The sequence below is a fragment of the Eptesicus fuscus genome, chromosome 6, assembly GCF_027574615.1.
Source record: "Eptesicus fuscus isolate TK198812 chromosome 6, DD_ASM_mEF_20220401, whole genome shotgun sequence".
In the NCBI taxonomy this organism is placed as follows: domain Eukaryota; kingdom Metazoa; phylum Chordata; class Mammalia; order Chiroptera; family Vespertilionidae; genus Eptesicus; species Eptesicus fuscus.
The window spans coordinates 75,614,540-76,152,039 of NC_072478.1; the positions used below are offsets into that span (position 1 = coordinate 75,614,540).

The 537,500-nt window shown below is 46.8% G+C and overlaps 11 protein-coding genes, 1 long non-coding RNA gene and 4 pseudogenes across 29 annotated transcripts in view; 7 read left to right on the forward strand and 9 right to left on the reverse strand.

Annotated features, from left to right (window-relative positions):
* LOC103286545 (core histone macro-H2A.1) overlaps positions 1 to 27,023 on the reverse strand; it is a 109,594-nt gene extending 82,571 nt beyond the window's left edge. Inside the window, exon 1 of the mRNA XM_054717867.1 lies at positions 27,005 to 27,023. The gene's annotated coding sequence lies outside the window, so the exon portion shown is untranslated. The remainder of the gene's footprint in view (positions 1 to 27,004) is intronic.
* Positions 23,883 to 27,139, reverse strand: TIFAB (TIFA inhibitor). Of its 6 annotated transcripts, none has more exons than XM_054717869.1 (3): positions 27,010 to 27,139; positions 26,748 to 26,917; positions 23,883 to 24,965 (listed from the first exon to the last, which is right to left on the reverse strand). In XM_054717869.1, exons 1-3 carry the CDS (start codon positions 27,094 to 27,096, stop codon positions 24,341 to 24,343), a joined length of 882 nt encoding a protein of 293 aa, XP_054573844.1. In that variant the 5' UTR covers positions 27,097 to 27,139; the 3' UTR covers positions 23,883 to 24,340. The 6 variants fall into 6 exon arrangements, with proteins under 6 accessions (XP_054573844.1, XP_054573847.1, XP_054573846.1 ...); XM_054717872.1 differs by lacking the exon at positions 26,748 to 26,917 and adding an exon at positions 25,638 to 25,839 and having other exon boundaries at positions 27,010 to 27,069; XM_054717871.1 differs by lacking the exon at positions 26,748 to 26,917 and adding an exon at positions 25,638 to 25,839 and having other exon boundaries at positions 27,005 to 27,066.
* A 37,661-nt stretch (positions 27,140 to 64,800) lies between these two features.
* On the forward strand, positions 64,801 to 300,476 carry LOC114232163 (uncharacterized). Of its 5 annotated transcripts, none has more exons than XR_008556382.1 (6): positions 64,801 to 64,857; positions 139,386 to 139,497; positions 245,178 to 245,232; positions 245,475 to 245,564; positions 298,284 to 298,425; positions 300,308 to 300,476. It is a non-coding gene; the product is annotated as an uncharacterized LOC114232163 (long non-coding RNA). The 5 variants fall into 5 exon arrangements; XR_008556383.1 differs by having other exon boundaries at positions 64,801 to 64,850; XR_008556381.1 differs by lacking the exon at positions 64,801 to 64,857 and adding an exon at positions 126,866 to 126,914.
* LOC114233455 (small nucleolar RNA SNORA26) lies at positions 101,122 to 101,224 on the reverse strand (annotated as a pseudogene).
* On the reverse strand, positions 106,742 to 107,482 carry NEUROG1 (neurogenin 1). Its single transcript, XM_008142106.3, has one exon. The coding sequence runs from the start codon at positions 107,480 to 107,482 to the stop codon at positions 106,742 to 106,744; it is 741 nt and encodes a 246-aa protein (XP_008140328.2).
* CXCL14 (C-X-C motif chemokine ligand 14) lies at positions 143,864 to 151,858 on the reverse strand. Its single transcript, XM_008142093.3, has 4 exons — positions 151,616 to 151,858; positions 151,347 to 151,452; positions 147,494 to 147,607; positions 143,864 to 144,789 (listed from the first exon to the last, which is right to left on the reverse strand). Exons 1-4 carry the CDS (start codon positions 151,677 to 151,679, stop codon positions 144,774 to 144,776), a joined length of 300 nt encoding a protein of 99 aa, XP_008140315.1. The 5' UTR covers positions 151,680 to 151,858; the 3' UTR covers positions 143,864 to 144,773.
* A 2,418-nt stretch (positions 300,477 to 302,894) lies between the features above and the next one.
* Positions 302,895 to 307,966, forward strand: LOC114232160 (uncharacterized). The gene is made up of 3 exons (XM_028148138.2): positions 302,895 to 303,161; positions 305,365 to 305,799; positions 307,147 to 307,966. Exons 1-3 carry the CDS (start codon positions 303,150 to 303,152, stop codon positions 307,459 to 307,461), a joined length of 762 nt encoding a protein of 253 aa, XP_028003939.2. The 5' UTR covers positions 302,895 to 303,149; the 3' UTR covers positions 307,462 to 307,966.
* An 8,977-nt stretch (positions 307,967 to 316,943) lies between these two features.
* SLC25A48 (solute carrier family 25 member 48) lies at positions 316,944 to 358,428 on the forward strand. Of its 8 annotated transcripts, XM_008142080.3 has the most exons (8): positions 316,946 to 317,069; positions 321,867 to 321,910; positions 325,852 to 325,923; positions 327,906 to 328,164; positions 344,380 to 344,637; positions 347,124 to 347,257; positions 354,221 to 354,350; positions 358,148 to 358,221. In XM_008142080.3, the coding sequence occupies exons 1-7, from the start codon at positions 317,024 to 317,026 to the stop codon at positions 354,341 to 354,343; spliced, it is 936 nt and encodes a 311-aa protein (XP_008140302.1). In that variant the 5' UTR covers positions 316,946 to 317,023; the 3' UTR covers positions 354,344 to 354,350; positions 358,148 to 358,221. The 8 variants fall into 8 exon arrangements, with proteins under 8 accessions (XP_054573849.1, XP_054573853.1, XP_054573851.1 ...); XM_028148102.2 differs by lacking the exon at positions 354,221 to 354,350 and having other exon boundaries at positions 316,945 to 317,069; positions 358,148 to 358,428; XM_054717875.1 differs by lacking the exon at positions 321,867 to 321,910 and having other exon boundaries at positions 316,945 to 317,069.
* Positions 322,824 to 323,248, reverse strand: LOC103286518 (40S ribosomal protein S12-like; annotated as a pseudogene).
* A 9,548-nt stretch (positions 358,429 to 367,976) lies between the features above and the next one.
* On the reverse strand, positions 367,977 to 371,183 carry IL9 (interleukin 9). Its single transcript, XM_008145893.3, has 5 exons — positions 371,070 to 371,183; positions 370,916 to 370,951; positions 370,798 to 370,830; positions 369,568 to 369,699; positions 367,977 to 368,087 (listed from the first exon to the last, which is right to left on the reverse strand). Exons 1-5 carry the CDS (start codon positions 371,181 to 371,183, stop codon positions 367,977 to 367,979), a joined length of 426 nt encoding a protein of 141 aa, XP_008144115.1.
* Positions 371,184 to 375,591: 4,408 nt separating this feature from the next.
* Positions 375,592 to 376,270, forward strand: LOC129149249 (40S ribosomal protein SA-like; annotated as a pseudogene).
* Positions 376,271 to 384,057: 7,787 nt separating this feature from the next.
* On the forward strand, positions 384,058 to 385,769 carry LOC129149338 (aladin-like). The gene has a single exon (XM_054716998.1). The coding sequence runs from the start codon at positions 384,090 to 384,092 to the stop codon at positions 385,728 to 385,730; it is 1,641 nt and encodes a 546-aa protein (XP_054572973.1). The 5' UTR covers positions 384,058 to 384,089; the 3' UTR covers positions 385,731 to 385,769.
* Positions 385,770 to 394,011: 8,242 nt separating this feature from the next.
* Positions 394,012 to 394,963, reverse strand: LOC103286512 (glyceraldehyde-3-phosphate dehydrogenase-like; annotated as a pseudogene).
* Positions 394,964 to 397,885: 2,922 nt separating this feature from the next.
* FBXL21P (F-box and leucine rich repeat protein 21) lies at positions 397,886 to 425,120 on the forward strand. Of its 2 annotated transcripts, XM_054717000.1 has the most exons (9): positions 397,886 to 397,964; positions 398,331 to 398,386; positions 400,300 to 400,501; positions 401,800 to 401,895; positions 406,463 to 406,829; positions 407,282 to 407,404; positions 411,982 to 412,153; positions 413,376 to 413,509; positions 425,075 to 425,120. In XM_054717000.1, the coding sequence occupies exons 4-9, from the start codon at positions 401,813 to 401,815 to the stop codon at positions 425,099 to 425,101; spliced, it is 906 nt and encodes a 301-aa protein (XP_054572975.1). In that variant the 5' UTR covers positions 397,886 to 397,964; positions 398,331 to 398,386; positions 400,300 to 400,501; positions 401,800 to 401,812; the 3' UTR covers positions 425,102 to 425,120. The 2 variants fall into 2 exon arrangements, with proteins under 2 accessions (XP_054572975.1, XP_054572974.1); XM_054716999.1 differs by lacking the exons at positions 397,886 to 397,964; positions 398,331 to 398,386; positions 400,300 to 400,501; positions 425,075 to 425,120 and adding an exon at positions 405,905 to 405,955 and having other exon boundaries at positions 401,830 to 401,895; positions 413,376 to 414,368.
* Positions 422,209 to 431,809, reverse strand: LECT2 (leukocyte cell derived chemotaxin 2). The gene is made up of 4 exons (XM_008142041.3): positions 431,764 to 431,809; positions 430,129 to 430,225; positions 428,152 to 428,297; positions 422,209 to 422,375 (listed from the first exon to the last, which is right to left on the reverse strand). Exons 1-4 carry the CDS (start codon positions 431,807 to 431,809, stop codon positions 422,209 to 422,211), a joined length of 456 nt encoding a protein of 151 aa, XP_008140263.1.
* A 58,832-nt stretch (positions 431,810 to 490,641) lies between these two features.
* Positions 490,642 to 523,950, forward strand: TGFBI (transforming growth factor beta induced). The gene is made up of 17 exons (XM_008142028.3): positions 490,642 to 490,833; positions 496,076 to 496,174; positions 505,504 to 505,568; positions 506,855 to 507,015; positions 507,347 to 507,511; positions 507,770 to 507,916; positions 510,103 to 510,244; positions 512,719 to 512,931; positions 513,728 to 513,865; positions 514,448 to 514,593; positions 516,338 to 516,474; positions 517,245 to 517,375; positions 519,679 to 519,803; positions 520,996 to 521,098; positions 521,696 to 521,775; positions 522,840 to 522,864; positions 523,313 to 523,950. Exons 1-17 carry the CDS (start codon positions 490,700 to 490,702, stop codon positions 523,351 to 523,353), a joined length of 2,052 nt encoding a protein of 683 aa, XP_008140250.1. The 5' UTR covers positions 490,642 to 490,699; the 3' UTR covers positions 523,354 to 523,950.
* The last annotated feature ends 13,550 nt before the right edge of the window (positions 523,951 to 537,500 follow it).

The window sequence follows — 537,500 nt, forward strand, 5'->3', positions numbered from 1 at the left end:
TTTAAGCAAAGGAGATTGGTTGAATAAACTATGATACATATGCACAATAAGTACTATATGCTGTAAAAATGAATGATGATCTCTATGAATTGATTAAGGAGTGATTTCCAGGAGCTATTGTTAAGTGAAAAAAGCAAAGTGAAAATGAGCATAGTTTGCTACATTTTGTGTAAGAAAGAAGGAAAAATAACATAGCATACACATATCTCTACAAATAGAAAATAATGAAGATAGTTACCTATAAGGAGTGAGGGAAAGAAAGAAAGGGAGACAGTGACATTTCTTTGAGTATATATATTTTGCATACTTTTGGCTATTGAAAGCATGTTAATGTTCTACATATTCAAAAATTGAAATTGCATCTATAAGAATGGGCAAGAAGAAAATTCCTAAAACTGAACTCAAACTGAAACCAATGATCCCTACTGTATTTCAAATGAATACAATAATCTTAATAAAGGCAACAAAGAGGTAATCCACTTTATTTATAAGCACAGTGTTTCATACTTTCAGTCTATGCTGAGAAAGGAAATTAGGGAAGAATTACAAACAAATCCTGAGCCATTTTTATAGAATTTGTTTTTTGTAGTGGTACAGGAAAATCTATTCTAAAACAATTTTGGATTTATTATAGGTATTATCCCACGTTCTGGCTGTGGGAACAAGGGATATATAATATGGAATGGAGGAAGGCAAGAAAGAATCCTATGAGCATGAACTGGGATTGGAGGTATTGGTGTGAACTCATTTCTAATATATATATATATATTTGCACACTTACATATATATGTGTACATATACATTTTCTAGCTCTGTCTGAAAGATGCCAAGAAGAAAAAGCACTCCTGTAGCAATAAGCACATCTAGCACCCAGATGTTGGTTTCTAATACCATTTCCTACTCAAAGGAGCCAGGACTTCTTTGGTCTGGGGCAGGAAGTATACAAGATGAACCCGAGTATCTTGTTATGGAGAAAGTAGGGGAACACACACACACACACACACACACACACACACACACACACACACACAGATATACACACACCCTTCTGCTCTAACTCACTCCCCTTTCTTCCTTACTCCAATTTACCTGCCATTGTGTTTCCTAGGAAAGTGTCAGCATGCAAGCTTTTGCCTCTGGACCTGTCTTCTAGGAAGTTTGGGTAAAGGCTCTCTTATTCTAGGTTATAGATCTTTGAGATCCAACTGGAAATCTGAGCTGCTCATCATAACCTTTCCTGACTGGCAGGCCTCAAACTCCAATTTTTATTTCTGCAACCTGGTGAGAAGTTGTCACAAGCTCTGCTCAGCTTCTCAGTTGCCACTTTCTGATGAGCTATTCCGCTAAAAAGTCTCAATTGGCAAATATCTCAAGGAGAAAAGGGATGCCAAAGATTGGGCTCAGATTACTGGGTTCTCCTTCTCTCTGAGATCTTGCATCTAGAAATCCTTGGTTGCTCTTTAACGGCAACTGAAAGATATACAGTTGTCTTCTTTTTTGGTTATTTTCATCTACAAGCTGGGCCTGGAAAAAAGCTAGCTCCCCATTCGAGGAAACAGAACTTACCACCCTGGGTTTTAATAGGAAACCACAGGGTATTGCTAGAGAAACTGCTGTTTTCCTATAGATTCTTGCAGGCCCCCAGCTCTACAGAGAACAAAATGGGCTCTGTCCTCTCACCACTTCTCCTTTATTTCTGTGTTTTTCATTGTCTTCCTTTTGTAACAGCTCTACACATTTTGAATGTTTTTGTGAATGTAAATTTCAGCTCAATTTTTCCTTACCTCCTGCAGCTGGATCTTACAGCTGGAGACTTTTTTAAAATCCTCACTCGAGGATATGTTTTTATTGATGAGAGAGAGAGTCATTAATGTGAGAAACATCAATCGGTTGCTTCCCATACCCACCCTGACCCTGACCTGGGATCAAACCTGCACCCTTTCGATGCACGAACAACACTCCAACCAACTGAACCACTCAGCCTGGGCTCAGCTGAAGACTTTGTATACAGGTAGGAAAAATACAAAATACAGGCCGACTTAGCATTGGAACAATTATAAGGGAGATGGAGGTGGGGCATGCATCTCATAGATGTCTTCCTCCCTGTCCTCCATCCCATTACCCAGAGACCTTTCTGTAGTCCTGGTGTCTGCCTTCTACCCCTTTCCACAAATGCTGACTCCATTTCTCCCTTTCATGAGGATTCAAAATTATGTGCATCAGCTATTATATAGTATTGCCCTCTGGTGGTACAGAACTGTTAGCCCCTGTACTAAATGAGCCCAGAATGCTGCTGTTTTGAGCTCTTTGTCAACAAAGGAGGAGACAGAACAATTTTTTTAAAAAGGCCTGTCAACTCACACATCTTATAACAATGAGTCTGTCTTTCTGATCTTTTGCCCTCTCTCACCTGGGAAACTTGTGAATCATACCTGTTACAACTTAATTAAGAGTTAATAGGTAACAGGCAAGAGATTACTTTGGCTTCTTGGATTTTTGTTGTTGTTAATCCTCACTTGAGAATATTTTTTTCCATTGATTTTTAGAGAGAGTGGAAGGAAGATGGGGAAAGATAGAAAGAGAGAAACATCAATGTGAGAGAGACACATCAATTGGTTACCTCCTACATGAGCCCCCTCCAGGACCTGGGATCAAGCCTGCAACCAAGGTACATGCCCTTGACTGGAATCAAACCTGTGACCCTTCAGTCTGCACATTGACACTCCAACCAATGAGCCCAACTGGCTAGGGCGGCTTCTTATATTTTTTTTAAATGCTAACTAAGGGGGCTGGCTCTAGGTTGAGAAGGTAGAGTTGATTTAGAGACCGGGATTTGCCTAATTTCAAAATGCAGTAAACCCTCAATTTTGTGGACCTCAATTTAACAGACTTCAGATTTAATGGACAAAATTTCTGGTCCATATGTCATATGTGAAAATTAACACCCTGTTAATTTTAAAATGCTTTTAACCAAGATTTGCTTATAATTAAATTAACAGGTTATTTTTTTGTTGTCATTAATTCACTGTTGTCTTTAGGAAATTTTAGCGAATAGGCCATATGTTGGAAAAAACTGTAGTAATTTTGCTGACATAAATAAATATTACATAGCTACAACTATAGTCTACATATTTAAATCCAAGAGTCAATGCTCATAAACAATGTTTGGCAAAAGATTAGCATGTGATCACACCGCATTGTGTGCAGTAATTGGTTCTGTTGTCATGTGGCTTTACTTTCTGCAGCAGTTTTAGTCCGTGGGGGCCTATGTTCCGAGCACTAAGCCACGCCCCACCCGTGTGCATTTAACTCATGGTGACTGGTGAATGCACGCATTTACTAGACCTATTCAGCATAAATTTAAAATGAATAAATTTAATGAATTTTCACAGGGTCAATATAGGTATGTGACTACTACACAATTCAAGAGATAAAACATGACCACTATCTCAGAAGTCAACAAGAAAGGGTATGTGGGGAGTACTTGGTGATTAGGAAGAGTATTCTCAGGACACTGAGTTGCTGGCACATCCTTTGGGCTATGGTGCCTTCTCCTTTAAACGTTAAAGATCTAATAATAACCATCAATGTAATTGTAACTAATAAGAGAGCTTAGAATATGTGGAGTGATTTTTCTCCTTTGGTCCCTTGAAAGCAGTGGGTTAAGAATAGGCTTCAGGGTCCTGCATACTTGGGCTCAAGTAATGACTCCAATGCACTAGCTGTGTGACCTTGTGTAAGTGACTCAACCTCTCTGGACCCAAATAAAAAATAGGGATGTGAGGGCACTCTTATTCTCAATTTTACCCTCTTTCCTTGGAGAGCCTGGAAAGCTCTGCGGACACTTTTGCAGCTAAATTCTGGATGGGGGAAAACTCCCACTAGTTGGTGGTTTTCATGGGAGGTTTGGCAGGTGGAGCTGTTCCTACTGAGGCAAGCTTTGTTGTAGTGAGTTAATAAGCAGCCAAGAAAGATGGTCATCAGCTTCAGAGTGGGAGAGGTGGTTGTGACAGTAGCTATAGCGGCAGCGATAGCAGTTTCCTGATGGATCAGCTATGTAATGGGCCCTCATATTTAACTAGAGCCCCAATGCACAAAATTCGTGCAAGGGGCTTGGCCCACGCAGCTGTGGCGGCTGCCTCGGCCCTCACAGCCCTGGCTTCGTCCAGAAGGTCATCCGGAAGGATGTCCAGAAGGTCGTTCGGCTGTCCGGTCTAATTAGCATTATTATGCTTTTATTATTATAGATAGCTCATTGTCACCCCTTGTTTGTGCTCCTCCAGCCCTTACCGTAACCTTGTAAGCATTTTATTCCCTATACAACAATCCCCTTTGCTCAAAATACCTAGAATAACTTCTGTTTCTTGCACCAAAACTGGCACAGGATGATGATACTGCTAATTTCGGGGGATCATGGTATTAGGCAAGTTATGATTCCTGTTGCAGAAGAAGCGCTCAGTCCATGGTAGTCACTAATGATCACCAAAAGACTAACTGCTGGCTGTTAAAATTTGGGGAAACCAGTTCTGTTAAACTACATCTTGCTGCCCACCGGTGTTAGCAGGATTTTTTTTCCCCCCACTTTGCTTTTTTTTCAAGGAGTCAGCAGGCATCTATAACAAGAGGAAAAAATGATCCTTGCCTAATGTTGCTTTCCCCTTATGTTCTCGCCAACAATTCATGTTGCCTTAAGAGATTAGGCCTTTTTATTGCTCGCCTCATTGCCCTGCTGTCTGCACCGAAGTTACGTCGTGGCTGGCTGCGCATGTCCTTCTGATGGAGTCCAGGCCTGTTGCACAGAGAGCAAGGGGGTTATTTGATCTCTTGACTATGGTTCCTACAAGTCCCACTGAGAGTGTGCTTACCCACAGAGCTCTGCTAGGCTAATTGGCTCGGTGTAGCCAGAGAAGCAAAATTCCACCTAAAGCAATGAGTGTTACTTCTGGCAGGATTTGGCATTGGGGAGAGGGCAGCCTCTCTGGGGGCTCAGGGGTCAGCTCTGGGTCCCACCCAACCCTTTCAGAACCCCCACAGCTAGTGAGCAGCAGTTTCTTGATCTGGGTGATGGAAGGTCACTAAGGGCATCCCCTGCCTGTAGAGAGATTTTCACTCAGCCTGGACTGAAATCCTGGAACACAAGAAACCCCTCTGATTGAATGTCTGTCAAGATAGATGCAAAGCCAGATACCTTGCCCACTGAGTGCTGTTCCACAGACACTACTGGTGGGAAGGCAGAGAAGTTACTCTCTCCACCCCTGACTCACATGCTTTTGTGTGTGTGTGTGGGGGGGGGTTATTAAAAAGCTGGATGGAACTTTTCCCACTGTGCATTCTCATTAGAGCTCTTCCTGAAAGGCAAAGTTATCCTACGAAGCCAGCTCGTTAAAATCATTAGACCCTGGAGAGAGGTTTGGACTTAATCCTTCCATTGGCAAAAGCTTCATGAGAGTGGAGCCCCAGACTGTAGGCTTCCACAGCATCATTATCACCAACCCTGGGCCTCTGCCCCCACCTCAGTCACACTCATCTGCCCAGTCTTCTCAGATCTCAACCCAGCCCTGCAACTCCCAAACTCTTCAAATTCACTCCAGAACTATAAGGTCCTCATGATGGACTACTGAACTCAGGGCTAAGAACCAGTGTTTGAGAGGAGGAGGAGGAGGAGGAGGAGGAGGAGGAGGAGATTTACTTTTTGAAAAATAACTAAAAAAACAAACAAAAAAACTTTCCCTTTACTCTGAGTCCCTGTCTCTCTCTGTTGAATGTTCTTTCTCCTTACACACAGCAGAGTTCTCCAGCGTTAATGTGCATGAGAATTAGCTGAAGAAACCACAATGAGACACCACTTCACACCTACCAGGATGATTATAATAAAAAACATGAAAAAAAATAAGTGTTGGCAAGATGGGGATGGAACCCTCGTATGTAGAAACATAAAACGGTGTAGCTGTTGGAAAACACTTCGGCTTTTCTCAATAGTTAAAACATAGACTTATCACATGACTCAGCAATTCCACTCGCAGATATAAACAGCAAAAATCTGAACACAGGGACTTGAGCAGATACTCACACTTCCATGTTCATAGCAGTGTATTCAATAGCCAAAGCCAGAAGCAACCCCGTGTCCACTGACAGAAGAACGGGTGAGCAAAATGTGGTCGCTTCATGCAATGGAACAACATCAACCTTGAAAAGGAATGAAGTTCTAATACATACTACAACATGGATAAGCCCTGAAAACATTTATGTTAAGTGAAATAAGCCAGACATAAAATGACACATATTATAAGATTCCACTTACATGAACTATCTAAAATAGGCAAATTCGTGAGACAGAAAGTGGGTTACAGGTTACCAGAGGCTAGGAAAAACAGAGGGTTAACTGTTTGAGATGATGGAAAAGTTTTGGAAATAGATAGTGGTAAGGCTTGCACAATAGTGCTGATGTGCTGAATTGTATGTTTAAAATGGTTTAAATGTCATACTTTATGTTATATATATTTTATCACAATTTTAAAAAATGCAGAAATGCAGGTTCCTGGGATCTGCTCCTAGACTGGAGTCAGTAAGTCCAGGGTGGGCCCCAAGAAGTGCCTTTTGATCGGCTTTCCAAGTGTCTCTTATGTGGGTAATCCAGGGACCTGGTTTAGAATTGCAGATATGCATAAGCTATGCTAACTGCCTTTCTTATGAAAAACAAACAAACAAACAAACAAAAAGCAGTGCTTGCTGCTTTTCAGAGCTTGTCCTAAACAGAAGACATTCACACGGTACAGGTTGGGACAAGGTAAGGTAGACCAGGGCGCACTGGTCTACCCAGGCTGCATCTGCAAGTGGCCGTTTTGGCATCAGAGTACTAGCAGGGGCATCCCGTGGCCCTGGGATTCAGGGCTTTGGCCCACCTCTACGTCAGCACAGCCCTGCATTCTTCTCTGCCTGCATTCCCCCAGACAGGCTCTTCTGCTGGGTCCAGCAAAGGCCAAAGGCAAGAGGTGACTTTGGGTCCTGACCACTTTTTTTTTTTCCTTTTTTAAATATATTTTTTATTGATCTTTTACAGAGAGAAAAGGAGAGGGATATAGAGTTAGAAACACCGATGAGAGGGAAATATCGATCAGCCGCCTCCTGCACACCTCCCACTGGGGATGTGCCTGCAACCAAGGTACATGCCCTTGACCGGAATCGAACCTGGGACCCTTCAGGGGTCCTGACCACTTTTTGGAGTTGGTCATGCTGACTTCTTTCTCCCTAATATCCCCAGTGCCAGGGTCAGGTTTGTGCTTCTACCATCAGTAGTACCTGATCTCGCTTCTGGTATCCTTCCAATGATTGATACAATTTACTGTGTGTTTTGAATACATCTTTCCTTGCAGGTAAGTAAGCAAATTACTAGTAAGGAGAATGACCCTGGACAATTACAAAACATCTCTGGGCTGATATTTGAGAATTTGCACTTGCCTAGAAACTCCGATGTTCTTTGACCTTGGTTTACTCCTCCGTCCTGATGCCCTAAGACTGACTTTCAGAAACTGTTCCAATAGGTCCCATCCAAAGTAAAGCACAGGAAAGCCCAGCTTGGGAACTCAGATATAAGGACTGCCCATCTCCAGAAGGGGAAGAGGAGGAATGAAGAAGGCTCACTCTTTCATCCACTGATTTTTATTGAAGCTCAACTAGGTGCTACATCTGCACCAGTCCCTTGGGAAGTGGGAGTGAACAAGACACTGCTTGTGCCCACAGGAAGCCAGTCCAGGGTGTGTGTGAGGGGGGTGGGGGTGGAGGATGGGGGGAGGTGGGAAGAGTGGAGAAGAAATGAAAACTGACAACTATAAAATAGTTGTGGCTATTTTGGGGGCAGGACAGGTGTGTAGAGGAAAGGCCAGTGGCTTGATCTGAGGGGTCAGAAATGAGAGGACTCAGGGAAGAGTTCAGAAATGAGGGGACACTTTGAAGAGAATCTTGAAAGATGAATAAGTTTTTGGAGGCAGAGAGGACAGGGTTAGGCTCCCTTGCTTTGCAAGCAGAGTGAAGATGATGGTCCATTTGTATGAATCAGTGAAGATGATGGAGGGAGGGCAGTGGAGGAGGTGAGGGGGAGACGAGGCTGGAGAGTGCTGGGTGACGGTGACCGGGCCCGGGAGTGGGGCAGCCCTTGGGTGGTATGACACATTTACAAGTCTGGACTGGATCCTCGGGGCAGTAGGGAATACCATAGAATTCCCAGCAGAGGAGCAGTGTAGTCAGATTTGTGGAAGTTTTGAATGCCTGAAAAAATTTTTAAAAAGTGAACCTCCGCACTGGCCGGTTTCTCAGTGGTTAGAGCATCAGCCTATGGACCAAAGGGTCAGGAGTTTGATTCCTGGTCAAGGGCACATACCTTGGTTGCAGGTTTAATCCCCAACCCCTATCAGGGCAAGTTTAGGAGACAACCAACCAATGTGTCTCTCTTTCTCTCTCTCTCCCCCTCTCCTCCCTCCCTCCCACTCTCTCTAAAAATCCATGGGGAAAAATATCCCCAGGTGAGGGTTAAAAAAAAAAAAAAGAGTGAACATCTATGAACCCAAGATTAAATTAAATAATTACTAATGTTTTTTCAAGTTTGCTTAATGTATTTCTTTCTATCTAAAATATTTTAAGACAAATCTAGATATCCTAACCATTCCCCTCTAGAAACTTCAGGCTACATGCTTTACAAACAAGGATTCTTTTTTTTTTTTTTTTTTACACAACTATACTACCATTAATTATCACACCTCACATAATTAACAGTAATTTCTTAGCCTCTACCACCAAGTTCATATTCAAATTTCCCTGGTCACCCCCCAAATGCATTTGTCTCAAGATTGATTTGTATGAATCAGGATTCAAATCAAGTCTACGTACTGCATTTGTGATTTTTGTTTTAGGAAGAGCACCCGGAGAAGGTGAAGTTAGGAAGGCTCATCTCCTGGCTTCGGAGACTGGCCAAGTTACATTGTTTTAGTTGGAAACTCAGGTCTGGAGTTCAGGAAAGCATGCTGGGCTCAAATCATATCTGCCTTCCTGGGTGAGAAAAGGAAAGGGTGGGGTCTGACCCTGAGGTGGCAATCCCTGAGGGGGTGGGGACACAGGTCCTTGGCAGCCTTCTGAGAGATGGGAGCTTGCCTGTGGCAGATGTGGTTGAGGGCAGGTCAAGCAGTGACAAACAACCTTGACGTTTTGTTCAGGGCGCCCTGTAGCAGCTCTGAGGCTGGGTCAGTGGAGTGGTGGGAGTCCTGCGGTGCCCAAGGCGATGGCGGGGTGGGTGCGGGGGATGCACAGCTTTTCAGGAAGCTCCACGGAGAAAGCATGAGACAGAGAGGGTCCAGGTAAAGAAGAGTGTCTTCAGGGATGGGAGGTCCTTGAGCCTCTAAAAGGCTGAGGGGCCAGAGCCCATCACTGGAGAAGGGGGGGTGGGCAGGCCTGGGGGTGGAGGGTAAACGGAGACCACTTTCTGGAAGATAGTCTAGCTGTATGTAAAAAGCTTTAAAGTGGCCTTAACATTGAGCTTGCCTGCAGAAACCAATGCTAAGGAGAGAATTGAAGATTCACAGAATGCTTTATCTAGGAGGTTTGTTGTTGCCTTATTAATAATAGGAAAAGCTGAGAGTAGCTTGCATGTATAACAATAAGGATATAATTATATGTGGACTAGGGGCCCAGTGCATGAATTCGTGCGCCTTGAAATGAACTGTGGGCCGCAAGGCTGTGGTGGGCACAGGGGCCGGTCTCGGCCCATCCTCCGTGCCCTCACCAGGCCCCTCCTGCTGAGGCCCCTGGTCCTTTGTCTGCCAGCAGCCCCGTTCCCATGGCCACCGCTCCCACACGCTGATGGCACTGGCCCCGCTTGCACCCAATGACAGAGCGGAGCCATTGGGACCAGCACCAGCAGCAGGTGCAAGTGCCACACGCTGATGGCACTGGCCCCTATCGCCCCTCAGAAGCATGGGGAGGTGGAGAAGCCCTCAGGCGATCGGGGCTGGCAGCTGCCGCTCGCACCCACTGACAGGGCCGAGCGATCGGGACCAGAGCCGGGAGCTGGCAGCGCGGGCGAGCGGCGGCAACGGCTGCAAGTGCAAGCGGGGCAGCGCCAACAGTGGGTGCGAGTGACAGCTCCAGCGCTGGCAGCGGGTGCAAGAGGTGGCTGCAAGCCCTGATCACCCCTCAGGAGCAGGGGGAGGTGGAGAAGCCTTGAGGAGCGATTGGGGTCAGCAGCCACTGATGATACCCGCTGATGGCACCAAGTGATCAGGGTCGGCACCGGGCACCGGCAGCAGGTGCGAGCACCAGGCAGGACTGTGGAGTGTGGGAGCAAAGAATTTTCAGTAACCACCAGAGGTTTGCCCCATGACAGCGATCAGCGCCCCACTTGGTCTGGCGCCCCCACTCACCTGATCCACCATCCCGCTGTGGCCGACACCGCCATGTTCTGCGCTCTGCCACCTGCTGCTGATGCCCGCCATGTTTCACACGCGCCCCCTGGTGGTCAGCGCATGTCATAGCAACCGGTTGTTCGGTTGTTCCACTGTTCGGTCTATTTGTATATTAGGGTTTTATATATATAGATTCTCAGCCTCAACACCTTTGACATTGGGGTAGGATAATTCTTTGTTGTAGAGTCTGTCCAGGGCATTGTGGGATGTTTAGCACCCTGGCCTCTCTCCACTAGATGCCAGTAGTCACCACTCCCCACAAACTATGATGACCAAAAATGTCTCCAGACATTGAAAAATGCCCTGAGGGAGGAGCAAAACCTAGTGGTTGTGAAGCACTAGGTTAAAGCATTATATCCATATGGGGGCAGACAGTTTTCTAGAATTATTAAGGATGTGTGCACAGTTTTATTTGTTTTTACATACAGTGTTGCTGTGGATCCAAAAATTTACTTTAAGATTTATTTTTTAATATAATATACATGCAGCAAAGTACACATGTTTTAAGTGTACAGCTCAGTGGATTTTCACTAAGTGGGCATACCTGTGTAACCATACGCAGATCAAGAAACAGGACATCAGCCCTAACTGGTTTGGTTCAGTGGATAGAGCGTTGGCCTGTGGACTGAAGGGTCCCGGGTTTGATTCCGGTCAAGGGCATGTGCCTGGGTTGCAGGCTCTATCCCCAGTAGGGAGCATGCGGGAGGCAGCCGATCAATGATCCTCTCTCACCATCGATGTTTCTATCTCTCTCTCCCTCTCCCTTCCTCCCTGAAATCATTAAAAATTTATATATTTTTAAAAAGAAACAGGACATTACCAGCCCTCCTAGAAGTTCCCCTTGTGTCCCTTACAGTCACCCACTCCCTCCAAGGATGATCCATTTCCAGAGATTCCATTTGCCCATTTAAAAACTTTATATATAAATGGAATCATGTCATGTGAACTCTTTTGTGTCTGGCTTCTTTTGCTCAGCGTTGTCGGTGAGATTCATCTATGTTATGGTGTGGAGTTGTAGTATATCATAATGAGCATATATTACTTTTAAAATCATAAAGCTATTTTTAAAAGATGGCAGATGGCAGCTATTAAAAACCGGGATGCTTTCCATTTCCCGATGAGTGCGCTCCAGTCCTGCTGGGGAGCTGGTCCTGGCCTCCAGCCAGGTTGCCTGGCCTCTCCCAGTTGCCTCTCCAGGATGAGGAAGGATCTGTACTGATTCCACCAACCCCTGGCTCACCCATGATGGGTATTTGTGGTTGAGCCCCTTGATGAGGAGACCAATAGACAGGCAGAGGAGGGCATGTGTGCATCTTGCACACAGCTGACCAGGAAGTGGGGCTGTGTCCAGGGTGGGGTCAGGTCCTCCTGAAGCCAGGATCTTCACCTCTTGATCCTCCGGAAGGGAGGATGTTCCCATGGTGATGGTTGCTGACATGTCCCTGGCAGAGAAACAGAAGTTTCCCCGCAAAAGTTGCCTCATCTAGTCCCCTGGGTGTCACGTTCCTTAATATAATGTCCTTGTTTATTCTTCATAACAGCCTTATAAAGGAGGGGCTTCCATGGGCTCCCATTTAGGCCCTATGAGACTGAGACTGAGACTGAGAGAAGTTAATTTGCAAAAGGGCACAAGCTGGGCTTTAAGCCCTGATCTCTGTGACCCCAGTTTCGCCTCTCAAGTCCACCTCCCTGCCCCTCCCATCGCCGGCTGAGATGGGGAGATGGGGGTCATGACTGAGTTTCCAGTGGTGGACTTAGCCAGCTGTGTGGTCAAGCAAGTCATTATCTCAGACTATGCCTTAGTTGGTTTGACCAGAAAATGGACAATTCAGTATTTTTCTTCTTTTTGCTCTAGACCCCTCCTCCTCTAACCAGCAGGAATCTCTGGGAAATTTTTGTTCTGGAAAAAACGGAGGCACTTTTACGACTCTCTCCTCACCTAAACGTGCTGGGCCTGGACAGAGCGCAGACCCTGGGGCTCTGACCATTTTCCTACGCTTTGGACCCCGGGTGCCCCCCGGCTTTGATGTTGTCTTGGTAAATGTCCCCGAGTCACCGGTGGGCTCTGATCTCTCCAGCACCTAATAATTCAAATAGCCTGGGGTAGTGAGCAGCTAATCAGCTGGGCAGCCCTTGCAGCTGCACAATGAGGTTGAGGGGTAAGGGGTCCCTTTTATTCTTAGGTCTCATTCCACAATCTGATGGCCAAGGCAGGCACCACCGTCCACTGGCCCAGTGGGGAGGTTAATTCCTGCAAGAACCGGGGCGGGATCTGCCTGGCCAAGGCGGCCGGTTGCACATTTTGAATCATGGCTGTCCAGGCGAGGCCATCGGGTGGGAATTAAAATTTAATTTAGAAAGTCCTGTCTCTGCGGCCCTGGTGGCCGTCGTCTGGGTGATTGACTGGCTGGTTTCTTTCACCTTCACACGCCTTGGGTTTTTACTGGCGGAGGAAATGAAGGCTGAACTGGGGCAGGAAATTCCATGTACACAGGTGTTTCTGGTTAGCCCCATCCACCTCGCCCAGGGGCACAACTGGGGGCCAGGGATGCCTGTGTGAGCTCGGGGGCCTCTCTGGCCCCACAGCTGCCACAGCTTTGCATCTAGAGAATGCTGGGCAGGGCACTCAGGCTATGGCAGGACAGACAGAGGTACCAACAAATGGCCCCCTGCCTATCCCCGGGAACCCAGTGAGCATCTGCCACTGACACAAGATTATAGAGGCCACTGGGTGAGGCCACTCCAGCCTCCGTGCCTGCAGTGGGTAGCTGGTGGCGCCAGGGCCTGACCTGGGAGATTAGCAGCGCCCTGAGGTAGTGTTTACACGTTGTAGCTGGCACTTCATGTGGCTGACCTGCCCCCATTTTCACATCTTCTGAAGGGCTTAGGGATCCAAAAAGCATGCCCTTCCTGCTTACAGGGTCTCTAGAGAGGTTATGGAGGGCAGCCTTAGGCTTGGTCTGAGATGGTCATCTGCAGGGTTTGTTTCAGAGGCTAAAGAAGCAGCTTCCCTCATCCCATAATATCCCGGTACTGCCATCAGGGCATTTCTACCATTTGTTACTCACTGCCCTGGGCTCCTGTTAAACCCATAGTGTACCTGGAGGGAGGGGGCATGCTGAGAAATGGCACAGAGAGCCACATAGGGGGACTCTGGGCAAATGTCCACCCCCAACCCCACCCACCTCAGTTTTCTCATCTGTAAAATGGGAATCATAGGAATGAACACTACTGGCTTGGCACAAGAAAATGGGATACCATCTCTAAAACACTGGGCCCACACAGAGAATCTCCACATAGCTCTCAACTGGGCATCCAGCTCCTGGGAACATCCCCAAGGGAATTGCTCAAAAGAAAAATTATTTTAGAAATAGTTTAGGGTATAAATTTAACAGCAAAAAAAAGTGTAACCAAATGTAAATGCCCACCAATTAGTTATAGACTGAGGTGTGTCCTTGATGTCACAGTGAATAACTAATAAAATCAATATGACAAGTTTAAAGTCATGTAAAATGCCCAGGAAATAACTGAAAAATCTACGCACCCTGATCACAACTGCGGGAAAATGTATATCCTGATGAAGGGAGATGTAAGTAATTATTTCTTTAAATCATTTGACATTTAAATGCATAATTAAAAATGAAAATTCAATAATAGAGATAGATATGAATATGTCTAAGTTATGAAATTCCTACTAAGATGAGAGGGAATCTGTGTCATTGATCTAAGACAGGGTTTATGTGATCCCAGAGGCTGGAGAAAAACCTGTGACTGGGACCCTGCCCCTGGGGGGACATAGAAGCAGGGTCATCAGAGTGAGAGTGCCAACCCAGTGAGGTTCTAGGGTATTGTAGGATATCCTGGGTATACTGGGGGGAAATGGGGCTGAACCCTGGTCATAGCCCATGACCCTACATCCTCCCTCTGTCCAGCATACTCCCTCTGAACTGAGCCCCTGAGGAGGGGTGTCTAGCCGTAGAGTGAGAGAAAAGTGTTTTCATTGCTGTGAGGAGTTCCAAGGCTGAGCACCTGAACAGCACTATAAGAAGGACCTCTTGCTCTTCTCAAAGCATGATTGAATGGCGGCTGCGTGTGGCTGTGTAGGTTGGGAGATCGAGGGGGTCTAAATTGAGCCTCCTGAGAGCAGGCTGATTTGTCCTCAGACCCCTGCCTTGGGCAACAAGGCATATAGGGTGGGCGCCTCTCCCTCAACAGAATTCCCATCATTCAAGGCACAGCTTCGTCCTCCTCCTGCCAGAAACCTGTTCTGACCAGCCCAGCCCTTGCTGCTCTGAGCTCAGAGCCCCTCTAGAATTTAGATGTAGTCCTAAGTCCCTGGGGAATAGGGACAGGGCCTCACCCTTTCTCTGCTGCACCCCCCTCCCTCCACCAGGCTTTCATTTCCTCTTCTAAAACCGCTTGCAGATATTTCTGTTGCATTCCTCCCCACTCCCCCCTGACAAGGGTTGTGAGACAGTAACTCACATCCCTCCTGCTGCATCTCCCGTTCCTCATGCGGGTATCAGTGTGGTTACTTCCAAGGGTAAGCCTGGCTCTTACCCAACTCCTAGCTCCCCAGGCCCCACAGCACATCAGATCGGGGGCTTGTCATCCTGGAGGGAAGGGCCAAGGAAGGGAACTTCCAAACATTGAGCCCTTGCTGTAGGTCATCTGTGCTAAGTACTGCACATGCATCATCACATTTCATCCTCCCAAGCACCCTAGAGACAGGCAATATCCCTGCTTTACAGATAGGAGAAACCAAGGCTGGGAGAGGTTGGTCTCTCCCCCAAGGTCACTGAGCTAGTAAGTGGTAGAGCTGGGATCCAAACTTCAACTGTCTGACTCCGAAGTCTAGGCTTTTCTTCGCTCTAAATCCCTCCACTCAGCCTTCTCTTTTGTCTGCGGAATTCTAGGAAGTGTTAGTTCTGTTTCTCATCAGCTGGGCCTTGTGCTCCCCATGGAGCAGGGTCTCTGGGCATTTGCACATCATCTCTAGAGGCAAAGCTTGAGTGTACAGAGCCTCCTCTCAGGGTCCAGAGTGTCCAGAACCAGCTGGCATCAGAGGCATTCTGGCCTCTTTCCCTGTCACATGGAAATGTCATTTATAGTCAGTCGGCTGTAGTTGGAGGGCTGCCTTTTAGGTTCAGTGAGTCAAAGGACCACATGGAAACACTTTAGCCTGAGCCAGCGCTGGAGGAGCCCTGGCTCATAGCCATGAATGGCGGCGGGTCCAATAACGCTGAGCTCCAGGCATGCGTATTGCCAAGAAGCCAGAGGGGTATGGAGGCTGACCGGCTCCCCCAGCCCCGCAAAGGCCCCGCACGGTGCTGGGCATGTGAGAGAAGGGCCTCCATTGTTGGGGCTGTCTGGGTGATGAAATGCTCTATGCTATGGCTATCTTGGGGGGCGGGGAGGGGAAACATGTGCCTCAGAGGTTGTATGCAAGTGTATGCATGTTTCTGTGTCCAAAAAGGAACCATCGCTCTCTCTGCATGTTTAGGTGTCCAAGGCTCACAAAAGGCGAAAGACCCCACTACCCACGAGCCTGCAGCAGGAACCAGGGGGTTCAGCCATTCAGCATGTCCAAACATCCGAGATCACCCCGAGGACTGCTGGTTGGGGGAGATGTGCCAGGCCATGCCAGTATGTGAGGGTGAGGAATGGGGATGCTGGTCAGGTTGGCTCTTGAGACAGAATGGAGCTCCTCTTGATCCTCCTCCCACCCTGACCACACAGGCTGCAGAGAGCGGTCCCCCCCGGCCTTCGGGGAAGATGGCTCCCCCAACCATCATCTGTGAACCTCATCTCCAAGTTTAGAGCTTCCTCCCCAGGTGGGGGTGCCCCTCTCTGAGCTGCAATTTCCCCATCAGCCTAGGGCCGTATATCTTTTCCTCTTTTCTCCTGGCTGCTTTATGGCTTGCTGGAAACACCTTCCCTTAGCACTTCGAAATGTATCACTTGAAAGCATCTTAAAGTTAACCAATGTGATTCTTTTTTAATTTGAAAGGGCTTATTTCTCAGAATGGCTTTCCTGATCATATAGGAGGGCATGCTCCCTAATATTAAACCTTTTCTTTAAAAAGAGGGGAAAAAAATGACTCACATCTGTTTGATATTTAATTCAAATTGAATGGCAGGACAGGAACAAAATTACACTGCAAAAGACCATAAAGTGTGATGTATAAAAGAGCCAAGCATACCAAACCTATATGCCAGAAAATTTGAAATGCCACAGGATTGAGGGGACGTGACCTGGGCATGCGGGTGTCTCTGACCCATAAGCCAGAAGGGTAGTCACCAAGCTGAGAGACACTGGGAGGGGGAAGAGGGGCTCACTTTGCACTGGAGAATTTTCTAGGGACTGGTTTCTAGCCACATGTGAGTCTGGGGTATGGGATCCAAGCCTCAGGCAGGGGTTCTGTTCTTGTCTGGAATCCAATGCCAGTTGCTCCAGGCTGTGGGGAGGGGGGCCTATTTGGGGCTCCCCGAGGGGCTTCTGGGTAATGTTCACACAAAGCCTGGGTGGTCAAGCAGGGACTGCTCTGTTCTCAGTGTCCAGGAGGCCCTGGGGTTTGGCCATGGCTCAGAGATTGAGTTGAAAGCCTGTCTGCTCCCAGTTTATCAGAGATTCCAGCATCCCATGTGCAAGCGGGCAGAGAGATGGGGTGGGCCCGGAGAGCTGTGCTTTCCTTCCTTATGAGAAGGAAGGTGGCCTCGAAATGCCAGGTGACCTGTCACTGCCCCGAGCTCTGAGAGAGAGGTCCCAGGAAAAGGGTGCGTGTGGTCTCTTACTTATTTCCCCTGTTGCATGTTTTAAGTCAGAGGACTGATTCCAGGGACCAAGCACAAGCACTCCAATTGTGAACCGTTACCGGGTAACATCTCTAGGTGGGCATTGACAGTGGGGCTCTGCAACCCAAGTTTAGCCAGAGCCAGTAGGCTGCTCCTCGCCAGGCGTGCACGGAGAGAAGGGGTGCGGAAAAGAGCAAGGATCTGGCATAAGTCAAATGCCGGGTCCCCCACTTACAGGCTGAGTGAATCTGGGCATGCTTTCCCTCTCTGGGCCTTGGTTCCCTTACCTGTAGTATGGGATGGTTTAACATCGTCATAAGATTATTTTGAATCTCTAATGTCATAAATATAAACACATTCACTTCTAAATAGCAAAATGTTATACAAATTTGTGTGTGTTTCTTAGAATGGTTACTCTGACCTCTCCAGGGCTTCTGTGCAGGCACCGCCTTCATGTCCACGTTGGTTATTTTGCACAAGGGGCTGCGACTTTTTCAATATCGAGGTGTGCTGGAGCTATCACACACTGTCTTGTAAGAACTGATTGTTAGACAATCCATTATTAAAGACTAAATTGTGTAAACTTACAGTTAAATTATATAAAGTACAAAGTTAATAATCAAAACTCACAGCTTCCTAGTTATTTTCCTATATTTTATCATATCTGTGCTCTTGAGGTCATTCCCATGTTTACATGCATATCTGTATGGTGGAAATGCTCTGTAATGGTGTGATCACTATGCATCTCTTTCCAACTCCAAGTTCAGTGATGTCATCTTGGTGCCTTGAAATTGACCATGGTGGGGGAATTTACACCACCGAAATTGGAAATCAGTAGACACTATAGCCAGAGCTGTCCCAGCATTCCCAGGATCTTGTTTCCAGGGTGTATGGTGTTTCTTTATTCAGAACACTCTGGCCTCCTCCAAATGCCCCCCACCATTCCTCTAATGAGATCTCTCCCAGGCTTCTATTTTTCCCCTGAGCTGAGCCAAAACATTCCCTCTGGTTTGTAAAGCGTGCTGAGAATCTCAAGTGGAGCTATTTTCTTTCTGTAACTGAGGAGCAAATCTCACAGCTCATAATTACCCTGTGGTTTTCTAGCCGGCACTTTACCTGGGGTGCTTGACAGAGCCTAGAGGCCGGCGTGTGTGTGTGTGTGTGTGTGTGTGTGTGTGTGTGTGTGTGTGTGTATATGCGCGCGCGCCTCGCGCATGTTGGTGTGCTGGGGGTGAGGGAGTAGGGAAGGAGAAGTCAGACCACATGAGGCTTTCCTGAGGTTTCAACTTGTTTTTGCATAGCAACCACAGGCCTGGGGGAAGAGGAGAGTAAAACTGAAAGATGGAACCTCCTGATTATTAGCTTCTCTGCTTGGCTTCCAATGAGTGTCCCCAGGGGACCATGTGTTCCTTAGTAATGAGGCCCCGCGCTGGTTGTGGAAGCCTCCGATCTCAAGCATCCAGCCTCCCAGGGCAGAGCTCCAAGTCGGGGAGCTCGGCACCTCGTGCATGGGTTTCTGAGTGGTGAAAGAATGGGTGGTCATGCTGCATCATGGAGGCAGGACGCATCTGGAAACAGGAAAACCTGTTGGTGGATGGTGAATCGGGAGTGTGGGCCTTGCATGGTTCTCCTGGGATTTGTCCTTGGCTTCTGGGCTCGGGTCCTGGGCATATAGTGAGTTCATTCACTGAGCAACTCACTCACTCTGGCCTCTTCTCACCCTGAGCAATTAGTTGTTTAAAGTGCATTTTAACTTTTTAACCAGGAGCTTGGTTGTGGTTTGAGCTTCTTCCCAAAGCCTCCCTCCTAAAGGTCTGCTACCACACCACTCAAATTCTTTCTCTTAACTCAGTGTCTTGTGATTCAGTCAACAGACCCTTACTGAGGACCTACTGGGTGCCAGGTGGCTGCTCCATCCAAGTCCATGACAGTTTCTTCCATGTGTAGGGGCGCTGCTCGTGGGAGGTTCCAGCATGGCGCAGAGCACACAGTAAGAACACAAATTCCCAGCCGAGGGAAACTTTTGTCCCATGGATCACTGGCTGGAAATCCCTGAGTATCCCAACACTGGCTTGGAGCTAAGAGGGAGCGGCTCCTTCGTGGAAAAAGTCAGGGACGCGTCCTGGAGGGAGGAACGTTTCGGGATGGGTGGTGGTTAAGGTGAACGGCTGGCGTTTATTGAGCGTTTCCAAGGTGCACGCACAGAGTTCCTTCTTGCAAGGTGTGTTTCGGTCTTCGAGAGGCGAGGTGGAAACTAGTAGTGTCCCCATTTAATACACAAGGAGCAGGGGCTCGGGAGATGAAGGCCGTTCCTGAGTCAGTAAGTTGAGAGCAGAGGAGATATAGGTCCTGCTCCGCTGCTCCATCTCTGAAGCGAGGGGAGGGGCTTTCAAAGCAGGTGTCCCAGTGGGAGGGGTTGTGTGGGCTAGGCCAGCGCGCACCCAGCTCTCTTCTGTACCTCACTGCATGGCACTTGTCCTTTTAGGGGGCACCGAAGGTCACATGGGTTGGGATGTCCTTGGTGGAGGGAAAATCTGTGTTGGCCAATTCCTTCGGGAGGCCTCGGGGCTGTGGAGTCCTCTACGCTGTGCCCCCCTCTCCATGTTGGGTGGCCACCCCAGGGCCCCAGGTGGGGGCTGAGGGTTACTGAAATGAGATTACTCCCTACGCTGGCTTTGACTGTGCACCCTCAGATCCATCACTCTCCCTTCCCTCCTCTGCTCTGGACTGCAGGGGAGCCCACCTCCAGGCTGCATTGCCTAGGCCAGTGATAGGCAACCTTTTGAGCTTGGTGTGTCAAACTTCGCCAAAAAACTGAGCATAACTCGGGTAGTGTGTCACTTTGAGGGAAAAACATTATTTCGCAAATGTTTCATCCTCAGGAGCAGCAAATGTTTCATCCTCGGCATGTGGCCGCCTCAGTGGCCGCGTGTCATCAGAAATGGCTACGCGTGTCAGTGCTGACACGCGTGTCATAGGTTCGCCATCACTGGCCTAGGCTGTTTGTTAGCTGCCTTCTGGCTGGCTCAGCCAATAGGAGCCCACTGGGGTGTGGGGCAAGGGAGAGACCAGGGTCTCTCTCTCTCTCTCTCTCTCTCTCTCTCTCTCTCTCTCTGCCTCGGAAAGCCTCTGGCAGCAGCTGCACCAGCTCCCCCTGGACAGCCTCTGCCTCAGAGGGCCACCACCTCTCTCAATTGCCCTGCAGCCCCAGGGGTGGGAATGGGCAAGAGTAACAACTTCCTGTTCTGGCTGATCTCTGAACTGCATTGTCTGTGTGGCTTCTGAGTGACACCATCACCTGTGTACCCAATGCCCTGAATTAAACTTTTGAAATACTTAGAGTGATTTTTGTTTTCCTGACTGATACACTCCCAGCCCTACACTACCCCCACCCCCAAGCAAGATGACGAAATAGGGTCCATTTTCTTAGCCCAGCAAACTGCAGGTGACTGGAAGAATGTTATCGGAGATGCAATTATGAAAACCCCAGGGCTGGCTGCCTGACTGAGCTCTCCCTCCAAAGGCCCCAGTCTCTGCTTTCTTCTGAAGATTCCCCACCCCGACCCCTGCCTCTGCACCTTTAAAGGAAAGCAGGCAGACGTCTCAGCTGGGCTCTTTCCAGCAGTTCGAATGGTGGCTTTGCTTGGGATCTGCTCTATGTAAGCTCTGGGTTGGGGAACAGAAATAACAAAGGAGGAAAGAAAACCCCTCCAGAAACACAAACCCCAAGGTCTCTTCTTCCTTCCAGGGCTGTGATTTCATTTTTATTCACATCTGTCCTTTCTCAGACTCCTTCCTGGCCGTTCCTAACGCCTGGAGCTGGGCATCGTAGCTGTAATTCCCCTCCAGCCCCGAAGAAGTGTGTGCTGTGGGGAAAAGAGGCAGAGAAGACTAAGAGCTGAGGAGGACTGGCATCGCGCAGGAGTGCACATTTTTGTAGAGCGAGCCCCATGCCAAACGGCACTGGAAAGCACTTTCAACTCATGTTCCTGAAGAAAAAAATAATTAAACTCTTCTGTCTGGGATCACCTTGCTTCCCACATCCCCTCACTTAGGATGTTTTGTTCCCACTGGAGCATGTGATTGGAAAACAAAGGTAAATGAGAGCAATTTATTCCCGGATCATTTTTTTTTCTCCAACAGGATTAAAGCTGCCTCAGCCATAAAGAGTTTACAAACTCTGAAGAAAGATAATAACTTCCCTTCTCACAGCCCGGTCATGGGGAGGTAATGCATGTTTCCAATCATCTGAGAATGTGACTCAAATGGTAAGTTTTATTTCACTTTAATCCGCCTGTGAGTTCACGTTCAAGGTAAGAGGGATCACAGCCCTGCAATGCGAACAGAGTTTATTAACTGCAGCATCACGCAGGTGGAGGAGCTGGGTTGGTTTACTCTCGCCCCAAAGCCTGGCACCGGCTATGGGGGCCTGGCGTGGTGGTGAGTGTCCGGAGCACGGGAATGCAGGCAGAGCTGCCACAGAGAAGAGAAGCTCGAGGGTCCTAATGGTCCTGTGTGGCTCTTTGGGAACCAGCTAACCTGATGGCAACATCAGCACCACCAGATGCCATGGACTGGGAGCCGAGGAGGAAGAGGGCACAGAGCGGAGCTGGAGAATGGAGCGCACACAGTAGATACAGTGGCAGGCAGGTCTCCCAACCTGCAGCGCTATGCCTGTCTATCTGTCTATCCTCTGCCCAGCTCCAAGGTGGCCACCGGGGGAGGTGGTGCAGGAGGTGAGAACCTTCCACAGTGACTGGGGTTTACTTGCTTCTGCACATCTCTTTGCTGCCTGCAGCCTGGCTGCTGTAGAAAAACTTAGTTCGTAGTTCCGCCTTGCTCTATGACTTAGTCACAAGGAGACCTTGAGCCAGCCCCTGGATTACATCTTGCTTTATACATGTATGAAGGGACCATCCATTTGAGGGGAAGGGGAAATGTTTGCCTACTGTGGGACTTTAAGGGCCCCTCTTTCTACAGGGAAGCTCACTCCTCCCGGCCAGCATTACCCTCTCCAGTCCTGTCTTTAAAAATGCAGATGCCTCCAGCAAGGCAACATCTTAGCTTCGTACGCCACATGGAATCTCTCAAAGAGACAGCTCTGGTCTGTGTGGGTGGAGTGTTGGTACAGGGAGGATGTTCCTGGTGTGTGTTTGGGGGGGGGGGGGGTGGTTGGCCTCCATTGCACTGGGTAGAGGTGAGGGCTGGGGGAGACTTGGTGAGCCACAGGCCAAGGCCCGGTCCAGCCATCCTGACTGCGTCTGCTCACAGCCCTCCCAGGTCTCCCGGAGGTGCCTGTCTCCTCTGTGCCTCTGTTTGGGGCAGGAAGTGCTGGCTGACAGCTCTCTTGGTGACATGGGGCACTGTCAGATCCGTCAACCTTCCTCAGTAGTCACCACACAGAAGATCAAACACGCAGACTTCTGGTTGGGTTTGGGCTGCAGAGACTCAAGAATGAGGCAGAAGCACCAGCCTCGTTCAGACCCAGCCCGAGAGTCTGGGCTGCTGCAAGTGGGCCTCTACTGTCTGCCGGCGGCTTCTCGCCCTTTTTGCCCCAGCTGTCCAACCTGCTTCTAGTCCTACCCTACCCTCACCTGCCCTGGGGAACCTGGCAGTTGCCTTAGCACAGCCAAGGTGACTGCTTCCCTGGCCACTATGCCTGTCTATCTGTCTATCCTCTGCCCAGCTCCAAGGTGGCCACCGGGAACATAAGAGTGAGCAATCCGTGGTCCTATCTGCGTGGAGCGTGAGGTCTCACGAGAAACAGACACGGAAACTGTGGTCGCAGTGTGCCAATGTCCCACGTAGGACTGCCCATGCTCAGCCGTGGCCTTTGCAGTAGGCCTGTGGTCGGCAAACTGCGGCTCGCGAGCCACATGCGGCTCTTTGGCCCCTTGAGTGTGGCTCTTCCACAAAATACCACGGCCTGGGTGAGTCTATTTTGAAGAAGTGGCGTTAGAAGAAGTTTCAGTTTAAAAAATTTGGCTCTCAGAAGAAATTTCAGTCGTTGTCCTGTTGATATTTGGCTCTGTTGACTAATGAGTTTGCCGACCACTGCTCTAGGCCATGGCCAACACTCTGGTGCATCTGCCATCACGTTCTCACGGTGCTTCTTGCCTTTCGTGTCCCCCTTGACATGGGGCTCGAGGGGATGCAGGGCCTCACTTACAGACACTGCCGCTCTGCTCATCTGTCCACTGAGAAAACTATTCCTCCCGTGGCCTACCTGGCCCCTCACTGGTCCCTTATTTGAAAAGACCTCCCCTGAGTGAAATAACTGCTGGGTTGAATTCTAACACAACCCCCACCACACCTCTCACGAGCCCACCTCTCTGGGAAGCCACCTTTTCCTGAAGACCTGTGCCCTCTGGTCAGCCAAGGCTTTGATCCAGAAATAACTGAGAGCCGGGGGGCGTGAGGATGAGGAGGAAGCCGGTGACAAGGAAGTTCAGGCGGGCCCAGGCCCCGCTCCCCACGCCCAGGAAGCCCTGAGCTCTGCTTGCATTCTTTTCAGAAATGTGAGCCCCCACCTTTCCAATTTCCTCTTACACCTCTTCTTCAGTTCCCGCCCCTGCCTCTGCGTGACAGCGTGGCATGCGTGCAGCCCATCTGGGGATCAGGGAATCCTATTGGGTATGCCAGTTTAATGAAATACTTGCAGTTTATTAAACACAGGCTTCCCTAAGCCCCCAGTGCCTGTGGGTATTTGAAAGCCGAAGCTAACCCCCAGCTACCACAAACGTAATTGTTACATGTGTCCACGCATTCCTGCCGCAACCTCAAACTCCCGCTCTTAAGCGGCACACCAAATTAGCAACATAAAGTAACTCCTAGTCAGACGAGACCGTGAAATGTGGGGAAACGCTGCGAGGGGCTCCCAGGGCCCCTCAGGGCCTCTAAAAGTATATGAAGTTCCCATTGCTTTGCAGAGTTGGAAACGGGGAGGGCGCGCCCCCCTCCCCGCCCCAGGCTGTCCATGTTTGCAGAATTGGTTCATTATTAGCCAGGCAGGCCTCGCCTGTCAACGTCGCATGATGTAGTTAGAATATTTCAAGTCCTGTTTCAGCCATGGCGTGCTCCGCGTGGCAGTGGGGCTAGCAGAGCGCGCCGTCTGCGGGCTCCCTCTGGAGCTGTATTTCTGTTCCTCCTCCAGTGCCTGGCTGGGGGGAGCTGCCCGCAGTCTGGGAAGGGCCATGGAGAAAGCCAAGGTGACCTGGAACCGGTTGCTCTGAACCCGGGGCAGGTGGCTCCTTGGGGATGTCCTCCCATTCATCAGTCTCCTCAGCCTGGGGGCTGTAAATCAGGGGTGACGGGCTGACGAGGAAGCAGCAGACAAAGGCCTCCAGGGAGGTGCCCCCCTCTACATGGACCACCATCTGGATGCCCGCGAAGACGACTCTGTTGATGGTGCTCAGGGGGACCTGTTCCAGGAACCTCAGCGCCAGCCCGTTGACCCACACGCAGCCCCTGCGACTCAGGGCCTTGAGGCTGAAGGCCAGCAGAGCACTGCCCTTCTCCCGGTAGGGCTCCAGGGACAGGTGTCGGCGGGACAGGCGGGGGAGGTGCAGCTGGAGGTGGGAGTCCAGGCCCCGCCCCACCAGAAGCGGGCTGGTGTCATGCTGCAGCCTCTGTGGGACAGTGGCGAAGACAGCAGAGCCCTGGGTGGGGTGGTACAGGCTCACCCGCAGGACTGTGAGGGGTCTTTCCATGGGCGGGAGCCTGGGAAGATGGAACACAGACACTCTTATGGCTCCCTGAGCCCGGACACGCTTGCCCACCTCAGGGACCCCCGGACCACCTGCAGCCAAACAGAGCCAAGCACTGGCCGTGGATGCTGTTATTCTGGTCAAGCCAGGAGGGAGCCAAGGCCCGTGGGTTCTAGCTCCAGCTTCATTTCTCCAGCCCCTGTGAGGGGGGCGTGCCACCTGCACTCTGAATTTCCACTTTCTTTTCTGTAATATGGGTATGCCTGACCTTGCCTATGCCAAGTATAAGGCGTTCCAGGATGCTGGGTAGGGTTCTGGTGACCTGTTGTATTTGAGGACAGTTTGGCCCTGCTACATGGAAAGGGAAGGACAGACAGATAGGATACACCTTTCTCATTTCTGACAGTCACAGGACAAACGCTTGCCCAGCCCTCCTCTCACCAGCTGTTGGGGTTAAGCAGATGTCAGAGAACAAGCCCTTGCTTTCCCGAGCACCCAGCTGTTGGGAGAGATAGGAGCTTCTAGAATTAGGCAGATGGAGAGGCACAGAAGAGGGGAACCCTGCCTGCTCTGGGGAGATCAGAAAGGCTGCCTGGGGACCCGAAGGAGGAATAAAAACAGCTAGCACATTCCCACGGGAAGCCATGTGCTATGGGCCTGAACACCGTGAATATCCCATCCTCACTGTCTGGGGCAGAAGGCAGATCCTGATGAGGAAGGTCTCTTGCTCACGAACTGATGGGGGCTCCGTGGAGTGCCACCGGCAATATCTGCCACAGTGCGGAATGCTCACACGGTCGGTCCCAGCAACTCCATCTCCAGTAATGTGTCCTTTAGAATCTCATTAGCATATGTGGGGAGACTGCTTACAGCGGTCAGCCTTGCTCCTGCATGGATTTGAGGAATACAAATTCTACCACAGCCACCAACCCCATGTGGCCTGGGACCTGCCCCACCTTCAACAGAAACCAACCTTCGACAGGGCTGAGTGGATCTGAACAAAGGATTGTACACTTTCCTGGCACCAGGCTTTTGCTTACACAGTTTGTATCCAGATACTGCTCTTTACGGGCCTGGTTCAAATGTGACCTCTTCTAGGACACTCTTTTCCTCTTTCTGCCCTCTGACCCCCATACAGGAAGATTCCCCGCACCAGGTGCATCTGGCCGACCCCCACTTTGTCCATCTTTGCATGACATGTCAGAGTTCTGTGGACCCTAGTCTGTCTTGCCGGAGCTCCTCTCCTCCAGAGGGCAGGGTGTGGTCTGAGCTGCCACACTGCCTTGTGTCCCACTGCCCAGGGCAGACAGGGCCTGGCCACAGCAAGTATCTGGAGGCACATTTGCCAAATGTCTGAATGAGGAGAAGTCCACACACATGAAAAGCACATGAGATCAAGTTTAGATAAACCCCAATTGGACTCTGGTCGTTAAAGGCTGTGAGACAGGGAGCCTGTCACGTGTGGTGCAGGCTCAGTGTCCCTCCTGCCTATTGGATGAACCTGACTAATGGTGAGGATCTTCCAGTCTCTTGAGGGGCCCACCTGGCTAGGCACCTCAAGACTTTCTCTTTTTTCTAACACACATGTTTACACAAATACATGCCTCCACCCACATCCCCCTCTTGCCCCAACCTCCTGAAAGCTTCCTCCTGAGGGGTGTGATGTAAGCCGGGTCCAGGACTGCCAGGTTTGGCAGCCAAGTCATCAGGCCTAGCCAGAACTCAGAGTTCACTCGTAGGAACCAATCCCATGGCTCAGGGACCCTAAGAGAATCCCTCAGAAAGAAGACTTCACCACTGCTCCTGTGACTTATTCTCTGAGCAGTCCAGCGCTGACAGAAACCCTGGCCGGAACAGCCGAGACTCATTTCTCCAGGACCTTAGATGATCTGGGGAAGCAGAAGCCCAGCCCTGCCAATGCCGCCTCTGGAACTCGACGGGAGGAAGATATTCTGGGGTGTGTGCCTGACAAGAAACCAACAGGGCCCTGCTTCAGCCCCACCAGACCTCCTCCCCTCACTGCGGGTTCAAATCCCTCTACCTTCCACCTACCTTACCTCCAAGGGCACATCTGGCTCTGGCACTTTTGCTGTGAGCTCTCGGGAGGAAGTGAGTCCTGGCCTGGACACTTCTAAGGATGACATTTATGGCTGCAGTTCAGGGTTGTGATGTGTCAGAATGCTCATCAGTTTTTTTTGTTTTCTTTCTTTTTCATTTTAGGACAGAAAACGGAAGTGTGACTTCCTATTGCAGAAGTGCAATCCATGGCCGAGAAGTTGAGAAACCCCAGCGTGGGCCCTCGGCTAGATGCCTCTAGTAGATGGACTCCCTCCTGGGTTTCAGCTTGGCCAGTTTCTATGGCCCCGTCCCCAGGGACCCTGGGAGCTGTGTCCAGGGTATTAGCCATGTCCTTCTTCTCCCCTGCCGGTCAGCCAGGTGGGGGAAAGCACTCCAGGCTTGTTAGAAAGGGGAGCCTCTTTGGACAGAGGGTCAGAGGAGGGGGCCCCACTGCATGTGGGAGACTGTGAAGAGAGAACTACGACTGGGCTGGGGTGGCTTGAGGGGCCTGTGGGCAATGTGGCAACCCCCTGAGATCTCCAGAAATGGCCGGGCCTTGGGAAGGGACAAAACAGCCATTCACACAGGGTGGCCTCTCTTACAGGAGGACAGCAAGAAAGCCACCTTCCCTATTCACTCCTCCTGGGCTCTGCTGGGCTTCGAGGGCCATCTGAAGATGGTGCTTGCTCAGCACTATGGACTCTGCCTGTTCTGGAAGTGACCCAGTGTCACAATGGTGCTAATTCTTCACCTGACACAGCTATTCATAATTCGCTGGTGTATTCACATTGCCTCCATGGTACCCACCAACATGCCAAGCCGGCAATGGATATGTGCTCATCTTACACAGGAAGCAACTAAGGCCCTAAGAGGAACAGTGTCTGGCCCAAGGTCCCAGAATGAGCTAGCAGCATAATCCTTTCTCTTTCTCCCATCAAACCCTATCCTGGGGACTCTAGGAGGGTATACAGGGGAGTGGTGCAGGCCAGGCCACCCCCATCAACCAGCAGGTGCTTCCCTGCTCTGTCTCACTGTCCCCAGGCCCACTGCTTACTCACTGCTCATGGGTGACCCTTGAGGTCCCAGAGGTCTCAGCAGGCCACACCCTAGGGGACAATTGAATTTAGGGCCCTCTGGGAGCTATTCAGGGAACCTAGCCTGCTTCCTCTATTCTGGTTGCTTAGTCACTAAGAAGGAAAAACAGAGACCTCTGAAAACAGTTACCTGGCCCTGCCTGCCCCAGCCAGTGCGACGCTACCACCAAGGGTCTCCCAGGGAACCAGCTCCCCAGAGATGGGAACTGTATCTGCCCTTGGAGCAAACCAAGCATTAACCAAAAACTGGAAACAACACAAATGCCCATTAACAGGGAAATGAATAAACAAATTGTATAATGTGTACATTGAAATGCTACACAGCAATAAAAAGATAATGAACTAATGATGCATGAACAATGTAGATGAAGCTCAAAACCACATGCAGAGCAAAAGAAGCCAGGCACAAATGACACAGATGGATGATTCCATTTTTATGAGGCACAAGAACAGGCAAAACTAGCCCATGGTAACAGAGGTCAGAATATTGAATTGTGTCTGTAGAGATGTACCCACTGGTGTGTTGGCTTCTTGGGGCTGTCATAACAACGTACCACAAATTGGGTGGCTTAAACAACAGAAATGTATTGTCTGGCAGTCCTGGAGGCTGGAAGTCCAAGCTTGTTTGGACTTGTTGGAGGTGTTTCCTCCAGAGGGCTGTGTGAGAATCTGCTCCAGGCCTCCCACAGCTTCTGGTGGTCTGCTGGCAATCTTTGGCTTCCTTGGCTTATGGAAGCATGACCCTGAGCTCTGCCTTCATCCATGGCATTCTCCCTCCAGGCAGTGGCTCTAATCACAGCATTTCAGGCATGCTGCTTGACTTGTGAGAGAGCCATGTGCAGTCTGGGCAGTGAAGCTAGAGCCCAGGCTCTTGCCAGGACCACCCCCCTCTCAGTAGAGACAGCTGTACCTCCCGGATGGATGGATGGATGGATAAACAGAAGCTCTATGGCCACTTTGAAGAGCTTCAAGGGCTGTAAATGCACAGGGGGCTGAGCCTACAGAGTGGAAGGTGGTGGGCCATGTTCCACAGCCTTTCCTCTTTGCCCATCCGTCTCCCTGGCCCAGACTGCCTGGCCATGGTCTCTGGACCATGAGAAAGGGCCTCCTTCTCATTACCTTCCAGACTCGGTAATACTTAGGTACTCCTGCCCACCAGGACTGTAGGGCAATGGGCCGTAGGCAGAAGCCTGGCAAGGAGCTTTGCTCCCGCCATGTGTGTGACCTCAGGTTAGTCCTGTCCCTCTCTGGGCCTTACTTGTCCACCTTTGGGGATGGGACACATCCTCCCCACTATTTCCTGCAATGGTAAGAGGAGTGCTATGTCCATACTCCCTAGCATGAGAGAGTGGGCGGGCAGAAGGAATGTGTTCATGGCTCCTGTGTAACTTGGTTCAGAGCAGTTCCCAGCAAGAGAGAGAGAACTGAAACTGCCAGGGGAATGCATCTGGCAAGAGGAAGTCCTGCTCAGGCTGCATCTTCCAAAGGCCAGCAGGAAGTAGAACGAAAGCAGGGGAAGTGGAGGTGCTAGTTTCGCTCTGCTTGTCCTCCTTGGCTAGGATGACCTCCTCCAGTTGGTGTTGGGACCCTGGGGCGCGTACATCAGCAAGCAGATGTGCCCTGTCATGTGCTCCTTGGAGAACTCAGGGACAGAACAATAGCTTCCGGGGCTTTCTACAGGCGTGGGCAGAAAAGGACTCTGGTGTCAGAGAGACTTGGGTTGGAGGCTATGTGACCTCAATAAGTTACTCAGCTTCTCTGAACCTGATTTCTGCTCTGGAAAATGAGGGTAATTTATTTTTTTATGAGGGCTAAATAAGATAAATGCCAAGTGCCAAGATAAATGAGACCTATTTGGCTGAACCCTTACCAGCAGAATAGAGTGAAGAGGCATCCTGGGAAGAGGAGCTGGCAGAGCAAACTAGCAGCCTGCACAAACCCCAGGTTCTCAGAAGGCTCCAGGTTTTGCTTAAAACAAACATAATTTTGGAGTTGAATACATAATTTGCATGAGTCTAACATAAATTCCCTTGTTAACAATAATGAGATCAGAAGGATTCTCGAGGAAGAATCTTCAGTTTATTGTTTGGGAATGTGGTCCTAACACAGGAGGGGAAGGCTACCCACTATACAGATGAGGAAGCTGAGACTCATAGTAATTAGTTGACTAGACCTAGGTCACATGTTTGGAAGGTGTCAAAATCAGCACTTGGGTCCGGTCTGTGGGATTCTTGTACTTACCCATGAAGCTATCATGAGTGATGGATGGTGCTCTCGTGAGTCCAGCTGCTCCACCTTCTCCAAACATCTGTTACAGCTGGCTGCTGGCAGTACACTAGGCAGAGAGAGGGACCCTGCTTCCAATCCACCCAGCCAGTAAACTACCTCTCCCCTATGTTCTTATGGCCCTCAGCCACCAGGTGGCAGCATCCCTAAACCCAGTGGTCTGCTTTTCAAGGTGCTAGGTGAGGACAGTGAAAATCATGGGACTGCTGGGGAGGAGAGCATGAGGAAGGCCAAGTGATCAGAGTGGGATGAGGACAGGGTCCTTGCTTCTTCAACTCAAATGCCCATAGCTGGCCCAATGTGAATCTACAGCAAAACTCACCAGAGGATGCCAATTCATTGAGCATGGAGATAAAGCAGGAAGTCAGAGCCTGAGGCCATGGGGGCAGCAGTTCCAAGCACAGGTGAGCTCAGAAAGGTTAAGTAACCCACCCAGGACATAGACTTAGTGCCAGGTTTGCTCCATTATCTATAAAATGGAGTGACGATGATCCACTTTAAGGAGGGGCCGTCAAGCAAGGACATACATGCAAAGCACTTAGCCTAGGCTAGGGCCTCATGTGTAGTTAGTGCTCAGAATATGAATAAAGTGTTTGTTACTACGATCACCAGGACTGAAGTCTCCCTGTTCCCACTGAGCTCTCAGGTAAGAAAAAGAGCACCTGTAACTTGTGGAGATGGGTGCTGTGAGGGAGGATTCACAGGACCTTGACCTCCAGGAAGGGAACCTAACACCCCAGGGATGGAGAGGACTCCAGGGCAGGCCTCCTGGAGGAGGGGACCACTTGTGCTGACTGCTGCAAGATGGTTAGGAGTTGGCCAGGTGGAAACGGATGGTATGTGAGAAGGTACCTGGTGGAGGAATGTGGGAGTCAGGTTCCCATATTCGGGAAATGGCTCTGCCTTACCTGCTCTATAAGCTAATAAAAATGATAACAGGAGTGGTGCTTGAATTTCAAAACAATAACATTACCATTTATTGAGTCCTTATGTGAATTGTCTTATTTAATCCTCTCTGCAACTCCGAGATAAGTCCCAGTACTAATCGTATTTCACAAATGAGAAAACTGAAGCACGATTAAGTAACTACTCAAGACCACCCACATAATATGTACAGGGTTATATCTCAAACCCAGCTCTGATCTTGAAATCCTTACCCTCACCTTCTGTGCCCTCCAAGGGCTGGGCTGGGTGATCTCTCAGGATTTGACCTCTACTAGTCTCCTGACCCAAACCCTGGTGGGAAGCAAGTGGCTATGGGGGTGGGGGGGTGGTTCGGATTGCTGACTCCTGTGGCATTCCTCCCAGAGTGCTGGCCTGCTGGAGGCTAATTCCAGCATGTCATACTAAATGCAAGAAGTCCTCAAAAGGTTGATGGGCTTCTATATTCAGCAGGGCTGAATACATATTATTGCCTACTGGAATGGCCAAAGGCATTTCCCCAAACCTGAAGATCTGCATATATTATTGCCTGTTACCAGACAGCTGAAGGCATTTTAATCTACATGTTATTGCCTCCTGCTGGCCAAACACCTGAACAGCCATAGGCAGTTCCCTCCAAACTGACAATGCCTACTGTATACTAACCCTTAGCCTTTGATATGTATATCTGCTTTGCTTTAGGGCAATTTGTGTTAATAAAGAGCTAGGGATCCAGAACTTGATTACTGAAGCTAAGCCCTCCTCTGGCTCCCCCATGTATTAGAAATTTGCATTATATTTCTAGTCTCTTTATTAATTTACACTGCAGCGCCTTCTCCAGATTCCTGAACCCTTCTAGATGCTGGGAAAGACCCCCAGCATTACTGGCCAGCCTTCTTGCAGAGGTGAGACTGGCCGTTATGGCCTGGGTGGCCTCCATCTGCTGAGCCGCAAGAAATACTGAGAGGAGGTAACATCAACTTTGCTGCCATTCTGGCCATGCTCCCTCTCCTATTCTAGGGGTCCTTGCAAAGCCCAATTTCATTATTGTTCTAAATTCTTAATCTAATAATGCCTGGATCCCTGACTAATTAATGCCTGGGATGCCTGGAAATTCTGGGGGCCTCCCTGGCTCTTACCTTGGGGTGGGGTCATCAGGCCACAGGGAGCCAGTGCCGATAAGCCCAGCAATCAGCTCAAGCTTTCGACCTCTTTTTATCTACTGAACTAAAGGGCTGTCCTTTAGGCTGCTCCCCTGGCCTGCGTGCTGTCCCCTCTATCTTCACTGACTGCATCCAGAGCTGCAGAGGTCCAGAGGGCAGGAAGGGATCCTTCATGGGGAGTCCAGCCTTAGCTCCACCATGGACATACTTCACAGTGAGCTGCTTCGCCTCTCTGGGCCTCAGTGTCCTCATCTGTAGGATGGATAATCACGCCTGCCAACCCTCAACCCCATACCCACCCCACCCTTGCCCTATAGTCAGTGTCTTCATTTAGTACTTTGACAGGAGTCAGCTTTTACTTGGTCAATCAAAGTTGCCAAGGAGTTCTTTCTTTTTTAGTCTAGAACTGATATAGAAGAAACACAGCTTGGTCTTATTTAAAGAATACAGCTGGCCAGGAAAGATGTCCTCAAATACAGCACAACACACATCAAACATGGACTTTTTGTTTTTAATTAAGTGAGGTAAAAGCTTAGCATAAATACTTTTAACTATAATTTAGGAATAAAGCGTATTCTGAAATTAGCGTGTCTTCAAGGCAGATTTTTAACATACCATGAAAAACCCTCTGTGGGACTGTAGGTGGTTCCCGGTGCTTCCCAGTCCTCCATTCAGACCTGACAGCAGCAGGAGGGAAAGCAGCTGTTCCTCTGCAAATAATGCACAGAACATGTTATAAAATTAATTTATTTTATGTTACTTAAAGTGGCCATTTTAGCCATTTTAAGTGCACAGGTCAGCAGTGTTAAGCATATTCACAATGTTGTGCAACCAATCTCAAGGACCTTTATTCATCTTGCAAAACCAACTCTATACCCACTAAACAACAACTGTTCTTTCCCCCTCCCTCAGCACCTGGCAACCACCATTCTACTTTTTGTTTCTATGGGTTTGACTACTCTAGATATCTCGTGTAAGTGCAATCATATGGTATTGTCTTTTTGTGACTGGCTTATTTCACTTAGCATAATGTCTTTAAGGTTGATTATGCTACAACATTCATGTTGTAGATGTGTCCAAATTTTCTTCCCCTTTATGGCTGGATAATATTCCATGTATGGATATGCCACTTTTGTTCATTCATTCATCTGTCAATGGACACTGGGATTCTTCCACCTTTGGGCTATTGTGAATGATGCTACTATGAATATGGTGTACAAATATCTGTTAGATTTCTTGCTTTTGATTCATTTGGATATATGCCCAGAAGTGAGATTGCTGGACCACCTGGTAATTGTTTCATTTTTTGAGGAACAGCCATACTGTTTCCATAGTGGCTGCCAATTTTATATTCCTACCAGCAATGCACAGGGGTTCCAGTTTCTTCACATCCACATCAACACTTGTTATTTTCTGTTGGTTTATTTTCATAGTAGCCATCCTAATGGATATAAGGTGATATCTCACTATAGTTTTGACTTGCATTTCCCTAAGGATCACTAATGTTGAATATTTTTTCATATGCTTGTTAGCCATTTGTCTACCTTCATTGGCAAAATATCTACTTACATCCTATGCCCTTGTTTTAATTGTTAGTTATTTTTCTGCTGTTAGGTTGTAGGGGTTCTTTATATATTCTGAATATTAACCCATTATCATATGTAGGATTTACAAATACTTTTCCCATTCTATATCTTGCCTTTTCTTACATTGATTGTATCCTTTGATGCGCAGAAGTCTTAAATTTTGATGTAGTCCATTGTGCCTATTTTTACTTCTGTTGTCTGTGCTTTTGGTGAAAAGCGCCAGGTATCCAAGATAGCCAATGATATCCAAGAAATCATTGCCAAATCCAATGTCATAAAGCTTTTCTTCTAAGAGTCTTATAATGTTTGGTTATATTTAGATCTTTAATCCATTTTGAGTTGATTTTTATATATGGTTTAAAGGTCAACTTCATGTGCATATCCAGTTTTTCTACAAAAATTATGATAAGATAAAATTTATAAAATATGTATTACCTAATCCTTTTCAGGAAAAGCTTGTCAACTTTCCTTTATGTCAGTAAAAGTTATTTTTTAAAAAGGTAAAATTTATGGCTGATAAATTTGGTTGAATAGGAATTTTGCATGTCTTGATAACAATAAAAAACACTCAAATTCAACTTTTAGGTTTTATTAATTAATTAATTAATTTATTTATTTATTAAGCCTTACCTGAGGATATTTTTCCATTGAGTTTTAGGGAGAGTAGAAGAGAGAGGGAAAGACAGAGAGAAACATCCTATCTAATAAAACAGTAATATGCAAATTGACCGTACCTTCGCTATGCCCACAGCCAATCAGAGCGAACAAGATGGCGGTTAATTTGCATATGCTGAGGGAGGGAGGAGTGAAGAAAGCAGAAAGCATGGCGGCTGCGTGGGTGGGCAGTGGCGCATCTGTGGAGCACGTGGCCATGGTGGCCTCTGAGGTGGTGGCGGGCAGTGTGAGCAGCGGCGATGCGGCCACAGTGGTGGCGGAGGTGGGCAGGGCGCACAGTGGAGGCGGCAGGCAGGGCATGGCGGGTGGTGTGCGAGGCCGCGGTGGCCTTGGAGGCGGTGGTGGCTTCGGGCGGGCCGTGGCGAGGCGGGTGGCGCATGGTGAGGCGGGTGGAGCATGCAGCAGCAGCGTGCGGGGCTGAGGAGGCGGCGGCAGCATGTGCGGCGGGTCGGGGTGATCAGAGGCGGCAGCAGTGCAAGGCCACAGAGGCAGCTGAGTCAGCGGGCACAGAGGGTCGGGAGTGCGGGGCGAGGCGGGCTGGGTTGGGTGGGCGGGACGGAAGGGAGGTGCCCCGCCCGTTCGGCCTGCCCCGCCCTGCCCGCCCCAGCGGGAGAGGTGGGGGGGTGGGAGGGAAGCCCGCTGCCAGAAGTCTTGCAGGAAATATTCCTGCAACGGGTCCCTAGTAGATATGATAAAAACACATCGATTGGTTGCCTCCTGCACAAGTGTGGAGTGTGTGTAACAACATCAATCTCAGGCAGGTGTGGAGTGAGAGTCAGTGAACAGCCCATGCCCTGGGATACTTGCCAGGCACCAAGTCTGCCATTTCCTCTGTAAGCTGGATCCTGTGCCACTCGCTCGCTGCACTTTCTGGATGTCCCTGATGTCAGAGATTTTTAGGGAAAAGGTTAATGTTATCACTATGTTTTCCTACCATGGGCTCCTAAATAAAGCTAAGGCCAAATGATCTCCATCAAGCACTGTTTTTTGTGGGTTTAGGCCCTGGACTCAGAGCCCATAAACAGATTTCTGACTCCTCCCTCCCCCCAAAAAGGATAGACCCACAAAACCCAGAAGTTCAAGGCATTTCCAAACTTTTGAATTTGTTCATAATTTAAAATTCATCCTAGAAGCTTGATTCTTTTAACTGCTGGGGAATACCCGCAAGGAAAACTGGTCACTGTGCAGAGCACCGCCACAAGTGGGGTTTTGAGAGGCCTGGGCTGCCCACACTGGTTGTCCACTCACTCCTGCCGCCTCGAACAGTTCAAACCACCTCCTGCATCTGGGATAGTCATCGGGAACTGGAAGAGGACCCATGTTTCCTGGAAAGAAGGCTAAATCACAGAGGCTCTGGTGCCAAGGAAAATAGCCTGGCCCAGTCTGAGGCCGTGAGCCTCGAAGGCCACCTCAGGAAGCCGCTGTCACCGTGGGGAGTGCCATCTGGCTTGATTTTGCCAAAACAAAGGAAAAGCCCTCCAGCAATTTCTGTGAATTTATTTTACAAAATCAAATCGTCTGCTTTTAATTCTCCTTTACTAATTTAATACAAATTGGAATTTCAAAAACCTGCAAAAGGCAAAAACCTCACTTTGGAATGGATGACAGATCCCACATGGCCTGCCTTTCAATCTGGGACCAAGAGATGGACTTTGGAGAGTTCTGGGGAGCAGAGGCTCTGGTGGTAGGATCACCCCTGTGTACATGTGCTCTGAGCTCTTGGGGACTAATAACCACCTCCACTCACAGGACAGAACAGAGGTATTCCAGACTCCCCTGCTTCAGGAACTTAGCCTGCAGGTCTCCAGAGCCATGTTCGAGTGGACTTGTGCTTTTGGACCTCTTCCCAAGGAGCGAGTTGCACCCAGAGTGAACTGGCCTCTTCTGTACCCAGCCCCAGATGGGCTCTGCAGTGGCCAACCCCCATGTTCAAGGAGGTTCAGGCCTATGCAGCAGACAGGCTCGCAGACAAGTACCAGCCAGTAGGACGCATGAGGGTGTCCTGACAAAGGGCCAAGACCAGCCTCGTGGGATAAGGTGGGCTTCCTCAGAGATGATGCCAAGGCCAGGCCTTGAAGAACCAGCAGGAGTTGGCTAAATTAACAAGGGGAAGCAAGCACCCCCAAGAGGAGCTATGCATGAGCAAAGGCTCACCCAGAAGTGTGAGGGAATCAGACGATGGGACAGCTGTGGGAGAAAGAGCAGGCTGCTATTTGCTCAGCCTTGCACAGGCACCTGGGGTTCCATTGTCATCATTGCCCCCAGGTCCTCCAACTCTTCCCCTCCAGGCTCTCCCTGGAAGCAGTCCAGGGCTCATAATGGTGGCTCCACAGTGTCAGCAACCTAAACTCCTTCCAACTCGTCACTCTGCTAACCCCAGAGTATTGCCTTCATCCACGTGGTTCCAAACAGCTCACCCCCACCATATCTGCACCACAACCAATGGGAGGGAGCAGAGGGAAGCGTGAGGAACACAGCCTCTCCCTTTAAATTGCCTGCATCACTTCCATTCACATCCTATTGGCCTGGTCTTAGCCAGTGGCTAGATCTAAGATCTAGCTGCAAGGGAGGCTGGGTGGCTATGTGCTCAGTGACAAAAGAAGAGTTCTATTATTATAGAAAAAAGGGAGACCTAATATTGAAACACAATTGAGTCTTCTTTCCCAGCTTGCTAGCATACTTGTCAAGGCTGTAAAAGACTTCAGGAGCTTGCACCTCACCCAAGCTCATAGCTGGGCTCGCCAGCCATAGAGTAATTCACACAGAGAGAGGTTGACTGCTAACTCGGCACCTCAACACCTGCTATGTTGGAAAATATCACAATTAGCCTTCCACCTTCTTAGAGTGCTAAGCAAGGGGACAGCCTAAAACAGCAGCATGATGGCTGTGGTTTGGCTGCAGGGAAGACTTCCCTGAGAGAGGATTGTTCACTTTAGAAGCAGGGCGTGTGACTTGGAGGGTGGCTGATGGCCAATCCTTGGATGCAGAGAAGGGGATGGGTGAAGGGAGAAAGTTTAGTGTTTTTGTTGTTGTTTTTTGTCAAAATAGACAACATTTCCCTGAATGTTCTAGTTCTGTTCTGAGATGCAGACTCACAAAAGGCTATTTGTTTGTTTTATTTTTATGTAATGTTTTGAAAATGTAATATAGTCACATAGTTCACAATTTTTGTAAAGATAGAAGTAGCGTGAAAAGTCTCTCTCACCCCTCCCAGCAGGTAACCGCTTTAGTAAGTGTCCGTGTATCCTTCCTGCTATTCTTTGAGCAGGCACAAGCAAGCTTGAGTATGTAGTCTAACCACCCTCCTCTTTTCTAAACACTGCTGCTGTGCTTTGTGAAGGTGCCTTAAGACCAGCAGCTCACGTCCTCCCCAATGGTTTCTCACTCTTAAATTTTCTCCCTGTCCTATGATATTTCACAAAACTAGCTGGAGCCATGACAACAAATATTTCATAACCTTCCTGTGTGACATTTTTCACATGTGCTTTACAAATGTGCGTCTTCATTCCTAATCAAATGGCATGGGCAATATGTCTTTTCCACATGGCCACTAATATAATATCAAGAACGTTTTCCCCTTCCCTCGGCCCCAGGGGGGAGCTAGATCATGAAAATGGAAAAGTGATGAGAAGATGAAAAATCCTGCCTACAGAGCGCTCTCTCCAAGTGGTTTTCCAGAGGCTCCCTGGGACTGCGTCACCTCACGAAGCGTAAATCACCACCTGGGCCTAGCCCAGTGGCCCAATGCGTGGCTGTTTCGGTTTGGTAGCCATTTGGCTGTTTGACCCAAAGTGCCCCTGCTGTATAAGTGTTGGCCTCTGTCTGCTCTTGGCTGACCAGGCTCTGGGATGGGCACACACTCCCTGTGGGCCCAGGTCCCGCAGAGACATGGTTTGTAGAGTGGAGGTGTTTCTAGTTGAGGCCCCGGGCCACCGTGGCTCAATCATCTGCAGGCATGCCTTACTACTGCAGGGTTTGCCAGACGGTGGAATGCCTCCAACACCGTTAAATAAAGCCCAGGGCTCTCAGGCCTTTGCGAGCATTTAGTACAAGCCAGGATCTGGCTGCCTGGACACCTGGGAGCCAGGCGTAAACACCAGGGCCAGGGCTTGTTGAATGCCAGCCTTGCCTGCCTTTCCTTACTTCCTTCTCTCCTACCCTCTGACCCCCAGCACACACAAGTTATTGATCAGTGTGGCTCAGAGAAACAAAATTCCCCCAGACTCTTGCTCTCAGATATTTAAAAACACACACCACACAAGCCCTACTCTCCATGAGGAAGTTTATAGTTTGTGGGTGCTAGAGGGCACTGTTGGACAACTTTTGTGTGCTCAAAACCTATCGCCTGTATTTTTTTTTTTTAATGGACTATTGTTTTTAGAGAAGTTTTAGGTTCACAGCAAAATTAAGCAGAAAGTACAGAGATTGCCCAGATACTTCCTGTCCCTACACACACAGCCTCCCCCACTATCAACATCCTGCACCAGAGTGGGACATGTGTTATAATCCATGGACCTACACTGACACGTCATTATCGCCAAGGTCCACAGTTCACGTTAGGGTTCTCTCTTGATACATTCTATGGGTTTTGACAAATGTATAATGGCATATGTCCACCATTACAGTATCATACAAAATAGTTTCACTGCCCTAAAAATTCCCTGTGGTCAACCTATTCATCCCCCATCCTGGCAACCACCAATCTTTTTACTGTCCCAAAGTTTTGCCTTCTCCAATATGCCATATAGTTGGAATCATAAAGTATGTCGTCTTTTCATATTGGCTTCTTTTGCTTCATAATATGCATTTAAGGTTCCTCCATATCTTTTCATGTGCTGGTAGCCCATTTCTTTTTAGTACTGAACAATATTCCATGGTCTGGTAGTACAGTTTACTTATCCATTCGCCCACTTGAAGGACATCTTGGTTGCATCCGAGTTTTGGCAATTATGAATAAAAGTTGTTATACACATCTGTGTGCAGGTTTTTATTTTATTTTATTTTTTATTTATTTTTTTAAAATATATTTTATTGATTTTTTTTACAGAGAGGAAGAGAGAGGGATAGAGAGTTAGAAACATCGATGAGAGAGAAACATCGATCAGCTGCCTCTTGCACACCCCCCACCGGGGATGTGCCCGCAACCAAGGTATATGCCCTCGACCGGAATCGAACCAGGGACCCTTGAGTCCGCAGGCCGACGCTCTATCCACTGAGCCAAACCGGTTTCGGCCTGTGTGCAGGTTTTTAGATGGACATAAATTTTCAACCTACTTGAGTAAGTACCCAGGAGCATGATTGCTGGATTCCTGCCTATGTATTTAGAGGGTAGGATGCTCAGTGGGGTCGACTGTCCCATACTCAAACAGCTTGCTGGGACCCCAGCAAAGCCTCTCCTCCTTCAGGGCCAGAACTCCCTCCTCACTCCTTCAGACTCACCACTCCCTCTTGGTGGCATTGACTCAGTCCACCTCAGCCTCCAGTGAAGAGAAACATCTGTGAGGGAATAGGACTGCGCCTTCCCTCCTCTCTCTCTCTCATCTTTTACTCCACAAGTGTGAGGGCTTGGAGGATATTTTGGTATGAACAGAATTGTTTTGACAACACTAGCATTCAAGAAAAACCAAGAACACAATTTTGCATCAAGTTGTCATTCTTTTTAATGATTAACATCACAACTCCTATTATTTGGTCTAAGTGTTTGTGGCAAACATAGCCGCATTGCCATTCAAATTGGTTCAGACACTTTACTAACTGTGGGACCCTGCGGGAGTCCATAGCCTCCTTATCCCTCTTTTCTTCCTCCTCCATCAAATGGAGGAAGATGGTGACTGCCACCCAGTGTTGTTGTGACGATTCAAAAGGATCTTAAAACAGGCAAAGGGCTGACAGCAGGCTCTTAGACTAGGATCGTGGTCAGCAAACTGCGGCTCGTGAGCCACATGTGGCTCTTTGGTCCCTTGAGTGTGGCTCTTCCACAAAATACCACGGCCTGGGCGAGTCTATTTTGAAGAAGTGGCGTTAGAAGAAGTTTAAGTTTAAAAAATTTGGCTCTTAAAAGAAATTTCAATCATTGTACTATTGATATTTGGCTCTGTTGACTAATGAGTTTGCCGACCTCTGGACTAGGATATACCAAAAAAAGGTTAACTGTTGTTATTGATTTTTAGTTTCTGTAGGAGACAACCTTGAGAGCAATCTATTCCTTTGTTTTCTGAAAATGGCAAAAATAACTAACAGGGTATTTGATTTTACACAGAAAAAGGCAAGATGCTGTTTGGGATGGAGGGGTTTCAGGAACCAAACTAAAAACATTTGAGAATTTTGTTTTGTATAAACACGTGAAAAGCTGTCTTCCTTCAGGACGGAGCTGTGTCTCTGGCCAGTTTGCTTGCAGAAATTAAAAAAAAAAATCTGGGTATTGAAGGGAGGAACCAAGATGGTGGCATAGTTAAACAACTAATCTGCTGCCTCACACAACAATTTCAAAAACACAACTAAAAGACAAAAACGTCTACCACCCAGAACCACAGGAAAGCTGACTGAGTGGAAGACTGACAACTAAGAACAGAAAGGAGCACAATCGCTGAAAAGCTGAGGTACGGAGGCACGCGAATCGGGCCGGCGGTGGGCGGCTGGGTGCGCGGCTTTTCTTCAACCCGCAGGGAGACAAGCTCCCGATCACTCTGAAATCCAGTTTCTGGGGACACTTGGGGGACCCAGACACCTACGGGGAGAAGCTGGACTCTCGGCCATCGGGTCGGAAAGTGAGAGTGACTTTTTTGCGGTGGTGCGCCCACAATCATTGTTTACTGTGCTGGAGCGCGGGGCGCAGGGACTTGGAAACGGGAAAGGCAGAGACGGCTAACGGCTAACGGCAGCCATCGCTGTTGGCCACGCCCCAGCCTAGTGACGCCCTGAGACCCCGCCCCGCCCTGAGGCCCCGCCCCGCACATTCTACAAACCCGCCCAGGCTCCACACAGCGGCTTTTACATATAAATGGCCTGTTCTGTGGCAGCTTAACCAACTGCAGCTCCAGTCAGACTGCTCCAAAACCGCCCAAGCAAAGGAGGAGAAAACTAGCCCTTGCTGTAGCTCCTGCTGGGGAACACACAGTACACAAGGGTACACCAAGAGTGTCCACCTCAAGTAACTGGGAGGCTGACCCGTTGAACCAATAGGACACCTAGTACACAAAACTACCCTACCAACTCAGGGAAGCAGAGAATATGAGAAGGCAAGGAAACAGATCACAAACCAAAGAAATGGAGGAAAACAAGCGATTGGACATAGAGTTCAAAACCATGGTTATAAGGTTTTTCAAGAATTTCATGGAAAAGGCCGATAAATTCCATGAGGTCCAACTAGAAATTAAACATACACTGACTGAGATAAAAAATATTATACAGAGACCCAAAAGCAGACTAGAGGATTGCAAGAATCAACTCAAAGATTTGGAATACAAAGAGGCCAAGGACACTCCTCCAGAGAAGCATGAAGAGAAGAGAATTCAGAAAGTTGAAGATAGTGTAAGAAGCCTCTGGGACAACTTCAAGCGAACCAACATCAGAATTATGGGGGTACCAGAAGAAGAGAGAGAGCAAGATGCTGAAAACCTATTTGAAGAAATAATGAACGAAAACTTCCCCCACCTGATGAAAGAAATAGACTTACAAGTCCAGGAAGCACACAGAACCCCAAACAAAAGGAATCCAAAGAGGACTACACCAAGACACATCATAATTAAAATGCCAAGAGCAAAAGACAAAGAATCTTACAAGCAGCAAGAGAAAAACAGTTAGTTACCTACAAGGGAGCTCCCATACGATTATCAGCTAATTTCTCAACAGAAACCATGCAGGCCAGACGGGAGTGGCAAGAAATATTCAAAGTGATGAATAGCAGGAACCTACAACCAAGACTACTCTACCCAGCAAAGTTATCATTCAGAATTGAAGGGCAGATAAAGACCTTCACAGATAAGAAAAAGCTAAAGGAGTTCATCACCACCAAACCAGCATTATATGAAATGCTGAAAAGTATTCCTTAAAAAGAGGAAAAAGAAGAAGAAAGATAAAAATTATGAACAACAAATACATATCTATCAACAAGTGAATCTAAAAGTCAAGTGAATTAAAAATCTGAGGAACAGAATAAACTAATAAACTTATTAGAATCAGAGGCATAGAATGGGAGTGGACTGATAATTCTCAGGGGGAAAGGGGTGTCTGTGTGGGGAGTATGGGAAGAGACTGGACAAAAATCATACACCTATGGATAAGGACAGCGGGGGGGGGAGGTAAGGGCAGAGGGGGGGTGGGAACTGGGTGGTGGGGAGATATGTGGGGAAAAAGGAGAAACAATTGTAATCTGAACAATAAAGATTCATTTAAAAAAAATAAAAAATCTGGGGGTTCCTGGAATTGGGGAGGGGCAACATGGCTGGGACTCTTGTTTATCCCAGAGCGGGTAGCCAGGGACCCCAGAGAGAGAGAAAGACAAGAGGACCCTGGGGCCTGGGAACTCTGAGCTTGTTCACACCCAGGAGCTGGTTTGGGCTTTTCTATCATGCTCGGTAGTTCCCTTTTGTCATTCTTTCAGACAAGTCTGGTCCTAGTTGGGTTTGGGGAGAGGACGTCGGGGGACAAACAGGGCCTGGGAAAGCTTGTTAAGGGGGTGGCAGGAGGTCACCAGAGAAAAAGAAAGTGAGTGGGGAGCTTGAGTCAGGAAGTGGACTGAGAGAAGAACATCAACCAGGACTTGAGGGAAGGGTATACCTACCTGCAGGCTCCCAGAAACACTCGGGAGGGGAGCCTGATAGAAGCTAGTCACAGCTTTTCCAAGGAGGGTGCAAGCTGGGTGGGTCTTATGCCATTTGGGCGCCAAAGAGAAGACCCTTGGGAGCATGGGTGTCTGGGCATCTGGGTTATAGATATGATTTTTCACCTTCATAGTAACCCGATAGGGGAGGTATTATCATGGAGCTTGTTTTACAGGTGAAGAAACTGAGGCACAGAGAGGGTAAGCAACTTGCCCTCAGTCACACAGCTAGGAAAGCCTGCTGGTCCCCCAGGGAGCAGACCCTTGCCTCAGCTCTGCAGTAACTGCTGTCATTGACTCCTGCCCAAGGCCTCCTGGTGAGGAGAGTGTCTGGGAAACCCCTGCCCTGGAGAAGCTGGTGGAAGAGTAGCTGGTGGAAGAGAGCCCATTCCTGGATATTCTCACTGCAATTCAGGACTTGTTATCACTCTGGGGCCCCAGCCTTCTTTATTCAATGAGGCGGCCAAGTCTGCTGGTGATTTCCAGGCAGTGTGCAGAGTGTTTGCAGCACGGGCTCCGGAGCAGCTTCACAAATAGGTTGACATCACACGTAGGAGGGGCCATCCCAGCTAGAGGTGCCCAGTTTCCATCGCTGGGTGGGCCCTTTTCTGGCAGTCTGTGAAAATGCCAGTAGATGGCGCACCGATCCCGCTCCTGTTCTGTTCCAGCTGGAAGCTACAGAGGTTCAGACAGACCATCCCAGACCCGCTGGGAGGCGCCCACACTTTCAGAGGAAGAGCTGCTTCTTCACTTTCCTTTTAACAGACACTTACGTAGCACTTACTGAGTACCCGGACCCATCTGTGTGCTGGGTGTTCAGTGTTCATGGTCCAATGGGGAGGACAGAAAAGGCCATTCATTGCCATTCAGTGTGACCATAGCTAGGACAGAAGGGTCCCGGGCAGCTTGGGGGCTGCGGCAGCAGTTAACTCTGGGACTGGGTAGCCTTGCACGTCTGGGGAAAAGGCTGGAGTTAGTGTTCTCATAGGACTGTGCCTGTTTGGGGGCGGGGGGGGGGTGTTTGAGACCAGGCACCTCGGGCACACAAGTGATGTTCCAAAAATGAAGGAGAGTAGATGAGGGCATTCTGGAGGCTGCTTGGAGGGCAGACATCAGTGGCCCTGGCCCCGCGGTGGCAGTAACAACAGCAGTGGCGATAGCAGCAGTGTGGTTGTTTCCTGGGGACTTCTTGGCTCCTTAGAGTTTCATGATGGTGTTCTAGGCACCCTCTCTGGAGCTGCTGTCTCCCTAGGTTACAGGGTGTCCACTATATCCAGACCTAGGGGCGCTCCTGCCTCAAAGAGAGATCCAGGGGGCGTGGGGGATGGGGACAGCAGCAGCCTGTAAGGGAAGGGAGAAGGGAAGGGATCAGTGGCAGACACTGTACTCAGCCTCACAGCAATCCATTCAGGTGACATTATGTTCCCTGTTAGGCAGGTCGTGGAGGTTCGGAGATGAAAGTCTCAGGTGCAGGTATACACATGGTGAGTGGCAAATGGGGAGGAGCTGTGCTGCCGGCACAGAGAGGGATGCTTGGAGAGTCTAGGATCATCCTTGCTCTTTGCTGGTGTCGGAGAAGAGACCATATGAGTGCAGAGGCAGCGATCGCCTCTTCCCGAGTCAGACCAGCTCCTGACCACACGCCCCATCAGGCCGCCCCTGACTCAGGCACCAGACCAGCTCTGGTTTATCACCTGGCACCTGGCTGCCCAAGTGCATTGCCTCTGCTGACCACAGGGTACAGAGGTGGGGGGAGGAGAGCCCTGGGCAGGTGTACTCTCAGGATCTACAGCCCTTCCTGTCCTTCTGCAGGACCTGGGTCACTTGGCCCACCTTGGGGGCTCTCATCTTTTTACTTGTCTGGCCCTGGTTCCTCGTATACAGCCTGATTCTGATTGCAAGTCAACCGATAATGACCAGAGCCCACCCCACCTCTAAACCCGTCCCAAGCGACTTCTCAAAACCAGCCTCTTGAATACTCTCCCAGCTGTGCTTGATCCCCAGTCTCTCTCTTTTTTCTCCCTTCAAATAGTTCATTATTTTGCATGGAGATTTTGCTTTTCTTTGACTTTCTTTTCTTCATATATATCCTGATAAAAGGGCTCCCGTTATTTCAGAATATATTCTGGGCCCTATTCTGTGCTCAATTACACACCATCTATGGTTGATTTTCATGAAATTTAAATAACAAAGACGGGCGCTTATGTCATTTCTTCCTTATAAAAATACACCCTTGAAATCCTCTCTTACTGGAAAGCTGCAGCGTGTCCGCAGTTGAACAGCTTGTGTGTGTGCGTGTATGTGCTGCCTCATTATCAGTGCCTCGGAGTGAGGTGTGTCCTGGTAACAAGAGCTAAATTTGCTCTCACTGTCCCCAAGTGGAAACAGACTGCCCCGACCCCCAGGATGCGGCAGCATCTGCCAGTCTCTGCAGCAGTCAGGCCGGGGCCACCTGGCTCAGGGAGCTTCATCATGTAGGCTGTGATCCTGTGGGCGTGTGTCAGCAGGGACCAGATGTCTGCAGGTGGACCAGGTGGGATCTCTCAGTGGCAAGATATTAAACACCCAAACTGGGTTTAACCCTCATGAGCCCCAGATGGCAACTTGATGGTCTGCATGCCAAACAGCCCAGGTAAAAGAAGGGTCTAAGTCCTGGAACTGAAGGTGTTGGCTAAGAAACAAGAGGGCCTGTCCTAGCTGGCTTGGCTCAGTGGATAGTGTCAGCCCACAGATTGAAGGGTCCTGGGTTTGATTCTGGTCAAAGGCAACCTCTGTTTCAGGTTCGATCCCTGGCCCTAGTCAGGGTGTGTGCGGGAGGCAACCAATCAATGTGTCTCTCTCACATCGATGTTTCTGTCTCTCCCCCTCCCTTCCACTCTCTCTAAAAATCAGTGGGAAAATATCCTCAGGTGAGGATTAACAACAACAACAAAAAGACACAAGAGGGCTTGATGGGACCCTGTAATGGGACTACTCTCTTTAACTATGGGGGTGATGATATTTGGCATGCAATTTTAAATTCCCCTCTCCTGGAGTGAATTCCTCACCTGGGGTCTGGCAGAGAGGCATGAAGGGAATGCATCCTTGGATGGTTGTTTGCCAAGTGCTGATGGAAGAGAAGGTTCCGCTCCAGACCTCAGCCTTCATTCCTTGCATCCCCAAGCTCACTGGCTCGGCTCCTGCAGGAGGGACTCTTCACAGAGAAACCACGGTGGTTTGCTCCAGACCATGATCTCAGGCCTTTGCTAGCGACCTGCTCCCCTCAGGCTCCCTTCCCATTGTAGGAAGACTTGCTTCATCCAGTGTGCAAATTTCACACAAACTTTCTTCCTCTACGTCTCCACTTGAAGGGCAGAAGGGTACCCGCGAAGACAGGAGCCATTTAGGATGACACTTAATAGTCTACAGGAGACCTCCTTGGGCCCAGCCTGCACCCTCACTAGCTCAGAGGAATGGGACTTGGGATGGGCCCTGAATGGTTTGATGCCTGAAGAACAGACAGTGAGGTCTGAGAGGAGAAATGGCATATACGGAGGACTGCTGTGAGGGAAGTACAACTCAAGTTTGGAAGGAGAGAAGAGAGTTTGCAGCTGCTAAGTTTGGAAAAGATGGTGGGAAGTCTCCCAGAAATGTAAATCAGGATGAAAATATGGGTTGTTGAGCGACTAGATAAAAACCATAGAACTATGTCCAAAAGCCCATGCTACCTGGACAGGAATTGAGGGTCCAGGCTCCATTAAATCAACAGTGATGTAGGAAACCCTGAAATTGAATGAAAATAGAAACTAATAAACCTAATCTCAACAACATAAACAACATAATCATACTGAAGGAAGAAAAAGAAAAATAACTCAAGAAACTTTTGAACATAGTACTTTGACTATATATCCTTAGTCTAAGGCAAAAAGAACTGCAAATATTAAACTCTACTGAAGAGGTGTGTTTGTCACAATGGAATGGATATACCAAATTTCTGGTATTGTAGAATTAAGCAAATGAGTGAATATGTGGGTAATGTTGAGAGCCAGATTCTCACTATTGGAGAAGGAAATAAAAAATATGGAATAGAGGAAGGCTAGGAAGAATTCTGTGAGTTGGATTTGAGTTGCAGGATTGGGAGGTATCAGCACATAAGTATATAATACATACTTATGTAAACAAATGTACATACAGTATAAGTATATCTACATACATTTCCTAGCTCTGTACAATGAAAGGGTCTAGAAGCAAAAACACCCCAGTTGCACTAATTACATGTTACTAATTAGATCTTGGTTTCTAAATACCATTTTTTTACTAAAAAGAACCAGGGCTCCTTGGAGGAGAGCTGGGGCAGGAAAGTGCAAGATTAGCGTGGAGCCTCTGTTTATGCCAAAAAGAATGATGGGGACATATCAAAGTGACTTAGAAGCCAGAATCAAGAGGCTCCCAGCAGTCATATCTAGAACAATTTGAACATCAAAAGAAATTGTTGTAAAAGACTATCTCCATTGAATAAAATAAGAATTTGTGTATCCAAGCTAATATGACATGAATGAATGAATGATAAATGAGGTAGAAGGGAAAACTTTTCCTTATGTATTATGCCAACTAATGAAGGTAGAAAGAATTATGGAGTTAGAAAATTGTCATTTTGAGAACATGAAGTAGTAATTGATTGAGGCAAAAATCATCAATGGATGCTAAAACTAGTGGGTGAAAGTTTGGTGAGGATCAGAATATTTAGTCTTACTGACTCTCCTCGCAAATTATTTATTAATTACGTAGGAACAATAGGAACTCCACAGTGGAGAGTTCAGGCAAACATCACTTAACCAAGTGATTAAAGTTAACATCACCAATATTGGCACAATTTCACACCAAGTGCCTCCTCTGTGGGATGCACTGAAGAGAACATGTCACATCTGTGGTGCTCCCACCAAGTGATAGACCCTGATATGAGGAAACATCAGAAAAGTCTATGCTGAGAAACATGATGCAAGATGATGTTAAGGTTAAGGTTACGAAAAATAAAAGAAGGCTAAAGGACATTCCAGATTGAAGGAGATTAAAGAGATTTGATAACCAAAGCAATGTGTGATTCTAGATTGAATACTGACCTGGGGGAAAATAGGTAAAGAGGACATTATTGGAACAATTGGAGAAATTTTAATATAGACTGTGCATTAGATATTAGCATATGTCAATATCAAATTTCCATTTTAATCATTGTACTGAGATTATTTTTAAAAATTTGTTCCTAACTTTTTATTTTAGTATAATTTCAAACACAAAACAGTTGCAAAACTCCTGAATACCCAGCTTCATCAATTGTTAACATTTTCCCACATTTACTTTATAATTTTATCAGATAGGTAGGTAGGTAGGTAGGTAGGTAGATAGATAGATAGATAGATAGATAGATGATAGATAGAAACTTACAAGGAGGCCTCATCCCTTTGCTCCTTCAGAGCATCAGATTTGTTCGATATCCTATTTGATATCTGCTCCTCATGTAAATGTCCCAATTCCTTACCACCACCAGTCCTGAAGTCACCTTTGATGTCCTGCAACCTCCAGGCCATGCAAGGAATCTGGATTAAGGCTGAAGTTCTCCCTTGATCCATCCTTCCCAGATGCCTTCAGATGAGTCCAAGGGCATTTGTCTTTGACTAAGACCTCAGCATCTGATAAATAGCTTTACAAATAAATGGTTTGAAGGTGGGTAAAGGTGAAGATTGGCTTAAATGCCAGTTCCTAGCATTTTACATGAGGGACAAGTAGACAGAGAAGGCTGATGTCAGAATCCTAGATGGCCCTGAGTTCTGCTCCACCTGTTCCTAGCTGTAGAAACTGAGGCCCACCATTGTTTACTTTACCTTCTTGTTTGGCAGACCCTCCAAAGAGCCAGACCACAACTCACCCTCCAAAGAACCAGGCCAATGGCTTCAACCTGCCAGCTTATTCTCTCTTGCCCACTCATTTTCAGCCCACCCTTGCCTCTAGGCTGGGCAACCCCACTCCACCTGCCAGTTCTCTCAGCATAGCCCAGTGTTTCTCAACTTGAGTTCCAAGGACCCCTGAGGATCCCTAAGACCTTCCTGTGGGATCTGCAGGGGCTTTGCTTTTCCAGTTATATGTTTGTTGAGACTGCATTTTCATAGGAACATGAAATATCCAACATGAAATATCCAACAACATATCAGGCCAGCTTGAATGCAGAAGCAGGTATGTGAATCTAGTTATCTTCTATTAAGCCAGACATTTAAAAAGATGTAAAGCAATGTCACCCTTCTCACCAATTTTTCATTTTGAAAAGTATAGTTATTTGTCATTAAAAATGCTATGTTAACATGAAATGGGTTATTTATTCATTTCAGCTTTATTGAGGTATAACTGACAAATTTTTAATATATTTTAAGTGTACAGTGTGATTTTATATACATATACATTCTGAAAGAATTCTCATTATCACATTAACACATTCATCACCTCACATATTTATTTTTTAGTTTTTTGTAAGAACACTTAAGTTCTACTTTCACTTATACAAGGCAGTATTATCAACTATAGTCACATGTTATACATTAGATCCTCAGACTTTATCTTATAGCTGAAAGTTTGTGCTTTTTACCAGACTCCCCTATTTTTCTCACTCCCAAGCTCCTAGCAGTCAACATTCTACTATTCTTCTCTCTGCTTCTATGAGTTTGACATTATTTTTTTTTTAAAGACATTTAAGTGATACCATGTAGTATTTGTCTCTCTGTCCGGATTGTTTCACTTAGCATGAGGCCCTCCAAGTTCATCTATGTTATCACAAATGGCAGGATTCCCTTCTTTTTAAAGACTGTGATATAATTATATAATACTTTTTTTTTAATCCATTCATCTGTTGATGGATACTTAGGTTGTTTCTGTACTTTGGCTATTGCAAATAATGCTGCTATGAACATGGGAGTACAGCTATATCTTCAAGATAGTGTCTTCAGTTGTAGCCGGTGTGGCTCAGTTAATTGAGCATCATGCCATGCACCAGGAGGTCGCCAGTTTGATTCTCAGTCAGGGCACATGCCCAGGTTGTCAGCTCAATTCCCAGTAAGGGGTGTGCAGAAGGTAACCGATCAATGTTTCTCTCTCTCTCCCTCTCCCTTCCTTTCTCTCTAAACAAATCAATATAAACATATTTTTTTAAAAAGATAGTGTCTTCATTTCCTTTAAGTATATAGCCAGAAGTGGGGTTGTTGGATCTTATAGTTCTATTTTTAATTTCTTTAGGAGCCTTCATAATGTTTTTCATAGTGGCTGTACATTCCTACCAACAGTGAACAAGAGTTCCCTTGTCTCCACATCCCTGCCAGCATTTGTTATCTCGTGTGTTTTTGATAATAGACATCTGAATGGGTGTGAAGTGATATCTCATGAGGGTTTTGATTTGCGTTTCCCTCATGATTATTGGTGCTGAGCACCTTTTCGTGTACCTGTTGTCCATTTGTTTGTCTTCTTCGGGAAAATGTCTATTCAGTTTTTTTCCTATTTTTAAATTGGATTTTTTGCTATTTTGCTATTGAGTTGTATGAATTCCTTATATTAACCCTTTATTAGATATATGGTTTACAAATATTTTCTCCCATTCCATAATTGACTTTTCATTTTACTGATGATTTCTTAGTATTTTATTTTAATGTAGTCCAACTTGTTAATTTTTAGTTTCTTTTACTTTTGGTGTCAAATCCAAAAAAATCATTGCCAAGACCAATGTCAAAGAGCTCAACCTTTATATTTTCTTCTAGGATTTTCATGGCTTCAGGTCTTATGTTCAAGACCATTTGTTTAAGACCAAGATGTTGAATACATTTTGAGTTGATTTGTGTATATGGTCCAGTTTCATTCTTTTGCATGTGGATAGCCTGTTTTCTTAACCCCACTTATTAAATGACTATCCTTTCCCCATTCTATATTCTTGGCTCTTTTGTTGAAAATTAATTTCCCATATATGCATGGGTGTGTTTTTTCCCCCCCTGGGCTCTCTATTCTGTTTGGTTGTTCTGTGTGTCTGTTTTTGTGCCAATTCTATACTCTTTTGATTACTATAGCTTTGTAATATAGTTTGAAATCAGAACATTGATGCCTCCAGCATTGTTCTTCTTTCTCAAGTTTGCTTTGGCTATTTAGGGTCTTTGTGACTGTCTAAGCAGCATATTTTGTTCTTAGTGGCTCCCAGTAGTAGAGGGTGTGCCAAGACCAATCAGTGTCCCCAGGGGAAGATCCCAGTCAGCCCCTAGATGCAGACTGATTCTGGACCCTCCGGCAGCAGCTTGTAAAGTATGTAGTCAAACCATACTAGTAAATGGGTGATTTCACCTGTCCTCTCTGTGCTAAGCCTCTGAGCCCGGAGAGGGGTTTGAAGGATAGATAGCATTGCAAGTGCTAACCACCCGTTAAGTATAGCGTCTGTGTTTGCTATAGCCCTGTGAGACCCCTGGATGCATGCCCCATTGACTTTCAGAGCTCTTTGTTTTGGGGGCCTGTCCACCAGGTGAGTGCTTAAAGTTGAAATGCTAGATGTAGGGTCCAAACCGTTTGCCCCTGAGGCAGAAGCTGGGAGATGAGAGTTTCCTCCGGATTGTATGGCATTGGGCTGGTGGTGAGGTTTATGATGAGAGTGTGTCTCAGCCTTTCCTACCCTACCTGTAGGAATGTGGGTATTTTTCTCATTTTCTCCATGTGTAGGAGTCATTCAGCTAGTTTCTGGGTTTCTCTCAGAGGAAATTGCTTCACATTTTGGTGTCCATAGAAGGAGGAAAGTTCAGGAATCTCCTGTGTCAACCTCTTAGTCTCTCCTTATGATTATTATTTTAGGATGAATTAAATAAATACTTCTATTGGTTTCTAAAATGGTAAACATCTACAGAGGTAATTTACATAAACAAAAGCTCTCTGTAATTCTCGATAATTTTTAAGAGACCTAAACTTTTGAGAAACCCTATTCTAGCTCCTGACTGTGTTTTCATAGAAATGGGCTAAGCTGTATGGAGATAATAACCCATTATCCCTCAGGGAATAGGCTGAATGAAGATCCACTCTCTGCAACATTGTGGGTCACTATGACAGAGGAAAAAGAAGGCTAGAGAATCTTGTACTAGCAATGACATGCCACCGCCTGGAACTGACATGTGTTGCTTCTACTTGTAGTCCATTGGCCATTCCTAGTTTCATGCCTCTGCCTAACTACAGGGGGCAGGTCATATGAACCTCTCATGTGTCAAGTGCCCTGAAAGAGGGAAACTGCTTTATTTTTCTTCATAGCATGGCAGTCGTATTAGATATTTGTTTGCTTATTGACGCTGCCCCCCTAGCAGGTAAGCACTTTGAGAGAAGGTCCTTTGTCTTGTTTTGCTCACTGCAGTATCCTGGGTGCATAGAGCTGAGCCTGGAGCATTGTATGGCTTCAATAAATGGAAATAATGGATGAATGGGGTAAGGGTGCTTATGGTCTTCTCAGCCTCTTTGGGTGGTTGGCGTTTCCAATGGAGGCTGTATCTGAAAATGCTTCCTGACCCCTAAAGTGCTGGATATGTATTAGCTGAGCCTGCACATAGGGTTCCTTTTTTCTAAAAACTAGAGGCCCGGTGCACAAGACTCATGCACTGGGGGAGGGGGTGTTCCTCAGCCCAGCCTGTGCCCTCTCATAGTCCAGGAGCCATCACTCCTTACTGCCTGCCTGGAGCGGAGGCAGGAGAGGCTCCTGCCACCGCTGCTGTGCTATCCAGCCAGCCAGCCATAAGCCCAGCTTCTGGCTGAGCGGTGCTCCCCCTGTGGGAGCACACTGACCATCAGGGGGAAGCTCCTGCATTGGGCGTCTGCCCCCTGGTGGTCAGTGCACATCATAGCCACCAGTTGTTCTGTCATTCAGTAGATTTGCATATTATGCTTTTAATATATAGGATAATGTGCACAATTCTAGATGCTGGGGCTGTGCAAAGTCAGGTGCACCTGTGCTGTCTGCCTGGATAGAGGTGGGACCTTGATTCCATGTAAGCGTGTGAAAGATTTCCATGATGAGGACCTGAGGCGCAACCCACTCATGAAGAAAGCATGGCTGCATTGGCAGGTCAGGGCCCTCTTTTCTCCTGGCCAATCCTAGCTGTGAGCAAGGTCTGGGCTGCAATTTCTGTGAGGGATATTTGAGAGCCAGCCCTGGGAGTTCCTGCAGAAATGGCCTCACATGCATGACTTCAGGTGATGTCTGTTATGTATGCAGTTCTGCCTTTTCACTCCAGAATGCTCGTCTCATCAGCCAGTCCCACTGGATTCTTATATCTGGCATGGATTGGGTAAGAGTGTCATGTATAATAGAGAAGTTAGCCTTGTTGGGGAGTGGGGTGAAAGTCTAGGCAGTTTAATAGGAACTGTTGGTACTTGGAATTGAGCTCAGCGCAAGACCCTGAGCATAAGCCATTGTGTTGCTTGGTTGACATATTCCAAGAAGCCCAGAGGCAGAACTCATTTGGGGATTTTCTTGGTCTTGTTGAAGGAACTAGAACAGACTTAGGAGAAGATTCCTGAGAGGGGACCATTCATTCACATCGCTCTGGCTCTGGTGATCCCCACATTCTTAGGGGACATGTAACTTCTTTTGCCAAACCCTGGGACCTATGGTCTGACACCGACTTTTGTCGTATTACCAAGATGGAGAGAGAGTTTGGATGATGAAACACTGGGATTTCTGGACTGTGCAGTAGGTTCATGACATATGAAATATAGTACTACTTGAAATCCTAGGAAATAGGGAATGGGTGGTTGCCAACTTTTTCAAACTGATTCTATGCCCACTACTGGGATTTGAGAAACAGGAAGACATATATGTGTATGGGAAACCCAGGAAACAAGAGGTTACCGGTTCCATTCCTGGTCAGGGCACATGCCTGGGTTGTGGACTTAATTCCCAGCAAGGGGACATGCAGGAAGCAGCTCATCTATGATGTTCCTCTCTCATTGATTTTTTTTTCTCTCTCTCTCTTTCTCTCTTCCTTCCTTTCTCTCTAAAACTCAATACAAACATTTTTAAAAAATGCATCTTCCTGGGACTGAAATGATATTTCCTTCATCTGAAGCATCTAGACTTGGAGTAAAAAGGAAAAACAAACCAAATAAAAACAAAACAAAATTAAACATAGAATTACCATATGATCTAGCATTTCCACTTCTGGGTATATAGCCAAAAGAATTGAAAGCAGGAATTTGACAGATATTTTTATACCCATTCTCAAAGAACCACTATACGTAATAGCCAAAAGGTAGAAAACAAAACAAAACCCAAAGTTGATGGGTGAATGGATAAACAAAATGTGGTTTATATATACAATGGAATATTATTCAGTCTTTAAAAGGAATGAAATCCTGACATGCTACAACACAGATAATGTCCCTGAAGACATTATGTTAAATGAGATAAGGCAGTCAAAAAGGACAAATACTATATGATCCATTTATATGAGGTACATAGGGTAGTGAAATTTGTAGAGACAGAAAGTAGGATGGTGTTTGCCCAGGACCTGAGGACAGAGGGGATGGGAAGTTATTATAAATGGGCACCAAGTTTCAACTGGGATGATGAAAAAGTTTGGGAGATGGATGGTGGTGATGGTTGCACAACAGTGTGAATGTGCTTAATAACCCTAACCCTTAAAAGTGAAGTTTATGTTATGTATATTTTGCCAAAATAAAACAAAACAAATGGAGCATGCCACTTCGGCTCTTAACAGAGGTTCTTACTGGTAAAGGCAGGACTGAACCGCTGAGTACATGCCCTATAGGGGATCCTAAGACTAGGGCTTGGAACCTTGTGGGCTGCCCACTGTCTCTCACTAGGCACGGGCAACAGAAACTCAAGGGGGGTGTTTCCAAATGGGGGTTTTCTTTCACCTCCTTGGGCAGAGCTGCCAGCTCCTGGATCAGGCACAGGAGAGCTTAGAGGGAAACAAAGCCAGGAGGGTAATTTAAAGGTGCCCTGACCCCCCCAGGGGCAGAGCGTACCATTGTACTGGGCTTCCCCCCTTTTCTTCCACCAATCATAAATATGCATGAATAAAGGAGGCCCCAATCCTTTCCCACTTCTCCAGTTGGGCTCCCTGATAGTGGGGGAGAGGCAGGTCCTCAGAGGAGTCAGGCAGAATTCGAGTTTCCAGCTGCGCCAGACAACTCCCTGCAACTCGAAGCAACCATTATAATTATCACATGCAGGAGGGGTCTTATCACATAACTTTCTCACCCCTCAGGGGGCAACCACAGGGACTTGCTGCTTCTTCATTCATTATTTTCTGAACGTCAATAGAAAATTGAGGTTTCTGAGCAACTTGTAGATTAATAACCACTCAAGATGTGGGCCGACATAGCCTCACTGTGCAAAAAAATAAGACCCTCCCTCCTCTCCTTCTCTTTAATAAGAACTACAGCAGATATGTTGAGAAGGAAAAAAAGAAAAGCAGAAATGTAGGTAACCTTTCCTTTCCTGCAGAGCAACTCTTGCAGCCCCACCACCCAGCGACTCCTGGATTAATCTTTTCTTTTCTTTTCTTTTCTTTTCTTTTCTTTTCTTTTCTTTTCTTTTCTTTTCTTTTTTTTTTTTCCTTTTTCTGCTCAATGGATTGTGGTCAAGGCCATTGTAACGTGAGCAGTGCCTCGGAGGGGATTGGCCAAGGGGGCTGCGAGGGGCCCCTTTCACAGAGGGCTAATTGCGTTTCAGACCACCAGTATTCGGGAGCTACAGATGTCTTCCTTCATTTGCCTAGGCAGCACAATTGGACCCATCTGTTGCATTTATTCTGCCGGCTCCCCTGCCCGCCCCTGCCCCCTCCCCCTTCCCCTCCTTCCCCTTGTCTGCTGGGTCTAAATTGAAAACTCATCAAAATGTAATCCAAGAGCAGTTTGGCTGCGAGCTGCTGAGAAGGGGCTCAGTGGGAATAAAGGCCCCCTGCCACTTTACACACGGGCCAGAGCCTGGGGAGCTGGGTCACAGGCAGCCTTAGGGGGGAAAGTGAGAAGTTAGCCGGCAGATGGGCTGCTCCACGCGGCCCTATAACCTGATGCCTCCGAAGAGGGGCCCTAGCAACGGGCTGGCGCAGGCCGGAGGATGCCGCTGCCCTGGAGGTGGCGACCCCACCTCGAAGACCTCGCCCCTGGCCCAGGATGCTTCTATTTCAAACAGGGCTGGGGCCAGGGCTCATCGCTCTCTGACCCCCATCTGCCCTTTGGAGCTCAAAGGGATTTCCAAGGCAGAGAGGGCAGGGACACTGTGGCCTCACAAGGCCTGGGGAATGTGTCACTGGGAAGGCAGCCTGCCTGCCCACCCCACCTCCTGCACACCCAGGCCTTCCCTCCATCGTTCCTCCCTCTGCTCCTGTGAGGTCCTTCCTTGCACCTACTTCTCTGATCTCCCAAGCAGGCAGTGAGCTCTGGAAGGTATGGAGGTGTCTGTTGATACCTTGGTGCTGCCCCAGGCTCAGAGGCTGGGTGGGAGGCTGGCCTGGGGGCTCTGCGCTTGCCATTGGTACAAGATCCCGCTTCAATCTCTTTGGGGGAAGGGGATCTTCTTTCTAATATCTGTCCCAGCCCAGGTCAAGAACGGGGCTGTTACCCCCAGGAGCAGCTGGTGGGTGGCTGCACCCTCCCACCAGTCTGCAGGTGACTTCTGGGGAGGCCAGGGGCTTGGTGTGTCAGATCAGCAGGCTTGGAGGAACAGCTATAGTGAGGTTTCGATGTTGGCACATCTATGAACTGGGTGCCTAGAGCTTTGTGGAGGACGTTGGCACCTCTTCGTTGCTAAAGAGTTACGGATGTGGGGCTTTCAAACTTTTTTTTTTTTGACTGACACAGTAAAACACACACATACTTTGTATATATTTATTTCACATATACGTTTTTTCATAACAATCCAATAGGTAAGCAGCACACATAAATAACTAAAGCCAAAGTTTCACAAAATAATACTTCCCCCGCTCTAGACAATGCCCTCTGATATTTCCTATTCTGATATTCCATTCCACTTCATCCCAGTGTTTCAAGTGCTGATAATGTTGACCCACTACATTGCTTTCACAACCTACCAAAGTGTTCCCAAAGTGAGTGTTCTCGAATGCCCCCTAGGAATTTGTGAAAATGCACACGCCTGGGCCCATCTCTGAGTTGGCTTCAGTGGCACTGAAGTGGGGCCTAGAAATGGGTATTTTGAATAGAAATCCTTTGAGAAACTGCTGCTTCCAGTGTGCTCAGTGGTCTCAAGCCCGTAGTCTGAGCTAGAAATAAAAGGTTGACTAAGATGGTCAGCTCAAGGTGGGGCCTTCCAAGGTTGCCTCCTCTCCTGCCACTTCCCCACCAAGTCTTAATTAAATTCTCACCCAGTGAGAGTGTGGATGTCAGGTCTGGCTTGGCTGGCTTTTAATTGAAGTGTTAATTTGTAGCTGCAGAAAGTAAGGGCCCTTCAGTTCTGGAGCCTTCAGTTTGCAGCCATCCTAAGCTGATTAGCTTTGTGGGGGGAGGAGAAGGGGACACAAGCCATCAGCAGGGGAGCTAGCTGAGCCAGAATCTGGCTTGGAGCTGCCTTTTCGGAGAGGGGGGGCGAGCCAGGGCCAAAGCCTTCTGCACCTGCCTCATCCTGCCCATCAGCCGCCAGGCAAACACCTGCCCCAATGGGCCTCCAAGGCATTGACCTGATTTCTGCTCTACCCCCTCCCCCACCAAGTCCATCTTGATGATAAAGAGGCACCTTTATCCTGTGAGTCATCTGCTCACACTCTATTGTCTACAGGATGAACAATCATCTCCTAAGCTTGATGCTCAAGGCCCCCCAGGAGCTGGCCCCAAGAGCATCTTCCAGTGCCTCCTCTCCTGCCCTCCCTTCATCCTAGCTGGGCCAGGCTGCTCCCTATCCCGTCAGGCTGTGCAGTTCCCATTCCAGTCAGGCCTTTGATCTGATGTGCCTCCGCATGGAATGTCCTCTCGCTAACTCTTGCCCATTCCTCAATGCTGGAAGTCATTGGCACCTCCTCCAGGAACCCTTCTGTTCCGCCAGGCTATCAGGAGCAGGACTTACTGCAAAATGAGATGGGATGGGGAGAGAAGGAATTTAAAGGATATGCTTGCCTGAGCACCTAAGGAAGCTGGTTAATCAAGCCTTGGGAAGGACAGGACGGCAGTTCTTGGGTGGGCCCGGTCCTTCCACTCCCCACCCCTTTCCCTCTTGGATTCTCTGCCCCTTCTTGGACCTCTGCCCCTGGTTGGTGTGAATCTGGCTCAGCAGTTGTGGCTGTGAGCCCAGAAGTAAACATTCTGGGCTCACAGCCTGCCTTGTTCACTCACCAGCTAGGCGGTTCTGACTTCACCTTCCTGGCCTCAGTTTCCTTATTTGCAAAATGGAGACAATCCTGCCCTACCTGCCCCTGAACTGAGGCCTGTGTGAGCTGCATCCTACACAGAAGGCCATCCCTCTTCAGACTTTTCCCCCTGCCCCTCCTCCCTGCCCTTCCCACAGGCTGTGGGCTCTGGCCTTGGTCCTCATCTCTTGAACTCGCTTTTTGGTGAATGCCTCTAGTTCCTTCCCCGAAGAATCCACTGCAGCAGCATCTGTGTTCGGGGGAGCCTTTTGGCCCACTCAACAAAATGAGGACTCAGAGACCCTTTGAACAGGACCCACTTCTCAACCTCACCATCGTCCTCACCCCAAGGTCCCAGGACAGCCTCAGTCCCCAGTAACAGCAGCTGTTATCATGGGCCCTGTACTGTGCTAAATGCTTCACAGAGGAGCTCATGTAATCCTCTCGATGACCTCAAAGGCAGGAATGGTGCCATCACATTCTAACAGCGCAGAAAAATGAGGTTCAGAGGTGTGTGCCTTGTTCAGACTGCACTCCTACATTGTCTGCAGCCAGAATGGTCTTTTAAAAACACAAACTGATCTTGGGAGCCCCTGCATTACCTCCCTCTGTCCCCAGTGGCTCTCCATGGCTCTGGTCCCTGCTGAACTTTCCACTCTCATCTCTCATCACTCTCCCTCATATTTTCTGCACTACACATTGGCCTTCTTGTCAGTCCCTAGTATGTAGCACTTCCCCCAAATCACGGGGCTTTTGCACATGCTGCTTCTACTGAACTGAGCTCTTTTGCCCCTCTCTTCCAAACTGAGCTCCTATACATCTTTCTTCCAAGTAGCCTATCTCCTAGATTAGGTCAGAATCCCCCAACCACTCCCACCCTCAGCAGTCCCCTCACTTATACCTCTTCTTTGTGGTCTTTGTACTAGTAAGACATTCATCAAAAGATCCACACAAACAGTGTTAAACGTCTCTCTCCCCACCAGACTCTATGAAGGTAGGACCTGTGTTTTTTCTCATCGCTCTATCACTCCTTTATCTCCAGGGCTTAGCACAATGCCTCAATTAATGTTTGTTGAATGAATGCATATAGAAAGTGTTGGACCTAGGATTTGAACCCTCAGGTCTCAGATGACAAACTTGGGCTCTCAACCTGGCCACCCCGGGCTTCGTAAGAAGGCATGTCATGGGAGCAGAGGATTGGGGCTTCCAAGCTCCAGGGCTCATTATCAAGTTGGGGCTGCAGGTGGATTGGGATGGGGTCAGCAGACATTGTCACTGAAGAAGTGGGATGAAAGCATGGGGGAAGAGAAGGCTAATCCTGCACTGAATGAGTTAGTAGAGATCTGCTGGGCCCTTCCCATCATCCCTAACACCACCCCCATGCCCTCACAGGGCTGACTACCTACCTGGCACACAGGAGGGCTCTGAGCTCAGAGATAATCCCAAGGCCAGGCCCATTCACAATGCCCAGAGGCAGCCTATGGCCAGATGCAGCATGAAGAGAGCAGCTCTTCATGCTGCTCCCTGATGGCCAGGTCTTCTTCGAGTGGTGAGGTCACTGCAGCAATGTGGGAGCCTCCAGGGAGGTTGTGCCTCTATTGGGGAGGCCCAATGTAACAGACACCCACTGGATATCTGAGGCAATGTCACTCATAGCAAGGGCGGTGCTACTACACTCCCACCCCTGGCTGACCTTGCTCTGAGGGTTCAGATGCCCTCTGACTCCTTAGAGCTGGGGAGTGGAGGCTGACCTCCTTGAGGCTGGGTGACAGCAGGCTCTGCCTGCTTAGGCAAGGGGACAGTGGGCAGCCTGTTAGCTCAGGCTCAGCACAGAGAGACCCAAGGTCCAAAGAGACTCGGGGCTCCTACTGCTACTCCAGGTTCCTGTCTGAGCTACAGAACTGTTTCCTTGGCCAAACCAGCTTGTTTTGGTTGTTTTGGCTGCCACCCACATAGAGAACTGCCGGAAGTCCTCTCTAAGCTCTTCCTTAGTTCACATTTTGCACGGCACATGTGTGACTTTTATGATTAAACAAGCAGTGTGGAAGGGAACAGTGTAAAAAGGTGAGTCACCCTTCCTGACCTGTATGCCCATTGCCTAGAGGAGACCAACACCCTGAGCCAGTTAAGGGCTACTGACTGTGTAACTTAAGTCTATGCTCAAGCCCTCAGTGCCTTAGTTTCTTAGCTGTAATATGGACTAATAATTCTATCAATCTCATCGGAATCTTGTAGAATAAAAGGAGATAATATGTGTGGGGAGCTCAGAATGATGCCTTTATTGAGCACACTCCAATGTACACACATAAAAACTATGTGTAGCAACAAACTCTTGTGTTGTGATTTCCATAAAAGTTCATGTAAATCCAAGGAAATGTGTTGTGTAAGCATGGATGCTTATCCATCCTTTAAATAACACACACTTATTGAAGAATGTCATATACACTATTATACTCCTTGACTTTTTCACTAATACACCACGAGTGCCTTTCTGTGTGGGCAAATGGAGCTCTACTGCTACTTGGTGATGGCTGCATAGCTCCATTATGTGCATATACCTCAATTTTTTTAAACAAGGCACTGTGATGGGCATTTATCTCATTTTTGCTATTAAAACAACACTGCTGTAAACACTCTTGTACATTGTAATGAGTACATCTTCACTTACAAATGATGGAAACCTAAGGCCAAGTGGAATCATTGAAAGAGGAATGTATTGGTTTGTGTGGTTGAAAAGCCATGAGTCTGGCTTCAACTTCTGGATCCTGCTGCTCTTACAGTGGCTTACCCCCCCCCCCCCACCCCCCGCCGCTGTCTCTCCCTCCCCGCCCCCACCCCCTCCATTTCTTGGCTTTGCTCCTCTCTGGCTTTGTTCTCAGAGAGGCTCTCCCCATGTGAAGGCAAGAAAGCCACCATCCTATTCCAAGTTTATGTCCTTTGAGCTTAACAACCCAGCAAAAAGAGGGTGCTGATCTCTCATTAATTCCAGCAAAGGTCCTGGAATGGAGTCTAATTGGCCTGGCTTGAATCACTTACATATTCAGCTCTGCACACAAGTGTGGGTGGACCTATAGGATCTTTTCTTAGAAGTGAAATGATGGGCCAAAGGGAATGCTTGTTTGTAGCATAGCCAACCTTCTCTGCCACTGTGCATTATGGAAGTCCTTGGCTTTGTGGCAGGGTAGGAGCTAAGGGGAGTTTCTGGCAAGCTTGTGGCTTGGACAATGCAGGCATCTCATGGTCCTCATGATGCCCAAGTAGCTTCAAGAAGAAACACAGATTGCTCAGCTGGCGTGGCTCAGTGGTTGAGCATCAACTTATGAACCAGGAGGTCACGGTTCAATTCCCAGTCAGGGCACATGCCTGGCTTGTTGCGGGCTTGATCCCCAGTGTGTGTGTGTGTGTGTGTGGGGGCATGTAGGAGGCAACTGATCAATGATTCTCTCTCATCATTGATGTTTCTATCTTTCTCTCCCTCTCCCTTCCTCTCACAGAAATTTACATATATATATATATATATATATATATATATATATATATATATATATATATATATTAGAGGCCTGGAGCATGAAATTCATGCACTGGGGGGAGGGGGAGGGGGAGGGGTTCCTCAGCCCAACCTGCACCCTCTCGCAGTCCGGGATCCCTCGGGGGATGTCCACTGATGGCTTAGGCCCGCTCCCTGTGGGGAGTTGGACATCCTTAGCACTGCCACAGAGGCGGGAGATGCTCCCACCACAGCTGTTGCGCTTGCCAGCTGTGAGCCCGCCTTCTGGCTGAGCCACGCACCCTCTGTGGAAGCACACTGACCACCAGGGGGCAGCTCCTGCATTGAGCATCTGCCCCCTGGTGGTCAGTGCACATCATAGTGACTGGTCGTTCCGCCATTTAGTCTATTTGCATATTAACCTTTTATTATATAGGATAAACATGGACGATCTTTAAAAAAGGAGGAGGATGAGAAACAGACTCCTGACCTGGCAATCAAACACTCCTGGGTGCCTCACCCAGCACCAGCTAATTTTACCAGCCATGTATCCTATCACTTTCCTGCTTCCTGACCACAGCAGACAGCTCACTATCTCCTCAACATGGTAACCATTAGTGTCCTTAGAAAATAGAGCACAAAACTCAAGTGCTAACATTTTATTGGGAATTCAATTTCAGGAAAGCAGGGGTAAGGGGAAAGGGGAGTAAGAGAGGAAAGAAGGGAGAGGGTTATGAGCTAATCACTGTTGTTACTAGCACAACCTGACTGCTCTATCTTTCAAGACATCTTCAGAGAGGCGGTATGAGACTACTTTGTCTCCTAACAGTCCAGAGGAGGAAGGGAGAATTACTCTGCTAGCTTCTGTCTCTCATTGGTCAAAGTTCACTCCCTTAGAGCATCAATTCTCTGTCCTGTGCTGTGCCACCTGGCCCTCCAGTAGTCACCAGGGAAGCCAGGTCCCAAGGCAGCAGTGGTGGCATCTGCAGTGCCCTGTAGCAGCAGTGCCCCCTGCTTGCAGCCTCACAGGCCTGGTTGAATGTACTGGTTGTGGGAAGTAAGGGGTAAGGTCTGGTCATGCTGTAGGGTCCCAAAACAGCCACTGGAACCGTGAAAGCTGGAAAGCAAGGCCAGATCAGAGTCTAGGAACAGTTTCTCTGTGCTTTGCACCTAACAGGTACCTTCCCCAGATAAGTCTTTCATCCCAAATCTGTCTGGTCTAATCAGCAAGTGTCCATTTATTTATCCACTCATTATTGAGTGCCTACCATGCTCCAGGTTGTAGGTATACAGTGTAGATTTAGACATAACCCCTAACCTCAGGCAGCTCCATGTTCAGTTAGGGGTGGTGTGGAGGGGGGGGTAGAGGGAGGCTAAACCCATTAAAAGTGACTGTATTGCCCTAGCCAGTTTGGCTCAGTGGATAGAGGGTGGGCCTGGGTTGATTCCAGTCAAGAGCATGTACCTAGGTTCCAGGCTCCTCCCCCGCCTGAGCACTGGTGGGGGCACGTGCAGGAGGCAACCAATCCATGTGTTTCTCTGTCTCTCCCCCTCCCTTCCTCTCTCTAAAATCCAATGGAAAGATATCCTCAGGTGAGGATTAAAAAAAAGAAAAGTGGTTGTATCACAATGTGATAGGCACAGTGATAGAAATGTCTGCGGTAAAAGAGGGCAGAGACACTATCTGGAGTGACACAAAATCCAAAACAAGAATTGCTAACAAGGCAAAAATTTCCCTTTTCTCTTCAGATTTTCTGTCCTTGGCTAACAGGACAGCTCTGCTCCATGAAACCCTCAGGAACCTTCCATTCCTAGTCTATGGCTTTCGTCTCATTCTCCAAGATGGTAGCACTGTTCCAGGTGGCAGGGTAGAAGAATATGAAGAAGAGGCACAGGGCACACTCCAGCTCTCTCTTAAGAAAGGTTCCTGGCTTCCTCAACGCCCTGAAGAGTGCTGGGGGTGCTGGGCACCTCTGCACCGACAGCATCACTGAGTACCAGGAGCAAGAAGGCAGCCACGCACCCAACTTCTCCAGCCACAGCTCATGCCAGCGGCGCGAGGCCTAGGTGCTGCATTCTCGCTAGGCTGGGTTCCCCTCCCCCCAACCCCGGGTCGTCGCCGCCCCCCTCCCCCGCCTCCTACCACCCAAGACCCAGAAGTGCCAGCCCTGCTGCAGTGGGAAAGGGAACACGGGGCCCTGGGGACCAGTGCCAGGCAGAGGGCTTGAGAGGGGCGGGGAGGCCGAGGGAAGGGTAGGAGGGAGGAGTGCCAACTGCGCTCTTCCAGTTCCCGCCATCCTCCGCGAGCCCAGGACTCAGCATCCGGGTCTGGAGGCCTCGGCCCCGCCTCCGCGCGGGGGCTTCTGGGAGTTCAAGTTTCCGTTTTTTAGCCGTTTGGACGCTCCTCTCCGTCGAGTGACATCCTGGGTGGCTCCGGGGATCCCGCCTGAGGTAGAAGGTGACTTTTGTCTGTTATGCTCTCTGGACCCGGGGCCCAACTGCTTAATGCGTCTTTAGAGGGTTCCCTGTACCATGTCGTTCTCATCGCAGTGGTTTAACAGTATAAACTTTCCCAGTGTGGTGGCCGAAATTATGTGACATGCCATGAGGTAAAGCCTTCCACGAGTTACTTTGTAGTCCGCTGTACACGATAATTCATACGTAAAAGGACATGCGTATTTGAAATACATTCTTTTTACTTAAGTAACTTTACAATTCTTCAAGAAGCCAGTTTGTTGGTAAAGATTTTGGGGGAGCTGTGTAAGGAGGTGAGACGTTTCCAGTGACACCCCTGACAATAAGACATGTTTAAATGCTCTAAAAAAAAAAAAAAAAGAAGAGGTTCCTGAAGGCGGACACATGCCACTTTTTTACTTATATTCCATTGGCCAGAATTTAGACACATGACCACGTATAGCTGCAATGGAGGCTGGGAAATCTCTTGGCCATTTATGGAGCTGAAAAAATCCCACTTATTCCGGTGGGAGGAGAGGGACCACCAACTGTCTCTGCCACAGACGCTCCACACAAGGAGGTGATCAGGGGAACGGGAACAAGGGGGGGGGGGGGCAGTCCCCTGGGTGTGTTAAAAGATGAGTCGCAGCTGGCCATCACAGAGGAGGGCCGTGGGCCGGAGGGGCCTGTGTGAGCAGGGCACAGGAGCCAAGCACAGCAGCATGGCTGTGTGTGTGCGTAGAGTAAGGTGACCAGACGTCCCGCTTTTGGTGGGACAGTCCCGATTTTTAACAATTTGTCCCGCGTCCCGCGGCATTTTAAAGAAGTCCCGATTTTTGGAAAGAATGCACGACAAGCTAGGGAACGGCAGGAGAACAGGAAGGGAATATACGGTTTTCAGCGGCCATGTGGCTATTTAGCCAGGATATGAGTTTTATATTATTTTTGTTAATTTTATAATGTTAAACTTTAATAATAACAAATAATTGTTGAGAACTGATTATCGAGAACTGCTTATCAAAGTTCGCATTGTTGATCAGTTGTTAGAATTCGACCATTGTTTGGACTTAATGAACAATGGCATTTTTTGGGATTGGCAACGACGAAAACATTTTGTAACTGTCTCTCAGAACGATACACGTCGTACTGCGTGCTAGTAAGCTAGTTAAACAAGTGATGTCATTACAAATCAGCTATTCAGATAATTTAGATAAGTAATTTATTTATTTATTTCATAAATACATAAATTTTCTTAAATTTAGCAGACAGTACTTGTATTATTTATATTTTATAGTGGCGGTAAAAAGTCTAGTGCCAGCTTTGAAAGTGACACGACTTACGTTACGGCAAATTCAGAGAAAAAATAATACAAGTTAGTATTGTTATTATTTAGAAAGAAATATAGGATTAAAACAAGTTTTAAAATATAGTTACTTTATAACAATCAAATTAATTTAATTTATAAACTAACAATAAAATATGTTCATGTAATTATGTACCTACTTATTGTGTTTTTAAGCAATATGTATATAATAATTTATAATATAATTTTAAATTATTTTTTTTAGATTTTTAACATAATGAGTAAGAAAAGAGGATGCAAATTCAACGATGATCTAAGAAGTGAATTTCCTTTTATTAAAAAACCAAAAGCGATTACAATATAGACCAAATTTTTATCAAGAATCCGCCCCCCCCCCCCCCCCCGGGCCGAAACCGGTTTGGCTCAGTGGATAGAGCGTCGGCCTGCGGACTCAAGGGTCCCAGGTTCGATTCCAGTCAAGGGCATGGGACATGTACCTTGGTTGCAGGCACATCCCCAGTAGGGGGTGTGCAAGAGGCAGCTGATCGATGTTTCTCTCTCATCGTTGTTTCTAACTCTCTATCCCTCTCTCTTCCCCTCTGTAAAAAATCAATAAAATATATTTTTAAATAAAAAGAAAAAAAAAAGAAAAGACACCCCCCCCCCCCCCCCCCCCCGTCATTGGTGTCCCGCTTTACCAATGTTAAAATCTGGTCACCTTAGCGTAGAGGTGTGTGCAGGTGTATATGCACCCGTGTGTGTGTGTGTGTGTGTGTGTGTGTGTGTCGGGGGGGGGGCGCGGAACTATCAAGAGCTGATGCTGGAAGGATGGGCAAGTCTTAAGTCATGTGCCTTATGTACCTCAGAAAGAAATTTTGGCTTTATCTCTAAGTGCCGTGTGGAGTCTGAACTGCACCAAAGTGTAGTTTAGTTCCTAAACTGAAACATTCAGGAAGTCACATCTGCATGAGAAGATGAGGGGGGAGAAGGAGGCAGAGGAGAGGAAGGTAGCAACCAGATTCCTGGTCTGAATGACTGGTGGGTGGAGGAGGACCAGGCCTGAGTGAGAGGCAGAGAATGGGTTCCTTTTATTGAGTTTGAGGAAGTTGGCCAGGGGTGGGGAGAGCATTTGGAGTGGAGGAGTCTCTGAGGGAGTGAGAGTATAAGAGCCGGACAGAGAAAAGGTTAGAGACTGAGTTTGGGGTATTTGTGTATTTGTAGGGGTGTGAGACCGTGAGTATGTGGGCATGAGTGTGTGTGTGTGGTTTCAGAGGGGGAGCAGTGGTGGATGATGACCACATCTAGAGTGTGGCCATGAGAGGGAGAGCTCAAATGGCAAGAGGTGATGGTCACCGGATCACTTAGGCAGACCTAGAGCTGTGAGCAACAATTTGGGGGTGAAGGCTGGTTGTCCCACCAGATATTGAGATTTTCAGAGGTAAGGCCATGTGGAGAGGAAGACAGTCCCTGGAGCATCATACTGCTCAAGAACAGCTGATCTGCTATCATTGTGACTGCTGTTATCATTGTCATCATTGGTGGTCAGCTGGTGGCTTGGAGAGCTATTGCTTCCTGTGTTTGCTCCTGGAGTGGAAATATGTCACTGGGTAGATCAAGGATAGGAGCCAGGCCCGTGCCAGGGCACAGTCAAGAACTGTGGGTCAAGGTGCCAGTGCTTGCAGTCCAGGGGGGTGCAGGTCGCTAGGAAACCAGGCAGGCTTCTGACCAGCGGAAAGCTCCCTGTGTGGAGGGCCAGGCGCTGGGGCCTGTTCTCCCAGTGCCCCAGGGATAATAAGGACTTCAGAAAGGACAGCCCTGACTCAGGGCTGAAAGAGGCTTTAGTTCCTTGTTTGGCGGCTTAAAAAAGGCAAACAGAAGCTTTTCTCCTTTGGGGATCAATGTGAATCCCAGAAAATCCCATTATTTCCCTTTGAGATCAGTGGCCTGCTCTTGAGGGCTTTCTCTTCCCCAAGGCAACAGCCCTCTTCTTGCTCTGTGTGAGCATCCTGCCCCTGCATGGCCCCAGAATGAACAGAGGTAAGGGGGGAGGAGGGGAAGGGGGCACAGGTGAGCCCCATATTACAGCTGTTTCCTCCTGCTGGCTACTTATCCCTTATGAAAATCTTATCCTTCCCTACCCCTGAGGGGGAGGGCAACAAAGCCACTAGAAAAATGTTTAATGTTCTTCTCTTCCAGAAAGTCAGTTTTGACCCTAGAAGATGCCTGAGAGATTTTGCTTCTCTAGACCCCTGCATCATTTGGGGTCTGCATATCATTTCCCACCAGGATTATAGTGGGTAGGATGTATAGCATCATGAAAGGACAATCATAATAATGATGACATTTATTGACCTTTACAATGGTGCCTGGCACTGAGCTAAGCTCCCTTAATGTGTCTAATAACTCTGCAAGGAAGGTACTATTAATATTATCCCCACTTTACAGATGAAGAGACTGAAGCATGGAGAGGCAAGTGTATTAGTCAACTCAAGCTGCCATGATAAAATACCATAGGCTGTGGGACTTAAACAACAACAAATTTTTTTTTTTTCCTCAGGGTACTGGCATGGCTGGGTTTTGGTAAGGTTCTCTTCTTGGCTTAATGGCTGCCTTCTCACTGAGTCATCACATGGCAGAGAGAGGAGTGGAGAGAGAGAGGGGGGGGGGAGAGGGAGAGAGGAAGAGAGAAAGAGAGGAGAGGTAGAGGGAGGGAGGGAGGGAGAGAGGGAGAGAGAGAGAAAGAGAGAGAGAGAGAGAGAGAGAGAGAGAGAGCTTCTTTCTCTTTTTATAAGGCCACAATCCTGTTGGATTCAGACTCCACCTTTATGACTTCATTTAATCTTAATTACCTCCTAAATGCCCTATCTCTCATTTCAATCACATTGGGGCTTAGTGCTTTAACATATGAACTTGGGGGCAGGGGACACAATTCAGTTCATATGACCAAGTCACTGACCATGGGCATGTGGTAACTGGTAGAGCCCTGCCTGGTTCAGAGAGAAGTGAAGAATCTACTCTGCACTCAAGCTTTCTGGGAAGTTGGCTCTTCTGTTCAGATGAAAAACCTGTTTTAACTTTTCCAAAAAGGAAATTTGTGGAGCATGCCTGAGTACTTAACCAAATTGGTCACCAAGAGGCAGTCACACGTCCAGTAAATACTAGGGACTTTCCTTCCAAAGTCTTATTTCAAATCTGCCCATCTTGGGTTGGTCCATCTGTGTGCTGAGTGCTGAGACTGGGACCAGGGCAAGGCCCACCACAGTGGAGACTACTTGAGAGATTACTTGCTGTGTGCAGGCCCTATACCAAATGCTTTCAAAAGCACCTGGCCTTGACATACAGGTAATACCCTGTTCTTTCTGGGCTTGTTCTCTCTGACTAGCTGCCTGTATCTTAGTGATGCTCCCAGAAGGGGCAGGTTTCCTTGAAATGACTTCTAAATATGTACTATGTTGGTGACATGTCCTTTCCTGTGACTTCTAATTTAGAGGAATGTCAGTGGGGTGTATTATGAAGCCTAAACCCCGTTTTCTGGAGCTCCCATTTGGCGCTTAGATACTCACACACAAAGGCATGCAGATACACAGTAGCTAAGAGGAGGTCTTTGGAGATGTGCTCCAATGAATAAAGAAGGACCTCTCATTAGCATAACAAGAGTTTGCCATGAAATAGGTGCTCCAGAGAGTACTTGAAAACTGTTTGTTCTTTCAAGTAGGCTAAAAGTCTCTGTGGAGACCTTTCCAGGCATCACGCTCTCCCTCTAGACAGGGCCAAGGGATTTTCTAACCTACCTGCTTTCCCCTAAGTCCTGGGAGCATTTTGCACATCCCAGCTATGGGCTGTGGTCTATGGCATGAGGGGCCTTTGTGGGAGCCTGGGCCTGGCCCAGCTTTTCCCTCCTGCAGCAATTATCCTATGGAGCAGCCACCTTGCTCCCTCTGGGGCTCACTGGGGCAAGGCTGATTGGCTTAAAGGGGCTGTATGCCTGCTGGGCCTCTTGGCCTCTCTGTCCCCCCAGGTGGCCTCTATGTAGACTGACTCCAGATTTGTATTCACTTAGCCTGGGAGAAGGAGTTGGGGCCAAGAGGGTTCTGATGGCCAGAGATCAAAGGTTAAGAGGGGTTAAGCCTCCATCCCAGAAGGTCACACCCATCAGTCCTGAGACAAGTCCCTCACAGGTATTTTCCTGAAACCTAGAGCTCAGTTAGGCCTGCAGGGAATGTCCATTCATTTGCTAAGGAAACACCATCTTCCTGATGTGGATGGTACATACTCCGGTTTCTTGTTATTAATTATCTGGCTCTGTTTAGGGCAAGTCACTGCCTCTCGGGGCCTCCGTTTCTCCATCTTTCCAAAAGGAACTTGGACGTGATTAATTAACAATCAGTGGCAGATAGTTCATTGTCTTGGTCTAGTCAAGTCCTAAATATATTTCTGCTCTTGGGCAGTAAGAGGAAGTGAGGCTAGGCCCTGGCCAGTGTGGCTCAGTTGGTTGGGCATCGACCCAGTTGCTGGTTCTACTCCTGGTCAGGGCACATGGCTGGTTTGCTTAGTGATTAGAGCATCCACCCGAGGATCAAAGGGTCGTGGGTTTAATTCCTAGTCAAGGGCACGTACCTGGATTGCAGGTTTGCTCCCAGCCTCCAGTAGGGGTGCAACCAGTATGGGAGGCAACCAGTGGATGTGTTCCTTAGATTGATGTTTCTATCTCTCTCTACCCCTTCCTCCGTCCTTCCCTTCCACTCTCTGAAAAAGCAATGGAAAAAATATCCTCTGGTGAAGATTAAACAAACAAACAAGAATTTTGGCTAGACAAGGTGGATAGCAGGGAAGATGATTGGCCCTGACCAGCATTCCTGTGGGGGCTGAAACCAGTTTTCCCCAGGGATCTTGGCGATCAGAGCACAACCCTGCTGGTCTGTGTTGAAGCATTGAGGGGATGAGCCCAAGCTAAGCCTCAGCTCCCTTCCATCTGCTTATCTGGATGGCTCTGATTTAGAGGGGCCAGAGTCCATCCCTCAGGCCCCACCTGTGGGGCAAGATCAAAGCTTGGGGGTTCATCCTAAGAGCACAGTGGAGTCCCTCCAGTGGGTGGAATATTCTTCCACCTGCTTACCTCTGACCAGTTGGGTGAAGTGCCAAGGCATACCTGTCAGGATGGTGGCATCCCTGCCAGCTGTGCAGCCCAGAGGCATCGGCCTCAGGTCAAAGGGGTACATAAAGCACTGTGAGTGGCTGTAGGAAGCACCATAGAGGCTGCACCTTTGATGAGCACCATGAGAGCAAAATGTATGTAGTTGAGAAGGAAATGGAGGGGAGACAAATTACTCAGGTTGTCCTTTCCCCTCTGGGGCTTTCTGTTCCCATTCAGAGGTGTGCTAAACCTCTTCTCCAGGGTCTTGGGTCAAGGCCACAGGTTCCACCCTTTCCCATCTTGTGGGACACCAGATGTGGACACAGGAACGACCTGGGGCCTTTTGAGGTTTCACAGCATGGCTCTGGAGTCAGGAGGAATCTCCAGCTCCCTTACTGGCTTTGAAACTTGGGCAGGTGACTCAACATTTCTCTGCTTCTTTGTGGGCTCTCCATCAATAACCTGGGGCAATAATGAAGTGTCAATGATGTAAGCATGTGACAGCACTTGGATAAGTGCTCAATAAATGACAAGTGCTGTAAAAATGACAAGGAGAAGAGAGGATAGGTTATTGACTGGATGTTCAAAGTTAGAGGAAAGTCCCCTTCTAGCCCAGAGTGGGGGCAGGAGATGAGAGTACTGATGGAGAACACTAATAATTGCTGATATTAGTGGAGTGGTTCCTCCAGCACAGGTGCCAACTGTTTCTACATTTTATGGCATTTACTTCTATCAACAACCCCATGGGAGGGGCTGCTACATGGGAGGGGCTGTTACAAATGAACCCACTGAGTCTTGGAGGTATATCTGGGTTTGAGCCAATCTTAGACTCAGAGCTTGAACTTTTAAACAAAAATTTCCATGACTGTAAGATGAACCTACCCTGCAGCCTCAAGCCAATTCGTAAAGTGATTTGGGGTCAGGTAGAGAAGAGGGAAACTGGAATCCCAGCATCCCCCTGGTCTTGTGGGGAGGCATATAGAAAGGGAAGCCCACTCTACCTTCTGTGGCAGGAATCTGGGAAAGGCGAGGCTCCCCAGCCTTGGCCCCTGAGCTTGATGCTCCACTAGAGTCAGAAGACTGTACCCCCACCCTCTTATTATATTCTTCTATGAAGAAAGGTGGAAGTGAGGATAGCCTGTGTCCCCAAAAAGATGAAATAGCAGATGTGAAAATAGATTTTAAAGGCAGGAGATGTTGCTCTGATGGCCTGTTCTGGCATGACACAGAGAGGGTCCTAGGACTCTGCAAGGTCTAGCACATAAAACAAAGAAAGTGGATCCAATGGCTGGATTGAGCAGCCTCCTTGACAGGCTTTTGGGACAGAGTGGATGGGGTTGGGGGCCATGCTGTTCCCTCTCCCAATGGGGTTCATCACCCCCCTCCCCCAGCAGTGATGGATGTGGCAATCAGGGACAGATGGCAGTCCCCAAGGAGGCAAATGGGAAGAGAGGAGAAACCTTTGCCTCACTGAAGGGAGGGCGTCAGGCTAGACACAAAGCTCACCAAGAGAGATACTTCTCTCCCTGGCATTTGTATCACTGAGGGCCTTGCCCCAGTGATCCCCTAGATCCGTGGTCGGCAAACTGTGGCTCGTGAGCCACATGCGGCTCTTTGGCCCCTTGAGTGTGGCTCTTCCACAAAATACCACGGCCTGGGCGAGTCTATTTTGAAGAAGTGGCGTTAGAAGAAGTTTAAGTTTAAAAAATTTGGCTCTCAAAAGAAATTTTAATTGTTGTACTGTTGATATTTGTCTCTGTTGACTAATGAGTTTGCTGACCACTACCCTAGAACAATCTGGGGCTCTGCTAGGACAGATAGGACAAATGGTTGTGTGCATGGGCTGGAGGTGGCAGAACCATATCACTCTGGAAGACTTCACACAATGATCCAGCTGTGAAGTGAAGCTAATGCCACTCTCCACCCCCAGGCATCCTCAGGTCTACTTCCAGGGACATCTGACAGGCCTCTTTCCCCTTCATTCACTGCCCACAAAGCTTTTCAGGAATCCATTACTATTACTATGGGGATAATGAGGCCCAGAAAGGAAGAGATTTTCTTACTCCTATTCTTGACCATGGAAATAGCTGAGGGTTCTAGACCCTCAGTCTGGAGCTTTAAGGAAGTAAATCAGGTTGGGTGATGTGGGAGGTAGATAGGGTGCTTTTTTGTTTTGTTTTGTTTTGTTTTGTTTACCTTGGGGGAATTGATAACATAGAAAGGGGGTTAGATGACACTTGGTTTAGATGATGCTGGGGTGGTCCAGGCTAAAGAAAAAGATCTTCAATTAGCTCTAATGAGTTACTGAAAGCTGTCCCTGGAGCCATGGACCCTGAGGCCACTGCAGACTACTCTCTCTATGCCCCACCTCCCCAAATGCCTCATTCTCTCCAAGTGGGGAAACTCAGAAATGGATGGAAAGAAGGAAAGACCACCAGCCAGAGACCACAGACCCATTCCTGCCTGTTCTTTGATAGGCCGAGTGACTAGACAAGCCCTTTCCCTGCTTCCTATCGGGGGTCTCCAACTACACTAAAGGATGCCCTGTTAGTCAGCCTGGGAGGTTTGGTGGGGATGAGGTGAGGTGAGGTATAATGGGCCAGTCACAGAATAAACAAGGACCTATCTGCCTTGGACTCCATGCCCCTGGCTGGGAAAGGGGATGGGGGAGGGGGCAAGGAGTTTACAATGAAACCTTTAAGCCTTTAAAAACTTCTTAGTGGCACTCTGCAACATATCAAAGATATAAAAATGACTCCAGGTGCTATATTAACTTTAATTTTTATAGGGCTACATGTGTTGCTTTACACTTGGCTAATTACAATGTTATATTACAGACATTTAATTAAATGTTTGTTAATATCAATTTGGTTTTTTTGTTGTTTTTTTAGAACTAGTAATTTTTTTCAAGTCTCCAATCTTTCCCTAGGGGTCTTAAAAAAGCTTGGGGCTTTGTGCTGTTTTGCGGGGTTGTGGCTGCTGGTCAGGGGGACGGAGGAGGGAGAGAGTTTGGCGGGGGTTTGTGGGGAGACAGCCTGTCCCCGCTTCGCTAGCCTCTGCCTGTCCTTCGGGAGGCGCCAGATTGTGTGGGCGGCGTCGCCTGGGGATGGTGGGATGTGGCTCCCACCCAGTTGAGGGCAAGAGCTCCCTCCCAGCTCGCCAGGGAAGTTCGGTCCTAGTGGTCTCCTCCCCTTCCCCAGGCGGCTGAGAGCTCTCCAATTGGAGAGCCTTTCATCTCTTTGTTTTTACAGTGATTAACCCGTCCCGGCGGCGCGGGGAAAGGGGAGCGGAGGGCTAGTCTGGGAAGGGAGGGAGGGGCTCCGGGCTTTGTCGCTTTCAGGGAACTCTGCTGCCATAGCAATAGGGCTTTCTAAGGCCTGACTTTGATTCGATTCCATTAAAGAAACTGCCGGCTCAGTCTCCCGAGTGGAGAGGGCGTTCCGGCTTCCCAGCCTTGCCCTGCGCCCCTGGCCCTTGTAAAGGGAAGGGTGCAGCCGGGGTTGGATCGTAGCGGGGATGTTGGGGAACCAAGGAGGTGATTTCGGGTACACACCACTCCTCCCTGGGTCGCCTAACCTTGTGGTAGACTAACCTTGTGCGGCTGCGCCCCGGGACCCCTTACTCTCCAGGGGCGTCGGGTCTGGAGGGAGGCGAGCGATGGTTCAGCCCTCATCTGACCAGAGGGAGGCCGGGGCACCTGCCGACCGCTCCACCTTTGCATGCATTTCACACTCTTCTATCCTGTTATGAGTCCGCACCCCTGTGCCCATGCGGACCTTTTCCCTCTAGTTTTTATGTCCTGTGGATTTAATCTAGTTAGACGATTTTCTGCTTAAAATTGCATTGTTAACAGCAATTGTTTAAAAGTGAGCCGAGAGCGAGAGCGCCCAATCTTTAAACCGGGCGGGTTTTGCATGCCTGTGCTCAGCGCACGTAAAGGGCCAGCTCGGAGTGGAGCCGGGAGGGAGAGGGGGAGGGCGACACAAAACAATCCTCAGGCTTTCTGGCTACCGAGCCTTCGGGGCCGTTTCCCCAGGCGCAAACAGATGCAAATGTCTCTACAAACATTGTACAAAGCTATTCAGAGAGGCGGCCTCTCCAGGCCTCAATAGCCCTTTAAACCCAGTCCAATTGCCTCCAAGTAGAGGTAAAAAGGGTCCCCATGCATTTTTTCACTTTGACTGGAAGCGGGGGTGGGGGTGGGGGGGTGGGGGCGGGGGTGGTGGTGGCTAAAGGATTCTGTGGTTTTGCGGTTTGCGCCATCGACCCCAGCTGTCGTGCACGAAAGACAGGCTGGAGGGTGCAGTGGCGCTGGGGCCTGGTGGGGATGGCGGTGCCGCCGAAGCTGGTGTCGCGGGAACGCGCGCCCCGAGAAGCCGGGGATCCTTTCAGGCCCACAAAGGCCGCGCTAAATCGCGGCGCACACAATAGCATGAAAAGGCGCGCTCGGGCTGTTCGGGAACAAAGTGGGATCACACTGCTCGAGGGGACTAATAAGCTCTTAACTAGTACGCACGATGGCGTCCCAGCGCCCTTTGTGCGCTCGGCACCTCGACGAGAGCAGGCGTGTACCCTACTGGCCCCTGGGGGCATGGAGACTCTGTCCTGCAGCGTCCCTCTGAGATCCAGAGGCAGCCGCTGTGCACAGGACCAAACATTTCCTTCTAACTTCACCAGCAGAGGCGCCTTGGGGCCTGTGGTGCAGTCCTTAGCTTGCCTGGAACCCCTGCGTCTTGGGCGCCTCTGCGACCCTAGAGGCTTGGGCACTTTCTGAACTCCAGACTTAAGGTGGGCAGAGGAAGAAATAAAAGAAGGCAGCCTTGGTACCAACACAGCTGCTAGTCTCCAACTTGTCTGTCTGAGGCTGGCTCTTCCCTCCTATCCACCACACTTGAAATGTGCTTGGGGCCAGCTGGGCAGCTAAGCAGGAGCAGGCACACCTGTGAGCCAGGAGTGCCCCCCCCCCCCCCGCCCCCCTTTCCTCCCTAACACTCTTTCTTTGGCTGTGGCTGTGTGAACTATTTCCTTACTACCCACATTTGCTGAGGCCAGTGAGAGGTGGAGGGTGGGTGTCCTTCCCTCATCTAACTTCCAGCATGGTAGTCTCAGGGGCAGAAATCAAACTATACATTAGATATAGTTCCAGAGATCCATTAACCCTTTATACATCGGCGAGTCAGTTAATTCTAGTTGCTGAGGGTAGAGAAAAAATGGTTGCCTCACTGAAGGATAGGGAACAACAGGGCCAGCTGGAGGTGTATAGTATACCATTGTCCCTGATACTGCTGAGTTCCTGAACTTTACCATGAGGATGGGGCCATATTTCGCTCCTCACAGGATGTGGCCCTTAAGAGATGTTCCTGGGGTGTTTGTGGAATAAATTAATGAGTTGTGTGCAGCCTCTGAGCAGGAAGTCTCCCAAGTATCCAGGGATAAAGGGCATTGGAGCCTTGGGTACCAGGGAAAGAGAAGCCTTCCCTTGATGTCCCCCCACCCCAACCCTCCCTGCTCCCAGCCCCTTTCCTCCCATTGTGGTGTCACTTTCACTAATCATTTGCCCACTCCAGATGTGATCCAGTCTCTTCTCTCTTAGAGCTGGGGTTTTGTGTCTGGCCACAGCGCTTTCACCCACCTCAAACACCTTGGGCCACCTTTAACCCTTTGCACTCGCTTGCTTTTTTCTCGATTCCTTTATTCTTAATGCTAACCGTGTCGAGTCACACTCGACATCCGAGTGCAAAAGGTTAATGCCCAAAAAGAGTGGCTGCAGTGGCTGCTTATTCAGATTATAGGTCGGCTAATGTTGGCCACCACTATTAGGCTTATTTTGTGTGACCTCCTTTAATGTCAGTGGTACCAACTCAATGAGGTGGTTATTACCCCCCTCTTACAAATGATAACACCCAGGCTCAGAGTTGCTGTCCCTTGTCAGTGGCAGAGCCAGGATTCTAACCTTGGCACTTGGCTCCAAAGCCCAGGCTCTATTATGAGTTTGTTACTAATGGAGCTTCTTTCTTCTCTAACTCCACCCCCATTCGAGGTGCTGGAGACCCATTTCTCCAGGCTGGGGGAGGGGGGAGGCGCAGAGGCGGGAGGACACGCAGCCTGCCTCCCAAAAGGCATGTTCTGGTAGCCTCTGGCAGGTGCAGGGCCTGGTGGGTGAGTGGGGCAGGGCGGGGGGAGTTATCTCCTGACCGATGGCTGCCCACACATCTGTTTATCTCTGAAGCAGGGCTGGATTGGATTTCTCGATGTTTATCTCCATTGGAGGAGCAGTGAGCTGGGCTTCGGAGAGAGCGCAGCTGCGGGCAGCTGTGATTGACAGGTCAGTAGCTGAGCCTCCAGCTCCTGCTCTATCTGGGTGGGGCCGCTCTGCTGCCCACTGCCCACCCTGGTCTCTGGAGAGCACTGAAGATGAGCTAGCTTGTGGCAAGGTACTTCTGGGTTCCTTGGTCCACCAGTGGGTACAGGCCAGGCCTCCCCCTCACTAGGGACCACTTAGTTGGGCCAGAGAGGTGTCATTGTTGGTTTAGTGAGGCAGACAAGAACCGGGCTGGGGAGAGAGACTAGGTGGGCAGTAAAAAGATGGGCGAACGCCTAATGAGTCCATTTCCTAACCTGTCATGGAAGCAGCCTTGGGGAATCAAGGGAAGACCCTGGGAATGCCCTTTGCTGCTAAGAATACCTGGGGCCAGGAGAGGGCCCCTTTGGAAAGAGGGTATTGTGAGACCATAAGTACTTACTTACAAGTGGGGCCACTTCAGGAGGGTGTAAAGGTCAGGTGAAACTGAGATTTGAGTGTTTAACTACCTTCCCTGGCCATACCCCCTACTCAAATGAGGTCACCTCCCATGTTCTTTTCTGTCATTGCAGTTTGTACTTCTATACACACCCCAGGTGTGGTTGATGGATGAGCTTCGTTCCTGAGGGTAGGGGCAGGGGCAGGGCAGAGGCACCTAAACTGTGAGCAATGTGAAGTGGTGATCAGGAAACTCTTTTTGATAGGCAGGACTATTTGCCTTTGAGGAGGCTGTCTGAACTTGGCTCTGTGACTTGCTTAAAAGGCACGTAGGACCATGAGAGAAGACATCTGGATTTTTACCTTTTTCATGTCAGGCCCCACTGGGTGCTTATGTAGCCTGGCTTATTACATGAGTATCAGCATATGTTGGTGACTTCAATTTCCCCTGTCCAGTGAAATTGGATGTGCTTTGTGTCTCTAACACTTTTCTCCCAATTCCCTCACTTCGTTCATCACTGAGCTCCCCATTTTGTCCTCCTGATGTTGGGGACAGATTATCACATCTGTCACAACCAATACCCATCCCTTGCAGTGGTGGTCTGGGGTCTTGAGTGACAGGAGATAGGACACTCAAGAATAGTCTGGGCAGTATACCCTCTACCCTATGCCTTGCTAAGGATTCAAAATCTACAGAGAGAACCTTGCATAAACTTGCCTGGCTGTGTAGATGGACCTGTATCTTCAATGATGAGCAATAGGCCACCTGGATTTATTCACTCAGACTATATCAAGCTGGCTAGTGGATATAAGCCCAAAATAAATTGAAGTGTTGTTTAGATGGGCAAATGGGATACTTGGGTGACCCCACATAGGACAAATGTCCATCTTCCCTGGCAGAATAGGCACTGTGGGCCAATGGGTTGTTCCAGATTGCCAAAAAGTAGAGCTAGGACCTTTGTGAGCAGCCTCTAGTGTCCTCCTAGTCCCAAACTGGAATGACTATCTAATGGCAGATGGGGTCAGAGTGGTCCACAGATGCTATCATTGGTTTCCTCACGTTTTAGCCTGCCCTACAGAAGCAGAGTGTGGCTCTTTTGGACCTTTATCTAATCAGACACCACAGCTTCCATGGAGGGCTACCAGAAACAGAAAACCAGTTCATACCATGAGGGACAAGACATCCCAAGATGCAGAGTGTGCTTCTACTGAATGTTTACCTCTCTTCGCTATAAGCCACCTGAGATTTAGACCTAGTTCTCTGTAGCTAGCAGCTCTGCTGGGAGATCGGAGGGTGAGGAAAGGCTTCACCCATACCCGATTTCTTGCCATTGAGTCAGGTTTAGGCTATAAAAAATGAAGCCTGTTTTGAGACATGACAAGTTTTGACTGATTCAGGCAGGCTTCAAGATATGAATTCTGTTTCCCCTTTGTGGGTTAGAATGGCTCCTGCTAACAGTTGCCATTAAAGTTGGCATTCACCAAGACAGGGAGGAACTCGTCTTCCTAATTACCTTGGACAGGTTGAACTTAATCCATTATTTCTCCTCCCAATTATATCTGGGAAAAAAAATCTTTACATCCCCGAGGAAACACTAATGGCCTCTTATCATGAGGAGTTTAAAAGGTATTCCCTCTAAGAATCAGGTCGTGAACATCCTGAGGTGAAAAGTCAGGAATGGGAAGAATTTAACCACCCAGAGTTACTGGCCAGCTGTCAGGGGAGGGCCCTGGAGCCTTGTTTGGGAAACAGACTCAAGAGGTGGCTTAACTGAATAGAGGACAGCAGCTGTGTAGTTGGAAAGAGGGAATTGGAAAGTACTGAGGAGAGGGCGCAGAGCCTCTCGGTCCTCTGGAGCCTTGTGAACATTTACTTTTAGAGAAAGATGCATGAAAATTGTCCTGGGCAGCCCAAGTGTGGCTCAGTGGTTGAGCATCGACCCATGAACCAGGAGGTCACAGTTCAATTTCTGGTCAGGGCAATTGCCAGGGTTGCGGGATCGATCCCCAGTAGGGGGTGTGCAGGAGGCAGCTGATTGATGATTCTCATCATTGATGTTTCTATCTCTCTCTCACCCTCTCCTTCCTCTCTCTGAAATCAATAAAACTGTATTTTTAAAAAACCTAGTCATTTAAAAATTAGATTGTCCTGGGTACAACTATGGGAGAGCTAAAGGCAGGGCTTATGGTGCAATGTGCAAAGCTCCACTAGGGGTGTCCTGGAGAATCATGGGGGAGGGTCTCTCACTCTAGTTGTTGATTCAGCTCTCCCCACACCACTGGGTCACCTCCATCATTTAGGCCACAGTGTTGGTCTGGTTGCTCTGCCCCCATCAGACCAAGTCCTTTCAATTTGAGCAAGAAGACAAAGGCTGGTACTCTAAGAAAAGGGCTTTTCTTTCTAAATATTTACCCTGCTGCCCTGATGAATCATTAAGACTCCCTTTGTGTGTGACTACACAGGCACAAGTCATTCACCCCAGCCTGCTGTATTTGACATGGCCAGTGGCTCAAGCCTCCACATCTCTCAAGGAGGCAGGGCTGGAACAGCCCCTCTGTCCTGCACAGAGATGCAGGAGGCTTGCTTCAGAGCTGGGGATGGATGCCTGGGGAAGCAGCAGGCCATTTTCCTTGGCTGTCCTGAGATGCCAGGGAGTTCTCCCTCTAGAGGGCCTGGGCAAGGCACTGGCTGGGAGAGCTCCAGAGGTATCACCAACAGTGGAGTTTTATTTTCTTTCTTTTTTTATATGGTCAAGGGTTAGTTGAATATTGAGGTGAAAGTTCTGTAAGCATCTTAGGAACCCATTCCAGGGCAGCTCATATTCCTTTAACAAATATTTATTGAGTGCATGGTATGTGCTAGGCCTGGTCTTTCTTTCGGTGTCCTTAGAGCTCAGCCTAAGCCTGACAAACAGTGCTGAAAAACAGGAAGAATCACAGAGCAGCTACAGGAGTGAATACTCTGATGGAAAAGAGCCCCCTTTTCCATCTTTTATTGCCTGGGGCTCTGACATCATGTCCTAGGCAGGTTGTAGCTTTTTGTATCTGTAGAATACATTTTGGGGAAACTGTGTGCAAATCAGATCATTATAAATTGGAACCTTGGAATTGCCCTAATTTTCTAGAAACTGGTAAGGAGTGTGAGTCCGTATAAAAGGTTTTTGGAATGTGATTAGGTCATGAGGGTGGAGCCCTCATGAATAGGATTAGTGCTCTTATAAAAGAGACTCCAGAGAGCTTCCTCCACTCTTCCACCAGGTGAGGACACAGTCAGAAATCTGCAGCCCTGGTGGGTGTGGCTCAGTTGGTTGAGCACGGTCCCATGCACCAAAAGGTTGCACAGGTTAGATTCCAGGTCAGGGCACATGCCTGGGTTGCGGGCTCCATACCCAGTAGGGTGTGTACAGCAGGCAGCCAATCTATGATTCTGTCTCACATCGATGTTTCTCTCTCTCTCTCTCTCAAATCAATAAAAACATTAAAAAAAATTAAAGTTAAAAAAAAAAAACACCCAGAAGTCTGTAACCCAGAAGAGGTTCCTCATCAGAACCTGCCCATGCTGGCACCCTGATCTTGGCCAGTCTCCAGAGCTATGAGAAATAAATGTCTCCTGTTTATAAGCTACCCCATCTGTGGTTGTTGGAGGAGGTCATCAAGAGGAAGTGACTGCCAGTTGATCTTGAGCTGGATCCAGGCAATCAGAGGCTTTTACCCTTCTCTCTGTCCTTGGAATGTACATTCTACCCACTATTCCTGTACCAGGAGCCATTTCTTTCTTTCTTTTTTAATTATATATTTATTGATTCCAGAGAGGAAGGGAGAGGGAGAGAGTGATAGAAACATCGGTGATGAGAGAGAATCATTGATTAGCTGCCTCCTGTATGTCCCCTACTGGGGATTGAGCCCGCAACCCAGGCATGTACCCTCGACTGGAATTGAACCCGAGACCCTTCAGTCCACAGGCCGACACTCTATCCACTGAGCCAAACCGGCTAGGGCTAAGAGCCATTTCAAGGATGGCCTTGAGAGAGTAATATATTATTGAGACCATCTAAATACGTGAATGAACCCTATATAAGGCATCAGTATAAACCTAGACCCTCCCAGTCTGATCTGGAAGGAGCCTGTGGTCCCTTCTCTGTGATCTGCCCCAGTTACTGCCAATGGAGGAGGCTTTGGGTGACCACATGGCTATATGATAGTAGAAAACAAGGGGCAGGGGGACTTGATCCACTTCGCTCTTTACTTTATACCTGATTTCTTTTACTGGAACGGAGGCAACTCATTTTAAAAGAGCATCACCACTTCTTCTTCCCCTTTTCTTTCATTGGAAATGCAATGAAAGCCTTTACAATAACCTTCCATGTGCTCCCAGCACTTTCTCTATGCCTGGCTCAGTGTACCCTTGGGATAAAGACAGTGGTTGCATGATTCATTTCCCCTGGAGACTAGAGCCTGTCCACCTGTCTTTGCTTCCTTAACAACCTAGAGTACACGGTCTAGCCTTTTTAGCAGGGGCCCAGTAAGTAGATGATCCCTGCAAATGGGTTCAAACACTGTTTTAAAACCCCATCTTTAGAGAATACTTATTTGTACACACACACACACACACACACACACACACACACACACACACACACACACGCATGCCCCTCCCCCCCCTCCACAAAGATTGGGATATACCAGATCAGTCTCCACCCCATTCCTCTCCACCCTGGGTTCATAGCCAGGGAAGCGAAAGATGAGATGTGTGCTTTTTCTTTTGAGTCAAATGACTTGTGTCTCAGAAGGAGGCACATCTGTCATGCCCTGCCTGGGGACTGTGGGGCAGGCCTTGGGGGACAGCCTGCAAGTATCTTGAACCAACCTTCTCTCTTTGAGGATGGTAGGGAACCCTCCAACTGACCATGCAGGGCAGGGGTCCTATGGTCTTCTTGCACCTCCCTACCCCCTCTCCTGTAAGGTGCTGGTGCTGGCTCTTATCCCAGGGACCTTCATCTCCCACCCTGTATGTGAGATGGTGGGGGAGGAGAAGTGTCAGGTTTTTGTGGTAAAAATCTGGCAGCCCTGAATTTATTCCTGAATCAACCATCTGCTGAGTGTGTGTTTCAGGATTATGATACATTTTTGGAGGGGGCAAGGGATGTGGGAGGTGTAAAAATGGTGATTTCTTCTAGACTTCTTCCCTGCTGTTCTTAGAGCCCTTCAGAGAGGAAATTGGCATAACGAAGCAGTGGGAAGCTTGGCATCAGACCTAGTGTCAGGTCCGACTCTGCCAATTTCTTGACTCATGCCTTTAGTCTGTTTTCATCTGTATAGTGCATGCTGTTCACCTTAGGACCCACCGAGCCACTGTATGCAAGAAGTTTTATAAACTACAGGGGGATGTGAACCTGCCATTTTTGTCCATAATGTTGAAGTCAGGACCTAAAGAGCCAGTGTTAGCCAAGGGCCAGGCACCCTGCTGCTTTGGGACTTTGGTCCAAGGTGTCACCACAGCTTGTCCTCCGGAGCATTGATGACCACTGGGAGTTGGGATGCCCTTTTGGAAGCTGATCTTTGGTTATCAATTCATCAAAACCCACTGATTGCTGAGGGCAAGGAATGAGGCCAACACCTGCTTCAGTGGAGGAGCATGTCCCCCCGCATCCTGGCTTGGACTCAGGGTCTGACAAATGTCTTTTCTCATAGGGGAAAGTGGGGAGCGGGTATGGCTTCAAGCTGGGCCCTAGAAGGATGTAGATGGTTGAATCAGATGATTCAGGCTTCCCTTTCCCACCCTTTGTAAATACTTCAGGTCCTGGAAGAAAAGGAGATTTACCCCCCAGGCAGGGTGAACAACTGTCCTGGCTTGCCCAGGACTGAGGGGTTCCTGGGATATGGGATTTGCATAGCTAAGATAGGTGCATTCCTCGGCAAACTAGGAAGAATGTCTTCTTAGAGTTTATCCCTCTTGAATTGGTTGCTCTACTGGTCCCTTCATTGCTACAGAAGAAGCAATGTTACCCCCTTCCCCACCCCGAGAAAGAGGAGGAAACTTGATTTCATCTTTGTTCTCTGTATTTTCAGCACTGTGGTTGGTGTAGAGAAGGAATGGGTGATGGATGAATTATACTCTTCAATTAATTTAAGGTGATCTACATAGGTTGTGGTGAGATGTACGGGAAGTTAAAAGGCTCGTAAATACATAATTTATGTGAAAATGCTGAGATCAAATGATGTTGTCCAGCTCTGTCTGAAGAGAAATCTAGAATAGGAGATAAAGCAGGTAAATGTTTTTGCCTGGAGTTATACCTAGTCATATCTGGCATTTGAAGGTTAACAAAGTTGAGGTAAGGAGAGGAGACCCTGGGGTGTTATGGTAGAAAAGGCACTCATTTGAATTCTGACTCTGCCACTTATTAGCTGTGTTACATCAGGCAAGCGTTTCACTGCTCCCAGCCTCTGTTTCTTTCTTTCTTTCTTTCTTTTTTTTTTTTTAAATATATTTTATTGATTTTTTACAGAGAGGAAGGGAGAGGGATAGAGAGTTAGAAACATCGATGAGAGAGAAACATTGATCAGCTGCCTCCTGCACACCCCCCACTGGGGATGTGCCCGCAACCAAGGTACATGCCCCTGACCGGAATCGAACCCTGGACCCTTCAGTCCGCAGGCTGACGCTCTATCCACTGAGCCAAACCGGCTTCGGCTGTTTCTTTCTTCCTTCCTTCCTTCCTTCCTTCCTTCCTTCCTTCCTTCCTTCCTTCCTTCCTTCCTTCCTTTCTTTTTTTTTATCGGCAAAATGGATAACTTATTTACCACAAGATTGCTTTGAGGATCAAATGTTATATCATCTGTCAAGTACTTAGCATGATCCCTGGCACATAGTAGGGACTTGATACCCATGAAATTCCTCATATCTCTCAGGAACCTTAAATAGGCTTAGGAACTCTTGTTTTGCTTATGCAGGGTGGGCAAAAGTAGGCTTACAGTTGTGAGTATGAGAAACACAGTGTTTATTCTTGTATTATTATTTACTAGAGGCCCAATACATGAAATTCGTGCAAGGGGCTCAGCCCTGCAGCCCCGGCTTGCTTGGCCCTTGCAGCCCCAGCTTCGTCCAGAATGTCATCCAGAAAGTTGTTTGGCTATCCAGTCTAATTAGCATATTATGCTTTTATTACTGTAGACTAGAGGCCCGGTGCATGAAATTTGTGCATGGGAGGGGGGGGGGGTCCCCTCAGCCCAATGTGCACCCTCTCCAATCAGGAGCCCTCAGGAGATGTCCTACTGATGGTTTAGGCTCGAGTGGGCCTAAGCCGCAGTCTGGCTTCCCTCTGTAGGAGGTGACAGGGCTGATCAGGGGAAGGCACCGTCCCCATCACCCTGCTGCTGCTGCCACTGCCGACCGCCACAGCCACCAAGGTGTTTTCATCAACATGGTCTCCATTCCCTTCACACACAAAAATGACAACTTTCTTTATGCATTTTCAAGATGTCTCTTTCCATAAGATATGACCTTTCTCTTTTCTTTTCTTTTCTTTTCTTTTCTTTTCTTTTCTTTTCTTTTCTTTTCTTTTCTTTTCTTTTCTTTTCTTTTCTCTTCTCCTCTCTTCTCCTCTCTTCTTCTCCTCTCTTCTCCTCTCCTCTCCTCTCCTCTCCCCTCCCCTCCCCTCCCCTCCCCTCCCCTCCCCTCCCCTCCCCTCCCCTCTCCTCCCTTCCCTTCCCTTCCCTTCCCTTCCCTTCCCTTCCCTTCCCTTTCCCCTCCCTCCCTCCCTTCCTCCCTTCCTTTCTTCCTTCCTTCCTTCCTTCCTTCCTTCCTTCCTTCCTTCCTTCCTCCCTCCCTCCCTCCCTCCCTCCCTCCCTCCCTTCCTTCCTTCCTTTCTTCCTTCCTTTCTCCTCACCTGATGATATTTTTCCATTGATTTTTAGAGAGCATGGAAGAGAGAGGGAAAGACAGAGAGAAACATCAATGTGAGAAGGACACTTTGATTGGTTGCCTCCTGCATGAGCCCGGACCTGGGCCCCGGCCAGGGAGGAGCCTGCAACCTAGGTACATGCCCTTGACCAGAATCGAACCCGGACCCTGCGGTCGGCAGGCTGAGGCTCTTATCCACTGAGCCAAACTGGCTAGGGCAGGATATGACATTTCTTAGCTCCTCCAGCAGCAAACCTTCGTTTTTTCCTCCAGGAGTAAGGTGGAAAAACCCTACATCACCTTCTTGGATTCTTATTACCCATGTTACCAAGAACACTGTGAGTGGTGTACAGGGAGCTTAGCCAATGAGCTGTAAGAACAAGTGTAAGAGGCAGGATTGTCAGCACGCTGCGGCTGGCAGGTCCTGCTGTCTGCGGGCCTGCTCGCTCACTCGCCACAGTGCCTGGCAGCCAGGCCCTGCTGTCTGTCTGCGGGCGAGGCACCTGGCAGCCAGGCCCTGTTGTCTGTCTGCGGGCCTGCACACTCGCCCTGGTGCCTGGCAGCCAGGCCCTGCTCTCTGCGCCTGCCTCTCCCCGCCCACTGGGCTGCCAGCCTTGCTGGGATAGGAGCCTGTGGGCCGCAGGGGCGGGACCCAGAGATGCTCCATGCACTTCCTAGTGACTGGTTGTCCATCTGGTCGTGACGGCGCTAGGCTATTATTAGTATAGATTATTATTTATTTTCCATACTTACAACTGTAAACCTATTTTTGCCCCACCCTGTACATGCTTTCCTAACCCTTTTTTTCTGAAAATCTTTTGTAGTATTTGCTTCAAACACTAGAACACATGTATAGTTATGTAGGTTATGGCACAAAATTAAAAAGTGAGCAATCAGAAACATTCCAGTTTAAGATCTAGAGTATTGCTTTGTGAGGTTTCCTTAGGCTGTCATAACAAATTACCACAAACTGGGTAGATTAAAACAATAAAAAATTTGTTCTCTCACAGTTATGGAGGCTAGAAGTCCAAAATCAAGGTGTCAGTAGGGCTGTACTCCCTCCAAAGGCTCTAGGGGAGAATTTTTCCTTGTCTCTTTCAGCTTCTGGTGGTTCCTAGTGTTCTTTAACTTAGGGTAGCATAACTCTAATCTCTGCCTTCATCTTCACATGGCCTTATTCTCTGTGTCTGTGATATTCTCAAATATCTCGATTTTTTCTCTTATAAGGACACCAGTCAGTGGGTTCAGGGCCCACCCTAAATCCAGGATGATCTCAGCCCAAGAGTCTTCACTTAATTATGTCTGCAAAGACCCTATTTCCAAATAAGGTCATATTCACAGGCCATAGGGGTTAGAACTTGGTGGAGGGGAGAGGAAACACCGTTCAACCCACTATAATCACCATTACCAGGATGTCTATCTATGTCTCCTTTTTATATCTTATACCTATATCTTATACTCTCTGCCCTGCCCCTGACCACCATCCTGAAGTTCGTGGTTATCGTTCTCTTATCTTTGGCTTTATAAAAAGGGTATTACGCAGATTATAAAGTCTTTGTGACCTGCTTTTTTCATTCATTATTTAAAATCTACTCATGTTGATATTCACTTGTGCTTAATACTGCATTGTGTGCTGACATCCTAGTGTATTTCTCCATTCTCCTGAAAGTGAATACTTGAGTTGGTTCTACTTGGAGGCTATTATAAACAGTGCTGCTTTTACCTGTATCCTGATATTCAGATTCAAAAGTTTCTCTAGAACATATAACCAGGAATTGAATTGCTGGGCCCAAGGTAATGGGTGAATAGCATTTTATAAGATAATGTCAAATTGTTTTCCAAAGTGATGTACCAATTTGCATTCCCAAAAGCTGAGCACAAGATGGTCTTCATTCTCAAAGTAATTTTTTAGTTCAGGAAATGTAAAACTCTCAGGATTTGCCTTCTCTATGGTGGTGAGTATTACATAATAAAATCTCATCTTCCCCCATGATTTTCCTCTATAGTAGATTATTTCTGATGGGTCTCTGCCCTCAGAGAGAGAAAGCACTAGATTCTAAAGTCTCACCTGCTGCTGGCTGCATAGTCTCTAACAAATCCATCTTAATGGGTTATTAGAGGTGCCTAGAAACTGTAATTATGGTATAGCATTTCATGGGCTTACAATTGAAGGCTGTGTTTTCTAGACACCCAAATCAAGTCTATTGTGGAATGATGCATCTCAAAGTTTGCATATGATACTCTGGATAGTGAACAAAAACAGATGCTTACCTTTAGCTTAGGGAACCACTTATTCTAAGGTGAGTGATGTAAGGCATCCCCAATAATTGGTTGAAATAATTTATATTAAAACTGGCAGAGTAGAAGGCATACTGATGATTCATAAGAACTAATGTAATGGTGTATTCTGGGGACCTTTTTCTGCAAAGGAAGGGGGACAGGGCATCATTTGTCCTAGTTAGAGCACAGAGTCCGCACTAGAGGTGACAGAATATGAGCACAGAAAAGGATCTTAATAAATCCCCTGACTGATGGGGAGACTAAGCCCCAAGAAGGAAATATATTGAGCTCCTGCTTTCAGTGTAGACCGAACAGGTAGATGCACATTTTTCTGAAAGCCTGGCAAATTGCCTTAGGTTGCCTTCCCTGGGAAAAAAAAAAAGAGTCTGAATCAGATTCTTGAAGAAGTGATTAATTGAATCAATCAGTGTTCTCAGGTAAAAACTGTACAGGGGTGAGGGAAACAAGACAAGTCAGGCTGAAGTCCAGCCTCAGCCTGATCCCACATGAAGCTCTGCAGTGTGAATAGTACATAAAGATTGTCCCATCTTGTACCTTCATTGGTTGGCTATTAGATGCAGGCTGCCTGAGGGGACAGGGTAGCCACCTAACCTGTTCCTTTCTCCCACCAGCTGAGGGAAATTCTCTGAAGGAAGTAGCTGTGGACTGTTGACAGCCAACACTCAGCAGTCAATGAGATAATTATTTGGGTTAGTGAATGGTGTGTGGTCAAAGGATGGGGATTTAATTTGTGCAAATTGTACTAGTCTCCATCTAACTCCAATTCATGCCCTTGACACCAGCTCCATTAGGGTAAGGATCTCAGGTCCCTAGTCTTCTCCATTGAGAAGCATGATATCTTTTTAAAAGAAGAATATGTTATGTCAAAATATATCAGAGACTTACATGTGAAAGCTAAATATATAATATTTTTGTAGGAAACCTGGGAGAAAATTTTTGCAACCTTGGGTAGGAAAATATATATTAGATAGGAAACAAAAAGCATGAATGATAAAACAACAATAGAAAAAGATAAATGGGACTTCATAAAAATTAAAACCTTCTGCTTGTCATAGAGCTGTTATAAATGGAAAGGCAAAACCACAGAATGGGAAAAAAATAGATGGAATGCATATGTCTGACAAAGAAGCTGATGGCACTGGCCTCGCTCACACCCGCTGACAGCATGGAGCGATTGGGGCCGGCGCCAGCAGTGGGTGCAAGTGGCGGCTGCTGCCTCGATTGCCCTTCAGGAGCAAGGGTAGATGGAGAAGCCATCAGGGGTGATCGGGGCCAGCAGCCGCCGCTCACACCCGCAATTGGGACTGGTGCTGGGTGTGGGTGCGAGCAGGGCTAGTGCCGGCAGTGGGTGCGAGTGGCGGCTGCTGGCCCTGATCACCCCTCAGGAGCAGGGAGAAGTGGAGAAACCATGAGGGGTGATCAGGGCTGGCAGTTGCCACTCGCATCCACTGACGGTGCCAAGCAATTGGGGCTGGGGCTGGCGCCAGGCGCCGGCAGCGGGTGTGAGGGGCGCTGGTGCTAGAAGCAGATGCAAGTGCCCGGCGGGACCGTGGTGCGTGGGAGCAAAGAATTTTCAGTAACCACCAGAGGCTTGCCTAATGCCCCTGCTCACCTGCTCCACCATCCTGCCGCCACCAATGCCCACCATGTTTCATACTCTGCAGCCTGCTGCCGATGCCCACCATGTTCCACATGTGCCCCCTGGTGGTCAGCGTACATCATAGCAACTGGTTATTTGGTTGTTCTGCCGTTCAGTCTATTTGCATATTAGGGTTTTATATATAGACTAGAGGCCCATTGCATGAAGAGATTTGTGCAATAGGCCTTCCTTCCCTTGGTTTCCAGCACCGGTTTTCCTCCGGCACCTGGGACCCAGGCCTTCACTCAGGCCAGAGTCTGCCTTCTTTGTCTTTGCTGCAGACTCCGGCCAGAGTCTGCCGTCTTCGCTGCAGACTCTGGCTGGAGTCTGCCATCTTCGTCTTCACTGCAGTCTTGTCTTCACTACGGCACTCTGCTCCTGTAGATCCCTTCACCCCCTGCCCTCCCTCTCATAGCAGGCATCCTGCCCCGCCTGGCCACTCTGCGCCTGGAGCAGCTGGGAGGCAGCATCTTTGGCCTTCTAATTTGCATACTCACTCTGATTGGCTGTGGGCATAGTGGAGGTACGGTCAATTTTACGTTTGTCTATTATTAGGTAAGATTGTTATAATTGCTGTTTTATTTTATTAGCTATTGTGGTTAATCTCTTATTGTGCCTAATTTATAAATTAAATTTTATCATGGGTATGTATGTATATGAAAAAATCATAGTATGTGTAGGGTTTGGTACTATTTGTGGTTTCAGGCATCCACTGGGGGTCTTGGAATGTATTCCCCTCAGGAAAGGGGAGACTACTATATGTTGAAACTTTCTCACTAAAACCATGTTTCACAACCTACCAAAGTTTTAAGTCCAATATGGTCTGTTAGGTTACAACTAATGTTTCTGTGACATCAATGAGTTCATCTGTGATCAGTTCATAGGAAACGAACTCAGTATAACATGGAGTTGTTTTGGTTTCTTGGCATGGGGCTCTGGAATAGCAGAAGTAAAATTTAACCTTATAGCATGGTGATGGTTAAAGTGTGTTCATTTGCCAATAAAATGTACATTTTATTGCCTGTAAATATATCTCGGAGTTATTTTGATGGAAAAAGAAATGTGGTTACTTTTGGGTGATGAAATTAAAGATAATTTTTATTTTCTTCTTTATCCGTCTCTGTATTTCTAAATTCTCTACAGTAACCTCATCACTTTACTTTTCAAAAGTACATTGTCACAGCAAAATTGTTCTATCTTTGCTGTCTCAATCCAGATGCTTTCTCCTTTGGAAGCCTTACCCATTGCCTCAGTTGGAATTAATTGTCCCCTTTTCTAGATCCCCATTACCTTGTTGGTGCCACTGCTAACCATTTGCATTCTGTCTTGGACTAGTGTTACTACTTGTGTAGTTGATTCTTTGCCCTTTTGATGCCCAATGGTAGGAGGGTTGTGCAATTGTTCACTGTTTGCCAAATTAAATTGGGATTCGTCAGACTGAGGGGTTGGGGAGTGGGGGTTGGAGTTTGTGTTCTTATATAGTTCAAGAGCTGCCATCTATACAGCACCCACAGTGAAGTGGGGGAAACTAAAACAGAACCCAGAGCAATTGCCAGCTTGGCTTCAAGTCCAGCCTCTGCCAATTACTAGCCAGTTAATTTCCTTGGGTAAACTCTTTGTACTCTCTGAGCCTTTTTGTCCTTTCTGCAAAGTTGGAGTAATGATATCTACATGTTTGTTGTGCGGCCTAAGTAGCACAGTGCTTGGTAGTCAATAAATGCTTACTTAGTGATGGCTGCTATTATAATAATTATTATTATAAGAAATAATAATAATATAAAATAAGGGGACTGCCCAGATGGGAAAGTACTAAGAAATACACAGGTAAATGGAGCAAAGGTGTTCTTCCTAGTAAAAGACTGTCATTTTGATTAGTGAGTATGTAACATCAGCCTTTTTTAAAGGCCAATTGAAAATGAATTTTCTTCCACATTAATAGTTTTTGAGAAAATCAAAACCATTTCCCACAGAAGCAGACGCCTCAAAAGGAGTTTGGATTTTGCTGGCTCTGCTCTTCATTCAGGTATCAGGTGGCAGCCTGGAGGAGGCTGCCTTTCTCTGGAGTGTTTGCTGGAGCCGGGCTGACACAGATCTGATAGAGGTTGTCAGATCTCTGAAGAACAATCGACTTTCTAAGCAGAGCCCCCTCTCTGAGCTGCGCGGTGCTGCCTTACATTTGTAAATGGCAGCGCACTGCTAAGCACGTCCTGGTGAATAGAAGTGTTTTGATGTTTTGTTTTTGGTCGGAGATTGAAGTCCAGTGTCTTGGGACCCAGTGACTTCAGCTGACCTTCCTGCTACATGGACAGGGCTAAATTTCAACCCCTGGAGGCTTCTGCACACAAAACCTCATGCCTCACAAGGGCAGGTGCAAGGAAACCCGGCGGAAATCTGAAGTCTTCGCTGCTTTAGAGACCCGAGCTCGCTTCTGTCAGAGGAATTAGGTTTCACAAGGCCTTTTTTTTTTTTTTTTAATGTAGAAAGCGTATCATTAGGAATCTGGACAGGGTGACTTATTAAAACTGCTGCCTGTAGCAGAGAGAAAGCAGTAAATGCCTAAGGACATTCAAGGGCTAATGGTGTGCACTTTTATTTCCAATAACCCTTGCAGTAGCTTGGCCAGAGTAATGGGCTTCTAGATGGAGATGTCTCTGTTATTTTAGGTCTTCCTGGTTCTGGAAAACATGTTTTTGTCAAAACTTATATTCCAGTTTTGAAATCAGGAAAGACCTTTCATTTATAATTTTTAATTGAATAAGCAACTTTATAAAATCTGTAACTTCACCCTCTTACCACTTCTGAACTATTGTTGACATCTCTCTAACTCCTCCAGTCTAGCTAGTTTTTACATCATTTTGATCATTGTATATTTAAAGTTTGCAATCTATTTCAGCCTAACATTTAATTCAAGCTTTATGTGCTTACATAGTTCTTATAACCATTCTTAGAAGGTAATACTTTTTCATGATGCTATTCTGCTCTACTTTACTGAGTTGTTCCCCTTGGTTTGAATATTTGTTGTGGTTGTTATAAATGGATTATTTGCATCTTTGTCCATTGAGTTTTTATTTTCTTTAAAAAATACTTTCTTTAGCTACGTTAGTAAAAGTGGTTCTGGGAGGTGCTCTGATATTTGCAAGGGTCCCCGTCTTCCATTCTTGCCCCTTACCCTGCTTTTAAAGATGCCAGGCTCCACATGCACCTGTAAGGTCTTCCTCGGCTTCCTCTGATGTCTGGCAGTGCCCCTCACATGTCACGGCCTTGTGTAGCCCATAATCGGGGAGACTCCTACTTTTTCCTGCAGCCTCTGGGAAGGGGTTTTTCTGCATGAGCCCATATGGACTGACCTTAGCTGGTGTCACAGAAGCTTTACTCTTAAATAAATCCCATGATATGGTTAATTGATTCAATATTCATTTTTCTGAAGATTTGTTAAATAAGTTTTGTTTTCTTTTGTTGTGAAGGTGATCGCCTTACAGATGACAGAGTTGCTGAGGTAAAAGTACTCCATGGTGCAGGATTGAGCACCTTCTACAGTGTGGCAGGCAGTCCTTGTGGTGGTGGCTGATTGGTTCTGATTGAAAGCGCTCAATTGTGCCCACTGTCATTTTGACAGGAAACATCCTTGGAGCTTTGTGAAGCCCTAATCTGGCTCTTTCTTTCTGTCCTCACCTCTATCACCTCCTTGCTTTGCTGAACAGTGTGTTAGGACAGTGAGGAGGCCACCTCCATCCATACTGGCCTCCTCACTATCCTAACACACCCATCATTTCCTCTGCTTGTAATGCTCATTGTCCTGATCTGAGCAAGGCTGATTCTTATCACTCAGCCTCTCTTCCAAGAGGCCTCCTCTGACAACCACTTCTAAAGTAGTGCATTTTCCTTTTTAAATATTTGTGGAGCTTTTTATCACTATCTGATATTTTGTGTGTTGACTGTCCACCAGTTGATAAATCCGTGAGGGCAGGGATCCCATCTGTCCTTCCAAATCTGAGAATAGAGACAGGCACATTGTAGGTATTCATAAATATTTGTTAAATATTTGCTCAATAAGGACTTACACAGTGCTCCTAGGTAGACACTGTGAATTCAACTTGCATAGTACGATCAAGAATGCTGAGTCTGCCAAAGCCGGTTTGGCTCGGTGGATAGAGCGTCGGTCTGCGGACTGAAAGGTCCCAGGTTCAATTCTGGTCAAGGGCATGTACCTTGGTTGCGGGCACATCCCCAGTGGGGGTTGTGCAGGAGGCAGCTGGTCGATGTTTCTCTCTCATCGATGTTTCTAGCTCTCTATCCCTCTCCCTTCCTCTCTGTAAAAAAATCAATAAAATATATTAAAAAAAAAAAAAAGAATGCTGAGTCTGAGATTGTATCCTACTTTCAAGTTAACAAGTTACCCTGCTAGTTTTTGGGGATAAAAGATATAAACTCTTAAGTCAGAGGTAAAGGATAGTTTATTACTCATAGCAATAGCAGTAACCAGAGTATTGGCCTCATTGTGATGGTTCCCCAAGCTTTGATTTCTCTAGGGTGACATGAAGAGGGCCAGATACGTGTACACAATGAGTTACAGGAGAGGAACTCTGAGCTTAGGGAACCTGGTTCTTTTATACTGAACAGTGTGCCTGCCCTTTTCTCTGGATGGAGACACTATCTCTATTTTCCCAGGCTGTTCAATATATAAATATCTTTGAAAGGGTACTCTGTGCGTTGGCCCTTTAAGATGCTACCTGAATATTCAGCCGTCACTCCCTGGCAGACAGCAACCCCATTGTTTTTCACAGCCAGATGTTATGTGGTGCTTCTCAGTTGTGGTGCTCTCTTCTGGGGGGCCCAACTTGGGGATTAGATCCCATACTTCTCAGTGGCACCCCCCGACAACTGAGATGTCTCTTTGGAACTTTGATTGCTGTCTATGGGCGCCTGGCCAGCCCTTTTGCACCTCCACCCCTCCTACCAGTCTCTATGTGGTCTCCACTTTCGATCCTCGGGTATCAGGGTTCTCTGCTGCGAAACTTCCGTTGATTATTCAGGAAGTTTTTCTGTATTTTAGTTGTAATTCCAGTTTGTTCCTGGGAGCATGTCCATGTAGCATTCCTGTAAAGGTACTCTGGAACAAAGAGCAGTCAGTGCCTCTGTTCACAAGACGTGTAGTAATGCTTGAGACTCATGGAGAATTGTTTCATAACAAGAAGCCTAGTAAGCCCTTAAATTTGTTGAACGAATGAATACCACATATAGCAGGCAGCACTATACTGTTAAATCAGACATGGTTTCTGTCATTAGGAGCTTGTGTCTTTCTGCTAGGGAAATAAATGATAGGGCACTATACTGCTTATGTACTTGTGCCCTGGGCTCAAATGCCTGGATATTTATTTATTTATTTGTTAATCCTCACCCGAGGATATTTTTTCCATTGATTTTTAGAGCATGGAATGGAGGGAAGAAGAGGGGGAGGGGGAAGGAGGAGAGAAAGAGAGTAAGAGAGAAGAGAGAGAGAGAGAGAGAGAGAGAGAGAGAGAGAGAGAAATGAGAGAGAGAGAGAGAGAGAGGTAGAGAGGTAGATATGACTGGGGCTGCAACCCAGGTATGTGCCCTTGACTGGGAATTGAATCCCAGACCTTTCGGGCTGACGCTCTAACCACTGAGAAAAACCAGCCAGGGCAAATGCCTGGATTTAAATTCTGCTCCCATCACTTACTAACTTTGCAGTTCTGGCCTCAGATTCTTCCTCTCTAAAATGGAGATAATATGATTATTATGATTAGATAAGCCAATGCAATTGTATAGTGCTTGGCTTAGTGCCTAACCCCTGGTAAATATCCAAACAAATATTAGATTGGATTGTATGAAATCACCATTTCTGTAATTCAAATATCAGCAATTTTGTATGGTTTAACCTAATTGTATATTTATTATTATTAATTTTTTGCTCGGTTACAAATCATAGTGTATAAATGACTATGTAGTGGAGGTGTGCTCTGAGTCAGGTGAGGCAAGCCTGTAGAGTCAGAAAAGTATCTGGGAAAAAGGAACAAGCTTGAACCTTTCAAGTTGAACCAGATGGGGCCCCATCTTCTCCTCTCATTAACCCCATGACCTTGGGTGAGCCACTTAACCTCTAAGCCCCTTGCCTCATCTGTGCTATAGATACAATAATCCCTTCTACTTCACTGGACATTGTGAGGCTAATATCAGGTGATGGATGTAATTGCTTTATAAACTGGAAAGCACTGTACTCATGTACTTGTGTTTGATATGAAGAGTTTTTAAAGGCAGTGAGATTTGAGTATGGGCTTCAACCAGACCATAACTAGGTATAATTTAATATCTCTCCTAAGTCCTCTCATCACAGTTTTACATTTAAAGTATAGCATTGGCTCCTAAACTCAAATTGCTGCTTTAGAATCAAGTTACACTAGTCAGGTTTGTATCTAAGGCCTACAACCTTCAAGAACTATAGGGACCATCTGGTAACTAAAGAAAAATCATCTCATTACAAAGGTAATTGGCTTGCAGCTAAACCAGTGTCAATAGTTAAAATTTATCAGGCTCTTTTAATGAGTGATGCAGTTTTAGCTTTTTACATGAATTCTCATTGAAACCTTGAAAAATCCTGATATAGATAGGTATCATCATTATATCCCCCATTTCACAGATGAGGAGACTGAAGCAAAAAGAAGTTAATAATTAAGAATTGGCAGAACTGTACTGGTGAGTTACATTGCCTGAGCACCCTCAATAATAGAATCATCCATTCCCAGATGGCCCAATAAAAGGAGGCTCAAGAGCCATCTTTCTGGGGCAGCTATGGTTGTTCAAACTACTACTACTATACTTGTGGATGCAAGCCCTGCTCCTCCCACAATCGGCCAGGGAAAGCCAAGTTCTGCTGGTGACTTGCAGGCTGTTGGAATGGCTCCCCACTCCATCTTTGCTGTCAGCCTTCCAGAACCCTACTGAAGTGAGAGCCTTCGCTCTTACCTCCTCTCTTTTGTGGGGCCTCTCTAATGGTCATCTTGATTGCTTTCCCATATACTGTATTTTGAGCCTGTGCTCTCTAGAAAGATCTTACTTCTAGCTCTTTGCGCGTCTAAAGGTTTGGCTCAGAGTCAGCAGATAGCATGTCTTTGTGGCAATCCCAGACAGGATAAGGTTCGGCTCCTATACCAGAGACACATAATAATGCCAAGACTCAAAGAGCAAAATGTTACTCATTCACATAACCGTCCAAGTGGAGTATTCCAGGTGGTTGGTGGTTCTGCTTCCTGCAGTCATCCAGGGATGCAGGGTCCTCTTAGTTGCTCTGCCATTCCCTAGGTAGTGCTTTTCAAATCATATGTGGTGGAGGACCCCTTTTTAACATTTTCAATCCATTCCAGACCAAACATTTTTAAAAATAAAAATGAAGGGGACAAACCCCTAAAGATATACAAAATATAAGTCTAAAGCATTTTATTATTAGACACTACAGATGTAATACTACTTAAATTGTTATAAAAGTTACTAAATATGCCCTTTAATTTCTCTACTTCTCTCATGAGGGAACTGGTGCTTAAAAACCCTTTCTGTGGCACTAGCTTGAGTATCATCATCCACTTCCTGACTGAAGTTAGGTTGCATTATGTTTAGGTGACAGTCATAGGAAGGGAGAACGGGATGTGGAGGAGGACCCGCCCCTCTCTATGATCATTTATATGAAGTTAGGCTTATTGAAATGTAATTTGAATAAAATAAAATTTACCCTTTGTCCCTGTTATTTTGCTTTTTTCCAAATGCCATATAGGTAAATAGAATCATACAATATTTATTTAACCTTTTGAGTCTGGCTTTGTTTTTTCACCTAGCATTATGCCTTAGAAATTCTTTTATATCCTTGCATATATCAATTAATTGCTTTTATCTGGATATACAATCATTTCTTTATTCATTTTCCTATTCATTGGTGCCTGGACTCTAGTTTTTGGAGTTAACACAAGCATTTGTATAGAAGTCTTTGTGTGAATATATGGTTTCATTTCTCTTAGGTCAATACCTAGGAGTTTGCTGAGTCATATAGTAAATGTATATTTAGCTCTATAAGAAACTGCTATACTGTTCCAAAGTGGTTGTACTGTATTGCACTACCACCAGGAAAGTGTGAAAGTCTGAATTGCTCTGCATTCTAGGCAGCACTTGGTATTGTCAGCTTTTTTATTTTAGCCATTCTAACTAAGAATTGTGGAGTCATGGTATCTCGTTGTGGCTTTAACTTGCATTTTCGTGATGACTAATTGTATTGAACATCTTTTCATGTTCTCGCCAAACTTATCTCTTCTTTGGTGGAGTGTCCAACTTTTTATTTTTTTGCCAGTTTTTAAATTGGGTTGTTTGTTTTCTTATTATTGAGTTGTGAGAGTTATTTATGTATCCTGGGTACCAGTCCTTTATCAGAATGTCTTGAAAATATTTTCTGCCAGTTTATAGTTTATTTTTCATTTCTTTATAGTGTCTTTTGAAGAGCAGAAGTTTTTAATTTATGAAAAATCTAATTTATCATTTTTTTCTTTTATGGTTCGTGCTTTTTTGAGTTTTATTTAAGAAATTTCTGACTAATCCAAGGTCACAATGAATTTTTCCTTATGTTTCCTTCTACAAGTTTTATAATTTTAAGTATTACATCTTGAGGTAATTTTTGTATATTGTGTGAGGTTTGGGTAAAGGTTAATTTTTATTGCATAAGGATATCTAATTGTCCCATAAGTATTTGTTGAATTAGCATTGAATTAGCTTGGCACCTTTGTCTGAATTCAATTGACCATATATGTGTGGGTTTATTTTAGGATTACTTATTTTGTTTCATTAATTTCTTAGTCCATCTTTTCACAAATACCCTATTGTCTTGCATAGAGAGACCTGGAGAGTATTATGCTAAGTGAAATAAGTCAGTCAGAGAAAGACAAGTATCACATAATCACACTCATATGCGAAATCTAAGTAACAAAATAAACTGATGAATGGAGTGGGTCCAGAGGGAAGGCGGGGTCGGAGGGGTCGGAGGGAGGTAATAACCAAAGACCTTGTATGCATATATGCATAAACCATGGACACAGACTATAGGGTGCTGAAGGCCTGGGACAGGGGCAAGGGTGGACTGGAGGGGGTCAATGGGGGACATATATAATACTTTCAACAATAAAAATTATTAAAAAAAAAAAATGAAAAACCCCCCAAATACCCTATTTTCTTGAAATCAGGTGATATGCAAGCTCCAACTTTGTTTTTCAAAATTGTAGATGTAGATTATTTTGTTGTCTACGAATAAACACAGATTTACTTTTCAAATCTGTATGTCTTTTATTTTTTTCCCTTGATTTATTCCACTGGCTAGACCTTTAGCATAATGTTTAATAGGAGTGTTGAAAGCTGACTTCACTGTCTTGTTCTTTTTTGTTGTTGTTGTTCACTGTCTTGTTCTTGATTGTAGGGGGGAAACATTGTCTTTTTACTTTAAGTATAATATGAGCATAAGTTTTTCACAAATGTCCTTTATCAGGTTTGTAACTATTCCTAGTTTGCTAAGAGATCTTATCAGGAAATGGCTATCAAAATTGTCAAATGATTTTTCTGTTTCTATGTTAATGATTACCTGGGTTTTCTCTTTTAGTTTGTTGATATATGAATTACATTGATTAACAGCTTTAGTGAAGCTATCTAGGCCTGCAGATTTCTTTGCAGGAAGGCTTTAACCAAAATTTCAACTTTTAAAATAAATATAAGATTATTTAGGTTACCTAGTTCTCTTTGAATAAGCTTTTGTAGTTTGTGTCTTTTATGGAACTTATCTAATTAATCAAATGTATTGGCACAAAGTTTATAATATTCCTTTATCCTTATAAGGTCTGTGATCTGTCATGTTCCCTTTTTTATCTTGATTAGTAATTTATGTCTTGTACTTTATTGGTCAATTTAGTTAGAAGTTTATCAACTTTATAGGGTTTTTTTTTCTCACAAAAATTTAATGTTTGAGGATTTTCATCAAAGAGCAATTTATATATAAGACAAAAATTAGGAAGGCAAACAAATAGAAAATTTGTAGCTGAGGAAAGAAAACTAGTACACATGGCAAAATATTCTCCCCCACAGGTTAGTTACAATGCTAGTTAAAACAGCAGTGGAGTCCCATTTTATAACTAGTAAATCTCAAATTTTAAAATTAACATTTGTGCTGACTAGGTTGTGGTCAATAAGTATACTTTATTGGTGACAGTGTAAACTGTTTTGGCAAACAATTTGCAATACAAGTGACCGAAAATAAAAAACTTCATATGTCTGTTCTATGTGATATTGGACTTCCTGTAACTCAGCATTTACAGCATTGTCTCCCTAGTCTCCCATAGTAGTCAGAACTAATTCCAGGTTCAATCCTTTCCAATGTGTCTCATAATATCAGTTACCTGGGTGTTATCTGACATCCTCATGTATGTATGAAAATGTTAAACCCTGGTCCAAGAAGTATGAGCATAGGAAAAGGATAACACAAAGGAACTAGAACTGAAATATGAAGAAGGGATGTGGGATCAAAATAACATACTCAAAATCAGATTAGATCTTGTCAGAGCTTTCAAGATTCAGAGTTTGGAGACACTGGTGATATACCTATAGACACTAACAGCTATTTTTAGAGTGTTTATTAGCACAATCTTTTGAGTTCTTAAAGAAATGCTATTCTTTTGAACTGGAAAGCAGAAGATGCTGTAAAACACAATAATCATAAAATTTTGAGTCCTTTTGGTAGAACAGATGAGTCTAATTTACTTTTTTATATCAGTATAAAAAAGTATGCTGATTTACAGTATATATTTATATCAGACTGAAGGAAAATATAAATTTGGTTTGGTCTGTTGGTTCCTACATTCTCATTCACCAATAGATTGTTATTGATTAGATTATGAAAAGGCTGACAAAAATCTCTGAAAATATTGGGAGACTTCAGATAAACTTTCACCAGAGAGCAGCATGCAATACACCTTTCTTCTAAGCTTCTACTGAAATATTTATAAAGATTTAAAAAAAAACCCCTTACAAATGGACAGATCAATTAATAAGCATATAGAAACATGATACTCAAACATCATAAAATGGGAAATAGATCTTTAAACATTTCTGTTATTTTAAAAAGTTTTTGACTGTAAATTTTCTCTATTGCTTTCCGTTTCCAACTTCACTGAAGTTTGCTCTTTTCCTTAGTATGTCCTTTTATTTCTTTTTTCAGCTGTGACTCCAGTTTTACCATCTCTTCTCTGGGTTTTATGGAGATTTACTTTACCCTTCTGTGTTAGCCTCCTAGGCACTGTGTCAACCTTAAAAGGGCACAGAAAAGAGAGACTTGGGAAATTTTACAGGGTTCTCTACAGTTTCCTGCACTCCTCTTTCAGAACTATCTCGTGAATCTCAGTGGTTTTTTTTAAGTCCGAAAACCCATAAGGTGCAGTTATTCTGCCCAGCAGAGCCTGCGAATGTAAACTGCCTTTACCTTAGGCAGATTCTGGCCTTTGCACCAAACTGGTGCCCAGGAACCCTCTGGTTGCCATTTGCCACGTGCTCTGGGCCTGGGTCATTTCATTTCAACAACAGAGACATACCTGTGCTTAGAACTCAGGCCACTGCATCCCCACAGACTTTGGGGACAAACTCCCCAGGCCCAAGGCCGGTCTGGGACCAGTTCTTATCCATGATTTCCACTGGATTCTTTAACATATTAATCAGAGTTATTTTAAATTTCCTATATGAAAATGTCAATATCTGGATTATATTTGAATCTGGATTTATTGATTACTAGAGGCCCGATGCACAAAATTCGTGCAAGAGTAGGCCTTCCTTTCCCAAGCTACTGGCACCGGTTTCCCTCTTGTACCCGGGACCTGGGTTTCCCTCGCAGCCCGGGCTTCGTCCGGAATGTTGTCCGGAAGGACGTCCAGAAGGACATTCGGTCTAATTAACATATTATGCTTTTATTATTATAGATTATATCTCTTGGGAGTAAGTTTTTCTTTGTGTACTTTGTAATTTTTTATTAATGCTGGGCAGCATTAATAATAGGAATAGTAGGCACTAAGAAATAATTTTATGTCTAGATATTCCTCTTGGTTGTCATGCAATTAATATGGAGAGACAGTGGTCAGTCAATCTAGTCAGAAGCTGAGCTTGGTTTGTGTTTTCTTTTTATTACCTACAGTGCACCACAAACTTCCAAAATCTTCAGAAGTGAGCTTTTGTTACCATGTACTTTTATTGAGGGTATTACCAGAGGATTTTTTTCAGTGCTCCTGTTCACCCTCTCAGCTTTCAGCCATTCTTGTCTGCCTGTGCCTCAGATTGGCATCTCTCTCCGTGCTCTTGTCTCTCACTAGTACTAGACTAATGTTCCTTGTTCTCAATGTTCATAAGTCTTTGGCAAGCTCTGTGCATCTTTACTTCCTGGGTGGGGATTTCCAGCTCTTCATCTCCCAAACTCTGTCTTATCTCTGTGATTGTTCTTGGGGAGGAGTTTTCTATTTTTCCCTTTGGAGTAGCAGACCCTTGCTTACTCTTGGTGTAGAATCCTGACCATTTCCCCAGAAGAGAGGGTGTTTGTTCTATTATCTTCTCTAAAAGCAATTGATCTTTGCCTTTGTCCTGAGGTTGAGGCAGTTTCCTATCCCTCTACCAGAAATAGGTGGCTCTGGCTTCTATTTCTCCCTAAAGCAGTAGATAATGCCCCTTCTTTGGTGGCTTACTGCTTTAGCTTTGATGATAGTGTATCTGGGAAAGTGAGTGGGGCTTGTGCCTATTCCCAAGCTGCAGTCACCTCCAGGACACCTTTACCACTGAGGAGATGGCCTCTGGTCTTTTTCTCTGGCTTAATCTTTCTTGTGAAAGCCCATGGATAAGAGCTTGTGAGTGGGTGTGAAATCTTCTGTTCCAAACTGATGTTCTAGTTCACATATTTGGCTTCTAAGATTTTATAAAGATTTTAGCCAATTTCTTCTTATTTGCTTGTATGGCAGCCACCTCTCCCCCCATGCTTTGCCCAAGGTTAAACAGTTCACATGCTCTCTCTCTTCTTGGAGGGGTTCTCCTCTCTTGTACTTCACTTTAATTGCCTTATGACCTCACATCTCTGATTACCAGAAGAAAAGTTATGATTTTGTTGAGGTATAGTGATTAAGAAATACAAATCGGCTGTTACAGAATAGTCATGGGGATGTGAAGTACAGCATAGGGAATAGAGTCAATAATCCTATATAATAAAGAGGTAATATGCAAATTGACCCTCATGCCCTCACACAAAATGGCCACCCCCATGTGGTCAAAGATGGCCACCACAAGATGGTCGGCACAGGAGGGTAGTTGTGGGCAATCAGGCCAGAAGGGGAGGGCAGTTGGGGGCAACCAGGCTGGTAGGGGAGGACAGTTGGGGGCGACTGGGCCAGCAGGGGAGTGCTTAGGGGGTGATCAGGCTGACAGGTAGGCGAGCAGTTGGGAGCCAGCAGTCCCGGATTGTGAGAGGGATGTCTGACTGCTGGTTAATTGGAGAGGGTGCAGGCTGGGCTGAGAGACACCACCCCCGCCCCCTTGCCCCAGTGCACGAATTTTGTACACCAGGCCTCTAGCATTCTAATAACTAGACATGGTGCTGGATAGTGCTGGTAGGATTTATCGGGGTGATCACTTAGTAAGTTATGTAATGTCTGGTCACTGGTATGTATACCTGAAAGTAATATAATGATGTGTGTCAACTGTAATTGAAAATGAAAAATGATAAAAAAGATAAACAAGTAAACGGGGAAAAAGATCATTAAAGAAATGAGAGACCGAGTAAATGTTTCATTTTGCTATGCTGACCCAATCTTCCCTGTCCTGGTATCCAAAGGCTTGGAAGCAGTGTGTAAAATAAGACATGTTACACCAGGACAGAAGCAAATAGAGAGATCAGGCTAAATAAACCTTCCCGAGTGCCTGATAATTCCTCAGTGAAGATTCTGTTGAGGAAGTGAAACATGGCTGTCAGCAGGAAGTTCTATGCTCTGTAATTGATTATTCCAGTAATCCCCAGCCTGCCTTCACAGATGCTAGTGGATGAACAAGTTTGCTGCAGGAAGAAAGAGGCCCCTGTGCTGAGAATAAGCATCGTTAATTACCTTTCTTCTATTTGGGAGCTCCAAGGGCTGCACATACATACTTGCTTCCTTGGAAGAACAGTATTAACTGGCAAGGGTAGAATGTCCCCAGCAACCCGTGTTGTAAAGATGTTTCCTTAAATAGAAGGTGCTCTCTGTACCTTGAGTTGTTAGCCTCTTTTGGCACAAAATTTGGAATATGTTTTCCTCTTCTTTAGTCCCAGGGTTGGTAATGTTTTTGGTTCAGGACTGGCTGTGTGTGCAGTTGTGAGACAAAGCTCCTACTGCAGCCATGAGCTCCAGGGATGTTTGCAGTGTTTGTTTGCTGCTGCTTTCCCCAAGGATTTTGGATAATGATAAACATAGTGGGATGTTCTCTTTCTCTGGCCCAAACATGTGTACCTACACCATGGTTGAATAGTCTCCATAGGGAATCTGCCCTTGTCACAGACTGGGCCTTAGCCCTTAGCAAGTTGGGAGATAGTTACTTCCAAGCATCGTATGCATTGGAGAGCAGAAAATCTGATGCAGACCATTTGTGTCTTTTGCTATAGGAAAATGCAAAGCTAGTAGAGTGAATTAATTCTGAGACAGACAATAGAGTGGGGCCCCAGGCAGGGTCATTCAAGAGACACACTTTTTCTTTGGAGTTTTTAGCAGAAGCAACTATGTTCTGAATCCTCATAACTTCTGAAGCTTTTCTTGGCAGGCTCTTTGTCTCTGTACTGAGGGCAGTTAGAGAAGTACCCAACTATCCAGAACCTTCCAAAAAGGAGCATTTTTATCTGAAAGAGGACTCCTTCCCCGTGGCTGGACTTAGTGATGCCTGTTGGGGGCCCAGTATATGAATCTGGATCCAACTCATCAGGACATGTGTGTGAGGAGAAAAAACACTTTCACAAGGGAAAATGCTATTCGTGGCCTTACTTCTGGCACTCTGCTTCTATTCACTTCCTAAATGTATATGATTTCTCTAACACTGTAGAATACTATTTTCATAAACTCATTTCTAGTCACTGTAAATAACTATATTCATGAAAAGGGGCAACCCAGGGTGGGGGAGTTTTGGTCTTAATGTGGGATAACTTGTGAGCTGGGGGAACAGGCAGCAACAGCATTTTCAGAACTATCTTTTGCATGTGTCCACATTCTGAAATTTAAAACAAAAGCCAATACTGGCCAGTGCTGTTTGCTAATTGTCGAACAACAGAAAAACACACTGCAGCCAGAAAAATCCCTACTGAGTTTGGGCAACTGATCTCTCTGGCAGCAAATGAAAGCTTTGGTTGTTGCTCCCCCCTCCCACTACCCCAGGACTGGCTGAGCAAGCCAGGACTGAACCCACTGCATGACCCCCCACCATCTCTCCATTGTGGGCACAGCATGTGTGTGGGGGGAGGGGAGGTGCAGGCACCCTAACTCACAATTTTAGGCAGCTGCACACCTCACCCAGGGACACCACACCAGCGTAATTCATCCCACACCTCACAGCCAGGGTGATCCCAGCCTCAATGGATAATAATTTGGAGGCATTGTTTACAAGTCAATTTCCCCCTCAAAATAGGCTATTATAAAACTGGGCCCTTCTGCTTGCCCAAGCTAGGCCCACCTGTCACTGGGACTTCCTAGCCAGTGGTCACACTGTATTGATCTTTTTAATCCCCTCTCTTTGAAACACAGAGCCAGCTGATGTGGAGTTCCTCAAAAGAAAGGCTCTCCCACCGCCCCTACCTCTACAGGTAGCTGAGTATCCGGACTAATTCCCCACTAAAAAGTCTTAATTGGTTTATGGGGAGCCTGAAAGATCTTCCTTGTGTTTATAAGGTGAAAGGAAATGATGGATCATAAACTCCCTAGTCTGTCTTTATCTGATTTTTGGTGGAAATCAGGTATATTTTATTTTTTAATTGTTTTTGACTGGAGGATTTGAAAGTGTGTGGGGATAGTGTTTCACTTTAGTGGTTGAACGGCTAGGGGAAGGAAAGAAAGGCCCCAGAGAGACACTGACATTAGGCAAGAAAATTGGTGACTTAGTTTTTATTTACACAAACATCTGCAGTACAAAAATGTAAACTTTGATAACTCATTATAATAGAATAAACTCTTTATGTACAAAAATACATTTTCATATGAATGAAGCATCTTGAATAAATTAAAGTACTCTCCAGCCCAGTGCCTGAATAGCTACCGAGGCAAGAGTCTTGGGTTCTTCCTAAACCAAGCCTGCAGTGGTGGGGGTCGGGATCCATAATGCATGAAGCCCACTCCTTGTCTCTCCTTTTTAAGCCTTTTCATTGTATTGTCAGCCGGCTCAAACCGAATTTTCATGCTCGTTTTTCTTCATTAGAGTTCTACAAATTGTAAAATTGACTTTTCACCTCGTCTTCAGGGGCTGATCTGTCCCTTTTCTAAATCACACTGAAGTGGTGGCTGGGGTCAGCTCTGAGCCTGCCACAAAGGAGGTTTTGTGGAGTTCAGAAAGTGCAAAAGGGAAGGCTGTCTAGGGGCGGGCAGGAGGGGCCCGGGGCTGAGGGCTGGAGAAAACAGACCAAGGGGAAGCCGTGGCGAGGGTGCAGCGACCTAACAAGCGGCTCAGGTATCCCCCATCCCTTTAAAGCTCCCGCTTCCTCCCTCCGCCTAGACTGGGGGTCCCGAGGCCGCAGCTGGGGCCCCATCTACTACTACTGCCTGTTGCCTGGGGGAAGGGAGAGGTAAAGGTGTCCAAAAGGGCCTAGTGGTAAGGGATGAAACAGGGCGTTGTACGGAGCAAGTCTTTGGGCAGGCTGGGGAAGGAGAAAAGGGGGTCGCCAAGACTGTAGGAGAAGTCTTCGGAGGTGGCAGGGCTACTGGGGTCAGAGAGTGGTGAGGAGGCGGCAGCGCATGGGGAGGCGGCAGCACCGGAGCCCCAGGACTCGGCGTCGCTGGCGGGGCTCGGGGGCCCTGGCAGGCAGGGGTTGCACTGTGGCGGCAGGAGGCGCTCTCGGGCACCGCCTCCGGGCAGCCCCTGGTCTGCCAGGCGCAGAGTCTCGGCCAGAGCCCAGATGTAGTTGTAGGCGAAGCGCAGCGTCTCGATCTTGGTGAGCTTGGTGTCGTCAGGGAAGGAGGGCAGCACGCTGCGCAGCGCGTCAAGGGCTGCGTTCAAGTTGTGCATGCGGTTGCGCTCACGGTCGTTGGCCTTGACGCGCCGGCTCCTACGAAGCGAGTGCAGCAGTGCCTCGGAGCGCACCCGTGCGCGGCCCCGGCGCCGCCGCCGCTCCTGCTCGTCGTCGTGCGCCCGGGGAGTATCTGACACCCCGGGAATCCCGGGTGCGCCCCTGTGGGCCGGCACGGGCGGCACTGAGGCGGAAGCTGACTGTTGGAGCCTGGTACAGTCCTCTTCATCCGTGAGGAATCCGGACAGGTCACTGCTGCTGCTGCTGCTGCTGCTGGCGCAGTCGAGGTCAGAGAGGCAGGTCTCCAGGGGGGCTGGCATCTCTGCGTCGGGCAGGACCGACGGACAGATAAGGGAGCGCTTAGAGGGCAGGAACTCGGGCTGAGGGCAGGACCGTTGGGGCACACTTACTTTCCGAACGGCCCGGGCTTACTCTGTGCCCGCTGCGGGCACGAAGGCCTGGAAGGGCGCACTGGAAACTTGGCCTTTTCTCCTCGCCTCGCCTGCAGGGGCCACGCTCCAGCCGGTCTCCCGAGTGATCTCGCCGGCAATCAGATCAGCTCGTGTGAGTACCGAGTGTGGCACACGACTGGCCTCAGGACCCCTTAAGTATCCGGCACAACAATAGGGGCCCCCCTCCCTGGCCACCTTCGTCCCCGAGGCAGCCCCCGTGAATGGAGCGAGGCGGCAGGTCAGCCCCGTGCGGCGCCCGGGTATTTGCATAATTTATGCTTGCGGGGGGCCGCCCCTGCCCCTCCCCCCGCCCGGAGCGTGCCCGTAATTACCTCGGGCCAATCGGCGGCGGCGCGGCCCTGGAGCTGTCTCGGGGCTTAGCCCGCCAGGGCGTTTCCAGTCAGTGAAAAATGGAGGCGGGGGCGGCGGGCGATTAGCCGCCAAGGCACGCTCCTCCGGGGGCGGGCGGGGCGCCCCTCGCTGGGGTGGGATGGCCAGGCGGGGCGCTGGAAAGTGTGAGCAGCGCAGCGAGTAGCGGAAACCTGGAGCCAGCTGGGATCCTGGGTTTGCTTCCTCTTTCAGGCCGTTTGATTTTGGGAAAGTGATTTGACTTCACTTTCCCCATATGTAAAATGGTCCACAAAGTCTACTCTGAAGAGGTTGATGTGAGATTTCGTGGGATATTTGGCAAGATACTTTTGCTAGATGAATGGTTGCGAGATAGAGAGCCTCGGAACTCGGGAAAACCCTATCCAAATAGACAGGGGAATGGCTCTGCCACCTTCACCAGGGGGCGGGGGTGGAGGACCTGTTCGGAAAGTAAAGGAACGGATGATTTCCCAAGTTGGTGGAACCTAGGCAATCTCCCCCCAACACCTCCCCCAATAGCCCTAGCACAGTCGGAATCCCTTCCCCTCGGGGAGCTCTTGCAGCCTCCTCCCCACGTCCCACCTCCCATTTGCCCTTCAGTCTCTTTGCTTACATCCTCTGAGGCCCCCTTCAGTGGAACCCATTTAGGGGACAGGAGAGAGGGTAGCAAGCACCCCTCACACTCCACCCCCTTCTCCCCTTAGTGAGTGAGGGAAAGGCTCCTATTCTAGCAGGTTTATATTCTGCATGTCAGGAGTTGCTTTTCTTTGGTCACCAGTGCTTACTCTGGAGCAGTGGAGGTCCAGACACCCCCAACTCTGTACTTAGGGGAAAACAGTCACTAAGGAACAGTACCAGATTATGGGGGTGGGGTTGAAAACAAAATGAATAACTTTTAGCAAAGTTTTACCCCTCTCCTCCTGATATCTGGGTGGTGGCCTCAGTCCTTTAGCCATTGTCCTCAGAGCAGACTCTGCCTTGGGCACTGTCCTCTTTCTAGAGGGGTGCTCTCTGGAGGCCGAGCCCACCTTGGCTGGCTGACCAGTGCTTGTCTTCTGGCTCAGTGGATTTTACCAGTCCTCCCTTCCCCTGCTGCACTCCATATGTACTCCCACCTAGTGGGGAGAGGGGAGGCTGGACACAGTCATATATGAGGGCTTTAGGTGTTTTAGAAGTCATAAAAAGTGGCTTTAGTCAGTTTAAGCAAGAAAGGGAAATTATTGAGTGCGACTGGGCATCTTAAGGATCCCAAGGGCTGCTGGCATTTGTGTGAGCCTGCAGTAGCCAGGTATCCTAGGTCTGCTTCTTGCCTCTGTTTCTCTCCCTGCTTCAGCTTCCCATGGCTCCAATGCACTCCCACCAGCTTTGACTTGATGACATCTCTGTACCTCTGTATTATTTTCCCGAGACTGCCGTAATAAATTGTTGCCAACTAGGGGCCTTAAAACAACAGATTTATTCTCTTACAGTTCAGGAGGCCAGAATTTTGAAATCAAAGTGTCAGCAGGGTTGACTCTTTTTGGAAGTTCCGAGGGAAAATGTATTTTGTGCCTCTCCTAGCTTCCGGTGGCTTCTGTCAGTGCTTAGCATTCCTTGGCTTGTAACAGCACCACTTCAATTTCTGCCTCTTTCTCTTCTGTGCTTCTGTGTCTTCTTTTCTGTCTAAGGACAATTGTGAATGGATTTAGGACTATCCCAATCCAGAATGATTTCATCTTGAAATCCTTACTTTAATTCCAGCTGCAAAGACCCTTATTCCAAATAAGTTCACATTCTGAAGTTCTAAGTGGATATATCTTTTGGGGAGCCAGTATTAACATACTACAGGTCCTTTTTCCAAATTGCTGGAGGGAAGAACCTGTTTGGTCAGGGGAACAGGGTCATCAAAGTGGCCATTTGTCATTTCTTGGCTGCCTTGCACCTGAAGAGCCTTCCTATTGAGGAATTTGAATGCATGAGCCCTTCCTTCCTCATTTATGGCAATTAGGAACTACCACTTGGAACTTAGGCTCTGGGCTAGTGGCAGTTCAGAGTACATTTGTGTTGTGACAGCAACTGGTTAGGGTTAGGGAGTGACCAGTGGTAAAAGAGGTGGCTAGGAGCCACTGGGCATCCTGACCTAGTTCTTCCCTGTGCATGCCTTCAGCTGTGGTTTTGCGTGCGCGCGTGCGCGCGCACACACACACACACACACACACCTATTTTCCAAACCTGGTTCTCTAGTCTTCCCATGAGTGCACAAGAAACTTCATAGTAGATATTTTCCTAGTAGGGTTTTGTTTTTTTTTGCTTGAGTTGGCCATGTTTAATATCTATGGTTTGCTAAATAAAACACTGAGTTAAATGCTTAGATTGCCAAAGCATAGTGAGTGACTGAACAACCCATATACCATATTATTGTCTGTTTTGTTTTGTTTGTTTTGTTTTGGTTTGTGTTGTTGTTAATTCTCACCCAAGGATATTTTTCCCATTGGTTTTTAGAGAGAGTGGAAGGGAGGGAGGGAAAGAAAGAGAGGGAGAGAGAGAGAGAGAGAGAGAGAGAGAGAGAGAGAGAGAGAGAGAGAACATTGATGTGAGATGTTTGCCACCCACATGTGTCCCAACTGGGGCTGGGGATGGAACCTACATCCTAGGTATGTGCCCTTGACCGGAAATCGAACTTGCAAACCTTCAGTGCACGGGCTGATGCTCCAACCACTGAGCACCACTGGCCCAATCTTGTTGCCTATTCTGGACCAAGTACAGTGCTAGACACTGAAATAACAGAGGTGAAAAACTGGCTGATGGGGGCCAGGAGCTCTGAGTCTTGTAAGATGAGGCTTTAATGCCAGCGGAACCCTTAGAGAGTATCCATCCATCCACTGCACCTTATACATGGGAAACAGATGGAAGATGGGGAGGTCTTTTCTCCAGGTTACCCCAGGGATCTCTAGTAGTCAAACCTGGGCCAGACTCAGGAGTCCTTTCAAGCCCTCATTCCATGTTTTTCCATCACAATTAATCAATACATATATAGTGAGTGCCTACTGTATGCTGCCCTGTGCCAGGTGTCTGTGGAGAATCAGGCATACTATATAGTCTTGGGGCAGGAGAGACATGGTCACAGAAAAGTGACCTGCTACTGGCTGAGAGAAGTGCTGAGGACCCACTAAGAGAACAAATCTAAGGATCATTGTGTACCCCCCAAAGTGAAGGGGGTGTTCAGAAAAGGCTTCCTGTCAGAGAGGGGTTTGAGAAGGCCTTGAAGGATAGAAGGGATGTGAATAGACAATCTAGGTAAAAGGGAGCAGTGGGGATGACTGTGGCAACAATTTGTTGGGCAGTCTTGTGGGCCTTCTGTGGGGATCCAGTGAGAGAAGAGCAGGGGGCAGTTGGATGGGCCTTGAATGGCTCTGGTGGCCTTTCTTCTTTCTGTCTCCTGTACTTCCTGCTCTCTCTGAGTAAGGCTGTCCGAGTTGTTCTAGTGGCTTACTGCACAAGGGCAGCCAGGGCAAGTGGTGACTAAAGTCTAGCCTCTCCACCACCCACCAAGCTATGCATCCTGATGTGGGACTGCTCTGCCCAGAGAATTGTGCTTTTCACATGTGCACAAAGACACCTTAGGAGCTAGCAGTGACTCCGTGTTCTCACCTGCTTTTGTCTCCTCCTCTGCCTATACCTAGTGACCTGTCTCCTCTTAGCCTTGCTCTGCCTGCTCCTGGCTCTTGGGCATTGCTTGTGGCAGCTCCCCTCTGAACATTAGTGCCTGCCCTGGTGCTTTTCATAAGTGCATCTGAGGCTTGGGGCCCTCCTACAAGGGACCCAATGAGAATGGAACTGAATGCTGAGAGGATGAGAATGAGATGATAGCTTAGGCTCAGGCCTGTTCTTTATGAGGCTCAGAGTTTTCTCCTCAAGAGAAAAAACTCAAGGAGTTTTCCCCTCCTTCTAGGAGCATATGTATCCCTGCTAGAGAGGATGAAAGTTTCTCCCACTTTCCCGGATCTCTTGGTGCCTAATCAGAGCACATTTGTGGAAGCTCTTATTCCCAGAGCACAATAGGATGCAATGTGGACATGTAATAAATCCAACCACAGCAGGCACGCCGAGATGGTGAGGGCTGCACCAGGTGTTCTGGCTGCCTGATGTGTGAACCATCCAGCTGCCAATCTGCTGGGGGGTGGGGTGAGGTGGGGTGGAGATGGGTGGGTGGGACAGATGTTTCAAGAGACTGGATTAAACCAGAGTTTCTCACATTGTGGTCACCTGAGGTGTAGTGAGATGGGGGCTCCATCTCAGATGCTGAGAATTAGAATCTCTGGAAATCTGGACCACATGCTGTGGTCACTATTTGCTGACACCTAGAATCTCAAGCTTTACCATCCACCCTCTTATCCTATGCTTGCCTAAGCCCTTGAGGCAGATCGGGCAGGTATCTGTGGCAGGTCAGAGGTACTACATGTGATATCAAGGCTGGGGCTCCTCCTGTGGCTTTGCCTGCCTGTCTGACAGCTGGGGGAGTGAGGTGAAGGGAGGATCTTTGAAAGACGTGCAGGGGCCAGAAGGTGCAGAACTGTTCTGGGCAACTCCAAGACCACCGTGAAATTAAGCAGGGTAGTGTTTTCAGCTCATTACTGAGATGATCTTTCTGAATTAACACACTGATGAAGGAAACAACTTTCTGGAGAGATGCTAGGGAGAAGCTCTCAGGGTTGAGCAAAGCTTTCAGGGTTTTGGGGGATTTTTGGTGTGTGTTTTTTTTTTTTAATGAAGAGACGCTAAAAGAGGAGAAAATAGTGGCAAATTATAAATGTTTACATGTAATAAATTAATGTGATCAACACATGAAAATACAAAGCAGACTTTGCTATTTACAAAACAATTTCAGGATTTTAAAATGAACATTAAATTACAGTGCCTGGATGGATCCAGATTTAAATGTGTGCTTGTACATTTCCTTCCTCCAGCCCTGTCAATGTCTCAGTGCCCAAGTGTGTGACTGCATTTGGAGTTAGCACCCATAGGCTTTGAGCTCTTTTACAGGCATAAGGCTGAGCCAAATGGCCTCCTTGCCATCCTCCCCTTTATTTATTAGAAACACTGTAAGCCTGAGGTAGAGCAAACTTCCTTTTAGAGATACTATAATGGGAATGAGGCTGAGAGGTTAGTGCCCTATAATTACGAGTGCTGGGATGATAATCTGAATGTATTGGGCGGGGGGGGGGGGGGGGGGGGGAGGCACACGCATCAGCACATATTACACTTCCTCCCCAAATTGTTTTAGTTGAGATTTATCATTCCCCATCCATTTCAGTTGGTTAGATAGGATATTAATTTCAAGAGTGCTGTGGCACCTATATATTTGAATTTCATGGAGTTGCAGGCAAAGTTATTTTTTTACGATACACACAAGCTTTCAGATGCAAGCTTATGATTGGAGAGGTAAGTGGTGCAGGCACCTTAGCCTCTCATCCAGCCAGGAGTTGGGCACAGGGAAGTGCAACGCACTTAGCTTATGAGACTGTTGGGCAATGCCGATGTCTACAGGGGCAGCCTTGATTGAAATTTTTGCACAAAGTAAAGCTGTGAGGAGGGCCATCCTTTCTAAACAAGACTGCTCACCTTCCTTCATTGTTTTCTTTCTGGAGCTACCTGGAGCGGGAGGGGAGGCATTGGCTTCATGGGTAGAATTTTGGAAAGAAAATGTTGTAATCTTTTCAGAAAAAAAGGAAGAAAAAGGTGCAGTTCCTCAAGAGGAAGGGATGAAAGATGATGTGGGACCCAGAGGCACACAGTTCCATTTAGTTCTTTAAGTACACCCGAAGATATGCGTTTCCATCTAAGAGAAGCAGGGTGGGGTTGGGGGAATCGAAAGGAGAAACAATTCCCTATTTTCTTTACTGATGACCCATGACAGTTGTGTAAGGGGGGTAAAAGGGATGGGGGTCTGAGGCAGGAGGGGGGAAACAGAGGGGTCTTTCAGTGACAGAGCAAGGAAAATGGCAAATTATCCATGGTTTCCAGAAATCCATGGAGGCACCCTCGGCCCCTGCCCTGCTAAATACAGTGCTGGCTCTATGCATTCCCACCTCAGAGATGTCTGCTTGAATATTTGGCGGCACTGTGTACTGATGTGTTTGGTTTTCTGTAGTCTGCCTACGTGTGGGATGAATCTTGGCCTCCAGGGGGAAGTCCTGGTGCAAATCTACTTTATTCTAGTGCTGCATAGAAATACCTTCTAAAAACATACTGGGAAATTCTGTAGCCAAATCAATTCTTTCTATAAGAATTTTTCAAATTTGATTGGCGTTCCCAAGCTTGGTAGGGGACAGTATGTGCTTGGGTTGGCCTAAGGTTTGCAGTACATTTGCAGTTTGGGCCAGTCTTGGGTGAAACAATGTCCTTTTTGTGCCCAAAGTAGAGTGGCGGAGGCGAAGGGGGTGTGCACACTTGTGCAGAGAGGGCCCATGAGGGTGCAGGCCCTGAAATGAAGAGGGAGCAGGCAGAGGTGCTCACCCTTACCCCACCCCCTCACAGCAGTGAGGCCTAGAATCATTTTCACATCAGTTGCATGAGGCTAAAATCTATCCAGAATCTTTTTCAGAGACTCCAAGTTTAGCTTTTGTAGATTTCTTAAAGTTAAAACTTCTGGGCTCAGATGAAAACAAAACATAGCTCCTGCTGTTGCTGTTACTAGAGTTATCTCCCCAAATCCAGGCTGCACCTGCTGCAGTATATTGCCAAAGCCAGAGTTAATTTTGCTGAGCCGTTTCACTTTTGTCAGCTTTCATGTTTCTGAAGTCTTAAGAACGTCTTCAGTTGAGATTAAAAACATCCCCTCCACCCCAGATGCTTGTGGGTCAAGTGTGGGAAAACTGTGTGCGGGTGTTTTCTTCTGTGTGTAAAACAGAAGTGGCAGTGAAATTTATCCTAATGGAATTTAACTACTGCTTTATGGAGAGAATTCAGAAATAAACCACAGAGAAAGGAGAAATAGCTGAAATGTTTTCCTCTTGCTTTTCTCTATCTTAATGCTCAACTACATAAATTCATGTTGGGTTTGAACACAAATGCATTTTGTTTGTAGTAATTAAAATGTTTTAATGAGACAACCATAAAATCCACCATTAATTATTTTATTTCAAACACTTCTGCCTTCTTTTGAACCAGGTCTATTTAGAAATAGTTTAGAGAGTAGCCTGCAGTTTTATTCTTTCCTCTGCATTATACACAGGAGTGGAGAAGTCATTTATAAATAATTACACAATGTTTTGGGTCTTTGGGCTTGTATAATATATCAAAGCGATTAGTACACTTATTGTTCCATTGTAAGTGCTTTTTTCTCCTCCTTTCAGTTTCACTTGCCTTGTCTTCTAGCTAAACCTTTTTCTGGAAATCTTTTGTCTTCTTCATTCTTTTTGCTTGTTACAGTCCAGGAGCATTCTTCTTATTCAAACACTCACAGCAGGGGCAAAGAAAGCGACTTTGCTGCATCTTAAGTTTTACCATAACTTTCTGGCATTTTCTTTTCTTCCACTTTTCCCAGACTACCTAGGGGCAATGAAGAATTATAACATACATGAGTTATTGGTACTCCCCTCGAGTTAAAGGGGGAAGAAAGTGCCTCATTTTCTATGCTCCCAAGGGCCCGAGGAGCGGGCGGCTGCAAACAATGTATTTATCACTTTGCATCTCTTTGGGCCGACGGCCGCGCCCGCGCCCGCGCGCCCCCACCCTCGCCGCCGCTGCAGGTCGGCTATGGCCCCAGAGCCTGCATTTCTCGGCTTCTTTTATGGAACCGCAAATAAAGACTCCTTGGCTGGAAAAAGGGGGTCTTCCTGAGCCCTGCGCAGACGACCCTCGCGCTGAGCTCTTCCCACGGCGCAGGCCTTGGAGAGCTCATGGGGGCGGCGGGCGGGCTGGGGCTGGGTCACCGCCGAGGCCGCTCACCGTGGGGCCGCGTGACGGGATTAGGGCCGCACGAGACACGATTGCGCAGCGGCCTCCAGCCACGTGAGGAGAGAAATGGCTTCAAAGGTCCCCAGCAAACTAATCCTTGTTATCCGGCAGGAACCCCGCGCCAAGCCGCAAGCCGGGCCTGCCTCCTGGGGCTGGCTCCCTGGGGCCAAGAGAGGACACCTGTCCCAGCCAGCCCCATTCCGGAGACCCGGGCCAGGTGGGGCCATCCCGGGGGACCACCGCGCCTGCTTAAAAGCGGGGAGACGTTGTCACACTTTGGAAATGGCAGGCGCTCTCCTGGAGAATAGGATGAAATCTCGGCGGGGTGCGGGTGCGCGAATTAGAATCTAGGTGTTGGCAGGAAAATAAGGCATTTCATTAAGAAAAACAATCAAAGATGGGTTGAAGAAAAATACGGTGAAGAAAACCCACGAGAGAGCTCCAGATATCCCCTGTAGGGCGTATTGCAGGCTGGAGGGAGTTCTGTCACCAGGTCCCCTCCCCGCCCGCCCCCGCCCCTGTTAGGAGGAGCACGTCGCAATCTGTCAGGACCTGGCTCGGTTTCCATATGAAGGGCCAAGGGCGCCTTAGGAGCGCTGAATGGCCGCTGGCTGTCGGGCGGGCGGCACGCACGCCCCTGGCCCGGGCTGGATTTGCCCACATTTGCATAGCAGGTGCTGATGCTTGTCCATTCTTACTTAAAGAAGTTTTAATATGGGATAAATTACCAGGAATTAGGAGCAGGCGTGGGCGGGAATAAAGGAACCGTGTCGCCCGTCTTCTTACCACCGCCTGGCTCAGGGGAGAGAAATAATAAGTGAGATTCGACTTTAAAAGTAGTCTTCTTAACAAGCTACAATCGATCAAAAAGGAGCCATGAGGAAACAGGAGGGAACTTTAAGCAATTTGATTTTAGAATGTGTTCTGCAGCAAGTAAAGCAATAATCCCAGGGATAGTAATACAATTAGCGAGAGAAGATCTCTCAGTCAGAAAGTCTGGTCGAGTTTAAAATGTTAATCCTGATTCTAATCCTCCCTTTGGCCTTGGCGGAGTGGAAATGTTGCACCAGAGAGTTGGTTTTCTTCTCCTACTCTTAAAGGAACAGTAGGCTGGGCCCACATTGGCCCATTTCTTGTTGAGAGGAAGGCACACTGGATCCAGGCCACCAAAAGCCAGCCAGGGCCTCCTCTGTGCAGGAGTTTTTGGCTCCCCCAGGTCCTCAGCTAGGCCTTTGTGACTGCTGATTTTTTGGTTTAATTCCATCTGTTTGGAATCTTGCAAAGGCTTGGAGCAAAGTGGGATTTCAAAGACATGATTTTGGAGAGATAGGGATTGGGGCGCCAAATGCAGCCTTGTCCCCTAGCTTCTTTTAAGCATGCCCCAAGAGTATCCTTTTCAAGGGGTAACCTTGTTTTCAGGGTGTTGGGATTTGGGACCTGGTCCTGGGGATTGGATTGGAGAAGGGGAATGGCTACCTGAGACTTCAGCCTGCTAGATTGTAGATCTGCTTATCAGTGTCGTGGGAGAAATGCCTGGAGTCTGGGGCCCTTGTGGAGTCTCCAGGTACGTGGGGGACAAGGGAAGTACAGGTAAAGAAAGGGTTGTCCTAGCACGAGCACTGCTATGCAGGTGCTCTCCGTACCAAGATGCTGTCAGACATACTCTCAGATGGTATGGAGACAATAGGCTGCCTGCTCTCTAGGGAAAAAATGCCAGGGCTCTATCTCCTTTGCTCTCTGGCTAAGGAGCCTTTCTTCTTCCCTCTTGGGACCACGCACTGCTTTTTAGAGCTCAGTTCCCTCTGAGCTCTGGCAGTTTCTCTCTCCTGGCCCAGTTTGACCCCACATTGGGGCAGGATGGCACCTGGGATCCTGTGGGTAGGCCTCTGGCTTGCCCCAAGCACTTCCCAACATGCCTGCCTTTCCTGGAAGGCAGTGTGAGATGCCCAAACGGACCATATGGTTTCGAGTGAGAGCCTTGGAGCCCAGAGACAATGGGGGAAGTGAGAGGCTCAGGTCAGTGGCGGAGCTTGCACGGCTGCAAACCTCTCTTTCAGCCTAATGAAGCTGTTGTCTGGGGGTAATGATGCAAATGCTCTGGCCCTTTCTCACAGCGATAGTCTAGAACGTGATTTGTCATATAATCTGAATCTTTGGGAGGACTTTAGACAGAACCTCCCCCAAAGATGGAGATGAGCCATATGTGCACTTTGCATCTGAAATGGGGGCTGGGGGTGGAGGGAGGGGGGACCCCGCCCACACCAACTTTTCAGAAGGACAGTGTTCTGACAGCCAGAGGACAAGGTCCTGATGAGCCCAGCACCACCTGATCCCAGAGGACTAATGAGTGGGTACAACGCCGTAGTATCTAATGACAAATCAGCAGTGTGTGTTGGAAGAAAATGTGGAAGATTTGTATATTCTGAGTGAGGTGGTCATTGTTTCCCTCATTCCTTTTTTCCTTCCTGCATAATGAGTTCAGAGAAGGGGCCATTCTGGATGGAATGCTCATTTAATAACAATGCTTACATTTCACTGTGCTGAATGCCCCAGCTGATGCTAATTGGGGCTGGGATGGACACTTCAGTGAGTATTTCTGAAGCAGAAATAATAAAAGAGAAACAAGGACCAGGTGACAGGCATCCTGAGCCTAGGGCAGTTGGGGAAGACACAAACCAGAGTGGGAAAGACAAGCAGGAAAAGTGTAAAAACCAGCTCCCATGCTCATGCAATGAAGGAGAAGGTAATAGAAGGCAGCTAGCTCCTTACTGCACCTCCATCTTGGGCACTGTGGATCCCCCATAAAGTCTGGGCACAGAAATACCAGGTATATTGGTCATTATCAATCTAAGTAAAGCAGACTGCTGTGAAATGCATTGATCTAACAACCTTTTTTGCTGGATGTAATAGAGAAGCTCCAGTGGCCCACCATGACCCTAATAATAGTAATGACAATGGAGTGGGTGAAGGGTTGGTGGGATGGAGTCTGCCCTAGAAAGAGAACGGGAAGCAAAGATGACACACTCACAACTGCCCACAATCAGGGCCTTTTCTGCCCCAGTTTCTTCTGTATCCTCAATGGCTGGCACAGTGCCTGGCTTAATTGATGTTCAAAGGATTTTTAAGGAGAGAATGGATTTGTGCATGGATGCTGGAGTGCATGCCTGTGTGTGTCTGCCTGTGTATGGCTCACATGCATGTACACATGCCTGCACATACACAGCCCTTCCTCACCTTAGTGGAGAAGGGAGCAGGGAGTTGGGTTGCACCACTTCTTCGGGATGACTCCACTTCTTGTAACTGGAGAGTGGGCCCACTAGCTGGCACTGCAACCCAGGCTCTGTCCAGTGCACAGCCCCTGGCTGGCAGAGGGCTTGCTGGGTGAGTATCTGTTCATTTATCCTGTGGTGGTATAACTTTAGGAGACAAAATGGGAAATGGAAGCACTATAATCAAAGGAAGAGAGGTCCCTAATAACCCTTGCTAGCTGGGGGTCAGGCAGGGGCAGATTGAAACACTTGTCACACCTTCACTCCAGTCACTCCAATTAATGGCCACAGGTAAGCTGTCACCAAGCTCTTCCAAGCCTGACCACATGATGCTTTTTCTGCTCCATCAGAGGCCCCAGCCTCCAATCTAGGCACTGAAGAAGAGGGGTGGTGGTGGTTACCACAGTGAAAATGCCAGTTCTCAAAGCCCAAGCCACAAGCTGCTCACTGCAACACCTGTTACCACCGGGAGGTGTGTCTTGGAGTGGGAGCTGGAAGGTGGCTCTCCTGGAGTCTGGGTGTGATGCTGGGAACCCAGTGGGACTGGATTTTCTCCTAATTTGAGGGCTATATAGAAAACTTTCTTTAGAAAAATGGGAATCTTTCTAAAACATCTCAACCTTCTTTCTAGCTTTAACAAATATATACCACATGCTTGTTTGCATTACGCACTGGGAGTGCCCAGAGGCAAGGTGTTCAGTACAGCGCCTCTTTACTTTTTTACTTCATCATCATCATCATCATCATCATCATCATCATCATCAATGTTGATATAAATACTATTTCTGAACAAATTTGTGAGAGGGACACTGAGCTACATCCTCAATATTCATGATTTAAACTCAAAAGCCTGTGAGTTGTATATTTTTATATGCCTTTTAAATATGGGGCTCACGGAGGTTAAGACACATGTCCAAGGTCAGGGAGCCATTAGGCAATAGAGCCAGGATTGGAACCCAGGGCTATCTGGTTTCAATGGCCATGATGTTGACCGCTCGTTATCCTCCTGCTATCACCTTCTCCCTTTAAGCGAAAACCCACACTGTGCCCAGCTCCAATGAGGTGCTGGGGACATGGGATGGAAACCAGAGCTCTACTCTGTGGGGGAGGGCAGCTGTTACAGGTGTGAAGCTGGGAGAATGTCTGTGCTTACATGGGCTGGTTGATGCTCTTGTGGGGAAGGGCTGTGACCATGGCACACAGGGGACATTGTTGGTTTTGAACCTGGTTTCTGTTCTTGTTGTCTTGCCAAGAATTGAGAGATCTGGGTTCCCTTTGCTACCTTGAGAAAGTCCTTCTCCTCTCAGGCCTCATCCTCTGCATCTTAAAAAGGGATGACAGAGGTGGGAGGTTGAGTTGTATAAGGTATTCCTAGGGGCTTGCAGACTAGTGGGAGATCTCCAGGCTCACTGGTGAGTGTTGCCCTTATCTGAGGTCTTGAGGAGTCACCTGGCTTTGTGACATCAACTGATGTCCTCTCCTCTCTGTTTTCCTATTTGCATGGTGAGCTGAGTTTATGAGGGCCCAGAGAGCTGAGCTGTGCTACAGAGTTGAAGCCAGCAGCCTCTCTGAGTGGTGAAGGGGATGTTCTCTGTGTCCTGCTTGGTGTGAAGTTTATGGTCGTAGAGTTCTGGGGCTGTCCTGGGCTTCTTGTCTGTGTCCCGGAAGAACTCAGCATGACCTCAGTACCGAATGACTAGGTTATTTATGTTCATTTCTTCAGTAGTTGTTCATTCATTCATTCATTTCCATCATGTTAAGTCTACTTTTTCCTGAGTAAAATAACACTTAACTTCCCTGCCTAAAATCCTTCAAGGGTTTTCCATTGCACGTAGAATTAAATACCCCCATATTTTTATTTTAACCATGGTTAACAGGGCTCTATGTCATCTATCTTCTGCCTATCTGGGGGGTATCTCAGCCTTATCACCAGTTCTTCTCTCCTCTGCCCTCTGTGTTCCAAGAACACCGGTGTCTCTTTAGCGCCTTATGCTCTTCAGGGCTTTGCACTTGCTGTGCCTTCTGCCTGGAGCACTCTCCCTGTGCTGGCTCCTTCTCATCCCTCTAGGTCTCATTTCCAAGGACGTACTGATGATCCTGGCCAAAGACACCTTCCCCGGCCTTGCAGTCACTTTTCATCACATCACTCTATTTCCACCAGCACAGAAATCTATGGGAGGTTGACATATTTCTTTGCCTCTTTCTTGTCCATCTCCAGCTGACAGTTCCATGTGATGTCAGTGCCCTGCCTCATAAAACCTCAATCTTCCCAATGTGTAACCACATAGCAAGTGCTCAGTATGTTCTGTGGTTGAATGTAGACATTGATTTGAATGTACTTAAGTGGTGAAGTGTGTGTGCCTTGCTATTACATATGTCTCCAACTTCCAGCTCCAGGAAAATCTGGGCTGAGGACAGAATGAATCATGTGTGAGTGATTTAGTTCTACGTAGTGTGAAGCTGTGTGCTTCTGAGTAGAGTATGTCCCAGATGAGTCTCTCTCTAGGCCTAGGGACATTTTCTAACTTGGCTGGACAGCACATTTCTGACTTGCGCTAGACTTCATAGTGCGATTTTGTGTCACGCTCAAACCCATGGGTCCCTCTGAGTTACCACGTTTGTGGCCAGAGGAGACATCTGTCTCTTCGGTTTATGAGAGTTGTGCAGACATGCTCCCTAAACACTGTAGGAATGGACATGGGCAGGCTTTCCAGTCCAAAATGGAGAACAGATATCCCTGGGATGCTCCTGCAGGGCAGGCAGGGAAGAGGAGGGACTCCTCAGAGCACAGTGGGAGCTGAGCAGTTGCTAAGGGCAAGGCACACTGGGTAGGTGATCCTCAGCAGGGAGAGAACTGACTCTAAGGAAAGCCACTTAGAGTAGCAGGGGCCAGAAGCTCTTCCCCATCTTTCCCAGGAATTGTCCTTGAATAGTGTGTTTAGGGTGGAAATTTGTGTGCTCCACCCTCCTAGCAAGCCCTCAACAGCCCTCTCAGGTGCTCCCCACCCTCCCCTAAGTCCTGGCTCTGCCCACTGAAGTTCCCCATTCCTGCCCTCAAAGAGTTGGTAGTCTGTCTGAAAGTCAGGACATGAGCGTGGAAAGCAGCCAGTGGACGGAATTCAAACGCAGTTCTGCCTACATGTTCTCATTCATGCAGCCTGTCATGCCCGAGCCAGACATTTATGTATTGCCTTCCAGGTGCGGGGTCAATGTGTGCAGTGCTGGGAAACCTGAGGAAACCCGAATGGAGCTGCTCTCCTGGCGTTTACATTCCACTTGAAAACAGACCACAAAAATGAATGAACACCTAAGATAACAGCAGGTGATAACGAGTGCTTAATAAACAAGACACAATTGCGGGGGTGGGGTGGGGTGGGGAAAAAGGAGAAACCTACTCTAGTTATGTACCAGATGAAATAGAAGCTGAAACTTGAGGGATGGGAAGGAGCCAGCCATGGAGAGAGCTAGAGGGAGAGCATTCCAGGCAGAGGCCCTAGCAAATGAAAACTCTGGGACTGAAGCAAGCTTGTAGTGTGTGATGAACTGATGGAAGACCAGTGTATATTAAGAAAGCCTTCAGGAGCAAGGTATAGACAACTTTGGACAATGTATATCAGCATAACACGAATAAGAACAAATACTGAGTACTTACCATGTACCTAGCACTGTGCTCATATTAAATCAGATGATTTAATCCTCATGCCACTTGATGAGGTGTGCACTCTTATAGTCCTATCATGCAGAGGAGGCATTGGAAGCTCAGATAGGTAAATCAGTTGCCAAAGGTCATGCAGCAAGTCAGTGGTAGAACTGGGTTTTGAACAGAAGGCTGATTCAAGAGCCCAAGTTCATAGCCACTTGGTGATTCTGTCTCCCAAAATACAGGTGTACCGTGGAGACAGTGCAGGTTCAGTTCCAGACCACTGCAATAAAGCACATCATAGTCTTTTGCTGGTAGAGGTTCTTGCCTTCATTCAATATGTAGAAAATGCAGCATTTGTGAAGCTCAATAAAATGAAATAATAAAAAGAGGAATACCTGTGTAGGTAAATAATATAAACCTCACACACCTGGTATGTGGAAACAGAGAAGGGATAAACAGAGAAAATTTGTATGGCCTTAAGCTGTTCAGAGGATAATGTGGAGAGACTGAAAAGTCATCAGGAAAACTACACTCCATCCTCAGGAGTTTTTCACTGTTTGGTGAGCAGGGCTTCCTGCAGAACAGAAATTTTCAACCCTTTTCATCTCACGGCACACATAAACTAATTACTAAAATACTGTGAAACACCAAAATATATATATATATTTGCCAATCTGACAAAAATAGGTATAATTTTGATTGATTTACAAAAAAAATAATAGCAATTACCTATGCTTTTTGTTCCAAAGCAACTTAAAAAAAAAATCAGGTGCCTCTATACTTGTATGTAAGGATTTGTGGTACCAAGAATTAACCAATCAGACACAACTTTATTATGCGATATGACCAATAAGATGCAACTCTATTAGATAACATATATTTATGGTTCAAGACAGGGCATTCACACCAGACGGCTATTGTTGTGTTGGCTGTTGTCATTTTTTTAATTTGATAGTCTAAGGGAAAAGAGGTCAGTGCTCCTGAAAATAGTCAGGTACTGCATGTTTTAAAAATTCTTTTTTTTTTAATTAAAAAAAAATTTTTTTTTGCTACACATCAGTATGCACACCAGTTGAAAACTGCTGCCTTAGAGGAACTGTGTCTAAAGGTGGAAAGCAATGCCACCTGTTGGTGAAAAAGGGTGATGGTTGTACAACAGCTCAAGTGAGGACTTGGATCCCTCATCCATGTTGTTTTAATCACCCACTGGGTGTGCAGGCCTGTGCTGGGTGGGGTAAGTAAGGGTGTGAGTAGCGGAGTGGGCTGAGGCTGGGGGAATGCAGGAGAACTTAGCGGCACAGCTCTGCCTCTAGAATGAAAAGAGCTGAGTTAGGAAGTTGGGCTGCCTGCTTTTGTCCTGCTTCTTGGCTCCAGAGGATCTCAGAAAATAATCCAAGGAGGTGTGTGGAAGAAGTGGGCGGTCTAAGTTGTCCTGAGAAGCTCTAAGAGGCTTCATAAAAGAGGCAAAACCTGAGTGAACAAGCAAGTGGAAAGTGACATGGTATTTTTGTATAACTATTCATTGCACAACTGTTTGAAATATAACAGGTAGAAACAACCCATATGTCCACAGATAGAGGAGTGATAAATAAAGTACATTGCATATATATGAAGGAATGCTAAGAAAATAGTGAGCTCTATATGTACTGATATGGAATACTCTCCAAGGTATATTAAGAAAGCAGGATCAACACAACAGCACAGAACAAGTTGTAGAACAGTGTGTATAGAATGCCATAGTATATGGAAAGAGAAGAGGGGATATCAAATACACATTCCTCTTGCTTTTCTAAGCATGAGGAAACTCTGCAACCTGCACAAGAAATTGTTAATACAGTGGTTTGCCTGAGTGAGTGGGTGGGGGACAGGAATGGGAGGGAGACCATTTATCGTACAATATATCTTTAATTTTTGCTAAATATTTAAATTAAGTGTATATACTTCAAATTAGTGGTTATAAAAAAGGAAAATTATAAGCAAACAAAAATTAAAATGGAATTCTGATCTCATTGCAGCTCAGCACTGCTCTCCCCTGGGCCTTTGCTTCCTTGTGTCTAGAGCTAATAAACTTTTTGAGTCAGGTAAACTTTGTGTGTCAGATAATTTGTTTTTCAAAGGATTGTTGCTAGACTTTGTTCATATTTGTTTTTTTCATTACTTTATATCAAAATTCATAATAAAGTCCCATTCATAAACATATTAATGATCAGTCAGGTAGCTATTAATTTAGCAGGTCTCAGATATTTGGTGAGTACTTACTAGGGCATGGGTGCTGGGCAGAGCCCTGGGAGTATCCCAGAGAAGCCTTGGTCCCAGGTTCTGCCCTTGTGGGACTCACAATCTAGTGAAGAGATGGGAAATGACCAGTGCCATGATGGAGAGCAGGAAGGAATCACTCAAGTCTGCCTGCAGAACCAGGAAGGCTTTAGGTAGGAGGGAGTAGTTAAGGGGAATCTCAAAGTATGAGTGGTAAGCAAAGAGGGTTAATGGCTGAGTTTGTTTTAGGTTGTTCATTTTAAGTGTGGTTTATTTGTTGTTTTTTTTGTTAATCCTCACCCGAGGATATTTTTCCCATTGATTTTTGTGGAAGGGAGAGAGTGGTAAGGGGAAGGAGGAAAGGAGGGAGGGAGGGAGGGAGGGAGGGAGGGAAGGAGGGAGGGAGGGAAAGAGACATTGATGTAGAGCAGTGATGGTGAACCTATGACACGCGTGTCAGCACTGACACGCATAGCCATTTCTGATGACACACGGCCGCTGAGGCGGCCACATGCCGAGGATGAAACATTTGCTGCTCCTGAGGATGAAACATTTGCGAAATAATGTTTTTTCCTTAAAGTGACACACTACCTGAGTTATGCTCAGTTTTTTGGTGAAGTTTGACACACCAAGCTCAAAAGGTTGCCCATCACTGATGTAGAGAGACACATCCACTGGTTGCCTCCCATACTCGCTGCCTGACTGGGTCTGGGGATAAAACCTGCAACCCAGCTCTAGCTGTTTTGGCTCAGTGGATAGAGCTTCATCCCACACACTGAAGGGTCCTGGGTTTGATTCTGGCCAAGGGCACATAACTTAGTTGTAGGCTAGATCCCTGGCCCTGGTTGGGGCACGTGTAGGAGGCAACCAATCGATGTGTCTCTCTCACATCAATGTTTCTCTCTCTCTCTGTCTCTCCCCCTCCCTTCCACTTTCTCTAAAAATCAATGGGAAAATATCCTTGGGTGAGGATGAACAAAAACAACAATAACAACAAAAACCCTGCAATCTAGGTACTACGTGCCCTTGACCAGGATTCGAACCCATAGCCCTTTGGTGCATGGGCTGATGCTCCAACAACTGAGCAACACCAACCAGGGCAAGTGTGCTTTATATATTTATTTATTGTTTAAATATATTTTTATTGATTTCAGAGAGGAAGGGAGAGGAAGAGAGAGAGAGAAACATCAATGATGAGAGAGAATCATTGATTGGCTGCCTCCTGCTTCAAGCCTGTATCCTGGGCATGTGCCCTGATTGGGAGTCGAGCTGTGACCTCGTGGTTCATAGGTTGACTCTCAACCACTGAGCAACACCGACTGGGCAAATGTGCTTTATTTTTACAGTGTTTTATGTTCATTTGAAAAAGAAAGATATGCTTTCTGTTTGTTTCCATTAAAATTATTATAAGAAACCATTTTCTCTACACCCTGGTCACAGAGAGGCAGTTTTTGCTAACAGTTTTACAGGGGAAGAAGTCACAATGCAACTGGGATCTTCCTGCCTGCCCCCTGCCCGCTAGAGTAGCTATGACACACTGCACTGCAGTGCTGAGGGGTTGGGCCAGGGCCTTGGTCCCTGGGGACTCAGTGTCTGTCACTACATAAGGTTATAGTGGGGGCGCCTCATAGGCTGTTGTTTCCCTGCCAAGTCCCATAACTAGGTGTGTGTTCCCTTTGTGACCTCAGTTTATCCATTTGTGAAATCAGAGGTTTGGGAAGGTGACCTGCTGGAGGCCTTGCAGAACTCAGAGCTTGTGACCAGGATGCTGAGCACATTGGGAAGCTCATGATGTTTTTCAGGGAACCGGGTTTAATATATTCAGGTGGGCATGGCCTCCCTTCAACTTCCAGTAACAGCAAATATGGTCTTTCTCTGAGCTACAACCAGAGGCAGTGTGGCTCCATGAAAGAACTTCCAAGAGTTGGGAACAGAGTTAGGTCTAGGCTAAGACCTTTCCCCTATCTGGGCCTCATTTCGTTAATCCAGGTCACCAAGAGATTGATAGATGAGACTCTTTCCAGCTTGACTTTATAAGAAGCATCCCTGGTGTTTTTGGGTGGACCAGTGTCCTCTAGGCCAGCCTTCCCCTAAGCCTCCCTCCCTAATGGGCTTTTGAAAACATCTCATGGGAATGGACTGGAGCTGTATATGTGTAAGTGCTTCATGCATGCCTCTTACTTAGTAAGTGCTTCATGAAGGGGATGTTGGAGGCCAGCTGCAGGGTCAGGTGGGCAGGAGACCATTTGGCTCCACCTTTTATGGAGGGGCTGCCATTTAAATGTAAACATTATCATCAATGTTTATAATTAAAATCAATGTTTATAATTAATGTTTGAAATTAAAAGTGACAAGCTGGTCACTCTGGCCAGTATGCTTAGTGGTTAGAGCGTTGGCCCATGCGTTGAAAGGTTGCAGGTTCGATTCCTGGTTAAGGGCACTTACCTGGGTTGCAGGTTCAATCTCTGGCCCTGATCAGGGAGGCAATCAATTGATGTGTCACATTGATGTTTCTCTCTCTCCCTCCCTCCCACCCCTGGGACCCTCTTCCTCCTTTCCATTCTCTCTAAAAAGTGAATGGAAAAAATATCTTTGGGTGAGGATTAACAACAACAAAATGACAGGCTGGAAAGAAGACAGGTGTCATACAACTTTGAATTTGCCTCTGTTTCTAGATCACACCATATTACATTACAAATTAACATTTTTTTAAAGTCTGCCAAAATCTTATGGGTCCTGTGACAAAATTTCATTAAGTATTTTGGCATGGGTTCAAAGCATTCATTTATTAAAGGTAGACAAGAGATGCTATAGCATTCTGTTTGGCATTTTGTCCTGTTCAGGGCTTCCAGGGATGGATGTGGCTATTGTCTCGAGGGCCTTGGAGGGGCTCCAACCAGCAAAGGCACCCAGCATCAGGGGACTTTTGGGAGCTGACATGCAGCCAAGGCCCTGGGTGGAACCTGGGCCAGTCTTCATAGGGACGATTTCTACCTGAGGCGCAGTGTTGAAAGGGAGTGAGGGAGCAGGAGGTGAAGGTGTCAGGTGAACTTGTAGGTATAGTCTTTATCTGGAGCTTTTCCAAGCCTTGCATTCACTTCTGGGAATCTTTGGCCACCTCCAGGGAGATAGATGTGTGAGGCCTCCAGGAGGGGGAGCTCTGTACCACCTCCCAAAGGTATCTGTTCACTCTGGGAAGACTTTTCCAGATGGGGAGGCTGGTAGGTGGGTGGGTGCAAAGGAATTGGAAAGAAAAAGGCTCAGAGGGCAGTCCCACCCCTTCAGTTCCCTCATGGAGATGCAGATTCTTTGCATTGAAAGAAATTCCCTCTCCTGAACATCCAAACCAGCCCCCTCCTGCTCCACTAAGTTAACCGTGGTTCCCTTCTTCCACAGGTTGAAGCTGAGGGGTTGCCCAGTTTTCAGAGCCAATCTGGGGCAGAGTCCATAATTTCCCCTTGGCAGGGAGCCTACCTTGTATCATGGGGACTTCGGTGTTTTCCCAGTGGATTGCTTCCCAGCATCATTATAGAAGGCAGCTTCAGTTGCAAATGTTTCTCCCTGAAATTATGGCAGCTCATCACTCCCCACCGAATAGAGAGCTCTGTACTTAGTAGGCACTTGCTTCTTTTAAAAAAGTTAATATGTATGTGGGAATAAAAGTCAAACAATATGAAAGGGAGTCTAATGAAAAGGAAGTTTCCCTCTGTTGATCTCATTTGCCCCGCTACCTTCCCTGGTAACATATTACCAGTTACTTGGGGGCTCTTCCAGAAATATATATGCTTGAATATACATAGGATGTGTAGTTTAAAAAACAATGAGCAATTTAAAACAATTTTAAAGCAATATCTGAGCATATTGTTTTAGATACAGTGTGCCTCCAGAGGGTACCACTCTCTCCCTTTCACTCTTGTGTGCAATGCCCCCGGGGATGATCTATATGGACTTCACAGGGGGACTCCCTCACCCTCTGCTTGCTGGTGGGCTTTGTCAATGGCAGGCATAGCCAGAGATGGAGCACCTGCACACACACACACAACTCCAGTTAATTCCCAAGAGATGTTTTCACAAGCCCATTAGGGAGGGAGGCTTGGGGGAGGGCTGACCTAGAGGGCCCTGGTCCACCCAAAGACACCAGGGATGCTTCTTATAAAGTCAGATTTGGGCATTTCTTTTCCTGTCTCCAGCCCTGGATCACCTCTCAAAGACCCTGATGGGTAGACCTCCTCTCCTGCTACATTGTCTGGGTTTGGAAATCATTTCTTGCTCTTGCTCATTCAGGGCTCAGTTCTCTACTGTTGCTAATCTCAGGAGAATGCATAGTCCCCTTTGATTTCCTTAACTTTGTCCACATTTTGATAAATTCTCCCAGGGATGTGTTGTTAAATGTTTAATAATTTGTTCTCTGGAAAAAAACAAACCAAACCAAAACTTGATTTGTAGCATATCCTGATATCTGTGGTGTAAGTTTTCCCACCATGGCGAATTTCAACTTACCAACAATTTAATAACTGGCTTGCAAAAATTCTGAAAATGTAGCAGTAAGCTCTTCTGGGCTGGTAGAAGTGCCCCCAGCACACCAATGCCTTTCCTTTATTACACTACCTTTAATTGCCCCATTTAAGAGTGTCGTCAATTTAAGGAGTACTAGTCAAATATTTTGTAGGATACCAGAAATGGGAATTTTAAAATAACTCTCTAAAATGGCTGAACTATTGCCATCTTTGGATCCCAGACCCCTTGAGCAGGGTTTTTGTGTGCAATTGGTTGGCTGGCTGGAGAAATAAAGAAGAGGAGTCTGAAGTACCGCTTTGCCCTGGGAGAGTGGTCAGAGGATATTTGTTTGGGAATAGCCTGTTTGGGTGGCTCAATGGAGAGAAGTAGGGAAATTTTCCACCTCAGCATCACAATGTAGTCTAAAGGTTTGTAGATATTCTCAGCTGAATGGAGGGTTTGGAGACGGGCAGGAGTGCAGGAGGTTGGGGCAGAATTCAGACTCGAGTCTGACAGCTTTGGCTTGACTTTGGCTTTGCCACTTGCTAACTGTGGTTCTTAACGTCTTGGAGCTTCAGGTTCCATATCTGCCCAATGGGATAAGCATTCCTCTTTTCTGAAAGTCTGAGGATTTGATGGAATAAAGTATGTCACATGCATCAGGCAGGCCCTCACATATTTTAGCTGCTCTGGAAGGAATGATGATGATGATGATGATGATGATGATGATGATTGGCCCAGAGAAGAGTTTGGGGCCCAGAGAAGGCAAGATGGTCTTTGCTTTTAGAAACTGTTTATTTGTCATGGAGCTGGAAACAGCCCTATTTCCTACCTGGGACAGGATATTTGTAGAACCTAAATTTTCCTTTGGCTTCTATTTCAGGATGAATATGCTTTTTTAAAAGGAAAAGCATATTAAGCCAAAGTTTCCATTGAGTGGTTTCTTCAGAAACCTGCCTGGCACCTTATTTTGGAGGAATGCAGTTGAGGCTTGTTTGTAAATAACAATGAATAGAGGAGTTTAAAATTATATATATTTTATATTTAATTATATATATATTAGAGGCTCAGTGCATGACATTCATGCACTGTGGGGTCCCTCAGCCTGGCCTGCATCCTCTTGCAGTCCAGGAGCCCTGTGGGGATTGGGCCTAAGCTGGCAGTCAGACATCCTTCTCCCAGTCTGGGGCTCTCGCAGTCCAGGACCCCTCGCTCCTTACCACCCGCCTGCAGTGGAGGTGGGAGAGGCTCCTGCTACCGCTGCTGAGCTCACCAGCCATGAGCCCAGCTTCTGCCTGAGCAGCACTTCCCCTGTGGGAGTGCATGGACCACCAGGGGGCAGCTCCTGCATTGAGCATCTGCTCCCTGGTGGTCAGTTTGCATCATAGCCACCTGTCATTCTGCCTTCGGTCGATTTTTATATTAGGGTTTTATTGTATAGGATTTCTGAGTATATTGAGCTTTTAAAAAATACATATTTTTATTTATTTCAGAGAGGAAGAGAGAGAAACATCAATGATAAGAGAGAATCATTGATTGTCTGCCTCCTGCACACCCCCTACTGGGGATGGAGCCTGCAACCTGAGCATGTGCCCTTGACCAGAATCGAACCCGAGACCCTTCAGTTTGCAGGATGACACTCTATTCACTGAGCCAAAACAGCTAGGGCTGTATTGACTTTCTTTTCTTATTTTTTTTTAAATGAAGATTTCAAGGTTCTGAAAACCAAGTGGATTCTACCAGAATAGGGTAGAAAATAGGACCGTACAACCTCTTATGAAAGTCTTCTCCTGATCGTTTCTGAACTCACAGGAACAACGTTGAGATGTGGAGGGAAAAGGGATCCAACATTTCTTCCGGGGATTAAAAGTGAGTCCAAAATTTCAAGGACTTGGGAGAAAAAGGCTCTTGTTGAGTTCCCCTTTGAATAACGGAGCTCCTTTCTCTCTGAGCTCTAAGTGTTAAGATGCAATGTCCTTACTGCCTAGAAACCCAACAAAGACTGGCTTGGTGGCTGCTTTGAGCTTTCCCTTCCATGTAGAATTTTAACCATGAAAAGACACAAAGATTGGTTTCTTCTGGGTCCTTAACTGAGCATGACAAAGGGGGAAATTAGTGAGGTGGCGGTTGTCTCCTACCAGCTGTGCTGTTGCTGCTCGGAACTTCGCCCTGACCCCAGAGCAAGGGGACTATCCTACCCTCGCCCCTCTCTGTCTACAGTGTTTGGAAATGTGCCACAGACTCAATGGTCCAGGTGTGGAGAGTGCTGGACTCCAGAAAGGCCATGGGTTGTGGTGCAGAGAGAATGGATCTTTATTTAGTTTTGTAGCCTGGTGCCATGCTGCTTACTTTCTGAGTGTTGTAATCTGTAAAATGGGATAATAATGCCTGGATTTAAGGCACACTATTAGGATCAGGTGAGATAATCATGGATAGTGTTGGCATGGAGGAAGAGCGCAATAATGGCAGCCATGCACATAATATTGTTGTTTTCCTCATTCCAGGTTTTGTGACACAGATATTCCACCCCCAATTTTTAGCACAGATATCCTTCCATTTGACTCTCTAAGCCCCCCAAACCATTCCCAGCTCCATCTTCTGCTCTGGCTGAGCAGGCCTCCATGATTTCTCCCATTTATATTCTTACTAGAGGCCCAGTGCATGATTGAATCATGCACGTGTAGGGTCCCTACACGCTTTTGCTTTCGATCGCGGGGGAGCTGGGTGCCTGTCCGCTGGTGCCGGAGCAGATAGGCACCCAGCTCCCCCGCTTTTGATGGTCTGCGGGGGGACGTGAGCTCGCTGCCCCAGAGGCCCCTTCTGTTCCGCAGCACAGCCATGGCGCAGATGCCGAGCTCGCGCTGTCACTGGCAACGCGAGGTCAGCGTCCCGCTGGCCCAATTGGCTACCCCGGCCACCCTGAGTCCCGCCCCCTGTGCCTCCCGCTGGCCCAATCGTGGGTGTAGCGGAGTGATGGTAATTTACATATTACCATTTTATTAGGTATGATTACATACATGGATAAAGAGCTATGCCCCTGACTGGGAGCAAACCTCTCCATCTCTCTGAACTCGCCTCCCAATAGGGAGCATTGCAAGGATCAATGTAGACAGTGGAAACAAAGTACCTAGTACAGTGCCTAACTGCTGGTAGATGTTGAATAAGGGCTTTCCTTCATCTCCACCTGGAATATGGGCTGAAAAGGATAGCCTTTACAAAGCTGCTTCCACAAAGGCCATGTGCTGCCTATACACGTAACTTAGGTGACCTGTTCAGCACCTCACCTCATTCATGGGGTGAAGCATAGTGGGCATGTGTGTGGATTTTGGTCGGAAACTACAGGGTTCAAACCCTTTCTCTGTCACTTGCACTAAAAAGTTATAAATTCCTCCAATCCTTACATTACTCACCTAAAAAGGGTTTGTAAAAAAGTACCTAACATTTAAATTGTTCCAGGATTAAATGAAATGAAGCATGTAAAATACTTAGTCCACAATAAGAACTCAGTAAATTATTGTTGGTGTTCAACAAATGTTTAAATTATTTCTATAGTTAGCATAGGAGTAGTTTGCCTAGCTATGTGTTTAATGAAATCGATGTACCATAACATACTCAGTTGTATCCTAACCTTTTGCATTGGCTTTCATTTTTATTTATATTTATCTATGGTAAATCATGCTGTAGTGGACATCATCATGCAAGTATTTGTTCCTTTGATTGGGATTCTTAGGACAGACTCCTGGAAATGAGGTTATTGCTTTATAAAGGGTTTATTCAGAAGTTCCTGAAGATATTCCCACATTGCTTTATAGGCTGCAAAGAGATATTTGACAATACAAAATATTCAGAAAGGGTTCTGTTATACTCAGAAATCACTTTTAGACATTTTGATGGAAATCTTCCATACTAGCTTTTTATTTTAGTTTATTAGGTTGAAATTCATGGCTTTAAATTTTATTGTATTATGTAATTATTTCAGTTTTTAATTCAATAGCTATATGTTTACTTATAGTTATTTTTTATTAAAAGCCTTATTAATTGTAAAGTTAATGTAAGCATTATTTTCTGCAACTGGATCTCTATTTAAAAATATTTTATTAATGTGTTATGTCTCTGATTAAAAGTGACAGAGACTTGACTCGAAGTAGCTTAAGCAAAACCAGAATGAGCTGTCTCCTGTAACTGGGAAGAAAGAGCTGGTACAACTTCAGGCTAAGCTAGATCCAGGGGAACACCCATATCGTGATAGTCCCCTCACTCCATTTATCTGCTCTGATTCTTTTTTGGTGTTGGCTTTGTTCTTAGTCAGGTTTTCTTCACTGTATCCCAAAAAATGACCTGTGGTGTCCTGAGTCCACATCCTTATGGCTTGTGACTAACTAGAAGCCTCTTTGTCCCGTTTCCACCTAGTAAATCTTGTGAAGTCCTTGATTGGCTTACTTGGTCATGTGTCTATGTCTCAGCCGTCGTAGGTCATATATGCCCATCCCTACTGCTGGGGTCACATAGGGTGGGCATTGTGACTTACAGCCCTTCTCAGGCTTTGCTGGCTTGCAAAGGATAGAGTGGGATACTTAGGATGCTGTTATAGAAGCAGGGGTGTTAAACAGCATGCAAGTTGTGAAATAACCACAAGATGGCGCATTTGATCTTTCTCCTTCATGCAAACGCTGAGCCCAGACTACTTTTCCCTGGGTCTTTCTTTCTGTCTATTGTCTATTAGCCCACAGAGATATATTTAGTGGAACCCTGCTTGATGGTTTTCAGAAGAATTAAAGGCCTTGCAGTCTGTAGGAAAAGGAACAGGCCTTTGTGGGGGTTGGATGCCATGAGGAGGGTGTGCATACAAAAGTGATATTGTGTGGCCCTAGGTGGTTTGGCTCAGTGAACAGACAGCAGGGCTGCAGACTGAAGGGTCTCTGCAGGCTCGATCCCGGCCCTGGTTGGGATGCGTGCAAGAGGCAACCAGTCCATGTGTCTTTCTCACATCAATGTTTCTGTCTCTCTGTCTCTCCCTCTACCTTCCACTCTAAATAAATAAATAAATAAATAAATGGAAAAATATCGTTGGGTGAGGATTAACAACAACAAAAAAGTGATACTGTGTGGAGAGAACTGGTTCAACATCCAGATGGTGTTTGGTTATTTAATAATAAGCCTCTTTTCCTTAACTTGATTCCTAAGTATAAAAGTTCTGTCAGTTTGCTCAAGAATCTGTTTTATGAAAAGCGTGTTTAGTTAGTCAGGAATTTAGGTATCTTCTCAAGACCATTTGAGAAATCTCAAGCCAGGGGCTTCCTGAATCTTCTCCTTCTCAACATGCAGCCCACTGCGTTGAAGAGGCTAGTTGTGGGGGTGTGGAGAGCAGGGTGGGGGCACACTGGGTGTGGGAGTGATGCCTGACCATTCTTCTGGGTCAGTTTTCTAATGACTTCTTAGGTAAATGAATGTCACAATCTTAGGGCCAGCAGCATAGGCCTGGGGACTTAGAACATAGCACCTTCTGGTTATAGTGGACGACAATATGTCCTAATATTCCACAGGGTAGAATAAATGCTCTAAAAGAAGAACCTGAACTCCAAGTCTAGCTCCAAAAAGCATTATTTTGTACACTAGTCCCTTTTCTTTCTTTTTCTTCTCCACTAGTAGTAAAACACCTACTCTGTGCTAGGCATTTGCAAAGGACTAAGAATTTAGAGTCAAAACCTATTCACTATTGTTAGAGATCACACAGCCTAGTTGGAGAGTGAGACATATCTAGAAAAATGCCATTCAATGTGGAAATGCTGAGGGTATGGTGAAATAGTGTGGCTCAGACAGGCCTGGATTGAAGTCTTCGCTTGGCCACTTGATGTCTATGTAAGTGAATGAATCTCAGACTGTCTTACTGTTTATAAAATAGGGATAAGAGTATATATGCCAATGCCTATTGCATAGAGTTGGTGTGAAGATTGAATGAGCACGGTGTAAGGCATTTTACCACCAACTCAACACAAGGACATCACAAGCATCATTGAGTTCCCTGTCTTGTATGGGATTTGCAAATGTCTCAAAGCTGAGAGGCAGAATTAATACACTGGGTGAGAGAAAAGTTTGGAGTGTTAGGGAAGAAATCGGTGAGCTAAATTTAATTGGGACAGTTGTAAAGTGTTGGGTTTGGTTCAAAATCAGTCATCTAAACACGAGGTTGGAGTGGGGATGTATGTGGCATGAAACTGCTATTGTACAGTGAAGCCTGGACTATCAGTTAAATGCCTACTTAATAGATGTAGGTGGCTAAGAACTGTAGCACAGACTTAAGTGAGTTAAGATACAATGTCCTGGGCAAAGGAAATGAGCCACAGCCATGCTGGAGGTTTGGGATGGGTGACCTGGAGAAATTTAGCTATTGGATACGGTGGGACTAGATTTTAAGGTGTTCCCCCTTCCCCCAGAGTTAAGAGTCTTTGGGTTGATAAATATGTTCTTGTGGGTAACATGAATTATTGTTATTATTAGCTATTTACTGTGTGCTTATTATGTGTCACACAAAGTTTTACATATTCTATTTGTCTCATTTAGTGTGTTTTTAAAAAATCATCACTCGAGGTGATCTTTATTGATTTTAGAGAGAGAGGAAAGGAGAGAAACATTGACTGAGGATTGAACTCGAAACCTAGGTATGTGCCCTGACTGAGGTTTGAACCCGCAACCTTTTTGTGTATGGGGCAATGCTCCAACCAACTGAGCCACCCCACCAAGGCTCTCATTTGTTGTTTTAATAAAAATTGTCTGAGATTAAGCACTATTATCATCCCTATTTTACAAATGAAACCGAGGCATGGAAGTTTGTCCAAGTTCACAGAAGGTTCCAACTTCACTTGATAGTTTGCTCTTTTTATGCCTAATAAATATGATATCAACATAGGGAAAAATATAGTTTTTCCTTGTTAATTTTAAAGGCATGGCGGTGATAATAATAATAATAATAATAATAATAATAATAATAAGCAGCTTCCATGTGTTGGCTGCTTACTTTATGTGTTGACATACTTATTTAATACTCACAATAAAGTTAGGATTGGGAGAATTAAGTAACTTGCCCATGGTCACTGAGCTTTTAAGGAGAGGAGCTAGGATTTGAATGAGCTTACATTCTCAGCTCTGCAGACACTTGGGGATGGGACATTGAGCTGAGGGCCCAGGCCCCTGCTGTGTGTCTCTCCCATGAGGGCCTGTTTGAATAGACTTGGAGGGAAGTACAGAAAACCCCTTAAAATTTGGGGCATGTCAGGTCAGGCAGAGCAACAGCTGGACATATCCTGAAGCCTCAGCGCAGGATACCAGCCTAAGGGCTAAACATGGAGAGGACAGCTGAGTCAGTGAACTTGAACTAAACATGGAGAGGACAACTGAGTCAGTGCCCCTAGAGCTGCCCCTGTTCCAGGTGTCTCAGTGAGGCTGAGGCCTCAACAAGACCCGTGTCTTGAGGCTCTGCCCCTCTTTCCCACCCCAGCTCCTCCCAGGCTCAGGGAAGGGAACAAGTCATCAGCCTTATTGTAGAAAAACACTCTGACTTGACCAGAGCCATCAGTCCTAAGGGGTGACATGCTCAGGACTGAGATGGGGAGAGGGAGTTGCACCTCTGTGTTTCCATGGATTTCCCCAAGCTTCATGGTATGCTGCAGCCCTCCCCAGCCTCCTTGGATCCAAATAGGATGTCAAAGGTCCATATCTCATTACCACTCCTCTGAAGTAGCTAATCGCCCGCTTATAGCACATGCCCACCAAATTGTCAAGGAAAGGTTTTCTTCAGTCCTCTGACTTTTGTTCTCCTGAAACCAGAACCTGTTACTTTAATTGTCTAGAGAATCTTATATAGACAGACACACAGAGGAGGTCAGGGATTTGCATTTGGGTCTTCATCCAATAGATGGGTCTCCAAAGTGCAATGTGAACAATCCATGGGCGTCAGCTCCAGTCTTTGTCTAGCAGGGGAGACAGGCCAGAGTGGAATGGGGAAACCAGAGGACGGCTCACGGAGATTCTATAGGGTTCCCCGTGGGGTTAAAGTGTCACTATTATTTTTAAAGAGCCCACACTCACTTAGGAGTAGGTTGTCCAAGGGGAGTTAACCATTTCTTTTTCTTTTTTAAAAATATATTTTATTGATTCTTCACAGAGAGGAAGGGAGAGGGATAGAGAGTTGTAAACATCGATGAGAGAGAAACATCGACCAGCTGCCTCCTGCACACCCCCTACCGGGGATGTGCCCGCAACTAATATACATGCCCTTAACCGGAATCGAATCTGGGACCCTTCAGTCTGCAGACCGACGCTCTATCCACTGAGCCAAACCGGTTTCGGCACTAATCATTTCTTAGACACTGAGCAATCCCACCAATATATTCTCCTGGTAGGCCCTATAAGTAGGGTGATCATATAATTTATCAACCACACCAGAACTCTTTGGAGAGAGTAAAAGAATATTCTTCATAATTATACTGGGACAACTGTCATAGGCCAGGACTGTCCCAGGCAACCAGGACATATGTCATTCTACCAAGGCATGTCCAAATAAAGATTTAACAATGCCCAAGACCTCTTGGCCCCTGTGTGACCTTGGACAAGTTACTGAGCTTCTTTAAGCCTTAAGTTCTTCATTTGTAAAATGGGACTAATATAGAGTTTGTTGAGAAACACTCAATAAATGTTGGTTATGGTTGTTGCTGTTGTTTGTATTAAACTTTGCTGCCTCTCAAAATATGTGGAATCATCAGGGTCAGTATCATAGCAGCTATAAAAGAATTGAAATATGTTCTTTCTCACAGTTTTTTGGTTTATTTTTTGGCTGTACCAATGCAAATACTTAACTTCAGTTTGTCTTTGCAGGCTATTTCAGGGGGACAAAAGCCTTTGTCGTTTAGAAATGATTTTTGTGTGACGGCTGCCTTTAAGGAAACAATGGGTTACACTGAAAGAAAGTGCCTGTTGCTTCACCTAATCAATTTGCCTTCAGGAATAACTTTGAATTTTAGCTGAGAGTATCATCTGTATCTAATTAGACATCCTGCTACTCATCCCGGAAAATCAATTCTCCTCACAATTCTCCTCATTGTGAAATGGACTGATTACTTTAAGTCCAGCTTTGAATTAATTTTTTTAAACCAACATCTTGATGGTTTCAAGTTGTTTCTAATTAAAACATTGAATTAAATTTGAAGATATCGTTGTCATTTTGCTTATTCAACTTACTTGATGTAAAGGAGTGGGGGGGTGGGGAATCTCTTGCTGCTTCTACTCGAGCAGAGTGTATCTACCAAGTGTGGGCGGAGCAGCCGCCTCCTCGTTGTAGGGCTCACTTCCAGGCAGTGGGAGAAGCCCCAGAGGAGCTCCTGCCTCTAAAAGACAAACCCAGCCACACACAGCAAATCTGGCAAAGGCTGTTGTCCCAGCGGCCCAAATTAACTGGGTGATTCATCTCTATTAAATAGACAGGAGGTAGGTGCGGTGGCGGCACAGCAGTGTCTCCCGCTGGCCAGGGTGGATAGGAACTGTAAGACAATGTGTACTTCAGGGAGTAAAAGCCCTGCTCTGGAGTCAGACACATGTGGGTTTGAATCCTGTCTACCACCTCGGGATTCATGAATATGGGCAATGTTTCACTGACGGTGGGTTTCCTTATCTGTAAGTGGAGCTAACAATAGAACCCCCTGTTGTAGTTACAGTATTCAATGGGATAAGGCCTGAGAGCCCTAGCCACAGGTCTGGCCACAGTAAGCAATAATTATATCAGTTACTATTGTTATTTCTCCCACAGTCTCCAGAACTGGAACCCTTGGCTGAGGTGCATCGACTTTTTGCTTCCCTCTGGTGGCGCAGATCAGTGTTCTGATATGGAGGAAGCTGGGAGATGTTACCTTAAAAGTAAGGTAATTGGGAGCGCCCCTGGGAAGGAAGCCCGTGATGTGTGAGGCTGTGCCTCTGCGATGCTTTTACTATTAGTGCTCCTCCGATGTTGCTCGGGTGTCCCATTTTGGGGCTTCCCCGGCCCTCCCCCACGTCCCCCACCCCTCAACTCCGTGCTGCCAGAACCTCCTTGGGGCAGGGTATTGCTGCCTGCGGGTGGGGGGCGGGGGGCGGGGGAGAGACACTGGTTGTTGTGAGGCGACTATGCTACTGCCTGAGGGGGTCAGATTTTTTGCGGCTCTGAATTAATACCCTCCTCCTCCTCCTTTCCCTCCCGTCCACACTCCTAAGGGATCTCCCTCTCCCCTTTTCCCCTCCCCTCTTCTACCCTGCTTGGCCAACAGAGAAAGGGCCTGAGGGAGGGGGTCAAGAAAATTGCTTAGGGTTTGATTGCTTTCTTGATTACTTACAAGAATACCTATTAAACTTTTCAAAAAGAGGACAGGAAAACACCCTGAGGGCTCTACAGTCAGTATGTTTCTTCCTTGTGCAGGTGAGATAAAAGCTGTGGTGGGCTACTTCCTTGCGCAGAGGTTGAAGAGTTCCCAGCCACGGTTCTCTGGCAGACCAGATGGAAAGTGATGAGGGAGAGGAGGAGATATGGATGAAGTGGGAGTGGAGGTTGGAACTGTGGCTGGTTTCCCTGGACGTTCAACTGGGGCATGGGTGATGTTCTCGAGTCCCCTCTGAATTCCCTCAGCATGCTCCTTTGCTGCCCTCCGAGCTCTCTATTTTTGTGGGCTGCCTCTCTTCACATGCACACATCGGGCCACAGGACACTTCAGAGCCAGGGAGGAATCAGCACTTCCTATTGCTGCCTGAAAACAACTTGCAGTTTGCTATGAGCCCTCCCAGAACTGATAGAGGTCTTGGGGCAGGGGTCACCTTCTTTCAAGACTGGGTAAGTACCCCTTTGGGTGCCCTAAAGCCTGCTGTGTGATCCTCTAGCATAGGGCTTAGACAGTTGTAGGGAGCATCTTCATTTCCTGTGTAGACTGGGGCTTTCTGGAGGGGCTGATGGCAAAATTCAGCAGAGTGTGCGACACATAGCAAATGCTGCATAATGAACTAGCAGCTGAGAGTGTGAATGAACTAACTCTACTCTTGAGATTAAGGGATGGCACCCCACCAAGGCCTACCCACTCCACCCCTGTGCTCAGCATGGAGCTTTGCATGTAGTAGTAGTTCAATGAAGGAGTACAGAAAGCATGTTCTCAGGGAGCTCCTTAAGACTGAGATTATTTTGCTCAGCATAATCTCTCCAGGTCCATCCATGCTGTTGCAAATGGTAAGAGTTCCCTCTTTTTTATAGCAGTGTAGTATTCCATTGTGAAGATGTACCACAGAGAGTAGGGGGATGAGGGCATGTGCTGGGGGGTGGGAATGGCCAGGAAGAGGTCAATGGGGCAAAAAAGAGACACATGTAATACTTTAAACATTAAAGAATTTAAATTAAAAAAAGACTCAGATTTAGTCGTAGTGTTTGAATACATCATGACTGCTATTATAGATTTTGGGAGATTTTTACAAAAAAGAATGACACAGTTTTTGGATTCTAAGAGCACAACTTGTTAGACGTTCAGGTTAAACTGTTAAATTGCAATACAAGTCATGTAATGACTCAGGGCCAAATGAGTCATCCAGATGGGTGTTAGAGTTGATATCGGAGGTATCTATTGTGCTGCTCGCTGGGCTTGTGACACCTGGGCTTGTGACATGTGAGGTGCACAGAGCCCTGTGCCACATTTACTGTTCTGCTGTTACCATCTTGAAATTCTTAGTAATTTTTGAATGGGAGGGCCTGCATTTTTGTTTTATACCAGGCCATGTGATTACATGGCTGGTCCTGACTCCAGGGGGATCTGAGGAGGGTTGGCTGGGTGGAGATGAGTGGCAGAGCCAGGCTGGAGTTCTTCAGGATGTGGCTGTCCTGATGTTAAGGCTGGTGCACCTGCTCTGAACATGCTTGTGAAGAGTGGGGGCCCAGGGTGTGGCATTTGGATCTCTAGCAAGCCTGTCGGTGAGACTCCAGAGGTGGGCCTGCATGTGGGCCTGGTCTGCCCCATGTTTGGAAGATCAAGCTTGCCCTCCCCAGGGGGCTACGATCACAGGGGCCACTTGGGAGGGTGGCCTGGTCTTGCTTTGCTGCACTGGAGTTACTCTCCTTTCTGGAATGTGGTGGGTAGAAACCTCATAGAGCTGCTGGGAAGTTTAGAGAAAAACGATGGGAAACAGCAAGAAAAAGGGCATTCTTCCCTGGAATCAGGCACAGTTCCTGGTGCTGGAGGGTCATCATGTGGCATTTGTGAAGTGTTGGGCTCAGAGTCCATTCTTAGTGGTCAGGCTAATACCTACCCACTGGAGGACAGGGTCCAAGTCATCCACAGAAGCGTAAGCAGACTTTGTTCCCCAGGGACACAGAGTCTCTGTGGAGGATGAGACAGTCACACACATCTCCTTCCTGCTTTCTCACAGACTGGGGCTTGAAGTCCAGCTTTCCTCTACTGACCACAGTGCCTTCTAAACAAATCGCCTGACTGGTCTGGGTACAGCAGTATTGGGGAGGGTGGAGATAGAGCATCAGGGCAAGTGCTCAGGCCGGTGCCTGGCACACTGTAAGGGGGCATTGTTATTGTCATTAAGAATCCAGTCTGTGGTTGGAATGTCAGATTATGGAGGGGGACACATGGGCCAGCCGGGCTGGAAGATGAACTGTTGGTACTAGAACTACAGATGATACAGAGGAGATCTGCGCAAGGGTGGGGAGGTGTGCATGTGGCTTGTTTAGAGTGAGTAGAAGTGGGTAAGGTGAAACCTGAAACACGGGGAGCAGCTCAGAGAATGCTGCTCCACCCCATGATAGATGGAGAGGTCTTTGTATTGGTGGGGCAGGGGGTGGACTTGGGGGCTGGTGCTGGTGGCTCTCTGTCAGCTGACTTCTTTACATTGGCACCTCCCTCAAAGCCCAAGCAAGGGCTCCTGGGGAGAAGGACTGGCCTCTTCTCTACAGACCTGTTATGCATCCTCCTACTGGGGATGTCTCTGTTGGTATCTGGGCTTCCCTGTCCAGTCTCCCTTCTTTCTCCATAATGAGGGGAAAGGTGGGACCAACACCAGGCCTTCACAGTCACCCAGGCCCACTTAGCAGGAAAGCAGTTAGGCTCAGCCATTAGAGCAGTGTGAGGAGTGACCTTAGGCAATGTTGTTAACCTCTCTGGTCCGTAGTTTCTTCAGAAATGCATTTGGTGTAACAGGATTGCCAGGAGGTGAGGCTGTGATGGAGAGGGCCTGCAGTGGCACCATGCTAAGGACATGCTAGGGCAGGATAATGCTGTGTTCCCGTAAGTGTTGGCAGAGTCAGCTGTGCATGTCACCGGCTCCTGGTTCCTAGTGAAGCAGACAAGAAGTGCAGACGGAGGAGGCATGTCCTTGTGGGCAGTCCTACAGAGTGGGGGGGACCCAAGCAGCATAGAGGGGCCTGTCTCAGGGCCTGCTTGACATGGATACAGTGAAACATGGGGCTGTGGGCAGTTTTTGCAAAGTGCAAGTAGCCTCGTCTTGTGAATAGTAAAGGAGCTCACATTTGCCAAGTGCTCACCGTGCCCTCTTACCCTTTCTGCATTCTTTACGCGGCGTGCCGCCTTTAGCTTCAGGAGCCCCACGAGGTGTGCACTCGTCACCTTTACCTTGCAGAAGCAGAAGCGCAGCCTCAATATCTTCCCAGCTGTGGCTCCCAGACAGCCCACAGTCTTCTGGGGAGCACTGCCTGCCCCTTCCTGGGCACCACTGGATCCTGGGGCCCTGTATCACAGGGATCTTGACTAGTCCCTAATCTAGTCTCTTCTCTAAATGGGGACCATAGTGGGACCCTCCAGTCCCATACGCACTGACCTGGCTGCACTGATGAACCTGCCCAGGTGTGGGATTCAGGCAGGGAGGAAGCCTTAGCCTGGTGACCTGGCTTTCTGTCTCAGAACTGTGCTGACATTCCACAGCGGTGACAGTGTTGACAGGTATTTGGGGAATACCAGTTTTCCTTCCAATATATTTGTCCCTGCTTATTCAAAAAGTGGTAAATATTTGATTGTCATCCTGGCTTATTTAAACAGAAAAAATGTCAGTAGTCTAGAATTTTGGTACATTTCAAATATATTTTATTCAGTTTCTTTTTGTCTTAGAAAGAATATGAACCCTACATGCAATGCTAATGGTTTCTGACATTTACATAGCATACAACAGCAGTACAATGTGGCATACACTGAAGGGGCAGTGTGTGCAGGGGCATTCTTAAGAGATATTTACAAGGAAAGGGCCCATGGTTATCTTAGCTTTCAAAAAAAAAAACTGTTGAACACTGAAGAATTACGCAGGAATTGCTTTAGTACTGCATGTTCCATTGTGGTGAGGGAAAGAAAGATGCTTTGAAAGTTCTCCCTCATCAATAGAATGTATCCGTAACTCTATACTCTGTGTGTATTTGTATATTTTTTAAGTTTGCTCCTAAGGGTTTTGCTAACAATGTTAGGAACTTCATGTGCTTCTGAAGCATTAACTATTGAAGCAGTGAACTTTCACTGCTCCACCTTGGGGTGAAGAGAAGATCCAAACCATCCCTTAAGTACTGTTTGCTTTGCCATCCCAGGATCTTGGAAATGTTTCCTAGAGTGTGTAAAAATTAGCCAGGGGGAGGAAGCAGTCAAACTCGAGTTCATAAAATAACAGATGCAAAGAGATCTGTTCTTATTTGCCCAGTGACTGAGGCCACTGTGGAGGCCCCCCGAGGCTGTGACTGACCCAGAAGAGCCCGTGGCAGCTGTGCCGAGGTGTCAGGACCTCTGAGCGGAAGCCTTCTGCTCTAGGAATGGATCAACGCTACTATGAAATGTCTCAACCAAGCTCCCTGTTCCTCCTAGGTGCTTATAAAGCTCAGATGTATAGTAATGTCTGGACAAATACAAAAAAGCATTTTTTACAAAGGAAAGGCATGCGTTTCCAGCTTTTCAGTAAAAAGCAGCCTTTGATGAAATCTGGAGCGCAAAAAAGATGGGTCTCACATCTGGAAGCCTTTTGCACACAACTATAAAATGTAAAAAGTGACCCTTGGTAAAAAGTGCTTTATAACAATATATAATTTGTGTATTATGCCTGTGAGAAAGAAAGGTTTTTTGTGTGTTTAATCTGCAAAGTCCTTTGCTGTCTCCCAACGGGTATGATGCTTTCCCATCTGGGGTTTTTCACCCTATTCTTCGTAGACCCTGGGAAAAAAACACACCCATGTAAGTAGCTCAGGACATGATTCGGGCAGTGCACAGACTGATGGTTTCTCTCCTTCATTCTTGTCTTCGGCAGTGCCCCTCCCAGGACTGCAGGAGCCTGGGAGAAGTGGGGAACATCTCAAAGCATCACAAGGACCACAAAAGCTCACCTGAATCTAGCTTTGACTTTCTAAACAGCCTCCACCTCTGTAGTCATTATATCCTCAAAACTCTATGAAGCAAACCCCCCTGTATATGAGGAACCTGAGGCACAAGAGTCTCATTGATATTGAATGTCAATGGTGGGAAGGAGTTCTGTCTCCAGCATGGGCAGAAGTAGGGAGGTGGTGGTGGCGGGGAGAGGCATCTCCTCCCTCAATTTAGGCTTGTGATTTTCTTTGTATTTTGACCAAAGAATGTCTATCCTCTGGAAAAACACCAGTTGTAGAGACAGCTGCCTTAAGACTGAAGAGGGTATAGTGGGGCTGGGGCTGTCATGCAGGCCTGTGGCTCAAGGTCACAATTTCTGGTAGTTAACAGGCCTATGTGCATTCACAAGCTGACTTTTCCCCTCACCTCCCAAGCCATCTCTAAGTATTTTAATCCCTTCTCTTCTGCTCCTTGGCTGCTGTGGAGTTGCACTTCACACTCAGACAACCCATTGCTCCTTCTGCCTATTTCCTGATTTCTGATTAGACCACCTAATTGTGCATGAAATCAAATGCCTGCTGTTGCTGTTGCTGCCAGTGGCAGCTGGAAGAGCTCTGGGCCCTGAGGTGCTTGGCACTCTCTAGTCTGGACCCCAGGTGCTGGGCTGGCCCACTGTCCTCTCCTCCTTCTATCCTAGGTTTTGCATATTCTCTCTCTCTCCCGCTCTCCCCCTCCCCCTTCTCTTGCCCCTCCCCTCTCCCTCTCCCTCTCCCTCTCCCTCTCCCTCTCCCTCTCCCTCTCCCTCTCCTTCTCCCTCTCCCTCTCCCTCTCCCTCTCCCTCTCCCTCTCCCTCTTTCTCTCTCTCTCTCAAAAGAGGGCTTCAAGATAGTTCCCTTACCTCCATTCTACATTTATGGAGACATTTTCAACCTTTTACAGGGGGAGGGGAGGTGGGGAGGACAAGGTAATGCCCCCTTCCTCTTCCAAGATACTTCAGTATTCCAAGAAAGAGATGAACTTATTTTGTAATGAAGTGACGGAGTTCTGGGAATAGAAGTGCCCTCACTGCTCTCATCATTGGTATTTGCAGAAATAAGAAGGTCAGGGCTGCATGGATCCATGCCTGCCTCCTCTTCATCAAAGCTGTGGCCTAGGTGGAGGGGTGAGGGGTAAGTACTCCTATAAAAAGGCCTGAGTATCTATCTCCCAGCAGTCCAGCGAAGATGTTCGCAACCCTTCCATGAACTGGCCCTGAGGTTAGCCTCTTTACACTTTTGATGACACAGGGCCTGGAGCATTACAGTGGATGAGACGATGCTGCTTTTGCCACGTGAGTTGCCCTGATCAGAAAGAGGGCTTCATTCCCATCAGACTTGTAGAAAATTTTATCTCACTCTCATCATTTTCTATTTCAAGCAACTGCAGATGAGGCAGTTTTGGAGACAGCTCAAAAGATTCAGGTACTGGGATTATACCCAAGTGTTAACTATAGGGGAGCTGTTCGTAGGCTGAGCTTATTGTAGAAGGGGCAGCACAGGGACCAGAGGTAGGGAGGGAGAAGGTGACACTGGGAAGCCTGGCTTTCTTCCTTGTGCTCCTGAGAATTCACTCCCCATCCACACTTAGCCTTGGTTTCCTCCTCTGCTGAATGAGGTGCTGGCACCAGCTCCTGGGAAACTCAGCTGTGCACGTGATCATGCACACGCGCGCGCGTGCGTGCGTGTGTGTGTGTGTGTGTGTGTGTATATGTGTGTGTGTGTGTGGCCATGGCTGCGCAGATACAGGTGTAAACAGTCTCTGAGTGTGCAAGGACAGGTGTGCTCCAGGACAGGTTCACCTTTATATCGTATAGTAGAAACCAGGAACTTGCCTCCCCTCTGAGGCCAGACGTAGGACCCCAGGAGATCAGAACTGTGAAACCCTATCTTCTATTTATAGGGAAACAGAACCCAGAGGGGTAGGGGTCTGGTTCAGGGCTTAGGTGGTCTGGCCACTGCTGCCCCTGAGGTTAAGAATAGATCTGATTTTAAAGGGTCAAACCCAGGGTCTCCCTGCACCTGCATGGGAAGGAGTTTATCAGTTTTCTGGGCATCATGGGAGAATCTATTGTTGGCAGAGAGTCATTCTTATCATCTTGTGGTTGTACCTACAGTTTTACAATGAATAAACCCAATCACTTAAGTGGTCATGTTTCACCCCATAAGAATCACAGAGAGAACTGTGCCAGGTGCTCACTCAGCCTTGGACAGAGGGAAACCCAGTGTCATATAACTTATTTAAATAAGGAGAGGAATTAAGACTGTAACATAAAATTTATAATGAAACAAATGTTAGTTCATAAAAGGATACATTTTTGATGCTTATAACTGTCTAAGACAGCAATAGCCTGCTTTAAGTGGTAAGTTCCTCATTCTTGGGGGGTATGTAAGCAGTGTCTAGGTATCTGCATGCTGTGGTTATTGTGATGGATGTTCACCCATTAAACATGGCTAAAGGACCTACAAGGTGTCCAGGATCTGGGTCTGGGGATGAGGGGGAGGAAGGTGAGGCATACCTGCGCTTCTCATTCCAGGCATTGTACCACTTGATGAATCTCTTGGTGCTCTGCAGCTTGGGGTGCAGGCAGTGCTCCTGACCCCGGTATCTGGACACGCTTTTGGTGGTGATGCTGAAATGGAGTAGGATAGGGTAGAGGATTGAGGAACCTGAATGATAGCCCCTTAGTGTGGCCTGTGGGTTGTCTTGGCCTGTCCCAATCAGGGCACTGAGAGACTGTGGCCTCCTCCCTCATTTCAAGGGAACCTACCTATATGTTCACTCCTTGGCTGGCTCTCTGGAAGATTCGGGTTGTCCCCGTAATCTCTGACTCCACATCTACTGAGTGATTGGCTTTCACTTTTCCCCCTGGAGCTCTCAGAGTCTGGGATAGTGTCTCCCCACTCTCCAACTCCATCCACCCCCACCTGCATGCAGGGTGTTGTCTACAGGGCTCAAACCTTCCTTGGAGACTAGCTCCTAAGAACCCGAGGTTTAGAGGTGAAGAGTGCTAATGCCAGTAAAGTATGCATAACAAGGCCTCTTTCCTTGTGTTTGAGTTACTCCACAGCAGGGCTTGGACATGCTCTGCACACACTGTGGTCTCCGTCTGATCCTTCAAACCCCAGTTCTCCCCAACCCTCTGAAGATTGTCTCAGGACTGTTGATCCTGAAGCTAAGTCTTGTTGGCCTTAAAACCCATTGTTGTTCCTGAGCTTGAAGTCCCACCTACCTCACCCTTGGGCAGAAAAATAAGACCTCTCTTCAGACCTCTATTAGCCAGTAGAGAAGCAGGTGGTATTGACTGTAGGGCTTGGGTCTGAATCCCAGGTCTGTCTGTGGGATCTTGGGTAACGTTTCTGATTCCAGTTTGCTCATCTGTAAAATGGGTGTAATAGTAGGACCTACCTCTTAGGATTATTGGGATGACTAAAGGACATAATCTATGCAAAGTGTCTAGCACCTGGTAGATGCACAATGAATAGTTATTGTTATTAGTAATTGTCATGCAAGATGAGGTAGCCACAGAAAGAAGCCTTAGTACAGGAGCTCCAGCCTGGAGAGGGAGGCAAGACTGCCGCCCAGAACTGCTATGCTCCTCTCAGCCAGGGCTGGGCCATGGTGGCAGGAGTTTGGAGGAAGCTCTGGGTGAGGGAGGAAGAATGCTGTTCAAGAATTAGGGACCACCTATGGGATATGGAAAAGTGGAAGGTGAGAAGTGAGGATGTCACTCCCTGAGAGATCACAGCAAGAACAAGGTATGGGGAGGACTCAGGTGCTGGGGAATGGGGGGTGGTGAGGGAAGGAGAGGTGGTTGGGGGTCCAAGTGGGAAGAGCAGGAAGGGAGGGAGAGAGGTCAGCTAATTCCTGCAGATCCCCAAAGATAAAGGGTTAGGGCTTATATGCTAAGTTCTAGAAGGGATCAGAGTCTCTATGAACTGAGTCTCTAATTGATGGGAGAGGAAGTTGAATGAGGGCAGAGTATTTGTGGGCCAGCTGTTCTCTCCCAGCTCCTGTGCTCTGAGTTTCCATACCATCCCCCCTCCCCCGCCCCACTGCCTAAGAATCCTGGGGACAGAGATGCATCATGCACTGATGCTGGATGACTGGGCCCTGACTTCGCTGGCCCTCTTTATGAGGGGCCTGTCGCTCCCCAGGTCTTGTGCCTCCTTTAATGTCTGGAGCATGGGACCAGGCTTCAGAGTGGAGTCTGGTCATTCTCCTCCCCTGTGGTACTCTATCACTCTGCAGGAATTTAGCCCATTGCATTGCCTGAAATGTTGCTCTTTCACTTGCAATAAAAGGACATGGCAAAGCCTGAGAAAAATCCCCTTTCAGGTCAGTGTGCAGGCTCAGAATTCCAAGTCTGGAGACCTGAAGGTTGGGGAGCAGGAGAGTATGCTCAGCCCTCAACCACAGGTTCAAATGCTCTGTCACAATACTGGGACTGTGAAAACTGGTTGTGGGGTGAAGACGAGGATTTCTGCCCCCAGCAATGACTCAGAAATTCTGGGTCCTGCATCCCTCTCCTCAGTGGTTCTAGGGTGCCGAAGGTTTTGGCAAGAGGTCAATGGACATATGACATAGATTGGTCTTTCTAGAATCTGGACTTTCCTGGACCCTTCTCAGTGCAAGGACTCCCACTTATAAAGCAGGCAGCATCCCGCCGCTGCCATCAGAGATTTCTGGGTGACTCAGGGTGAGCTGGAAAACTCGCTTTTGTTCAGCCTGTGTGGCTGAAAATCTGGTTTGGCAAAAAGTACTGGCCCTTCGTCTGATCTAGAGAATCTTAGAAGCTTGAGGGAAGTGGACCTCCAGCCCTTCAGGGATAGGGGTTGTTCTGGGTGTAGAACAGAGGCTTAGGAGAGGGCGACTGCATGTGGATCTCATGAGGCTCCTACAAGTTTTCACAAGGCTGCATACAGCCATCGCATGCACTTGCCTGTCAGTTTCCTCTCTATTCTCAAAAGTTTAGCCAGGAAAAAGAATAGGCCTAATGACTAGTGTTCTGTCCTTTCACGATGTCATTGTTCCTCACACCCTGCTTCTCCTCCCCTTAACCTTTTGCACTCGGATGTCGAGTGTGACTCGACACACTTAGCATCAGTAGCAAAGGGTTAGCGAGTGCAAAGGGTTAAAGGTCTCAGCAACTGGACTTGGAGCATTTTCAGCACTTTGAGGACTGCAAACTTAATTTGCAATGTCCCTATCATTTTCCAGTCCTCAGGCTGTGAGCTGAATGGCTTCAGCTCCTGTGATCTCTGGCCCCCACAAAAAGAATTTTCTGGCTGTTTTTCTGTACCTGGCTCCAAAGAGGAAGGGGCAAGGCAAAGGGGCAGGGGCAAGAGGTTAATTTAAATGTCCAGGAAGAAGGCAATGGGGTTCAGCCCAGGCCATTGGTTCTCAGAATTCCCCTACCTTCAGCCCCACTCTGCAGCCTCCAGGTAGCAGTGGGGATTGGGGACTGCCTTTGCAGACTGTGGCCTTTGGGCCAGTGGGGCCAGTGGTGGAAGGTACTTGCCCAGACTGAGAATAGTGTGTGTCCTGTTTCTGGGGCGGGGAAGAGGGGCCAGTGGTCCGTGGCAGATATTTGGTAGCTGCTTTGCCAAGGGCTCCCTTCCTGGCCAAAAGCATATTGATGGGGAAACAGTGGTGCTGGTCTCAAGTGGTTAACTGAAGGCAGAGGAGCAAGGAGACTCAGTGTTCTCTCTGCCCCAGTTTCAAAGATATTTCCCACATCCCCACCAAGCAGAGCTCTAACCACGTGGCACATTAACCCCAGCAGAGCCCTCCGCACAGGCTCAGGGACCTACAGGAGTCCAGCTGGAGAAGGAAGAGTGAGGGATCATTCTCAAAATGAAATTGCTAGAAGCTGAAAACTGGCCATGGATGGTCCCCTGATTGGAAAAAGGCTCTGAAAGGAGGTTCTGAGGTCTTAGGACAATGTTTACTTTAATCCTCTCCAGTGATAGGAAGGCAGCACACCTCATAGTCTGGGTGCAAATTCAATAGTTCTGGGTGTACTTTGAGTGCTTTCAAGCTGGGTGTTGTTCTGAGTTGGCACGCGGGAGCCATTTAACCCTTCATCACCCTAGAAAGTTGGGCAGTGCAAACACAGGGCTACCCATTTGAATCCTAGCAAGGGTGAACTGGGAGAGGCTGTTCCCGGAGTACAGGACAGTGACCCTCTTTGGAAACTCTCTTCCAGACTGTGGAACCAGCGCCCTAAGGACTGACTCACTGGGCAATTACAAAGGCTCTGCCAGGGCCCTGCCAAAGGTGGAGAGATGTTTGTTAGCCTGACCCAGCCCCACGCTATGCCCCTGCACCAGGTTAAGAGCAGCACACACAAGCTTGGAGCGGGAACTCACATAACCATCTTCTCCTCGCAGTGCGGGTACTTTGGCTTCATCTCCAGCTTCTTCACGTCGCTGTAGCGGATTTTGGGCCCCTTCCGGGAGCACTTGCATTTGGACCCTGCGAAAGAGTGCCCAGAGGCCGCTCAGTTGAGGGCAGGGTCTTACCCTTCCACGCACTCGGTGCCCAACTCAGAACCCTGGATCTCACCAAACCTAGCATTTGGCGCTTGGGTTCCCCAGAATGGGACAGAAGGGCGACGAAGGACCTTCTGGGCACTCACCGTCCACTCCCGCGGCGCACAGAGCTAGAAGCAGCAGGAGCAGAGCGGCGGTCAGGAGCCTCATGCTGGCGAGAGGGGCACGGCGCTCGCGGTGCGGGAGCAGGGACAAGGGGAGGGCGCCCGCCCTTCCGTGCAGTGGCCCGGAGACACTGCCGGCTGCGCTCTTCTCTGTGCCCGGAGAGCGACTCCGGCTCCTCTCTGCTCCTCTAGCTCCGCTGCGGCCCCGCTGCGCCCGCCCGTCCGTCGGTGGGTGCCTCCTTCACTGAGCTCCGCTCTGGGTTCAGCGTTCCTTCCACAGCCTCCCTCCTCCCGCCCAGGCCTCTTTTAAATCCGCTCTTGCCCTTGCGGAGAGTGAGCTCATTAATATGCAGAACCATTCGGTGACTCACTGAGATTTCTTAACACGGTGGGGGGAGGAGACCATCTTAGCCCGCCCACCCCAAACCTCATCCAGCGGCACATACACCCAGCCATGAACGAACACACGCGCATTCGCACAGTTAATCCGCTACCAGCGCTCCCACAACATTCCTGCACACACTTGCACACCCAAACTCCAGCACGTGCACACACAGCCAGTGCCCTGGCTCCACTGGACAGTTGAGAGGCTGCTTAAGGGCACTGCTTTTCTGGTTTGCTTAGTTCCCTCTGGACAGACTGACCTGCTCTTTTGAGCAAATGGGAGACCCAGGCCTGTGGCCCAGATCTTAGGAGAAGAATTCACAGGGTTTGGGGGCAGGTGCCGGGTGTGAGTACCAGTGGGCCTGACTCCTAGGGTGTGAGCATTCCCTGTTGGGCCAGCAGCCCTGGTGGCCCGAGCACAAGGCGGGGTTGGAGGGAGGTTGCCATAGGTTGTACAGCAGCAAAACCATCACCTGTGGTCACTGGAGCTGGCTCAGAGAGTATGTGTGTGGGAGGTATGTGGCCCCTGGCTGTGCCAGCTGTCCGGGGGTGGGGAGAATCAGGCAGAGGTTCGTCGCTGTTATACCATTCTTACAAAGCCATGCAGAGGCCAAGTAGGGAGATATGACAGTGATAATCATCTGGATGGAGTCCATGTTCCAGATATTGTGCCAGGCATTGTGGTGCATTGGTAGGGGACCAGGGATAGCGACAGAAGTTCCTGTTGCACTACTCACCAGTGTAAGTGAGTTCACCACTATTGGCCTTCCTTTCATTCTGGAAAGTACAAGTAGTCACAGTACTTATCATAGGGCAGCTGTGAGAGCTACTTAAGACCAGACATATAAAGTGTTTAACAGAATGCCCAGCCAGTAGTTGGTACTCAGGAAATTTTACTTATTGATATCATTATTATATAGATATATATTTTATTTTGCTTCTTACAAGTCCCCTTTCAAGTTGGTATTTTAATTACTTGACAGGCATGGAAACAGGCTCAGAGAGAAGAAATAACTTTTTAAGATCACATAGGAAGCAGGTGGCGAGGCCAGGAGGGATCCTAGTATACTAGTATGTGGCTGCAGAACTGGAGTTTTGTCCCTGGGCCACCCTACCTCCCTCAGGCATTTGGTGAAATACTTCTTTGATAGACCCAGCAACAGGATGGGGCTTCTTAGGCTTCGAGGGTCCTTGGGCTTGCATCTCAGGCAAAAGCTGGTGCCAGGGCAGGAGCTGCCAGACTCTTCCAGTTCACACAGCTCTGTGCTCTTAGCCCAGCAGCTTCCTGGGGGTAAAAGTGCCCAGAGGAGACCCTGGGGGGATGGAATGGAATAGACAGGCTGATGAGGGGCAGAGTGGGAAGAATCTGTGTTGTCTCTCAGTTGGGGAGCTTTGGCTTCCTTGTGGGGAAGCTGAGCCATAAAGAGCCAGCAGTGCCTGTGAGCTGGCTTCAGGCCATATCCTGAGTCCTATACAAGCAGTTGTGTACCTATACTTAAAGCAAGGCCAACAACTGGACACTTGGATTATGTAGAGGATAAGTGCAAGGGACTTATTTTTGGCATTTATATTAATTAAAAAATATATTTTTAGTGAATTTGAGAGAGAGAGAGAGAGAGAGAGAGAGAGAGAGAGAGAGAGAGAGAGAGAATGAGAATGCTCACACGAGAAAGAAACATTGGTGTGAGAGGGAAACATCAATTTCTACCTCCTGCACGCCCCCTACCAGGGATTGAGCCTGCAACCTGGTCATGTACCCTGACTGGGAATCAAACAACCAACCTTTCAGTGCATGGGGCAATGCCCAACCAACTGTGGCAGGGCCATTTATGTTAATTTCTGAAGTTTAAAATTATTTTTTCTTAACACAAAACCAGCACGTTTGTGATCAGAACACACACACACACACACACACACACACACACACACACACATCACTTACACCTACTCAGCAATCTACACCAAGATGCTACAGTGTTATCTTTTCAAACTCTTCTCTCTTTGCTTGCATGCTTGTACACAAATGAGATCAATGGATGTCCTGTTTAATATCTGCTTGTTTTACCTGTCACTGTATCATCAGCATTGTTCCACATGATTGGTTTCGCTTCTACAATCTCTCTCTTTTTTTAAAAAAAATATATTTTTTATTGATTTCAGAGAGAGAGAGAGAGATAGAAATATCAATGATGAGAGAGAATCATTGATCGGCTGCCTCCTACAGGCCCCCTACTTGGAATCAAGCCTGAAAACTGGGCTTGTGCCCTTGACTGGAATCGAACCTGGGACCCTTCAGTCTGCAGGCTGATGCTCTATCCACTGAGGGTTACAATATCTCTTTTAATGATAATCATTTGAGGTCATATAGTATAACTAGCGTTCCCGTTGCAGGAAAAATCCTGCAATAGAGTTTCCTGCTGCACTCTACCCCGCCCCGCCTGCTTTTCTCCCTTCTCCCCCACCCTGCCTTCTCTGCCAGCCTGCCTGCTCTCCTTCCTTCTCCCCCAGCCCCGCCTCCGCTCCTCCCTTCTCCTCCCCCTGGCTTGCTTGCTTCTCCGCAGCTTTGCTCCCTTCTGCAGCTCTTGGCTTCTTTCTACGCTGTCTTGATATGCAAATTAGCCACCATCTTGGTTGGGGTAACTTGCATACTCATCCTGATTGATTGGTGGGCGTGGCTTGGGCATAGCGAAGGTGCAGTCAATTTGCATATTTGTCTATTATTAGGTAGGATGGCTAAAAACTTTTTGTCTGGAGTCAGACTTCCTGAGTGTGAATCCTACCTACTATCTATGTGATCTTGGCTTATGACTTAACTCTTGGGTATTTATTTTCTCATCTGTGAGATGGGAATATAATAGTACCTACAGCATTGGGAGGATTAAATGAGATGGTGCATGTGAAGCATGTAACTTGGTCCCTAGCAGAGTAAATGTTCAATAAGTGCTGATTATTGTTATTACTGTTATTTTAGATACAGCATATTCCATTGTACAGATGTTCCATAATTACTTTAATTACTCTCTGCTGGACATTTGAATTGTTTTAAAGGATATTTTCTTGCAAGCAGTAACAAAAATTCTTGGAGCTCAATTTTAGGGTAGCCCTTTAAAATTGGATTATGTCTCAGAAATAGAATCATGCTTGTGTTAAGGCTTTTAATGCAAATTGCCCTTCCCCAAATTATTTTTATTCTAAAAAAATAATTTTTTAGCTACCAAGCTTTGGCAGAGCATGTGAAATATGATTTTTTTTTGTTTTCAAGAATATGCTTATTAATTAAGTGGGATCTAACAGCACCAGGGATCATGGGCATGGAGCTTTTATAGGGAAAAGTAGTTGGCCCTAAAAAGAAGGACCAATGTTTCCCAACTTCCCAGGCTAGACGAGGTCAGACATTTCAATATTTTGTTCCTACTGTATTCCTTAGTCTATGTATGCTCATCTTTGGTTTGCAAAATACAACCATCGTGTCTTTACAAACAGAGCTCACCCCTGTTTGTGTGAGCAGTTCTGGATCCATGGGTACAAAAGAGGATGGAGGGCCTTTGCTGCCAATGGGTCGTGAGTGATGCTGCTCAACCCCGGAGAGTGAGGGAGGCTTGACCCCTGACATGCCTTCAGGGTGCAGACTCTCCACTGAGCTTCATCGGGCCTTTGAGTAGATCGAGGAGGCAGGGTCTTTGGGTGAAGCAGTTCTTTGCACAGTGGCACTGCCCAATTCAGCGGGATCTCTGTGGTGTAGTGAAGGAGAACACACATGCTCTGCCCTCTGGAATATATATTTTGGTGTGTGTGTGTGTGTGCGCGCGCGCGCGCGCGCGTGCGCACGCAACTTTTTATAATCATGCTGGTTCTCTAGGGGAGGTGGGGGGAGAGGTGGGAGGAAGTAGACCACAGTGAGATCCTGTGCTCTAAAGACCTGTCTGGCCCTTTCACCTCTCATGTCATGTGTGGCACCCCAAATTACCTGCTTCCAATGGTAGTGCATCCACTAGCTGTGAGTCCAAGCCTGGTGGGCACTCCTCCCTCTCCAGCTCCTTCTTTTCTGGAGGGTTGTGTGCTTCTCTCCCAGTGTTGCCCCCAACCTATAGAACCGGGCAGCCAGCTGCCTTCTCTTTGCTGGTTCTCCTTTAGAACAGTCCTGTCTACTGACCCCTCTCAGGGCCTTGCTCTGAGGTGGAGGGAGAGGCAGGGCCAAGGTTTCCTGAGGACAACAACTGGTTTTGATCTTTACACTTGGAATGTTTAGAAAGCTTCAGCAATTAAGCGCAGAGGAAATGGCACAGGGGATAGTTGGGTGAAGTTGAATTAGGCTCCAGGTAGCCTTGTGGGAGCAGAGGGGCATCGTGAATTCCCCCCAACATGGAAAAAAATGACTGCAGCAAATATGACAGACCAATTAGCTTTTATTCTGCCACTTATTCATTCAGCACCACCTCATGGCAGACAAACATCTTTACTATGTTAAGAACTCAAGCAAAGATATTTTCAAAGAAGGCCCTAACATATACGAGGTGTACTGGTTAATAATGTGGATTTTTTTTTTAATAGATGGAGTTACACATATGTTGATATATATGTGATTTGATATGTATGCTATTTTGTTGTATTGGCAACAAGCTTCAAGACTTCATATGTCAAATATACTGAAGGTGTTAACATCATAGATATTTTTACACTTAAAAATGTCAAATTTCGTGCCAAAAAAAAAAAGAGCATTTGTGGGAAGTTTTAATTCATTACTTTATTTTGAAGAAAAGTGCTGCTGAATACTTCAGGAAGCTTATGGTGAACATGCTCCATCTCAAGATACTTGTGAACGCTGGTTTAAACGCTTTAAAAGTGATGATTTCGATGTGAAAAACAAAGAACATCCAGGTCAACCGAAAAAGTTTGAAGACTAACAATTACAAGCATTATTGGATGAAGATGCGTGTCAAACTCAAAAACAACTTGCAGAAAGATTAAACGTTGCTCAGCAAACAATTTTTGATCATTTAACAAGCAATGGGAAAGATTTTAAAGGAAGGAAATGGGCGCCACATAACTGAACGAAAGACAAATGGAAAACTGAAAAGTCATCAGTAAAATGTTGCTTCAACAGCACGAAAGGAAGTCTATTTTGCATTGAATTGCGACTGGCGATGAAAAGTGGATTTATTTTGAGAATCCCAAATGAACAAAATCATGGGTTGATCCAAGACAACCATCAACATCGATTGCAAAGACAAATCGCTTCGGAAAAAAAGACAATGCTCTGTGTTTGGTGAGATCAGGAAGGTGTGGGGTATTATGAGCTTCTAAAACCAGGTGAAACCGTTAATACTGACCATTACCGACAATAAATAATCAATTTGAACCTTGCTTTGATCGTGAAACAACCAGAATGTTCTAGAAGACATGGCAAAGTAATTTTGCTTCATGATGAGGCACCATCTCACGCTTCAATACCAGTTAAAGACACATTAAAAGATCTTGCCTGGGAAGTATTAACCCACCCGCTGTATTCACCAGACTTTGCTCCTTCAGATTACCACTTGTTCTGATCGATGGCACACTCACTTACTGAGCAGCACTTCAAAACGTATGAAGAAGTGGAAAATTGGGTCTCTGAATGGTTTGCCTCAAAACAAGAAAAGTTCTATTGGGATGGTATCCACAAATTACCTGAAAGATGGAGAAATGTGTAGCTAGCAATGAACATTACTTTGAATAAAGCACTTTTGATGTTTCTCTTGAAATTATTGTATTTTCTTTGCTTACAAAATCTGCTATTATTAACCAGTACACCTAGTAAGTGAGCAAAGGACAGCAAAGGACAATTCGGGGAAAAAAGAAAACCAGTCATTAACCAATTCATGAAAGAATGTGCATCCTCATTGACAATCAAGAAAAAAGCACATTAATGCTGCAGTATCTTGGCATTTTGGTTTGGGTCCTATTCAATGATGAAATATTTATTTTAAATATTAACATCCAAAGCTAACATTTATTTTAAATATTAATATCCAAAGTAAAAGGAGGAAGGGCCACTTAAGCAACACTGGTGGGACTATGAATTGATATAAGATTTTAGGAAATCATACTTATAGTATGTAACCAGAATGTTTGAAATAAATCATTTCACCCCATTTAATCTAGTTTAGAAAATCTATTAAAACAGTTGATAAGGAATATGCAAAGATACTCCTTATTAAAGTGTTAACCTAAGTGCCCAACAATGGGGGATTGGTTTAGTAAGCAATGAAAACTCTAGTGAAATATACTGGTATGAAGACTCATGATTACAAAGCCTGTAGAATTCCATGGAGTAAATGCTTATTCAGTAAGTAGACAACACAAAGCTGTGTAAACACTGTGATTGCAAGTATGTAAAGCAGCAACCGCTATATAAAGGATGACCAAGAAAGAGATATAAACATCATTCTCTTTGAGTGGTGGGGCTTAGGGCATCTTTTAAAAGCTTCTCTCCTTGCTTACCAATTTATCTGAATATCCTATATAATGAAACCCTAATATGCAAATCAACCAAACAGCAGAACCAAACAGCAGAACGACTGGTTGCTATGATGCACACTGCCCCCCCCCCCCACAACCCCTCTTCCCCAGAGGGAGGCGACCAGGTGGTGACTGGGGGGGGGAGGGGGGCTGGCGGCGGCGATGGGGGTGGGGTGGGGGAGGTGGGGCCGGCCAGCGGGTGGCACTAGCCTGCCAGCCAAGGTCACCCCATAGATCGGCCCTGATCTCCAGCCAGGCCTAGGGACCCTACTCTATATATTGGGAACAGTCTCTTAGATTTAAAAATTAAAACCTGGCAAGGCTACTCTAACGCTGAAAAAACAGGATGATGCAGCGATAACATGCATGGACTCTGGCTTGCACATTTTGTGGTCATCCCTGATTCTGACACTTATAACTGTCTGACAAAGCCAATTACTTCTCTCTGTTTCAGTTTTTCCTCCCATAAGATAGAGAAAATGGTACTACTGCCTCAGAAGGATCATGTTATGTACTACTTTTTATAATCAGGGCAAAAAAAATGTAGCTGCCCATACAACAGCAAGATGCCTTTCACCTGTATGAAAAATATGGTCACTGGTGTATGCAGCATACTGGATTGCGAGAGGGATGTCTGACTGCCAGTTTAGGCCTGACATCCCTTGAGGGGTCCTGGATTGCGAGAGGTTGCAGGCCGGGCTGAGGCCCCTGCCCCCTCCCCCCCCCCCCCCCCACCGATCCCCCGTGTATGAATTTTGTGCACCAGGCCTCTAGTTCTCATTATAAAAGGAACTCAGGAGCATTCAGTTTAAACAGTGAGGCCTGAGGCAGCCTTAACTCCTCCTGGCTGACCCCATGATGGGTGATAGACATGTCTGCCCTGTAGTTGGCACCACAGAAGAGGCACATAGAGTCCTCAGTGGTGCTGGTGAGCCAGGGTGAGGGCCCAGGCTCCATCTTCACAGCTGTCCCCACTTGCTTGGCACCACAGCTTACTGTCCTATCATGGCAGGCCTCACCTTGTCTCATCCTTCCTGGCCTCCTCCCTCCCACGGCCCCGCCAAGCCCTGTCTCCTGACATGGGCCCCGGGTGCTGCCCCTTTCCAGCCTGCACTGCTACTGACTCACACACCTCTCCAGCCACACCCTCTATTCTTCGGTTCCTTGAAAGCTCTGACTCAAGGGTTTCTGGCTGCCTATTCTGCCCTAATGATTTCCCCTTGCCCCTTGTTCAGGCTGTTGCTGCTTTACTTTCTGAATCTCTACAGGGAAGCCTTTCTTGACCTTGTACACCTGCTATCTCCCCTCCCCCATCCTTGTCCAGTTTGGGAGAGGCCCCTGCTCTTTGTTGTCTGTGATCCATAGCACTATTTTCTCTTTAGTACCATTCCTCACACCTGCAAAGGCTCGTTCAAGGTCTTCCCTTTCAGCCCAGGAGCTCCAAGGGGTTTTCTTGTTTACTCTAGTGCACCAACAGGAGTCCAGGGCCTGGCACACAGCAGGTGCTCAATAATGAATGAGTGAATTAATGTGGATCACAATTACTACAGTCTAGTGAGTTATGGAGTCAAACTTCCTGGCTTAGAATCCTAGTGTACTATTCTGTGCCTCTCTGTGACTTTGATTCCTCATCTGTCAAAAGGGAATAATAACAAGAGGATCATGTTGATGATTATGAACTAACACAGAACAAACAATGTAGCACAGTATCTTGGCACATAGCAAGAGCTCTATAAATGTCCATTTTACTACTAGAGGCCCGGTGCATGAGATTCGTGCATGGGCCGGGGGGCGGTGGTGGTCCCCTCAGCCCAGCCTGCACCCTCTCCAATCCGGGACCCCTCAGGGGATTGGGCCTAAACCAGCAGTCTGACATCCCTCTTACAACCCTGGACCGCTGGCTCCTGATCGCTCACCTGCCTGCCTGCCTGGTCACCCCTAACTGCCCCCGCTGCTGGCCAGGTCACCCTCACCTGCCCCCTCCCTTCTGGCCTGATCACTCTTAACTGCCCCCTCCCCCGCCAGCCTGGTTGCCCCCAACTGCCCCCCCCCCTTCTGGCCTTGTCACCCCCAATTGTTCCCCCTGCCGGCTTGGTCACCCTAGGCAGCCTGCTGTTCAGTCATTTGGTCGTCCCTCACGAACCCCCGCCTCCCCCCCCCCGCACTAGCCTGGTCACCCCACGCAGCCTGCTGTTCAGTTGTTTGGTCGTCCCTTACTAACCCCCCTGCCAGCCTGGTCATAGACAGCCATCTTGTGAGAATGTGAGGGTTAATTTGCATATTATATCTTTATTATATAGGATTACTATTATTAAATCTCCTAGACTTTCTCATCTGTGGATTTTCTTGGCTAATTCCTTTTTTTTTTCTGTTAATCCTCAACCAAGGATATTTTTCCATTGGTTTTTAGAGAGAGTGGAAGGGAGGGGGAAAGACACAGAGAGAGAAACATCTATGTGAGAGAAGACACATTGATTGGTTGCCTCCCACATGTGCCTGGACCAGGCCGAGGATCAAACCTTCAACCCAGGTACGTGTCCTTGACGGGGAATCGAACCCAGGATCCTTTAGTCCATGGGCTGACACTCTATCCACTGAGCCAAACTGGTGAAAGCTGGGCTAATTCCTTTTCTTTAATATCTATGAAATGCTCAAATAGCAGTTACTCTTTGTCAAGGACTGTTCTACATGCTATACAAATATTAACTTATTTAATCCTCATAATAGTCACATAAAACAGGTAATTTCTATTTTACAGACAAGGCACAGAGAGGGTAAATAACTTTTCAGACCACTGGCAGGTGTAGGCTGATATTGAACTCCAAGCAATCTGGCTCAGAACAGCCCGATGCTGCCTCCTAGGAGGAGGGAACGGGAACACTTCCCCATCTTTTGCCCAGACCTCAACACTGCTTTCCTCTCCCTTTGCTTGTTGGCATCTGGCCCTCAGTTCTCTTTGGAGGGCATCCCAGAGTTTTCATCCAGCTAGGGTTGCCAGACTTAGCAAATAAATATGGGCTGCCCTGGCATTGTGGGCTCGTGCCCATGCAATATTTGGGGGCACACTTATACTAAAAAAAACTACATATTCATTGTTTATCTGAAGTTCAAATTGAACTGAGGATCCCGTATTTTAACTGGCCACCCTACATCTAGCACCAGAGGGCAGCAATGTGGTTTTGGTCCACCTTCTTTCAAGTGGTGGTCTCAGACACAGACATACAGCCCCCTGGGATCTGTCAGGGGCAGGGTTGGTGCGGGAAGGACAGGCTCACTATGAACTCTCCTGTAGGGCAGAGTGGGCATTTAGCTATAGTGGAGGAGGAGGGAGACATTCCAGGTGGAGGCAACAGCTTAAGAAACTGCTCAGTGAAGGGGAAGAAAGCCAAGGGTATGCTAGTTAACAGAGCACTCTGAGTGTCTGGCAGGAAGGTTAAATATAAAGTAGGGCCACATTGTGCAGGGCTTTGGGCTTTGTCACCTGGATCCTAAGGAGGTTATGTGATTAGGTTTTGCCTCTTAGGAGGAGCTCCCTGGCTGTTGGGTGAAGAGGGATGACAGGGAATTGGGATGCAAGAGAAACCATCGTCAAGGAAGTTTTTGACCAAAGGTCAGGGAATAAACACCTTGTCTCCTTATTCTTGGAATTCTTTATCTTTTGAAAAATGCAAGGCAGAGGTGGAAAAATAAAAGGTAGTTCTCAGTTCCATTAGTTATCGAGAGGGAGGTGTGTGCAATGTTGGTGTTTTTGTTTTTACCAGCCCTTCTGTCAGTGGGTCTGTAGTACCCAGAGGAAGAAAGCATTGGGTTTGGGGAGGGATGTTCTCACTAATTTGCTTCAGTGTCTCAGGCAGACGTAAGAGGACAGGGTCAAAGGTGTTGCTGAGGGGATTTGCCTGCCAGTAAACATTAGCCTGAATTAAGCTTATATGAAGAAAACTATTCAAGCAGTCTGAGGTAAGTTGCAATTTTCTGTCTTAACAACGAGTCATTGCTTCTGAATAAGACCAGGTTCCTAACGGTGAGCAATTTAAGATAGTAAAAGAATTGTCATAAACAGCTCCCCAGAGTCAAGAGCACAGCTCAGATTTTAAGCACATAATGGAATCATATCAAAAGCAAGGAGGAGCGGCAGGAACCATAAATCCTCAGAGTGCAAAATCTGTCCATTGTGAAACTTGTGCTGAAGGGAAACCAGATGTGGATGCTGGAGGGAGGGGGGCAGGAGGGAGAGAGCTGAGGACAGAGGAGAGGGCCCTGTCAGAGGTAGATGCCTCCCCCTGCAGACTGGCAGAGACTCAGGCCTAGGAAGAGGGCAGGTATACCTGTTTGCTGTGGCCAGGAGTTCCAGCATCAGAAGAAAAAGGCCAAGTCTGAAGGTCACAGTACTCGCTGCTGCTCCACCACAAGTATTTACAAGCTTTTCTGGGCTTTGTGTCTTTGAAGACACAACATTTGGAGCAATGCTTTAACAATGTATTTGAAATATAACAAAAGGATTGTGTTTTTCCTATAGAGGAAAAGAGTAACACGTGTGGAAATCCCTTTGGATTGGAGTAAAAATCATGTTTGCCCAAATGACCTTTCTTTGGCCTGAGATAGAGGTTGTTTTTTTTTCTGATGTGCAAAGTCCTTTAAAAACATCAAGTGAACACTTGCTGAGCACCCCTTTTGTGCCAGGGCTGCAGGGGCTTCAAGGATGCCAGCAGCCCCCCAAGATGCCCACTGTGGAGGGGACCAAAGGCCAACAGGCTGGGAAGATTCTTTTAAATGGGTTTCTGGCACAAGTTCTGGGACTTTAGGGGGTGGCATGGGGCAGTCCCATTCATGTAGGAGCAGGAGAGCTTTCATGGAGTACATAGGCTTGAAATGGACCTCAATGGCTGAGAGAGATTTACACAGGTAGAGAGGAAAGGGGTGAAGGAAGGATGAGCCACAGGGAGAGAACAGCAGAGGTGAATGTCGAGCCAGAAAGTATGATGAGTCAGGGAGTAGCTGGTTCCATCAGATGAGAGACCATAAGGATGGGGGGTTGTGGACAACAGGGTGGGGGTGGGGGGAGGGAGGGGTATGTTAAGGAGAACCTTGAATGCTGATGTCAGGAACTTGTAATTAATTTTATTGGAAAATTGAATTTGGTGCCATTTCAACTCCCATTTCTAAAAAAGCCCCACAGAAAACACCGCCCTCCCCCAAAAAACCCCCACAGAAACCCTAAATGAAATAGCTACACTATTCTGAAAACAATACAGTAGCACTAAAGAAAGGTACCATGGAACTTCTTACTCTGTTATTAAACACAGAGACTTCCATGTAAGTACAATCATATTGTACATCTGTGTGTACTCATCTTTCTGTGGTACACATTATTTCATAACTACCTCCCACTCCTGCCCTATTTTATCCCCACCTTAAATGGCCTGGGGACACTTTAAAGGACCCTGGGGATAAAATATAGACTTTCTGAAATATGAACAATCCCCAGCTTAGTGTTTTTAGTTGAGGTTTTCAAAAATTTCATACCTGCAGTGATTTGGGGAGCCCTGGAGGCCTTTCTCCCCATTTCACTCAACCACATACCTCCATAGTGCCAGGAAAAGTGAGCTTTTGTCACTACCTGCCCAGGTCAAAGACAGGCTGCTGGGTTGACAAAGAATGAGCAGGACAGTGACTGACGTGGGGCTCTGAGACGACCCTTCCATTCTCCAGGCACCACGCCCAGTTCTGTAGGGGCTCCACATCAATTCTCCAAAAGCCAGTATGCTGAAGGAATGAGGCACTGAAGTATTGCTTTATTGAAAAACTTGGTTTCTGTTCACTGATAGTGATATTTATGGGCATTTGGGTCTTGCTGAGACTGCCTGTTGTCAGGGCATTTGGTGGTGACATGTTTTATGTATTTTGAGTATTCAATATCTTATGTGTTACAAAAAGGAAGATTATATAGATGAATTTTCAGTTCAGTTTGTTGGCTCTTTTGACTATAATTTCCAAGATTTGCTTTGTGGGAGTGCCTGGAGAGTAGGGATTTGGGTATTCTCACCCAGGGCTCACAATCCACCTCCATGGCAAAATAAACCCCGTTTAGGGGAAGGGCTGTTCTCAGGGTATAAGGCCTCTAACTCAGATGAGTTACATGAACCCGACTCTCATTGGGCTGGACCTGTCACCCTCCTTCCTCCTTCCTCCCTCTTCAATGGGCAGCCAGGGCCAGCTAAGGGTGTGCTTTTGGAGGCGGGTGAGGAGCAGCAGAGCGGACTTTCCCACCCCACTCTACCCCACCCCAGCCCATGGCCCTGGGCCCTGGCCAGCCTGCTGGGTCCTGGGAACTGCTCCATAGTCCCTGAATGCCTTTGCTCCATGGCCGGGCTTGTTAAACTGCTTGGAGACCCCAAGAATGCACCCCATTCCCCTCGCAAAGTTGCCCTTTATTTACAGAATTTTTAAAATGAAGGCACCTGGTTCTCTTAAGCCCAGAGCTTTCCAGAGGGCCGAGGGCCTGAGCTAGTGGAGGAGAACACAGAGCTTGCTGGGGAACTATAAAGCTTGAGCATTTCCAGGGCTGCTGTTGGCCACCTGGGCCGGGGCCTGTGCTGTTCCCTATCCTGTGAAGGAGGGTGGGAAGCTTTGTAGCAAAGACAATAGCCTGGCTTGTGAGACCTCAAATTTAGACATTCCCAGGTCCTCAGGTGGGGCAGCCCATAGAGGGCATTTGCTGCAGGCCTGCTATGTGCCAGGCCAGGCCTTGTGTCGTGGTGCTTCACAGACACTGTCTCTTTGAGTCCTCAACCCTACCCATTGGGAAGCACACTTCCCATTGGCAGAGAGAATAAATGACTTTTCTAAAGTCACCTATTTGGGCAGAGCTGAGTTGTGAGCTCTCATCTTCTTGACTCCAAGGCCCATGTGCTGCCACAAGCATTAGACGGCTCCCACCTACCACCACCTGACACTCCGGTGGGACTTCCAAGGTGTTTGGGCCACAAGAGCTGCCTGGTCTCCAAAGTTCTTCCCTACCTAGGATTCCACAATTAGACTGCACTTCTCTGGGCGAAGGCAGGCCTCACCAGACGATGATGCAAGTGCAAAGCAATGGAGAGGCATACAATGTCCCTGCTGCCATTTTTGCGACACCCCTGCAGGGCACGAATTTTGATCTGTCTTTGGGGGATGGAGAAACTGAGGCCCAGAGCAGAGAAGGGACTTGCTCAGGTCACAGGAGTGGGGGCAGCTTTTTCTTGTATGTTTGCCTGGTTCCTAGCATAGTTCCTGGCATATCACTTAGATGTCCATGGGATGGTCCTTCTGTAGGATGAAGGGTGACTAAGGCCCACACTTACCTGTCACACCTGCCTCCCTTGGCCCATCTTTTATTTCAGTGGCAGCTGTGTCAGGCATTTCTAAATCACCTCTTCCTTCCTTATCCCACCTCAAGTGTTCCATGCGTCCTTCAGCTTTCTCAGAGCCTTCTCCCAGCATATGGGAGCTCCATTACCCTTCTACCAGTACATCCTGGAAACATGGAAGTGTGGGTGGGTGTCCAGTTTATATCTCAGGGGGTGAAACCCAGCCATTGGGGAGTGGGAGCTGGTGGATAAATGCTCCGCTCTGCCTTTCAAGGGTATGGTCCTGGGGGGAACTATACTTTATAACTTCTCGTACCAGCCCCCTTCCTGGGTTTGGGCTGGGCCAGACTGAGCTTTGTGATTGCAGGAACAGCAACTGTCTTGTTTTCCTGGCACAATGTCTGATACACAGTAGAGGCGTAATAAATAATTATCGAATGAACACCTCCCTGGAGAGATGGCACCAGTGAGGAATATAAGGCTCAGACTAGAGCAGAAGAGAGTCTCTCAAACACTGTGACTTTTGTGATGAGGAATCAGAGGGGATGCCACAATGACTTCATATCTGGTTTCTGAGGACTTGCTTTAAAAAACCAGCTCTTTTTATATATTAGTGTTTGCTAGGATAGACATCTGCAACGAAACATCTGTTTAGTTGAAGAATTACTCTTTATTTAAATTTCCCTTAGGAAAAAGTGGCTTCAGCTGGGAGATGTGTATAGAAGTCTTGGTTTGGTGAAACCTGACACATCCATTTCCCCCAAAACCTGTTACAATTCAGAGTGCAGTAAGAGGTGGCATGATGCAGTGGAAAAATCTGGGATTTTGCAGCCAGACAGCACGGGGTTCAAATCCTGATCACTGTCTAGCTGTGTGACTTTAGGCAGGTCACTTCACCTCTTTGGTCTGTTTCCTAACCTGTAAAATGGGGACCTTTCAGAACCTTCTGTGAGGATTGTATGAGATAGTGTTGGTAGCACTTACCACAGTGTGTACATGGGGAGGTGGTGGTTGAACTAAACCTAATTGCTCTTCCCAGAGGCTGGCCCCAAGGGGAAGAGTGAAAGCAGAGCAAATTGGTAGTGAGGTTGGCACCATCAAAGGGAATGAGTGGATGCATAGCCTAACAGTGCGTTAGCTAATTTCTTGGTAGCACCACTGCTTGGAGGGTGCCCAAATCCCTTGTGTGGATGGCACTTTACTGTGTGAAGAGGACATTCACACATGGTCTTACATGAGCCAGTTTGCCCTCCTATTAGGCAAGAGGCACAATGATTATTATACCCACTTCATAGATAATGAAGCTGAGGTACAAAGAGGGAAAGGGCTTTGGGACCTCAGTCAAGAGGAGTTAGAATCTTGGTCTGTTGACTTCCACTAGGTCTTGGTTTTGAGGGTCTGCAGTGCCTTAGGCCCCACTTCCAACCAGTCCCTGGAGGAGGCAAGTGGAACCCTTCATCTTTAGGCAGTGTTATTCTGGTCAACCTTCTCATTCCTTCATCCAGATTCACCTTGTATAGCCTCTGTCACCTGCTTCATTTGTTTGTTTTAAAATATATATGTATATTTTTAGTGATTTCAGAGAGGAATGGAGAGGAAGAGAGAGATAGAAACATCGATGATGAGAGAGAATCATTGATTGGCTTGCTTCCGGCACCTCCTGCAGGCCCCCCACTGGGGATTGAGTCTGCAACCCAGGCATGTGGCCCAACCAGGAATCGAACTGTGACCTCTTGGTTCATAGGTGGATGCTCAACCACTGAGCCATGCCTGGCCTGGCACCTGCTCCATTTGGAGACAAGATTTTATGAGAAGAGGTGGGTATTACATAGGTAGTAGACCTATGTCTACTCCCATTGTATGCCTACTGGAGTTGTATGACCTGCTGACCCTACCAATCTTGTGGGCTCCTGCAGATCAGAGCTGTTGAGGGTCCCAAACTAGATGGGAATGCTCAGATACTGCTGACCAGGGACATAGAGTTACCAATGGATAGACATTGCTAACCAGGGATTTGAATAGTTGAATGCTTCTAATAGCCAGGAGCATCTTTCCATTAGGGTCACTATCCAGGGAGCTCCCTCCAGGCAAAATAGAAAAGCTGTCATGTCTCTCACCTTAAACAGTTCAGAGTTTTTCTGGGCAGTCATGTTTGTGGGCCTGTTAAGTGGTGGCAGCAGAGGAGGGGTTGGAGAGAACAGAGGCTTTGGATTGAGACAGGCTTGGTTATAAATGCTGGCTGTACCTCTTCTTTGCTGTATGAACTCTCTGAGCCTGTTTCTTCATCTGTAAAACTGGAATAATAATAATTATATCTATCTCATGTGATATTGTGAGGATTACATGAGGAAGTACTTGTAAAATGCATGACAATGACTGACACATAGTACACTCTCCCTGAATGTTAGCTTTCATCATTCATTCAGTCATTCATTCACTCATTCATTCATTCATTCATTGTGGTCCTCAGCATAAGACCCCTGGCATACACAATCAGTAAACACTAGGACTAAATAATCACTTAACTGAATGGTACCTTTGAGCATTAGTCTACTTCACTTTGGTGACCTCAGAGTGAACATTGTCAGGTGCTGAATACTGGTTTCTAGTATCCCCCTACCTGTCTCAGCCAAATCCTTACTCTTGCCAGACCTGTCTCATTTAGGAGAGCTGATACTAGAGCTGAAAAAGCAAGCTGCAACAATCCTTGAGTTATTTATAGCCAGATGGTTACCCAATTTTTGTGTGTAGAGACATTTTATATAAATAATTTAAAAAGATTCTGTGAGCATTCTGTATGTTTGATTTTCATTATTGGTGGGTATTTTTCAAGAATATTTTATATAAAAGAGACAAGTGATAACTGTTTATACTTGTGGATATGAAATTCCATCAGATCAAAGTATGAAGGCAATTCTCTGCAAATTTATGTTATTGAATTTATGCACAAAGACACATGACTTTATTCATGGGCTAAGCACCAAGGAAGCATCCCTTGGAGGGAGGAAAAGTATTAGTAAGGGCTCACAACAAAGCATATCCCCCTGTCTCCATTTAGAGGGAGGACCTTTGAGGAGCTTTAGAGTTGGCCCAGTGGGTTAGCCTCTATAACCCTCAAAGTCAAATATCTTGACTCTATTTCATGTCACCATCCATGTGGTCTGTTTTTTTTGGCCCATGAGGCAGAGCTCCCAGATATAGTGAATGAAATGACCCGACATGAGTGGTCTTTTGTCCATAATCTCCATGTACTACCCTTCCTGTTCTTTAAGGCTGGGGAAGGGGAGATTTCTTATATGTGCCAACTGCTGAGCAAGTAATTCACAAAATTTCCTCACTTTTATTTAGATTGAGCCACATGATTGTCCTCTTCATATCTATTGCACCATCATTTTGAAGGAGTGCCCATCCCAGCAGGCTCCCCTTCCCTTCCCTTCTGTCCTGCCCCTTCCCTGGCCTACAGGACAGACTCTGGGAGGCAGTGTGAAGATCTACTCCCCATCCAGTGCAGTACAATGTAGTTGGCATGTACTAGGCAGTGAGCTGAAATCCAGCTCTGCCACTTACTAGCTGTGTGACCTTCCATGAATTACTTAGCAATTCTATGACTCAGTCCTCTTTTGAAAGAAGAGCTAATAGTAGGTCTGTGGTAAGGGGATGATGCATGTAAAAGCCCCAAATACAGTGCCTAGCCCTGGTGCAGGGCAGCTTGCAGTTGGGGAAATTGGAGCCCATAGAGAGTAAATGACTTGCCCAAGGTCATACTTAACCTTATAAGGTTATTTTGAGGATTAAATGAGCTGATGTGTTTAAGCTCATGGAGTACTGCCAGTCTGGATTCTGTCCTGGAAACAGAAACCAAGTTAGTGACTTTGAGCAAGAGGAGATTTGATATGGTGAATGAGGCCCTATAACGTTGTTGGAAGGGCTGAAGGACTGCTAGACTTCTGGAAGGATTACCAGGACAAATCAGAACTGACCCTCCAGGATAGGGCTACCTGCTTCTGTCCTACCTCTGACACTAGAAGTATGAACTCAGAGTTCATTCTCATAGCTGGGATCCAGATACCAGGAAGCCGGTGAAATCAAGAGATCGCTGCTGCTGCTGCTACTGCTACTGCCGCCGCCGCCACAGTCACCTCTCAATAACCAGGAAGCTGTAGAATGAAGGCTGGAACCAGCTACAAAGAAAACCCACATTTCCAGGACCTTGCTTGCTGATAGAAATGGCCAAAAGGGATGGAAGGATGGCCTCTGCCTCACTTATGCTTTCCAAATCTGGTCTGAGTACATCCAACTGATGGAACTCAATTGGCATTCTATCCTACCTACAAGAGCCTGGAAAACGTGGTTAGCTTTCCAATTTCACCAACTAGAAGGAGAGTGGAATGGAGGTTGGGAGAACCAATCCACAGAATCCAATATAAAGTGCACGTAAGTATTATTGCAAGTGCTCAATATATTTGTTATTATTATTACTGATATTATCACTATTATTATTATCCTGGCCTTCTCAGGCAGTCTGGCTTCAGATATCACTAATTTTATTATCCCTTATGAAACAATGTTAAGGTTTGCCTTTCTCTTTGGGGACCTCTCTTGCCCAGTCGTTCTTCCTGGTGCACCATCTCCTTTAATGGTGTCATCATGTCTCCCTCCACTATGTTGCCTGTGGCAGGAACTTGGATCACTTTTCCCTCACTACCAATGTGTTCACCCCAACCAGTCACCAAGCCTTATTAGAATTGCTACAGTGTCATACCCATCCCTTCAGCCATTGCCACAGTCCTAGGTCAAGTCTTCATCCTAATCTCTGAGCTGGACAGTGTGACTGCCTTCTCCATGGCATCTCAGATTCCAACCTTGCTAGGGGGCCATTGTCTGTCTGACAGCCTGCACATCTCTCTCAAGCACAAATCTTGCTACTACCACCTCTGCTTTGTCCTCCAGGTGGTCCATGCTCAGGGCCTTGGCCCTGCGGCCCTTTTGCCCGATGTCTCTAGTTTCGTGGCCTCCTAACCTCACTTTCGGCTGCCTCACTGTTTAACCTTCTAGCCCCTGTGGTTCCCCAAATATGCCGTGCATTCTCACACACTCAAGCTCTGTATTCTGTGTTTCCAATGCCTTTAATGCCTTTCCTGCTTCTGCCTAGTCATCTCTGGGTCATTCCTTATACTCCCTTGAGGCTGCCTCCCTATAAAGTCCTCCCTGGCCGCCTGTGCATGTTCCCCACTCCTACCCCTTTGCAGAGCAATTCTGCCCCTTTAACATCAAACATGGTGGTTTTGCCACTATGAAAGAGGGTTCTTTGGGTATAAGATGAGAACTTTCTCATCCTCTGTCATCCTCATCTTCCTTAGTCTATTGCTGGCTCAGGTACTCTGCCCACTGAGAAACCTCTTCCCTGACCTTTGTTCCCTCTAGGTTTCTCCTCTAATTGTCCTTTGACCAGTTCAGCAATGGTCTTGGGCACATGCTTCCCTGAGTGGCAGACTCTGGTGGGGCTGCAGATGGTGTGCCTTTAGGTGAAGTCAAGGCCTATACCCTGGGGATGTACAGCCCAGGAGGGAGAGAAGACAAGTCCATGTGACAATAGGGGATGAGTTCAGTACTACAGTGAGGAGGACTGGAAAGTGCCACAGGGACCACCACAGGTGGGCAAACAGGGAAGGCATGTGGAGGAGGTGACTTTGAGGGGCCTCTGCAGCACTGGTCCATCTTGATGGGGGACACTCCCACTCTATTTTTTCCTGCAGGTCCCACCCCTTCACCCTCTCCCAAACAATTCTCCCTCCTGGTTTGGCATTTTCCCAATGACTCTCTTGTAAGCAATATTCCAGTTTTCCTGAGTTATTGAAGAAAGAGCTGCTCCTTTGACATGCAAACCTCACAGGCAGTCTTCCTTTCCATTTGTTTCTCAGTTTCCTCCTTGTGATGCTCAGAGTTTGGTGGTCTTATGATTACAGCAGTGGCCATAATCACTACATGCCAGGAAGCACTGACTAGCACTAATTTTGCAGTGGAGGACGTTAAAACAATAGGTAGTGAGTGACAGAGGCTGGACTACCAGCTCAGGACAGCCAGAATCAAGAGGATGAGCTCGTCATTATGATATATGCAGCTTTCTCATGATGGCACCTACAGTGGAGCTAGATGTTCCAGGGCAAATGTTGATGAAAGGGCAGAAGGATGAGGTCAGGCAAGATCACAAGGAGCTGTCAGTGACCTTGGCAAGAGCAGTTTCAGGGCAGTAGTGGCGACAGAACTGGACTGCAGCAGTTGAAGTGGAGGGGGCAGCAGGGATTGTTTTGTTCCCCCTCCCTCCCCCATGAAGTTTATTTATTTATTTATTTAAAAAAATAATTCTTTATTGTTGAAAGTATTACATATATCCCCCCCCCCCCATATTGACCCCCTCCAGCCTGCCCCCACCCTCCTCCACCCCAGGCCCTCATCAGACAGCAGGGATTGTAAGCAACTCTTTGGAGTAGCCTAGTTTTTATGGGAGGAGAGAGGACACCAGGTTGGGGAAGGTGGAGAATTGGGGTGGAAGGACAGTTATGTCTTCTTTCATTTCTTGACGAGTGAGCAGAACCTGAGCATGTTTAAGGGCAGGGGACAGAGGCAGGATGGAGAGTTGGAAAAGTTACAGGAGAGAGAGGCTGATGGAAGAGAGTGGGGAGAGAGAGGACCCAGAGCCCAGGAGTGGGAGTGACTTCAGGCTGGAGAAGGCCACAGTATCATTTTTATTGTTTGATTACCCCTACTTGACTATAAATTCCAACAAAATATGAATTTTAAAAAAATCTTTATTGTTGAAAGTATTACTTATGTTCCCTTTTTTCTCCCATTGACCCCAGGCCCTCACCACCCTACTGTCTGCGACCATGGGTTACGCATATATGCATGCAAGGTCTTTGGTTGATTACCTCCCACCCATCCTCCCCCGCCTTCCTTCCGAGATTCCGCACTCATTGAAAATAAGATTTTTTGTCTGTTGTGTTCATTGCTATTTCTCCAGGGCCTAGAATAGTGACCTGCACAAATTTTAAATATTGAATCCAAAATTGTTGAATGAAAAATCAGATACTTTCTCAATGAATTTGGGGTAAGTCTGTAGCTGGCAAGAGTGGGCAGTTATGGAGCATTGAGAACAGAAGGTTGAAAGAGCTGCTCTGGAGAGTGGGAGTGTTAACTTAGGTTACCACAGGAGGACTACAGGCATCTCACTGTGAGACCATGGGGTTCACTAGCAAGGCTCTGAGGTGGGCTCCACGCCAGGAGTGGCTTCAAAGTCAGGGCTGCTTAGGGAGGTGAAGGACACTGAGGACTGGAGGACTGGGAACATATGGTCAATAGTGGGGTCTCTGAGTTGGTGATCTGAGAGACAGAGCAAATCTGGGGGATGACAGGTTCCAGGGTATGGCTGTGGGTGGCCGGAGTGGGACTTAGTGGCCCCACACCCGAGTTTACAGTGATGAGCAGGTGTGAAGGAAGTGGGTAGATAACCTCTGCAAGGAGAGGAGAGCTAGACCACAGAAGCCTCAGATGGACAGGAGCTTTGGGTGCTGACAGAGGAGTCTGAGCTGGAAGTAGCTCTGGGGAGTGAAGACAGCTCAGAGCCACCTGCCAATGCAAAACAAAGGAATGATCTTTAGGCAGGAGGGCCAGGGGACAGTGATTCCCTCAAGGGAAAGCTGGCTTCAGGTGAGCCCTAGTGTTGAGAGATATGGTGAAGTTGCTATAATCATTATTATTCATTTAGCTCCTAGAACCATGGTTCCAGAGGGACCTTGAGCTTGCACAGGGATGGCCAAAGGATTTGTATCTATCTGGACCATTGTGCTTACTTCTCATTTGGGGGACCACTGTCTGATTATATGGATGTATACATCCCTTCAGGGCTGTCTGTCTGAGTTAGATTCCTAGACCTGATGACTCTGAGGGGTGACGCCTTCCAACCAGGTTCTGCTGGGGAACCTTTGAGGGTTTGCTGCCACCAGGGTACATACTGCTCCCCTTCTTCCTTACCATGCACAGGCAGAGTGCTATTGTGTTGTTCTGGGTTCTGCAGGTACCCTTGCCCTTTATCACTCATTGAGGTCTAGAACAACTGAAACCAAATTGGGCTGCTGGGGAAACTGAGGCTAGGGAAACATAGCCAGCACTGTGGTATTAATGGTGCCCTTGACACTGCAGCTGAGTGTTTTTCATGCCTCACCACACCCCATTACTGACCACAGCCCAGCCCAGTTAGTTGCTTGTCACTCCTTCCTTCCAGCATTCATTCCCTTGTTAATTTTATCCAGCAAATGTTCCTTGGCACCACCTTTGGACTGACTGTGCAAGGAGCTGGAAGTCAGAGGGTGCAGCCTCCTGGCCTCCAGCACTCACAGGCTTCCCAGAATGGCTGCCACTCAGGAAACCTGTGGAACTTCAGACATTTTGGGGAAGTCAGTACATGGCAGGAAGCCTTGGGAAGAGGAGTCTATTCCTGTCTGTCCCTGTTGTAACATATCTAAGAAAAAAATCCATTTGTATTTCTACATACTGCTTTCTCTCTTGGCCAACCCCCTCGGGGCTCAATATACCACTCAGCACTTGTGCTGTGTTAGAGTTGTCAAGGATACCTCTGCTGGCCTCATTACAGCTTCTCATGCTGGGAACTGTGTCTTTGGGTGCGGTTTTTGACTGATTAAAAGTAGGTTAAAGTAATAAGGTAGCTGAGGCATTTCCAGGGCCTTTCTGCTTTGGTGCTGAGTTGGTGATGGCTAGGACATTTCAAATGTTACAGCTTGGGGAATAGATGAGTAATGTGGCCCTCCCTGTGGGCAGGTTCCCTATCCTTGCCTTCTCTGCTGCCTATTTCCTAAGCCCTGAGATGTTAGTTTATTGATTTCAGAATTTTTAGCTCAGGGACGGTGGTGCTGTGGTCCACTGAGAAGGTGTATCCTGGGACCCAGCTGGACTCCCACAGCTGGAGTGGCAGGGTTGAGAGGGAATATCACTTCTTTTCTCCTTCACAGCCTGGGACCCACACTGAGTTGTATCCCTATGCTATCTCTCTGACTAGCCTTCCACTTGCTTCTACCCCCTTATAGTCTTCACTTTTGTACTCCTTGTTCCCTTACCTGTAATGCCTTCTCCTGCAGAGACTGTGTCTAATTTTTCATGTCATATCGCTAGCTCCAAAAGCAGTGCCTGGCACCTAGTAGGCACTCAGGTGTTTGTTGACTGACTGGATGGATGGATGGATGGATGGGTGAACAAATTACCCTTTCCCTGGCTTTCCAGAGTTGTTTACATAGGTAGGAAGTAAAAATAAACCCAACCACAAAAGTCACAGGAGAGCAAAGGGCTGACCACTAGGGGAGGGAGTGACCTGGGGAAGTTCTGACCCCTGGCTGGGGTCACATCCATGGGGTAAGTAAATCATTTAATAGATTTGAGCACCAAGTTCTTCATCTGTCATCATGGCCTCTGGCTGGCTACTTACTGTCCTTACAGGGCTCTGGTGGGGTCCACATAAAAACTCTGAATAGTATTTTATGCACATGCGAGATTGTTGCTGCTGAGGGCTGGTTCCTCCCACAGGCACCACCTACTGCCATATCTGAGAAAACTGGCTTTTCCTTAATTCTCCACCTTCTTGGATATGCCTAGGAACCTTCCAGGGAAACGTTCTTCTATTCTTCAGCTGGTCATGAGTGCTTTCCTTTCTCCCCTTTGATGTAACCTTAATTATAGTCTTTGGAGAAACTCCTCCTTCCCCAAGTTTCTGGTTTCCTTGAAGGGGTGGGGGATGGAGGGGCCCTGGTCATCTCTTGCTGGACCATAGGGACAACAGGCTGCTGAGCTGCACTTGCCTCAGCCTCTGCTGTCTCCATCTCTTCATCCCTGTGCAGCTGCCAGAGTGAAGGTTGCATCAAAAGTTTTATTATTGAATTCCTGGGAATGCCATGTGTGCAGGCTTTGACGTCAGTTTGAATTCAGCAGTGTGCTCACTTGCTCAGTGACCCCAGGTAGTTACATAATGTTTCTGGGCCTTGGTTTCTTCTTTTTTTGTAGGATTAACATCTACCCCACAGATTTACTATGAGAAGTGACATCAGTGTCAATCACCTTGCCCCATGCCTACCACTTAGTAGGAGAGCAAAGGATTAGCGCTCCTCTCCAGCACATGGCAGGCATCATCTATAAACTTCCTGTCTCTTACTTTTTGTAAAGAGTGTATATAAAACTGGGGCCCACGGCCTTTAAATAAAGCGAGCCTTAAGTGTCAAGAATCAGCTCTGATGGACAAAACAGGATTATTTAGCTCCTTCTATGCTACTATGTGCTAAGGGGATTGGGAAGATTCAGTGAAGCTAAATATTTGCTCCATATTGTGTTCATCAATATGCCTTCCCTAAAGCATCCAGGCATTCCATATCCAAAGTATTGTGAATTTTGGATAACTGGGTTTTGATTCAATGAGATCTTTCCATAGGTGGGTGGACTTCTATAGACCTTGAGGGTGGAATCAGCCTCTAGGTTCTTTCCCCACACCCTAGTCACAGGAACAGGTTTATGCACAATGGTTTGGTCTCTCATATCTCTGCTTCCTGGAACTTTTGACTTTTGGAGTATAGGATTCTACTTAGCTGCTAAGTAGATTACTTGTTTTTTTCTTTTTTTGCAAAGGATTGTTCATTCTCAGCTAGTCATTGTAGCCATCAAACTCTTACATGCAGTTTTCTGAGCAAAGATCCATTCCACCCAGATGGAAAGACTTTCTCTCTGTCGGTTGGTTACACAAAATCACTGCCTGTCCATTCAACCCTGGCAGACAGGAATAAACCTGTAGAAATGCATGTGGGCAAGTGGTTCCCTTGGTTAGCTGTCCATTGACCAAGTCTAATAGGCTCAGAGGGAAACCAAAAAAGACCTTGGACCTCCAGTCCAGGTCCAGATCCTGGCTTGGGACTAACAGCCCCCCTTCTGCCCGTTTTGGGCATAGATTTAGTTGGTTAGCTCTGTACCCCAAGACTCCCGAGACCTCTTAGGAAGTCTTATTAGGAATTCTAGACACCAGCTCCTAATCCTTCACCTGCACCCTCCCCACCCACATCTGCTCTGTTTTTTTTTTTTTTTTTTTTGTGTGTGTGTGTGTGTGTGTGTGTGTGTGTTTCCCTGCCGCCCACCCCCACCCCCCCTCCGAAGATGCTTTTTGGAGGTTGAAGGTGAATGATTTCAGGCAGATGATTAGCTTAATTGAGCTTAATGCCCCCTGCAATTACCATGCTGGCTTTGAGGAGTGTCCCATTCTTCCCTTTCAGCCTCAGGGCTGAGTGGAAATACTGGTGTGGCACCTGCCTTCTAGCAGATCCAACCCTGCCTCCTGGCACATCACTTCAGATTGCTCCACCTAGGGCTGGTGGTAATGGGTGTCTTGGGGTGCATGTCAGCTCAGAGCTCCTGAATCTGGAAGGCTTGGGTGGTGACAGCCAGCTTCTTGAAAACCTCACTTGTGATCCAAGGAAGGAGGCTTTAGGAACAGGTGTTCCTCAGGGGCAGAACAGAGATCCCAGAAGTTCTTGCTGAAGGGAGAAGGTGATTCCTTTAAAAAGAAGATACTAATGGTTCTCTGGAGTTGCTGAAAGAGGTCCTCACAGCCCCAATAGTTCTGTGACAGTGGCTAGCACTCCCAATCAGGTCACCTCAGTGGTGAGATGGGTGGGAAGTGGAGGGTGACCAGGTTTCTAACCTCTCCTAGGACTCTGGTTCCTTGAGGCTTCTTATGTTGTTACTAGAGGCCCAGTGCACAAAATTCGTGCACTGGGGGGGGGGGTATGTCCCTCAGCCCAGCCTGTACCCTCTCCAATCTGGGACCCGACAAGGGATGTCCGACTGCCCGTTTAGGCCTGATCCTACCGGGATTGGGCCTAAATGGGCAGTCGGACATCCCTCTCATAATCCAGGACTGCTTGCTCCCAACCGCTCGCCTGCCTGCCTGCCTGCCTGCCTGATTACCCCTAACCACTTCTGCCTGCCAGCCTGATCACCCCCTAACCACTCCCCTGCCAGCCTGATTGACGCCTAACTGCCCTCCCCTGCCAGCCTTGTCACCCCTAACTGCCCTCCCCTGCCAGCCTGATCGCCCACAACTGCCCTCCCCTGCTGGCCATCTTGTGTCCACATGTGGGCAGCCATCTTTGAGCACATGGGGGCAGCCATCTTGTGTGTTGGTGTGATGGTCAATTTGCATACTACCTCTTTATTATATAGGATAGACTCAGGCTTTTTTAACAGTTCACTTGCTCCCTTCCAGGGCTCCACCTCAAAGAGGCAAATGAAATGAGTACAGGGGAGAGCAGAGAATGTGGAAAATGACCAAAATAAATGGCATCAGTGTCCATGACTTATTGAGTCTTTGCTAGATGCTAAATTCTTTGACATGCATTATCTCATTTAATCCTCACAATAACCCTCTGTGATGGGTTCCATTGTTATATCTGTTACACAGATGAAGAAACAGAGGTTAAGAGACTGTAAGAAACTTGCCCATAGTCCCACAGCTAGGCAGTGGCAGGGCTGGGAGTCAGTCCAAACTTGTCTAACTCTAGAGTCTGTCCTTCCCAATACAGTGGATAAGGCCTGAGTAGATATTCACTTGAATCAACAGGCAAATTAAAAACAAAAACAAAAAACAGCTTGGGCCAGGTATTTCAGGTTCATCTATCTGTCTCCTTAAGCCTCACAGACATCTTGTCAGGCAGGTGTAAGTGGCCCTATGTTATTGATGAGAAATGAGGCATTGGTAAATTAAACGGTTGCCTTAGCGAGTAAATGGAGAAATAGCCATTCCCTGGGTCACCCAGTGGAGATGCCAGCCATCAAACAGCTAATGCTCTCACAATGGTGTTTCTTTAGCAGTTTTCCCCAATTTGCTATAAGTAGTCTGTCCCAATGGGTCCTACCACAACTGATATTCAGGATCCTTGCCTTTTCTTATAATCAATAGAAGGGTAACTCAGAAAGCTGAAGGGGCCTTGGCTGGAAGAGACTTTGAGGTCTTTAGTGTGATATCACCCCAATCCCAGGAGACTGAACTGGACTATTATGGAGTAATAAAAAATCAGGTTTGCAAAGATTACAGAAGCAGCCCAGCATGTGGTCAAGGGCATGGTCTTTGGAGACAGATGACCAGGTTTGAACTCTAGCTCTGCCACTTGCCTGCTCTGTGATCCCATAGTGTCCCAACTGCAAATGGGGATAATAATAATTGTCACTTCATAGGCCTGCTGTGGGAATTAATGCTGGTGAAGCACTGAGAATAGTTTCTGGTACAGAGTAAGTGCTGTGTGGGTGTTTATGAAATATAAACATTGAACATCATTAGAAAATGCTTTAAAGTAATTTTAGATGAGAGCTGTGGGATGCAAAATTATATACATTATACTTCTCATTTTATATATGTTCATTTATATAAATTTAATCATGACTATCTCTATATCATGGAAATTTGGATGATTTTTATTTTCTTCTTTATAACATTCTACATTTTCTCTATTTTGTGCAATAAGCATGCCCAGGGAGAAACACTACTCAGAGCCTATCTTTTCTAGGGTCTCATCCTCCTGGACAACCCTTATCCCCTACACAAATGATGCAGGTGTCTATGTACATGGTGGATACTCTTGAGTTTACATTGGGTACTTGCTTTTCAGAAACATGAGCATTTAACATCTTCTTCACTACTATTGCCTGACTTTCTTTTTTGGAATTTGACCATCCTAACACACACATCTTTGAAAGTGGTGGTGAACTTGAACTTGAAAATTGTCCTTAGTTTCGGGCCCATGGAAAGTGGGACTATTCTATATTGTTGTGATCACTCCTTGGGAAAATGCTCATTTTACCACAGCAACAGAAATGGGTAGAGAAATATATGTACTGATACAGGAAATGCAAGTTTGGGGAGATGATGTTAGCTGGGGAGGATGTTATCAAAAAGAAGTTTGCTGGTTGAAGCCAACATCTCACAAGTTACCATATTATTTTCAGATTTAAGATTCAGTTCAAGAAATGTGTATTGGACTAGGTTCTCTCCTAAGTAATGGCACTGAAGAGGGCTGTGAGAACAGTTTCAGCCCTAAGGGAAAGAAGAAAATCTGACCTTTTAGACTGGAAATGTATTAACATGCAATTAAGTTGGGCCTGGGCCTGTGTTGGACAGAGACCTGGTTGTTTGTACTGGCTCATACTTTACCAGCCTTATATTTTTCTTCCACATAAAATGTCCACGTTTTCAGGACTGAGGACAGTGATCTGAGTTGTAGGCCTGTCTTGACAAAGCAGAGAAATACATTAATTTGGGTTAATCTCAAAGTTAATGTGAGACCCCAGAAATGATAACAGTTTGTTAGGATCTGACTTTATTTTTCAACTTTTCATTTAAAATACTGGTATTTGAGAAGCATTTATCTGCAAACAAACCGTATCTAATTTTTAATCTGTTAAATAGACAAATGATATCACCATACTTCTGCAGAGCACTTCAAAGTCACCAAATGGCTGTTTGTGCTTTGTGGCAGGCTCTCTTCACCTTCACCACAGCCTGTGAGCCAGCAGCACTGTCAGCTTTGCTTAACAGGTAGGAAACCAAGGCATGGAGAAATTAAGTGCCTTGGCTGACGCTCCCTGTCTGATGAGTGGCAGACCCTGGACTAGAACCCAGCTCTTTTGATTCCAAAATATCTAGGATTTCACTGTCTTCCCGGTACACAGGTCATGCTTTCTTCCTCTGAAGACAAATGAGGTTTTCTGGTGTGTGTACTTGACCGAAGTTCGGCAAGGGAGTTCCTTGAAAATATACCAGGGGTGCCTTTGTTTTTGTGGCCTCTGAACAAAACTCTCCAACCATAAAGGAGAGGTTTTCCAGGCTTGCCTTTAATGGGTATTTGGTTTGCTTTTATAGTTCAGAGGAACAATAAAATGGATGAAATTACCACCGTGGCTCATGACAGAGTGAATTAGAATTATTTGCTGGTGAAGATTATAATTCTCTTCTGTTCCTCTGTGTTTCCCCCACCCCCTTATCTACTAGTATGTGCCCTATCTTGACCACTGCTGGACTTGGCCTAGACCCCAGGACCTCTAAGGGTCTGTCGAGTTGGCTTTCCTTCTCTTCCTCATGCCCTGTGGCTGCCGTAAAAGGTGCTACTTCTCCCACACCACATGGCCTGCCTCCCTCTTGCACTCTGGCTGGGTGAATTGTCATCCTCTCCTGAGCACTGGCCGAGTGAACTGTCCTCCTCTCTTGGGCTCTGCCATATGAACTCTTAGGCTCTGGCTAGGTGAACTGTTCTGTCACGCTCTGGCTGGATGAACTACCCTCCTCTTAGGCTCTGGCTGGGTGGACTGTCCTGCTCTCTTGGGCTCTGGCCGGATGAACTGTCCTCCTCATAAGAGTGCCCAACTTGAAGGGAGTTGTCCTTGGTTCTCCCCTTGGGGGCTCCACCACAGCATCTGGTACTGCTGCTGCTGTGGGTGGCTGGGGAGACCTTAGGGTCACACTGGAGTGCTGGTCTCAGAATGTCAGTCCTTAATTCTAGGCTCTTTCTGGGAGTTGTCCATGCTTCCCCGCTGCCTGGCTGGATGGTCCTCCCCTGGTGTGCTCTACTTGGTTGGATGGTTTTGCCATCGTGTGTGCTACCTATTTGGATGGCCCTCCCTTGGTGCGTGCTGCTTGGTTGGATGATCCTCCCCTGGTTTGTGCTGCCTGGTTGGATGGTCCTCTCCTGGTGCACGCTACCTGGTTGGATGGTTTTGCCATCGTGCGTGCTGCCTGGTTGGATGGTCCTCCTCTAGTGCTGCGCTGCCTGGTTGGATGGTGATCCTCCTCACCTGCATTCTGATTGGGGGAGTGGTGGTGCTCCCTTGCATGCTACCTGGGGGAGTGGTGGTGCTCTTTTCCAGGCTGCCTGGGGGAGTGGGCATATTTGATTCTAGGCTCGGTGGTGGAATCCCAGGGTCTCTACCCTTCTTCCTGATGCCCAAACCCCCTGGGTTGTGGAAAGACTGATGTTGGGGTCAGGGGAAGAGCAGGGCCTTACCCTGATCTTTCAGCCACAGATGTTCATTTTCATGTCTAAGATGTGGTAAGTCCCAATGATGTTATTGTATTTTTTATCTGTGAATGATTCTTGTATTTCATGCTGCTTACAGCCCAAGGTTTTCATAATCTGGCTGAATGAACTGTCCTTCTCTTGGGCTATGGCTGAACAAACTGTCATCCTCTTGGGCTCAGACTCGGGCTCAGTGAACTGTCCTCCTCTCAAGCTCTGACCAGGTGAACTGTCCTCCTCTCTTGCATTCTGCCTGGGTTTGGCCATCCACTCTTCACTCCTTTGAAAATTACATTGGTGTGACTTGTGTTCTTTTTATGCGCTGTTTGTCAGTGCATAATGTACAACAAAGGAATTTTTATGAAAAATCTAAAGACCCTTCTAGTTACCTCCTGCCGGGCCCTGGCTCTGGCCAGTTGCAGAGGCAGGGGCCCCCTCATTAAGAGTGCCCATCTTGAAGAGAGTTGTCATTGTTTCTCCGCTCAGGGGCTCTACCACAGCTTCTGGTGCTGCTGCTGCTGTGGGTGGCGGGGGGAGACCTTAGGGTCATGCTGGGGTGCTGGTCTCAGAATGTCAGTCCTTAATTCTAGTTTGTTTCTAGGAGTTGTTGTCCATGCTTCCCTGCTGCCTGGATGGCTGGTCCTCCCCTAGTGCAGGCTGCCTGATTGGATGGTCCTCCCTTGGTACAGGCTGCCTGATTGGATGGTCCTCCCCTGGTACAGGCTGCCTGATTGGATGGTCCTCCCCTGGTACAGGCTGCCTGGTTGGATGTTCCTCCCCTGGTGCACGCTGCCTGGTTGGATGTTCCTCCCCTGGTGCATGCTGCCTGGTTGGATGTTCCTCCCCTGGTGCACGCTGCCTGGTTGGATGTTCCTCCCCTGGTGCACTCTGCCTGGTTGAATGGTCCTCCCCTGGTGCCATGCTGCTTGGTTGAATGCTCTTCCCCTGATGCCATGCTGCCTGGCTGGATGGTGATCCTCCTTACCTGCACTTTGGGGGAATGGTGATGCTTCATTCCAGCCTATCGTGGGGAGTGGTGTTGTTCCCCTGCATGCTGCCTGAGGGAGTGGTGATGCTGCTTGAGGGAGTGGTGGTGTTCCCTTGCATGCAGCCTAGGGGAGTGGTGATGCTCCCTTGCATGCAACCTGGGGAAGTGGTGATGCTCCCTTGAATGTTGTCTGAGGGAGTGCTCCCTTGCATGCAGCCTGGGGGAGTGGTGATGCTCCCTTGCATGTTGTCTGGGGGAGTGGTGATTATACCTTGCATGCTGTCTGGGGAAGTGGTGATTCTCCCTTGCATGCTGCCTGGGGAAGTGGTGATGCTCCCTTGCATGTTGTCTGAGGGAGTGCTCCCTTGCATGCAGCCTGTGGGAGTGGTGATGCTCCCTTGCATGCAGCCTGGCAGAGTGGTGGTCTTTCCTTGCATGCAGCCTGGCAGAGTGGTGGTCTTCCCTTGCATGCAGCCTGGGGGAGTGGTTATGCTCCCTTGCATGCAGCCTGGGGAGTGGTGGTGCTCCCTTGCAGGCAGCCTGGGGTGGTGGTGGTGCTCCCTTGCATGCAGCCTGGGGGAGTGGTTATGCTCCCTTGCATGCAGCCTGGGGAGTGGTGGTGCTCCCTTGCAGGCAGCCTGGGGTGGTGGTGGTGCTCCCTTGCATGCAGCCTGTGGGAGTGGTGATGCTCCCTTGCATGCAGCCTGTGGGAGTGGTGGTGCTCCCTTGCATGCAGCCTGGGGAGTGGTGGTGCTCCCTTGCAGGCAGCCTGGGGGAGTGGTGGTCTTCCCTTGCATGCAGCCTGGGGAGTGGTGGTCTTCCCTTGCAGGCAGCCTGGGGGAGTGGTGGTCTTCCCTTGCAGGCAGCCTGGGGGAGTGGTGGTCTTCCCTTGCATGCAGCCTGGGGAGTGGTGGTCTTCCCTTGCAGGCAGCCTGGGGGAGTGGTGGTCTTCCCTTGCATGCAGCCTGGGGGAGTGGTGGTGCTCCCTTGCATGCTGCTTGGGGAAGTGGTGATGCTCCCTTGCATGGTGTCAGGGGGAGTGCCCCCTTGCATGGTGTCTGGGGTAGTGGTGGTGCTCCCTTGCATGCTGCCTGGGGGAATGGGCATATATGACTTTAGGCTCGGTGGTGGAGTCCCAGGGTCTCTACCCTTCTTCCTGATGCCCAAACCCCGTGGTTGTGGAAAGACTGATGTTGGGGTCAGGGGAGGAGCAGGGCCTTACCCTGATCTTTCGGCCACAAATGTTCATTTTCATGTCTAAGATGCGGTAAGTCCCAATGATGTTATTGTATTTTTTATCTGTGAGTGATTCTTGTGTTTCGTGCTTCTCATAGCCCAAGGTCTTCATAATTTGGGCTACCTATTGGTCTAAGTCACCCCAGGGTGGCTTGATGTATGGTCTCATTTCTGCTGACTGCCCAACATTTACCCAGCAATCTCTCATGATAACTTCCAGGGTGGATCTTTGGCTTGGATTGAGGTTTATCGTTTTTGTAACTGTTTGTGGCATTGTTCAGACAGGAACTATGGAATAAAGAAGCACCCACTCAAGATATATTCTGTAAGTTCTTCTAAAGTCTTGCCTACAAATGGAAATTCCCTGGTCAGCATCCTGTAGAGTACGACCCCCATGCTCCAGACGTCCACCTTCGGGCCCTCGTAGGGTTTAAACAGGAACAACTCTGGATCCATATAGTGAGTAGAGCCACAGAAGGTGGTCAGTTTTCCTTCCGTAAATACCCTACTCAGTCCAAAATCAGCTAATTTTACATTCAACTCAGTATCAAGAAGAATGTTCTCTGGCTTTATGTCCCGGTGTACTATATTTGATGACAGCAATGGATGGCTGAGAGTATTTGATGGAATGGGGCTCGAGCTTCCTTCTCTGACAGAGGGCCATGCTTTTCTATGTAATCATGTAATGTTCCTTCATAGGCATGCTCCATAAAGAGGTATACTTGGTAGTTGGTGGTAATGACTTCAAATAATTTTATTATGTTAGGATGGTTCAGTTATTTAAGAGAATGAATCTCTTGGAATACATCCAAGGAATCTTCACAGTTGACAATTTTCACGGCCACTTTGTGCTGGTAACAATATGCCAGTCTAACCTCACCAAAGGAGCCCTTCCTGATGCTCTTTAATATGACATAGTTGCCAATATGCCACTCCTCGTTGGCCGAGGTGTCTTCAAAGTAATTACACATGGTGATATAAAAAAAATAGTATCTGATATCTGTTCCCACTGATCAGTGAGAGGAGGGGCGGTGGACGAGAAAGAGGAGGAGGAGGAAAAAGAGGAGGGGGAGGAGGAAGAAGATGCAAAAACAATGACTAATCAGTCCACTGTCAACATCTAACCACTCACTACCAATCAGCTTCCTGAGCTCAGCCAGGACCTTATACAGGAGTGATTTGCAATTGGATAACAATGGCACCTTATGAGGTCAGAGCAAGAAATGGACTAATCCTGATTGGAGATGAACCACAGTGGTTTTCTCACTTTTTGGTTTCATGACCCTCGTACTCTCAGAAAAAAATAAAAGGACCATCAAAGAGCTTTCTTTAAAAATGTAGAATATTAAAGATTGATATTTACTTTATTAGAAATGAAAATCTGTAAGACGCAAAAATATAGGAAGGAAGGAAGGAAGGAAGGAAGGAAGGAAGGAAGGAAGGAAGGAAGGAAGGAAGGAAGGAAGGAAGGAAAAGAAGGGAGGAAGGGAGGAAGGAAGGGAAGGTCTGACTTATTCTCATGCTCCAGGTCTCAGTTCAAATATCACCTGCTTAGTGAGGGCTTCCCTGGTCCATCCATTCCTCCCTGCCTCACCCAGCCCATCATGTTTGTCATCTTCATAGCACTGACCACAGTGTGGCTGATTCTTGTTTACTGTCTGTCCTTCCCATGAAGGGAGGAGCATGGCTGTAGTGTTCTCTGTGTCTAACACAGTGAGTGGCAACACAGTAAGTGTTTAATCAATATTTGTTCACTGGATTAATAACCAATTTGGGGAACAAAAGAAAATATGCCCAACTATTTATTTAATCAAAATGATTCCTAAAACATCTTAAAAAACAGTCATGTTCTGTCCTCACTTAGGTTTGGGGGCAGATAAGATAGGAAAGAGGAGGGCTGAAGTCTGGGTTCCCAGGAATTTGGTCTCTTGGTGAGACTGAGGAAGGCCAAGTGGTAGGAGCCTTGTTGTAAAGATGAAGGAAGATGATTCATCTTTCCAGTGGTACTTGCTAAGGATGCAATAAGATTGGAACTATATTGAGGCTGCAAGGTATTTTTACACTTTGAATATCCAATACTAGATGACACAAAGGACTTGTCAGGTGACCCTGAGTAGGCCATTTAGGTGAATTTCTGTGTTACTTAAATGAACCATCTCTGTGGACAGAAGTGATGCTGAGGCTTGTTAATTTACATTTGTGAAAACACCAAAACCTCTGGATGGAAGACATTCTGCATGGGTACAAAGGGTGAGGTAATATGTTGGGGCAAATTCTACCCTTTATGGAGGCAGAGAGGGAGCAGGCAGGCTTGGGGACCCTTATGGGGAGCCTGGCAGATTATGTTTCAAACTAATCTTCGAAGAAAGCTCCCTACTTTCAGTACATTGAGCGTTTTAACCCCATGTGTACATTATTATTCTAGTAATTACTTTCCTTTAACATTTCCCTCCTAAAGTCTCAGCTCTGTGTAAAGGCAATCTTTAGAGGGATTAGCCTGTGAGCTTTTCCCTCGACTGCACTTTCGTTTGTTACTTTTACCTACATCAGTGACACTCAGCTCCTAAGCGTGACCGTCTCTCCTGCTGAGCTGATTGGGGCCCAAACGGGGTCATCTCATCAATTCTAGACAGCTGTTCACAAGTTCCAGTCAGAGATTAGAATAAGCTCAGAAAGGAGAAGGGAGAATTTCAGCAAAAGCTGCCAGTCTATGACTTAATTGTATCCATTTATAAAAAGTGGTATTAGTAGTTACTTAATAAATAATACCAATAGAATAGATCATTTTCTTAGCATAATGATCCCTTTCAGCAAGGTAAATGCATACGCATAGATAAGACATTGAATGTAAAACTGTCAAACCAAAAGCCAAGCTTAAAAAATAAACAGGCTATCATCTTTTTCAATATGCTACATCAGTTATATGCTTGTGATGTGCCCAAATGAGCGTATAGCTTTTTATTTTCTTTTTTGTTGAAAGTATTACACACGTCCCCTTTTTCCCTCATTGTCCTCTCCCAGCCTGCCCCCGCCTCTCATTGTCTGTCCATTAGTTATGCTTATATGCATACATGTTCTTTGGTTGATCTCTTACTCTCCCCACCCCCTCCCGCCTACCCTCCCTTGCCTTCCCTTTGAGGTTTGATGGTTTGCTCACTGATTCTGTGTCTCTGGATCTGTGTTCATCAGTTTGTTTTTCATATATTCCACAAATGGGTGAGATCATGTGATACTTATCTTTCTCTGACTGGCTTATTTTGCTTAGCATAATGCTCTCCAGGCCCATTCATGTTGTTGCCATATAGCTTTCTTATGTTTTTCTTCACCTTGTAATTTGCTTTGTTTGGGAGGGAGGTGGGCAATAAGTAATTTTACTACTTGTTCTCATGAGTAAGAAGGATTTTTTGCTTTACTGTGCCTAGCTCTTCCTGAAAGAGGAACTGAGCTCCTTGACCCTTTCAATGGATCCAGACAAGTCCTAGGAACTGCTCCTTCATTCTTTCTCTGTTCATTATATTTCCTGGAATTTCTTTTCCTGCTTTACCTTCAAAATCTCTTCTTCCTCAGGAGGTAGCAGGGCCCCTTCTTGCTACTCAGACGCCATGCAAGGTTGCGTTCTTCCCAGGTCCAGTCCTGCATGTGTCCATGAGCGCATACCAGCTCATTACTGGATGCTTTCTAGACCACAGCCAAGGTTCTGGTTAGATGAACACCACACATGGAGCCATAGGAGAAGTTGCCCACATCCAGCCCTAGGACTCAGGAATTCTTGGCTCCTCATACATGAACTATGTGAGTGCCGTTGGGCCATTCTACTCATTGGCTGCTGAGTGCCCTAGCTCATATTTCCTTTTTGTGCAAAAGTTTTCTCAGTATCTGAAAGCATATCTTGATTTGGAAATTAGAAGCTTCTAAGGAGAAGTATAAAAAAAAAAGAAATTACTAAGAAATTTTAGATGTTGTCTTGGAACTCTTCTGAAGCTAATAAACGCCTACACTCCATTTCCTCCTCTTCCTCTCTGAGTTTCCTTGTCCAGACTTGCCTTTTCCTCTCCCTTTTTCCTTCCCCTTCGGTCTCTTCTATTACCACTGACTAGAAGGAAAATGAGAATAGGAATTCTAACAGCTCCCTTTGGGAAAAAAAGTTGGTCTCAGTTAGAGAGGAACCAGCAATTGTTCCCGACTTTATCCAGGACCCTGATGACCCTGATGATTTCACAAATTTTAACTGTTAGAACATGTAACCGATTCCAATTAACACACCCACTGGTTTCTGAGAGCAAGGCAACAGAATTACTAAATAAGGTCTGCTGTGAAATTGTAGAGGAGTCTTTTACTGTAAAAAGCCAGGTCATCATAAGAAAGATTATTTAAAAAAACACACCCTGAATTGTGATTTACAAAGAGAAAACAGAAGCAAACATAGGGCTGCTCCAGGACTATGAGAGGGTATTTTCCCCTTCTCTTTTCTAATATTTTAGGAGAAATTGAAATTATCATAAAAGGGGATGACTGGGGCTACTTTATCTGTTATTAACCCTACCCATCTAAGTTTTTCTCTCAGAGTAAAGCTTCTGTACAAATGGTAGGGGTATCTAAGCAACCAATCGCTGTTTTAAAATCAGAACCTGTCCCCTTTCAACTAGGGCATGTTAAGGGGCAACATATATTTTACTGGTCAAATCGGCCCCAATTCACCTGATAGAGAGAGATTTTTAAAATCAGTGATGCCCACATTTTTTTTTCAGAAGGGTAATATGTATTTAGAACTAAATGAGCCAGATACTAAGCCAAAAAAGGAAAATGATTTTGAAGGAACCTCCCAAGAGGAAATTAATCTTGAGACTGACCAAATGTTTGCTAACCATTTTTTTCTTCATTATTAACTTCCATGAGAGCCTGAGAGAATGCTTAATATGGGACCTGCCCTACTCAGAATGGCCCAAACAGGCCATAGACTTGCAGAGATGCCTAACTCTCGGCTTGCTATACATGCCTCTGTAGAAGGGGAACCAGGCCACAAGGCCTTGAGAATCTCCTTTTCTTTTGGGGTACAAACTTTTCAACGGCAGGAAATTTGATTTCGGGTCCCTCAAGAAGAAAGGCTAATCTTCTTTTTCAACATAGCCTATAAAAGCGGACAATGGAGAGGTGTGGCCAGTTAATGGCACTGTGGACAAAAAGGGTCATATGCTAACCTGACTAGTTCAAGGAAGGCCTGCATGGCAGTTGTGTAAACTCAAAGACCTAAAATAATCACAAAAGATGGTCTGAAAATTAAGCACCATTAAGTGGGGTGCTACCCTGCAGCTAAACTTTTCTTCACATTCCCAGGAAATGAGGCCTTCTTAGATCAGTGTGTCTTTTCTATACATGCAAACCATTCTGAGTCAGAAATGGCACTCAGTTACATGCTACCTGTGAACTAGATTTCTCTGTGATTGCTATAGAGCCTCGGAGAAAAAGATAACTCAAATAGAAAGAAACATTTCAAAATGGCTGAATTTGTTAGTCATTTGCCAACATTTGCCAATCCTTGAGGAATTAAAAAGAGCTGTCCTTGTTTTGCTATGCAGTCTTTACAGGGTCAGAGGTAGGTGGCTCCAGAATATCAAAGCCCACTAAATCTTTTACATTCCCCCAAACCTCCCCTATTCAACTCAAAATGCTCATAGATAATTGGCTTTCCAAAACCAAAGTCCCAGGACCTTTGAATTGCAAATACCAGGAACTCTGGTCTGGGCCATTTTTTTTTTTTTTTTAATACAAATCTCTGGAAAATAGCCAACTAAACAAATCACTTTTAACTTATTTCAACTATTCTTTCTAAATTCGTGAATTTTAATTAAGGTTATTGAATTTCTAGATAATTTGAAATAACGTGAAATACTGAAACATTGATTGCTAGATAAGTCTGTAAATTTCCTTTTGTTTTTATTGCAGAAGTTCTGTAAAATGGATTTGAGCTATTGATAAAATGCCTTGTGCTTGAAGATGTGTTTCTTGAAAGTGAGAGTGTGTTTAAATTGTGTTCATAAATGTCAATCTAAGGAATGCTGGTCACTTATTTTATTTTATTTTGGCTATTATTGGAAATGGAGGCTTCTAAGAGTTAAAAGTTCAAATTAAGTTTGGAGAAATTATATGGTTGTGATAATAGAATGCATGAGGTATGGAAATTCATTTTTGAGGAAAAAATTCTTGCGTTTTCTCTGCAAAAATTACGAATTCGAATTATGTTATGGTCTTTATGTGTACGGTCTTTATGTAGTATGTGTTTGTCTGTGTATTATGTGTGGTAAATTTCAGCCTTTGAATGGCATTACTAGGATATAGTATTTTTTTGGCCTAATAAAAAAGATTAAATACTTATATATAGTAAGCAGACTTCTGTGGTTTGGACAAAATGTTAAATATATATTTTAAATTCTTTATTGTTGAAAGTATTACATATGTCTCCTTTTTCTCCCATTGACTTCTCCCTGCTCTCTCCCACCCCTCAGCACAAGCCCTCACCCCCCCATGTTTATGTCCATTGGTTATGCTTAGACGCGTACATACAAGTCCTTCAGTTGATTTTTTTATTCCTTCCTCACCCTCCCCTGCCTTTCCTCTGAGGTTTGTCCGTCTGTTCAATGCTTCTATGCCTCTGTATCTATTTTTGTTCATCAGTTTATGTTGTTCATTATATTCCACAAATGAGTGAGATCATGTGATAAAAATTTTAAATATTAAAACTGGTTTAAATTTGATTAATATATTTTAGAGTTATTACCATAAAAATATTTTAAATTAGATTTACAAAGAGTTTATGATATAACCTTTTGGTTAAGTATATTTCACAATCTTTTCAAAGTTTACATTTTAAGACTTTTTAACTGAGAGATGACTGAGTCATTCCAATAGGACCTGGAATAACTCAAGGATTTAGTCTATCTTCTTCAAAGAAATATGTTCAAATTAAATTGACATCTTTAGAGCATTTCACCCCAAAGCTACAGAATGTACATTCTTCTCAAGTGCATATGGGACATTTTAAAAGATAGACCACATATTGGGACACAGGCAAAGTTCCTTCGAATTCAAGAAGATAGAAATCATATCAAGCATCTTCTCAGATCACAGTGGCATAAAATTAGAAATCAACTACAATGAAAACAATGAAAAAAATCATTGGAGGGTAAATAGCATGCTATTAAACATTGATTGGGTTACCCAAGAGATCAAAGAAGAAATAAAAAGCATTCTGGGAACAAATGACAATGAAAACACAATAATCCAAAGTCTATGGGACACAGTGAAAGCAGTCCTGAGAGGGAAGTTCATAGCTCTACAGGCTTACCTCAAAAAACAAAAAAAACCAAAAAACAAAAAAACAAAAAGGAAAAAATGGTGATAATTTATCTAACCCTACAACTTAAAGAATTATAAAGAGAGCAACAAGAAAAGCCCAGTGTAAGCATAAGGAAGGAAATAATAAATATCAGAGTGGAAATAAATGACATAGAGACCAAAAAAACAATACAAAAGATCAATAAAACCAAGAGCTGGTTCTTTGAAAGGATAAACAAGATTGATGAACCTCTACCCAGGCTTACCAAGAAACAGAGAGAGGACCCAAATAAACAAAATCAGAAATGAAAGAGGCGAAGTAACAATCGACCCCACAGACATGCAAAGGATTGTAAAAAAAATACTATAAACAACTCTACTCCAACAAACTGGACAACCTAGATGAAATGGACATATTCTTAGAAAAACACAAGCTTCCAAAACTCAATCAGGAAGAATAAAAAAACCTGAATAGGCCAATAACTACTGATGAAATTGAAGCAATAATAATAATAATGAAGTGTAGCAAACAAAAGCCCTGGTCCGGACAGCTTCACGGGGGAGTTTTACCAAACATTCAAAGAAGAACTAAACACTATTCTCCTCAGACTATTCCAAAAAATTCAAGAGGAAAGAACATTTCTAAGCTCTTCATATGAAGCCAGCATTACCCCAATTCCAAAACCAGATAAAGATACTACAAAGAAAGAATTACAGGCCAATATCTCTGACGAACATAGATGCTAAAATCCTCAACAAAATTCTAGCAAATCAGATCCAGCATTACATTAGAAAGATCATATACCATGACCAAGTGGGATTTATTCCAGAGATGGAAGGCTGGTACAATATCAGCAAATCAATAAACGTGATACATCACATAAACAAATTGAGAGATAAAAATCACATAATCATGTCAGTTGATGCAGAAAAAGCATTTGACAAAAATCCAACATCCATTCCTGATAAAAACTCTCAGCAAAGTGGGAATAGAGGGTTCATACCTCAACATAATAAGAGTCTTATATGATAATCCTACATCATACTCAATGGGCAAAAACTACAACCATAAGAACAGGAACAAGATAGCGGTGCCCACTTTCACCACTCCTGTTTGACATAGTACTGGAAGTGCTATCCATAACGATCAGACAAGAAGAAGAAATAAAAGGCATCCAAATTGGAAAAGAAGAAGTAAAACTGTCACTATTTGCAGATGACATGACATTGTACATAGAAAACCCTAAAGACTCTATCAAAAAACTACTGGACTTAATGAATGAATTTGCAATGTAGCAGGATACAAAATTAATACCCAGAAATCTATGGCTCTTTTACACACCAATAATGAACTCACAGAAAGAGGAACTAAAAAAAAAATCCCATTTCCATTGTAACAAAAAAATTAAGATAACCTAGGAATAAACTTAAGGAGGTAAAAGACCTGTACTCGGAAAACTACAGGACATTGAAAAAGATAGAGGAAGACATAAACAAATGGAGGAATATACTGTGTCATGGATTGGTAAAATCAACATCATTAAAATGTCCATACTATCCAAATCAATCTATATATTCAATGCAATCCCCATTAAAATACCGACTGCATGTTTCACAGACCTAGAACAAACTCTCCAAAAATTCATATGGAATACAAAAAGACCCTGAATAGCCACAACAATCCTGAGAAAGAAGAACAAAGTTTGAGGGATCACAATACCAGATATTAAGCTGTATTACAAAGCCACTGTTCTCAAAACTGTCTGGTACTGGCACAAAAATAGACAAATAGACCAATGGAACAGAATAGAGAACCCAGACATTGACTGAAGCCATTATACTCAATATTTGACAAAGGAGGCAAGAGCATACAAAGGAGTCAAGACAGTCTCTTCAATAAATGATGTTGGGAAAATTGGACAGATACATGCAAAAAAAAAAAAAAAAGAAACTAGACCACTTACACTGTACACAAAAATAAACTCAAAATGGATAAAGGACTTAAATATAAGATGGGAAACCATAAAAATCTTAGAAGAATCCATAGGCAGCAAAATATCAGACAGATGTCGTAGCAATATCTTTACCGATATAGGTCCTAGGATAATGAAAACTAAAGAGAAAATAAACATCTGACTGCATCAAAATAAAAAGCTTCTGCACAGCAAAAGAAACCATCAACAAAACAACAACAAAGCCCACTGCATGGGAGAACATATTTGCCAATGCTATATCCAATAAGGGTTTAATCTCCAAAATTTATAGGGAACTCATACAACTTAACAAAAAGAAGATAAACAATCCAATCAAAAAATGGGCAAAGGACCTAAATAGACACTTTTCGAAAGAGGGTATACAGAAGGCCAAGAGACATATGAAAACATGTTCAAAGTCACTAATCATCCAAGAGATGCAAATCAAAACGAGGTACCATCTCACACCTGTCAGAATGGCTATCAGCAACAAATCAACAAAGGACAAGTGCTGGTGAGGATGTGGAGAAAAAGGAACCCTCGTGCACTGCTGGTGGGAATGCAGACTGGTGCAGCCACAGTGGAAAACAGTATGGAGTTTCCTCAAAAAATTAAAAATAGAATTCCCATTTGACCCAGTAATCCCACTTCTAAAAATATATCCCAAGAAATCAGAAACACCAATCAGAAAGGATATATGCACTCCTATGTTCATAGCAGCACAATTTACAATAGCTAATATTTGGAAACAGCCTAAGTGTCCATAAGTAGGTGAGTGGATTAAAAAACTGTTGAACATACTACGTTGCTGTAAAAAAAAAAGGAACCCTTACCATTTGCAACAGCATAGATGGACCTGGAGAGGATTATGCTAAGTGAAATAAGCCAGTTGGAGAAAGATAAATATCACATGATCTCACTCATTTGTGGAATATAATGAACAACATAAACTGATAAACAAAAATAGATACAGAGACATAGAAGCTTAGAATAGACCGTCCAACCTCAGAGGGAAGGCAGGAAAGGTGAGGGGGTAGGAGAGCAAGCAAAGGACTTATATGCATGCATATATGCATAACCCATGAACATAGACAGTAGGGGGGTGAGGGCATGTGCTGGGGGATGAGAATGGCCAGGCAGAGGTCAATGGGGGGAAAAGGAGACATATGTAATACTTTCAAAAATAAAGAATTTAAAATAAATAAGTAAATAAATAAAATAAATAAGGCCTATTTAATATACTTGAAATTACGTGGGGAACTTTTTTAAAAAATCAATAACTATGTTCTATTTATATACATATATTTTATTAAAATGAATGTTAAAGAAATTTCAGCCTGCTCTAGAAAGGAACTTGCAAAGATTCAGAGCAAAGTTCAAACAGGAAACTCAGGGGTAGCAGGTGTCTGGTCAGGGATACCATACAAGCCAAAAGTGATGGTTCTCAAAAGTGATGGTCTACCAGTGATACTCTGCATTTCACATATTTGGAGTTTATGAATTATTTTCAATTCTCAACACACCCCTTCCATTAAGCCATGTGCCACATTTTAAAATCTTACATACTATTTGTTCTTTATATGCTGAAATTATATATTGAATCTAAATATATACAGATTTTTATATTATTCTTAATGTCATTTTATAGTAATTATTATTTACCAAGAAATTGTTGTCTTGGAATGTTATATCTTATAGAAAAGCTTATAAAAAGTTTTTTTTAAAAATCAATTTCATTATAATCAAATTTATATCCATGCCACTTTTAAGATTTGTTATTCATGGACAGCCATTGCTTTACTCTGATGCATTTGCAGGTATATTATATCTTCAGAAAAATCCATTAAAAAGACTCTGACCTACTCTTAAATTGCAGGCTTCTAAGCAGGTCATATCTTTGAACTGGATGAAGATTTATAGAATTTCAAGGAATAATTTTGTTCAGAAATACTGGTAAATAATCAGGATAAACAAAAGTAGTTATGGGACTAACTGAATTGAGAATGATTATTCTTATGACTTTATTTAAAATATTGTTGATTTTTAAATCTTTTGTTTCCCAAATATAAGGAAAACTAAAAAGCAGACATGCATTATAGGAACTAATAAATTAGTAACATTCATTTCACAGTATTCCCAAGAGACAAAGATTCAAAGACCACAATAAACACGGAGATTTTTTTGTCCATTGAGAAAGACATTAATTAAAGACTATGTCCAACAGTGTTAAAGGGGCCTTATCAGGTGACTAAACACTAATAGACATCTGCCCTGTTTCTGACACTGGTTTTCATCTCAAGGATGAGAAGCCACAGACTATGGAGGAGTTAGACAGCTATCCCAAGACGTCAACAAGGAAGGCCTGTAGGCTCACAAATTGATGCTGCTCAAACCTTGTTCTTATATCACCTAATTGTTATTGATTGAATGTATATAAAATGATTTTTATGTTGTTATTATCCTCTTTCTGGTTTCCTAGTGGAAACAATATCTGTCTCCCCAGACTCCTCCCCTTATTAGACATGAAAAATTTAACTTGGGTACCTGCTAATCTTTCCCATCTACTAGACAATGATATTCTGATTATCAGCTATGATAATGAAGTTAATGTTTTGTTGGCCACACACTGATGGTCTTCTACTATCAATATAAGCTTTGGTACATTTTTTTCTCAGGCTATTTCTATTATAAAGGACCTATCTTGGACAAACCCCTCCAAGAAATCTCCCTAATAATTCCCCTGGTAGAATTATATATAGATCTAATCTAGATGAGTATTTTAGATAAATATAGGAATAGATTAAATTAACTGCCCAGAAGAAAAATTAGAACTTCTAGATAATAGTAGATACTTATTCTCCTCAGAAGAATAAGTATATGTTTAGTATTAGACATTTTCTGTTCCTAATCGGTGTTACTGGTTTAATATTGTTACTTTTGTTTCTGGTATGTAAATGTTAAATTAGATGCAGAAAAACAAAACAAGACAAACAGCAAAAGACTTGAATCATGGTGGCTCAAAAATTAGAAATGATCCAGAATACTTTTTAACAAGGACATATAGGATCTGACTGCCTCCCATTTACCTGCCTTTTATTTTGAATAATAATTCGACTTTGAATGCCATCTAAGGTTATGGTCTTGCCCATCCCCAGTGGTCCACCCTATTCAGCAAAACAAATGCTGACACTGAGACTTCCTAGGAATGAGCCTTCCTAGCACCGTGGGACTCCATTATCCAACCAAATGGTTGGTCATCAATGCATCCTTTGGATTGGTTTAGTACCAAAAGGGGTACGTGTGGATGGGAAAAAAAAGGCCACATGCTAACCTGTGGGGCTCAGGGAAGGCATGCATGGCAGTTTTGCAAACTCAAGAGACCTAAAGTAACCACAAAGGATGGTCTAAAATTAAAACTTGAATTAAAAGCAGTTTAAGTGGGTAGTCATGTCTTAGACCAGTATCTTCCCTGATAAAGGTCAATCTGTACCTTAACTGAACCTATTGTTTTTTTGCATCTAAGATAACATCCTTGTGAAATGTCAGGGTAACTTGTAACTTCCCTTTTTCTGGACCCTGGGGCACAACCAAATGAGTCTGGGTGCCTGGATAGAGACCATAAATTCCTTCATTTGTTATTGTTATCATGTTAATTGTTGACTGTTAACTATCCTGCACCCACCTAAGTAAAAGAAGTATGTGTCTATCATTTTAGTTTTGTTCTAATCCCAGAGGTTTCCCCACTTTGCTTTCTCCCGCCTCCCTAATCTATCACCAGTGGATTTCATGTAACCCACCTTTGATTGTAATGTATAAAGCAAGGTGAAGAACTGCCATTCTCCAGAGCATTATCCCAATCCTTTGAGATTCTGCTTCCTGGCAATTGTTGACAGTTTGGCTCAAATAAACTCACAAAAATTCTTTACAGGTTTGAGTTATTTTATGTTAGCAATGCCTATGATCAAACCATGACATCTATGTACTCTAATTTGCTAGTTTTTGGCTGAGGTCACAGTGTTTAGAATAATTAAAGAGTTTCTTTGCTTTTAGACTCCAAATAATCCTATATAGTAAAAGCCTAATATGCAAATCAACCAAATGGCAGAATGACTGGTTGCTATGATGTGCACTGACCCCCAGGGGACAGATGCTCAATGCAGAAGCTGCCCCCTGCCCACAGGCCCTGACTGGCAGTGGCAGGGGTCAGGGCCGGTGAGCAAGTGGCACCAGGCCAGCCAAGGCGGGTGCCAATGGGGCCCCCCCCCCCCAATCACCCTGCCAGTTGCCCCACAGATCAGCCCTGATTGCCAGCCAGGCCTAGGGACCCTACATGTTTGTGCACCGGGCCTCTAGTAGGAATATAATGCAGAATATGTGTTAGTATCTCTGCAATGAACCATTATTTCACTTTTTCCAAATGATGTTTTTTTTTTGTTTTTTTTTCCAAATGATGCTGGACCTATGTCCATGGGCAGTTCCTAAACAGTGAAGAACAGAGTGGAGTTTAAGAAAGGAGGCATCTAGATCTGAAATGCCTGGATTCAAACCTGGGTAATCCTATCTAATAAAAGGGTAACCATCACTCCATCACAAAGATGGCGGTGCCCATAGCCACAAGATGGCGGCACCCAGTTCCCTCAGCCCCGCTGGAGTAACCCAGTTCTGGGAGGGTGGCTGCTGAGAGCAGGCAGTGTGAGTGGCCTGGAAAAATGCTTTGTCGCTGCGGCAATGAGGCAAGTGTCCCGCCCCGTCCGCGAAGGGCCTCTGGGCCATGGAGAGACTCTGGGCAGCAGCCGTGGAGTGACTAGACCCCGCAGCTACTGGCGCACGGATTCGTGCGCAGGGCTACTAGTAGCAACAGAATGGCCATTTTATCTGATGAAGGCTTGAAAGCATCTCAGTACAATTTGTGGAGCAAAGAATAGATGCAGTATTTACCTGGCATTTAAGATATGACTATCTCCCTTGATGATTGTGTATGACCCAGGAAACTGCTTCTAAAGATCTGCTTCTGCCAATAAGTATCTGGATGACCTCAGCCACGTTATTTATTTTTCCAAGTCTTTTTCTCATCAGTAAAAGAATCCAACATTTTCTATGTGCTTAAAGGCCTATGTTGGATTAGAGTTTCTTCTTTGGTACATGTTGGTACATGCCCCTCAATTGTCTAAAACAAAATGAAGTGATTTTTAAAATTGAACTAGAAGCTGTAGATACATTTTTTTCCAAAGTTTAAGGTGATATCACTCAGTATTGGAAATTTGTTAAGAGTCAATACATTCAAAAAGAAGAAGAAGGTCTTTTGGTTGGGTTGCCAGTTTTTGCTCAGTCTCAAGGAAAGTGTTTTTCTCTGTCTCTCCCCCTCCCTTCCTCCCTGTCTAAAAAATCAATGGGAAAAATATCATTGGGTGAAGATTAACAAAACAAAATAAAAATTAATGAACAGTTTCAGAAGATGAGAAGGAGTAAGATGATAATAATAATGATTGCCAAAGAACTTTCTGAGGAGATAACATGAGGGGTTCAAGCTGACTGATCACACACAGTCTCTGGTACAGAAGAAAAACAGTGGGAAGAGTATTCCAGAAAGAGACAACAGTAGTAACAAGTCCCTAAGACCTAAATGGTCTTGGCATGTTCACAACACGGACATAAGGCCCCTATAGAAGTAGTATAATGTACGAGGAGGAGGTGTTACAAGGTAAGTTGGGCAGGTAGGACGTATAGGAAGGGCCTTGGAGATTGTGGTAAGGAATTATCAGATTTTATTCTAAATTCATTGGGAAGCCATTGAATAGTTTTAAGTAGGAGAGTGACTCCATCTGACTGCATGGTCAGAATCTTAGATAAGACCAAGTCAAGAGGCAGAGTCTTTGTTAACAACAACAAAAAACCTCAGTGTTAACATCTTTTTTACTTACCTCCCTTCCCACATTTCCTGCCAGTTTTTTGCTGTTACTCCTTGAACATTCATGCCTCCTCCCATCTCAGGCCTTAGTTCTTCCTGGCCCTATTTTTTTTAAAAAGATATTTTTACTGATTTCAGAGAGGAAGAGAGAGGGAGAAAGAGAAACATCAATGATGAGAGAGAATCCATAAGACCCTGAAATACAGGGCACTGAGTAGTGCTTATACATAGTTCCTATGTATTTCTGTTTTAGTCTTAAAACTAAAAGTGTACATAAGAAACATTGAGAGTCAGTGGGTAGTGGAGTGCTAAATTGCAATGATAATAGTATTCCGGGTCAAAGGACTACCATCTGAGGAAGTCATACGGCTAAAGGAAGAACTTAAAGAAGTCTAGAATGTCTGAAAGGCAGGGAGCAAAGAGGAAATGGGGCATCAGATAGGTTGAGAGACGTGCAGGGTCCAGACTATGAGGTCATGGTAAAGATTCTGCCCTTCATCCCAAGGACAATGGAGAAGTCATTGAAGGGGAATGATAAAATGGTGAGGATACTGTATCCTAGAGATCAGGTAATATTTGGGCAGGGTTGGGGATCAAGCCCGCAACCTGGACATATATACCCTTGACCGGAATCAAACCTGGGACCTTTCAGTCCACAGGTCGATGCTCTATCCACTGAGCCAAACCAGCTAGGGCCTGGCTGTTCTTTAGACATCCATAAGGCTTTCTCTTTTCCTTCTTTTCAGATTTTACTGAAATTCTTCTTCTTAATTGAGGTAGGAGTTTAATTGTTTGGACATACCAATATTTTATTTTTTAAGTGAATGTTTAGTGGATGTAACTCAAAGCCATATTTGGCCTATTTTTATCCTAATGACTTTTGTAAAATAGCCACCATTTATTCATTGAGTAAATGGCATAGTTTGGTCATTTTAAAATGCTATCTGGAATTATATTCAGTTCTTTATTGAAAATGCACTCTAGGCATAATATTACAAATCCCTCTTTTTATTGAAGAGTTTACATTAAATTACTCTTTTCTGTAAACTTAATGACAGAAAATGGAATATTCAACTAGCTGATACAAAGCCTGAAGAAGACCAACCTTGCCCAAATATACTGATCTTGGGGATACAGTATCTTCACCATTTTATCATCTCAACCCATCTGATGCCCCACTTCCTCTTTGCTCCCTGCCTTTCAGACATTCTAGACTTCTTAATAAATCTTTATTGTTCAGATTATTACAATTGTTTCTCTTTTTCCCCCCCATAGCTCCCCTTCACTCAGTTCCCACCCCACCCTCTACCCTTACCCGCCCCCCCCCACTGTCCTCATCCATAGGTGTACGAATTTTGTCCAGTCTCTTCCCACACCCCCCACATTCCTTTCCCCCCGAGAATTGTCAGTCCACTCCCATTCTATGCCCCTGAATCTATTATATTCACCAGTTTATTCTGTTCATCAGATTTTTTTATTCACTTGATTTTTAGATTCACTTGTTGATAGATATGTATTTGTTGTTCATAATTTTTATCTTTACCTTTTCCTTCTTTTCCCTCTTCTTAAAGAATACCTTTCAGCATTTTATATAATACTGGTTTGGCGGTGATGAACTCCTTTAGCTTTTTCTTATCTGTGAAGCTCTTTATCTGACCTTCAATTCTGAATGATAGTTTTGCTGGGTAGAGTAATCTTGGTTGTAGGTTCTTGCTATTCATCACTTTGAATATTTCTTGCCACTCCCGTCTGGCCTGCATAGTTTCTGTTGAGAAATCAGCTGACAATCGTATGGGTGCTCCCTTGGAGGTAACTAACTGTTTTTCTCTTGCTGCTTTTAATATTCTCTCTTTGTCTTCTGCTTGTGGAATTTTAATTATAATGTGTCTTGGTATGGTCCGCTTTGGATTCCGTTTGTTGGGGGTTCTGTGTGCTTCCTGGACTTGTAAGTCTATTTCTTTCACCAGGTGGGGGAAGTTTTCAGTCATTATTTCTTCAAATAGGTTTTCAGTATCTTGCTCTCTCTCTTCTTCTGGCACCCCCATAATTCAGATGTTGATATGCTTGAAGTTGTCCCAGTGGCTCCTTACACTATCTTCATATTTTTGGATTCTTTTTGCTTTTCCAGTTGGGATGCTTTTTGCTTCTTTGTATTTAAAATCTTTGACTTGATTCTTGTGATCCTCTCGTCTGCTGTTGGATCTCTGTATATTATTTTTTATTTCAGTCAGTGTATGCTTAATTTCTAGTTGGTCCTTTTTTATATCCTCAAGGGTCTTGCTAAATTTATTGGCCTTTTCTAGGAAATTCTTGAAAAACCTTATAACCGTGGTTTTGAACTCTATATCCAAAGTCATTTGCTTTCCTCCATTTCTTTCATTTGTGACCTGTTTCTTTGTCTCTGCATTTTGGCTGCTTCCCTGAGTTGATAGAGTGGCTTTGTGTGCTAGGTGTCCTATAGGGCCCAGTGGTTCAGCCTCCCCAATTACCTGAGGTGGGCACTCTTGGTTCATCCCTTTGTGGGCTGTGTGCACAGCCTTGTTGTAGTTAAGTCTTGATTGTTGTTGGTATCACTGGGAGGAATTGACCTCCAGGCCAATTGGCTGTGAGGATCAGCTGTGTCTATGCTGGGAGAACTTCTGTACTGGAGACACCCTTATGGGACAAGACTTGCAAAAGCCTCTGCGCTCAGCTTGGATGGGGCGGAATCTCAGGGCGGAGCAATCAGTAATGGCTTCATGGGGCGGGATCTCAGCGCAGAGCAAACAGCGATGGCTTCCAGTCAGCCCTGCCCTAAGAGGTCCCTGGTTCTCAGTGTCCCACGGTAATTGCTACAAGCACCTCTGAGAGAAAGCCGCCCTAGATTTTCGCCCACTGCCAGACAGTCCAGTTTCTTCCCAAGTAAGTCTGGGTCCCCAGAGTTTTACCTGGAACTGGTGTTCAGAGCAGTCGGGAGCTTTTGTCTCCCTCCCGATTGAGAAAGCCAGCCACGTACTCAGTTGCCAGCCCTCTCTGCACGCGCACGCCTCAGTACCTCTGCCTTCCGCAGCTCCTGTGAGTCTCAGTGTGCTTTTCTATTTACTTCTAGTTGTAGAACAGGGGGCCACATGTGGCCTGCCGAGGACATTTATCCAGCCCGCCAGGTGTTTTTGCCACTGCTGCCTGTCCTGCTTAGCAGCCGACTCGTCCTGGGCCCACAGTGTGCATGTGTGGAATGTGCGCCACACTCTCCGACTCCCCTCCAATGGTCTGAGGGACAGTGAACTGGCCCCATGTTTAAAAAGTTTGAGGACCCCTGTTGTAGAATTTCCACTCAGCCAGCCTTCCTGTGGTTCTGGATGATGTCCGTTTTGTCTTTTAGTTGTAGTTTTGAAATTGTTGTGCGAGGCAGCAGTTTAGGTGTTTACCTATGTCGCAATCTTGGTTTCTCTCCATTCTAGACTTCTTTAAGTTCTTCCTCTAGAATTATTACTTCCTCGTATGGTAGTCCTTTGGCCTGGAATACTATTACCAATGTAATTTAGCACTCTACTATCCACTGGTTCTCAATGTTTCTTACGTACACTTTTAGTCTTAAGACTAAAATAGAAATACATAGGAACTATGTATAAGCACAACTCAGTGCCCTGTATTCTAGGGTCTTATGGATCATTTGAGCTAACCACCTCTTTTTACAGAATTCATTGAGTACAAGTCACTTTCAAAATAAGGTGACTGAGAAGCTGAACAGAGACTTTAATAATATTGAATTAGAAAGACAAAAATCAGAGTCCTGAGTATACCAAGGAAGATGGGCCCTGGAAACTCCCCATGTTTTGGCTTGGGTAAACCCAAATGAGCTATATAGCATAAATAAATCTTCACAATAGCAGAAGTCCTGCTTCAAATAATCTCAATCTTTGAATTTAGATTAAGGTTATTTAGGATTTCTAACAGCACTAGCTTCCCACAAAATACATACTAGTATTCTCTGGAGGAGGACTACCTTAGGCATTACCTGAAATTTTTTCAAATACAATTTCTGAAATTCAATAAAAATTCAACCAAGCAGCCGAATAAATAAGACAAAGGGATCATGAACAAAGAGAAAAAAATACAATGTAATCAAACTCACATGGGATGCAAAAAGTAAGGTCATAGACAACAGAATATGTTTAATATGTTCGAAGAGGTAATAGGCATAACTGAAAGTTTTGGCAGGAAACTGGAAACTTAAAAAGAACCAAGTTGAAAAATACATACTGAGAAATACAATAATGAAAATGAAGAAACCAGTGATTTGTTGTTATAGTTGTACTTAAAACCAAAGTGCTATATATGCTTCAAATATTAAGTGAAAACAATACATTAACAAATAACAAAACTTAACAAAAACAGTACAAACTTCATGTTGTGGGCCATGGGGTCTCCCCACTGGGCCTGTAGTTCAGTGTGTGTGTTTTTTTTAAAAAAATATATTTTATTGATTTTTTACAGAGAGGAAGAGAGAGGGATAGAGAGTTAGAAACATCGATGATAGAGAGACATTGATCAGCTGCCTCCTGCACACCCCGCACTGGGGATGTGCCCGCAACCAAGGTACATGCCCCTGACCGGAATCGAACCTGGGACCCTTCAGTCCGCAGGCCAACACTCTATCCACTGAGCCAAACCGGTTTTGGCAGTTCAGTGGTTTTAATAGTACAGTAAACCCAGTTGAAGAGAGAGTTAATGAATTGGAACATAGGTCAGAAGAAAATATCTAGGATAAAACTTGACAAAAGGATTTTTTTTTAAAATAGAGAAGAACCAAAACAATTCAATCATGCAAATGTATGAACAAGTCTCACTGAAAGGGTGGAGGGAAAAGATGCTGACCCAAGTAACTCTGGAAATGAAAGAAGTCTGTAAGATTGAAAACAAAAGAAACTGTACATATGCTCTGTTATTTGGTTGGTAAAGTTGTGTCCTACAGGATACAGGTTAACAATTCTGAAATTGCTATACTGTACATGCACATGGGAATTGAACAATTACGTAACTGAACGGCAGATAGTTGGAACAGGTTTCTCACTGTTGAAGAAGGAGTTTACAGATAAGCAAGGGAGGAAATTAGAACAAGCTGTGTGTTAACAGATTAGAGACACTAGTATGGACTCATATTTAGCTTAGAAGAATGGTGTTATATCAAAGGAACACAAGGAGCCAACTGAAAGAGTTCCCAATGGCCAAAGCTGGGACAACTTGAGCAATAAAATAAGGTTATAAGGGAAAATTGCATTATAACTGAAAGTATAAAATAAATGTCCACAACATATATAAATGATCGAAGAACAACATAAATAGGAAAGAAGAGATAAAATCCCAATGCAGAAGAATTCCAAATAATGTATGTATACACTAGAGGCCCGGTGCACGAAATTCGTGCATGGGAGCAGGGGGAGCAGCGAGCCTCAGCCCAGCCTGCACCCTCTCCAATCCTGGACCCCTCAGGGAATGTGTAACTGCTGGTTTAGTCCCCAAGGATCGGGCCTAAACCGGCAGTCGGACATCCCTCTCACAATCCGTGACCACTGGCTCCTAACTGCTCACCTGCCTGCCTGCCTGATCACCCCCAACTGTCCCCTCACTGGCCTGGTCACCCCTCACTGCCTGCCCCCCCTCAGGCCTGGTCACCCCTCACTGCCCCCCTCTGCTGGCGTAGTCACCCCACATAGCCTGCTGTTCAGTCATTTGATTGACCCTCACTAACCCCCCTGCTGGGCTGGTTGCCCCACGCAGCCTGCTGTTCGGTGGTTACTGTGAGAGCATTCTGACCAATTTGCATATTATCCTTTTATTTGTATAGATTGTGTTCTTAAAGAGAAGTATAACTCCTACTCCTTAGTGTGGTCTGTGCATGGTGATTTCTTCCCAAAGAGTAAAGTGTGGAAAGGGGAAAAAAGTAACTTTATAGTAGAGGAGAAAACCTGGAAACAACTACCTCAGTCAAATGATCAAGGTTCAAAAGTGGTAAGTCATGCTGATAGTGTTATATGACATGATAAAAATGGCACCTTACCTCTGTGGTTTCCCTCTCAAATGTCTACAACCTTAGCCTAATCATGAAATAAACATCAGCTAAGAGGTGCCTACAAACATAAGACAACTAAATGTAACATAGAATCCTGGATAGGAGCATGGAATATAGGAGGGCACTAGGTAAAAACTAAGGGAATCTGAATAAATTATGGACTTTAGGTAATAATGCATTAATATTGGTTCATTAATAAATGTTGACTGAATAAAATTATGTCTGATGAGATTTAAAATACATGTAGAATTAAAATATGTGACAATAGCAGCATATTAATTGGGAAGTTGGCAAATGCAGTATTCAGGCAGGAAAGTATATAATTGCCTATGATTTGTATTCCACAAATAATAATAATAACAATAATAATAATAAGAAGAATATATTTTTATAGCTAAGACAGACTTCTGTAAACGGGAATGTCAGTTTAGTCCCCAGATAAATAAGGAGTTCCTGCTCTTGGAAGTCCAAGCAATGAATCTGGCTTTAGTATGTCTTAATACTTACCAATAACACGCTTATAAAACATAAACTTTGCAAAGACAACCTTCTCTTAAAAAAACACACCTCTTTAGGTTTCCAGCTCTGCTTCTGAATTTATAAATTTCAACTTACAACTATTAGAGAAACTAGGAAAAGTGGAGTGTACTTGTGTACTGTTCCTCCCAAGAACAGAATGGAAATATTAAATTCTCAACTGCAACGTTATTGCTATATTGTATCACAGACCTGGTACCAGTTAAATGAAACAAGATATTGAAATGAGATTTTTAAAAATACCTCATAGAACACAGGGATTTGTTTGTGTTTTCTCCTGGGGGTAAAGATTGAGTGTAATATTTCAATCATACCCAAAAGAGCATGAGTTAATATTTCAAAGCCACTTAAACCACCCATTCAGAAACAGTAATGCTAATGTTCAAATACTTATGCTTCATAGGCAAAACATGGTACCTTAAGTTAGTGTATTGTGCTCTCTTGTACCACTGACTTATGATTCTTCCAGCTCAGATAACCAGAAAATCAGGGGAGCACTAGCAATAAAGTCTTTATACTCATAAGCCTTTCATTTTTATTCACACACAAGCTTTATTTGCCCATGAATAAAATTAAAATATCCACCAACGTCAGTGATTAAGGGATTAGCAACAGGTCTTTAACTGATTGATTGGATTGCAATTTCTTGTCTACATTATGTGTAAAAGTCAGAAGCTTATCTTGTTATTTCTAGAAATGATGAGTGCCTTCAATATAAACTTTCCACCTCAACCATAATGAAACTTGTATACCCAGTTTTCAGTCTCATCTTTTAATGCTTCTTAAAAGTGTTTTGAGAGCATGAATAAGGTCAGAGAGGAATCACATTATTTGAAATGCAGTCTACTCATTTAGTGCCCTTCTTTCCACTATCACTATCTCCAGGCTATGGAAGCAGAAAATCAGGTTCAGACAAAAGCTTAGACCCTTCAGAGTGATTTCAGAGTTAGGAAGGGATGCTCAGGTACCATGGATGACTTGACAGAAGAGTATGTCCTGTTGACACTTGTAGTAGCTGGGGAGTGGCGAGGATGAGATACAGGGAGGAGAGCTCATCACCTACCACTTCTAACCCCTGTACCCCAACCCAACTCTTGTTCTCTCTATTTTAAAAAATATATATTTTTATTGGTTTCAGAGAGGAAGGGAGAGGGAGAGCGAGACATAAACATCAATGATGAGAGAGAGTCACCCACCAGCTGCCCACCCCATGCCCAACACTGGGGATCAAGCCTACAACTCGGGCATGTGGCTGAGAAATTCTGTTAAACACAAACAGGCGCCTGGCTGGCATGGCTCAGTGATTGAGCATTGACCTATGAACCAGGAGATCACGGTTATTCCCAGTCAGGGCATATGCCTGGATTTCGGGCTCAATACCAGTGTGGGATACTCAGGAGGCAGCCAATCAATGATTCTCTCTCATCACTGTTTCTGTCTCTCCCTCTCCCTTCCTCACTGAAACGAATAAAAATATATTTAAGAAAAACACCAACAATAAATCACAAATTCAACCAAGTAAATTTGAACACCTAACTGGCTTTATTAAGCAATTTATGAAACAGGCATAATTTCATCTAGCAATTAGAAGGGCACTCTGATGAGGTAGTTATACAAAATGGAAGATTTTTATAGGCAGAGGGTGGAGCTAAAAAGTTAAAGGAGTAGATTAATTCAGGCAGGGACACCTTCTTAGGAATAGGCATAATGTTAGTTGAAAGAAGAAAAAACAGATGAGACTGGTCAAGAGATTTTGAAAATAAGTTGTATTTTAAAATGATGGTAATAAAAAGACCATGGTCCAGTTTTAATGGAAAGATCAATGAAGCTGAATAGATACATCCGAATCTGATCGTAGAGGAGCAATGGAGTGTGAGGGTGGATAGGCAGATGTGGTGGGAGGCTGGATGTATGGGGCCTTGCAGGGTGCCAGGACTTCTCATAGAGGCTGAACCCCCTTCTTTGTAGTCACTACCCCCCCCCCACCCCCCTCTGGAGACTCCCCTTGCTAGGCATAAGTGAGGTCTGAGCCCTGAGGCACCTGCTGCAACGTATTACCTGCATGTAAATAAGCCACGCAGGCAAAGCCATGTAGTATGTGGTCAAGCCTCTTTGACCTGCTGCATAAAGAGTTTGCTCTTGGGAAGCCCTGAGGTTGCTGATACCATTCCCTGGCTGAGCTTTCTCTCCCCTACTCCCATCTCACCTAGCCTAACCCCAGGATCCTGGCTGCCTGTCCAGAACAGATGGTGGGAAATTCTGAAGACAGGTGCTTCTCCATCCACATGGTGCTCACGGCCTAGAAGAGTGTAGTCTCTACTGGCCACTTTAAAATGGATAGTGTCTGCTCAGACCTTAAAATGGATAGTGTCTGCTCAATGACACCTGCACAGCTAGGGGAGAAGGTCTCAGGGGCTTGGAGGATCAGCAGAAGGCTCATGTGAAGCCCTATAGACTGGATGCGGCCATCTCCTGCTGTTGGAACGCTAAGGAGCCATATGACTTTGGGCTTGTGCCTTCACTTCAGTAGTTAGCTTCAAGCCCCTATTCTGTAAACAAGTTCCCTTTAGTAATAAACAACCTGAGAGGCTATGTGAGGCTTAAATAAGCAAATGTATCCAAAGGGTTTATCCCAGCTTGACAGAGAGGAGGTGCTCTGTAAATCAAAGTTATAATTATTAAAGCCTTTCTATTCTCCCTCAGCCTTTTGGTGTGTGGAGTTTGGTGCCAGGTGCTGAGCAAATGTGCCTGGCACCTGTGCAGCAAGACTTCAGGGGCTACAGGTTGCCATTATTATTCCTGTTGTTGCCATGGCCTCTACCCTAGACACCCGGAATCTTTATGAGAAAAGGCTTCCTGCGCTGGTTCTCTTGTCTGCATGAGAAGATGGAAAGCAAGTGGGCGAGAACCTGGAGCGGGTGTGGTTATTCCCAGAAATGAACACAAAGCCTGGCTTTGCCCTTCTGCCTTCTGCCTTCCAGTGTTTGCAAACTCTACTTACAGGAACGTCTTTAGCCTGGCCCTCAAGAGCTGCTGGACAGGGTAGATGAGTCATCCCGAGAGCCCAGGAGCCAGGCGTGGTGACCACTGTGCCCAGTCCCTGACCACGTGAGCAGAAGTGTTGATGTTTCGCTGCATAGCAAGCAGAGCAATCCCGAGCCACCCCACACGGGCCGTGCGTGACCTGAGTGGAAGACAAAAAGATCTTAGGTTGTACACACTTTTAGAAATGCCAGACATTTTTTAAAAAGCTTAAGTGGATATTAAGAAAAATAAAATGCATTGAAAGGTAAAGCTATGTTTAAATAAGAGAGTCATTTTAATGTTAAATAAAAAAGTATAAAATTAATAATGGCACAAATGGTAAACATGATGGCAATAATTGTGACAATGGTATGGGGCTGGCTGTTGGGAAGTGCTATTCTGGGAACTGGAATTCTATGCCACCTTTTGTAAAGTGAGCCCTTTGACTTGTCTTTTTCTATGAGTTTTCTTAATGAGTAGGGACAAGGTGGGGAATCCTTTCAATATGTCAAAGCCAAAAGAGGCTTTATTAAAAGCTTCCAAAAATTGGTGTTTATTTGAAGCTTATTTGAGTCTTTAGGCAGAATGAATTTTTGGCTGGATGACTGACTTGGCATTTTCTTGGTTAGATCACATGAGGGAGGAGATGTCTGTGGCCAACAGGGTCAGATTATGTGGAAGAGAATTGAACACCCAAGTTTGGTGGTGAAGCACTGCTGATGTGATAAAGTGACTTGGCTTTTCTTCATGAGTTGTGGAAACTAAGTGTGCCTGGCTAGTGACACGTCCCTGGTCCGTCCTTGTGGGGCTCTCTGTCCATGTGCTCAAAGATTCTCACTGTCTTTTATACAAGACAAGGGCTGTAGTAGCCATTAGGCATCAGAGGAAGGAGGGGTTGCCTCACTTTGTGCAAGAGGAGGGAGGGTGAGACCAGAAGTGAGGATCGACTGGTCCTTAAAGGTAAGTGTTTTCCAGGTGGAGACGGGCCTTACAAAGGAGGGAAGGCATGGATGGGCAAAGGTACAAAGGCTGCCAGCACAAGAAAACCCAAGCTGTGTGTCATGAAGATTGAGGGGCTCTGAGAGCCAGATGGGAACAACCGGCAGTGAGGCTGGCAGGGCTGTTGGGACTGGACTGAAGAGGCCACAATTTCCCAGTGGGTGGTGAACATGTTTCTCGGGCTGTTATCCAGGCTCTGGCTCATCAGTGTCCTTCTCATCTTTAGATCGCTGCTCTCACGGAGTCCGTAGGATGCAATGAGACCCCTGCAATCTCAGCTGGGGAGTTCTGTTCTGGGGCTCAGGATTAGTTCCTGTCGATGTGCATCTGATCCAATTGGGTAGATTGAATGGCAGGTTTGATGGGATTTGATAGGTTAGGTCATTTTAAGTCCTTTTTAGGTGGAAGGGGGGAAAGGTCACACTAATGGGGGAGGCAGGAACAAACCAGACTCCTTGTCCAGCACATCATGGCTGTGACAACTGTCTGGCATAGGACCCTCACAGTCTCACTGGGTCAGCCTTTAGATCCTGGTGAGGAGCAAGGGCTGGCAAACTCTGGGTATGTGTCCAGTCCAGTAAGTCACTCCCCTGGTCACTAAGAGGGTGGATCTTCCCAAGTCTCAAGAACAATGCTCTTTGAATGAGCTGAGCTGCCACCACCACCCGAGAGTTTCTAACTGTGGGTTTGGGTACAGCCTCAGGCTCTCCAAACATCAATGGCAAATCTAAAACCAAGACAGAACCTTGATGTAGAAAACCTCAAAAAAGTTGGGGTGGAGTGGGAACAAGACTACCTGGGATGGTGAAGCTGATACTTTAAGAGCCAGGGTCTACCTGCCCTCATCAATCCTTTTCCATTTCCCTGATGAAAGTTTGGATAATCTGGGTAACTATGAGTTTATTTAACATGTCAAATTCCCAAGGCAGATGCTCGTGTAAGCAAAGCTTTTAAACACCCAGCTGTTGTTGGCAAAGTGAGATTTTTTCCATGTCTTCCTGTAAACATCCATGAGCATGTGAACTCTGCTTATAGCACATATCGGGGTTGGTTGTCTCAATATTACTGGTCATTTGTTTCCAGATTTTGATGTGTGTTTCTTGTGGAACACTGGATTTTTAATGTTAGAACATTGGGCCCTCATATCAAAGCCTTGGCTTATGAAGGGGGGGAAAGAATCAGTTTTAAGGGGAGCTTTGGAAAAATGTTTTACGGCAGGTGCTTGCTGTAAAAGAAACGAAAGCAGAGTGCTATTCCTTGGACTGCTGCTGTGAGACCCATTTCATCTCCTGCTCTGGTTGGCATCACAGGACAGGCTAACTGCTCAGGCCACCTTGCCTTCTGGCTATGTTTGGCCAATGGGAGGCACTAGTGGGAGCATGTGTGTATATGAGTGTAACCATGTGAACACAGGTGTGTGTGTGTGTGTGTGTGTGTGTGTGTGTGTGTGTGTGTGTTTCTACAGAGCAGGCTTCCTAATTTCTCCCTCTTGTGGACCAAATCACTCCAGTGGCTCTCATTAGAATGAATTAGAAGATGCATTAGAGGCATCCTAACAAGATCTGAGAGACTAGGTCAACCATATGACCCTGAGAGAGTTGATGATGTGAACCCATTGGAGTGTGTGGGTCGGGGTGGGGGTGAGGAAGCTGGGCAGTTCTGAGTTCTCCTGGGCATATCACCAAGCTTGGGTGATTCCCTTGGCCTGCATTGCCCTCATTCCCAGACTGGCCAGGCCAGACCTGCCTTTGACCAGGGACTGGTATTTAGAGTCCACCCAGCCACCCTCCCTGGCATGGTTGGTTGTCCTCTTATAGCAGACTCACAGAAGAAGTCCCCACTCATGGCCTGGCTTGGCATGGGTGGAGGGATGTGGTGTCACAAGGAGCACAGGGAGAAAGAAGAATCCAGAACTGTGTCAGAGTAGGGCAGGTGCTTGCTGTAAAAGAAACGAAAGCAGAGTGCTGTTCCTTGGACTGCTGCTGTGAGACCCATTTCATCTCCTGCTCTTGTTGGCATCACAGGACAGGCTAACTGCTCAGGCCACCTTGCCTTCTGGCTATGTTTGGCCAATGGGAGGCACTAGTGGGAGACTAGAGGGCAAGAAGTAGGAAGAAGCCACGGCATGTCTGCCCTTCTCTGTTTATGGCAGTACCCAAGGCAATGGCTACATCTCTCCCGTGGTTCCATTTTTTATAAATAGCCTTGCCCTTTGTGGTCTCAGTTCCTGTCTGATAGCCTTGGCTCAGGGCTCGGGTAATGCCTCCTCTTTCCTGTATCCTTCCAGCTTGGGGTGGTAGAAGATCCCTGCTATTGCTAATCTCTGGGTTGCCTCATTTTCCCTTATGTGGCCTTTCTGCTCTTTTAAAACTGCTGTACCTTGTTCTCTGTACCCAAACCCATCTATTACAGTACTCCAAGCTTTTGACTGGTTCTTGGCTGATGAAAGGCTCTCCCTCACTCCTCCTCATCACTCTTTCTTCCATCTCCATTTTGCTGAGGAGTCAACATCTGAAGAAGTGAGCTGGTTGTAGTATAGGCAGAGAGTACAGTAGCCTGCCCAGTTCTAGCATTACTCTATTGTGCATATATAGGATATTTTGGTGTTTGGTGTTTTGGGGTGGGGAGTTTCATGAAATGCCCGCCCATTGCCACTCCTATCATGGTGGGACCTGAAAAGTTATTCCTGTACCCATGTTCCTTCCTTTAATGTATACTGAGCACCTCTTGGCAGCAAGATGACTCTATATCGATGTTGAGAGTAGGGACTGGGGCCAGAGACAAAGAAGCAGGCCCTGCCTGCCCTAAGCCCACTGCACACTGAGAATGCTGGGGCATGCACACAAGTGAGGGTGTCATGAGGCGCCACCCAAGGAGCAGGCACAGAGAAGTGTGGAGGACGAGAGGCCTCCTTTGGCACAGGGAATCAGGGAGGGCTTCTTAGAGAAGGTGGCATTTGGTTGGGTTTAGAAGAATTGGTAGGGTGTGGAGAGACGATTGTAAAGATGTTATTCATGAAAGACATTCAGAGGTTAGAAGTGGAGTCTAAGGCTGCCAGTTCCTCTGAATAACTGCAAATACCCAATTGCTCATCTGTGTCTTAGTGAAGACTCCTAACCCCTTTCCACTGAGGAACTACAACTGCAGAAGGAGTCAGCCTTACCCCCTGAGGAACCTTGGATAATCCCTGAAAGGTTGTAATACGCAAGTGCAGAATTTCAGAAGGTCCCTGTTTAAGTCTGGATTACCCTCTGATGGAGAAGCCTACCTTGGATTGAATTTGCTTTCCATATGCCTGCTTGGGGAGAGTGACAAAGGTAAGTTTGTAGGGTAGGAGAGTGGAAGAAGAGTAAGATCAGGTTTGGGCCCCTGGGGTGGCCTGGGGAGAGCATCCCAGTGGGTCTGGACTGGCTTAAGGCAGCCTCAGGATATGAGCAGATTTACACCAGTTAACAGTTGAGAGTCCATTCTGTGGGCTGGGAGGGCTGCAGGTGGAGACCTGTCTTAGAGGATGGACACCCCTTCACAGTTCCCAGGATAAGGCAGATAAGAATATTGGTGGATCTGGACATACAAAAAGAAACTCTCTCTCCCTCTTTCCCTCCTATCCGCCCGCCCTCTCTCCTACTTTGGAGGGATGTCAGAGGTGTCATTACCAAGATAGAGGGTGGAATTTGAAATATATCATGGATTTAATAATGGAGATTTGTGGGATTTCATCTTGCATGCCTCAGGCCCCCGAGACCACCCTATGTCCAGATGAGCATATGTGTGAAGACAAGGATATATGTCCACAGCTCTGGGGCCAGGAAGCTGCAGCTGGTGCTAGGTTAATTTCCAAAATTAAGCTGTAGTCTATTTTCATAAAGTACCCAATAATTAGGACAACCATTAAGCTGTGGATTTTTAAAGAAGGAGATTTTCACTATATTTCCATTTCTACCTTGGTTGCTGCGGACCATTTCACAGAAATTCAGAGCAGGAATGAACTTGAAGGGGCACCCAGGGCCAGAATCCCTAGCACTATAGTCTCTTTTATGCAGTTCAGCATAAGGAAAAATAAACAGAAAAAAAGACTTCCTGGACTTTGGATATACAGCCAAACACCTGGAGTGCAGAACACAGGCCTGGAATGCCAAGAATGCAGCACCTGTTGGCAAGCTGTCAATTCAGAGGACACTATGGGCTCTGAAGACAGGACTCCATGCCTGGCTTTACTGTCTGCCTCAGAGGGGGCGATTGTCAGCTGGTGTTGTGGAAAGATACTGGACTTTGAAGTCATATAGATTTGGCTTCTAATCCCAAGAGACAATGGGCAGTTGGTTGGGAGTGAGAACTTAAGAGAGGGAAGGGAAAGAAGCCAGCAGAGGGTTTGCCATCCAGCAGGTTCACTCTGTGGGCAGCTAAGGGTACAGCAGAGTTGAGAGCTCTGGGAGACAGTGTATGATGTGCTTAGAGTAAACACAGCCAAGGGGTGAGGGACATGGGGTATTGATCCTCCAACTCCCATCCAAAGGTTGAGGGCTGGTGCTGGTGGTGGTGGGGTGTTAACTCCCCAGTATTCAGGCCTGCTCTCTTAATGGACTGAGCAGACTTCACCGGCCAAAGAAAGCCCTGGGACAAAGATTTTCAGGAGCTTGCATTTGGAAGTCATGGGATGGACCTGAAAATGGCAAAGTGTCAACAGTGACTGTCACAGGTACCAAACCCCAGAAATTCTTGATCTGATCAATTCATTGACATGAACCTGCTGGGAACTCCTCTCCACCAGGGGAGTTATTCTTACCTGGGACTTGGGAAAAGATCATGCTAATGTCAAGGAATGAATGATTCAGGTAGAATATGGCAGGTTGCTAAGAGCTTGGGGCAGGCAGGCCAGACACCTTTCTGCAGGTGTGATCTTCCAGCCAATATGAATCCTGTCTGGACTAACCATGCACTTGTGTTCAGCCAACTTACTCAACACAGGCTTGCCGGCTTCCTCCCATCTCTGTAGTCCCAGGAGAAAGGTTTCGTGTCTGGCTCTTTCTAATGAAAAACTCTTCCTTGACCTTGAGAACTGAGTACCAGCCCCCTGAGGGAAGCTTGGAAAACAGTGGGGGAGAATGGAGAGTGGAAAGTGAGGGAGGGTAGTAGTTTGAAAGTGGAGTCTCTTCATTTAAAACATTGTTGTCTCGTGCATTGTGAGTGTCAGCTCTCTCAAGGTACGGTTTCCATTAACGGACTGATGATTTTCCTGGGAAGTGGGCTTAGGTTTTGATGTGACTTTCATGTTTAAGATACAGAGATGGAGCCAAGGGTTGTGCTTTGGCTATGCTTGCAGCCTTTCATCTCTACATGGCTCCCATCTGTTTGCAGCTCAAGTATTATTCTGTGCAACTGGCACTTTAATGACTCTCAGTTTACAAAGATTTCAGGCCAACTTAATGCTTCCTGAGGCCAAATTCAAAGCTGAAAACTCAAGGATGACCCAGCAAAAGCCTAATTTTCCAGAAATAATCTGTATTGCTCAACTTGTCCCCTCACTTCTCTCTCCCAGATCAATAGCTGTCAAAGTCATTCTCATATTGTGCAAATGACAACTGTAATTGCAGATGAATGCAATGGGGCTACTCTGAGAGGAGAATCTGTTTGGAGAATATTCACTTAAAACATTATTCTATGAGGTTGCTTTGCATTTTATCCCTATATGAAGAACAATCACAAGACTTAAAGTCTCTTAATCCGATCATTAGTGTCAATTTTAAATGGATATAACTCTCTGCAGGGTATTTTTCTTCTTAAAATCTTTATTGTTGAGATTATTACAGATGTTCCTCTTTTTCCCCCCATAGCTCCCCTCCACCTGGTTCCCGCCCCACCCAAGGCCTTCCCCTATTGTTTGTATCCATAGGTAATGCATACATGCATATAAGATCTTTGTTTGGACAACTAAAAGACAAAAACGTCTACCACCCAGAACCACGGGAAAGCTGGCTGAGTGGAAGATTTACAACTAAGAAGAGAAAGAAGCACAATCGCTGAAAAGCTGAGGTACGGAGGCACGCGAATCGGGCCGGTGGTGGGCGGCTGGATGCGCGGCTTTTCTTCAACCCGCAGGGAGACAAGCTCCCGATCACTCTGAAATCCAGTTTCTGGGGACACTCGGGGGACCCAGGCACCTACGGGGAGAAGCTGGACTCTCGGCCATCGGGTCGGAAAGTGAGAGTGACTTTTTTGCAGTGGTGCGCCCAGCAATCATTGTTTATTGCGCTGGAGCTCGGGGCGCAGGGACTTGGAAATGTGGAAAGGCAGAGACGGCTGACGGCAGCCATCGCCGTTGGCCACGCCCCAGCCTAGTGACGCCCTGAGACCCCGCCCCGCCCTGAGGCCCCGCCCTGAGGCCCCGCCCCGCACATTCTACAAACCCGCCCCCGCTCCACACAGCGGCTTTTGCATATAAATGGCCTGTTCTGGAGCAGCTTAACCAACTGCAGCTCCAGTCAGACTGCTCCAAAACCGCCCAAGCAAAGGAGGAGAAAACTAGCCCTTGCTGTAGCTCCTGCTAGGGGACACACAGTACACAAGGGTCCACCTCAAGTAACTGGGAGGCTGACCCGTTGAACCAATAGGACACCTAGTACACAAAACTACCCTACCAACTTAGGGAAGCAGAGAATATGAGAAGGCAAGGAAACAGATCACAAACCAAAGAAATGGAGGAGAACAAGCGACTGGACATAGAGTTCAAAACCACGGTTATAAGGTTTTTCAAGAATTTCATGGAAAAGGCCGATAAATTCCATGAGAACCAACTAGAAATTAAACATACACTGACTGAGATAAAAAATATTATACAGAGACCCAAAAGCAGACTAGAGGATTGCAAGAATCAACTCAAAGATTTGGAATACAAAGAGGCCAAGGACACTCCTCCAGAGAAGCATGAAGAGAAGAGAATTCAGAAAGTTGAAGATAGTGTAAGAAGCCTCTGGGACAACTTCAAGCGTACCAACATCAGAATTATGGGGGTACCAGAAGAAGAGAGAGAGCAAGATGCTGAAAACCTATTTGAAGAAATAATGAACGAAAACTTCCCCCACCTGATGAAAGAAATAGACTTACAAGTCCAGGAAGCGCACAGAACCCCAAACAAAAGGAATCCAAAGAGGACCACACCAAGACACATCATAATTAAAATGCCAAGAGCAAAAGACAAAGAGAGAATCTTACAAGCAGCAAGAGAAAAACAGTTAGTTACCTACAAGGGAGCTCCCATACGATTATCAGCTAATTTCTCAACAGAAACCATGCAGGCCAGACGGGAGTGGCAAGAAATATTCAAAGTGATGAATAGCAGGAACCTACAACCAAGACTACTCTACCCAGCAAAGTTATCATTCAGAATTGAAGGGCAGATAAAGAGCTTCACAGATAAGAAAAAGCTAAAGGAGTTCATCACCACCAAACCAGCATTATATGAAATGCTGAAAGGTATTCTTTAAAAAGAGGAAAAAGAAGAAGAAAGATAAAAATTATGAACAACAAATACATATCTATCAACAAGTGAATCTAAAAGTCAAGTGAATTAAAAATCTGAGGAACAGAATAAACTGGTGAACTTAATAGAATCAGGCATAGAATGGGAGTGGATTGATAATTCTCAGGGGGAAAGGGGTGTCTATGTGGGGAGTATGGGAAGAGACTGGACAAAAATCATACACCTATAGATAAGGACAGCGGGGGGGGGGGGAGGTAAGGGAAGAGGGGGGATGGGAACCGGGTGGTGGGGAGATATGTGGGGAAAAAGGAGAAACAATTGTAATCTGAACAATAAAGATTCATTAAAAAAAATAAATAAATAAAAAATCAAAAAAAAAAAAATCTTTGTTTGATCTCTTCCTGCCCACCCCCCAATCTCCCCTTCCCTCTGAGAATCATCAGTTTGTTCCATTTCCATGCCTATGATTCTATTTTATTCACCAGTTTATTCTGTTCATTAGATTTCTTACTTGTTTGATTTTTAGATTCAATTGTTGATAGATATGTATTTGTTGCCATTTTGTTGTTCATATTTTTTATCTTTTTCTTTTTCTTCTTCTTCCTATTTTTAAAGAGTACCCTTCAGCATTTCATATAATACTGGTTTGGTGGTGATAAAATCCTTTAGCTTTTTCTTGTCTGTGAAACTCTTTATCTGACCTTCAGTTCTAAATAATAGCTTTGCTGGGTAGAGTAATCTTGGTTGTAGATCCTTGCTATTCATCACTTTGAATATTTATTGCCACTCCCTTCTGGCCTGATAGTTTCTGTTGAGAAATATAGGTACTCCCTTGTAAGTAACTGTTTTTCTCTTGTTGCTTTTAAGATTCTCTCTTTAGCTCTTGGCATTTTAATTATGATGTGTCATGGTATGGTCCTCTTTGGGTTCCTCTTGTTTGGGGTTCTCTATGCTTCCTGGACTTGTAAGTCTATTTCTTTCACCAGGTAGGAGAAGTTTTCTGTCATTATTTCTTCAAATAGGTTTTCAATATCTTGTTCTCTCTTCTTCTGGCACCCCCATAATTCAGATGTTGGTATACTTGAAGTTGTCCCAGAGGCTCTTTACACTATCTTCATATTTTTTTATTCTTTTCTCTTTTGGTTCTTCTGGTTGGGTGTTTTTTGCTTCCTCATATTTCAAATTGTTGATTTGATTCTCAGGATCCTCTACTGTTGAATCCCTGTATATTATTCTTTATTTCAGTCAGTATATGCTTAATTTCTGACAGATCGTTTTCCTTTTTTTTTTTTTTTGGCATTCTCACTAAGATCCTTGAAAGTCTCACTAAGTCCCTTGGAGGTTTCTAGAAGTTTCTTGAGTAACCTTATAACCATGGTTTTGAACTCTATATCCAGTAGTTTGCTTTCTTCCATTTCTTTCATTTGTGACATGTTTCTTTGTCTCTGCATTTTGGCTGCTTCCCTATGTTGGTTTCTATGTATTGGGTAGAGCTGCTAAGTTTCCTTGAGTTGATAGAGTGGCCTTGTGTAGTAGGTGTCCTCTAGGGCTCAGTGGATCAGCCTCCCCAATCAACTGAGGTGGACACTCTCGGTGCACCGCTTTGTGGGCTATGTGCACAGTCTTGTTGTAGTTGAGCCTTGATTGCTGTTGGTGTTACTGGGAGGAATTGACCTCCAGGTTACTTGACTATGGGGACCAGCTGCGACTACAGTGGGAGAGCTGCTGTGCAGGAGACACCCTTATGCAGCAGGACTTGCTTCAGTGGAGCTTTGGTTCTCACTAAGTCTGCCCCTTGAGTGTGTTGCTTATGGATGTGTAGAGTTGTAATCTGGTATGGTCTGACACTGACCATTGGGTACACTGGCTCTTGGGTCTCCAGGAGGTATAAAGTCAGCCACTGCCTGGGGCCACCCAGCAGGAGCTACAGAGAGCTCTGCAGATTCTTCCTCTTTGTATCTGGTTTGGAACTGCCCAGATGAGGCCCAACTGTGAAGCAAATCAGGCTGGTGCTGGTGCTGTGTCTGGGGCCTTTTATTGAAAGGTTTGGGGCTCTCAAAGCTGTAAGTTGTTTGACAGATTTTAGCCTGATCAAGGGCAGGCTATTCATATGCAAAAGCTGCTACACACAGCTTGGGTGGGGTTGTAAATTGGATGAGGCGGGGTCTCAGGGAATCACCAGAACAGAGTGAACCGAAATGGCTTCCAGTCAGCCCTAGGACCGGGAAGGTTCCAGCATAGGAATAATGATCCCTGCGAACACCTCTGTCTTGGAGAAAGCTGTCCCCGAGTTCCTGCCCCAATGCCAGACAATCCAGTTCCTCCTCGAATTGTGTCTGGGTCCCCCAGAGCCTCACCCAGCACTGAAGCTCAGAGGAAGCAGGAGGAAGCGGGACCTTGTAAGTTCAGTTCGTGGTGCCATCCTTTTAAGAGGAGCAGCTGGGTCTCCAGCAGCCTCTGTGTCACTGAGCCCAAGTCCTCACTGGTTTTAACAGCCCGTAGTTCTTACTGCCCATAGGGACTTCTTTTCCCAGCTCTGGGACCCTGGGCTGGGCGTCTGGTGTGGGGCTGGGACCCCTTGCTCCTCCAGACAGCCTCCGCAGAGATGATCTCCCAATTAAAACAGCGACACACATGGGTACCTGACCAGCCCATTCTGCGCCTCCACACCTCCTACCTCAGTATGCTTTTTTCTTTACTTCTCTAATTGTAAGGACTCCATTCAGCCAGCTTTCCAGCAGTTTTAGATGATGGTTGTTCTGTATTTTAGTTGTAATTTTGATGTGGTTGTGGGAGGCAGCGAAGAATATAGGCATTTGCCTATGTCGCCATCTTCAACATCTTTTTGGGGTATTTTTCTTCTTTATCTAAAACACTGTTTGGCAGAGGAACTCCTTTGAAGTCAGACTCAGTGAAGGGGAGGTCTTTGAGACAATGTCAGCCCTCTTCCTGCTGTCATTTAGATGTCTTCTGCCTGGACACAAGGGGCTACATGTTGTGTTTCTTAAGATCTCTTCTACCTGTGTGGTTCTTGACCTCCAGAGGGTTAGGAGTAAAGAGGTGTCTAAGACTAACCTGAAGATGACATTTCATGGGGTTTGATAATCTTTTCTGGTGTCTTCTGGAGAACTGATTCATGGGGACCTCAGTAGCTGGCAGGGAGCCCGGGTCACAGACGGCCTTGTATGCCAACTACACTGAGTAGGGTTTGTCCTGAGGGCAGTGGGGAGCCACTAAGAGAGTTCCTGCAGGGAAATGGCGAGGAAGCTTGGTGTCTCAGAAGGATGACTCAGGCTTCCATGTGGAGGAGGGATTACAGAAGAGAACCTGGGGGCACCAAGACCTATCTGGAGGCGGACTCATACCCATGTGAGAGGAGACATGGTGGTGTGAACTAGAGAAGGGGTGGGTGGAGTGTAGGAGAGAGGCACATTCAAGAAATATGATTTTGCAATATATGCATGTATTAAATTATTACTTTGTGCACCTTGAACTTTTACAATGTTATATGTCAATTATCTCAGTAAAGTTGGGGCGGGGGAGGAGGGGAGGAATCTAGGTCCTAAGAGGTAAACTTTAGAGAATTCAGATATTGATTATGAAGTACAGAAGAAGGAAAAGTCTAGTTTCTGGCCTGGAAATGGAGTGAGTGTATGAAGTCAAGATTCACTTGAGCTTCTTGTTCTTGGGAACAAGTTACTGAACACAATGGTCTACGAACCACCAGAAAGAAACATTGTGAAAAACAAAGAGAAGAGCCTGTGCAGAATAATAGGAAGAGAATTCAAACCAATATTTTGAACTATGTTTTATCATCATTTCCCAGACAATGCTATTATACTAATTTGAAAGAGAGCAATCCAATTCATTTTCTATTTGTGGTTGCCAGCCCCATGAATAGTTAGTGGTTTTGGATTACAGAGCTTCCAGAGGTGGCTCTCACGTTGTCAGTAGGATGGAAGGGGAAGTGAGGCCTGTGCTGAGGTAATGATAGCCTGTGTACCTCCTCCTGTGCCTCCTGCTTCAATGGCATCTGTTTTGAGGTGAGTTCTTTCTGGAGCTCTGGCAGGGTGAGGAAAATGAGCATTTTTCCTGCTTCCAGGGATGGCTGTCAGAATTCCAGAAATGATCTGTTGTGACAAATGGCAATGGCTTCAGGTTATGTGGGAGGATCACAGCCCTCAGATGGGTAATTATCTCTGCATTTTAATAGCAATTTTAAGGGGAGGGAGGAGCTGGTTGGAGCAATGGGAAGATGAAAGACTATGGATGAAGATTATTTTTTATAAGTTTCTTGTAAGAAAGTGGGCTGCATTAATCACAAACTTGCCTCCCGTGAGAAAGATACATAGTCTTGGAAGATAGTGAAACTCATCACAGACATTGCTAGGGACTGCATTGTGTGCCTCTCAGATTCACATGTTGAAGCCCTAACCCCCAATGAGACTGTATTTTGAGATAAGGCTTTTAGGAGATAATTAAGGTTAAATAAGGTAATATCTGATAAGAATGAAGGTCTTATAAGAAGAGGAAGAGATTCAGATAGCTCACTCTCTTCTTCTTCCTCTCTCTTCTCTCTCCCTCCCCCCACACCACTGAGGAAAGTCCATGTGAGTGCACACTAAAAAAGTGGCCATCAGCAAGTCAAGAAGAGACCTTTCCCCAGAAACTGAACATGGTGACACCCTATCTTGGACTTTCAGCCTCCAGAACTATGAGAAAAATAAATATCTGTTACTTAAGCCACCGAATCTATGGTATTTTGTTATGGCATTCTGAGCTAAGACAGACATGTAGGATGATCTAAGCCTAGTATTCATCTGAACAAAACAAATCACTCTCCTGGTACTAAATTTGGAATCAGCAACAAAAACTGATTCTCCTGGATTTAGATTTTTATACAATGAAGTAGCAAATATCTTGCTTGTTCAGTTTTAGAATCTGCATAAACATCATGAGCTCTAAACAGAATTTAAAACCTAATTTAAATCCAAAGTTGGCAAAAGGCTTACATATTCCTCATGTGACTTTCAAATTCTCTTAGTAACAGGGACAGCACACCCATTCCTCCCACAGTTTGAGCTGTTTTCTGAAACTAAGTTAGAATTGGGGAAGGCCAAGTACTTTATACTATTTCAATTGCTGTTCTGTGGGGGTATACTGCCCATGGCTCTGTTTTTCATACAGTCCAGTCTTCTCTCCAAGAACAAGGTGAGAAGACAGAGCCAATCCTATGTCACCTTGGTGACAAGGGGTTGCTGTGAGCACTTGGCTCTGCTGCTTTCTCATTAGGAATGTGGCTGCCATTTCTGTTACCTTCTGGGGAGGTGATGCTGGCATGGGGTTCATCCTGCAACTTAGTGCACCCTACTAAAGTCAAGGAACAGGTACTTCTTCCAAAATCCCATAGGAGAAGCAATTCAGAAGGAGGAGCAAAATATCTTCTAAAGCTGAGCTGTGATCCTGTTAATGGAGGACTTGGCCAATGAACAGTCATCATGGGACAGTGGGGCCCCTGGCCTTGAACTAGACACCATAGAAAGACACTAGAGAAAGAGGAAGCTTGGGTTCTTCCCTCAAGGAGCTCATGATCTCCCTGAAGAAACAAGACCCACGTGTAGGAAGTCGAGACAAGCCCAAGTGGAGGATTATCATGGGCTGACTTCTAATGGAGAAGTTTTTGAGGAGGGAAAGGGGTGATTTGGGGTTTGGTGATGTCCTGGGTTGGAAAGGCCTCCTAGAGGAGATGGGCTTGTTTGGGTCCTCAAAGGTGGGTAAACTCCGACAGGCCCAACGCAGAACTTCAGTGACCATCTAGTTAGTTTGCTCTCTCAGCAGACACTTTCTGAATAACTACATGCCAAGGCCTAGGCTGTGCACCACAGAAAGCAGAAAGCAAGTAACTGTGGCTGCTTGGGGGTATTCATCTCTCTAGGCCTATTGGGACTGAAGACCAAAGGAACTGGAGCAAGGGTCCTCCAAGCAGTGAATGCTGCTGCTGTTGCAACTTTGTTTTGTGACAACTGCTAATTGCCTCTCTGTCTCCTCTGACTCCAGTGCCCATCCTTCCCTGCCCCACGTGCTTCTGCTCCCTATGGGAATGGGATCCTGGGGGTGGACCTCAAAAGGCACCTGCCATCTGCAGGAAAACGCTAGTGGCTGTGACCCTGCCCTCCAGCTTCTGCTGGCACACAAGCATGAGGATCAAGGGCTGCTTCACATCTGCAGTGGAGCCTGGGGAAAGCTCTCCTGTCTCAGAGCAGGAAATAGGCCGGCGAAGTCTGCCCACTGGGGGCTCCGAGCAGGACTGCCTGCCAGGTGCTAAAGCTGCAGGTACTGAGCCAGGGTCCAGTGGTAATGGTGGGGCTGGTGCTGGGGAGCCAGATCTGTACGTGCATAAAAGAGTTTAACTGGGTAGGTAACCAGGCCTGGGAACCTGGTGGCAGAGCCAACAGCAACAACTACGGGTGTGGGCCCCTCTCTCCAGGTGGAACAAGAGAGGCTTCTAATATAACTTGGTGCTGGAATCCTGAAAGATGATCTTGCCAACCAATGTTTCGGTGTAGGATCTCACGTACAAGTTTCCTCAGTACTACTCGCCATTTAGCCTTTAATCAGTGATGTGGTGGTAAATGTTTAACAACTGGCTCTCTGAGGAAAATAGAAAAGTTTTGATTTATGGTTTGCCAGTTTCCATGGTGTAAATACTCCTGCCATGGCTGATTTCAAGCTATCAACATAGCATCTCTGAACACAGAGTTGAGAAGATGCTTACAGCCAGCTCTCACAAGAAGGTATGAGCCACATGGTGCATACCACGGCCTTTAATGGAATTCCTCTAGTGACAGGAAACTCACTACCTCTTGGGGTGGCCCATTTCATTCACCCCTTCTATTACTGATCCTTCTGGATCAGGGACCCAAACCAAAGTACTTCAGCCTAGCGCCGTTCATGCCAATAGAATGAGACTGAGTTTGATAAAGCAGAGCAGAACCTTTATTATCTGATGAAGGAATGGAGAAGGGTGAGATCATGCTGTAACGCTGCCTTCTCCCTGACGCGGAAGGAGCCTTCTGTATTTATAGGCTGAGATGTGAAGTGATTAAAGTCTTTCAGGCATGTGAAGTTATTCTTCTGTTGCACTCCACCCTTTTGCAGATAGTCCTTTTTGCACACAGTACTCCATCACCATCTTGGGTTTTGCACTCGGCACCTTGGTCTTTGCACTTGGCACTCTTTGTTTTGCTGTCCGGAATCCTTTTCTGTTCCTGAAAGCAGGCATACTAGTAGCTTGTAACCTAGCTTAGGTGTTGAGAAACATTAGGGTCTTTTCATTGACAGCCTGGTGATACTTCCTTCTGTCTTGGGCCTCTCAGATTTCATCCTCTTTTGAGGGCCAAAGCAAGTCTATCCCTAAGCAAATGTTAGAAAATTGTATCAAACTAGAACCTGTCATTCATTCATACTAACCAGTACCTTTATCCTAACTCATTTCTGGTTTTTATTTCTAGATCTTTAAGAAGCAAACAGGACATTAGGATAATGATTCCAGTAAAAAAAAATTATTACTGGTCTTGGATAATGACCTTATACCAACCTCCTGATTGTCCACTTGAAATTTTAAGGCTCAATGGCTGTCATCTGGAAATTGTGGCCGTTTTTTGTGGTTTGCTGTAAATGGTGTTCATGCTTGGAAAGGAATCAAGTAGCGTGGCTGACTTCTTAGAGCAGAGAACACTTTCCCCATGAAGCTCTGGACAGCTTCTGTCACACACATGTCCATAGGAGGCTGCCTGTGTTTCAGTGACAGATGGGAGATTTAGCAGCACCATTGTTAATCTGATCAATAGCTCAGCATGTGGAATGAAACAAACCCATAGTTCGTGTATTAAAAACATTCTCTGTATCAACTGCATGCACAGTAGCCAAAGTCTTTAGATGTTAGACTCCAGTGCCAATTTCCATTATCCCCAAAGTTGAGCAATACCATATTCACACACCAGGAAGCATGTGGGCTGCTGTTAACCAAGCCAGACCATGTTGTACATCTCTGGTGAAGTGTGGTCTGCTTCCCATGGGACTCAGGAAGAATTTTCCAAGTTCTACACCGCCCAAGTGCACAGGAAGAAAGAGGAAGTGTGAGCATCTATTAGGACTAGAGGGGAAATTATAAAAGATGACCTTTAAAATCCGGTTTCCATTAATCAACACAGGTACTCATGGCATCCAAGTCGACTGGCATCTATTTCATAGCTATTGGATTTGGTGTTGATGCAGGGTGAGTTAAACTGATCCCAGCTCTGTCCTTCAGAATCTATAGTTTATCATCAATGTGGTCAACACAGATAACTAACAAATAAACTTTCTATCACATAATGGTTTTGAAAATGGTGAAACAACCAATACAACATGCCTAGTATTTGTGTAATTCTGCCCATATAAAACTGCTGATGTCGAACCAGGGAAGGAAAGCTGTGGAAAAAGGTGGATTCCCAGGACTTATACATTCATTAATTCTCTCTTTCTCTTTCCCTCTCCTGTTACTTCTTGGAAAGGGATATTTTACTAACTCTTATCAAGCAAACAGGGACACAAAGATGTTACCAGTTTGAAGGAGTTCCAGTCTCTGAAACCAGGTAGGGAAAATTGGATGAAAAAATTATTGAGGGGCTTGTTTATTCATGGCCCTTAACTCATTGGTGTTTTCATGCTAAAGATCAGGGTGTGGAGTATAGCAATTTTATTTAATCCAGGAGAAGTCTATTTTGGCAAATGTGTTTTTCCATGATATTTTTCTCCTTACCATGCTTCTCCGTCAGGAGAGGGACGTGAGAGTGCTGAAAACTGGTGTGCGGCAGAGCAGGAGGATCCCTTTGGAGAGCAACAGAAACTTTGCCTGGCTACAAAGTGGTCAGTAGTCTCGACCCCTTGTTCTTAGTGAAGGTGGCACCCTCAGCCTCCTGTCAATGTTAGGAAACCCAGTTGGAGACTCTATTGAACAGGCAGGCCACAACGACAGGGACTGAGTGGGTGTTTGGATTGTGTTTATTGTTGTAATTCAGTACTTGATTCCTGGTGCCAGAAAAGCCCAAATCTAGATCAAAAATGAGTATATTTTTTTTATCACTTTATTTCATCAATTTTAGGATGCACATTTTTCCTATTTATAACATGTTTGAAATTAGTGACATTGTACAGTTTCCATTAGCCAAGAAGTAGTCATGACATGTCATCATCAATGTATGTGGACACTTGTTCTTAGCTATTTGTATTTTCACTTCAATGAGTTACAAACCTATATGTGTTTTGGTTTCACTGACATCCAGAATGTTTTTAAAAATATTACGCTACACTTTGGCATTGAAACAAAAAAGGAACAGAGGGATATAAAAACTGATATTAGTAAGCAAATATTTGTCATTAGAGAAATAGCCAAAATTCTATTATTTTTTCGTGCAAAACAACAAAGTATTTTATGGAAATGCTTCTCAAACTTGAATGAGCAAACAAACCGCCTGGAAATCTTGTTAAAATTATGTGGTAGATCTGGGGTGGGGCCCAAGATTCTTCCTTTACAACCAGAACGCAGGTGATGTCTTGCTGCAGGTTCAGACCACACTTTGAGTAACAGGGTTTACCAGACTTAATAAAGGAAGTTAGCTACAAGTAGGTGAGGTTGTGCTCATTTTTGATACTGAGTTGTGTGCAACAGATTGTGTATCACTTTGTAAGTCATGCTGCTAAAGGTAGGATAAATACCTAATGCTCAGGAATAGGATGAAATAAATTTTAAAGCCTTAATAAAGTGACTGATTCCATGTGTCTCATGAGGCTATTGATGAGGTATCATGTCATAGTTTAATTGAGGCACCAAAAATAGTGTCTTACAATCACCTGGTCTTAGATTTAATGAAATACAATAATGTGCACACATTACTATCTTTATATAAATCATGAAGTACCTGTTTCAACTCCAAGCATTATATGGACTTTTCCTCTGCATTATGCCAAGGGAGCCAATCACATGGTGTCATGTTCACAAAACACAATCTTAAACATAAGTAACTTCAGTTTCTTTCATATTTCTGTCCTTACTCTCAATCTGTCCTCTTCTAACAAAAAGTATAAGTTACTATGACTTTTAAACTGGGTAGGCAGAGAGTGAGGATATTAAGTAGTGCCCAGCTGGGTGGGGCTCAGTGGTTGACCTAGGAACCAGGAGGTCATGGTTTGATTCCTGATCAGGGCACGTGCCCAGGTTGTGGGCTCGATCCCCAGTGGAGGCCATGCATGAGGCAGCTGATCAATGATTTTCTCTAATCGATGTTTCTATCTCTCTTTACAAACAAATGCTATAATTAATACATAAATAAATCTAGCAACATCATAGAATACAAGGTCAATATACAAAATCAAGTGATCAGAAGCTTGGTTTACAACATGTTAAGTTTGAGGTGAATTTAAAATCTGGGGTTTGAGGAAGAGGCTTGGTGTGGAGATCTAAATATAGAAATAGATTTCACAAGATATTTAAAACATTCGGATGAATTTAATATCCTAAGGAATAAGGATAGAGAGGGAAGAAAAGAGGACCAAGGACTGAGGGTATCTTTCTAAATAAACTCTTCTAAGTTTCACATAGTTGCTCTTCCTGTGAGTCTTAATTGTGGTGAAAGGCTTATGGGGACTTCATCTGGGTGGAGATTCAATAAAAAGCAATATTTCCTCCAAAGAACTCTCATTTGAACAATGTTGTAGGCTCCACTGCTTGCACAATGTTTTCATTAATATTAAGTGACTCTCTAGTCGGTATTTTTGGTAACCTCATTGAGAAGCCGTAGGCCACTCAGTCTTGTGTCCAGAGAGCCTTGGTCCTTTCTGGCCCAGGAGAGGGGTCAGCTGAACCATTGAGAGTATGCATCGTCTTTGCATTGATTGCTCAAGAGGAGGCATTTCTGGGATAAACTGCAGGGCTGTTTCTTTCCTGGACTTTTTACACTTTGATGTTTTATCTAGTCTATGTGCAGTGTTTGGCTCTGGGGCTCTGCAAAGACAGGTATGCTCCAATACATCACCATCATCACTGTGCTGCCTGCCTCAGAGCTCTCGAGTTGATGTCTTGCTTCTGTTCCACCTTCGGATCTGGGAAGATAAAAACTTAGGGTATTTCACATGGCCTCAGGCTATTGATGACTATAAAATATGGAGCCAGATGGGTTTACATTTTTTTCTGAAGACAAAACATGGCCTGTCTTGCTAAGATCTTATCTGTCTAATGAGCACTGGCAGTATAATTAAAGCCTTTCTCCTGTGCTGTGGACGTGCCAAACCTACTGGAAAGTTTGCTTAGTTTTCATAAATCAAATTGGTTTGGACCTTCACACACTGTGGGCCAGTTCTGACATCCATTAATGGAGGTTGTCACTGTGGTATTTGTTTTTTTTATTCTCATGGGAAAGTTGCCTTTGTTTAGAGAGAAGCTTCTTGGATGGTGCTGCTGGCTGTGGCTAGATGGTCACTCAAGGCAAAGGCATGGAATGAAGGAGTGTTGCTCTCAAGTGGGAGGTGTAAGAGGTAGCTGGACTCTGGGAGTGAGCCCTTTGGCATGGAGCAAATTCTCCTGATTTGGGAGAGCACAGGAGTGTCTGTCCAGTGTTAGGTAGCCCCTGACCAGCGAGCTGGACCCAGACCACTTAGGGTGGTTTTCTTGGCCTTGCTCTCTGTAAGAGGTCTTCAGCATGGTTTCTTAAAGAGCCTGGTAGAATTAGATATATTTGCAACTTGCATTCTAAACAAGCTGTTTGCAATAAATACACTAGCTACATTGTTTTCTTGGCTCTTATTCATTGGTTTAATAATGTGTTATTTTTTTTGGAAATAGCTCTTTCTCTGTTGGCTTGGAGGAGGAACCCAAGAGAAATATTGTGTTGGATTCTGTGCTAATCTTTCAAAACAACACGTGTGCAAGAGTGGTTTGGCCAAACCTGGCTATAATTTCATAGAAACCCATAGTGAGGGGGACTGAGGATGGGATGATGGCAGCTCCTGATGATTCCAATGTGGCATCTGATAGGTTCTGCTCAAAAGGAGAGAGAAAAGAGCAGGGGGCCCATATGGCATCCACAGAGGTCATATCACTTACGACCTCTACAATGGTGTCAAGAGACTGTCTCACAAATGGGCTCCAAGGGAGGGGACCCAGGCCAGAGGAAGCCAGAGGGAACTGCACAGCTCATCCTGGATGCACACACACAGGCAGGGAAGCAGACAGAGAACAGTCTGGGGTGCACTGTCTGGACTCATTTCCCATCACATATATTAGCTGTCCCATCACCCAGCCTGCTGGACACGACATATTGTTCTGAAGCAGGTTCTTTTTACAGCCACAGCTGCTCATTATGTTTCTGCCTTGTTTCAGTGGGGGAAAGCTGACAACAGCTGCATGAGAATGAAGTCCAGTTCCTTGTACATTTGTGGCCCTGCCCAATGTGGGGCTAAATGCAGAGGCCCTTGAAGAGGTGACCAAGCTGAGTTTCTAGTCCCTTTTATGGTGATCATCTCAGAATATTACTCAGCTCCTCCTATATGAAGAACCTTCAAGCTGGGAGTGGGTGTGGGACAAGAATGGATTCTTCCTGGCTTGGAAGGCAGAGGGTAAGAATAGAGAGACCCTTCAGAGCTATGGTGAGCTGATGTGGCCCCATTACTGCAGCAAAGGGCACCTCCCATTGTAACCTGTCTCCCGTGGGCCTTGCTCTCCTGCAGTGCTGAAGGGCTGACTTGCCCTCTCTTCCCACTCAGCACTGTTCAGAGAAGTCAGGGCAGACATGGTCTGAGCCTACGAAGAGTTCACACTCCTCAGGGAAAAGTCCAGTCCTATGCAGCCAATATTTATGGACCATCTGCTCATGCTAGGAGCCCTGCTCTTTCTGTGGGGCAATACAGTTCTTGACCTTGGGGAGCTTCCAGGCTAGTAAACCAGCAACCCAATTTACTCACACAGGTTCTCAGAGCAGCAACCAACATTTACTGGACTAATATATGCCAGGCACCTTCTCCTTTATAATCGTATTCAATGTTTCTAGTGGCTCTATATATTTGACACTATGGTTATCATTCCGTTTTACACATGAGGAAACTGTGACATAGAGAGTTATATCACTTGACTAAGACCATCCACCAGTAAATGGAAGAGCCAGAGAACTGATCTTAGAGAAAAGAGATATTCTAATCTAGCTTTTCTGATAAGCAATTGATAGTACACATAAAACTGTGCTATAGGGGGGCCAAGGTGGTGGTTCTGGTAAAGAGATTAAGGAAGGCTCTTCAGAAACTACTCATGAGACAGACTTTGGAAGACCAATGGGATTTTAACAAGTGAAGATGGGGAGAAAATATCCCCAGCAGAGGACCAGCCTTAGCAAAAGTGTCACAGTGTCAGGGCAAAGCAGGGGCATGTTCAGGAGAAGTGTGGTGTGGTAGGAACCTGGCATTTTTGAGAGAAGGTGATGGAAGATGACTATGACAGCTGAGATTCTGGAGGTCTGACTTTGTGAAGCAGACAGACAGCGTTGTGAGGATTTGTGGTTGGTGGAGACATCTGATAAACTCCAGCTGCACAGGTGGTTAGCCTACGTGGGGCAGTGCCATCTGCCAATATTCATGGAAAAGCCAACATTTCTTCTGAGTGGCTGCATGGCTGCCACCGCGCTGGAGGCTTTATCTCTAGTCTTTACCATGGCCCTCCAAAGCAGATGAAGACACTAAATCTCAGAGAGGTGAGTTACCTCTTCAAGGCCACCCAGCTAACTGAATGACCAAACTACGAGTCAGACCCAGATCTATATGATTCCAAAGTCATGCTCTTTGTACAACACTTGGGGCATTTCCCAGGAGGTTAGAGGATGAAATGAAGATTGTTTTCCTACTCATCCTCACTCCGGGGAGGCCAGTTTGACAGTGAGGCTGTCACCCAGCGCTGATTTTACCTACAGGGAGGTATCTTTCCACAGGGCCTTCCCTTGCCATAACTGTTGACAGAAAGGGCTGGGAGTATACTCAGGGGAAGGCACTCGCTTGCCAGAGTGCAGTCTCTGAAAGGGAATAACTTGTATTTGAAGGCAGTTGGGATAGGCTTTCATGTCTCTTGCTCTGTCTGTCACCATTCTAAAATAGCCAAGGCCACCTCTGCCCTGCTCAGGAGCACACCAGTTTGGAGCGAATCCAACTTACGGCCAATTAAATGGCAACCTGGAACCTTGATGTAATTTCCATGGGTAAGAACTTGTAGACAGATTTTCCTTTGGTTGTTTGCTTTTTTTGTGTTGGATTTTGAGTTTACAGATGTTAAGCCACAGCTGGTTTCCTCCTTTCTATAAGGGTCCTTTGATAAGCAGTCAACTGAGTTTTCCACTGTTATTTTTCACAGGTCTAATAGCTGTTGGCAACCACGCTGTGTTATTTTGTTCACATAATTATTCACTGAGCCTGAAATACCCCCAAGCGACCATCAGCATCTCAGCTGTGGCCTTGCTCCATGGAGTCACCACTAGGAAGCGGTTAAAACCTTGAGGATGAAATGGGGAACCTTTCTTAATGAGGTTGATTCAGCCGCTAAGAGCGAAGCCTGCCACGTATGTTGAATTCTAATTCATCCTGAGTTACTATGACACACAGTTGCCCCAAGTCTCCTGAGTTCTGTCAGATCTGTCTGTGATCGTAACTCTCCTTAGAGAAGTGTTTTTAGGAAAGACAGGCCAGCCTGGTCTCCATTGCTGATTGAAATTGAGGGCAGGGCAAGGTCCATTGAGCCCCACGAAGAAATCCCCTTCTTCCCACCATGGGTTTGTCTGTTCTTCAGTAACTCCTATTTGACCAGCAGCTGCTAGGAATCCATATTTCCAGCACCTGGTAGAGCACAGATACAAGATGCCCATGTTAGCTAACAGAGTAGTTGGGGAGAGGGCTTGAACTTCTCCTTCCGCTTCATCTCATGACTTGGACAGCAATTCTTCACAGTGAAGCTCAGGGTTAAGGGAGGGACAAGAAGGGCAAGGGCTATTGAGCACAGTCAGGCAGTGAGATGAATGGAGGCCTCATGTTTAACCAGACACTGTGGAATAGCTGCAACTTTTCTGTTTGTGTGAAAGAGTGTTTTGAGTCTTGAAAAAAAAAATCTTGTATAAAAAAGGAAGAAAGAATTTTCCCTTGGTAAGCTTCTGAGGACTGCGTTCCAAGGCCCTTGAGGGGAGAGTAGGAAGGAATTTAATTTCCCCATGGAAGAATCTGCATGCTGCAGGGAGGGGTGGCGACACTCACTGCTGACATTGCACAGGGAGGAAAAGCCCTCTCTAACGGGCTCTGGACGGAGTTCAGAAGACTTGGAAAGGGTTTCAGGGGGCTTATGGCAAATCACTCATATTTACTTGGATTCAGATTTCTATTTAGTGAGTTAATCCAACTATCCTTCTATATGCTGGGTTGTACAGGTGGCTGCCTGGTCTCTGCTCCTCTAAGTGCTAGTGACCTCTGAGCTGCCACCTGCTGCCTGCCTAGACAGGATGTTTGCAGATCTGGCCTCAGTTTCCTTGACTGTAAAATGGAGATTTTAATTGCAGCCTCCATAAAGTTTTGGGGAGGATTAAAATGAGATAATCCTGGCTGGTGTGGCTCAGTTGGTTGAGTATTTTCCCATGCACAAAGAGGTCGCTGGTTTGATTCCCGGTCAGGGCACATGCCTGGGTTGCAGGCTTGATCCCCAGTAGGGGGTGTGCAGGAGGCAGTCGATTGATGTTTCTCTCTAATCGATGTTTCTATCTCTCCCTCTCTCTCTAAAATCAATAAAAACATATTTTAAAAAATGAAATAATGCATGGAAAGTACTCAGTCCCATAACTGACACATAGCAATTGCACAATCAGTGTCTACATTTTTTATATAAATGTTTTATTTTGGAATGGTTTTAGATTTATAGAGGAGCTGTAGAGATAGTGCAGAGATTTCCCATATAACCCTCACCAACTCTCTCCTCATGTTAACATCTTAGATAATCATGATATAGTTATCAAGATTTAAGAAACCAACTTTGACACATTATTTATTAACTCAAGATTTTATTTGGATTTTAGTAGTTTTTATACCACTGTCATTTCTTTCTTCAGTCAATGTATATACATTTATTAGTATTTGATAGTTAAGGAGTTATCTAAAGTATTTATATTTAACATTATTTTGTATTAGTTTCAGGTGTACAGTATAGTGGTTAGACAACCAAATACTTTACAAAGTGCCCCGCCAACATGGAAAAGCCAACATTTTCATGCACCCCTCCCGCTACCCCCCCGATATTTTTTGTACTCACCTGTCCCTACCAGTGTCCTTTCTGTTTCGTGATCTGATCCAGGGCACTACATTACACTTATAGTAGACTTATTTTTATTAGACTTCTCTTGTTGGTCTGTTGATTCCCCGAGATTAATAGCAGATCTGCTCTTACCTCAAACACAGTATAGTCAGCGATGGAGCCAGGAACAACCAGAGTTTGGGAATGCAATCAATGATTTTGCTCTAAAAACATCTAAAATCTCTTTGTTTTGGGGAGACCATCCGGGCCCAGGTTGTCAGTTCTCAGAGTTCCACCAACCCTCAGCCTCCCAGCTTATGGAGGACAGATCCTAGGGCAAGTGCAGAGGAGATCTTCTGGGCTTTGGGGCACAGGGGCAGGGAGTGGGGACCGAGAGTCTTTGCATTTAGCCCATGCTGTCAAAGGATCACTTTCTGGCTTCCAGAGGCTCCTGAGCCAGCCTTGGCCCTCCATCCTATCCCAAGTCAGCACGGGGTCCAATGTATTCTGCAGAACAGGCACTGTGGCAAGCCAACTCTCCCTTCCTCCCCACCCTGCCCACAGCTTTTGTTGAAACCTGACTCCTTGGAGCATAAGCCTTGGCCCTGTGAGCCCTGCTAGGAAGTCCCAATGTAGAGGTTTAGAAAGAGCTTTGCTCAATTTCCCGTTAGGGCCTGTGGTGGTGAAGAGGGCGGGTGGTGGCCCAGAGGGCTTAGGGCCTGCATGGCATCTTATGGCCTCATGCTAGACCCTTCCTCTCTGGCTTCAGGTCTAGTGGAGCATTCTGAGGGCTCTGAGAGATGGTTGCCAGCCTGAGATGAGGCACCTCAGCAGGGTCCTCCATTCCTGGATCCATTGAGACGTTTATGAAAGGTAAATGGTCCCCACGCCCCATTAATGGAGAATTTGACATTAAGACCCTCAGCCCTTACACTGGCTGGAGAGGACAGGTCCTTGGTTCTACACAAAAGTGTAGAATTACACTGCACTCTCGGAGTTTTCAGGGCCTGTGCCTTGGAGTTACGTAGTAGATGCCATGACCCACTGAGTCCTAGGGCCCTCACATCAGACAGACAGCCTGCCTGGTGCTGGGGATGGCTGACGACCAAGAATGTATATTTCACAAACATTCCTTCTCCAAACCTTAAGCACATTAATATTTTGAAACCTCAAATCAGTTTGTTCCCTTAAAAACTAGAACCACATGCCTGGGAGGCAGTGTAGTAGTAGGCTCAGATTTTCACGCGTGAAATGGCAACGCAGGCCTGTGGAGGCAGGAGCCCCATGCTCCAGCCCCAAATATGCCACTAAGTGCCTGTGAGCTGGGGCAGGCCCTTGCCCTCCTGGGGCCTCAGTTTCTCCAGCCATAATACAAGGATATTGGGATCTTTAAGGGCCTACCAGCTTTGAAGGTTTATAATTCTTTGGGGGATGGAGACAATGAAGTTGACTGGTTTATAGAAAAGTTTATTTGAAATCCATGAGGGCCTATGATTGCTTGTAAATGTTTAAGATGTGTTTTTTAGTAGATCTAAACACAGGCAAAAATGGAAAGAATGTAAACAGTTCCTAGGAAGACTCTTTCTGCCTGTGGGTGAGGACTGCAGTAAGAACACGAAGACAGGAAAATGCAAGGGTGGATCTGGCCTTCCAGGGCTGTAGCCTGGGGGCCTGGAGGCCTTCCCCATGGCTGCCCAGAGCTGGCACAAATCAGAAGCCTGGCCGCCTCCTTCTCTGCCATCGTCAGCTCTCTCCCAGGAACAAGAGCTGAAGCCTGCAGCCCTGACCTCCCAGCTCCCCTTAGAGAGAGCCCTGCAGACTCCCTGTGGCCAGCTTTGAATTCTGCTCAGTGCCAAACAACTGGGCAGTAAGGTCCCCTACTAACCAATTTTTGGTGAAATGAGCAGAGACAATGGGGGGCCAAATTCTGGCCCGTGATTGGCCCTCACCCTGGGTATCTGGCAACTGTAGCATCCACAGGAGCCACTAAGTGGAGGGCCTTCAGGTTTCTGGGATTAGATTGTTTTAGGACAGAGAAAGAGTCTGTGGTTAACAACACAAATTAACACACACACACACACACACACACACAACAACAACAACAACAACATAAAACAACATTGCTGTAAATGATCAACTCAGTGTTAATTGGCTGGGGAATCCCTCGAGAGAAGGACATGAATCCATAGGGCTTCATTCTTTCCTTCATCGAGTGTTTGTTGAGTGTCCAATAGGTACATCATTGATGGTGCCTGGAGCCTGGCAGGAGAAAGAACATAAACAGGTGAACCTGAGGCAGTGGTGATAGTGTCAGACTGGTGGCCATGATAATGATGGAGGGCTGACTCAAACACAGTGGTCAGGGAAGACCACTTCCACAGGGAGATGATTTATTCTGAGACTTGAAGGGTTAGGAGGAGCCAGCAAGGACCAAGAATCCCCAGCAGACACAACAGCATGGGGTTAAGACTCTAAAGCGAGGAGGGACTAGACTGTTGAATGGGTGGGTAAATGCATGTTGGGTTTGCTTTGCTGTGTGTCCTCAGTAGAGGGTGTTTGGGAGATAGGATGGTTGTGTGGGCAGGATGAAAAGAGAACTGTTTGTATGTACCCATCAGCATCCTAGGAGTGGACAAGCCTTGCCCACTTGACTAAGCATGACATACATGCAGCTAAATGCCAGACTCTTGACTAAGAAGCTGAAAATCACAGCTCCCCAGAACTCATTCAAACATAGAGTGAATTCATGGAGGCTTTCCTACTTCCACCCACTTTCCCTGCCAGTCATTGTCAGAGGTCATTCTCATCATTTGTTCTTTTCTTGTGATTACTCATATTTCGTGTAGTCCCATTGTTCCATTTGGCCCATAATTGCTTGAGTAGGCAGGAGTTCCTCCTGCAGTATCCTTTTCCTGCCCTCAGGGCTCAGAGAAGGAACCAGAGTGGGAAGAGGAACTTGACTGTGACAAACAGCATGTACTTAATCCAACTCCTGGAAACAGAGTCTGCTGAGCAGGAGGAGGGTGTGGATGGGACAGAAATCAGGGCCTAAGAGAACAGTGTAACAGGAGGAAATGAAGGTGTTGCCTCCTTTGCAGACTGTTGAGTGCACCCCTGTACCATCCTCTCAAACTTCCTGGTTACTAAGTCCTAGCTCCAGGACCAGCAACTCTGAGGCTTTGTCCAACTTCCTAGACATTTCTAGGCTTTTGTCCTCTGAACTTGTGAGTTCCTGTCTCCACTTGGTTGTCCAAGCTGCCCACTGTAGACCCTAGTATAGTCCATGGTTTGATAGCTTGGGCATCACTTAGAGTTGTTAGAAATGCAGATTCTCTGGGCCTTCCCTAAACCTTCTGAATCAGGATCTGCATTTTAAGAAGACCCCAAAATGATTCCTATGCTCATTAGAGTTTAAGAAGCAGGGCCATAGGCCTTCATTAGCAGCTGCCCCAGTTGCTCTACTCTCCCAGGGGTGGGACTCTGCCCTCCTAGATGGGATGGTAAGCTCCTAGCAGCAGAGCCCCAGCACCTCCTCTGAAAGTCAAATTGAGAAGACTATTTGTCATGTAGACAGGGACTCAGTACATGTTTGATTTGACTTATTTGGAGGAGGTGATGGGGAGGAAAGAAGAGAGCATTTATAAGCAATTCATCTAGAGTCTCAGGAACCTTGGAGAAGGCTGTGGATCTCTTGGAGTGTTCTTTGTCCAAGACATGTTTCACTTAGTGAGCCCTGAACTGAGATGTTTATGGAATCAAGGCCATCACTTGGAGATAGTGTAAGATGAAGAGTGTAGTGACCGGATATGACCACTCTTTCCCTAAACCCAAAGTTCCAGAGATCCCAGTGTGGGGCATGCAGGAGGCAGCCGATCAATGATACTCTCTCATCATTGATGTTTCTATCTCTCTCTCCCTCTCCCTTCCTCTCTGAAATCAATAGAAATGTATTTTAAAAATCAACAAATAAAACCAAATCCAACAATTATTTTAAAAAACTATATACTATGACCAAATAGGAATCATCCTAGGTATGCAAAGCTTGCCGGGCTCCTGAAGAGTACACTTTCTCCAGCACTCAAACCCTGCAGAGGTTGGCTTCTTGGGCTCCTGGTTCCTGTAAGCATGCTGTAGTCAGAAGTACCTGGGGCCAGCATCTTGTCCTGGCATCTTCTTTAGCAGTGTCATTGTGGAATTCTACCAGCAAGTCACCTTTACAGGAATAGTCTTTCTGACATCCTCCCAGATAGCTCTGAAGTGAGTGCTGAGGTGTGGCACCTCCCTGAGTTCTGTGGATGGCACCCAAGAACACAGAAATTAAAATAAATTGGAGAGGAAGACAAGGTACAAAGTTCCTCCATTAGGCATGACATGCAATAAAGATTTCTTTTTGGGAGGAAGAGCATATCCAATTGTGGAAGCTGGTGAAGAAGTCAATGAAAAGCTATTTCTCTGCATCTCAGAGTGGGATTGAAGATGCTATAGGTCACAGAGCTTGAGGTCACGAAGAAAAGCTGAACATGAAGTGGGGAGAGCAAGGAAAAATGAGCCTGTGTGTGATGGCTGTGCTACGGTAGCCACTCATTTAATCTGACACTAATCTGGATGTAGTTAACACCTGCAATTAGTTGACTTTAAGGAGATTACCTTTGATAATGTGGCCTTGTCTAACCAATTGAAGGCCATAAGAGTAAAAACTGAGATTTTCCAGAGAAGAAGAAATTCTGCTTCCAGAAATTCTGCCTGTAGTGTCCAATCCTGTCTGAGTTTCCAGCGCTTTCACATAGACTGTGGGAGCTCAGCTTGCCCCACTCCTGCGTGTGTTCCGAGCACAGGGCTGGCCCAGAGTGGATGCTCTATAAATATTTCCTGTCTGGAAACGACAACCATCTGTCGGAGTCAGTGTGAATAGAGCTCTGCCTTGGGGCAGGGGCGGAAGCTGAGGGACCGAGGAGGGCCTTTCCTGTCCTTAGATCCTATGACAGTGAGTGGGAAGCTCTCCAGGTTGAGAATAGGTTGTTGGGAGACAAAGTGGGAAGGAAATGTGAGATCTATAAAGTCAAATATGAAAATTTAGGAGGAGTGCTGGAAGAGATGCAGCTTAGGAGAGAGATTGTGAAACTTCAGTGTTGCTGGAGTGCTTGCTGCAGGTGAGGACTTATGTTGGCTGTTCTGATGGGTCAGGCACTTTCTTAAAGCTTCACATATATTAACTCATATCATAGCTACCCCTTGAGATAAGTTCTATTATGATCCCCATCTCACAGGTGGAAAAAGGGAGGAACAGAAAGGGTAGTAAGTAGCTGGAAAAGGATTCATTTAGCATCGGTACACATCCCCTCAGGCAAAGGGAAGTAGGCCCTTTGTCTATCATGTGTAATTCCAGCCCAGCTCTCCACTTGTATTTTCAGGAATTCGCCAAGAAAACCCCACAAAGTGAATGAGCTCCCTATCCTCTCTGGGACCTGTGGTATGCTCCCCATCAGCCCTGGTGGTCTTCAGTGTGGGGACAGATTTCTGGGCAAGTCTTTTCACTCAGAGCTGCAGAGCTGGCTTTGTGGCTACATGTGCGATTCATAAAGTTTGCATTTTCCACAGGACTTGGTTTCCAGAGCATTTTGGCCTGAGCTCTGTAAGCTTTCAAGAATTTTAGCCGAGAAATGCTGTCCACAGATTGCTCAACCTCGGACATCCTTCCCACGGCTGTGAAGTCTGGCACAGTGTTCTATTATCGCTCAGGGATGGGGTTTGGAGTTTTATTTTATTATATACTTTTTTTTTTTTTTTTTTGCAAGGATTTGGAGTGGAGGGGATCTGGACCAACACCGTTTTCTCTGGGTCATCATTATTTCCTGCCGACATCCACATTTGGCCTCTTTCTGTCATTTTTGACCTCATTTGCCACGTTGGCGCATGTCTTCTGTGCCCCGAGGGCTGGCCTGTGCAGTGCATGGGAATGAGCGTGACTGTAGGTGAAGCAATATGCTTAGTCTATAAATTTGCAACCACTGTGTTAGTTAGGTTTAAAAACTGTGTTTACATTCATTTTTCCTAAATCAAAATAATCTTGATTTTAAAGCTGGGGGATTTGATCCTGGTCATGTTGGGACCCCTGCTTTATCTGCCCCCTCCCCTGTGCAGTGAAAACTGTCAGGTCCGAACTGGCCAGTATCCTCAGGGAAGGTGTGCTGCTACACAGCCTACTCTGGCCACCTTGTCCAAGCCCATGGGCTCTGGGTCAGGCAGCAGTGCTACTTCTGTGCCCAGCTTGGGCATCAGATTGTTGCAAAGGCTGAGAGCATTGGGTCCTGGGTCTTCTTCCCTTCCTCTCCCCCGACACACAATTAGCTGTTTCTCTCGGAGCTCTGCTACCTTCCTGCCATGCTCCCAGGTCACTGGGCCTTGCCAGTCATGAAACCTTCGGGCCACCATCTTCTTGTTCTGAGTCTATTCCCTCTCGGTTATGGGTTGTATTGTGTCCCCTCCAAAGTAGATAGGTTGAAATCCAGTACTTAGTACATGACCTTATTTGGAAATGGAGTAATTGCAGATGTTGTAGTTAAGTTAAGATGAGGTCACACTGGAGTAGGTATGCCCCTAGAAGAGAAAGGAGACACAGAGACACTTAGGGAGAAAGCCATGTGATGACAAAGACAAAGACAAAGACAAAGACAAAGACAAAGACAAAGACAGAAATTTGGACTTAGACGGCTGCAAGCCAAGGAATGCCAGATTTCCATTACCAGCAAACCACCAGAAGTTAGTAAGAAGCAGGAAGGATTTTCCTACAGATTTCAGAGGAAACATGGTCCTGCTGACACCTTGATTTCAGACTTCTAGCCTCCAGAATAGTGAGACACTAAATTTCTGTTGGTTTAAGCCATCCAATTTGTGGCACTTTGTTATTGCAGCTATGGGAAACATACATCCTCCATGTCAGGGTCAGCAACTTTCCGGCCCCTAAACACAGATCCACACTCTGCCCTCTGGAGGAGGGGGTCCAGCATAAACGCCCCTCCTCAGTGGGCATGTGGGCTCATTTTGGTGGTGGATGTCCTTTTTCAGAGGGTGAGTGCTGCAGAGTGAGGCTGAAACCAGCCACTTTTCTTCTGCTATTGATTCCTGTCACTATTCAGTCTTAGCAAAGCTACATTGTATGAGCAGGTGACCAGGGCTAATTAAAGTTTGGAGCCAACATCTAAGTGCATGAAATTTCCTTTTAATTTACTCTTTCACTATAGAGACTAAACTAAGACCCGGGTTTGATCAAGTACATTTCTCAGAATGCTGATGAAGCAGGACTCTCTGTGGGAAATGCAAGACTTGGGACAGTTAAATGTTTGTGAAATGCAAACTCTTTTGTATTTTTATGGCACATGACAGCATAATCAGGGCATGAGCTATGGGATAAAGAAAATCACCAGTCAGCTTCCTAGTCCTTTGTGTCTGCAGAGAATAGTGTTCGGATATTCTTTCACCTGGCCTCAGGCTATGTGGGTTCTGGGTGTGTAGCTCTGAGTTTTGGTCTTTCTCTCCTTGCTATTCTTTCCAGAAAGTTTCAGCCTTAAATTTCTCACCCATGATCTCTCAACCACCCTTGGCAATAGGGTTATATGTCTTGTCACCTTTCAGACTTTCAGACCGGCTCCAACTTGTGTGGACTTAGCCCTGGCTGCCTGTCTGTTTCTGCCTTGTGAACATGGGGAGGGCATAGGCTGAAAAGAGATGAGGTCTTTGGGCTCTGGAGAAAGAGAGGGATTTCTCCAGAATGGCCAGTGGGCCATTATGATCAAAGAGCAAAGGTGCAAGCAAGAGAAGCAGGACCAAGCCTCAGCTCTGGGATTCAGTATTAGGTTGTCAGTCTTCCAAGAACTGTTGAGTAGATACTGTGTACCAGGGGCCATGTTCTGAGAAGAGTGACAAACAGATCAGGTTGAAATCCCTGCCCTCTGCATTTACATTCAAGTGCATTGCGACAAGAAAATACGTAAGCCGTGGACAAGGCAGGAGGTGCTGTGCTGGGAGGATTCTAAACCAGCTGGGACATGGAGTGCTCTGGATCAGGACAAGTGATGCAGGACAGACTGCACAGTGCTTGGTGCTGATGGCACGTATTCATGGAGGGCTGGCGTCAGGCCACTGGAGTGGAGTCCAAGTCCCCTGTGACTGTGGTAGATCTCCTCAAGGACATTATTGGTCAGTCTTCTGGGTGTTTCTTGTGATGGGATGGAATTAATGGAATCTTCAGCTAAACAGCATCTTCCAATGAGATCTGAAGGAAAAGGATAAATATTAATAGAAAGAGTGGAAATAAGAGAGGCTGATACTGGCTTCCCAGCTGTTGTTCCACAAAGACCACATTCCCCAGACGTGGCAGAATCCCTGGGTGCCTGGGAATGACCACTCACACAAAGGCCCATCTTTCCAGTTTCCACAAAGTACAGAGCTATGTGGTGGCTTCCTGGGGTCTCATATGCAGGTTTTTCTGTATTGGGATGTTGGTGACAATTTAGGTGCTAGCTTCTGGCAGGGGCCACTGTGGGGAAACATCCATCACAGACTGGTGTGCAAAGACTGGGAGTGGGGAGTCCCCATGTGGTCTCTCTCAATCCTCATTTTAGGGTTCACTGTAGCCCAATAGGCCCTACTGTGTTCTAAATCAAGAGCTGCTGACTGCCCTCAAGAGGAGTATCAGCAACATCTGCATGCTGGTTTATGCCATAAGTGCGTGCTATGGGCAACAGCCAGCTGACGAAATGCACTAGCCTAATGACCAACCTCCAGGGGAGCCCTCTCTTCTCTGCAGAACCTTCCAGTCTTTTACAAAAACACCCAATTCAGGTGACTTGACCAACCACTGGCTCAACCAGAAATATAAGATATGCAAGAAACATCTCTCACACATACAGATGAGGTTTGGGGTTCACCACTGGTCGTGTGTTTTTTCAGGCTGTTAACCAATATTACTCTATCTGCACTGTAACAACTAGATAATTCCCTTCCTAAGACATTCTGTGAAGAGCAGGATTCTGGTTTGGCACTTTGCTCTTAGAGGTCAGCTCCAGCCAAGAGGATGCTCTTCCCATTCTGCGGCAGGCCAGGAACAGTTTCCCCTCTTTGGAGCCCTCGTGTTTTGTTCTTCTCCATCAATACTGCTTTATTAGGTTATTTCATTCTAAATGACTCACAGACAGACTGTGTTTGTGGGAGGTGTGTGTGTGTGTGTGTGTGTGTGTGTGTGTGTGTGTGTGTGTGTGTTGTAAGCCAGGACACTGAAACTAAGGAAAACTAAGTGTTGAAGCACGGCACTTGGTGTTGATCATCTCTGCTCACTCCCAGGCCTTTAAGAGTGGAAAGGCTTTTTTAGCTATGGAGAAGGACTTTTTAAATTTTTATTTTTTAATTTTTATTATTTTAAAGCTGTTTTCATTGATTTCAGAGAGAGGAAGGGAGATAGAGAGATAGAAACATCGATGACAGAGAAACATCCATCAGGAGCTTCCTGCTTGCCTCCTACCGGGGATCAAATCCAAAACGCAGACATGTGCCCTGACTGGGAATCAAATCAGCAATCTCCTGGTGCATGGGGTGACGCTCAACCAATTCAGCCACACCAGCCAGGCAAGAAGTTTTTTGTTTTGTTTCTTTAATGAAAATCTTTTTGCGATTCACACATAGTTGTAAGAAACAGTACAGAGAGAACCTCTGGGAGCTTAACCCAATTTCCCCCAATGAGAACATCTTACAAAACCATAGTAAAATATCACAACCAGATATTGATGATGGCACAGTGGAGATACGGAACAGCTCCATCACCACAGTGACTCCCACCCTCCTATCCCACCCGTTCCGTCCCTAGCCCCCAGCAATCACTACTCTCTTCTTTAGTTCTGTAATTTTGAAAGACCTGTGTGTTTTTAATCAGGCCAATCTTGGTGAAATTGACTCACTAGTGTCTGAAGCCCTCTGCCAGAAATAAGGTTAAAGGCTAGTGTCCATGCTGTCTACATAGTCAGCATTGCACTGTGGCGGTTGGTAGTGCGGGTTCCACTGGCAGAATTCTGCCTAAAGAAATTACTGTCCAACTGACTTAAGTAAGACAAGTTACCTAACCTTCATAGGCACAATGGAGGTGATAATAATAGGACTCAGAGGGTTGTGGAGGGATTAGCTGAGTTAATAGATCCAAGTACTGAGGACAGTGCTTCTCAAGCTTTAATATCACAGACATCAGGTGGGTCCTGCGATGGGGCCAGAGAGTGCATTTCCAATAAGCTCCCAGATGCTATTGATGCTGCCTAGTCCTCAGACCACACTTGTAGCAAGAACTTGGATGAGTGTCTAGTACAGATTAAGTGCTCAAGACTTCTTAGTTGTTTCCGGTATGAGTCTGAAGCCATGTTAGCTAGAACCTGGAGCAGTGAGCCTGAGCTTCAAGGTTCAGAGCCCGAAATGCCCCTTGCTTGGCCGGTCCTATGGCCCGACTAGACCCCGAGAATGAAGCTGATGGTCATCCCTAACAGAAGTGGGTTCTGCTAAGTGTGGGTGTGCCCCTGGCCCGAATCCCCATCCCCATGCTGTTGTCTATAGGAAGAGGCACACCCGGAAGTCACTTTCCTCTTACTGGACTCTCCTGTCTCCAGAAACACAGCTCCTGCAGCCTGCTCCCCTCTTCACATAGGCATGCAGGTGGGGGTGAGGAGAGCAAGACCACTGATGCCTAAGTGGCTGTGAGCAGCTCCAAACTGCCAAAGGTTGACTTGCCATTAGTACATCAGGGGCAAAATGGGAATGACAGCTGTGTCCTGGGAGCAGCCTACAATGTTACTCCGGGGTCTTGGTGCCACAGTTACCAGTTCTGAGCTGGCAGCCGTGGGGAAGGTGAGCAGGGTGGGATGTTTCTTCCCAAGGCAAGTAGAAATGCCACCTTTTATGCATTAAATTCCAGGTGTGACACAGCCTGGTTGTAAGAATGCAAACAGCATATGAGTACATGATGTTAAAAGTATCACTCTCCTTTCCTTCCCTTCCCCTATGGGCCTCTTGGGCAGTAACCACTAAAACGATTCGTGTATATCTTCCCAGTATGATTTCTATGAGTATCAAATATATATTAATATAGAAATAATAATGAGTCATACTATACACATGGTCTCACAACTTCACCTTGCTCTTTTCACTTCAAAATAAAACCTGACTCTTTTTTCCCTATCAGTGTGGAGACCCGACTCCTTCTTTTTAACAGCTACACCGGACATTACAGACACCACAGGACTATGAAAGTGTGCTCTCTCCTGATGAACATTTAATTTATCTCTAAATTTTTAACTTTACAGGTTAATGGACACTCTCTAGGACAGGTGCCTGAAAGTGGACTTGGTAGAGCAAACGGTAAGTGCATTTATATTTTTGATAGGTGGTGACCTCTCAAAAGGTCAGACCTTCTATTTACCTCCCACTTATAGTATATGCATGTCCACTTGCCTCATCCCTGCTATTGCAGGGTACTATGGAGCTTTTCATTTTTGCAAGTCTGTGGGGAGGAAAGACAGCATCTTGTGCTTGTTTCAAGTTGCATTTCTCTAATCACTGGAAAGCTGAGCATCTCTTCCAATGTCATTTGCCACCTGCAGTTCATGAAGTCAGGTTTCTAGCAGCCCCTGGCCACCAGCTCAACTCACCCTGAGGAGGCACCGAGGACTTCGAGGACTTCGCTGGAGGAGGTAAGCGGTATTTACTTGTTTATGTCAAGATGCAGCTGCAGAAGCAGTTGCTGCAGCCCCCAGAGGGCCTGCAGCTCCGGTTGGAAGGAAGAACAAAGCCTCCCTGTGACACCAGGCTCTTTCTGTTCTGGTAACTGTTAATCGTCTTCTCTGTCTGCGCCGGTGCAGCTCTGGCCAGCCTACCGCTGTCCAACAAGAGGGTGTCATGGATACGCGTGGTGCTGGGCAGTATGATGTGGCCAACGGGAAGAGCCCTGGGATAGGGGCCCACAGACCCAAGTTCAAATCCTAGCACAAGTGGCTTCCCCTGGCTCTCCCCCTCTTTGCCATCTTGCAGCTTTTGACCTGCCTCACCCAGTCCTGAGGCCTCACTACACCGTTGGCCTCTATAGCACTGCTTTTGCTCCCTGTGACCACTCTTCTCCTCTGTCCTTGAAGGATCCTTGTCTGGTTGTCCTCCATGTCCTTCTCTACAATCCATTTCCTCCAATAGCACCCATGGTGGCAGCTTTAGTGTGTCTCCAGCCAGCTGGTTCCCAGTCAGGAGCTCTCTCCTGGGCCTCAGCTCACCCCCTGCCTGTGCAGCAATGCCATCTGGTGCTCTGCTCCCAGGAAGGCTCATAATGTCCACACCCGAATGTGTTTCCCCCTAAAGCTTCTCCTGCTGTGTGCTGTGTCTTAGTAAATGGCATTGACTAGTCACTTGAGCCAAAGACCTCAAGAGTCAGCCCTGGGATCCTCCATCTCTAGCCCAGAAACTTTTCCATGACTCCTCATTGCCCACTGAATGAAATTTGGGCCTTTTGGATTTTTTCTAACTTAACTTCTTATTTCCCCCATTCTACATTCAAGTCCAATTAGCTACTTACAATGACTCAAATAATTACACATTTTCTGGCCTCTGCATCTGGAGAGCAGGAGTTTTCAACCTTGGCACTATCGACATTTTGAGTCAGATAATTCTTTGCTGTTGGGGCTCTCCTGTGTATCGTAAGATATTTAGCAGCATCCCTTGCCTCTACCCAGTAGCATCACCTGACAATTAAAAATGTCTCCAGACATTGTCTCAAGTTCCCCTGGGAGACAGAATTACCTCCTGTTGGGAACCACTGATCTAGATTCACATTAAAAAAATGAAAGCCCTCTCCCATATCTCCCCAGCCCTAACTTGTGATTTAGTGACAAATTCAAAAAAGCAAATTATAGGAAAGTAAAACACTATGATTGTATCTTAATATGTGTGCCAGTAAGTGAGGACTGGAATGGACTATGCAAAGATGAACATAGTTATGTAAGCTGTGTTTCCTGGGGTTACCTTTGTGGGCGGTTAAAAACGTGGGCACTTTTTATAGAACCAATCTGCATTTGACTGTCTCTCACCTCCACCTGCTACTGTAAGATTCTGACCTCAGAAACCCCTAGAAGCACTTCTCCGTGACTTCACAAAAGAATCCCTTGATAGAAAAGTTGCCTCTTCCATGGAATCTTCCCCAGCCTCCAACACCTGTCAGGCTGGGTGATGCCCATCCACTGGAAATGCCAGGCACTTAGGCTCTCCACCAGGAACCCAAAATGGCCCTGTGTCTGTGCGAACCCTCACAGTGCCACCATATCTTTGCGTCCTCTGCAGAAGTAGGAACGTGTGATTTTAGTGAAACTGTTCTGTGCTGCTTAGACAGGTGTCCATGGCAGACTTGGGCTGGGTCATAATCCAAAGGGCAGGTACTTTGACAGACTCACTACTCTTGACACCTCAACTTTGTTACTGATGCCGGCACTCTGCCTGATGCTCCTGGTGCCTGCTCCACAGCTCTCCAGACAGGTCTGAATGCCAGCGGTGAGCATGGACCAATATGCAGGGGATACTCTGCTGTAATGGGAAGTGGGATTATGACTTTTTTATATCAAATTTTCTTAAGCACTCTTTTTATTTTTTAAAATATCTGATTCATCCCCAAGTTCTGCCTCTAAGACTTCTGAGCTTCCTTCCATTAAACCCCTCTACTCCCAATATGATGGAAGGTAGGCTCTCACTCTCCTTCAAGGTCCTACATCTTGACCCTCTCATGGGATTTTAAGTGGATGCTTCTCCGTGGTATGGTTATTTGGGTAGTTTTCTCTCCACTTCTAATGTGTATATGCATTGAAGATACAGTGCCTTAAACCCACTGTGGGTGCCATCACTGTTTGGTGGAACTCTAGCTGGGGACTGCATGGATGCATAATGTTCATCATGTGCTATGAACTGGGCACAGAGGTGAACTGTAGGTGACACAAGGTCCTTCCTTGTGACATCCAGGCTATAAAGATCTTGACCCAGTCTGCCACCCTGGGTCTCATCATTGGGACCCTGGCCATCTCTCATAATTCCTCCATCTCAGTGTTCCATTCATAACCTGGGAAATAGCCCTTACCCCAGGGATCTGGCAAGACTGTATTTAAGTGCACTGAACCACTGAGAAGAAAACTTCTCCATTTATTCAGGGCTATTTTCAGTAACCTGTGCATTTTAGACCAGAAAATAATGATGTGGTTTTTCAGTAAAATACCCTGGTGATCGCCTGTCTTCAGATATTGTTCACAATAAAGAGCTTATGTTCAGGAAGGACTCAGCAGTTTGGAAGTGAGGATTGACATCCAATTCCAGTCACTCCTGGTCTAGGTCCCTCTGCTCCTCAGATGCTTTCTGCAGTTCCAGGGAACTTCTCAAGCAGGAACCAACCTACAAAAACCAGGCTCTTACCCTGGGACACGAGGGCCCTGGGAAGTTTCAGGAAGAGATTTTATTTCAGTTGTGAGGATCTGGGGGTTGTAGGTGCTGCTTAGTAGGAAAAGGAAAGCTGTTTCCCTGTCCTCCCTTTGCTGATTCTGGAGGACCAAAGGTGGAGAGGGTGGTGACTACAGTGAAGGAAGGAGTTTGGATGGAAGGTATAGCTATAACTAAGCTTCTTATCCAGAATTCTGGGAATAAGCTTTGTCATGAGTGAACTTCCCAGAAAATATAATATCAGCCCTGTGAGCATATCTGGAAAAAGTATAATGATTTGGGAAGGAAATCTTTCTAATGGGTGTTGCACCTTGTCTGGTTCTTTAAAAGGAGTACATGAGACAGCATTTTCCTCCTCCTGTATTTCAGCTTTATGGCCCATCACTTGCACCCTGAGCTTGGCCAGTCTCGTGGGTTCTGAAACATGCCCCTGCTTTTCCATCTGTGGGCCTCGGTGCCCTTGTCTCCATACACCTGCATCATATGCATCTACAACTCTTTATTCTAAGAGCACTCTGCTTGGTGTCCAGCACACACGAGTGCCAAGTAAACATCTTTGAATGAATGACTTAGGGCAGTGGTCAGCAAACTCATTAGTCAACAGAGCCAAATATCAACAGTACAACGATTGAAATTTCTTTTAAGAGCCAAATTTTTTAAACAAACTTCTAACACCACTTCTTCAAAATAGACTCGCCCAGGCCAAAGTGTGGTATTTTGTGGAAGAGCCACACTCAAGGGGCCAAAGAGCCACATGTGGCTCGTGAGCCGCGGTTTGCCGACCATTGACTTAGGGCCATAAAAACCCCTGCCCTTATGAAGTTCTGTCCAATTGGCAAAGCACTTCCATTGTCTTTTTTGAAACAGTATATCCTCAGGAGCATCCATGAGTGGAAAGTCTTACTCATTCATCACTCACTCTACAAACATTCCACTGCCTCCTCCTTTGTCCCAACACAATGCTGGCATCAGAGGCATAACGATGAATCAGGTCCTTTTTTTCCCCCCTCAAGGACTCACGATCTAAAGTTAATATAGAGAAAGTGGGCACAATTCAAGTACTCTGCTGGGGTGGGGCCCACATGCCATGGAGCATAGAGAAGAGCGTGGTTCTCCTATACCTAATGTCCCAAGACAAAGGTGTTCTTAACATCCTCTCTGATTTCCATCATTCTTCTCTTTTTTCTCACTGTCACTTCTTGACATACCTGGTACACTATACCTACTTCTTTATGGCAATGGGTTTCAGTTCAGCCTGGCTGCACATTGCAGGCACGGAGGAATCCATTTCATCCCCGCATTGTGCCCAAACTCAGAGATTCTGATCTGATTACAGGCAGTCCTCAGGTTACGTCGGACGCGACGTTTGTAGTTTTGTGGTTACATCGCCATCTCCCATTTAATTATATATATATATATATAAAAGTTCTGTTATTTCGATGTATGTACATATGTGCTTTGTGTTTTTTATTATTTATTTACACAAGTAAAGTTCAGGAATTGTTATCTTTAAATTTTTTTTTTTACTGTTTCACTTCATTACTGCTGTGTATGTGCTCCATGTGAGTGACATAGGTGCTTATGTAGGTGGATTCCGACTTACAGCGAAAATCGTGTTACGTTGCGCCATAGGAACAGATCTCCAATGTGACCCAAGGACCTACTGTAGTCAGAATGGGTCCCAGACTCCCAGCTGATGCTGATAGGCAGCCAGGGTCTAGATCTATAGATTCTGACAAGGCTTGGAGATGACCCTTGTCTCACCTGTGGAATTAAGTGCATGGGCTTTGTGACAGCTTTTTCCTGAGCACAGAATCCATTCTTAAATCTCTGGGGTGTGAAGACATAGTCCTGGCCCCTCTGCAGGTATGACAGCCAGTGGGAGAATCCAATGGTGAAGCAGCCCAGCACCAAGAAGTGGCCCCACCCATACTCCAAGATGTCTTAATACCTCACAAGCAGTCATGACGGTGGTTGAGATTATTGCTAATCAGGTGTTTAAAATCTCAGCTAATTAGTGTTGGTGCTAAGAAGGAGCCAGGAATTTTATCATAATGGCCAAATCATCAAAACTCTGAAGTTTATAAATTGAGAAGCTCCAAGATCTATGGTCTGAAGACTGAATATGAGCTATTTAGATAGCCATAAAAGTTAAATATAAACTGACATCATAAAATACATCTAGGAGGACAATCTGTCACCTTCTAATTTCTGTAAGGTCTTATCTTAAGAATCAGCCCTGTCAGGCTCTGGCTCCATCCAGCTGTCAGTGATGTGAATCCATTTAGCAGCCACCTGACACAATTAGTCACACTCATACCAAATTATTTCAGTCAATTGGCAAATGTTTATTGAGCACCTACTATGGGCCTGGCATAGAGGGACACAAATGTGGATACACACAGATGTTGTCCTTGAGGCACTCTTACACATGAAGAGTGAACCAGGGCCAGAAATGCAGGGTAATTAGCCTTTCTTGCCTTCATCCAGGAATAGGCAAAACTAAAGAAAGCAATTTAATACAACAGGTCTGTTGTGAGCATCACCTGTATGAGGAGAGAGGACTCAGAGATGAAATACTCAAGGAAATTTGGCCAATGTGGCTTAATGGTTGAGTGTTGACCCAGGAACCCATAGGTCACAGGTTTACTTCCTGATCAGGGCACATGCCCGGGCTGTGGGCTTGATCCCTAGTAGGGGACATGCAGGAAGTAGCTGATGATGATGTTTCTCTCTCACCTATGTTTCTATCTTCTATCTTCTCCCTTCTTCCTCTCTCTAAAAAATAAATAACATATTTTTAAAAAAAGGAAATACTCAAGGAAGTCACAGCTTGGTGACAGCGTGAAGACAAGTGCTTGGATTATTATAATATAAAATAATAACAATAATAATAATGGCAGCTACTCTTTGGTGAGTGCTCAATGTGTGCTAGGCACAGTGCTAAACTTGTCATGCACGTATATTACACACATCTATGATGCAGATGCCCTTGTCATCATTTTATCATTAAGAAAACCAAGGCCTTGAGAGGTCATCTAATGTGCCTAGGGTCACACCACCTGTAAGGAACCTTGCTGAGATCCAAATCCAGGCCTATCTTGTCCAGAGGCTGAACACTCAACCTCTGATGTGCATCCTAAGAAACAAAAAATAAAGGAGATTCTCTCGGCCTTAGCGGGGAGAGGGCCCTTCTGGACAGAAGTTGGATTGGCTTTCTCAGAAGCAGACTCGAAGACAAGGGTGTGGGCACAAGTAATTTACTGGGAGGTGATCCCAGGAAGCACTGGTGGGGAGTAGTAATGGGAGACAGGGGAGGGAAGGACATGGAGTAAAGGGACATAATCAAGAGGTTCCCCAGTGAGCAACTGGTTGCCACTCCCCTTGGACACTGAGGGAAATAATGCAAACCATGCCTCAGCTATCCTACCTAAGTGGTGAAGAAACTGGAGATATTTGTCACCATGCTACCACCTACATTAGTTGGGAGCTGCTCCTAGAGGCATTGACTCTCGGGCGCTCTGGCTGCTGGCAAAAAAGCCTGGAGTTCTCAGGAACATACACAGAATCTAGGTGAGTGCACTGCCCTAAGCCCAGTGGCCCCTGGGGCCCAGGGATGAAGGACAGTGTTGCCAGTCCTCACCTGACCTATGCTGGGAGGCAGCATGTGCTTGAGCTTGAAGACCCACACCACTACTTCCTCTTCAGAATTAGGTCTCTCTGGGCCCCACAGGGGCAAGTTCAAGCCCAGCAAAGAGGAACTTCTTACCCATACATGGCCAGGGCTATTTTGCAAACCTTCCCTCCATGACCAGAATGATGTCCCAGCAATTCAGAGATCAACAATCTGGAAATTTGTTAGCAAACCAGTATAGAAGCCTTTGTAGACAAGTTTTACAAGCCATGCTAGGTTTCAGGGCAATGGGCCCAGATTTGAGTGTTAGCTTTGATAATATCAACCAGGCCAGCTTTTCTGAGTTTTTATTGACCAGCTAGCCTGCAGCACCTCATCTCACCCAGCACAGATCTGGGGCTAATTAGTGTTGGTGCTAAGAAGGAGCCAGGAATTTTATCATAATGGCCAAATCATCAAAACTCTGAAGTTTATAAACTGAGAAACTCTTAAGACCTATGGTCTGAAGACTGAATGTGAGCTATTTAGATACCCATAAAAGTTAAATATAAACTGACGTCATAAAATACATCCAGGAGGACAATCTGGGGGACATGTGGGCAAGCAATCCAATGTGTGAGCTCTTGTGCAAGTTTGTGAACAGAGCTGCTGCCCTGAGGCCTCCCAGAGCTGGCTCCCAGGTGTCCACTGCAGTCTTTCCTAGGGATGGACACAGCACCGGGAAGGAGCATGGGCTTGGGAGCCAGGGCCCAAGAGAGTCCTGCTCTGCGGTTTACTGGCTGTATCCCTCAGGCAAGTCACTGCCATTTTGAGCCTCAGTTCCCTCACTGGTAGGATGAGAATAAAAATACTCAATTCTTCTTAGTGTTGTAAGAATTAAGACAATGCAAGCACGAAGCTTTGCACGGTGTACAGTACATAGCAAGGACTCTGTAAATGTTAGCATCTTATTATCATCACTTTGCCCAACAGGGATCCCATTCGGTAGAGGCAGAGGGAGCACTCCGGGGGGTTGGGTGGGGGGTGCTGTGAGCCTCTAGCAGAAGTCCTGACGTCATGGGAGCAGATGCTCTTTGCCCGTCTCTGTCTGAAATTGCCAGGCTTTGTTCTCTTCCACAATTAGATATATCAGATTCAAAAGAGACGTTGTCTGACACTAATGAATAGATTAATATCCTCTCTCCCCAGATGGAGGAGACTTTATCAAGCCTCTTGAAATGTTGATGATGTCTCAGAAAGGGAGCTTCAGGGAGGCACTTCTAAATAAATCATTCACCCCTGCAGTACCTGAGCCCCACCCTTGGCTGGGAGATCAGAGCCTGTGGCTATGGCATAATGGATTGGCTTGGGGGTCAGTCAGGGGGCATATGTGGTGGGTACCCACTGGCGGGCTGACCCCTAACCAGCTGTGGGGGGGATGAAAAACCTGACTCTGATGTCAAAGGGCAGGATGCAGGACAAAGGAGCTAAAGTAAGGAAAGCAATGCCTTTCAAGCTTGGGCTCAAGCTTGCAACTCAAAGGTGTGCTCAGGTGGCCCCGAGGTCAGGCTGGAGGATGCCAGGCAAACCCAACTCTGAAGTTGAGAGGCTGGTGGTCACTGAGGAGCTGGTGGACATTGTGCCCTCACCTCCCTCCCTAGAAAGGCCAGCTTGTGAACTATGGTGCCCTTGGCTGAGTCTTGGCTGACACCAGCGTGGTGTCGGCCTCTAGGCTTATGTATCATCAGTTCCATTTCCCACTCTGGTTAGGTGTGCAGACCACTTAAGTCAGTGTGCTGTGTGAAGAGATCCTCTTTTGCCTTCCCAAAGAAACCCAACCAGTGGTCTGTTTCCTTTATCTCTGAATGCGTATTCCAGTGGTCTGCTGTGTGTGTGCGGCAGACCTGTGAGCTGGCAGGGTCCTGGCTCCTGTCTGGTGGGAGCCCTTCCTCATTAGCCTCGATGAGATCAATACTGTCTCTCCTTCCCTGCAGAAGGTCAGCAGACTATGGGGGATGCAGAGCTTATTTAGAAGAAAGATGCGTTCCAAAAACTGAGAATAATATCAGTTTTTTAAGAAACACAACCGGATTTCATATTTATTCTTCTGCCTTCGTAATAGAATTTGACCTATCCTGAAATGAACTATTCTTTTAAATTATCTACCAGATCACACAACAGAAGGCATTAGGGTTTTTTGTGTGTTTTTTCCTCTCCAGAATTAACACTTTAATTTTAGAGACAGTTAAGAGAAAAACACTGAGACAGGGATCTAGCACAGGGGTCCTCAAACTTTTTAAAGAGGGGGCCAGTTCACTGTTCCTCAGACTGTTGGAGGGCCGGACTATAGTTTAAAAAAAACTATGAACAAATTCCTATGCACACTGCACATATCTTCTTTTGAAGTAAAAAAACAAAATGGCAAAAACACCCGCATGTGGTCCGCGGGCCGTAGTTTGAGGACGCCTGATAGTATGTCAAGAGAAAATGGTGAGGCTTTGAAAATGGGGACGTTCACCAGGCCAGCTACCGCCCCCCCCCCACCCACACACACACACACACTCCCTGATTTGGTCAATCTATAGGAACTGAAGGATTGGAAGTCTGAGCAAAGCCAACCACTAGCTTCCAAATTGATTTTCAAACCAAAATTGGAGCAGTTCTCAAATGCTCCTGGGATTTGGGGCTATTAATACTGAGGAACAATGAACAGGGAAAGTAAGTGTGTAAGAGCTGATTTATGACCAAAAGGAAGTTGCAAGCTCAGAAACTTGTATGCAACCCAATCACAGACCCCTCTGGAAACCATCCAGGGAAGAGATGGAGAGAATATAAAGGGAGAGCATTTCCGAGGGATATTAAAGCTCATGAAAGGAGGTGATGCGGGCTTGGGGCCTGAAATGAGCCAGCGAGGAGCCGACCATGTTGAACTCCTCATAACCACAGCAGGTTTTGTACAGCTGTCATCAGCGCCTGAGACACCCCTTGAGCCTTTCCTTGTATTTATTTCTTACCATTAGCCCGTCACCAGGCAGGTTAAATGGCGGGAAGAGAGACTCCCCACCGGAGAGTGGGACTGTGACCACTGCTGTTGGAACCCGTGGCTCATCTCGGGTGTCAGGTTCTCGGGTATCAAGGCGACTCCAGCTGCTAACCAGGAAGACCAGCCACGGCCAAGTCAGAGTGGAGGGAACTCAGGACAGTGGGTTGGGCAGTCAAAGCCTGGCCAGGTGTCCTAGGATTGGACATCTAACCTCACCCTTTTTTTCATAGTTCTATTTACAGCTTTACTGAGGTAGAATTGATATATAATAAAATGCACATAAAGTGTACAACTTGCACACTTAATATCTACACATAGGTGTGTATAGACATGCACATATACATATGTGCCTTTACCTGAAGGACTGAAGAGAATCAGCTAAACCATACAATGTTTGGGCTGCATGAGGATGCTCTTGTAGGATGTATATCAATCACATTCCTTTGGAGTAACAAAAAGAAGAGGAGGCAAGGCTACTGAGATTGGCTTCCAGCTGTCAGCTCTTGAGAGATAGGAGTTGGGACCAATTACGAATATAACCCAAGTTCCCAAATGGCCAGGTTCATTTCTAAAAATGGGCAGTAGGTAATAATCCAATCTAGAGAGTGACAACAATACTTTACACTGGTGCAGTCCTTTATAGTTTTAAAAATGTTATACTACCAGGACTCATTGGGAAGGTACCACATATCCAGATTGTTATTATGATGATTAATAATCATCATATACCAACTCCGCTTCTGAGAAGGCATTCTATGGCTAAATGGGGGAGGTAGAAGGGACTCGTCACCAGAGGGCTGTGGTTGTTTCTAAGATCCAAAGACCCTCTGGGGAAGCCTCCAGAGGGTTGACCAGAACAACTTTCCACTGTTAACACTACTTCCACCAGCAGCATCAACCTCAGCCATCCACTGCCCAGACCCTGCCTCCCAATAATGCACACTGCTGCCAACAGAATGGAAATAGAGGAAATACTGTGTTTAACCAGTATTGGCCAAGGACTGGGGGAAGGCAGGGGGCGGAAAGATCTGGGGATGATGAGAAATCTAGGATATGGAGAAGAGTCAAGCCTCAGAAAGGCAGTTTTACGGTGTGGGTAGGCCCCGAATTGTTGGCATCGTGTGTTTACTGGTCCCCTAGGATCCTCAAGAGTTGGGAAATGCCTCCACTCCCAATCTCCCTTTTTGCCAACTGGCATTCTTGCTGACTTAGCAATTCTGAGAAATTTACCTCTGGTCTAGCTTGGAATGTTTCCGTTCTTTATTCATAAATGGGCTGAGGAAGGGCTTGGCTAGTTGTGGAGGCAGAAGTTCTGTTTGAAGGAAGCATCTGGAAAAGCACCCCCACCTCATTGTGTTGAAGAGCTGGGTGGTCAGCAGCGCCAAGGTAGGGCGAGGCCCGGCGTTCGGATGTCTTCCCAGAAATGGGCCTGGTGGGAGGGTCAGCCCATCATCATCAAACTATTCCTGAGCAGAGACACGGGTTACCCTCCCTCTCCAGTCTTCGTAAGGAGAACTGGGGCCAGCGCAAAAGGTCCAAGCTTTCTTAATAACGCCTGCATTTTGGAAACAACCCCATGGAACACACATGTGGGGAAGCCCTATAAGAATCATTTCTCTTCACACCAGGCTTGGACCCAGATGTCTTAGGTGCTGTGACCTAGGGTGTCAGCCTGGCAGGACTCCATGCTGAATGCTGCAGTTATCTAATGGCTGGAGGAGACCTGTTAGCTGTCCTTAAACATTCTCTGCCTCTACTTTTTAAAGGCATCATTACTTTATTCATTTATTTTGTCAATAGGTAAATTGCTCATGATACTAATTTCAAAAACACTAATATTGGTTAATACTCCCTAGATTAACCAATATTTCAGATTCTTGCATGTCCTTCTAGAGGTATATTTTGCACACTTGAGAAGGTCTGTAAACAGGCAGTCCTTTTCATCACCCCTCCCCTGTCTTTCCCCCCACCACAAATGGCAGCAGCAGCAGGTTGGTTCCATGGAAAACGACTTTGAGATGGCAATTTTCAGGGCAGGACGTTTACTGGGGAGTGTACTCAGGACCAACATCTGTGAGGGCGAGCAGGAAGCAGGATTGACCAGAGGGAGGAATTCTAACCATGACGCAATCACAATCACATCAGGGGCTCCAGTTAGCCCCACTTCAGTAGCATATGATGCACATTGTCCTGAATGTTGCTTTTCTTTTTCTTTACAGTAGATGTTGAAGATTATTTCACATCAGTATATACATAGCTTCCTTATTCCATTTTTAACAGCTGCAGAATGTCCCACTGTCTGGGTATAGCATAATTTTTAACTTTACTATTGATGGACATTTATTTTGTTAGCAGTCCAATTACATCCAATTTTGCAGTGTAGATTTCTCTCCTCTCACATGTGCCAGTATATCCTATAGTCAAATTGCAGGGTCCAAGAATACATGCACTTTTCATTGTGGAAGAGACTTACCCACTGCCATCCATTGATGCTAGGTCAGTTTATAGTCCCGCCAGCAATGTATGAGCCTGTCTGTTTTCCCCCTACTCTTGCCAATACTATGCTACTAAACTTTTTTATTTTTCCTAATATGAAAGGTTAAAAAGGGTATTTTGTGGTAGTTTTAGTTTGCATTCTCTTTCATTAGTGAGATTATAAGTTCATTATGTTTAAAAGCAATTTGCATCGCCTTTTCTTCAAACTTTTGATTATAGCCTTTGTTTGATTTTCTTTAGTTGCTGGCCATTTTCTTGTTGATTTGTATACTATGAAAATTAGACCTTTGCAATGCAAATTGACAGGTACAGCCTTTAACTAACTTAGGCAGACACAGAAATTGTTCTATATTTAGGGACCCTTGAAGGAGTAGGCATCTCTGTGTATGACCTATGCTTTTCCATTCACCACTCAATCCACATGCTGGGGATGAGGCCAGTCCCTGTTTGTCTACCTTCAGCCATGAGTGCCCTAGTTCAGCAACTCAGTAAGTCCTACAGTTTTCCTGTGAATTTTTAACCTCTTCTTGGTTTAGTGTGATCCTACCTCTCTCCCACCTTTCTGTCTCTCAGGTGACTGCCCATGGAGCTGTAGCACATTCTGTGACTTGGTCCATTTGAGAACAGAGCGAGCTGAAGTTGGGTGGAGTTCTTCGTGGCTTATACTCTTTATTTTCTTAAGCATTGGAGTTGGACAGACCTGGGTTCAAATCTTGTCTTTGTTACTTAACAACCATGTCATCTTGTTATTAGCCTCATCTGTACAATGGGGAATATAGTGGGTATCTTTGTGAGTTGCTGAGACATTAAATGGCATAATGTCTAAATAGCTGTGCTCCTCTTACCCTCCAGCCTTCCCTCTCCCCGCCTCCCACCTTGCTGCTTGCACTCCAGCCACACTGAATCCCATTCAGTTTCTTAGAGAGCCAGGCTTGGGCTAATGCCGCTTATCATGTAAGTCTCAGAGTGGTTTCCTCCTTGTACAGTTTAGTTGACCTTCTATGATCAACCCAGGTGTGCTGTATTATAGCTTTTCTCCTGTTTCTCATTTCCTGTCTCCCTGTCTTCCTCATGAGACTGAGCACCATGAGGGCAGGGCCACTGGATCTTTCCCTGGGTTCACACATGTCCAGCAGGCACCTAGTGAAGGTTACAGGAGGACAGGTGGATGGTTAGATGCACAGTTGAATGGAGGGAGGAAGGGAGGAAGGTAGGGAGGGAGGGAAAGAGGGAGGGAGGAATGGATGGATGAGCTGCCTGGGATATCTTCTGACACTCTGGGAAGGGCTTCATTTATTTCTTAAAGCTCTGACTTTCAAAGAAAGAGAAAGGGCTTTTCACAGAGCAGTAGAAGCCTCATAAGAACAACCTGTTCGCAGCAGAACCCAGCCCATGATACCTTTTAAAAATCCACTAAGAGAGCATAACTGGCTTGGCCCACCCAGGGCCTCCCTACCCAGAACATGTGAAGCTGAGTCCCGGTGTCATTTCTCTGTCAGTAGAGAGCCATCGGGGAACTACGAAGAATGACTGACATTATAGAACTCTTCAAAAATTTACCTACAGATTGAGTGAGCACTTCCTTTACCACCTACATGCTTCCCAAACCATTGAGTATCTACACTAATAAAAGAGAAAGATGCAAATTGACCATACCTCTGCAACACCCACCAGCTAATCAGGAGTGAGTATGCAAATTAACCCAACAAAAAATGTCAGGTTAATTTGCATATCAGGCACCAAGCAGCCTGGGTCCTGGGATGGGCGCCAAGCCCACAGCTTCCCGGAACCATCACCGGCCCCGGGAGGCGAGGGTGGCCATGCCAAGCAAAGACTAAAGGCTCCAGCCAGAGCAAAGATGGAAGGCAGCGGCCAGAGCGAAAACCTGGGTCCCAGGTGCCAGAGGAAAACCAGTGCCGGCAGCCAGGGGAAGGAAGGCCTATTGCACAAATCTTCATGCAATCGGCCTCTAGTATTTTTCTATAAGAGCCAGTCAAAATCTATTGAAGGATTCATCCTCAAAGATTTTACGATAGCACTTAACATCGCAGTATTTACACATGGAATTGCTTCATTGATTGCCACGTTGAGGAACATGGTGTTTCTCCCAGGTCTCACTTCCAGGTAACTGAGGCTTAGCATTTAAATACTCATTTTATCTTTCCAACACTACTGTTATTTCAAAGTATTTTTGAAATCTTTTTTTTTTTTACAAGTTACAGAAATTGACCTTTATTTATTGTACTAAAATCTGTTTTGCTTTTGATACAAAGTAAGGTTTCATTACAGAAAATCCCAGTCTGTTGGAACAGTACCTGTGCACACTGTACCATCACAGTCCCACTGTCTGCAGCTCAGAGCAATGCCCCGAGTGCGCCTAAGACTCGAGACAGCCTCGTGTCTCAGCTGTCTGAGCTAGAAACTTGTACCGAATCTTCAAAGAGTGTGAAATCTTTATTTTATCATTTTCTTCAGGTCAACTTAGGACAAGTCTTATTTCCTTATGTCACTGTTTTTATAAAGACATAGTATTCCCTTCCTTACTTAGTACACAGATCACCTTGAATATAAGTTACCAGTTTCAGGAAGACTCAGGAGACTCCTTAGAAGCAGACAGTATTTTCCTGGCTTTGTTTTCAGTGATCTTTTCAGAAGCTGTCGCACGCAGGGCTGTCTGGCCCTGCAGGAAGTGGCCTTGAACTCCTCTGCTTTTACTAATGATTCTTTCCTTCTTCCTTTTTATTACCTGTCCTGAGTGTGTCTCTTGTTGTGCTTGGGCTTCCTGAGAAACTTCTTACTTCTTTGAAGCCTTTTTTATAGCTTTTGTGGATATAGTGTTTGTTGTGTTTACTTAGGGCCTATTACGAGCTTCAGCAACACTGAAGAAGCCTGTCATGGAAAAATCTGTGCGGCTTAAAAAAATAATAATACCAATGGAAAGAAATTGCTCAAGAACTGATTCCATGGGGAGGATGGAGATGTTATCCAAGGAATATTGAAGCAGGCTTATTATAAACATGCTGAAAAAAAAAGGCTGACATGCCAACATTTGGCATGAAGAGTAAACGCCCGTCCCGTGCAAGGAGATTCACTGGGAAGGTAGTCTTTCCCTGCATGAGTGGATTGAGAAGCGATTGTGTCCATCACTGGTGCAGTGAGGGGAGCAGTAAGTGGGACTGTGGGTGGCTGTTTTCACCACCTGCCACCCCCACCTGAGCCTGGCTGAGCCCTCATTGGGGATCAACGTCAGCAGGAGTTGACAGGACCATGAACATCCATATGATGAAATAATAATAATAGCTGTCATTCTTTAACTCCTTACTGTTTCAACACTTTGCACACATTTTTCAGTTTATCCTTACAACAGTCTTATAAGATGTATTATTATCTCTATCATACTGATGAGGAAACTGAGACTCAGAGGGATTGATACATAAGGTCAAGGTCACACAGCTAGTAAGTTCGTCCAACTCTAGAGCCTGTAAACTTCAATCCATCATGCTTTGCTGGCTCTGATCAGTGGTCTGCATTAAGTTGATAGGATGAGCCAAACTAGTCCTCTGGCCTCTGGTAGCCAGAAACTGGGTGCTCCAAAGCCTCTCGGATCTACTGCGTCTGCAAGCATGTCAAACTTGTGGCCAGCGGGCTGTGAGCTTGACATGCTTGTTCTACAGACATCTTAACTGTAACCTCTGAGACCTAGGGCAGCTAGAGTGCCTCCCCATAGGATAGACCCTCCCTCTATTGCCCATGGAAATGTCAACCAATGTTTGTGTTCATATGAATTGACTCACGTGAGGCAGTACTAGCACCTGGTGACAGCATACCTACATTGTTAAATGTGTCTACACTAAAAGAGAGGGCCTTGTGCAAGTTTAAAACCTGTATCACAGAGCCCAAAGTTCTCCTGTAGCATTAGCATATTGGGATCTACATGGACCAAAGATGGCAGGTGTCTCTTTTAAAATTATGAAGGTCCTCAGGTCCCGTCGCGCTGACTTATGTTTCTGTAGATAGGAACAAGGAGGGAGGAGCTCTAAAGTGCCTACTCTGTCATGCTGAATGGCCCAAAGCATTTCCCTAAAGCGGCTTGTAAGAGCAGCCTGGCTGTGCCATTATAGGGAAACTGGTCTTCTTCCATGGAAGTAAAGGCATGATTTTATCCCAATGGCAAATATTAACCCACTCTATACTGGGTTCTCTTAAACAATCAAGATTAAGATGTGGCCACTGTCCTCAAGGAATTTGTCTGTTTCTGGACTTAGGGCTGAGGGGGGGGAGGAAGAGGAGCAAGGAGCTCTTGTTTGTGTCAGCCAGGCATTTGCACTCAAACTAGGGTGGCCAGATGTCTCTGTTTGTCTGGGACTGAGGGGTGTCCCAGGATAAGGGACATGCAGTGTAAAAAACAGGATGAATGGACCCTGCTAAAAGATGACCACCCTTCTCATGCCACATTTTCCTTATCTGCAGAATGGAGAGAATAATACCAAACTCTCAACTTTGATGTAATAAAGTGGAAAGTGATAAGATTTGTAGAGCATGTGGCATGTGGAAACATCAGGATATGAAGGCCTTCAAACACCAGGGAGGGAGAGAATCACAGAACTCAGCACATTCAGGAAAGGACAAAGCGCACACGAAGGGAAGTGAGTTGGGAGACTGTGTGGAGACAGGTGTGCTCCAGCTCTCAGAGAACCAGTGATACGGTCTGTAATTGTGCAAGGAGATCTGATTGTAGTGGGATGAAATAGGAGTGATTCTAGAAACAACTTCTTCCCTGCTTCAGGCCACTTGTGTTTTGCAGGATTTTGCTACTGCTGTGCTATGATTCTCAACCTCCTCTATCTCCCCTCCCCCTCCCACCTGTCCAGTCTTTTCCTTGGGATTTGCTACTGCTTGGGATTTGCTGCATTCCCCCCTCTGTAAAACACCTGCTCATTAACTGGCCAGCCGTCCCCCTCCCCATGTAAGGTGTCTGGTGAGCCAGGATTAAGGACACTTAAGCTCAGAGAGGTTAAGTGACTTGCCAAGAATCACCCAGCAGATCAATTTTGTGTTCAGAAACAGGAACCAGATGTCCACACCTTACTCTGTGCTTACTTTGGAAGGTGGAATGTGGGGCCCAGGAGGTCCCAATAGAAAGACAGAGCTCCTCTGAGAGAGAAAGAGTGACCAAGAATTCTAAAGCCATCCTGTAATTTACAGGCAGGAGTTCCCCCTAAATGTTTATAAAAATTTAGCTTTGAGGATACCCCCTGAGTTTAGAAGTTTTACATATGAAGGAAATTTCTGACTATCATTTAGTAAAAGATACCACAATGAATGAATTTAATGAATTAAGGATTCGGCACAGGCTGTATCAAGTATCAAGTAACAAGGTTCCGTTTCCAGCCACACATTCATGCCTCTCATTTCAGCCAAAATTGGCAAGAGTCAAGCTGGTTATTAAAGCAAAACCTGGAAAAGGCAATTAAGTGCTCTGAGGGTTAAAAGGTTGACTCCAGTGGAAACACAAATCATAAATTTTACTCACAGATATTCCTGTGACTCAGAGGCTGTGGCTCTTAAACAAAGCAGCGTGAGGAGGAGGGCTCCTCACTGAGGGCTGGGTGATAAAAGGCGTGGATGGCCCTTGCCGGCCTGCTGGGGACCCTCTGTTGGCCCCCGCCTGTGCTCAGTTCTGCTGCACAAGAAGGCACGGGGGTGGGGTTGGGGTGGGGGTGAGGGAAATGGGGGGGGTGTGGGGGGGGTGAGGGAAATGGGGGAGGCGCGTGCATCTGGGAAGGCTGCTGTTGCTCCGGCCCCTTCCCTGGAGGTGTAAGGCATTGTTTGGAGGCATCTTGTGTGTGCTCCTTGGGCATTTAGAAAACGGCTGACCAACCATCCTGGTTTGCCCAGGGCCGGGGGGCGTCCTGGGATGCAGGACTTTGGTCAGCACTAAAACTAGAAAAACCACAAGTACACTTGATGACCAAGCCTGTAAAGACGTTGATATTTTTGCAAGAGTCCTTATTTCCTGCCCACATTTTTGCAAAATGAATAAAACCAAAGGTAGAATTTATGCCTGCATCTCCAGAACTGTAAGATGGGAATTCCTAGATTCCCACCACCTGGGGTGGTATGAGGGTTAGCAGAGAGCAGGCGGAGGAGTGCCAGGCAGAGGGCAGGGGACTGGCGGACAAGGTTGCTGCCCAGCAGCAGTACTCATTGATCACCTGCCACCTTGCTCAATGTGGCTGCTTCCGCAGCAGCCCAGAGGGCTCAGAGAAATCCCACAAGATCTACTCAAATCATGTTATTCAAGCTGACATATCTTCAGAAAAGTGGGGACAGTACTCATGTCAGGTGTTTGTCCGAAAGTGGGCCCCATATCAGAGCAGCCAGCAAGGAGGACTGGTGCGCCATGGCAGGTCAGCTCGCTGAGAATGGCTTTGCTGCTTTCTGATTAAACCTATTTTGAGTCATTTGTCACGCAGGTGGAGAAATAGACAATCTTGGTGGATTAGTTAAGCAGGCTTGTTAGCTTTGACGAATTCCATCCCACTTTGTCCTTTCAGAGGGTTGTTTGCTGATATAAGGAGCCCCACAGGAGAAACCATGGGGAAAGAGTGACTGCCCCCCACCTTTGAGAGCTGAGAGGAGCCAGCCCTGTCTGCATGTTTTCATTTCTTTGGAAAAAGTTAGGTAGCTGAGTATCTCTTTCCAAATTTACATGCAATGCAGTCACCCACGGACATGCTGTATTTGCTAGTAATCTAGCAGTTAACGTGCAATGTGACTGCCAATTAAACCTGCCACTCAGCCTAGAGATGGGTATTTGTTTTCAAGTGGAGCTGGATTTGATCCAGCCCGTCTTCAACCACAGCTGCAGGCTGAGGTTTGGATTAGAACGTGAGGCCACAAGAGGAAAGTTCCTCTGAATACCTTTACGTTTTCCTCTTTTGAAAATGGACCCGAATACCAGCTAAGTTCAAATGAAAAGCTCAAACCAAATAAGTCATCTTAATTTCAAAAGTTTGTCTTTGGGATGTGTTCTCATTGGTTCCTTCAGTCAAATTGTTTTTTCCTCATTTGATTTGCAAGTAGAATTTTAATAATTTGAAATGTCAAGAGTTCTTTAGTATTAAACTTTCTTTAAATTTATATTTAATTAAAACTCGTACCATTTAACTTGGTATGTTAGCAGCGACCTGAGGCTCATCGCCTATTGAGGAGAATGCCTGCCCAAGAGGATTTTGGGTTTGAAACCTGTTTTAACTGTCATATAATAGGGAATTTAGAGTCAATAAGAGGCAAGGATTGGATCAGGGCAGTGCCGGGCAGTTATCCTCGGTAGGGGCTTTCCTAGGAGCCCCACGTTAATATGAGCTGATTGGAATATTGGGACTGGTTCTGCCGAGTGACTTGGCAGCCTTCAAGATGCTCAGCTAAAAGAGGCAGCTGCAGTCACATACTTGCCAGCTTTGATAGATTGGCAGCAAAGGCATGGCTGCCTCTGCAGTCTTCTCCCATGCTCAGGGCAGACATCATTAATCTATCACTTCATTTTTTTTTCTCTTGAACCAAGACTTGATCTGAAGCCCTGTTAACACCATTCTCAAAGCAGTCACTGCCAATCAAATGAAGCTGGCTGCCCTGTGAGGTAGGAAAGGTCTTAGAGCAAAGGAAGAAAGGAAGGACTGTCGGGTTCAAGTCCATCCACAGACGGAGGCTGGCAGTATCCCCGCCCCTCTCCCCGAGCCTGGCTCTCATGCCAAGTGCCTGTGGGGACACCGGCTCCCTACCTCCCAGATAAGCCTCGTGGACCCTGCATCCTATAGGCTTCTAATCCACTGGGATGGAACATTCTGGAGAAAGAGTGTCCCCTCACCAAATGCCTTAGGAGGCACACTTGAAGAGGATGTGGCTGGTGAGCTCCAGGCCACCGCTCCCCTTTGCAACCCTGCCGGGTGTCTGTTCCCGGACACGGCATCGCACAGAAAGCCAGGCAGCCCCAACGTGGGGCAGGAGCACGGTGCCTGCACAGACAGGGAGAGACTTTAAAGGACACTCTTGGCTCCTGGATGAAACGCGCCGGTCCCCTGGGCTGCCTGGTGTGCTGTGTTCATGATTTGTATTGAAGCACCGGCTACACAGATGTGTCCCACCCACACAGGCTTCCAGAGGCCCAGGCCCAGCTGTGGGTCCACAAAGGGAGGGCTGTAGAGGGTCAAACAATCTGAACAGTATTCACTTTGAGGTACTTGAAGATGCAACCAGCACCCCTATAACGAGGCATTACTTAAGTATTTAGGGATATGAAGAGGCTCCAGGAAATGATGCAAATAATATTAAGATGAGAACTCCATCAGCTCCCATCTCCCTGCCTTGACTCTTGCTCCCTGGAAATTCACATCTGCCTGATAGCCAGCAGGAGCTGATCACTGAGCAACACCACTTCCCCCCGCGTGTGTGCCCCCCCCCCCCCCCCGCCATCCCCACTCTCTTCCTCACAGCCCTTCAGCTTTTCCATTTACATCTTCCTGCTCCTCACAAGCACAGGCCTGTCCAGGTGGGTACACTAGCCGGTCCCTCTGCCTGGACTGCTCTTCGCGGATACTTGCTGGCTGCTCCTTACCAATTGTGAGCCAACTCAATGGCCCCTCCACAGAGAGGCCTCCCCCGAGCCAAGTCCAAAGCACTAACCTTCCCTTCACACCGAGCCATCCTCTAGTACATCTCCCTGCTCTGTCTTCTTCACAGCCCTCATCACTCTCTGAAATGGTCACATCTTAGTTTTTTTCTTGCTTATTGTTGGTCTCCCCTTATGAGAAGATAAAGTCTAGGAGAGCAAGACTTGGCACCCAGCACAGAGTGTGTTCTCAATATGTGTTTGACAATGAAAGGAGCTTTGTTAAGTCTCCTAAGACCAGAGGTTCACTTTTTTCTTGGGCTTTTCCAGCTAGCTTTGCAGAATGGAGAGCTGGAAGGGAAGCAGCAGACTCTCCTGAAGCCAGTATGCCAATGAGATGCATGCGCAGGCCTGGGCCACCCTTTCCCTTCAGCCTCTGCTGGATGCTGCCAAAGCTGCCTTCCACCCACAGGGCCTCTCGCAGGCCGCCCCGCCTCAGGGCAGCTGTGCTGGCACTCCCTTCCTCTGCCTGTGCTGGAGGCGGCGTGTTTCCTCTTGGACCCCAGCCGTGGGACAGGCGCTCCCGGGAGTCCCCCCTCTGATGCTGGCCATGTGCTTTTGCTTCTGCCTCAATCTTCTTTCCAGGACATGGGTTTTGGATTCAAAAGTAAACAAATTCCCAGCAGCTCCTGGATGCAAGAGAAGCTGGCCTTAGTCATTTGGAAAGAGAGAAAATACTGAAGTCTCACCGAGAGCAGAGTATCTGCCCCTTCCCAGTTGAGACAGCCTCTTCTGACCCAAGAGGACACAGATCTTTGCTCTATGGACTGTCATGACATAAAGCAAATCCAGGGAAGAGAGGCATGAATGAGAGACCTGTGGCCTGCTGCAAGGGTGACCTCTCTGAGCCTCAGTTTCATCATCAGAAAATGGGGAAAGCAGTAACATCTACACCCAAGGCCAATTTTGAAGCAAAAAAAAATGCATCCCATGCATAGAAAGCAGCTAGCATGAGCTTAAAGAAGAAATACCCAGGAGTGCTAAGGAGTGCGTGGGGATTTAGAGCAGCAAGCTGCTAGGTAGGGACCAGGTTAAAAAGGATGAATCAAGGAGCCCTCCTCTCCGCCCGCTGAGGTCAACATGGGCCATGAGTCATGCCACTCTCGGTACTCTCAGGAAGTACAGGAGCTCTGAGCGAGAAGGATCTGAGTCTCACTCTTCTTGGGTCCCCTGTGTCTAATTCTGTGCCAAGCATACATTAGGTGTGAATGAAGAGAGAGATGCGCTTGGCCATGAATTTCAGGACCATGCTCAGTGAGTGCTGAATGAATGAATGGATGGTTGAATCGAGAGTCACGGTCCCTGTGTTACAGAATTGACCAGGCGACTGAAAAATACGCAGGAGTACCGGAGGCACAGGAAAAATCCATTTATTTTCAGATGTTGCTCATGTACTAGTACAGGACTCAGGGGAGGCTGTTTCTCTCCAAATCCTGAGCAAACCAATATGGAGGAAGCTTTCCCTTTATACCCTTTGGATTCTTTGTCCCCCAAATATGGATCATACTTCCAAACCTTTCATGGGCTTTTCAAAAAGCCCCATGTGTTGGGATGGGGGCAGTGAGACCACATCTCAAGGCCTGGCCTGGCACCAGCACTCATAACCCCGTCTGGGGGTTGTGTATTGTTCATGGTTTATGGCCTCTCTAAAATGGGGGTAGTACTTTAGGTAAACAGGTCCTGCAGGTCCAGATAATTAAAGAAGGGGCAGTGACTAGACTATAGGCTAACAAGAATGTGCATTAGGTTACTGGCACAGATTCAGATTGCTAGCCCCCCAAAAATGTCTCATTTTCCCCATCACCTGTCCTATCCCTGTTGGACCCCTAACCTGCATGCCAATTCAAATCCATGCCATGGGACTAGGGCAGGGTAGCGCTGGGAGCAGGTTTGCACAGAGGAGGAGGCTGAGCTGGGGAGTCTCTTGCCCAATGCCCATGAGAGGTCTCCGGGTTTGCTCAGGTCTAGCCTAGGCCTTCTGTACTTCTCCGAATTTGCTCAGGTCTAGCCTAGGCCTTCTGTAGCAGCTCCAGCCAACACTTCCCACCTCCTGCCAATCACTGTGCAGAGAGATGGGGAGCTGGTCCCAGTTCATAGCCTCCCCTCTGAGCCAGTGTGGGAAAAGCCACAAGGCCCTAAGGAGCAGGGGATGGGGTTGGGACATGAGACTGGGGGTGAAATCTGGGACAATTAGATTCTCATCCCCCAGTGTTTACCTTAAGGAGAAAATAATGGTAGTAAAAGGATAATTGGAAGCCTTCTTTAAATTTTTTTTTGGAAAGAAGCAGAATGCCTAAGCATGTACAAAGCCCTATTTTAAGTTTCTTGTCTGTAGTATATACTCGAACCTGTAATTATGGCTTTGAAAAAAAATAAAGATAATTATGAAAATTTCTGGGCTCATTAGAAACACAATTGACATCCAAAATTATCTGAGTTAGAAATGATGCTGGAATGAGTCTCTTTTAAGAGACCCAGAGGAAAAGAACTTTGCATTTTAAAAACTTTAAGTTCTCCATTAACCTAGAGTGTCACAGGTCACCTTGGGTACTGCTTCCCTCCTCCAGAAGAGGCACAGAGGCTGCCCCTCTGCAGTGCCAGCGCACCTTGCCCCCATGGGCCAGGCTGGTCAAGCTTGGTGGGTAGTGATTTTCGGGGGCTCCCCGCACATGGTGGTCACCAAGAGCCTGCTGGCTGTGTGTTTTGCTGCAGCCCCTGTCCTGTCCTGCCTGGGATGCTCAGGAGACCAAGAGAGCAATCAGAAACCACTGGCCCATTGGTTTCCTTAGGATATGATATGACTCTGGAGTCAGACTGCCCGGTCTCAAATTCCTACGCCATCACCCACTAGCCATGTGACTTTGGTGCATCGCTTTCTCTTCCTGGAGTCGGACCAGGAGAGTATAGGCTGCTGGAAAGCCTCCTTTGCCACAGGCTGGACAGCCTGCTCTTCTGTGAGTCCTTGCTGTGCCCTTTCATTTTGTGTGCTAGTATTATGATAAGAGCACCCAACATAATGAAAGGGTAGACAAGATGGACAATTGGGTGTGCCAGCAGAGCCAGCGGGGCACTAGGTTGTGACAGGGGTCTCCAGGAGAGACAGATCAACCAGTAGTTTTCTCCCAGGGCCTGAGAAATTGCCATCTCCGGTGTGTCCCGGAGTGATAAGAACACATTTCACAGGCCCTGTCTGCTGGGTAAGCTTCCAGGAGTAGGCTCTTAAAGCCTGGGCTGCAGGCATTTGTTCCTAAGATCACCGCCTTTGTGGGCTTCTCCTTGCTGGAAAAGGAGCCTATCTCTTCATGACCTCCCACAGCCTCTGACCCAGGCTCCCATGTTATTATGCCCCTGGACCTGCTGCCCCAACTCCCCAGGCAGTCACCAGGCCATGCAGGAGGCTCTGACATCTTTAGGATGTCTGCATCAGCCACCTGAGGAGGAGTTGCCTGAATCATGCCATCTTCCAGGCTGTCAGTGCAGGCAGACCTCTGAAAAACTGGGCCTCCATGGGGTGAGGCTCACCAGGCATTCTTCATGTGGTCTCCTGGGCTGGGGCCTGCTGTGGTTCCCAAGGCCATTGTAAGGTCACAGTATGGTTGTCTGAGTTAGTAATTGGGAGCTCAGTGTCCCCTGGCTGGATATGAGAAGGTCAACATAGCTTTTTCTCTGGCTGGTGATTCTTAAATCAACCATTTGTGGCCTGTGGTCAGTCAGTGGTGACTGTGGATGGGTCAAAGCCGTGCCTCTAACAAAGGCCCTTTCTCAGAACTGATAGTATCTCTTCAGCCTGAGGCTTAAGTAAAATCTGATCTAAAGAGTCTGGGTGTTAGTGTTTATGGATCTAATCAACTACTAGACTTTTAAAAAATATTAATGAGATGAATCATAAGTGTAAAACCCAAAATAAAAAAAGTTTCTTAAAAATAAAGATAGGTGATTATCATCACAGCCTTGGGGTGAGCAAAGATTTCTTAGGCTATAAAAAGCACTAACCATGAGAGGAAAGAATAATGAGTTAGTTGTCAAAAGTATAAGTTTCTGCTTTTTATCATTAAAAAAATGCCATTAAGAAAATTAATGGGTAAGCCACAGATGGGAAAATATTTGAAATATGTAGATCTGATAAAGGGAATATATCCAGAAAATTGTTGCCTGTGGCAGCAGGGAGGCAGAGGTTTGACTGGAAAGGGGCCTGAGGGAACTTTCTGGGATGATTAGAAATGTTTCCTATCTACGTCTTGTCTTAGGAAGATGATGTTGCACAGGTGTATACAGTTGCCCAAACTCATCAAGTGGAACACTTGAAATCGGTGCATTCCATTTTATATAAAATTTTATATCTTTCATGCCTCAATTAAAAAAATAATATCAAGAGCCAGTAATTTAATGAACACATACTCTGCAGTGTTGCGAAAGACTGCCTATCTCACCCCACTCAGAGGGTAGGACCCAGTATGATCACCCTTTTTATCTGAGGGTTTGCACAGCCATTAAGTCTCTCTGGTTCTTTGTCATCTTTGGGTCCCCATCAGCATTTATCACATGGCCTTGCGGGCACTTAGAAAATGATGTTGGGCCGGTGGCTCAGTGGTTGAGCATCGACCTATGAACCAGGAGGTTATGGTTCGATTCCCAGTCAGGGTACATGCCCGGGTTGCAGGCTTGGTCCCCAGTGGGGGCATGCAGGAGGCAGCTGATCAATGATTCTCTCTCATCATTGATGTTTCTATCTCTCTCTCTCCCTCTCCCTTCCTCTCTGAAATCAAATATATATTAAGCAAAAGAAAATAATGTTAGACTGAAATGTGAATTCCAGGCATTGTCAAATATTGAGTGAACTTGTACTAAACATCAGGCACTGTGCTGGGACTGAGGAGAAGCAGTGAGCAAGAGGGGCACCCCCTCAATAGCTCAAGTCAGGATTGGTCCACACAGACTAACATCTTAGGCTTTATTTTCTATTGCCTCCCAAGATAACACCCTGGGTCTGAAAATGCTTCCCTTGGTGGTGCAGGTTCCCTTTTATCGTCACAAGTGCTGGTTCCAGAAGCAGGTCAAAGCACAGACACTCTGTCAGAGAAAGAGCTCTGAAGTCCCCTGGGGCTTCAGATGCACATCTGGGCCTCTGCGAGGGCTCCCTACCTCGATGGCTCTGTTGTCAAGGAACACAGTGGATGCCGCTTGTAAATGTGCTCTGAGGCCTGGGTTGGTTGGGGGGGCAGGTCTTGCCCCTGCTTGCAGTTTTAAAGGTAGGTTTGATGCAGGTTGAGGCATTGTGGCTCCATAAATCACAGGGGGCCTGGGCTTTAGGAGCTGGTCTCCTGCCTTGAGATTGACAGGCTGCTCTTCTGGGCTCTGTGCTGCCTGCAGAGCGGCATTGAGCATCCTTTCCTGTGGTGTGCACAGAGTCACCTGGAGACTCACGGTTCTCCCATTCCAGGCTCATTCCCAGCTGCCAGCCCCAGGGGTGGTGGGCCAACTTGTGCCCACCTGCTTCAGAATTTGGGCCATTGGTCTCTCCCATCAGGATGTCCTAGTAGCCCAGCTGGTGTGGCTCAGTGGTTGAACATTGACCCATGAACCGAGAGATCACTGGTTTGATTCCCTATCAGGGCATATGCCTGGATTACAGGCTTGATCCCCAGGAGGGGGTGTGCAGAAGGCAGCTGATCAATGATGTTCCTTTCTCATCAATGTTTCTATCTCTCTATTCATCTCCCTTTCTCTCCCTCTAAAAATCAATAAACATTTTTTTAAATGTTCCAGTGACCCTTGCTGCTGCCTGCTCTGGCCCAGGCTGTATACCACCCCCCTTTCCCTGCACCATCTCTAGTCATTGGCAATCAAAGGCCTCAGTGACATGGCTGAGGATGGCTTTGTTTTGGGGTTACACGGGGAGATCCAATACATCTTAGGGGATTGCCTCCACCCTGTTTTCTCCTACCTTGTACCAAAATAAGCCAGACCTCCTGAGAAGGGCATTTGGTGATCTGCTGGGAGCAGCATTTTGAAGGACATCACCACCACCACACATGTATCTTGAGCCCTGAGTTGCATATTACAAAGCGCTTTGCTGTGCATTTTATCATTTAATTCCCTTGTCATTCTGCAAAAGACACAGCAAGGAACTATCACACTCATGTTTAGAGGAGGAAATGGGCCCCAAAATTTTTGGTACCTTGTCCTGTGTCCCATGGTGGGGTCTGAGCTGACAGAAAGCACAGACAGACAGACAGTCAGACAGACAGCTGGCCTTCACTCCCTGTTCCCTTAGCAGAGCCTCATGTGGCTCAGGGCTGAGTATTCCTCATACATATTTTTTACCAGGGCAGGTATGTTATATGGGATGCATCCAACAGGGGGCCCAGCAAGATCAAGACAGAAGTTGGACCCTGCCAATTTGTTGTCCACCCAGAAACCAGGGTGATTGTTTTCTTCTAAAAAACTAGTCTGACCCTACCTGTACCATGCTCCTGCTTAAAGCCCTTACCAGTACAGGCCCTGGGCTCCATGCTTTACATATTTATCTCTTCAGTTTCACAGCTGTCCTTGGAGATGGGTGATGGGACTTTTATGTAATGAGAAAGATGAACCTGGAGATATCACATTTACTAACTTGTTTATATTAAGTCAGCAATGGCAGAGGTTGGAATTTGGATCTAGATCTGGCTGCAAAGTCTGTGCCCTGGGCTACCCTGCACACTGCTTCCTGCTTCTTCTTCTTTTTAAGTAGTGCCCCTCCCCAAAGATATGCCCAAATTCTAACCCCTGGTATCTGTGAACGTGACCTTATCTGGAAAGATGGTCTTTGCAGAGGTAACCAAGCTAAGATGAGGTCAGACTGGATCATGGAGGCCCTAAGTCCCATGACGAGGGCTCTTATGAAAAGGCCATGTGAGGACACAGAGACACGCAGGGAGAATGTCCTGTGACAATGACGGCAGAGATTGGAGTGATGTGTCTATAATCCAAGGAACACTAAGGACTGTTGGCAACCACCAGAAACCAGGAAGAGGCAAGAAGGACTCTTCCCCTAGAGCCTGTACAGGGAGCATGGCCCTCCCAGCACCTTCATTTTGAACTATGAGAACACATTTCCATTGTGTTAAGCCACGCAAATTTGCGGTACTTTGTTATGCAGCCCTAGGACACCAGCACGACATCTTATTCTTACAGAGTCTGGGACACGCTATTTTCTCCTCCTGGAGATTTTCAGCGCCCATCTGCCTATGAAAGGCAGGAAGCCTGAAAGCCAGGAAACCTGTTCAGTACTTTTTAATCAAGAATTTCCCAAACTTGACCTTGGGACCCCTTTCTCAAAAAACACCTTTTTCCATGGTGTGAAGCTGGGGCTCCAAGGAGCACACCCTGAGAAATGCTGTTAAATGCAAACAGGCCTCCTTCCCGGTTAACACAGAGCTGTGCCCGAGCCGCACGCAGGGTCCTCTTCAGGAGCATGCCTTCGCCGTGACTGAACCTGCCTGAGCCTTTTCATCACTTCTGACAACCCCTTGCCACTCTCATCAACACCGAGGATGAAAAGACCTCAAGAAATTTCATTATTATAGAAATGGCTATGAAAATGCCATTCACAGTGAGCAGTAAACAAGGTGGTAATATTTAATATCGGACAGGGACCTGCGGCAAAAATAGCAGCGGCAGACGCGCAGGCTTGTGTTGTTTTGTCTAAAGTGTGAAAGACAAGAAGTCTGAAATCTGGAGCGGCTCTGTGGGAACTGTACATTAGCTTCTGCGGAGGAATTTCCCCAAAGGCAAACCTGGAAACTTCAATCACGTCTCCGCGGCTTCTGTGAACCTCTATCTGGGAGCCAAGAATTCTCAGAGATACCAGCCCAAGGCAGCATGGCCAGGCCTCCCTTTGCTCAAAGATAAAGGGTGAGAAGTAGCAGATTCTCCTTCTCTGTGGCTGCAGATATCAAGGTCAGGGACGGGTGAGCCACACACTTGCTTAGTCTGCAAGGAGCTGCTTCTGCTCCCGACCGCACTATGTTCTAGCAGGGTGGGCATTTTTAAAGCAAGGTCAAGTAATGCACCTGACATCCTGCTGCCCATGGCCTTCCCCACTCCCCATCCTGCCTGGCTAACTTCTTGGCAGAAATGTTCCTTCCTTCAGGAAGCTATCCCTGAATCTCCGGCCTACTGTGTCCTCCTGCTCTACCCTCCCCAAGCACCCTGAATGTCCGCCTTTGAGCACAGACACCCCACTGTGGCTGCTGCTCAGTGACTGTCCCTTCCAGACCATGGGCTCCATGAGGATGAAGTGGCCATAGTTCCCATGAGTTTCCAGGACCCAGCACAGCACCTGGCCCAAGAGGGCACCCAGAACATAGCGGATGAATAAACATCTGCACTCCTCTCTGCGTGCCTCCTTGATTCCCCCTGTCAGGCCCATGAACATCCTTTCTCTATGAGTCAGGCTCCCTGCCCCCAGATCTGGAGGAAAATGGCTGCAGAATCACCAGCACCCATAAGCACCCTTCTGGTGATTGGTGCCTAATGCCACACTCAGTGTTTGGTATTTACAGCAGCCACATGCTCTTGCAAAGATTTCCATCCCGAGATGTGGCAATATCTGTGTCAGTTTGCACTGTTCCGTTAGTGTCTGGCTGTCACATCCATTCTGAAATCAGGAAGAGTCTTAGGTTTCAGGGATGGATTTGTGTGCTGTTCCAGGTTAAGGAGGCTGCGGGGAGATCAGCCTCCACTGTAGACCAGTGGCAGAGGCCCTTCAGGAGGTCTCCTTGCTTTGGGGGTCTGCTGTGGAGCACATTTTCTGAATATGTATATTGGTGGTAAGTTAGATGAAAAACAAGGTTTTTTGTTTGTTTGTTTGTTGTTAACTAGCTCTATTTCGCAATTACATCAGATCCCCAGCCCCAGGCCTGCCCTTTACTAGTGCAAGTAGATTCCGGATTAGCTATCTAGAGGACAAGGCAACATCTACGTGATCTTCCTAGGCTTCGGCTGTCCAAAGTAACATGGTTCAGTAATATGCATCAGTAACATGGTTCCTTTTGTCCAATATGGAACAGGATATTATATCTCCATGATGTCAGTTATGATATTCTTCATTTCTGACTGGTTCTTATTCATGGTTTCTATGTTCTTTTTCATGCTGATGTTGTAATTATCACTAAGTTCCTTGAGCATCCTTATAACCATTACTTTGAACTCTCTATCTGATCAATTGCTTGCCTCCATTTCATTTAGATCTTTTCCCAGATATTTCTCCTGTTCTTTCATTTTGGGCTTATGTCATTGTTTCCCCATTTTAGCTGTCTCTTTTTATTTGTTTACTAGAGGCTCAGTGCATGAAATTTGTGCAGGGTCCCTAGGCCTGGCCAGCAATCAGGGCCGATCAGGTTCCCCACCTCCCCGCCTCCCCGCCTTCTCTTTCCCTCGCTTCCTCAGTGCCCTGACGCTGTTGGTTGCCAGCCATGTTCTGTGCCACCCCCTGGTGTTCAGCGCACATCATAGCGAGTGATTGAACTCCCTTTCTCCTGGTCGAACTCCCAAGGGGACAGTTTGCATATTAGCCTTTTATATATATAGATATGTATTAGATAGAATTGCTATGACTCCCAGTCTTCGTGGAATGGCCATATATAGTAAGTGCCCTATGGGACCCAGTGCTGCAGTTTACTTGGTATTCTGAGCTGGATGCTCTAGGAATATCCCTTGTGTGGGTCATGTGGCCCCTCCTGTTATAATTGGTCTTGATAGTCATTGGTCTGTTTGTGGGTAGGATTGGCCTATGTCTTCTGGGACAGGCTCTGGAATACCCTTCTGTTGACATGACTGTGTTCCTCCCTGTAGGTTCATGCTTCAGCCCTTGGCCTTGACCCCCTAATTCAGAACCCCCACATCCAGTTTTGGGCCTGAATTTTCAGGACATGACTCAGAGAGAAGCAACTTCTGTAGGTTAAGCAGTTGCCTTTACAACAGTCCCCACTGAGAAGGCTGGCTTTGCTACCTAGCAGTGGGGGCCTTGGGCATGACCTGCAGCTTTGAGAAGCTTTGATTCCTTCATCCATAAAGTGGGAATGTTAACATTTATCTCACATATCACTATGAGGAATCAGTGAGGTAATATATACAAGGCGTTAACACATGATAGATATTTCATACCTATTATCTTTGAAAATGATATAGTGATGATGATGGCAACGATGAGAAAACAATGTGTATCCAGCAGGTCCCAATCCATGCTAGCCTGTACACTAACATCATTTAGTACTTGCAAGGATAGATGACAAGACAAAGTTGCCTAGACATAAAGTGTCAGAGGGCATCCTTATAGTTTGTATCTGGGCTCTGGCTCCTACACACTACGGTCTCTCTGAGCCCATCCATCCAGAAGAAAGTTCACCTGCAGCACGAGGATCAGGCCTTCATTCCAGTGAGATGGAGCCGGGCCTTCCCAGAGCATCGGAATGTCAGCAGCTTCAGATGGGTGGCTGGTCCCCACAGCAAAGTCTCACGTCCCAGCTACACAGGGCGCCAGAGGCTGCTGAGCCAGCCTGGCTGGAGCACAGAGGGGATTGTGTGGCCGCGCCTTACCTTTGTTCTCAGGAGGCACTCCCCCTGCATTGCTTCCTTTGAACTCAGCTGTCTCTTCTAGGCTGCTCATCCGGACACCAGCCCAACCCTTTCTTTTCAAAGAGAGCCTCCATCTGTGAGAGAGAGGCCAGCGCCCCCCACACCGGGCACCTGGGTAAATGCGGCCTTTCTGCTGGCCACTTTCCTAGGACAGGGCCTGGCTCTGGGCTGGGCAGCCAGGAGGGAGATATGTGACATGGTCCTCTTAGACCCATGGTGACTTGTCCTGAGCAGTGGGAGTCCAAAGGTGATTCAGACCTTCTCTTCCCTGGGGTCAGGGGTGGGAGGTACAGTAGAGCAAGAGCAGGATCTCTGTGCTCAGCCAAAGCTCCATTCTAATCCTGGTTCTGCAGCTTACTAGTACATGAGGTTGAACAAGACATTTACATTGTCCTGGTCTCAGTTTCTCCATCTGTAAGCTGCGTTAGCAATATTATCCACCTCAAGGGATTGACAGGAGCATAAAATGCGCTTAGCACAGGGCTGAGCACGTGAAAATGCTCCGCATTCATCAGGTCATCACAGGGCACCACTCTTCCGTGTTGAGAGGCTCCTGAAAGGAGCGGACAAGCACAGAATTGCACGTGAAAGACCGGAGCTCTAGGGGAAGCAAGTTCAGGTTGCAGTGGAAGCCGCCCCTCCAGCTGCCTGGACATCCAGAGGGTGCTGCCTGGGATGAGGCTTGGTGAAGGAGGAGCTCGCAGGAGCATGAGGTGTGAGTGTCTCAGTCCCTTCCCTCAAGCTGCTGATGTGCAGCCATGTCTCACTTCCCCATACATGACATGCAGGCTGTGTTTGTCATGAAAGAACGGAGGGGACAGTGCAGGGCAATGGCGGGCGAGGGCAATAGCCCTTTTGGCTTCAATGATCAGGAAAGGCTTCATGGGAGAAGCAGAATGTGTGATGGATTCTACAGTAGCTACATTTGAACAGGTAGAGCAGGTAGAGGAAAATACAAAGACCATGTGGAAAACGTGGGAGGTGCAGTGAGTGGGCTGGGGCAGGGTCCTAGGTGCCCTTGGAGCAGTAGGGTTGGAATCTGACCAGGGAAACTCCCAAGGTCCTTTATTCATGTCCTGTCGGAATGGCCCTGTGTGTGGAGACTGAGCCATGGTCCAGGGGCTACTGAGAAGGGGAGGTGACAAGCCCCTGGCGCCTGATCAGCAGCTCTGCAGCCCAATGAGGAGGCTCCATGTGGCTTGGCTCCTGCAGGCATCTCCCTCCAGCATTCTCTCTCACCCCTGCGCTCACTCTCTGGCTTTATTTCTCTCCAGTCAGCAGACCTCTGTTTCCCTCTGTGGTTCCTCGCCCATACTCAACATCTCTCTTCAGCCTCTTGCTCCAACCCCTGACCTAGGAGTTGTCCCTGACCCTTCTCTTCCTCTACCCATCCCATTGGTGAGTCTTCTACCTCCAAAAACATCCCAAATCTGACAGCCACTCTCCTTCCCATCTGCTGCCACAATAGTCCAAGCCGTCCTCACCTCCTGAATCAAAACTGCAGTGGTGCCCTAGCTTTTTTGGGTCAATGACTGGAGCATCGGCCTGCAGAGTGAAGGGTCCCAGGTTCAATTCCAGTCAAGGGCACATACCTTGGCCGCTAGATCATGGCTAGATCCTGGCCCTGGTCAGGGCATGTGCATGAGGCAACCAATCCATGTGTCTCTCTTACATTGATGTTTCTCTGTTTCTCCCCATCCCTTCCACTCTCTCTAAAAATCAATGGAAAAACATCCTCAGGTGAGGATTAACGAAAACAAAACAAAACCTGCAGTGGTCTCTGATCCGATCTTTTGGCCACCACTCTTACTCCCTATTGTCTCTTCTCCTCACTGCAAACCAGAGTGCTTGTGGCATTCCTCTCTCTCCACTCCAAGTAATATCCAGGCTTCCTATGAGGCTACCAGGTCCTGCATGACCCCCCCTCTCCCCAGCCCACCTCCCTGATCTCTGTTCCTACTCATCTCCTGCATGTTACACGTTAGCCATTTCCCTGAGATACCCTCTTGGTTCATTGCTTCCCATCACTCAGGTTGCTGCTTCAATGTCACCTCTTCAGAGAGGCCCCCATGACCCCCTTAACCAAAACAGCCTCTCTACCTCTCTTTCTTATCATCCCGTTTTCTTGTCTTATAGTCCTTATCAGTCTGAAATGATCTCAAGTATTTATTCATGTGTTTATTGTCTGGTTTTCCCCAGCTAGCCTGTGAGCTCAGGAGGGCATGGACCAACCGTGCCCATCTTGATTGCTGGATTCCAGTGCCTGGCGAGAAACAGGCTTCATGGTACGGAGACAGTAAATATGTGAGTGATGGATGGATGAGTGCTGGCAGTTAAGGCCTCGGTGCCTGGGGCTGAGTGTTAGGAAAAAGGGTGGGACCTGGGTAGTTGGGATTCAGGCTAGGACATCTTTTTCTGTGCCTCCATGCCACTGGGACATGGGCACTCCAGCCTCTCAGACAGCAGGGACTGGGGATAGAAGTATAGATTCTGTCCATGGGCCACTTTTTTGTCTTTGACACTGGCTGATAGCATTGCCCTTGCCCTGCTGCCCACTGAGCCTGCCGAGCCTGAGAACGGGCCTGTTTCCATGAAAGAGCTAGAATTTGAGACTGGACTCCCTAGCTGTAGGCTCTCGGCTAATTCCTACAATCTCACCTAAGTCTGAGACCAACTCTCTGGCTAGGGAACCATTGAACTTTGTGGGAATCTATGGGAAGACCCTAGCAGAGGCAAGTGCTTAATTCCTAGGTCCTTGGTTGAAACCTTTAGTTAGCAGAAGAATCGCCAGAGACCTTGATGCAAATCCCGAGTCCTGGGCCCCAAAGGTTCTGACTTGGCACAGAAGGGACAGGGCCTGGAGCTGGCATTGTAGTAAGCCAGCCCAGGTGCTTATGAAGCAGGGTGCCCTGGGCCAAATTCCAGAGGCACCACTATGCTCAGAGGTACAGTGTGGTGGCTAAAGGGCAGGGTTATTGGAGTTGGAAATCCTGAGTTGAACCTTGGCTTACTGACTATATAACTTAACCTTTCTGAACGTTAGTTTCCCCCATCCTATCTAATAAAAGAGTATTATGCAAATTAACCATCACTCTGCTACACCCACAAGCCACGCCCACCAGCCAATCAGGAGCGAGTATGCAAATTAACCCAACCAAGATGGCTGCGACCACAGAGCAAGCAGGAGGCTTGGGTTTCCCCGGCAATGGAGGAAGCCAAGCTTTCTGCACACCCTGGCAGGCCCAGGCCTCCACTCAAGGCTACAAAGTTTCAATTATAAAAGATAAATAAATCCCAACAAAAATGGCTGTGGCCATGGAGCAAGCATGAGGCTTGGTTCCACTCAAGGCTACAAAGTTTCCATTATAGAAGATAAATAAATCCCAGATACCAGGACCTCCACTTGGGTCACTGGGGGGCGTGGCCGGCCTGCAAACCACTACAGGTCCCTTGCCCAGGCCACCCCACACCCCAAGGGAACCCCCACCCTGATCCAGGACACCCTTCAGGGCAAACCAGCTGGCCCCCACCCGTGCACCAGGCCTCTATCCTCCTATCTAATAAAAGAGTAATATGCAAATTGACCATCCCTCCAGCACACAAGATGGCTGCCCCCATGTGGTCAAAGATGGCTGCCCCCATGTGGACACAAGATGGTCACCACAAGATGGCCAGCAGGGGAGGGCAGTTGGGAGGGACCAGGCCTGCAGGGGAGGGCAGTTAGGGGTGACCAGGCCTGCAGGGGAGGGCAGTTAGGGGAAAACAGGCTGGCAGGGGAGCAGTTAGGCATCAATCAGGCTGGCAGGGGAGTGGTTAGAGGGTGATCAGGCTGGCAGGCAGAAGTGATTAGGGCCAATCAGGAAGGCAGGCAGGCGAGCAGTTGGGAGCCAGTAGTCCTGGGTTGTGAGAGGGATGTCTGCCCATTTAGGCCCGATCCCAGTCGGGCCTAAATGGGCAGTCGGACATCCCTTGAGGGGTCCCAGATTGGAGAGGGTGCAGGCTGGGCTGAGGGACATCCCCTCTCCCCCGTTGCACGAATTTCGTGCACCGGGCCTCTAGTTTTAAATAATAATAATGCCTATATCATACAGTTCCTGTGGGTTATCTAAGATAATGCCTTGAGAGCTCAGCACATGCCAGGAATGTTGCAAGTGCTTATAGCTCATGCTGGCTGGTATCGCTATTACTATTATTTCCCACCATTCCTCAAATGTATATCGGCTCCCTCCCACAATACACACCATTCCCAAGAACACTATTAATTGGGATTTTTTTTTTTTTTTTTTTTTTGGCGGGGCGGGGTGTGTGATTTGAAGCATCTACCAGTTCCTGTGGTGTAACTACTCCCGCCATGGCCAATTTAAAGTTCATAATACAATGACATGGAGCATGCTGTTGGGAGGGGAGGTGCAGTTGCGTGGGTTGTGCTGGTACAAGCTGGGTACAGTGCACCACCATGAAATCCCTCCTCACTGTGAGATCCGTCTGTGTTGTCGTGGCCTCAGCTGGGGCTGGTGAATATACGGGCTGTGAGCAGAATCTGATGTAATGGCTACCTCCTGCAGCAAGGGGGGAGCTGGTTTTTGCACAGCTTTGCTATTTGTGTGTACTTGCAGCTAATGCAGGAAATGGGAATTATAGCCTCAAATTACTGTCATTGGGAACCTGGAGCAGAAATGATTACCAAAGGGCAGAGATGGCTCCAACACGCTAATATTTACCATTTGCCACGGGCCGCATGAAAGCCTGCGAGGCCTCTGAAGCCACCACTGTCTCCACTTGTTCTGGTTTGGTTTGGTTTTGATCACTGAGAAAGGCAGGCATATGTCATGAAACAAGCATGGGTCTTGGAGCCAGACTGTCTGGGACCAAATCCTAGAACTGCCATCAACAATATGTGACCTTGGGCAAGTTAGCCAACTTCTCTGGTGCTCAGTTTGCTCCTCTATAAAGTGGGCATATTCATGAGTATATTGCAGACAGTTGTGAGAATTAGACGTGACATATGTCACGTGCCTAGGATAGGGCCTGGCAGAGAAAAGAAGCTCAGAGAATGGAAGCTAAGTTATGGCTATTCCCGGAAGGAAGGTGCTGCCCAAATGGCTTTTCTCAAGTGATCGATGGTTTATCCAGACATTTAGAAGCTCACTGAGAGTCCAGCCTCACTCACACAGTTTTGCTATTTGTGTGTATTCATAGCTGATGCAGGAAATGGGGACTGGACTAGCACAGTTGTATAAGTAAAATGTGCTTTGAGAACTCGGAAACCACTCAAAGAGGTGGTCAGCTATAGTCCAGAGCAGCTAAACTGAGGTACAGAAGAGCTCCATGGCACCACCACCGACTTAGATGTACAGCAGCAGTGAGGAGACCTGGGCAGAGAACAAACACGTGGATTCAAATATGAACTTCAACTTGAAAGGCACAGGGCACAAATTCTACATGGCAGATGCTTCTCGCATGGACAGCTCTGTGTCAACAACCAGAAATGTATTTATTTGAGTCCAATGCTGTGTCTCCCAAGCCGCACCAGGCAGCTCAGCCAGTTTAGAATAAACAGCAAAGGACACATTGTCTTGTGTCCTCTCCTCCTCTTCACTCCAAGGTGGCAGAGATGAGGCTCATGCAGAGTTGTCGATATTCAATTCTATGTGGATTATATTAGTGTCCCCAGCCTGTGGGAGAATTTCAGTTTTCTCCGGGATCTACCTCATGGGTCACTTTGGCCTCGTGTAGGCATGAACTAACTTCCCTGGTGGGTTCTCAGGAATGTGGTCCCTTTTCATGGCATGGGGGGAGGGGAGGGAGGGAAAGCGTCAGTGCTCAGGGTTACTAGAAAGAGTGTCCCTAAGAAGCAGAGTCCCCACCACCTCGTTTCTCTCAGCAAGCCTCTCATTCACTTCAACTCTCTCCCTTCCTGGAGCCCCAGAGCACATAAGAACTGCTGAGACATGACATACAGAAGCCTTTCAAATTGCTACTGGCCCCACCAAGCTTCCCGCATGTGGAAGTCTGTCCATCCTTCTATCCCCTCTCTCATTACCTGGACCATATTCTTTACTTACTTGGAGTTGGAACCTCAGGACTGCCGTTGTCTCCTGCACCCTCCCTCATCCTGTATAGTTTATTTGGTGCCAAGCATTGTTGGTTCTCCCTGTGCAGATTTCTACTTAGATCCCTCTTCCCAACTTCCACAGCTACCACCTCCGTGAGCCTCAAGCTTTCTGGCCTCCTCACTGGCTCCCTGCCTCCGGCATCCCCTCCCACCGGGGATCCTGCAGGCTGCGTTCCTGAGCATCTCCCTGAAGCACCGTGCTTTCAACTCCTCACAAGTCTTTCGAAAACTTTCCACATCTTTGTTGGCCTTAACCCTGAATTGTGGAAGAGTTTCTGACGGAATCAGAGCGTCCTTTGTTCCAAAGTTTTCTTATTGTGTTCTTTCCATGGGATTGTAGAAAACATTCCCGCCAGGCACACCCTACTGTTTTTGTGAAAATTACAGACTGCAAATAACTACTTAAGTCAACTGCCAGACGCAGTACTCTCTTCAGAGGGAAAATTCCAGCTGTTGTACACGTTTATGGGCTTCATTTCTGGAGCAAAGAGTTCATCAAGTGAAAAGCAGAATTTTCCAGGCCCCCATCTCCATTCTTATTATAAAGCATATGCGTCTGAGTGGGCTATTTCTCTCCAGGTCAAATTTATTACCCCGCACTTATTCGTCCCCTGTTTCTATTGACTTCCTTGGGCCAATTCCACAGCCTTTCAGTAGACACTGTGGAGGAACACAGAGGAACAAAGAGGAGGAGAGAGGACCTGAGGGCGGGGCCAGCCCTCATCCACTCCTCCCTGCCTCGGGCTCCATGAATTGATGCTTTGTTCTGAGGATATTACCTGCCTTAAACCAGATTATTCCCTGAAATCATTCTCAACTGAGGCCCACCAAAAGACCAGCTTCTTCCCCTGAACATGTGGAGGGACTCGAGTGGACTGTGCTCAGGCCTCCTAGCTCCCTGCGCCTGGGGCAGCCTGCCTATCCTCAAAGCATTCTGAACCCCACAGAGGGCCCATGAAGTGTGTGGCCTGTCCCCTCTGCCGGTCCCCACATCCCTCAGATGCCTCCACATCTCACTTGGCCTATAAATGCATAGACCATCCTCAGTGGCCCCCATTGAGGGAAGCCCCGGATTCTAGAACTTGCCCAGTGTTAGGTACCCCCAGCAAAACTTACCCAACCTGTGTTTCCCTCTCACCAAATCTTGCTGATCGGATGAAGTTATATTTTGGCTTTAATAAACTGTAATCACTCAGCAGTAACCTAACACTTTGCCATTTAAATGCAGTCCACAGACCAGTAGCATCTGATGGTTAAAGATGCAGAAGCTCGGGCCCCCTCAGAGCTTCTGAACCACAGTCTGTATGTAGCAAGATACCAGGTGATTCTAGTGCCCACTAAAGTCTGGGAAGCACTAACTTACTGTACATTTTGCTCTTTTCAACAGATAATTACTTTTAATGCAGGCCATCTCATGTTAATGATGCCAGTGGTTTGGCATTTGACTCTTTTCAAAGCTCTCACAGGAATAGGAATTTCTATGGTTGGCAGAGCAGCTAGACTGAGTTCTTGAAGGCACTGGGTTTCAGCCACAGCTCAACTCTGGCATTTGACTGCAGTTTAATTAGCTGAACAGATGAATAAAGGTAGCGTCCCCTGAGGGAGACAGGACAATGGGCATTATTTCCATTTTGCACGTGAAGAAACTAAGGCTCAAGTAAGTTGTGACTTGCTTTAGTAGTTCAGAAGTGTTGGCCTAAATTCCATCACTAGGCTTCTTGCCTCCCTTCTCTGAGTGACGGCAGGCTTTCTGATGCTTTTCACAGGGAGATTTGTGTGGCCGGCCTGTTGCCTATATGGAGTCTGATTGCAAATTCTAAAACAAGTCCGTTTGGAATGACTTTCCTGTGTTGGAGAGAAGGTCGAGGCGCTCTGTGCAGCTCACCTGAGCCTTCATACTGGAAAGCAGTCGCAGGCCTCTGTCCACAGGGCACCCGCTCTGAGCCGAGGCTGGTATGGGGGAGAATGGGAAACCAGGTCAGGAGCTAGGGGTGGGGGAGATGTGCACACCTGCTGCTCATTCCTCTGGCCCCTCCTGCACCGGGCAGAGGAAGCAGCTGAAGCCTAGGGCAGGAGCTCCAGTGAGGCTTATTGGGAACGGTTCCGGATGTGAAGCTTCAGTTGGAATCATTCACCCCCGCCCTTTCCCTGAAGACACTGGGCTCTGGCTGTCCACCTGGAGCTGGTTAGGTGTGGTCAAGTCCAGGAGCGCATTCTCAGGGGCGCATTCTCAGGGGCGCTCATAGGACCCCACGGTGAGGCGGACGGCAGAGTAAGTAATCAGGGGGAAGGGGGATCTGAGGTTGAAGCAGACTGCAGGAATGCGAGCCTCCTTGGGGAAGACGGTAAAGGATAAAGCACATGTGGGCTTTGTGGTTCCACAGATTCCTCCAGTGCCTGTCCTGGGCCTTAGGGAGGGATGCATGGGCCGGAAGGAGCTGGAGGGCAGATGTCTGTCTCTGTCATTTCCCACATGGCGGCTGTATCTTCTGCTTTCCTGCAGTCATTTTTGCTTATCCATCCACTATCTCTAGCTTGCAGTGAAGGCCAACCCCAATGGGGTGGGGCATCATCTTCACCTGGACCCTTCCTTCAGCTTAGGTGTCCTGGCTGCAAAGCACAGGGCAGAGGTAATGACACTCGTGATAGGACTCTTCTGAACACTTCACCTGCATTAAATCATTGATCTCTATCCCAACCCTGGGAGATAGGAAGGCTCTGCTATTCTCCCCATTTTACAGACGAAGCAAAAGGAACACAAAGTGGCCATGTGATTGCTCAAGGTCACACACCACCAAGTGGAAGTCCCTTGTAACCATCTCTTGGGGTTAGGGTGGGCAGCAAGGTTTGAAGAAAGGAGGGGTCCCCCTGGCCCCACACAGTGCAGTAAGAGGGTCTGTGCAAAGATGACATGCAGACACACTGCTCAGTGCTCTGGGCTCAGGCCTGGGTGTATGGGGTGATGACCCTGGAGAGATGGGGCCGGCTAAGAGTCTGAGCTTTACCCTGTAGACAGAGGGTGTCACTGAAGAGGAGTTAAAACCTGACCCACTGTTCAGAAAGGCAGGAGGTGGTATACTGGGGTCCTGACTAGAAATGCAAGAGACAGGAGGTCTGGAGACTCTGAGGAGGCTATTTAATAGGGCAGATGTGAGGAGGTGAGGGCTCAACTGGGGCAGAGATGGAGGCTGAGCAGATGAGCTACATCTGGAAGAAATAGCAGAGGAGCAATCAATAAAATGTGGCCTCGGATCCCTTGTTTACAATGTTCCTCTTCCAGACTGGGGTTTGCAGCCAGAGTGGGCACTGTTCTGATGGTCCCCTCTCTGTCTGAGCCATGACTCACTAGGACAGGGTGAAGCGGGTGAGGGTTGTGTTCAGGTTCCTAAAGTTTGGCCTAGTGCCTCCCCCCTCCCCACTGCTCTAGTCAGGGTGACACAGCTTTTCCTGAGAGCCCAATGAGGTGGTGGGGGTGGGCTTTGAGATGGCTCCCATTGGCTTTGGTAGCCTTTCCCCCCACTGCACCCCCCAAGCAGGTGCTGAGCCATCATCCCCCATGGGCTGTTAGAGACTTGTAGCTGCTGGGCGGGCTGCTACCCGGGAGGGAGGCTGTGGCTGGCCAGAGGTGACTTCACCTCTCAGGAGTCTCCGGAGCTCCAGGGAATGGATGAAAGTTTTGAACATGGGAGTGTTGGCATAACAGTGCGCTTGTAGGAAAAACAAATTTCTTAAATTACTAATCCATTCATTCTCTGCTAATGCCTCCTGAAAGAAAACGTCAACTTGGATAACACAGCCTTTTCTTTCTTAGAACCGACTGAACCCGTAATTAGGAAGTTGTGCCTCAGTAAGGCCATTGCCCAGGATTACAAAGCCCTAAGGCCCAGCTTGACCAGGGCGTGGCTTCCTGGTTCCAGTGCCTTTGCCATGTGGTTCAGTCCCAGTTCCCTTGGTTAGTATTTCCTGGCTTTTACTTGGAACAAGTAGATTCCTGTCAAGATTTACTCTTTAATTCCTGACACTAACCACTGTGCAAATTACTCAGAAGCACAGTTTCCAAGAGTCTGTTCCAAGGCTTTGTGATGGAGTAGCTTGGACCCCTTGTCACCTGGTGGTGTGTTTCCACCTTGAAAAAGAATTCTCACCCTAGCTGGCTTTGCTCAATGCTTCGAGCGTCGGCCTGTGCACCAAAGGGTTGTGGGTTCGATTCCTAGTCAAGGGCAACATTGCACCACGGTTTTACACAAAGTTATCTATCATTCAGGGAAACTGGGTAACAGCACATGGGATCTCTCTTAATATTTCTTACAACTGCATGCGAATCTACTAGTATAATTATCCCAAAATACAACAATTTTTAAAAATAGCTGGCATTGAGGATAGAAATTAAAATAAAGAGCCTTCATTTTCATTTTACAAATCTAGGATTGATATTTTTCCCTTTGGGCCTTTCAAATCCAGTCAAACTGACTTAAAAGACAGGGAATGAGCCACCTGTGTACCCGGGGCAGCAAGTGTGTGCTTGCCGCGCAGTGTCCTGGAGGAGTGGCTGGGGCTGCTGAGCAGGTCTGCAGGACAAGCGGAGGAATGGAGACCTGGCTCCCATCCCTCCTGTGGAGCCCCAAGGGAAAGGATGGGGAGTCAGCGGGATGGGAGAGGAGAGGACGCCCCTGCATTCCCCCTGGGGATGTGCCTTCAAAGGAGCAGCAGCGGGGCAGGAAGGGAAGGTGCTCAAGCTGATGCATGAAGAGGGACAGGCAGGGGCTGAGAGCAGAAGAACCTTCAGCCAGGGGAATGCAGGGACTTGCTCAGGAATGTGGCAGGGGGTGAGGGACGCAGAACCAGAGCCCCTGGGGATGGCCCTGCCCCCCACCTTCTCACATGGCACAGGCATACAGCAAGTCCTCAAAGTCCTTTTGTTCAACATTGTTTCCTATAAGGTTGATGAGATGCTGTAGGAACTTAGCCCTGTTTATATCCATTAGCCTGAAGTGGAAATAGTTTTGGTATAAGTCCTTTTGCTCAAAGTCACAGAACTTACTGACCTTAAGTGAGGACTTATACACCAACTTCTTCGGCACCAGCTCAGTTGGAGATCGGGAGTGGAGGCTCTGTCCAGCCAGGGCACAGTGTGGCTGCAATCCAGCTAGAAGGGCTTCCTTTGAACCAAGTTCTGAAGGGGCTCAGAGATCAGCTGGCTCAGTGGTCCCCCAAACACCATGTGTTTGTAAGCTGCATGTAATCAGTCCATTTCAGTCTTTTACTTGGCTGAGGTGGAAAAACGCAGTGGCCCCAAGTCACTCCAGGCCCTGCTCATTTAGCAGCTGAGCTCCTTTACGTGGGGTGGGGCGCTTTCCCCAGGTCATCCCACTCAGGGGTGATCCAGTTGACCCAGGCCCACCCCAGGCCTTATATAGGCCCCATTTCTTGCCCCCAGGTGAGCTGAGGACGGACGGCTGCCTGGACCCACGGGGGATCTGTGTTTCCCGTTTGTCCTGCTGTTGCCAGGGCCCAGCATGAAAGCCTTGTTGGTGGGGATGTGCTGGCTGGGCCTGGGCCCCTTGTGGAAGGGGGGTATGGGTTGTGGTGGGTGCCAGGCCCTTTGCTGGGCGCTTCACAGAACACACACACACACACACGCACACACACACACACACACGCACACGCACACAGTTTACAGGCTGCCCTCACTCCAATGTGGGTCCTCAGGCCGTGTGCACACTGAAACCCAGGTCTTTCCAGTTCCAGGGCCAAGCTCTACACAGCATGTCGTTGACTTAATCACATGTCACTCTGCAGGGCCTTTCACACCCCCCTCTCTCCTCTGATGTGGCCAGGGAGCACAAGGATGACACATCCAGAGACACCCAGACCTGACTTCATGTCCTGCCACCTCCCATGACCTGGGACCCTTGTGTGGCTGAGCACACCTTTCCAGAGGAGTAAGGTGGCTCTTCATGGGAATCAGTGGCCCCTGTGAGCCCAGTACTTGCTGCCGCTGGTGCTAAGTGCCAGTGGGTTCCTCAGAGTGGCTGATGCCCAGAGAAGGCTCCATGGCCCCTGCAGCAGCAGGTGTCTGTCCCCTGCACACCCCAGCCCCGGTACAATCCTGGTGGATCCTGGTCACTCAATTTTCCCCCACAATCCATTGCACAGAGAGGCCAGGGTGGGTCAAGAAGGAGAGAGGAACACCATCCAAGCTTAGAAACCACTGGACTCACAACAACAAACATGGGGAATGGAGCAGGGCAGTGAGAAGAGGGAGAAGACACTTGGGGTTCTCCTAGTGGGGGAAGGGGTGGACGTGGAGAATCCTCTGGCGGCAGTCAGGGAACCTGGGTCTGGCCCGGCCTCTGGCACTGACCTGCTGCATTGTCTTTGCATCCTTGGGCATGTGAGGGTGCAAATGCTGCTCGCAGGAAGGGTGCTTTGGGGCAGGTAGCAGAGGGGGACCTGGCTAGAGGGCTCTGAGCTCTCATCTCCATTTTTACCAGTGTCGTCCACTTCTGTCTGGTTAGACACTGGGACCCACCAAGGACTGTGGTGGAAAGGATTCACAGCTGGAGCAGGTTGGAGGCCCCAGCTAGATGGTCTGAGCACTGCATAGAGAAGGTCTCTGCTCTCCAGACCGAGCGTAAGAGCGGGAGGGAAGAGAGAAGGAGGGGTTCCTGCAGGAGGAAGAGACTGCTAGAGGGCTGTGGGTCGGGGGAAGGAGAAGGCAGGAAAGATCTGCGTGCCTGTGCAGGCTGCTGACAGCCTGCCTCACTGGCAGGATGAAGCCGAAGCTCCGGGAAGATTAACCTGGACCCAGCGCAAGGAGGATGGGGCTGTGATGCCCTGGAATTCCTCTTGGATTATTATAAGATGTGCTCTGGTGACAACATGGTGCTGAAAACCAGCAGAGAGGACACTCGGCCCAGGAACGCGGGGTTTCTCCAAGCCGCTGCTCTCCGGAGCAGCCTGAGCAGTCAGTCCCCAGGCTCTGGCCGCCACGCGGGGGTGGAACAGTATACTGCGGTTTGCCTTTGTTGTCAGCAATTTCAGAGGGCCCGGAGCAGCACAAAAGTTTAAAATCAGTCCCCTCTCCTTCTGAATCTGGGTACAGACTGGCTAACAGAACAGCCAGGGATCAGGAATCTGTTTTTCTCTTTTCTCTTCTGCATCTCTAACATTTTTTATTCATGTTCACGCTACTTGAAGAAAGCACTGTGTCAGTCTAACTGGGTCTGTCTGTTGGCCTATTCACCCAAAGTCCCATGTGACCTGCCCCCAGCTTCTCACGCTGTGAACAGCAGGTGGTGCCTCCTGGGCAGGTTGCCCTGCTGTCCCAGGGCCCGTGGCTGGGGGAGTGGGGAGAGGGGCGAGCACAGAAGGAGTTTTGCCTGCATTTTTACTTCCTTCCTCTTTCCAGGCATTTGGCTGCTCCTCCACATCTTTCTTTGTGGCACACCATCAGGAACATGGTGTGTGTTTGAATCACACTCCACCATTTACAAGGACATGTGGCCTTGGACCTCGGGGCCTCCAGCTAGTTTCTTGTTTTGTCAGACTCGGTTTCCTCTCCTGGGGGTGGATCACCATTTATAGACTCTGCCTGGAAGAGAACAAAGGAGAGGAGAGCCTGGGCCCCATCACAGCTGAGCTGCAGCCTGCCTGGGCCTCAGGGATGGAGGGACAAGGTTGGCGTTAGGGCATTCTTCAAGACCCCTGGCTGTCAGGACTGTGGCGGGGCCATTGCTGCTTTGGCTTCAAACATGAGTGATTATAACAGGCAACGACCTCTCTCCAGCTGGTGGCCCAGACAGAGCCAGAGCATGGGGACCTGATGTGTCTAAGTGACCACTTTGCTCCCTAGACAACATCTCCTCTCCCGAGAGGCCTGCTTGAGGAGGTGTCTTCTGGCCAAGGCAGTGGCCGGGCCCTGTGGCCTATGAGGGCTCAGGGTTTCCTGATTCACAAGGCTCCTTGCAAACATGTGTTTTTATGGTCTGACTCCCCCAAATTTCCCTTTGGCCGTCTGTCTCCTTAACCGCCCCCTTGTGCTGAAAACCTTGATGACAACACCCAGCAGTGTTTTTTCCTTTGGCTAGTCAATTTGCAGAGAGAGAGAGAGAGAGAGGAAGAGAGAGAGAGAGGGAGAGAGAGAAGTGGGGTACCAGGGACTTCTGAAGGACACACACCCTTGCAATCCTCCCTCTTTCTTTTTTACTTAAAAATGGCACAAACCCCAGTGTAACAACCAAAACAGAAATGTTGCTTTAATCACTCCTAAGCACATAATTCAAGCAAATCAGCTGTTTTTAATCTTCCCTCCCAGAGACTGTCACAGACATTTTTCTAAACAGCTGTAATCAGAACACAATTTTGTATCTTGTGTGTCCCTTTATTTCCTAGCCCTTGCCTCCGTTGAGGCATCTCTTTAATGGCTCACTCAACTGTGGCTTCTGGAAATGACTTACCATCCCCTTAAATGGCCATCACCACCTTACTTGTAAGAGCCCAGATTAGCTGGGAACACATCTAGGTCATTTCTCTCATTTCTCCGCGTTGTTGAACTCGAGGAATACCCGGCACTAAGGTGCTTCCCTGGGAAGGCATGTTACTTTTCCAAGACTGGAGCTCTGCTCCTTGCCTCGGGCGTGAGCAAACGCCTTCATTTTCCAAAGACGCTCAGCTGGACCCCTTGCACACACACTGTCATCTATCAGATCACAGCCAGAGTTCATTCCTTTCCTGGCTTTTTGCAATGCGAATTCATCTTCGACTTCTCCTCCTTCCCCTCGTCCTCCTCCATCATCGTTGTCTTCGTCATCATCCTCTTGCTAAGTGCTGTCATGTAGTATTTACCCCGAGCTGCACTGTATTTCCTTGTACCATTGTTTTGCCTAGTCTCATCCGTTACTATTGTTCTCCAGTTACAGAGGAAGAAAGTGAGGCCCCGGATGCTGAAGTGGCTTCTTGGAAGTCTCATAGCTCTCAAGTGCCAGAGGCAGGTTGTCTGTCTTGTCCAGCCCCACACCCGTGGAAGCCCCCTCTCGGGTGGGTGAGCCTTTGCACCATGTGGCTCCTCGTGAGGTCCCTTCCTGCGGAGCAGAGTTTAGTGTAAGGCTCCCGAGGTGGGCTGCCGGGCCCAAGAGCCTTGCTGCCTTGGTCAGTTTGGGCTGCCATAACAAAACACCACACCCTGGGTGGCTTAAGAAACAGACTTTTTGTTTCTCTGGAGGCTAAAAGCCCAAGATCAAGGTGTGAGTAGATGGGTGCTTGCTGAGGGCCTGCTGTGCCGTAATCTCACATGGTGGAGGGAGAAGGGAAGTCTCTGGGGTCTCTTTTCTAATGGCATGAACCCCGTCCATGAGGGCTCCACCCTAATGATCTAATCCCCTCCCACAGGCCCCACCTCCAAATGCCATCACATGGGGCATTGGGTGTCAACATATGAATTTGGGGAACACAGATATTCAGTCCATAGCGGTTACCAAGCACACACACTCTCTACCCCACCCCACAGGCACCTGGCAGTGGAAGAGTGCCTGCCTCAGCTGGGAGCCGAGAGGCCATGCGTCCTATACAGAGATCTGGCCCAGAGATGACACAGCCTCATCCAGGGTCACAGAGTGAGCCATTGGCACAGCCAGGCTAGACTGGGTCTCTTGACTTGTGACCAGGCTCTGTCCTTCTCACTGGGAAGTACTAGTAATTTTAACAGATCACCATTGGAAATTGAAGGGGAGGTTTAGAATTATCCAACTGTCCTGTTCTTAGAAAATGCTGGTGATGCCCGAGCCGGTTTGGCTCAGTGGATAGAGTGTCTGCCTGTGGACTGAAGGGTCCTGGGTTCAATCCCAGTCAAGGACACATGCCCAGTTGCTGGCTTGATCCCCAGTAAGGGGTGTGGAGGAGGCAGCTAATCAATGATTCTCTCTCATCATTGATGTTTCTCTCTCTCTCCCTCCCTCTCTCTTTCTCTCTGAAATTAATAAAATTACATTTTTTTTAAATGCTGGTGTTGTCACATAGACAGCACTGGACAGGAGCAGGAGAGAAGACAGTGACTAGCTCGTGGTGGAGAAGGGAGCCAACAGCGCAGACTTGGACATGTGGGACACAGTGCTGGGGCCCTGAGCCCGGCCTCAGCCTGCTGACTTGACTTGTCAGAGGCACTGCAAAGGCTCCTCCCAAAGGGATTTCCCAAAAGGTGGGGGCTGTCCCTTTCAGTCTCCCATAGGCAACAAAACCCCCTGAGAGGGGCCACAGCCTTCTTGGGCAGAACTAAAGCTGCTACAGGAAGAGATAGCGTGGCTCACTGATTCTCTCAACAGACACCTATTCTAGGTCAGGTCATGGGGATAACGGAATGAAACAGACAAGCTTCCTCTCTTTATGGAAACTTCACTTTGGTGAGGATAATAAACCAGTACGAAAGAGAGAAATTGAGAGGTTGTAGGGACTTGAGTAGAGATGGGGCCAGGAACAGTCCTTCTGAGGAAGAGGCAGAGATGCTGAGACCTAGGAATCTGTCCAGGTCTGAAAGGCAGAGCACTCAGGCAGGGCGGACAGCAAGTGCAAAGGCCCTGGGGTAGGAAACAACTGGGTGAGTTGCAGGAAGAGAAAGGCGGCCAGTGGGAACAGACTTTATTTTAGGTTCAGCATTAGTGCTGCTTAGAGCAAAGAGAGTCCACTGGAATTCCTGGTCCGCATCACTCCAACAGCTTGCCTCCTCACCATCAAGACATCCACCTGGGCTGTGTTCCTCCTTTGCCTCTGTAAGCCAGGCACCTGCATTTGCATGGTACAGGGAGCAGCACCTGGCTGCTGCTCTAGCAGAAACAGTAGCTTCTACATGCAGTGCTCCTTCCAAACTCCTCTCAGTACCCTCACTCTGATGCATTGTTTACATTTCTGATGGCTTCGTCCTCATTGGAGGCAGTTAACAGATCAAAACAGCATTTCTTGGACCTTGTAATCAGTTGTGTTATGTTTACCTTTTGGTTACTAGGCAGACTGCTAGGTTTTGCAAAAAACCTGCCTGTTGTTATTTAATTGGAGAAAGCTGCTCTCATTAAGGACTGTTATAAACAGCCCTTAGTTCCCCTGAAGACAGCCTTGAAACAGCCACGCCTACTCATTTGCTGGTTGCTGATGGACACTAACTGGCTCCCAGATCTCACCTGGAAAGAGACAGTGTCAGTGTTTCATCCCGCCTGTGGGCAGGGGTGATCCAGGTGAGCACTTTGCTGAGGCCTGCTGCCGGGAGGGTGGTGCCTGGCCTGCCCTGCCCAGTGGCTCAGAGCTGACCAAGTGAGTCCTCATCCGTCTCACCTCCTTGCCTTTCCTTAAGGGCTGCCAGCAGGGCAGGGTGAGGGAGTGTCCTCGGGGGCTCACAGGGGACTGTCAGGACATTGGAGAATCTCCATGGCCCTTACTCTTGCCACTTAGGTGCCACCTCAATCGTGAGGCTCTCCCTGGCATACACAACATGTCCCATCTGGGTCCCCTGTGGGATGGGAGGCCTTAATGGAGCCCAGAGCAGCACAGCACACAGGCCCATTTCTGCCATTTTCTGTGGACAGTTCCATCTCTGTCCTTTTTATTCTAATTAAACTTTTTGAGATCATTGTAGATTCACATGCAGTTGTAAGAAATAACATAGACAGATCCCACACACCATTACCCAGCTTTCTCCAAAGGTAATGTTTTGCAGAACTTGAGTACAACATCGCAACTAGGATATTGACCTTGACAGTCAAAATGTAGACATTTCCATCACCATAGGATCCCTCCTGCTGTCCCAGACAGCCACACCACCACTCTCTTGCTTCACCCCTCTGATCATTCTGTAACCACGAAACTCTTCTCCAATTCTATAATTTTGTCATTTCAAGAATGTTATATACGGTAGATTGACTCATATAGAATGCAACTCTTCGGGACTGGCTCTTTCCACTCAACCTCATTCTCCGGAGAGTCATCAGGCTGTTGTGTGGATCAATAGTTCCTTTTTACTTTGGGTAGTGGTCTATGGTGTGGATGTACCACTGTCTGTTTAACCTTTCGCCCATCGAAGGCTGCTGGTTGTTTCCAGTTTGGAGCTACTATGAAGAAGACTGCTCTATATGTTCACGTACAGATTTTGGTGTGAACATCGTGTCTTCATTTTTGTAGGAGAAATGCCTAGGAATGCCATCCTGCGCTCTATGGTAGTGGCATGCTCCGCAATCTAAGGAACTGTTTTCCTGTCTTACATTCGCACCAGCAATGTGTGAGCGATCCAGTGCCTGTGCATCCTCCCAGCACTGGTGTGGTCACTATTTTTCATGTTAGCCATTCTGATAGGTGAGTGGTGACATCTCATTGGGATTCTAATTTACACTTCCTAATGGCTGATGATGTTGGACATAATCCCATGTGCTCTATTGCTCACCTGCATATCCTGTTCGGTGAAATGTCTTCTTGTCTTCAGTCCGTTTTCGAATTGGGCTGGTTGGTTTGTTTTTGGGGTGGTGTTTTTGTTGTTTTTTTTTTTTGGTATTGTCTGGTTTTGCAGGTTATTTACATAGTCTAGCTACTCGTTCTTTGTCAGATAGGTGATCTGTAAATATTTCCTCCCATTCTGCAGCTTATTTTTCATCCTCTTAGAAAAAGCTTTCTTTTTAATGAACTCCAGTTTATCAAGGTTTCCTTTTAGGAATTGTGCTTTTGATGTTGTGTCTAAGAACTCTTTCTTGGCCCTAAAGGTTTTCTCCTGTTTCTTTTATAAATGTTTTATAGATTTACATTTTACGTTTAAATTGGTAACTGAGTCAGTTTTCACATAAGGTGTGAGACTTAGGTCAAGGTTCACATCTTTGTTTTTTTGCCCACAGATGTCCAATTGTTTCAGCACCATTTGTTGAAAAGACTCTCTTCCCTCTTATTAATTTGTGTTTGCACTTTTGTCAAAACTCAGTTGAACATATTTGTGTGGGTCTATTTCAGGGTCCTTTCTTCTGTTTCATTGACTATGTGTGTCGCTACCAATACCACACAATCTTGACTGCTGTGAGTACATTGTAAATCTTAAATCAGGTAGAATGATTCTTCCCAATTTACTCTTTTAAAAAAATTATTTTAGCTATTCTGCGTCTTTTGTCTTTCCGTATAAATTTTAGAATAATCTTGCCTATATCTACAAAATATCTTGCTGGGATTTTGATAGGAATTTTGGATTATTTTTTTAATATAACTTTTCTATAGCTAGCATATATTTCATATATTACTTTTAATAGGTTGAAAATTTTAAAAAGAACAAAAAGAAAACTGAGAATGTCTGCACGTCTACCATAGTATGTGTCATGTATAGACTGTTTCATAACAGCTGTCTTTCACTTAATATTGTGACTTTTTTCCACTTTCCTATGTTAAAATTTTAAACTATTTCATAATATTTACTTGTGTGGATACAGCATTATTTATTTGCTGGATATTTACTTTTTTAAAAATTTTTATTTACTTTTCCTTGTTATAAACATCTTAGAGCCACATCTCTGTAAATAGCTTCAATTACTTCCTTAGGAAAAACTTCTATGAGTAAAAGAACTGGTATCTTCTTGATTGTTGTGTTTTCCTGACCTCAGATGGAGATCCAGTTCCTTAACTGAAGCCATTTGGTTATTAGCTCAAAAGAGGACTGAGCACCCACCCAGTTTCTGCCTCTGGCTTCCTACCAGCCGGGCTCCGTCCCCTGGGCATTTCCCCACCCCCAGGACGGGGCTTGGATGGAAGAGCAGAGGCAGGAGAGATCCAGTTCTCCACACTCTCTGTTCTGCACCTCGTCTTCGAGGCTCCCTGCAGTTCAGAACTTTCACCCTATTCCACCCCCAGGTGTAGAACAGATGGGAAATGATGCTGTGTCTTCCTCTGAGACCATCCCACACCCCTCCATTTGCCTAGTGATGCTCTGTTCTTCCTTTTTGGAAGAAGATACTGGGGAACATGGGCCCTTCCTGGCATCATTGTCACTTAAAAGCCTCTCTCCCCCTCCCTGACTGGCATGTGACTATTTAAAGAAAATTCTTTAAAGTCTTCAAAGAGTAATAGGATAGTTTCTGAGATGCTGGTTAAATTTCTTGAATATGTTTGAGGGATTTACATTTTCAAAGAGAGAATGTTTTCTGTTTGATGTTGAGAAAAGATGATTTTTTTTCTTTCCTGTGAATTTAAATAATCTGCTTGACTTTCTAGTGGAAAAACCACAGTGTTCTTAGATTCTGGATGTGGCATTTGTTAGAATCCTCAGTGATTGACTGAGGAAAATGTGTATATAAATGATTCTGAAATGTTTTTAAACCAACGGCCATCTGTAAGTTGTCAGCTTTTTAAAAAATGGCATCTTCTGTGAATAGGGAAACTTCATTTATTTGAAGGAAATAGTCACACAAAAATGTCAGTTTTGAATGATCTTTAATAATGACCCCAAGAGTACGTTCCAGAAGAAATGGAATTAGTCTGCCCCCTTGTGGATAACTAGGAAAGTACCTATCTCCCCCACTAAAAGTTACATGTAAGGGTTCTGAGGGAACTAACTGTAGGGTATATATTTCCTTCTCATTTAAAAATAATAGTAAGTACATTTTATGTAAAATTTATGTTAAAGTAAGAGGATATATCTGTAATACCTGATTGGCTTTATGACTGGTATTTTTAAGTAGAGAACACAAAAATAAGTACAAGAGGTTATATATATACATATATAAACTTTTAGGGTTTCCTGTCCTGTGTCCCCAGAGCAACAATCTTCATGTCCCTGAATATGTCCTGTAAACTGAGAGGTTCAGGGTCCACCAAGAGGTTGTGGGTGAGGAGCTTGGGGACTCCCAGGAAAGGTAACAATAATCGGCACTGTCATTTGGGGGCAGGCTGCTATATTCCAGGCACTGTTGTGACCCTTTATGACTGCTCTGTAAATGAATTCTCACAACAAGTTTGTGCTGATTTCATCTCATTTTATAGCTGAGGAATCTGAGGCTCAGAGAGGCTGAGTAGCTTCCTCAGTCACACAGCTGGCAAGTGGCAGAGCTGGGACATAAAGGAAGGTCTGCCTGGCCCCAAAGCCTCAGTGCACCCAGAGGGCTGGAGACACACACCCCATGAGGGGGGCAGGGACTCGAAGCAGGCGGCCTTGTTCCTGCCCCGGAGATCACAGCCATTTGCTCTGTAACTCAGTCTGAGAAGGGGGGCAGAAGAGGTCCCGAGCACCTGTTATAAGCTGAATTGTGTCCCCCAAATTCACATTAGAGCACTAACCCTTAGTACCTCAGAATTAATCCTATTTGGAGATAAGGCTTTTAAAGCAGTAATTAAGGTAAGATTAGGCTATTAGGATGGGCACTAATCTAATCTGACGGTGTCCTTATAGCAGACACGCGCAGAGGTCAGTCATGTGAAGACCGAGGGGGAAGACAGCCATCTATAAGCCAAGGAGAGAAGCCTCAAAAGAAACCAGCCCTGCTGACACCTGACCTCAGACTTCCGGCTCTCGGACTGAGGAAATAAACGTGGTGTGTGAGCCCCCAGTCTGTGGTATTGTATGCTGCAGCCCAGCAGACTAGGACAGCACTTGTGGCCACCGGGAGGTTTCTTGGGGGAAGACTGCTGGCTGGCTGGCTTGGTGGGAGAGGGGCTACCGTCTGAGAGAAGGCACAGAGGGGGGTGTGCTGGGTGTGTTAGGTTGCATAGCAAGTCCAAGTCCAGGGCACCCAGGGGAAGCTGGCTTTCAGCAATGGAGAGAGGCAGATGGATTGGGAAAGACCTAGAATGCCAGACTCAAGCAAGAGGGAGCAACCAAAGGTTTTGAGCAAGGAAGTGACAAGATAAAATCAGAATTTAGAAAGAGAGCCCAGGCAGCAGGTTGGGTTGGCGGGGGAGCCGTCTGAAGGTCAGGGTCAGCTGAAAGAGGCAGTCCAGGATCAGAGTGATAAGGGCCAGAATGAGAGTGGCTGGGGGACAGGGTCCCAAGTGGATCCCCGAGAAGGAATAGTTCATCAGTGACATGGAGGGCCTATGTGAGGGATCAAAATGGCATCCTCTAACAGGCAAGAGATGTCAGGATCAGAGTGGGGGGCTCAGAGCTCTAAGACCCCCCAGTAACACTGTCCGTGACTGTAACTGGTATTTGTAAAAGCATGTCTTTGATTTGCCAGCATGAAAAGCAGACAGCACTTTTAAGTGTATCATTTGCCTGACACTGCAGACTTCTTATCTGAATTGGCAGCGGGTGGGTGAGCAGCTTCTGGTGGCCTGGCAGAAGGGCAAGTTCAACACATCATCAGTCCTTTAAGGAAGAATCCCCGGGTGGTGTTACATGCTGAACACCTGCAGAGCCCTCGGCATGCTCCTGCTCTGAGGAGATTTAGAATCAGAATTGATTGGAGCTTTCCCTGGAAAACCATGGAAAGTGAGAAAAGGGAAGGAGGGCGACACTGGGAGCACGTGGGAGAGTGAGGAAGGGTCTACCTCTGGGTGGACCTGAGCGGGTATCTCATGGCTCGTGCCCCAAGGCACCAGGCACCGCTTCTCCCAGAGAGTTGCTTCCTGTGATAAGTGTGTCACTCAGAAACGCAAAGGGCCGTCTTGACCACCAGAGGCACACATGTAGTGGAGGTTTGTCCAACAAAGGAAACCAAGTTGGCTGCCGGGAGAGAATCTTCCTGTAGTTGAGTTCCAGGTTTTAGTCCGACTTCCCTCTGCACCCTGGGTGTTGTCCCCGCTGTTCCTGCGGCTGCCTTTTCGAGGGGCATTGTCCCTCAGACCTGGAGGTCTGAGCCCTCCTGCCTCCTACAGGCAGCCTTCCCTGACCACTCCAGCCTTCAAGAATCTCTGCTTTCTCCAACTGGATTCGGCAGTGCAGGGAGCACGTGCCCCGGAGGTCCGGGACAGCCTGAGTTCTGAAGCTCCTGCCCTCACTGTCCTCACTGGCTTCTGCCAGGACAGGCGGATGGTCCCCGTTGCAGAGATGAGGGGTGAGGCATGGGTGGGCCTGCTGTCCCCACTCATCTAGACAGTGGTCTCTCCTCTTGCACAGCAGGGACTAAAGCACAGGATCAGGGACCTGAGACAGGACCCTTAGCCACACTGACCTCATCTCCAGAATGGAGCTCCGAATCCCTGCCCCCGCCTATTGTGAGGGTACATTTAAAGGGTCCTGGTGCTGAGTCCTGGCTCCACATTCTGCAATCCTGGACAAGTCAGGCCCCACCTCTGGGCCTACTCATACCCACTGGTCCATGGTGTGAGGAGCCAGTGAGGATTGGGTAGAGCCATGGAAGGCCCATGCCTCGAGCCAGGGGACAGGGACACAGGGGGAGAGGTTCTGCCTGGCAAATACTTGAGCTCCAGCTTGAGTAAGCTCCGCTGACAGGTGAATGGGTGCATTTTCTCCAGGGCGCTATGCTGGATCTCGGAGGGCTCACTAGGAAACCCCGGAACCTGGACTTGCGCAGCAGCTTGGGGAGATGGCTCCCTGAAAGTCACCTGAAACTTCTCGCAGGTAAAGAAGACCATCCGCCCGACAGAAAGGCCTGAGGGGCTGGCTTTAGCTTCTATTAGTGAGGACAAGGGCAGCGTCTAACACCTGCTGTGGACTGAAGACAGCAAGTTGTGGTGAAGGGTTCCCTTTACATAAAATTCAGTGTAAAATTCACCTACATCCACAGATATACAACCACAGAGGCCAGCCGGGAACCATGTCACCAAACCAGCGTCCTGTATGGTCTGACTGTATCTGATTACACCTTGTGATAGGTATTTACATAGACTCATCTTTTACTGAAAAAGAAATCTACTTTTTACCCTTGTCCCAAGCAAAAATATCTATAAAAGCATGGCTTTGATGTGGTAATTATATTTTTTCTAATATACATTCTATTAAATATATTTGCTGTTAAAATGAAAACTGTTCACCTGTGTATCACCTAAACTCATTTTTCTTTTTTTTAAAAAGATATATTTTTATTGATTTCAGAGAGGAAGGAAGAAGGAGAGAGAGATAGGAACATCAATGAGAGAGAATAATTGATTGGCTGCCTCCCGCACACACCCTACTGGGGATCGAACCCACAAGTTGGGCATGTGCCCTGATGGGGAATCAACCGTGACCTCCTGGTTCAAACATCAACACTCAACCACTGAGCCACACTGGCTGGGTTAAAACCATTATTCAATGGCAAAGTAATTAAGTACTTCAGCTTCAGAGGCTAACTGTGTAAATTTGAATTGCAGCTCTGCTATTTTACTCCTGGCCATTTATTCCTCAATGAATTCTTAACCTCTTTATTAAGCCTCACTATAGTAAAACCTCAATATAACAGTAATTCAGGCGAGGGGGTGTCCATTAAAGCCAAAAGTCCATTATGTAATAAAGTAGGTTTTCCAAATACACATGTTTAAAAATTGACAAATTAGTTAACGTGTTTTTACTAGTTTGTGTAATTAAAATTAAGTATGTATGAAAAGTTTAATTTCACAGAAAATTTTCTATATGTATTACAGTAATTTTAAATTTATATTCAGTAGGTTTAGTAAATGTGTGTATTCACCAGTCATTGTCAGTAAACAAATGCACACGGGTGGATGGGATGTGGCTTAGTGCACGTGGGAACATTGACAGCACATGTTAAAACTGCTGCAGAAAGTCACACCACGTGACAACAGAACCAATCACCCCATGTGCTGGGGTAGGATCGAGAGTTAATCATTCACCAAACATTGTTTATGAGCATTGACTCTTGGATTTAAGTATGTAGACCAGTGATGGGCAACCTTTTGAGCTTCGTGTGTCAAACTTCGCCAAAAAACTGAGCATAACTCGGGTAGTGTGTCACTTTGAGGAAAAAAACATTATTTCGCAAATGTTTCATCCTCAGGAGCATCAAATGTTTCATCCTCGGCATGCGGCCGCCTTAGCGACCGCGTGTCATCAGAAATGGCTACGTGTGTCAGTGCTGACACGCGTGTCATAGGTTCGCCATCACTGATGTAGACTATAGCTGTAGCTATGTAATATTTATTTATGTCAACAAAATTACTACAATGTTTTTCCAACATATTGCCTATCTGCTAAAACTTGTTAAAAATAACAGTGAATTAATAACAAAAAAAAAACCTGTTAATTTAATTATAAGCAAATCTTGGTTAAAAGCATTTTAAAATTAACAGGGTGTTAATTTTCACATATGATATATGGACCAGACATTTTGTCCGTTAATTCCGAAGTCCGTTAAATTGAGGTCCACAAAATCCAGGGTTTACTGTACCTCCTCTTTACTTGGGGCTAATAACCTGGAGTCTAAAGATGGACTATGGGCCTCGCCTCCGGCTGCCCGAGACCTGAGGCTCACTCTCCCACCTGCACGCTGGCAGGACAGTGGTGCCCTTCCCAACCTGAAGTCTGCAGCGAGGACTGCGTGTGGCGTTTTTGGAGGTTACATCCTCCTGAGCAGGAGCGCCAGGCCTGGGAGAGACGCAGCAGTGGTGGAGAAAGCCGGCGTTCGGCATAACCAGTCCTCCCGTGACTGTCCCACTTCGGGCTCAGGAGTGCCTGGGCAAAACCACAGGAGAGGCCCTCACACTGAGTGACAAGAACAGAGACGAGCCCCGAGGAAACTGAGGCACCAGGTAAGGAGCTCAGGGTAGCAGAAGGACCCGTGGAGGCCCCCCCCCCTCGCCTTCCCAGGAGGCCCTGAGGCACTCTGCTGGTCTCCGGGTGCAGGTCTCCGGGGAGCCCACTGGCCCGTCAGGGAGAACTTGATCTGGTTCCAGAGACGTCTGCCTTCCCTTTGTCTCCAAGAGTCTCTGGGGGAGACCTGGATTAGGATGAATGAAGAGGCAGGTGATGATCACAGATATACTGGGTGCTTGGGCAGGGGCCTCCATGGGAACGGAGCCATCTGGCTTTCCTGCCCAACACCAGGTTTTGTGACTTCATGCTGGAATCTTCTCTGACTGGCTGAGCAGGAGAGAAGGCCAGGAGGGTGGGGCTTGGGGAGAGGCCTGGTCTTTTCAGCCGGAGTTAGATTAGGCTGGATCATGACGCCTCAGGGCAACCGCTGACTCCAGAGCCGACCTGGAGGCCGTGTCTCAGGGGCAGCATGAGTGGCATCGAGCGTCTGGGGAGTTGGTGGAGGCATTCCATCCAGGACTCGCTGGTGAAGTCCCAGGCGGGGAAGACTGAGGTGTAAGGGAGCCACTGGCCCACCCCGGGGGCCGCCCTGGGCCAGCACCACTGATGGCAGGAAGGGTAAGGCCTAGCTGTGCCCAGCCCACGTAGGGGACAGCAATCACGGCAATGGGTCTCTCCCCACAAGCTGCCCACAGGTGGGGCAGGGAGAGCCCTGCCATTCTCTCCTTGTGCTGGATCCCATCAGCCACATGGCCAGCCAACCAGCCTGTGTGGTCCTAAGGCTGCAGTAACAAGGCCCCACAAAGGGGGTGTTAGCACAGATTCATTCTTACAGATCTGCAGGCCAGCAGCCCCAAACCAGGTGTGGCAGGGCTGCTCCTTGGAGCTCAGAGGGAGACTGCTCCTGGCCTCGCTCCCCACCTGTGGTGGCGGCTGGCAGTCCTCGGAGGTTCTTGGCTTGAGGCAACATCACTCTGATTTCTGCCTCCATTGTCACATAACATCGTCCCTGTGTCTTCTTCCAGATTTCACGGGTCTTGTAAGCACACACAGTCACTGGATTTAAAGTCCACCCAAACCCGGTCTGACCTCATCTGAACTTGATTACATCTGCAAAGACCCTGTTTCCAAATCACATCACACACACAGGTACCAGGGGTCAGGACTTTGATAATCTATGGAGGACACAGTTCGGCCCACAATACCATGTAAATCACAGTGAAAAGAGCACAGGCTTTGGAACAGGGCAGACATGGGCTCAAACCCTAGCGCTGCCATCAGCCTGGCCTGTGTCCTCACTACAGCAAAGCGGGAAAGGCATGTCTGTCCTCAGAGGCCGCCTAAGGGAGACCTTAAGGGGATTGGCAGACACTCAGCAAGTTGGCCTGAGCTGGGCCCTGGGACTCAGGTACGGGGCCTGGTCCCTGCTCTCTAGGAGCTTGCAGCCCGTTGGACTGCAGGTTAGACATACCGCAGGTCAGGATTTAAGATTGGGACTGAGGTGACCTCGAATTAGGACAAGCATGGATCACATGTGGCGGGGGAGGGCACTTACGGTCCAGAGGCCCCCGCAGGGATCAAGAAGCTGGCAAAGTCTTTGCCAGACCACAATAGCAACTGTCCACCATGTGTACCAGGGGTTCTGGGTCTGAGTCCACCATGTGTACCAGGGGTTCTGGGTCTGGCCGGACAGGCAAAGATGGAGAATGCACTGGCTTTTCTACAGCCAGTGTTCTGGGCCTCTGTGTCCCCACTGGGCCTGGGAAGTACTTCCTTATTTCCATCCCTTTCTCCCCGCAAGACACAGCCTCTCCCTCCTATCAACATTGAGTCTGGCAAAGACTTTGCTCCTGGCCTCCTCCCCTCCCTCCCACCTTTCTTTCAATATTTGGTATCTACTGCATGCCAGGGCTGTTTTAGGCCCTGAGGATACAGGAGATAGACAGACTTGGCCTTGGTGGAATTTATAACTGGGGGGATAAGAGACACTAATCAATCATGCCTATGAATGTTTCATAGGGGAGGAATGGCTGCTGTGGGTGAGGGTGGTGGGCGTCAATAATACATTGTGATGGAGCTACACTAAGGAAGTGACCTTGAGCCAAGAGCTGAAGGAGTTGTCATAAAGGGAAAAGGAGAGAGAAGAGATTTCAGGGAGGAGCATCAGCATGTGCAAAGGCCCTGTGTTGGGAGTCCACTTGGCATGTTGAAGGACTGAGAGAAGGTCTGTGTGGCCAGACCAAACGGAGTGAAAGGAATGGTCCCCAACTGGTGGCCCGTGAGGTCTGAAAGGTTGGCGACTGCTGGAATAGGAGATGGGCTGAGAATCAGCAGATTAGACCAATCATTTGTTGGAAAACTATCAACTGAGTGCCTACGACGAGCCAGAAGCACCAGACAGACAAGACCACTGCATACACGCATTGTGAAGGCCACAGACCGAGAACATTTCGGTGTGGGAGGAAGTGAAGGGTCAAGTGATCTGCAGTCACAGGGTGGAGGGCGGGGACTGGGAAGGCTCCTCTGAGCTGAGAGTGGGAGAGCAGATTGGGCACAGGCGTTAAGACAGGACCAGCGTGGTGTGACTGAGGACCAGTAAGAAGGCCAGCGTGTCCAGAGTGGAGCAAGCAGGGGGAGAGGATGTAAGAGGAGGTTGCAGGTGCCAGCAGGCTCATGGGTAACCTAACCCTGGCTGGAAACCATTGGCTGGGTTTTAAAGGAGAGCCACACAAAGGTTTGCACTTGGGAAGACCCCTCTGGCCTTCAGGGTCTCTGGAGAAGTTGGGGTACAGTAACAGATGGAGTGCCTTTCTTTTCCCAGACGTCCCAGGAGAGCTTCGAGGACGAGCCCAGAGACTCGTCCTCTCAGAACTTCCTGGAGGAGGAGGACTCAGGGCCCCCGCCTCAGCAACTGCAGGCCACCAGCTCAACGGGCAGCGAGTCCATCAGCAACTCTGGCCCCTCCCATGGGCCCCTGGTGAACTTGGAGTACCTGCCCTTCTTCCGCACCTATGAGCAGCTCCTGACTGAGGAGTTGGCCCTGCAGCCAGAGGTTGGGAGTGACCAAGGAGGAGCTGAGAGTCCCAGGGAGGTGCCATCCTGGGAGGACTCCGAACCACCTGGTGGGCTCTTCCCTTACTACCGCTCCAAGGAGGAGAATTTTCCCAGACTTTCTTATAGGGCCTCCCAAGACCCGCCCACCAGAAGGGAGGCGCAGGCTGGCTGCTTCCACAGGACAGTCATCAGCGGGAGCTCTGTGAGTAAGGCCCCGTGAGAAGCCACAGAAGGGTGTGGGGAGCAGCCCTGGGCCCCGGCCTCCTTCAGACCTCTGTCCCAGGGCCCCAGGCCCCAGTAGGCCAGGCCTGTGCCCCACCCCCAGGGTCTGCTGGGGCTCCTGGAGCAGCATGTCCTTGGTTAAGACAGGGGCTGGAGCCGAGACCGGTTTGGCTCAGTGGATAGAACGTCGGCCTGCGGACTCAAGGGTCCCGGGTTCGATTCCAGTCAAGGGCATGTACCTTGGTTGCGGGCACATCCCCGGTGTGGGGTGTGCAGGAGGCAGCTGATCGATGTTTCTCTCTCATCGATGTTTCTGACTCTCTATCCCTCTTTCTTCCTCTCTGTAAAAAATCAATAAAATATATTTAAAAAAAAAAAAGACAGGGGCTGGAGACAGACTACCTCACTCAGTCCCAGTTCGGCCACTTGATAGTACAGTGGCCTGAGGAATGTGTTTAAGCCTTGTGAGTCTCAGTTTCCTTATCAAATGAAGATAAAGTAGTAGCCAGTCACAGAGCCACTGTGCAAATTACATATAATAACGTGACTATGACACCAGGCTTAGCTTGGTGCTCCCCTACAGAAACATCTGTGTAGTCCTTATGACTTGCTAGGCACCCAAATACTTCATATGTATCACCTCACTTATCCCAATAACAGTCTGATGAGATAATTCTGATTATTATTCCCATTTTATGGATGAGAAAAGTGAGTCTAAAAGAAGCTAGGTGAGCCGAGACCGGTTTGGCTCAGTGGATAGAGCGTCGGCCTGTGGACTGAAAGGTCCTGGGTTCGATTCCGGTCAAGGGCATGTACCTTGGTTGCGGGCACATCCCCAGTGGGGGGTGTGCAGAAGGCAGCTGATCGATGTTTCTCTCTCATCGATGTTTCTAACTCTCTATCCCTCTCCCTTCCTCTCTGTAAAAAAATCAATAAAATATATGTTTTTTAAAAAATAAATAAATTAAAAAAATAAATAAATAAATAAAAGAAGCTAGGTGACTTGGCCAAGGGCACAGTTGCTACCAAGAACAAACCTGAGATTTGACCCAAAACCCATGCCCTGTTACTAATGGCCACCTCCAGCACCATGAAGCTGGGCACTGTGCCCATGACTGCAAAGATGGAGGGGGCAGGATGAGGGGCTCTACTCCCAGACACACCCCTTCTAGCTAGGAGCCCTGGAGGGGGGAGTGATGCCGAGGAGTATCTCCCAGTGTGGGATGGGCCCTTCCCCTACCGCCATTGTGGGGGTGCAGGCACAGGCCAGTCCTGGGTCTGGACTGAACCTGGGAGCCTGGCTAACCACCTTGTCTCCTCTGACCAGGCTGCCTCGGCAGGCCTGGACCTGGTCTCTGGCTCCTCACCCATCTGCTGCACCATCCTGCTGGTCTCCGCAGGGCACTCCCATGACAACAGCCTGGACAACACTTTGTCAAGTGGCCACACCCTACGTGACTCAGGATTCGTGCCTTACTACAGAACCCCCGAGGAGAAGCTGCACACCAGCCCGGGGCCTGCTGCCTCTCTGCGGGCGGCCAAGAGATCACAGGGGAGGAGCCCAGGCCTGGAGCAGCCACACCGTAAGGACCCGAAGCCGGCAGCAGCCAGAGTCGGGCCCCCAGCCCCTGCTGATCAATGAGGGCCAAGGTGGCCTGGGAGAAGGCTCCCAGAGCCCAGTTGCCCTGGGACCAGAGCCTTCCGGCCTTTACTCCCCTGCCTCAGTGCCCACAACCTGTCCCCTCTCAGCCCACGGAGTTGGGCAGGCAAGGACACCCTGGGCCGCCTGCGGTGTGGCTCCATGCTGATGTTCGGCTCAGCAGGCCTGGGGTTTGCCTTTCTCCTCAAGGAACAGAAGGAAGCAGCTCAGCTGTGCCTATGATCAGCCACACCCCCCAGGAAGGGACCCCAACACCAGGGGCTGCTCCCACCTGGCTCTCCTAGCTGGAAAACCTGCCCAGTGAGACATAGGGAGCAGCAGCCCCCAAAGAGGCTCCACAAGGGGATTCTGCTGGGCCCGGCACTCACACCTTTCCATCGGTCTTGCTGTAGCCTACCCAACCCAGGCAGAGGGAGCAGGGCCCACTGGACAACTAAGGGATGCAGAGACCAGAGGCAGGTTTTGTAAATAAATCATTTCACTCCAAGGGTTGGAGTTGGTGCACTAATTCGATGCTTTGGAGTAATGCTTGCAGCTTCCATTCACTGAGCATTTGCTATGTACCAGGCACCTTACGGAGACAATCTCCATAATCCTTAGGGGGAGATCCTGGTGTCACCTCTGTTCTACAGATGAAGAAACAGGCCTAGAGAGGTTGGTAGTGTGCCTGAGCTCACACAGTGAGCTGGGATTCGTGCCCAGCTCTGTCTGCTCTCAGGCCTGAATGCCTCGGCCCTCTCAGTGAGTCTTCACACACAAGGGAAGGGCCAGCTGCTGCCCCCGGGCTGGCCTGGACCCAGCCCACCCTGCTTTTCCTATTGCCCCCTGCCTTCCCTCCCCAGGCTCCCTGCTGCCTGGAGCAGCAGGCTGAGGACAGTGGCGGGGCAGTCTGCCGAGCCCTGCCTTCTTGGGCTCTGTGGACGTGTTTCCTGGTGCCCCAGCCTGACCCCCCAGCTGCAGGCTCACCCCACATCAAAGCAGACAGCCCTGCGGCTGAAGTGCGTGGGACAATGACCGCGTGTGCTCATCTGCCCCCGAATATGTGAACGCTAGGTCTGGTTTGAAACAGTCATGCACGTGTGTGGCATGTTCACAGACACTTTGTCCTGTGGAGCTGGGCCATGTCCCCTTCCTCTGGCCTGCACACCCCACATGGCTATCCAGGGGACACCTGCTCCTTCTCCAGGGGACACCCTCACCCGCTACCCGCTCTTCCAGAGGACTGATGTTGAGGAGGAGGGGAGAGAAATCAGTCAGTCACACTTCAGCTACACTGAAGAATTTCCTCTTGAAAAATCATCTTTCTAATATTTCGGAGGCATGCCTACGACCTCCCTGTGGACAGGTGACTTGGGGTTGGAGTGTGATGGGAGAAATGGAGGTGCTCTGCCGGAAGACACCTGGGCTGTGCTCTGGGAGGGACTCGGGATTGGCCTGGTCCCTCTTCCTGTTCCACGGGGCTGGCGGTGGGAGCTGGCATCCTTGGGCCCTCACTGCCCTCACAGAAACAGACTCGGGTTGGGGGGTGCCTGGGTGTATGTTCAAAACTGGGGCCACTCTCTCCTTGTGCAGTCCAAGCTGGGGCCCCTCTTCCCGTGTGAGTGACATCTAGGGCGGGAGCCTCACAGCCACCTGCCAGCTTCCCGGGGGAGCTGGTGGGACCTCACTTGCTCATGAGGATGGAGAGACCCTCAAGTTTTTCAGGACTGAGGTTTGTCTTGCAGGAGTAGTTTGCAGGGAGAACCTGGAGCAGAGCTGAAGGGGAAGGGCTGGGCTGAGTGGAAGAGCAGTTTGCGCTGGTCCATGCAGCTGGCATTGGCCAGGAGCTACTCTGTGCCGACATGGACACGCACACACGTCAGGTCCCAGGCCTTACAATGGGGAGAGCTAACTCCATTATTTGTTGATCGGCTGAGCACTTCACGTGCATTGATGAGTTAAGTATGACTTCGTTTAGCTACAGCTGACACCCCCACTTCACAGGTAAACCTGACTAGGCACAGGCTGATTAAAGGATGAATGTAAGAGTACAGAGCTGGAAAACAATGAAGGCAGGATGTGAACCCTAACTCCTCTGAGCCCTGCTCTCAACCATTATGTTTAGACTATGATAAACATTAAATGAACACTTTTCCCCCTATAGTTTTGGGGGTCAGGAATCTGGGAGCAGCTTAGCTGGGTGGTTCTGGCTTGAGTCTTGTAAAGTTGCTGTCAGGGCGTTGGCCAGGGCTGCAGCATCTGAAGGCTCGCCTGGGGCAGAGGGTCTGCCCCCTCACTCCCATGGCTGCAGATTGGTGCTGGTTGTTGGAAGGGGACGCAGTTCCTCAGTGTGGGCCTCCCCACGTTCTGCTCGAGCAGCCTCACAGCATGGGGACAGTTCCCCCAGTGACTGAGACAGAAGCTGCAATGCTGCTTACAGCCGAGCCTCTAAAGGTACACAAGTCAGATGTTGGTCACACAGAGTCGCTGCAACTCACTGTGGAAAGAGGCCTCACCAGGACATGAATGGTGAGAAGCATTGGGGCCATCTGGGGACTGGCTACCGTAATGCTCTAATGTAAGATAAATTGCCAAATTCTGGTGATTCACGGAGAGAGCTCATCCACCAAGGCAGGCCCTGGAGTTGGGGTGGGGACTCAGGGGTCAGTATCAGCACTATCCTGGGGAGGGCTGTGCCCCAGCACCCAGCTCTACGCCTAGTCCCTAGTAGGTCCTCAGGCTTTAACCGTCAGAAGAATGCACGAGGCATCATCAATAAAGGCAGAAAAGGGAGCACATTGTGTCATATGGGGCCCAAAGTTGGGGGAGGAGGGGGGGGTGGAGAGTGGGAAGACAGTGAGGCCACCTCAGTCACTGTGGAGACCCTGGTGGAAGGGCCAGGGTGGGCTGCGGGGAGAAGGTGGGACTGCCTTGGGCGGAGTCCCTGTTGGGAGAGGTGTCAGGGTGAAGTGAGCAGGGAGGGAGCCCAGCTGTGGTGCCAGGAGCCCTGGCTGCAGCGCCAGGGCTTGGACAGTGGGCCACTTCCTTCTGCCGAACCCCACCCCACCCCTACCCAAGTGGGCTTGTCCCTCATTCAAGGCTGGTTCTGAGCCTCCTCCCTGGGCACGGCTTTTGTCACTTAGGAGAATGCATATGGTTTGGGAATTTTGTTCTTCTAAATTTTTTTCTTTGTAATTGCATCAAAAGTGAGATGTCTTAGAGGTCCTTTAAAATCTCATTTCTTTAGGGGAAACAGGGTGTTTGCTCTTTGTCACGTTCACGCCGACCCTGGAGCAGAGAGCAGTGGGGTGCAAGGGTTCAGAGCTGATGGCTTTGTTGCACCCTATCTCTTTCCTCAAGGTGGAGGGTCCTAAGTCTGGCCTTCCTTTTAATAGATGGAGAACTGGGGCCAGAAGAAGCAGAGCATCCAAAGACCCTCAGCAAGTGGGAAGACCTGGTCTGTCCCTTGGGACAGAATGGACTGATAGTTCTAGTAACTGACCCCGGTACCCCAAGTTCCAGTCCTATCCCCACCTTCACCCACAGGGCATTCGGAGACTATCCTCAGGCCGGTGTAGGAGGGAGAACACAGCCTCCTGAGTGGCTGGGCCAGCACAGGCGCCACTTCCCCTGAGGTCCCCATGGAGCGTGGAGCCTGAGCCCACCTCAGCGTGGTCCAGGAAGGTGTGTCGGGGCGAGAGGTAGCTGACCCTGAGATGGCTCCCTGTCCACTCACAGAGCAGCAGGAGGACTGAGGACCGCCGGAACCGTAGATACCACCAGCATAGAGTCACTTCCTAGCCCTCCTGTGCCGACTGAGATCCTCAGCCGGCAGACTCCTAGCCTTCAGCGTCCTCCCCATCAGCAGCGGCCTCTGGGTAAGCGAAGCTCCCCATGCTCCCTTGCTTTTTCACGCCTGGTGTCACTCAGGCTGTCCCCTCTGTCCACCTTGCCCCCACCACGTCACTCAGGCTGTCCCCTCTGTCCACCTTGCCCCTCAGCTGGCAGACTCCTAGCCTTCAGCGTCCTCCCCGTCAGCAGCGGGCTCTGGGTAAGCGAAGCTCCCCATGCTCCCTTGCTTTTTCACGCCTGGAGTCATTCAGGCTGTCCCCTCTGTCCACCTTGCCCCCACCACCTCCTTCCCAGGCTGCCTTCCCAGACGGTCTCTCTGTCCCTCTGGCCTCTCTTCTTTCCAGGCCAGGAAGGTGAGAGGTTTCCTGGTCTCCCCAGAGCCCTGACGTCTGTGAACCCACGTGGAGGAGACCACTCGCCTTGCCAGCATCGCAAGCTCTCTGCATCCCAGCAGGTTAGTGCACAGCAGGCACTTAGCAGGGGCTTCTAGAGTGACCTCAACAGCTCCCTCCACCCCACCCCACACCCCTCTTCTACAGGAACCTGTCAATTCCAGATCTCTCCAGCCAGGTTTCCTGCTCCCCTGACCCACATGCCTCCACTTGTCCTCAGCACCAGCCCACTTATGTCCATCAGTGAGGAGAAAAGGCCGAGCAGCCAGGCTGCCGTGTCCTCAGATGCACACAGGAGCTAGCTGGGCCCACAGGAGCCGGTCAGAGCAGAGGACAGAATCATCCCAGGGCAGCCCTGACTGCGGGGCATCTGCCCAGGGACCTAAGAATAGGAGAGCAGTTGATATTGTTAATACCATCTCACTGATGGAAGAGCAACTGAGGCAAAGAAGGACATTTATACAGGGGGTGGGGTGGAGCAAGGACTTTTGGGAAAGTCACTTCCACTCTTCAGTCTTGGCCAGGAGCCAGCGCCTTGGTTAAGAGCTGGGCCCTGGCATCAAACAGCAGGTGTGACTCTGTAATCCTCCACTTACTGGTGGTGTGGCTTTGGAGAAATTGCTTAACCTCCCTGAGACTTGTTATTCTCATCTGTAAAATGGGAATTGCCTCACAAAATTCAGTGAGATGGTGCAGGTAAAGCACGTGGCATTGGGCTAGTTTGGCGCCTGAGGTGGAAGAGAACCTGGTGCATTTGCGGCCTTGAGGAATCAAAGCAGGTGAAGAGATTGGGGGGTTACCTCTCCTGGGCTGCTCTCCCTCTAAATACACACACCGTCAGCTCCCACCAAGCCTCAGGAAGGTTCTCATCAAGCCTCTCAGAGGACCACTCTGGCACCTCAGACTCCTCCTAAGCCTCCAGGCCAGCACCTCTTTCACAGCCCAAGTATATACCGAGTCTGACTCTGCCAGCCCAAGGCTGGGAAACCAGAAAACTCCCCCTGGGGCAGCCAAGCTGGTCATTTCTGCCTGAGAGCCCCAAGTGCTGTGCAGCAGCGCCCTCTGCTGGTATAGCTTGACAAGACACCCACAGCTGGTGTCTCCATGGCCTGGCCCAGAATTTCAGATTTCATGACACTGCCTGGGAGGGAACCCATTTCTACCTTCCAAAAGACGGAGAGGGGTGTGTGTGGTGGTGGGGGGGGCGGGGGGGGGGTAAGGGGGGGATTGAAGCGTGGACCTGCCCAAGGTGCCCAGTGAGTCAGCAGCAACACTGGAAGCAGAGTCCAGGCAGCCCAGCGGCTGCTTTGCCTCTCACTTCAGCGTCATTTGCTTCTGTTTCTTTCCTTTAAAAAAAATTTATTATTATTTTTTAATTTCAGAGAGGAAGGGAGAGGGAGAGAAAGAGAGAGAAACATCAGTGATGAGAATCATTGATTGGCTGCCTCCTGCATGCCCCACACTGGGAATCGAGCCCAAAACCCAGGCAGTCCCCTGACTGGGAATCAAGCCATGACCTCCTAGTTCATGGGTTGATGCTCAACCACTGAGCAGCACTGGCCGGGCTCTGTTTGTTTCTTAACTTGGAGTGTCAAATTGAATGGATGCTGGGCCAAATACAATCTGAATATGCTCTAAATAGGCTTTCTCAAAGAATTGTCAATAAAGGAAGGCATACAGCCCCAAATGAGAAGCTCAAATAGCACCTTGAAAATCACCATATACTTTCCTTCCCATGGGACTCAGGAAAGGGACCTCAGAGACCCCATTGTCTGAGGTCAGTGTAGGGGCAACGAGGTCTTGGCCTTGGCTGACAGGTCTGGAGAGGCCTCTTTGCAAGGCCTGAAGGAGGTAGAAGGTGGCCCTGAGAAAGGCAAGAGGAGGGACCCGCAGCCTCCCTCGGGTGATGTGCCTCTCGGGCAGCTTCAGGGCGCACATTAGGAATGGAGTGCAGTGGTTCACTCTGGAAAGGAGCCATCCTCCTCTCAGCTCCAGCTCATTAGCAGGACAAGCAGCAGCTTTCTGGGCTCAGGATTCCATCCCCGGGGTTGCCAGGCCACTGACTGACAGCTCAGGACCTTCCCAGTTGGTCCCATGCTGACACAGGACTCAGGGAATGACAGTCTGTCTGGCACCCATCAGGGGGCCCGCCAAAAGAGGAGAACTTGGAGAACTGGCGGACTTCCCACCTACGGACTCCTTCCAACTGTCAATGACAAAAGGGCCACTCTTTGGAGTGTGTGGGGAGGTCAAAGGGAACAAAAGCAAGCTCTAGGTTGTCCCTAGAATTGCCCATCTCACAGCTGTGGGATTGATAGTCCTGACTGATAGGGTCTCACAACCTCACTGAGCCTTGGGTCTCCTCATCTCCGTTTCACAAGATGAAACGGAGATGAGGAGACCCAAGGGCCACTCTTCATTTCTTGTAACTGTCTCAGCACATACTCCAGCATGGCAGGGCAGAGCCTGGGTGTCGGTGATGAGCCCCCTGCCCATCACCTCCCTAGCAGGCCTCTGCCCCATCAACTCCCCAGCAGGCCTCTCAGCCCTTTTAGGAGCAGCCTCCGTGGTCGCATTCTGTCTTCCTTTGGATGGAGGGGGCCTGGCTGGCTGCTGCCGCGTGACAGCCTGGAAGATGTGTCATGGATGTGCCAGTGGGAAAAGAGCAGGCCCAGCACAGGCCCCTTCCTCCAGACCATACCCCTCACCATTCTCTACATCTCTAGGTGCCAACACCCCGCTGGAGACTAGCAGGACAGTGGAGGACATCAAGTCATGCTCCTCAGAGGGAGTGCAGGGAGCTCCCATTGGGCCAAAGCACCTTCCTCTGGCTAGGCCACCAGGCTATGTACCCCCAGCGAGCAGGGACCTCCAGCCAGGGCCTAGCTGGGAGCAGCCCCTGTCTACAGAGAGAGTTTGAAGGGGAGAGGACCACCCCTCTTCCAGGGTGGCCCAGGGTGGACAGTGTAGGCTGAGCCTGGGCCTGGAGGGAGCTGGGCCCCTGGAGAACTTACCTGAAAGTTAGGCATGACCCTGGACCTCCTGGTAGTTCCATGCTCTTAAATTTCCACCTGGCCAGCAAGCTGTCAGCAGGGGGCTGTGCCCCTTTAGCAGGGAACAAGAGCACTAAGCATCACTGCCCAAAGTTGGGATGGGGAAGAGAGCACACAGCTGACTGGGATCAGCACCATCAGCACAGGCCTGGGGGAATGTGAGCGCCATTTCAGGAGGGGGAGCTGGATGGGAAAGTGGGGGGGAGGATGAGAGGTGTGTGTGGGGAGGTCAAAGGGAACAAAAGCCAGCTCTAGGTTGTCCCTAGAATTGCCCATCTCACAGCTGTGGGACTGATAGTCCTGACTGATAGGGTCTCACAACCTCACTGAGCCTTGGGTCTCCTCATCTCTGTTTCACAAGCGAACACAGGCAGGGTTCTACCAGAGAAGCAGGACCGTGGGAGACACAAGCATATCTCATTTTACTGCACTTCAAGGTGTTGTGTTTTTTACACACTGAAGGCAACCCCTTCCACCAGCAAAAAGGTTGACTCACTTTATTGCTGTGGCCTAGAACCGGACCTGCAGTATCTCCAGGGTGTGTGTGTAGATATGTGTTGTGGGGACTGGCTGGGCAAGTCACCACATTCCGCAGGGCGAGTGTCTTCTTCCTCAGGGAAATCTCTTTTGCTCTTGAGGCCTTTTGACTGATTAGATGAAGCCCAAGATAATCAAGGGTAAGCTCCTTCCTTAAAGTCAACTGGTTGTAGATTAAACCACATCTACAAAATACCTTCCCAGCAACACCTATATTAGTGTTTGTTTGAATCACTGGGACTGTCACCCAGCCAAGTTGACACATAAAACTGACCATCAGTGGGGTGATCCTGGTGCTTGCTCACAGCTGCTGTGAGGAGGGAGTGGGGCCGTGCGTAAAGCCCGCAGCACAGACTTCGGTTTGAGGATGTCCTTGGCAAGGCAGCTCCATTGCTTGTCTGGAGCAGGCAGGTAGAGAGGCAGGGGTGCATGTGTGTGTGGGGAGGTGGTGGGTGGTAGGAAGTGTTTCAGACAAGGTGGCAGAATGGTTTGGGGCCTGCTTGTCTGTACCAGGTAGGGGTTGGCCCAGAGAGGTGGAGGGTGGGCGGGCCCTGTGGATTCTGGGACCTGCAAGGCACAGTGTGCTATCTGTCCACCCAAACCCACAGCCAGGCAGCTGTCAAAGGAAATTTCCAGCCTAGCCTCACCCCTCCTTAAGGCCTGGCCAGGGATGGGCAGAGAGTTTTCAGGGTTCTGGAAACTCCCACCTGGCCAGCGTGCTCTCAGCAGGGGCTGTGCGCCTTCTGCAGGGCCTTCAGTCTGGGTGTGGGACAGCCAGGTCTTTGGGAAGAAGCTCAGCTGTTCTTACACAGCTAAGCCTACAACACAAGTGTGACAACTTTCATCTAATTTGGGCCATTTTTCTGAAAGATTCAAATCTATATATCACACACATTATGCACAGTAATCACACAGGCATTTTCCTACCTCGGAATGGGGATCAGGATAGCACCACCTCACAGGGTCGCTGTGAGGAGCAGGCCAGCCAGTGAGTGGGCATGGTCTAAGTGCGCAGGAACTGTTGGCCATTAATCACAGTATTTACTTAGAGCTGACTTGGAGCCTACCCCGGACTGGGTGCTTTCCACACGTTATTTCAGTTTTTCATGAATAGATAGGGTTCTGAAACCTGGAGGCTGTGGGAAGATGTGGTGAGCAGCCTGGGGTAGAGTCCCTAACCTCTAAAATGGCATGGAAAATTGCGTGTCTTGTGTTTTTTATAGCGAAACTGCCCCTGGCTTTCAACCAACTCAAGAAGTCTGGTTTAGTTGGACATTCAGAATTATTTCAGTGCTGTTTTAGCTTAAAAGAGGATGAGTCTTCCGGACCTTGAGTAAAGCATCCTTCCCTCCCTCTTGTAATGAACTTTGCAAAAATGTCCCTGAATTCCTTCCAGTGCCCCACGCGATGTGAACAATTACAGGCGCCGGCAGACACCGTGGCCTCAAGGCGCCAAGGTTCTGCAGTTGGCAAGGGAGAAGGTGGGACTCAGGGAATCTCCGGGGCCTTGGCATCTCCCCTGGGGTGCGCGGTGCCCGCCTGCCTGCTGCGCCTTTAAGGTCCGCTGGGGGCGTGCTGTGGGCGCCGGGGACTGGAGGCTGGGCTGGGCGTCGCCGGCCGCGCGGGGAGCTCTGCTGTCCTCCTCCGAGCGCCCCTCCCGCGGGCCACGCCCCTCACACATTGAATGGGCACCGGCCCGGCCCGGGCGGGCGCATTGCCGCGGCCCCGGCCATGGGCAGCTTCCAGCTGGAAGACTTTGCGGCCGGCTGGATCGGAGGTGAGCCCACCATGGATGGGAGGGACCCCCAAGAGGTGTGTGTGCTTTCGGGAGACCCCCGGGTCCGAGAGACAGAAAGAGGCGAGCCGGGCGCCGCGCGGGTCGAGTTTACACCCTGGACCGCACCAGGGTACTCTGGTGCCTGCGGGTCCCGCCCGCGCCGCGCGCGCCACCTGCTGCGGGGAGAGCCAGCTGCCCGCACCCGGGATCTTGAGTTCCCCACGGGCTGCCCGCCTGAACTCCGCGAGCCTCACAGAGGTTCACCTGAGCTCCCGAGTTGCCTCCAAGTTAGGATCCGCGGAGCTTGGTCCGGTAATGATTAAGCCGACAGCCAATGGAGCGTCTCGGCGCGTACACACCCTTTGGTGGCCCGGTGCGCACCTGAATTTGGGGACGTGGCTCGCAGGAACTTGTGGGTGAGGGTGGCGCTTGGCCTCTGGCCCTGCGCAGAATGGGAAGCCCCACTGCGCGATCAGGCTGGTCCCAGGGGGTGCCCCGGCTGGAGGGAGCAGATAGGAGGAACCCTTCCCCTCTTCCGCCGCTGTCAACTGTCAGAGCCCCCTCCTGGCACTGTGGTCCCTTGTACCGCTGCAGGGGCCGCTCTCTGCTGGGCCTGGGATGGGTTTGCTTGCTCAGGAGGTTCATCCATTTCCTTCTCCATTCCTCTCTTCCCAATAGGTCTATCCCTCCATTTCTCAGATGTAAGTGGGAATAGGGGGCAGGTTTGAGGGACTTACTGTAAAACATCTTCCTTGTGGTCCCACCTAAGAGGACCATCGGCAAAGGGATGTTGGCAAATGCAGCCCCTCCCCAAAGACAAAATAAAATATTGAGGTGCTGAGGCAGAGGCTATGGTGTGTGTGGGGGCCACCAAGCATTCTAGGTATGGAGGAGACTAGGTGATTTGTAGGAAACAGAGAAGCCGGGGCGGGGGGTGGGGGGGCGGGAAGCAACAGGCCAGGTAGCATCCCAGGTCCTTGCCCTTCTGGCACCCCCTCCCACCTAGCAGGCATCTACTCTGCCCCCCACAGACAGCTGCAGGGCACCGGCTTCTCACCCTCCTGAGCAGAGATGGCTCCTCATGGTGGGCATTCTAAGCTGACACAGGCTCTCTCCGGTTGGCTGAGACCTGCCCCTCCTAATTTCCCACTCGGGGCTGCACCTGGAGGCCCTCTTTGGCCAACCCTCAGCCATCCCCAGGGAAAGCTTTCCCTCCGCTGCTTCCTTCATAGCCAGACAACTTCAGCAGGGCCGCCAGTGGCTGGGCGTAGAAACCCCCGGAGGCTAAAGCTGTCAGAGGAGCTCGAAGTCTCTGATGACCCGGAGACCCTCCCCAGGGTACACAGCAAGTAGTGGAGTGCCCTTTATTCTGTAAATGTCCGTATTTTGTTGATATTAACTTCTTTTTTTTTTATTTTTGCTTCCATGAAATGGTGAGTGTAGTAACAGTGAATACTTAGTAGGTACCAGATGCTCAGTGCTCTGTGTATATTTTAAAAATAACTTTAAGGTTATTTTACATATTATAAAGTTCACCCATTGCAAGTGTACAATTCAGTGATTTTTAATAACTTCACCAAGTTGTGAACCCATTACCATAAATTAGTTTGGGAACATTTTCATCCCACATGAGATCCTTATGCCCATTTACAGTTAAACCCCATCCCCTCCTTTACCCTCTGGGCAACCACAAATCTACTTTCTGGCTCTATACATTAGTCTTTTCTGGACACTTTATATTAATGGAACCAAAAATATGTGGTCTCTTGTGTCTGTTTATATTTCTTTATAATTCCAATTCCAACTAGAGGCCTGATGCACAAAAATTTGTGCAAGAGTAGGCCTTCCTTCCCCTGGCTGCCGGCACCGGCTTCCCTCTGGCACCCGGGACCCGAGCTTCCCTCCTCTGGCACCCAGGACCCGGGCTGGCTTCCCTCCGGCCCCGGCTTCATCAGGAAGGATATCTGGAATGACGTCAGAAGATGTCTGGTCTAATTAGCATATTACCCTTTTATTATTATAGATGAGGTAGCTATGGTTATTATATTCCCATTTTACAGATGAGGACACACAGAGAAACTCAGTGGCTTGCCCAAGATCGACCTGTGGTGTGAGTGCTGGAATAACCCAGGCAGTCTGGCACGAGGGCCATTTTAACCCCTGTGCTTATCCGTGCTGTTTTCTTTCTTAATGACCTCGCATGATAACATTTCACCATTACATCCTTCACATTTTGTTTTGAAATTTTACTGGTCTGTGAAGTCCCAAGGCCTGATAGTCTGACTTCTTACATTGCATCCCTGCTTTCAGATGGGCAGGCTAAATGAACAGGGAGATGCTGGCCCAAGGCTGGATCTGGGGCGTGGTCCTGAGTGATGCCTCTAGTGAAGGATGCACTCACTGGGATAGGGAGCAGCTGGAGCCTGAGGACCAGACTCCGTCCTTCCCTGCTGGGAAGGGTTCAAGTGGAGTGAATATTCCAGCTCCCAGCTGCCCATCATCTTTCTGCTTCTGCCCAGTTCTGTGGGAAGCAGAGGCTGAGAGGGGTCAGGAGGTTCTAGACCAAGAGCTGGTTTCTTTCCTTGTAAATATCTCATATTTCAGTACCCCTTTACCTACCTTACCTGGTGAGCAGAGACACTTGCTAGCAGAAACACTTTCTTCCTCATCACTGCGATGGAGAATTTGTCTTAGAAAAATGGCTCGTGTTTCAATCGCATCGTCACTGACTTCTCCAATAAGGGCTTCTTAATGTACATGAGCTCAGGGTAACCTTCCCTCCAAAATGGTTCCAGACTTGTGAATGTGTGTGGTTAGGCATTTTCCTGTGAAAAGACCCAGAGTATCCATCACCTTTTCAAAGAGGCCTTCTCTAAAAATAAAAAAATAAAATCAAGAGCAGCAGCACCTCTTTTTGAATGTCCTGGAAGTGCTGGGCTCTCTGCTGGGACTTACATCCATAACCGCGTTTTGCTCTTACAGTGGGACTGTGAAGTAGGTGCTGATACTATTCCCACCTACACAGCGTAAGTTAAGTAACCTGCCGGTAACTGAAAAGTCTCCGGGTTTTCTCTTCACATCCTCCCCCTTTTTTGAGATGAATTTACATAACATAAAATTAGCCATTTTAGAGTGTGCGATTCAGCGGCATCTAGTACATCCACAGTGCCATGTAACCATCCCCTCTGTCTAGTTCCAGAGCATTTTCCTCATGCCCAGAGGAGTCCCTGGACCCATGCTGTCCCTCCCAGTTCCCCTCCCCCAAACCCTGGCAATTGCCAATCTGCTTTCTGTCTCTATGGACTTACCTATTCTGGATAATTCATATAAATGGAATCAGTCTGGCCTTTTTCATTTTCATAATGTTTTCAACATTCATCCACACTGTGACCTGTATCAGCTCTTCATTCCTAGTTGTATCTAACAACATTCCATTGTAGGGACAGACCGCATTTTGTTTATCCATTCATCCAGTGATAGGCAGTTGGGCTGTTTCCACCTGCTGGCCATTGTGGGTAGTGCTGCTATGAGCATGTGTGCACATGTACTTGTTTGAGTGCCTGTTTTCATTTCTTCTGGATATTTACCTAGGAGTGGAATTGCTGGGTCATCTGGTAATCCAATACTTAGCTTTTTGAGGAACTGCCAAACTGTTTCCCACAGTGGCTGCACCATTTTATATTTCTTTTTTCTTTTTACTTAAGCTTTATTTTTTTAAATATATTTTTATTGATTTCAGAGAGGAAGGAAGAGGGAGAGAGAGATAGATACATTAATAATGAGAGAGAATCACCTATGGATCAGCTGCCTCCTGCATGTCCCCACTGAGGACCGAGCCCGTGACCTCCTAGTTTATAGGTCAACGCTCAACCACTGAGCCACGCAGGCCAGGCATGACCCATTTTATATTTCCACCAGCAATGTGTGAGGGTCTTAATGTCTTCATATACTCAATGACACTTATTTTCCTCTCCTTTGGTTTAAAGGGTAACTATCCTAGTGGGTGTGGAGGGGGATCTCGCTGTGGTTCTGATTTGCATTTCCCTAATGACTAATGATGTGGAGCATCTTTTCCTGTACTTGTGAGAGCCTCCCCCAACTTGACGTAACAGGCCATTTGCATCTCTTCTTTGGAGAAATGTTTCTTCAAGTCCTTTGCCCACTTAAGGTGTAAGAGTTCTTTATATATTCTGGATACTAGGTTCTTATGAAACATAAGATTTGTAAATATTTCCCCGCATTCTGTAGGTTGACGTCATTTTCTTAATAGTATCCTTTGATGAACAAAAGTTTAAAGTTTTTATGATGTTCAGTTTATTTTTTTCATTTGTTACTTGTACCTTTGGTGTCATATCTAAGAATCTACTGTAAATCTAAGGTCATGAAGATTTTCCCCTGTGTTTTAGTATGTGGCTTTTATAGTTTCAAGGTTTCCATTTAGGTCTTTGTTTTATTTTGAGTTAATTTTTTATACGGATAGTGTTATAGTGTGTCTAGCTTCATTCTTTTGCATGTAAATACCCAGTTATCCCAGCACCTTCACCGCCCTTTGTGGGGGGTGGGGGGTGGGGGGTGGGGAGAGTGCTCTTGTTTCTTAGGACAGAACCGGGTTTTACTCCACTTTTTCTCTGCCTTCCTCCATGCCTTGGCCAGTGCCTAGCACATTGCGAGGCCTCTCTGGTGAGTGGGCATTGATAGAATAAGTGAATGTAAGTACCTGAGCCCTCTGTCCTATCCCAAGAGCCAGCAAGTGCTAGTGCAGGGCTGAGTGACCAGGTATTCTTCTTCAATCCACAGGTGCAGCCAGTGTCATAGTCGGCTACCCTCTGGACACGGTCAAGGTACGATGGCCCTGTTCATCATTACCTCTTGGAAAGGGCCTGGAGTGAGTCTGCCTGCCGTGTCTGATCCCGTCTCCAGCCCTCTCTGTGCCAGTTCATGGGGGTGTGGTGCCAGGAGGCCTGGTTTGGAATGGCTCTACCCTCAGTGCTTGGCAGTGATTTTGTTTTGATGAATGTCTCGTTTCTGCCTTTCGGTTCTCATGAACTGTGGGGGTAGGGGAAGGCACTGGCAAGTGTCCTATAAGCCCCTGGGAACTAAGGAACCAGGAAAGACTTTAAGTGTGACTTAGCCTCTGAGCCCCAAATGTAAGGCTGGGTTCTAGGTGATTAGAAATGGCACTGAGCTGGGGACACTTCGTGGGGCGTACCTGGGAAAGCCCGGCATGGCCAGTTGGCTGACACACCAGGTTTCTGACAGCAGCTGCGGGTCTGAAGCCAGGACAGGGAGGTCGGCACTCAGCCCTCGGAGGCCTTGGGTGTCAGGGTAGGACTCTGGACCCGGGCTGGGAAGGGGAAGCCATTATAAGCTGAGGGAGCTCACGTGGTGTGAGGACTCTGGAGCCAGCAGGGCCATCTGGCATGGGGTCACTCAGCCCCTAGGTCCACAGATGTAGAAGCTGGCTCAGAAAGGGAAGGGCTGGCCTCAGGTCACACAGCATGGAGTGAGATACTACAAAGAAGCACTTGTTAAAAAAATATTTTTTTAATTTATTCCAGAGAGGGAGAGGAAGAGAGAGAGATAGAAACATCAATGATGAGAGAGAATCATTGATTAGCTGCCTCCTGCAAACTGCACACTAGGGATAGAGCCTGCAACCCAGGCATGTGCCCTGACCGGGACTCGAAGCATGACCTCCTGGTTCATAGGTTGATGCTCAACCACTAGTAATGCCGGCCGGGCAGGAGCATTTTTTTTCTTTTTTATAAACAAAAGCCAAGTTTATTTGTTCATTTCTTGCATTTGAAGTACTCCTCGATGACATCCTTTGCCTGAGACTCTTTGCCATTGTCCTTAACCACCACGCAGCTGCAGCCAACCACTTTACGGGGTTTCCCTCTCTGTCGACTTTACAGAGACCACCATTCCCCTCGTTTCTTGTCGTCAACCTTAATTAGGGTGATTTGGTGTTCAGCACAAAGAGCCTCCCCCAACTTGACGTAACAGGCTCATCACAGCTGGATGCAAGTACACAAAGGTGGGCTGGGTGCTTGTCTAAGGCTCTGGCAGCTTCGCGAATTCTGCGCTAGGCCATCGTGGATGAGGGCGGTCTTCAGCACCTCTTGCAGAGCAGTATTAACGTCCATTACCCCTCCAGCAGCCATGCCTGCCTCGGCCATGCCGGTGGGTTAAGGGTAGAGCCAAATCTTGAATGCACCCAAGCCTCCGCCTCTGTGCACTCCGCGGCGGCAGGGAAAGAGGAGGAGCATTTTTTGACTCCACTCCCACCCCTACCACCTGTCGGGAGCAGGACCCAGAGCCATGCTCTGGGAGCGTGGCCACTAACGGTGATATCCAGATCCAATGCAAAGCTCTGCTCGGGTCACACAAAGAGGAGCCTCGCAGGCCCTTCTCACAGGGCGGCTGGCCCCTGCGTTCCCCCCTCCCCTCCCGTGTGACAGTGGCCCCCTCCTAGGTCAGAGCCCGGGCCTGCTCCCCTTTTGATGGGAGGTTAGTTTACTTATCTTTTTAAAAAGTATATATTTTATTAATTTTTTACAGAGAGGAAAGGAGAGGGATAGAGAGTTAGAAACATCTGATGAGAGAGAAACATCGATCAGCTGCCTGCTGCACACTCCCTACTGGGGATGTGCCCGCAACCAAGGTACATGCCCTTGACCGGAATCGAACCTGGGACCCTTGAGTCTGCAGACTGACGCTCTATCCACTGAGCCAAACCAGTTAGGGCAGTTTACTTATCTTAAATTGTGGAAGATATTTCTTGGCTCCTCGTGTTCCTCATACAGGCTCTGCCTTTTGCTCACACATCAGCCACTTTGTGTGGGCGCTGTGGGGATGGCGAGGCATTGGTGTTGGACCAAGCTAGTGCAGGTCCTGCCCTGTGGGCCTTCCAGCCGCACTCCTAATGCAGGTGCGCTCAGCGTCTCCTGGGAGAGTGTCCTTCCCTCGCCCAGGGCTGGCCAGGGACGGGTGGGCCTTGTTGGAGCCTCCATCCCCCCTTGCATAGGCATGTCTGGCCACATGTCACCTGAACTCTCTTCCTCTCTTCCTCTCTTCACTCTGTCCCCTGAACATCTGGAGGGGACCCTTTCTGATTCATAAAAGCCAGCCTCTGCTCAGCCTGAGAACCTCCCTGCTGGGTGCTGCCTGGTGATGCCAGCTTACTGGCCAGCCTCTGGGTCCAGCCCAGGGGGGTGTCCCAGGGCCATTTCACCCCAGAACATCCTCATCCTCCTCTCCTCTGGCTGACATTTTCTCTAGATCCCCTTCCACTGACAAAGGTCTGGGCAGAGCTTCAGAGTCAGAATAGCCCGAGACCAGTCCAGCCTCCCCACCTACTCTCCTGGGACCAGGGCACAGCACGTAACCTCCCTGAGCCTTGGTGTCCTCGTCTGTGAAATGGGCAGAAAACACTGAGGGTAGAGCAATGAGTGGGCCATACGCTGGGATGTGTCTCAAGCCCCAGGCTGGCCCATGGGAGAGCCAAGCTAGGAGACCTACCTGGGTGCTGAGTTGGTCAAAGTTTCCTTGCCCCGCCTGCAGCTTCCTTGTCACTGCTGTTTGATGACAGTGGGGCTGAGGTCAGGTTTCTCACCTGGCTCCTGGCACAGTGGATACATTTACGGTTTATGCTGATGCAGTGTGTACCAGGGCAAGGGAACCTGCAACCGAGGTACATGCCCTTGACCAGGAATTGAACCCGAGACCCTTTGGTCTGAGGGCTGATGTCCTAACTACTGAGCAAAACCGGCCAGGGCAGGAAGTATTGTAATGGGGAATTATAGGCCACACCTCTTAAAACAAGTAGAACCCTCTGAGACTAGGATAGAGGGCTCCCTGGGCACTTTCATGGGCTTATTCGGACCCTCTGTGCCCTCATGAAGCCCCTGGTCACCACGGCCAGCCCCCATTAGAGGACACCACGCCTTTTACATCAGACAGTGCAGAGGAGCCAGGAGCGAGGGCCCACTTGGCTCCAGGACAAGAGGGCAGTAGGAGGTGGCCCTGCCCCAGAGGGGCGTGCAAACAAACCCTAAGTGAACAGGCAAACAGATGACACCATGGCAACATTGAAGCTCAGACCAAAAAGATGAGCAAGTGCTGGAGGAAGAGCCTTTCAGGGGAAGAACAGAGGTGGAAAGTTCTGGAGGCGGAAAGAACCGATGCTCCAGGGACTGTGCTGTGCACGGGTGGGGCGGAGGCAGGGGATGGAGGAAATGGCAGGGTGGGGTGCGAGGCGGGTTTGGGCGCTCACCCAGGCTTCCTGGGTGCTGGCTAAACACATAGAATCTGTTCTAAGTTGATAGGAGGCCCCTGGACAGCCATAAGCAGCAGTGACACAATTCATCAGACCATCAGAGGTCAGTCTGACTGTGTCAGGAGTGGGGGGAGCAGGGGCCATAGTAGGACTAGGCATCACCCCAGTGAGAGATGAAGGGCTCTGGAGGTGAGAAGAGCTGGTCACTTCCCAGGTATATTGGAAGGGCAGAGTGACAGACAGAGCCACAACACCAGTTAGCTTTTTGTACCTGAGTCAGGGGTCAGATGTCCCCCAACAAGCATCGTGTTTGCTCAACAAACTGACCTTTGTTCTTCTCCTGGACCAGGAGAAGGTCTGCATGGGACACCCAGAGGAGGACAGGGCCAGCCTGTCCAGGACCTGCCGGGGTCACGGTGGGCAGGGCCTTCCTTCCTGCTGGGGGCCCCAGTGCTGGACGCTCAGCATCTCTCCCCGGCCTCACCCCCTTGCCTCTCTCTGCAGACTCGCCTGCAGGCCGGCGTGGGCTATGGGAACACCCTCAGCTGCATCCGCACGGTGTACAAGAAGGAGAGTGTAAGTGCCCCTTGGGCAGGCGGGTGCTGGAGCCACACCCACCAGGGCCTCCCACAGAATGGGGTGAAGCCCACCCAGGCCTGACACACCCCCTGTCAACAACTTCACAGCCCTGCCTTCTGCACGTTGGCTGGAGGAGGCCCGTCTGTTCCCGCTCATCACATTTAGCTCAGTCTTCCCTGATCAGCTCACACCACCTAACCCTGCCACCTAGTGTGAGGCTATGGGAGACAAAACCTGGTTTTGTGTGACCGCTTTGGAGAAATTCACCACAGTGTGGAAAATTCCTGCAAGAAACAGGGTGACCTGTCAGGTTTTCAAAACCGAGTGAGTGGCTGGTACCATGTGCTCACAGGCTTCCTTTCATCCAGCCGGAGCCAGGCGCTCCGCCATCACACGCCCACCGCTGGCTTGAACCACAGCTCGAGGGATCCAAGGTCTTTCTTTGCAAAGGGGAAAGCCTGAATAATGTTTTATAGAAGATGTGTCAGGTGCCCTTCTTGAGAATTATCGGATGCTTTAGGGAGGCTCTCTAAGGCCTCTTTTGGGGGAATTTAAAATAAACTTTAAAATTTAGGATGACATGACCTGTTGATTTAAAGCAACGGCCAGGTGTTAGCCCCATGGCAGTCCCAGGCTTGTCTTCGAGTCACCGGAAACGTGGCCCCATTGTTGACCACTGTGCACGTGGGACGTGCCCTGGAGCTGGGGGGCCTCCGCCCGCACCTGGAGCTTCTCCTCAGACCAAGTGTGTCCTGTGTCAGGGTGTTGTTCTGTCTCTCTGATCGGCTGCTTTAAAACTGGATGAGTCCTACCAACCTGGTACTAGCTGTTCCAGGGTAATGCGCAATCCCGGGAAGTGGTTGTTGATTCTCCCTGTTGGCACACGTCCCCCACGTGTCTGCCAGCCAGTGTCAGCTCCAGGGTTTCTGTGGGGACCATGGATGTTCCTCTGAGACACAGCAGCTCAGGGCTCAGCAATGCCCCAGGCGACCTGAGGAAGAGGGGAAGCAGGGTGTGTGTGTGTGTGTGTGTGTGTGTGTGTGTGCTGCATGTGTGAGCAAACAAGCATGTGTGAGGTGTCCTATCTCTGGCACGTAAGGTGCAGGCACGCGTTTGGGATTAGCATGTCTGCATGTGGCCTGGGTTTGTGCAACGGCTTCCAGGATTTTCACCTTGGGCGTGGGGTGGGGCTCAGATGCGGCCTGACTCCTCCCAGGCCATAGGATTTCCGGTGTCCACGGAGCAGCTGTGCTGTTCACCGAGCTTACAGTCTGAAGGACCTCTCCGCAGCCTCCAGTGTCCTGCCTACGCGCAGAAGCCCTTTCTTGCTGTTTTTCCTGGGGCTCTCTCCTCAAGCTGTTCTTCTGAGACCCCCTGCTCAGGGGCACCCCAATGCAGGCTGGCCCAGGTGTCCCTGGGGGCTGTGGGACCTCTTCTTAGCCCCTCCCCACAGCTTCACACATTATAGTTTAATTTGTCCATCCAGATTCACCCCTCCCCACGCAGCCCCCAGACCCTGAACTTGGTGAAGCTTTCCTTCCTATTGTTGGCCCCTGGGCCTGGCACGTGTGTGGCAAGTGCCCGGAGAATGCTTTTGTGGGAGTGGCAAATGAGGAGGGTGTGTGTGATGCTTGGCAAGCCCACTTACCCACTAGGGCTCCACAGACCCCCTCGGACACAGCCCAAGACGACTGCCACTCCCTTCCTGTCACCTCAGCATCCAGGGGCAAATACTGGGTACAGGCCCAGGACACACCCTCTATCAACAAGACTTCACGCAGAAGCCGGTTTCTCCTCAGGGCAGGAATGTCCTCACCACCCATCTCCTCTCACATCAGCATCTGCCTGTGTCCTCTTCACTGGCACCTGGCTTTCTGTCTCCCCACCAGCCTGCAGGCTGTGGGAGGGCAGGTCTGTGCCCAGGACAGTGTGGGGAGCTTGGCACCCGGCTGCAGTTCTCACGCTTCCTCTCCCCACAGGTGTTCGGCTTCTTCAAGGGCATGTCCTTCCCCCTGGCCAGCATCGCCGTGTACAACTCGGTGGTGTTTGGGGTCTTCAGTAACACGCAGAGGTTCCTCAGCCAGCACCACAGCAGGGAGCCTGAGGCCGGCCCGCCCCACACCCTGTCAGACCTGCTCCTGGCCAGCATGGTGGCCGGCGTGGTGTCCGTCGGACTGGGCACGCCCGTGGACCTCATCAAGATCCGCCTGCAGATGCAAACACAGCCATTTCGGGAAAGTAAGAGGCCTGGGAGGGGCCTGGTGTCTGGGCACCTGTGACCCCCTCCTCTTTTGCCTGATTTGGGGTGCGGGGATAACATCCTTTCTATTGAGCAGGGCATCTACGTGGTCACGTAATCGTCTGTAATTATTATTCCTTTATCGAGAGTAGAAACTCCCGTGGTTACGTATTTACCACATGCTGGGCACTGCTGAGAGCTCTGCTTGTGTTCCCTTAATTCGTCTTTATGACCATTCCGTGAGGCAGATGCTATTACCCTTTCCATTTACAGAGGAGAAAACCAAGGTTCCCAGAGGTCAAGGCACTAATTCAGGGACACGCCTAATCTCTGTGAGTGAGGCCCACCTACGCAATTTGCAGCGCCCAGTGAAAAAGGGAAAGGTGGGATCCTTGCTCAAAATCATTAAGGGTAACAGCAGAGCAGTAAGCCAGGCATGGGGCATAGGTCTCCAAGCCACACCTGCCCACGTACCTGGGAGTGCGGCCGGGGGCCTCGCACCTGGACAGGCCGCAGGGGCGTGAAGGGGGCGCTCCTCTCCTCGCCCTTGACACTCCAGTTAAAGCTTCGTTTCTTGGTGTGCCCTGTGGCCACTCCTGCACCTGTCACCTCCTCCTGCTCAGAGGCTCCCGCATCTTCTCCTGGCAGTGGTTCTGACCGAGGAGGAGGGAAGGTGCCAGAGGCACTTCCTGTGCTGAGTACAAGGTGCTGGCTCTGGAAGGATGAGCTGGGGGTCTTAGGAGACACATTTCAACACCTTGGAGTTTGGCTCTTGGCTCTGATTTCACTCTGTCTCCTCGGGGGAGATACTGCCCCTTCCTAGGCCTCAGCCTCCTGCTCTGTATAATGGGAGGGCTGGATTCGCGGCCCTTCCTGTCACCTCAGGCATCCAACGGGGCTCACTGTCCCCGTGGAGAAGACCCCTCTCCCCGGCAGCCTGCTGCGTGTGACCCTGCGGACCCCGCGTGCCCACAGACTGGGCAGGAGCATCCCAAGGCAGCCCAGGCGCCTTGATTCAGCCTGCCCTCCCTGCCCCGCCGTGAGGGTGTCCGGGCCTGGCCTTGCACTGTTCCTCAGGAACCCTTGAGGCCAGAGGTAGAAAACTCAGACTCATTGGGACCAGGGAGGTAACAGAAGTGAGCGGAGAATGAACCCTCTTCCACTTGTTGCTACCCACAGCCCTCCTAGCCTATGTTTCATTTTTCCTCTTTCCGTTTAACATGGACACAGACGTCCTGCCCTCTCCACACCACTCTGCTGTCAGAGAGGCAGCAGCGGAAGCACGTGCATCAGCTTGCGCACCTGGAGGCAGTAGGGAGCGGTGGGCCCACTTCCTGTCCGAGGGGGTGGCTAGATCCTGCTCCTGCGGACCGTTGCCACGGGGCCTGGATCTTTCGATTTTTAAGAGAAAGCTAGATTTATCTGTGGGGTCTTTCAACCGAAAGTTATTAGATAATTCAATTAAAAACAAAGCCAAACACAACATGACACCGCACAGCCCAAAGCGCAGTGCAGGCGGGGGCTGGCTGCAGGTTGTGGTCGCTGCTCTGGGTCAGGCCCACTGCGTGGTGACTGGGCTGAGATGGGCGCTTCCAGCAGCCTTGAACAGGGCTGTGGGATTGCTCATGGCTTGTGGCATTACCCCTGAATTGCCTGTGCACTTCCTGGGTGGTGACACTGAGCCATGGGAGACTACGCCCATGTGCCAGAGCCAAGTGCCAGAAGCCTCCGGCTTCTCTGCAGCTCAGGTCCTCTGCTTGGCGGATTTGCAAATATAAAGCCAACGGTTCAACTAAAACCTGATTGTCCATTGGTGGTGACCCGAGGCTGAAAATGCAGAGCATGGACTATAGAGGGAGAAGATGCCCATCCTCCCAAATGCAATCCCTGGGTTACTTTTCTAAATTATATTTTAATTGATTTCAGAGAGGAAGGGAGAGGGAGAGAGAGAGAAAGAGAGAGAGAGATAGAAACATCAGTGATAAGAGAGAAATCATTGATTGGCTGCTTCCTGCATACCCCCTCCTGGGGATAGAGCCTGCAACCCAGGCATGTGCCCTGACCGGGAATTGAACCGTGACCTCCGGGTTCATAGGCTGATGCTCAACCACTGAGCCATACCAGCTGGGTTACAATCACTGTTAACACACATTTCCTTTTCCTTTTCTATACACATAGATTAAATATTTTAGGAGATTATACTCATATTATCTAGACAGTTCACATTCTGTTTTTAGCTCAACATTATAACAAATACTTTTGTTATTAAAATAGCATATAAATTATTTTAAAATAGAGGAATAATATTTTTAAAGGATGTGCAATATTCCATCCAATAGACATGCGCATGCAAACAAAGACACACACACACACACACTGAGAAGAATGATGTCGTGTGGTCATAATTTAGTTTCTGGAGATAGACTACCTGCTTCTAATCCTCTACCATGTCAAGAAACTTTGGACGCCTCACCTAACATGGCCAAGCCTCAGGTTACTCATTTGCAAAGCAGGCATAATAGCAGCAATTTTGCATCCGGGATGGAATGGAATAATGTTTTACGCAAAGATCCTAACACACTGAAAAATCAAAACCAGTGCATGATTTAGTAAACTTATTGTTTAACAGTCATTCTAGTGATGAACATTTAGGTTGTTTACAGTTTTTCCTCTTCTAACAATAGTGATGTCATCAGCAAACTTTTCCATAAAGAATTGCCTTTATTTAGGATTACTTCCCTAAATGTGTGGGCTCTTTAATTCCTGAGAGGGTCAAAGGCTATGGTCCTTTTTAAGTTTCGTGGTCCATGTGAAACTGGTACACAGGAGGGCTTTGCCAGCTTGCATTAGAGTCCCTGGAGGTCAGAGAGAGTTTCCATTGGCGCTGCCTGCCATTGCGCCCAGAACAGCAGTGCCCTCCTAAACTCTTCCTCCTGGGCCTCTGCCACTTGGCAAACAAGGAAGAGCTGGCCTGAGTTCAGTCGGACGTGGCCTTGACAGCAGGCACCTGTAAAGGGACCCTCCCTTTTAGAGTCATCATTACCCTTTGCACAGGCATGAGCCCCTGCTGGCCAAGTCCCAGCCTGGAGGCCGTGGCCAACAGCACTCACTCCTCCCCAATCTGGTCTGTGTTTTCAGTAAGAGCCTAATCAATATGCAGATCAGAAAGCCCTCAATGTCACCAGAGGGCAGAGTTTGGGGGGTTAGAGGAGGCCTGGGCATTAACTCTTTGCTGACCATCCTAGTGACTTCCCCAGGCCCAGCAGGAGGCACGGGGCTGACGGCCATGCCTGTTTGAGTTCACTCTGACTCCTTCATTCACAAGCATTTCCAGATCCCTGCTCTGAGCCAAACACAGCAGGTACATCAGAGGCCTCAGGCCACAGCCCCTGCCTTCAGCGAGTGCACAGTCTGGTGGGAAGTCAGATGTATAGAGTGAGCAGGGCCCATCAAGGGCTTCAGAACCTTGGAGCCTGGCGCTGTAGATCAGGAGGCTCCTGAGAGGAAGTGGCTGTTGACCGGGTCTTTGAATACTGGCTGGGATTTGGAGATGGGGTGTGGACAAGGAGAGGTGTTTCAGCCTGAGGCACAGCGTAGGGAAAGAGTCGGTGGCAGGAAAGGCAGGCACGTGGCGGGTCGTGGTGGCCTTGGTTAGTGCGGACATGCAGTGCAGGGAGGGGAAGATGCGGGTGAGTTGTGGACGGGTGTGGCTTTCTTAGCTGAGGATGGGCTCAGGTGCGGGGCAGCAGGCATCGATAATGTAGAACCAACAGGCCACGCAGGAGAGAAGAAATTGTCAAAAATGGACCAGATTTCAAAGTTGGGTGACTGTTGAGTGGAACCTCCCGCATTGGGAATTAAATGGCAAATGACGTGTGTGAGACAGTGCTTGGCGTAGAGGAGGTGATCAATACGTGCTTATCGCCGCTGCTTGGGAACTGGCTGGCAGTCAGGCTTGAGGGAGGGCGTGATGGGTTTGGCTTGGCTCACGTGTGAGGTGTCTGTGGGACCGCAGCTGGAATGTCAGACATAGAAGTGACAGGCACAGTCCTGACATCAGGTACTAATGTCAAGGCGAGCTGCAAAAAAGCAGAGGGTGGACATCCTTGAGAAAACAGTAAAAAAAAATTGGGAAGGAGCAGAGAGCTATAAGGACACTAACAGCCAGAGTTAACCATTTTTAAGCCCATACAATGTGCATCGCTCTAACACACCTACGGTGATTAAATCATCATAGCTGTGAATAGGCACTGTCATTCTCTTTATTTTACAGGCGGGGAAACGGAGGCTCAGGTTAGGTGGCCTGCCTGCTCACTCAGTTGTTTCAGGTGGGACAGGGCATTGCCCAGGCCATCCAGCTCTGCAGCAGGGGAAACAGAGGCCCGAGAGACTCCTGACCGCAGTGTCGGGCGGCAGAGAGAAGGGAGGATTGCTGACGTCGGGGTGACTCTGGGCACAGAGACCAAGGGGTGGAGAAGGAAGAAGGCTTTCTTTCCAAGGTGGGAGAGGACAAGGCAAGAGACATCTCAGAGAGAATGCTGAGGGCAAGGGGAAGGAAGTGAAGGTGCTTGCCTCTGCCACGTTCAAGGTAATGTGCATAGAACAAAGCGGGCAGCGTGTGGCCAGGATTGGAGGAGGAAAGGGTCCTAGTCGCCGGGCGTGTCAGAGGAGACGAGCTGGGCTGCGGAGTCAGAGCAGAGAGGTCCGTGCGGAGGTGGATCTGGACGAGGTCGTCCAGTGCACCCCAGAACACAAAGCCTGTTTGAGCCCAGGAATCCGCACGCTGACCACTGGGGTGAAAGCACTTCTCCCGCTTCCCCGAATCGTCAGCAGTGTCTGTCTGGAAAGATCACCAGCTGTGCCTCAGGGCCCTCCATACATCAGTTGGTCGCTTTGGCAGCGTCGTTTTATTGCTACTGTAAAGATGTGTGGCTGCCAAGAAACACACTTCCCTAGGCAGGCTGGCCTTGGGAGGAGCAGCCTCTGATGCAGTGCGTTTCCCAATACTTGGCTAGCGCAGGGCAGGACTTACTGCTGCTAACTTTCCTGAAGGGAAGCCTGTGTGGGAAGGCAGGGACCCTCGGAGCACGACAAGGGGCACAAAAAGTGGAGACAAGCCAGCACCACACAGCCTCGGCCGCCGCCTCACGCAGGCTCTGGGCTGCTGCTAGGAAGTGAGGGCGGGAGCAGTGGCAGCCCAGAAGTGGACGAAGGGGGATTATGGACAGGCCATGCATTTAGCCATGTCATTCCAGAGGAGTCCTTGAACTCTGGTCAGTTTGGTTGAGTCTTTTTCAAACTGTGGCCCCACAAAGCTACCAGAGACTAACAGAGGTGCACGCAACAGAACACACCATTGTGAAGTAACGTGTGTTGGTGACACATCTATTTGTTATTTGAATCAATTGACAAGAGCAAGTATTGCCCTGATTTCTGGACTTGTCATTAGTATTGGTAGTTCTTGGCCCCGTGTGGGCATTCACAATCTCTCCCAGCAGCCTTGGCAGCAGGCCACAGCTGCCTCAGGTTGGCAGGTCCAGCATTTCCGGAATCCGGGGTCACAGCAGGACAGGGTCATAAAATTAGGTATGATAGCTATTTGCCTGGAAGAAAGAACATTTGCACAACATGCATTTTAGTAAAGTACCTTTGCCAACATTTGTCCTTAGTTTTCACAAAAACCAAATGAAGTGGACACCACTTATTCTTCCTCTTTTATAGATGATGTGTGGGTGAGTCCTTTGCACCAGGTTGTACAGTAAATGACACTGAGTCACAAAGCAAATTCCAATGCTCCTAATTCAGGGTTCTTCCCACTACACTGTCTGCATACCTTGGACCAGGCATCCTCCAACTACGGCCCGCGGGCCACATGTGGGTGTTTTTGCCGTTTTGTTTTTTTACTTCAAAGTAAGTTATGTGCAGTGTGCATAGGAATTTGTTCATAGTTTTTTTTAAACTATAGTCCGGCCCTCCAACGGTCTGAGGGACAGTGAACTGGCCCCCTGTTTAAAAAGTTTGAGGACCCCTGCCTTGGACCCTTCAGAGAATGGGGAAACTGCTGGACGCTTTGGAAACAGGAACTGGGCAAGAGTTTGCCAGTTGGTAATATCCTGGGGAAGTGTGAACAAGGGGTTACACAGCCTGCTCCAGCCCCGACCACGGTGGTAACGCCCAGCCTGGCTCCTGGAGGAGGCGCAGGCACATCACTGGGTGCCTCCAAGCATCTGAGACTACGCAGTTGCTGGGACCATGATTTGGATCTTTCTTCCTCCCTCCCTCCCTCCCTCCCTCCCTCCCTCCCTCCCTCCCTCCCTCCCTCCCTCCCTCCCTCCCTCCCTCCCTTCCTCCCTTCCTTCCTTTCTTTTTATTGTTGAGGGTATTACAGATGTCCCTCCCCGCCCCCGCCCTCGCCCCATAACCCTCCTCCGCCCATCTCCCAACTCATCCCACCCCAGGCCTTCACTGCACTATTGTCTGTGTCCGTGGGTAAAGCATATGTGCATGCAAGTTCTTTGGTTAATCTCTTCCTGTCCCCCTCCGCTTCCCTCTGAGATCTGTCAGTCTGTTGCATGCTTCCATGTCTCTTAGTTTCTTTTCTTCATTAGATTCCACATATGAGTGAGATCAGGTGATATTTGTCTTTCTCTGACTGGCCTATTTCACTTAGCATAATACTCTCCAAGTCCATCCAGCTGTCACAAAGGATAAGAGATCCTTCTTTCTTACAACTGCATAATATTATAGTATTTCATGGTATAAATGTACCACATGTTGTTTTTTTTTTCTTAAACCTTAAGAAATATCCTCAAGGATATTTTTTCCATTGATTTTTAGAGAGAGAGAGTAGAAGAGAGCAAGGGAAGAGAGAGAGAGAGAGAGAGAGAGAGAGAGAGAGAGAGAGAGAGAGAGACTGATGCGAGAGAGACATTGACTGGTTGTCTCCCGCACACACCCAACCAGAGCCGGAGAATGAACCTGCAACCAAGGTACATGCCCTTGACTGGGAATCAAACTCAGTAGGTGCCTGGACCAACCTCTACCACTGAGCCACACTACCCAGGACTATACCACAGCGTTTGTAACCCACTCATCTACTGATGGGACTTGAGCTGTTTCCAGATCTTAGCTGTCGTAAATAATGCTGCTATGAACATATCAGTGCATATATTCTTTCTGATTGGTGTTTTGGGATTCTTAGGATATATTCCCAGAAGTGGGAGCACTGGGTCAAATGGAAGTTCTATTTTAAATTTTTTTTTTAGAAATATCCATACTGTTTTCCACAGTGGCTGCACCAGTCTGCATTCTGGCCAGCAATGTACTAGGGTTCCCTTTTCCTCATACCCATGCCAACATTTGTTGTTTGTTGATTTATTGATGGTAGCCATTCCGGCAGGGCTGAGGTGGTACTTCATTATTGTTGTAATTTGCATCTCTCTGATGATTAGTGATGTTGAGCACTTTTTCATATGTCTTTTGTATGTCCTCTTTGGAGAAGTGTCTGTTCAGGTCTTCTGGCCATTTTTAAATTGGATTGTTTGTTTTCTTTTGGTTGGGTTGTATGAGTTCCATATATAATTTAGAAATTAACCCTTATCAGATGTATCATTGACATATATGTTCTCCCATACAATGGGCTCCCTTTTCATTTTGAGGATGTTTTCTTTAGCTGTACAGAAGCTTGTTAGTTTGATGTAGTCTCATTTGTTTATTTTTTCTTTTGTTTCTCTTGCCCTAGGAGATGTATTGGCGAAAATTTTGCTATGAGAGATATCTGAGATTTTACTGCCTATATTTTCTTCTGGGATTTTTATTGTTTTGTGACTTATATTTAAGTATTTTATCCATTTTTTAGTTTATTCTTGTTTATGGTGTAAGTTGGTGATCTAGTTTCATCTTTTTGCATGTACCTGTCCAATTTTCCCAACACTATTTATTGAAGACACTGTCTTTACTCCATTGTATGCACTTGCCTCCTTTGTCAAATATGAATTGACCATATTGACATGGATCAAGTCCTGGATTCTCTGTTCTGTTCCATTGATCTATATGCCTGTTCTTGTGCCAGTACCAGGCTGTTTGGTTACAATGACTTTGTAGTATAGTTTCATATCTGGTATTGTGGTCCCTGTAACCTTGGTTTTCTTTCTCAAGATTTCTGTGGCTATTCAAAATCTTTTACGGTGCCATATAAATTTTTGGAATATTCTAGATCTGTGAAGTATGCTAATGGTATTTTAATTGGGATTGCATTGAATTTATAGATGGATTTGGATAGTGTGGACATTTTAATCATGTGAATTCTTCCAACCCATGAACACGATATATGCTTCCACTTGTTTGTATCTTTCTCTATTTCTTTTTCAATGTCCTATAGTTTCCTGAATACAGGCCTTTTACCTCCTTGGTTAAATTTATTTCTAGGTATTTTATCTTTTTTAACACTTTTTTGTTGTTGTTGATTTTAGAGAGGAAGGTAGAGGCTGTTTTATATGCTGACTTTGGGCCTCCCAGAAGGTACTTTTGTGCCAGTCAATGTCCGATGGCATCCAAGTTTAGCTCTTGGTGTCCTGTTTGAAGCTTTAAGCCATCCACAGCCAGGTTCCTGAGATTGTGCTGTAACTTTCTTTTAGTTCATAAAGCCTCTGGCGGAAGGACCAGATAGGGCCAGGCTTGGATGAATGCCGAGATGGGAGATGGGAGGTGAACTTTTGGGAGGCCCTGGTACTGAGATCTGCCCAATCAAATACTGAGGTGTTCATTGAATGGATGTTGAAGCACATATATGGGCACAGTGTCAGGTACAAGGTTACAGTGCCCTGGAACACGCCACAGTGTGTGATTCCTGCCATCTGGAAATTAACCAATGGCAAGAAATACCAGTTAGAGCAGTGGTCGGCAAACTGCGGCTCGAGGGCCACATGTGGCTCTTTGGCCCCTTGAGTTTTTAGCAAAGGCCAGCTTAGGAGTACCCTAATTAAGTTAATAACAATGTATCTACCTATATAGTTTAAGTTTAAAAAATTTGGCTCTCAAAAGAAATTTCAATTGTTGTACTGTTGATATTTGTCTCTGTTGACTAATGAGTTTGCCGACCACTGAGTTAGAGCAAAATAGCAGCGATCAGGACAAACCATAATAGGGATATAGCCTCTGGCATAGGCTGTCAGCTCCCAGTTTCTTCTGAGTCCCTTTTTATATGTAAAATGGGGTCCAATCCATAGAGCAGCACCCATCCTTTCAGTGTTTGTGGGTTAAGAAAACACATATGACATGAAGCTATTGTGGGTTAGAATCCTGTCTAATAAAAGAGTAATATGCAAATTGACTGTCACTCCAACACAATGTGGCTGCCCCCACGTGGTCAAAGATGGCTGCCCTCATGTAGACACAAGATGGCTACCATAAGATGCCCTGCAGGGGAGGGCAGTTAGGGGTGACCCAGCCAGCAGGGGAGAGCAGTTGGAGGGGACCAGGCCTGAAGGGGAGGACAGTTGTGGGGGACCCAGGCCAGCTGGGGAGGGCAGTTAGGAGCGACCAGGCTGGCAGGGGACGGCAATTAGGGGCAATCGGGCTGGCAGGGGAGCAGTTAAACATCAATCAGGCTGGCAAGGGAGTGGTTAGGGGGTGATCAGGCTGGCAGGCAGAAGTGGTTAGGGGCAATCAGGCAGGCAGGCAGGTGAGCAGTTGGAAGCCAGCAGTCCAGGATTGTGAGAGGGATGTCTGACTGCCCATTTAGGCCCAATTTTCCAGTGGGATCAGGCCTAAACAGGCAGTCGGATATCCCTTAAGGGGTCCCAGATTGGAGAGGGTGCAGACTGGGCTGAGGGACCCCCCCCCCCCCCGTGCACGAATTTCATGCACCGGGCCTCTAGTATTTAACTAAATATTTTTTTATTCTTTACAATAGCACCTACACATGAGAAAAAAATGGCCATAATGTATGTGTCAGATATTTTAGGGGTTCTCTCCATCTACAGTGCTCTCAGATTCTTGTGTCTGTTGAAATAACTCCATGTTTGCCACTTCCATTTGAGAGCCCCCAGGCCTGGATGTATCATGAGCACGGCAATTTGGTAAACCCGCACATCACCGACGGGACCAGCAGCGCTTCTGTGGGTGGCCGATTTGTCTGGGATATTCTGTAGAAAGTGACCCCCGATGTGCTCACATACAGGGGCAGCCTGGTGGTGCTTTCCTTTCCAGAGAGTGGCCAGGCCTTTGTGTTGCCAAGGGCCAGGCCCTCTGTAAATCAGTGACCAGCCTTTGTGTTTCAGTGAGCTTTCCTATTTGCAGGGTGATGGCCCATTGAAGAGATTGAATAGCGTTGTCTAAGAAAGGGAAAGAAATGGAACTTGCCCTGTTTGTATCTAATAAGGGCACAGTGGCTGCTGTGGTGTGGTCCTGGGTTCTGAGAAGAGGAGCCATAGAGGCAGGTCTGTGAGAACCCTGACCTGGGTCTGGAAGGACCCCCAAAAGGTGCTTGCATGGTACTTTACAATTGGCCAAGCCTGGAAGCCCCTGCCTTCTGCAGAGTCTTCTTCAAAGGGATCTCCTGGCCAGGGAGGAGGCAAGAGAGGCACTGGTGCAGGGCAGTGGGGTCAGAGCCACATCTAGGGAGGGGTCTGGAGGAGAGGGTCTTTTAGAACTTTGTAGGCCCTCTTCCACTCCAAGGGGAAAATTAAGAGCAGAGTGGGAGCCAGTTTCATTGACCTTGAACATCCTGCCAGTCTTGGTATAGGGTGCTTGAGTCGATCCTAACTGAATTTGGGCAAAACAAAGAAAAACACAGGCATTCTGAGTGTTTGAGATATATAACCCATACCTATCATTGTGAAAGGTCATAGGCTCTTGACTTAGCACAGCAAAAACTGGTCCAATGGCAAAGCACTCATGATAAGAAATGAGCAAAATTTGACTCATAATATTATTCTCATCTTAGAGCAAAAAATTATAATTAGAGAAACAAAATACATTTCACCCCTTCAGAATAACAAAACCTAATGTGAATCCCTTCACATACATGTGTGCACCCCTAAGCCCAAGTCCTGACAGTTCAGGAACAACAGGCTGAGATCATGGTGCAGTGTGAGCTGAGTACAGCGGGGCCCCGAATAATATCATTTCGTTCAACGTCATTTTATAACAACGATGAGAAAAATCAGTTCCGGCAGCGGCCACTGTCTGTGTGGAGTGTGCACATTCTTCCCATGCCTGCGTGGGTTTTCTCCGGGTCCTCAGGTTTCCTTGCACATCCCATTGTTAGGTGAATTGGCATGTCTAAGTTGTTCCAGTCTGAGTGAGTGTGTGTGTGTGTGTGTGTGTGTGTGTGTGTGTGTGTGTGTGTGTCCAGCGTGGGTCCTGCCACAGCCTGAGCTGCTAGGAGAGGCTCTGGCCACCTGCAGTCCTGAATTGTAATAAGTGGATTGGAAAATGATTCTTTTTCTTGTTTTCTGTGAATCTTTCTTAAATGTGTGTATAGCTCACATTTATTTCAATGTTTAATATTAGAAGTGTTTTGATTACTTATTTAGAAGTTTGAAGATGTTTTTGTGACCGGAAATATGCTGTCGGAACTTAACTCTTGTTTATATCAATTAGCTTGTGGTAAAGTGGTTTCTTTACACGTCATTTTGCTTCAAGTCACAGTCTACAGGAGCCTATCTACGGTGTTTTGTTTTTTAATTTTTATTTTTTTATATTTTCATTGATTTCAGAGAGGAAGGGAGAGGGAGAGAGAGATAGAAGCATCAATGATGAGAGAGAATCATTGATTGACTGCCTTCTGCATGTACCCAGTGGGGGTTGAGCCTGCAACCCAGGCACAGGCCCTGATCAGGAATCGAACTATGACCTCCTGGTTCATAGGTCGACGCTCAACCACTGAGCCACGCTGGCTGGGCTATCTGTGGTGTTAAGTGAAGACACATGATACTGGTCCAGCACCTGGCCTCCTTCCTCGGGGTCCTTGCAGGAATGACATGGAAGGCCATGGAATTCAGTTGTGCATATTTCTAAGAATTGCTTGCCAGCAACCTCCCAAGTCAGTTTTTAGGGATCAGCAAAATTTGTTTTTCACAAACTAAAATTGGTCCACTGCTAGTGTTACCCAGAACTCTCAGTCAATCAGTGCTTTTCTATGTCTAGCTGTCAAGGCTCCCATCCAGGCCATACCTCTCAGGGCCACGACTCCCTGCCCCAGCCACAGAGCATCTTGTGGTTTGAGCAACTGATAGCAGTTTCTGCTCTGTGGTCCAAGATGAATCGTCCTTAGCACTACTGCTAATGCAGATGGACCCGTAACAACCATCGCCTAAAAGAAAGCTATGCTTCTCATTGAGTGACATGTTGATGTGCAGAATTCTTTACCTTGAAAAGCGGGAGAGGGTAGGTAGATTTGAAATTTGTGCTCTGCCTGAGTGGGCTGAAACCAAAATAGTTTAAGTATAAGATGTCATCTTCTCAGGAGGGTGTATCGACAATTGTCAAAACTCTCCTTTTGTGCACTTAATAGCTATACCTTCAATTGAATGTAAAGTATACCTCAATTAAAAAAACAAAGGGCAAAACAAGCATAGGAGGCCAGAGAAGGCTCTTGAAAGTGATTAGTCTTCGTGGGAAAAGAGGTGAGAATGGGGAGGAGGCTGGGCCAGGAACTCATAACCTCAACGTAAAAACAAGGAAACATCAAACAAACCCCAAATGAGGAAAGTTCAGTTTACAAGAAGGGGGACAGTGTGTTCTTAAAAAAAATGTCAGTGTCATAAAGACAAAGAAAGGTTGTGGAAAGGCTCCAGATTAAAGGAAGCTAAGAGACATGATGACTAAGTGCAACACCTGAGTAGACTGGATTCCATGCTGGGGAGGGAGAGGGATGCTTTAAAGGTCATTATGAGGTCAAATGACAATGTGAATATAGACAGTACATTAGATAACAGTATTGTCAACGTAGGTTATGAAACCAATAACTGCACTATGGTATGTAAGACAATACCCTATTCTTAGAAAATACATATTCTGAGTATTTAAGGGTAAAGGGCCATTTTGTATATAATTCACCCTAAAATGGTTCAGAATATAAAATTATGTATGTATGCGTGTATAAAGAATTTCCTTATTGCTTACCTTGGGGAAAACAAAAACAAGTGCAGGTTTGGGTCTTATTCACCAGGCTGATTCAAGGTTTGGCAAGTGTTTTCCCAACATTGACACCTTCAGACAAGGAGGACCTTATCAGATACTGCCCTTCAACCTGTAAGTCCTGAAACCCACATCATACCCATAGCTGACGTGTGAAACCTTGACCCCAGGTCAGGCCACTGTTGCCTGGAGATGACACAGCCTGGACAGGTTTCGGCATGGGGACAGTGGCAGCTGCTCAGTCATTGCAAGTGCGTGTTTGAGGGAGAAGGGTGGGGGAAGGAGAGTGCACAAACCATAAAATAAATGTTAACAACAGGTCAATCTGGGTAGCGAATATTAAGGGTGTTCTTTATACAATTTTTTTTCTTTTTTGTACTTTTTTTTCAAATTTGAAATTTTTTTCAAATAAAAAGTCTTTTTATTTTAAATAACAAACACTTGTTATTACATGGGGATGAGGGAGTCGGGTGGAGACCCAAGGCCGTCGCAGTACCAACTTGTGTCCAGAAGGCACTGGCCGCCAGTTCAGGCTTGAGGCAGCATTCAGAAGATGGTAGTCATCATGACAGTTTTACGGCTTTAATAGTCATAAACGGATCATTCTCAAGCAATAAAAGCTAGATTGCTTGTGTGACAGACCTGGGAGAATAGAGAGGATTTCCTTATTGCTCACTCTGGAAAGAAAAGTTCAGGTTCTCTATTCCCAGGGCCAGTTGGAGGTTGGGCAAATACTGTTTTCAACATCTGTCCTCTGAATAAGCAGGATGTTATCAGGCGCCCTCCTTCAATCAGTAACTTCGGAAAGCCACCTCATCCCCAGAGCTGATTCATTAAAACTTTTACTCAGATCACTGCACTTGGACATGAGTGTGGCCCAGGCAAAGTTTATGTTGGGACAATTACATCTAGTTTGTCTCGTGCCAAAATTTCCCCGATGACCCCAGCCGTGTTATGGTAGATTTGGGAGAGGAAGGGGTGTCCAGTGACGTCTCAGTGGGCTTTGAAAGACCAAATGTCTGATCTTGCTCTGAGCTCAGAGGGCCCTGTGCCCCCCAAAAGTGGCCACTAAAAGTAGCTCACTTCCTGTGGGATCTGCTGTAGAAGTGAGTGGGACTCAGTCTCCTGCCCACACTGCAGTTGTTTTAACATGTGTGGCTGTGGGTGCTCGCCCCCATTCCCCACCCCACAAAAGGAAAATATAGGATTAGTTTTTTTAAGCACATTTCCTAGGAAAATGGAAACCTCCTCCTCGACCTCACTTACTCTGGGACTTGTGAAAGGACAGGTTGCACTTTACCCCCAAATCTCCAGTTTGGACTGCGGCACCATGGAGCTGAATATCTTGTCCTGACCTTTCTTCTAATAAAGATGGAACTATTTGGGGAACTTGGAAGTTCAACTATATAATGAAACTGATGTTCCTCTTTGCCAGAGGTGTAAAACCAGAAATGGTGCATTCTGGGAGTTAAACCCCGGTGGCAAAATAGGCGTGTGGTCATAGGCAAGCTTCCTTCCTAGACATGTCATGGTAGTTCTTTAAGACAGGAAAAAGTTGAGAATAAGTCTGCTTTACCTGCATGGGGACAGGGAGGTCTATCTGGCCATGAGTCAAAGCTGTGCTAAAGGGTCCATAGCAGAGGAGATGAACATCAGAGATGGGGCCGGGGGAGCTGGTGGAAGGATTAAATCTGAGAGCCAGAGTCACTGCTTGGTGGCTACTCATACCCCTAGAAGAAGCTAGACATACAACCTGTGACCCGACCCTGGAGGTCAGACAAGGAGACAGCAGCCCTGTGCCCTGGACCTGGAGGGGCCAATGGCACCAGGGTGGGGTGAGTCAGTGAGCACTGTCCAGCCCTCCAGCCGGCACATCCTGCACCTGATATGTGCCAGTCAACCTCGGTCTTAGTAATAACCTGTGGGCATCTCCTGTACCTCCACAATGTTCTGAGGACCATGCCGAGAACTTGATAGTTACTGCCTTGTTTATACCCACAAAGGCCTGTGCTCCTTTTCTTCTATGAACAAATATTTTTCAGCTTTATTGATAATTAACATAAATATTGTGTGAGTTTAAGGTATACAATGTGATTTGATATATGCGTATAGCGCAAAAGATTACCAAGTTCAGGTTAGTTAACACGCCCATCACCTCACACAGTTACCATTTTGTGGGTGTGTATGTGGTGGGAACTTTTAAAATCTCTCTTAGCGACTTTCAGTATACACTACAGTATTGTATTCTGTATAAAGGGTACTATACTGTCTTCTTTATAAAGATAAGGAAACAAAGGCTGGAAAGGGTGGCCTACCAAGGACCAAATATTTGTAAGTGGTGGGGCCAGGATTTGGAACTGGGTCCAAATCTCATGTACTTTTAAAAATATATGCTTTTTATTGATTTTTTTTTTTTTTTTAAGAAAGGGAGAGAGAGAGAAAGAGAGAGAGAGAGAGAGAGAGAGAGAGAGAGAGAGAGAGAGAGAGAGACCAGTTGCCTTCTATACATGCCCTAACTTGGAGTCAGACCACACCCTAGGTATGTGCCCTGACCAGGAATCAAACCCACAACCTTTTGGTGTACAGGATGAAGCTCCAACCAAATGAGCCACTCGGCCAGGACTCGTGTACTTTTTTACCACAAGTACACGCATGCACACACACACACACACACACACACACACACACACACACACGGTGTGCTGGATTTTCCAGTCTCTGCTTCAAGAAAGAGCTTGGTGTGCCTTCTCATAGTTGATCCTAGGCATTCTACAGTCACATCTGTGAGAGAGATATAGTGATGGTTGACCAGCAGCCCCTGAACATTCTAAGGCAACTGGTGCTTTATCACCTGGATAGATTGTCTCCAATCTGGCTGCTCATGTTGGCAGGGCTCTCTGTTGGGATTCCAGAATCCTGGTTTGAGCTGTCAAGAAGGTCAGAGGTTTGGTAAAAACCAGTGGGCCACCTGAGAGGGAACTGTCCGTGGGCTGGGCTGGCTCTAGTGCCAGAGAATGGCCAATCTCTTGCCCCCTGGATCACTTGTCATCTTACCTGCCTTGTCTTTGCAGCCAGCCTCAGTTTGAAGCCCAGGGCAGTGGCTCTCGGGGAGCAGCCAGCCTACCAGGGGCCTGTGCATTGCATTGCAACCATCGTGCGGACTGAGGGCCTGGCGGGGCTATACCGGGGTGCCGGTGCCATGATGCTGAGGGATGTCCCAGGCTATTGCCTCTACTTTATCCCCTATGTGTTCCTGACCGACTGGATCACACCTGAGGCCTGTGCAGACCCCAGCCCCTATGCTGTGTGGCTGGCAGGTGGCGTGGCAGGTAAGACAGCAGCGTTGATACCTGTCCCTGTACTGGCCACCGCAGTGGGACAGTTGGGGGGGCCTACCATGCCCTACTCAGCCTTCATCCAACAATTCCATGTTAAATACCTACTATGTGTCAGAGAAAGGGCTAGGAATGCAGGACAGTCCCCCCTTTCTTCCATCTCCTCTCCACTGGACCTGTGGGGATGGCAAGTCCCTATTTGGGCTTCTTTCAATCAGAAGATTCATTTTGAGCACTTATTCTGTGTCAGGTGTTACTGAGCTTTTCAAAGGAAATTAGTTATTACGGTTCACCATTTTTTAATATTGGCACATTATAAACCTTCCTCGTGTGAGGATTTCGTTACCTCCAGAAGGTAAGAATCAGTCTCCCCATTTTTTAGGATGAGAAAGATCAGGTTCAGAGAAATTAAGTGGCCAACCCAAGGTCACACGGCCAGTGCAGACCTTAGCAGGGACTCTGCATCAGAAAGATCCAAGTTCAAATCCATTTCATGACCATGGACCAGAACTTAACCTCCCTACTCAGAACTCACACTGCATTCCCCTGTCATGTAAGGTAGAAGTCGGTGTCCTTGCAGTGGTGTTCAAGGCCCTCTGCGACCGGCCGCCTGTTACCCGCCTGCACTCATTCTCTGCTCCCGTGTCGGCTTCTGGGCTCCGGCCACACTGGTCTCTTTGCTGCGGGCTGCCCTGGCTCTTTCCCACCAAGGGCCTCTGTGAGGTGTATAGGCCACCAGGGACTTTGACAAGCCCCATTTTGGTCAAGAGAAGATATGGAAACCTGATTGAAGTGAGACTGAGAGAGTGGGATAAAGGAAATTGGAGAGCCCAGCACCTGGGAGGGACTTGACTGCTCCAACAGGGCAGAGAGAAGTGCAGCATAGCTAGAGGGGCCTGGGAGTCCAGAGAGAATGCTTTTCTTTCTTTCTTTCTTTCTTTCTTTCTTTCTTTCTTTCTTTCTTTCTTTCTTTCTTTCTTAAATTAATTGGGGTGACATTGGTCAATATTTTTTTTTCTCAATTTTTTTAATTAAGGTATTATACGTGTACATATCTTACCATTGCCGGAGGTGGGGGAGATAAGAGATCAATCAAAGGACTTGTATGCATGCATATAAGCATAACCAATGGATGCAAAACTCTGGGGGGTGAGGGCATATATGGGAGTGGGGTGGGGGATGGCAATGGTAAGATATGGCAATGGTAAGATACATTGGTCAATATTGAACATGGAGAATGCTTTTTAAGAAGCTGATAACATGGCCTTTGCTGCTAAGAGGAGAAAATTGTCTTTCCTCCTCCTTCTCCTCCTCATCATTAGCTATGTGTGAAACTCTGCCAGCCCATAACAAAGCCCAAACACCAGTGTTTTCCCTCACTCCCACCGCCCGACCGCCCCCCCCCCTTGCCTGAGGCTGGCCACTCCTAGTATGTGCTCAGGAAGTACTCGCTGGCTGAGGACAAACAAAGCCCCACCTGCTCTCATTTCCGGAGAGAGCAGGTGTGAGTGGCCTGGCAAGCACACCTCCATTTGTAGTACCCTCGCCCTTGGGCTGAGGGACAGGGAGAGTGCCAGGGGAAGCGGCCTGTTATCCTGACCTGAGGCAGAAGGAAGAGAGGTCCAGAGGGCGCCCTGACACCGTGGCCACAGGGGCTGGAGGGAGGCCAGGATGAGCAGAGTTTGGGGCTCCTCTTTGGGGAGCCTCTTGGCAGCAATTACAAAACTTGCAAACCAGCTGCCTCGAACTTTGGCACAGGTTTGTTTTTCTCTCCCCATCCAAGTATGTGCTAGTTTTCGTATTTACACAATAACCCGGTGTTGTTTTCCCAGAGTCCCTGCAAGTCACAAAAGCGCTCAAACCAGGGCACCTGAGCGTGTCCAACCAGGATGACGCAGGGCGCGAGGTCCTAAGGCTTTTATTCCATATACCTGGAAGAGATGAGAGCTTTTTAAAGACCTGCTCCTGCATTTCTTTCCAATCCCCAGGCTGGCCAGCGCTTGTTTAGCTTCTGTGTGTTCAGGGTAGATCCTGCCTCTGGGGAGCTGCGAGCCCTCCTCCTCAGACTCAGCCTGGGCCTCCCCTGGCACCTGGAAAGCTGCTGCAAGCACTGGTGAGCCTGTTCCTGTTTCTCCAATAAAAGCTGCTAAGAAAGGCTTCCACCTACGAAGCACTGGCTGTGCGCCTGGCACTGTGCTGAACGCCTCACCTCCGTTTAGTTATCCTCATAGCAACCCCATGAAGACAGGTACTGCTGCCCATTTTACAGATGACAAACCGAGGCCTGCAGGGTAGGATAATTCTGTGAAGTCCCACAGCAGGTCTCAAGGGAGGCTCAGGAACAGCCTTTGTAGGCCCTGACCCTGAACGTTCCACTTCCCTCAGCAGCTGATGAAGCTTCTGAGTGGCAGGAAGCTGCAGGGTCCCCTCCAGACCCCGACTAGCCAGCCCCTGACTTATGTTTGTCTCTCTCTTTACAGGAGCAATTTCCTGGGGGACAGCGACTCCTATGGATGTTGTGAAAAGTCGACTCCAGGCTGATGGGGTCTATTTAAACAAATACAAAGGTGTCCTGGACTGTATCTCCCAGAGTTACCAGAAGGAAGGTCTTAAAGTAAGCCCACAGCAGTACTTTGAACTTTGGCACAAGTTTGTTTTTCTCTCCCCATCCAAGAATGTGCTAGTTTTTGTGTTTACACAATAACCCGGCGGGGTCAGTTCAGTCCCTGGAAGGCGGGTAACACATTGGGGGGCATGTGAGAGTATAGAGAAGGAAACTGAGGTACAGGTGGTTACCATTTATCAAGCACTACAAGAGAAACTTGTCTCATCTGGTCCTTGCCCCGGGCTGGTGGAGGAGGTGGGTGTACACCCCACCTGACAAGGTTCAGAGAGGACTAGTAACTCACCTGAGGTCAAACAGCTGCTGCGTGGCAGAACCGGGACCCAGACCCACATCTGTGTGTCACCAAAGCTTGCCTTCTCATCGAGATAGGCTGGGAGGTCCGTCCTCACTCATTGCTCAGTGCCTTCCCCTCCCCGCTCCAAGTGGGAAGTCCCAGAACCACCTCAGTCATCACGTCTCACAGGTTCTAGCTCCCTGATCTGTCTTGTGCTCTCCCGCTCACACAAGTACAGACCCCATCACCCCTGGTCTCAGCTATCGAGGCAGCCTCCAACCAGGCCTCATCTCCCTCCTCCTTGCTTCTCCTCCCTGCACCAAGGGTCTTGTCCTCAACCCAAGCCCCTTCCTGCCTCTAAACTGTCCCAGAATGAAGACCAGACTTCCACACCTTGCACCCAAGGTTATAAACAAATTCATCCCTGTCTGTCTTACCTCCCATGACACCCCGAACACCCTCCAAAGAAACAGTCTTGTTTGTTCTCCCGCAAATGGGCCCCCGATTTTCTTGACATGCCTCTGGGGATCAGCAGATTTGAGTTTCCAGTCAAGCTTGGTTACTTGTGAGCTGGAGGAATCCACACAAGTTGCTTCACCTCTTTGGGCCTCAGTTTCTCCAAGGATAACTATCCCTACCATGAACAACAGGGATATTTGTGGGTTAAATTAAATTATGCATATAAAAAGTGCTTAGCTTAATGCATCACACATAGAGAACATTTAGAAAAAGTTATCCATTTGTCATTGGCATTAGTATTAGGAGTTTTATTGATTTAAATGTTACTACTGATCTCTGGGCCTATTTTTCATATAGCTGCCTTGTCCCAAGCCCTCCAATAGTTACTAATTGCCCACTCCAATGCATCCAAACTTTTATTTGTTTTGCTCCAATGGAGTACTGGAACTTCTCTCAAAACCTAGACTTCCACAAAGGCTGTCTCATCTGTGGGAGACTGCCCAAGTCAGAATTCTCCAGGTGCTCGTGGACCATGGCCAACAGGGGCTGGAGCCAGTTCGCAGGTCCTGCAGGCTCCACTGCCAGTACTGAGGTCTGTCTGCCTGTTACCTGATGTACAAATGGGACCCACTGCTCTTGGGTCCCTTGGTGTATGGTGCTGGATTCCTCAGCTCCCACAGACGCAATTCTGTTTATGGATGGACGCCAAATTTTTGTTGTTGATGTGGGGACCAAGCAAGGAATGTCTTGTACTGCTATGATGCTGACGTCACTCTCCCTACATACTTGCCTTTATTGAGGTCTTAATTTCTTCACATAGCTTCAAGTTACTGTCCAATGTCATTTCATTTCACCCTGTAGGACTCCATTGAGCACTTCTTGCAGAGTGGGTCTAGTGGTAATGAGTTCCCTCAGCTTTTGTTTATCTGGAAATGTTTTAATTTCTCCCTCACTCTTGAATGATAGTGGTGCTGATATAGGATTCCCAATTGACTACTTTTTTTTTTCTTTTAGTGCTTTGAATAGTCCCATTGTCTTCTGGCCTCTAAAATTATCTTCCTGAGTATCCTTTGTCCAGTGAGTTGCTTCTCTCTTGCTGCTTTCAAGATTATTTCTTTGTCTTTAAAAAGTTAATATATATCTTGGTGTGGGTCTCTTCGAGTTCATCCTACTTGGAATTTATTGAGATCCTTTGATGTTTATATTCATGTCTTTCATCAGACTTAGGAAGTTTTCAGCTAGTATTACTTCAAATATTCTCTCTGCCTCTTTCTCTCTTCTCCTTCTGGGACTCCCACAAAGCATATGTTGACTGGCTTCAGAGTTTCCCACAGGTCCCTTAGTCTCAGTTCACTTTTCTTCAATCTTTTTCCTTTCTGTTTCTTGTCATCAATACTTTTTCTTGTCATCAAACCTCCAAGTTTGCTGAGTCTTCTGTTTGTTAAAATATGCCTTTGAATCCTTTTAGTGAATTTTAAATTTCAGCTATTGTACTTTTTAGTTCCAGAATTTCTGTTTGGTTTCTTTCTGAGTTTTTTGTTTCATCACTGATATTTCAATTTCATTCATGTGTCATTTTCTTGACTTTTTCCACATCTTCCTTCAGTTCTTCAAGCATCTATAAGACAGTTATTTTAAAGTCTTTGTCAAGTAGTTCTGCTATCAGGTCTTTTTCAGGGACAGTTTCTGTTAATTTATTTATTTTTTTAATGCCTTGTGATTTTATTTTTTATTTTTGGTTAAAAACTAGACTTCTGAATCTAATACAGTAATGAGGTAACTGAAAATCAGATTCTTCCCTTTTCCAAGGGCTTAGTATTTGTTGTTATTGTCTTTGTTTATTGTTTTGTTTTTCTGATTGCTGCAGGCTGTCTCTGTGCCAAGGATCAGGTGTGAACTTAGATCCTTTCAGGTCTTTTCTGAGCCAGCAGCTTTCCCTGAGCATGTTCAGTCACTTTCTAATTTTCCCCAAACATGCAGTTGCTTTTGAATGTCCTAGTCTTTAAGGGGAAAAAGAGGAAAATGAAGGGGGAAGGGCATTAGCCTTTTAAATCCCCTGGAAGTCCCTTCAGCCAGAGGGGGAGGGGCTTGTATCAATGGAGGGTGGGGTTGGTTGAAACAACAATGGTACCTCTCTGACCAGAAACAGCAATCAGTGATCAGAAACATCTTCAATATTGGGAGGGCTGGGTCCTTTTTGCCTATCCTGGCTCCCATAAGCTGTGTGAGGCTGCTCCAAGTACAGTGCACAGCTTCCTGCCTCAGGGCTTGCGTGGAGGATGGGTAGCTGCTGCAGTGCTAAGATCTGAAATTAATCACAATTTACTGTCCAAACCTTCAATAAACTCCAGAATTCCAAAATCAGACAGATTCTGCTTGTACAGTTGTTGTGTAGGTGGGGAGGCAGATTCCTGCCTTTCCTGCTCTGCCGTCTTCCTAGAATTCTCACCTCAATTGTCTTTTCTTTCTTTGGCAAAAGCACAGTTTGTGATTCCACCAACGAGTACACATAAGAGAGAATGGGATGTTCTGTTTTCATATGAGATGTTTTTGTCTGTTATCTGAAATATTAATGTCATAACTCTAAAAATGTCTGTAGAGGCAAAATATATTGCTGATATTACTTCCTCCCAAACTCCTGGAGCTCAGTAAAAAAAAAAAAAATGTCCTTGAGGGCAACTAAGGCCAGATAATCCATTTTTAAATCTCAATTGCATTTGGGCCATAGTTTATAGTCAGAGATAGGTGTTAAGCAAAGATAGTCATATTCAGCTTGATTAATCACCTCATTGACTGAGGTTAATTTTTAAATTTTTTATTAGAAGGTTAAAAACAAGGTTATGTATGAACATAGGAAGTTTCAAAAGGTATAAGAAGATACATTGTCTAAATATCACTCTGGTGGTTCCCAGTACCTTCTCAAAGGCAACCACTGTTATTTGGTATGATGCATTCCAAAAATATTCACAGCCTGTGCATGCATATATATGTGTATGGATACTTATGTATATTTGTATGTATGTTTGCATATAAATAATATATGGTAACAAAAATTCCCACACAGTCCTGGAAGGTTGGGTTGTCGCACAGTCATATTCGTAGCAGTAGGAAGAACGCCTTTTCCCTGGGCCGAGGGATGGCTCCAGAACCACTTGGCTTGGGCACTGCTTTGTGGAATACCCACTCCAAAACAGTTTTACTGCAGCTCACTGAGGGGTGTACAAAGCCCTAAGCTGTTTCCACTTTCCCCTGGGAGAAGAACTCAGTGGTAAGAGAGAATTGGAAAGTGGTAAAATAATGATGGCAGTGTTCAATGTTAGTAGCCCTTTTCGTAACTCTCTTAATGATTAGCGGTAAAGCAGCCTTCATGATGGGGGTAGAAGTCCATGGTTCAGGGCATTCCCAAGTTTTGGATCCATCTTCTACCTGCTGTGAGGATCGCTGTGGGCCATAGGGGCCACGGCTCATGCTTGGAGAGCTGTCATCTGAAATAGGATGCTGGAGGAGTGACTTGGAGTCCTTGTGAAAGGATTTGGGACAGTGGGATGAGAGTGGGTAACTCTAAGGAGAGACAGAGAGGAGCATTTGTAGTAGAAAGCTTCCTGAAGCACCAGGGTTGGTTGCTCTTTGGTTCTGAAACATGGGCGGTCTGGATCCTTCTCTCCACTCCAGGAATCCCCCACTATCACATCACACTGGGACTCTTTCAGCTCAGAAACCATTCTTCTGGTATCAGTGAGTCCTTCCTTTTTCCTTCCTTCCTTCCTTCCTTCCTTCCTTCCTTCCTTCCTTCCTTCCTTCCTTCCTTCCTTCCTTCCTTCCTTCCTCTCATCCATCCATTCATTGATTCATTTAATAAGATCTATAGAGCAGTGGTTGGCAACCAGTGGTCCACAGACCACTGGTGGTCCGTGAGGTCAGAAAGGTTGGCGACTGCTGCTATAGAGGGTCCTCTAGGCCAAGCACAGTGCAGGTGCCGGGGATTCGGAGATGAGCCACACACACAGCCCTGCTCCCACTGCCCTTACTGGGATTATTGATGAGAGGATGGGCCAGTCATGGGAAGTTGGCAGGGGTTTGAGAAGTGCTGTGATGGCAGAGAGATGAGTGCACAGAAGGCAGTGGACCATCGTCCAGCACGGGTGGCCTGGGAGGACTACTAGAGGGCGCAGCCAGACTTGGGAGCATGCCAGCAGAGGCCCAGTGCTGAAGAGAGTTGGTCCCTTAGGAGGAATGACAGGCTTTTAGACTGTCCAGAGTGACAGGTGTGAGGTGTAAGAGGCAGTCCAGGGAAAGAGCAGGAACAGAGGGTGTGGGTCCTGACAGGCAAGGGAAGGTGTGCACTTGACCTTGGGCAGTGGGGAGCCATTGAGGCTTCATGAGGAACAACTCAGTCCAGTGTTTTTTGTGTTCTGAGAGCTGCAGTAAAAGTCAGAAGGTGTGCATTTTGTTAGCCACCTTTCAGCCTCACAGAGCAGAGGCAGAGTGGCTGCAGCTGTTGGAGGGAGGAGTGTCTGTCTGTCTGTCTGTCTGAAGTGGTCTAGGGCTCCTGCAGGGCCCAGTGCTGTGGGACAGGAGGATCTATCTGGCTTGCCTTGCAGGGGAGCCTCTGAGGCACCTAGCATGGAATTTGCCTCCAGAGCCTGACCCGGTTCCTGGCTGTTATTCAGTCACTCAGGGTGAGCCTGTGGAATTCCAGAGAGGTTAGACATGAGAAAGGAGAGCTAATGTCGCAAGGATCCTACTTGCCCTCTACCTGAATTGCTCCAGGGTTTAGAGGAGCCACTTGCTCACCTCTTGGATCCTGTCCATCAGCTCCCTTCACCGGGGCCCAGGCTTCCCAAGTCCACAAGGCCCTCTCTCCCCTTCCCATCCAGCTGCGTCTCCCAGGCTGCCACAGAGTGGCAAGATGCAGACACCGCTCCTGAAGGAAGGCCCCCTGACGTCCTGTCAGTGGCCTGCACCTAACCTGACACCACAGTGCCCGACTACTAAGCAAACAGGGAATGCAAAGGGCTGGATTTCCACGTTCCTAAAATTACAATTCCAGCCCTAACTCATAAACGTAGTAAATTATACAGGAGCCAGTTAACAGAGTTGCATCTTATGTCTGACAGTTACCGGGTCATTTATGCTTGGATAGGAATTAGCCTTTAGATGTTTTGTCCAGGGAGGACATTTAAGGACAGTTCCTCTCCACCCCACTGCTCACCAAAGCCCTTATCTATTCTCATCACATTCTACATTATGTTGTAATTATTCCTGAGTGGGGCTTAGCTCCTTTAGTAGGTTATAAACTTTCCAAGGGCTGGAATTAGGTCACATTGATTAGTGTCTTCTTGCACCAGGCAAGAGGATTCAGGGGGGAAGGAAAGCACCTTATCGTATTCCCTGGGCGGGAAGGCAAACAGCGTCTTCTTGTATTAAGGCCAAGGCTAGCGGCTCATCAACAGGCCCCCCCCCCGCCCCCCCGAGGCACTCACACTAGTGATCGAGGTTGGGTGCCACCCTGTCCAAAGCAATGACTTTAGATCACAAGGATGGTGATGTGCTAGTCAACACTGAGTCGTGCTCCACAGCGTCATCTCATTTATTCCCTCAGCAACTGTATCAGGTCAGTAGCATGATCACCCCCTTTTACTGTTGGAAAATTAAGATTCCAGAGGCTGCCACTTGCCCAAATAACACAGCTACGAAATGGCACAGCTGTGCCTCAGCTCTGTATCTGCCCTCTGCACACGGCCTGAGTTTCCCCACTGGTCCCTGGGGATGTCCCAGGAAGCACCTGTCACTGTATTGGTTGGGGCTGGTGCTCTGTCCACCATTGCAAAGAGGAGGGGAGAGTTCTGACTTCTAGATTCCTGAAAATCATGTGTGCACACGCATGTGTGTGCATGTGTGTATGTGTGTGCTCACAGAGAGAGCAGCAATTAAGCAAGGAGACGTGGTGTTCACAGGACTCAACAGTTTGGTCACAGTGCATGTGGGCCAGGCCTGGCAGGAGAAGTGCCATCCGACGTGACCCGGGTCAGGGCAGGGCATGGCTGGGCCTCCCAGGCAGCCTTTGCCTGCACAGGTCCTTTGGGCTCTGCAGGGCCCAGCCTGAGACGGGCCTGAGCGGGCATCACCACCAGTCCCCCCCCCCCCCCCCCCCGCCCTCGCTGTGGCCCTGCAGAGGTGCGGTCAGGCCCCGGTGATAATGCCGTCCCCTGTCACAGGTGTTTTTCAGAGGCATCACGGTGAATGCTGTGCGGGGCTTCCCCATGAGCGCAGCCATGTTCCTGGGGTACGAGCTCTCGCTGCGGGCCATCAGAGGGGACTACCCGGTGACCAGCCCCTGAGTGCCAGGTCAGTTGCACCTCCCAGAGCTTGAAACGCTCTTCTTAGCCATGAAAATGTCTCCCTGCATTGGTTTCCTATCTAATCTGTGTTAACCCTGGGGCTCGGATCGCCATCCTTCTTGTCATCGAAAGCCCTTCTCAAATGCCTGCCTGTGACTGGTGGTGAGCTGGGTGGGCACACAACGCTCACATATCTGTTTTCCCACTCGGCAGCATCCATGGCCCCTGGAGAGAGGTTTCACTGCACAATTTAATGACCCAGGCTCAGAAGTGAGGATTCAAACCAGGGTACCCACCCCTGTCACACGGCCACCATCTTCCCACCTTCCAACTGAACTAAGCGCCTGAGTTTGAGAGCCATCAGCAGGCTCCCAAAACTCTAGGGAACAACCTCTGCCCCATTTCCCCACCCCCGCCCCCACCCCATACTCTTTCCTTCTTCCTTCCTCATTGCAGAAAGATCACTGGCCCAAAGCATCTAAAAACAGAAATCTGAGTAAGAGACTCCCTTGCTCAAATGCCTTCAATGGCTCCCCATTACCCACTAGGTAAAGCATCAGTCCTTAACCACCTCGTCCACACCACCATCCTAAGTAAACCCTCCTCACTCTCATTTCTGTGACTCTGCAATGCTGCCCCTGCCTGACATGCTGTCCCCAAGCTGTTTTCACACCTTTCCCATTGTCCTCGGCTTCATCAACTCTTTGTCATCCAGGCCTTGGTCTAGAGGTCTCCTCCTCCAGGAAGCCTGCTCTGATGGCTCAGCCAGGAGTTGAGCCTGCTGTCGGCTCCCTCCCACAACCCCTGCTCAGCCCCTACCACCTCCCCCTGCATTGTAACTGCCTGATGATTTTCCTCACCCCCAGCCAGCGTGAAAGTCCCAGAAGAACTGTGACTATTATTTCACCTCGATGGCCTGTGCCTCCTCACAGAGCTTGACACGTGAATGGCCACTCACAAATATCACCAAGTGGCTGGATGGTCAACCTTCAGTATCTTCTCAGTTCTTTCTCTCCTTTTCCTCTCTTGTTTCTCCTCCCCTGGCCCAAACCGGTCCCTTGCAGAGCTCAGAGACAAAGTGGAGTGGATCGCTGGCTTTTCTAGTTACCCAGAAACCGATTTGCTTTGGCTGTGGTGACTGCAGGTTCTCTCCGGAAGGATGGTCTTCATGAGGAAGGTCTAGCAAACCTCCCTGCAACCTCCCCTGAGGAAGCCGAGCCCTACGGGAGTACTAGGGGCAGATCGAGCTGGCTAGAGTAAGACAGGGATAGCCCTAGACATGGGCTTTAAAACAAATGCTTTTAGCTCTTTACTGAAGCACCCACATTCACAGCTTCCCTGGCTTTTTGCCCTCTCTTATAAAAGGAAGAGGGCAGCAATGCATTTTGCATAATTAAACATCTTGGGTGACAAGTTACTGTACTAGGGTTATGTCCAAGGCAGGGAAGGGAGATCTGGTTCTTAAAGCTGTGCTCAGATATTGGCCATTCCCCCTTTAAAAAAAAAATCCTATAATAAAATCAATGCATTTTATTCTAGAAAACTAGAAAAAAGAAATAAACTGAAAGAACAGCAACAAAAAAAAACCTATAATTCCAAGACCTTTCTATTATTTTCTACGTGTTTTTTATGTGTAGCCCCAAAATGGGATCCTACTTCCCACAATGTTTTGTAATCTCTCCTGTTTAATAGTCCAGGACAGTTCTTCCATGTCCTTAAATCTTCAGCCGCAAGGTGGTTTAATGCCAAGGCCTGGCCGATCCCCGAGTGGCTGGACGCTTGCCGGAGCTGTCTCGGTCTGTCACTTGTGACCACCCTGGTGATTGGCTACTTCAGGAGGAAGGAAGAAGTTTCTAGCACACCAAACCCTGATTGTTTTGGACTTGGCCATTCGGGGCAGTGACCACCCCGACTGGAAGCGTTTCTTCCTGAAAGTGCTCTGACCGTACAAGGGCACAGATGTCTGCTGGGGTGGGAGGAGGCTGGTGCGCCCAGCAGGAACTGGGGGGAGGGTTTCCCAGGGACTTTTCTGGAGCCTCATCTTAAACAGGCCTCACCCCAGGAGATCAACTTCCTGCTCTGACCCAAGAACACCAAGGCCCTCTAACAGGTCTTGGCTTTGAACTTACCCCCCAGCTCTGAGATCTCGGGCCAGTCATGGTTCAGGCCAGGGTAGCATCCACGCTTCGAGCACATGGAAACCAGTGCCTCCCTCATAGTCTAAACTGGAGACAGTGAGATGATGTCATTAGAGAGCTAGGGAAGTAGGATGGTGACCATCTCAAAAGTGCCCGAGAGCAGGAGTGGGAATCCATGGAATTGCTTTCAAATGCCTACAGGACACAGCCAGCGCCAGTCAGCTTCAGCCTCCATCTAACAACCAGATGCAGAGCGCTCCCCCGCTCCCACACTTCCTTTTCACCCGCCTGCTCAGTTAGCTCTCTCCAGGTCAACACAAAGTGACCACGGACCATTTGCACCCAAGTGAACGTAGCCTGAGGTGGTTGTTTCGTGGTGTGGTTTTATCTGTTCATATGGGGAAGCCCGAGTCAGACGATGCGAGGGAGATGACCTTTGGTGATATAAAGGGGGCCCAGCCACTGGCCAGCGGTCAGTTCTTGGGCTTGTCTGAGGCCTATGAATCCAGTGCACCACTCCTACCTGTCCACCTGGATCTCTCACATCCAGAACCTTCCAGAAATAATGCTGTTCTGCCCCTGCCATGACTTTCGTGCTCCAAACCTCATTGGTCTACTTTCGATGTCAGGAAAATTCATTTTCAAGGGAAATAGATACAGTCTCCCTCCCACCCATTTTTTTTTTAAATATGCAAATATAGTGGAACCTTGGTTCTTGAACTTAATTCATTCTGGAAGGTTGTTTGAAAACCGAGTCTTTTTCCCCCCACTAGAAATCATATAAATTGAATTAATCCATTCCAGACCCACAAATGATTCCGTTTTAATCTTCCTTTCTTTAAAATTTTCTCCGCTCTACCCACCCCCCCCCCCCAACCTTTACCCCACCCCAGGCCTTCACCACACTATTGTCTGTGCTCATTGGTTATACATATATGTATATGAGTCCTTTGGTTAATCTCTTCCCATTTCCTCCTGCCTTCCTCCTCCCTCCCCCAAGATATGTCAGTCTGTTCTATACCTCCATGTTTCTGGATCTATTTTGTTCATCAGTTTATTATGTTCATTAGATTCCACTTATAAGTAAGATCATGTGATATTTGTCTTTCTCTGACCGGCTTATTTCACTCAGCATAATACTCTCAGTATATAATACTTATATACAGCACATGCCTAATGTACTGTTTAATCTATAAACACTTGAAAACAAAAAGGACATGAAATGTAAATGAAAACTTAACAAAAAGGAAATGAAATGTACAGTAAAAAATTAAAATTTAATAATAAGCAGCAACAAAAACACACAAAAATATTCACAGCACAATTTCCTGAGATGTTAACAACATGCAGTTTAGCAATAAACTGACTCATACTCACACATTCTCTCCTTTGTTAGTCGCCTGAGAAATGTTTGACTGATTATACAGGTATCAGCATGAAAGGGTTGTCAGGTTGAGAAGCCAACTATTGAAGATGGGTGATGTTCCGTACAGAGAACCGAGGTTTGACTATAACCTAGATAACCTCATAGCCTCCCACCAGCCTTTTCTCATGGTGATACTTTGCCAATTGCTGCTTCACCCAAGCAGCTCTAAGTGGGTTGTTTGACTGCTAGATCTTGCTGACTAATTGCATGAAAGCCTTACCTTTCCTCCTTTATCCCCAGGGCCAGGGCTGGTGTCATGGACCAGGGCCTCATTCCCTGCAGGGCGAGGCCTCTCCCCAACCTGCTCACCTCCGAACCCCTTCTTTCCGATTGCAAGGACTCTGCTCCTCCCCTCCCAGCTGGACCATTGATAGATCGCCACCTATTTTTCATCTGCACTGGCACCTGGCAAAAAGTGGGCCGAAATAGACCTGCTTCCCACGACTGCTGTAAACTCACTGGGAATTCACAGAGGAGCTGGAGTTGTCTCTAAGTTTCCAAATAAAAACAATGAAAACTTCTTCAGGTCATTTCTGTATCGGATGCTTCTGCCTGGCTTCCAAGAGACACAGGCCACCCTCTTCTTCCCTCTGTTTAGACCCCTGTAGATGTCACCAGTAAGAGGCCACTCCACGCAGGTGAGAAGTCTCACTTCCCTTTTCCCAGCTGCCTAAGGTGGGCAGGGAGGGCGCGGCGGGTGAAGGGGCAACGGAGCGAGAGGAAGCCCTGCAGGCACTCTCCCCACGCAGCCAGCAGTACGTGCTGGTCACGTGCTCCAGAGGTGGGGGCACTGAGTGCGGGTGGGGTGGGCGTTCTCTGGGCCTTATTTTCACATGGAGAACAAAATGGGGCAAAATAAAATACTTTGTCCACAGCCTGGTTTCCAGAATGATGTCATGATTCTAAATTGTGTTTCTCACTAGAGCCATGTGGGGAGGCCATTGCTCGTGTGCGTGATGTCACTCCCACTCTTTGTGCCTACAACAGGCATCTTTAGTCAGGCAGAGAGCCTCTCCAGTGGGGCTGGATGCAGCTTCAGAGTCCTCCTCAACACAGTGCCTGAGCAGCCACCACCAGCCGGTCAGACATGACATACAAAGGAATCTATTGGCCATTCCTGGCTTAAAACCTGGTGGTGAAAATATCCTTAGATTTCTTTTCTTCCCCGCCCCCCCCCCCCCCCCCCGCCCCATGATTTCCCCACCCCCTTCCACCCCTTTGAGTGATTCAGAGATGTCTCTGAAAATTCCCTGCCCTCCCAGACCCAGCACCAAGGCACAGCGCTGCTCAGGCATAAAGAAGTTGAAAGTGTTCAGCCTCATTGTTTATCCTGATGCTTTAGCAAAGGGTTCCTCCTTGAAATAAACCCTCAGTGTGCTCTCCTTGATCTTTCTGCCTCACAGCCCCTGGCAATGGGGGGGGGGGGGTGTCCCTCGGGCAGATCTACAGGCTGCAGTCCAACTCTCCATCCCCCACCAGTCATCAAGCCTTTGTTGAGCACCTACTATGTGCAGACTCTGTCCTTTGTGTCGGGGACAGCAGCACTTCCATTCCGGGGTCTGGTTCTACTGACAGGACAGGTGGGTCTGCCCACCCAGCATCCCTGGTCCGGGGCAGGCACAGTGGACACTGGTGAAGAGATGTCCACTGTCATCTAGTCCATTCCCGATGAACCCGAGGTCTTTCCTCTAACGCGGTCTAAAGTGTGTTTCTAAGTCTGCCTCAACGAGCCCGTTTCCCGGTGCCGGTCCCGGTTGCCCAGTTTGTTTGGAAGTGGTGGTGTGTTCACAAGGCAGCGAGGGCTTCTGCCGGACGCCCTGATAAGGCTGAGATCCAAGAAACAACCTTCTCCAGTGTCAGAATCCTCTGCAGTTTCTCCGGTGTTCTCTGATCTGCTCATGCTAGGAGGAGGTGAACAGAAAGAGGCCTTGCTGACCAAGTACCATGTACCCAAGCTCCTGCTGAGAGCGGGACTTCCAGTTCCATTGGATAATCTTGAGGCCACACTGCTCCCTGCTGTCCAGCCCGTGGAACCTCATTTCATAGAGGAAAAGAGAAAGCTGCTGGGACGCCTGTAAGATGTACAGAGTCCTGAACTGTCAGTGAAGGCCCTTGGCAGTCCCCATCAGAGCTGCTCTTCCAGACTCACCTCTTATGGCTCTGTCCCAGGATCCCTGTACTTCCAACAATTTTCCCATCCCATCCAATGCCGGGCACATGTGGGCATGTAAATGTTTGTTGAAGGAATGATTGAGTATCCAACAAACCCACGGGATCAGCTCCTGTCTGACCACCACCCTCCAGGCTGTCCTGCCTCTGCTTTTCTTTAGCCTGGACAACCCTGACCTCCATGAACAGGGAGCATTCCTGTTATCGGAGAAAAAAGTAACAATTACCATTACTCTTGTGAGCCCCGAGGCGGGTGGGGAAGACATCTACAAAGAAGGGCTTCTGGTGATGAACTGGGCTCATATTTAAAAACAAAACAAAAAACAGAGCGTAGCAGCCATTCCTGCATGGAGCCTCTCACGCAAACTGCACTTCACAGAGAAGCCTGTTCTGAGCTGCCTGCCTGCACTGTGTTCCTGCCATCTGAGCCAGCCCTTAGAAAGGTTTCCTGAAATTCTATTTCAACCAGTAGGATTGAGGCTTTCCCAAGCCAATCAGAGCTGCACAGCTGTGACCAATCAGAGTGGCTATTTTAACCAATCAGGACAGTGCCTTTTGGGCCAATCAAACTGCAAGGATTTGGAGCCCTCATTTGCACGAGACAGACCAATCAGGGACCATGGGCAGGGATTTCTGTCCATATAAGAATGAAGCTAGGGCCCTGGCTGGGTGGCTCAGTTGGTGGGAGCATCGTTCCCCATACGTCTTGGTTGTGGGTTCCATCCCCAGCCAGGGCACATACAAGAATCAACCAATGAATGTATAAATAAATGGAAAAAAAATTGATGTTTCTGTCTCTTTAAAAAATAAAAAAAGAAAGAAAGGAAGAAAGAAAAAGGAATGAAGCGTCATCTCCCAGAAGGAAGGAAGGAAGGAAGGAAGGAAGGAAGGAAGGAAGGAAGGAAGGAAGGAAGGAAGGAAAGAAAGAAAGAAAGAAAGAAAGAAAGAAAGAAAGAAAGAAAGAAAGGAGGGAAGGAAGGAAGGAAGGAAAGGAAGGAGGGAGGGAGGGAGGGAGGGAGGGAGGGAGGGAGGGAGGGAGGAAGGAAGAAAAAGGAATGAAGTGTCATCTCCCTGGTTGAGCTGAAGCACTAAAGCTTTGCCAGAGCAGAGTGAAGCAGATCAGCATGGAGCAGAGCAGAGCTGTCTAGCGGGAGAGGGGCCTGCCCCCAGGACCCCTGGCCCCAGAGCTGTTCTATAGTTGTGCTGTTTTCACAGCCATGCTGTATCACCATTCAGCTGTTCCACATCCGTGTTTGCACTGAATAAAGTTTCCTTCTTCACTGCATCCCCAAAGGGGATTCTTGTTGGCATTGAATTGGTGCCAACAACCACCAGTTGACACTCTATAACAGCAGTTCTCAACAGCGGTCCGTTCATTCTTCAAAATTATAGAGAACTTTTGTTTATGCAGATTGTAACATTTACCAGAAATTAAAAGAGAATTTTAAAAATATTTATATAAAGCGTAATAACCCTATTACATGTTAAAATAATAACATTTTTAATGAAAATAGCTCTGCTTTCCCAAAAAATAAATAATGAAAGAGTAGCACTGTTACATTTTTGCAAATCTCCCTAACTTCTGGCTTAACTAGAGGACAGGCGGATCCCCATACGCTTCTGCTTTCAGTCTGTTGTGATGTCAGTCGCCGCGTAGCCTGTGGAAAGCTCCATTGCGCACACATGTGAAATGAGAGTGAAAAGGGCAGACACCATCTTCTGTTATATGAAAATTGTTTTGGCCCCAGGACCCCTTTGAGCGGCTGCTCCACACACAAAAATCTGTCGCACAGACTTTCCTGGCTGGTAAGCTGCAGAATCACCACTTGGTGGCAGCAGAGATCAACTAAATCCTGCACAGGCATAGGCTTCTGGTGGCCTGTGACCCTGGCCTCAGTGATGAGAGCGTCTGGGCCCTGTAACTACTCTTCCTGTGTTTGGGGTCTCCTGCCTCCCTTATTGTCCTTTTACTTCTCTGTGGAAGGAACCTCAGACTAGGGAGACCTTGGCCTTGGGTTCTAGTTCCAGGTCTGTCATCAGCTAGCTGTGTGGCCTTGGCAAGCTTTTGCCTCTGCTGCGCCTCAGTTTCCTCATCCGTAAAATGGCCATACAGAGTATCCCTACTTACCTTCCAGGGCTTCAATAAGAATCAAGTGCAAAAGCGGTTTTCTAAACTGTAAAGTGCAAAACATAGGGGTTAGAGGATGGTCGGGGGTGGAGGTGGGAGGGGTCCCCTGTGATTTTTCTTCCTGTCTTCCTCTCTGTGCATCTGGGGTGTTTGCATTTTTCAGGGGGCCACACAGGATGGCTGCAGCGGTGCTTCCTGGGCCTTGTCTCTGCAGGTGAAACCCCGAGAGCTCCAGATGCCTGGCTCCTAGGCCTTTGGACCAATATGTGAACATCTGATATGCGTACTTGGGGAGGGGTGCTTGCAGATGCTGATATGGCCCTTCTGTGCCCAGGGTGTCTGACGAGTCATTGATTCGAGTCCTTCAGGGTTCTGGCCCCTCTCTCAGACTGACATCAAAGAAATTTCCAGGAAACATTTTGTCCAGCAGAGGAGTTCAGCACATAAGCACCTCGGATCCAGAAAAGCCATCCACAGGATCACTGCTTCCCCCCCTGGCTGAAACTGGGGAGGGGCCAGTATTCTCTGGGCTCAGTCACCCCTGCCAGTCACAAGACACACCCCAGTGCCCTGCCCCTCTGCCTCCTGGCAGTGAAGGCCAGTCTCTCCCCCACACACCTGCAGACTCGGAGGATGCTGTTGCATTCACTGTTGTGCTGAGGTCAGCACCTGGCGCTCCCTGCATGTTTTATCGGTGTTTGCTGAGTGACTCACCACAGCTTCAGGTGTGTACAAAACAAATGAACTTTAACTAAATGTAGTTTTTTTTCAAGCATCCATTCTACCTGATGGCAGAAAAAGTAATTTTGCCATTTCAGGCTAAAATTCCGAAATCACAAGTGAAACGCAGCCAGTTCAGGATTCTCTCCTTCTCCCTGTCCTGAGGGTGACTTTAGTTAGATTTGGGGGTTTGGGGTATAGGAGAAGCTTCTGTCTCTTGAGAGATACATCACCATTCCTGGCATCCCCCCTCTCTAGTCCTAAGTCCTGGTCTTTCCTCTGTGGTGGCTTCTGTGGAAGCGTCTTCATTCCCGTTTGGCCCTGGCCACATGGCCCATGCATGCCATATCTGCCAACCAGGGCCTCTCTGCTATGCTCCATGACACATCCATGCCCCTCTCTAGTCAAAGTATTTGGCAAGCTTTTGCCTCTGCTGCGCCTCAGTTTCCTCATCCATAAAATGGCCATACAGAGTATCCCTACTTACCTTCCAGGGCTTCAATAAGAATCATGAGACATTTCTCTAAGGAAGCGAAAAGATGTGTCAAAAGATGCAACACCAGTTATTAGGAAAATAAATCAAATTCACAGCGAGATCATTGGACTGGGATGGCTACAATGAAAACGATAGATAATAACAAGTGTTGATAAGGATGTGGAGAAGTTGGAGACCTCATGCATTGCTGGTGGAAATATAAAATGGTGCAGCCACTTTGGAAAAACAGTTTGGCAGTTCCTCAAAAAGTTAAACTAGAATTACCATGTGACCCAGCAACTCCACTCTTAGATGTAAACCCATGAGAAGTGAAAACATATGTCCTCACAAAAACCTTTACATGAATGTTCATAGCAGCACTATTCATAATGGCCAGAAGGCAGAATCATCCCAAACGCCTATCAACTGATAAGTGGGCAAATAAAATGCAGCATATCCATAAAATAGAATACTATTCAACAGTACTGAAGTACAGCATCAATACCTGCTACAACATGAATGAAATGTCAAAGCACCATGCTAAGTGAAAGAAGCCAGTCACACAGAAAAACAAGTATCGCGTGATTCCATTTATAGGAAAAATCCAGAAGAGGCAAATTTACGGAGACAGAAAGTAGATTACTGGTTGACGCGGCTGGAGGAAGGGGGGATAGCGAATGGCTGCTGATGTGTACAGGGTTTCTTCTAGGGATGATGAAATGTTCTCAAGTTAGATTGTGGTGATGGTTGCCCAACCCTGAGACTATATAGTAAAGGCCATTGAATTAGCCACTTTACCCGGGCGAATGGTCTTTGTATTTCTGCTGAGGGCTCCCTTCCAGAGGAAGAGAGGTCTTGGTCTGGGTGGGGAAGGAATCACAGGGTTGAGCCTTTACAACATCGTCCCGTTTCAAACCGGATGGGTGGGAAGATAGAGAAACAGATGCATGGGGACCGGTCAACTCAAGGCCAGCAGCATCGGGGCGTGGCTTTGGCCAGCAGTGGTGTGGCCTGGTCAGGAATCTCTTTTGGAAACAACTTAGCCTGGGTCCTAGCAACATGGACGAGGCGGCTTGACCGGCTGATGTGTGGAGAGCTGCAACGCCCTGCTGGTCAGATTGAAGAGTTGGCTCTGGAACAGTGGTTCTCAACCTTTCTAATGCCGCGACCCTTTCATACAGCTCCTCATGTTGTGGTGACCCCCAACCATAAAATTATTTTCGTTGCTACTTCATAGCTGTAATTTTGCTACTGTTAATGAATCGTAAGGTAAATATCTGTGTTTTCTGATGGTCTTCGGCGACCCTGCTAGCGGTTCTCAACCTGTGGGTTGCGAACATGAGGAACTGTATTAAAGGGTCGTGGCATTAGAAAGGTTGAGAACCACTGCTCTAGAGTCTGGTACCTGAGTGAGGACCTTGGCTTTACCACTTGTAAGCAGTGTGCCCCAGGCAAGTTGTGTAACCTCTCTGGGCCTCGGTTTCCTCATTTGTGCACTGGGAATAATTATATGAAATAATTACATATCTATCTCAAGGGGTGGTGGTAAAGATCCAACTATACATTCCGCAAAGCATGCTGAGCACAGTGCCTGGTAACAGTAAACGCTCCGTAAATGTGAGTTCTCCTTCTAGAGAAATCACAACTCTGGGGGCAGAGGGAGGAGGGGAGTCACCTCACCCAGACCCCAGAGAAGAGAAGCCGGCTTTAAGGTTGCGGCAGGGGTGGGTCCTGCGGGTTTTACAGCTTTTGCAGAAAAGCCGAGGGAAACCACCAAGCCCTGCTGGGGATGAACCTGTGGCCGTGGGTTGCAGCTCATCTCTTTGCCCACCTCTCCGGGCGGCGATTGTGTTCCCAGGTTCATTCTGAGCCCAATCGCCAGCATCTGCCCCTGCCGTGATCTCAGCGTGGGTGCGCTTGCAGAGGGAGGAAGCCGAGACTGCGGCCTGTAAACCACATTGTGTAACGCGACACAGCTGCGTCTGGGACAGTCATTCAGCAAACCCAGAAGGAGGAGAGGAGAGGAGAAGGCCCTGCAGCGCGGCCCGGACCCCACGTGGCGGGCCATCGGTAGCTGCTGAAGCCTGTGTCCCTCCTGGAGACGCCCAGCCCAGCCCGCCCGGCCCAGGTAAGCCTGGGAGAGCCCTCTGTGAGGGGGGCAGAGCCGGGCCCAGAAGGGCCCTCAGCCCTCTGCACAATTCTGAGTCCAAACAGCTCCCAAAGCCCAGCGTTTGTCGAGACTCATTTGGCTGCCAAACCTGATCACCTCATGCGGCGGCTCCTGTGTTTGCTGCAGAATATTAATGGCTTTCATTACGGAATCCTGCCCCGGCCCTGCTCTGGGTGTTATGTAACATATGATGTCTGCACTGTGTATTTCCTTCCTAAACGGCTAAACCGTTTGCCTGCTGAAGATGACCTGGGCCCCAGGTTTTTGGAGACGGGCGTGTGGGCTCATATTATTTTAAATCTCTTTTACCCTCAGACTGCAGTCAGGGAACACAGCATAGGCAGCTGATATTCACAGAGTAAGAGCAGAAGGGAAATGCAAGGGTTTTGCATCAGAGACAGCTGGGGCGGAGTCCGGTCTGACTCTCCCCAGCTGGGCCTGGGGAGATCATCCCGCCTTTCTGAGCCTCTGTTTCCCTCTCTGTCACACAGGAATCACAACACCCACCCCCGTAGCCATTGGGGGACTGACTGAGATGAGGCATGCTTAGAGTAAGTGCTTAATATTACATGCCAATATTAACAAAGAATAATAAATGTACTGTTTGATAGATCCTTTTCTCAGTTTGTCCGTGGGAATCCACAACCCAGCTAGGGAGACAGGCAGGACAGCCCTCTGGGTACTGCGTGCAGGGGTCACTGTGTGTGAAGAGGGGGGCACCGAGGACAGAATGCTCAGAGTCTCAGGGAAGAAACCATAGAGCAGATGCTGGGAGAGCCTCGTAAACACAAATCCCCACACCCAGAAACCTTGCTAGAACTTGCGTCCCACCCCCACTCACCCACCACTGCCACACAACGTTTTCACTTCTCGAGAGAAGCAGGTGGGTCAACAAACTGTGACGATGGTCTATTTGTCTTAAGGTCTGTGTCCCCTGCAAAATGCTTGGTGGCCTTTAGCGCTGAGGGAGGACGAAGGCTAACCCAGTGGTGCCTCTAGACTTAGAAATCCAACTTGTTACCTTTGATACACACACCCCTGCAAGCTAACCGCTGAGAAATGTATCTTTCAGTCCAAACTAAGATTTAAAAAAGCACGACTGACTATCAACATGGACCCACAATTTCTGTCCCCAAGAAGATAACAAAACACTCCCCTGACATGGGCCTCCTTTGCTAAAACTCCTCCTTCTCCTTCTCCTCTGTGGGAGGGGCTGGGCTGCAGGAGAGGGGTTGGGGGGCAAGCTTGTGCCTGCCCCCCTCGCTAAAGGAGCTGCACAGCCCCAGGGACCCGGCCACTTAGCTCATCAGAGAGCCTCACTTTGGCCAAGGGCTGTTTGCAGTGCAGGTCACATGGGATGTTGTTGAGGTTGTAGTTGATTGAAAATAACAGCTGAGCAAAGCCCTTGGAGAAATTCTGTCTCTTGGTGCTCTAACCATCCCATGTTATTGTGGTCAAAAGTACCCAAGAAGTCTAGCCCAATAGGGAGGGAAGCTCAGAAAGGCGGGATGATCTCCCCAGGCCCGGCTGGGGAGAGTCAGACCGGACTCCGCCCCAGCTGTCTCTGATGCAAAACCCTTGCATTTCCCTTCTGCTCTTACTCTGTGAATACCAGCTGCCTATGCTGTGTTCCCTGACTGCAGTCTGAGGGTAAAAGAGATTTCCTGACAGTGCCCAGGAAAACAGCCCCCACCCTAGGTGCCTCTAAGCTCTTCCCAAGCTTGAAGCCTTCGGGCTGCAGGGGTGGGGGCCATTCTGATGGCCAGACCACCCCAATTCCTCTGCACCCAGCCAGGCCCTGCCCGGCCGTGGAGGTGCTAGCCGGGGGTGTTTACGGGGCTGGCTGTGTGGATCCCAGGGTTCCTCTGGTTTGTGCTCCGACCCAGCGCCTGCTCCACGACTTGCTCCTGGCTCGGCCCCAGCACTTTCTGTGCATAAACATGCCCCACAGTCTTGGGTGCTCTCCCCGCTTCTGGGCTTGCCAAACGGCTAGCTTCTCCCACCGTTAGTCTCTCAGGGCCCCAAACTCTTGGCGATGCCCGGACCTCCCTCCCCCAGCACCCACAGCTGGGGCGCCTCCGGCACGCCCTTGTCCCCCAGCAGCAGTCCTCAGGCTCCCCCCACAGCCACAGCCCCCGGCAGCCATTCAGCCCTTTGGCAGAGCTTGTTGCTCTTTGTGCTGAGCAGCAAGGTGGGAATCAGCACCTGGAGACCAGATGTGCTCTTTTTTTTCATATATATTTATTCCAAAATAAAGATATAAAACTTTAAACAAATATATATTTTTAAGTATAAAAAAATATAACAATTGATTTTGATTTAGCGTGGCTTACTTAATTTTTAAATTGCAACAACTTAAAGAGGAGGCTTTTAAAATTCAATAAATAGAATAAATACTATTTTATCTTTATGCTCTGCCTCTCATCCTTTCTTTCTGGAAAACTCCCAGGAGGCTGTTGAGAAATGTCAGTGTGTTGCCTGTAGTGGTTTGGTTGCACGGCTGCTCACAGGAAAAATTCTGTGGGGATAAAAGTGGACAAAGACGGAGTGACTACAGCAGTATGGAACCCAGCAGCGCAGGAACTGCCCTGACAGAACCTGCTGAGGGGAGGGGGTTCCTTGGGAAGAGGCTGGGCAGGCAGCAGGGAGCTTGAGACACAGAGCAAATGGATGGGGAGGCCCAGGGCTAGCATTTTGTGTAGACACGCAGGGAGCTGACTTTGTGGTAGGATTTCAGGATACACACACACACACACACAAACACACACACACACACACACACACACACACACACCCCTATCAAATGGTCCTAAATCTCTTTATTAGGGAAAACCTTTTCTTGGGACTCTTTGAGGCCAACAATTTTGTTACTGTCCTTTTGGGTTGTCCTTTCAAGGTCATTTATAGCACAGTGGGGAAGGACAGGGCCTTGAGGTCACATTGACCAGAATTCAAATCTCAGCTTTGCCACTTAATAAATACTAGAGGCCCGGTGCACGAAATTCGTGCATGGGGGGGGGGTGCGTCCCTCAGCCCTGCCTGCACCCTCTCCAATCTGGGACCCCTCAGGGGATGTCTGACTGCTGGTTTAGGCCCCATCCCTGCTGGCTCCTAACTGCTCGCCTGCCTGCCTGCCTGATCACCCCCTAACTGCTCCCTGCCTCAGCCCCCGCCACCGTGGCTTTGTCCGGAAGGAGGTCTGGAAGACGTCTGGTCTAATTAGCATATTACCCTTTTATTAGTATAGATGTAGCCTTAGGAAAATTAGGTAACCTCGCTGAGCCTCAGTTTCCTCCTCTCTAAAGTAAGGGTGATAAACCTGGCAAGTCTGCAAGGTAGCTACACAATGAAACAGTATACATAAGCCCTTAGAACCACATGCTGTTGGTGGTAGAAACGTGTTCCGTTAGGCAGCTGAGCGAAGGGCCCTCAGCCTTCTATGAGCTCAGGTGGCGATGCTAACTCCCACAGTGCCCACTCCCTCCCCTGCCCTCCAGGGACCCGTATAGGCTGCAGAAGATAACGTGCTGATGGGCATGTAGAGCAAATGGCAAACTCTCACCTGGGTCTGGGTGAGTTTTCCTTTAAACACCTTAGCCAACCCTCCCCCAAACCTTCTTTAACTTGCAGGCTACAACTGCCATTCTGTTGCTAATAGGTTAGCAAACTGAATCTCTGGATAAGTTAGTGTTCTGTGGCTATGGCCCCGACTCCCTAGATTTTAGCATCTAATTACAATCAGATGCATTTGTTCATGATGCAGTAGGTGGAGAGAAGGAAATGGTGACAGAGGTGTCTTTAAAGCTAGGGAACATCGGCTATCCGAGGCAGCGCTCACTTAAATCTGTTGTTCTGATTCATTTTCTGATATGTCTCTTCTCGACCTGGAACGACCAGTTCCACCGTCATCATCCATTCTCACTCAGACAGACTGGGCATTACGTTCACACGGAAACAGCTGAGCCGAGTAGGGGTATCGCAGATGAAGGCACACTCACTGGGCACTTGTTGTTCTTCAGGGCTCCGACCGTCTTCCGCACCCGGTTGAAAACCAGGGGGAAGCTTGCTCTCACCGTGGTGTTGGCCATCTGGGCCAGGCCCTCCTGGAAGCAGGGTGCGGTGCAGTTGTCCTGGGGAATAGAAAGGGTGTGTGAAGGGAGGCACTCAGCAGACCCCTCTGAGAGGGAATTAGAAAAAGAATGCTTTTAGGCACTATTTTAATTTAACCAACGTAGCCTAAACGGACCACGTCCCTTGCCAGTCCGGGAAATGACCAGTGTTTCTGGGGAGGCCCTTTGTCCACAGCGACACCCCTGCAGGTTTCAGGATGTTCCATCCAGGGCGCCTGAGGCCTGCGGGCCCTGGAAATCAGCCAGTTCGGAGTCTCCTTGTCAAACACTGCTCCCTGTTCTGAGTCTTGCAATAGTGAGTTTGAAAGTCAGAGAAGAAAAAGCCCTCTCACACCAGCCAAATGGGATGTGCACATGAATGCAGCGGTGTTTCTGCAGGAGCTAACGTCATGGGCAGGGACGAGGGGCGGGAGGGCAGATTTGCGTGGTGCTGCCTGGCCGGTTCTCAGCTGCTGGGTGGGCCTGACCTCAGCTGGGGCGGGAGCTCTGGTTCTCGAAGTCCTTGCTTCAGAGAAAGCAAAGCAGGGCCCCTTGGATGAGCTCTTCCTCCTCACCTTAGCCAGAAAGTTTCTGCCACGCTTCCTCTCGGCTCAAGTGGCCAATGAACTTCCAGAAGCCCTTTCCACTTCCCCTCCACCCACAACCTTGGCCGCTGTCCTCCTAGAGGCCCCCTACAGCAGCTAAGTAGACAGGGCGTCCAGAGAAAAGATGAAGAGTTGCCGTTTTATTTACATTGCTTTGCAACCTTAGAGTTATCGTCAAATGCATTAGAAAGTAATGGGCTATATCATTTGTTATCATCTCAGTTCCAGTTTGATTTAATCATGCACCTGGCACAACTAATTTAAAAGGACAATCAAGATTCTTTTTTAAATAGTAAAAAGCGATCCAACTTCTCAAGGAGCATAGAGCTGACCAACTACAAATAAATCTATATGATATAGAATTCCCAGAGCCTGGTCTTGAAAGGAAATACTAATCTATAGCAACTGTAATTAAGTAACACTTGCTTATCTAAAATACCAAGTAAAGCAATTATTTTTGCTTAACCACTTAAAAAAGAAGGAGATCAAGATTATATGCTTTTACTATACTTACAGAAGGAATGGGCAGACACAAACAATTGGTCACCTGCAAAAGAGTAATTTCAAAGTGAAGATTCCAGATATGGAAATTAAAATCAGCTTGAAAAGATCTTAACAGAGCATTTACTCACATTGCCGCCACAGCTGCATTTTGACAGTGGATCTTTCTAAAACAGATTAAGAGACAAGAACCCATAATGTGTGATGTGTTCTTCATTCTCCTAAAATGATGCACTTACATTTCAGTAGCTGCCTTTCCCACTGGTGCCCCTCTCCACAGCTTACCTGCAGGTTATTAATGAGGTGCGTGATGTCCTTGATCCCTACCAAGGTCAAACACCCCTGCCCAGCCACAGAGCCGAAGAGAAGGGCAGAGGCAAGGACCACAGTCAGGAGCATCTTGACACAGAGTTGGAGCTGAGCCTGCAGACACCTTCACATCGAGTCGTATTTAAAGCTCCCTTGCAAACGTGGAAAAACCCCGACATCAAAGTGATACCAAGTGCCCACTTTTTCTCTGTAAGTTTGGGTCACTTGACATTGAAAAAAAAAAAGATATACATATTATATCAAACTGAGTCACTTGGCAAAGACTATGTTGCATTATCTCAGGAAATATCATTCCATAGGAAAAGTTAAAGATCTTAACAGACACACACACACACACACACACACACACACACACACACATTTTGAGGCAGAGGTTCTGGTTGTGAGAGTTAAAACACTTTCCAGGAAAGCCCAGGGCTGTATTTTCCCTCTTTCGCTTTGTTGGAAATGCGCTATAGTAATAGCCAGACACGGGTGTTCTGATGAAGGAGGGGCTGGGCTGGGTGGGAAGAGGATGGCAGGACGGGCAGGAGGATGAGAGAGTACAGTTTCCTGAGCTGCTCTGTGGGACATTGCAACCTCGGTCTTTGCAAACTCAGTCTAGTCACTGCTACCTCAACCTTACTGTACTTTATTCCCAAAATTTATTTTATTTTTAAAAATTTCTTTATTGATTAAGGTGTTACATATGTGTCCTTATTCCCCCATTACCCCATCCCCCCGCTCATGCCCTCCACCCTCCTGTTGTCTGTGTCCATTGGTTATGCTTATATGCATGCATACAAGTCCTTTGGTTGATCTCTCCTCCTTACCCCCACCCTCCCCTGCCTTCCCTCTGAGGTTTGATGGTCTGATTGATGCATCTCTGTCTCTGGATCTGTTTTTGTTCATCAGTTTATTTGTTCATTATATTCCATAAATGAGTGATATTTATCTTTCTCTGACTGGCTTATTTCACTTAGCATAATGCTCTCCAGTTCCATCCATGCTGTTGCAAATGGTAAGAACTCTTTCTTTTTTACCGCAGCGTAGTATTCCATTACGTAGGTGTACCACAGTTTTTCAATCCACTCATCTGCTGATGGGCACTTAGGCTGTTTCCAAATCTTAACTATTGTAAATTGTGCTGCTATGAACATAGGGGTGCATATATCCTTTCTAATTGGTGTTTCTAGTTTCTTGGGATATATTCCTAGAAGTGGAATCACTGGGTCAAATGGGAGTTCCATTTTTAGTTTTTTGAGGAAACTCCATACTGTTTTCCACAGTGGCTGCACCAGTCTGCATTCCCACCAGCAGTGCACGAGGGTTCCTTCTTCTCCGCATCCTCGCCAGCACTTGTCGTTTGTTGATTTGTTGATGATAGCCATTCTGACAGGTGTGAGATGGTACCGCATTGTCGTTTTGATTTGCATCTCTCAGATGGTTAGTGACTTTGAGCATGTTTTCATATGCCTCTTGGCCTTCCTTCTGTCTTCTTTTGAGAGAAGTATCTATTTAGGTGCGTTACCCATTTTTTGATTGGGTTGTTTATCTTCCTTTTGTTAAGTTGTATGAGTTCCCTGTAAATGTTGGAGATTAAGCCCTTATCGGTGATAACATTGGCAAATATGTTCTCCCATACAGTGGGCTTTCTTGTTGTTTTGTTGGTGGTTTATCCCCAAATTTTAATGATGTCTCTCACACCTGGGGCCAGATTCTGCCCCTTACACAAATGCATCTTCATGCAAGTATTCCTTTGAACAAGGGTCTCAAGAGGATCTCTTCAACTGTAAGAACAAGAATGCAGCAAGCATGCCGGTTAGCACCGGCCTTGAAAGACTACATAGCACTGTGCAACACAGGGTGAAAACTCAGCGCTTGAAATGGGATCGTCGCTAACGTTTATTGAGCACTTACTACAAACCAGTCACAGTTCTAAGAACTTCATGAGAACCAAGCCATGGAAGGCTAAGCCAGGAGTTGGTGGCCCACGTCAGTGTCTCTTCTCCCATTGCCCTTCTGCTCACTCAGCTCAGGCCTCTGCATAGAAGGGAGGGGCTTTGACATCACCGGCTGCCTCATCTCAGAAGGGCTGGAGGCCCGTCCTGTCCTGTGCTGTCTGGGGAGAGGGCTTGATGGCCCATGAGCCAGAGGTCTGGTCTTGGTGTAGCCAGGTACCCACCATCTCTGGTATCTCGGGTAGGTAGGTCCTGGTTTACTAGGAGGAGCCCCACATATTCAACTCGGGGAAAAAAATGAGCCAACTAACGTTTTTTTCTCCCCAGGCCACACTCTGGCCTGCCCAGTTGGGTTTGGGCCACCACCCTCCTAACCGCCCCACGAGCTGGTGTAGGGAAAGGTGATCAGGGCGCACCGGTGCTCCCTGGGCAGGTTACCCAGCCTTTCCAAGCATCAGTGTACCGCCAACCCTCACCTGCACAGGAACCGGGGGCGGATGGCCCAGGCCTGCCTCCTGGAAGGATGGGAGCATTCCATTCAGGATGCTTCCTCAGGAATGAGCCAAGTTTATTGGGAATCTGGCTGGTCTCTGTCATACCCTGCTCATGTTCTGCTTCCACCTTCCCCACCGCCCTCCAGTCACGGTGGTTTCTTTCTAATTCCAGCCTCCAGGCCTTTGTTCTTGCTAAGTTCTGCCTGGACTGTTCTTCCTCACTTCTTCCATGTGCATCCAGTCTCATCCTGGAGATCTCATTCCAAGTGCCGCCTCCTCCATCTCCTCCCCTGAAGCCCTCCCTGACCACAGTAATCATTGCCCTCTTCGTGATTCTGCCTTCATCTCTATTCCTCCCAGGGGGGTATTAGTTCCATGTCGGCCACCATGACAATGGATTCTTGTTCTTGCTGTGTTTCCAGGTCTAGATGAAGTGCTCAGGAATTACGGCTTAGATAAATGAAGGACAAACTTCATTTTTTTAAAAAAGATTCTTAAATTTATATTATTTACGAAGTGACCAATAGATGTTCCAGTGGATCCGTAACAATAAATAGAAACAACATTTTAAAAACCTGAGCAAGGAAAGCATTGCGCAAATGATTAAGCAACGAGCCACGTAAACATGCCTGTTGTGTAGCCCCTTGAGAATGTTGGAGAGCTTCACAGCCTCTTCTCCCTTTCAGTTCTGATAGTAACTGCGTGAGGAAGGCATGTCCGTTGTGGGAACTCCAATGCTGTCAAGGATGAAACAGAGTTAGGTGACTATGCTCTACAATTCTTGCCCACTTCCGCACCCACTCACTTACAAAAAAAAAAAAATTAAGAATATTTAAATGGTAGTTCAGCAGTTCAAAACACCATTAGAACAGCAGATGTTTATCTAGGCAAGCGACAACTTTTGAGGTTTAGCTTCTAGGATTTTTTTCAGTATCAAAATGTAAGTATGCAAATGACCTCCTGCAGAAAATATAAACCAAGCTCAGAAATTAATTACTCATTATTTTAAATATCAAGAAGATTGGAGAGTGGGATGCTTACCAAGATTTAGTCTAGATAGCATATTTTACAATAAATGACAATACTCAACTCATTTATTTTGTTCCAAAGATAACATATGACATTTTTGTTTTGTGATAAAAAACCCATGTGTCATGAATTATTTCTTTAGGAATAAAACAAAATAGTTAATTGTTCTGGGAAAGCCACAGCACAAAATGACACACACAAAATGGCATGAAATTTCTAAGTAAAACCCATTCTGCGTTTTTCTCTAAACAGCCAAGAGATAACTAATTATGAGAACCCTCAAGTACTAATTTCTTAATCAAATAGTTATGTCGAAGTCGATCGGTATTTCCCAACCAATGGGATGGGCAAGCCCCGAGGGATGCGCTGTCCTCCCCACAGGAGCTTCTTCCCAGGGAGTGTGACGTCTAGCTGGGGTCCTGCACCTCTTGCCTCACATCCCTCCTACGCAAATTCTGGGCCCTGTGGACATGGGGCTGACTGTGCTCTGTTCCGCTCCCACACCATTTCTGGAGCTCCAGACACCTCCCCTCTACTCCTCACTGCCCGTGAACAACAAACAATCTGGGCCATCCTTGTAAATAGAATTTTTATACCCTCGCATCGACACAGCCCATCATTATCTGAAAGCTGCCTTTGTGTTTGTCAGAGGCTACGGGACCCCCTTGGCTGCGCCCAATTTATGGGAGGCCATCTAATTAAGAAGGAATGAGAACTCCTGTTCAGGGTCACACTGGGTAAGGCCCTAGAATCTGTTGAACCCTTATATGCAAGGTAACATATGAAGCATTTTATGGGGAAGAACATACAAGCAGATGGAACGGATGGAACAGAAAGGGCCTCTATTTTAGTAGCTATGGTGTACAGGCTTTACTTCCTAACTGGTTATTATTGGTGTATAGATAAAGTGATGGGCTTCTGCTGTGAGCCAAGAACCACATCCCTTAACGGCTGTGCCAATGATCATTAATCACGAACACATCACCTTTCTGCGCTACCCGGAGAGGGGTTCCTATGGCGCTGTACTGGATTCCTGTTGTAACGTTTTCCTCGATATGCGGAGTCCTCGATGTCCTGCAAATGGAGGAGGAGGATGTCCTCAAAGTCCTTGCAGCAGGAACTCACTTAGGTGGCACCAATCTTGACCTCCAGATGGAACAGCCCATGGACAGAGGAAGAGTGATGGTGTCTGCATCAGAATCTGAAGAGAACCCGGGAGAGGCTTCCGATGGCAGCTCGTGCCGTTGATGCTGTTGAAAATCTGCCTGATGTCACTCTGCCATGTCCTCCCGTGGGCTGTGCTGAAGTTTGCTGCTGCCACTGGAGCCACTTGCATTGCTGGGCACTTCACTAGCCAGATCCAGCCGCCTCCGGGAGCCCTGATCCCAGGGCTGACCACCAGCCTCTCACACAGGTGTGTTGGGTTAACCTGCCCACCGCTGCTCTGTGTAACAGACTCCTCAGTGCCATATGGACATCGTCAGCCTTGCAACAACAGGGGGCTCACTCCGTGGGTCAGTGTGCTAATGCTGAGCTGGAAATTCTGCACATGCATGGCACCGTCTCCCCGGGGGTGACAGGGGAGGGGGGTTCACCCAGGATCTATTTGCCTGGAGACCCTGAAGGGACTGAAAAGGAAGAGCAGGCTGCAGCTGAACAGGCTGTAACCAAGGAGGAATTCTTATTTAACTAGAGGCTTAATGCACGAAATTCATGCAAGAGTAGGCCTTCCTTCCCCACGGCTGCAGGCACCAGCTTCCCTCTGGCACGCGGAACCCGGGCTTCCCTCACAGCCCAGCTTCGTCTGGAAGGTCGTCCGGAAGGACGTGTAGTGTAATTAGGATATTTTGCTTTTATTATTATAGATGATGAGAAACTGAAGCTTTACAAAGCTAAATGACTTGCCCAGGATCACATGGCTATTTATTGCTCGAGAAGGAGCCATTTTCTTTTGAGCACAGACTGGGCAGCATCACACAGATTTTGGTATGTAGTACTCTTTTTTTTTTTTTTTAATATATTTTATTGATTTTTTACAGAGAGGAAGGGAGAGGGATAGAAAGCTAGAAACATCGATGAGAGAGAAATATCGACCAGCTGCCTCCTGCACACCCCCTACCAGGGATGTGCCCGCAACCAACGTACATGCCCTTGACCGGAATCGAACCTGGGACCTTTCAGTCCACAGGCCGACGCTCTATCCACTGAGCCAAACCGGTTTTGGCAGTTTGCCCACTCTTATTAATTTCTTAATAATCTGTAATGTCAGTTTTGGTTTCTTCTTTGATGAAGTTCCTGTTGTTTTGGCCTCTATAGGGAGCCTTTTAGTTTCTTCACCAGAAGTTGTTGAGTTGTGCTTATTCCTTTTTATTCTGACCCGTAGCCCATTTGATCTTAAGATCACACTCTTTCTCCAGTAAAAAAATATTTTCTATTCCTTTTTTGATCTCCAATCTCCTTTCTCCCCCTCCTATAATTCCTATTGTACATATGTTGAAATCTAAACTTATTTTTCACACCTTTGCTTTTGTTGTTTTTATTTCTGATTTCTGGGGAACTTTAGGATTGGATCTTTTTGCAATTCAATATGTTCAACCCATTATTTAACAGTCTCTATTTAGGTTCTTTCCCCCAACAAATATTTTAACTTTAATGTTTTTTAAAGTTCAATATGCATTCCAAAAAGTATGTAACAAGCTCATAAAGACCGCCTTGCACTATTTTTATAAAAAGGAGGCGGTAAGATGATATACAAATGACAAATCTATATAAAATGGCCTTTCAATTTGCCACTAAAATTAAAATAATTAAAAATTCCACTAAAACTTTCATTTCTACTAAAGTCCCACCCTAGCCATCTAGCATGTCTTTCTCTCCAATCTGATACCCACTGCCAGACCCCAAAACCAGTTTATGGTTCTGGCCTACTCTCCCCAAACTTCACTGAAGTACCTCTCCATCTTTTCTTTCTAATCTTTAATACTGTTTTTATTTAGAACAGTTTAAGATTTACAAAACAATTGTGAATATAATACAGAAATTTCCCGTATTCCCCACATCCAGTTTCCCCTATTATTAACATCTCACATTTGTTACAATTAATGACCCAATCTTGATACCTTATTATTAGCTAGAGTCCTTACCTCATTCAGATTTCCTTAGTTTTTACTTATTATCCTTATTCTGTTCCAGGATCCCATTCAGGTCACCACATTCGCCACATTACACTCAGTCATCATGTCTCTTTGGGCTCCTCTTGGCTGTGGCAATTTTTTTAAAAATATATTTTATTGATTTTTTACAGAGAGGAAGGGAGAGGGATAGAGAGCTAGAAACATCGATGAGAGAGAATCATCGATGTTTCTCTCTGAGAGAGAAACATCGATGAGAGAGAATCATCGACCAGCTGCCTCCTGCACACCTCCTACCAGGGATGTGCCCGCAGCCAATGTACATGCCCTTGACCGGAATCGAACCTGGGACCTTTCAGTCCGCAGACCTACGCTCTATCCACTGAGCCAAACCGGTTTTGGCGGCTGTGGCAATTTATCAGACTTTGTTTTTTATGAACTTGACAGTTTTGAGGAGCACTGGTCTAGTTCTTTGCAGAATGTCCCTAAATTGGGATTTGCCTGATGTTTTTCTCATGAATAGACTGGGTTTATGTGTTTGGGAGGAAGACCATAATATAAAGTGCAGTTTTCATCATAAAATATCAAAGGAATATACATCAACATGACCGATCCCTCTGGATGTTGACCTTGATCATCTGGCGGAGGTTAGTGTTTGTCAGGTGTCTCCATTGTAATGTTTCTCTCCACCCCCACCCCGCATCCCAGCCCCCTCCACGCGGTGCTCTTTGGCTGGAAGTCACCATACGCAGCGCACATATAAGAAGCGAAGAGTTATGTCCCACTTCCTTGAGTGCTGAGTCTCCACATGAGTTATTTGGGATGCTTCTGCATGGGGGGTTGGCTCACCGTTTATTTATTTTTTGATTATTTATATTAATGTGGATTCACAGATACTTATTTTATACTTTGGGGTACAATCCAATACTGCTATATTTATTTTGTTACTCAGATTGTTCCATCTTTGGCCATTTGGGAGCTGTTTCCATTGCCTCTTGTGTCTCCTTTGACCCCATCATTGTGGCTTTTTTGTTTTTGTTTTTTGATACTGCATTACTTTCTGGCATTACAAGATGCTCCAGGCTCATCTTGTCTATTTCCTGTGCTGGTCCTTTTATTGGAGAATGGCATTAGAAGGCAAGATTAAACCTACCGTGCTTATTGCTACTGGGGTTCTAGTCTTATCAGTTGTGCAATTATATTTTTTATCTTCCAGAATTATTAAATATTGCTTCCTTTCCATAACAGCCTGCTCTTATTTTCTCAATGCAATGTAAAATTAAAGCTATAAGTATAGGTACACACAGGAAACAAGTGAGAGAGAAGCTCTTTTATTAAGTGCTTTTTCACTCAGGGTTATTTGCCCTGAATGTTCCACTTAAACTGCTGAGTATTTTTTTATATCTGCTATTTTTTTGCTCTGCTGATGCATATGAATAGCTGTTCAGAAAGACAATCGGGGCTGGTAGCAGAGATGGGTCCCAACAGAGTCTGTATAAGCCAATATAATTTCTTTTCATTCTTAACAAAAATAAAGGACAACTTAAGATGTATACTTTTTTTAATCAGCTTAGAGATCCAATAGTTTGTTCAGCACAGGGATGCTGAGAGCTACTTGGGTGGAACTTCACCTTAGCTCAAATAAAGTCTGTCTCAAAGGGGGACAGGGTTGTATGTATCAGCAATTTAGGATTGTAGTAGAATCCACTTCTATGCACCCTTTCAGATCTGTTAACATGATTTAGTCAGCCCCAAATGCAAACTATTGGCCTCTGTCTCAGTGTCCACCTTTCTGCCCTGTTCGTTTGGATGGAATGTATCAAAATGACTCTCCTTGGTTCCTGGCTCAGTCTTCTCACAATCATGGCAAACCCCGCTCTTCCTGAATGGCTAGTGACAGGTCCTAGAAACCAGCCCAACTTAGAGGCCAGATTTCTCACTACCTGCTCTCCAGCCTACCAGGTTACTTAGACTTCCAAGGTCACTCAGTTAGTGAGAGGCAGAACCAGGATTCAACCGATTTTCTTTGTATCATCACATTCTGCCTCCCAGGCTGACCATTAAATAATGATCTTAACCATACTATTCACAGACTATTATTTCCATAGTCCAGGTAGGTTCAATTTTATTAAATAGGTAAAATGGAATAGAGAAAATGAATACTGTGAATGGTGTGAAGGCAGGGCAGGGCTGGTAGGCACCTGGAGCTCAGAGCAGTGGTGGGAAGAGGCAGCAGGACACCGGCACCATGCATGTCCCAAGGATTTGTTTCACTGTTCCTTTTGGTGGAAAAGAGCCGCCCCCTTCTGGTTACATTTCTACCACCTCCAGAACAGCTGGGATGCCAAGCATCGGTTCCCAGCAGAGGCCTCGCCCACAAAACCATGTGCTTTAGTGTCTGCCTGAAAGAATGAAAGACCGATGTGTTTCCCAAGTTGATTTCAGAAAAAGATAAGCGAAGAAAAGAAAAGAAACAGTCACGATGCTTCATAAGAGCAGACTGGAGGATCCTGTGGAGAACCTCTAAAAGTTCTCAGTAACAGCGGGGGATCCCCAGTGGCCAATGCTCATTGCTTCAGTCCTCCCGGTGGGGTTTCAGTTTGGCTCAAAGAGCACAGCATTCACTGAATAGAGGCATCACCTTAATTAAGAACGGTGACATGATTTTATGAAGTTTTGTTACCAATGGTCCTTTTAGATAAGGAATTGTTTTATTCATTTCAACTTGTCCTCATTATCCTTCTAAGGAATAATTGAGGATCTGGGTCAGGATCAGGGTCAGGTGGGTCAGGATCACAGGCTTGACCTCTTGGGAACACTTGATCCCATCGAGTGCTCCCTTCCTCTGGAACCTGGCTCCTCTCGTGGCCCTAGAGACACCACATTTGCTCTTAACTGTGTTCCTCTTCCATGCACTACCTCTCAGTGACCCTCGCTGGCTCCTTCCCTGTCCAGCCTCTCCTGACTGGATTGTCCCAGTGCTATCTTCCAGGCTCTCAGATTTCTCTATCATAAATTTGATGTTCTTGTTCAGTCCTTTTCCCCATCCATGTGCTGATGACTCTCCAATTGTATCTTGAGCAGTGACAGCTTCATTGAGCTACAAACTCACGTTACAAGTATAATATGTTTAACCATGTCCAGACATTGTTTCTCTTATGAATAATTATATCAACATTCCCCACACCCCCTCAGCCATCAAGGTATAGCAGTGAGATTGAAAAGAAGCTTTATATCTTTCAATGCACTAAGATTCAATATGTACAGAGAAGATCACCCTCCTGACTCGGCTGGCTGTGCTGTGATGGTTGCTGCCCCAGGCCAGGAGAAGACTGGACCAGGAGGAATGAAAGTAGGAAGCCCATCTTTTCTGGTACCAAGGAGTTGTGGGGAAAAGAAGGTGGGACAGAGGGAGACATGTGATTCTGATCTTCCTTCTCTGAACTTCTTCCCAGCAGGGTTAGTGTATTACAGCTCTTAGTGCAATACCATGAGTTTTTGCCAATTTACTTTGAAGCCTTTGACAAGAGAGCATCTCCTAGCTTGCCCTTCTGCCAACCTGGGCAGCAGGGAGTAGACAGTGCACCTATCAGAGTAACAGCAGTAGTACAACATGGTCAGGCAGACACAGGGCTGGATGGTAGTTCTCTAAAGCTATCGCCAGTTCCCATGTGGTAAGGATGGGACTTAGAAACTCTCACATGCTCCCAAAGTGTCCACGGACCAAAGTTGGGTATAGAGCAGGTATATAAACATCCACAGGGCCAAGATGGGTGTTTGGGCAAGGAACTGGGTGAAGAATATGGCAGACACTCGCAGGGTACAGGGCCAGCTGACATGAGGCTGAGTCAGCCAGGGAGTCCCAGAGCCTTCACCGAGCTTCCACCAAGCCTTACTGGTTGCCAGCGTTAGCAGTGGACACCAGCAGGGCAAGTAGTGACCAGAGACAGGTGAATAAGATGCATTGCTATAGAGTGCAGAGGAGGTAGCAGAGACCAAAAGGTATAAGGATGCCTCCTGGCACTGCTGGGAGGGCACCTGGGCGCCTACCTTGTTGGGGGAGAGATGAGGCATGGGGTGGAAATCTAAAAGAATGTGAACATGTCTGAATTCTTCCTTCAGATTAAGAATAACAGACTGGACTAATTTTAGTTCCTTTCTCTGCCTGCCCCTTATCCCCAACCCTGGTGGATCAGGAATCATGAGGAAAACCTAAGAGAGGTTATAATTGTGTTGCACTTCTGAGCTATACTAATAGCATCATAAGTTTCCCCAACACATAAATCTGAGTATTGGATCTTTAACATATATCTTAGAATAAACCTAGCCAAAGTAAATTCTTGACCCCTCTCTTAAAAAAATCTATAACAATAAAAGAGTAATATGCTAATTAGACCGGACAGCCAAATGACCTTCCGGATATCATTCCAGACGTCCTTCCAGATGAAGCCGTGGCAGTGGGGGTCAAGGGAGAGGCAGTTAGGGGTGATCAGGCAGGCAGCAAGTGGTTAGGGGTGATCAGGCAGGCAGGCGAGTGGTTAGGGGAGATCAGGCAGACAAGCAAAGGCAGTTAGGGGCATCAGGCAGGCAGAGTGGTTAGGGGTGATCAGGCAGGCAGGCGGAGGGGTTAAGGGTGATCAGGAAGGCAGGCAAGTAGTTAGAGGCAATGAGGCAAGCAGGCAGAGTGGTTAGGAGCAATCAGGCAGGCAGGCAGGCAGGTAAGCGGTTAGGAACCAGTGGTCCCGGATTGCAAGAGGGATGTCTGATTGCCAGTTTAGGCCCAATCCCATGATTGGGCCTAAACTGGCAGTTGGACATCCCTGAGGGGTCCCAGATTGTAAGAGAGTTCAGGCCGGGCTGAGGGACCCCCCAACCCCCACCCCATGCACGAATTTTGTGCACCGGGCCTCTAGTAAATAAATAAACCTAGTCCACTCCCAACTTTCCCTACCTCAGTCAGTGACAGCACCATATCCCATAGGTTTAAGGCTCATGGTTGATTTCTCCTTTTCCCTCACCTCTCACTCACATCTAATCGATCAGCACACCCTGTTCGCTCTACCTCTAGACATATCCAAACTCACTTCTCTTCTTCTCCATCATGACTATTATCCTTGCTAAGATTATTGTGATATCCTCCCTCTTGTTCTCACTCCTGAGGCTGCTTCCGGCCCTATGGCACATGTGTTTGATGAAAAATACCCCTTTCTACCGGTGAATGCAGATCCGTGCTTGACACAGGGCTTGGTGAATAGCACAAAGGCTGGATTTCAACCTCCACGCATCTGTTCTGCCTGGTACCCTGTGTGGCACCCAACCTACAAAAACACAGCCAGAAGCCCTCCTCACTCTGTGCTTGTCCCTCTGATCCATTATCCACCAGATACCAGAGTGGCCTTTTAAAAAACATGAATCATATGTCACTGCTCTGCTGGAAGACCCTCGGTGTCTTGCCTAAACCCTTAGAACAAAGTTTCAGCCTCCCCCATGGTCCAGGGTGCTCTGCATGCTGGGACCCTGCTTCCATCTCCAGCCTCACTCACCACGCTCCCTCCCAGTCAGCTTCTCTCTTCACCTCCTACATGATGTCAGTATGCTCTTTGTGCTCTTGCTGTTCTCTTGCACTGGGAAATGCACGCTGGCTCCTTCTTGTCATTTGGGTTTGGGGGTCAGGTGTCACACCTCCTCAGTAAGGATTGTCCTAAATGTCCCTATTTATATTGCCCTCCTCCCATTCCCTCTGTCATATTACCTGTTTTGTTTTCTTAATAACATTTTTCAACCTCTAAAATAATCTTTTTCATTTATTCATTTGCTTGTCTCTTTTGTCTCACACAAAAATAACAATTTCAAAAACAGGGACCATTTCTGTCTGGCCCACCTCTGTTTTCAGAGTCTTAAACAGTGAATGGCACATATTTGTAGAATGAACACTTGTATTAAAGAATCAATGGTGAAAACTGCATATGGTGCTATTGTGTTTCATAAAAAAGACTGCAGATTGCTGTCCAGAAAAGCCAAGACTTGGGTATTTCTCCTAGAGACAGTGACGTGAGCTCAAAGACACATGGGAGAATAAACACAATAAGCCAATGAACAATATAAAGTGTTTTTTAATGTTTCAGAAGTTCAAAAATAGTTGCTATAAAGTATTCTGCTTGAAATATAAAACTATTGATGGGAACCATCTATAATTGAGGCTATTTGTCTAGATCAGCGGTTGCCAACTGGTGGTCTGTGAGGTCCGAAAGGTTGGTGACCGCTGGTCTAGATTACCATATGAATTAGTCTAAAGATTTCTTACCTACAGAAAACCTTATTTAATAAGTAACTCACGCATTCGCGAGTTTGCCGATTCCGGACGTCTTCAGGACCGGCCTGATGTGCTCCCTAGGGTTGTTCCCTCCGCCTCCGCCTAGGGGCCAAGTCACCCTATACGAGCACAATAACGAGCTGGTGACAGGCAATAGCTATGAGAATCCTCCTCCTGACTTCCGGGGCCAGTGGATCAATTTTCCTGTCCTAAACCTGTCCAAGGACCCCCTGAAGAACCCTGGGAGGCTGGACCATGGCACAAGAACTGTTTTCATCCATCATCGGGAGCAAGTGTGGAAGAGATGCATCAATATTTGGTGTGATATGGGCCTATTTGGGGTGCTGAATGAAATTGCTAACTCGGAGGAGGAGGTGTTTGAGTGGGTGAAGACTGCGTCCAGTTGGGCCCTGGCACTCTGTCGATGGGCCTCCTCCCTCCATGGGTCCCTGTTCCCACACCTGTCTCTCAGGAGTGAAGATCTGATTGCTGAATTTGCCCAAGTCACAAATTGGTCCAGCTGCTGCTTGCGGGTCTTTGCATGGCACCCCCACACCAACAAGTTTGCGGTGGCCCTGCTCGATGATTCGATCCGTGTGTATAATGTTAACAGCACTATAGTCCCCTCTCTGAAGCACCGGCTGCAGCGAAATGTGGCAGCTCTGGCCTGGAAGCCCCTCAGTGCCTCTGTCTTGGCTGTGGCCTGCCAGAGCTGCATTCTCATCTGGACCCTGGACCCCACCTCCTTGTCTACCAGACCCTCTTCTGGCTGTGCCCAAGTGCTCTCACACCCTGGGCACACACCTGTCACCAGCTTGGCCTGGGCCCCCAGTGGGGGGCGGCTCCTCTCAGCTTCACCTGTGGATGCTGCTATCTTGGTATGGGATGTCTCAACAGAGACCTGTGTTCCCCTTCCCTGGTTTCGGGGAGGTGGCGTTACCAACCTGCTCTGGTCCCCAGATGGCAGCAAAGTCCTGGCTTCCACTCCTTCAGCTGTCTTTCGAGTCTGGGAGGCCCAGATGTGGACTTGTGAGAGGTGGCCCACTCTATCAGGGCGATGTCAAACAGGCTGCTGGAGCCCAAGTGGAAATCGGTTGCTGTTCACTGTATTGGGGGAACCACTGATTTACTCCTTATCATTCCCAGAACGTTGTGGTGAGGGAAAGGGGCGTGTTGGAGGTGCAAAATCAGCAACAATTGTGGCAGATCTGTCTGAGACAACAGTACAGACACCACATGGAGAGGAAAGACTTGGGGGAGAGGCTCACTCCATGGTCTGGGACCCCAGTGGGGAGCGTCTGGCTGTGCTCATGAAAGGAAATCCCCGGGTCCAGGATGGTAAGCCAGTCATCCTCCTTTTTCGCACTCGCAACAGTCCTGTGTTTGAGCTACTTCCTTGTGGCATTATCCAGGGAGAGCCAGGAGCCCAGGCCCAGAGCATCACTTTCCATCCTTCCTTCAACAAAGGGGCTCTGCTCAGTGTGTGCTGGTCCACAGGCCGAATTGCCCACATCCCTATGTACTTTGTCAATGCCCAGTTTCCACATTTTAGCCCCGCATTTGGCCGAACCCAAGAGCCCCCAGCTGGGGGTGGAGCTTCTATTCATGATCTGCCCCTCTTCACTGAGACATCCCCAACCTCTGCTCCTTGGGACCCTCTCCCAGGGCCACCACCTGCTCAGTCCCACTCCCCTCACTCCCACTTCTAATAAAAAAAACTTCTTTCTGTAAAAAAAAAAAAAAAATAAGTAACTCACATAGTATACTACATGTTTCTAATTCATGAGGATGATAGTGAAATATCTCCCCCTTTCCTTTTTATAATGTATAAATTTTAACTAAATATCACATGGTAAACCATGCCCTTCATTTGTGTGATTATGATACTAAGAAATCTTTTGGGGTGTCTTTCATGACTGAATTTAAAACTAGAAAAGAGCAAGTTTTAAAGAAGTGAGTACTTTTAGAAACCAATGCAAAACAAATTATCTTGATACCCATCTTATTTTCTGACTCTGAAACTTTTTTATTCACCATTTGTCTACATCCTGTTTGTGGTTCAAAAATTCTGATCACAAAGAATGATATAACATATACTAAACAATAATTCAAACAGAATAATCTGAACATCTATTCATCATCAAGTGTTCAGGTTTTCGAAAACATCATTATTCACTGCATTACTAAGTCCAGGAACTGCCGACTTTCACACAATTTACTCTAATAGTCAGCCATTATAAAGGAATATTACTGATAATGACTGAGCCCTGTTGTAAACAGTTCATGGAACTACAACAATTAAGACATTTATCAAGTGTCATCATCTTCTGTTACCTCATTTGCTCCTAATATCCAGTCCTATGAAGACAGGCTTGTGGTCTGAGGCTCTGACTTGAAGTTTCTTTTCTTATAGTTTCTTCTGTTCAATTTAGGAAAAACAGTAGTTTCATAGTAGACTAGATTTCATGGACATATTTTAAGATCACTACTAGTATAAGATACTAGTTATTAATATAAACTCTATTGAACAGTAAAAAAAGAATTAATTTTTACTTGAAGCCCACTCTACTTTTCTTCTTAATAGTCTTTCCTCCCTCCCTCCCTCCCTCCTCTCTTTCCTCCCTCTCCTTCTTCATCTACACCTACCGATTTTCAACTATGCATGAAGCCCAGTGTGAGGCAACTACATATGATCACATTTATGAAAGACCCTGTTGCTGTGCCTAGAACACATTAAACACCATCTTTTGCTTAAATGAATGGATTTTTCCCTGATGTAACATGGTAGGGGAAAAGACCTGTATTATCATTCAGAAAATATTGAATAATTTATAAGATATAGTATATAAAGCTCAGTGTGGAAGAAAATTCATTGGAATGAAAATCAGCAGCTCTGATTTCAAGTCCAAATTTTGTCCCCAATGTGCTGTGTGACCTTGAGTCAGTCACACTCTCTCCATTGAGCCTCACTTTCCTCATTTGAAAAATTAGAGGATGATTATCAGGGTTCTTTTAATCAAAAATGGAAAGTCTAGCTAAAGCTAGTTCAGAAAGAAAGAAAGAAAAAGAAAGAAAGAAAGAAAGAAAGAAAGAAAGAAAGAAAGAAAGAAAGAAAAGAAAAGAAAAGAAAAGAAAAGAAAAGAAAAGAAAAGGAAAAAGAAAAGAAAAGAAAAGAAAAGAAAAGAAAAGAAAGAAAAGAGAAAGAGAGAGAGGGGGAGAGGGAGGGAGGGAGGGAGGGAGGGAGGGAGGGAGGGAGGAAGGAAGGAAGGAAAGAAGGAAGGAAGGAAGGAAGGAAGGAAGGAAGGAAGGAAGGAAGGAAGGAAGGAAGGAAGGAAAAGGAAGAGTCTCAACTCAAATATTTTCAGGCATGGCTGGATCCAGGAATCAGACAGCGTCACTAGAACACGTCTTTCTCTCAGCTCTGATGATCTCTGTGTTGGCCTCTATTGGCCCAAGGGAAGTAGCCTCTCTGTAACTTCACGCTTGCATCATCTCAGCTTATTCACTTTACAGAGAAGGACCTCTATTTCCCAAGATCTGTAAACCAACCTGAAGGAAGAACTTGGATTGGGTCTGCGTTGGTCACATGCCTATCCTTTGGACCTATTTATGTTGCTTGGGAGTAGGTACTATCATTGGCCAAGTATGGGTCACATGTCTTCCCCTGAAATTGGTTTGGAGGAGCGATCTTCTAGGTTCCTGCCCTGGTGTCCATTGTTCTGGCTACAGAAGGAAGCTAGAAAGATTTGGGATAACACATGTGTGCTCTCAGCCTTTCCAGACAATCTGTTTCTCTAAGCCTTTGACAGATGAGGAGACACTGAGCCCAAGAGGCATTTTACCTTAAAGCAATTCTATTGCCCATTTGCTTTGTTCATCTAGCTGCTCTGTCCTGCACATGATAGTAAGCTTGGTTACTTACTAGGAGGGTTTCTATGGCTAGATTGTGATGAAGGCTGGGCTAAAACTCACACCTACCCTCTCCCAACCAGTGTCCTCTCCACACCACCTTGATTTTTTCTTTGGTCAAGCAGGTAACACTGATTTACCATTTGGTGCATATGGTCATGGCATTACTTCAGTTTAGAAGCAGGTCTAGGAACAAGTTAGTTTCTTCCTGGGCCCAACTCAAAAATCTCCTTAATAGTTTATATTATATGTATTCCTAGAACAAGGGCATTTTTAGAGCATTCTGGCTGACAAGCTCAGTCAAATATCTCTACTTTAGACTAGGACAGTGATGGGCAACCTTTTGAGCTTGGTGTGTCAAACTTCGCCAAAAAACTGAGCATAACTCGGGTAGTGTGTCACTTTGAGGAAAAAAACATTATTTCGCAAATGTTTCATCCTCAGGAGCAGCAAATGTTTCATCCTCGGCATGCGGCCACCTCAGCGGCCGCGTGCCATCAGAAATGGCGTCATAGGTTCGCCATCACTGGACTAGGAGGATATGCAGAAGGACTATGCTGAATTACAAGACCTTTTGCAAGAAATGCACTCAGTCATTTCCAAGCACACACAAAAGCAATGTACACTACGGAGATCACAGGACAGCAGTTAACTTTTTGGAACCTTGATTTCCTCACCTATAAAATGAGAGAGTTAGACTAAATGACTTCTGAGATCCTCCAGAAGATGGTACATATATGACTTAAGACCTGTTGGCATTTCTTTCAGACGTTAAGACTCGTGGAGCACTTAGGTGCTGGATATACTTGGAGTCCGGGATTGTGTCTGTGCTACTCAACTTTATCTCCAAGGCATGGACAGTCAGAGCCCTGCTCCCTAAAACACAGAGGCTGGACCTGGCTTCCTGATGCCTGAAACTTCACCACTGACACCTCACTTGTTTTGCTTCTGGCTTTGTTCTCTCCAAAAGGCATATAACCACCTTGGAAAAGGCAACTTTTTAAAGCTGTAACAGAGCTTTCCTGCGTGCTCATTTTGAAAGGATGAAGGGTCCTGGGCATTTGAAGAGGGGGTTTAGGATGCGAGGAGGCATGCCAGTAGGAGACCAGGGCACCAAAGCCACACTAAACATTTGGCAACTTTGTGGGAGCTCAGTCTCAGAAAGAACACTTATCTTTACCTTCTAAGTGTGGTCAACACAGAGCACATGTGTCACTCACACTCTGACCTCAGGAAAACACTTGGTTAACCGCCAAGAGTGAGCCCCACTTCCTTTTCAGAGCCTTCCTGAGTAATATGCTCAACCATGATATGCTGAGTAGACAGGAAGAACCCAGCTAACTAAGGTAATGGCCCAAGGACACCATGACACTCTGTTGACATGGGCATTTTTAGAGCATTCTGGCTGATGAATCATTTCACTTTTTTCTTATGCGAATAAGCCAGGCAATGATAGACTTTCTAAGGTTTAAACGGCATGTTGTAAATGCCAAACTGCTACTTGGGTTTCCCTTGCATGTTCTCATCCAATACGAAGGTATCAAAAGCCAGTGAGATCTTAAATCCATGAAGCCTCTTGCTGCTAACTGTTGTATAATAGTGAAGGATAACTACATGTAATTATGGTATTCTTTTTAAAAATACATTTTAAGATGTTCAAATGAAAGGTACTATTTAATACTTAATTTCTGAGAAACGTGAAATGCATAAACATGATTATATGCTGTCCTCAGCTTAAAATTGGAGAATTCTATTTGTAATTCTATATCGGAACTTGTGCTGCTTTCCCTGAAGTAGGGGTGGGAGAGGTAGTGACAAGTTATACCAACCTATCTATAGGCTTGTTCTATCCATTATCTATCTATCTATCTATCTATCTATCTATCTATCTATCTATCTATCATCTATCTACTATCTATCTATCTATCTATCTATCTATCTATCTATCTATCTATCTATCATCAATCTCTATCAATCCATCCATCTTCTGGCTACTGGACCAATTTTGTGAGATGACAAGACATTCATTTACTTATTCCCTCTAAAATTATGCACTGAGTACCTACTATGTGCCACGCACTATTCTAAGTAATGAGGGTAGAGCAGTGAACATAACAGACCAACACCTCTGCCTGTCTGGAGCCTACATTCTAGTGGGAGAGAAGCAAACCATATTGCAGTACATAGTGGTTATACTAAGGAGACAAAAAGCAGGTGGCATGTGAGTAAAGCCCTTAGGAGAATAGAGAGTAAGCCTTGTAGATACCTGTGGAAAGAGCATTCTAGGTAGAGGGAAAGGTAAGTACGAAGGCCCCAGGGCAGAGTATCTGGAGGATTTGAGGAACAGGGAGGAGGAGCCCCTTATGATTAGAGTGAGGAAAGGAAGGAGGAGGCAGCAGAAGATGAAGCCAAAGAAATGGAGTGGGGGATAAAAAGATTGAGAGAAGGTTTCTTAGGTCCTTAAAAAGCGTGGCTTTTACTCTGAGTGAGGACACAATTGGAGGGCTTTTAGCAGAGGAGTGACATGAGCTGACATTCTAACAGGACTAATCTGGCTACTAAATGGTAGGCACGGCCGTAGATGCTTAATAGACTTATCCTAGTGACCACATCGTAAGGCATACAAATGTAGACTTACTGTATTATACACCTGAAATGAATACAATATTGTATGCCAACTATACTTTTTAAAAAAAATGTATTAAATTGTTTGGGGTGACATTGGTCAACACAGACATATAGGTTTGTGAAAAGGACCTTTTGCTCAGATCCATTACCTTTTATGGGTGGATAATGTTCAAACTCCATACTGAGAATAGTTAGGAAAAGGGCTAGGGATGCTATGAATGTTGTGTAAGAAACACTGTGATTTATTAGTTAATGTTTTAACACAATTTTCCAGGTAGTTAACTCAAGGAAATGCAACTAAATTGTATTCAGAAGTCAGTGAAGCAGTTGACTGCTTGTAAATGGCAACCTACGTATGTAATTCTACAAGTTTCATACTTGTGAATTTTTCTGGATTGAAAATGAAAACTCTGTTACACAGGGAAATATGTCAGCATAACGAGTTTGACTGGGTTCTCTTTTGAAGCACCTGTGCAATTATTCTGCTAAAAGTAACCACTCACTTTCAGGATATGACTCAACAGCAATTTGCTTTTAATGAAACACACTTCATTCAATAGTGGATGGTGTCGTGATTTCCTTTCAGAGATTTGAAAAGTTTCCTAAAGGTAAGAAGGTTTGATCAATGTTGATAAAGAAAAATGAGTAACAAAGTGTTCTCTGAAAAGTAAACCTCTCTTTAAAAAAAAAAAATAATAATATAAGGGCAAAAATGGTCAACAAGGATTTGGGTGTAGGGCGTGGCTATCGGGTCAAGCCTCGGACTGACCTGTGGCAGGGCCACGAACAAGTCCCAGCTTGGAGGGCAGAGCCCTCCCAGCATAATTAAGCTTGACCTTATAGTCCTCCTTTGTTCCTATCTAGCTAATGGGCTGTGGGAGGTGCAGCAAGTGCTGCCCAAACAAGGTGAAACTCACAAGAACATTGTAAACATGTTGACCACTCCCCTTGTTTTGCTTTGTGTGCTCTGACTATAAAATAAAGCTTTGGCTTACACGCTGTGTCACTGTGTCCTCATCCAGGCACAAGGGAACCCACCTGTGTTCTCTTGTCTGTCTTCTTTAATCCTTCACCTCCCCTCTTCAGGTTCATCCCTGGCCGTGCTGGACGCGGTTCATTTGGGGATCTAAAATATACTCTTTTACTAGGACACAACCCAAACTGAATACATAGGCTACAAATCACGAAAGAAAATAGCTCCAACTCTCACACACGAGATCTGCTCCCTTCTTCTGTAAGAAAATCACTCCTCCTAAATCTGGAGCTTTCTGTATTCTCAAAAGTCTGGACTTTTCCTCAAAGCCCATCTTAGAGCCCACATTACTCCAAGTGCTGGATATGCATGTGGTCAGGAAAGTGGTTTTATTAGACTTTTATTTGTACACTAGAGGCCCGGTATACAAAATTCCTGCATGGGTAGGGTCCGTAGGCCTGGCCAACAATCAGGACCAATCTGTGGGGTGATGGGGGGCCCCCCCGCTGGCACCTGCCTTGGCCGGCCTGGGGCCTGCAGGCTGGGGGCAGCTCCTGTGTTGAGCGTCTGCCCCCGGTGGTCAGTGTGCATCATAGTGACGGGTCTTTCCACCGGTTGTTCCACAGTTCGGTCAACTTGCATATTAGCCTTTTATTATATAGGATGTTTTGCATACCTCACCCCATTTTTTTCATAAGGCTCAAATAAGACTCACAGGGAAGGTTTGAAGATGGAACTCTTCAAATGTTGAGCTTTATAATTTTACTCAATACATGGAGTCCATACAGGAAATGTAAAAACCAGACATGCTGTGCTCTGTGTTAATTTTTGCTGTTGTAATAACTGTAATTAACACTACCATCCAGGAACCTCGCTGCAGGTGTGTGTATGTTCAGCGGTGATGTGAGCTGTAGTGAACATTATTGACCCGAGTACCTAGCTGTGTTGCACGGATGTTTGTATTTTTGCACTGTTCTTTGTCCTGGATTGGTTATCATTGTCATCGACTGCCAAGCCTTGCTGATGTCTTTGAACTTGTTTTTTCAATGTCTCCTTAATAATTTGTAACAAAGAGCTGCCCTACTTCTGTTTGGGTACTTGACTGGTGTGTTTGCTGGCAGACCACTGCTATGATGTGGCATTTTAAATATTACTTCCATTAAATATTATAGTATTTTTTTCTACTCCCTCTGACAATTGTTCTACTTTATGATCTCAGTGTAATTGACTGGCAATACAGCATATTCCTTAAGTTGATGAATAATAATTATAAAAAAAAAACAACTCCCTTTGGATTTCTAAGTCCAGTAAGTTAAACTACTGCTTTCCTAATTTTCAATCTCAAGGTATGTAATTTTTCAAAGATTTGGAATTAACATAGGGAAACTTTCCATAAACAAGGAAATCAAAATTTAGTAACTTGAAAGAGTTTATTGCTCTTTATAAAGAAATGATTTCAGTGTTATGTTTTTCTTTTTTGTTCAAAAGACTAAGAAATTTTCATATTTGCTAATGACTACTTTTTGAAATGCCCTTAAAAATGATGGATCATCAGGACAGCTTTGACCTACTAACCTACTTTTATTTCAAATGACTGATCCTGTTTTTCTCAATGATCCCAGACTTGTCCTGACAATCAACACAGGGTCTTGCCTTTCATAAATAAAACAACTGTTAAAAATTATCTCTAGATTAACAACATATGTCTATGAAATGTTTAAACATGGCAATAAATTAATTTCTTTCTTTTAAAACAAAGTGTATTTACAGAATTGAGTTACAGCTTTTAAAAACTAGGTAATCTACGAAGTTAGAAAACACAATTCAATGTTATATTTTATTTTAATGACATTGCACTATAAAGCTTTGACTAGAAAAGCTTAAGTGAAAAGCAACAGATTAAAAATAATTTTTCTTCTCTGTTTTAAGAAATAATATAAGTTCAGAACCACAGGGTCCTCAATCCCTGCTACAAGGCTACCTTACATCAGATAGAACAGTGTTAACAAAATCTCTACGCAATCCCCTTGACTTCATTCACTCTTCTAAACAGGGTAATGGCTTTGAATCAATGTTGTCAGTGATGACTAACCCTGACCCATTTAGAAATGCTTATTTTATAATCCCCCGCTTATGGGGAACTTCATACTGTGTTTGAATATGGTGCCAACAGCAGTAAGTTTTTCCACATTTAGAAACACACTAGTTGGCATTTGTGATTTTAAAATGCGTAGCTTTAATTTTTTAGTAAAGTCAAATAGTTCCTTTTTATTTCCTTATTTTAGGTGGGTACAGTGAACTTGTCTTGATGGTGCAAGACAAGGTAGGGCTTCCTAAGCCCCTCCTCTTCTTCAGGGGGCCTGGGATGAGAACTGTGGAGGTCAGGAGCTCCTCAGTGTTTGGGGATTGACTTGGGGGCAGGATTCCCCGGTATCTGAGGGCCTCTTTTCCTCTCGCTGGGGCTGGTGGTCCAGGGGCTCTCACTCCTTGGAGGTTATGTGGACCATAAAGTCCACCACCCTGTTACTATAGCCAATTTCATTGTCTTACCAGGAAATGAGCTGGACAAAGTGGTTATTGAGGGCAATGCCAGCCCCAGCATCGCAGATGAAGGAGTGGGTGTCACTGTTAAAGTCGCAGGAGACAACCTAGTCCTCAGTACAGCCTAAGATGCCCTTGAAGGGGCCCTTGATCCCTGCTACTTCCTTGATGTCATCATATTTGGCAACTTTCTCCAGGCGGCGGGTTAGATCCACAACCAACACATTGGGGGCGGGGATATGTAAGGCCATGATAGTGAGCTTTGCATTCAACTCAGAGAACACCTTGCTGACAGCCTTGGCAGGTCCAGTAGAGGCAGGGATGATTTTCTGGGCTGCCCCTTGGACATCATGCCACAGATTCCCAGAGGGACCATCTGTGGTCTTTTGGGTGTCAGTGATGGTATGGACTGTGGTCATGATGCCTAAATTGTCATGAATGACCTTGGCCAGGAGGTCCAAGCAGTTGGCATTGCTGATAATCTTGAAGGGGTTGCCATACATGTCATGGTTCATACCCATCATAAACATGGGGGTGTCTGCAGAAGGGGCAGAGATGATGACCCTCTTGGCTCCACCCTCCAAGTGAGCCCCAGCCTTCTCTAAGGCAGTGAAGACACCATGGACTCCACAACATATTCAGCACTAGTTTCACCCCATTTGATGTTGGTGTGATCTCGCTCCTGGAATATGGAAATAGACTTCTAGTTCTCAGCCTGGACTGTGCCTTTGAACTTGCCATTAGTAGAATTACACTGGAACATGTAGGCCATGTAATTGATGTCAATGAATGGATTATTGATGGTGACAACATCCACTTTGCTGGAGTTAAAGCAGCCCTAGTGTCCAGGTGCCCAATATAGCCAAGTCCGTTCACTCCAACCTTCACCATTGTATCTCAGGGTTGCAGTTGGCACTGCACAGGAAGACACAGTCTGTTGAGCAAAGAGCAAATAGTTTGTTTTTTTTTACTAATTTCATTAGGGGAAAGCTTAATCTAAAAAAAAAAAATATGAAGTGAAGGCTGAATCTCAAAAATCTCTTGAGTAGGCAAAAAAAAAAATAAATAAATCTTAACCTATTTAGAAAATAGATCGTATACATTTTTAAATACTAAATACTGAAATTTTTAAAGGAAAGCAGGATAGATCTTCAATTAAATTCGTTGCAGGGTTCTCATGGAACAGACGCTAGCAAAGCAAATCTTTGAGTGTCTTTTTATGTAGGTAATGTGTTTGGGAGCATGCAAGGTATAAAAGGGGAAATGTACAGGTACCCAAATTTTTCTTTGGAAAGCAGACAGTTTATATATTAAAGCAAATATGGCATTGATTTTTTCCATCACTTGCTACCTAGTCAAAAGCCAAAAATAAATGCTTTTTACTAGGCAGTAAATATTACTGACATATATTTTTCTTTCAAATGGGATCCATAGAGAATTTAATTATAGCATTCTGAAATGATGTTAAATCAAATATGATTTAACCCCTGTGTAGTAAAGAACTAATCTTAACCAAAGAGAAGTCTGAGCTTTGCCTTCCACTCCTGCAGTGTGATGTCTAAGACCTTGGACTCTTCTGCCTGATAAGACAGACTGTCTTTGTTTACTTGGGGCTTTGGGCCACACCAAATATCCTAGCAATATGACTTATGGTGGGGCTTTGGGCCACACAGTTATCAACTGGACCTGTGGAGGGACTGAAGACTAAAGGTCAACCACAAAGGCAGCCAGCCATGACTATGTGACCCAGCCCCAGTAAAAACTCGGCACCAAGGCTCAAGTGAGCATCCCCAGTGGGTAACACTCCATGCACATTGTCATGCATTATTGCTGGGAGAATTTAGTGCTGTCCATGACTCCACGGGCAGCTGACAACTGGTAGCTCCCATGTGGACGTTTCCTGAACTCTGTCCCATGCATCTCTTCCCGTGGCTGCCTTTAACCTGTATTCTTTCACTATAATAAAGCATAATCGAATATAACAGCTTCCAGTGAGTTCTGTGAGTCCTTCCAGAGAGTTAGCCAACAATCTGAGGGTGGCCTTGGAGACCTCCACACATAATTGTTGTTAGAAGCAGCGTAGTCTTGAGGATCCCTAATATCTGCAGTTGGTGTCAGAAGTGACTGCGGTTTTGAGAACTTCCCTCTTCGAACTTTATAAAAGTGAGTCCTTTTTTATGCTTAAAAATATTTTTCTTAAAAAAAAAACCAGAAGTATAAAATAATAATTTTTGTGAAAATTTGATTGCCCAATTTTACTAATGTGACAGTCATTATGACTGTTTCCAAACATTCCAGGTTTCTCCTTCCAGGTGAGTGGTAAGATTGGATTGTTTCACCCACATAAAGTTAGGTGTGGCCATTTTGACTAGCTTTGACCAATGAAATGAGGACGGAATTGATATACGGTTAGAAGCGTAAGATGAAATGTATGTGTCCCACTGTCTCTTTCCCTCTGTCACAGACAACTTTTTATATAGTAACCGTACCTATATAATAACTGAAAGAAGACAACAGGGACCAGAGCACCGAGTTGAATTGTGACAGAAATGTAGTATGACTGAGAAATAAACCTTGGTGTGTAAAATCACTGGAATTTGCAGAATGGTACTGCAGCACAACCTAGACTATCCTGATTCTAACAACCAGAATCTCTATTTGCTCAAAGCATGAAAATGACACTCCCTGTAAAAGAACTATACAGAGATGCTTTAAAAAATTATTATTGGCATAATTGCATGCTCCTGAGTTTGAAATCAAATATATAGGGTGTCCCTCAAAAAAACGTATATCAAGCAAACAGAATAGAGAATTTAAAAATAGACCCACACATACAAGGACAACTGATTTTTCACAAAGGTGCAAAGGCAGTTCAGTGGAGAAAAAATAATAGTCTCTTCAAAAGCTGGTGATAGAATAGTTGGATATACATTTACAAAAAAGTGACGTTTGCCCTAGCTGGTTTGGCTCAGTGGATAGAGCATCAGGCCTGCTGACCAAAGGGTGGGTGGGTGGGTGGGTGGGGGTGTGTGTCAAGGGCTGGTACCTCCTACCTCGGTTGCAGGCTCCTCCCCCAACCCAGTCGAGGTGTGTGCGGAAGGCAACCAATCAATATGTTTCTCTTACATCGATATTTCACTCGGTCTTTCCCTCTCTTTTCCACTCTCTCTAAAAATCAATGGAAAAAATATCCTCGGGTGAGGATTAAAAAAAAAAGTGAACTTTGATTCATGCCTTGAACCATACACAAAAGTTAAATGAATCTACACCTACATATAATATCTAAAATTATAAACAACATTGGAGAAAATCATTGTGAACATGTCTTAGGCAAAGATGTATTAGATTTGGCATTACAATCCATAAAAGAACAAATTGATAAACTGAATTTTGTCATGAAGGAAACGTGCTCTTCAAAAGGAGAGTGTAAAGACAAGCAACACATGTGGCACAGGAGCAGGGAAGTGATATATACATATTTAATGCTGAGCTGTAATCATTTTTGATATTTTTTAAAGTTTCTTTAAAGTATTTATTAATAAAGGGGTGCTTTTTCTGGGGAGGTTAAGTTCTAGAAACCAGAACTGTTGATTCAGGAACGTTAGGAGAAGTTGGCCATCTGTTTTACTTGGCAGGTTGTGGAAATTAGTTGAAGACCAACAGGCAGAAATCCTCCCACTCACCAGTAGGGGCCGCCCAGGGGACTCCTGAGCGGGCTGGAGCCTGGTGCCCCGGCCCTCGCGAAAAATGGAGCTGTGCGCATGCGTGGCGGCATGTGGGCGGGGCGGGGGGGGCGGGGGCCACGCCACGGAGCGGTGCCCGCCGCTGGGCAGCCGCAGCCCGGCCTCCTAACGTCGGGCAGAAGCAGAAACACGTGATTACCTGTATTAAGGTAGCATTTCCTTCTGGGGTCGCGGTGGACTTGGAGGTACGCGCCCCGGCTGACCAAGGAAGCTGCGGGCCGGAACCGAGTCCTGCCTCCGGCCGCTAGTGACTTGGAGACGCGGAGGTGCCCGCGGTCACCGCGCGTTTTCTGGGGGAACTAGGAGGCGTGACCTGGGATCCTTAGCTGCCCGAGGCGTGAGGTGGGGAGGAGACCCCCGAGGAGCAACCCCCCCCCCCCAACCCCCGCTGGAGACCAAGACCGCCTTGCAAACTCCCCACCCCCTGCATTGGATTTGCCCTGAGGTCCGGTGGTCGGTGGCGTTTTATAGCCTCAGTTCTGTTCTTGTTTCCTCAGGGTTGTTTTTTTCTGCAGGGCGAGCACGGGACCCCGCGGTCCCCGGATTCGGTCGTTTTGCTCATCTTTGGAGGGTAAGCTCGGAAAAGATTGTCTGCACCCTAACCCCTCTCTCAGACGTGCATTGGTGGATGTTGGGAGCCTGTGTAGTTGCTGGATGAGGGATAACGGAGACTCGCGGTGGCTTTAGCTCGACCCCTCCAAGTGCTCTGGTTTGCAGGACGCTCGGTGGTGTAAGAGAGTTTATACTCCCCACAGAGAAATGCATGTGTCCCTCTGTCTCTTTCCCTCTGTCACTGACTGACAGCTATACAGTAACTACACCTATACAGGAACTTGCCTATTTGTCTTTGACACGTGTGTCTTTCAGAAATGTTCTCCAAAATATGAAGTAGACTAAATTAGGATTGTTTTCTTTCAGAAAAACGTTGCCAGATGCTTTCCTGAATCGTTTGTGCTAATTGTTAGTCCCTGAGTCTACCCTTCTCTAAGTGGCGACTCCCCATTTAGAAGGCTCCCTGGTCCAGAGCCTGGGCACTCACTCCCCTTTCTCTTCCAGAGTCCGGAGACGGTGCAGACAGCTGCCATTCAGGGATTTTAACACGTTGCCCAATTCACTTTCTGCATAACTCTTCTTTGCATCTCACAAGGTGTTTTGAATCAACACATATTTTCAAAACTTCAGTTTTTCATATGAAAGCAAACATACCTGTTCTAAGATTAAAGGTTTTAAAAAATAAAAAATACCTTTATATCGCAGAGACTTTTGAGAGTATAGAAAATTGCTAAATCACTGATAGAAAGTGAGAACACCAAATAGCTGGCAATCACTGCTTTAGGAAAGATTTATTTGACATAAATACTTATTTTTTGTCTTGTTGAAACCTTGATGATATCATTTGACTGGGACTTTTTTCATGTAGATTTTAGATTTAGAAGGGAACTTAGAGGTGATGTGGGCTGCCAAGAAAGTAAAAATTTTGACAACATTCCTAAAAAATTGAGTTTTGCTCTCCGCTTGGGTTCTATTTGGTGGGAGGAGGTGCATTAGAAAGCTATGTATTTCAGAGCTGTATTTTGGAACAAATTTTCAGCTTTCCTGTCCAGGCCGCATCTCCCTTGTCACTGTACCAATAACTGGGATTTCAGACTCCATTGCAGAGACCATCAGCCCGTGGTGACAGCAATCTGACTTCACAGTGTGCCACTTTAGAAAGTAACTCAAAGGACATTTGCTAACTCCTCTTCATTTTCATCTTGCTGCTTCTAACAGATTTGTCTAGCCTTTTAGATAATTTTGAATCTTTATTATCTGTAGTATTTATACAGCATTTCTAGTGTTGTAATAATTGAAAACTTGGAACCTAAAAGTCCTTTATGCATTTAACCAGTTTGGAAGAACCTGGGGAGGTGCAGAAGATAGTTGCTTCCATTGCTGCCACTAGCTTGGCTTTGGGTGTTTTTAGTCTTTCTTCTAACGTCTTTGACTATCTTTCCCTCAAGAATACTGTGGGAGCCCAGCCAACGTGGCTCAGTGGTTGAGCGTTGACCTATGAACCAGGAGGTCACGGTTCGATTCCCCATCAGGGCACATTCCTGGGTTGCAGGCTTGATCCCCAGTAAGGGTGTGCAGGAAGCAAGCAATCAGTGATTCTCTCTCATCATTGATGTTTCTCTTTCCCTCTCTCCCTCTCTCCCTCTCTCCCTCTCTCCCTCTCTCCCTCTCTCTCTCTCCCTTTCCTCTTCTCTCTCCTCTCTGATATCTATATATCTACATTTACATCTATATCTATCTACATACATACACATATACTGTGGGGGACTTATTACTTTTAGAGGATCCGAGTTACGTGGCCACCTGATCCACCAAATTAGTAAACATATCAAAAAAGAAAATTGGGTTAGGGTGGTTACTGAAGCCTCTTAAGTGGACTTTGAATAATCATTACCCTCTCCCCAATGCTAATGAACCTGTTTTGTACTCCAGAATTGTGCTAAAGACCAAGCTTGCTCATCTCTCCCTTTTTGGAAGTATGGCTTATCACTTGATGGGATCCTGTATTCTGGTTTTGTCTTCTACCAGCCTCCCAGGTCCCAGTAGTGACTCTGAAGCAGCAATTGAGTTCCTTCAGCAACCAGGTACATAGCTCATCTGATCCTGAAAACTCCAGTGAACTGATTTGAAATAGGTACTTGCATACCGTCTTCTTATGGGTCTTAGGTAGTGATTTCCTATTTATATACCGTTACCAGATTACTTTATTATTTTCTAGCATAAAGAATGGCCTGGAGTCGCAAAAGTAGCCAGCTTGATAACTCAATAGAAAAGTTTCTGCAGTAAATAAAATTGTGTCATCTGCTTAGGGGAATACAATCGGTTTGTCTTTCTCTTACTTGTGGTGTTCCTTTAAATGTGAGCCTGATAGCTCCTTTCTGCCTGTTTCTGGATTGGAATGTAAAGGAGAGAGAGCCTACCTTCCTGTTGTCTGGAAAATAATGATTTAGATAATAGTAGAACAGATGGTAGTGGGTGGGGAAAATCAAATTGTGGATACTGGTGTCTAATACGTTCTCCCTACCTGTCCTCCAAAGCTCTATTTTAGGAATGGGGTTCAGAGAGAGGCTGAGAGCTGGCAGGTAGTAGACAACAGAGATTGAAGAGAAGTTTTTAGTTGCATAATAGGTTGTTTCCTCCATCTCCTCTGTGTAGTTTAATTTGGCTCATAAAAGTAATAGGATGCATTTACTTTTTTACTTTATGACATTTATTCATGATGCCAAGGCAGTGAGTTTTATCATGATGTAGAACAGTCATTATTTTCTTCCATGTCCATAAACCGCTCCTAACTCTAACAAGTCGCTGTGCCTGAAATTGTCCAAACCTCAAAGAGAATATGAATGAATCAATTAAAAATGAATCAATTATATCTATCAATATAAGTGAAAAATTTTAAAATCACAGAAACATATGTTCTGTTAATAGCAAACTGTTCAAACTATATTTATATGGGAACAGTAAGTAATAAAAGTTATGTCTGCTTAATTATTACATTTTTAGTGGTATTATTGCTGCTAAAACCAAAACTGAACAATTTATGCAGGCTGTTAACAAATAAATGTAATTATGGACTACTTAAATTTTTTGTAGTATCTCTCCATACATATTTATTAAAATGTGAATTTCAAAGCCATTTTACTGTTTGATCTACTACCTTCTATTTTAGTAGAGCTTCAAGTGTAATTCCTGGCAAGTGTTGCAATATTTCCACTAACCAGGCTAGTGGTTTTTGTTTTTTGTTTTTGATTATTTTAATAGATAGGCTTCCTTCTGAGTAGAAAAAGAAAATAGTTTGTAATCAATAATTTTCTAACAAAAACTTGCAATATATACAATGATATATAGTATAAATATCCTAAGCATCAAAATTATTGGATTTCTACTTATACATTCTGATGAATGTGTTTTTGTGGTATTTTGCCAACTTAGGAAGTGAAATCAAATGGATGTTGGTGAGTACCCCATGGCAGCAGTTACTTCATTTCATTCATCCCAAGTGAACTGTAACCTGCAAGCCTTCTTTAGGTAAGAAAATTGATCATTTGAAAAATAAATGATCGATTTCTAAAAATGGTCATACATGTGTAGGCTGAAATTTACATATCATTTTCAAGCTAAGAAAGATAATTTGTTTTGCATTCTAAAATGTAGTTTACTGACACTCATTGTTATAAATTATTTTATATGACTTTTATAGTTTGTGGATGAGTTTTATGCTCTGAAAAGTAATGTACACACGAAAAAAATTTAAATGTTATTTTAATAGAATTATCCTATGTAATAAAAGAGTGATATGCAAATTGACCGTCATTCCAACACACAAGATGGCCACCCCCATGTGGACACAAGATGGCTGCCACAAGATGGCCAGCAGAGGAGGGCATTTGGAGGAGACCAGATCTGCAAGGGAGGACAGTTGTGGGGGACCCAGGCCTGCAGGGGAGGGCAGTTGTGGGGGACCAGGCCTACAGGGGAGGGCAGTTGGGGGTTTCCAGGCCAGCAGGGGAGGACAGTTAAGGGTGTCCAGGCCTGCAGGGGAGGACAGTTAGGGGTGACCAGGCCAGCAGGGAAGGGCAGTTCGAGGCAACCAGTCTGGCAAGGGAGGGCAGTTAGGGGTTATCAGGCCAGCAGGGGAGGGCAGTTGGGGGCAACCAGGCCAGCAGGGAAGGGCAGTTTGAGGCAACCAGGCTGGCAAGGGAAGGCAGTTAGGGGTTATCAGGCCAGCAGGGGAGGGCAGTTGGGAGCAACCAGGCCTGCAGGGGAGGACAGTTAGGGGTGACCAGGCTGGCAGGGAAGGGCAGTTAGGGTGACCAAGCTGGCAGGGGAGGGCAGTTAGGGACAATCGGGCTGGCAGGGGAGCAGTTAGGCATCGATCAGGCTGTCAGGGGAGTGGTTAGGGGGTGATCAGGCTGGCAGGCAGAAGCGGTTAGGGGCAATCAGGCGGGCAGGCAGGTGAGCGGTTGGGAGCCAGCAGTCCTGGATTGTGAGAGGGATGTCCTGCTGCCCATTGGATCGGGCCTAAATGGGTAGTCAGACATCTCTCAAGGGGTCCCAGATTAAAGAGGGTGCAGGCTGGGCTGAGGGACACCTACCCCCACCCCCCATGCATGAATTTTGTGCACTGGGCCTCTAGTTGATATATAATATCCTTTAGTTATGGTGATTCTATCAGTGAATTGGCTATTTAATGATTTTACTAAATAAGCAGTTTTAATAATCAATTCATATTATACACGGTCAGATTTAATATATAGCACTATTGCTTTGTCTAGAATTGCAAGGCGATTTTTTTAACCTGGAATTTAAAAAATGTCTTTGTTTTATTTTTGGCTTTATTGCTTTGCTAGTGAGGAAATGTATTAAAGATGACTTTTTTGGTAATACCTTAGTGAAATTTTAACTATGTATTCTATAGGCTACAAAATAAAAGATTCACTAGCAAAATGTCAATAAATGTGCTCTACATTAGGGTTTACTAGGTGTACCAGATAATAATGCGGATTTTTTTCAATAGATAGAGTTACACATATGTTGATATATATGCAATTTGATATGTATGCTATTTTGTTGTATTGACAGCAAGCTTCAAAACTTCATATGTCAAATTTGCTGAAGGTGTTAACATTATAGGTATTTTTACACTTAAAAATGTTTAGCCGAAACCGGTTTGGCTCAATGGATAGAGCGTCAGCCTGCGGACTCAAGGGTCCCGGGTTCGATTCCGGTCAGGGGCATGTACCTTGGTTGCGGGCACATCCCCAGTAGGAGGTGTGCAGGAGGGAGCTGGTCAATGTTTCTCTCTCATCGATGTTTCTAACTTTCTATCCCTCTCTCTTCCTCTCTGTAAAAAATCAATAAAATAAAATAAAATAAAATAAAATAAAATAAAATAAAATAAAATAAAATAAAAAATGTTGAATTTCATGCAAAAAAAGAAGAGCATTTGCAGGAAGTTTTAATTCATTACTTTATTTTGAAGAAAAAGTTATCATATTATTCAGGAAGCTTATGGTGAACATGCTCCATCTCAAGATACTTATAAAGCTGGTTTAAACGCTTTAAAAGTGATGATTTCAATGTGAAAGACAAACAACGTCCAGGTCAACCGTAAAAGTTTGAAGACCAACAATTACAAGCATTATTGGATGAAGATGTGTGTCAAACTCAAAAACAACTTGCAGAAAGATTAAACGTTGCTCAGCAAACAATTTCCGATCATTTATAAGCAATGGGAAAGATTTTAAAGGAAGGAAAATGGGTGCCACATCAACTGAATGAAAGACAAATGGAAAACTAAAAAGTCATCAGTAACTGTTGCTTCAACGGCACAAAAGAAAGTCTTTTTTGCATCGAATTGTGACTGGTGATGCAAAGTGGATTTATTTTGAGAATCCCAAATGCACAAAATCATGGGTTAATCCAGGTCAACCATCAACATCGACTGCAAGGCCAAATCGCTTCAGAAAGAAGACAATGCTCTGTGTTGGGTGGGATCAGGAAGGTGTGGTGTATTATGAGCTGCTAAAACCAGTTGAAACTGTTAATACTGATTGCTACCAACAACAAATAATCAATTTGAACCATGCTTTGATTGTGAAATGACCAGAATGTGCCAGAAGACATGGCAAAGTAATTTTGCTTCATGATAATGCACCATCACACACTTCAAAAACAGTTAAAGACAGGTTAAAAGATCTTGCCTGGGAAGTATTAACCCACCCACTGTATTCACCAGACCTTGCTCCTTCAGATTACCACTTAATTCAATCAATGGCACACAACTTTCTGAGCAGCACTTCAAAACGTATGAAGAAGTGGAAAATTGGGTCTCTGGTTTGCCTCAAAACAAGAAAAGTTCTATTGGGACGTATCCACAAATTATCTGAAAGATGGGGGAAATGTGTAGCTAGTGATGGACATTACTTTGAATAAAGAACTTTTGATGATTCTCTTGAAATTAACATATTTTCTTTGATTACAAAATCCACCATTATTAACCAGTACACCTAGTAGAATCCAGTGTCGGTTCCTTTACATTCACTGGGCAATCATATTTTACTTTAGGAAATTAGCATTAAAGAATAGATCAGCCCTTTCAAATAGCATATGCTTTGAATTATTGATGTCAGCAGTTTCATATATTCTGCATTGTATTGTTGGACCAGTTCTCCATCATGCATGTGATTTTAGTCAGATTAAAATGTATGTGGTAGCACTTTTGCCTAATGCTTAAGACACATAGCTTTGCAACTATTTTTGCTTCCCATTTCAGTTTTCTAAACCCAAAAGATGACCTTTCATTTTGTCCAGTTACTAGGTCAGTCCTGCTTGTGGGATCCAACTCTATGTTGTGATTAAGAAATGTTTCATATCAGACAGAGTGACTCACAAGACAGAGATATTTACATATCAAATAACTATTTCATTAGATTTAAAGGTATGTTTTAATTATGACACTGAATCTTCCACATATACAATTATGGCAATCAAGGGTGAAAAGAGGATTGAATAGTCAACCAAAGTTAATGTTCAAAACTACTCTTACCATTATTTTGCCTCTCAAATAATTGTATACATAAAATACTTGGGATATTTATGTAAGAATATAAGATAACCCAATATACTTGGGTATATCTGGACCTGAAATTTGTTGCAACTTAGTTGTATTTCAAGCTGACTAATACCTGGAGGTTTATCATTTCTTTCTGTTGGAGAAGAATTCTCTTTCCTTTGCTATTTTTCATTGGTGGGAAACAGTCAGGTGTGTTGCTTACACAGACTTTGTCCCTGCCATGGCCAGTTTCTCTAGAGCTCTTGTGTCCTGGGTATCATCTGAAAATTGTAACAGATCATTTGACTTTTTATTAGAATTGTGCTTCAACTTAATGAAATTGGTTCAGAAGAATGCATTGGACAATTTAAAATAACAACAACTGCAACATTTATTGAGCACTTACTATGTGTTGGCACTTAATATGCTTTAATTCTCACAACAACCTTACAACTTGGTACTGTTGTTCTCCCTGCTTTTCAGATGAGGAGACTGAGGCTGAAATTAATTTTCTCAGACAAGGTCACATGATTAGTAAGTGGCAGAGCTGGGACTCATTGAGACCTATGCTTTTAATTGTGTTTTACTATTCCCTAGTTCCCCCAGGAGTTCTTAGCACAATTGCGATGTGATGCATCCTTCTGTGTAGGAGATAATAAGAACACAATAATTGACCAGGAATAAACCTGGGACTTACACAGTTTTCTTGAACATTTCCTCTTTGAAGCCTCTCCACCGACCCCCTCCCCATACAAACTCAACTATGTATCCTTGCCTTGCTACTTGCTCCAGTTTCAGTGATGGCATTTGTCACAGCATTTTGCCATTTGGCCACAGCTCTCTGAGAACAGTTTCTCTCTTATTGATCTCTGTACCCCCAGCATATAGCAGTACTTATCAATGCATGAAAATGTAAGATTACTTTTAAAATAGTCTTAAACTGTTTTTCACTGTTTTAAACTATTATTCTATACGATTAGAGCACAAACATATAATCGGAATGTGGAAAAATGACCATGTAATACTTTTTAATGTTTACAGAATGAAGAGGAACAATTTATCTGTTGTGAATAAAATTGTCCAGTCATCACCAGCAATGAAACAGTCAAAACTTGAATTCTCCTCTTCTCTCAACCAGGCTCATATGTACACTGCTCTTTCAGACTGGGGGAGTTTGCCTCATCATGTAGTATTACACATTTTTCAGTATCTTCCTTTAATAGATCGGGCCCGGGCATCTTCTGTCTGTAGGAGATGGAATGAAGTTTTTCATATTCCTGACCTTTGGAGAAAGTTTGAATTTGAACTGACTCAGCCAGCTACTTCATATTTTAAGTCCACTCATCCTGATCTCATTCAGCAGATTATTAAAAAGCATGCTACCCATCTCCAGTATGTCAGCTTTAAGGTAAGAAAAATAAGCCTTACATCGAAACCATGACGTATTTTACCAATATTTTTAATACCTAGATTCTTATGTTAAGCAGTGAGTGAATTTTGCAGAATTTTATCTCAAACGTTTTCCTGTTTTTCTATAGTTATTTGCATAGATTGAGTTGTAGAACTTGAGCTATAATTTAATAACTTAAACTTCAGTTTCCTTCACCTGGGTATTATTATTACAATTCAGGTGATTGTAAAAGATTTGAAAGTATGAAGTGCTTAGAAAGTTAATTTTCCATAATCTCTATTTCTTACTTTTTTATATGAGACATTTTGTATTAAGAAAAAATACTAATTTACTTTATAGCTTGAAGGCTAAATACAATTTTGCAAATGAGTCCTATTAAATAACTATCTGTCTGTAACTTTCGAATAAGTTTGACCTTCATGAGATTAAGATTACAGTTGTCTTTGTAGGTTGACAGTAGTACTGAATCAGCAGAAGCTGCCTGTGATATTCTGTCTCAGCTGGTAAATTGTTCTATCCAGACCTTGGGCTTGATTTCAACAGCCAAGCCAAGTTTTATGAATATGTCAAAGGTAAAGATGCTATGCTTTTTTGTAGGATCTACTAAAACACTTGTCAAACTGGCAGGAAGGATTCTTTTCCTAAAAACAGACAATATTCTACTTGTATTCAAAGAATTATTTAAAGCCATTTCCTGTTGACTAGCACTTATTTTTTTGCTGAAATAGCTTATTCATAGTTTCATTCTTTAGGTATATTTCGGTCATTGTTTCCCCAGTAAATATTATTAATACGAAATTAATGAAACGATTTTTCCAGTGCTTGTTTACTTCGTTCTTTGAATATAGGGCATGTAGGTTTAGTAAGTGGGTGTCTTCCCTGTCACTCTAGAGTCTGTCTTTGGAGGTGGAACAGTATAATATCTGACTAAATAAACTATATTTGTTAGGATGATTTTTGAGTCTGTATAGTAGACATTCCAGAACAACCGTGGCTTAAAACACATGGCTGAAGTTTATTTCTCTTACGTTAGAGAATTCCCTAGGTGAGACAGTCCATAGCTGGCATGAAGTTGTCCGGAACCCAGGCTTCCTCCAGGCACTCCTCCTCTCCAAGGCATTTCTTCATTTTCAGTGTCGAAGACGGCTTTCTGAGCCCCAGCCATCACGTCCTTATTCTAGACAGCTGATGGGGGCAAGGGGGGAAGAAGGGTACGCCCTCTCCTTTCCAGGGAGACCAGCCATAGTATCACATGATGCTTCTGCTTGTCTCCTAGGCCAGGCTTTAGCCTAATGGCCGGCCACACCAGATTTCTGGGAGGCTGGGAGAGTCTTTTAGCTTGGTGGCAATGTGTCCAGCTAGATATTGGGACTAGATTACCAAAGAAGAAAGGATGAATGGTTGTTAGAAGCAACCAGCAGTCTCTGCCACAAAAACCACTGACTGTCTTCTCTTCATCCAGGCTTCAAGCTTGAATGCCATCTCCTCAGAGAGGCCTTCCTTGAGACCGCTTGCTAAAACAAACCCACTCCTCCAGCTACTCTCTACTCTATTACAACATTTCAGTGTTTTTCTATCATTTGTCAGTACTTGAAAATAATCGGACTTATTTAATATATTTATTCTCTTCTCCCCAGACTAAAATCATAAACTATTGAAGGCAGAGATTCTAATTTGTTTGTTTACCATTTTAAACCCAGACTTTTAGGATAGTGCCTGATACATAATGAGCACTAAATTATGGTTGTCAGTAAAACTGGCTAATGGAAACTTTCCTATAGAAGAGGATAGAGGAATAGTAACATCTTCTCCCTCATAAACTAGGTCATGGCTCTCTTAGCAGGCATTTCTGCTAGCTTGTTTATCTTTTTAAGAGATGTGCTGGGGGAAAAAATGGGTCATTTGGGGATTAGAGTAATATAATTAATCAGATGAAAATGTACTACTTCTGAATAGTTATTTCTTGTTTATAAACTGTGGATCAGATGAGCCTAAAATTCTTAAATTCTAAGCTGTCTCTCATGTTACACATCAGCTTCAAGAGCCTGCTTCTAGGTAAGCTGATGCCAACACCGGAGAGAGGCCACGGCCATGACCAGGCTTCATGTCCAGCTCTGCCTCTACAGTGAAATGAGCTCTGTGGCTTCTAGGGGGTTGTGGATCTCTCTCAGCCTCAGTTTCTCATTTGTAAACTAAGGGAAAATAAGATAAAAGTACAGAATTTTGCTAGGCATAGAAGTGCTAAAAGAATATATTGTTACTATAGTAAAATTTGTACAGGTTTCCTTGATATCCAAAAGCAGAGCATGCTTATAAAATCTTTTTAAGCCGAAATGGCATAAAGTGAAGAAGCTATTACCTTAGGTCGCATCTTACTAACAGATGGGCAAAACACATTGAAATGACGCAGGTCAAAGCTGTGGCAGCTTGATGCTGAGATGCTGTGTGGCTCCTGGAGAAGGAGCTTGGCAGGTGCACGCTGACTCTACGACTCGCTGCCCAACAGATGCTGAGCATTACTTTTGCTTGTTGCCTTTTTCACCTAGGTGAAATACTCTGGATTTCTTTTGGTTTGTGAAAACAGTACTAATGTAGGTCTTTTGTAAAAGTGAAGTGTAAAGCAAACTTTTGAAAAACAGGGGAAACCTGTACTCTAATGCTTAACTGTGTCCTTCAGGACTTAAAGAGTCCACTGAGAGTTGATGAAAGGCGGGGGTGGGGGAGACCTTACGTTTCTTAACAAAAAGGAGTGATGTACTTATGTTTCTCTAACAATTTTTGGCATCATCAAATTTCACAAAGAGGTCTAGTCATCCACTGTTTAAAAATTTGTAAATCACTTAACAATTAGTATAAGTCAATAAGTTTTCTTATAAATAAATTATGATTTGCAACCAATTTGATCATTCTAAAAGGGACAATAGAACCTTTAGTAAATCCAAATAGATTTTGCAAAAGGAAAAATGATCATGCCTGAATATGGTTTCCAGACTTTCTATCCATGTCCAAAAATACTAGATCTGAAAACTTGTGAAACTCCATGCATTTTGAGTTCAAACAGTAAATAAGCTTAAGTTTGTCAATATTCAAAACAGAAAGTTTCAAAACATACTTTTAATTTGCCAGCAAAAAGCATGTCCCTAAAGAATGGCATCATTTATTGATTTATTCATCAACAAATATTTGTTGACCGTCTACTATATGCCAGATACTACTTTAGGTGCTGGATATATAGGAGTAAATAAACCAGATAAGAATTATATTTCTTCTAAGGCAAGGGTTGAACAGGTACAGATAGTAAATATCTTAGGTTCACACAGTTTTGCTACAACTCTGCTGCAGTGCTATCAACTCTAGCACAGTGTGAAAGTCAATGTACACAATACATACTTAAAATAGCATAGCTGTGTTACAGCAGCTAGTTATGGACACTGAAAGAGTTTCATATAATTTTCACATGTCATGAAATAGCCTTCAGAACATTTTTTTGCAATTATTTAAAAATGTAAAAACAATTATTAACTCATGAGCTATCCAATAACAGACTGTGGACTAGATTTGGCTGGCAGGCTATAATATACATAATTATATCCTTTTAATATTGAAAACTAAATCCTTAAGATTGAAATAATTGAAAGACATATTTATGAAATCTTTGAAACTTTTTCCTTTCTCACCGTTCCATTTATATACACTAATAAAAGAGAAACATGCAAATTGACCATCACTCTGCTACGCCCACCAGCCAATCACAGCGAGTATACAAATTAACGCAACTAAGATGGCGGCCACCATGGAACTGGAGTGAGCAGGAGGCCTGGGTTGCCCCCGGTAATGGAGGAAGCCAAGCTTCCTGGCCAGCCCTGACCTCCACTCAAGGCTACAAAGTTTCAATTATAGAAGATAAGTAAATCCCAACAAAGATGGTGGCGGCCACGGAGCTGGAGCCAGCCAGAGGCTTGAGTTGCCCCCGGCGATGGAGGAAGCTAAGCTTCCCGCCTGCCCTGGCCTGCCCTGGCCTCTGCTCAAGGCTACAAAGTTTCAATTATAGAAGATAAATAAATCCCAGATACCTGCTTTCAGCTGGCCCTGGCCTATGCTTGGGTCACTGGAGGGCATGGCCAGCCTGCAAACAACCACAGGCCCCTCGCACAGGCTGCCCCATGCCCCAAGGGAACCCCCACCCTGATTCGGGACATCCTTCAGGTAAACCAGCTGGCCCCAACCCGTGCACCAGGCCTCTATCCTATCTAATAAAAGAGTAATATGCAAATTGACTGTCACTCCAACACACAAGATGGCTGCCCCCAGGTGGTCAAAGATGGCTGCCATAAGATGGCCAGCAGGGGAGGGCAGTTAGGGATGACCAGGCCAGCAGAGGAGGGGAGTTGGGGGCAACTGGGCCTGCATGGAAGGGCAGTTGCGGGGGGACCCAGGCCTACAGGAAAGGGAAGTTGGGGCTGACCAGGCCTGCAAGGGAGGGAAGTTGGGGGCAACCAGGCCTGCCGGGAAGGGCAGTTTGGGGGGACCAGGCCTGCAGGGGAGGGCAGTTAGGGGCGATGAGGCTGTCAGGGGAGGGCAGTTAGGGGTGATCGGGTCAGCAGGGAAGGGCAGTAGGGGCAATCAGACTGGCAGGGGAGGGCAGTTAGGGGCAATTGGTCTGGCAGGGGAGTGGTTAGGAGGTGATCAGGCTGGCAGGCAGAAGCGGTTAGCAGCAATCAGGAAGGCAGGCAGATAAGCAGTTGGGAGCCAGCAGTCCTGGATTGTGAGAGGGATGTCTGACTGCCCGTTTAGGCCCAATCCTACTGGGTTTCGGGCCTAAATGGGAAGTCGGACATCCCTTGAGGGATCCCAGATTGGAGAGGGTGCAGGCTGGGCTGAGGGACACACCCCACCCCCCCAGACTCCATCCATGCACGAATTTCGTGCACCAGGCCTCTAGTGAATTATAAAAGTATTTTAAAAACTACGCTTTGTTATAAAAATGTCTTTTATTGGCTAATAGTGTTATGAAAAACAGTAATATGTTGATGGCTTTTACTATGCTATTATTAGCATATGTTGATGTAATAGTTTTAATGAATTATTTGATTGAAGCTGTAGATCTTAAAGTAATGTTCTCATAATTTTTTTCTTATTGCTGTGCAAGTCTCATTTTGTGTCAGCACTTACAGTTGTTTTTGTCAACTCAAAATCATTGTCATCAATCAAAATCGAAGGCACACCAGTGGATGACCCCTCACTGAAGATTCTTGTGGCCAATAATAGTGATACTCTAAGACTCCTAAAAATGAGTAGCTGTCCTCATGTTTCATCTGATGGTGGGTTCCTTTTTTTAAGCTTTCATGATGTTTTTTTTTAATTATTATAGTAATAGTAACAATGAAACTTCTTATTGAAGACCACATGCTTCTGAAACATAATTTATTAAACTTTTTTCAAAAGAAATCTTAATCTGTAAGCTAGAGATAGCTTCAATTGCTTCTCCTAAGAGTTATAGCTATATACACTGAGTGGCCTGATGATTATGATCTCTGAAAGCATAATAATCTGGCCACTCAGTGTGTGTGTGTGTGTGTGTGTGTGTGTGTGTGTGTGTGTGTGTGTGTATTAGAGGAAGTGTGAAATGGATTCGTGCATGGGTGGCATCCGGCCAGCCTTGGCCAGGGGGAGGGGACATGGGCGGTTGGCCGGCCGGCCTGCCTGCTGGTCGAACTCCTGGTCGAGGGGACAATTTGCATATTAGCCTTTTATTATATAGGACAGTGATGGTGAACCTATGACACGCGTAGCCATTTCTGATGACACACGGCCACATGCCGAGGATGAAACATTTGCTGCTCCTGAGGATGAAACATTTGCGACTAGAGTCTTGGAGTTAGTTTTTTCCTCAAAGTGACACACTACCCGAGTTATGCTCAGTTTTTTGGCGAAGTTTGACACACCAAGCTCAAAAGGTTGCCCATCACTGATATAGGATATACACTGATTGGCCAGATTATTATGCGTTCAGAGATCATAATAATCTGGCCACTCAGTGTATATTGCATATATATAATTAAGTATATCTTGGCTATTTTAGTAAGTAATCCTATATAATAAAAGGCTAATATGCAAATCGACTGAACGACTAAATGACCAGTCACTATGATGTACACTGACCACCAGGGGGCAGATGCTCCATGCAGAACCTGCCCCTGGTGGTCAATGCACGCCCAAAGGGGAGTGCAGCTCAGCCAGAAGCCCTGAACTGGGCTTATGGCTGGCGAGTGCAACGGCGGTGGTAGGAGCCTGTCCCGCCTCCGTAGCTGCACTAAGAATGTCTGACTGCCAGCTTAGACATCCCCCGAGGGCTCCCAGACTGTTAGAAGGTGCAGGCCAGGCTGAGGGACCCCGTCCCCACTCCGAGTGCATGAATTTTGTGCACCGGGCCTCTAGTGACTAATAATAAACGTAAATTGACAAAAATGTTAGTATGATCTTTGTTCTTTTTTTTTTTCTTTTTTTATCTTCGTTCTTAAGATTTTTCCCCATTTCCCACAGGAATCCTTTGTGTAGCTGATCATTGTCAAGGCCTTAAAGAACTGGCATTGAATTATTACATGCTAAGTGATGAACTTCTCCTGGCACTTTCAAGTGAGACTCATGTTAACCTTGAGCATCTTCGCATTGATGTTGTGAGTGAAAATCCTGGACAGATTGAATTTTATTCTATTAAAAAACAAAGTTGGGATGCACTTATTAAACACTCCCCTGGAGTTAATATTGTTATGTACTTCTTTTTATATGAAGAGGAATTTGAGACATTCTTCAAAGAAGAAACCCCTGTTACTCACCTTTATTTTGGTCATTCAGTAAGCAAAGCAGTTCTAGGACGGGTCGGTCTTAACTGTCCACGACTAATTGAGTTAGTGGTATGTGCCAATGGTCTTCAGACTCTTGATGATGAACTTATTTGTATTGCTAAACACTGTAAAAACTTAACAGCCTTGGGTCTCAGTGAATGTGAAGTTAGCTGCAGTGCGTTCATTGAGTTTGTAAGACAGTGTGGGAGAAGGCTAACCCAGCTATCCATAATGGAGGAGGTTTTGATCCCTGATGGCAATTATAGCCTGGATGAAATTCACACTGAAGTCTCCAAACACCTGGGGAGAATATGGTTCCCTGAGGTCATGCCCATCTGGTAATTAACAACCAAAGATTCTTAACTACTTTTTAATCAGTAAGATGAGCTTCTTTCAGTCTATGCAAATGTAAACTTTAAGATGCAGTTGCTGAAATATTTTAGGTAAAACATTTCATTGTTTGTAAATTATCTTAATAGGTTGCAGCAGAAACATTGGAAAAAATACAAGAAAATTGAGAAGCCAGAATTTGTAGTAAAAGGACAGAGACAGTGTTGTGGTTAGATAGTTGATATGCTAAAAACTACAGTTTCTAGATAAGCTTCTTAGCCTTGAAGGAATATTTTACCTTGCTAAGTAAATTTATAATACTGAGCTTAGGATCCCTTAAATTATGCCATTTACAACTTTGTATTATTTTATTTCTTTCATTTTAATTTTAATATATTTTATAAAATATTTAGTATTAAAAACTAAGTAAAATCAAAATATAGATATAGAGGCTGACTTAATTATACTTCATTTTAGTACTATGTAAGATTATATTATGATTTAATAAATAACTTTTCATTTCCAATACACTTGGAATTCTACTTTATTACATTAACTTGGGAGAAAATTGATAATAAACTAAAGTGAAATAATATTAATTCATTTTATGAAGATACTGTGTTAATTGATTAAATACACTACTGAGTTAAAAGGTAAATTTTGCAAAGTGTCTGGGAGGGAATCAATGTTTACTGATCTATTACTATGTATCTGAAACGATGCCAAATCCTTTGCACATTGATCTTATAATCTAATCAGTAAACAGCAAAACTCCTTAATGGCTATGTATTAGCTTTAGGATAAAGATATACCTTTAAAATGACCCACAAGATATTACAAGACCTGGCTTCTCCATACTTTGCTCTCATTTTCTTCCCACCAAACTGCCCCTTGCCCTTTTGCCCCCATTCCCTTTCAGGTCCTTAAGACTGCCTTGCAGCCTTAGTTAGAAAGCATTAGTACATATAATTCTTTCTACTTTGACCACTCTCTTTGCTCCCTCAGATCTTTCCTTTAGATTTCTTTTCCTCAGGGAAGTCTTCATGACTCTCAGCACTCTGTGGCTTTCCATGTGGTGTGATCACTATTGCAATTTGCCATTTACTTGTATGATTATCTGTTTATTCTACTTCACAGTGTAAGATCACTATTGGGTTTTATTCACTGTTGTGTTCCCAACATAATAGGCACTCGGTACATTTTACTTAAGTACTTTCTTTTTCAAAAATACAAGATTTGTTCCCCCCCAAATCTAAAATTTAATTCTAAGAAATAAAAAGGAAATTAGAAATATGCTTATTATTTTCCATTTTTGAATATTTTTAAATATTCAGGAAAACATATTGTTAACATTATTATAGATGTCCCCCATTCACTCCCCCCCCCACCTAAGCCCCCGACCCAGCCCCTGACCCACCCCAGGTCTTCACCGCATTATTGTCTGTGTCCATGGGTTATGCATATATGGGTATATGTTCTTTGGTTAATCTCTTCCAGTCCCCCTACCCCTCTCCCCTCTAAGACCTGTCAGTCTGTTCCATGTATCCATGCCTCTGGTCCCATTTTGTTTGTCAGTTTATTTTGATCATTAGATTTGCTGCTCTGATTGACTTTTTCCCCCCTTGTCTTCTAATTTGCTGATTCAAGCCTCTGCTTATTCCTTCCAGTGTATTCTTTATTTCAGATATGTTATTTTTCATTTCTGGTTGGGTGGTTGTTGTTGTTTTTTCATGATTTCTATGTCCTGTTTCATGCTGTTGAGGATTCTTAAAACCATTACTTTGTAGTCTGTTTCTGATAAATTGTTTTGCCTTCATTTTATTTAGCTCCTTTTCTGAAGAGTCCTCCTGTTCTTTCATTTGGGGCCTGTTTGTTTCCCCATTTTTGCTGTTTCTTTGTGTTCCTTTCTGTGTATTGGATAGAACTGCTATGACTCCCAGTCCTGGTGGGGTGGCCTTCTGTAATGTCTTGTGGGACCTAGTGGTATAGTCTTCTTGATCTTCTGAGCTGGGTGCTCTAGGAATGTCTCTTGTGTGGGTAATGTGGGCCCTCCTGTTGTAATTAGGTCTTGATTGCTGTTTGTGGGTGGGCTTAGCCCTTGGGTTAGCTGACTGTGAGGCTCAACCCCGACCATGTCACCATGTCGTGCCAACTGTTATACAGATGTGGGTTCACCCTTTGTATCTGCTGATTGTGGAGCTTGCTGGATTTTGCTCTGACGTTGTCTGAAGCTGGCCCCACATCTTGATGTGCTGGCCCCACATCTCCTGGGAGTTTCTCTGGTGCAAGCCAAGTCACTGTCCCTGCCTGCCTCTCAGCAATTTGTCTGAAGCTCCGCAGGGCAGAGCCCCAAGTAGTCCAGCGGATGGGGCCTCCAGAGACTGGGTCTTCCTTGGGTCTTGCACCTTGAATGTCCCTGCCCTGAGCTGCTCTCCCTTCCCCCATGGAACTGTACTCTGGGAATATCGAGGACTTGCACAATGGGCTCACTCTCTCTGCATCTTCTTCTGTCTTTCCTCTGTGTTCTCTGCTCTCAATATTTTAGATCAGCTACTCTTCAACTGATTTTTGAACTGATTTCTCTGCAGTTTAGCTGCAATATGCTCTGGGGTTGGGAGCAAGTGGATGGAACTTCCAGCTACTCTGAAACAATCTTCTGTTATCAAAAAAACATTTAAAAATGTTCTCCCCTATTAGGAAATTGGAATACAATGTGATAAGAAATAGCACATTTTACATTCCTTTATTTAGAGACTGCTTATGCATGCATTCTAACCACTGTACCGTATTCATTGTCACTGAGTTCTGTAAGAACAGGCACCTCATTTTCTTTTGAGTTTAAATTTCTCAAAACAGTGTATTGTATATTAGTGCACACTAAATAAATGCTATTCGAGCTGATGTTACTGGCTGAAAAATAAAACCAGTTTCTTAAAGATAGTTATTATTATTGCAGAATTATATTAGCCATAGCTTAAGATTTCTGCACTCTCTTAGAGTGCAGAAGCAGCAATAATAGGGAAATTTAAGTCTGACTAGAATAGCAAGACAAACATAAAGGAAATGGCCTGAGAGGGAGGGGTCGGAGATCATTGTAATGGTGGACATACTGAAGACTTAAATCTGGAATTAAGAAATATATACCATGCCTGGCCAGTGTGGCTCAGCAGTTGAGTGTCGACCCAGAAACCAAGAGATTGCTGTTTTGATTCCCAGTCAGGGCACATGCTCAGGTTGTGGACTCGATCCCCAGTAGAGGGCATGCAAAAGGCAGCCGATTGATGATGTTCCTCTCATCAATGTTTCTCTCTCTCTCTCTCTCTCTCTCTCTCGCTCTCGCTCTCGCTCTCCCTCTCCCTCTCCTTCTTCTCTCTCTGGTAATCAATAAAAGAATATATAAAAGAATATATAAAGTATATATTCCTGAATGGTAAGGTAAGGTGATAGAGTGCCAGTGGTGTTTGCACTAGAGTAGTGGTTCTCAACCTTTCTAATGCCACGACCCTTTAATACAGTTCCTCATGTTGTGGTGACCCCCAACCATAAAATTATTTTCGTTGCTACTTCATAACTAATTTTGCTACTGTTATGAATCGTATTGTAAATATCTGTGTTTTCCGATGGTCTTAGGCTCTACAGCAGCGGTTCTCAACCTGTGTGTTGCGACCCACAGGTTGAGAACCGCTATCAGGGTCGCCTAAGACAGTGATGGCGAACCTATGACACGCGTGTCAGCACTGACACGCGTAGCCATTTCTGATGACATGCGGCTGCTGAGGCGGCCGCATGCCGAGGATGAAACATTTATGTTATTTAAACTACAAATATCGCGAAATAATGTTTTTCCTCAAAGTGACACACTACCTGAGTTATGCTCAGTTTTTTGGCAAAGTTTGACACACCAGGCTCAAAAGATTGCCCATCACTGGCCTAAGACCATCGGGAAACACAGATATTTACATTATGATTCATAACAGTAGCAAAATTATTATGAAGTAGCAATGAAAATAACAACTCTTAGAGCAAAACTCAGAGTAAAACTCATCCGCTCAATTAAATGACCCTGCTTGGTCTTATTGGGTTGATAAGTTGAAGAGCGGAAACAAGGACAACCAAAAACAAGATGAGGAAATATGGAGTATTCTTGATGCTTCATTTAATGAAAATGTCTCCATTTACGGTGGAAGTCCATGAAAAGTACTGTTTGCTTAAGATTAGAGGATTCTAGATAAATGAAAGAGTTTGATATTAGATGGATTTTGAGCTTTAGGCTTTTAAAAGTATCTTAGTTCTGTAAGCAACTTGTTCATGTTAAATCCGTGTTTTTGAGTTTGCTAAAGTGTTCTGGAAAAGTTAGGATAATTTTGTAGGCAAAGTGTAAATGGAGAGGATGGGAGAAAAGATTCTATCATAGGTTGCACTGAAGAGACACAAATAATAAGATTCTCAAAGTTTTGTTTATCCTTCTTTATGAACCTTCATGGGCTCATTTGTATTTTGCTAAATACTAGGGATTTGGGAAGATTTTAAAATTATATGTATTGCTCTTGATATGCTACTAAATGTGACAAGTGTCACAGGATATAAGAATTCTTCCCTCTATAGGTCTGGCCCTTTAAATTGACCACTTATCTTACATTTCCATTAAATTACCTTTCTGCAAAAAACTTAAAAACATTTTCAAAATAAAAGTTGATTTTGTTCACATTATTATAGTCAATGAACTTAATACCCAACACCACAATTTTTAAATATTATAATCACTTTCACTAAGGAAAAATAAGTTACTCGGTACCATTACTTCTCTGTCATTTGAACCTTTGTAATACTTTACACCGAAGATTTTGACACTCCAACCTGAAAGAAACAGAAATTACTAGTAAAAAAGAAAACAAACCTCTGATATAATACACCAGAGGGCGCTGTATCCTAGTTCTTCATAAGAAAGAAGTCGTTAGTCTAAAGTCTGCATTTCCATTCAACAGATATGAGCGTGCTTGTGGAATGCTAGGCAGAAGGCACAGTTCTTGCTCTATCTTGGGGAAGCTCTCCATCCAGGTAACGAGTCTGGTTTTTAAAAGAATCATTTCAGAAGGTTGAGTATTTAGAAGGCTATATATATTTCATTATTTAAACACTTTAGAGCTCTTTAAAAATTGCCTTTAAAGTCTGTGCTATGTTCTTGTTTTATGTTCTCAATAGAAGCATAGCTTTTGTCCTTTGGGGGAAAAAAATGTAATTTTTAGAGGCGATCTAAAGTTATTTGGCACTATGGAGATAAATAAGGTAGGTTATCAAGCCAGGCAGTGATGGTTATAGTTTTTGGTTTTTTAAAAAATTAAATTCTTAATTTGCTAGCCTTGTATAACACAGTAGAGAATAGTATCTAACTGGGTATGCCTTGTATAGACTCTAAACTATCTGAGAACCATCATTAACACTTTTTCTTGGCCACCCCTCTGCAAGTCCTATTATATCTATAACATATAATTCATAATAATAAATACTCATGAAATCACCTCCCAACTGTAGAACTACAGCATTGATAGTAACTTAAATTTGCCAGAGTTTTTCTGTACTATCAAGTCCTTAGGTAACTAGTGTTCATTATTTGTTTGATTTCTTTTATATATATATATATATTTATCACATAATTATGTGTTCCTAAAAATTATGTTGTAGTTTTAATTGTTGTGACTTTATAAAAAGAGTATTCATGCTATATTTGATCTTTTGGACTTTTTTTTTACACTCGGTATTACAGTAAACCCTCGATTTTGCGGACCTCAGTTTAACAAACTTCGGATTTAATAAACAATATCTCTGGCCCGTATGTCATAAGTGAAAATTAACACCCTGTTAATCTTAAAATGCTTTTAACCAAGATTTGCTTACAATTAATTTAACAGGTTGGTTTTTGTTATTAAGTCACTTATTTTTAACAAATTTTAACAAATAGGCCATATCTTGGGAAAAAACACTAGTAATTTTGCCAACATAAATAAATATTACATATCTCCAATGATAGTCTATATATTTAAATCCAACAGTCACTGCTCAAAAACAATGTTCAGTGAATGATTAGCATGTAATCTTCATGGGTGGTAATTAGTTCTGTTGTGGCATGGCGTAACTTTACACAGCAGTTTTAACGTGTGCCAGCTGATGTTCCGACATGTGCTAAGCCACGCCCCAGCCGTGTGCATTTGTTTACTCGTGCTGACTGGTGAATGCATGCATTTACTAAACCTACTCAGCATAAATTTAAAATTACTGTACTACATATAGAAAACTTTTCTGTGAAATTAAACTTTTCATGCATACTTAATTTTAATTACACAAATGTGTCTCCATAAGAAAGACAGGTAAACTAACTAATTTGTCACTTTTTTGACATATGCATTCAGCAAACCTAATTGATTATATAATGGACAGCCCCTCGCCCGAAATGGCCTGTTACAATTGAGATTTTCCTGAATATTGCTGTGATTCATCCATTTTGTCGTTAGTTGAGGATTATTATGAGTGCTATGTAATATTCCATTCTATAACCACAATTTATTTGTCCATCTCACTGTTGATGGGCACTTGAGTTGTTCTAGGTTTTGCTCTGACAAATAGTGATGTCATGAACATTCTTATACCTCTGTCCTAGTATACAACTGCAGCCACTTCTCACCAGTAGTAAAGTAAGTTCAATTAATTTCATTTTCCTCTAACATATCTACACTAAGAATGGAGTCATTCTGCTGGAGTTTTCTACACTCCAAAAGGATTTAAGCAAAAATTCATGAAGGATATTTCCAGAATGATGAATTCAACTTACTTCTTACTGACTAACTAAAATCTAGCGAGCCATAATTATTTCTGGTCCTTTGAACATTTGTATGGTTATTTCATGTTGGCACCTGTTGCCAATATAACCAGGAAATAATAATATAGGTATACAATGATGTGTAGAAATAAGTAGCTATCAGACATATATGGCTAGGTGAGGCTGACTGGCTTGGTTCCCTGAGATACTTTAGGTTAGGATAGACCTCTTTCTCTTTCTAGTATGCCTTGTAATGCAATCATACTGAAATCTAGAATGAATATATATATATATATATATATATATATATATATATGCCTAAGTGACAGTCACAATTGAACAGACCACCTAACAGGCTGCGTGGGGCAACCAGGCCAGCAGGGGGGTTAGTGAGGGACGACCAAACGACTGAGCAGAGGGCTGTGTGGGGCAACCAGGCCAGCAGGGGGTTTAGTGAGGGGCTACCAAACGACTGAACAGCAGGCTATGTGGGGTGACCAGGACAGCAGGGGTGCAGTAAGGGGCGGCCAGACCAACAGCAGTGGCAGGGGCAACCAGGACGGCAGGAGGGGCAGTGGGGGCAACCAGGCCAGCAGAGTGGGGCAGTTGGGGGTGACCAGGCCAGCGGGGCGAGGGGCAGTTAGGGGCATTCAGCCAGGCAGGCAAGTGAGCAGTTAGGAGCCAGTGGTCCTGGATTGGAGAGTGTGCAGGTTGGGCTGAGGGGACTCCCCCCCCAACCCTGTGCACGAATTTCATGCACCAGGCCTCTAGTATTACATATTTTCTTAGACTGCCATTATTCATTACTTAGAAGATCTACCGCTTATATAGAATATGGAAATATAAAGACCAATAAATTCTGTCCTATTCATGCAAGCAGCTCATGCTCCAACCAATTTGATAAACCTAAGGATACTGCTGAAATTCTCCACAACCTTAACTCAAAAGAAGCCTCCAATTTATTCAGTTAATACCCATTCAGTATGTATGTGTGTTCAGCATTGTACAAACCTCTATTCTTTTACCATAAATACAGATTAAAGCTTTTTTTTTTTCCTAAGCAAAAGTCTAGTTTTAGAATCATTAAAAATGCAGTCTGGACTTGAATTTACATGTTTATTTATTCTACATATTTAGACTAAGAAATATTAAGAAAGAAAAAGCCAGCACCCCAGATATAGGTTACCAAAAGTTTAGAGAGCCATGAGAAATTAGTTGACATAAAAAAAACATGAAAATTGGCAGTGAGTTGAAATCAAAATACTGTTTTCTTCCTTGCACTTATCATGTTTCTATTTGAACATAAATTTCTTGGAAAGCAGGATATGCATTCAGGTTTTTAGGAAGATGGCTTTGTATCTTGATGATCTAGTCATCTGTCTTCCATTTATAGGTACATGGTGGGGTCACTCAGGTCACAGTTTTCAATGTGTACGTGGGATTGTATGCCAGGATAAACTTTCTGCATGGGCAACAGAGTGCCCAGTTTTTCTCCCTTCTTGATAGAACCTTTATATTTAATTGGCTTAATGTAGAACATTTTAACACAGAAATCTAAAAGAAAAAAAGAAGTAAAATTATTCATTATCTGGGTTTTAATAGCCTAGAATCAGAAATTTTAAAAAATAAGAACAGAAATAACACACACACACACACACACACACACACACACAAAAAAATACACAAAAAGAAAAGAGTTGATTGAACTCAATGGGAGAGTAGAAGGGAATGACAAAAATCATATCAGAAATAAAGACAAAAATTGCGAGATCCCCGAGGAAGAATCAATTTAAATGACAATTTAATAAAAGCATTAAACAATAGCAGAAAAACACTTGATAGCTGAGAATATTGACCTGGAATAATGCCAACTCTAAGGCATATTCTAATTAAACTATTACACTTTAAAGACAAGGAAAAATGGAAAGAACTGGCACAAGAATGCAAATCTTTCTAAATACCAAAGAAAAATATTTTAAAGACCCACCAAATAGAGAAATCGAGTTAATATAATACTGTAATTATAATGTTGTACGACAATGTTATATCTATAAATGTTAACTCATCTATTAAATAGAATTTTCTATTGACTTGGAAAGGAAAACCCTATTCTATGCTGTATAGAAAAACAATAATTATAAAGGGCTAAAAGTTAAGGAATGGACAGATATTTGCCAAGAAAATAGAAGCAAAAAAGAAAAGCAAGGGTTATGATCATGTTATGAGAGAGTGGAATTGAGGCCAAAAGCATTGAAACAAGACAAAGGAGGACAATTTATAATGCTAAGTCCATTGATGATGCAATAGTGATAACTGTCCATGTGCTAAATAACACAGAAAACATCTGTATAAAACAGACTTCAGGAGATGCAAGGAGAAATAAATGGGAACCCACTAGTAATAAAAGACTTCAACACATTTATATCATTGAAAACAAGTCAAGTGAACAGAAAACATCAGTAAGGCTATAGAATTATGCCATACAACATGATAGCCACTAGCCACATGTGGCTAGTTAGCACTTGAAATGCAGCTAATCTGAATTAGATGTGCTCTAAGTACAAGGTATGTACTGGATTTTGATGATAGTACCCCCAAGAAGGTAAAATATTAATAATATTTATATTAATTGCATTTTGAAATAAAAATATTCTGGAGATACTGAGTTAAATAAAATATATTATTAATTTCACCTCTTAATTTTTACTTTATGTGACTCCTAGAAAATTTAAAATTACTTATGTGGTTTTTATTATATTCCTTTGGGTAGTACTGCCATAGAAGATCTAGACAAAATCAGCAAGTTGTGTCTTATGTATATATGAATATTAGAGGCCCCGTGCATGAAATTCATGCACTGGAGGGGGGGGGGTCCCCCCAGCCCAGCCTGCACCCTCTTGCAGTCCGAGACCCCTTGCTCCTTACTACCTGCCTGCTCGCTGCTCCTTAGTGCTGCTGCAGAGGAGGGAGAGGCTACCGCCACCACCGCTGCACTCGCCAGCCATGAACCCCACTTCTGGCTGAGCAGCACTCCTCCTGTGGTAGCGCACTGACCACCAGGGGGAAGCTCCTGAGTTGAGCGTCTGCCCCTTGGTGGTCAGTGCGCATCATAGCGACCGGTCGTTCTGGTTGTTCCACCGTAATGGTCGCTTAGGCTTTTATTATATAGACTAGAGGTCCGGTGCACGAAATTTGTGCACGGAGGGGGGTTGTCCCTCAGCCCAGCCTGTACCCTCTCCAATCTGGGACATCCCTCTCACAATCCAGGACTGCTGGCTCCCAATTGCTTGCCTGCCTGCCTTCCTGATTGCCCCTAACTGCTTCTACCTGCCGGCCTGATCACCCCCTAACCACTCCGCTGCCAGCCTGTTTGCCCCCAATTTCCCTCCTCTTCGGCCTGGTCACCCCTAACTGCCCTCTCCTGCAGGGTTGATCACCTCCAACTGCCATCCCTTGCAGGCCTGGTCCTTCTCAGCTGCCCTCCCTTGCAGGCCGGAGCCTCCCAACTGCCCTCTCCTGCTGGCCATCTTGTGGTGGCCATCTTGTGTCCACATGGGGGCAGGATCTTTGACCATATGGGGGCAGCTATATTGTGTGTTGCAGTGATGATCAATCTGCATATTACTCTTTTATTAGATAGGATAGAGGCCTGGTACAGGGGTGGGGGCCAGCTGGTTTGCCCTGAAGGGTGTCCCTGATCAGGGTGGGGTTCCCTTGGGGCATGCGGTGGCCTGAGTGAGGGGCCTGTGGTGGTTTGCAGGCTGGCCATGCCCCCTGGCAACCCAAGCAGAGGCCCTGGTATCTGGAATTTATTTTCCTTATACAATTGAAACTTTGTAACCTGGAGCGGAGTCAAGCCTGGGGCTCCCTCTGCGGCCGGCAGCCATTTCTGTTGGGGTTATAATTGAAACTTTGTTGCCTTAAGCGGGTGGGCCCAGCCAGGGTGTGCGGAAAGCTTTGCTTCCCCTGTTGCTGGCAGCAACCCCGGCCTGCTCTCTCAAGCTCCATTCTGCTACCATTTCTGTTTGAATTTGTTTACCTTCTGTAATTGAAACTTTGTAGCTTGAGTGGAGGCTTAGGCCTGGCAAGGGCAGACGGAAAGCTTGGCTTCCTCTGTTACCTAGGAAACCTTGCTCTCTGTGGCTGTAGCCATCTTGGTTGGGTTAATTTGCATACTCTCTCTGATTGGATGATGGGTGTGACTTGTGGGTGTGTCAGAGGTATGGTCAATTTGCATATTTGTCTATTATTAGGTAGGATGTGCAAGACCTCCACACTGAGAGCCAGAAAAACAACTGCTAATACCGCAATGCAAGAAGACCTAAAAACATGGAGGATATAACATTTTCATTGATTGGAGGATTCATTACTTTCAAGATAAAAGTTCTTCTCAATATAACCTATATAATCAGTGAAAATTCAATCAAAGGTCCAACAGGCTTTTAGTGGAAATTGACAAACTGATTTTACAACTTGGAAATGCAAATAACCAAGAATTGTCAAGACAACCTGAAAGAAGAACAAAGTTGGAAGATTTATATTATTAGATATTACAGTGTATTTTAAAGCTATAGCAGTTAATCCAGTGTATTATTTTGGGAAGATTGACAAATGACTGATGAAACACAATAGAAAGACCCACAGAAACTGACCCACATATATTCAGACCCTGATTTATGACAAAAGATCTTGAAGTGTAGTAGGGGGGAAAATGATCATATCAAGCCAATGGTACTGAGTTAATTAGACATCAACATGGAGAAAAATCTTGATCCCTATCTCATTCCTTTCACAAGCCTAGGTGGATTATAAACCTAAATATGAAAGATAAAGCTTATAGATGAAAACAGGGAGAATATCTTAATGACTTCAGGGTAGGAAAATTTAAATAGGTAAAAAAATGTTAACAATAAAGGAAAAGAATACTAAATTGGGCTGCATTAAAAACAAGAATATTTATTTATTGAAAGAAACAGTAAGAAAGTGAAAACCCATAAAGTGGGAGAGGACATTTGCAATACATATACCTGGCAAAGAACTTGTATCCAGAATATACAAAAAATTCCTACAGACCAATAAGGAAAAGATAAGAAAGACAGGGGAAAATACTTGAATAGGCACTTAACAAAAGGCAATATCCATGCTATGAATAAATATGAAAAATGCTCAATTTTATTAGCCATTAGGAAAATGGAAATTAAAGCTAAATGAGATATCACTACATACTCATTGGAATGGCTGAGATGAGAAAGGTAGGTAAATAACACCAAGTATTGTGTGTGAAGCCACTGGAACTTTCATATACCCTTGTTTGGAGTGTAAGTGGTACTACTTTGGGAAACTGAGCCGGTATCTACTAAGGCTGAAGATACACATATACCAAGTGACCCAGCACTTCCTCTCCCACAGCATCCTGCCAGTTGCTGAGTATAATAATTCTAATTATGTAACTGGGGAAATTACCCCAGGGTGGATTTGTGGATGCACTGGGCCCATTGTAAAATGGACCCTAGTGAAAGGTACATTGATTATCTGACCTTACAAGCCCCTACTCTGACTGATGGGCCACAGTGGCCTTTTGAATCTCTAAGAATTAGTATCAGTTTTGAGTAAGAGTCCAATAATCTCTGAAAAGCCTAATCCTTCTTCCCCAATGTACATTCTGCTAACTAGTGGCAGGAATGGCTGGAAGTAAGGTTTACAGTACAAATTTTTGGCTGTGTGACAGAGTCCTTCCTCAAAGAGACTCGGCCTGTCTTTTACGCAAGGGGCCCTGGGACTGTGAGCTGGCTCAAGTCCGGGAATTGGGGTGGGGTGGATTTTAACCCATTGTTGTGATGATTGAAGTCAGAATTCTGTTCATCAGGACTAGAGTGTTTCCATGTATACAAAGCAAATAAGGCTTTAGTAGGCTGCCCACCTATTTCGTTCTAGGATCTCCATGATTAACTAGACAAGGCCTCAGACGAATCTGATGACTGCTTCAGCTCTACTGCCTATTGGGTAGCCATGCCAACCTTAGCCTTGACTACTAAGTGGACTTCATTCAATGGCAGCAGTTTCTCTTGTCATGCAAGCCTAAGCCACGGTATAGTTCCTAAGGACATGGGCTCCCTCACAAAATGCTTCTTACTTGGTGAAGGGATTGTCCTCTGGACTCACTGCCAACAGAAATGCATGTTCATGTTCCTTAAAAGACGTGTGCAAGAAAGTTCATAGCAGCATTTTCATAATCCCTAACACTGAATACTGCCCAGATGTCCATGTAGAGAAAAATGACTAAATAGATACATGCATGTAATGGAATCCTACCTAATAAAAGGGAAGTATGCAAATAACCATCACTCCGCTACACCCACGATTGGGCTGGCGGCAGGCTGGGGGCGGGACTTAGGGTGGCCAATTGGGCTGACAGGATGAGCGGGAGAGCACTGGAGGGAGGTGCTCCGATCAGCGGGTGGCCAGAGGAAAACTGCTGCTGGCCGAAAACTGGTGCCGGCAGCCAGGTGAAGGAAGGTCTGTTGCACGAAACTTCGTGCAACAGGCTTCTAGTACTATATAAAGCAATAAGAATGAACTAAAAGGATGTGCAAAATATGGATGAATCTCACAAACATGATGTGGACGGAAAGAAGCCCCATAAAAGAGACTGCATGCTGTTTAATTCTATTTATATCATCTTCAAAAACAGGCAAAACTAACATGTGGTGGGAAAGCGATTGCCCTTGCTGGGAATAATGAAAAACGTAGCACAAATGGTCTCTGGGATGCTGCTGCTGTTCTTTGTCTTGATCTGGGAGCCAGTTACATAGGTGCGTTCACTTTATGAAAATTCATGGAGCTGTACACTTAGGCTTTGTGCACTTTTCTGTGTGTGCGTTATACTCTCAATCCCAGGAATACCAGGAGACCCAGCTTTGCCTAGAATATAGAGGGCTTTGTAAATACTTCACAGTCAACTCTTGTAGGAAGGCCAGCGTTTTCCAATTGTGGAATTTTGGTAAATGAAAGTATCTATTCATGATAGTTAGTATTGCTGAAAGTGGTTTTGTTTATAGATTGTTAAGCAAAACCACATGGGCCACAGGAAGAAAGCCCTCAGTTAGCTAGAGACGTAGACGGAGGGTGTGCATAAAAGCAGATGACTCCAGGAAACCAGTGTAACATCTTTGGAAATGCATTTGCTGTTTTAGTTTGCTACACTAGGTCCTTTATGTCATAGGTTTTATCATCTTGAAGGAAGCTTGAAATTTCAATTATGGAATATGCATTCAGTAAATAAATATCCAACATCTCTGTATGTGTCCCAGACATATCCACCACCTCTTACCTCTTCCAGATATCTTAACACCATCATTGATGGCATTTTTGTTTCTATAAGGTTTCGCCTGGCGCACAATCGTTCCACTGAAAGGTGCATACACAGTAGATCCATCAGAGCACAAGACGTCCACACCCCGGTGAAACCTATGATTTCTAGGATGCAGATAAGAATGAAGAGACTCAGCTTTATTGCCCAGGAGTGTGGTGTTAGCTGTCTGTTCCCAGACCAGGGTTTCAACAGTTGAAGCTGCTAGAGGATATTAGGATGCCCCAGTTTTCTTCATTCTGTTTTGCCCAATTTTAACCTCCTTCCCTGAAGGTAGTAATAACCATGTTGTAAAGATCAAAGCATTTAAGATAGTATTTGGCACTTGGGAAGCCTTTAAAAATATTAGCTATTGTTATTACATGGCATTTGGGGGAAATGAAGCAAGCTATATGAGTACATTTTAATATAGACCACTTAGGAAAGAGTTGTCTTTTTATGGGAATCTGTCATAAAAGAATCTTATGTTACCCTAGTCGTGTTTTCCCCTCAGCGATCCAGAAGTTATTACAAACATCATTTACTGTACGTGCTATTTTAATATAGTGAGTGATGCTGCCTGTCTTTATTAAAGTATGTGTAGCACAAACACAGAATGTTTCCAGATTGTGGGATTTCTTGAGGTTGTCGCTAACCGTCCTCACTGTTGTCAGTATGCCTGCTCTTGCCAGCCTCTGCTCCTTTCTAATAGACTCCTGCCTGAAAACTCAGATGCACCAGGATTGTTAGATGATGTAAAGCAGCACTGAGCAGGTCCCAAGTGAAGAGCCCTTAAGTTATTATATAAGTCAAGTGCAAAAACTTTAGAGTAGGAACTAATTGAGTCTTAATTTTGGCAATTAAGAGGCCATTTTTCCATATTTCCCATCTCTTCAGTATATCTCCAGGTGCTTGAGGTTACTTTGTAAGTATCGTATATAATAAAACACTAACATGCAAATCAACCAAATGGTGGAAGCACCGGTCACTATGATGTGCACTGACCACCAGGGATCAGACACTCGATGCAGGAACTGCCCCCTGGTGGTCAGTGCACTCCCACACAGGGAGCGCCGCTCAGCCAGAAGCAGGGCTCATGGCTGGTGAGTGGGGCGGTGGTGGCAGGAGCCTCTCCCGCCTCCACTGCAGGAAGGCAGGTGGTAAGGAATGAGGGGTCCCAGACTGCAAGAGGGATGTCTGACTGCCGGCCTACAGGGGGAGTGGGCCTAAGCCAGCAGGCGGACATCCCCCAAGGGGTCCTGGACTGAGAGGACACAGGCCAGGCTGAGGGATCGCCCCCCAAGTGCATGAATGTCATGCACTGGGCCTCTAGTTATCTGTATAAGTGAGAGTTCCACTATAATGGGAATGGAAGTCAATAATGCAATTGAACACCCAGCTATTTCATCAGAGAGTGGTACTCCCAAGGCGATACTGTACGTTACTGAAAATTCACAAGTCTGTTCCTCATTGTCTGAAATAAATTGCCTGCTTAGGGCCACCTCCGGTGTTCAGTTCCCAGAGGCTGGGTTAGTAACACTTTGGTTTGATGGAAAGAGGATCCTAAGGCCTGAATCCTAGTTCAGCTTTCACCACCTCCAACTGTGTTTGGCAGGTCCCTTAGCCCTTTGGTGCCTCAGTTCAAGTTCCTCATCTATAAAATGGGATAGTGATGCTTGATTTTCACCTTGGAAAAACCAGGTGAAATAAGTCACCGTAGGAAAACACTGTTTGCTCCCCTTCCTCTTTTCCTTATTCCACACTCTGTTCCCAATTCAGAGCCCATACTTGAAGCAGAGTTCTTGGAATTTTCTCCAAAGACAGTAATGTAACTGGTTTCATCTCTGAGTTGTCCTGTTGTCAGAGGAAATGATCATGAGCACTTGAGGAAACATAGGCAAGCACACTAAGCAAGGAGGTCAAGAGGTCAAGAGCCCAGAAAGCATATGGTAAACATACCTCGAAGCAGAGTAATGGCCACAGCCATGGATGTCACACGTCCTGATCTCATTGGAAGACTTGCCAGCACATAGATTAGCCCATGGCTCCGCCAGCACTGGAAAGGAGAAACACGAGGGGCAGGTTTCCTGATCTCACGTATTTCCAACCTCCATTTGCCTTGTAAGTCTTTCAGTGGATTCTGAAAATCTTGTTCTTGCTATAATTTGTCCCTAACATTCTATAGTTTATGGTAAGGTCTTCCTTTAATTCCTGGTTCAGATGTAAAATTGGCTTTTTCTCTGGCCACGAAAGTCCTTTTTATGACATATGGAGTATTTGTAAGTGTGTCTGTTGATAGGCATTAACCTCCGTCATTATAGTTTCAGATTATCCACTAATAAATGGCATAAAGTGTGCTTTTCAAATTTTCTTTGTTCATTGTTTGGCATGGGGTTAAGGAAAATAATCAAACAGGTTGATTTATTTAAAGAAATAACTCCAGAGATTCTTAAGTAACTTTGAAATGTCTCCTTATTGTTAGTCCCAATAATCAAATCCAAGAAAATATTTGAATTAGCCGCGGTCGCCAACCTTTCAGACCTCATGGACCACCAGTGGTCCTCGGACCACTGGTTGGCGACCGCTGAATTAGAGAAACAAGCTCTGAACTATCAAAGTTTAAATATGACTAAATAAATTTCCTTCACATTTGCAAACAGGGAAGAGGGAGACTCTTAAAAATATGAACATGTCAAATCAATTTAGCTTAGAGTGGAGTGAGAAAAGAAGATGGGGAAGAGAGTAGAAACAATTATATAAAAAATTATGAAGCAGTAAAACATGGAGGAGGGGGCTAGCTCTCTGTGTATTTTGTGCAAACTTTGTCAGTGTATCTTCGCTTTAATATAGTAAGCACTTGGTAAATGTTCAATTGAATTTTATTTCCAGGATTTTCAATGTTAACATTCATCGCAAGATGAAGTTAACAAACTCAATCTTTCACTTTAAAGAAAACTAACCAAAACAGAAGCAAAACCAAGAACCTGTTCATTTGGTCACTGATTTTATTTAACAATATTTTACTATTTATTAATAATACATGTGCTATGAAGAGAAGGTACAGAATATGGCCACTAGGCATATCCTTTAATATTCTTTCCAAAGTCTTATACCTTGGAGCCACGCTTCAAGTCAACACCTTGATCAAAATATAATGCCATCACTGTGGCAACTAATCCTTATCCTTGGGAACTGAGGCAGAGACTAGACAATTTGTTAATTTTTTCATTTTCCTCTTAGGCTGTGACTATTAAGGGAGCGTTCCCCTTGTCCTAATCCCACCAGTCTCTGCGTTGGGAATTTTCTAAGTCATATTCTTACACAAACTTTTTATCTTCTAATTATGTTCCAATTAAGTTCTAGACCACAACTGAAAGACGTTTCTTCAAGTCCCCCCATTCCACTTTTGTTTCCCTCATTAAAGAACCAGAGCGTTCAGTGGACATCACTGAGAAACCCCCGTTCTTCCTATTACATTTTTAATATTCAGATACACAAGTTTCTGTTGTGATTGTGCTATCATTGACTTTTAAATCTATCCTTGCAATAAGTTTTCACAAATTAGCCGAGATTCTAAAATTGTGTCTGACTTACCAGTTGAATTCAAAGCAGCCAAAAGGAGGAATCCTAAAGAAAACATGTGGCTTTTATTTTCCTGTGATGTTTCTTCCTCCGATAATTCTAATGGCTCCACACTCTCTTTGAAGAATATTCAAGTCTGAGTAAATATTTTCTAGCTATTTAGCTTTAGAATTCTGCAAATACGAGAATGGAACAAGTCAAATTCTAATATTCCCTGGCTAGCTATTTGGTTCAGATGTAGGACCTATATAAACGCTTCTGCGCTGACGCAGCAGCTAATTTTATTGGAAATTCTGACTGAATATTAACTGAAAGTGATCAAACCAGGTGAAGCGTGACTGTCCTCAGGGCTGTGGCTTCATGAATAACAGCAGACACAGTAAAAATACAAAAATATGCACAGAATAACTTTAGGATAATAGTTACCTCAAAGCAGGGAGGGAAACAGAGTTGTGCAGGGATGCACAGTGCATAAACTCTAAAATAATCTATAGAAAACAAAAATATCAAAAGCAAATATAAAAATTATTAATTTGTTAATCATTGGAGGTGGATACCTGTTATAATGCTCTCTGTACTTTTCTATATATTTAAAATATATATTAGCATTTTCTTCTTTTTGTGGGAGACGGTGATTGGGGCCCCAAATCCCCACCTCTCCCTGCATCCACACCCCTTGCCATGACTCTTAGGAGCAGAGGGGGTTTTCTCAACCTCTGATTTGTGGTTCGATTCTATGATGCACTTTTACCAACAGAGCGAGGCAGACATGACTGTAACAGTAGAGCCTGACCCCTAACCAGCCTTATGTTGTTCCATTTCCCTTCTTGTGTCCTGCTGTCTTCATGAGGACATTCCCCTATTAACCTCCAGGGAGAGAATGACAGTCACATGGAGCAGACTCATCCTAGCCAAGCCTCCCACCTGAAGCCAGCCTAGCACACCCCCTAATTTACATTTTAAATTCCCTGCTCTCAGGATTATTGAACACAATTAACTCCATTGTGTTTAAGGAACTAGTAAGGGAATTAAAGCAAATAAAAGCTAACTAACTGAACAATTGTCCTGAACGAGGCTGGCCTATGTCCATTTTGGAGTGGTATTTCAGGGCCGGAAGACACTGTCCTTGTTCTTTGTGTATAACCAGTAAGCGTAAGGAATGTCCAGATGATTGCTACCTGTTAGAGATCTTTGATTAGAAACACTGATCTGTTAATAGACATAGTTGGATAAGAGACCTTGATCCTGTCTGAGCTATATTTCCTCACAAATAAATATATGTGGAAATACAATGACTTGTTGGGCTATGATTACTGAAGGGCATTTAACCTTTGCAAGATATACTCAACTATCAGCATTATAAATTGACCTCATTTCTCCCTCATGCCTCGTGCCTTGACCATTTTATTTTTCTTAGCACTTTCACCAAAGATAGGACCAGGAGGAGGCAGAGAAATTCAAATTGGCTATAATTCAAGTTTGATGGCTGTGGTGATAAAAACTCTTTCACCTATGTGGAGACCAACTAACCTTTTCTTGCCTCTTTTAGCCCAACATTCTCATCTCTAGAAAAGCTTGAATTAAATTATTGTAATAAAGTTCATCCAGTAGGTTCAGCCATTTCCTCCTGTCTTATCTCTGGTTCTCTGTAACTGTCTTCTGCTTCCCATAAGGTAGGTAATGAGTTTGTACTGAAATATCAAAGTGAGAAGGCTGGTCATATTCCAGGAGTTTATGAACACATTGATTTTATATGTTAATATTTTGTGTTTGTCTTAATTCACTCGGGGTGCTATTACAAAATACCATCGACTGGTTTATAAACCAAAGACATTTATTTCTTATAGTTCTGGAGGCTGGAAGTCTAAGATCAAGGTATCACCATGATCAGGGTCAGCCGGACTGCAGACTGCCAACTCCTCCCTAGGTCCACACCTAGAGGAAGGGGGCAATGGAGCTCTGTGAGTCTCTCCTCTACGGGCACTGATCCTGTTCACGGGGGCTCCACTCTTATTCCCCCAGTACCTCCCAAAGGCCCCACCTCCTCATACCATCACACAGGCACTGCGATTTCAACAGGTGATTTTTGGGAGAGACACAAACATTCAGACCATAGCAATTAATATTAAATCATAAATAGAAAACAATGGAGAGAAAGTATTTGATAGAGAGGACAAAGTTATAAATTTGAAGGTGACCTCCCAGCATAGAGTCTTATTCTCTCCCCCCCCCAACCCCCAGATTAAAAATGCAAATTTAAAGGAAAAATTTATCAGAGATGTAATAAAATTTGAATGAATTAGCTAGAAGAATAAAAGGTTGGGGGAACCTTGCCAACATACATGGCTTTATGGAATACAGTATATTGTTTGGGGTCATTGAATTTGTGTAGCTAACCAGTCTTAACTTTTACCAAGCCTGGAAACAGGTTCAAAATTAGCTAAACTATGCTACAAGTTTAAGTGCATGTCCTTAGTGTAAGGAATACAAGACGAAGAAAAATTGGTCTCAATACTGGGATGAGGAGAAGGCTCAGCTGCCAAACCCTAACTAACACAAAGCCTGGATACCTGTTCCCAGAATTGATTTGGACCAAACTATATCCCCATCGATGAGGAAGTAGCCTCCTTGCTTTCTGCTTTAGTAGAGGTGGGCAGGCGCCAATAACTTAGCGTGTGTTAGAACAAGGACTAGCAAATGCCCATAGGCTTTTGGTAGTGTTAGTTGCTCCAACCCATAAGCACAACTTGGACAGCCCTTCCTGAAATTCAGTCATCGATGGTGTTTTCCAGCTGAAAGCAGAGCTAATGTTTGTTTTGTGTGACTGTTCCTTTCATGTGGTGAGGGCAGTGAACTCATGAGACTGGTGTCATAGGGTGACCACTCTGTGGGTCACTTACCTCTTCCTGCCCTAGGACCCCAGGCAGAGCCTTGACCCCAGCCTAGCATCTCAGGATGGAGATGGCAGGGCCTAGCCCGCTGAGGGGCTGAACTAGAGCACATAAGGGAATCAGAGAAAGTTTATTCCTACTCATGGTCTGGCATCTTCCTTGTCGTCTCTTAGAATGTGGAATTGGATGTGAACCTTAGTCTGTTTCCAGTGTCCTGTGCCTGGAATAGGCAGCTGAAGCCCTGAGAGGATCTCATGAGAGATGGCCTTGTTTGTGGGAAAATTCTGGCAGCCCAAGTAACATGCTTATATGTGGGATGTGTGCTTCAAAGGGATTCTGAGTCTGTGTTCTGATTCTGAGTCCCTTACTCTGTTGTAGATAAATGTTAAAGATGTTTACACCCCTGGTATGGATAGGCAGACATCTTTCCTTGCCAATTTTCTCTCCCATTCTCTTACTTCTCTCTGATAAGCCATATGCCAAATAAAACACTTGATTTTCTTCTCTTAAGGCAGTGGTGGGCAAACTCATTAGTCAACAGAGCCAAATATCAACAGCACAACGATTGAAATTTCTTTTGAGAGCCAATTTTTTTTAAACTTAAACTTCTTCTAACGCCACTTCTTCAAAATAGACTCGCCCAGGCCGTGGTATTTTGTGGAAGAGCCACACTCAAGGGGCCAAAGAGCCGCATGTGGCTCGCGAGCCGTGGTTTGCCAACCGCTGTCTTAAGGCAATGGTGTACTTTATTGATAATTTCCTTATTTGTTTTTAAGTAGTTATATCCTTGTTCTGATTATAAAAGTAATACCTTCCTATTGCAAAAATTACCCCAAACTTTCAAAAAAAGTATAAAACAAGTTTTCCACAAACATTTGGGGGGTATGTGTTTCTCTTTTTATTTTTATCCAGTGTCTATTGTCAGGAAAACATCAGTGTTTTATTAAATAGGCACTATCCTAAACTGAGCATAGCACTAAAAGTTACATGAAAGACCAAGGATATTTTTTTAAATTTTATTTATTGATTAGAGAGAGAAAGAGAGAGAGAGAGAGAGAGAGAGGCAGCAATATGTAGTTCCACTTTTGTATGCATTCATTGGCTGCTTCTTGTATGCGCCCTGGCCACAGATCAAACCTGCAGCAGCCTTGGCGTATCAGGAAGACACTCTAACCAACTGAGCTACCCACCAGAACAAGACCAAGCGTTTTGCTAGCACACTAAGTAACAGAAGTGCTGGGTATGTCCAACTGCTTCCATTTGGGTAAAATTTAAATGAAACCTTGTTGGATTTCCTTCGCTGTGAGAGGGCATGGAAACCATTTCTATAGTCTCTTTGATCTTTGGATTGGCAGTGCGGACGCCTTTGTGAAAGGGATGAGGCCAATGTGCTTTGTCAAGGGCTGTAGGCCTGGGCGACCTGACGGAACACACTGGGCTCCCTCCCTCTCTCTTCCTCAGTGTTTCGCTGGACGGAACCTACCTAGAAACTCCAGGCTGTGTTACACTGCTGCTTTAGGAACCACCTGTATTCAGAAACCAGAACAAACCCCAGAACCGCTCAGTGAAAGTCGGCCTCATTGTACGGAGGGGGAAGAGTCTCCACTGGGTATGTTACATGACTTGAAAAGGCTAAGGAAACATTTAAGTCATGCATTCTACGTCCCTTAGCATACCCCCGGAACCTAAAGAAGCATTTTCTAATAAGCCACTTCCTTTTTCATTAATGGGATAATGAAGGGGGCAGATTGTGGTCCTTACAATGGAGTATTAAGTTTGATTTGTTTTAAATTAAGTTGTGAACTACTGGGGGTGAAAAGCTCTCTTCACGAAATGAGGACACAATAATACAACTCTGTGTCGTGTCTGATGCACCACTTAAAGGGTAGAGGGATATGCCAGGGGGCTTTCTGGCTAGAGGTCCTTGAGGAAGTATATCTGAGTCAGGGTGGCAGATGTGCAGTGCCTGTCCCATCATTCCTGCCTCTGTCCAAGGGAGACATCACTCGTCAGGTGTGCTCTTCTCTCCAACCACACTCAGACATGATCTCTCAAAGGAAGGTCAGTGTAGCCTATGAGATTTAAATTAGACATAAACTTTCCCAATAAAGGTTTTCTTTATTCTAGTAGGCACAACCATACAATTAAGGAACACTATACATTATCTTTATTTAAAGTCATTGTTTTGAAATGAGAGTCTCTTGGTTTTAAAGTCCTGCCTGAGAATGTTGTGTGGGAATGACCATTTGATGCTAAGATTCCAGAATGTACTAAGCCCCAGTCAACAGACAACCCCCACTCTATCAGATACTTACAGACCCACAGTGGGCATATTTCCTCACCCAGTTTCACCATCTGCTAGTACTTTGACCAACACAAAGCAAACAGCCCTGGGGCCACCTCGGGCAATGCAGATGACCCCAAAGCATGGTAAACAGATGTGATTGGCCCATTGAGCTTTGAACCCTGAAATTGCACCACACACAGACACGGTCAGAGCATGAGCATCGCCAGAGGTTACAACACACACATTCTTGGCACCACTGTTCTGATTGACTCAGACCAGCTGAACATCTTAAACTGAGTGATAAATGAACTGCGATCCTGGAAGAAATGATGCTCTCCTGCTCAGGGACTCAAACGCCTCTCTAGCTGCTGATACCACCTGGAAAAGAAACTGTCAACATGAACGATTTTCAAAGCTACAACCATCTTCACTGTTCAGCGCCGCACGCCATCACACATTTGGTGGGCAATGTGTGCAGGACACTTAACTAAGCACTGTGAGAATGTGAAGGGGAGGAGGGAGGCAAGCCAGCCAGGGCGTACTGAGGACCTGGGAAGGGCCAACCCTGGACTGAGAATGAGGGTGAGTGTGGGCGCAAGAGGGCGGTACGGGTGGAGGGAGTGTGGTTGGCCTGGAGCTGGCTGAGCCTGGTGAAGCATTTCAGAGGGCCTGGCCAACCAAGCCTAACCCCACTGTTTGCTTGTTCCCAACAATAAAGATGGAATTTTTGAATTTCATTAGACTCTAGGGAGAGCTGGAACTGCTCCAGGGATATTTGTGTTGGATGCTCTGAGAGAGGATAGGGAAGTCATGATTAGATATTTAAATACATTTTGTGTTTTTATCTGTTTTCAAAGTCTACTTAAAAAAATTTTTTTCTGTTATTGTTACATAGGACCTACCGAGAAAAGGCATTTGGTTGGACTTGGTGGACATAGAAGACAGAAAGTGTGACCTTTAGAATAGACCACCTTACCCAGACAGTAGGGCAAACAGAAGCTTTTAGGGGAAATGTAATAGTCCTAGCCGGGAAGCATCTTCTGTGATTCCAAATTCAGGTAATTTCTCTCTGCAGTTAACAAGAGTATCCATCTGTATCAGTCAGGGCTCTCCAGAGAAACAGAACCAATAGTGTGTGTGTGTGTGTGTGTGTGTGTGTGTGTGTGTGTGTGAGAGAGAGAGAGAGAGAGAGAGAGAGAGAGAGAGAGAGAGAGAGAGAGAGAGATGGGGGGTGGGGAGGAGAGAATATGAATCAGAACGAGAATGAATTACTTTAAGGAATTTGCTCCTGCAAATGTGGAGTCTCACAAGTCCAAAATCTCCAGGGCAGGCGGTCCGCAGGAAGGAGAGCCAGGGAAGAGCTGATGTTGGAGCTTAGCATGAAGGCAGTCAGTCCGGAGGCAAATTTCCCTCTTCTTTGGGGGGGACCGCCACCTTTTTTCTCTTAAGACATTTAACTGATTGAAAGAGTCTCCTCCACATTATGGAGGGTAGTCTCCTTTATTCAGGCTCCTGATGTAGCTGTTAATCTAAAAGATGCCTTTACAGAGATGTTTCATGGGTGTTTGACCAAACACCTGGGAACTGTGGCCAGCCGAGTTGGTACCTAAACAAGCCACCACACCATCTTAGCAGCTTTGCTTCAGGAGTCAGAGGTTAGCTCTGTCCACTGGCTTCAGGAGTTGGCCGAGCACAGAAAGAAAGCGTGGCATGCTGTGGAGCCTGTGGCTGTGGGAGCCTTCAAGGGATTTTGTCTTGTTAGTTTACGGTATGGAAGCTTTATATACCTAACTGCAATCTCATTGAGCACGTTCCTTATGGTCTGACCAATTTTAAAGTTTTAATGAGGAGTTAGAGGAGAAATAAGACCTATTGGACATGATTGAGCCAGGAAAACATGTCTAATTCCCACATGTCATTAGCATGTTTTGCATTTGGGGAGCACTCTGCACGTCTTTGTATTTCACCACCAAACATACAGACCCAGAAGGGCCGTGAGAGAAGAGCAAAGCGTGGGTGGTGTGCTAGAGCCAACAGGGAATCCCACAGGTGCATTCAAGTGAGTCAGAGGCCCACGCTTCTCACAGCAAACAGCAGGCTGTTCCGACTTACTGTGTAAAAAAAGCAAGAGGGATTTCTGGCCCATGGTGTTTGAAACAAAAATCACCTACTAAATGACTTCATGTTTTTGTCGATCATTATGAAATACTTTGAAACATCTTTTCATTATCCAAAGTTACAGTTTGTCCATTTCTCCCCAAAACCATGTTAAAAAACAACAACCTTGAAAACATTGCTTTGGGGCAGGTGCAGGGTGAAGGGGGGTCAATGGGGTAAAAACAACAACAAGGGACATCTATAATACTTGCAACAAGGAAGATACTTGTTAAAAAAGAAAGACAGTGTTGCTTTGCTAAAATTATAGCAGGGTTCTATAGAAATCCTCCATGTAACAATTCAGGGGACTTTATTCCCTGGTGTTTCTTTTAAAGAGAACCGAGAGCCTTTTTGTATTTGCGTTGACTCCCTCATTTGTGTCTGCTCCTTGTTTGTGTCCAAACTGACGCTCAGACAAGTCCAGCGATGACTGTCCGGCCCTGATTCCTGGGGAAGCTCTCTTCTACACCCACCGAACTGTCTCCAAGGACGGTCTCTCCTGGATGGCGACTACTCCCCAGTCTCTTGGCCCGATGGGAGCTCCAGGTCTGATATTTTCCCTTGTGTGTCTCACATGCACCTAAAGCACAGAATGCCCGGAAGCAAAGGTAGTGCTCTCTCCTGCGAGAGACTGAAAATGCGAGAGTCCGTGGGCCTGGTTATAGAGTCTTACCTGAGGGGAGGAGTTTGATCACAGATGGAGGATGAGTGACAATAAACATTTTTAATTGGGGACAAACTATATTGGGGAGCTCGTGTAGACTAGATTAACTTCTGAGGTGGGATAAGTAGGAAATATGAAGGTGGCGAGGGAACAGCTTGACATTAAGCATGGTTTGGAGTGGCCACTGCAGCTGAGAAATGGGAAGTGAAGACAAGGGTTGCCAAGCAGCTGGGCCCAGGAAGCCAGGCTCTGCGACTCTCCGGCAGGGTCTGGCTGCCGGGGAGTGGGAGCAGAGGACGTGCTAAGCAGGAGAGCTACAGCCCAGGGTTGACGAGCTTGAAGGGAAGGGCTGCCTTGAGTTCTAAGCTAGACAGAGAGGCAAAAAGAAGCCAGCTGGGGACATGGGAGAAGTTGGAGCACCTGAACCTGTAATGACATGAGGTGTGGCAGTACCACTCTGAATGCCTCCTCCCCCTGGAGCTTCCTGCATCAGCATCCTTGTGGGCGTGCCTTCCCTGAACATTCTTGTCTTCCTTTGCTTCCACCCAAATTCCCTCCCCATCCGTAGGTTCAGGTCCAGTCCCGCCTGCTTCATGAATTTCTCCTAGCTGCTTCTAGGTTTGTCAGCACCCCTTCTTGAAACTCCTTCAGAACTTTTTTTTTTCCCCTAGGACACTTAAATTATTTCAGAATTATAGTCATACTGTATCCATTTTACAGGGGTGGGCAAAGTAGGTTTACAGTTGTGTTGTATTAAAAATACAGTAAATAATAAATAACAATGCAAGAATAAACTGTGTTTCATGTGCTCGCAGCTGTAAACCTACTTTTGCCCACTCCTGTGTATATCTCATTTCCTTGTGAAGATGTGCAACGTCTTCAGGGGTAAGAACGGAGTCATATGCTGCTTTTATTTCCCTAACCTGGTGAAACACTGTTTGAACACATGTATGTTTAATTTTAAAAGTATTGGTTCATTATCCTTCAATTGGCATAGCTCCATACACTTATTTCAAAGCTATTTGGTGGATTTTGTCAGATTTTTGATATTTGATAATTTGCAAGATGCTGTCCGGTCTCTCATGAGAAACTCCAAATATATGTATAATAACTCTTATTTCCAATATTATTTATTTATTTCTAGGAACCATTTTATTCCAATAAAATATTCATAGGAGAGGAGATCCCAGGCATTCATTTGCAATTATTAAATTATGAAAGAATCAAAGGAACTGACTCTCTCCTGACATGTGTCCTTGGATTAAATATGGAGCAAATTTGCACTTTTAATATGGTGACAGCATCGAGCAACAAATAAGTATTAGAGAACAAGTAGTCTGTTGCACAGGATGTAACTTTTCTGCATGAAACAAAATAGCTGCCAACAGCTGAGTTCTGCCTCTAACTGGGTGGTTGCCTTGGACAAGGCGCTTCCTCTTTCTCCTTCATTTCCCCTCCCTGTCTGTGAGGTGCATGAGTGGACTTTGGGCTTCAGCAGGGTGGAGCAGTTTTGGAACCCCTGCAACAGGCAAGGCCACATGGCCACTCAGTGGCCTCCCACTAGTGGGCGCCATTGAGCAGACTTTAGGGCCTCTGCCCTCCAGAACAGACGGATGACGCCTTTGGGTCTGAAATGGTATAGGATTATGAAAGTCGTTGGCATAATTTGATTCCATCAGCTATTCTGAAGGTCTTTGCTGGCCCTCTGGCTTTGAGTCATGTCCACACGGTGAGCTTGCAGTTTTGCCGCCACAGCCAGTTCCCCCTTTGTGGAAAATGCTGATCCTTACAGTGCACTGCTCCTTCTTAATAGAGCAGCTAATCTCTTTCTACATACTAAAGGCAAGTATCAACCTCCCGGGGCTCCGGGACTAATTTTCACTGGCAAAATCCTAGGAGACCACTTCAGTTGTAGAAGTTCAGGACAGTGAGAAAGCTTAGAAGTCATTCTGGGCAAATCCTCTTGTTTTACAGAAGGAAGTCAAGTCCAGAGAGAAGTGATTGGTCCAAAGCCACCCACTCCCCCAGGGAATGAGGCAGGGCTGGAATCCAGGGATGATGGTGAGAGAGGTAGAACCAAAAAGGGCCCCTTACCCAACCACAGGGTTCCTTTATCCCACTGTCCTCTCTGACACCTGCAGTGATGTGGAAGGTATGTGAGTTGCCACATGCATTAGCCTATTTTTATGTAAACATCCTTAATTTTGCCTTTATTGACAGGCAGCTGATTATGTGCTAAGTACTGGGCTAAACTCCCACAACAGTCCTAACCGGTTTGGCTCAGTGGATAGAGCGTTGGCCTGAGGACTCAAGGGTCCCAGGTTCGATTCCGGTCAAGGGCATGTACCTTGGTTGCGGGCACATCCCCAGTGGGGAGTGTGCAGGAGGCAGCTGATCGATGTTTCTCTCTCATCGATGTTTCTAACTCTCTATCCTTCTCCCTTCCTCTCTGTAAAAAATCAATAAAATATATTTTAAAAACAACAACAAAAAACTTCCACAATGCATTGTGTCTCATTTGATCCCAGGCCATGCAATCCAGGTTTACAAGGACAGGCTCGAGCCAGCGACTGGGGCATAAATCTCAGCTCCACTCCTCAAGAGACACATGGGTGGGGGCAAGTGATATACCCTCCCTGCACCTCACTTTCCTCTGCTCAGTCTGGGGATCATAACAGAACCTTTTTTCTAGTCAGTGAGATAAAGCATACAAGCCACTTAGCAAGGGACCTGGCCCATAGGACACACCCCAGAAAACTTAGCTATTGTTTTAATCAGTCTTAGGCATTAGTTTTCTTCATATTGAGATTCATCATAGGAACTGTCTAACTGTTCTATTTCACCTTTATAATGTGAATGAACTATTTATTGAAAGTGTCTATCACTAGCCATGTGTTGATAACTGTATTGCTTTTGCTTCATCATAGAAATAATGTTTTTTGTGTAATATGAATGCATAAAACCAAAATGAAAAAAAACCAATGCTATTATAGTTTATTTTCTCATGATGCCTCTCTTTACCCTGACATTTAAAAAGATCAAACATGAACTAGAAAATACTACAGATAAAAGGCATCATCACATTTCTTCCTCATAGTCTCTCTCTCTCTTTTTTCTTTTAAGGATTGGCACTTTGTTCATGGCTCTGGCCAAAAGTGAGAGTCAGAATTTGGGATTATATACTTTTTAATCAGTAGGAGTTCATTAACTGCAGCTAACGTTTTGCTCCATAGAAGGGGACAGAGAAGACCTTGATTTTCCATCTGGCTCATGTGGAGGCGTTGTCCAAACTGTGCATTACAGCCTCGGAACACTACATCTGCATGTTTACGAGTTACGTAGTTCTTGCTTTCTTGGTAGCCTTCTAAGTTAACACACCGCAGCCCAAGGATTCTGCTTGAATTCTCTGGCAGGCTCAGCATTGAGAGCAATAGCTGCTTACAGTTTGGTGCGTTGCAGACCTGAAAGCCAGGGTTCCAGATATAAATAGTATGCACAGTTGGACAACGGCATTACCATCAGGGTGAGGTCACTTCCAGGAAAACACTGACATGTAGCAATGGGAATAACATCTGGCCCTTCAGCAGTTGCATTTGATTTAGACTTGGACATCCTACGTGAAATAGAGGCTGTATTTATTAATAACATCAGTTTCCATGCAGTTCACTCATTTGAACTTGAAAAGCAAGACCTCCACAGCCTATTCATTATGTTTAGGGAATGGATGCTCACTTGACTTAATAATTGCTTGCTTGCTTTTTCCTCTCTGGCCCATCCATTTCTACCTCATGCCACATGGGCAAAGAGGACCTGGGGGAACGAAGTTTGTCTTTTAGTTTGTGGTGGTGGTGAGAAGCCAGGGCTGGAGAAAAGACCCGTTAAATAAGATCAAAATGTGGATCTTTTTCTTTCTATTTCATTATCCAGATATCATTTTATTTTATTCCTGTGTAGCAGTAACCCTCAACATTTTTTTTTTTTTTTTTGGCTAGGTACGTGGCCAACCCAAATAGAGACTTTATTCCCAGACTTATGTGGATGTGGAACTAGATATAAAAGTAAGTTATGGCCAATGATATATATAAGCAGAAATAGTACGTGCGAATTCTAGAGAGTGTTTTTAAAAGGAGGTTATAAAGATCCTGTCCTTCTCCTTCCTGTGTTTGGAATGTGGTTCCAATGGCAGGAATGTCAGCTGTCATTTTGGACCAGAGTTGGTCTTAAAGATGGAAGGTACATATATTGAAACAATGAGGTAGAAACAGCCTCAGTCTCTGACACCATGGAAGATCTTAATAATCCTGGACAAAGAACCTCCAGATTATTGTGGAAAATATAGCAAAAAAAAAAAACAAAAGAAAACAAACAAAAAAAAACAAACACAAAAACAACAGTCATGTGAATAAAATAAAAATATACAACTCAACAATTTATCAAAAAGGAAAGCTTCATGTAATTACTACTTGGTCAGTTTTTGTAAATATTCTATGTCTAATGCATCTTTTGCAGCTTAAAGTGTAGGAAAATGTGTCCACACTGTCAATTTGCTAATCATATTGTTGACATTTTCTATATTGCGGCTGACTTTTTGCCTGCTTGGTCTTTCAATATTGAAATAGGTCTGTAGCAGTCTCCCACTGTGACTGCACATTTCTATTTCTCTTAGTGTTTGAAACTTCATTCATGCATTACTATCTTGGTAGATAGTTGGGTTTGCAGTTTTTAATGAGGCCTCATAACCTTGGTCTTTTAATTAGAACAAGTAAACTGTTTTAGCCAGTGTGAAGAAGCAGGGAAGACCCTATCCAAAATTTGGTTTTGATGTTGAAACTGATGACCCAATACATGCACACCAAGAAGATCTGAAAAGGTTTATGATTTATACTAGAGGCCTGATGCACGAAGATTTGTGCAAGAATAGGCCTTTCTTCCCCGGCTGCTGGCACCTGGGACCCAGGCCTTCGCTCTGGCCACCACCTTCCACCTTCTCTCCGGCCCAGAGCCACCTTCCGCCTTCGCATGCTGCCCAGAGGCCCAGAGCAGCCGGGGCGGGGCAGAATGCCTGCGTTGTCTCCATGGCAATGACACAAGCATCTGGGGCCAAACACTGCCATCTTTGTCACGTCAATTTGCATATTCCCTCCTTATTGGCTGTGGGCGCCACCATCTTTGTCGTGAAGTGATGGTCAATTTGCATATTTAGTCTTTATCAGATAGGATACTTGAGGCTGGGTAAACAGTTAGGCTGCCCAGGCAGGCCTGAAATGGCTTGAAAGAGCAAGGAAAGGAGACTGTGGGCTAGGGGACTGGGTTGGGATGAGGAGTCCCTCATGCAGGAAGGAATTTGCATTGTATGAACCTCCCACTGGTGCCAAAAGCAGGAGCACCCAGGTTTTCTTATCAGCTTTCCCAGATGTGGGGCAGAGGGCAAGGTGGAAGGGGTGAGACTTAAGAACTGTCAGGAGTCAAACATCCAGAAATGGAATCAGACTATTACCTAGACCACATTGTTAAGGGTAAAAACATACATTTTCATTTAAATGTATCCTCTTACACATTACTTTCCATTTTTCTCACCTGTTCTTTTTATATATTCCCCTTTCTCTCCATTTTTGCCATCCTTTTGACTAATTATTTGTATATTTACATTTATGCCTCTATTAACTTAAGAGATTTGTGTGATTTTTTATTATTCTTTTAATATTTATTTTAGAGATAATAGCATGCATTTTGACTTTTCAAAATCCAGTGTTAATTGGTGTTTCTTTCTGGACAAGGCAATGGTTTTATTTGATGCTTTAACTCTCTGCTATTGTTTGTATTTTAATTTTTTATCTTTTAAACTCGCAGTACATTATTGTTATATTATTCAGTTGAAAGTCATTTAGATTTACCCACATATTTTTCATTTTTATTGTTCTTTGTTTCTTGCTGCACCTCCAAAGTTCCCTCTGGAATAATTTTCCTTCTAACTGAAAGATACTTTAAAATATTTTTCTATTGCAAGCCTGCTGGAGAAGCCTGAATTTCATCATCTTACCATTTCTGAAGAATATTTTTGTGTGGGTATAAAATTATAGATTTACAGTTATCTATTTTCAACACTCTGGAGATATTCCAATATCTGTTTGTTCTCAAAATCTCTGTTTAGAAGTCATCTGTAAGCCCAACAATAACTCCTTTAACGGTAACCTCTCTTTATTTGCTTTGGGCTACTCTTATCATTGTTTTTGTTTGCGTTTTGTTTTGTCTTTGGTTTTGAACAGTTTTACCATGATGTACCTCGGTGTAGATTTCTTTTTATTTCTACTTAGGTTTCCTACAGTTTCCAGAATATCTTTTATCTGTTTTTGGAAAGCTCTCAGCTATTGTCTCTTAAAACATTGCTTCTGCTTCATTCTCTCTGTAAAATCCTGCAATTATACTTATGTAAAACCTGCATCTCATTGTCTTCACCCTGCCTCTTATATTCTTTTATATGTTTCATTATTTTTTCTCTCCATGCTTTATTCTGAAATTTTTCCTTTTTCTAACCAACACTTTTCAAATTTTAATGTCTTTACAGTCATCCAGAAATCTTATTAAAATGTAGATTCTACTTCATGAGGTCTGTAGTAGGACCTAATATCTTACTAATATCTCTAAAAAGCTCCCAAACATAGAGAGGACATTAAGTAAAAAATAAGGAAGTATGAATAAAGTATAGGCTCTAGTTAATAATGTATCAATACTGGTTCATTAATTGTGACAAATATACCATATTAATATAAGATGTTAATAATAGAGGAAATTGAGTGTGGGCTGAGTGCTCTCTGTGTTATTTTTGCAACTTTTCTATAAATCTTGAATTATTTTGAAAAACAACAACAACAACAAAAAAAAAACGACTCCCAGATTATGTCAATGCATCTGGTCTACAAATCAGTTTAAGTACAATATTCTAACCTATTTTACCCATTTTCTACTTAGTTATATCTAATCTACTATTAAACCCATTCATTAAGTTCTTAATTTCAGTGATTGTATTTTTAATTTCCAAAATTTATATTTGATTCTTTATGAAAGTACTAGTTCTCTGATAAAAATTCTCAAGTTTGCCCTAACCAGTTTGGCTCAGTGGATAGAGTGCCAGAATGGGGACTGAAAGGTCCCAGGTTCGAGTCCTGTCAAGGGCATGTACCTTGGTTGCGGGCACATCCCCAGTATGAGGTGTTCAGGAGGCAGCTGGTTGATGTTTCTCTCTCATCGATGTTTCTAGCTATCTATCCCTCTCCTTTCCTCTCTGTAAAAAATCAATAAAATATATATTTTTTAAAAATTCTCAAGTTTGTCTTTTAGCTCTTTGAATATAAACAGCATAGTTACCGAGAGTCTATATGGTAACTCTCACATTGCGAGAAGCCCTCCTGAGCCTCTTTCTTCTCTCCATTGATTCTCTTTTTTTAAAATTACTTTATTGATTAAGGTATCACATATTTGTCCTCATCCCCCCCCCCATTCCTATCCCAAAGCCCTCCCCACACATGCTCCCACCCCCCTGTTGTCTGTGACCACTGGTTAGGCTCATATGCGTGCACACAAGTCCTTTGGTTGATCTCTCTCCTTTATCCCCACCCTCCCCTACCTTCTCTCTGAGGTCTGATTGATGCTGTTCTTGTTCATCAGTCTATGTTGTTCATCATTTCCATTGATTTCCTTATTTTGCTTTCACGTTGTCTTGTCTCTGAGTAGCTCTGGTTACTTTTAATCTTGTGTTGGACATTGCATTGACAAGTTTTGTAGAAATAGAGGACTAAGATGAGGTTATAATTCTAGAGAGGAATGATGTTTGTTTTTGCCAGATCCCTAAGCATCCCAACAAGCCGGGCTGAGCTCAAAAAAACTTACAAGATTGAGATGAGCTATAGTCTCTGCAAAATATCTGTTTTGAGAAGCGGACCCCGGCTGCAGTGAGGAGATAGACTGGAGCGTGGCCGACAGGACTGAGAAGCGCAGTGCGGGGGACACGGCAGCATTGCCGCTGTGTCTCAGCCGGCCGTGGAGGTGGGGAGAAGCAGACTTCAGAGACTTTAGGAGGGAACATGGGCAGCAAACAGTCACCCATGATTTATTTTGCTCACTTGGAATCTCTGTCACAACCCAGCAGAGAGCATCTGAATGGAGATCCACAGTCCTGTCGTCCTCTCTTATGACCCCAGCACATAACTCAGAACGGCCAGCTCCCGGCAGGCCTTCTGTAGTGACAGCTTGGGAATGTGAAGAGGCTGAGTGCAGGCCCTCTGCATGTGCACCCTGGGGTGAAGCTCCTCCCCCTTCTCTGGGTGCCACCGCTGTCCTCTCTCTCTGCCTCCTGTTGTCAGCTATCTCAGCTAAACGTATTCACCTACTCCGACCCAAGGAAGTGACTTGGGTTAGCCTAAGCCTGGAGGCTCCCTGAGCTAGGAAAGCGTTAAGTCACACAAGTGCGTTTTCTGAGTCAAGTTGCATGCCTGCACCCTCCCATTCACCTCCATTTTATGTTCCCTCTCTCTTCATATGTGTGTGCAGCTTTTCCCCTGGAGCTCCCATCCAGGCTAAGAACAAATGACACGCTAGTGTGTTCAACTAGTCTCATATGTGGTCGCTGTGAGAGAAAGTGCCAGAATGTGTACGGGAGGTTATGGGGCAGTGGAAAGTATCCATGGCAATGTTATCCTGTTTAGTAAACATGTGAAGAGAATTTATGCTGAGATAATCAAAGCATAGCTTAGAGGTGCACTCTGTCAGGTCCAAATTCAAAACTGGTATTTTCCACTGATTGACTGCAAAGCAAAAACAGGATTCATACACGCTGTGCTTCGAACTTTATAGCAATAGTGGGGCATCTTTCTCGGACGATGGATAATTGCCACTGTCAGGTCACTCGAGGGCACATCCACGACTCACAACAACAGCAGATTTCATTGAGGACCAGTTCACACACGTTTTTCCCTGCAGTAAAATGACCTTTGGTCATCCCTAATCCACCGAATATTTCATTTTTAGTGTTGTCTTCCCCACAAATTCTGCAAATATGTTAAGCAGAAACATTTGCATGAAACCCCAAATGCCTGCTCAATGCAATCAGCATTCATAAGGCGTGGTCTCTGGCCACCACTCAGCAGTGTGCCTCCCATTTCTCCTCACTGAAGACCTCCGTCTCCGCAGGTGTCCCCGCTTCCCTCGGCGCATTCGGCATTGCCTAGAGTTTATGTCTCTTGTCCAAACTTGTCCAAAGAAAAGGGATGCAAAGCACTAGTGTGATGCAGTTTCCTGGTGGAAAATGGAAGGTCCGGTTACGTTGGCTTTGAAATAGATGTAAATTCCATTTTCTTAGACATAAAATTTGTCAAGACAAATAGGCATTGACGCACGGGTTCTTTGGGACTTGAACCAGACCTGTCCACCCAGGAACTACGTACTGCAAAGCTGCGAAGGTATCTGAGAGGACCGAAGAGTGGGGCTTCCTAAGCAGAAACCTAGCTCTCAAAGGCAAACGTGGTAAGTAACCAGGCGGTAAAGATTTGTGTAGCTATGGCAACAAATAACATGTTGCCCTTGCTAATTATAGATGATTCATTCTTGGGAGAACTTTTCCCTGGTGGCCTGTGTTAGACATATCCTGGGTAGTGGTATATGTATATTTTAAATACTCTATGAACATAAAATTTCCCATTATCCAATTACCCAAAGAGCCATAACTAATCGTTTGATTATGTCCTATACTCGTTTTGTGATTCAAACTACTTTCTTTCATTCAATCTATTATGAATAACACATTGTGCTGGTGAAAACAACGTGGAACTTTGCTGGGTTGGGATGTCACGTGATCACTGATTAGTATAGTGCTTAGTACATAGTAAGCATTCAATAAACAGTTGAGGTAACAAAATGGCATGGGCAGCATGGTCTATCTAGCCTTGGACTAACTCGTAGTAGGCATGTACATGTCTCTCTAAACTGATAACATGTATTCTGTTTTCAGTGATCCTTGCAATTACCTCAACCAAAAAAAGTGATCTTTGGATGTATGGGATTCTTGTCATTCTTCTTTGTCTGCCATTCACTTTGCCAGACTGAACCCAGGCTACTCTGAGGTGGCACAAGCCAGCTGCTGGGTCTGTGGCTACCTTTCCAACCCCAGCGTTTTCCTGCAGAAAAACACAAACAGAGCCTTCTGCACCTGGGTGCTAAGTGCAGGCAAGAAGCAGGCTCAGCATCCCCCATCCTCAAGCCACAACATCGCAGGGGCCCTTGGTACAGTCCTCCTCCTGCTCAGCCACCCCGACCGCCCCTGAAATCACAGATAGTGCCCAAAAGAGGATGCTCACTCAGTCACTCAGAACACCTAACTGAGATCAGCAGAATTAAACAACCTTATTCTGTCAGAAAATCTCATTGAGTCATTGTTTGGATTAAGTCATTTTCCAATCTGTTTATCCACCAGACCTCCCACGTTGAACGTTGTAGCTTTACTTTTTCATTTTCCAAGTTACCAAAGAAGGAGGAAGAAGAAAAAGAAAATCTGGAGTCTGGCTTGTAATTCTCCGCTCAGTAACATGAGAGGGAGAAGGGGAGCCAGAGGCCACATGCAGCAGAATGTCGCCTTCTTTATCTCGAAAGCACAGGCGCTTGTCTTCAGCACAATCTGCCTCCCTAGAATCATATCTGAAAATTATTCCAAACAAGTTTCAAAACGAAGACTTCAAATGAAACGCTCAAAGGAGCAAACACAGCGAAACAGAGGATTTAAAAAATCTTTGAAATGTACACAGCCAAAGATTTGTTTTGTGTAATTGGTGGGGTTTCAGGTTTAGCTCACATTTACCAGTTCCCTCTGGGACACAAGTTTCTGAGGCTACAAGCCCACTGGAAGCTACTGTGAAGAGGCCCTGGGAGAGATCACCAGCCAGCAAGAGGACAGAGACCCCAAGGCCACATGGACAGAAAAGGTTCTGTTAGCCTTCCCCCTGGCAGCCCACCCCCTCCTGCCCAGAAATGCCTACACACTCCGCTGCCTGACTCATTGAGGACCAGACAATAAGCAAACATGTTTGCTGATTAAAAATCAGCCAATCTGGGATGTAAGGATTCCTTTCAAGTAGCTATATTACTCCATCTGCGAAGCACGTAGGAAGTCTGCTCTGTGTCGTTTTTTCCATTAACGTCCAGTCCTAACAGAATTCCAGCTACCCAACATCTGCTCCAAATTTGCACATGATTTATATATGTATAAATATAGATAGACTTCAAGAGGGATCTTGTTCTAAATACAAGTAAAAGTGGAAAGATAGGCATTTAATTACTTTGTCAAATTTGTTTTAGGTCTTAGAACATCATATGGTCAACCAGATGTCCATAGATCCACATCTATCATTTCATGTCAGCAAAACATGAGAGTGCTTCAGATGTATATGTCCCTTGTAATGTGGAATATTTAATGTAAGTTATTTCCATAACAACTGAGGGGAAGAGAGGGAGAAGATTCTGGTAATTCTGCTCTATGGCTGGTGAAACTCAGTGGTCACACAAATCAACTAGCCCACACCTCATTTTCTTGATTCTCAGCTTGCTTTTTTGGTTGATAGTCTCATCAACCAAAGGTTTATTAAAAAGTGTTTTGTAATAAAATTAAAAGAAGAAAATATACGGTCATATTAGATTGAGGACAAAGGGGCATGACAGTGTCACTCAGATGCCAGGAAGTTCCTCTGTCAGCGTGTCCCTCTTCTTCGGCTGGGAATTTTGTGTTCGCTCACTCTGGCTGATGTGGGGAATGACGGGACTTTCGGGGTGCGAGGTCGGAGGTGGGGTGGCTGTGCCACTATCCCAGGGAAGAGACTATAACCACGTGGACTTGGGTGCTTGGTGTTGACGGTGCGAGTGGGGAGCAGGAGGCTAGCTGGAGAGAGAAGGGGAAGGGAATCAAATGGACTTGCTGACGTGCTACTATGGGAGATGAGGGAGAAGATGATGGGAAGGGTGGCTCTCGGGTTCCTGAATGGATGGCCCAACCATGTGTTAAGATAGGAAATTCGGCAAGAGGCCAGGGATCAGATCAAGAGTCCATGACTGACATGACGTTGAGTCTTCAAGTGGAGATGCCAGCTGGGAAAGTGGGCAGGGTGCCGGCCCTCACCCCACTCACAGAGTCAGCTCTGCTGTTGTCTGTGTGCTAGGTTTGTGTTCTGTACAAACAGTTTTTGGAGAAAACAGAGTATAACCACACAAAAAATAACGAACAACACTGGTGTAAGCAGTGGGGAATCACTGAAGGATCTTGATCAGGGAAACGAATGGATTGTACTTAAGTGCACCTGGGAGCAGTAGAGAAGCGATGGAAGGCGGTTTGAATCCTGGCTGGCCCTGTACCAGCTGTTTGGATTTGGGCAAAAGAACTAAACCCAGGTCTTTGTCAGCATGAAGATAGCACTGCCTTCCTAGGGTTGTTAGGAGAATTGTAATTAAAATCCTGGGATAATAAACACTTGATACATCTTGGTTCCCTTCTTTGTGGCTGAGTGCCTGTCGATGCCATTCAGCAAGTAGGGTGGCAGGAAGTTAATTCAGAGTTTCCAGCAACCTCCCGGGAGTCCCCTCTCCCCCTGTCACGGTTGTGTGTGATGGTTTGCATGAAACCTTCTCCCCTGACCTATGGGGAAAAGGGAACAGGGTCTCTGGCAGGTGGGGCAGGGCTGTGCTGACCAGCGTGGCGCTGGGGGCTCCGATGGAAGGTGGTCCCGGTGGTCATGTTCAGGAACTCAGGCAGAAAGAGGAGCATCTGGGCTTGGTCAGGGGGAGGGGAGTCATTCGGATAAGCAGGCTTGTGACCTCAGAGCTGACCTCCACTTGCCTCTCCTGTTGGCGCCCTTTACTAGTAATCTCAGCTGCTGCTCACGGCCAGCTCACGGCCTCTTCCTCCTGCTGCCTCATTACTCACTAGCTCCCAGCACACTCCGCTTCTCACCCAGGTGAGCCTTTGGGCACACTCTCGTTCTCTTCCTGCCTCAGGGCTGGGTTTCTGTCTCTACAGTGAGGGGTGCTAGTTGCTCAGGTATGATTTATTTCTTACAAAGAAAGGGAATGTTTTCTTATTATTTTTAAAAAATATATATTTCTTTATTGATTTTAGAGAGGGAGGGAGAAAAACATCAATGATGAGAGAGGATCATTGATTGGCTGCCTCCTGCACGCCCCCTACTAGGGATCAAGCCTGCAACCCAGGCATGTGCTCTTGGCCGGAATTGAACCTGGGATCCTTCAGTCCGCAGGCTGATGCTCTATCCATTGAGCCAAGCCGGCTAGGGTGGATGTTTCCTTCTTATCTGGTCCTTTCCAGGCCTGGAGCCCTGCAGATGTCTCCTTGTGTTCCGGCTGCTGCCCTCGCTGGCCCTCTCCTCTCGGGCAGTGTCCTGAGCGATGGTGGGGAGAAGGGGCTGTGGCAGGCTACCCTAAGGCCATCCCAGGCAGCGTGGCAGGCTGTGGCCCTCTGGCACAGCGGGGGGTACTTCTCGTTGGTGGGAAACCCATGCCCCCTCTCTAGGACCTGGCTGTCTTAGAACAGGTTGGAACCAGGTGGAGGCAGGGGCGTGTGGATGCAGAGCAAGCTGGGGTGGCCGGTTCCATGGCTTTTCCTTGGCCATAGAGTGAGGCCTCTGTAAGAGCCTCACCTGCCGAACGGCAGGGTGAGAGCTCTCTGGTGGCCAGTCTTTGAGCCTCCCAACCCAGGCCTCACTTCCTGAACACGTGGCTCCTTTCGGCTCTCTCTCTCCTCTTTCTGGACTTCTGTTGCTGAGCAGTTTCTTCAGGTTGATTAAGTCACCTTTGCTGTCAGCCCGGGAGCTCATCTGTGTGGAAGAAATGGTCCCACCGCTTCCCAGGGCCCGAGACATTGAGCCTGCAGACATTCTCCTGCGCTCAGCTCACCCTTTGCAAACCACGTTCTGATCTCCGTTTCAGAAAGGTATGTCCTAAGACATTTCCAAATGTCCTCATTGATTCAGAATATACTAAGACTTTCTTTGTCAGCTTGATTGAGGCATAATTTTACATTAATAAAATGCAGCTGTTTTGACAAATGTATACATTCGTGGCGCCACCACCACAATTGACATACAGACCATTTTCATCACCCAAAAAAGTTCCCTGTGCCCCTTTGCAATCATCCTCCTGACCCTCAGCCTTAGGCAGCCACTCACCTGCTTCCTGTTGATAGAGATTAGTTTTGATCCTTCTAGACCAGGCGTCCTCAAACTACGGCCCGCGGGCCACATGCGGGTGTTTTTGCCGTTTTGTTTTTCTACTTCAAAATAAGATATGTGCAGTGTGCATAGGAATTTGTTCATAGTTTTTTTTAAACTATAGTCCAGCCCTCCAACGGTCTGAGGGACAGTGAACTGGCCCCTGTTTAAAAAGTTTGAGGACCCCTGCTCTAGACTTTTATATAAATGAGTCATACAGAATAGACACTTTTGTGTCTTCTGCTCAGCATAATGTTTTTGAGATTCATCCACTTGGTAGCATGTTATTAATAATTTATTTCTTAGCTGAGCAGTATCCTATTGTATGGATTTAACAAAATCTGTTTATCTCTTCACCTGATGATAGACATTTGGTTGTTTCCATTTGGGCATATTATGAGTGCAATTACTAGGTGTAATAATTGGCAGGTTTATAATCAAAGAAAACACATTAATTTCAAGAGAATCATCAAAATAATTACATTATTCAAAGTAATGTCCATCACTAGCTACACATTTCCCCATCTTTCAGGTAATTTGTGGATACCGTCCCAACAGAACTTTTCTTGTTTTGAGACAAACCATTCAGGGACCCATTTTCCACTTCTTAGTACGTTTTGAAGTGCTGCTCAGAAAGTGCATGTGCCATCGATTGGAACAAGTGGTAATCTGAAGGAGCAAGTTTTGGTGAATACAGCGGGTGGGTTAATACTTCCCAGGCAAGATCTTTAACTGGTTTTGAAGTGTGTGATGGTGCGTCATGAAGCAAAATTACTTTTGCCGTGTCTTCTGGCACATTCTGGTCATTTCACAATCAAAGCATGGTTCAAATTGATTATTTGTTGTTGGTAGCGATCAGTATTAACAGTTTCACCAGGTTTTAGCAGCTCATAATACACCACACCTTCCTGATCCTACCAAACGCAGAGCATTGTCTTCTTTCTGAAGCGATTTGGCCTTGCAGTAGATGTTGATGGTTGACCTGGATCAACCCATGCTTTTGTGCATTTGGGATTCTCAAAATAAATCCACTTTTCATCGCCAGTCACAATTCGATGTAAAAAAATACTTTGTTTTGTGCCGTTGAAGCAACATTTTACTGATGACTTTTCGGTTTTCCATTTGTCTTTCGTTCAGTTGATGTGGCACCCATTTTCCTTCCTTTAAAATCTTTCCCATTGCTTGTAAATGATCAGAAATTGTTGGCAGAGCAACATTTAATCTTTCTGCAAGTTGTTTTGAGTTTGACACACATCTTCTTCCAATAATGCTTGTAATTGTTGGTCTTCAAACTTTTTCGGTTGACCTGGACGTTCTTTGTCTTTCACATTGAAATCATCCCTTTTAAAGCGTTTAAACCAGCGTTCACAAGTATCTTGAGATGGAGCATGTTCACCATAAGCTTCTGAAGTATACGATAACTTTCAGCAGCACTTTTCTTCAAAATAAAGTAACGAATTAAAACTTCCTGCAAATGCTCGTTTTTTTGGCACAAAATTCGACATTTTTAAGTGTAAAAATATCTATGTTAACACCTTCAGCAAATTTGACATGACGTTTTGAAGCTTGCTGTCAATACAACAAAATAGCATACATATTAAATCGCATATATATCAACATATGTGTGACTCCATCTATTGAAAAAAATTCGCATTATTAACTGGTACACCTACTACTTTCTCTGACTGTGGATGAAGCACCTGGAGGAACCTTGGTTGTTGCCCTCAATCTTGTCAGGAAAAGAAGATCTGAATGATGCGACACCTGTGGAAGTTTATTTTCGGCTCTGACTGACTGCAGGGATGTGTCACAGTGTGCCAGGGGCGGTGGAACAGTAGGGGAATGAGGTGCAGTGGGCAGAGCCACCGCGGGTGATTTTATGCTGCTGGGCGCTGGCGTGTTAAAGCCCCTATCAGGTGACCAGGGGCCAGGGGAAGGGAGCAGAGGGGCCACGCAGACACCATCATTCCTGGAATAGAAGGTTTGTGTTCAGTAGGAGGGAGAGAAAGGGCTGGGAAGCCTTGAACACTGGGATTAGACGCCCAGAACTGATGTCCCAGGCATGAAGTCGTTGCTGCAGGTTTTTGAGCAGGGGAAGGGCAGGGTGTGGGTACAGGCATGCCTCATTTTATCACGCTTCACAGGTGTGGTGTGTTTTACAAATTGAAGACAAGACCCTCCACCTGCAAAAAGATCATGATTTGCTTTATTGTGATACTGATTTTATAACCGTGGCCTAGAACCGAACCACAATATCCCCGTGGTATGCCTGCAGGATGTTTGAAAGTTTCCCTTGTCATGGTTGTGTGAGATGGTTTGAATGAAGTGAAGAATGCAAGAAAAGAGAACATGCTGGGTATTTATTTGAGCTTGTTTTCCTGATGGCTTCAAGGGTGAAGGCTGGTTGTGGTACTGGGTGGGGACGGGGGCCTGGAGCGGGTCTGCCTCGGGCTGGCCGGGGGGGGGTGTGGGTGGGGGTGTGTGTGGGTTCTTGACTTTCTGCAGGAAAGGTTTCACACCACAAGTTCAGGTGGCTCTGAGAGTGTGTTTATTAAAGCTGGGGACAAGGAAACAAAGGACGGGCTTATATTAGAAGAAGCAACAGGAGAGAGCCTAGGTGGGGGGCTTTGCGCTCTAGAAACACAGGAAAGAAGTGGGCCGCCTGGGCTGCCAGCCCACTGCGGAGTGCGGTGTACATGAGGAATAAACCTTGGTTGTTTAGAGCCCCGAGATTTGGGGTTGTTTGTTCCTGCATCGTAACCTAGCCGATCCTGGGGAGACAAAGGGTCGTCTCATTGTTAATCTTGCTGCTACCTGCCCGTTTTCTCTGAAGACCCTCATCTTAACCAGGCCCCAGATCCAGTTACTTCTGTGACATATTGCTGTAGGACCCCATCCAAAAATCTTCATGAAAATGATTGTGGTGTGGTATATTCATTCATTTCCTGTCATTCAAACAGACTGTCCACCTGCTCACTGAGAGAAGATGCTCTCTCACTCTCGCACCTCAGCCTTCATGACAAATAAGCTATTTTTGCTTGAGAACAAATAACTGTAATTAGCACGTTCAGAGAAAGCTGCCAGTCAGAGCAACCTCACCTGACTGCGACATGCCTTGAAGCAGTTTACCTGCCGGCTCTTTCTGAGAATCTCAATTGCCAAGCCATCTGCACAGAATCCTCTTTTCTTTCCCTGCACCTATAATTTGTCCATCATGCAGGCACCCTTACGATTCTTGTTTTTCCAGACTTTCAGGTGATGGTATCTTTCTCATAGGGGCTTTCTGCCACCACCTCCAACAGGCCACTGAAGTGTTTCTCCTTCCTGAGAATGTTGCGGTTCAGTACCTTCTCTGAAGTTTCTCAAATTGCAGCCCCTCCATAGCTGTCAGAGGCTCCTGTTTGCTCCCCTTCCTCTGGGAACCATTCCACCATCCCTCCTTCATAGACCGGCCCGTGCTACCCTCTGCCCTGGGCTTTCTCCTCCTGGGACTCTCCTTACTTTAGCACTTCAGAGTGGCACTTCCCTACGGGGGATTCCATACCATTGTCCCTGCTCCACAACTGCCCGATAGGGACCCTGGCTGCGTTGGGCTGTCCCACAGTGATCACGCACTCATCCCAAAGACAACATGAATCATCAGTGATGCAGGTGGGGACTCACATGTGGTACACAGGCAGAGGCCACCCTGAGGCCGAAACTGGAAACAGTTGCTGCTATGGGGAGAAATTTCGTACAAGAGCATGCCACGGTGTAAAGTATGTCACAGCGTAAAGACGAGGGACATAAGACCCAGACAGAACCTGGCAATTATAACAATAGCCAGCAGTTAACAAGCACTTGCTATGTGCCGAGCACTGTGTGGACACTTCCTAACCTGAGTCTCCTGCCCACCTGTCTGATGAGGACACAGAGGCTCAGAGAGGTTAGGTAGCTCACCTAAGGTAACACAGCAAGAAAGCAGAGAGCTGGGATAAGATCCTGGATAGATAGGCACTGCAGAACCCAAGATCCTACCCAGGAAGGGATAGCACCCCAAGGCAAGGGGACGGAGGGGCCCCACAGGCCAGGTGGCTCCCCTGGTTTCAGTGTTTATAGTGACTCCCCTGCTGCTCTGAGGCCCCTGCCCAGTCCTCCTCCAGCTCCTCTTCACAATGCAGTCTGAAGAAGCCCCTGTTTGAACTCCCTCCCCCTGCTGGCCCAAAGAGCCTGGAGCCTCGGCTTCCAGGTCGTGGGTTCCGGGGTTGGCTTGCAGCCACCGGAGGTAGTTTGAGGTGAGTTTGAGTTTTCAGGCCAGCGCTGCAGGCTTCCTGTGGGGTTGGACAGCTTTGCCTTTCAGAGTAGGGGAGATTTGAATTATTCTTGCATTAACTCCCCCGACGCCTTCAAAACTATGGCCTCCCTCCCTCCTCTCTGGCTTTTCTCTGCCATAAAATGAAAAGCAGATTGCCTCGCTGGCGGCTCGGCTCAAAGCAGCCCCTGCATCCGAGGTGTGTGAGGGGAGTGCAGTGCGCGCAGGCAGTCGTGGCCATCTGCTTCCCATTGACCACAGCGGGCCGTGGGCAGACAATGGGCCAGTGTGCAGCCTGCATCCTGCGCAGCCGCACGGGCGACCCCGGGCCTGCTGCCTGGCAGGCTGGGGAGTAGTCCATAGGCTGGGAGCTTGTTTCCTAGAGTGTGGGAGTGGTTCCCCTCATTTGGCCATTTCTTCTTCCTTTTCTTCCTAGAAAGATGGGTTTCAGCTGTTTCCCAAGACTCCTGGCCACCTCTTTGTAAAGTGATATCTATTGTATGTGTCTTTTCACATTATAAATGCCATCTACATTCGATGCAAAAAACCTAGAAGAGTTAAAGAAGCAAAAGCTCATGAAGCAAAAGCCTCCCTACTGAGGGTTTCAAAGTGGGTTCTGTTGGGCTACTTTTCATGAATATTGTTAGCCTTGTTTTTAAAAAACAATGACTTAATGTGCAGTTCTGAGGTAGTCAGTGCACTAAATACATTGCCTGCATGATCTCGGACTGCAGATAGAATAACTCTATAAGGGAAGTACTTTTATTAACACCATTTTTACAAATGGAAACACTGCAGTTTTGAAGGGGCAGGAACTCTGCCCAGAATTTCCCAGGGTGGTAGGTGGGGTCAGGGGTCAGTGCAGGCTGAGTACTCCAGATTCCATACCTCAGAACCACCTGGCAACACACATCTGTGTGGAATGCAAGCTAGCTTGTGTTTCCTGTGGTTCACCCAACGGTAGATCAGCACTACTTTCCCATTCAGTCTCATGTCCTCTATACATGATTTACAGCTGCATACTAGTATATTCCATCGCATAGACTTATCTTCACCAATTTAACCAATCCCCTGATTTGGGGTTGTTCCAAATTTTGCCATTATAATCCTGACCTGCTCACTCGGTACAGATCGTTAAGCCCACCTCCCGTGACTCGGCAGTGGGGCAATTTCTGTGTGAAAGGGCATGTGAAGTTGAAAGATTTTTGAGGAGCATTTGAGATCTTGCTCCCTGGCATATGTCCTCAGTTTGGCTCAAATAAACTCTTATGAAAGTTTTTTTAAAAAGAGAGAGTTTTGAAAGATGTGAGAAATTGCCTTTAAGAAAAGTTATACTTATAACACTGGGTATTATAGCCTTTCATCTATCAAATTGGCAAGTTTTTTTTTTCAAATTTATTACTAACTTTTTAAACTTTTAACTAATTTTTTAGTGATCAAACTGAGCTATCTCATTCATTCATTGTCCATTTTAATTTATTTTTTTTGTAAATTTACTGCTCATTTACTTTACCCAGTTTTCTGTTGTGTAATTCATTTGTAAATTGATTTGCACATGCTTATTACATTAAGGATATTGATTCTTTGGTGCCTGTGTTGCGTATAGGTATCTCAGTCATTTGTCTTTTTATCTTATGATGTTTTTGCATTTTTGTCAGAGGTTTAAAAATGCCTGTATTATACAGCTGATCTATTAGTTATTTTCTTTGTACCTTATTCCTTTTACTATTTTATTTTTTCAAACTTTCTTCTGTCTCCCCAACAATATTATATAAATATGAGTATTAAATGTATATTTTTATTCTGTTGTTAAAATGAAAAATCGAGATGTCAAAATGGGTAACGCAGTGATCAAAGAATAAAATTGAAAAAAACCCTATTCAGCTGACTGTCCGGGAGAACAAAACTGAGAAATCCATAGACAGAGAAACCGAGATGTAGACTTAGTTATTTTACTTCAGAACACAAGCATAAGAGAAAGAAATTTATTTATGTTCATTATTGGTCTGATTTTTTTCAAGCCTGTAAGGAAGGTTTCACCATTATCTAATTAATGGGATTCATAAATACTTTCTGTAAATATCAGAAAGAATTGCTTGATTTTCCTCATAATTATTATAAAGCTAGAATTTTATCACATTAAACATTTCTAGCATAGAACTGCACCCAGTCTCCCCGTGTTTGAAGTTAAGATATATTAAGCAGAATTCAGAATCCAGGGTGCCACCATGACCTCAGCCTCCATTCTCAGTCCCGGACCCTCAATGCCTTCTCAATTTCTTCATCATGGAAGGAACAGAAATCCTCTAGGAGAACAAGTTTGGGGTTGATTCTGATGTGTGTAAGCTTTAGAGCTGATGTAATTTACTTACATACCTGGGGAAGAATATCCAAAGCAGGAAGGAGAGCAGCAAACGTACCTGAGTGACCCACCATACTGCTGAGAAATACCACAAAGCACCAGTGTTATTCAATCGTTTTATTTTTCTGGCCTCTCTTCCCTTCCTCTCTCTGATTTCTTCCAAATGCCTCCATTGGCCAAATCCAACCAGGAGCCAGAGGACAAGAGAGCCAGGCAATGTGGCCCAGAGAAGATGCAGGTGCTGGGTCACAGAGCAAGGCAGAGAAAAGTGGAGAATGGATCTGATGGTTATGCAAACTGAGAAGAGCCAGGATAAATAATAGAAGGAAGTGGAAAATCACTCAAAAACCTACCTTCCAGAGGTAACCTTGATGAACACTTTTGGTAGATGCCCTTGATTACTTTTTAATATGCATTACTTTTATTATTTGTTATTTTTAAATTTATTGGAATAACTTTGGTTAACAACATTATGTAAGTTGAAGGTGTACAACTTTATAATACGAGATCTGAGTACTCTATAGTGTGCTCACCATCTGAAGTCTAGTCTCCTTCTGTCACCTTATATTTGAACTCCTTTACCCTCTTCATGCTCCCTCACCCTCCTTACCCTCTGGTAACCACCATTCTGTGTCTCAATATTCATTACCTTTATACAGTTGAGATCATAGTGCATAAATGCTTTTTAAAGCATAGTTAACCAAGGAGTGATTAGAGGGCCAAATCAGAAACTATTTTTGATACCATTGATGACAGATAGTAATTGCATTTGAGTGGTTTGGTGACTTTCACACACACACACACACACACACACACACACACACTCACACATATACACACGATCATTTAATGGGAGTAACTTTTTTTCCTAATGTGAAAGTTTTAAATGCAGAAAAGCATTACTGAAGCTTCTTGAAATGTAAATGGTCTGTTTTTATGCTCTATGAAGCTATTCTTTTGTACACAAAATTAAGATTTTTTTTAAATTAATGTTTAAACCACAATATCCTGAGTATGTGATCAAGGTAGCAAATGAATGCCATGTTCCATTTTTTTCCCCAGGCCAAGCATTACTTTCTGATCCCCTTATCCTTTCCCATGGAGTTCCGATGTGACTCAGAATCCTACTCAACACAACAATCCTCAATACAATAACTCTTGCAAATTGAGGTTCATTGCTATCCTTTATGGTTAGCTGTCATTAAGAACAGAAATACACTGCCTAATAGATTAAGTGACCATTAACTGTGGCAGAAGATTTCTCCTAAATTGTGAGGTGAAAGATGTGGCACAAAAGAATTCATTTCTTGGTCACAATAAAACTCTAGAAGCAGAAAAGCAACTGAGGGAAATAGTGAAAGGTTAAGCCTAAAGTCACGGAATTCTAAAATAAATAAATAATCCAACTGGGTTTTGATTTTAGGATCGCTATAAAAGAAGAATTGCATACTCTGAATTCCTAATTCTTACATTTGAAACTATGATCTCAGTTACTAGTGTTAGTCTCTTTTGAGTCCTTGCATGTCTAAGAATATCTGTCTAATGCCTTTACTCTGAAGGCTACAACATTGAGTCCCAATTTTCTCCCTTCAAAACTCTCTAAATGCGGCTCCATATAAGGTGGCAAAAGAAGTCTGAAGCCAACCAATTTCGATATTCTTAGTAAGAAGTTGTTTTTTCTTCCTTGATTTTTATAAAAGTAAATTATTCTTGTAATTCAAATATTTTACTAAAATGTGCTTTAAGTGAAGCCCTGTGTCAGGGGTTCCCAAGGCCATTGCTATGTTTGGAAATTCACCAAAATGACTCATAAAACTCTGCATTAAGTATAATCAGGGCTAAGATTTATTGCAACAACATAGGACATACAACTGCCTTAGAAGGAAAAAGGCACAGGCAGAGTCTGGAGGAATATAAGCCCAGGCTTCTTCTTTATTTATTTATTTATTTTACACAGCTGTTACCATTTGCAAACAGCATGGATGGACCTGGAGAGTATTATGCTAAGCGAAATAAGTCTGTCAGAGAAAGATAAATATCACATGATCTCACTCATATATGGAATCTAATGAACAAAATAAACTGATGAACAAAATAGATCCAGAGACATAGAAGCATGGAACAGACTGTCGAATCGCTGAGGGAAGGCAGGGGAGAGTGGGTGGGTAGGAAGAGATCAAGCAAAGAACTTGTATGCATATATGCATAACCCATGGACACAGATAACAGGGTGCAAATAATAGGGTGGTGAAGGCCTGGGGTAGGAGACCGGGGGCAGGCTAGAAGAAGTCAATGAGGGGGAAAGGGGAATATATGCAATACTTTCAACAATAAAGATTTTCTTTTAAATATGTTGTTACTGATTTTCAGAGAGAGGAAGGGAGAGAGAGAGATAGAAACATCAGTGATGAGAGATCGATCGGCTGCCTCCTGCATGCCCTTTACTGGGGATTGAGCCTGCAACCCAGGCATGTGCCCTTGCTGGGAACAGGGAATTGAACCGTGAACTCCTGGTTCATGGACCGATGCTCAACCACTGGCCACACTGGCTGGGTGAGCCCAGGCTTCTATATCCTGCCTTCCTCTTTAGGGACCACACAGAGCTCACTCTCCCTGACAAGGAAACTGAGACCACATGTGTGTGATGTGTCTGCCCAGGGAAGCCCAATAAAGACTCAGAATTCAAGTTTTTTATTGGGGTCTGATCATATAGCCATTCTACCTAGCATCCATCCAAATTTCAGACTTCAGAAGGAAAGCAGGTGCTCAGGAGAAACCAGTGTTTGCAAAAACAGTTCAGGCACATGAGCCACTCTCACTTATCCTTTAGACAAAGGTTTACATCAGTGTAGGGAACTATTTGCCAGCCAACTTCCCAGACACCAGCAAGCAAGCCTTTCTAAGAATAGCAATTTCAGGCCTGCTTTGCTAACTCTCTGCACAGCCCCCTTTAAATTTATTTTTACTTAGAATACTATGAGTCCTTTCCATTTGCATACTAAGTAAAGTTTTCTTTAATTATATCGTCCATTATTGCTTTTGTTCCAAGTGTACTAGTTCTTGGATGTGGCAGGGTGGAGAATGAGGACACACCTACTCTTTCCTTCCTCGTCATTTTCATTGCTTTGCCCTTTCCCACATCCTCTTTAAGTCTCAGACTTGTCCTCCACATTATTCATTCACTGTCCTCTGGTGTCAGCTCTGCTTCTTGCGGACCTATTGCCGGAGGGGTTTGTTGCATTGAAAACTTTTTAATTGCAAACCTGAGTGCTTTTTTCAGATGTTACAGGATTATTTTCTTGTTTTCTCCCCCACTGCTTATCCTCAAACCTTGGAAGATCTAGAGCCATGAATCTTCAGAAGAGAGGTGGGAGGCTTACGCTTATTGCTGCCTCTTTCATCAGGGGTGTCTGTCAGAGCCCATTCAATCGTGGAGTCATAGACTGTGGTGTAATTTTTCTGGCCTTGTTCCTAGTGACCAGCAGGTTTTTATTTACTGAACATCTGTTAATAGAAATCCTTCTTCTCCTAAGGAGCACTACTCGATAGCTAGCTCTCTGACACAGTAAAGGAATGGAGTGTGCAGAAAGAATGGTGCCCCAGCGTGCCTACCTCCAGGCTCTGCTGTCTGCAGGCTGCGGCTACAGCACCACATCTGTGAAGGCTCCCTCCTACCCCCACCCCCGGGCTGCTGCGAAGCCCAGTTCCTCCACATCCACGCCTCCCAGGACCAGAGGAGAGGCTGCCTGGTTTTAGGGGCTGACTCCCTGGCTTACAGAGAGAGGGGTCCTGAAAATGGCATTTTTAACCCAGTTTCTTGCCTGGCACTTGTTTGAACACTAATTTTTATCCACAGAAGGAGGCTTTTACTGTTGTCGGTGTTGTCTTAGGTATTTTCCTGAGAAGTTGGGAGTAGCTCCGTTGGAGGCTATTCATCAAGCATCATGTTAAGACTAAAGTCCTAAGGAACCTTCTAATTTAAGGGATTACTGGGGATCACAAAGAGGATAGCATTGTACGTAACCAATGGAGATTAGTGTCTCATTAGGAGTTGGGACAGGCACATGGAAAATAACTCACAGTACCAGACAGTGTGATGACGGGTGCCCTGGGAGTGCGATGGCCTGGGGTTCGGGAACCCTGGCTTCTGCCTGCCTCCAGCATGGTCTTGCTGTGTGACCTCGGACAAGGCAGGGCTCCCTTCTGGGACTCTCTTGCCTTGTTTACAAATGAGGGGATTGGCCTAGAGAGTTTCTAGTATGCTTCCAGCTCCAACACTCATCATCCTTTCTGGCAGCTGTGACTATTGAGCGGGAATTCTGTAGAAAGGAGGGATCAGCTGATTTAGGGCTGATCAATCACCTCTAGGGGCCAAAGAAACAGAAGCTAAGGTACCTCCCACTGTCCAGCCTCAGTATGGGGGGGTGCCCTGTGTCCCACCAGGGGTGCCCAACTCCAGCCTCTCACCCCATCTCTTTGTCTGCTAGGCTTCCTTAGACAAGATGGCCTATAAATTATATGAGTTTGCAGTTTACACAGGCCTCATCTACTTAAATCATCCTGCCCATAGGTACATGTGCATTTAATGTAGCAGAAAGTGGATTTCAGGCTTCCTTTACAAAGTAAGAAGTCTGCTCTCCTTTTTATGAGTGACTCATTGTCTAGCCATGAGGAGTTGGACGTTGCTTGTTGCTTTGTTCTGATGATGAGCCATGATCCTTTACAAGTTTATACAAGGAGTCTTAGGACACATCATGGTGTGCAAAGACCTCGGGATCTGCCTGAAGCCTCTGGTGCTCCAGGTGGATTTTCTTCTTGCATTCTGAATTCCATAGTCTGGGTGAGTGCGGCAGGCGGGGGTGAGTCAGCGCCCAAGGGGAAGAGCGGGTAGCATGCTGCTCTCTGATGAGGCTGGTCTTATGGGTGAACCCCCTTGGGGCAGTGGGATGGAAGCCAGAACTCAGGGACTCCTATAGGGACACTGCTGGCTGGCCGCCCTCCCAAACCCTCAGAGGGCAGGAGGCCCCACCACCCACTACTATTTCATTTCTCACCACCTTACCCCAACCCAGGATAGGAGGGGCCGTTAGCTAATTTAGCAAATTATAAAACACTGGCAAAATCAGATACGCATTTAATGTAAAATCCACTTGAGGGGCATAAACTAATTGACTGTTGACATGCAAACAGAATAATCACCGTCTCCCAAGTACCTGGTGTTCCAGCTTTCCCTTCCTACAGGACAAGCTGCTCACACCTGGGCCTCTCACATATACCCATAGTTTAGGGAGAGAGAAGAATGGGGAGAATTCCTTCTGTAATTCTTATCTGTGAGGTGTTGCCAGAGGGAAAAAGGCATGCATCCCAAAGGATGCTTCTTTGTGGCTTCCCTGACTTCACCGCCTGAATGTCTGTGCCAACAGAAAGACCAAGCTCTTTTCTTCGTTCCCCCAGCTGAATCACAGAGCTTCCCACATTGTCTTCATTGTCTGTGTCTGTCTCTCCCATCTTTCTGCACTGGGGGTTTAGAGTCCTGTCCAGTTATCACCTCAGACAGAGCCTATGCAGAGTACATGCTCGACAATCGTCTGTTAAGCCAAATAAATAAGTCAGCTCTAGACTTAGCTAAAGAGCCGAGAGGGTGACATTCCCTGGAAGACAAGCTGCATCTGTCAACCAAAGCAGCCTGTGTGCATTCGGGTGGTGTAATTGATAAATATTTATTGAGCATCTACTATGTGCCAGGTATTCATTTAGATACTGGGGATATGGCAGTGAACGAGACAAATAAGATGCCTACTCTCAAGGAGTTTAAATATAATGGGAGACAGATAATAAACAACCAATAAAACAAATCAAATAGCACTTGTTGTTAAAGGGATGCAAATAGGATGATAGTGACTGGTCTCTGGGAAGACCTGTCTCCTTTAAAGTGAGATCTAAGGTCAAAAAGAAGTGAGACAGAGGAAAGAGCATTCCAGGTGGAGGAGACAGCTTGTGCAACAGCCCTCAGGCAGAACTAAACTTGGCATGTTAAAGAAACAGGAAGAAATCTAGAAAGGCTGAAGAGCACTTGGTGGGAGTGGGGAGTAGATGGCATGAGATGGAAGATGCGGGTTGACTGGGACCAGATCACACAGGACTCTAAATGCATTGTGAAGCCACGAAGGTGCTTTGAACTGGGTGGTGGAGGGTGGGACAAATCTCTTGATGGAAGCATTTTGAAAAGACCTCATGATAAATCCAGGGTCTCATCCTGCTATGGGGATGACCCTTTACACACTCATGTGCTTTTCCAGGGAGGGATATACTTTTGCTGCACTTTTGTTACAGATGCAGCTTGCTTGCTTAGCACCTCCGGGACATGTTCAGACAACACCATGTCGGGACATGGTATTGGGACTAGGAAGGAGGGAATGGCTCCTGAGAGGAGGGAAACTATGACTTCGATCGTGAAGGCACTGAACAGTTTGTTATTGGCCAGCGCTCTTTTAGCTGCAGGTGGCAGAGACCCCAGGCAAACGAGCTAATGCCAGAAAGACAATTTCCTGACTGCCAAAGCTGATCATTGCAGGGCTTGAACTGGTCTCAAGGGCTTAGTGTCACCAGGACTGTGTCCCTCACTTGGTTTCCCCTGCTCTGTTTCTCTCTTTGTATTGACTTTATTCTCTTTCACTCTAGGAGAGGTCCCTTCCCACATGGCCTTAGGCTCACAAAGGGGGTCTCTGTCCTGGGCCCCATGCCCCAGGGACTCCATGCTTTGGAGTAACTTTCTTGAAATTTTCCAAGTTCCATCTGATGTCTGGAACCAGCTGAAGCCATTAGTTCCATCTGTATGAACTCTGGTTCTCATTTCTTCCATTTGGGGTACTCTCTTTCCCCGATGCACGGTTGACCAGATGCTCTAAGGAACTCCAGGACCCACATCCATGGGATTATCCTGGGATCCATGACAGACCCCAGTTCCCGGAAGAGTAGAGCACTCTCACAGGGCAGCATGATATATATATTTAACAGGATCTCACAAGATTGGGCCACCAAAATGGTGCCGACATGCTGATTTGGGAAGGTTTTTACTCCCATCTGACATATGTGAGTTCAGAGCTCTGGGCTGCCCTGAGCCTTGGGCTTGAGCTGCCTATGAAGGCCTGAGTGTCAGTTCCTCCTGTCCTGTGGTGCAAGTTGGTGGCAGGCGTCCTTTATCCTGTTTTGTGCTGCTGCACCCAGGTAACCAGCCCACACTACACCACATGTCAGGCTCTGAGTCATGTGGCCATGCCTGTCTCCTCCAAGGGTTTCGAGGCCGTTGTTCCATAATACCCACTGGCCATTCCAATTGATACACTCTCCTGTATCTGATTGGTGTGCTAACTTCAGCCCTCCTGGGTTGGTTGTGACCCACGCCAGACAAGGGACAAGCATTCCTTGTGTAGATCTAGGTAATAGTATAGCTCTGGCCTCTGCCCACAACCATACTTTCTACCCCACATTTTAGTCTACTTTTCCTCCATCCAGGTTGCATTTGTAACCCTTATAAAGCCAGGATCAAGTGGTCCAGTTTCAAGAAACATAGTCCATCTACCCAAATTAATTTCAAAATAACTCAAATATTTTATTTTTACTCTTTGACAATTCTGAAATGGATGGATCTAAGTACATGCTTCACAGCCATTCTGTACATTTACCTGAAGTTCACAGCTGCTCCAGAATGTCTCTTCAAAATTCTTATCCTTGGCCAAACTCCTAAACCTAAGCCTATAGGGCTTATCTTCGTTTCTACTCCTCTCCAAAAACTTATCTAGATTTGTGCTGTCCACTATGGTAGCCACCAGTCACATGTAGCTATTAAGCACCTGCAATGTGGCTAGTGAATTGAGACTTGCTTTAAGTATAAAATACACACTGGATTTTGAAGACTCGGTTAAAAAAGGTGAACTAATATTTTTTTTTCTTTTTAAATACGTTTTTATTGATTTCAGAGAGAGAGAGAGATAAACATTGATGAGAGAGAAACATTGTTTGGCTGTCTCCTGCACGCCCCCTACTGGGGATCAAGCCTGAAATCCTGAGAATGTGAATCCAACAAGTGTCTTCCTGGTGCACAGGACGACGCTCAGCCAACTGAGCCACACTGGCCAGGGCTAAACTAATAATTTCAATGTGGGTTACATGTTGAAATGATAATGTATTGGGTTAAGTATATTTAAGATGAATTTTACCTATTTCTTTGTACTTTGTTAATGTGGCTACTGGACATTTTTAAGTCATATCTGTAACTCAGTATTGGACGGCACTGAGCCAGACAAGGAATACTTCCTCGCTTCCTCCTTCTCCTCCTGCTTCTGGGGCTCGTTTTCCCTCTGTCTGATATCTTGATTCAAAACCACAAAAATTCTCATAAGTGGTCTGGCAGAAATGAAATTCTCCTCGGATGGGGATCTGACAAGGCAAAGGATCTAGGTACAAAATCCATTCATCATTTTGTCTCCTCACGCATACATTAAATAGTGTTTGGATTGAAACCGACATTTTAGGAAATAACTGACTCCACCCTCTTTTGAAATTGCCACCATAAAACTCTACCACACAGAAAACAACACTGGGCGGAGGAAAGGCAGTGATTATCTTCTTCCATGAAACTCTTAGAAGTCCATATCTGACTCCGGAGCCTAAATATTTCATTCATGACGGAGCTCCTCACCTCTCCAGGCTCTGCCACGATCCCATACATCTTAGTTGACACAACTCACAGAAGACAATTAGCTCTTTTTACTTCAGGTTGGCAGGCAACGTTTTCCTATTTTGTTTTCCTTCACTTGGATAATGCCTCGTTCCCAATCCATCATCACCAATAACTTAGGACGACCATTTGTTCTTCCCTCCAAGGAGACGGTCCGAAGCCTGAAAGCGGTGCCGCCGTGACTCACCCTCACATAAAATATGTCTGGGTGTTCGGGAACTCAGCCAAGGGATTACTTAATCTAACCTGGTGATAAGAGACAGAAGTAGTTGGAGTCACAGTAAGAGGATTTGTTCTAAGCTTGGAAATATTTTCTATTTGATAATCTTTTAAATCTCTTTTTGAGTTGAGAAGCAATGCACAGTGACAGCTATAACAGGGAACGTATTCCAGTGTCTAAGTGTTCGCACATGTGGCAGCGTGGAACGTGGAGGCATTTGCAACAGACCCGGGCTAAGGAACAAGAGAGCATCTCTGACTTGATCGTTCCTCTCTAGGTTAATAAGGGAGTGATTTACTCTGGGTGGTTGTAGCCAAAGACTTAAAAGCTCTTTGTTGTTATCGGCCTGTGGGTTAGAAATAAACTCCAAACATGGTTTTGGAGGCTCTCCTGGAACTCGGGGAGGGGAAGGACTCTCTCCCTTCTTCAGTCCTTTCTTCCTGCGATGCCATCGGCTTTGCTTGGTGCACAAAGAGCACACATACACAGTTTCGGATTTCTTTTTTTTAAAATATATTTTATTGACTTTTTACAGAGAGGAAGGGAGAGGGATAGTCAGAAACATCGATAAGAGAGAAACATCCATCAGCCGCCTCCTGCACACCCCCCACTGGGGATGTGCCCGCAACCAAGGCACATGCCACCGACCGGAATCGAACCCGGGACCCCTCAGTCCACAGGCCGATGCTCCATCCACTGAGCCAAACCGGTCTCAGCAGTTTCGGATTTCTTAGTCTTTGCTGTGGTTTGGTATATTCCATATTCCAGACAATTGCTTGTTCATGTTAACTGAGGAAGAGGAAGTAGAGTATTGTGTAATTAAACGGAATCTCGAGAATTAACGCTGAGAGATGGTAAGCCATTTCCTCTTCTTACTATAAGTGGCTAATTCATGCCTTTCCCGATAAAGAGAAAAGTTGCAGTTCTCATCGGAAAGTTGGAACTAAGAGTGTAAATTTCTGAGTGCTGTTGAGGTGGCATTTTCTGAAAGAGTGTTTGGAAACGAGGGCTGGTTCAGACTTTAGATCTTTGACAACTGTGTTATCTCTGGAGAGATGAATCACACAGGCATGTGCAAACAACAGTTTCTTGGTGTTTGGCCCAGAACCCTCAGCTTTTTCTCCTCTGGTTGAAGTTCCTGTGTGAGAGGGAGGCCTCCCATAGAGTGGAAGTTGCACAGCACGCTGGGAGCATTGGTGGAGATACAGGCAAATGTTATGTTGCAGAGGCGGGCGGCATGCGTCACCGTCCCAGGGAGAGAGCAGCCTCCCAAGGCCCCTTCCATCCCTCCCTCTCTGCAGTGCTCCCCCTCCACCAAGCGCAATAGGTGGCCGTATGATCTTAGAGATCTCCTCTCCTCGGGACACCTCCCAGCAGCTTCTGCAACCCATTCCCATCCTAACAGTCAAGAGATCCTTCTAAACGTGTGATAAAAATGTGTCCTGCTCTAACCTGGGGCCCGGGGGTGGGAGGGTGGAGGGTGGCTTGCTGCTTTAGCATCGTTTGTCTAGGTGAGAGACAGAGAAAGGTTATCTTGCTTCTATCTCTGCTAAATATCCTTCCTCTTAAGTTCTATGTACTAAGAAAGCAGCACTTTTCTAAAATTCCACGTGAGAGCTATGGTTTGGTGCCAAGAAGATAATAATTCAAAAAATTGCTGACTCTTGCATAAATCCTGCCATACAGCCGTACTAGAACCTTGTCAGTACAAATTCTGATCTCAATGGGGAAAAAATGAACTGTGAGTGTGACCCATACTGATATTTACCAAAACATTGTCTAAAATATCGGCTGGCAGAGCCTTATGAAGAGTGGATACCAAATCACTAACTCAAAAAGCTAGCTGCACCCCATGTTCACTGCAGCATTATTTACAAAAGACAAGGAAACAGCCTAAGTGTCCATCAATCGATGAAGAAAATGTCATGTGTATAAGTCCTGGGGATGTACTGTCCAGCGTGGTGACTGTAGTTAATGATACTGTCTTGCATATTTGGAAGTTGCTAAAGGAGTAGACCTTAAAAGTTCTTATCACAAGAAAAATAGATTTGTAGCTGTGTATGGTGATGAGTGGTAACTAAATTTATTATGGTAATCCTTTCACTATAGCAAATCATTATGTTATAGATCTAATACAATGTTATATGTCTGATATATATCAATTAGAATAAAAGGGGATGCCTGGCACCCAGCTGGTGCGGCTCAGTGGTTGAGCGTCGACCTATGAACCAGGAGATCACGGTTTGATTCCTGGTCAGGGCACATGCCTAGGTTTCGGGCACGACCCCCAGTAGGGTGGGGTGCAAGAGGCAGCCCATCAATGATTCTCTCTTATCATTGATGTTTCTCTCTCTCTCTCCTCTCCCTTCCTCTCTGAAAGCAATAAAAATATATGTATTATTTTTAAAATGGGGACTCCCAGCAAGGGCAGGAGCTGAAGGTGAGGAGGCCACCCGCACTGAAGGACCACAGCTGGGAGTCCGGATCCCTGGGGAGGAAGGCCCATGGGTGGCAGTGATGGTGAGGGGAGTCCCCCTGCCTCTATCCTGTGGCTAGACATTAAATATGCCTGAGTTTAATACAAGCAAATTAGTAAATGATTTCCATAGCTTGAAGGGAAAGCAGAGGAGCCCAGGCCCAAATCCCAGTGCATGCCTCTGCAGTAAAAGAGCCTTTATGGTGGGTTTGAAGTGAGGTCAGGCTCGGGCTGCCAGAGCGAGCTGGAAAGCACGATTGGAGAAGGTTTCCTTTGAAGTGTGGCGGTCAGGGGTCTGCTGGCTGTGGTAACAGACTTATCTTGTGCCACCAAAGAGTAAGACTGTTATTTAGAAGGGAGGGGCCCTCATTTGAGGTTCTGCATTAACATTGCTACACATGATAGAAAGCTGGTTATTTCCAGGCAATTTTTATGTTGTAGAAACCAAAGAAAATTGCCTAATGTGGGTTTTGCCCACTCCCCTTCGAGTAGTAATTTAAAATAGCTTTAATTTAATAAAACAAATTGGTGTGCCAGCTAACTCCCAGGAGTGGTGGAGATGGTCTGCAGCCCTGCAATTTTTCAGGCTCTGGAGTTTCCTGGGCCAGCCTTCTGCCCGGGGAAGAAGCAGGGCGGCTGTGTGTGTGTGTGTGTGTGTGTGTGTGTGTGTGTGTGCAGCTCTTGTGTGCCAGGACATGTGGATGGGGGAGCATTTGGAGAAAAGGCTGGGAAGAGGAGTCAGGGCCAAGTTGTGGGGTCTGGCTTAGGGTGGGAAAGGGCTGCGGCCACCCTAGTAGCCCAGGTGAAGAGAGGAGCATGCTACTGGGCGTGGGGACGAAGGGCCTGTGTCTGCATCCACGGCTCTCAGCATTGGCCACACACGGGAATCACCTGGGACCTTAAAACTGTTGCTTGGACAACCACAGGACCAGGGTTCTGGCTTCATTGGTCCGACATGTGGCCTGAGCATCAGGATTTGTGAAAAGCTCCCCTTGATCAGAGATGCCAAGGTGCCGCCAAGGTTCAGAACCCCTGGTTTATAGCCGATTCTGACTCAGTGGGCAGGGCCTGATCTAGGGGCCTTGCCAGGCATTCTGGTCCATGGGCCATTCTTTGAATAACTAGGGCCTGTAGGACTTGGCCATGACATGTCAGTGGAGCCCCTGCCTGCAATCTGACCTTTCTCGGGAGGAAAAATCCAGCAAACCTTTGACCTCTTTCATCTGGTGTGCTCTGGGATGCTGCGCCCCAGCTGAGAGAGGCCTGCCTTATACACTAGTGGTCACTGACCTTCAAGGACAAATGGGAACTATAAACTAAGTACACCCCCCTTGGGCTACAGGAAGACCTCTGCCTGAGAGGCCCCTCCTTGATGCTGGCTTGCCTGGCCCACCTCCCCTTTCCCAGCTCCTGCTCAGCTTTGCAAACACAAGATTTCCCTCTCATCTGGCTTACCTCGGGGCACTGTGCCAGGACACGGAATCCCAGGATGCCTAACAAAGGACAGGAGCTGGAAAAGGCAGGCTCCTGAGACCCAAGCAAGAAGCAGTGAAGGTGTTCCACTTGGTTTATGGGGCACAGGGCCTTACCTGTCTCTGCTAGAATGAAAATTCATGAGAGAGATGGTTGTCAGGGGGCAGGTAGTAATATATTTACTTGAATTAAAAAATAAAATCTTGCTTTTCTGACCAAAAGTATGTCATGTTGACAATGAGGACTGGCTTCACAATTAGATCACATAATAATAATAATAATAATAGCAAACACGTATATGGCAGTATGGACTAGTCCCTATTCTAAACACTTTATGTGAATTAACTCATGTGATCTTCCCAGCAGACTTATAAGTAGCTACTATTATCGTTTCTAATTTAGAGACAACATTGACATATAAGCAGTTAAGTAGCTGCCATAGGTCAAATGGCTGGTAAGGGGTAGAGATGATACACAGACATTTTCTGTAAATTGCATGAACTAAATCAACTGTCCCAATATTTTGAAAAAATATAATGTACCTATTCAAAATACAGTACTCTGGCATCTTTGGCAGTTATGTAAACATATGATGAAAATCTTTAAATATCAACTTTAAAATTTGGCTTGGAGACTATGCGGTCTTCACCCAATCCCACCCTTTCTGAGGTTCAGTCCCTCATCTGTAAAAACCGGGACAACCATATTTGCCCTGCAGGGTTGTCCAAAGATCAAATGAGAGAGCCCAAGAAGTGTCCTGGCCTACAGCCAGCTCGGGGTGAAGGGCAGACATTATCAAAGTGCTTGGCATCTGGAAAGCCATCTTGGCTTGTGGTGGGAGCTCCTTGAATGTGAGCAACCTTCCCGCTTATTAATGACTAGGGGCCCAGTGCACGAATTAGGGCACCTTGAAAGGAACTGTGAGCCGCTTGCCCATCCTCTTCACGCCCGCCTGGCCCCTCCCACTGCAACCCTCAGTCCCCTGTCTGCCGCAGCCCCACTCCTGCTGCCGCTGCTCCCACACACTGACAATGCCGGCCCTCCCACACCCGCTGATGGTGCAGAGCAATTGGGGCCAGCACCAGCAGCGGGTGCTAGTGGCGGCTGCTGCCCTGATCGCCCCTCAGGAGCAGAGGTGATGGAGAAGTCCTCAGGGGCGATTGGGGCCGGCAGCTGCTGCTCTCATCTGCTAACAGTGTCAAGTGATTGGGACTGGTGCTGGGCACTGGCCGCAGGTGCGAGCAGGGCTGGAGCGGTCAACGGGTGTGAGCAGTGGCTCTGACACCAGCAGCAGGTGCAACCGGGCAGGACTGTGGCACGTGGGAGCAAAGAATTTTCAGTAACCACCAGAGGCTCGTCCCAATGACAGCGACCGGCACCCCGCCTTGGTCTGGCACCCCCGCTCACCTGCTCCACCAGCCCACTGCGGCCGACGCCCTGTCGCCTGCTGCTGACGCCCGCCATGTTCCGCATGTGGCCCCTGGTGGTCAGCGCACGTCATAGTGACCAGTTGTTCAGTTGTTCCACCGTTTGGTCTATTTGCATATTAGGGTTTTATATAGATAGATAGATTCCCAGATTTATTCCCATGGAAGCCCAGACGTCTCTTAGGGGTGATGGCATGATGCAGCGAGGATCCCTGCCTCCTGCTGTCTTCCCTTTTCAAACTCCTTCAAAGACTCACGGTGCACCTCCTGCAACACCCCCGCACCCCCCCCACCGCACCCCCCCCTCCCACCACCAACACACATACCAGCAATAAAGCCTCGCAATGACGTTCTCGTCTTTGACCATCTGACTGGCTCACGCCAGGTACTCCATCAATAAGTTAATGCATGAATGAATGAATGCTGGGAATAGGGGAGTAAATGAGGCAGGCATTACCCCTGCCTCCCCAACGTGCAGTCTAGATGTCACCAGACAGTTACAACGCGACAGATGCCCCAGAAGTAGAAAAATGGCAGCCAGTGCAAGCCCGGAGAAAGGGCATCAGGAAGGGAAGGCTTCCGGGAGGAAGCGCTTCTGAACTGAAATCAAGCGGACAAGTGGAAGCCAGCCCACAGGGCCAGTGTGCTCTCAGGGCCTGGAGATGAAAGAGAGCATGCTGGGTCCTGGAAGCAAAAAAGACTTCGTAAGCTTGGCCACCGAGATGAAGGTTTCCCACTCTTGACTTAAGTTCGTGTCTTTGGTTGGCCTCCAGATGACGGTGTACTCCTGGAAAACAAAGAATCTTCTACCGCCACAGCTGACACTTTAGTATGTGCTCCCTGGGTGTTGAACTTACTAGAAAAGGAGGCTCCTAGAACTCCTCTGGAGCTCATCTCATAGGTCCCTGGGCCTGGGCGGCACTGCCTGGAACCTGTCTAGCCAGGAAAGGGGCTACAGAACCCCATCTGTTGGTCCCTGAGACAGGAAGCCCTAGGAAGCCATGCTCTGAAATATATTTTCATGCATTGTTCCAAAAGCAGGATTATGTAGGAGCATTTCGCCTGCAAGGGGTATGCACACCCAGTGCCCTGGGGCTGGAGCTATGGGTCTGCAGTATAGATGGAACGCATAGCTTGTCTCAGCCTGCCTTTCCCATCCGAGACCAGGGAAGGGCACAGCATCAGCAGCAGGGACGGGAGAGCAGGACCGTCCCTGTACTCTCTCGCTCTATCCCTGACATGGCAGGCCTTGTCGCCAGCAGACAGACTCAGCTTTTCTTGCTTCCCCAAAGTGGCCCTGGCCAACCACAAGCTCTCCCTCTCTCCTTCACACCCTTCAGGGCTTTCTGTTCATGTTCGCAAAATTAATTCCTGCAAATGACTCAGGGGAACAAGTTCTGGCCACTGACAAGTCAAAACTGACTGAGATCAGATATATCTTTTGAGGCATGAAAGCAAATATTTTCTGGGCTCTTTTGGAGCATTTCCAGTTGCAGGATTTTCCTGGAAATCCACATGTAAGTGCTGCTTGTGTTCTAGAAAGCAATGACATTCGTTCTTAGGTTGACTCCAAGGTAGTCAGTGGAACCACCACTCCCTATCAGTCTGCTGGAGAAGACCACACTTTGGTCAAACTAATTAATATTTTTCCAGTTCTAAAAATTCAGAGTTGATTTTCCTGGTGGTTGTGATGAGCACATCAGCCAGCAAATAAAAATCTGCAGACGAGGGAGACTTTCCCAGGAGTCATAAGAACTGAAGCAGAATGGAGGCCTTGGGCCACTTACAGATTGCCTGGCACAGTGACCGAGGTCTGAGCTGCAGAGTGCAGTTCCCCACAGGGGACTGGCACTTGCGCCATGCCAGGACCTGCCATTCTAAGAGCACCTCTGTCCTTCATGAGTCCTTTCATGTAAGTATTTGCAGAATGGCTTCCCTAGCAAAGCTCATCTGGGCCCACTCCTCGTCTGGTTTGGTTTCACGGTGTGCACTCAGCTCAGATTGTAAGCACCCTGAAGTCAGGAACTACCCATTTCTCACCTCTCCTGTAAGGACAGGTTTCCAGGCTAATGGCCCTATGGGTACCAGTGCCTTGGGGATGGGATATTGGACCCCAAATCCAGTGCCGTCTTTCTCTATTGTCTAGGCTACTGTAGAAGTATGCAATTCTCCCCCAGCCTTTCGCAGGAGACACCTGCACTGAGATTCTTGCATTGGGCTGTAATCAATTCCATGGCCACTGCCAGGTAAACACTTGACAAGGGCCGTGCTTCCAGCCAAGCGAGTCCTCGGAACCGAAAACACAAACAGGCAGCTCTGCCGGGACCGGTAGCTGCCTGCTGTTAGTTGGGGAGGAAGGACTTCCATTAGTTATTGTCCCCGAGCTGACACTGTGCCAACCCCCCACATCTGGAAACAGTTACAAAGAAAGAAGAGGCATGAAAGCCCGGGCCTCATGACCCTGCAGTCTCCCTTTCTGCTGCTTTATTTATTAATTTACTGGCTTGGAGTGATCAACTCCGGTCCCCAGTGTAAGTTATAGGGGCCAACATGAAAAAGAGGCCACGACTGTCACAAAACTCTATGAAACAAGGCCAAGGTCTTATTTATGGGGTCTTGGATGAACTTTGTATCTAAACAAACATGTTTTTGAAGTTGCATATTGTGTTGGACTTTAATCACCAAGCCAAGCCTTTATAAGCGCTGCCTTGAGCCTCGCGCCCCTCCCAACTTGGCAGCACTCTGCCACGTCCCTCAGGGACTCCGTAGGGCTTGCACTTATTGGATTTGGACACACAGATACAGTCTGCTGTTCACATATCACACGCACACACACATGTGCGTGCACACACACACGCACACACACACACACTCACACACACTTGTTGCTCCTCGTTTCCTCCTTTAAACTGTAAGCAACTAGAAAGTTTGGAAGGAGCCTGGACTGTGTTCGCGTGGCACCAGAACATTGTGTCCTGAGTCGCTGATGAAATAGAGTGCACAGGCCCCGGGCCCGCTCCAGGGCTTACTGGTTTTGGAGTTTGGAAAGTGCCCACAGAATGAACTTGGGTCTATTTTTGAGAAGGACCATGAATCAAACCTTAGGATGTTTAGTAGAGTTCTGTACAATGGAGGGAGGGGGATAAAGATTGATCCTAAATAGCATCATCGGAATGGCATTCTCCTTGGCCATTGAGAATGGATACACAGAGAGCAGTTCTTCCGTGCTCTTGTGTCTCGGGATCTGTGTACAGCACTAACGAGAACCAGAAACCCAGCTCTGTCTGTCTCCAGCTTCTGGTTTGATGAGTTGCAGTCTACCTTGCTGACTTGGCTTCCCTCTCAACCAGATGATGAATCACCTCTTCTGGGAAGAATCCCGACCCCCTGCCTCTCTCTCTCCCCCCTCCCTACCCCTGCCCCCCCCCTGTGTGGTTGGGTACTTCCCTGTGGAGTTCCTTTTGCAAAGAACCCTGTATGAGGCACTTAATTTCATTGTATATGTGCCTGGTTCCCCCACCAGACTGTCTCAGGGCCAGAGAAGGACTGACTCATCTCCAGAACCGCAGCCTGCAGCCCACCGCCGGGCTCAGCACATGAGTTCAGTGTTTGTATAGTCAGGCCAGAACCACTCCCTGGAGCAAGCCGGTTATCCAGTATTTTTTAAAATGATATAGAGCAAGCAATAGGATTAACTCAACTCTAGTTCAACTGTAAGTTCAGAAATATGCTCATTAATATAGGCAAATCTTTTATACTGATCCCTTGGGTGGTTTTAATACTTTTGTTGCCCTGGGATTTTGTTGAATTAAATGTTAACTAAGGTGACATGCTATTAATTTGAGGAATTCTCAGGTACAGATAACTAATGTTTGATCAGTAATTAAACAGGAATAAAAGAAAGAGTTTTGTGTTTTTTTAATGTGCCTTGCCAAAATGTTGTCACATGTGGGGCTGTGCCAAGCAAAAAAAATTACCTTTCACTTATTATTTAACATACAGTAGTCCTTTCCTTACCCAACAGTCTCACTTTCTGCATTTTCCATTACCCACAGTCAACCTCAGTCTGAAAATATTCAATGGAAAATTCCAGAAATAAATAATTCTTTTAAAAATATTTTTATCAATTTCAGAGAGGAAGGGAGAGGGAGAGAGCTATAGAAACATCAATGATGAGAGAGAATCATTGATCGACTGCCTCCTGCACACCCTACACTGGGGATCAAGCCCGCAACCTGGGCATGTGCCCAAACCGTGACCTCCTGGTTCATAGGTTGATGCTCAACCACTGAGCCACACCGGCCGGGCCAGAAATAAATAATTCTTACGTTTTAAGTTGTGCACTGTTTTAAGCAGTGTTATGACATCTCGTGCCATCCTGTTTCATCCCACCTGGTACGTCGTGAATCACCGTGACCAGTTTGTCCACATTGTCCACATTACACACCAGCGGTCACTTAGCAGCCGTCTCACAGTGCTGTGTTCAAGTCACCCCCATGTTACTTCATAAAGGCCCCAAAGCACAAGAGCGGTGAAGCTGGCAACTAGGATATGCCAAAGAGAAGCCAGAAAGTGCTTTCGTTATGTGAAAAGGTGAAAGTTTTCAACTAAATAGGCATTTTATCATCTCGCATTATCATAGGAAGAGTGAGTACACTACAGTAAGATATCCTGAGAGTGAGAAAGGTCACATTAACATAACTTTTAGTATATAGTTATAATTATTCTTTTATTATTAGTTACTAGAGGCCCAGTGCATGAAATTCATGCACAGGTAGGGTCCCTAGGCCTGGCCAGCGATCAGGGCTGATCTGTGGGGCGACCAGGAAGGCGATTGGGGCCCCCACTCACACCCACCTTGGCCTTTGCCGCCTGCTCACCTGCTCCACCATCCCACTGCGGTCCTACTCTCATTGGGGCCCATTGGGCCAGCAGCGCCTCCACTGACTGCCTCCCGCTGCCAGGCTGCATCGCAACACCTGCCATGTTCTGCACTGCCCCCTGGTGGTCAGCACATGTCTAACTCCTGGTTGGTCAAACTCCCGCCCATGGGGACAATTTGCATATTATTATATAGGATTGTTGTTAATCTCTTACTGTGCCTAATTTATAAGTTAAACTTTATAGTAGGCATGTATAGGAAAAAAACAGCATATTCAGAGTTTGGTACTATCCATGGTTTCAGGCATCCACTGGGGGTCTTGGAACGTATCCCTGGGGGAGAAGAGGGACTACTGCACTATTGTGGTGCATTAAGAGAAATAATGGTGGCTTAGTATATATTGGTCCATCCCCAATGTGAAATATTTCAGGGGAGAAAATGCTCCATCTTGCCAACCAAGAGTCACACAGAGGTCATGGTTGAGGTGCAGATGGTTGCAGAGAGGGGCTAGATAATTAAGATGGAGGGTGGGGTCTTGCCAGCACCTGCCCCGGGCTGTTGACTATACTAATCTCACATGGACAGCGACCATACATTCTCACCTGGAGCCTAGAGGACACATCATGGTAAACTGGGGTGCAGCTAGGGAATGTTCCCTTTGGGCAGTCCAGGCCACAGAGAGCCCCAAGGTCAGTGCTGCAGGCTCCCTCAGGTGTCTACCCAGACCCCAGGGAAAACCCAGTAGTGTGCTCCCCAGAAATTCCAGAAGCAATTCCCCTCTTGCCCATACTAGCTGTGTGGCATTTAACTCTAATGCTAGAGACTTTATCAGAGGAGGAGGCTACAAGGGGATGGCTTGAAAGAGGCCGAAAGTCAGGGCTACCTGGGCAGCAGGGACACTTGGATGGGAACCCCTCCCTGAGCGTGGGAAGCATGGCTCCCTGGATTCACCAGCAGTCCACAGAGGGCACTCTTGTAGGCTGGGAGTGGCCCCCAGCTAAATAATTCTAGCTGATCCACTCAATGGAACACTGATTCATGGTGACAGAAAATAGTGCTTCAGGCAGCTCAGTTCCCCTGAGTGTGTGTGTGTGTGTGTGTGTGTGTGTGTGTGTGTGTGGAGGAGGGGAGTGGCTGGTGCCAGCACTTCTCTCACCCAGGCTGCCTCCTTCACAAGAGAGCCACTGGGGACGTGCAGGGGGCTGCTCAATGAACACCTGGCAAGGGAGAGAAGGTTCCAGAGCTCTCATAACATGTGCAGCTACACTGCTCAGGAGAGGGGACAGTTCAGCGGAATGAGTAGGGCAGGTGCTGGGAGCCTGGCTGCCTCCGTGCAAGTGCTGACTCTTCTGCTTACCAGCTTCATCACCACTTGGGCAAGTTCCTTCACCTCACCGGGCCTGTAAAATGGAAAAAATAACAATACCCGACCCATAGGGTGATTTTAAGGATGAAATCACTTAAGGCCTGGAAAGTACTTAGAGTAGTCCCTGCCGTTGGTAAGCTATGATTATTCTTTAATAGGCTAGTGTTCTGCCTGGACACATGCATGCACACATCTGCTTTCTTCTTCTGACTGCTTCCCGGGTCATTCTCCAGTTCATAGCCCTTCCCAGACACAGCCTCAACTGGGGGCCCTCAGAGGCTCATCCCTGCTTTGCTGTCCTTAGAAGCAGCAATCCCAGCCCCTTTATGTTCCTCCTCTTATCACAGCATGTACCCCATTCATGACCTGGTGAATAAGAAGGAGACCCCTGGATGGAAGATAAGCTTCAGGAAGAAAATGCTCACTTAGAAAGGCTGGGTGGGAGTGGGGGGTGGGCAGGGAAGGAGTGTGGTGGCTAACTGATGCTGACAGGTGTGCCCTGGAGCCCTGTCCTCTTGGTTGGGCCCAGGGCCTGACTGCTGGGTCGGGGAGAGGGTAGTGACGGGTCCAGGGAAGTCTGGGTGGGGATCATGGAGCAGTTGCATGAGGGTTAATTTTGACCTTTTCATTCCCAGGGTAAAGGCGCTGGAGAATGAGCATGTTCCAAATGTTAAAAGCAGCAGGCAAAATTCTGTGGCTCTTGTCTTCTTGTAGTTAGATAGACATGAGCAGAGCATGGACGATGGGCCAGGTACAGGTCACCAGGTGGAAATCCTGGGTGCCTAGCAAAGGCAAGACTGGGAAAACAAGAACTTCAGCCCCCGGTAACCTTTCCTCCCCTAGCATATGATGACCTTTCCTTCCTAAAGATAACATCTGGGTCTCAGTTGTATTTCAGCTCCAGGCCCAGAACAAAACCAGACAAGTGACACCATGGCTACCTCAGGACCAGCTACATTGACTAATGACCCCCTGCCCTGGTGCCAATCAAGCAAAGGAGACCATGACCCTGAAAGAACACACCTGGAAAGCTGATGGATATCCTATTGAGACCCTCCCCTGAGGCCTCCCCTAAGATTCCCGCCTGCAAGAGTGAGATAAAGACCCTCAACACAAAGAACCAAGCACGCTCTCTGCAGAGAGCACACACGAGCCATTCCCTTTCCCCTCTACTTCCCCCACAGACACGCATCCCCTAAACTCCAAGAGACTCCATGAGACTTGCAACCAGGGTAGCAGTCAGCAGTGACAGCTTGTCCCAGACTAACCCCCTGAACCTGTCTCCAAGGCGCCCTTTTCTCTGACTTCCCAGGGAGCTAAGGCAGCCCAGCCTAGGCTCTCCTGTTGCTTCTATGCTAAGCCCTTCCTTGTTTTGCTGTCCTAAGTGTGTTTTTGTTGCAGCCAATGCATTGGTGCTTGCTTTGCTGCACTTTGTCTCTTGACTGAAATCTTTCCTTCAAGAAGACAAGTCTTGCTAATAACAATCGCACAAGCTCTTCAGCCAGCACAAATTGCCTTCTATCCCATGGATTCAAATGTCTAGGGGGATTTTGGGTGGGGCAGGGTGTTATCAGCATAAGAGCACTTAGGCACATTTAACATGGCTCTTAGAATGGCTGCTGTCACTCAGAAAGGTAGCTTCAGCCTCCCATCCCTTTTCTGCTCTCTGTGCCAGCACAGCCCTGTAGCTAAGGAAGTGGGGGCTTTCTTTTCCCATAGCATGGGGGACAGTCAGAGAATCAGGATGTGATGTTGGGAGTACCCACCTCCGGAGGAGCCGGCTTCTTCCTGCTGGGACTGAACGCCCAGCCAGGGAAGCTGGGAGGGGATCCAGGGCCAGCGTTCCTTAAGGCACTTCAGAGTCTCTGCCTGACCCAGCGGGGGCCACAGGCCAATCCAAGGTGTGTGGTGGAGCAGCCACCTAAAGCAGTGCATCACTGCCTACCCGGGACCGATCCATTGGAACAGGTGGAATTGGACCAGAAGGGATGTAGGCCAGACCTTTCAAAATACAGCCAGCCAGTCAATTAGTGAATGCCTACATGTTAGCTGGGCTCCTGCTGAGTGATCAAGGGAGGTGGGGGGCGGTTATGAAAGAAGCACAGGTGAAAACTGTGATGACAGACCCCAGGGCTAAAGGCTAGAAGTGTCAGACATCGAAAAGGAGAGCCTTCCATGGAAAGCTATGGAAGGGAGACCAGCTAAAAAAACCAGCAGCCCAGAAGGGTTAAGGGACTTACTTACCTGAGGACACACAGCATCTCAGTAACAAAGCTAGTCTTGAAGGGAGAGTATTATACATGTAAGTAGAGACAAGGAGGCATGCCCTGCGCAGCGAAAGCAGAGGTGGGGCTGTGTGGGCTAGTGCGGGAGCGTGAAGAGGCACAGCCCTGCAGGAGCCAGGGCTGACACTGGATCAAAGGGAGGGGTTCTCAGAGGACTTAGAGGCCAGCTACAATAGGACGATACATGGGAAGTAACTTTTGATAATAGGGGTTATGGATGGATAATTTTTATCTTATCTAACCTTTTCTGTGTTTTCCAAGCTTTAAATAATGTGCGTGTATTATTCCTTGTTTTAACTACTGGGAAAAAAGTTGTTTATTAAATCCAAACGGGTAGAGCAGTCTGGATTTTCTCTGATAAACAATAGAAGCCGTTGGGAATGTCCTGGGAGAGCAGTGTTTTGGTAGAAGCGATGTTTGTGGAAGATAAGACAGGCAGTGTGGGGAAAGATGGATGGCTGGGGTGAGGGTGGGGGTGGGAGGTGATGTCAAGGAGACTGGCTGGGCGCTGAGAGGGACGTAGTAGGGGGTGGGGGGTAGAAGCATCTAGGAAAGATTTGGAAAGGGCACTGCCGGGTCTTGGTGACTGATTGCAGGGGGTGGGGCAGGAAGGGGAGAGGGGCAAAACTGGCTGCACTGGTTTCCAATCTTGGGCGGTGCCACTGATGAGAATAAAGAAGTAGAGAAGAGCTGAACAAATGAATCCAGGGGCTTACTGGGCTTCAGAATGCCTTGCCCCTGGGTGATGTCTCTTTCTCAGAGGCCTTTGCAAGAAAACCTGAGGGAAGCAGAGGAAAGGCATTGGGTAAGTTTGCTTCTCAAACCAACAATCATCTGCTAAGTTCCCTACTGTGGGCATCACTCCACAAAAGTATTTGAGGTCAGGCAATTGAAGAAACCTCAAAATCGCCTCTGGATTCTTCTCTTTCAAGATATTTTATCTGAGCCAAATCAATGGAACTCTCCTGTGAAGAGTCAATTTCCCTGGAAAATAAATTTGGGTTCTAACCAACAAGTAGCAGCAGCATTTGGCAAGCCCTGATTGTGAAAGCCAGCATTCGGAGAAGTTGTGAAAACAGCAAGTCATTAAGGAGAGTAAACAATGGGGACTTACTGCCATGTTAGAGCGGTGACAGCTGCCTTGTCCTCAGCGGTTGTGGAGCCTGAAGATGCAGGATTTGGGTTCTTGCTGTTACAAACCTGTGGGTCACCCAGGCCCCCTTTGCAGGCTTTGAAAGGGGAGAAGAATTGAAGGTGACCAGACTGAACACAATTTCCTTCTCCCGTTCCTTGTGTGGAAGGTAGTGAATGCCCAGCGACTGGGTGGGTGAGCAGAGATTTCCAACCTGGTCATTTCACTGGCACACATTTTCAGGTGTATTTAAATCTTTTTTGGTCAATGGTTATATGGTATTTCTTGAAAAGTTTTACATAAATTGAATCCTAGTTGAAACTCCTCTGAGCTTTAGCTGGAGGCCTGTGCTCTCAACCTTGGACATGCACACAACTGACCTGGTGATCTTGTTAAAATGTAGAATCTGATGCAGTGCCCGGGGGTTGGGGTGGGGGTGGAGGTGCCAAAGCTGCTGTTTTGCAGATCACATTTTGAGTGGCAAATCCTTGGAAAACCAAATCCGAATTCCCTAAATGGCACTACAGTCACCTCCTAATTTTGATAAGCCGGGATGTTTCTTGCATTTATTCGTTAGGTAGATAAATAATTGCTGTGCGGAAAGTACTGCTCTAAGTGCTGCGTGTTGTATAAAGAATGAAACATTTCCCCCAAATTTGATTCATGTGCTCTTTTAAATTGGCTATCCTGCCCAAACCAACTCTTCTTTCTTCCTAGCAAGTCTCAGGGAACTGGATTTAAGAGCGTTCTAATTCACTACAGGCGGCAGGTTAGGAAGGCCGAGTGCCCTCTGGGAGTTATTTTGACGGTGTCATCCCTCTAACTGATGCCCGACATCACCAGGAACACAGGAGAGGGTGACAAAAAGAAAGCATGGAGTCAGCCAGGCTGCAAATGCCAGCTCTCCCCGTGACAGACCCAGACCAGTTTCTTTCTTAGCGTCCTCTGTGAGGAACTTGTTGGAGCTACTAATTCATGTTGATGTCTAAGGCCTGTTGTCAAGGTCCACTTATTTAAAGAAAAACAACAACAAACACCTAACTGTGTTTGGTGATCTTGAATGAGCCACACAGAATGTGAAAGTAGTCATTTTTATCAAGTGCCAGAAAAAGTCTAGTAATTATTGTTCCAAACAAGCCTCTCTTTCTCTTCAGTTTGTCTAAAATGGAAAGAAAAAGAAAATCCTTCCCGAATGAAAGGTCTTGTAGAGAGCTGTGCTCAGCCTGGTTGGCTCCAGTCACCTGGGGATGGAGGACCCTGCTCCTTCCTCCAGCCGCATCTTGTCCTGTGCAACAAAAACACCCCCAAAGCCCTGGCTAGTGGCTCAATTGGTTGGATTGTTGTCCAGTACACCAAAAGGTTGTGGGTTCATTCCCCTTTCCGGGGCGCAAACAGGAGGCAACCAATCGATGTTTCTCTCTCCTTTCTTCTCTCTCTAAAATAAATAAAAATATATCCTTGGGTGAGGATTTAAAAAACAACAACAACACCCCTACAGCAGCAATCCCTGGTGGGAGAACACGTTTCCATTCACAGGGATCTGCATTTTATGGTTTTGGAGAGGGGGTCGTGTTGGGGCATGGAGGTGGAACTTTTCTTTACATCTAAACAGTACATGAAGTAATACTGTAGTCTGTTTTCTGAGCTCATGGAAAAACTCAAGTCATGGAATGTTAATTTTACAGATGAGCGAAGTTTTACAGCGAGATTGCCTGACTTGCCCCAAAGCCTATAAATAATGCCAGAGGAAGAGCTGGACCGGGAAGGGCTCCCAGGCCTTACACACAAAGGGCATCTTCCTAAAACTGGAACACAGCCAGTGCTCCCGCGGGGGAATTCTAGGCCTAGTTTGCATATTTGTGAGCCTTCCCAGTGTCCTGTGTCTCATGTTGGAACAGAAAAATGTTTTGCTTTCAATTACTTAAATGATCCTTTTCAGATAATTCCTTCTATAGTTGCTAAATTATCATATCTTTTCAGTGACCTCTGTTCTGAAAAACAATTACTGGGGAGAGGTAACAACTCACATTCATTAGCCACTTTACTGGAATTATATCATGTAATGTATCCTAGAGTCCTTGGAGGTAGGTTTTATTATCATCTCTATGAGGTAAGTAGCAGCTGAGGCTCAGAGGAGTTGAGCAACTTGCTCAAGGCCACACAGCTTGTAAGTAGAGGACTGGGATTTCAACTCAGGATGCCTGCCTCCAGAGCCTTCACTCAATAGCTTTGTTATACCAATGCCATTGCTTGGGTGAGGCTGGACCCGGCTGGGGGACCCATGGCCCTAAACCATCAAGCAAAGTTGCCAAAGGCTACTTCCACCCCTCTCAGTGCATTTCCTTCTCTGAAACGTCTTATCGTTTCTTACCCTGCCCTTCGGGTCAGGACTACCCCAATTTTATAAAGGGGCTGTGTTACAGCAGCTCAGACTTGGATGCCAATCCAAGGAAGCTGCTGTGCACTCAGACCTCAACCAGGCCAATGCAACCTTCCCAACTCCTGACTTGAGGGTTCATCCATATCAACTCACTGAGTAGGGTCATTGCCAAAGACACCTCTCTCTTTGCATGATCATGGACTGAGCAAAAGTCAGCAGATAGGATTTGTTGATGTGGAAATCATCAGACTAGTGCTTCCTATCCTGTACTCTAGATTTTCTCCTTGAGGCTCCAGGAAAAAAAGAAAATGATAATAGCATCACAATGAAGAAAAGGATTCTTAGATAAAGTGGACCTAAGTCCCAGGAGCCCAAACCTAGTCCTAATGCAGCAGAAGAGGCATTCTCCTCTCTCAGAGAGTGGTTTTCAGGAATTCTGGTTTTCCAGAATTCCAGACTGAAGTCCTCACCAGCCAGCAGAATGAGCCCTATCTGGACAGAGAGACAGACAAAGGGAACATTTTACCCAATGTGGAGAGGGGACAGCACTGGGACTGGCTCCTGCAGGCAGAAGGGGAGATGGGGAAGACACCAGAGAAAGATCCGGCTCTCTCCAAGGTCAAAACCATCCCAGAACACCTAGTCTTCAATATAGACCAGGCGTCCTCAAACTACGGCCCGCGGGCCACATGCAGGTGTTTTTGCTGTTTTGTTTTTTTACTTCAAAATAAGATATATGCAGTGTGCACAGGAATTTGTTCATAGTTTTTGTTAAACTATAGTCCGGCCCTCCAACGGTCTGAGGGATAGTGAACTGGCCCCCTGTTTAAAAAGTCTGAGGACCCCTGATATAGACAATACAACCTGGAATCAGAATGTTCCAGAAAACTTACTGTAGCCTGTGGTCTTTGGATTCCCGAGTGCCAACCATAGCCTAGGAACCACTCAGTGAGAGGGTCCAGCTGGAACTCTCTGCCCCACCTGGCGATGATGGTGGCTCTATGACATTCTCCTCTCTTGTGGCCACTCTGGATCTCCCGGGACCTCTGTCCCTTCAGGGTTCCCTCTCTGTCTTCCCTCAACCTCTCCAGATGAGTGCTCCCGGGGCTCTGACCTGCCATCTCCTCCTCTTCCCCGTGCTCTTTCTCCTCGTTTCCAACACATGCTCTCAAGGGAGTTTGTCCAGTCCGTGGCTTTAGCCCCACCTGCTAGTGTGGTGACTCAAATCTGCATCTCCAGTCCTCATTCCTCCCCTGAACTCCAGACCTTTGAAGGTAGCTTCCTCCTGGACTGACCTCCTGGAAAGGCAGGGTGCCGTCAGGCATGATGTGAACACACCTGCAGTCATGCCTCCCACCCGGCAGGCAGCCCAATGTGGACCTGCACCAGTGCCCAACATGCACCCAGTCTTCACAGGCTGTCTCTGACTCACCCTTCTCCCTTACCCTCCATGCACACAAGGTTTCCAAGTCTAGCCAAGCCTACCACTGAACTCTCCCTGGAAACTGTTCCCTCCTCTCCACTCTTCCGCCATCCCTCAAGCCAGGCCCTCCGTGGCTTTTACTCCCTCAGTACCCTGTCCCTCCACCGGCCCCGACACTCCTCTCCTGCTTCCCCCTCCCCCCCCCCACTCTGATTACCCCTCTCTCTTTCCCATGGTTTCATCCAACTCCTGTCCCTCAGCCAACTCCTTTCCCTCAGCATCCTAACATGTCCAAGCCTCTGTTGGTTCTGTCTTCCTCTAGTTTCCACCCTGGCTCTCCCCTTCCCTTCTCAGACAGACATCTTGAAAGACTCAGCTATACTCTACACTTGCTGTCTCTCCATGGCCCCATAATCTGGCTTCTGCCCACCTGCTCTCCCAGTGCCTCTCGTCTGAGGCACAGCGGATGCTCTTCGGATAGACTTGTGTGCAGCATTGCTGCTAACAGCTCCCTTCTCTGGGGCCCCACACTCCCCATTTCCTCCTGCTCTCCTGTCAGCACTCCTTCACTTCCTCGGTGGCTGCTCGCTGCCACACCTCCTCTCCATCGTCTGTCATCACTCACCTCTTGCTCCACGTGCCCACCCCAAAGAATTTATCCACTCCCACAGTGTCGGCTTCTTACAGGCCAAAGACACTCCCCATCCGATTCTTCACTCCAGATCTCTGGCTGGAGCTCCAGATCCTTATATATATTCAGCTGCCCACGGGACACTCCACCTGGGTGAATCACAAGCACCTCAAACTCAGCGTGTCCAAACCACTTACCCTCCCCTGACAGACCGCACCTGTTCTATGTCCCTTAGTGAAAATGGTACCACCACCTACCAAGATGCCCATGCCAATAGCACCTTAGTTATCCTTGACTCCTCCTCCTCCCCCATACCTATGTGCAGCCTCCAAGTTCTGCTGAGTTTGTTACCCCTAGACACCCCTCAGCTTGTCACTTCTCCTCATGCCCACCTCCATTACCATAGGTCAGACTCTCACATGGTCCTCTCCTAGTCACTGGCCTTCCTGCCTCCAGTCTTGCCTTATTTTATTTTAGCTGATTCTCTCGTGGCCTGCTCCTGACACTGATGGTGTCACTTGCCTGCTTCTCCATCACCTGCAGGACTCTTAGCTTGGGTCTAGGCCCTGCAGCACGGCTTCCCTCTACCCTTGACTCTACCACCCCTGCTTTAGCCAACACCACGACTTGAGTTCCCTGAATGCACGCCTCATTTTGCTTGGCAAGCTCCTGACCCTTCAGGCCTAAGCGCAGGTGTCAAGGCCTGGGGCCTCCTCCAGGCTCCCAAGGCCCACGCTGCCCCTCTCCAGGGCACGTGGTTGGGTGTCCTGCAGATCTCCGGACTGTGAGCTTTTTCAGAAAGAGCGTGGACCCCGTCACTCATCCCTCTTTGTCTCCCCCAGGCTAGCAGAGCCTGGTAACTACCGGGTGGGTGGTCAATCAGTGCTTGGGTGAACCCTCTCTCCCTGTGACTATTTGTTTCCTTGCTCTGCGCTCCTCCAGGGCAGAGATCTTTGCAGCATCCGTCTGGCCGCAGTGCGCACAGATATTTATTGAAAGAGAATGAGTGCACCAAGGTGACGGACCCCACCCTTCTCCAGGGCTTCCAAGACCAGCTTATGGTCTAGCAAAACCTGCCCCACATTCTTTGGGCTTCGTTCCTTATCTTCCAGTTAGCAAGCCTGGGAGAGAGGGGTGCTCCTGGACCGCAGAGGCAAGTCTGCTGGGGGGAGTATTGCGGGGCTCAGTATCGCCTCTCTCCCCACTTGGGGCAATGTTTTGTAGCCTCAAGACCGTGAAGGCTCTTTGAGGTCAGGTCCTGCGGGCTCCAGGAAGGAGGGAGGTGTGCGGAGAGCCTCGGGCACAGCTACCCCTCACTCCAGCCTCTCCTTTCCCAGGACCTGTAGCCTTGGTGCCAGTTAGCAGGGTTGGGGGGGGGGGCAGCAGGGGCGGAGGGAGGGAGGACTGGACGGCCAGGAGAGTGAGCGGAGCCTCACAGCCCTGGCCCGCGGGCAGGGGGCGGGGCGGGGCGGCACCGGGGTTCCCGCCTCCACCCACCCGCCCGGCCTCCCGCCCCCCCCTCGCCGCCCGCTTATTAGCCGGACCCGACGGAGGCGCTCTCACCGCCCGGCCAGCAAGCACTCCTCCTCCGTCCTCTCGCTCCATGGCGCTCCTCCTGCGGCTGCTGCCCCTCGCCCTGGCGCTGGCCCTGGGTCCCGCCGCCACGCAGGCGGGCCCTGCCAAGTCGCCCTACCAGCTGGTGCTGCAGCACAGCCGGCTCCGGGGCCGGCAGCACGGGTAAGCCGCCGCCCGCTGGGGTGGCAGGGACGGGCTGGGGACGCGGGACAAAGCCATCAGCGTGGGGCGCTCCCTCTGAGGCACCGGCCCTGCGTGAGGTGGGGAGAGGGAGGGGACGGCGGAGGGAAAGCCCAGCCGAGGAAGCGGGTGGAAGAGCGGACCAGCGACCCCAGACCCAGGCAAGAGCATGAGACGCCCAACCCTGGCTTTTAGCTTCTGCTCCCAGCAAACAGGAGAAAAGTGGGAGGTTGGCCAGGGCAAAGCGTGTACCCAGCAGTGCACATATTCCCGTCCAGTCAGGTCCTTGGCCAGCACCTCCACAGGTGACACTGGGGCCACACAGGCTGGTGGCATCCACGTCCCCCAGGTTCCTGCTCACCTGGCCGGGCCCTGTGCCCACCACCTGGCACCTGACAGCGCTCTCTGGGCACTGCTAGGGCAGTAAAGGCAGTGTGGCATCTCCTCCCCTGCCAGACGAGCAGGAGAATTCCATGGCCTCACACACATTGTACAGATGGGGAAACTGAGCCCAGAGGGGGACACCACTTTCCCATGGTCCTGCAGTATAAACTAGAACCAGGATTGGAATCTCTCTTAAAATAATAGCTAAGTTCGCAAATTTGGGACGTTGTCATTGCAGGTATTCCTTAGGGGCATAGCTGCATAAGAAGACATTGTTTTAAGAAGGCAAACTCAGGCAGAGGGTCTGACCTGGTAAAGACTTCGGCAAACCCAGGCAGAGGTGGGCAATATTCCCAAATCAGGCCATCCAGCTCACACATGGGGCTTTGCCGCACCTTCCAGCCTGCCTGGTTGCACCAACTCCTTTTCCACAGCTCGGTAAACTATGTGTGGATAGAGTCGTTGTGTTGTGTAGCGGCCCACATGGCCCTGGGTCCAGACATTCGCACCCAGGTAGTGACCAGACCGCCATGTGAAGTGACGAGGGGATCTGTAGTCAGATCTAAACTCACTGCTGGGGGCGATTAGAGCTGACTTCCTAGGACTTTGCAAAGCCTTGGCTCCCACCCAGGACTGCTCTGGGCTGGGTGTCATTCCCTTGTTACCTCTGCCTGTGGCCTTAGGCACTTACTTTCAGGCGCCCAGGGCTGCAGGGAGGGAGGCTGCTGGGAGGGAGTCTGGCCACTCTGCTGAGTGAAATCAAGCCAGGCCATGCCACAGACTCAGTACCCTCGCAGAAAGAGGAGAGCACCAGGGTGGCCTGGGGTCTTTCGGGAAGGGGCAGAAGCACCTTTGACTTAGGCTGGTACAAAAGGATGAGGGGACAGGTCAGAAAGATGAAGGGGACGTAAGCCATAAAAGTCAAAAGGTGAGCAACTGGCATTTTCATTGTCTCTGCCCAGCTCACCTGTGTCCCTCTGCCTTTCTTGCAAATGAAGGGTGCTGTAGTATCTGCCTGGGAGGTTTGTGTTCCTCTGTGTCTTAGCCACTAAGGAGAAGACCCCTATAATATACCCTGTGGCACTGTCCCCTAGAATGGTGTCTCTGCACACCACAGCGAAACTTCCCCAAAGGTGTTGATGGAGTTCCACCAAGAGCCATCTGCATTGCAAACCTCCTTCCCTTCAGAGTACAGAAGAGACACTAACCAGCCAGAAAACAGGGTATCTTTTTAAATGCAAATGCTCTTTATTATGAATTTCAGATATTAGATGAATTTCCTCTTCGCCTCTCCACCCCAAATACCCCTTTAGGCTAATCCTGGGTGTTTTGTTGTTGTTGAGTGGACTGGAGGGAAGCGGGGGGGGGGGGGGGGGGGGGGGGGGGGGGGGAGAGAGAGAGATTGATCAGATTGCCTCCCGCATATGCCATGATGGGGATTGAACCCACAACTTGGGTATGTGCCCTGACTGGGAATCGTACCTGCCACCTTTCAGTGTATGGGACACTGCTCCAACTAACTAAGCCACCCAGCCAGGGCCAAGCTAATCCTCTTGATTAGCCTCTTGCTGTGCAGTTGGAAAGGCCTGTAGTGATCTGTGATGGGCAGAATGGTCTAAGAAGGCACATGAACACCCCCTCCTCCAGTGAAGTCTGGATGCACAGGCAGGTACTGTGACAAGATGGTTGCAGGTGCAATTGCCTTTACTCTGATCTAACTGTCCCTGAAAATACCACAGGCTGCCTGCCTGGCCCATGGGTGTGGCACCCTCTATGAAATGGATAACATTTATTCAAAGTGAAAAGGGAAGAAAAATCTCTTTGCTATCTTAAGGAACTACAGTGTGCTCCAAGATGTGAAAGAAAAAAATAATGAGGGTGCCTTGCTGGTGTACTGCCCTGTATTACCCGTCACCAGTATTACACCTTCTGATGATGTCCCATTTTACAGATGGAGAGACTGCAGCTTAGTGAGATGGAATGACTTAGTCCAAACACAGAAAGCTGTTGGGAGAGTGGTGACTATGACGTGGTCTCTTTACTCCCAGCTGTATCTGTGTTGCTATAGGGAAGAAAAAATTACTGAAAGAGAAGTAAAAATGCAATCATACTTCCCAATATCACCAACCAAAACGGGACTGAATTTCCTGAGGCACTGATTTTAAGTCCAAGTTGAACAGCAGAGCTGCTGTGCTTGAGGCTGAAGGTCCAGAAGTGGCTTGCCCATTTTAGTTAAACTTCAGCATCAATTCCCTATGTGCACAGCCCACCCCTCTCACCCTGATGTGGGGGGAAGATGGAGTCACAGCAACCCCCAGCCTCTGCTCCTGTCTCAAAAGGCAGCGGCGGTGGAAACTCACTCAGAGGAATGTTAGAGCCACATCCACAAGAGACTCAATGAAGATTTGCCAAACGCCTACGGAAAGTTGCAGGGAATTCGACAGTAATTGTTTCCTGCTTGGTCAGATAGAAGAACTTCTGAGTTCGTACACCTAGGGCTGGAGGGTGGCCAGCAGGCGCGCTCCTGGGGTGATGTGGGGACTGCTGTAACCTGTGAGGCCCAGACAGCAAGCAGAAGCAGGGTGGCTTCTTGTTAAAATGCTCTGGGAGCTGCGGGCATTTGGCCAAAACAGCTAGGCCTAAGGGGACATGGGCTCTCCTCCCTGCAAGCCTGTGGTTTCCTCTCCAGCCTTATCTTCCCTGGCCCTCAGGTTCTGACATTCACTCAGTAATATTTACGGTGCCTCCTTGGCTTACTCACCTTTGCCTCCTGAACCACAACCTGGACAAGAGGTGACAGCCGCCTGGGTGGAGAAATAAAGGGCCAGCCTGCTCTGTGGCCCAGTAACCGGCAGTGGGTATTTGAGAACTGACCATGTTCTCATCAATGACTTCCTAAAAAATACCGTGCATGTCCAATGATGCCTATTGGTTGCATTTTAAAGTAACAGAGGAATTGATATGAAAGAATGATACCTGACCTTCTGTGGGCACAGAGGTTATGGGAAAGCCCGCAGCCTCTTTGCTTTGCTTTCCTCTGACTGGTGATTCAGCCAGATGAACTGCCTGCCTCCGGCTCAGGGAGACCCCCCTCCCAGTGGCCACCACATCTACCTCTTTGCCCAGGAGCCTAATGAAGGCCCTGCTACCACATGGCCTGCGCATGGTTTGGGTCAGGACTTGAGATGCTAGAATAAAATACACAAAACCAGAACCCTGTCGCTCTGGGAAAGAAGGCTTCTCAGCAGAACCCAAGGGCATTTGCACATGACTTCTCCTCAGAGTTTCCGAGGATCCTTCTGAACTGGGTGGCCCTGGGAGCAGTACAGTCAAACTTGGTTCTTGGATGTTTCCCATCTCGAACAATTCTGTTTTCCACCAAGTTGTTCACAGACAAAAAATGCTTCTGTTGTCAACCAAAACTTCAGTTTTCCACCTGACAGCCCTTTCATGCTGATACCTCAGCATGACAAAAAGTGTCTCTCAGGCAACAAAGGAGAGAATGCTTTTGTTGCTGGTGAAATGGGTGATTAGCACAATTTTAAAACAGAAAGAGGCCATCAAGAGTGCTAATGTTGCTAAGGGTGTGAGAGTGCTCACAAAACAACAATCACAGGCAATTGAAGAGGTAGAAAAACTTGTTGCTTGGATAAATGAAAATCAGTTATAGCATTTCTGAGGCAGAAAAATTCCTTTAAGGCTAGTAGGGGATGGTTCAATAAATTAAACAGTAGGCATGTATATGAGAAAGGTTAAAACGGAATCACTTGAAGGTCAATTTACATTATTTCTAATGGGAAAAAAATGATTCCGTTTTCGAACAAATCGCTTCACAAACAGCCTTTTGGAACAAATTAAGTTCGAGAAACAAGGTTCCACTGTATTTTCATTCTGTTCATTCAAGTTCATTCCAAGCTGCTCTCTCACCCTGGCCTGGCGCTAGGCTCCATCTAGAACATAAAAGAAAGAATGAGGCAGAGCTCCTGCCCTTAAGGCTCTTTGAAGGTAGTGCAAGAGAGGAGACATACACAAGCTGCTCAGTTGTAGGAGTCTGCTTGGTGCCCAGGGTCAAACAAGGGCTGTATCTTCTCCACATCTAGAATGTTCCAGGTCAGAGTTAGAAGAAGAGTGTCACCTGGGACGCCGGAAGAAGGCTTTCTGGGGGAAGTCAGACTGGAGCTGGGGCCTAAGTATGAATGACAGAGTTCAGCGGGAGAGCGTCTCTTGCCAAGGTCGCGACAGCAGCCAACTGTGCCCTCTAGTTTCCAGGGTGGCACTTGGTTAGGTTGTGTTTGGGAACCAGGCGGCTGGCCTAGGGACACAGAGGATGTGTGTGGAGCTGCCTGGGAGGTGCAGGGACCTGGCCCAGGCCGCCGGTCACTGGGACGACAGGTTAGAGCACAGGTCAGTGTGGGTGGAGATGCAGAGATAGGCGGGGGGCTTCTCAGGACGTGGCTTTATTTACTTAGCAAACCCACAGCTTTTAGCCAGTTATCTCAATTGGTAACATGCAATCTAAAAACATTTAAGATGCTTTTACTTCCATGTACCCAATGTCCATGTCAAAGAAAGATACTTACACGAGCAAGTTATGTCCATGTGTGATTTACTCTGGCAATTTTTAATCTGGAGGGAAACTTCTAGGAAGCTGATGGAAATCTAGGTCAGGAGGATCCACGTCTGCCCCAAGCCACCGTCGGGTACCAAGACTGAAATGACTGTATCTTCTCCACATCTAGAAGGTTCAAATGAGCCAGGAGGGCCCACGGGGTGGGAAGGACACGGCGGCGGGGTGGACATGCTGACCGTCTTGCTAACGCTGCTGCTGCTTTCTTTGCAGCCCCAACGTGTGTGCTGTGCAGAAGCTCATCGGCACCAACAAAAAGTACTTCACCAACTGCAAGCAGTGGTACCAGAGGAAAATCTGTGGCAAATCAACGTGAGTATCTGTGACCTCCCAAGACCACCAGCCACCAAGGAGGCTGGGCTCCGTGTCCGCCAGCTGCAGGTCCCCTCAGACCTGGGCCAGCCTTCTGAAAGGTCAGGCTGCCTGGGGAGCCTGGAAGATGCGTGTGCAAACGTGTCAGGGAGCCATGTGCTTGGGAGTGGCAGTTTTAGTAAGCTGGCCAGTTTTGTTTGGCATTTTTAAGGCTCCTGACAAGACTTGGATACATTTTTCAGGGCTGATCTGAGATTATAAGAAGCATGTATGTGTGTGCGTGTGAGTTTTTTAATCCTCACTAAATGATACAAATATTATCGTTATGGAGATGCCACCAGCCTGTGGTGGATTTATGTACCACTCCTGCTCTGAGGTAAACACCCCAGAAAGACTTAAAGTGCCTAGAAATATGCAATTATGAGTCCGCATAGCATCTTAAGAATATAGGCTCAGACTCCCTAATTCAAACCCTGGCTTTGCCGCTTCCCTGTTTCCAAGTTGCTTTACCTTGGAGCCCTCAGTTACCTCATCTGTGAAATGGAAATAACAATAGGAAGACCATATGGGATTACAGGAGGATTGAATGAAATAATGCACGTGAGACGCTACCTGCTATTCTTATTACCCCTAGAACTTGCAAATCTAGGCCACACAAACAGAAGTGAGAGTGCCAGTGGGGTGTGGACCGATGTGGTTACAGCGGGGCTTGTTGGTGCCTCTGTCAGCATGCAGGGAGGCGCATGCACTCAGCCACCTGCTGCCTGGTGGGAACGGGGCGGCGTGCATGTTCTAACAGAATTTCGTGGAAACCTAATCTGTGTTGGCGCCGACTGTCAACAGATCTCAAAGCTGGCTCTCTCCTGCAGACAGGAAGATGTGCTGTGTGAAACCTCCTGAGCCACTTGGGAGGGCCTGACCCTCCTCTTGTCTCATAAGAGAAGGATTATGAGATTCTAAGCTACTATCTTGAACACCTTCCCATGTTTGGGTTTTTTTAAGTATTGTTTGTGACATTGCTTTTGAGCAGATATCTCCTTCAGTTTCATAGCCAACTGAAGGAAGGGAAAATGCTCTTCCTTTAAAATGGAAATGAATATCCCAACTGTGATCCTAATTATGTTAGTCCATCCTAGTATGAATCAAGGGTGTTAGGGGAGAAGCCAGCAGCCCCCTGGGAGCCTATCAAGGGCAGGTCCGGGACAGCGGGTTCCCACCTGACCAAGCCCAGCTTCAAAGCTGAGGGTTGAGTGAGCTAAGAGGACACACCTTCGGGGTTCAGTGAACAAACACCCAGGGATAATTCTTCTGCTATGGACAAAAGAGATTATGCAAATGATGGACCACACATCCTTTCATGGTGCTCAAGTTAAAAAAAAAAAAAAAAAAGAAAGAAAACCTTTAGTACTCTGATTTTTCCCATGTGCGTACTTATCTGCTTAAATAAACAGTTAATTACTCAACACCAAGCCAAGCCCCATATAATTGCTTCTTGGAAGGTGACCAGAGCATCTGTACCAAGCACACAGCTCTTCTGCACGTCAGAGTCTGGGCTTCAATGAGCTCTGCCTTTGTGTCAGTACCAGATTCCCTAAAAATGGAAATGTGATGTCAAGCTGGCAGCAGGGTGGCATCGGCCCTGGTATTTCAGGCGGCCCTGTGTTGAGGCATTTGCCTGAATAGTTAACAGCAGACTGATAATGTTACCCGGCAGTTCCCAGGCTGACACTGCTGTTGATGGTGAGTTGCCTTGGCTTACTGGCCCTTGTACCTGCGCCCTTCACCTGTGTGCCAGGACAAGGCACAGGCGGCACAGTGGTGTGCTGGCCAGTGTCCTGATGACCCAGTCTTCCCCTCTGGGCATGTTAGGCTTTGAGTGTGGCCACGTGATGGTGCAATCACCTCACAGCAGTGAGGGCAGGGCATCCCGGGCACTGGGAAAGGGAATAGGTGGGTAGCGTGTGAGTGCAGAAAACAAGGTATACAGTGGAGTCAAGCAGAGCCCAGTGCCAGGCCCAGCCATCAGCCTGGCCTTACAAAGCCAGAGGGGACAATATGTACTTTCAACTTTTCAGTGTGGCCTTTGCTTCAGGCAGCTTCAAAAGAGGAAATGGGGATAGAAAAACATGAGTTGATATAAAACTTCATGGTCTGGGGCAAGAGGGTCCCTTCCTGGAACACTATGTGCATGTCAGGAAGGTGGAGCTGAGTTGGGAGAGGTCCAGAGAACCCAGGGAGGGACAGAAGAAGCAGCTGAACTTATCTCCGTTGTCCCCAAGAGAGCTGAGAAAGATCAGCCTCACCATTCGCTGGTGTGCCCAGGACCGAGGCCCAGGTCAGAGCTGCCATCTGATCCCCAGGAATTAAGTGCCAGGAGTGATCAGGAAGGGAGGGGGAGAGAGCTGTGCTGGCTGGAATTGATGTCATCCTGGTGAAAATGGGTCCCTAAGCACATTTATGTGGGTGAGGACCAGACTGGTAAATGGGGAGTAGGGGGGTGGTTGGACAGAGGCCTGTCTCAGTGGGGGGCAAATTTGGGCAGTGGGAACTTTCTCAGCAAGACCCCAGGGAGGAGGCTGGAGCAAGAAGTGTATATTGGGGTGAAAGGGTGCAAAGTATCATAGGGAAGGAGACAGCACAGGTCACCAAGAGGCCCAAGACTAAGGAGAACTTAAACTTGAAAGCAGACAAGTGACACCAAGCGCAGGGGTGGGGAGGGGAGGGTGTGGGGAGTTTGTGAAGACTTTGTAGTGTCAGGTCACACAGAGACCCATGGAACCTGGAGCCACCTCCATGGAGGGAGGGAGGGCACTGGCCACACTTAGCACGCCTCTCAGGGGATATGACTTCATTCCCAGACAATAACTTTTTCTGCATTTCCTAAAAGAGAAGAACCAGAGTCTTTGGTGCTATTTGTCAAGCCAGCAGATGGATTTTATTACAGGAAGCGGTTACCAGTGGGCCTCTATTTAGTAACTTGAGTGAATTTTATTACTTGGAAATTTAAGTTAGCTTTTATTTCAGACCCTAAAGAGCACCAGAGTAATACAATAGCTAACCAGACAAAGAGAGTTATGAGGGAGACGGCATCCCACTCTGATTTTAGGCTCCAGTCTGATCAGCAACCATAAAATTTTTACATGCAGCAGCTTGAGCGGTGGTGCAGGAAATTGTGGTCAGGAAGCCTCCCTGCCTCTCAACAGGACTCCTTTGTGCAAACCCCGGTGAGAGGGAGGCCTAGTTAGCAGCCAAGTCGGAGTTGACATCATGAGACTGTACTAGTCATTGCAGGAGCTCAGACATCATAAACGTGGCACCGGGAGGCCAGTGGGAGCTGGCAGGTTGGAGTGGCAGCTGTCTGTTCCAAAAGTCTTGAAGTTGTTTCACAAGCAACACATCTCACGAGCACAAAAGCCCTCCTCCAGAGCCAAGATGAGCTGGCAGGACACCCCCCTCTCTCTAGTAGCAAGCAGTGCTTTGCCCAGGGGCTGAAATATTAATACTTCTACAGTGCTGCATTAAAGCTTAGAGATGTGTCTCTTACAAAGCCAGACAGTGTATGGTTGAGCTTTCATCAGCTGGCAGGGCTATTTCCAGTAGCTCTCATTGTGGTGGGGCAGCCAGAGACATTACAGTGACGCTGAAGAAGAGCCCTCCTTGGCCTCCCTTTCCTGTATCCCACAACCTTGGTCACACGAGGAATAAGAATATGGTGAGAAGCTATCTAGGGAAGCCAGGCTGTCCCCAGACACACACCAGCACCTCCTTTCCTAATTCATATTCCCTGTCCAGCCAGCTGGGACCCATGGGAAATCTGCTCCAAAATAGCTGAGATTTGTTGTACACCCAACACCGAGGGTTGTCGTACACCAAACACCTCTGTTTGGCAGGGCTTCCTGGAGGTTCTATCCCATTTTGCAAACTCCTAGGAGGCAGCTTAGCTGACATGGAATTTTGTTCTGTTGAGTATTTTTGTGGATCCATACACCATCTGGGGAATGGCCCTGTGGTGGGCAGAATAATGACCCCCTACAGATGTCCTCATCCTAATCTCTGAACCTGTGAACATGTTCCCTTACAAGGAAAAAGAAACTTTGTAGATATGGTTAAATTAAGGGTCTTGAGAGGGGGAGATTATCCAGGATTATCAGATGAGTCCAAGGGTCCTTACAGGAGGGAGGCAGGAGGGTCAGAGTTAGAGAAGAACATGTGACAATGCAAACTGAAGTTGGAGTGATGCAGCCACAAGCCAAGAAATGCAGGTAGCCTCTAGAAGCTGGAAAAGATAAGGAATGGATAAGGCCAATTTCTGACTTTAACATCCAGAGCTGTAAGATAATAAATGTGTGTTTTTATAAGCTACTAAAATTGTGATAATTTGTTACAGCAACAATGAGAAAATAATACAGGCCCTAACTATTGAGTCATATAGATGTGTTACGAGAGATTTATTACAATGTGATTGATCAGCGGTCTCTTGTAGGACTCAATGAAGTTATTAATCTAATTTCAATTTTAAAGTGTATACCTGGAGATTTTTTTAGAAGAAGCTCAACAACTGAGCACTTAGTACATATCAGGACTCTGTTAAGTGACTTTCCTATGTAAGCTCATTCAGTTCTCACAATTGCCCTGTCAGATCAGTATTGGGAGACAGGCTCAGAAAGCCTAAGGAGCCTCTCAAAGTTACCTGCTCGTAAGTGGGGAGGTCTGCTACTCTACTTTCCTGCCCCAGGGACAATCAAGGCTAGTGGTTAATGTCAGTGGTCCACAAGTGAGCAGCCCTAAAGGGCCTGGGTGAACTGCCCCAGATTTCTCTCTACAGCCCCACAACCTGTGGCTTTGGGCCCCAGGGAGAAGGCCTTCTCAGGGTGAGCAGAGGCCATTTGGCCCAGAGTCACCAACCTTCTCCTGGTTGCTCACTCCTAGTCTGGTATCATTCCGATCTCCTGCTACGGGGGGCCTCCCCAACATCCCTGGTGAGATGATGAAGGGCATGGGAAATGAGGAGACACGGTCACCATCCAGAAGCCCCAAAATGGCCTCACAAAACACATAGATTCCCACAAGAAAACAACTACATTTTCTGAAGACAGTCTCATCACTAACCAAGCTATACCCTGGTGAATGGGGTAGTGGTGAGGTCTTTGGGGATGGACCTCAGGTTAAAACAAGCCCTTTTTCACCAGCGGGCTCAACATTTTTATTTTTTCCTGGGAGGCTCAAGCAAGCTCGGCTGAGTTTCCCAGGCCAGCAGTGCAGAAGTACACCACTCCCGGCAGCCCGGCTGCGGGGCATGTTGGATGTCTAGACAATGTTGGTCTGTGTTTGCTCTGGGATTCCTCTTGGAAATCATGACACACTGAATGGTTTACCTTCTGTCACAGGAAACCGGCTCTCAGGCTCCGTTCCTTGCTCCACCTACATCCAGGGGCTAGTCCATCTCTAGAGTATTTACAGCCACGGCAGAGAGCCAAAAGCATGAAGCATACTTGGGAGAGAGTGATTGTTTTAACTTATTACATTAACTTCTCGGAAGATTATTTAGGGAGAAAAACACCAATAATTCTTTCGTAATCCAATCACGAGTAAACATTTTGGAGGGGGCTGAAGGAGAGCTTCCCACGCATCTCTGTTCTTAGACCTTGGATTTACACTACGTTTTTACCCTCCCCAATTGCCCTTTTAAATCAGACACCTTCCCTCACTTTCTTCCTCAAATTTGTTCTTCTGACCAGAGAAGCTAGAACAAAAAAAATTAGTGTCTCCTGCCTTTTCTGACCTAAGGTTTTTACTTATTGGACTGTCAGGCCAAGGAAAGCGAGGAGCCTTTAATTAGAACAGCTTTTGCTGATGAGGTTCAATTCAAAGACCAACAAATTGGTCCTCTCTACACAGAGAAGCTCATGAACGAGGGAGACATAGATGATGGGGGCTGCCCATGGTCTCTATCCTTTGCTGCCTTCATCCTAAAGAGATGGCATCAGGCCCATGTCCCTATGGTTGCCCCCAGCCCCATCTCCCCACAGCATGTGTACTCTCTCCAGGGCCAGAAAACAGAGACTGCTTGTCCAGAAAGATTTGGTCAAGATTGTCTCAATGGACCGTCTTCTCAGTCTTTAGTTTCCAGCTGCTCTCTGCTTCTCTGGACCAAGCAGACAGGCTCTGAGGAGAGCTGGTATTGTTGGGACAGCTGGGAGCAGGGAAACTGCCAGCTGTGGCAGATCTCAACCCACAGGGTTGCCAGGCTCAGGCTGAGAGGCACAGCTGACACCTGCTCACCTAGAAAGTGCCTGGATGCCAGACTGGGCAGCAGGAGGGCCGGGGAGGGAGAGGTCAGCAGGGCGAGAGGATTAGGAGAAAGCTTCCTGGTAGAGAACCAGGAAAAAGCCTTCAGCTGGGGGACTGAGCCCTGCTGGGCATAGTGTCCCACCCACACCTGGCTGCTGGGGAACATGGGTGCAGAAAGCCCACCTGGATGGGCACAGTGAGTGATGACAAGGGTTAGCTCTGACCACATTGGAGAGAAACCTGTGTCCTCTTAATGTCAAACTTTCCAAATCAGTCAGCTTTCCCCCAAATATGTGCTTTGTCAAGAGCAATGGGAAAGGAATTGGAAACCCCATTGTGCCTCAGAGTCCTTGCAGCTTTCTGATTCTATCTATGTATCCTTCTGCACACTGAGACTTTTCGGCTTAGATCCGTCCCTCCTCCCCAGCCCCGTTTCTCCTGTCATTCTCACCACTTCCCCCACCCGCACAGACACTTGGCCACAGGAACCAGTTTACACTTGGGCAGTTGGTTTTCTTTTGTCTTCAGTGAATTCCTGATGCAGTCACCTGAGCTGTTGAGCTCTCTTGTGGTTTTTTGGGATGGAACTCAGGTGCTAACACCCTGAAAGAAGAGTCATTGATGAGTCACATGGCTCACCAGGGCCAGGGTGGCTGGGCTCCAAGGCATGGAGTGTGTAGCGCCCATGTATAGAAGGGTCCCAGAAAGAAGGAAGGCTTTGAGGAGAAGACTCGTCCTCCAGTAATGCTTTTCCAACTTCATGGAATGTTGCCCAGGCACTTTTGGAAGAAACTAAACTTTGGGGGGCTTGGCCTAACCCTAACCCTGTACCCCAGAAGAGAACCCTGGTATTTATCACAGAAAGCCGGGGATCCCACGCATGGGTGTCCCCTGGTCCTGTGGGGTCAAGGCTTGGAGCTCTCCCTAGGGTTAGCTGGGAGAAGCTGGCACTCTCCTTCTTTGAAATAGAGTTCCTCTTCCCCCCAGAAATAATCCCATTGACTAGAATTGTGAGTGTGAAATTGTGAGGAACCTTAGAGATCATCTAGTTTAACTTCATCCCATTTTATAGATCAGGAAACTGAGACTGAGAGAGAATGGACTTTCAGTGTCATCTTGCTAGTTACTGATGGATCACACAACAAGTCTTCTAATTCTTGTACTTATTCTGTGACACCACACTGTCTTTGAGAGGTTGAGTAGTCATCAAATTTTACTTTAGGTTTTTTTGTTTGTTTTTTTTTCAATTTTTTTATTAAGGTATATATGTGTACATATCTTACCATTGCCACCCCCCCACCCCACTGCCCTCACCCCCCAGAGTTTTGCATCCATTGGTTATGCTTATATGCATGCATACAAGTCCTTTGATTGATCACTTATCTCCCCCACCTCTCCCTAACATTGTGGGTCAGCCAAGCTGAGTCCTGAGACCACCAACCTGGTTAGCCTTGTAAGTGTAGGGATGACAGATTAGAGAGGAACAGGATGGGAGGAGGGCCAGAGAAAAGGGGGAGGAGAAAGGCAGAAAGATGGAGAGAACAGGACAAAGAAGAATGTGCATGGCTCGTCACCTCAGCCATACCCTGAGGGGTGGCGGGGGGGCATTTCTGGCCAATGACGCCTGTAGCTCCCCAGCAGCCGGAGAATCCTAGCCAGCCCGTCTCTGAAACACCACCTTGGATAACAGATGAACATGACTCACCAGGGCTTCCCTGAGGTGACTCCGGTGGATTAATCAGAGCAGAATGTATGGGCTCTTTGAAAGCACCCGCCCCCACTGCAAGCCCTGTTTCTTTCCGATCTGCCTGCTTCTCTTCTGGTGATGTCATAAAACAGCCCCTGAGAGAACGGTGAGCTGTTCTGTGGAAAATCCAGTCTGAGACCTCTACTGTCTCCAGGGGATGGGCAGGACATGGCTGTTTGCCTCTAGTTCCAGGCTGCCGGGGAGGGGCTGTGCCCACACTGCCAGTGCAGGGGTGGCCTTAGGCAGCACTGGGAGATTTGATGTGAAGCAAGTCTTTCAGGTGTAGGCTTTTAGAACAGCGACTTCCTTGCAATGATATTTGAAATTCTTGGGGCTTCCCCAGAATACCAGGTTAGCTGAAGCTCTGTTTCAGGCCTCAGGAAGGACGTAAATATTCCAAGATGGACTGGTCTGAGTTAGCACAAGAGAAAGTTTTAAGTTTCTCTGCCAAATGATTTCAACATGTAAAACTGTCTATTGCCAGTCTTGTTCCTCCAGATACAAGGAGACTTGCAAACTGGCAATATTGCTCACCTCCTGGAAGGTTGATTGGATTGTCGAGGGATTAAGGTGGATGGGGAACGCTTTGCTATGTAATCCTTTGCATATTTTCCATTTGAAACCATATAAATGTTTTCCTTGATTAAAATTTGGTTTTTAATTTAAAATTTTTTTTAAAAGCATCTTGATAACAGGAGCTTTGTTTTTACAATTTTTAAAGTTTGATTGTAAAGACTGAGAACAACTTGATCATATACATGCTATCCTTTTGGTTATTAAATGGAGAGCTAGAAGGCCATGAGAGATTTAATCCAATGACCATCACACAAAACACACATAGTTTCCACAGATGAGGAAACTGAGTCCCAGAGATGAGGCGGGGCTGCCTGGAGAGTTCCAGGGCTCTTTCTGCTCTTCCCCGCGGCCTCTCGGGAACTGCCGGGTCCCCGGTATTACATTGGAGATATAAGCTCTTGGTTACATTGGAGATATAAGCTCTTGGTATATTCAGATCTCACTGTTGAATGTGCTGCCACAGTCCCCTGACCATTCCCAGGTGGTGGATTTCTTGGTGCCGTTGGGAATATTCTGCAAAGCCAAGGAGGAGTGACAAGCTCCCTTGCCAATGAAAGGCACAGACATGACAGTTGAACAATTCCTCCGTGAGCAGGATGTTTACCCGCCATTTCCCCTCCTCGTTGGTGGAGGCCATTCTTCCAGGAGAGAGGACTGTTGGCCTGTGAGGAGGAGGGGAGCCCTGCTAATACAGTGTTTGTGTGTCTCATTGCAGAGTCATCAGCTACGAGTGCTGTCCTGGATATGAAAAGGTCCCGGGAGAGAAGGGCTGCCCAGCAGGTGAATAAGCCAGGCCTTGCCTGTTGGTGCAGATGGAGGCAGCAGAGCCTGAGTGGGGGTTGGAGGGATGAGCTGTGTGGACTTTCCCCCCATGTGCTCTCTGGCCTCTAGGCTCCATGAGGGCCAGAAGGTGGAAGCTGAAAACTGAAGTTTCCTACTGTTCCCTCCTGTTTGAGCTGACCCCCTCGACAAGGGGGTGGAACAGACTCCAGTTCTGACCACCTGTCCGTGCTCTTCTCAGGCTCCTGGCCTTGATGGCTGTGGGCTGGGAGTGATTCTAAACACAGCGCTTCTGAGCAGCCCTGCTAGAGAGCAGATGGGATAGGCATGGTTCCCGGCTGGGCTGGGAGCGCCACGTCACCTCCACCTCGCTCTGTGGAAACTTGGCCCATCGGAGTTCTGTAGGGAGGAGAGTGGCAGTCCAGGCGGGCCTACCCACAGTCAACAAAGGTGCCACGAATGGCCACATGAGGCCAAGGACTGCGTGGCACCTGTGAATTTCATCAGAGCCTTCCTTTTAGTTCCATACACACCAGGGATGATACAGAGGAGATTTTTTAAAACTTTGAAATATGTGCTATTTTATTAGAGAACGTGAGACAGATTTAAAAGGAAGGGGACAATTTGGTTGGTGCCAATATCACGAGGGAGGTGTGGTTGGTTGGCATGGTCTGGGCCATGGCGTTCCTGTCCTGAGTGGAAGGACAGGTGGGGAATATGGAATGGAAAAGGAGCAAGGCCTCAGAAGGGCAGCTCAACCTCAAGCCTTAGCTTCACGCCCTGTAAAATGAACATTACGCTCACTGCGAGAGACGAAGGCCCTCCTAAGCTACTTGTAAATACACAGAGTACCTCAAAGACTTGCAAAGTTCTTTCATTCTGGGAACCAGTTTCAACAACTAGATAAATCTGTCAGACTCGTTTGTAATTAGGATATCTATTTCTGGTGTACCAGTACATTCCTGCCTGTATTATCTAAATGTCTGTGAACTAAAGCTTTGCTTTGCTCTGCTGTGGTTAAAATGAGCAAAAATTACCAATTGGTTGAGTTCAAGTAGGGAAGCATTTGACCGAGTTATTGTAAGAATCATGGGACAAGCTTCAGCCCCTCTCGGCGCTCCCCGCTCTACCCCGCCCCCCCCCGCCCCCCGCCCCGCCAACCACCGGTAGGCTGGCTCCAGGCCTGCCACACACTCCTGCAGATGTGTGTCCTCTATGGACAGGGAAGGTGTGGTCAGGTGGGGGTAGCCTCACAGGCCCATCCCTCCTTTCCTCTGCCCCTGCAGCCCTACCACTCTCCAACCTTTACGAGACGCTGGGAGTCGTTGGATCGACCACCACTCAGCTGTACACGGACCGCACAGAGAAACTGAGGCCCGAGATGGAAGGGCCTGGCAGCTTCACCATCTTTGCCCCCAGCAACGAGGCCTGGGCTTCCTTGTCAGCTGTGAGATGACCTCCTCTGCCCAGGGGACTCTTACTGGGGCTGCCTTACTCCCCAGTGGGGCGGGCTGGTGGGCATGAAGGATGAGATTCTGTAGTGATTTCAGGAAACTTTTCTCTTAACCTTCAGACAAAGCCAGGGAACTTGAGCTAACATATACCTCACCAGGTTGCTGCCAACTGGACAGGCAGACCTCAGTGTTCTCTGAGGAGGGGTCCTTGGCAGAATGGAGGCCTGGGTCACTGGGGCTTCAGAGCGTCTTTGCCAGGATAGCAATGACCCATCTCTTGAACATGGGGTCTGCAGCCCCCTAACTGTCACACTGACCTTCTAGGAAGTGCTGGACTCCCTGGTGAGCAATGTCAACATCGAGCTGCTCAACGCCCTTCGCTACCACATGGTGAACAGACGGGTCCTGACAGACGAGCTGAAACACGGCATGGCCCTCACCTCCATGTACCAGAACTCGGACATCCAAATCCACCACTATCCCAATGGGGTAGGGCAGCCCCGTCACACTGACTGCCTTGTGCCCACACTGAGCTCACTCCTGGTCCACACGGGGTCTGGTTTCTGAGGTTTGGTCCCTCAGGTGCCGTAGCTGCAGGTAATCCTCTGCCTCCTGCACCTGCTCTCCCTCGGACCTCTGGTTCCACAGCTTGTGGAACACCATCCTGTGCTGCGTCTTCCCTGCCTGGGGCTTCAAGACTGTGCCTCTGCTGTGTTAACTGCTCATCCTCACTCCTTCTCTGGGCAGATCGTGACCGTCAACTGTGCCCGGCTGCTGAAGGCTGACCACCATGCAACCAACGGCGTGGTGCACCTCATTGACAGGGTCATCTCCACCATCAGCAACAACATCCAGCAGATCATCGAGATCGAGGACACCTTCGAGACCCTTCGGGTGAGGGACTGCCCTGGGAGGAGGCCCAGAGGCAGTGGGAGGAGCCAGGGCATCTCCATGTTCATGGGCATGCAGGGGACATGGAGCAAGTTCTTCTAAACACCATGAACATGGGGAACCTCCTAATTAGATCCAGCTTGGCCACAGGAAACATCATAACTGCCTGCTGTCAATTCCCCCAGCCTGTCTTCTCCTTTGTAAAGCCTTCCTTTCCTTGGCTTCCCCAGGAAGTTCAGTGGTTTGTGGCCACAGCAGGACAGGGTCCTCTGAGCGGCCGGGGCCTGCGCTGTGGGTTCCAGAGGTGGGAGGGTTCTTCCTCCCAGGTGATGGTTCCCACCTGTGGGTCTCGAATAAATGGCCTGTCAGGCTGCATGAACTTCTTGACCACAGGTCCCCACCGTGAGCCCTGCTCCAGCCGTACCCATGTTTCCTTGGAGCCCAGGCCAGCAGGAAGGGGCCATGGAACCCTGTCCTTCCCCACTGCCCAGGAGACATTTGTCTTACAACTGGAGTGGCGAGCGGGCGTTCCTCTTGGCAACGCTGCTCAAAGGAAGTGAACACAGGCTGCCCTGTCAGGGTTTTTGCCCTGATTCAAGGAGAACTTCCTGACCACAATGGACACGGGGTGGGAGTGGGGTGGCTCCTCCCCTGGAGATCTCCAACACAGAGAGAAAACACCCCGGGCCCGGCTGCACTGGGGTGGCCTCAGGAAGTGGCTCTGGAGGGCCCTGCTGTCTAAGCTCTTCCCCTGCTTTCCTTCCAGGTCACTCAGAGGTCAGGAGTCTGCACAGGAATGATGTTCCCACAGAGTGGGAGTCACATTTGGCAGGGGGGGGGACGGGGGGGACACATCTTTTGATTAACATCAGTTGATCCCCACCAAGTAACCTCTTCTTACTGTTTATGTTTGTCAAATATTCCTTCTTTGCTTCTTTCTAACACCCATTTTTCCTTCTGCAAACACATACTTAGTTAAGCACCTGCTACTTCCCAGGCATTGTTCTGTGTGCCAAGGGTAGAGAGGTGAACAAGATACATAGATTTCTGTCCTCAGTGGCATGTATGGCCTTTCTGGGGAGACAGACAAGAAACAAACAAGGTTTCCACAGGTTGTGCGAAGCGTGTGGTCAGTAAGTGGTGAGCAGAGGAGGCTAGTTGGGACTGGATGGTCAGGAAAGGTCTCTCTGGAAGAGGTGACTTTTCAGTTGAGGCCTGAAGGATGAGAACAGCCATTTATCCAAAACGCAGTTCAGACCTGGCCGGTGTGGCTCAGTTGGTTGAGCATCATCCCGTGCACTGAAAGGACACCGGTTGGTTTGATTCCCAATCAGGTCACATGCCCAAGTCGCAGGCTCAATTACCTGATCCCTGGTTGGGGTGCATGCGGGAGGAGGCCAATTGATGTTTCTCTCTCACATTGATGTTTCTTTCCCTCTCCCTCTCTAAAATCAATAAAAACATAAATAAAGAGAGAGGGAAAGAAAATACAACTTCAAAAGCACAGCGGGCAGAGGGGAGGGCAGAAGTAAACAAATAAAGGCAAGCAGGAGGCCAGAGGGGCCAGAGTAAAGACAACTAGGTAACCACAAGGCGAGGGGGCATGGCCAGGACAGCAGGGGCCAGCTCCTTCAAGGCCTTGCAGACCTGGCAAAGGAGTGTAGCTTCATCCTGAGAGCGGTAGGAAGCCATTCTAGCTGCTCTGTAGGTAATGGATGATCTGAACCTTACACTCACGGGGCTCACACAATAATTATTACCAATAACTATTTAATTAAAACATGAGAAGGACAGCAAGCTGTGTAGGTATGTGTAACAGACTCATTTTCATTGGGCGCCGTGGCAGGGTGAGGTGGAGTGGGAGGCGATGTCACATTGACTACTTAGAGGAATGACATTTTAGTTAGGGCCTAAAGAAGGAATAGGGGTCACAGAAAGCAAAGAAGGGAGGGCAGGGCCCAGGCTGGAGGTAGGAAGGGAGAAGGCACACGAAGTAACTGAGACATGGCCAGAGCGGCTGGGGTTCAGGCTGGGCAAGCTCCCCGAGGCCATGGTAGGAAGTGAGCTTTGGTTTGGCCTTCCTTTTCATCTTGGGCTCTGAGGGAGGACTGGTGTGGCTGTGTGTGTCTCTTGTCTACAGATATTCCCCGAGCCTTCAGGGAGCGCCCCATTCCCTCCCTTTCCCACAGGCTGCCGTGGCTGCATCGGGGCTCAACACCCTGCTCGAAGGTGATGGCCAGTTCACACTCTTGGCCCCCACCAATGAGGCCTTCGAGAAGATTCCTGCTGAGACCTTGAACCGGATCCTGGGTGACCCAGGGGCCCTGAGAGGTGAGCACCCTCAGTTCATGTTGTCACCTCCTGGAAGCAGCCACACTGAGCCCAAGGCCTACTCTCATCCAAGATAGACATGCCGTCTGCCATCCCATCTCATTGTTCCCAACCAGCCCTATCTCTGCAGCGGCCAGAGCAGAGCCCTGGCCAGAGGGGCACATATGGAATCTGGCAGCCTTTGCCTAGGGATGCAGTTGGGCTGAGGAGGGAGCATAGCTGGAGGTCCAGGCCAGACTCAGGGAGAGTTAAAGGCCCAAATAATCAAAGTCAGAACAAGGCTGCCAGGTGGGCAGCAACTTGGTGATATCGGGAGGGGGTGGCAGGTCCTGACATCCTTGAAAAGGAATCATCATGCTGACCCTTGAACTCTTCCTGTGTCTGGCCAGGGGTGTCATGGATAATCGAGAATGTTAGTTAAAAGCCAGTAACAGTCGACTCTTGACTCTTCATTGCCAGGTCCTTCCTCACCTTCTCAGTGAGCTCTATGTTAGGGGGTGTATTAATTATTGCTGGAGGAGAGGGAAGGAACAAGCATGTGAGGAGATTAGGAGGGGAGGCCAGGCTCTGTGCCCCCTTCAGCTCCAAGACCACTGAGCTGCTGCCTGGTGATCCCTGAGTCCCCTGCAAAGGGGAGTAGGCCTCCATTCCCCTGTGTATCCCAGGCACCCTTATTCCTCCCAGATATAACCCAGGGATAACTTCATTTCTTTGGAATCTATTCAAACCCACCTTTGAAATACAATGCCTGATGCATTTCCGACAACCTATAAATGCAAAAGGTTCTCCTTACAGCCATGCGGGGACAGGAATGGGCACACTGCTGAAAGCACAAGTGGGGATCTACCGTGTCCAGATGTTGTGCTGCCTTTATGTATCTGGCCTGAGCCAGGATTTGGGCCACAAAAGTAAACATGATATAGCCTTTACCTTCAAGGAAGTTTAAACCCAGTGGTGCTGACAGGCTTAAGAAAGGTCACAGTGACAGAGATACTCACCATGAGAGCAAGACATGGGTGGGCACTTGCAGCCTCAGGGGTCTGGAAGGCTTCCTGGAGGAGGTGAGATGTGGATGCATTTTAGCATAAAGTGAGAAAAAAACACCCCTAATATTTACTGTATGCACATCTGCCTTTCTCAATTCGGTAACCCGTTTGCTCAAAGCAAGAGCCCTCTGTGGTGGGGGGAAGGAGGGGAGGTTGACTGGCAGCTGGAAGGCAGAGGCCATGAGTTATGAAGTTAATATGAAGTTCATGTTAATAAGCGAATCACTAACACGTTGTGGGCATTTGCTCTGTCAGGCTCTATGTGGGATCACAGTGTCCTGTTGTTATTAATGGGTTGGCAGACTGGCGAGAAGCAGCCCCAGGCTGGTGTGCCCCATTTGGACACTGGCTCTGCTCGCCCCGCGAGTGGCCCTGGCAGGTCACTCCTACCCCACCCCTGCCTTCGTCCCTGAGAAGCTAAATCCCCAAGGCCTCATTCCCATAGCGGTCTTGCCATCATTTCTATCCCCCGCCGGCCGAATTGGGTCAGCCCTGGTTTTGCAAGCCCTCGACACTTCTGCAGGTGCCCATGGCCTGCAGGCCTCAGAGCTTCCTCCTGACCGTGACAGTGTGGTTTTGGTTCCCACACTCAGGACAAATTGAAACTTGCCTCTGCGGTGGGAACATAAGACAAAGGGCCTTGGCAACTTTGGTGAGCGGCAGTCCCAGAACCTGCTCCGCCTGGCTGGGGCTGGCCGCGTCCCCCTCGTCTGCTCCAGCCCGGGTCTGGTCCCTAAGGCAGCACTTGGACAAGTAGTAGACCTTTGGGTAAAATGTACAACAGCAAAATAAAATGTACAGATCACTCATAACCTCATTTGCTACGGTTTCCATCTTCCTACCACATTTTACATTTTTATTCAAGTCAGAAGATAAAAAGTCCCAGGGTAAACTCATTTGAGTGTTTCCCCTATCCTTGAAGTTCAGGTACTAACTGAGGAGGGAGGCAGAGCTGGGGGTCCAGGCCAGACTCAGAGAGAATTAAAGGCCCGAATGATCAAAGAGAATTTACCCTGAAGTTCATGTTAATAAGCGAATCACTAACACGTTTTGGGCATTTGCTCTGTCAGGCTCTATGCTGGGTGCCTCACGTTCAGAGTTCCATGTCCTCCGTACACCAGCCCTAGGAGCTGAGTGCTGTGCTAAGGCTGAGGAAGTTGAGACTCTAAAAGGCTAAATGACTTGCCCAGCCCCACCGCTGGTAAGTGGTCGAGCTGGGATTCAAATTCCGGCGGCCTGACCACGGGGCCCTGGCTAGTTTTAAAGGGACAGCAAGCAGGAGAGAAAGATCTGGGCCATGCAGTGCCCCAGCCTCGTCTGAAGGTCGACATCTGAGAGAACAGAATCCTCACAGCCCTGGGCAGTCTGTGAGCTGGCCCCTGAGGTCACCTGGAGCGGCCCTGACCCTCCTGTGTCGTTTGCCCCCAGACCTGCTGAACAACCACATCCTGAAGTCAGCCATGTGTGCCGAAGCCATTGTTGCGGGGCTGTCCGTGGAGACCCTGCAAGGCACGACGCTGGACGTGGGCTGCAGTGGGGACATGCTCACCATCAACGGGAAGGCCATCATCTCCAACAAAGACATCCTGGCCACCAACGGCGTGATCCACTACATCGACGAGCTGCTCATCCCAGATTCAGGTAAGCAGGCCTCTGTGGGCCTTGGTCCCACCAGGCCCACTGTCCCCTCTGCCGTCCACGGTGGCAGAGCCGGGGAAGTTTGGGGATCTTTGGGGCCGATTGCCTACCTGCACCCAGCTCACAGCCTCTCAGGAGAAAAGGCCTGAGCACCTGGTAGGTTGAGGCCACATTATGGAGAACCTAAGCTGCAGGCCTGGGAGTCCAGAAATTTTCTTGGAGGTAGTGGAGAGCCACTGAAGTCTGGGGAGGGAGCGACTCAACCACAGGAGCCTTTCAGAAGATCTGGTTGGCACAGAGGGCAGTCGCTTTCTCAGTAGTGCCCAAGCACCCAGGGTCAGTGACCCCAGGAGAAATGACCGAATGGACTTCGGCTTGGGTTTCATTCAGCATCCTAGCCCCGTTCTGGAATTCCGGGGAGGGCTACTTCGCATGAGTGAAGAATTTTCAGAGGAGGAACCAAACCAGCAGAAAACTCTTCCCATGGGTGTGGTCATTGGCATTATCTGCTGTTCAGAACCGACAACGATGCCTGTGTCCCTGGCGTTAGTGCCCTGCCCAAGGGCGGAACAGTGGCAGACCTCTGCCCCACTGAACCTCACCTTGCTTCCCCAACCAGTGAGATTTTCTGGGTGACCGTCCCCTGATGACACGAGCCTGCAGTGCCCCAGCAGCGTTTAGAGGCGCTGTTGACTCACGGGGTGACATTCCTGCTGATGGATGTCATGCTCTGGGATGAATGAATGATAAATGAAAACAGCACTTTTAACTTTTGAACCCACTTTCTCCTTCCTTGTAGCCAAGACACTGTTTGAGTTGGCTGCAGAGTCCGATGTTTCCACCGCCATTGATCTTTTCACACAAGCGGGCCTCAGCACCCACCTCTCTGGAAGTGAGCGGCTGACTCTCCTGGCCCCCCTGAATTCTTTCTTCAAAGGTAACGTAAGGAAGGCATCCCTGTGGGGGTGTCACTGGAGGCTGCTGCCCCACCACTGTCACCTCCCTGATTTACAGCACCCTGTGGAGCGTGAGCACTCCCGCCCAGCTCAACCGAAAGCAGATGTGACTTCACCAGGAACCTCAGAGCCTCTGCTGTTTCCTTTGGCAGAGCAGAGAATGCATTGGGGCTCTGGTCCTCAGAATTCAAGAGTTTGCATCTGTCTGGGGAGCAGAGCACTCCCCGGCCTTTTAATTGACAGGATCAATGCCAATGTGCTAGTCAGGCCGTCAGTGAGGAGACAGCTGAGTCCTGGCCTCAGGGAAGGCGGAGACGGGGGCCAAGTTGTGTCCGTGCATTCCCCTCCCTCTTCAGGCAAAACTCCAACCCCCTCAATTATCTGGACCTTCTTGTGTTTTTATAATTCCCAGAAGGTAGAAGATGTTAAGGAATATTGCAGCCTCACTTGATTTCTCAATCTCCATTTCCAAAGTCAAGGACAGCCAGGCTCTCCGCCACATTTGTCTCTCCACTCTTCCTTTCTGGGCCTGGCTGTGGCCCTGACCGTGCCGCCTCTTACAGATGGAAGCCCCCGCGTTGATGCCCGAATGAAGAATTTGCTTCGGAACCATATGGTTAAAGACCAGCTGGCCTCCAAGTATCTGTACCATGGACAGACCCTGGACACTCTGGGTGGCAAAAAACTGAGAGTTTTTGTTTATCGTAACGTAAGTTCTGGGTCCTCCTTTGCCTCAGCTCTAAAAAAAAAAAAAAAGAAAGAAGCTGTATTAGTATTTACCAAAAAAAAGTTCTCAATAACTAGGAGCTTGCCTGTGAACTGGCTTCTAATAAGGAAGGGAGGAATTTCTGCAAAACATATCTAACTAGTGGCCCAGTGCATGAAATTCGTGCATGGGTGGCAGGGGGCGGTTCCCCTCAGCCCAGCCTGCACCCTCTCCAATCAGGGACCCCTTGGGGGATAACCCCTGTGGGATCGGGCCTAAACCGGCAGTCAGACATCCCTCTCGCAATCTGGGACTGCTGGCTCCTAACCACTCACCTGCCTGCCTGCCTGCCTGCCTGCCTGGTCACCCCTAACTGCCTCTGCCTTCCTGCCTGATTGCCCCTAACTGCCCTCCTCTGCCGGCCTAATTTCGCCCCCAACTGCTCTCCCCTGCTGGCCTGGTCTTGCCCAGTCTTTGTCTCTCTTTGTTTTTCTCAGCAGTCCTCCAGGCCTCCCTGCCTCCCTGTGCCCCTCTTCCTCTTTCCCAGCTGGGAGAGGGCGGGGCCAGTGGGGGCCGTTCCACCCTCTGCCGGCCCTCCCTTCCATCCAGTCCTCTTCAGGCCCAGTCTGTTTTGTTTCCATCTCTCTATCCCAGTCTCTCCCTGACTTTGTCTCTCTTTGTTTTTCTCAGCAGTCTTCCGAGCCTCCCTGCCTCCCTGTGTCCCTCTTCCTCTTTCCCGGCTGGGAGGGGGCAGGGCCAGTGGGGCCGCGCCACCCTCTATCCACCCTCCCTTCCATCCAGGCCTCTTCAGGCCCAGTCTATTTTGTTTTCTCATTCTGAGAGAGGCTCTGAGAGCGAGCTGGGAGGGAGGGAAAGAAAGGGAAGAAAGGCTGTGAGCTGGTGGGTGCAGTGTGTGTCTGTGCATGTGTGCGGTTGTGAGTGAGTGTGAGTGCTGGCCCTGCCTCCCCTGTTCCCGTCTCTGCTGCCACAAGTCCCCACCCACCAGAGCCTGCTGCGTGTGCAGCCTGGGCGTTAGGTTGAGTCTCCGGTCGTTGCGGATGTGACAGATTCAGGGTTTTTATATATTAGGATATCAAGGGTCAAATGAGATTTTGCAGAAGGATTAGAATCTCTTTTTCTGGAGGCCTTTGGGAATAAGCCACACACTGTCTGACCTAGCTAGGTAGGCAGAGTCCACCTTGAACTCAGAGGGATGAACAAAGGGTGGAAGGCTGGAGGTCTGACTTCTTCTTAGCTTATGTGAAGAGAAGCCCCCTGGACTGAAGCACAGCCCTCCTTGGTCTAAAGGTTCTCTTTTCTCTTCTCCTATCTATTCTCTCTCTTCAAACCCAACTGTTACCCTGGACTAGCAGGCAGGAAGCACAACACAGCATAGCTCTTGCTGGAGACCAGCCAGCACCATTGGACCAAAGATTGTTGACATCTGTTCAATAAATCAATCAGTAGACTTGACCTATTTATTTGATCATTGTTGATGGCCCTCAAGTAACATGATATTCTCATTACAGGGCCTCTGTGTAACTTTATTGGAGTATCTATGGCCCTCTTTCCTTAAGGAACACTATTTTTAAGTTTTTCTTTCCTGGAGGAAATACATAATTTTATCCTAGTCTTGAAAACCCACCCCAATATATATTCATTGATGTTTGTGGATGAGGCCATCAGCACAGGTCAGGGGGCTCCTGCTCGGGGGATAACCTGCCCTCTCTCTGTCCCCTTTGCACAGAGCCTGTGCATCGAGAACAGCTGTATCGCCGCCCACGACAAGAGGGGAAGGTACGGGACCCTGTTCACCATAGACCGGGTGCTGACCCCCCCAGTGGGGACCGTCATGGACGTCCTGAAGGGGGACAATCGCTTCAGGTAACCAGCCCCATCCCAGGCGGGGCTTCTGCCAAGTGGTCATGCTGGGGAGGACTCTGGATGGCTGCAATTTGTCAAGCTCCTCCCCCCACCGCAATCCTCCGGGGGTCAATGAACATTAGTGACACGCTGGTGTGACCGTCCGGGCTTGGGATGTGGAAAAGATCAGGGTGACCTTGAAAGCCGAAGTTGAGAAAAAGGAAGTGTAACCTCACATCGATGGGGGACGGGGAGGGACCGAATTTTTATCATTAAAGTGCAAGGAAGACATCACGTTCTCAATCTAAAGTCCCAAGTGAGCTGAGCACCTGGTTTTGAGTGTATGTGCGTCTCCCTCTGTGTGGTATCTACCAACTGCATTGCAGACTTCTTGCCACGCCTTCTCAGGCTCCCTGCGCCACTCTTCCTGCCCGTTCTCTCCATTTCTGACTTCCTCACCACTAGGTGCTGTGACATTGAATGTCCCTGTCACTGAGTTCAGCCGCCTGCACAGAGCCTGGGCACCCTCCCCAGAATCACATCCCCAGGGTCCAATGGCTCCGCCAGTCTCTGGGTCATTGGTCAGCCATGCCACTGGCCTCTCCCTCCTTCCTGCTCTGGCCTTTGACTTCTGGCCATTTAACTGAGCTTAGCGTTCAGGAGAGAAGAAACAGACTGAATCGTCCCTTTTTTTGTAAGGGGTGGAAGGTGAATCCCAGTGCTCCGGGCTCCCCCTGCCCAGTGGCGGGGTATATGTGGGAAAGTGACCGGTTCTGTGCGTGTGTCCACAGAATGCTGGTAGCCGCCATCCAGACTGCAGGGCTGACGGAGATGCTCAACCGGGAAGGGGTCTACACAGTCTTTGCTCCCACCGATGAAGCCTTCCAAGCCATGCCGCCAGGAGAACTGAACAAACTCTTGGGTAAAGACCAACTTATGTACATGGATCGGCTTTTCTAAAGTACCAGTCAGGGTCCCAGCAGGAAAGAGTTGGCAGGTTGTGAAGGGTTTGACTGAAAGAAATTTAATGAGAGGCTATTGGCAGAATTGTGGACAGAATTAAGGATGTAGCAAAGGGTGATGGCACCTAGGGACTAACAACCATGGCAGGCCTGGGGGGTGGAGGGGTGGGGTGGGCAGGACAGGAGAGCTCTATGAGGGGCACAGGACAGTGGCCGGAGTCACAGTATAGCTGCTGTCAGAACCATGGTCACTATGTGCCTCAGCCCCACCCCCACCCCCACCCCCACTACTGCCAGGCCTCCTGTCAGCTGGTTGCAGGAGGGGGAAGGAGGGAGCCCGGAAGACACATTTCATAGCAGTCAGCCTTCTGGGCACCAAACAAGGCAGAGAAGAGCAGAAAGGACTTCAGGGTGGGTAACTACCAGCCCAGTCATCAAGACATGGCTTCCACTTGGGTCCTGTGAGAATAGTGATAATGAAGCCTTTTACCTGCACCAAACCTCCCTTGGGATGAAAGCTTGACTGGAAGCTACTCACAGCCCTGAGAAATGTAGCTGAGGATGTTTGAGAAGAAACCTAGTGGTCAAGAGCTTGGGCTCCCGGACTACCTGAAAGCAAGTTCAAATCCTGACTCTGGTATTTACTAGCTGAGTGACCTCTAGCAAGTTGCTTAACCTCTCTGAGCCTCAGTTTTCCCATTAGAAAAATGAGGGAGGTAAGAGTTCCTTGTTGTGAGGATTAAATGAGGTATTCCCCACATGTTGGACATACAGTAATGGCTATGCTGGTGGGGAAGTAGGACAGGATTGCAGTGTTGACTTCTGACGCATGCCCGTAAGAGACACTTCCACCCATCGCAGAGAAGTGGGCCTGAGGAGGAAGGACCTTGGCCAACCTTCAGGCCCACGTAGTCTACACCTCCCTTCCTGCTCTGGAACAGAATAGGAAGTTCAGGTTGCAGGCAGCTGTGAGCTGAATTTGTGTCCTGTTTAATTTTCTTTATTGCTAAACAAATGTCTGTGTCTCTGATGCTGACGTATGTTCCTGGGAAGAGGGAAGAAGTGCATTCTGAACATAAACTTTCCACCTTCTCTCTGTCCAGCAGGAATGAAGTATTTCCCCGGTGGCCTGAGCCTGCTAGGCTTCCGGTTCATTTTCAGCTGTGTGGGGGCCAAGGAGGGGCAAGGGCAAAGCTTCCTAAACACACCCTCCCTCCGGCCCAAGGGCAGGATTAGACCCCAGCACTCCTGGGGGATGGAGGGCCAGCCAGGTGTTAGCAGTCAATCCGGGTGTTAGGGCCCTGCACCTCGGGGGCTGGCAGTGTCTCCTTGGAAGGGAAGCTCATGCCAGCTGCAGACTGTCTGTGTTTGGAAATCACTTGGTACCTGTGGCTCCATCGCACAGCACTGTTATAGATGTGTCAATAACCAAGTTAACTCTCCAAAATGCTTTAAAACTTTCTCCGTTCTCAGTTCCAAGATGCTGGAAATAACCATCCATAAGCCCCAGGGAAATCCAGCCATTTGGCTAGTGATGTGAGCATCAGTGGCAGCCTTGATAGAGATGAGAGAGCAGCTGGCAGCTTGAAGAATTGCCTCCCACACTTAATTTGGGGAAATGCCTGTGCACCTTTATGAGCAATCTTGCTTCCCCAGTTGGTGGAGAAGCTGATGTGGGCTGGAAGGAATGCTGAGACGTGAGGAGGAGAGATGCTGTGTCGGGAATCCCCCCTTGGCCCTGACCTCATCGGCTCCATAGTTCCTCCAGATTGCAGCTGTTGACTCTTTTAAGTTCTCCGTTCAGGAAATAGCCGTCTCAGAATATGCGTTTGAGAGCAGAATGTGTAAATATTTCACTACTGTGTTATAGCCATCGGGAGCCACGCTGATGATGAAATGTCCCAGATGCCGGTGCTGGAAAGGTCCCTGGCTTTCCAAGCAAATATTTAGCTCATGGAAACATGAGTCATGCTCACAGAGGAGTATGGATTAACTCCTTCTCAGCATCAAGAGAACATGTGCTTTAACCCAGGAGCCCGCCGACTACCGGGGAGATTCATGGCCACGGACATGTCTTGTTCCCTGATCACTAGTGGTGGGACAGAGGGCTGAGCACACAGTGGTGCTCAGTGAGTGTTCATTAGCCAGGCAGGAGTTCTCCATCTCAGGGGTGGCCATTTGTATCTTCTCCTCTGTCCCTTTCTTCACCACACCAATTACCAACCTTGGGCTTAACTCTGTTTTCTTTCCCACAAACCTGCAGGCAATGCCAAGGAGCTTGCCAGCATCCTGAAATACCACATTGGTGATGAAATCCTGGTGAGCGGAGGCATCGAGGCCCTGGTGCGGCTGAAGTCTCTCCAGGGCGACAAGCTAGAAGTCAGCTCAGTGAGTGTGTCTGAAAATTGAAAAGCTGGCTGTGCCCTCCACCAGGGTTCCAGGCACATCTCACCCCAGAATGGCATTACACACACACACACACACACACAGTCTTTAAGATATATCTTGAACCTCTGAGTTCATTTTGTCGAAAGAAAATAGAAAAGGGTCTTCAGGGAAATCAAGTGAGATTGTGGTTAGACATGAATAAGAGCTTCCACATTTGCAGGGGAATAAAGCCTCTGACTGGCATCTGGGGGGAGGGTCTTAGATCTTCCTTCCTGTAAGGAGATGATAGGCAATTACTTTTATGTCTTGAGAGATGAATCTCCAACCCACGCTTTCCCCCACATCCAGGGATCACTGATTTGTGCCATGAGCCAGACCATCCCAAAAGGCTTTTCTTCTGATGCTTGATCTGTGAGCCTTCCCTTGTTCTGCACGTTGATAAATATTCCACTTTGGGGCTGCCACTGAGCCCCTGTGCAGGGACCACTCTTCCAGTACGCAGCTGGCTCTGCTCTGCTCCCTGCTCTCTCCTGACCTTCAGCCATCCCTTTGCTCATCGATTTCCCTCCAGAGCATGGGAAGGCATGTAGGGAGGCGGGGATGGCTTGTTAGACTTATGCCAGTCACCTGAGACTCTCTCAGCTCTCAGATTTGGGTGTCAGGTCCTGTCTGTCACAGGCTTCAGTTCCCCCTTTGACCCCTTGGGTCTGATATGTGGGTCGTTCAGGAAAGCCAAAGATAGATTTACCCTGGTGCGCTTCCTGTGAGAAAATCCCAAGTAGGGCATCAAGGGGGAGTGGAGAGCGCCCTTTACCCAGAACAGGAGGCCTAGTGTCTGTCCCTATCCATCCCCGCAACTGAGCTTAAAGGAGGCTCTTGGCCTCTCTTGAGTCTCAGTTCCCTCTTCTGTTAAGTGAGGCAATAAAATCTGCCTCCTCCCCATGCACTGCTGTGAGGGAGAAGTGGGAACACAAAAGAGGATTTTGTAAATGACAGCGTGCTGAGTCACAGAAGGGATTGGAATGAATCCACCAGACCCAAGGTCTGTAGCCGGCAGGGACTGTTCCTTTCACCAGGGTGTCCCCAACACTTCACGCAGGGTCTGGCATCTAGAAGTGCTCAGTAAACATTTGCTGAATGAATGCGGTGAGGATGCTGTATGTTCAACAACTGGTGCCTCTTTTTCTCCCAGAAAAATAATGTAGTGAGTGTCAACAAGGAGCCCGTTGCTGAAGCTGACATCATGGCCACCAATGGCGTGGTCTATGCCATCTCCAGTGTCCTGCAGCCTCCAGGTAAGGCCCCGTTCCCACTCAGTTTGTAGCTGGGCCCTTCTCTAGCAGTTGGTGTTTGTTTGATAGGAAAACTCTCCTAAGCCCATATAGGAATAAGGTGCCACGTGCAAAGTGAGTCTTCATGAACGCATCACTGTGGCTAATTGAAAGCTAATTAGGACTGTTGTTTCCAAGATGTTATACCAGTGGTTGGCAAACTGCGGCTCGCGAGCCACATGTGGCTCTTTGGCCCCTTGAGGACAGACCTCTCTTTGCTGAATTGCCTGGCTGTCTTAGCCCATTCAGACACAGCCCAGTTGTTTGTTACAGGCAGATAGATGCTGTGAGCGTGGTTCTTGCAGCATCGCGCCCCGTGGCAGCTCTCTTCACCTCCAGCAAAGCTGAACTTGAGCCCAGCCTCCATCCTCACTTGTGCATTCACCTTTCTTGGTACTCTCTCCCCACGACCAAATTCTGCCATGCCTTATGGAAGTTATAGGGGAAAAATTCATTAGAAAATGTGAGCCAGAGAGTCCAACAGTGCCCCTCAGTCATGGCTGTTAGGAATGACATGCTAATAGTTTCTCTCACCAAAGCTGCCTTTTCTTTCATCCCCAGCCAACAGACCTCAGGAACGAGGGGACGAACTTGCAGACTCTGCACTTGAAATTTTCAAACAGGCGGCAGCATTTTCCAGGGTAAGATGCCTGCTAGGTTCGCCCCTGGTCTGAGCCGCCTGGGTCTTCTTCTTGGGACCATGGAGGGGCTCTCCAGATCCCCTCTCTTCCGTGGCTGCTGCCCCAGGGCTCTCTAGAAACTTCTTCCCTCGCTCATTGGGGCATCCTTTGCTCTGGCCGGTGTGGAGTTCAGGGAAAAGAACCCAGGCAGCCCCTGCTGCCTTTGTGGGCAAAAGCCCAGGCCTTCACACTGAGGCCTCTGAGCCTCTGTCCGTGGGGGCCACTGCTGGTGAGAACAGACAGCTCCAGGACCCATCTCTCCAAGGAATTCACCTGATGGCGGCCTGGCCTGCCCTGAGCCTGGGCCTTTAAGTGACTCTTCTGTTTTCCATGACATGGCCCCTCTCAGGTGATCCTGGGGCTTCGTGGACTGTGGTTTGGGTTCTGGATACAGGACCAGTTCTGTGTGTGGAGCCTCCCTTCCTTGCCTTAGCCCCACCCCCTCTCTGGACCTCTCTGACTCTTTATTGCTCCTCATCCTGCTTCCAACCTTGCCCAGGGCCCAGGAGCCCTGCTCAGGTTGCTTTGCTACTTCGGGTCAGGTGAAGCCCCTTGGGAATGTGGGGCACCTAACAAGTTTTGCACCTCAAGAGAGGAGTCTGCAGCAAGCAGTCCTTAACCCAGAGGCCTGCCGCTGGACTGTGTCACTTTCCTTCTGGAAGGAGGTATTAGTGCCCCTCAGGAAGCGTTCTTGGTTCTAAGCTCCTACTCCTGAGCACCACCCCCTGTGCAGTCCCAGCTCCCCAAGCTTTAGGCTGTGGTCTCGGTGGAAGCCCAGCTTTGAGGTCTCCCAGGAATGTTCACCTCAGGCTCCACTTGGTAGGAGTTTGCACAACACTTAGGACTGCTGAGGCCAACTGAGGAGCTCCCCAGGGCCCAGCAGTTCCACATCCCCCTTCCTCTTCCTCATCCCCAGCGCTTGTTCTGAGCAGGGGTGGCGATGAATGAAGCCACTGCCGTGAGCAGGTGCAGGTATACCTTTCCCTAGACACCCTGACACCTTGTGTTTTTGTTTTTGTTTTCAGGCTGCCCACACCTCTGTGAAACTAGGTAAGTCTGGTCTGGGTTTGAAGATCCCATTGACTTGTTTGGGCCTTCCTTCCAAGCAGGCCATACCTACCATCTGCTTTTATATAGATAAAAACATCATGGGGCAATAAAGCAAGCCTGGCCTTCCGGGTCAGACACAGAACACTCAATTTCCTTCTCTATAAGATGGAGATAATAAGAGTGCCAACCTTTTAGGGTTGATATAAATGTTTGGCTTTAGGGGCCTGGTGATATTGCACAGGGGCTTGGCAGGAGCCTGTGGTGAGGACATGGTCCAAGCTGATAGATGTAGAAAATCCCAGTTCAGAACCTCAGTAAGACAGGAGGTTTCACAAACCACAGAGCACCTGCTGTGTGCAGGAGAGTATGGCAGAAGGGGCCCATACTGACAAGCCCTAGACATGGGGAAGTTCGCATCCTTCTCACCGTTCAAACTTCTCTCTTCCAGCCCCTGTCTATCAGCGGTTATTAGAGAGGATGAAGCATTAGTGCGAAGGACCACGGGAAGAATGCACTTCTGCAGCTCCTTGCCAATTTCTCTCAGTTTGCCAAAGAGACTGATTGTTTTTGAAACCAAATATCACACTTCAATGTACATGGCCGCACCATAATGAGATCTGAGCCTTGGGTGGGTTGGGGGAGGAGGGAGAGAGATGTCGTTTCCATTTTTGTTCTCTCTGCACATGGCTGTTAACCCACTACATGGAGAGACCTGGATGTCACTGCCTGACATCCACCTCCAGAAAGGACCTGTCCCAATCGTGGAATTTCCTGCCTATGTCCACTGCTCCGGAAAAGGGACCCGAAGTTTGTGGAGCTCCCATAACATGAATCAAGCAACCCAGCCTCAAGGGGGAGTCCTGGCACGGTTTCTGTAAAGCTCTTTCACAGCTGGAGAAATGGCGTCATTATAAGCTATGCGTTGAACTGCTCTGTCAAACATGTCTCAAGTCTACATGTGGCTTGGACACTTCCGTGTGGCCCCGTCCAGGTAGATCAGAGAGGGTGGGTAGAGCACGCAGAGCCCAGCGTTTCCCAGGTTTGGCAGAGCCATGGTGTGTTTGTAATAATAAAACCAAAGACACATGCCTGTGTGGATGGGGGCTGTGCTGGCTGGGAGTTCACCGGGGAGGGCTCTGTGCCTCAGGGCTGTGATGCTCCTTCACACTGACAATGTGCTCAGGAGCATCTCAGCATGGAGGGAGCCCTGAGCCGAGGCTGGTCTGGGGTTTGAACCTCAGTCTCTGTTGAACTGTGTTCATTTCAGTTTCCAGCAGCCCTTGAGTTTCCTGTTCACTTTACCAGCACTTCTCTTATTGGCCTGAAGCGCCGTGTTTCCTTACAGCGGTGTGACCCTGTGGAATGGTTGCCTGCATGTAGATGAGGTGACTGAGGCTCAGGAAAGGGAGAGCCATTGGGAACACAGAAAATGGTCCAGCTGGGAGTGGAACCCAAGCCTCCTGACTCCCAGAGGCCGCCATTAGACAAGCAAGCAAAATCAGGTTTTCCAGGTCATACACTCGGTGCCAACAACATTCCAGTCCCCACCCCTGATCCTTCTGTGTTGTCCATCTTAAAACGTTCCTGGCACTGAGAGGCTGGTGTGGCCATGGCATCATTGCTCCCTAACTGTGTGGCCTGGGGTCCATCACTGCACCTCTTAGTGCCTCTGTTTCCTCATCTGTACTGGAAATGACCGTCACTTCTACTTCATAGTTCCATGGTGAGGGTGAAAAAGATGATACTTACATGCTTGGCACAGCCTTAGGTATCCTTGCTGTCATCATGCCAAGACTGCTCAGGATCAGGGCGGCTGGCAGCCTTTCTTGTGTCTTTTCCCAAAGGCAGCCCACTTTCTTTAAAAAATAAAAATAAAAAGAGAGAGACATTCCTGCCCTCCCACACTTCACTCGGCCAGCAGGCGGCGCTCATTTCACTTCATGGACCCACGGACCCAAAGATGGTGCTGTCTGCAGCGCCTCTGCTGGTCAGTCCTGTGCTGGGAACAGAGGAGGGCAGAGCAGACAACCCTCCCTTACAGACATTACCTGTCATCCAATCAAGTCATCACATTACCTGTCATCCAATCAAGTAATCCACAGATAGGGAATCATTATTCAGCTAACAGCACTTCCACCTGTGTACCCACGTGAGCTCAGACGGACAGCCTGTGATTCTGCGCAGATAAGTCTGAGGGAGTGGGGGTGGGGGGTGAAACACAGGAGCTCCCAGAGTGAGATGAGAGGAGCTGAAGGAGCTAACCTGGTAAGTGGTTGGGCTTGAGGGAGGAGGGCTCAGGAGAGGGTGTCCTGAGAGGTGAGGTACAGTCTTCTGTGTGCACCTGCTCCCTCACTTTCCCACAGCTCCGCCTGCTCACCTGGCCAGGCCAGTGTGCTCTGCTCTATCGCACTTTAAGCTCCCAAAGTGCACACACCTGGACTTCATAAGAACATCAGAACCCCAGGAATAACATTTAAAATAAAAATCACAGGATTCCTTAAAAATGCCTACCCCCCTCCATCTCTTGCTTCGACCTCTGCCCTGGCCCCACGCAGCCTCCCCAACAAGAGGGCTCCACTTTATTCTCTCAGCTCTCCCTGGAGAGACCTCCTGTGACTGCCACTGCCCTGTCTTCTCCCAGCCAAAGAGGATCAAGTTCTCATTTGGGGGTCCTGAACAGCACCCACCCCGTGTTTTTTCTGGAGACTCAGTATTAGGTCCTGCCACCTGGAGATGGATTCCCAGAGTTAAGCGGTCAGCCACTGGCTGCTTCTGGGAATGGGTAATTGCAGGAGGGAGGTGTGCACCTGCCCTTAGCCCCCATCTGTCAGAGCCCTGCCTGCTGAGCCCCAACCAGGAGAAATGGCTCTGATTGGTCCCTTCTCTCTCTGCTGTCACTCTGGGGCTACCAAGCCTCTGGGGTGTAGAGAGGACTGCAAGGACCCTCAGCACTGGGTTCCACAGACCTTCTAGGCCTTCCCCACGCAGGAGGCAGGGGCTGTCTACACCTGACCTCCTTGGCCAACTGACAGGCCAGCTCGAGTATGGGAGCAGAGGACAGGCTGTTGTGTCGGGCTATGAACCTAAATGCATGACGCTTTCTATTCCTGACATCTGTCCTGTGAAACGGCTGAGTGCTAGTAGGACCTTCATTTTACTGCTGTGGAAATGGAAGCTTAAAGAGATAAAGCAGTTTGCCTGGTCACAGAATAGGAAGAGCTGAAAGGCAGTCCAGACTCATGTGAGTCTGGACTCTATACTCTTACCCCGTCTGCCCTTCTGCCCCACCACACAGGGTCCATTGAGGAAGAGCCCAGGCAGCCCCGGGCAAGTAGGACCTGAGTGCAGGGTAGCCGGGAAGGACTTGAAAACCCCACCCCTCCTGAGAAGCCCAAGCCAGCCCAGTCTCTGCTTGCACAGCCCTAGACCATAACTTATTTCCATGCTCCAGGGGTGTCGGGAGAGGGGCCCACAACAGCCATGGGTGCCCAGCCACACCCATGTCAGGAAAGAAGAGAAGGGAAAGGGATTCTCATGCAGAGGAAAATACCTCTGTGCCCGAAACCATAATTCAATGTCATGCTCTGAGAGGCGCTGCCCGGAATATTGTGCTCAGAATTTTTCCAAAGCCAGGAGAGAGAGCCATGGAATGAGGGATGGGCCCGATGTCTTATCCAGGAAAGTCAAATGAAGTCAAATGGGGCCATCTCGGCCATCCCTGCCTGGTGACGAAAGAAAGGCGTTCATCCCATGGGGTCCTTTGGCCAAAGCCAGATGCAGGTAGTTCAGAGAATAAGTGGTAGATCAGTGGAAGTCTGGGACAGTCCCCTTCTCTCTCTCTCTCTCTCTCTCTCTCTCTCTCTCTCTCTCTCTCTCTCGCTATTAATCCCTCATAAAATGTGTGATTTACAAATTGTTTTTTGCTTTCTCTGGGTTGCCTTTTTACTCTATTGATAGTGTCCTTTGATTAATAGAAAATTTTAATTTTGATGAAGTCCAATTTGTCTATTTTTTCTTTTGTTCCCTTTGCTTTTGGTGTCATATGTAAGAAATCATTGCCAAATCCAATTTGTCATGAAGATTTTTCTCCTATGTTTTCTTCTAAGCATTCTATAGTTTTAGCTCTTATGCTTAGGTCTTTGATCCATTTTGAGTTAATTTTTGCATATGGTGTAAGGTAAGGATGCAACATACAGTTTTCCCAACATCACTTGTTGGAAAGACTGTCCTTTCCCCCATTGAATTTTCTTGGCACTTTAGTTGAAAATCACTTGACCATATATGCAAGGGTTTATTTAGTGGCTCTTTATTCTATTGTCTATTGGGCTGATATATGCCAGTCTTTATACCAGTGCCACACTGTTTTGATTGTTGTAGCTTTGTAGTTAATTTTGAAATCAAGAAGTGTGAGTATTCCTATCGTGTTCTCCTTTTGCAAGATTGTTTTGACTATTCTGGGCCTCTTGAGTTTTAGGATGGATTTCCTCTTTCTACCAAAAAAAAATGTGATTTTGATAGGCATTACATTGATATTATATCTCACTTTGTGTAGTATTGACATCTTAATATGTCTTCCAATCCATGAACACAGAATGTTTTTTTATTTATTTGTCTTCTTTAACTTCTTCCAACAATATTTTATACTTTTCAGTGTACAAGTTTCTCATAGAATCTTGGTTAAGTTAATTCCTAATTATTTTATTCTTTTTAATGCTATCATAAATGTAATTGCTTTTTTAAGTTCCCAATATGTTTTTAAAAGATTGCTTTGGCTTCACTGTGGAGGATAGGTTACTGGAAACTAGGAAACCAGTTACGAGGCTGTGATAGTCATCCACGTGAGATATGATGGAGGATCAGGGTGGTAGCACTAAAGATGGAAGGACCTGGAGGATTTGAGATATATTTGGAGGTAGAACAGACAGGACTTGAAGATGGGATGGAGAAGTAGAGAAAGGGAGGGTTCAAGGATGACTCTAACATTTTCAACTTGAACAGCTGGCTAAAAGGTGGTACCATTTTTCAAAAATGCAGAAGAATGGGTCAAGCTTCCAGTAGAAGAAAACTAAGGATTCTACTTTGGATATTTGAAGTTGAGGCAGACCATATAACATCCAAGCGGGAGGTCAAGAAGGCTGTTAGATATCCAAGCCTATCACTCAGGGGAGAGGTCAGGCCTGAGGTGGGTTGTTAGGGGGTTATCAAACATAGGTATTATTCAAAAACAGTGACCAGGTGAGACCACCTAGAGAGAGAGTGTAGACAAAGAAGGGTGCCTGGGACAGAGCCCTGAGCTGCTCCAGCATTCAGAGGCCTGGCAGAGGCACAGAAACCTGCTGAAGGACCTGAGAAGTTGTGTGTGGACTCCTGGAAGCCAAGACTGGAAAGCCTTTCAGGAAGGAGGCAGCGTCAACTGTGTTAACTTATTGGTGTGCCCATTGGATTTGGCCACATGAATGTCTACAGTAACCTTGGCAAGATATTCTCAGGGGAGGCAAGAGGACTGCATCTGGACAGTGAGGGAGAGAAAGGTGAGAAGGATAGATTCTGTGATTTGAGTGCATAATGGATGCCGTTTTTAGGGATTGAGAACCCTGTAGGTAAACAAAGAACTGGAAATAATCTAGTTTTTCAGTCTTACTCTTTGTGCCTATATTAGAAGCCCCTCCCTCCATCCCTGTGCATCCATCATCAGAGCCCTAATAACTTATATGCAGTAATTTTCCACTTCTTTTTGTGCTTCCCCTGCTCGGGGGTAAACTGCTCTTAGGTGGGGATCCTGTCCCTCTCCTATATGTCAGCGCCTGACACAGGGCCTGGCCCACAGTAAATATTCAAAAAGTGTTCCCCCAGAGCCTGGTTTCCAGAGAACAAATGGCCCCTTCACTCAAGAAGGTGGGCTCAGGCCTCTGTGGCTCTCTGAGAAGGAAGAGAGGCTTCCCAGACACTGTGGGGATCCTTCTGGGGGCTCTCATGCATGTGGGTTGGAGGAAGCCTGCCTCTAGCACTCTCCTCAGGTTGCTGGCAGGAAAGCAGAGGGTGGACTTGTGGGCATCACCGTCCCCAGGGGATCCTGCCAGCTCTGCTTCTGACCCCTTTGACTAAGAAGACACCCTGACTGAGAGAGGGCACCCAGGAGTCAGCAGGTCCCCCAGTCAAGGAGAACACGTGGGCCCAGAGAACACACAAATACAGCACAGAGGGGTCCTTTGTCTTGGACAGGTGATCTGACCCTCTAGCTCCTTTGGAGAGAAAGTTTCATGCTCAGAGCGTTTTTCCCCATCTCCAGGATCCTCTTCTCCAGTTCTATTAGGACGAAGAAGGTCTGGGATTTGGACGCAGCAGAGACAGAGGGGAAAGCCGCCTGATTAAATACCCTCATTTGGGCGGAAATGAGTTTTTGAGTGAACAGATGGAAAACCACTCTCTCCCCGTCAGTGGGACCAGTGAGTCCCTATGGCTTCCTGGCAACAGCTCCTAAATAATTTGTTCAAGGAAGCCATCTGCATGCAGGGCCTTTCCCTGTTGGCAGCTCTCAGTCCGCCTCCCAGAAGCAGAAGGTGAGGGAAACAGCCTTTGTGGAGAAGAAGGCTGTGTCACCCTGCAGGGGAGGGAGGGCAGTGAAACCCCAGCTAGGGTGTGAGTGCCCTTGACCTCAGTCCCTCTGTCCTGCAGGGGCAGCTCCTCAGCACATTCAGATCCTACTTCCAACCTAGAGCAGGGATTCCTAAGACAACCAGGGACTCCTGATCCAAGCTGGGGACCCTCTCCCCAGGATAAGGCGCAGATATCTACAACGCACGGTGTAGATGACCGACCATTGCCCCTTGAGCCCTACTCTAAATGCATGTCACACAGACCTGAATTCCACAAAACTGCCGGCTTCTGGAGTGCAGCAAGCAAGTTGTCCGTCCCCAAAGCATCTAGCTTGGACACAGAGTAGGTCATCAGTAAATATAGACGGACTAGGCCATCAAACCACGGCAGTTTCTGGGTCTGCAATAGGGCATAGAGGCTGTTCCTCAATGGCACAATGGCAGTCTGACAGCAAGAGCCGAGAAAGAAAAACCATAACCAGGTGTGATGCGGAAAGACCTTCACAGAAGCTCATGTGCAGTCCACCTCAGCAAACATAGCCTGGGGCGAATCCCTGTGGATGTCAGGCGGGTGCCCAGAACACAAAACATTGTCAACATGGTAGAATCCACTCTGGTGGAAACACCTTCATTTGTGGTTTATAATCTACATACTTGAGAGAATTCAACCAGGAGAAATACCCTATAAAAAAAGTGAATACTTGAAGGTATTTATCAATAGCCTATATACCTTTTTGGGAAATCATAAAATTTATACCAATGAACAATTTACAATCATCTGTTTAAGCATATTTTCAGCTTTAGAAAAATCATATTTGTGAATTTGACTTTATTTCCTAATGTGTTTATCATTTTTCTTGTTACCTTTCAAATGCACTTAGAATTTGGTTTGCTCTAAGGTGGGAATTCAGGGTCTGATTGAATCATTTTATCTCCAAATTTTTCTGCCACCACCAGGAGTTCAATTACTTCCTTCCCCATTGCATTGTTCTGCCTTCCTGAGATGTCTTTTATGCTTAGTCACATCAGCTTGTGTCTGCAGGCAGATTTTCTGTTCCTTTGATCTACATATCAGTGCTTGCACTGGCATCACACCACTTAAATTGGTGTTAATTTAGTATCCTTTAACATCACATAGAGTGAGATACCTTTGCTTTTGAAGGTAACTTTTCCCTTTTTGCAAAATTAACACTTTCCCCATGCAAAAGCTTTGGAGAATATGCCAAAGCAGAAAGAAACAAGTTAAAATTATAATTCTAACAACCAGTGACAGACAACTGTTGTCAAATTATTGGAGCTGATCCTTCCAGATGTTTTTGAGGAGAAATGTGAGTGTGCATAACATACTGTAATCTTCTTTTACTGTGACAAAATAAATTATTACTAAATTTCCAAATAAAAACGAGGCAGGCGTTATGGTAGGTGAATTTTAACATGGCCTCCATGACCTTCACCCCCTGGTTTATTCCCCTGATGGCAAAAGGGAGATTATCCAGGTGTGTCCAATCTAATCACAGCCCTTTGAAAGCAGATTTCTTTTCCCCAGCTGGTGGCAGAACAGAAAGTCAGAGAGAGCTGAATATTGAGAAGAGCTGGATGCAAAGTTGCTGGTTTGAAAATGAAGGGGGCTTCTCAGAGCAGAGAGCAGCCCCCCTGACAGGCAGCAAGGAAATGGGGACCTCAGAGCCACTCCTGCAGGGAAGTGAATTCCGCTACCACCTACGTGACCTTAGAAATGCTTTCTTCTCCAGAGCTGTCTGGGAAGGAGCCCACTGAGACCATGATTTTTAGCCTAGGTGACCCGGAGTAGTCCCCCCAGAATTCTCACTTAGAGAATTGTGAAATGAGTAATGGGTATTGTTTTAAGCTACTAAATTTGTTGTAACTTGTTACACAGCAATAGCAAATTAATATAGGCATTTCAACCAGGGAACCATTTCTTTTAATTTTTTTTTTAAAGAGAAAAACATCAATAAAAAAAAGAGAGAGAGAAGCATCAATTGGCTGCCTCCTTCTCGGGCCTGCTCGCCCCCTACCAGGGATCGAGCCTGAAACCCAAGCACTCTGACAGGGAATTGAACCAACAACCTTTCAGTGCTCAGAGTGACACCCAACCAACTGAGCCACACCAGGAAGGGGCAGAAAACAATTTTTAAAGCTACCTTTCTAAAGGTATTTTCTTTTCTTAAATTTAAATTCTTTATTGTTTAAAGTATTACATGTCTCCTTTTCCCCCCCATTGACCTCTCCCCAGTCACTCCAGCCCCCCAGTACATGCCCTTACTCCCCTACTGTCTGTGTCCATTGGTTATGCTTATATGCATGCATACAAGTCCTTTGGTTGATCTCTTACTCTCCTCCCTCCCACCCACCCCTGCCTTCCCTCTGAGGTTTGACGGTCTGATCCATGCTTCTATGTCTCTGGATCTATTTTTGTTCATCAGTTTATGTTGTTCGTTGTATTCCACAAATGAATGAGATCATGTGATTTTTATCTTTCTCCAACTGGCTTATTTCGATTAGCATAATGTTCTCCAGGACCATCCATGCTGTTGCAAATGATAAGAGTTCTTTCTTTCTTACAGCAGCGTAGTATTCCATTGTGTAGATGTACCACAGTTTTCTAATCCGCTTATCTGCTGATGGGTTTAGGCTGTTTCCAAATCTTAGCTATGGTGAATTGTGCTGCTATGAATATAGGGGTGCATATATTGTTTTCTGATTGGTGTTTCTGATAGCTTAGGATATATTCCTAGAAGTGGGATCACTGGGTCAAATGGGAATTCCATTTTTAATTTTTTGTGGAAACTCCATACTGTTCTCCACAGTGGCTGCACCGGTCTGCATTCCCACCAGCAGTCGTTTGTTGATTTGTTGTTGATAACCATTCTGACAGATGTGAGGTGGTACCTCATTGTGGTTTTTGATTTGCATCTCTCGGATGATTAGTGACTTTGAGCATGTTTTCCTATGTCTCTCGGCCTTCTGTATGTCCACTTTCGAAAAGTGTCTATTTAAATCCTTTGCCCATTTTTTTTTTATTGGATTGTTTATTTTCCTTTTGTTACGTTGTATGAGTTCCCTACAAATTTTGGAGACTAAATCCTTATCAGATGTCTAATGGTATTTTCAACATTAGATAAATCATATTTGGGAATAATCTGCGAGTTTAGTTTATTTTCTTCACTCAGCCTCTGCAGAGGCCTCTGAATTGCCCTCCACAAAAAGCCCAAGTTCTGGGCCAAGATGGGGTCTTGGGGGCTGAACACAGCCCTGCTGTGTATCTAGGAAGTGGGGTGATTCCCACCCCTATAAGTGTCCCAGACCCACCAGAGCCCTACTGAAAGCTGGGGTGTTGGACTCCCTCCTCCACAGGCATTTTCTCTGGTGGGTTAGCTGTTGACCGAGGGCGTCTGCACACACGGGGGCACTACATTGGACTGACCAAGGATGATCCCCTTAAATGGAGCCTGTGAGGCTCACAGGGCCCTTGGGGAACAAGTGTGTACCTGTGCCTTTTCACCATGTGAAAGTCTGTGAGTTCCTGTCATACAGCCGAAGGGGGCCATAGAGCTGGCTGATGAGAGAGACCGGGTCACCAAGGGCCCTGGAGTTCTTCCAATCCCACTCTCTCGTCCCAATCATAATACTCGAAGTCCCTTCTTATTGGAAGTCCCATGTTAGGTATTTTATATTCGCATTCTTATTTATTATCTTATCATTGTTCTAGTTTACAGAGGGAAACAGGCTCAGAGAGGTTGTGTACTTTACCCATGGAGAGATCATTAAATAAGTGATGGAGCCGGGATTCTCACCCAACTCTAACTTTAGACTTTTCTAACCACTACCTTCGTAGCCAAGGGGAAGGTGTGCACTCAGCAACAGCACAAGTTCTCAGTCCTGCATGTGAGAGTCCTGTGGGCCTTTTTAAATTCCTGAAGCCTGGACCTCAGTGCCAGAGATTCTGATTTTAATTCGTTTTAAGGGAATCAGACCTCAGTAGTTTCAAAACCTGCCCAGGTGATGCTAACGTGCAGAGCAAAGGTTCTCTAACATTGCCCTGTGTAAGGACCCCCTAGGAATCCTTGTTACCTTTGCAGGATTCTAGGTCCCACCCTGTGAAATTCTGTTTCAGTTGGGGAAGGCCGGGGGGGGGGGGGGGGGGGGGGGGGGGGGGGGGCGGGGGAGCCCAGGAATTTGCATATTTGCCCTGATCTCTGTGCTTTCCTTTTTAAAAAAAAAAACAAAAACACAAATGTGTATTCTTTTAAAATATATTTTATTGATTTTTTTTACAGAGAGGAAGAGAGGGATAGAGAGTTAGAAACATCCATGAGAGAGAAACATCAATCAGCTGCCTCCTGACACTCCCTACTGGGGATGTGCCCACAACCAAGGTACATGCCCTTGACTAGAATCGAACCTGGGACCCTTCTGTCTGCAGGCTGACGCTCTATCCACTGAGCCAAACCGGTTAGGGCCCCTCTGTGCTTTTCAAACTTGTTAAAATGAAGATTCAGATTCAATAGGTCAGGGATGGAGCCTCAGATTCTGCATTTCAAACAAGTTTCCAGGTGACACTAATGCTACTGATCTTGGGACCACACTTGGAATGGTAAGTGTCCCAGCAGATTCGGAAGAACTACCCTAGACCAGTGTTTCCCAAAGTGCAGTCCCGGGTTCAGCAGCATCACCTGGGAACTTGTTAGAAACAAAAGTATGCCTCCCTCCCCCTACTGAAACCTACTGGATTAGAAATTTGGGGGGAAGGTGGAGTCAGCAGTTTTAATAAGCGCCGCTCCCTCCTTCCCCCCCCTCACCTCCCCCCTCCCCCGCCCCACCCGCCGTAACTCTCTGCAGGGGACAGTTTAAGAACTGCTATTAGAGGACTGGGCCACATCTGCTGGGCCAGAGCCAGCAGAGAAGGGGTGTCTGGCTCTCAGTCTCTGCTCTGGGCTCCATACCCAGGAGGCCAGGTTGGGTTGAGCAGGAAGCAGACTAGGGTCCTGCCAGCCACATCTGGATCCCAGCATGAATTCTCCAGTTTCCTGACAAAGTCAGGGGCAGCCACGTTGGTATCATTATGAAGATATGCAAAAAGCAACATTCTTGGAGGAAAGCCATTGACTGCGAATTTAATGAGATCTGGCTCAGCCTTCTCTCCAGATGTCCATTTATTGGTTCGCCAACAGCTGCCAGGGAGATGCAATACAGAGCTTGTTGGGTTGGGTTTTTCCCCCTCAGTTTTTAATGCATCCGTTTCTGGAGCCTAAACATCCATTTCTAGAAAGCAGTGGGATTTCCCTGGCCTGGGGGAATAGGGAAAGTTAGCACCCTGAAAGATCAGGCCCTGAAAGGAGGAGGAACAATGATCATTTCAAACATTCAATCTTTCAATAAATATGTATTGAATGCCTGTTGTATACCAAGCATTGGGCCACAAACTATTGAGGAGGGGTGTGTGTGTAAGAGAATGGTAATACCATTCATTGTATTACTTAATGGTATGTTAACTAACATGTATGTGTTAAAAAATTTTAACTTCCAAGGCTGCAAGTATTTTTAAAAGAAAGTTTTTATTAAGTCATGGCTAGCAAAAAAGAAGACCAGTCTTTGGATATCGAATCTAAACCTCAGCAGCAAGGCTGAGTAGGTAAGACAACATGTCCATTGTCCTGGAGTTTTGCAGGCATTTTTAACAGGGAGGAGAAAGATGCAAGCTATCCTGAAAGGATTTACATTGTCTGTAGACAGAAGGGACTGGAGAAAGTGAGTCCTGGCTAGTCCCGGGCAGGCCCAGAGAGGTGCCGGCTCCTGTGGATTAGCTGTAGGCAGCAGATAGGGAAATTCATGTGCAAATAAGAAGTGGAGGCTCCTGAGGCTCCCTGGGGCCTCCCAGAAAGTACTGGCTTCTCAGCTAGGGTCTTTGGGGGCTTCTGAATGACCTCCTAAATGCAGAGCCCAGAATAGCTGTGCCTTTTTGATCTGGACCCCCTGGGCCCTGAAGAGAGGGGAGGCTCAGTTACAACTGAAGGCTGAGGAGCAGGAGAGAGCAGGGCCTTGGGCCGCAGGGGGCAGAAGTGACCCCTTCTCCTTTCCTGGAGATCAGGCCCAGCCCTCCAGCTCCCCAGGGCTTGGGGGAGGTCACATGAGGCTCACCGTCAACATTGAGGTTCACAGTCAAATCCCAGCTGTTCTGCCTGGCCCTGCATGGAAGCTTTTAAAAACCAGGACATCAGGGGGTCAATGGGGGAAACGGGGGGACATCTGTAATACTTTCAACAATAAAGATTAAAAAAAAAACAACTCCAGGACATCTTCAAGATGAGCCAAAGATGCAGTAGAGTGCAGTCCACCCCACCCAGAGGTCTCTTAATAGCTAAGGGATGAGCTATTCACAGAGAAGAGAAGCTGATACTGTTTTGGGTCTGAAACAAAGGCAAGGCAAAACACACACACACACACACACACACACACACACACACACACACACACACTAAAGCCATGGAAGGCAGAGCAGAGGAGAGAGGAGTCTCCACTTCATCCTCTGCCAAATAGATGCCTTGTCCACTGACCAGTAGTTTCCTGCCTGAAGATGGGGTGTGTGTCCAGCATCCTCCGGAGATTCAGATTTAGGGATCCAAGTGGACTCGGGTCATCCTCCCCATGCTCCACAGGACCAGCTAGCTTCTGTATCCTGATATGGCCCCCATAGCTTCAAGCATTTGCTTGCTTTTTTTCATTATAGAAAATTGGGAAGGAAGATCACTGTGGTGTGTGAAGAAAAAACTGGAGAGTGCTAAAGGAAAGCAGGGAGCCCAGCTGGATGCTGTCAAGGAGTCTAGGTGAAAGGCACAGTGGCCATGATAAGGGATTGAATTAAGGATACACTTTAGAACAGTGGTTCTCAACCTTTCTAATGCCGCGACCCTTTAATACAGTTCCTCATGTTGTGGTGACCCCCAACCATAAAATTATTTTCGTTGCTACTTCATAACTGTAATTTTGCTACTGTTAATCGTAATGTAAATATCTGTGTTTTCCGATGGTCTTAGGCGACCCTGCTAACGGTTCTCGACCCTGCTGTAGAGCCTAAGACCATCAGAAAACACAGATATTTACATTATGATTCATTAACAGTAGCAAAATTACAGTTATGAAGTAGCAACGAAAATAATTTTATGGTTGGGGGTCACCACAACATGAGGAACTGTATTAAAGGGTCGCGGCATTAGAAAGGTTGAGAACCACTGCTTTAGAAGTAAAACTAAAAGGACTTGTTAGTGAATTGAATTTTGGGGAGTGAGGAAAAGGGGAAAATCAGAGACAGAATCCAAATTTCTGATTTTAGCAAGTGGATGGCCCTGCCTCTTTCTGATGGGAGAGACAGGGAAGAACAGGTTTGGGGGGGTGGGAGGAGATCAGGAGTTCTGGTGAATCAGGTTGGAAACGTCACTGAGAAATTTCAGGTAGTCCATTGGATATTAGAAACGGAAGGTCAGAAAAGGCCTGGCTAGAGATATACTGGAAATCATTAGCATACAGACAGTTGAACCCTTTGTATGCCATAAGCGTCTATAGACACAATTAAATTCAAAATATCGTAGCATGTGGGGATGGTTTCCGTTTTGGACGCGTGGCAGTTAACTGGTTAATGCCTTGGGTTGAATAAGGTCTAGAGAGAGAGAATGGGGATAGGATAGTCAAACCAACCCTTGGAGGTCTGAGAGAGGAGGCCAGTGAGTAAGAGGGAGAGGTGGAGGGGGTGGGGCTTAGAGGAGAAAGTGTGGCCAAAGTTGCTGGGGTGGAATAAGGTAATGAAAGGGAATGAACCATTCTGTTTGACCTGAGGTCACCTTGCTAAAAGCTAGTGGCTAGTAGAGAGAAAAGTCCTTTTGGAGTGGATTGAGAAGAGAATGGAAAGCTATGAAATGGAGACATGTGTTGCGGTTGAAGGGGCATAAAAATGGGATGTTGTCAGGAGGGGAAATGTGTTGGGGAGTTGTTTGTGTACATTTAGTTTGTTGGTTTTTGGAGGAG

Bases quoted from the DNA above. Each gene is read 5' to 3' on its own strand.
- TGFBI (XM_008142028.3), top strand. From the start codon at position 490,700: ATGGCGCTCCTCCTGCGGCTGCTGCCCCTCGCCCTGGCGCTGGCCCTG. The intron at 521,776-522,839 runs GTAAGATGCCTG...TTTTGTTTTCAG, and splicing joins AGGCGGCAGCATTTTCCAGG to GCTGCCCACACCTCTGTGAA. The intron at 522,865-523,312 runs GTAAGTCTGGTC...TCTCTCTTCCAG, and splicing joins CCACACCTCTGTGAAACTAG to CCCCTGTCTATCAGCGGTTA.
- CXCL14 (XM_008142093.3), bottom strand. From the start codon at position 151,679: ATGAGGCTCCTGACCGCCGCTCTGCTCCTGCTGCTTCTAGCTCTGTGC. The intron at 151,453-151,615 runs GTGAGTGCCCAG...ACTCTTTCGCAG, and splicing joins GTGCGCCGCGGGAGTGGACG to GGTCCAAATGCAAGTGCTCC. The intron at 147,608-151,346 runs GTGAGTTCCCGC...ACTCCATTTCAG, and splicing joins TGCGAGGAGAAGATGGTTAT to CATCACCACCAAAAGCGTGT.
- TIFAB (XM_054717869.1), bottom strand. From the start codon at position 27,096: ATGTCATCCTTAGAAGTGTCCAGGCCAGGACTCACTTCCTCCCGAGAG. The intron at 26,918-27,009 runs GTAAGGTAGGTG...GTTTCTTGTCAG, and splicing joins AGCCAGATGTGCCCTTGGAG to GCACACACCCCAGAATATCT. The intron at 24,966-26,747 runs GTGAAGTCTTCT...CCATCTTCCCAG, and splicing joins AATAAGTCACAGGAGCAGTG to GCTCCCGCCCATGGAAAGAC.
- FBXL21P (XM_054716999.1), top strand. From the start codon at position 406,464: ATGAAGAGGAACAATTTATCTGTTGTGAATAAAATTGTCCAGTCATCA. The intron at 406,830-407,281 runs GTAAGAAAAATA...TTGTCTTTGTAG, and splicing joins TCCAGTATGTCAGCTTTAAG to GTTGACAGTAGTACTGAATC. The intron at 407,405-411,981 runs GTAAAGATGCTA...TTGCTGTGCAAG, and splicing joins GTTTTATGAATATGTCAAAG to TCTCATTTTGTGTCAGCACT.
- SLC25A48 (XM_054717874.1), top strand. From the start codon at position 316,977: ATGGGCACCGGCCCGGCCCGGGCGGGCGCATTGCCGCGGCCCCGGCCA. The intron at 325,924-327,905 runs GTAAGTGCCCCT...CTCTCCCCACAG, and splicing joins CGGTGTACAAGAAGGAGAGT to GTGTTCGGCTTCTTCAAGGG. The intron at 344,638-347,123 runs GTAAGACAGCAG...CTCTCTTTACAG, and splicing joins GCTGGCAGGTGGCGTGGCAG to GAGCAATTTCCTGGGGGACA.
- IL9 (XM_008145893.3), bottom strand. From the start codon at position 371,183: ATGCTCCTGACTGTGGTCCTTGCCTCTGCCCTTCTCTTCGGCTCTGTG. The intron at 370,831-370,915 runs GTGAGTAAATGC...ACTCTTTTGCAG, and splicing joins AATGCAGCTGTGGCGGCAAT to GTGACCAATTGTTTGTGTCT. The intron at 368,088-369,567 runs GTGAGTGTGCCT...TTATCCCCACAG, and splicing joins TGAAGAACAACAAGTGCCCA to AATTTTTCCTGTGAGCAGCC.
- LECT2 (XM_008142041.3), bottom strand. From the start codon at position 431,809: ATGTTTTCTTTAGGATTCCTCCTTTTGGCTGCTTTGAATTCAACTG. The intron at 430,226-431,763 runs GTAAGTCAGACA...TCTCCTTTCCAG, and splicing joins GGCTGCTTTGAATTCAACTG to TGCTGGCGGAGCCATGGGCT. The intron at 422,376-428,151 runs GTAAGAGGTGGT...TTTTTCTTTTAG, and splicing joins TGTTAAGATATCTGGAAGAG to ATTTCTGTGTTAAAATGTTC.
- LOC129149338 (XM_054716998.1), top strand. From the start codon at position 384,090: ATGTGCTCCCTAGGGTTGTTCCCTCCGCCTCCGCCTAGGGGCCAAGTC.
- NEUROG1 (XM_008142106.3), bottom strand. From the start codon at position 107,482: ATGCCAGCCCCCCTGGAGACCTGCCTCTCTGACCTCGACTGCGCCAGC.
- LOC114232160 (XM_028148138.2), top strand. The intron at 305,800-307,146 runs GTGAGTAAGGCC...TCCTCTGACCAG, and splicing joins CAGTCATCAGCGGGAGCTCT to GCTGCCTCGGCAGGCCTGGA.